The following is a 476,532-nucleotide window of genomic DNA, read 5'->3' as shown; positions in this document are numbered from 1 at the left end:
TGTGTGTGAATGTGATTACTTTTTGATATTCTTACATTTACAAAGAATGTGGCGTACTGCCTTGTCCCCCTGAACAAAATCCTGCTAGTCTTTTCTTTTAAAAGTATAACATTCCACTCCTGTGTTAGAAATTCAAACACAACAGTGGAGTGTTAGTTTGTGAGAACCAAGACAATACTCATTCTCCTGTTTGGTTTCACTGCCCAACTTGAGTGAAATGCAAAACAAGTGTATAAAAATTCTCCGTGGTTTGTTATACTTAAAATTCACATACAAAAACATATACAATGCTAGTAAACCAGCTAAAGAGGTGGCAGGGGCAAAAATAGAGATCAATAGGCATATATGAGTTAAAAAATAAATAAATCTAGAATGAAGTTAGAGGGGAAAGGAAAAAAAAAGGAGTGGAACAAAACTATTGCTATCTGGAGTTCCTCTCCTTTAATTCCATCCGTGACTCTCTCCAATCTGGCTTGTGTCCTTTGCATTCCACTGAAAATCACTCTCAGCAAAAGTTCTAATGACGTCTCCTAACTAAAGCTAAGAATCATAGAATATTGGGGTTGGAAGGGACCTCAGGAGGTCATCTAGTCCAACCCCCTGCTCAAAGCAGGACTAACCTCAGCTAAATCATCCCAGCCAGGGCTTTGTCAAGCAACTTATACACCCTCCTCATTCTCCTTGACCTGTCAGCTGCCTTTGACACAATCCATGCTCTTCTTGAAACCTTGTCCTCCCTTGGCTTCCATGAGTCTATCACTTTTCTAATTACTGTTTCAGTGTGTTTTTAACAGCACCTTTCTCATTTGCCCTTCAGTTTTCTGTTGGGTTCCACAGGACTCTGGCCTTGATCCCCTTCTTTTCTCCCTTTACACCTTATCTCCAAGTCATCTCACCCACAAACACAAATTCAGCTACCATCTGTATGTGGGATACTCATCAATCTACCTCTCTGCACCAGACCTTCTCTTGGAATCTCTCCATGGGCTCCTCTTCCCTGTTGCATCAAACTTAAACTGCATATATTCACTTTCAAGGCCCTTCACAGTCAATCCCCACCCTACCTATCATCTCATTCACTACTGTGCTGTCAGTGCTTGCCTCCAATTGGACCATGATGCCAGTCTCCATTGCCTGCTTATTAAATTTTCATACATATATCTTTGTGATTTCTCCCATGCTGCCCCACGCACTGGGAAGATGCTCCCTATAAACATTGCAAAGCTACCTCATCATCCAACTTCAAATCCCTCCTCAAAATTCTCCTTTGCCATGATGCCTCCAGAAAACTGACAATAATTAGGCTGTTGGTGTGCATACACCATGGCCTGCAATGCTGACCAATATTGCCTCATTGTTGCCTTGTACTCCCTCCAGCTATTGTCTCTTGTCTTGGGGCAGGTCTACTTCAGAAGCGTTACAGTGCTGTAGCACATCTGGTGAAGACACTGTACGCCGACGGGAGAGCTCTCTCCCATTGGCATAATTACTCCACCTCCGCGAGAGACAGAAGCTATGTCGGTGGGAGAATGTCTCATGGCAACATAGTGCTTATGTGGACAGGGCTTGGTCCCTGTAACTTGTGTCACCCAGGGGGTGTCTTTTTCACACCCCATAGCAACATAAGTTATATCAATTTTAGCGGTAGTGTAGACCTGCCCTTAGGGCTTATCTACACTTAAAACGGGGCATTACTATAGCTGCACCACTATAGTGCTTCAGTGAAGACATTACCTATGCCATGGGAGGGGTTTTCTCATTGGTGTAGGTACTCCAACTCCCCAAGAGGTGATAGCTAGGTTGATGGGAGAATTCTCCCGTCGACCTAGCGCTATCTATGCCAGAGATTGTCGGTTTAACTGTGTTTCTCAGTTATACTGACCTAAATTGCCTAGTGAAGACCAGACCTTATACTTAGATTGTAAGCCCCTGGGGGCAGCGACTGTCTTTTTTATCTGTACAGCACCTAGCACAATGGGGTTCTGGTCCATTACTAGGGCTTTTAGGTGTTACAGTAATGCAAATAATAAATAAAAGCCAGGAGAGGACAGCATAGAGCTTATTACAAGTCTCCCAGGGATTCTCCTATAGCATAGTTTCTCAAGCTGTGGTACGTGAGATACAGGCAGGGGGTACTTGGGGAAAAACAGAGTGAAGGGGAGCCAGGCAGCAGCTGCCGGCTTTTGGGGAAGGCATGCGTCAGCCACTCGCTTCCCGCCTAGTTGCAGCTCCCAGCTGGGAAGCAAGCGGCAGACCCCAGCTTTTGGAGAAGGCGGGCAGCAGCCCCCCATTTCCTGCCTGGTCACAGCTCCCAGTTGGGAGGCAGGCAGCAGCTGCTAACTTCTGGGGGAGGCAGGCAGCAGCACTCTGCTTCCCGCCGGGTCCCAACTCCGAGATAGGAGCCTGGTGGCAGCTTCCTGCATCTCGCAAACTGGCCTCGCAGCTGGGTGGCAGCCACCCATGCCCCAGGTCCGAGCCAAGGGACAGCCTCCAGCGCTCCAGCTTGAAGATGGTCAGCAGCCACCTACCCACACCCTGGGTCCCAGCCGGCGTGGAAGCCTCCTCTGCCCCAGCTCAGATTGGGTGGCAGTTGCCCACCTCCTGGGCTGGAAGCCAGGCAGCAGCCCCCTTCCCTGGCTCAAAGCCCAGTGCCCAGAAAACTTGTCAATTTCACTGACAGACCCAGATTTCACCAGTTACCCTCTTTTCCTGTCTCTCTCTCACCCCTTCCTCCTCTCAAATCTATGGCAAAAAATTTGGCACAGCGCTTTACATTTCCCAGCATTGGCATGCCGCTAAAAGCCTCCTAACTTTGGCCAACATCCCCTCTAGCCCAGGTACATACTTGAGTTGCGCACTCCTGATGTAACTCTGCCCACACTAGATCTGACATCATTATACAAACTTCAAAAGACAAAGAGCACCTCTAAGCATGAATAAACCACAGACTATGAATATTTAATTTGGCATCATCATTTGAAAAATCTTGCTTTTATAACATATGTGACTCTACAGAAAAGAAATTACTTATCCAAAACCTGGATTACAGTACTAATGACAGGCATGTAAGTGAAATAGGATGCATGTCACACACATGCTTTAGCTGTAGCATGTCACAAATAAGCTGTGCCATACTACAAGCTAGTGTTGTTTTCATGGCATAGTTTAGGTGACTACAACCAAAAAGCGTGATTAGTGTATGCGGTTCATTTCACTGACAGGAATTCCACAGTCTCTGCTGCAGAATGTTGCAGTGCATAACACATTGAATTACTGGGCTACAGCCTACATAATCCAGTATTTGGCAACCTCCTAAGTATCTGATGTTGGAAATATTGAAAGGCCAGTAGACTATAGTGTGGACAAATCTGTGCAATCTTCTTTTAGCCCTAGGAATAGAGAACAATGTGTTTCCCCTAGTGGTAGACTGGCATAGGCAACCTTACCCTACTTGTCAGATATTTTGATAACACTTCTACAGAATACTATCTAGGATAACCCAGATTATCAGAAGGGACACTGGAGTTTCTTCTTACATAGGGATTTTTCAAAAATGGTGTTCTCAGTTAGAAAGGCAATTCGTGTGTTCTTAGGTTAAAATGTTACTTAGGATGCTTATTATATAGAACAAGGCACCTTAATTAACCAAAAAAACCAAACCCAAACAACCAATCCCAAAACACCAAATGTAGGCCCAGATTGGGAGTTAGCTTTTGACTGACCTTGGACCATGTGAGTATTTGAAATGCTGATCTGCAATCACTTGTCATTTGTAATTTGTAGCCAGAAGCACAGAGCCTGGGTCTCAGTTACTTTGATCCTGTGCTTTAGTCAGAAAGTGGGGGGTGAGGGAAAGGGGCAAAGGTAGCTTTCAGATACCATTGCATTCCCTATATTCTGGGGTTGTGCAGGGGCCTGCATAGTGGTTAATGTAAATTAGAGCAGCTTTATGGCTACTCTAACATGTCCTACTTTTCCATAGTTGCAGAGAATGTCCTGCCATGTTCAGCCATATCCTGAACTGCCCTTATCCTAGAGGCTGGCATATAGCTCTTATACCAGCTGTACTCTAGAAAGGGAGGTTGCCTGCACAGGATATATTCTGAAGAGGCCATTTCTGCCCGTTTTAAGGCCCTTTACATAGCCAGAGCAGCATAAAATGGCCTTAGTGTCTTAAAATAAGGCCCACAGAGTGAGATCTGCATTTCTGAAAAGCATAATTTCCTGCCTTTATATTACGCACAGAACTGCTGAAACATTTCTTATGTGAATTTTCTTTCATGCAGCAGCATCTGGCTTTAGAATTTTGATTAAAAACCCTTGTGACTCTGTTGCTGTTACATAGTCACACTAATACTATGTTTAACATCATTGCTGTTTTTGCGAGTTTCCAAAAGAGTATAAAAGACAAGTCCCAGTGCATTTTTTGTCAATATACAGTTGACAATGTCTTTAATCTGTAAATAGAAAAGCAACAAAGCATCCAAACTGCAATATGAAGCAACACGCTAGTAATCACATTTGCGGACAAAACCTTAATATCAGCTAGACTTCTCAATTTATAAAAAAAAGGAGATAAATTTTCCCCTGGGTTGATAAACTGCTTACTGAGACTAATAGCAAATCCTATCTACTACTCAGCTTGATCTGTTCCCTCAGCCTATTTTCTACAGACATGCAGCAGTCTCAGTCTTATGCCTATATCTCTGTAAAATAATATTGCATTTAAAGGGGAGGGAGTGGCAAGGGGAAAAGAGAAAGATTTCAAGCTAGCAGGTTTTTTAAAAAATCTTGATTTTTTTATAACAATAAGCAAATAATTGACCTTCTGTTTGAGGTATGTATAACTGAAGTAATTTACTTGCAAAACCAGATCAATTTACCAATTAGACTAATATTAATGCAATACCTCACATTTCTAATTTACTACAGCAATAAAAAGAGTCTTTATGGGGTAAATGAAAATCAAACAGGGAACTGTAGAATAAATTTAGGTAGCAGACAGCTCACTGCATTAATCATTAATGTATTATATGGAGTTTCCTATAAAATTCCTTTATAGCTATTCTGTATAAGTAACTATTTTATAACTAATAATTTCAGTAATATGCTAAAAGATATTTTAAAAGAGTCTTAAGAGTTTAAAAGAGTCTTAAACCCTTGGAAGTATTCCTATTCACTTCAATTATGAGAAAAGTTCTGTATGTGTTTAATTGTTTGCAGGGATAGGGCCTAATAGGGTCTTTATAAGGGAAAATAGTTTGGGCTTTTGTTTTTTATTGTTAGTACACACCAACTAATGAAAAGCCTTCTCCCCTTACAACTTGCATTACCTACATCTGACTCCTTTGAGCAAAAAAGTGTGGAAGTGTGTGCGCATGTGTTTGTTTGTTTAAAGTTTTGAATCCCTGTGCATTAATTATAGTCAATTTTTGATGGCTATTAAAATATTTTCTTGATTTATGGTTTATTTTATGTATATTGATACCATTTTGTGCTATAAAATATTAGATCTTCGTATGATACACAATTATTAGACAACACCATTGCTTAAAATATTGGATTGATGGAGATTGAAAATATGTCACATCAGCTTTCTTTGAAACAACAGAAAGCAAGCAGTATTGAAGTTAACAGATGGGGAAAAGGTTATTTAATATCACTTTGAATAGGACAAGTGTCTTTGGAAGAAAAATGATTCAAATACATTGATTTCAGAAAGATACAATGAGGTAGATGCTTTTTAAATGAAAGTATATACTAGAAAGGAAAGAAAAACAATCAAGAAATCTCAACAAGTGACTGTTCTAGTACAACAGAAAAATTAAATTAAATCAATGCAAGATTGAAAAACATTTTGGTAAACTTTTACACAGCAGCAACAACCCAAAGATTATTTTCACCTTGCTGCCTTGAGCTGATGCTGTTATAAAGTTTTCAAATTGTAATTTTGAAGGAAAATCAAATGCAAATATTTTCAAATATACTTTAAGACATTACAGATCCTGCAGCAATAATGAAAAAGCCAGACCTTCTGCCTCCTGTAAAAGGGACTAGATTTTTTATGTCCTCTAAAGAATTTCACTCCTGAGTTGAGCTCAGAAGGTCATTCTGTTACATCAGTGATAAACTCCATTTTGTTTTCAGATATGTCCAGCCTGCATGGACACACTGGACATGAGATTCATGTGAAACCCTTGGTATTCAAGTCCAGTATGTACATCCTGCTAATCTACAGACTCGTTACAGGGAATGTTTTCTAGAGGAACTAACTTAGATGCTGTCTGACACGAAATTCAAGACTTACTGCTGTAAGAGATTTCAGTATCTCTGCTGGGAACACCTCTCATGCAATGGCTCAAAACAATATAACTGCACTTTCCATTCTGAATTTCTCACAGGTACCCTGGTCAAAAATTAGAGAGCTATCTCTAGCCCACACAAGAGCACTTTGTACTGAAAGTGGTTATTGGCAAATTGGATTCTGAGTGACTTACTATGTGATTGCTTTGAGATATGAAATCTAAGATGTTGAAATCTAAAAGCTTGAGAATACTGAAGTAGGAAGAGAAATACTGTGCTCTGTGTCTGTGGATGATTTTGAACCCGAAACCTATAATAGGATAAAGAACAGCTTTTTTCTATTGGAGTAAAATAAGAACATAAAAACAGCCATACTGCGTAGGACCAATGGTCCATCTAGCCCAACATCCTGTCTTCCCAGAGTGGCCAATGCCAGGTGCTTCAGAGGGGATGAATAGAACAGTGAATCATCAAGTGATCCATCTCATAGGCCAGTCTCAGCCTCTAATAAACAGCAATCCCTTCCTGTCCTGGCTAATAGTCATTGATGGACCTATCCTCCATGAACTTATCTAGTTCTTTTTTTAACCCTGGTATAGTCTTGTCCTTCACAACATCCTCTGGCAAAGAGATCCACAGGTTGACTGTGTGTTGTGTGAAGAAATACTTCCTTTTGATTGTTTTAAATCTGCTGCCTATTAATTTCATTTGGTGACCCCTAGTTCTTGTGTTATGAACTGTTATTTACTTTCTCCACAACAGTCATGATTTTATAGATCTCTATTATATCCCCCCTTAGTTGTATCTTTTCCAAGCTGAAAAGTGCCAGTCTTATTAATCTCTCCTCATATGGCAGCTTTTCCATGCTCCTAATCATTTTAGTTGCTCTTTTCTTTACTTTTTCCATTTCCAATATATCTTTTTTGAGATGGGGCGACCAAATCTGCATGCAATATTCAAGATGTGGTCATACCATGGATTTATATAGAAGCAATACAATATTTTCTGTCTTATTATCTATTCCTTTCATAAGGATTCCTAATGTTCTCTTAGCTTTTTTGACTACTACTGCACATTGAGTGTACGTTTTCAGAGAACTATCCACAACAAGTCCAAGATCTTTCTTGAGTGGTAACAGTTAATTTAGACCCCATCATTTTATATGTGTAGTTGATTCTGTTTTCCAATGTACATTACTTGCATTTATCACCATTGAATTTCATCTGCCATTTTGTTGTCCAGTCACCCAGTTTTGTGAGATCCCTTTGTAACTCTTCGCAGTCTGCTTTGGACTTAACTAGTAGTTTTCCATCATCTGTAAATTTTGCCACCTCACTGTTTACCCCTTTTTCCAGATTGTTTATGAATATGTTTAACAGTACTGGTCCCAGTACAGACTCCTGGAGGACACCGCTATTTACCTGTCTCCATTCTGAAAACTGACCATTTATTCCTACCCTTTGTTTCCTATCTTTTAAGCAGTTACTGATACAGGGGAAGACCTTCCCTCTTATCCCATGACTGCTTACTTTGATTAAGAGCCTTTTGGTAAGGGACCTTGTCAAAGGCTTTCTGAAAATCTAAGTACACTATATCCACTGATCATCCTTGTCCACAGGTTTGTTAACCCCACCCAAAGAATTCTAGCAGATTGATGAGGCATGATTTCTCTTTACAAAAGCCATTTGACTCTTCCCCACCACGCCGTATTCATCTATGTGTCTGATAATTCTGTTCTTCACTATTGTTTCAACCAATTTGCCTGGTACTGAAGTTAGGCTTATCAGCATATAATTGCCAGGGTCGTTTCTGGAGCCTTTTTAAAAAATTGGCATCACATTAACTCTTCTCCAGTTATCTGATTCAGAAGCTGATTTAAATGATAGGTTACACACCACAGTTAGTATTTCTGCAATTTCACATTTGAGTTTCTTCAGAACTCTTGGATCGATACTATCGGGTCCTAGTGACTTACTACTGTTTTATTTATCAATTTGTCCAAAATCTCCTCTAATAACTGTTCAATCTGGAACAATTCCTCAGATTTGTCTCCTAAATAGAATGGCTTAGGTTTGGGAATCTTCCTCACATGCTAAGCCGTGAAGACCGATGCAAAATATTCGTTTAGTTTCTCTGCAATAACCATATCTTCCTAGAGTGCTCCCTTAGCATCTCAATCGTCCAGTGGCCCCACTGGTTGTCTAGCAGGCTTCCTGCTTCCGATGTACTTAACATTTTTTTTGCTGTTACTTTTTGAGTCTTTGACTAGCTATTCTTCAAATTCTTTTTGGGCTTCCTAATTACATTTTTACACTTCACTTGCTAGAGTTTATGCTCCTTTCTATTTTCCTCAATAGAATTTAACTTCCACTTTTTAAAGGATGCCTTTTTGCCTCTAACTGCTTCTTTTACTTTGTTGTTTAGCCACAGTGGCACTTTTTTATCCTCTTACTATGTTTTTTAATTTAGGGTATAGAGTTAAATTGAGCTTCTATTATGGTGTCTTTAAAAAGTTTTCATAAAGCTTGCATAAAGCTTGCACTTTTGACACTGTACCCTTTAGTTTCTGTTTAACTAGATTCCTCATTTTTGTGTAGTTCCCCTTTCTGAAATAAAATGCTACCAAAGTGGGCTGCTTTGGTGTTTCTCCCCCAACAGAGATGTTACATTTTATGATGTTATGGTCACTATTACTAAGCAGTTCATCTATATTCACCTCTTGGACCAGATCCTGTGCTCCCCTGAGGATTAAATCAAGAATTGCCTCTCCTCTTGTGGGTTCCAGGACCAGCTGCTCCAAGAAGCAGTCATTTAAGGTGTCAAGAAACTTTATCTCTGCATCCCATCCTGAGGTGACATGTACCAGTCAACATGGGGATAGTTGAAATCTCCCATTATTATTACTGAGTTTTTTATTTTATAGCCTCTCAAATCTCCCTGAGCATTTCACAGTCACTATCACTATTTTGGTCAGGTGGTCAATAGTCTATCACTATTGCTATCGTTTTTATTATTCAAGCATGGAATTACTATCATAGAGATTCTCTGGCACAGAAGGCACCCGTATACTGTTAAGACATAGAAACAACAAGGAAGTCTTTCACACACACCTTTGAAAGATTCTGGGACTTGTTCTAGTGTTCCCAATAGCAACAGGAAGAAAACATCTTCCTTCAACAAATTCTCATAAAGCTTTGCTGGGAAGGAATAGGACGGAAGTGAAGAGCCTTTTAAAATGATTTCCAGAACTCAGTGGGCCACATTCTGCTGGACAGAAAAATATTCATCGATTGTAAGGCCAAATCATCTAGTCTGACTTCCTGTATAACATAAGCCACAGAACCTCACCCAGGAATTTCTGCATCAAGCCCATAATATGTGTTTCAGCTATAGCATATCATTTAGAAAGCTCTCCGGTCTTGATTTAAAGACTGCAAATGTTGGAAAACCCACCACATTCCTAGGAAGGTTGACCAATGGTTAATTACCATCACTGTTAAATTTGCACTTTATTTCTAGTCTACATTTGTCTAGCTGCAGTTTCCAACCATTGGATCTCATTATGTCTTTTTCTGCTTGTCTAAAAAGTCATCTATTACAAAAACATATCTTTCCCAGTGTGTCTTACTGCAGGCTGTCAGCATACCGCTGTAGGTCTTTTGTGACTCAGCCCTTCAGCCAAGTCACACAGTCCAAAATCCTTTCCAGGGGATAACAAACACAAAATAGAAGGAGTTCCTTGCCTTCCAAGGGCAATTATAAACAAAATATTTTCTTACCCTTCTGGGCCACATTCCCTATCTGGAACTGAATCAGCAGGGTTCCTGGCACTGACTGTGACCAGCAATGGGCCCTGGCCCAGCCTGGTTCCTTTGACTGCAGCCCAAGGAACATCCCTCCTCACTCCTCTGGCTCCAGCCAGTACCTGAGTTGCTGACCACAAGCAGCTCCTCTTTTCTTATTTTGGTCTGCTGGGCCTTGATTGGCTGTTGCTGGAGGACCAGATCTAACTGGTTCCCAGAATGACTGCTCCTGGAATGCCTTTCTAAGCAAGCCGGAAGGTCTAATATTTGCTTCTCTTTTCCTCTCAGAGAACTGTTATGTACACAGCCTAGGATTGCATCTGCCCTCTTACCTACAGCATCACATTAGAAGCTCATGTTCCACTGGTTATTTACCATGACCCACAAGTCTTTTTCACTGTCACTTCATTCAAGATATAGTCTCTCATCTCATTGAGCTACATATTTTATTCTTAGATGTATGTATGTCCTTACATTTGGCTGTCTTAAAATGCAGTTTTCAAGTGTGTCTTTCTTACCTATCCCCATCATCGTTTACCAATTTACCAATTTTTGTGGCATCTGAAAATTTTACAAGTAATGAATAAATATTTTTTTCCAGATCATTGATAAAGATATTGAATAGCATTGGGATAAGAACAGATCTCTCTGGGACCCCACTAGAAACACTCCAATTGGATGATCATTCCCATTTACAATTACTTTTTGCAATGTACCAGTTAACCATTTAAAATTAATTTAAAATGGGCTACATTGATTTCATATTGTATTATTTTTTTAAAATCAGAATATCATATAGGACTACATTAAATGCATTTAATGTAGTCCTATGTGTATTACGTCTAGCCAGTTGCTTTAATCAACTAAACTTGTGGTCTCATTAAAAAGATCTATTTTCATAAAAACGTGTAGATTGGCATTAATTATGCTACCATCCTTTAATTCTTTACAGATCACATTTCATATCAACCTTTCCCTAATTTTGCCTGGGATCAACATCAGTCTAACTGGCCTATTGTTACCAAGGCCATCAATTTACACTTTTAAAATTGGAACAACATTCAGTTTTTTCCAGTCCTCTAGAAACTTCTGCCAGAAAAGTGGTTTGCAGGATTCTACTCTCTCTGTGACCACATCAGAACTACTGTTTAATTTCAGAGGTTGGTGACAAAGCTAATAGGATTCAAAGACAGTAGGTACTGACACCTTTTGTAATAGGGAGCGCTGACTGAATTGCTTTCTTCTGAGAATGAACCTCAGATTGATAGGTAGACTAAGATTGTTGATACTGTCTAGTGTTTTGTGGTCCCCATCAGCAGAGTCTTTGAGCATTATAAATTTAATCCACATGATACTTCACAGGAGTGTTATCATCATATTATTATATTAGGAAAGAATTATCACAATTTTACAGATGAAGAACGGAGGAACAAAGTAATCTCTGCTGTCAAGAGACAAAAACAAAAAGGAAATCATCCATTAAAACTGGGGAGTATAGTGGGCTGCATCTAAAGCAGTTTCTCCAGCCCCAAGGGGCTCTGCAGAAACTTTTTGAATTGTGTCTTTAGCCACACAAGTCACCACACATCATTTCCTTCTGACATTTTGTTGCTATTTCAGGATTTAAAAAATGTAGTTGATGCTATTTATCAAGAAGGATTCACTCAGCTTTAAATTAAAAATAAATCAGTTTTCAATATAAGGCATTTGTCCAGAGATGATTTTCTACTTTAAGACTACTGTACTTGATTTCTCTATCAAACTATGAACTCTACCAAAATCCGCATACGTCTCAGTATACATTCTCCTTATACCTCTTGTATGGGGAGTTGAGGCAGGGAAAAAGAAAGAAGGGTCATCCATATAAGTGCTTCAAAGATAACCTGAAGAGCAGTCTTCAGTGGGCTGGCATCAATCTCAAAAACTCGAGCTAGGACAGAACAGGACTCACTGATAGTTTCTGTCAGGATCAACATATAACAGGTTTGAGTGGGATCAATGAAATCGTCTCCAGGATGCACATGAAAGGCACCATAGAGCTGCATCATCAAACATCGCAGATACGGACTTCCCATGCCCTCAGTACGGCCGACTCTGTGCATTAGGGTTTGGACTTCAGAGTCATATGTGCAACAATATCTTCATTGTCATCAGCAGTGGACTACCAACAACAACAATTTATTTATTTGAATCAAGGGACACTACATGCTTTGAATCGCTCTGGAAAGATCAGAGACAAAATTGTGTTAACACCCATGTAACTTACTTATGAATCAAGTCATGATATTGAATAAAGATTGATCAAAATATCGTTGCTGTTCAAAAAGGAACTGTTGACTGGAAAGCTGCTGCACACCACCATAATTCAGATGCCAATATGCCACAGCTTTTCATATTTTCTGAGCTGTCAGCTTTCACCAAGACTTTTATAACAAAAAACCCACAGCTTCAATGAGTTGGGATTTTTGAGATTCAACAAAGGAATAAAGGCCAAACATTACAGACTCTGTGTGTGTGCACGTTATATTACATGGTCAAGTAGGACTACAAAAGACCCATTGTGACAATTAAGGTCCAGACACTCCAAAGGGAGAGCTGGGAATCTGAACCCCAAAGAATAAGCAGTTGAATCAATTGATGGTATATAATGTTATTGTGATATAAATATGTCAAGTAAGGTCTTTTATGCAAACTGTAATGTTCTAAACTTAATGGTAATTATGAATGTATGTATTTGTGTATATAGAAAACTGTGCTCATAATCTATGGTGCAGCTTTGCCTCCACCTCAAACCTGGACAGTGGGCAGTCAGTCAGGGAGGGGAAATGTCCCCAACTAGATGAGACTAGCTCCAACCACCTAGCATTGTACAATCCAGGAAAAGAAAATGATGGGCTATTAGAGTTAATGGAAAGACACTGAGACATCCTGGCTAGAATTTCCCCAGCCTGAATAACCATGAATCATCATGGCAGGAGAGGGCTGGGGGGGGGGGGGGAGGAAGGAAAAAAGCCCTTTTAAAAAAGAAGTTTGAAACTGAGGTCATCATCCAGAATTTGAGTGACAGTGTCATAGCAGGAGGCTCTCTGTAAACTCTGGATTCCCCTTATGGCTAGGGGGTACTCTGGGAACTGTTCCAAGGCAATAAATATCTTGTATTAGAAAAAAGATTTTATCTAATATAGAAGTGTAAAGTTTGAAGTGGCATTTTTATGTTTATTTTCTGTCACTTGTATCTGTTGGCTTCCCTTCCTATTTCATCTTGGAATCTGTGGGTTTTCTATTAAGTAACCCCTTTGTTTATTTTTACCCTAAGCAGGTCTTTTGGGTAAACTGTGTGGTGTGTGAGGGTGAAAGGGAAGTGATAACAGGGTTTCATGCCTCTGGGGGTGACGAATCAGAGGGGCAAAGTCTGAGTGTCCTCTAGTTAAAAATGTAGTGAGGATGGATGTGTGGAGACTCTGGTCTGGAAGGGCTGTTCGTATCACCCAGCAAGGAGTAACTAGGCTGGTGGACACCAGGGTGAAACCTTGTGATTGTGGGCTGGCTACTGGTGTCAGAGACCTGAGCCACAGCAGCACAGTATTAAGGCACCCCATGGTTACAAGGCAGGTGGTGACAGAACCTGTTATTGATCTGAGTGATCGCCAAAATATCACACCCATGTCCTTCCACAAATGTTCTTACATCTTTTTACTTAAGGGGCGAATTAGTGACTTATTTTCTCTTCCTGAAAAGATGTTCAAGAGTAAAGCTAAAGGCTCAGCATGGAGACATATGCCTATGTTAGGCTTAAACTAATGCATACATATTGCCCAGAAACCACACCTTATTTACCTGTCATGATTAATCAACACCTCAAGGAGAGGAAGGACAGAGGGATACCATGAAATAGAAAGGATGAAGGTAATGGAGGACAAACAAGTAAAGAATAAGTGATGGAAAGAATATTTTGAATAGTTGTACAATATGCAGAACACAGTAGATGAAAGAGTCCTGAAGAAGCTTTCCAGAGCAAACAAGGGAGAGCAGATACCAAAATACTTAGAAGGAGGAGTAAAAACCTCCATAGAAAGTTTGATAATGAAAAAGGCAGCAGGAAGTGACAATATAATGGGAAAGCTGCTGCAAGCAGGTGAAAAACACATGCACAAGCTATTCAACAAGATTTCCAAACAAACCGGAAGCAGCAAACAGGGGAGTTAGAGAGGGAGATCCCCAGTTGAAGAAGAAGCGAGTACAAATTCTTGGGGTGAGTGGGTGAGCTTGTTGGCCTGTTTGTTTTTTCTTTTAGTTTGCTTAAAGTTTACAAGTGTGGGCTCTTGGGGATTGTGTGTTCGTTTGGGGAGGGGGAGTGGGAACCAAAAATCTACTAACTGCTAGTTGTGTGGATGCTAACAAGGCTTTAACCTCTTGTCCATTATTCCTTTGATCCTTGTCATCATCCTTCCCCTGTGTGTTAACAAGGGGGCAGGGTTAACCTAAGAGAAAAGGGCTTAAAAGGCAGAAGCTAAACAACCAAAGGGAGCTAGTGAACAAGCGGCAGGAAACAGAGGAGTTTGAGAGGGTGTTTGCAGAAGGGAGAAAGAATAAAATCAGCATGGTTCAGAAAGGCCGTGTTGCCGTTAACAATGCCAATATTGCTCCTGTCTCCTCCATCTACACCTGTGTCCAGACAGAGAACTCTACCTAGGTCCTAGTGTGTATTTGCAAAGACTGTGGCCTGCACTTCCTTGCCATAGAAAGCTAGGCTGGAGAGACCATACAACATGAGAGGTGCTTACTGGTAGACTATTATAGATGGAGGTGGCTAATCTGAGAAGCATCCATGCACAAGAGAAATTCATTGAAAACATTCATATGGAGGCCTCCAAAGTTGGGGAGCAATCCAACTAGGAGGATTGCAGTAGCACCACCAGAGGAAGAGGAAATTGCTCTTTCACAGGAAGGAACCTGTCTGCTGGTTACTTCTGGGAGCAGGCAGCACTTCACCCTTGCTCACCCCCCACCATCCATAGATATAAAAAACCGTATGCTGCACTAGCAAAGAGGGATGAGGAATCTCCCTCAAGGGTGGAGGGGGAGAAGCCATGTACCTCCAAGGCTAGGAGGATCATAGCCACTATTCCCAAGAGGAAATGAAGGGTGGTAGTAGTCAGTGAGTCCATTCTAAGAGGGATCAGCAGGCCTGATCTGACTTCTTAGGAGGTGTGCTGACTATCAGAGGCCTGTATCTGAGACATTGCGGAAGGACTGCTGAGGATCATCCGGTCCTCTGACTACTACCCCATGCTACTCAGCCATATGAGCACTATCATAGTGTAAAGTATAACACTGAGTAGATAAAAAATGATTACAGGGATTTAGGAGTGAGGGTGAAGGAGTTGGGGCTGAGGTGGAGTTCTCATCAATCCTTCTGTTCAAGGGCAGGGTGCCGGGCACTGACAGCCATATCCTGAAGGATCACAGAAAACACAGCAAGGGAAGAAGTGTTAAATGCCTTTATGTTTCAGTTTTCACCCCAAAAAAAAAAATAACATAGAAAACATCAGTGTAAATGGGGTAAGATATGAGTCTAAAATAGGAAAAGAACAAGAACTACTTAGACAAGTTAGATGTCTTCATGTCAGCAGGGCCTGATGAAATACTTCCTAGAATACTTAAGGAACTGGCTGGATAGATCTGTGAGCCATTAGTGTTTATCTTTGAGAACTAGTGGAGGATAGGAGAGATCAAGGAACTGGAAAAGGGCAAATATAGTACCTAACTGTAAAAAAGGGAATCAAGATAACCCCAGAAATTATAGATCAGTCAGCTTTACTTCAATACCTGGAAAGATAATGGAACAAATAATCAATTTGTAAGGACCTAGAAAAAAATAGGGTAATAAGAAGAAATCACTTCAAACAAACCTAATATCCTTCTTTTACACGGCAGCAAGCCTTCTGGGTAGAAGGGAAGCAGTATGTCATATATCTCAACTTTAGTAAGGCTTTTGATACTGTCTCATATGACCACCCCATAAAAAACTAGAGAAATATAGCCTAGATGAACCCACTAGAAGATGGGTGCACAACTGCCTGGAAAACCGTACTCAGAGAGTAGTTACCAATGGCTCACAATGGAGCTGGAAGGGCATGTCAAGTGGGGTCCCTCAGGGATCTGTCCTAGATCCAGTTCTATGCAATATTTTCATAAATTATTTGGATAATTGTAGAGTATGCTTATGAAGTTTGAAGACAATACCAAGGAGGACAGGATGAAAATTCAAAATGAAGTTGACACATTAGAGAAATAGTCTGAATTAAATAGGATGAAATTCAATTAGGAGAAATGCAAAATGCTACAGTTAGGAAGAAAATATCAATTGTATAAAAACAAAATGGGAAATAACTTCCTAGGAAGGAGTAGCATAAAAAGGGATCTGGAATTATAGTGGATCACAAACTAATATGGGTCAACAATGTAATACTGTTGCAAACAAAGAAAAAATTCCGGGATATACAGTATTAGCAGAAATGATGTAAGCAAGATACAAGAAGTAATTCTACTCTACTGAGCAATGATAAGGCCTCAGCTGAAGTATTGTGTCCAGTTCTAGGCACCATGTTTCAGGAAAGACATGGACAAATCGGAGAGAGTCCAGACAAGAGCAACAAAAATGATTAAAGGTCTAGAAAACATGATTGGCAAGGAAAGATTAAAAAAATTCAGTTTGTTTAGTCTAGAGCAGAGAAGCCTGAGAGAGGACATAAGACTTTAAGTACATAAAAAGGCTGTTATAAAGAGGAAGGTGATAAATTATTTTCCTTAGCCACTGAGGACAGGACAAGAAGTAATGGGCTTAAATTACAGAAAGGGAGATTTAGGGATAGACATTATGAAAAACTTGCTAACTGTAAGGGTAGTAAAGCACTGGAATAAATTACCTATGGAGGTTGTGGAAACTCTATCATTGGAGGTTTTTTAAGAACAGGTTAGACAAACACCTGTCAGGGATGGTCTAGATAATACTTAGTCTTGCCTCAGTGCAGGGCACTGGATTAAATGACCTATCGAGGTCCTTTCCAGTCCTACATTTCTATTATTCTAAGAGCAAGTGCTGGGCAAATGGGGGGAAGTGATAGTAGTGAGGTAACTCAAGAACTACAGAGAAATCAACTTATTGAGTATGCTGGGAAAAGCATTCACCAATGTCAAGCTGTCTACAGTAGCCCAAGACCAGGAGTGCCAACCTCAGGGCAGAGTGTTGAGGAACAGGGCACAAACCCCAAACTGGCTGTGTTTATATTCTTAGATTTCACCAGCCAAGTATCAAATGTGAACTCCTCAACTACTATAATAGCTTTAACATGGAGTCACACACAGTCCCCTTGGGTGCTCTGGTCTATCTTGCCACTTAGTCAAGCCTTTGAGATAGATGGTCCCTTACGTGAAAAATCACAACAATATTCGGGTTGCTTCCAGTTCCAAAGGACCAGTCATTACCCCAGGTCAATTGTACCTTAGATCTCTTACCAAAGACAATGTTTGTAGGCAATCCTATAATAAACCAACTAAAGGTTTATTAACTAAGAAAAAGAAATGAGAGTTATTTAGAAGGTTAAAACAGGTAAACATACACACACACACACACGAGTCACAATCTTAAATTTAAAAAAATAATAGAAGTGACTGTAATGTGCAAGCTCTATAGGTCCTTTAGGGCAAACCTAAGCTAAGCAGCGTGGAGATCCCTTGCTTATGCTTAGAAATGTTGCCCTTTCCAAAGTCCAGTCGGCACAGTAATCCAGTTCCTTCTCATCAGACATTTTTATTCCCTTTTACCAGAGTTCAAATTGATAGAACAAGTGTCGGTGCCAGTCTCCTCTCTTCATGGATGTGGGGTGGAGGGCAATCAACAAAGTCTTTGTCTTTTGATGTTTTGCTTTGGCTCATTTGATTTCATTAGGCCTCCTTGTGTGCAGTAGCAGCACTTTAGACTAATTAATGCTTCTTTCCTGTTTGGTGAGTTACACAATTACAGAGGTTTACAATGCAAACGATATAATTTTATACCATGGGCTACAGATGATGTGTGATCAAAACATACAGCATCCTACAAACATTTCCATCAAGCCTAAACACATTTTTATCAACTTAATGTCTATTTTAACAATGCTAACAGACAGGGGAGCCAGACTGGTTTCCAGTTATGCATTTGTCAGTGTTCAATGAGGCCTAGGGGCCTTCGGATGAGTTGGCACCTGGTCTGCCAGTGTCACAACCAAGACATTGCAGAAGAGAATGAAGAGGTATGTGAAAGTGCTGCTTGCAGAGGACAAGGCTAGATCTAGACCAGGACGAAATACAATAGATCGGTTATTTGTGATAAGCCAGATATCAGAGAAGTATATAGAACATAACCAGTGTTCAATGTCAGTACTAAGAACTGTGAACTGCCTGCAACATCCAGAGGGGAGAGAAAAGCTGTTTGCTTCAAATCTTACGTAGCTTGGTCAAAGTTTAGAAATAAGACTGTGTTTATTTTTTATTTCTTTTATAATAAATTTTGACCTTTATGCCTCATGACTTGTGATCACTTAAAATCCTTCTTTCTGTAGTTAAACTTGTTTTACTGTCTTATTCTAACCAGTATGTTTGAAACAAAGTGTGTGGGAAACTCTGCTTGAAGCAACAAAGCTGGTTCATAATTATTACCTTTTGTTGGAATAACGGACTTAAGAGCTTGTATTACACAGTGACTAGACTGGGCAGTACAAGACACACATTTCTGGGGTGAAAGGCTGGGACTAGGGAACTAGCAGGCATTGCTGTGTGTAGCTCATGAGTGGCTGGGAGAGCATTCAGACAACTCAGCTGGGTATGACTTTGCATGCCGGTGGCTGTGAGTGAACAGAGCCTGGAGAGGTTTATTGTTCATCAGCAAAGCAGTGCAAAAGCTATCCTGAGCTGGAGAATTAAGGAAGCACAGCAGTTCAGACGGTCCGAATTGCAGTAATAGCTGTAGTGCTGGGAGATGAAGTAAGAGTCATGATATGTGGTAGGACAGTACATAACTTTAGATTCACAGATGATACTAACCTCATTGCATTGACCAAGGAGGATTTACAGAGAATAACTGACAAAGTAGACTGGGAAAACAGGAAACTCAGGTTGAAGATCAGTATGGAGAAGACAAAAATTATGGCAATAGGAAGACAAGAGAACAATGTAAAATCAAACTTGGGGACAAAGAACTAGAACAAGTGGAACAATTTGTATGCCTTGGAGGACTAGCATCAAAGAATGGGAATTTTGAAGATGATATAAGAAGAAGAATCTGACCAGCCACAGTTGCATTTGGAAAACTGCAAGCTCTGGAAGGCTAAAGACATTTCAAGGAAAACAAAAATCAGTATACATGAGACAACTGACATGCCAATACTACTGTACAGGTTGAAATGCTGGAGTATGAAGAAAATATTTTTTGTTCATAGGTTGACTGCAGAAATGAACTGGCTAAAGGGAATACTGAGAGTTTCAAGACTGCAGAAAATAAAAAATTAAGAGATAAGAAAATGGCTTGGGCAAGAAATAATGCTATTACACGAGATTCAAGAAAGATGACTGATTGTTTGGACATGTGTCACAAATGGGCCCAGAAAGGATATCATATATGGCAATACATACCAGAGTGCAAGGAACTAGAAATAGAGGACGATCAAGCATCTGTTGGATAGCCACGGTGGAGGGTGACATAGAACACTAAGGTTTAAAGATGAACAAAGCCATGAAACTGGTTGTCACAGTGCCTGGTAAGGATCACAGCTGAGAATGTCAAATTCTGGACAGACTGCTAGGAACAGGGCAGACACAACACAAACTGGTGGTATATTCTATAATTAGATTTTACCAAGCTAGTAATAAATGCTCTTGTATCACCACACTGCTTAACGAAGCCAAAACTGAGACCATTTCGGCATTCCAGCCCCTGGCTTACCACCCAGCAAACTGGACTTTTGTGATAGATGATTATTAAAATCAGAACTCACATATAATAGGTTCTTCCAACTCCAAGAAGCTGGCCATTCACCTCAGGTCAACATATGCTTTAGATCTTACCCCAAAACCATGTTGTAGTCAATTCCTTTAGTAGCTAAACTAAAGGTTTATTAATAAAAAAAGAAAAGAAGAGAGTTATTACATGGTTAAAGGAATCATATGCATTACAATTGATTTCAGAGTCTGTAGGTCAGGATAATAGTAATGATGGTAAGTATGCTAGCTTGCAAGAAGTTTCTCTGGATCACCCAAAAGATTGGCGGTCATCAGTCCTTTGTTCAAAGCTTCCTTGTTTTTAGAAATCACAGTCCAGAAAAGTAAAGCAGTATTGAAGACAAAGCAGTGATGTCACAGTCTCCTCTTTTATATCCTCAGTCCATGTGCCTAGAAAGCTACTGGCAAAAAGATGGAGTCTTAGATCAGATGTCCCTACATACCTCACTGAATCACGGGATAGCCATTGCCTCTGAAATGTCACCCACCAGGAGGGGCTCACTGGGCGAGCTGAGTCTCTTCAGTGGCCCATCAACACATGGATGGCCCATCAACACAGGGATGGTTAGTCTGGATGTAAATTTGTCTTGTGGGTGTCACCCAAGAACAAAACGTATTTGAGATACAAACACATAGCCATTATTCATAACTTCAGATATAATGATGATATATGGATTTAAACAGGATAATCATACTTAACAGATTATAACTCTTCTGTTGATACCTTACATGACATACTTTGTACAAGATTTATTGCAATTTTGTAACAGTGGTGACTGTGTTAGTGTACTTAGTTATCTTTCTTTTTTATACAGCATCACACTGGTACAAGATAGAAAGAGGTGGAAAGACTTCATTTGGTCCCACCATTGCTGTTGAGCTGACAGACAGTCCGTTAGTCCCCTAGCCTTGTAGACTTTTCAAACACTCTCTAGTGAAACATAAGATACAGCCTGAGGTGAAAGGTGGTATGAAATGCAAATATATGTGCTGGAATGTTTTGCACCATATAATGTGATTGCTTCTGCGAGTATAACCATAGGCCACTGCTACCTAAGAAAGTGTTTTTCAGCCAGACACACTCCTAGGCAGAACACACTTTACTGGCAATGTGCTCAGCATGTTAAAAAAAAGTGCATCACAGCTGACTATAAGGATTTACTTCAAGAGTTAACTACATCCAGAACTTGTATCATTCTTTGTAAAAGTACCATCTGGTAAATGCCCCCCTAAAGTTTGGACTCTGCACCTGGGCTTAGTAGTGGTGAGTCACTCAGCCAAGGATCAGCCAGCTCATATGAAGCCTGAGTTATGAAGGACGTTAGAATTTAGGGGCAAATTAAGAACATGTAAGGGTAGGATAAATCTTGACAGCATCTCGATGGGTTCTGGGTTTATGAACAAAACGTGTGATATTCAACATGATTCTGTAACTGAAAAATAAAATAGAAAATATCTTATCTATGTGACAGCTCAAATGTAACACTGCAGCAGCCACCATTTGGAAAAGGTTAATAAAGTCAGAACTGTCAAATAAAAGTACCGAAGCTGTAGCATTATTCAGGTAGACTCGAGGCCAGTCTCTTTGTCATCCTCTGAGAAGCAAACTTTGGTATGCTTCAGTTTAGAAGATGATCTAAGTGATACAGTACTAGACCTGGATCTTGAGAGATGCTGAGTACTTGTAACTCCTGCTGAAGTCTATGAAAGTTGTAAGGGCCCAGCACATCAAAAGATCCAGGCCTCCGTGGGAAGTATTAGTATGCAAAAAAATAAATAAATAAATACATCAGAAAGCTATGCAAAGCTAACATCTATTTCAATTTGCTATAATAAATACTTTGCTTTTATCATGCCTGGAGGCCAACAGGTCATGGAACATATTATAACCATTTTTGCAGAATCTTTAGTTTTTCAGATTCAGATTACAGTAAAAATCCACTTTCTGCTTATGAATACATCTATCTAAGCAACAAATTAAAAATCTATAGCTTAATAAACACACAATCGCAATGTTTTACTACCTCTCAATTTGTCAAAATCAAGTCTTCCTCCTATAAAATGTTACCTTAAATCATATTTTTTCTTATGAATGATTTTATATTTGGGAAGGCACATTCTTCAGACACTTGGTAACTAAACTGACACTTTGATATGAATGCATATTACACCAATAAGCTTAATACTAACAAATATATAGACAAATGTCCTTTTTTGTCCATAGAGAAACTTGACCATATTGGCAATCACTGGGTTTAGTTTTTTTAACTTTAAAAAATTTCCTCTTCATGCATCTCATTACATTTTATTTATCCAGCACTTTTAGCTCCACCACTATATTCTCAGAATAGCAACAAATGAAAATATGTTTATCCACTTCCTTAGGGTGTCGAGATCATTAACAAATAACAGTAATGAATATATATTTTCCAATCCAATTGTGTGATTAGTATTAACAACTTGCCCCAATATCCAGGATAAGGAATATCGTTGGTATATAACTGATCTGAAATTTTACTTTCCCCCACTCCATTTCAGGGTCCTCAGTGCAAGATCTCAGTCCCTTGATGTTACAGCCATCATGAAACCCCATTGGAGAATGTGGTCCACCTATACCATCAGCTAAGTCTTGGTTTTGTACTACTGGGTCTAATTTTACTAAGTATTTTAATCACAAATCACATATAACACAACAAAACAAAACATGGCTCTAATTTGCTAAATAGTCTGGCTCCATGGTCCAGCATGTCTGAGGGGGAAAAAAACCAAGTTAAATTATGCTGAATTACTGTCTTATCTGTGCAGCTTGAAATCATTGGAAGACAAGCACTACAGCCAAGATTTTTTTAAAAAGATGATTGATTTGTGATGCCCAATTGGAGACATTTTCCAGGAGCCTGATTTTCAGAAGGTGCTGAGCATCAAAGATGTTTCAGATCAGGTACCCACAAACTGAATCATCCTAAATCAATCAGTTTTTAAAATCTTGTCGTATAAATACAAAATATTAATCATTATAATTTATTATTTTGTGGGCTTTCAGACCATAACCCAACTCATTAATATTTGAAAGGTACTTTTAAAAATACCTTGCATAGCAATAGAGCCACATCTGTGCTTCTTCATTTTTAAAAATGTCTGCCTTGTGTTTTCTTCAGATGTGAAAACTACTATGCTGAGTAATTCCATCCTTCTAATAATGCTTGAGATGATGCTGTTGAGAAGCAAGGAGAGGAAGATGCCTGTTTATTAATATACTGCCAGTCATTGGTTTTTCTACTGATCTTGTTTCATTTGTACTTTATTTGAAGTTTAGATAAAAACAAGCAAATAAAGGCTTACATTTTGCAGTGTTAAGAAATCAGTTCATTAAATATCATGTTTGCAGTGTTAATGTTGTTGTGTTGGTCCCAGGATATGAGCGAGACAAGCTGGTTGAGGTAATCTTTTATTGGACCAACTTCTGTTGGTGAGAGAGACAAGCTTTTGAGCTCCACTGAGCTCTTCTTCAGATGTTACCTCACCCACCTTGTCTCTATTATTAAACACCCTGTCCATATAGGCATTTTATTTTAATGTCAACATATTTGAAATCCCAGCACAAAGAGTTAGACTGAGGCTACACATCAGTGGACGGGTTAATCCTCTTCTTCCTCCCACCCCCCAATTATGTGGCACAAAGGTGACAGAAAAGAGCAGCCTCTGAGTACAGGGATTTCTCATTCCCAACCTGCATGCTCTGGAGCAGCAAACTAAAAGTGTGTCAGGAAAGGGCAAGGCAAAGGCCTCACACCCCTCTTCAGCACCATCTGACAGAACTGAGCTGGTAAATCAGTGCAGTCTTGTGCAGAGGGCACCACACACATGCCATGCTCAAAGAGCAGTATTGTGCCTCCTGAGGTAGCGCTCTTCACCGCCAGTGCAGGCAGGTCAGGGGCTTGAAAAATCACACTAGTCCCTGGCACAGGCAAGAGAAACAAACAGTCTAATCAAAATAAAGTCTGGGTGTTTTCCCTTAGTACAGATGGCAGGACTGATCCGGCATGCTGCATTCAAACTTACAGATTAAAAGTGAACACATGGTGCAACGAAGGCTCACAGGAACATATGGAAGGATTGAAAAATAGCTGTAACATGCTCACAATGCAGAAGAGGGTAGAAAAAGCCTGTGTTCCACAAGCCATTCAGGGTAAGTCTACATTGCAATTAGACACACATGGCTGGGCCATGCCAACTGACTTAGGTTCACAGGGCTTGGGCTAAGGGGCTGTTTAACTGTCGTGTAGATGTTTAGGCTCAGGCTGGAGCCTGGTCTCTAGGGCCCTGTGAGGTGGGAGGGTCCCAGAGCTCTGGTTGCAACCCAAGCCAGAAGGTCTACATGCTTACCTGCTTTGCTGGATCAAGGCCAGAGTATAGGATCAAGCCGTAGTGTTGAGACAGGATACATTTCAGACACGTCTCTTCTTGGAGGTGGCCCCTCTCCCCTCACTGTTTGGTTCCTAAGGCGAACAGCTGATAACCGACTTGAAGTAGAATATTGGTACCCTGTCCAGATATTTTAGTCTGTGTGCAACAAACAAGGAAGGTGGGAAAATCTGGGTATCTGGTTGGTTAAGAGTGGGTCTGGGTGAGGTTTTTTTAAGTTTTTCAACAAGAGACAGTGGGGTCTGTCTATCTGAGAGGCAGCATATGCGTGCAACAGACATCTCCAGCTTCCCTAAGTAGAAGAGACAGTCCGTCCTTACCACCGAAGACAATCGGTACTACTTACCTGGTTAGCGATCCTGGTCCCGGCCGTCGTGGCTTACGATCCAATCCGGCTTCACGATCAGATCCAGATCCTGCAGTCCCCTTCCCATCGTCAGGAATCAGTGCTCTACACCCTGTGGGGAGAAGAACAACAGTGAAGGGATATACTTTTGTTAAATGGTCTTGGAAATTTTTTTATGGCAGTTAACCCCCGAGCAACTTATTTCTAATTGTTAATTGATCTAATGTTTTGCCTGTTTGCTTAGGTGCTTTACTGGATCAGGAATTCAATGCCTGGCACCTTGCAAGACTGAGTGTTTACATAGAAACAGCCACAACCTGACTCCTTATCATCCTGTGCTGGATCCACAGCCCCTTACAAAGCATTGCCAAACAACTGTGCTATTCTGAATGCCATTACATGTGTTTGATCTAATTCAACTAGGTGACATCCTTAGAAAACCATCCCTTTTTGGGGGGTAGGTGGAGGCAGAGGGAATGTACTCTATTAGTTGCTGAATCCCATGTAAAGAAAGCAGACCTAAAGCACAGGTGGCATGAAAAACCGTAGCATCTATGCCTTCTGTCACATCAGTTAGACTGCACTGATGTTAAACACTCTTACAGTGTAATGATTCCTTCTGACAGAAACTGATAAAAGCTTCACTACTCTCTCAGTAATGGGTGAGTTAACAACAGGGATATGGACAGCTTTCCTTACATATGTGGGTTTGTACTAGAACGTAAATATTATTTTATTGTTGGATTTGTACTTTTCTTTTGATACATAGAGGCAATGATTTTCTTGAGACACAACAGAATGCTGTTCTACTTCATAAGATTCAAAACTTGTATTAGCATTAATGCTCAATGAAGGGAAAGTATTTTTAAAATAAATATTCCTATATATTTTACAGTTCAAATACACGGTAGCAAATAAAATAAAACATTTAAGAATGTCATTAACATCTCCTCTTGCTCCCATGTTCTCAGTACCTTGCATTGCATTCCCCATCCGCTTGTTGGTTTAGGCTATAAGCTCCTCAGGACAGAAGCCTTGGGCCATATTCTGCTTTCATTTATAATGCCATAAAACAGAAATAACTGCACTGACAAAGGTGGTGTTTTACTAGTGCAAAACCAGTGTAAATAAGATCAGAATCAAAACCCTTTGGTTTTCTTTTGTCTGTAAAAATCCTTGCACATTTTGTCTGTTGTACAAATCATTAAAAAATTAATATATACCCAAATATGTACCTGTATTTAGCCATATCAATCTTAAGCATGCACAGTCTAAGGCACATGTCCAAGAAACTAGAGAGATTAATAATGCAAAGCATCATTGTTTGTTCATTAGCACTATGACTGAACTCTTGTAATTTCTCCAGTGCCTTTAGAATTTCTCTGCAACATGCACATTCTGTCACAGTTTCCATGAGCACACAATTTCTGCAAATATACAATGAAAATTTAAAATGTATTTGCTTTGTTAGTTCTACAGTTCATTAAAGTATAGCCATCCCTATCTCTTGGGGAATATGCAAAATATACAGTTGCAAATAAAACTAAAATGAACTGAATAGAATCATGCAACTATTATTAGGCAAAACTGGTCATCCCAACTTATAGTCTTATGTTTATTGCATTCCAAGTCTCCTTCAGCAGTATATAGCTATGTTTCCCACATGTATAGTAAAACTGATCAATATCTCCTTTTTATCCTGTCCTTTAAGATGACTCAATAAAATTAATAGATAAATTTAGAAGCAATAAAAGGAAATACTTGTTCATACAGCACACAGTCAGCTGGTCAAAAATCACCGGCACAGGAGATTATAGATTAAATACATTTTTCTGTGTCACTTTATGACTCTTAGCAGCTTTTACAGTTCCACTATGCCTGATTAGGGTAATCAAATCTCATTCTTCAGGGTGGAAAAGAATTATTTTAGAGATCAGGAATCTCTCTGCTGCCCATACTACATTTGGCTGGTGCATCATGGGACATAGGGGAATGTCACTTTCTTCTGGAGTATCTGGTACAGGTATCCCGCAAGAGGCAGGATACATGATTTGATAAAACATTGGTCAGATCTAGTACAGCAAATTGTATTATTTCTGTTTGATCAGTTACAGCATTTGGGAGTAGGAACAGTCATAGCAATTAATAACCAAGTCATGGTTTTTCCTAAAACTATGCTGAATTTTCAAGATACCCAAATTAACAGCATAAGACAGTAGCACTGACACATCTTATGTATAAAATAACAGTAATATTTTACCCTTCTAAAGCACTTTCTTCCCCAGGAACTCAAAGTACAGTGAATTAATCCTCCCCACACTCCTGTGGTATAGTTAGTGATCTTTATTTTACAGATCTAGATACTGAGGCACAAAGGTATTATGTAACCTACACAAGTCACAAAGCTGGTCTCCAATAGAGTCAGGAATAGAACCCAGATTTCTTAACTCTCAGATTCTGCCTTACCAGCAAGTCCATCTTTTCCTTCCTTATCAATAAAGGAGTTAACAGAACATCACAGTGAAATATTCAAAATGCACATTGGGCTGAAGCATCAAAACAAAAATAAAGAAGAGACAACCTGCTCTCTCCCCACCCCAGCTGTAGAATCCCTATGGCAACCAATCCAAAGTGAAACCATCCCCACCCACATATCCCATAGTAACACAGCAGGTGTCCAAAAAAACAACTGAACATTTCAGCAGGAGCTCTTTTGCCTGTCACCACATGAATCAAGCACATCCCTTTAGTCATTTTTCACAGGGACCATATTTTCCAGATCATCACTATAATAAACACTGTGACTACTTTCAAGTTCATTCTCACATGAAGAATCTTTGCAAAAAAATAATGGTCAGCAGTATCTAATTCACCAGCCTCCACAACAGCCAACAAACAGCAATAACTGGATGTAGTTAATAGACTCTCTGCATTGCAGTGGAGAGCAAAAAGCATAAGCACAGTGCAGAACAAGAACAAAACAAAAATGAAAATAATGCAGATATTTCATTGCTCAATTTTGCTACTTTTAGTTGCCCTAATTCTCAGCTCTGTGTTTTAGTTTGGAAATGGTCTCCTGTAGGTTTTCCTCTCCATAACATCATATTGAGACAGGTCTCTTCCCCTTCCCCCCAGACTCAGCATCAAACACATCCCCTGCATCAAACCCATTTGAATAGCTGGAGGTCTCTGAATACTTTTTTTTTTAAAAAAAGCCTTCACTTAAAGTGGAAAGAAAGCTGCAGAAATTTCAAATGCTACTTAAGCAATTCAGACACCTCTCGAATAGTACAGACTGTCTTGAAGTCACTGGGAGGATTTACTAACCTTAGCTTACCACTCTTAATCATATTTTTGGGTGCTCTATCTTTCTGCTTAGTTGTATAATGTCTGTAAATTAAGTTACTTGTACTTAGAGAATTAGTCTTGGAATCTGTCTGTATCTTTTTCTAACTCCTGACACTATTTCTGTTTTTGTAATAGATTGTGAACAGCATCTCACTTTTGCTCCATTCTGTTAAGAAGTAAACATAGCAACTCTAATAAGAAGTCTCTAGATTTAATTTTAGAATCAAGGGAATCTCCAAATTTTCCCATATCAGCATTAACTCCAGCCACACTTGTGACAGCTTTCTTCCTGCAGCTGCAGGTATTTATGAATCAGAATTTAGGGAAGGTCAGCTACTTTCCATGTGCTTCTGCAGAGAGCTGTACAGGTGTCAATGCTTTCCTTAGCAGGAATTTGCAGATAGTTAATAATCCATTAGGCCTGACTGAGTCATAAGACTCCAAAAGAAAAAGTTCAGATTGCCTTTCTGCATCACAGTGTCTTTGGAAAAGTCAGTGTGCCTTAGTTTTCCCATCTATATAATAGGGATAATGATACCTGCCTCAGGAGGTGCTGTAAGACTTAGTGTTGGGAAAGGCCTATGTAGATTATATAAGCACTAAATAGTAGTATTGCTTCATGGTATTTTGTCCATTCCCCAGATGTTTTGAAACGTGCATGTTGTTGTTAATATGTTTTTGTGTGTCTATTACATATGACACCATTATTCCCGCTGCAAGCCAGATACCACCAAGATATCTGCAATTCTCTGTTATGCCTTTGTCAGAAAGGGAGACAATGGATGAAATGATTAATTTTGCAGACTGCAACTCCAAACCATATAGTTGGTTGGAAAATCTGTCCAGGTGATTACTTCCACAACTGTAAAACTCACTCTTTTGGGCAAGAACTGCTTTTTTTGTTCTGTGTTTGTAAAAAACCTAGAACAACGGGGCCCTGATCCATGTCTGGGGTTTCTGGGAACTGCTTTTATATAGACAATAAATAAATACTAAATTTAGGGATAAATACATAGAACACTAATTTTTTTGTTCAATACAGTTTGAGACCAATAAATATATTTATGTCCCTAATTCTCTCAATGGGATATTGTCATCAGTAAAAATACAGATAGAATGAGATATTAGCCCCCATAAAAACAGTTGTGTCCATAAGTGAAATATTTTTTAAACTCAGCAAAAAAATTATTTTCAGCATATTGAGAATGGAGATCTTTTTCTGCCAAAAGAAGTGTCCACAGAAGCCTGAATATTTACTATGAAGTATTTAGAAAAGGCATTTACAAAAGACCAGTTTATTATCTTATTTTTTTCTTCATATGACACGTGTATGATTGTTTTTTTTTTGTTTTGTTTTGTTTTTTGTGGGGGGGTTGTTGTTTTTTGTTTGTTTGTTTTTTGCTAAGTAGCTACCTCTTAGCTGAATGGGCCTTTTCTGACTATGGAGTTGAAAGATTCTGATCCATGTGTGTTTCTTTAACAGATGTTTCAGATTCCCTTTTGCCTTTATTTTCCGTGGGCAGGATGTGCAGAACTAACTGCTGTTGGTTTTCTTGTCTGGAGAAAAACACCTTGCTGTTCAATTCTTCTTGCTAAGAGGTTTATAACTGGATGAATTAACATATGTGTTACATTCTGGAATGATGTGAGGTTGAGACTCCATTGGTTGAGATTTAAGTTAAAGTCTCTGATGTAGAACATTCAAAATAAAAAGAGGAGTTTCTCTGGATATATCTTCACTCATGGCGGCGAATTCGCCGCTGTCAGATCAATTTTTCAGGATTGACTGAGTGGAAGTGGAGACCTGCTCAATCAATCCAGAAATTGACTTAATAAATCCAGCCCCAGAAAAAGAGTAATGCTACAAAAAGAGGGCATTTCCCGTCGGTGCAGCATAGTGGGGACGCCGCACACATTAGAATTTAGGAAGTCAGCGGGAGATACATAAGCTATGTAGAGTAGCTTGCATATCTCCCATTGACTGTTGCCAAATTTCATTGTAAGTGGAGACCAGGCCTCTGTCTAGTTAGGAAAGAACATCCTTCCCTGCCTGTTTAAGCATGCCATTGCTATCATGTTTCAAATATTTGTTTTCTCTTCCCACTGTTTTGGGGCCAGTCTGATTGTTCTTATTCCTAGGTAAATTATCCTCTGAACTATTAGGAGGCTCAAGTAGGCACTCCGTGTGTGGAGGCTTGTATCATGTACTATAACTCTCCAAGATTCTGAGATCCGATGTCCAAGAGACAATGTCCCTTACTTTCCAACAGTTCAAGAAGAAGAGTATTTAGGGGTAGTTGAATTGGGTTGATCAGACTGGAAAGAATAAAGAGCTAGTTTGAGAGGCAGTGTGGTTTAATGGATAGGGCTCTGGTCTGGGCAGCAACAGACTTGGATTCTATTCCTGGCTCTAATACTGATCTCTTTGTGGCTCTGTTTACCCTCCATCTGTTGTCTGTCTTGTCGATTTCAAATGTAAATTTTTCAGTACAAGAATTGCCTCTTATTATATGTTTCCACTGTGCATCCCACAATGGGACCCTGATGTTGGTTGGGGCATCTAGATGCTATTTTAACACACATTAATAAAAAAAATTATCAGCAAGAACATTTGTATTAATCTTTTTTGTAGTCAAGCTTGCGTTAACGTTCTTGGTGCAGGATATGAGCATATCCAGGAGGTGGTTCATCAGCATTCTCTGTCAGATAAATTTGGATACCTCATAGCTTGCTGAATGGTGAAGAGATTTCAGGTGCCTTTTCCTGGGAAATAAATTCTCTCCCCTGGAGAGTTGCTATGATTACTCTAAGATTCTGCATAACTTGGGATGCTGATGATGGTCTCTTCTCTTGAATGATTAGAAATCTTTCCTGTCAGAAAATATTTACAGGGGAGTTGGAGTCCTATATTGCTTTCTGTTTTCAAAGCACTCATATCAGTAAGTCATTAAGAAACAGGTACATATGAGGAATTGCTGTGTCTTTCAGCATTGCAATCAACACTAAAGTATGAAACCTTTGGTACAGACCCTTGTGAACACAGTTAGTCTAAAGGAAGTGATTTATATTGAAAGTGATTATTGGCTTACACAGATTTGAGGAAGCTGCTGTGGCATTTTCTGATGGGAGTATTTAAAAAGGCTTTTTTGAAAATGACCTATGTCATCAGAGATGACAGTTGATCGTTCTTTCCAGAATTTGCTGTCTGACACATTTATTCAGACATTTGAGATCTAGGATGGCAAAGACCCACCATCACTCCAAGAATTCCTCAAAATTATACAGCATACTCAATATACACCCAGAATCTCTCTTAGCAACTGACTCTTCAGCTTCCTTACCCCAGTAGGAGCATCTGTAAAAGATGTGGCATTGTTGATGATACGTTCCATGGTTTCTCAGGATACTCTGATTTCTGAGATTTGACCCAGGGAAGTGTTACAAGTCTATGGTGTAACCATTCTGGGTTATCTCCTAGATCCCACACTTTAAATGTTGTCAACATTTTTGTTGTTTTTAAAATGTTCAGAGAAAGGTATCCAGAGATATTAGCTCCTTTTCCCACATGAACTTCTGCAACTCTCGTATACATTAAGCCATACACATTACAGGAAAGAGGAAGGACCATAATTTTTCCAGTTATGTTATATTGAAGGTGGTAGAACAATTTCTCTGTAACTTGTATGCAATTTTCTATTAACTATAGTATATTTAGTATTTTCAGGGTTTGAGGAAGAGAGAGGGAAGGAAGTATCTATTTTGTTGCCATGCGCAAAAATATCTGTTTTAAATTGGAGCAAATACTCTGCCTATGCACTACGCAAGTTATTCAGTGTCTTTAGTAGTATTTTGGCCTTTCCCTTTTGTATAAGTTCTTTTGAAATACCTCTTTGTGACTCTCATTAGCAAATCTTGAACATACATGAGAATCTATTCCACAATGTTTATAACAACAAAGTGAATGAGGAAAAGCAAAGGGAGAATGGGGAAAGTTATAGGGAGCTGGAGCTGGGAGAGAAAAACTCACAATATTTTGAAACGGCAATGGTATGGATAAACCAAATGTAATCATCATGGACTCCCCTGAGCCAGAGCATCCAACAAAATGAGCTCACATTAGAGTTACAGAAAATAAATTAACACTTAACTCAAAATGGCCACCTAGGAATTAAAATCTGTAACTTAAAACCATAGCCCTTCACTGATCCAAGTAAAATATTGTCAGTCAGGCCACTGACCTGGCCAGGTTTCTTGACGGGACAGCCTGGCTCCATTCCATCTCACAATCTCACCCAGAACTGGCCCTTGAAAAAAGCAGCCAGCCTTTTTTATCTTACCTAATGGGCCCTGATTGGGATCTGCATGTTCCCAGCCTTTCTTTCCACTGGAGTGCCCCAACTTTTTAACAGGGACAAATTAAATTTTCTGTCCATTGCAGCCTTGTTGAGCAACAAGGGATAAACTGCAAGCTGGCAAAAGAGTCAAATATGCCATTAAGTGTGTTATATGTGAGTAGCAAGACTTTAAAGTTGACATGGAATGTTAGAGGAAAACAGTGTAGAGATTTAAAAATGGGAATATTATGGTGAAATAACTGTCTGCCTGAAAGAATACAAGCTGCTACATTCTTTATAAGCTGGATTTTCCAGATAATACCATCAGTAACTCCTGCAAACAAGAATTGCAATAATCCAGCCTTTAAAAGGCAAACCATTTATCATCAATTCTAAATCCCTTCTCTCAGCAAGGGTCTCAGACCAGTGATATTTCATAGATGGTGCAAAGATGACCTGGTGACCAGATTGAGACACTATCTGTTGATCAGTTCCATGACACTATAACAGCCAAGCTCTTAAGTCTCGAAGATGGATGGAAGAGTGAAATATCAGGTGTGATCATCAGGAAGGGAACCTCACTTAGCAAATGTTTCCCAATATTTCTCTGCTAGACCCTTTCTCCCCTACTTGTGATTGATATATTGGAGGATGGACTATCTCTGTATGTCTCTTTTTTTTCTCACTATGTCTCAGCACAGTTGCTGCAGTCTCCCTTTCCCTGTCTATTTTCTCTTTCCTGTTCTTTTCTGCTTATGTTCTTGTTTCCTTTTTTTGTTGGCTTGGGTTTTTTTTGTTTTGTTTTTTTTGTTTTTTGTTTTTTTTGGGGGGGGGTGGGGGGGTTGTTGGTTTTTGGCTAGTCACTCGTCACCAGGGTGCATGCTGCTCTGGGCTGATGGCATCCATTGGTGGCTTCATGAATGTTGCAAAAGCAGAAAAGTTAAATAGTTACAAGCAATGTCCTCACAGCAATGAAAACCAATTACAGTTCCTAGTGATAGCCTCTAGTGGCAGCTTATCAATGAAAAAAAGGAGTGGTCGTAGCAAAGAACTCTTATATATGCCAAACTGAAAAAACCCTGGATATGACAGCAATTGTCCTACAGGAATCAGCAGCAACCTTGGTGATGAATATGATTCAAAACAGAAACTGATAATTCATCTACAGACTGCAATCATACTAACAGAGCCTGCAGTGGTGGCTCCTGGCCTGTCTCCCCACTCTCCACTGTGCACTGATGCACAGGATCATAGTAGCAAACCTGAGTGACCCCATGCACCGGTTCACAATCCTACTCAATCAAATTTGGCCTGGCTGTCCCTCCATCATGATGGAGGAGTGGCCCGGACAAACATGACTGGCGCTACAACCCTGTGCATCACATTGCAATGGCACTTGGTTTCAGGGCATGCTCAGACAGCGGGCTTACCCTTTCCTCTCTGCCCCCAGGTGGCCCTGTGACCAAGATGAGTTTGCAACTGAATATAAATAATTTTTGGTGCACTTTTGATACAAAACATAAATGGAAATTAGACATCTTTTGGCTAATGAGAAAATTTTCTAGACCAAAAGAGTTATTAACACCTGTTTAAAATTTGATGGAATAAATTAATTTAATTAAACTCTTAATTGTTATCAAAATTGATAAATATTCCCTCAACAATTGCTGAGCACTGCAGGGATCACAATCATATCTTGTGAACCCTAAATATTGTCACAGCAGCAAAATTAGACCCAGACACCTGAAAAAAGATGTTCAATATCCCTAAGCCAGTGATGGAGAAGAACAGAGAATTGTGGTAACTTGCTATCAGATTTCAGAACTGAGTTTATTCACAAACAGCTAAGCACTAAGAAATGATGACTGCCTACAACTCTCAGTGAAGTAAAGTGCTAAATGCAGGTACTCAGTGTTACAGCCTGGTCCAGTAATCCTAGGACACACTCCCAGGCTAAGAACTCTTGGCTGATGCTCCAGCTTGGTACACAGGGTGCTGCCCTAATACCCAAAATCAATGTCTGAAACCTCTTAAGTCCCCCCCCAGTCACTTAAACACACTTTCTCGGAACTCCAGCTAAGCTTTGGGCTCTCTCTCTTAGCTTTTTGGGACAACATGGCAGAAAGCAAGGAACATAGTCTTAGCAAGGAATTTCTTAACCACAGTCAGTTTACTCGTCAGAGTATTCAAGAGTTACAGATATGGGAGGTGGTAAGAGGCTAGGGAAGGCTAAGCCTCCCCAAATGGGATGCAGCACACCTCTCTTTGGAGGCATGCCAGCCCACTGCTTGAGGAGTGCCGCAGCCAAAATGGCTCTTAGGCTGTGGCCCCAGCTGCACTCCACCCTGAGGCCCGGCTCCCGCTTGTCCTCTTCCCCTGTGGCCCCACTCTGCCTCTTCCCCCTGAGGCCCTGTCCTCGCTCTACCTCTTCCCGTCCCTGCTCCACCTCTTCCCACCAGGCCCCCCACCCATCATTCTCTCTTCTTCCCTCCCCGAAGTTCCCCCCTGCCCACCGCTCGTGCCTCTCCCACTTTTTTCTTGCCTTAAGGCAAGCAACAGGAGGAGGGGTAGAGAGGAGCGAGCAGCGGGTGGGTGGGAAGAGAGGGAGGGGGCAGAGGGTTGTGAGCACCAGTCAGGGGCCTCAGGGGAAGGGGTGGAGAGGTGCAAACACCAGGCGGGGGGCCTCAGGAAGTGACAGTGACACAAGCAATGGTGGTTGCCCCTCAGGGGAGGGGGCAAAAAGGCACAAGCAGTGGATGGGAGGCCTTGGGGCAGAAGTGCAAGCAGTGGGCAGGAGGTTTTGGGGAAGGGGCAGAGCAGAGGTAGGGCCTGAGGTGGAGAGGGGGTGGAGCATGAGTGGGGCCTCAAGGGGAGGAGGCTGAGCATGGGCAGGCCTCAGGGCGGAGCAGGGGGCAGAGCCATGGTCCAGGCGCCAGTGCTCTACCCACTTCTAGGGAGCTTCCATTGCTCGCTCTCAGTCTCCCCAAATGCGGGAGTCATGTGCCACCCATGGTTACAGATCTTTGAAAAATAACAATAATCCTGAGACACCCCCTTCACATCTGAGACACCACCTTGACATCTAATGGGAATAGGCCAGTAGATGAGAGAGAGAGTCAATTTCCCTCAATTGGCTTCTTGATGGTTTTTCAGTGATAATCCTTTAATGATGTGTCAAGCATACGGTTGCCAGTGTCCTGATTTTGACCGGAAAGTCGGGTCGAAAATGGGACCTGACCGGACTACTGACTGGACATCAAAAGTTTGCTTATCTGAGTAACAGTCTGCAATTAGCTTCTGTTCTGCTGCTGGGAGGGTGGGAACTGGGAAGAGCAGTTGCTGCTGGAGCTGGAGGAGCATTCAGGAACTTTCCAGTTCTGGCAAAGAAAGGTGCCCATGCCTGGGGGGGCAGGGAGGAAGGATCCTGAAGCACGCAGTGTTTGAGGAGAGGGGCTGGTGGTGCTGCTCCCTGCTTGGGCCCCTTTCTCAGCCTCCTTTGTGCCCCACCCCTGGGGTCCTGCTCCCTATTTTGCTCAGTCACCCTCTCATCCCTGGAGCATGGCTGTCCCTCCCCCATCCAGCCCCAGTCATCCCCGGTCCCCTGGAGCATGGCTCTCCCTCCTTCATCCCACTCCAGGCATCCCCTGACCCCTGGAGCGTGGCTCTCCCTCCCTTGTCCTGGCCAAATCACTTATCCCTGGAGCACGGCTCTCCCCCTCATCCTACTGCAATCACCTTTCCACTCCTACTGCCCTGCTAAGCTGGTGGGCAGAGGGAGGTGGAGAGAGCACCAAAGAGGGGAGAGGGTAAGAGAAGCAGGGGCAGGGCCTCGAAGGAAAGAGGTGGAGCCAGAGGTGAGGGAAGTTCCAGCACTCAGTGTCTGGTTTTCACAAATTAAGAAGTTGGCCACCCTAGTCAAGCACCTTTCTTGGGCAGACTACTGTTTGGAATGCCATACAAAAAGCTGCGTTGGGCAAGTTCAGACGTGTTTAGCACATAACACAAATGGAGTTCACCACTTGATGCAGACATATCCCACTCTACCACACTCAACACCTCATAGGATGTGTTCAAAAGTGATTACAAAACTTGTTGCAGATATTGGTAAGAGGCCAACAAGTTATTCAGGGATTTGGGGGCGAGGGAGAGCCTAGGATCCTGACTATGGTATTATAAAGGATTGTCAGTAGTTTCTTCTCCTAGGGATAGTATTTTGAAAATAGATTGCCTTAACACTAACATGAGCATATTAGTGCTCAATCATATGCAATTTCCATGCAAAAAAAAGACATGCACTCTCATTAAGCCCCTGTTAACTTTGAGTCCTTTCACTTTCAATATTCTCAATACCAGAAAATACCAGTACCATGGGGGACATCAAGGAATATAGTTCACTATAGGCAACAGTAGAGCTGTTTCCTCTAAAATCATACAGATCGATCTGTGAGGAATTCTTAAACAACTTCAACAGATCTGTTTAATAGGATTCATGAGTTCAGAGACAGAAATCAGTGTGCTCAAACAGGTGGTATCCCAACATAAATTCCAGGATGTCAGGTTACAGAAACTGATGTAAAACGAAACAAAAAAGACAACTACATTTAAAGAGTGGTCAGAAATGGTCAGAAAACAAAGAATGGTTGCTGAAAAGTAGAAAAAGGCAGGTCAGCAGAAATGGCCAGAAAGATCAAGAAGTAACCAGTGCTTAAGCCTGATTCTTCATTCCACCCCATGCTCTGGCAGCATAAAGGGGACAGAAATGCCTGTGGAGAATACCCCTGCTGTAAAGTAGTTTCCCAACTGGCGGAGAGGTAATAAATGTCCCTACAACAACCCTCTTAGCCCAAGCATACAGGGCATACTTGTGACAGTAGGGAACATGGCTGAGTGCACAGCACTTTGACTATTCTCACCTGCTGGTGCACCTGGGTGGCTATTGGAGCTGACTAAAAGTGATAGTGTACAGTTCCAAAACCACTGTTACCTGAGGAGATACATATAGGAAAACATGGACATAACCTACATTAAAGAATACACTTGCAGTATAGATTCTGCACTATATGCCACATACAGAGAATTGTCAAGAGGGGGCCATACATCTACACTGTGTACAAACACTCTGACAATCAAGACCTTCCTGCACCTCTCACTTGCCTGCACACAAATCAATCCTCATATTTTTCCTACAAATAGTTCATATCCATCATAGTAATGACGCAGTGTATGTGGCATTAGCAGCACATAGGAAACAGAGGCATAAGGAGTGACACAGCCAGCTGTAGAAAGTAAAAATTAGGTGATATTATCTATGGAATCCATTAGCAGTGCTAAGACATATGACAGTTATAATCGTTTTGTTTTTGGAGGTAAAAGTAGTAGCTATATGCAAATAGAAAGATAATATACAAAACATGAAGTAATAAGCAAATGGTGCATCACTCCAACATGCCCACAATAATCAAGGAATTCTATTAAAACAGCAAGTTCTCAATAGGGAACAGAGGATTCTAAACTTAGGGCTGGCATTGCCTAGGCTGACAGCCATCTGTGACTACTCTGACCATTGAGACTACTAAATTTCACACACCTCTACCTTGTCCCCTGCTACACCCCTGAGCATCTGTTGCATCTTGTCCTAATGCTAAGCCATAAGCTACTGGAGCAGGAATGGTCTTTGTTGTACTTGTTTGTACAATGCCGAACATAGTGGTGTGCTGTTCCCCGATTGGGGCCTCTTGGCAAAACTGAAATAAATAAGTAATCATAGATGCTATTCAGAGGACTTGTAACAGTAACAACCCACTGAGCATGAACATACCCTGCATATATCTCCCAATCCAGCATTATTATTTTGACTTCATGTATATGAACTCAAGGTGAAGCATGTGTAGTAACCTTGGTCTCAGCACTAACACCTGCTGAAGTTTTGAGTTATTGAGAGGCTGTTCGGGCCTTTAGCTGTGATGAAGCAGAATGGAATGCTGACCTGGGAAGGGAACAGTCAGTAGGAAGTTGCTCAAGTGATGGGAAGGGCTTCAATGACCTTGGAAGGAGCAGCAGTTGGAAAAAGCTGTTGCAGAAGGAGGAGGGAAGGAGAAGGATCTAGATGCTGAGTTAGTGGATGAACTGGCACTGGAGTAGGAGATGATAAAATGAAAGAACAGGAAAAAAACTAGGGGTCTAGAAAGTGAAAGGAAGGAAAAAAGGAAAGGTTTCCAGTCAGGAGAAGCAGAAAAACACAGAAGTGGGTATGTGAACTGACACTATGAAAGAAGGGAAGTAGAGGGAAATAAAACGTACACACGTACTGGAGAGAGATTATTGGGGGGAACAAAGGAAATATAATTGGTGAAAAGGGAATAGATTGAAAAGTTACTTTAGAGGAAAACAGATCCTGAAAACAATAGGTCCTAGGTTGGACCTCTCGTTTAAAGTACGTGAACAGAGAGAATGACTGTTTGAACATCTATTGAAAGAATACAATTCAAAGGTGCCTAATGGACAAGTGAGGGCCACCGGGCATAAGTGCTGACTTTTGGTTTTGCCTGTGGGTGCTGGGCCCTGTGGTCAGGTCCAGCTCCCCACCCACATGGCTTCCCCCTGGGGCTTTTCCCTCACCTGATGGCTTCTGCCAGGGCACAGGGCTTAGTTGCCCCCCACCCAACTTCTGCAGAGACCAGGGTGTTCGGCCCAGCTCCTCTCCCTCTCCCCCTGTGGCTTCCCCGGGTGGCAGTGGCTGGTGGGGCTTCCCCCCCCCCTCCTCCTGATTTCTGCTGTGGGTCTCCAGGGGCTGGGGCTTAGTTCCTCCCACCCATCCCTGGACATCTGCTTCTGGGAGTGCTAGCTGGTGCCCAATTTTCCATTGCCACCATTGCGCACTCATCCTCCTAGCCCTAGCCTAGTAGCCAGGTTCCCTCTGCCAGGACTAACCTGCTGCTTGGAGTCTGACCTGGAGCCTGGCTGGGAGCCTGTGGGGTGCCAGGAGGGTAGCTGTAGGCTGCAGTCACACACACTGTCTACTCACAAGGCACATACATGCAGATATGTGGGGAGGCGGTTGGAGAGAGAGGCATAGGTTGGCCCAGTGCGTCCCCCCAAGTGAGCAGCAACAAAGGCTGACTGGGCCTGCATGCTGATGACCTAGGGCCACCACATCTAACCCTGTCCCTAAGCCTTTTTATTTTCCTGTTACACAGTGCTGGGGGAGGCAGAGCATGACTTGGGAGTTGGCCCTGCCTCAGTGTCCCTGGCTGAAGCAGCAACCTCAGAGGGCTGTGCTGTGATTCAGTGACTCAGCCCCTGCTGGAGCAGGGAGGCACCCATAAAACATATTAAAGCAATTAACAGCTAATGGGAGCAATCAACAGCTGATGGACAGGCAGGGCATGACAAACAGCAGCTGCTGGCTGGCTGCCTGCCTGCCTGCCAATAGCTATCATCCCAACCAGGGCAGATGGTCACCCAGTGGGTGCTGAGTACCCCCCCCCCCTTTTTTTTTTCCCCATGGATCCCTCAGCATCTATGGAGTTAGCACAAATGCCACCAGGTGAAGAAATGGTGTTTGAAAAGAGGTACAGCCATAGACACATTGAATCTAAGGAGTACGACATGCCAGAGAAGCAAACGATAAGTCAGCAAGAGTGGAATTAGACTTACAACCAAGGAGAGGAAGAGTTGATTCTTCTCTGAAATAGCACAATATTTTATTCTTCCTTTTACATTTGGTGTTAATGGCACAAAAAAACAAAGAGTGTACAAGCTTGCAAAGGTTAGTGTGCTGGTAACTTAGTTTTATTATTGTAAGTAGTAAGTACTTGGTAATAGCCTGTATTATTTATGCTTCTGCTACAACTTGGGGTTTTCCCTTATGTAGCAGGTTCATACTAGGCCCTCCTGTCGTTCAGGTACTTTGTGCCTACAAACTAGTCAGACCTTGGCTTCGTGTTCCCACCAGTGAGGTTTATTTAGTTTCCTTGCCCACCACCTTCTATTTATAGACAGTTCCAGGGGAGTAGCCCTATTAGTCTGTATACAGCAAAAACAATGAGAGTTCTGTGGCACTTTAAAGACTAACAAATTTAATTTCAGCAGGCATAAGCTTTCGTGAGCCTCAGCTCACTTCCTCAGATTTATTTTTAAATGGACACAAATCAGACATAAAAAATAACATCCATAAACCAGTTGGAGAACACTTCAATCTCCCAGGGCATTCTGTCACTGACCTGAAGGTTGCTGTACTTCTCCAAAAAAACTCCAAAAACAGACTTCAAAGAGAAACTGCTGAGTTAGAAACTATCTGCAAACTTGACACATTTAAACTGGGTTTAAACAGAGATTTGGAATGGCTCTCTCATTACAAGAGGTAAATTGCTTTGATCACCCATTCTCACCTCCTACTCAATGGTTGTCATTAGACCTCAAGTACCCGGCTTTTATCCACCTACCCCATTGTTCTCTATGCGCTTGTATATGTTGCCTCCTATATGTTACCCATTTGCTGTATCATTTCTACCTACTGCATCTGAGGAAGTGAGCTAAGGCTCACAAAAGCTCATGCTTGCTGAAATTAAATTTGTTAGTCTTTAAATCCATTTTAAGGAATCCATTTTAAGGCACTTGGAGGAGAGGAAGGTGATCAGGAACAGTCAACATGGATTCACTAAGGGAAAGTCATGCCTGACCAACCTGATTGCTTTCTATGATGAGGTGACTGGCTCTGTGGAAGTAGGGAAGGCGGTGGATGTGATATACCTTGACTTTAGCAAAGCTTTTGATACTGTCTCACACAGTATTCTTATCAGCAAGTTAAGGAAGTATGGGTTGGATGAATGGACTATAAAATGGATAGAGAACTGGCTAGAGCATAGGGCTCAACGAGTAGTGATCAATGGCTCCATGTCTAGCTGGCAACCAGTCACAAGCGGAGTGCCCCAGGGTTCGGTCCTGAGGCCTGTTTTGTTCAACATCTTTATTAACGATCTGGAGGATGGGGTAGATTGTACCCTCAGCAAGTTTGTGGACGACACTAAGCTGGGGGGAGTGGTAGATACCCTGGAGGGTAGGGATAGGATACAGAGTGACCTAAACAAACTGGAGGATTGGGCCAAAAGAAACCTAATGAGGTTCAACAAGGACAAGTGCACAGTCCTCCACTTAGGAAGGAAGAATCCCATGCACAGCTATAGACTGGGGACCGACGAGCTGGGCAGCAGCTCTGCAGAAAAGGACCTGGGGGTAACGGTGGATAAAAAGCTGGATATGAGTCAGCAGTGTGCCCTGGTTGTCAAGAAGGCTAATGGCATATTGGGCTGCATTATGAGGGGCATTGCCAGCAGGTCACAGGAAGTGATTATTCCCCTCTATTCGGCATTGGTGAGGCCGCATTTAGAATACTGTGTCCAGTTTTGGGCCCCCCACTACAAAAAGGATGTGGACAAGTTAGAGAGAGTGCAGTGGAGGGCTACCAAAATGATTAGGGGGCTGGAGCACAGGACTTATGAGGAGAGGCTGAGGGAACTGGGCTTGTTTAGTCTGCAAAAGAGAAGAGTGAGGGGGGATTTGATAGCGGCCTTTAACTACCTGAAAGGGGGTTCCAGGGAGGATGGGGCTAGGCTGTTCTCGGTGGTGGCAGATGACAGAACAAGGAGCAACGGTCTCAAGTTGCAGGGCGGGAGGTCTAGGTTGGACATTAGGAAAAAGTTTTTTACTAGGAGGGTGGTGAAGCACTGGAATGGGTTACCTAGGGAGGTGGTGGAATCTCCATCCTTAGAGGTTTTTAAGCTGAGGCTTGACAAAGCCCTGATTGGGATGATATAGCTGAGGTTAGTCCTGCTTTGAGCAGGGGGTTGGACTAGATGACCTCCTGAGGTCCCTTCCAACTCTAATATTCTATGATTCTAAAGTGCCACAGAACTCTCATTGTTTTTGCTAGTTCAGCTTAACGGCCTCATAGTCCCAGCCACACACAGACAGTTCATCACCACCCCTTATTTACTGGCTTCTCCCTCTTTTTCTTCTTCCCTAAACTGCCTACCTGTGAGCCTTTTGAAGCCCCTGGCTAACAAGGCTGGCAGCTGTTCCCTATTGCCCCACTAAGTGCAGGCTTACTCAGCCCACTCCAATTCTCTTTCCTTAATTGGGGCTCACTTGTCAGAGGGCTAGCTCAGCTTTCCTTTGCCCACCACCCCGTCACATCTTATCAAGCTGTAAAAATTCAAAATTATGCCTTTTCATAGAATCATAGAAGTGTAGGACTGGAAGGGACCTTGAGAGGTCACTTAGTCGAGTCCCCTACACTCATGGGAGGACTAAGCATTATCTAGACAATCCCTGACAGGTGGTGTTAACCTGCTCTTAAAAATCTTCAATGATGGACATTCCACAATCTCCTTAGGCAATTTATTCCAGTGCTTAACGACCTTGACAAGTTTTTCCTAATGTTCAATGTAAACCGCTTTTGCTGCAATTGCTTCTTGTCCTCTCCTTAATGAGAACAATTTTTCTCCTTCCTCCTTGTAACAGCCTTTTAAGTACTTGAAAACTGTTATCATGTCCCCTCTCAATCTTTTCGTCTTCAGACTAAACAAACCCAATTTTTTCAATCTTCCCACATAGGTCATGTTTTCTAGACCTGTAATCATTTTTGTTTCTCTTCTCCAGACTTTCTCCAATTTGCCTGCATCTTTCCTGAAATGTGGTGCCCAGAACTGGATACAATATTCCAGCTGAGGACTAATCAGCGAGGAGTAGAGTGGAAGAATTACTTCTCATGTCTCTTTTACAACACTCCTGCTAATACATCCCAGAGTGATGTTTGCTAATTTTTGCAACAGTGTTACTCTGTTGATTCATATTTAGCTTGCGATCTATGATCTCCAGATCCCTTTTTGCAGTACTCCTTCCTAGGTAATCATTTCCCATTTTGAAATATATGCGATTGGTTGTTCCTTCCTACGCAGAGTACTTCGCATTTGTCCATATTGAATTTCATCCTATTTACTTCAGCCCATTTCTCCAGTTTGTCCAGATCATTTTGAATTTTCATCCTATCCTCCAAAACACTTGCAACCCCTCCCAGCTTGGTATCGTCCACAACCTTTATAAGTGTACTCTCTATGCCATTATCTAAATCACTGATGACGATATTGTACAGAACCAGACCCAGAACTGATCTCTGCGGAACCCCACTAGATATGCACTTCCAGCTTGATTGTGAACCACTGATGATTACTCTCTGGGAACAGTTTTCAAACACTTATGCACCCATGTAGAGTAGCTCCATCGAGGTGGTATTTCCCTAGTTTGTTTATAAGAAGGAAAACCTTACTGAAATCAAGATATACCACATCTAGAGCTCCCCCATCCACAAGGCTTGTTACTCTGTCAAAGGTTGGTTTGACACAATTTGTTACTGACAAATCCATGCTGACTGTTACTTATCACTTTATTACCTTCTAGGTGTTTGCAAATGTATTGCTTAATTATTTGCTCCATTATCTTTCCAGGTAATGAAGTTAAGTTTTGTCTTGGTTTGTCACTGCATTGCCTCACAGTTAGCCTAGATTAGCCTAGCCAGGGTCACTGCACATATATATAATGATATACGCAAATCCACTCATTTGCAAATTATACAGCCAGCCCATGGGTCATGACCCAACACACTCTATTAATGCCACCAACTTTTGAACACCATGATGTATTTGCAGTACCCTGCCAACAATTACATAATGCCTGTTTTTAGACTAAAGCACTAAAAAAGTAAGAATCATGACAATCCAGAGTAATAGACAAACATGTATTGTGCACTGCAAAGTGACTGCACCCTTCCAGCTCTGAAAATGCTTTCAGTTCATAAAAATCTCCTGATATCCACTAGGGGACTAGAGGCCACAATGCTCACTGTTTAGAAAATGTGCTATCCTTCTTCACTTTCTGTTCTTGACATGCAGTGATTGGGAATTCAATCAGTTTCCCTATGTACAAGAGCAGTTCTTTCATAATATTAGTTAGACACGGGAAGACCATTAAGGATTGTGTGATGAATCAGCTAAGCAGGAAACTACCACTCAGAGCAACCCCCTCCTTACTGATCTGTGACTCTTCAGAGTGGACACACATGCACATTCTCCACACACATGCTCCAAGCCAGGAGCAGCAGGGATGCTGGATGGAGTGGAAACTGCCAGTGAACTGGGTGCAGAGCATGCTTCAGCAAGAATTGGGGAAATGCGTATGGAACAGGGCATGACTGTCAGACACTGCAGCCAGGTTCAAATCTATGTGGAACCTGTGTGGAAGCTGCAGAGGGACTTCCCTAAGAGACACACCCCTAGTTGATCCTGGCCTGGAAACCTACAAGTTCCTGTTTGCTTTTAATAAAGACTGATCTCGAGTTGGCACCCCAGTAGGCCTGAAGAGGCCTAATCCTTGGTTGGATGGCCCCCAGGGGCCTAATGAGAACTCCTATTGTTTCACTTTGATTACAGTTCAGATTGATGCGGCCCAAGTCTGAGAGGGTCAAGTCATTTTCTGACTTGAACCCAACCCTCCCCCCTGAATCTGAGTCAGTGCTACTGCCTCCTGCCCATGGGGCTGGCTCTCCTCCTGCCCATGGGTGGGGTTGGTGTGGTGATGCCTGCCCTCTGCCACCCCCTTCTGCCTTGTGTGTGTGCTGCAGAATGAGAGGCATTGCTTTGTAGAACCTGTATTGAGCATAATATAATTAAATGGTCTGCCTCTTGTAATTTTTCTGACCAGGAAGTAAACCGGCTATTAAATGATGACTAGTGCTTATCTCATTTAGAGATGTTTTCAGGGGCTTAGACAAAGCTCCCAAATGCTGTCCTACTTATTTAGCTTGTTAGCTTGTTTCACATCTATGCTATTTAGTACCTACAGACCTGCTCCTGCTCCTCCTAGAGCTGTATCTATCAGACTTCTTTTTGCCTTCTTAGTAGGAGCCTTTGGCAAGAGTTGGGTCTCTAGCCACCTCTTCCATCCTGTAAACAGAGGCTCAATATATTTGGCACATTGTAGCTGTATGGATGAAATGTTCATGGAAGTTAGGTCTACCAATACTTTCTTTAAAGAGTAAATGGGATCTATTACTAATTGCCTTTTGATATCTTCCTTCACTATGCAATGTTAATTTGTTCAGGCTTGAATATCCATAGGATGGTAAAAGTTTTATTAAAATTATTAGAGCCGATAAGTCTCCAGATTCTACTTCCTCTTTTTCTGGTTATATCTAACCGACCTTTACGCCAATAAGAAAATGAAATTTGATTTAGATCACTCTTCTCACACCCATGGTATTGTTCTACCAAGGTGCCCATAGGTTTAACTCATTCCTTGACACAGCCTTTTGCTGAGGTATACAATGAATCGTTATCCACGTACATCCTCCTAATGGATCAACGATGTTAAATAAAACATTGGCTAATTTAACATCGTTATAGGCCCATTTTATCACTATGGTTTTCCTTTCTTCCTTTATCCACTTAGATGTGTACCATGCTATAAAAGCATAGGATGGGTTTTCTTTTAAGATCTGGATAAAATTGTTTAATCTTGCAGAATGCCATACGCAAACCCCTCCTCCCTTATACATGGTCTTATCTTCAATCATCCTGACATCTGCTGGAAGAACAACACAGCAGAGCACAAACAATCCAGGAAGTTTTTGGATAGTGTTGCAGACAACTTCCTGGTGCGAGTGCTGGAGCAACCAATGAGGGGCCATGCTTCTCTTGACCTGCTGCTCACAAACAGGGAAGATTTGGTAGGAGAAGTAGAAGTGGGTGGCAACCTAGGCAGCAGTGACCATGAGATGGTCGAGTTCAGGATCCTGACAAAAGGAAGAAAGGACTACAGCAGGATATGGACCATGGACTTCAGAAAAGCAGACTTTGACTCCCTCAGGGAACTGATGGGCAGGATTCCCTGGGAGGCTAATATGAGGGGGAAAGGAATCCAAGAGAGCTGGCTGTATTTTAAAGAAAACTTATTGAGGGCACAGGAACAAACCATCCCAATGTACAGAAAGAATAGCAAATATGGTAGGCGTCCAGCTTGGCTTAACAAAGAAGTCTTTGGTGAACTTAAACACAAAAAAGAAGCTTACAAGAAGTGGAAGCTTGGTCAGATGACTAGGGAGGAGTATAAAAATGCTGCTCGAACATGCAGAAATGAAATCAGGAAGGCCAAAGCATAATTGGAGTTGCAGCTAACAAGGGACGTGAAGAGGAACAAGAAGGGTTTCTACAGGTATGTTACCAACAAGAGGAAGATTAGGGAAAGTGTGGGCCCCTTACAGAATGGGGGAGGCAACCTAATGACAGAGGATGTGGAGAAAGCTGAGGTACCCAATGCCTTTTTTGCCTGTGTCTTCACAGACAAGGTCAGCTGCCAGACTACTGCACTGGGTGGCACAGAATGGGAAGGAGGTGAACATCCCGCAGTGCTGAAGGAACAGGTCCCAGACTATTTAGAAAGATTGGACATACACAAGTCCATGGGGCCAGATGCAATGCACCCGAGGGTGCTGAGGGAGTTGGCTGAGGTGATTTCAGAGCCATTGGCTATTATCTTTGAAAGCTCATGGCAATTGGGGGAGGTCCTTGAGGACTGGAAAAAAGCAAATATAGTGCCCATCTTCAAAAAAAGGAGGAAAGAGGATCCAGGGAACTACAGACCGGTCAGCCTCACCTCAATCCCTGGAAAAATCATGGAGCAGGTCCTCAAGGAATCCATTTTAAGGCACTTGGAAGAGAGGAAGGTGATCAGGAACAGTCAACATGGATTCACCAAGGGAAAGTCATGCCTGACCAACCTGATTGCTTTCTATGAAAAGGTGACTGGCTTTGTGGATGTGGGGAAAGCGGTGGACATGATATACCTTGACTTTAGCAAAGCTTTTGATATGGTCTCTCACAGTATTCTTATCAGCAAGTTAAAGAAGTATGGGTTGGATGAATGGACTATAAAATGGATCAAGAACTGCTAGAGTATAGGGCTCAACGAGTAGTGATCAATGGCTCCATGTCTAGCTGGCAACCAGTCACAAGCGGAGTGCCCCAGGGGTTGGTCCTGGGGCCAGTTTTGTTCAACATCTTCATTAACGATCTGGAAGATGGGGTAGATTGCACCCTCAGCAAGTTTGCAGATGCCACTAAGCTAGGGGGAGTGGTAGATACCCTGGAAGATAGGGATAGGATACAGAAGGACCTAAACAAACTGGAGGATTGGGCCAAAAGAAACCTAATGAGGTTCAACAAGGACAAGTGCAGAGTCCTCCACTTAGGAAGGAAGAATCCCATGCACAGCTACAGACTGGGGATCGATGAGCTAGGCAGCAGTTCTGCAGAAAAGGACCTGGGGGTTACAGTGGATAAGAAGCTGGATATGAGTCAGCAGTGTGCCCTGGTTGCCAAGAAGGCTAATAGCATATTGGGCTGCATTAGTAGCAGCATTGCCAGCAGATTGCGGGAAGTGATTATTCCCCTCTATTCAGCATTGGTGAGGCCGCATTTGGAGTATTGTGCCCAGTTTTGGGCCCCCCACTACAAAAAGGATGTGGGACAAGTTGGAGAGAGTCCAGCGGAGGGCAACAAAAATGATTAAGGGGCTGGAGCACAAGATGTATGAGGAGAGGCTGAGGGAACTAGGCTTGTTTAGTCTGCAGAGGAGAAGAATGAGGGGAGATTTGATAGCAGCCTTTAACTACATGAAAGGGGGTTCCAAGGAGGATGGAGCTAGGCTGTTTTCAGTGGTGGCAGATGACAGAACAAGGAGCAACAGTCTCAAATTGCAGTGGGGGAGATCTAGATTGGACATTAGGAAAAAGTTTTTCACTAGGAGGGTGGCGAAGCACTGGAATGGGTTACCTAGAGAGGTGGTGGAATCTCCATCTTTAGAGGTTTTTAAGCTGCGGCTTGACAAAACCCTCGCTGGGATTTAGCTGAGGTTGGTCCTGCTTTGAGAAGGGGGTTGGACTAGATGACCTCCTGAGGTCCATTCCATCCCTAATCTTCTATGATTCTATGATTCTATAAGCAGGTAACCAAAAGTGGTCCACCCTAGGAGATTTACAAGGGTTCACCAGGGGTTTCCATTTAAATCACTGGAGAACTCCCTAGACCTGCCTGCCTTGATTTACCTTTGGGAGGACACGGATACAGCTCTCTGTATGCTCAAACAGTAATTTCCTCAAAAACAAAATGTGTCTTTAATAAATACTAATTCTAATACAATTGGTTTTTAAATAAAAAATCAACACAATGTAACATATTAAATAAGCCGTGTTAAACAATACAAGACACCATAAGCTATATAACCTAATGGGAGACAAAATCGAATATAATGTATATCATAACATTGCAATGCAATACTCATAACACAATATAACATTTCCTTAGTACATATTACAATGTTATGAATTCTTAATTGTGGTGCAGCATAATAAACATGCAACATATAACATAAAGAAATCCTGCATACATATGTATAAAGCCTTAATACAATGTTGTATTTGAATAACATACAACACCTTTATATACATGTATACAGTAACATTATACTAATACATATTCAATACTATTACTACAAATTAACTAACATTCTATGAGTGTTGATCTGGCAATCATAGAATGGGTGGGGTAGGAGATCATTCAGGCACAAGCATCCAGCTTTATTTACAATCACACACATGCATTACTTATTCTAAAAAAAGTCATCCTTCCTTCTTAATCTATTCCCTTTGACACGTCTATGGTCCTTCTATTCTGTCTCTCTGATGTTACTGCTATCCCTGCCATTGATGTCTTTTTCCTGCTCTCCTGATTCTCTGCTGCTCTGTCTTCTCTTCTGATCACCCAGACTCAAGCCTGTTAGCTCTCTGCCTTATATATGATTTATTGCCATTTCCTGATTGGTTGCTTTCTTAATGTCAATCAACAGCATCTTCCGCACACAGGGGTGATATCATTTTCAATCAATAAGCTATCCAATACGCTAATTAGCTTTACTTGTTTACTTCAAACTTGGACCTTCCTTCCTACCTACTGACCCCTACCTGCAGGTATTAGGTGTGACTTTTATTTCACCCCAGCCTACCCTTCTGTTATTGGTCAGTTTCTTAACACCTCCATTTTGTTTCTCTCTCTCTCTCTCTTAGCATGACATCATCGGCCACCATTTTAGATTTCTAGCTAACCTTGTTCTAAACTATCATTATTTACTACTTATCAAAAGCCTTAAGCTTAAAACTAACTATATTTCTATTCATGCCTAATCATTATGATTCCGTCACAATCTTTGTTATTTAAGTCAGAAGAGATAAAATCCACAATTAAATTTGTTAGTCTTCAAAGTGCCACAGAACTCTCGTTGTTTTTGCTGTATACAGACTAACACGGCTACCCCTCTGGAAAAATCCACAATGTTTTCTCTCCCTCTCTGCCAGATTTTCAGCTGTGTGGCTAAATGCTGCCTCTGGTGCTGATCTCCTTACATGGACTAGAGCAGCTTAAAATTCTCTTGTATCACTTTCACCCACTAAAATGATGTTGTGGCAATACTAAAGAAAACAACTACTAATTTTGATTGCATAATAATCCCTACAGCCTGATCATCCTGCCAGAATTTAGAAGTTTGAATATAAACATTCCTTGTTACTAATTTGCTGAGTGCCAACAGTGTGCTCAGCACTGAACAAACATAAAATGACATGTTCCCTGCTCTTTTAAACTAATTCAGACTGAAAGTATTTTGGAAAAACAGTTGAAAAACTTTTGCAAAAGTATGTTGCAAGGAGCAATTCAGAGGAAGCCAGTGTAGTGCACAAGAGTTTTCATTTGCTTATTGTCCTTCATTCATTTGACAAACAGTGACTGTATTCTTTTTGTGATGGAACAAAAATTAATTTGGATGTCTTTTGTTTGAATGGTTGTACATGGTAATCAGCAGGAACATACACATTGCTGGAAACACTGTTTATAGCATGATAGTCTTTGCTTTTTGGTAGATCTCATAAAAGCTATGCTGCCTTTAAGAATTTCCTGAAAGGTAGATTTTCCTTTTAAAATTAATAGATGTTTATAATCTATAACATTCCTAATTAGAAAACTTTCAGATAAAATATTAGGCTTTTGTAGACCTGTCTCGAAAGTGACCCAGTAAAAGGTGCCAAAAAACTAGAATTGCCATTACTGCTACACCAATTCTTGACAGCAGCAGCAAATTGGAAAACTGACATATTTTTCCTTTTAAGACTTTGTACCAGGCAGTTAATCTGACCTGGCTTTCTCTCAGTGAAGACCTCACAAAACACATCAAAGTATTTCTCCTACAGACTTGAAAGGAAGAAAGAAAAAAAAATTTTTTTTCTATTTTTTGATACTCGGGGGGTGCTCAGCTACCATGGTGATATGGGTCCTGTAAATAGACAGACAGATTATTCCATTGGGAGTTGCATGAATGCATTTAATAAGCAGTGAGGTCCCCTGCAATATGTGCAACTACAAAAAATGAAACACGTGCATGACTGTCTGTCTGAAATTAGCCCCCTCTCAATCAGCAGACATCATTTATTTACATTGCGATACCCTGTGGGTAAAGTCATTGGACTCTGTGGGTCACTACTTGCTCTCCTACCCTGCTGCCAGTATTCTTTCAATACTAAAATGGCTTTCATGGTCACGTTTATCCCTATTTACTGTAGTACTAATGGCAACACAAGTTGACAGATTTCACATTTAAACACATGGTCCTGAACTACACGATGTAATGAAAAGTTATGTGATTTTCAGTTCTTCCTCTAGAAACAATTACAGAATTCCACAGATTCTTGTGCAAGGTTCATAAAATTGTCTTTTCTTCCCAATATCAAGCATCACATCAGATTGCACGTCACATTGTTTACAGATTCCTCTTCTTGATATCTTTCATTATTCTATCTTCTCTTTGCCAGAGTGTATAGGCACGGAAGCCCTGACTGTACACTTTAATAGTTCCAGTTTAATCATTCCAGTAACATCACTCTATAGGAAAAACTTTCCCAAATCCATATGGTCCTCTTCCCACTTACCTGGGTAGCTTTGACAAGATGTCAACGTTTCTGTTATATTTGCCTTCTTTATGTCTGATCTAAACATTCCTACTCAACAAGGTCCTCACACAACTTCCTTATATCTCTCAGATTTATATCATCTAAATTTAAGTGGGTTACAATGACTGTGCTTGAAGATAATCTTGAAATTTCTCTGTTATGTTCCAGTTAAGTATTAACAGTTCTAATATGAAAGAGTAAAAAAGACATTCACAGCATTTATAACAATCTTACTAGCTTATTTTTTTATCATAGTGCTCCTGGTAGAATAATAATTATTACATGCATTACTAAGGACCCCATTGTCATGGTATATAGATACTATTTCGTACATTTTAAAAGTACATCTGCCTTCTTCCCCATGATGTGAAGCATCACTATATGCATTGTGGGGGAGGATGGAGGTAGAATGAAGAGGGGAAACGATTAAGAGAAATAGATAGGAGAAGGAAAACTATAGAGGAAAGGACATGAAAGGGCAAGCTGCAAGTTTTGGAGAAGAATAAATGCAGGAAAAGGGAAGCATTAAGGAAAAAACAGAGGTCGTTCAGGAGAAAAGACAGGGAATATCCATGGCAGTGGTTGGAGAGAAAGAGTTTGGGGGAATAAGAGAAATTAGGGACCTCTGACACATTTTCCTTTGTGTGGCAGTGACAGATATGCCCCCAAAAGGAGAGAGATCAATCAGAGGTTACAGGAGGTACTATATGAAATGAAACACAGAAACAGCAACAGAGAAAAGTGTTCAGAAAAAAGAAACAACTTAAAGGAGAGAGGGATACAGATACAAAATTCAAGGGAGACCACTGAAACTCATAGGTGCAATCTATGATGGAAATGAAACAAGAATTGTGAAATGATAGAAACATCATGAGCAATTTAAAAGTTTTTAGAAATAGTACAGAGGAAAAAAAGATGGATAAAAGAGTTACACCAAAAATGGAAGACAGAGGCCTGTTTTTGTTACTGAATGTAATAAATTATTAGATTAAATATGTTGTAAAAAGAGTGTTCTTGCACTTTGAAAAAAGCAGTAGCAGACCCTCTGGACATCAGGCTCTTATTAGTGTTCCTGCACATTGCTCCTGAATAACATTATTTATGCTATGGTTTCTGCCCAGTCCCAAACCTCAGTCCCATCTGGTCCTTGATGCTCCATATCTTCTCTATGACCCCTTACAGTTCCCACTCATACATGCAATGGTCTGACCGATTGACATCATATCACTGCTTAGCTGTGGAAGTCTATCGAAAGGTAAGTTGGCAGCTGGTCTGAAGGTGAGGGAAGCATTTTAGGACAGGGGTCTGGGTCATCTAACAGCTTACGCTGGTGATTGAAATGAGCAGATGTGAAGACAGTTCACCTAATCCAATTGTATTACTGACGTCAACAACGTATTCCACCTGGAGTCTGAAATCAAACTCATTGGATATCAATTGTAGCAGTCTGGACTACAGTGAATCCCCAGGGAGGAATAACTGTGCCTTTTAAATTCTGTACTAGCTTCACTCAAATGGGTTAGAGCTTGTATGCCTCCTAATTCAAAATAAATACATGAATTTCAAATGATCATGTTTCACTAAATTAATAATCCAAACCCCTTAACAAAACTACACACAGTGAGTACAGATGGGAATGTGTGCTCAAAATAAAAATCAATGTCAGCAGCAGTGCAAGTGGCTTCCTAAATTGTGCTCTACAGTGAGCACTAACACTAAATGTGTACAGCATTGCTCTGAGTTAACAAAAATATGGGCAACTCAGACATGGGGAAAGTGGGTCTCCAGATCACAACCACAGGTGCAGAGTGTGCTCATTGAGCCTGCCAGGCTCTTCTGTGAGTCCTGTGGATCCAGCATGGACATGGTTTGTGGTCATTTGCCTGAGACAGGGGGTGAGATTTTCCTGTTTGTTGGTCACAGCATTCTCCAAAGTACTGAGCTGCATCTCTGCTGCCATGATGTGACTGATGGGATGAAATTGGCAAAGACATGTGGGCAAGTATAATGGGAGAGGGAAATGCCAAAGCTCATCTGAACAGCTCAGCTAGATGCTGAGTAACTTGCTGCAACTTTTTTTGTGTATGTGAGGTCCTCTGCCTGAGGAGCAGCTGTTACCAGCTCATGGGAGAATCACAACCAGAGCAAGCACTTATTTTGCATAAACACATCAACATTTTTTTCCAACATACTCCTTATTTACACACCTGCACTTTCTCCAGAGCAGCAAGAGAATGATGGCCAGTGTGCCCATCCATATGTGGTCACAGTCAGCTGCATCACAGAAATAGAGAAGACCAAGCCTTACTACTGACTTCTGTGCAACACACTCGGTGCAAAAGGGCACATAAGCTTGCTCTTAGCAACTGCTTCATCATACCCAACTCACCCTTACAAAGCAATATAACAGAAAGTCGTCTTCTCGCATCACTCATGTAATTTACCACAGTATCCCTAATCCATTCCAGCCAAGGTACTAGGACTGAGATTGCCTTCCTCAGGGCAGTCAATGATCTCCTCCACACTCCTATCAGACCTTCCTCACACTGTGCATTTTTCTTGGCCTAAGGGAAGCATTGTACACTGTTTACAATGGCACCCAGATACTGCTCTAAACACAAACCTCCTGCCTCTGGTTCCCTCCCCATTGCTTTTGCTTCTCTCCCTAACCATGTTTTCTCCATCTCTGAGGGGTGATAGTTTTCCATATATTAGAGGTTTGATTCTCCTCCACTGAGCTCATATAGCACAAAATGGACTTAGCAGACCAGAGAATCCAGCCAGAGATCTATGGGGTAACTCAAATGCTCTGTTTCCAGCCCCTCTTTTTTTCTCTCTACCTCCTGTCACTTGGGCAAATCATATAACAACTACACTACTACTTCCATGCTGACACTAGCCAGCTCTAGCTTTGTGTAACTGAACATCACCAAGGGCTTGTCTACACTTACAGTGCTGCTGTGCACCGGTGCAGCTGTGCTGCTGTAGCGCTTAGTGAAGATGCTACCTATGCTGATGGGAGAGCAAAAGTAGTTACACTGACATAAGTTGGTAGTACAGAACAAGCCCAAGAAGAACACCCTTATACTTGGCAGGAGAAATCCTCTCAATCACACCATTAGCTCATCCCTCTCCTTTCTAACCAGTGACTTCCCATCTCCTCTGTCAGGTCTGTAATTTTGCAGCCACCTGCATCCTAGAGCTCACCTACACTCTGCAAGGCTCTCTACTAAACTTCCCTTAATAGAAATTATCTGTGCCACTTCCTAACTGCTCTACTGAACTGCTCATTCATGCATGATTTCATTTCATACCCTGATTATTAAACTCCATCTTGGATGGTCTCATAGCGACATTTCTCAATTGCCTCTCCCTAGAAAGTCCTTCCTTGGCTTCCCATCAGCTACAAAAATCACTCTATTCATCTAGAAGTCCCTTAATGGATATGGCTCAATCTTATCTCTTCATATAACTACATTTACTCACTCTGCCCTAGAGATTCTGGCCTCCTGTTAGTCCACCCCTACTTCCATTCCCATTTTAGGGGTCAATGCTGCACCCGCTCTGAAGCATATTCTATATCTGTCTTACTGACTCACCATCCCTTTAGAAAATGTAGCTCAGATTGCACCTTTTCTACAACCCGGTGGGTTGTGCTCCACATTGTTGCTTACTGTTACCAAATTTTCACACTGCTTCCTAGTTTATAGTCCCTCATCTCATCTAATTTTTTAATGTAACATTTTACATTATCCATTGCTGCAATTGCTGGACATTGTGAGGTTTTGTATGTCTGATGCTTTATTATAATAAATTAAACCTGTATTTAATTTACTGCTTTCTAACCACAGGGAAGACTCATAATTCATTTGTTCAAGGAACTGGGTGTGGAGAAGAGTGCCAACATCAGGCCAGGCCAATTCAAGCACAAAACAAATTATACCTTGCTGGAAGGCAGACAGATCAAAATGAATTAATGTTTTCAAACACTTTTTTTAGCCATACAAAGATTTAAATTAGAAAGAAAATTATTTTATATATTTTTCTTTTAACCACTCACTTATCAAAAGCAGTCACTTCACAAAAATGTCGTTGCCTAATAAATCAAAAACAAAACTTGGGAAAGAGCCAATGAATCTGCACTTATTTTTCCAGAGGTAGTTTTACTTAATAAAGTGGCATGGATATGCATGAACTGTCTTGAGATGATATTTATTATTGTTTCACCTGCCTTGGAATTACAGGTGCTTTGATAAACTGATTGAAATGTCAGTAAGTTTCACTACAGCTCCATTAATAGGTGATTTTACAGTCTCCACTTAAAAGCTAGTTTTGAAACTTCCCAGAGCAATTACTCCTAAGTGAATCATCACAGAGAGCTTGCAGTTCTTACAGCAAAAGTGCTTTAAGGGCACTATTTTGCCTCTGTCTCTTGAAGCAGAACACCAGTGGCACACAAGTGTGTGCTGTGTCAGAATTCCAGTCTCCTGCACTGTATATACTGATATCAAGAAACACTGCATTTAAAGTGCAGACCTCAAAACCTGATAAAGGAACACTTCTAGGGACATTTATATAAAAGTGCAAATGCATGTAAAGATTGTTAATAATAAAAACTACATAACATTTTACTCTGAATTTTAAAGCATTTTTTTGCTTGAAGAATAATAAATGATTTAAAATGGATTTTTTTCGACACTGTTTCCTCATAATCTAATGCTTCAGGTAGGCATGATTTTATTATTGCTCTCCTACCTTACACTGGGAATAACAGAGCATTGCTTGCAGTTTAGATCTAATACAGCAGATGGCAGTAGTAAAAATAATTTAAAGCATGGATGATCGCAGGATTACTTGCCTTTTACTTTCAATATAATCAAGGCCTTGTGTACCCTATGGCACACGGAAGCTAAATCATGCACCAAGGCCTTCACATTGCTGTGGCAGAGAGATACTAAGTTCCATGGCATACTGAGGTATCTATAGCAGTTTCAGGCGAATTAAAAAAATAGAGGTTTTGACTGAATTAACTATGGGAAGGAAGGATCCCATCACTACAGAATTTCTGGTATTATTTATGTGGCTATTACATTCAACAGGCACTTCAATTCTAGAATATTTTCAGTGTACTCCCGTCCCAAATTTTTAGCAAGTTGCAGAATTTTGTATTGACTATACATCATTTTGGAAGTTGTCAGGGGAAAGTTGATTACGAGGCAGCTGGGACTCTTTGCAATCTGAAAGGCAGTTGTGGTTTTGGGCATCCACGTTCATTTGATCCTGAGGAAGTAATACGCCTCCTCTTTCCCTCACTTTTCTGGGCAGGAGTAGAGAGGACTTGAAATTTGGAAGCAGGCTTGGATACCTTTTACCCAGCACCAGCATCCTTTAATAATTATCTGCTCCACTGTGCCTCCAATATCAGCCTCCACCTCTAACAATGATGGACAGGCACATTGGTTAGAATTTCTCCTAAAATGATCAGCAGTTTAGCTGCAAAATGGTTAAGTATCAATTTTTAAATGGTCATCATTATGATTCAGAGTAAGAATCACACCTGAGATGAATGGTATTCATCACTAGTTCATTTCCCTGTTAAAGTGATTATTTCAGCTGCTTGTCTGGTTGCAGACTCAGGAAGAGACCACTACATCCATTTATGTTTAGTTTGCATATGGGAGAAATTTCTTCAGAACCATAAGAACTAGAATTTTTATAAAAATGAACATTTCTATTTTGGAGCAGAATTCTGCAGCAGCGAGGGGAACCTGTAGCTACATTTGTAACTGGAAAAAATAAGACCTTGAATACAGTAGATGCCACTATATAAAATGATTCATATTTTTGCTCTTAGTTTCCCTAATATTAAATGCTTGTTAATAGTAAGAGTACCTTCATTACAGGGAGAGATTTTGCTTAATATATTATCTGAATAAAAAAGTAACCCAAACGTTGAGATTTCTAATGACTCTTTAAAAATTATTTGTGGACAACTGCATTAAGATCTTAAAACGTCAAGTTGCTATTCATATGTTTATTTCAAACTTTTAAAGTGCATTGTCTTCTCTCTATATGTGCACAACACTCCTATTAAAATTAATGTGAATTGTGCAAAGCTATGGAGAGAGCAGAACCATCATAATCAGAGGTTAGACTTCAGCTATTTAAATTATCACTTATTATATAACCAGTAGAACATAAGAGTAGAACAAAGAAGAATTGGAATTGTGTGCATTATTTCATCATTATTTCTCTTCTGTACTGTGGAGATCACATTCTGAGAGATAAAGGAAAAAATTTAGTACTATAAGCACAGACATAATTGGGTTCCATTCCCACTAACTTCAAAAGGAAGTGAGTTTGCTTTCACCAAGATTGAATTTGGTCCATATAATATAAAATGAAATATGCTTAAGCAAAACAAAATGTATAAGAGTCTAAAAGGATTAAAGTACATAGTTTTGAAATCTGCTAAGGACGCAAAACCTGAACATGAAATCTGAGATATTCAGAACTCTGCCATCACAAGATTTCACCGATTATTTTAAGAAGTGTGTTGAAAGCAATTTGTTCCTGTATGCAAGTTGTTTCTGTACTAAGCATTCCTAGTTTCCAGAGATAACGTAAATGAGGATGTGAAGACAGTGTTAAAGGATGCTGCGTAAATGGAAAGGATTTGCTTCTGAACAGCATCCAACTTTTCCATTTACTATTTACACTTTAGGGTAATATTCTGTTTATTAAATATATGTTCAGTTAAAACCAAAAAGAAAATGAAGATAGCAAAAAACAACTTTAAAAAAATAATTAAATGCATTGCCATGGGAACAGAACAAAAAAAAATGATAAAAAGAAGAAACCTTGGAACTTCATTTACATTTATGTACTACACATATCCTGATCTTTAGGAAATTAGTATTTATGTATCCATTACCTTTGACTACCTGTCATCCTGTTTAGAAAGTACCGGAGCCCAAAAATGGCAGTATGGAGGCTGGCCTAACTAATCCTTAGGCTCAGGTGAATGTGCTCAGTCCTGACAGTACCCCCCCCCCCACTGCCCACCCGCAGGGTCACCTTCTAAAAGCCCTTGGCCCAGGCTTCTCAGAATGAGCTTGGAGGAAGTCTCATGACAGATCTGGTGCATGTCCATTTTCTGCTGGATCCCATGACCAGTCATCAGAACCATAGCCTTCCCAATCCACTAGGTAGTAACTCTTACCTCGCACTTGCTTTTAGTCCAGAATCTGTCCAACTAGGTATTCCACATGTCCCTGGATCTTTATGGGTGGCAGAGGTGGACTGGACAGACTGGGAATTTGGACCCAGCGTTACTGGGGATGGTGCAGAGTAAAGTTAAAGTGTATTGCAGGACTTGCTTTTTCTTACATCCTTCTGTTCGTGGCCTTTCCAACTTCACAGCATTCTTCTACCCCTTAAGCATGTAAATTACACTTGTTTTATACACCCACTTACTGCCAAATTAGTGCAAGTTATCCCACTTACACCTGTTTTCTGATCATCTTACACTTGAGGTCTGATTCTCTTCTCATTCACACAGTGCAAATCAGGACCAACTACAGTATTTGACAAGAAGATCAACTCCCTTGACATGTATTATTTATATTGCTGTTGCATTTGATCCAGAGACTCCCATGGCTGTTGGCCCAAACATACCCGCTGCAGGTAGCTATATTTGCTACACTGGGCCTGCTGGCATTTGAGTCGGTGACTTAGCAGTGAGAGAAGCTATCCTGATTAGCAATACATCCAATCTCCCATTTCTATTAAGAAAGCAAGTTTATAAGTGAAAATGGCCTAAAGAAAAAAAGCTTCTTTATTAAAAACTATCCTATAGTTTTTCCTGCACAGCTTGGAAAAATGTCAGTCAGCTATGAACTTTCTATCTAACATGGACACTTTCAGGTGGCATTTAGCAAAGATGATGGCAGAGAAAGTGACACTACAGCATTAAGTTAATGGTTTCCTTTTTGAGACAAGCATAAACAAATGCATATAAGATTAGTATAGTTTTTCAGAGGCCTAGCAAAAGAATTGAGAGTTTCTCTGTTTTACTAGTGACGGATCTAATTATAATAATAATAATAAACAATTGTATTTATTTAATGCCTTTCAAAGACTCGTAGTCTTTAAAGTCAGAAGGGACCATCCTGATAATCTAGTCTGACCTTCTGCACATTGCAGGCCGCAGAAACTCACCTACCCATTCTTGTAATAGGCCCATAACCTTTGGCAGAGTTACTGAAGGCCTCAAAATCTTCATTTAAAGACCTAAAGTTACAGAGAATCCACCATTTACTCTAGTTCAAACTAGCAAATGACCCATGGTCCACACTGCAGAGGAAGGTGGAAAATCCTCCATGATCTTTGCCAGTTTGACCTGGGGGAAAATTCTTTCCTGACCCCAAAAATAGTGATCATTTAGACCCTGAGCATGTGGGCAAGACCTACCAGACACACATCTGGGAAAGAATTCTCTTTAGTAACTCAGAGCCCTCCCCCTTCAGCATCCCATCTCCAGCCATTGGAGATATTTGATTCTATGATTCTATGATTTGCTAATAGCAGTCATGGATGGGCCATATGCCATTGTAGGCAATCTCATCATACCAACCACTCCATAAATGTATCAAGCTCATTCTTAAAACAAGTTAGTTTTTTGCCCCCACTACTCCCTTTGGAAGGCTGTTCCAGAACTTTCCTACTCTGATGGTTATCTAATTTCAATCTTAAATTTATTGATGGCTAGTTTATATCTATTTGTTCTGGTGCTAATATTAGCCCTTAACTTAAATAACTCATCTCCCTCCTTGGTGTTTATCCCACTGATGTATTTATAGAGAGTAATCATATCTCCCCTCATCCTTTGTTTGGTTAGGCTAACCAAGCCAAGCTCTTTGAGTTTCCTCTGGTAAGGTAGATTCTCCATTCCTCCGATCATCCCAAAGCTCTTCTCTGAACCTGTTCCAATTTGAATTCATCTTTCTTAAACATGGGAGAGGAGACCAGAATTGCACATTGTATCCCAGATGAGGTCTCACCGGTGTCTTGCATAATGGTAACAACACTTCCCTATCTCTGCTTGAAATACTTCGCTTGGTGCATCCTAGGATTGCATTAGCCTTTTTTATGGTCTCACCACATTGGCAGCTCATAGTCATTCTGTGATTGACCAATACACCAAGATCATTCTCCTCCTGTCTCTTCCAGCTGATACAGCTTCTAGCAAAAATTCTTGTTGTTAGTCCCTAAATACATGACTTTGCACTATTAAATTTCATCCCATTTCTATAATTCCAGTTTTCAAACTCATCCAAATCTTGTATGATATTCCACTGTACTGACAATACCTTCCAACTTTGTGTCATCTGCAAATTTAATTCACACACTCCCACTTTTGTGCCAAGGTCATTAATGAAAATATTAAATAAGATTGGTTCCAAGACCGATCTTTGAGGAACTCCACTAGTAACTTCCCTCCACTCTGACAGTTCATTTTTCAGCAAGATTCATTGTAGTCTCCACTTTAACCAGTTCCTTACCTACCTTTCAATTCTCATATTAATCCGTCATTTTAATTTTCCAATTTAACTAATTATTTTCCTTGTGGAACTATATCAAATTTTTTCTTGAAATCCAGAAAGATTAGATCTACTGCATTTCCTTTGTCTAGAAAATTGGTTATCTTCTCAAAGAAAGAGATCATGTTAGTCTGGCATAATCCACCTGATACTTTATCCCAATTACCGTTAACCTCTATGACCTTAACTACTCTTTCTTTCAAGGTTTGTCCTAAGATCTTGCATACAGTTGAGGTCAACCTAACAGGCCTGCAGTTTCCCAGATCACTTTTTTTTCTTTCTTCAATATAGGTATTATATTTGCAATTCTGCAGTCATAGGGTATGACACCCCAAAATTTATGGATTAATTAAAATCCTTGCTATTAGTCTTGTAATTTCATGTGCTGGTTCCTTTAATATTCTTGGATGGAAATTATCTGGGCTCCCCAATTTGGTCCCATGAAGCTGTGTGAGTTTGGCTTTCACCTCACATGTGGTAATTTCTACTTCCATATCCTTGTTCCCATTAGCCACTCTGCAACTTTCCCCCGAGCTCCTCATAACCCTTATTAAAAACAGAGTCAAAGTATTCATTTAGGAGTTGGGCCATGCTTAAATTATCTTTAATCTCCGCCTTTCCTCAGTGCTTAGCAACTCCATTTCTTCTTTCCTTGTTTTCTTTTTATTTCTATGACTAAAGAAGCTTTTACTATTAGTTGTGATTTCTATTGCAAGATCCAACTCTGCATGGCTTTTGGCAGTTCTCATTTTCCCCATACAATTTCTGATCTCCAAAAAGTAGCTTTCCTTGCTGATTCATCCCTTCTTCCATTCCTTGTAGGCTTTCTGCTTTCTCTTAATCTGTTTGAGATGCTTGTTTATCTAGTTTGGTCTGCAATCCTACCCTATGAATTTTTCCCTCTTGCTTAGGGTGTAGGCTTTAGCTAGTTTATGGAATTTTGAATTAAAGTAATTCCAAGCTTCCTCCGCATTCAGATCCTTGAGTTCTTTAGTCCTGTCCTCTTCCCTAACTAATTTCCTTAATTTTTTCAAGTTTGCCCTTTTGAAATCAAAGAGCCTAGTTGCAGATCTATTTTTGTTTGTCCTTCCATTTAATTTAATCTGAATGAACTCACAATCACTTGAACCAATTTTGTCCTCTACAACCAGTTTTTCTATGATTTCCTCACTACTGACCAATACTACATCTACAATGGCATCACCTCTTATTGTTTCAATGACTATTGGATGAAGAAATCTGTCAGATATCACATCCAGGAATATCCTCTAGTTATCTATTTGCAAAGGAGGGTAAATACCTTTGAGAAGCTGAGCTGCTGAGAGTCTAATTTCCCAAGGCCATTCAATTAGCAAGTGGCAAATCAGGAATAGATCTTCAGGTCTCCTCATTCCCAGTCCTCTGCTAAAAATCTATGATTTAGATCTTTCAGGATAAATGGTAGAACACCAGTCAGTATTAGGTGTACTTATTATTGGGACTTTTGGATATCTGGACATTCAGTGGTATTTTAGGCATAAAATGAGACTAGTGCTATTTTTATATTAAACTACTTAGTACTCATCAAAAAGGTAAAGATGTGTTGGCAACAGAAAAGAGACATACAGTATGATGAACACCATCTACTTTGGCTTATCTACTGATTGGGTGTAGGGAGCCAGGCATAATAATTATCTATTTGGGATAGATTTCTGTAATGGCCCACATAGCTAATTACACATTAATTAGATAATGGTGGTGTTATAATTAATGTCCAAAACCTGAATAATCTGGTCACATATTTTGTGAGACCTTTTTGGAGGAGACCATACATAAACTGAATACAGCTGTCAAGTTTATGGTTTTTCCCCAGTTGATTGGTGGTTATCATAGTCATGCCAAGGTAAATTTGATTGTGTATCTGGAAACTGAATTATGAGGCCAGGTGTTTCTGACTTACATACAGACACATGAAATTTGAAATTTAACGTCACCTGTCATGCCAGTCATTTAAAAAATGGATCTTAATTCTATCTACTTACATTTTTACACTATCCCTCAATATTCCTTCCTTTGAAATAAATTTAAGAGTATCTCTTGAACCTATTTGTACTTTGTTTCAATCACCGTCTCTAGTAATTTAATCCATATATTATCCTTTGTGACAATGTGCTCCCTATTTCACTCCTAATGTTTTCATTTTTAGATTACATTCCCTAGTTATTTTAACACCTTACTAGTGTAGAAAGATTATCTATATTGACTTTATTGATCTATTTCAGAACTTAGAAAATTTCTGTTATGTCTCCTTAAAGTCTTCTCTTTTCCAATAACAATAAACCCAACTCCCTTGCCTTTTCTTTATAACTTGTATTTTGCAGACTTGGTTAATCTTTGTTGACCTAGACTGTACCCTCTTCAAAGTAATAACAACCTTTCTGTGAACAGTGATCGATATTGCACACAGTATTTTAAATAGTGTGCAACATGTGCCCTACACAGGAACAGCATCACCTTTTTTGTAGTTTATTCTTCGGCTAATATAGCCTTGTATCTCATTTACTTTTTTTGCTGCAGCTGTAGACTGGGTTGATAATTTCAATTATTTGTTTCACAAAAGCTCCCCTATCCTTTACCTGATTATACTACTATCTGATTGTTCCATTTAGCATCTATTTCTTGGGCTAGTTCCTTGATTCTGGACTAATTATTTTACATAATTCTACACTGAATTGCCTTTGCCATCTGCTGGTCTAATCAACTTAATGATCCATATCCTTTAGAATAGAATTGCATTATTCCTCATTATTCACTCTGCCTCCAACTTTAGCATCCTTTGTTAATATGGAGAACTTGGCCCCAATTCTTGGCTGCCGTCAAGGAGCATGCAGCACAACTCAGGCAGGAGGTGTTAAGAGAGCCACCTTGATCTACTTCCATTTTAGGCCTGGTGTGCACCAATCTGATCCCCTGGCAGAAGTCAGCGCAACCCTTAGGCTGCTCTAAATTACACCAGCTGTCATTGGTCTGAAAGGGCCATTATAGTAGTCAGGATCACTGTGGCTCAGTGAAGTCCTAGGAATCTTCCCTTTCCCTAGTTATACTCCCTGTGCAAACAGATAGGAGAGGATGGGATAGGAGCCTCTATGCTGGTTATACACTACTGAAGGATCCCCTATGTTGGATGATCCTCCTGTGGCTGCCTCAGCTGACTTTAGACTCATTTTGTACCATCAGCAATTACAAGGCAGCTGCAGTGCAGCTAGATTGGGGCCTTTGTTTTAAAATAATTTCTGTAATAATTTTGATACTATATTCTGTTACATTCTATAAATCAGAGGCCCTAGAACAGACCCCTGGGTTACTCCAGTTATGATTACTGTAAAGCACTATAAGTCCTATGTAATATCTTATCAATATTTTCTCCAATTTTAAAAATATACATCTCTACAATAAACTGAAATAGTAATAAATAGCAACAGAATTGTTTAAGATATTTTTGTAAGTCATAACTGTTGATCTTGTTTGAAGAATCTTTATTACTGTTTCTGATGGGCCAGCCAGAAAGAACACAGATTGGCTTTCAGATCCCTGGTTGAGTTTGCAAATCTAGCAAATAGAAAAAAGTATCATTGTCTTTGCAAATTGAATGTATTACTGCTCAGATATGGGAATCACGGAGACACAATAAATACATAACCCCACAACAGTATTTTTAAAAAGTAAAACCCCACATTAATCAAATTGTGCTTTTTTCGTTGTGTTATCTTGCTACAACTCTTAAGATAGATTTCTTAGAAATGCAAGTGGCTTCTTACAGATCTGAAATGATGGATACAAAAGCTGGATTCTGCTGCAGTGCTGAATATTCAATATGTATTTGGTGCATGGGAAATGCATATGCTGAAGACTTTCTTTTAATCTCTTGTAGGGGTCGTTTGGTGAGGCCACCTCATATGGCTGAGGCTAGGGGCAGTCTGCTGGCTCAGATAACTTTGGCCATCCATATCTTGTCAGGAAAATGTGTTACTGTGCTGTTCTGCCTCAGAGACATTTTCTTTTTTTTAGAAAATTTGCTTTATTTGGTTCTTAGCCTTATTCTGAGCCCTTACTAGAATGGTTCATTGGAGTTAGATATACAATTTTATGTGTGGCGTTGCATTCTTTTAATATATAGATTACCTATTGACCTATGAGTCTTACATCTACACTATGCACATTTGCTGCATGTTGTGTACATGTAGCTACATATCGCAGTGAAAAGAACACCACGTCCACACTGTGGTGTGTAACCACACTTGTCAGTGAAAGGCTCTGCCAGAGAGGGGGCAGTATGGAAAGGCTTCAGTGGCTCCCTGCTGTCAGAGCCTTTCACTGCAGAGAGGAAAGGCTCTAGTCAGAGAAGAGACAGTGGGGAAAGGCTCAGCCTTTCAGAACCATAGGAACCCACTTGCATTTCTGGGAAATCTATCTTAAGAGTTGTAGCAAAATAACATCAGACAAAGCTGAGCCTTTTCCTGCTGCCTCCTTCTTGCCAGAGTCTTTTCTCACTGCTGGAGTTTTTCGCTGTGGCAAGGAAGGGATCCAGCAATGGGGAGCTGTTGGACCATTTCCCTTCTGCCAGAGTCTTTCCCCACTGTTGGTATCTTTCACTGCAGTGGGGAAGGTCTCCAGCTGTGGGGAGCTGCTGGAGCCTTTCTCCCCTGCATTCCTCTGCCAAAGCCTTTGCCTTGCCAAACCATATGACCTGCATTCTCTGTTCCTAGATGTATAAACTTATATTTGCCCATTCTGAAATGGATATTGTTTGCTTGCTCCCCGGTTACATAGCAATCTGGATTGTTCTGTAACAGTGACCTGTCCTCTTCAATATTTACCCGTCCTCCAATCTTTATGTAACCTGCAAACTTAATAAGTAATGATTTTATGTTTTCTTCTAATCATTGATTTAAAATGTTAAATAGTAGAGAAGAACACCACTAGAAAAGACCTATTCAATGATGATTCACCATTAACAATTACATTTGGAGACCTATCAATTAACTAGTAATTAGTCTATTTAATGTGTGTCATGTTGATTTTGTATTTTTCTAGTTTCTTAATCAACATATTGTGCAGTACTATGTCAAATGCCTTATAGAAGTCTAAGTACTGTATATTACATCAACCGTATTACCTTTATCAACCAAATGTAATTTCATTAAGAAAAAAAGATAAATATCAAGTTAGTGTGACAAGATGTATTTTCCATAAACACATGTTGATTGGGATTAATTATATTAACCTCCTTCAGTTCTTTATCACTTGAGTCCTATATCAGCCATTCCATCATTTTGTCTGTGATAAGAGTTAGGCTGACAGGCCTGGAATTTACCTAGATCATCCAGTTAACCCTGGCAACTGTACATTAGGCCCATAGTGTCAGTGAGAGTGTTAAACACAATTTTATCTTTGTTTCTTCTTACTTATGAATTTTACAGTTAAAGTGTCATTACTGTGGTCTTATTTGAGAATAAGACTCTTGTATTCTTTACACAAGGGAATTATATTTTACTGCTTTTCAGACCTCTTCAGTCTCTCACAAATCTAGTGAGCTTTTTCAAATGGCCATTAAAGGCCTAACAAATTGTTACCTGGACCTGGTGCTTTGTCTACTTTAAGTGCATCTAATCATTTTCTAACCATTCCTGTTGATAGGTGTGTAATATCTAGAGCAGCTCCTTGTCTGTTGTCCCTGAAAAATTGATCCCTGGAAGTGATTCCTGGAACACTGATTTACAGGGAATTACTATTTATTTTATTGCAAAAATCCAGTTGGTATTATCAACCCTACAAATCAACACAGACTTACTAATGTGGCTTTGTTGCATTTTATCATTTTCCACCTCTACCAATGAATGCTGGGCTTTTATTTAATTTTACCCATATACAAGATTATACTTTGTGTTAATAATAAAATGGATTCCAGTAGGTGGTACTATTTTCCACCTTTCAAGACATTCTTGGTATTTTTGTTGGCTTTGTGGGAGGGAGACATCTGCTAGTATTTAATTTGTTTGTCTTTGATATTACTGTGTTGTGACTGCAATAGATACAGAGCCAGATCCTCAGCTGGTATGGAACCACGTTGATTTACACCAATTGAGAATCTGGCCTATATTGTCTGTTTTTCACATTTCTTTGCCACATTCACATTGCAAAATTAACAAACACTTAGGTGTTTGTGGGGATACTGGTACAGTAGAACAGTCATAGAGTCAAGAGATGCCTAGAAGCTATTTTGAAACAGTTTGGACCTCCTAAAGTGCTTCTGCTAGACACAGTATCAATTGTATTTAAAAGAAGCTTGCAAGAGCCATTGATCCTGCTCACAGATATATTATCATGACAGTATAAGATTGTGGGGAAATTCTCAGCTCTTTTATGGGTAGCAGAAAATTGTGAAAAATAGTGGGAGGGATGATATCAACCTTTTAGGAAGGGTTTTTGGTCTTTCTCAAACTTTCGGTGTTTCTGTAGCTTATTTCTTTGTGAAGAGACCATTTTTACTATGGTGCAAGTTTAGAGGTATAGGAAGAAATGGTAGTATCATAACCTACTATCTTTAACAGTGGGGTTGCAGTAGCCAGCTGATTTTTGCTATTTATAATAATAGATCTGTATTTACATTTTGCATTCTTCCCATCTGGTTAGTTGACCACATTAGCCTACAGCTTGTGCAGATCCTCAAAACCATGCACTTGCATAGCATCCCTCTGGAGAGCTGCATCTGAGCCCCTGGCAGCATCGCCATGTAACTGGACTTGATGAAGGACGATTCCAATAAGGCTGACAGGAACCTTCTCCAACAGGCTCTGTAGTGGTAGTGATACAATATTTAGCAATCCTGTGCCAGGGGAAAGTGGCCAGTGTATCTGCACAATGATGGATCCATCATTCCTACCAATGCTCCTCTCACTATTCATCTCTGCCCTGGCATCCAAACTGTGCTTCACAGGTATATAGAGGGTGCTCTTGCATAGCCTCAAAAATCCTGCCCTCTGAGCAGCAGAACCACACCGAGTTCTTCCTTATCTGTTGCTGCGGAGGAAGGGACACAATCTAGCCACTGGTACATGTTCAAGAACAGTAACAAAAGAGAAATATTGTTGTGCCTGGATATTACATCCTTACACTATCACTTTTATTTTTAATTTTCAAACCAAATTCAATCAAACATGTCATAAGCCTGTGATCTAGTAGAGGACCAAGGGCCCGAGTGTGATTTCTTTACACTGGTGTAGGTCCATGGAGGCTCCACTGACTTCATTGTAATCACTCTGGATTTATACTGTTGTGAGTGAGATCTGAGTGTTTCATCTAATACAGTGTTTCTCAACCTTTTAAGTAGCAAGTATCCCCCTAACGTCTGTAAATTTTAATAAGTACCCCAACACTCAATTTTCCACGGCATTTTATATTTACAGACTGATGTGAGCCATATGTTGGAAGAAGGGCTGAGTATACAAGGCCATGATACGACAGATGTCAGATCTAGTGTGGACAGAGTTACATAGGGGTGCACAACTGAAGTATGTACCTGGGCTAGAGGTGATGTTGACCAAAGCTAGGAGGCTTTGAGCGGCATGCCAATGCTGGGGAATGTAAAGTGCTGCACCAAATTTTTTGCCATAAATTTGAGAGGAGGAAGGGATGAGAGAGAGACAGGGAAGGAGGGCGAGAGAGAGAGAGAGACAGGAAAAGAGGGTAACTGGTGAAATCTGGGGCTGTCATAGATGTCAATGTCACTGCTCAGCTAGAGCAATGAAATTGACAAGTTTTCCGGGAACTGGGCTTTAAGCCAGGGAGGGGGGCTACCGCCTGGCTGCCAGCCCAGGAGGTGGGCAACTGCCATCCAATCCGAGCTGGGGCAAAGGAGGCTTCCACGCCGGCAGGGACCCAAGGATGTGGGTAGGCGGCTGCTGACCATCTTCAAGCTGGAGCGCTGGATGCTGTCCCTTGGCTCAGAGCCAGGACGTGGGTGGCTGCCACCCAACTGTGAGCCCAGCTCGCGAGATGCAGGAGGCTGCCACCGGGCTCCCACTTGGGAGCTGGGACCCGGCAGGAAGCAGGGTGCTGGCTGCCTGCCTCCCCCAGAAGTTAGTAGCTGCCACCTGCCTCCCAACTGGGAGCTGTGACTGGGCAGGAAGCGGGGGGCTGCCGCCCGCCTTCCCCAAAAGCTGGGGTCTGCCACTCGCTTCCCAGTTGGGAGCTGCAACCAGGCGGGAAGCGAGTGTCTGCCGCACGCCTTCCCCAAAAGCCGGCAGCTGCCGCCTGCCTCCCAGCTGGGACTGGGTGGGAAGCGGGTGGCTGCAGCCTGGCTTTCCGGGACTGTGGAGGCTGCTGCCTGCCTCCCAGCTGGGAGCTGTGACTGAGTGGGAAATGGGGAGCTACTGCCTGCCTTCCCCAGAAGTCAGCAGCTGCCGCCTGCCTCCCCTTCACTCTGTTTTTCCCTGGGTACCCCCTGCCTGTGTCTCACATACCTCCAGGGGTACACATACCACAGGTTGAGAAACTATGATCTAATATAACCTGATAAAATGTAACCTGGTTGTGATTTTTCCAATCAGAAATAAAGTCTTAATTTAGAAAAACAAACACACACACACACACACACGGGAGGCCTTCATAATTCAAGAAACAGCTCATCATTTTGTTGAAATGTAACGCCCTTCCTTCCCCCAAATTACCTTTGAGCAGAGACTTAGCCTGAGAAATTATAACTCCAAAAGCTCATTTTAAAAGACAACTATAAAGGAGTGAAAACGGGGGATTGCAATATAATGGCACCTTCAATCTATGTTTATGGTGGCTTTCCCTCTCATTCTGGCACAGATAATAGAATATTCCAATTCTTTATGATCTGAGGGAATTAAGGAAAATCTCACATATTTTAAATTTCAGTGCTACAGCAGATACTTTTCCCTCTTATGCAATCTTGCAGCTAAGCTTTTATTATGGGTGGGTAAGGGTGTGTTACAAAAACTCATGTAGCAATTTAACAGCCATACAACACAAAGCACAGCAGTAGCTGGAGGTTCAATAGCTTACAAGATGAAATATTTAAGTATCATGTCATTCAGGAAACAAAGACATACTTTGAGCTCAAAGGAGAAGATATAGCCTCCTCTCTCCTTTGGGAGGCATTTAAATTTGTGCTAGAGGGCCAATATTGCACTCTGGCCATAAAAGAACAAGGAACAGGCAGTTAACAAAAGATTTAGAGTTAAAGGTAATATCTCTCTAGAGATCTTTTCACTTGAACTCAACAAAAAACTTTTGCTCAGCTAAATTCTTCTTGGAATTCACTGAATTGCCTCCCAACACAAGCCAGCTCAGCAGATCTATGCACTCCTAAGCACAAATTCTGTGTGGGTGGCAGTAAGTCTAGTAAACAATGTATCCTTTGTCTGGCCAATCCTTTTCCTGTCTTGTCTGTTTAAGCCCTGGACCAATCCTGCAACTGACAGCACCAGGGCAGACTGCTATTCCACAGAAGTCAGTCTTACTGGGCTTTGCCTGAGTGCAACAGTCTGTATGCATGCTATTAACTGCAGGACAGCAGCCTAGAATGTAAGTTCTTCAGGGTAGGGACTTCTCTTACTATGTATATGTGCAGCACACAGAACTGTGGGGCCCTGATCTTGGCCAGGGCCTCTCGGTGCTACTGTGATACAAACAGTAGATAAATATTAAACAAATGACTAATTATTATGAGGTAAGAGGATACCAACACAAATCCTGAGGTAAAACAAGTTGCAGAGAAACTAATGACAGAAAAAGTGAAACCCTTGAGGAATCACTAGCTGTCCATGCCATCACAGGAATGGATGCGCATGGCTAGATAAAGCTAATAGAGAGTTCCAGAGGGGTAGCCGTGTTAGTCTGTATACAGCAAACACGACGAGACTTCTGTAGCACTTTAAAGACTAACAAATTTAATTTCAGCAGGCATAAGCTTTCGTGAGCTTCAGCTCACTTCCTCCAACTGCATCTGAGGAAGTGAGCTGAAGCTCACGAAAGCTTATGCCTGCTGAAATTAAATTTGTTAGTCTTTAAAGTACTACAGAACTCTCGTTGTTTTTGCTAATAGAGAGTGGTGACTTCTGGAAGATAAGAGGCCTGGTTCTGATCTCACACCAGTTTCATATTAGCATTGCTTACTGAGTTACCACTATTTCCCACCTAAGCAAGTGAGATCAGAATCAGACCTAAGAAGCAAGCTATTTCTTTTTTATATTACCTAACCCCAACTTCATCTCAACTCTTTTCCAGTCTAGACAAGTCCTTTGAGACCCCATATGTGGCTCCAGTTTTATTGAAGTGCCCCCTCACTGCCTGTTCTCCTGAAAAACTAGTGGAATGATCATCACAAGAGTGCTCCCCACACTACCTGACATATGAGAGCGCGGGGAGCAATGAGTAAATGAGTAGGTTCCTATGGGATAGCTCAAGCTGCTGCTTAACACTAGATCCTACAGCAGTCTAGTCTGCCCCCGCTTTGCTGCATGCTTTTTCACAGGATGGCACCCTCCTTCACTGTTTGGTTACCATAGAGACAGCACAGCATGCACTACAGAGAGTTTTGTGCAGGAGAGCTAGGGCAATGGGAGCAGGGATGTCATCAAGGGTAGAGCTGGATGCCTGGTGAGAGGAAGTCTGGGCAGTGGTGTGGAGACTGTCTATTTGGGGAAATCATTTTGGTGAGCAGGGAGAGGTGTAGGAAGGTGCTTGGAAGCAGGAAAAAGATTTGGATCAGGAAGGGAAGAGTAAGGGGGTTTGGGAGACTGGAAGGACTGGAGAAGATTACAAGATGCTACTAGGAAAGAGGAAAAGTACATTGGCTGTAATCAGAAATGTAATGAAAGTGAACATTCCCTAGCTTATCTTTATTACTTTCCTTCCTACACCAGAACAGACTCAGGGCTAACCCTCTGATGAGCAATACAGAAATAGGGAGGAGAGGACAGATATGCAGGATGATGTGAAAGGTGTCAGCCAGGACTCAAGGTTGCCAAACAGATAGAACCAGCGTTGCCTAGAGCAACAAATCATTCAGTAACTGTTTGTGGGTGACTGCACATTGATAGGTGCAGACATTTGACAGTTTGCCTAAGGCAGTAGCCAATTCAGGTTATCAACTCTGGAGGGCAATCTGCTATTGCTAGTGAAACTCATCAGTCCAATATATAAAGAAAGGACTGAGAAATGCCTAGAGCATTGCGGAATTTTTGTAAGAGGAACAGCATTTCTACTACTCAAGACAATCCAGAGCCACCAGTGTATATTAGATAAACATCTTTAACACAGACAAAACAATTTCTTTACAAACATCTCATAAGGGAAGAAGGTACATAACCTATTTATTCATTAGAATATATATGATAGCTACATACAGTACAACTTGCATAGGATTTGTATTTGTTTGTGATGGGACTCTAAAACAATTAAACAATCTTTCATAACCATACAGAAGCAGCAGCATAATGAGTTAGGTCTAGACCAGTGATACTCAGACTGAGGATCTAGAACTGCAAGTGGTTCTTTAACATCTCTCCTCGGGCTCTTTACAGCACATGATATTAAATCACTATGTGATTGAATATATAATACTGTAATAAATGAAACAATGAATTCACACTATGGCTCTTTTGGGTAATATTGATCACTAATTTGGCTCTTGAACCACTGAGGTCTGAGTATCACTGGTCTAGATCCATGGAAGGAAGATAGAGATAGGTATACTGACATGGCTATTTGCTATTTATGGTAACATAACATTTATAATTATACAGAATTTACTGCAAAAGGGTAAAAAAAAATTCAGTGAAACCATTTTCCATCAGAAAATGCAATTGCATTGAAATCAAAATGTTTTGTGGGAATTAGTTGATTTAAAAAATATTTGACAGAAAATTTTCAAAACTGAAATGGAGTATTTAGTTCTGAGTTTCACATTTTATTATTTCAACTTTTATATAAATATAATATTTATTTGTATTATATTTAATATTTTATAATATTTCAACTTTATCAACACTGTTTGATGAGGTAATTTAGAGATTTCCAAATCAAAATATTTTGGAATTTCCATTCTGCAAATATTTCAAGGCTTCGACTTTTCATTCCAGTTCAGGACAAAAAAAAAAAAAAAAAGTATAAGAGTAAGTGTGACACTCTGTGTCTGAAAACAACACCCTAAAACCCCCATATTCACTAATGTCATATAATTATAATATGTTCTATACAAAGTATGTCTTGTTTGGTATTATTTTAAAAGTCTTGATCTGCTGAACATTAATATCTTGTCAGATTGTATGTGCTACCATTGTGTGTGAAGTTATGAAACCTTGTTGAACATGCTATTAGAACAGGTTACAAGGTGGGAAACTCCCACAAACATCCTTTCAGGCACAACAATGGAGTGGCCAGACAGAGTTAATGGGTATCGCTCACCCATTGAAGAATAGATTCCACTAATAGGAATGGTTTACAATGAAGGCGTTGTGTAGGAAGCACATTCACAACAGGGGTTGACTGAGCAATGAGGATGACTCCACAGGTCACTAGCCCCAATTGTCCTAGCAAGCTGAAACAGACTATAAAAGGGGGTGCATAATGACATCATCACTTGGCTTCTCTCTCTCCCAACTCAAAACCTGAAGGATCATCTGGAAGACAAAAGGACTTTGAAAGAGGGGAGGAGAATCCCAGGCAGGGAAGTTTGCCCAGCCTGCGTTTAAGAGACTGCTTGTACCAGCTAACTAGGGTGAGCCATTGCTAATTCAAGAGCTTGTTAGTGTGTAGAATTTAGATTGCAATCTTATGTTTATGTCATTTGGTAACTACTTTTAATCTCTTTACAATTTCCACTTATAATTAATTAAAATCTATTTTTCTGTAGTTAATAAACTTGTTTAATGTTTTATCTTAAGCAGTGTGGTCTCAGAGATTCTAAGGTCAGAAGAGACCAATATGATCATCTAGTCTGATCTCCTGCACAACACAGGCCACAGAACCTCACCCATCCACTCTCGTAATAGACCCCTGACATATGACTGAGTTATTAAAGTCCTCAAATCATGGTTTAAAGACTTTAAGTACAGATAATCCACCAGCAAATGAGCCATGCCCCATGCCACAGAAGAAGGTGAAAAACCACCAGAGCCTTTGTCAATTTCCCCTGGGGGAAAATTCCTTCCCGACCCCAAATATCTGCCAGCTATCACATCCAGGAAAATCTGGGCCCTGTTTTACTACTAGCACTTGTCCTCCAGTCTATATTTGGGAAGTTAAATTCTCTCATAATCACATAGTTTTCACCAGTATTTACTTCATTACAAGCCTTAAAGAGGTTTCTATCCATGTCCAAATCAGATCCTGGTGGTACATGGAACAATCCAAGCACTGTCCTTGGGGAAGCTCTAGTAACTTTCTTCCTCAATGTGATTTTCACCCAGACAGACTCTGTCTTATCAATTCCATCACTTCTAATTTCTTTACAGTCTACCTCATCATTGATATACAATGCTACTCCACCATGTTTGCCTTTATATCTGTCTTTCCTAAACAGCACATACCCTTCAATACTTGTACACCAGTCATGACTACTATTCCACCATATTTTTATTATCCCTATAATATCTGATTTCACTTCCTCTACCAGTCGCTCTAGTACCTCCATTTTTTTACCCAGGCTCCTCGCATTGGTATACAAACATCTTAATTTTTGCTATTTGGCTTCACTCACGTTCCTTACATGATTTGGCACAGTCATTCTACTGCCAATATCGCCTATTAGACTGGTGTCTACATTACCCTTCCTCTTAATGTCCATTCTTCTCCCCACTTCTGTGTCCTTTCTTCCTTCATTTTCCTCCCTCTCAATGCTGAAATCAGAAGTGGAGATTACCTTGGCATCTCCCAACCATCTCCCCCAACTCCCTAGTTTAAAGCTCTCAATCAGTTGTGCCAGCCTACATCCTGGAATTGCATTTCCTTCCCTAATCAGGTGAAGTCCATCCCAAGAGCACAGTCCTTTGTCCATGAATGCCTCCCTGAGACCATAGATCCTAAAGCTCTTCTTATACCACCACTGCCTGAGCCATCTGTTGGTCATCAGACTCTTGTCACACCTTTGTTGTCCTCCTCTAGGCAGAATCCCACTGAAGATCACCTGAGCCTTGATTTCCTTAAGAATCTTCCCCAGCCTGGCATAGTCTCCTTTGATACATTCCAGTGAGAATCTAGCTATATCATTTGTACCCACATGAAGGACAATCAGTGGATTCTTTCCCGCTCTCGTTAGGATCCTCTTCAGCCTCAGGTCCACATCCCATATCTTAGCATCTGGCAGACAGGACACCCTTCTGTTCTCTAGATCAGCTGTGGTTACAGACCTGTCTCTTCTTTTCAGCAGGGAGTCCCCAATCATGTAGACCTGCCTTTTCCTGGTAACGGTGCGATTCTCCAACCTATCCCCTGTTCTTTCTGGCTGTAAATCATCTAATCTGCTATTCTCCTTTGCAATCCTCTGCAACTGTTCCTGTATCCTCCTGGGGCTCTTATTTGGTGGTATCTCCATTGGCTCATCGACTCCTTGTATTTTGTATTTTTGTATCTTGAATTGGAGTGTCTAGAAATTTTAGCTCAGTAACAAAAGCTGTTGCATGTCTTCCTCACAACAAGAGGGGAGCAGACTTATTAACATAATTTTGGGAATAGACTTCTTTTGGTGCAGTTCTTACAAACTGTGATGGGTTAACTGGCTGGTGCTCTCTATTGTTGGTTCATGAGTGGCTAGGCAAGGCACTCATATACCTCAGTTGGGTGTGTCTTTGCCTGTAGATGACTGTGTAAGTGTAGCTTGCTGACAGCATCACAGAGTGAGAGGCAACCCAGGCTGATATTCATGTGAACTAACTGGGTATGCATGCCATTGGACTAGGTGATAACAGTGCCTGGAGGGGCTTGCTGCTTGTCACTAGCAAGCCATTGTGAGGGACAGTGAAGGCTGGAGAGTGAAGAGGGCACAGCGTTCCCACAGTTTTCAGGTTGCACCCCGGGGGAGCCCATCACAGTAAGAATTTCCCAAGAGACAGAAATTCTGTTTTCTCAGTCACCTCCTAGGTATAAGCCAAATCCTACATTCCAAAAGAATGGTTGCACAAATGGTGCACTTCCACTGTACAGATGGTGCACTTCCACAAAAGGGCCATACAGAAGGTTTTCCCACCCCTGCTTGTCATGCAGTTATATTTTGTGATGGCTCCATGCCAAAAATATGGTGGGGAGCACAAAGTTATTGCAGCAGCTGTGCAAGTGATAAATGGGCTAGGGATGGAGGGAAAGAATTCTCTCCCTTAACTCCAGGTTTATACAGGCTATGCAGAAGGACCTGGATTTCATTATATCTTTTCCTCAAACTTGAACAGACATGATTCAGAATACTGAGACATATCCAAAGTATTGAGTTTTTTAAACCACTAATTTCAACTTTTAATAAATCTTGGATAATTGGAATTCTTCCAGAAAACTGATGATGTGCCACTACTTGAGGATAAATCGGATGACGTGGGTAATTATAGCCAGATAGCCTAATATAGATCCCAAATAAAATAACAGAATGGCTAATACAGGACTCAGTCAATAGAGGCTGGAAATATAATTAATGCCAATCAACATGGTTTTATGGAAAATAGGTCTAAAACAAATTCAGTGTTTTTCTCTGAGATCACAAGTTTCGTTGACAAAGGGAACTGTGATATAATATACTTAGATTTCTGTAAAGCATTTGACTTATTGCATGATATTCTGATTTAAAAGTTAGCACTATATAAATCAATATTGAATTATTGTATGAATTAAAATCTTTCTATGCTTCATATGTCGTTCTTAAAAAGAATGATCAATGTTTAATTGTGTTTCTAGTAAGATCTCACAACAATCAGTTCATGGCCCAATTCTATTCAATATTTTTAACAACAATCAGAAAGAAAATACAAAATCATTGCTGAAAAAGTTTCCAGATAATATAAAGATTGCTGGAGTGGTAAATAATGATGAAAGATTATTTATACAGAGTCATCTGGACCAGTTAGTAATCTGAGCACAAACTCCACAGGTGAAATTTTAGCCCCACTGCAGTCAATGGCAAAACTCCCATAGACTTCAGTGGAGGCAGGATGTGACCTGATTTATTTTAAAATAGCCTGATGCAGCATAACATATAGAAAAAAAGCATTTATGCTGTATTCACAGGCTGAGGCACTGCATCATGAAGAACAGTGACTGAAAAGTACTTAGGGGGCGTGATAGGTAATCAACTGAACTGGAGCTAGCAGTATAATACTGTAGCTAAAAGGGCTCATACAACCAGTGCATGTTATAAACAGTGGACTAGCATTACATTTGTATATGATTCTGTTTAGATCATTGCTAGAACAATGGGTGAAATCCTTGCCCCATTGAAGTCATGGCAGTTTTGCCATTGACTTGATTGGGGCCAGGATATCATCCATTGTGTCACAAACTACCTGTGTGATCTTGAGCAAGATTGCTCCTAGTTAATAATGCTGTGGGCCATCCTAAATACTTCCTCTACCTTTTGGGTGATGAAGTATATATACAGGATATTGAGAAATTGGAAAGAGTTTAGAAACGAGATACAAGAATGATAGGAACGTAAGAATGGTCATACTGGGTGAGACCAATGATACATCTAGCCCAGTAACCTCTCTTCTGACAGTGGCCAATGCAAGATGCTTAAAAAAATGAACAGAACAGGGTAATTATTGAGTGATCCATCCCCTGTCATCCAGTCCCAGCATCTGGCAATCAATTTTCTTTTCAACCCAGTTATAGTTTTGGCCTTCACAACAACCCCTGAAAATGAGTTCCACAGGTTGACTCTGCTTTGTGTGAAGCAGTACTTTTTTTTATTAGTTTTAAACCTGCTGCCTATTAATTTCATTGGGTGAGCCCTGGTTGTTGTGTTATGTGAAGGGGTAAATAACACCTCCTCATTCACTTTCTCCACATTATTCATGATTTTAAGACCTCTATCATATCCCCCCGTAAGGTTCTTCGGGTCTCCTCAGGAGTACCTCCTTTGGCAGTGATGGGGAAGTGGTTCTTGCATCAAGTGGGGCAATCAGTCATCCTGGTTTGCAGCTGAGCCACTGGGCACATGGTAGCTCAGGCCTCCTGGATGAGGGCTGGGCCAGAAAGAAATATGTGGCTCAGGGTCCTGTGAGGGAGGGCTGAGCGAACAAACAACTCAGACTCCTTAGCCAAGAGGTTAGTGCTGGTCCAGCCCCAAGTGTGGGGCCAGGAGTGTGGGAAGCCAGGTCCACCTTGCTCCACCAGGTCCCAGCCTAGGGTCCTTGAAGCGACAGGTGATCCCATAGCTGGGCTGGCAAGGAAGTGTTAGGTCATTGCCTTGCCTCCTGGCAACACAGCAGGCCCATAGTCTCATTTCCCTGGGCTACTTATTACCAGTGTCTAGATGGTTTGTTCCACGGCCACTGGGGCCTGGTTCCCCATCTCTGCGCCAAGTGGCTCCCTCTGTGCTTTCTCTCTGGGTTCCTCCATCTCCTTGGGCCAGGGCTTGCCTTTTCTCCAGGCCGACTTAGGAGCATTGTCACCTGATGCAGCAAGCCATGGGCTCCATCGGTAGTTTGGCTCCTTGGAGAGGATGTCTTGCTCCTTCCCTAGTCTGACCCCCAACTGAGCTGCAGGGCCTGGCCCTTATACTTCCTGCCCCTGCACTTCCTACAAGGGGAATGGTAGGGCTAATAGCATCCAACAGGGTGAATTAACCCCCTCTGTGCTGAATGAGGCCACTCCATCTCATTACACCCTTAGCTGTCTCTTTTCCAAGATAAACAATGCCAGTCTTCTTCATCTCTCCTCATATGAAAGCTGTTACATACCCCCTGTTCCAGGAATAATCATTTAATTGATGTAATGCCATCCAGAACACAATTTAGGGTCGCAGGAGGCTGTCCACATCTATCGTTGGTATCAACTCAGTCACCCCGTTTCCATAATCAGTCTAAAGAAAACGTATTACTTAATGGAAATTAATGAATTGCCATCTGGCTTTGGTTTATTAGCACATATATATAAATTCAAACATACATATATTGACCCAAAATGAAAGGATATACCCCAGGATATGCTATGCCTATGGTGAGTATGTGCTGCAAAGTGTGTTTGTTGTTGTTTTACATCTGAAGTCGTCAGGCTCATCAGGGACGATGCATAGCTGATGTGGATTTCGTGCTTAAGTAAGTAGTGTCGCTCAAGGCTTTGTCAAATGTGCAGGGTCTGAGTTAGCCTGACAAGCACAGCCAAGGTGCACCTTTACTTCACACAGCTGTTGGTAGCTAAGTCCCTCACTCAGGTGGATCCGAGCAATGCTGATTCAGTGGCCTGCCTCGCTTTGTCGCCCAAGCGCTGAATACGACCAGATGATCTCTGCTGTGATTGGTGATTGGTAGTGCTCTCAGGCAGCAGCTCCTTCACTGTGCTCTTGGGCAGCTCTGTCGTGGCACTCTTATGCAGTAGCTCTGTCACAGCGTTCTCAGGTGGCAGCTCTGCCACAGTGTTCTCAGGTGACAGCTCTGTGGAGCTACAGTGCCCTCAGATGATAACTCTGTGGAGCTCCAACACAGTGCCCTCAAGTGACAGCTCTGTCCCAGCGCTCTCAGGTGGCAGTTCCTTCTGACAGTTGTTCTGGTGTCTCCCTTCGCAGAACAGTCCTCTCACGACCCTTCTCCTCAGTGTTGACGACCCGAACTGGCGCCTCTGAGGAAAACCATGTCTTATATGTCCCACAGGTGGACCTAGGTGAGAACTAACTGTCCAGCTTAGGCAGGAAGATTCTATTGCTCCTGATTGGACAGGCTTCCTGGATTTTAATTGGCTCCAAGTGAGCTCTCTGATTGGTTAATTTCTCCGACCAATCCGGGGCCTTCCTTTTGATCCTGGGCTTCCACCCTAACACACCCAATAATTTTTGTTGCCCTTGTCTGTACCATTTCCATTTCTTATATATCTTTTTTGAGATAGGATAGCCAGAACTTCATGCAGTATTCAAGGTATGGACGTACCATGGACTTATAAGGAGGCATTATAACATTAACTCTCTTATTATCTATTCCTTTCCTAATGGTTCCTAACATTCTGTTAGCTTTTTTGACTATTTTTTGCACATTGAGCAGATGTTTACAGAGAACTATTCACAATGGCTCCAAGATCTGTTTCTTGAGTGCTAACAGCTCATTTAGACCCCATTATATTGTATGTATAGCTGGGATTTTGTTTTCCAGGGTGCATTTGCATTTATCAACACTGAATTTCATCTACCATTTTGTTGCCCAATCACCCAGTTTTGTGAGATCTCTTTGTAACTCTTTGCAGTCTGCTATGGATTTAACTATCTTGAGTAATTTTGTATTATCTGCAGGCTTTGATGATACAAAACCTCACTGTTTACGCCTTTTTGTAGATAATTTTTTACTGATTTGAGGTCTGCAAAACAAGCCACATAATGAGACTTAGGGAGTGTAATCTGTTTAGATCATTGAAGAGAATGTGAAGCAGTGACTTGATCATAGTCTATAAATACCTATGTGGGAAGATATCTGATAGTTCACAGTTCTTTAACTGAGCAGACAACAGCATGACAAGATCCAATATCTGGAAGCTGAAGCTAGACAAATTCAAACTAGGAATAAGGCAAAAAAACAAAAACAAACCAACAACAAAACAATGAAGGTAATTAATCATTGGAATTGTCTCCATCTCCTGAAGTCTTTAAATCAAGATTAGATGATGTCACAAGCTGTTCCTGACCCCTTTTCTGGACAGGCATCAGGCTATTGTAAACAGACCCATTTTCTGGGTCCATGTGCTTCTAAATTCCCCTGGGTCTGGGTAGGGAATGGTCATTCTTCCTAACTCTGGATTTCTCAGGCACACTTCCAGGTACAAATACCCTTCTTTGGCTTGGGACACACAATTTGGCCACCTTCATCCCAGAACCAGTGTCACAGGCTTGCCGAGCCCTCAGTACTTAGACACATTCCCCTCCAAAGTTCACCTGGCTGTGGAAGCTTGGGTTTCTTTATTGCATCCTTCAGGGAAAAAAGGCAACAAAGCAAAGGACATAGACTTAGCCCTGGTCTACACTTAAAATTTAGGTTAAAGTAGTTTGGCGCTCAGGGATGTGAAAAAGCCACACCCCTGTGTTCCATAGCTATGCCAGCCTAACCACCTGTGTAGACAAAGCTAGGTCAGTAAAAGAATGGATCCATTGATCTAGTTATTATTGCTCAAAGAAGTGGTGTTCCTACAGTCATGGAAAAAATGCTTCCATTGCTCTAGGCTATGTCTACCCTATTGGGGCTATGCTGGCTGGAATAGAGATGGTATAAGCCCATAGTGTAGACATGGCTTTAACACAACAATTTCTTCACCCCAAATACTTTTATTCTTAAACAGCACTAGGGTTACAGCTCTATGGGAGAAAATTCCTGAACACAATCCCCCTCAGTCTGATCTCACCCCATCTATGAATCCGGGTTCTGGTCCAAGTCCTTAGGCCAGGCAGCCCTCTAGTCTTTTTGGGCTGGCCATCTTGCTTCTGGTTGTGAAATGGCTTTCCTTGTTTACAGAAGCAATCCTTTGAAAACTGACTTTGTCCCCTATTTTTTCAATGCTGCAAGCTCAGGGGAAGTCCACACTCCCACTCTTCCACCTGCTGGCTTCTGTATAGAGAGGCGTTAAAGTTAATGGCCCTCTTGGCAGACAGTTTCTCTCACTAGCTTTCTCCCAAGGCTCCATACCTTTCTGACCTCACAGTCAAAGAGAATGAAGGGGAGCTTCTTCCGACTTTCTGTTCAAATCTCCAGCCCTGGGCCTCAAGAAAAGAAAGCAAGTGCCTGGTCCTGTTCGTCAAGTCCCCTTCCTCCAAGGTAAACTTTCATGTACTGGTGCCAGTGTGAAATCGCACACCTTGAGTGAATCATCAGCTGTGAGAATTGAACCTGGGACCTCTGGATATTAAAACACAAGCTGCTATTGCATGGGATTACCCGCTGGCGGAATTCTCGCGGCGTCCTAGTCTCCACCGCAAAATCTCGCAGCTCCTTTTTTTTTGGTGCCAGCTCGCTGTATCCACCGAGAAATCGCTCACCCTCCACTCTTTTGGCGGCACAGCAAGATGGTACCGTGGGAGACATCGAAAAGGTATGTGGGCCGGATAAAAAAGGTTTGTGGGCGTATGTTTGATACCCCTGCATTAGGGTGTGCCTGGGCACACCCGGCACACACCTGTGCGCACGCCTATGCTTATCATATGTGGCTCAGTCACTGCTAGAGGGTAACAGAATGCCACACTGAGTTGGTGTGGGTTATACAAGGGCTCACAAGCAGTCCTTTCCCAAACAGTTTATCCATCCCTCATGATCCTTACTCTCCTGCCGGACTCTCAGACCTCCTCCCAAGCTCTTTCTACAGCTCCCTCTCAGCTGGATATCCCAGTGCAGGTCTTACCCTGACTCAGCTGCTGGAGAGCTAAAATTGCTGTTGCTAGAAGAGAGGTTATTTATATCCCTGACCTCTTTTCTAGCACACCTTGCTGTAGCTTTTAATTCCCTCCTCTGAGAACTACAAGATCCAGAATGCCTTGCTACATGAACAGGGTTGTGCCAAGGTGTAATCTATAATGCTAATTACTCCAAAAAATCAAGTCCTAGGTGTCTCATTTCAGACACCCAAGATTAGTAGGCACTTCTGACCCTAATCTTTCTATGCCTCAGTTCCCCATCTGTAAAATGGGGATGATACCACTACCCACACACCTCAGAGGGGTGTTGCCTAAATAAATTGATAATTTGTGAAGCTCTCAGATATTATTGTTGGGCTTGGACGTATTCAATTTTAATTTTTTTATAATTTGACAGATAATATTAATCAATGTTTATTCTTAAGTATTTTTAAAAATGTTGTCCATTTAAATTTTCCCAGTTCTGGGAAGTTACCAGGGGGACTCAGACAATCAGGGGGTCAGACAATAATTATTTAATGACAGTAGATGTTGTGACTCAAAAAGTTAAACCTTTATAACCACTGAAATACAAACTGTTAATGTCATATGTCAAAATATATAAAGTAAAGATCCTTAAATATAACTTTAATAAGTTCTCAAGCAGCATTTTTCTTACTTTGCCCACCTGTACGTTTTGATTATTGATGGAAAAATTTTTCATCATTTTGTGTATATATGGTGAAATTGATATGTACCAACATTTACCAATAAAAATCTAATCTTTCCAAGCCTAACTATAATGACAAGCCAATAGGAAAGGTCATGAGGAAATTAATAACTCTGCATGCAGAGCAGAGTTTGAGTGGTATGTTGTACATAAGTATAGGGCCACTTTATCAATGAGGTGAAAACAAAAAATTGAAGAGATAGAACTGTGACACATTCCCCCCCTCTCCTCCCCTCCCCTCCCCAAGATCCTGAAGATGGCTCTATATAAGGTTGAAGGGAGAGGGCAGGGAATTGATGAGCTGGGAACAGAAAATGAATGGCTCTGTTAGGGTTGCCAGCTGTCCAGCGTTTCCCAGGATTGCCCTTTTTTGAGGTAGCTGTCCTGGGAAATCTGTAAGAGTGCTCAGTACACACAGCCAGTGTCCAGTTTTATGGGCTCAGGATCATCCAGGATGTCCCTTTTTTTGTACCTCAGACGTGGCAACCCTAGGCTTTGTGTTGGGTAGGATCAGAACTGGGGCAGGATGCACATTGTTCCCACAGAGATTCCCCAAGAAAGATGGTACAGCCTGATGGGGCACTATCTTTCCTCCAGAGCCCACTATATAATGAAGAACTCCCCTCTAAGTGGTGCCCTGGCATAATGGTTGTAATTGGAGCCATGCTGCCAGAAAGCAAGGGAAGGGAATGGGAAGCCACCAGAGTGTGGAATGACTTAACTCAACTGAATTTTTAAAAATATATTAATGAGGTTTTGTAATATTATATGTAAACATTATATGAAAATAATCATAGAAAAGTAGGGCTGGAAGAAACAGTGTGAGGTTATCTAGTCCACCCCACGTGCTGAGGCAGGACCAAGCATACAAAGACCATTCCTGAAGTGTTTGTCTAACCTGTTCTTAAAATTTCCAGTGACAAAGATTCCACAACCTTCCTTGGAAGCCTATTCCAGAGCTTAACTATCCTTATAGTTAGAAAAATTTTCCTAACATCTGACCTAAATCTCCCTTGCTGCAGATTAAGTCCATTACTTCTTGTCCTATTTTCATCCTTTATAACAGCCCTTAACATATTTAAGAATGTAATCAGGTCCCTTCTCAGTCTTCTTTTCTCAAGACTAAACATGCCCAGGTACTTTAACCTTTCCTCATAGGTCAAGTTTTATAAACCTTTTGTCATTTTTGTTGCTCTCCTCTGGATTCCTTCCAATTTGTCCACATCTTTCTTAATGTGTGGCTCCCGGAACTGGACACAACACTGCAGTTGAGACCTCATCAGTGCTGAGTAGACCATGACATTTACCTCTCATGTCTTAAATACAAAAAGTCTGTTAATACATCCCAGAATATTAGCTATTTTTGCAACTCCAACACTTTTCTTACTCATATTCAATTTGTAATCCACTATAGCCCCCTAAATCCTTTTCTGCAGTACTACTGCCTAGCCAGTTATTCCCCATTTTACAGTTTAGCATTTGATTTTTCCTTCCTAAATGTTGTACTTTGCACTTGCCTTTATTGAATCTCATCTTGTTGATTTCAGACCGATTCTCCAGTTTGTCAAGGGTGTTTTAAATTCGAAACTGTCCTCCAAAGTGGTAGCAACCCCTCCCATCTTGCTGTCAACCGCAAATTTTATAAACATACTCTCCAAGTCATTATTGCAACTATTGAATAGTACCAGGCCCATGACACACCCCTGCAGGATCCCAAAAGATATATCCCACTCGACTGACAGCAAACCATTGATGACTACACTTTGAGTATGGTCTGTGACAGGATCAGACCGGATGGCTATGGGAGAGTGCTACTATTTGAGTGAAGGGTGGGTGGGCGGACGCAAGCCCCAGGCTTAGCAAGTCCCTTTTCCCATGGTAGCTGAGCAGGGGTTACTCCAGGTTAATTAACACAGCTGGAGCCAATCAGGGCCCTGCATAGGACTTGTTAAAAGCCTCCCCCACAGAGAAAGGGTGTGGCTGAAGTTGTGGGAGTGGGGTGAGTTACCAGAGAGGGTCTGAGCAGGCAAGATGCTGTCAGAAACCAGGAGGTTTTAGGAGAAGGAGCAGAATGCTGGCAGGAGAGGACCTGCAGGTAAAAAGACTGCAGAAGAGAAAACTGTGCCCGAAGAGGGCAAAGGACCTTTCCCAGGTCTGGAGGCCTCAGGGAAAAGACCCTGCCAGAAGGGGAAAATAGAACTGGACATTTGGTTTGGCACTACCATGCCCAGTGGGGCTGTCAGGGGTCAAGAGCCTCTCCAAGCAAGGAGAACAGAAAGGGCCCCTGTCCGAGCAGGGTCCAGACATTAAGTCAAGGGGCATGGGGAAGTAACCCAGGGAAGCTAGCAGCTTTCCTGAAGCCACAGCACGAGGCTGCTACTTGTAGGGTCCCTGGGTTGGGGCCTGGAGTTGAGGGTGGGACTGGGCCCACACACCCTGTACCAGCTATTCATTGGAGGGGCAAGAAGAAGCAAGGGCCTGTGAGAACCAGAGGCAGGACTCAGACCCACCAGGGAGCGGCCATCTTAGAGAGGCTGTATTACCCTTCCTTGCCAATAGAGGGTGGAAGAACACTAAATGGTGAAGCAGTTCCCTGACCTACTGCTAGAAGGAAGTGCTGGACACACCGAGGTAGGGGAAGAGCTTTGTCACAGGTCTTCCAACCAGTTTTCATCCACCTTATGGTAATTTCATCTAGACCACATTTCCCTACTTTGCTTATGAGAATGTTATGTTGGACTTTGTCAAAAGCCCTACTAAAATTAAGATATATCACATCTACTGCTTCCCCATGCTGGCTATTCTTTGTAACTGTATTATTCTCTAGGTGCTTAGCCCAAACACCTAGCTCACCCGAACCTCTAGGCTTAAGAGCCCAAGCTACAGCCCAAACCACAACATTTGCACTGCTATTTTTAGCATGCCAGCTTGAACCCAGCTAGCATGAGTCTGTTTACCCATGCCAGGAGGCTCATTCCCAGCTGCAGTGTAGACATTCATTAGGTGTCAAACTTCTTGTTAGAAAAAAATGTCTATGTAAAATCTGACATTCAATAATTAGGAAACTAATTAGAGAAACAAGTATCAACATCCACTTTAGCAATTTAAAATGATAAAATGGGAAGAACAACATGCAAATAAAAAAAATCTGATTTAAATTTTAAACATCAATTTACATTGAAAAGTCATGAGTTAAATAAAAGAATTTATTAAAACCTAAAAAAACCCCAAAACACCCAACCCAGTTGTGATTTGTATCCAGCCTAGCATCAAGTGAGGGCAACTGGTGTGGGGGCACAGGGCTTCTGAATGAATGCCCTGATTTCCTGAGAATCTCTAGGGTCCATTCAGAACCCAGGGATTCACTGGGTTTGGGGATAGCCCCCACAACTCATTTGTGGAAGTGGAGTCAAGCCCTGACCCTAATGGACTGTTCAAGGAGAAATCCCAGAAACACATCCCCTCTGAACTTTTCTTCCCTTTAATCTTCTCCCATGTGTTTGCCCAGGGTCAGGAAGTTGATTTACAGGGAAAATTTATAAAAGTGGGTTAAGCTTCTAAGTCACTTAGGCACTTAATTTTTTGTATACTAAATTATACGTGAATCACAGTATCCTCAACAGCATAATGCTAACTAATACAAACAATTAATAATAATGCCTACAAGTAATTACTATTAACAATAATAATGCCATGCTATGCATTGGTGCCATTCTGGAACACTGAATAAATGCTCACCTAGAGGCAAGAAGGAATACCACTTTCTGAATCATTAAAACCACTTTCTGCAGCTCCTGGGTTTTCTTTACAAATTCCCCAATCTGCATATTGACCAGATCTGATTGTTAGTGAGATTTGTACTGTGCCTAATATCAGTATTAGAACAATTGTAATTTTCTTTCTATCTGTGTAAAAGATATTAAGTCGCATGAGTACTGAGATCCTAGCAAATCAACCCCAGCTTCACTATGGGAAGCTGAACAATTCATTTCACCTACTTTTGCCTCACTCTTACACAGTTCTAAAATTAGAAACAAGCAGAAGCCTACTGGAAACATTATGCAGCATCTTAATTGGGCTGTCACTAGGGTAAAGTTCTACTTCTGTCAGCAACTAGCCACCTTATTAGCATCATGTAATTTATTGGTTTTTAAAAGATGGAAATAAAAATGTTCTTCTATTTCTATATACCAGGTAGTCTCTTCTTTTTATAACTGTGAAAAGTGAACATATGGAGTATATATAGTATAATCTTTTGAATTAGACTAAAATATTGTAAAACCAGGCATTTTGTCCCAATTTTGGTCCAGTATCTAAACCACAGCCACCAGAAACCAAAAATAATCATGCACTAAATCCTGACTTCAAAAAGAGTATTGCTTCGCTAAGAACTGAGTAGGTATTTTAGAATTGGGTCAGAATTGATCAACTGATCAATGCCTCTGCAACAACTCTCTCAGATCTTCAGCCTCACATATCCTGTAGACAAATGGTTGAAGGTACTATGATCGCAGACTAATGCATAACTCTCAGGCTCTGGAAAGATGAGAATACATCTTCATATGCAGAGGAGTTAAAATGAGTGTCAGCATCTGAAAGAATTCACATTCTGATCTCAAACTAGACACAGTCAAAGAAACCTGAGCCCCTGGCCACATGTAAAAATCCAGTCTAGGAGACACATCCTGACCTAAACCTTTCCACACTTTCACTGCACCAAATACATATGTAGGTACCAACCTACGTATGCACATGTACCTGAAGACGTAGTACAATATGCAAGAACAACAAATGGAGTATTTTCAGTATTCACCTTAGTATTGAAGCCACTGGGCCAGATCCTAATGTCCTGACTCCATTCTCTTTACACCACTGGAGCAGGGCAAAGGGGACAGAGAGATTACCATGGGGCAGCAAGAATCTCCGAATGAAGTATCTCCAGTAGCGTAACTGGCCCTATGCTACCCCCTGCTGAAGGCATAGGGGAATTCCTGGGCTGGCCAGGGCCAGGAGGGGCTGGTCCCACACTGCAAAGTGGTCCTTAAAGGAGTAGTCTATCTGGTGTAATTTAAAGCAGCTCTTAGGCTGCTTAAATTATATTCGGGGCTACATTGCCTCCATGGGTGAGCCATGGATCAAGGGAGCATAAAGGTGTTTTAGAGCCATCTTTTCTCTTCTGCCCACCCACCCTTGGTCCTAGGCTGAGTGCAGCATGAACGATAATGGAGACCTGGTCTACTTCATATATGCATATCCACTGTCTCATGTACTACTTGTGTAATTGCTACTACTATTTCTTTGGGAAAACAAGAGATGCCATCACAATTCTGCTTTCGGGCTCTATCTACCCCACACCAGTCTTGTGGGCATTCCCTCCCTTCCTCTTCATCCTTTTTCACAGACTTCATCTTTGTAATTACAACTAAATTAAAAATGATTAGCTTTTTATGTTACCTATTTTGTAGCAAATTTCAATAGATTACTATTGAAAACTGTGTTTTTTCCCTACCTTCATTCCACTCTTTACAATCTGATAATGTGTCTTTTCCAATACCCCTCCTTGTATATAGATTGTTTAATGTAAGCAAGGTCTGAGTGTCGGAGTAAAGGGGGGCACATTATTTGCATGGGCTTTGTATCTGCATGAGTACAATTAAGTACTTAGCATAATTTACCTAGGTGCGGAGCATAATGGGAAATGGTTAGCAGGGCTGGGTTTGGGTTACAAACCACTTTTGTGTTAACTGCTGGGGTAATGAAATGTTGTCCTTCAATTGTATGAACAGATGTCAGCAAAACTGTGTTTAGTCTGTTATGATAGAACATTTCACCCTAAACCTGGCAGAGCTCCCCAAGGGTGGCAGGCTGATGTTTCAGCCTGGAAAAGGAGGAGGTGGAGGAGTCTCCTATTGGGATTGCAGGGGCCAAGTGAAAGGGCTGCCCCAGGCAGGGAGTGACTCTCACCTCCCATTGTTAAAAGGTAGGCTTAATGACTCACCTTGGAGTCTTTTGTCTCTTGAAAGCAGGGACATTTCCTGTATGACAGCAGAAGGTTTACCTATGAGCTGAAATCACTAAGAGCTGAAATCATTAGGAGCTGAAATCACTAAGAGCTGAGCTTTGCCTGACCACTAACAGAACTGAGTGGGCAACAGGTAACTCTGGTGGGAGGCTAGCACAGTTGGTGCCAGCCCAGTCAACAAGGGGGGTCGGCACAGTCGGTGCCAGCCCAGGGCAGCCAGTGGTCGGCGGAGGGGCCGGCACAGTCGGTGCCAACCCAGGGCCCAGGGGCCGGCACAGTCGGTGCCAGCCCAAGGGGCGGTGGAGGGGCGGCACAGTCGGTGCCAACCCAGGGGGTCAGGTGCCACAGTCGGTGCCAGCCCAGGGCGGCCAGTGGTCGGCAGGAGCCCATCCCGGCCAGTGGTCGGCGGGAGCCAGGTGTGGTTGGTGCCCGCAGTCGGTGGGAGATCGACATGGTCGTTGCCAGCAGTGGGGGACTCAGTGAGGCCCACAGGCGATAGGAGACAGCAGCAGAGGGGGCCTGGACAGGCCTGTGTTGGACTGGTGCGGCATACGGGGTGGAGCCCCACCTGAGAGGTGGATATTGCAACTACGACGGTCAGTACAGGGGCAAGAAGGAAGGGAGAGGCGCAGGACATGCCCTGTGCTCTGGGATGGGTTTGGGCTCATTGAGTTCATGAACTCTGTTTGCACTGTTTCCCAAACCAGTGCAGTGTTATCTCTGTTTTGCTATTAAAAGGTTTCTTTCTACACTCAGACTCTGTGCTTGCGAGAGGGGAAGTATTGCCCTTTGGAGGGCGCCCAGGGAATAATGTGTAATTTCCCAGGTGACTGGGTGGAGGCTCGAGCCAGTTTGGTGTTGTATCATTTACAGGGACCCCTAGATATAGAACCCGGCCCTTGCTGCTGCCGACTTGGTCTGGCAGAAGGGTTACATTAATATAAAACAAACTGTAAATAGAACTCAGAATCCCCTAGAAGTCCATTCAGAAATCCACACAACCCAAGGTTTCTCTTCCTCTTCCCAGGCTTTCCTGCTTGGGGCCTTTGCACTCTCTCCCCAGCTTGGACAAGTTATTTCCCAAGTCTCCCTGCCCAGAGCCAGGCTTTCTTCACTCCCTGTAGTCTCTACCACAGCTTCCTGGGCTTTCACTGCAACAGCCTCCTCCATTCATACTGGAATCACCTGATTCCTCTCAGGTGGGCCTCATCCTGTAATCAGGGCTCATTCTGCAATCAGAGCCCCCATGCTCTCCAGCCCCTGGACTATGACAGCCAGCAGAGAATGAGGCTGCAGAATCAGATACCCCAGGGACATTCAGCAATGAGAGAGAAAGTCAGGCACCTACAACTTCCCCCTTCTCCAGCAAGCAAGGGAGCAGGTCATGTATCTCTTCCCCCTAGATATACAGGCAGGGACTAGTGAGTGAAGCGAAGGAGAAAGGATGCATGGAAGAAGATGAAGTAGTTGGGCTATCTGGAGGAGCAGAGATTGAGGGGATGTGTATATGGAAGGGTTCTGAGTTCTATTTACAATTTGTTTTATATTAATAAACCTATTCCACAAGGAGGGGTATTTCTGATCAAGAAATAACTTGAGGTGATGTTTATTTGAACTGGTCAAGGAGGGAAACTGAGGCAAGCTGCCTGTAGTGTGACCCTAGGCCATGAGAGGGTGCACTGTAGGCAGCTGCCCTGTTGCAAACCCATATTGAGCTATTACTGACACTAACAGTACTGACAACAGCATTTTACACAGACACTGAAGATAGTGATTCTAGTCATCTCTTTGGTGTTCTCCATATTCATGTTACAGAAACAGAGAAAGATGCTGTTTCCCATTCCCCAGAATGGAAATCTCATCAGTACAGCCATGCCACTGGTCAAGCTGGCTAAAAAATCTGCAGAAATTATAATCAAAAGCAGAAGGTAAAAGTTAACGCTTTCTGATCGACAGCTATAACTCATCAGTGAAGAGGCCCTGGGTTGTCATGGCAACAGGAACACTGCACATCGGGGCTGCTGTCTTTCTCACTCTTATTATTCTCTCCAATAGTTTGTTGGTTCTCGGGTTTAAAGGGAAACACTCTGCTGATTTTGTGTAAACATCCCATTGTAATATGTTCACCTGAGGCTCTAACAACACAAATAACGATTAGGGGTTAGAAAAAAATTCTAATTTGGATGGTGAGTGGTTTAAAATTCCAGCAATATTGGTGCCCCACTGAGCTGTTGCCAAGCCCAAAATGTGCCCAGGTCATCTGACACACTAATCACATGACACAGTGACTTCTACTGGGTACCTAGCCTCACCTTAAATTTCCTCGGCATGACTGTCAGTTCAATCCAAGCTCTGATCAACGCAGGAAATGGGTGAGGAGAAAGATGACTGTATACCTCGCTAGGCTTCTATTTTGGGGCTCCCCATATTGTAGGGGACATAGGTTAGATTCACAGATTCTAAGGCCAGAAGGGACCAGTGTGATCATCTACTTTGATCTCCTGTATAACACAGGCCATGGAACTTTCCCAAAATAATTCCGAGACGCCACATCTTTTAGAAAAATACCCAGTCTTGCTTTAAAAATTATCAGTGATGGAGAATCCACCACAATCCTTGGTAAATTGTTTCAATGATTAATTACTCTGACTGTCAAAAAATCTCCATCTATTTACACTCTGAATTTGTCTAGCTTCTACTTCCAGCTATTAGATTGTGTTATACCTTTCTCTACTAGAGTGAAGAGTATATTATTAAATATTTGTTCCTCATGTAGGTACCTATAGACTGTAACAAAGTCACCCTTTAACCTTCTTTGTTAAGAGAAATAGACTGAGCTCCCTGAATCTATAAGGCACGTATTATAATCCTTTAATTATTCTTGTGGCTCTTCTCTGAACTCTCCCCAGTTTATCAACATCTTTCTTGAATTGTGGGCATCAGAAATGGACATAGCATTCCAACAGTGGTCATACCAATGCCAAATATAAAGGCAACGTAACATCTCTACTCCTAATTGAGATTCCCCTGTTTATTCATCCCAAGACTGCATTAGCCATTTGGCACAGAGGCTATGTCTACACAGAGATAACAAAATGCATGGCTGGCATGGGTCAGCTGACTCAGGCTTGCAGGGCTCAGGCTTCAGGGCTGAAAAATTGCTGTCTGGGACTCTGCAAGAGTGGAGCCAGCTGACCTAGACCAGCCACAACTGTGTCTCAGGTCTTTTATCCCTGTCCAGAGTCACCCTGGGAGCTCATGTTCAGCTAATTAACCACCTCGATCTTTTTCAGAGTCACTGCTTCCAGGATAGAGTCCTCATCCTGTAAGTATGACCTACATTCTTTGCTCCTAGATGTATACATTTACATTTAGCCATTTTAAAATGCATATTATTTGATTGGTCCCAGCTAACCAAGTGATCCAAATTGCTCTGTATCTGTGACTTGTCCTCTTCATTATTTCCCACCCTCCAATTTTTGTGTTACCTACAAACTTTATCAGTGATGATTTTGTTTTCTAACAGGTCATTAAAAAAAATTATTAAATAAAGTAAGGCCAGGAACCAATCCCTACAGGACCCCATTAGAATCACATGGTGATGATTATCCGATTACAATTACATTTTGAGACCTATCAGTTAGTCAGCTTTTAATCCATTTAATGTGTGCCATGTTAATTTTTATATCTTACTATTATTTTAATCAAAATATAATGCAGTACCTAGTCAAATGTCTCACAGAAGTCTAAGTATATTGCACCAACATTATTACCTTCATCAACCAAACTTGTAATCTCATCAAAAGATACCAAGCTAGTTTGACAGTTCTATTTTCCATAAACCCATGTTGATTGGTTTGAATTAAACTACCCTCCTTTAAAACTTTATTAATCGAGTACCGTATCAGCCACTCCATTATCTTGCCCAGGATCGATGTCAGACAGACAGGTCTCTAATTATCTTGGACATCCCATTTACACTTTTTAAATACTGGCACAATAGTAGCTTTTTTCCAGTCTTCTGGAACTTTCCCAGTGTTCCAAGATTTATTGAAAATCAACATTAACAGTCCAGTGAGCTTTTCAGCCAGTTATTTTAAAACTTTTGGATGCAAGTTATCTGGACCTGCTGATTTAAAAATTTCTGACATTAGTAGCTTCTGTTTAACATCCTCCAGAGATACTAGTAAAACGTAACAAGTGTTATCTCACCTCATCAGTTTTTTCCAAAATATTGAACAAAAATATTTATTGAACACTTCCTTTTCTGTGTTATTATTGATAATTGCTCCACTTCCCTTTGCTTCCCTTCTTGATTTTCTACAGTTCCTAGTTTCTTTTTTATATTCATTACTATCAACTTCTCCTTTCTTCTGTTTGTTTTAAATATATTTATTTTTTTATAGTTGCCTTCACTTCCCCTCTAAACCGGGTTGGTTTTTTAACTAGTACTGCCTTCTTCCTTGATTATGGCTTTTGAGGCATCTAATAAATTCTTCTTAAACAATTCCCAATTATCATTTACACTTTTCTGATTAAATTCTTCCTCCCAAGCCACGATTAACAACAAAGGACCAAATTAATGGTTAGCAAGCACAGGGGATGTTTCCTTTCTCCCATCATTTACTTACATCACTGAAGAATGCCAGAGATGTCCATCTCGAATACTCCTGATTCCTGAAAGTGACCAATAGAATTGGTTAATGGATATACATACACACACATCCCCACTTACGTCTCCATGATACTTCAGCTCCCATTCATCACCCTCACTGCAAGATTAAGTAACATAGTGGTAAAAGTAATTATGTGTGGACTGCACTACACCATTGTTAACACTGGCACAGCTGCACCATTGTTGAAACACATGTAAGACATGTAAGATGTACCTCGAGTGACACCCTCATGACCTTCATGATGATTCCCTCCATGACTTCATGAGTTCCTCCATAACTTCAGGGACCTTACATATCATCAGTAGAGGAATCCCTGTCTTTAACTGGGAGATGGGAAGCTGACCTTTAAATTAATCTTTTCAGAGTTCAAAACCAACTACTAATGAGGCTACTAAGTACAGCACCTTCTAAGATGTCGAGAGTTTGAGTGAAAAACAGATATACTACATTTTGAAAACTAAACCTACTGATAATGGAGATGTCAGAGTAAGTGATATTTAAAGCTCTTTCAACTAAGTAGTTCCAGACCTTAAGCATATTTCCAAACTGTTGTCTTTAGTTTTGAGGTACAGTGTTTCTCCTGTTACAATGGACAGAATATGCTGACATTAAGGCTATAGGCTATTGTTTAATAACTTAGTTCTTGTTTCTGAGTTCTTGCTGACATCAGGATGCTGGCATGACTGGTGGAAGTTGGGCAGTGAGGCTTTTTATTTACTTTGTCTTATTCTAGTACTAATAGACCCTAAAATCCTCTGGTTTTTCAGTTGTACCTGAGGTTTCTTTCCCTCCTCCAGCAACATAACAGACAATTGGGCAAGTTCCAGTTTCAAATATACCTGTCAGAGTGTAACTTTCAGCACCTAGGACATTATGAACAATGTAAGTCTTTCAACACAATTGACACTAGATAACCTCTTTGATACATCTCAGTAAAGTCTGACTAACATTCAGTATTAGGGAGGAAAGTTTAGAGAACTGAGAAGAGAAACAAGAGAAATTATAAGTAAAAGACCTAGGCTAAAAACTAAAATCTGGAGGAATTCAGGAAAAAAGGTTTGTTTTCCATTATCCGTTATACTCTCTTGTTATCCATCCACATTAAATGGAAAACCACCACTAAGAGAGCTCAGTACCATAAAGTCAGTCCTGCTTGCCAGCCTCAAATATGCCTACAGGAGGCAAGAAACATTATCGTCATTATTTGTTTGGACGGCAGTAGTGCTGAGGAGCCCCAGCCATGTTTTTTAACTCTTACCTGGTGCAAAGTGAAGTTTGCATTCCTCAAAAGAACCAGAAACTCAGCTCACTTGATATTATGTGTGATAGATCTCCACACTGACCCCTTGTGGTAGCAAATGGAAAATTTGTGTATCATAGTGTCCTGCCTGCCAGCACTAGAATTACACCCCAAGCTGGCTGCAGGATCTGTAGCTGGTTCAGTTTCGAACCCTGCCAAGGGCGCATCTGTACACACTCGTGCTCCACATTCTCCATTTCCTCACCCTTGTGTCCCACCCTCATACCAAGTGGTGGGACCTTTTACCATCTGTCGAGGATGAGGAACCCCAGTGGGCCAGTCTGTATTCCACCTTAGTTCCACAGCCCACCGGGGACATTAGCTGGCGGCTCCTTCGTGGAGCCATGAGCGTGGGGGTGCATCTGGTGTGGTTCACCCCTTGTCCTGATACATGTTCTTTTTGCATTGTGAGGGAGCTGGAGCATCTATACCTGGAGAGTGCTAAGTTGCAGCCCCTATTCTGGCTCCTCCAGAATCTCCTCCTCAGGTTCTAGCTGCACTTCTCCCCACAACTCCTAATATATGCACACCCCATCCATGGCCCCACAAAGTCCTGGGACCTCCTCGTCAACCTCCTCCTCACCTTCGCCAAGGTGGCCGTCTATAATATCAGGGACAAGATATTGGCTAAGGAGGTGCTCTGCAACTGTGGGGTCTATTTCCATTCCTCTGTCGAATCACGTATCTGGGCAGGGTTCCTATGGGCTGCATCCGCTGACTCCTTGGCTACTTTTGAGGAGCAGTGGGTGCTGTCCAGGGTTCTGTGCTTGGTTCCCTCTGTTTAGCCCTTTGACCTTCACTCCTGTTCCTGTTTTTTCATTCGTTGTCCCCCGTAATCAGTTGAGTCCCGGGCTCAGTAGTTCCTCCTCTTAGGCTGGGAGAGGACCTTTTAGCCATGGGCAAGCTTGTGCCCGCCCATATCCCGGAACCCAAATAGTAGTACTAGAGTTACATTTGGACATTTTAAAAGTTTATTTATTTGAGATAATTTAGTACTTTGTTTGAAAAAGAAAAACAAAACAGAAGTTAATCAAAAATAACATTTCATACAACCCATTTCACACATCTGACTGTTAGTGATAGCCATGAAATGTCTGAAGCTAGCAAAGCATTGCTTCGCAGCCTAGCCTTAGTAGCCTAATACTCAAATACGTAGACTCTCTGGCTCACAAGTTCAAATTCTCACATTATCAATGCTTCTGATAGATAAGACATGTAGTTCACTGTATGTATGAGTCTTTCATTTGAAACCTTTAAATGCTCTATGCAGCCATTATTTGCTCTATGTAGACAGTAAAGGCCTGTAGATATGTGCTCTCTTTTCTGTGCCCCCTCAAATTATGCCTATTTTCAAAAGCCCTCTGGGTTATGAAAGCTGAAAATTAAACCTGACAAGAATATATTCAAGGAGTTTGGAGGATTTTGAAAAAGAACTGAGTGCCAGGCAGCTTTGCTACCTGCTACATGTAGGCACTCTCTCTGGTCTCCCCATATTTGGTCCGCGCAGCCAAAGGCATCACTTATCTATTTTCTATCAAATTCCTGCTGAACCTTTCTGCCTTTTCCAGTCCCTGGAGATCAGAAATGGCACTGACCTGATATCACCTCTGCCCAGTTCCTCCTCCACCCTACCTCATTCCTCTCGCCTCTGAGACTAACAGCAACTGAGGCATCATGCTGCAAGTCTTGCCTCAGTCCAGTTCCCTCTAAACCTCTCCTGTCTCTGCACACTGGAGGCAGCTGAGGATCACTTACTGGTGCTGGCTCTCTTAAAATACACTCTAAAAAACAGGCTGGACACAATCTATTTCATTAAATATAACCTTTATTAACATTGAACATTTTAAACAATTATAATAACAGTAAAAAGAGATCCAGCTAACCATTCCTTTGCCCTTGCAAAAAAACAAACAAAATCCAAATAGGATAAAGTCACTACTTGATATGAGGTTTTTACACATCAACACTTCTGCTAGCTTCTACTAATCCTATGAACTATTGGACTTAGACTTAAGCTGGTCAGAAAATTTCAACAAAAAAACACAAAACATTTTTCTCAGAGTTTTTCCCACATTTTTTAGCAGTTCTAATTTTAATTTAGGGTGGCCCTCTGGTGGCATCAGCCATTGCCATCCATTAGAACATAATCTCCCATTAACTGGAAGAAATCATTTGGGTTGCAGTGGTATAGCGTAGCCCCTTTCCTATCAGAACACTGCTCCCCTATGGATTTCTTTGCACTGTGGCTCTGTGCAGTCTCAGGAAAGGTCAGTCTTCAAAGAGCTGTATACCCGTACTATCAATTAACAAGAAGTCAGGCTGAATGCACAGGTGTCAGGTCGTGCCTTTAACTGTCATACTGACATATATGAATGATCATTACCATATGCTAATTATCCATTAATATATGCTAATTGATCAAAATGTTCAGTGCAGCAAAGTACACCAGGCCCAAGTTATATGAACAGAGCTACCTCACTGTCTCCAATGGTCCTCTGTCTCCTTCTTCCACTTTCTCATCCACTCAGATAGAGCATTGCTGCTGTCTTGGGACATCTCCTTATAAGCCTGCCTAGTTGCTTGTCTCATGATATTCCCCAGCCGCTGCCTCTTTTGCACAGGAATAGTAGGCTCAGCAGCCAGTGTAGGGCTAATGGTGAACCACCTCTGCCTTTACATCTTGGCATGCACCTGCATGAACCATAATTAACTTACATATGCTCATTTGGCTGCCTATGTGGGCCTGTCCAATTCTGAAAATAGGCAGTGTGCTGTGACTGACAATATCCTGTATGAACTTTACTGAATTAAGTTAAACCCTTATTGAATTAGTTTTAATACTTTTAGGATCCATTCTATTAAAAATGCAATTGTGTATGTTATCGTATGTATGTCCCTTCTCTAAGAGACTGACTAACGCACTGTCTGGAAGATATTAGGAACTTCAAAGGGCTTTCTGGAACAACACCTGTGAAGTGGATACTGTGAAGTATCTGTGGGAAAGGGGAATGCAAATGGCCAACTTGGAATCCATCCTTTTGAAGCTACGCACTGGACAGTAAAACACTTTGTTTAACTACCTGCTCTGGAAACTCTAGCTCTAAGACCCCAGAACTGTATAAAGGATGGACTAAACATGATACAACTGTTCTTGTTCTGAGCTGAAGCTGTGATGAGTTTGTGGCCACAAAGGAAATCCCTTGGGTGGGGGTTGACGAAGGACAGCTCCTGCCAGAGCCCATGTTAGAATTCAAGAGATGTTTGGTAAGCTTATGAGCATGCCATGCGTGTATGTTCTTTTATTGTTTTTAATGTTTTCTCTGTAGTGCTTTTACCTAAAGAATAAAATAGAACTGTCTGGTAACTGTTGGCAATCACTCTGTTATCAGTCTCTGAAGAGAAAGCAAACAGCTGTGCTTGGGCAGCCTATCTCCAGTGGGAATAATACAGTGAAGGCAGGGAACCATGCAGCCTGGAAATACACCAGTCAGAAGGGACTGAGATGCAAGTTTCCAATCCAAGATAGGCAACAGCTAGGGAGCTGGAAGCCTGAGAGTGGGTGCCTTTGCTGGACCGCTGAGGGAAGATACAGGTGCAATTGCCCTAAACTGTGACACACATCTATTTCTGAGACCAACTCCATAACCAAGCTCTTTTGTGTGCACCCATCCTTCATCGTCCACTTGTGGTGTGTGTGCATAGCCACCCCACACTGCAAAGCCCTATGTGTGTCTATCTGATGCTTGCCCCAGAATACGTGAGTTCAGATGGTGTGGTGCACATGGAAACATTTTTACGCTAAATATTCCACAGCAGAGGAGAACTCAAGCTAGAGTCAGATCCTCATGGAGTCTGGCCACTGTTGTAGGGTGACCAGACATCAAGTGTGAAAAATCAGAATGGGGTGGGGGGGTAATAGATAATATTTAAAAAAGCCCTGAATATTGAGACTGTCCCTATAAAATCAGGACATCTGGTCAATGGTCACCCTACACTGATGCAAGTGGTAGACAGCTCAGCCATATGCAGACAGCTACTGAGCCTGCCTCGGGACTGGCCTCCACGCTTCTGCTCACCTCCCCTGTGCTGTAGACGAGTTCAGGTTGGTCCCAGGATATGAGACAGACAAAGTGGGAGAGGGAACATCTTTCATTGGCCCAACTTCTGTTGGGGAGAGAGCCCACGTGACAGAGAGCGAGGGGGAAGCTAGGCTGGCAGGGAGAGAAGCCAGCCAGGCTGTTCTAGCTGTGTATGCCAGACCCCAGAGATGGAGGCCAGAGGATGGTGATCTTTACACACACTCACTGACGAACTTCCAAGCCCCCTGGGCGCTGTGGGGTTTCCAAGGCCGAGTGCACCTGGAGAAAGAGCCTAATTTAAAACCCCACAAAGCCCAGATTCTCCCTCCCCGGCCTCGGGGCCCCGAGTTAGGGGAGCCTGGAGGCTTTGCAGGCCCACAGAGGCCAGCCCTGCCTGCAGATACTCCCGCTCCCAACTTGTTTGAACCCCTGGGAGGGGTGACACTGCCCTTCTGTTCACGCCCCCGCTGCAGCCTGCCCCGAGGCTGCTCCCGCCCGCTCGCCCCCCAGCGCTTGGGAGCAATGTGCAGGAGTCCCCACGCCAAGGGCAACTGCCCACCTGAGCGCGCGGCTCCTCCTCCTGCTGCTGCTGCTGCTGTCCCTCCCGCCCGAGCTCGGCGTTTGGACGCGGTTGCGCAGCAGCCGCCGCCGGGGCAGCGCGCGACTCGCAGCCCCGCCGCGCGCGCGTGGGGGCGGGGGGGGTTGGTTTGTTGTTTTTTTTTTGCACTCGCCGCTGCAGCGCGGCTGGCTACGGCAGCAGGGCGGGCTCTCGCCCGGGCCAGTGCCTGCCGGTGCCGGCTGGGGATGCTCGCCCCCTAGGCGGCGGCGGGGGATGCCGCGACGCGTCTGACGCTCGGCGGAGGGTCTGGCTGTCGCAGCGGCGGGCGGGCAGTGTGCACCGCGCGGGGCTCTCTCGGGGAGGATGCCCGGAGCGGCGGCGGCAGCAGCCTCGGCAGCAGCGGGGATGCTGCCGGCTCAGGAGGCTGCCAAGCTCTACCACACCAACTACGTGCGGAACTCGCGGGCCATCGGCGTGCTCTGGGCCATCTTCACCATCTGCTTTGCCATCGTCAACGTGGTGTGCTTCATCCAGCCCTACTGGATCGGCGACGGCGTGGACACCCCGCAGGCGGGCTACTTCGGGCTCTTCCACTACTGCATCGGCAACGGCTTCTCCCGGGAACTCACCTGCAGGGGCAGCTTCACGGACTTCTCCAGCCTGCCCTCGGGAGCCTTCAAAGCCGCCTCCTTCTTCATCGGGCTCTCCATGACGCTCATCATCGCCTGCATCGTCTGCTTCATCCTCTTCTTCTTCTGCAACACGGCCACCGTCTACAAGATCTGCGCCTGGATGCAGCTGACCTCGGGTGAGTCAGGGGTTCACACAGCGCTGCGGGCGCGGGTCAAAACTTCCGCCTGCGGGCACCGGCTTTCCCGGGTTAGTAGGAGCGGAGGGGGTGCTGGTGACCAAACTCCCATTCACAAGCACCTACGGCCCCGGGTTAATAAACAGCCGACTTGCAAGGGAGTGGGTGGTTTGAGAAGCTGACATGCACTAGTGGTAATCGTTTGGACTGGGTTAATATCCTCCATGCAGTGAAAGGGCGAGGGTGTTCACAGGGAAAAGCTAATCTCTGACGAAGATTAACATTGGCTACCAAGGGGTATATCCTCCCTGCAGGGCGGGGATTTGCGTGTGTGTGTGTATGTAGGAGTGTCAAGTCAAAACTTCCCCGCAGTAACTGTGCCCGGAGTTAAAGTCACCCCTGCAAAGGGAGAAATAGGGAGACCATGCTAATAAATGAAACAGCTTAACTGCATTAGCAACTTAGATTGCCTGTCTGGGTCAGACCTTGACTACACTATGTTTGCCTGTACTGTGCTGTGTAATGTACTGAGAAGCATATGCTAGAGTAACATATGACCGCTGTCTCTTCACCTCGCATCCTCATAAAAACAGATGTGTGTCTTATAAAGCAGTCCCAGTGAGCAGAAATTGTTCAATAAAACAGGGAGGAAACTGTAAACTAAACCATACATCAAACACAGAACATCCATTTGGAGCGGGCTGGCAGATTAAGAAGTATACTGAAACTAACAGCAAAAATCTGTCCTCTAGTAGACCAAAGGTCGTAACAAAATGGTAGGGGAAACCTTGGGGATGCTTTAAAGTGGCCACATAGAATACGGAAGAATGCCTGCTGGAGGTTATTTGCAGTGTTGTTGTAACCTGTTGAAGGTTAGTCCTTAGTGCGAATTTCCGTGTAGTTAGTTACCAGGAAACCTTCCTCCTTTCAGTAAAATCACAGGGTGAAGTCTTGTTGTTTTTGCCACCTGGAGGGCAGCTGAGGTGGTTGGATTCTGAGTGTATATTTTTAACAAGATTTATTCCCCCTCTCTCTCACACACACCCCCCCCCCATGGCGGAAAGATAGAAATCCTATTGCAGTTATTATTTTCAATGTAAAGGTATGCAGACTTCAGCTGAAATTCCCCATCACAGGCATTCAGTGCCTTCCTCAGGAAAGTAAATGGGGAAGAAGGATATATATATATAGAGAGAGAGATTGAGAGAAACCCTGGGCACCCCTAGCGTTCCCTCTCTTCCGATGGATTTCCAAGCAAGCTTTAGTTTGAGTTAGGAGGGAGAGCAGGATGGGGGAGGGTATAACAAAGCTTTGAATAGCCTGTGGAAGATGTTAGATTTTGGCAGCAGGAGGTAGAGCAGAGAGGAATGAGATTATAAATGCAATTTTAACAAGAAAAAAAATTAATTCTGTAACAATCTGGAGAGGACCTAAGCACAAATCTCACCTGCATTCCTGCAGAAACCACTGAAGCTGAGGTTTTTGCTTTGCAGAAATAAGCTGTTTGAAAGCACAGAGAAATGACTCCAAAATGCATATTACAGTTACTTATATAGTCTCCTTCATTCCTTTAAATTGATTTAATTTTCATAGCTCTGATTCTTCCAAGTTGTTTGTTCACTATTATTTAATTTGCAAGTGTCTTCGTAGTAACTTCTTGTCTGTTCAGATTGGGTTTTCAAGCTCTTTACGTTGATGTACTCTGTTTGTTGGTGTATTCTAGGTATACTTGCTGGTGGTTTTGTTTATAGTGTTTAAGTTTTTGCACAGAAAAATGGCTTCCTGTATCATTTTGGGCTTGATCCTGCAGTCAGTTGACGTTGATGATAGACTTGCCACTGACTTTAATGGGAAAGGGACTTGACCCATTATATTTACACTGGGAATCCTGTGTGATATTATCCACTTCTCTTACTCTCCTATAAAATATCTTCACATATGCTGCTGTTAATTTTATGGCTTCACTCTGATTGGTGCAGGAAGGTGCAAGCTGCCTCCCTTTGTACAGTAAGATCCCCAGTGCTCTACTGTGGATTTGTTGTCTACAAAAGACAGGTGGAGCTTTGAGCTGTGGCCAGGGCTCCACAGAAACCTAGCTGGTAGAGGGTGCTGTGAACATGCATGGAACTGGTGCATCCCCAACCTGTTTTGGTCATGCTCCTTACACAGCCAGTGCAGTTCACTTTCCAGGTTGCTGGTATGCTTTCCAACACTAGAGACCTGGTGTCCCGCTGTACGCAAACAGAAGCCAGCGTAAGCCAGGGATGAATTTGACTTTGTGACTTTATTCCTGTGCAAAATTAACAAAAAATGCTTAGAAACAATAGCATAAATTCGACTGTTTAAAAAAAAAAAAGCATTGGTTGGATTCCTAACAAACTCTGTACACACACAAATGTGGCACTGATGACTTGTGTTCCATTTTTCAAGCAAATTTGAATTGTGAGATTTTCAAAAGCTCCACAGTTGGCCTAACCACTCCATTGAAGTCTACAGTGAAAATTTTACTATCATCTTCAATGGGAGCATAATTTAGCCGGTGCTGAGTTCTATTGAAAATCCTACCTGATTTTTTTTTTTCATTCCAAAATGAAAATTACATGGAAATGAACTTATAATTATAACTCCAGTTGGTTGTCTTTCATTGTCAGCTCTTTGTGAAAGCCTTCAGAGAATAAGGACTAAAAAGATATAGGGTACTGAAAGGGTCTCACGCTGCTGCTTGCTTAAATGTTATATCTTAATTTAGCTATTATCTGATAATTCAGTTTACAATCAGCCTTTAAAAATCTGCCTCAAAAATAAAGAAATCTGACTGAAAATTGCAGGTTGCATGGTTTGAAGATTTTATAACAGAAGAGATCATGTAATTGTTCTGGAACAGAGGCATAACTAGAAAAGAAAATCAGCATTACTCAGTTTGGATGAGCACTGGCAGTTTTCCTACAGGTTCTGTCACTTTCTGTATTTGTTACTATTTCACTGTTTTAAGAGGGTAGGTAATTCAGCATAATAAGCATACAATTGTTCTCATAAATAGATGTTACAATAATAAATAATGTTAGCTAAATATACATATATATCTGTTTAGTGCAAGAACAAAAATACATTTGAAATAGTAAAATACGTGTATTTCTACTAACATGTGGGTGCATATTATATTTTGGGCTTTATTTCTGCTAACTACAGTGTACATAAACTTTTTGATATATCCTATAATAGAAGAACACAATGTAGTGCTTTTATTAAATCTGTGCAATAGTAGAGTGGCTGCATTTACATATGAAGGATCAAACACATAGGTTGATGTCTTTTGTTGATATCACGTTCAGTTCTAATTCAGCCGACGGGATTTTGCTTGAGTTACAACTGCAGGATTGGGCTAGATTTTGGTTTTAAAAAAACCTTCAGGTTATGTTCACTCCTATATGAGTTATTATAAACTGACAGGATGATATGGCTCTTAATTAGAAAAATAAATTTTATTTGAATAAAAGATCAGTGATATCTGAAACACATACACTCTAATCTCTCTTTCTGGGCATTTAATGCTTGATTAGACAGAAGAATGTGAGAAAAATTACACTTCACTCTTTCAGTTGTGTAGCTGCAGAGAGCCAACTATAAGGGCCCAATTTTTAGTCTGTGGTCTCCATTCTTGCACCTGCAAAACTGTACATTCAAATACTTTCATATGCACTTTGAACACCTGCATGCATGCAAGTGTTAGACGCTACACTAATTTTATGTGTCTGGAGCTGTTTAGTATCTGTAAAGACCAGGAGCAGGAGCAGGCACAGGTATGTGCATGTACAACTTTGCCCTATCATGTGTGGAAACTGGGTATTATTGCTCTTTATTATTTATCAAGCATCCAAAGTGTTTTAGGTACCTCACAGATCAAGTCATGTCTTGATCTTCTTTTTCATAAACTAAAGAAGCTGATCTCATTAAGTCTTTCACTATAAGGCGTTTTTTTCCAGTGTGTGGTTGCTTTTTTTGGTTTACTTTATTCTGGGTCACCGTAAGGTTGCACGTTACAGTTAAGGAAAAAGTAGACAAAACACAAGGAAAGGTGCAGAAACATCTATTAAACCACACTGGTGTAGAATGCCTAGCAATATACAAGTTTTTCAGTAGAATCTTAGTTCTGAACACTGATTAAGATGTCAAGTGAGATTGCATCAATATCAAAAGGCCTGATTCTCCACTGTCTTGAACCTTGTATTGTCATTTACATTTACACTTGGGTTAAGTCTGCAGGACCAGAGAGCTTTCATGCAAGAATTTTAAAAGAATTGGCTATGGAGCTCTCTATGCCATTGGTAGTGATATTTAACTTATATCTTATAATACTGGATAAATGGCAGAAGATTGGAAAGAAGCCAGTGTTCTGCCAGCATTTAAAAAAGATAGACAGGTTGACCAAGGTAACTATATGCAAGTTACCTTGATGTCAGTCCTTGGCGAGATCACAAAAGGGCTGATCTAGGATGCAATCAGTAAAGATTTAATGATGAAAATATAATTAATGCCAATTAATGTGGTTTTATGGAAAATAGGTCTTGTTAAACGAAGTTGATATAGATGATGAGATCACAGGTTTGGTTGATAAATGTGGCTGTACTGATATAAAACACATGGACTTGTGTCAGGCTTAGTCTCCTGTGATATTCTGATTTTTAAAAAATAGCTCTATGCAAAATATATGCAACCCTTATTAAATGGATTAAAATTGTCTAGCTGATAGATATCAGAAGTAATTGTACATGGAGAATAATCATCCAGTGGAGGTGTTTCTAATGGTGTCACAAAGGGATCTGTTTTCATCCCACTGCTATTCAATATCTTTATCAGTGGTCTGGAAGAAAATATAAAATCATCGCTGGTAGCGTTTGCAGATGACACAAAAATTGGTGAGTGGCAAATATGGTAAGGAAAGGTAAATTCTACAGAGTGATCTGGATCATATGGTAATCATATGAACATGTGTTTTAATACAGCCAAAGGCAAGTTCCTACCTCTAGGAACCAAGAATGTAGGATGGGACTTATAGATGGGAGATTGTATTACAGAAAGCAGTGACTCAGAAGAGGAAGTAGAGTCATGGTGGATAACAAACTGAACATGCCCTCAATGTGATGCCGTAGCAAAGAGAGCTGATGTGATCCTTTGGATGTATAAGCCAACGAGTATAAAGTAAAAGTAAGGAGGTGGTATTACCACTCTGTACAACATTAGGAAGACCATTGCTGGCATAATGTATCCAGTTCTAGTATCTGCTTTTAAAAGGATGTTGACAAATTAGAAAGGGTTCATAAAACGGCTACAAGAATGATCTGAGGTCTGGAATAGACTTGCAATGAGATATTAAAGAAGCTGAATCTATTTAGTGTTTCCAAGAGAAGGTTAAAAGGTGACTTGATTGCAGTGTACAAGTATTGACATGGGGAAGAGATTTCTGATAGTAGAGGGCTTTTTAATCTAGCAGACAAAGATGTAACAAGAACCAATGGATGGAAACTGAAGCTAGAAAAAATTGGACTAGAAAAAGTGAAAAGGTGAACATTTTTAATAAAAGTGGCTACTGGAGACCTGAGGCTGCATGAGTGGCCATGGTGCGACCTCACTTTTACTCTGGTGCCTGATGGGAGATTATTTTCCTCCAGGCTCAGAAGAGATCATCAGTACATAGCCTATGTATACCAGCTGTGCACTGGGGGCTGTGCACTGCACTCCTACATACTTTGTGTCTTTTTGTTGACATTACGTTAATTGAGATGATTATTGGTGTATTTGTTTGTAAATTATTAATAGTTCATGTTGATGGGGATGTGATAGGTGCACTATTATAGATTGAAAAAATAAATCATTAGAGGCTATTATTTAGGAAGATCAAGGAGAAGTTAGTGTTGAGAGCATGTGGTGTTTCTTGCTTTTACAAGTTGGTGACCCCTTATTTGACAATCACCCCATCACTTATTATAAAAGTAAGATGAAAAAAATTGCATCTATGCTAATAGTGATAAACCTATATAATTTATTTGTGTGTTTTTCAAGAGATTGACAGAGAATATTTGACTCTGAAGGGTAAAGAGTGTACAGGGAGTGGGGGAGTAAGATTTTCTTTGCTGTAGATTATAATAAAATGTTCCATATCTCCCAACTCCCATCTTATACAGAAAGTTTCTGTATAAGAAAACAAAACAAGGATGAGGAGCAGCATGGGATGACTAGATAGTGTAGAATATATTTTATAAAACAAGGCCAGATGATTTTCAAATATAGAGACATCTATACCTTTTTAGAAGTATAATGTACTGTGGTATAAACAGCCTAGCTTTGATCCCACAAAAATAAAAACCCCAGACATACCAGGACCAAAAATCTGTAGCATGATCAGACTGTCTGGACTCAGTATTTGAAAACCAACAAGATCCAGCTGTGAAGAATGACAAGGTCACAGTCATGAGACATCACAAAGAAATAAAATTAAAAATGTGTGTTCTCTCAGAAATGGTGAAATGGAAAAAAGAAAGACATGAAATCTAAAGATGGAAAAGTTTGCAGAATTTGATAACATCAGTTACTGGCAGCATTGTTTAAAAAAATGCAGTGGCAGCATGACAGAGTGAATAGCTAGAATATGCATCACTGTGTGGAACAGTGTGCAAATCCCAATTACTAGGAAAGAGGAAAATTATGGCTAGAATCCTCAAGAAGGAGAATATAATATCCTCTAAGATCTATCTATTCTAAGAAAGATATTATCCATCTTCATTGCTGGCAGACTGAGAGATGCAGAAGACTTGAAGCAAGTTGCCCTTAGAATGAGAAGGTCATATATAACATGGAAAAGGGTTGCTTTGTTTTCTCCATGAGAAGCCAGATGCAAATTTCTGAATTTCATTTATTATAAAAAGTAGCCGATAGCCTCAGTCGAGAGTCTCTTTAACACAAGCATATCATGTGCTGTTTCAGAAAAGATAATTCAATCCAATAACTGAGACTATATCAGAAAGAAAGGGCAGAAGAATAAATGGTTTATGATAAATTATGATAAATAGTTGATGAGATGTCATATTTCATCCTCCTCCTTTTCCTGGTTATGTTTTAGGTGCTATAAATAATGTGGGAGAGTGAGATAGACATAGACCTTACAAGGTCAAATTAAAATATACTGAGTTAAGATGTTTAGAAAATACCATTTACGAAACCTTGTTTTTTTGCTGGCATAGGGCCAAAAGCTATTTGCCTTATTTGCAGGAGTAGCCTATTGAATAAGACAAGTAGCCTTGTGTGAGTAACGTGAGCAGAATTTGGCTTATAAGATTGTACACTGAATCTGCATGTAGAAGTGATCTTTATTTCAGTTTAGTTCAATAATACTTTGTCATGAGGAGCTATTCGTGTTTCAAAAAGTTTAAACAAAATAGATACAGATCCCTCAGGGTGAGGGATGAGGTGGGGAGAATATGTGCCAGCAGATACACATTATTCCTCCCAACAATAACAACAGCCCTGGAGGGAATATGCAAAAAATTATTGCATTCCAATGTTCCTCTCCATCATGGAACACCTTCCCCCCCACACTCCTGATTCCCTACCTCCTGAGGGTGAGTGGGCAAGAAAAGCCCTGGCAGCAATTATTTTGGAAGGGTTCGGATTATGGTGTGAAGGCACAAGGTCTGCATGTATGACCCTGTGCCTCTGGTAGATTCCTGAAGATCAGTGGGTTCCAGGGCAGAATTCCCTATCCATTCTATAGTTGTGCACATACTGACAAGGAGGCATTCTTCTCAGCTGGCCAAGGACCAGATGTGAAACACATTGTGTGACAAAGACCCAAAATGAGGGCACAAAAATTACACTGTGCAAGAAAGTTAAAATGACATGGTATTCATTCCTTTACTTTAAATTACTCTAGAACCGCAATGTCATGAGTCACTTTCTGATGTGATGTTCAATGATAGAAGTGAGGGGATACCAAATATTTGTGGAAGGTAGGTACCTTTGGGACTAAAATGAGCAATGTCCCTAAAAATGAGGCACACTTGAGACCTGTGCTAAAAGATTGAGGTCTGTGTGCAGAATGTATCTACCAATTTCCCCCAGGAATTCATATATTTAACTCAGCTACTAAATCTTAAAGTATTATGTCCCCAAACATGGCAATGGATCTTCATTACAAAAGCTTAAAGTGTAGCATCGCAAAGAGTTAATTCAAGGTTCTTAGATTAATTCCCTGAGAGAGAAATTATGGTCTGTCTTTCAGCAAAATAAGAATTTATCATTCTTATTGCTTTTTCTCCTCTAAAGAAAGTTAATTACTACTTGGCCGCTTCTTAATATTTCTCTTTCAGGTTACTCGGTAAATTTATATCACCGAATTAGTAAAAGAATGACACTTAACTGCAAGTATAAGCATTATACCACAATAATATGGTTTCTCAAATTAGATATCTATGAATTTTGCTGAAGGTATTTCTTTCCCTGTACAGGAGTAGAGGATTCAAAGTTTAAATTGGAAGAGAAACCTAATCAAACTTCTTCATTGACAATCTGTTGATTAATGTTGGATTGGCTTGCTTGCTAATTTTGAATAAACTGGGACTAGGGACCCTATTACCTGGGCAACTTTAAACAAGGATTGGGTGCCTGTAGCATTGTGGCCAACCAGACTTATCAGCAGATTGCATCTTTGGCAGACAGTGGCTTCTTTCTGGCTAATGCTATCTTTTATTACTTTTCTAGGAAGTGGCATCCATCAGTAGAGGGCATCCTTCACATAGGATCAGATTTTTACAAGAGCTCAGCTACCAGTTTAGGTGCCTAAATGGAAACTGAACTCTTTACAAAATCTGGCCAGTAGTGACTATCTTGTTTCAAAATGTCATGTCTTATCTTCTTGAATTTCTCTGCTTTGTATCAAATTCAAAGCGCTATTAGCTTGCCAGCCATGCACCTGTGAATTTAAGATGGGTGAGATGTTTTGCATCTTTTTGAAGATGATGTTGCTCCTTTTTTACCCGAGCCGCTAGTCAGAGTTTGAAGCACTGGGAATGTTCCAGCTGGAAGTAGAAATTGATGGAGTCTGTATTTTCTTTGCTGCAGTTCTTGTTTATTTATAAGGGAAGTTCAAAGTACTGCTTCTCTGACCACAGGACGAACCGAGAACAAAAGGAGCATTTTTAATTTACAGCTCCAAGCCTCTTTAGCCAACAGACCCAAAATCTCTCTCTCTAGCGTCTAGCTTTTACCAGGGTCACACCATGCTTACAGGTTGCTGCTTGGTGCACACATGTGCACCTCTTCTCCTCCCTTTCTCCATCCACTCAGTGCAAACTCCTGAGCGGGTTCATGATCCTCTTTTGTTTTAGGTGGGAGACTTGTTAATTCAAACTGACAGCTATGTTAATTGAAGGGTGCGTTCACACCCAATCTCAAAGAAGTTTGTGGTCTAAGCATTCACCAATACCTCTCAGCAGAACACAAATATACAGCAGCTGGCTCATCACCAGTTGTTAGGCATATGGCCTGGTGGTTTCATCAGCTTTAATTTCAGAACCAATCTGTGAGGAACTGCAAGTTTAGATAAATGCTCTTCTCTATTCTTTCATTTACTGTGCTCATCACCACACTGTGCTTACTTTCTCTAGTTAAAAATAAACAAAGTGACCAACATCTGTCAGTCGGGTAAGTGGGCTTTTTTCTGTTCCTCCCATTCTTAATTTCCATTTCTGATTCGTATTCTGACAAAAAAAAGAGCCATTATTCTCCCCCTTCCCCAGGGAGATGATCTAATGGGGTCATAGGAGACAACTGCTGCATTAAGATACATTATAGCTGCTTTCTGTACCCCCAATACTCATGTAAACTGGGATGTTTATATGAGAGAAATCTACTGTTGATTGTGTAGGACTAAAGGGAGTTATAAAATTAACCTCTAAACCTGTTTAAAAAAATCAGGGCTTCAGAAAAAAGATTCTGTTTACTAATTGCAAATTCTACAGAAACTTTGGCACACCATTGCTAAACATGATACTGTGGGAACATGCCCTTTGTTTTTGCCGTAGCATAATTATTTTGTGATATCAGGCTGCTATGGAAACTATTTTACTAAAGATTAGAGTAAAAAGGCAACTAAAATCCTTCTAACTAGTTGACATTCAGTTTACCCCTGGATTTTATTTTGTGTGTAAGTAGGTTTGTATTGCAGATATTGTCTAACACAGAAAGCACAAGCCTAACCCTCCACTCTTTACTCTGGCAAACTGGAAGGCTTACATGAACAAGGATTGCAACATCGAGTCCCATGGTTATATTTTTTATTATTTCTTTCTCCCTCCTTACCTCTGAGATATCTTATTCCTTGGGTGTTTGAAGAGAAAAGAAGGAGCTTTTGTCAGTAAGGGCAAAAAGGGAATTTAATGGATCAAGAACCAGGCATATGTGTTAGCATGAAGAAAAGCACATAGTGAATCACAAACTAAGTACATTCTAGACTTTTAAAAAAACCTTTATAATCTAATGCATGCAATGAACATACATGAACATGGGTGCTGAATATTTAAAACTCTCAGCGATAGCTCTTGTGATCTAAGTATCTGTGGTGAAGTCCTGGCTCCATTGAAGTAAATGCCAATACTCCCATTGACGTCAGTGGGGCTAGGATATCACCCCTGGTATATAAAATAGTCATATTCAGACGAATAACAAGATTCCAGTGAATTTTAACTATATGGGAATTTTGAAGAGTCTGACAGGACAGAGCTAAGGGTTGTGCCCTAACTTTAAATTAAACTTACCCATTTTCTGGGTTTATAATGCTTAATATGGGGGTAATTACACCATCCTTGCAATGTATTTTATTCTTAATTACTAATAGGTATTTCCAAATTTAGCTCCATGTTAACATAGTTTTTGTTTGGGATTAAAATAAAGACATAGCCTCATAAAGTCATGTCTCTGAAGTGTTATAAACAAGCATTTGTTTCTGTACCATATAATACTGTAGTCACTAATAATTCCCATATTGTATGTCATTCTATCCATATCTCATTACACACTTCAAATGTACTAATTTACTGTAACCAAAGGAATCACAGCATTAGTCTATGGTTGGTATTGTATGATAGGAGAAAATACATCTTTATGATGCAAATGTAAAGCCATCATTGCACAGTCAATTTTATACCCAGTGCAGTCTGTTTAAAGAAGGATGTAAGTTAATTTGGTATATAAGACATTGCTAGTGTGTAGCCAAATTAGGATATAATGACATACAATATAGTGGGAGTTAATAGATACCATAGTTCTGTAGATTACAATAAAAGTGTAGTGTCAGTAAAATGATTTGATTAGTCTGTAGCCAGCACACCAGATTGTTACATGCTGTAAAATGCATAGGCAGGTATTGTATAACAAGATCTATGGCAAGAACTGCACTCTGCAGCAAATTACAGAGAAAGCCCAGACTGTAAATTTGAGTACAATATCATTCTTAAGACAGTACAATGTAATATAAGTCTGTAACTAGAATAGTACAATGTGAATCTGTTCCAAAACAATGTATATCAGGAGCCAATTGCCACGTGTCTGTGGCTATGTCTACTCTGCAAAGTGGGGGTGTGATTTCCGTGCTCGTAAACATATACTTGCGCTACCTCTCATTGAGCTAGCGTAAGTGTAAATAGCACTGTAGCCATGTTAGCACAGATAGCAGCAGCAGAGGCACGGCAGAGCCATGCCTTGTAAATACCCACTGGTTTCAGGGCAGGCCTCCACTGCTGCTACAAGAGCTACACTTCTATTTATACTTGCCCTAGCTTGATGAGAGATGATGCAAGTATGTGAATGTGAGCAGGAGAATCACACCCTTAGTTTGTAGCCTAGACATAGTCTGATTAAAATCCATAGAAAAGAAAATGAGGTATTTGCACATCTACCGTGGGGCCCTGATAAACTGCCTAATTATAGTGACTAAGCAGATGGCCTATTAGTGATTGACTAACCCCTTGTCTACTTATCTTATTAAAAATCCCGCAACTTGTTGAAGCCTCCAAACTGTGCACTTGTCTAAGATTACATGAAACCTAGAGTTCCCATTACTGTCACCCTTGTCTTCTGCCTTTTCCTCCCCTGCCATTCTGTTCTGAAACCCCTGATGTGTGCTCTCCTTATTTATTCTAAGCTCCTTGGGACAGGATCTATCATTTATTGTATGTTTGTTCTGTGCCCAGCATAATGGGGCCTTGATCCTGATTGCAGTGTCTCTATTGCAATACAAATTATAGTGACAGTAAGCTATTTTTTATGTTAGTGGTGTCTGAATGGCGATTGCCATGCACAGTAGCTGATCAGCATTAGCAGTGATTGTGTGTGCAAAAGTAATTCTGTTGTATGACTTTGGACAAGTGTGACAGGATGTATAAACTCCACACTAGTGATGAAAGGGTTAAAGAGCTGCTGTGGGCTAGGCTGGCCCTGCCCCTCCAGCCGTATCAATCATGTCAGGGGTGGAATAAAAGCTTAAAAGCAGGAGGTTCTAGACAGTTGCTGAGCAGTTCTGGGAGAGAGCAGACAGTGGCTCTACGCCCCAGGAGAGACTCTTGGAAGCCTTCAAGGGAACTGCTCTTAGGAAGGCCATTCACCAATCCCCGTGTCTACAAGGAGACAACCGACTATGGTGTACCAGCCAAGTAGGATAGGTTTGGCAAGCCCCCAGGTGAGCCGTAGGCAGTTGGTACTGTTACCTTCTACTCTGTAATAGTCCTTGGTGGGTCAGGTGGCCTAGTGGTTAGTGACCTTAGTGCCACCTCCCTATGGGTAGGGTTTACAGTCCAGTACCTCTCTTAAATAGGGGTGCAGTGAAGTGGTCAGGAGGCCTATGGCCCTCCTGTAGTAGGGGAGCCTGGGCAGGGCCCAAGCATAATTTTTTCGGGCCCTATACAAATTTGTAAAATGAGCCCCCTCCCACACACATCCCCATGGGAATTTCAGCCCCGGCCAGCCCTCCCTCCCTCTCCCCCCCAGGGCCTCAGTAAAATGTACACTTTCCCCCTCCATGTGGAGGTCCTGAGTCTGGGGCCTCCCCATTCCACTGGGTTCTGCCCCAGAGCCCCAGGAGGGTCAACAGTGTCTGGCCCCTGAAGGGGTCTTCTAAGTTACCCTCCCTGGGTCGCTTCCTTCTGTTTGCCTTTCTCCTGCAGACCAATATAAGAAAAAAGAAAAAGCAACCAAACTGTCAGGCCCAACGGGACTCAACCTGCAGTCTTCCTCCCTTGGTAAGGCTCCACCACTGCCGCTGTCCAGAGCTTTAGGGAAGGTCTGTCCTCCTCCCCAGCCTTCCTCCTTCTGAGCTATGTTGATCCCTTTTCAACCCTTTCTCCCATTGGAGCACGTGCTGAGGGCTGGGGCCTGGGCCCAGTTGTGTCCTTGAACCCTTCAGGCCCAGTGTGGTGTACACTACATCACATAACCCTTTTGGAGTTAGGGAATCTGGGACTATAGTAGAGGAACTAGGAGAGTGGGAGTCAGAAGCCCTACCTTCTTCAAACACAGTCAGACTGTTTGACTCAATTTTGTATCTTAGAGAATGCTGCTTAGGCAAATGGGGGCACTGTAAGGATTTTTAAGTGTCCAGACAGTAGTAGGTGTCCGTCAGCAGCCCAAGAACTGTGATGACAAATCACTTTGCCCCTCTCTGAATCAGTTTTCTTATCTGTAAAATGAGACTAATGATACTTACCTCCTTTGAAAAGTGCCATAGAAGAGTCAGGATCTATTATCATTATTATTTATTATTAATTTAATGCAAAGTTTTGCATGCAAACTTCTGGCCTCCTTTGTAGAATGTGGATCCTTAGGCTTATACAAACTCAGAGATCCCCAGGCAACATTTGACAAATTAACACAGAGCATTAGAATAGTAAATGCATGAAATATGTCAAATACCATTGTGATGTGTGTGGGGAAAACACTGAATTTTCCATGACCGGCAGTGTGGCTTAAAAATAAGGAGCCACAGAATGTTTTGTGCATTCTTCAAGAGTATAATTGATACTTCATTTATCAGAACTTATGCTTACTTCTAAATAGAACAACGCAGAAATACTAGTTCAGTATATTTTTGTTACATCTTAATTGCTCTAAAATATTTGCTATGCTGCAAGATACATGAGGGCATAGAAAAAGTAGAGAAATTGGCCCATTCTGAAAAAAGGCTGATCCTGTTGTTCTATCCATAGCAATCAACGTAACAAATGAAAAACTCAGTTTCCAAGAATGGAAGTATAAAGGGGTCTGACTGAGCTTTCCCCAACATTTAGTGATGAGCTGGGGGAAAGACACTTCAGGAGCAGACCATGTTTGCATAGATGTGCCTACTTTGCATAGGTGCACAGCAGATGAAGTTGCTTTGCCAAAATGATCAATTTTGGCTGGTTTTGGGTTGCAAATCACTCTATATTTGAATGCAGGGATAATGAAATATTGTTTTCCTTATTGTATGAATAAAGGTTAGCAGAACTGTGCTTAACATGCTCTGATTGTGAGGGTCACCCTAAACTGAAACTCACTTGCTAAGTAGGTGGTATGGATGCCAACCTCTAATGAAAATAAGTGGGTGGTGATAGGTGGTGGTGGTGTGGACCCTCCTTAAAGAGTTTTAGGCACCATGTTCCTCTTGGGTGTTTAATGATAGAGCTGATTAGATTCAATTAAGAGGCCCTGGTTGTGATTTGGGATTCTTAGAGCTGACATCATTGTCTAGGGGCTAAGCCTTAGACTTTGTGTGGGGATAGTTAAAGACAAGAAGACAACTCTGAGACTGCACTGGCTGTGAGGGTCTGCACTAGTTGCTGAAATCGCTAAGAGATGGGTTAGGTGGCAGAATGCCAGAATGTGGTGCTGTGGGAGCAGCAAGCAATGGCAGTCAGTGGCAGCAGAATGTGGCAGCAGTCAGCAGTGGTGGAGAGACATCAGGAGCTGTGAGCCAGTTGCAGAGGCATTGCTCAATGCCTGTTGGGGCACCCCTCAGGGGTGGGTGGTGAACCCTGTGAATGCACCTCTGAACTCCGGGTCTTCACTAACCAAGTACAACCAACTGTGAACGGGGTGCAGCAGAGGGAGAAGGGAGTGGTGTGTTAAGGGATGTTCGTTGGTGGACTTTCATACCGCAGGTGAGAAACTGAGGCAAAGGACTCTGCCTGACACACTGTGGAGTGGGTGTTAGCCTAAGGTCACATGCTTTTGAGTTGTGGTTGTGGTGTTTTCCCAAATTAATATTGATTGGGTCCCCTTTTATCTTCTATTAAGTTTAGTTTTGTTGTACACACAGAGGGGAAATATTGCCTCTTACAGGTGCCCAGGGGTGGTTAGTTTTCCCAGATTACTAGGTTGGGGCTCGAACTGGTTCTATTTTGTGGTATTAAGAGAAACCCCTATACATCAAACCTGGCCCTTGTTGCTGCCAGTTCCACCTGACAGAAGGGTTATAGAAGACAAATAAAATCAAACATATTTATGATTGCATTATGTGCAGTCATCTGTAGCATGACAAGTAATGGCATACATACATCAACATATTAGATTGTTATTCAAGACAACATAGTCTGTATGTTTATCTCTGCATTAATGAGGGACTCGGTTGTGTTTTGACATCTGTCACACTGCAGTCATGATATCGCAGTTATAAATTTGAGAACAAAATTCACAGACATTATTTAAATCTCTTGCTCTGTACACGGAGTACAAGGTGCGTGGTACTACAGTGCAAATTCAGTTCAGCCAGCCTTTTCCCACTGATAATAGGACTTGAATGATCTGGTAACATTTTAAGGTTTAATGTTAACAAAACAGATCACATAACTTGAAATACATCAGTTCAGAAACTCAAGTTCTGAGGCCACGATTGTCGGTGGGCTGGCTCTAGGAGAGTCACGAAACATTGAAGAGTGATTGACAGACACTTGAAGTTTAGACTGTCCCATTTTCTTAGTCACTAGGGCAGTATGAAGAGTGTTGTACTTCTTTTTTGACTGGCTTTCTTCCAAAAAAAACCCCCTGCCAGAATGGCAGCTTATCCAGATATATAACACATGGCTCATTTACTCACAGTACCAGTGAGAATCAGCACATTAGCTCTCCTCTGAGTCTACCCTGGCATGGGATAATTCAAACATTGTTTTTCAGCATCACCTTTGTATCATTGCGTTGTAGATTTTTTTTGTCCGTGAGAACTGCTGCAGGGAGTAGAGGTTCATCTGAGACCTGGGGAGTAGATGAAGCTATTCAAGCACACCTTACGACCATTTGGTTGAGGACACCAGCTTGAAGGCTCAAGAAGATTCAGCTTGTCACTTTCTTCTGCTTTCCCCCACTGACCAAACTGCTCTGCCATGCTAGTTGAGGGGGTGGGTGGTAACAGTGGGGACAATGGTCAGCCCCTAGGGAAAGTGATGATGATGATGTGTCTTAACTAGAGCAAGGCAGTAAGAGTGTTTGCAGACTAAGTTAGAGGAATAGCAGAAGTGATTTCCTGCAAATAGGTGGAGAGAGGGAACCTGCAGTTTGCCCTCTCTGATCAATTATGGACCCTCTCCTTGACTGGGAAGGCCAGATCTTTGAGATTTTTAGTACTCTCAGTTATGCTATGAACTCACTATGCTATGAGTCAGAGTGAAGAGCTTTTCTCTTTGTTCAGTACTGGTCCTTGTTAATGAAATAGCTTCCTCACTTTTTGATGTGTATTTGCTCTTTCTGAGAAAAAGCTGGTACAGATGAGCTAATTCTCTGCTTAAGGGGTAACACAGATGTCCGTGAGGAAGTGCAGGTAGTTTAGCACTAAGGGAATGTGCAGGTAAGCATCCTTTTTAAGTCTACTAAAAGTGTGGTTGTTGGTTGCCAGGGAGGACCTCAAGGGATTCAAGCTTAAACCTTTGACAGCAACTGTGCACTCACTTGAGATGCAGTGTTGTATGTCAGATCCTGGATATGTTGGGGTCAGGGAGCAACCTAGAATGAGTTCCCATGAATTCTCAAGGTCTTTGTATTTGCAGATACCATGTTATCTTAACCAGGGTTGTTCTCGGGGTTTGGTTTGGTTTGTATTTTTTGCTAGAAAGGCTGATATGAGACTGAGACTAAAAGGGTGAGAAAGAAACTCCTATGAAATAGCCCTCCTTTATAGTACTGAAAGTATCCAAATTCCTGCTCTTACCATGACACGTCTGATGGAAATTTACTACCCTTCCCTCTAAGAAGATGAGAGACAGGAAGTGTTGAGGAGATGGAGATTTTGCCCTTACCAGACTGGTTGAAATCATGAACCGAGGGTGCTGATCTGGGAAAGGACTGGCTACTATTCTAGAGCTTTGATTGCCAATGCTTCATAAGGGGATCGTGGATGGCGACTTCAGCCACAAGTATCTTGAGGAATCTACTTTGGTGCTCTTTTGCCGGCAGGCTGAGCCAGGAAGTAGTTTTATAGTCTGATGAATTGCTGAGAGGAGCCATCCAGACTGCTCTTCATGAGCTGAGTGCCTTGGAAGGGGGCTTTCTTGACCTTCATTTTGTCAATAAAGCTTCTACTCCATGGCCAGAACTAAGAGCCTTTCTGGCAAGAAGCGAAGTGTCCAGAGGGTTGGCAGCCAATTTTATGGCATATTGAGTGATGTCATTAAGGGAACTGATAGCAATCTGTCATGTAAAGAACAGCTTCTGCTGTTCCAACATATGGGAAGAGATTTAATTCCTTATCTTCTCAGATGTCTGCTATCTGTTCAGCGGCGGGCTGGGAGAGTTAGGAGGCACGGAGTGATCCTTCCTGATTACTTTGCTGGCAGCTCAGTTTTTCTCCAGAGAATTTCCCTGCAATTTATGGCCCAGAATGTCTGATAGAGAAACATTCATGTGCAGAGGAATGATTGAGAGCTTGGTACGGGGTGCAGTTACTACATTTAATTTAGTCTTGCAGATCCGGACTCCCAAGCAGGGAGTGTGACCTTTAGTGTGAGTCACTGAAGTAATTTTGATGTCTGGTATGGATCAGGCAATGTATTCTAATGTACTGACAGATGAGAGGAAAGGAAGGGAGCTTTCTTTCTGGAAATTCCTCAAATAACAGGCATAAGAACATGTACTCTTTCTGCTTAAATTTAGTCCAGATCTCCAACCTTTTAGCAACATGCTAATCAGGTAATTTCAGTCTTCAGAAGATATTTGCCTTGATGACTTGCAGACTTCTGTCGGCCTTCTTTTCATCTGAAGGTGAATTAATCTTATCTTCTGCACTCTTCTGTGAGTGTGGGGGAGAGAGGATAGATCTATGGCTAGGCACCTCAAGGAGAAGAGCTTACTAGAAGCAGAGAGAGGAGAGGCAGCTATTTTGCCTGTTGGAGAGCAGCTCAGCTTTTTTGGTGTAGTAAAAATTGGTTATCAACACTTCAGGTTACAGAAGAGAATTACTGGGTAGGAAATTCTCTAAAATTGTGGCCTCGACCTACTGTGTGTGTCTGCAGCAATTCCAGTTCTGGCTTCCTTTTACTATAAAAAATAGAAATCTCTTGGTACATTCCAGTGTGATATGCCAGCAGTGTCAGAATAGCCTGATCAGCTATACTGGCTCAGTTTGAGCCCTGCCAGTTTCTAGCTGTTCAGAGAAGTTTTCCCCTTTATCGGTTAATTCATAGAGTTTAAGGCCAGAAGGAACCATTAGATCATCTAGTTTGACCTCCTGTATAACGTAGGTCATAGAACTTCATCCAGTTACTCCTGTACTGAGTCCAAATATAGTAATTGTTTCATTATTTTGCAAGGCATTGTCATTAGATGTAGTGGCTGTTGTTTGCCAGAATCAGAATCACTCTCTTTCCCTTTCCTGAGGAATTTTGCTACGTTTGGTTCCCTCCAGACTTTCCCTAGTTCCCGGTTATTTGAAAAACAATTGTGAGTGGTTCTGTGAGTGGTGTGGATATCATTTTTATAGGTGAGAGGGTGCTGTAGATAATGGTTTAATAATGCTTAGCAGTCATATAGTTTTTCACTCATGGATCTCAAAATGTGTAACAAAGGAAGATAGGCATTGTTATCATTATTCCAATGGTTTTACAGTCTGGAAACTGTGAAACAAAATGGTTTGGTAACTGCCCATATCACGTGGGGTGCTGATACTCAGAGCTAGCAGTAGAATCAAGGTACCCTGTCTCCCACTCTGCTGTCCAATCCAATACCTAACCAGTCCACCAAATATCATGAGATTCTTGATAAACGTGGTGTAGCCTCAAAGCTCAGTCCTACGAAGTGATGAGCATCTCCACAAGGTATTGAGCAAAGGAAGTTGAGGATTAGATGTTCAGTTTGTAATGAATTGTGCTGCCATATGGAAATACTAATTTCTGAGTACTTCTTGATCCGCTTTTGATGGACTCCTAGGAAAATGATTGGGGTGATGCTCTCAATATAAGTGGCCTAAGAAAATAGTAGAGCAATAACTTCAAATAGTAGAGCCTGCTGCATGCAAGTACATTAAACATATATAATATAAAAAGAGGAGCAATTGACAGCAATATGAACTAAAGAACAACAGTGGGTGAAAATTTGAATGCTAAAATCTAATTCTAAAACCAACCCATTATTGATCAGTCCAAGCATTCAAAAATAATGAGTTAGGATCCCCCAAAACACAAAATTGGCTTAAAAATAATGAGATTTTAAAAATACTAACACATTTGTTTTGTTTTTAATTTTCCTTTTTGGTATTTGAGACTTTAAAAAATTCACATTTTTCAGACTTTTCTCCATAACCATGAAGGCTAGAAACTTACTTTAAAAAAAAATGCAACTGAAATTATCACATAATCACAAGACTCCAGGAGCTGGAACTTTAAAAAATCCACCAAATAGCATGAGACTCTTGATAAAAATTCTGAGAGTGAACATAAGTGTGAGCAACCTCAAAACCATTCCCCAGTTCACAAAGGAGGAAGGTGATTCTCTTGTTTGGAGCCAGTAAACAAAATTTAACCTTCACTTTTGATGCTCAAGACCCATAACCAAAATCTGTGATATTTTTGTTGCTCAAAACAAGAACAGCTCTTATACTTTTATCCAAACTATCAACAATTTACAAAAAGCTTCAGAAACTCCAGCTGGTCATACTGAGCTCTAACAGTGATCAATTTCCTTTTTTTAAAAAAGTAGGAAACAAATAACTTGATTTGGGAGAAATATTGGAAACCTAGGGAAAATGACATGGCTTATCAAGAAAAAAACAGGATCTTATTAAGAAATATTGGAGTCACATGAAGGACAGACTGTGGAAGGAATGATAAATATATCTTCAAGAAAATGGTGCTAGAACTGAGCAAGAGCACAAAAGGGGGTTGTTGTAAACTAAAAAAAACCTGCTTGGAGAGAGAAATTTGGCTACTAATATTATAGACTAATTGTAGTCTGTAATACATGAGGTTAGAAGCTAAAGCCAACTCTTGTAGATTTTTTTAAAAATAAATCATAATTCTATAACTTCAAATAAGATGCAAGGTTTAATCCCTTATCATAAATGTTCTCCAAAATGGAATTAAAAGTTAAATGCGATCTTCTGTATCCAAACACGGTTTTTCAGGAGTATGTTTTTTTTTGTTTGTTTTTTTTTTTAAACTTTCCTTGGTTGTGAGAGATCTCTTCTCAGTATTTTATTACAGAACAAGTAGCATCCTGAAGAAGAATAACCGATAAGTGACTTTTTCCCCTTTTATACTCTGACTTTGTTGTGCTGTCTGGATGAAATATTCACCTCAGTACTGACCCTTTGCATTTACAGTTTGTCTAGTATTTGCTTGGTGGTGATCTGGAGTAGTGAAACAGAAAATCCCTTGCTACAGCCAGCATTTGCTGTGGATTACTCCTCGTTCTGGTATATCTTGGAGGTGATTCACTGGACGAAATGATGAAATAGCTATATAGCGTCAAGTCTAGCAATCATTTGTGAATGTGGTGGAATTGAGTATCCTGCCCTAGGAAGGAAAGTCTCCTGCCATTTATGTTTGAGTAGAAGTAGAGTGGAAGGCATGAGCCTGTTCTAAGTGGGGCACATTTTGAAGCTGAGAGTTAAGGTATCAGGACTTTAAGGTGCTGCTATGTTTTTGCCTCTGTTCAGTTATTGAGAACAGAGCTCCTGTGGTGGGAGAGGAACTCCTCCGTCCTTCTCTCGGATAACATTGAGGGCTTGCTTGTAGGGGAAGGATAGTCTTGTAGCAAATACAGGACAAGGAGTCAAGGGCTCTCACTTCTAGCCCTAGATCTGCCATGTACTTCTTGAGCAAGTCTAAGTAGACAAGACAGACAAGGGAGGGAAGGAAACAGAGGCACAGATAATGGAAGTGAGTTGACCAAGGTCACACAGCAGAGCTGAAAATAGCTTTCTTGACTCACACAGTACCTTAGCCACTGGACTATAATGCTGCACAAGGGCACTGGGAGCATTAATTCATTCATTTCTGTAAAGTGCTTTGAGATGCTTGGATGGTGGGCACTATAAAAACGTAAAGCGTTGTTGTTATTCCTATTATAACTATTTTTAAAATTTGTCATGCTTGCTTTAAATCAGTATCTCTGTGACACATTCTGTATAAAGACTCTCACTGAAAATCAATCTGCAATTTGTACTGGTCAAGTTGACGTCAGAAATCCTGTGTGATAGCAGTCACGTCTCCAACAGGCAGGTTTCCAATGCATAAAGAATTTCTTGAGATTTAAAAGAAAAGCAAACCTCGTCTAAAAATGACATGCAGATTATGGCACAGAGCAAAAATCCTAAGAAAATTCTGATTTTAGTTCTTTCAATGCACCTTTGATTTATGTCATTGTACCCTTTACAGGTATAGGATTTATGATTATACCTTTCTCAGACACCTCAGACCTAGTCTAAATCTTAGGCATATGTTAGGATGGAGTGAAAGCCTGATTTAGAATTGTGTTGCTCTGTGTCTCTGCTGTACCTTGGTGCAGTTTAGCTCTTGGACCAGTTAATCCATGGATTGTGGGCATGACACCATGTGCATACTAAATAACACTCAAGTTCATTAAAAACTCTTATGACGACTATTGTGCATGTATAGCAGCAGCTTTTCTCATGTTAACTCCAAGATTTTTCATTATTTTACTATAAAAATTACAAAGTCCTAGTGACTTTATGGACTAATGGCTGTGAAATGCCTTTTCTGAAATGGCTATGAAATGCGTCTTTTGGTTAAAGGAGCATTTTAAGAATTTGGTTTAGAATCATATCCTTAACCATATTTATTCTATTCATCTGACATATAAAAAATAATAATAAAGTGGGAAGGAAAAATTTTTTGTTTGTGGAGTTTCAACTCTAGCTGGAAGGCGGTGTGATCTCAGTGTAGGAGACAGGATTTCCTAGTTCTTTTTCGAGTAGTGTCCCTGTGGGTGCTCCAATCCAGGTGTTGGCACATCCTTGATCGGAGATTTTGCCAGCAGTGCCTGTCCAGGTTGCGCATGCGCTGTCCCAGTCTCGTGGTGCTGTTTGTGCCCTTTTCGGCGCATGCAACCCGGGCCCCTCTGTTCCTTCTCTTCCATCCATGGTCTGAGATGGAGCCCTCTGCAGCTCTTCACAGCCCACTTCAGAAATCATTAATAGTTGGTTTTTCCTTGTTAAAATTAGTCAGTTTACCTGCAGTTTAGAGTAGTTTACTTCAATTCTTCCCACTTAAAAAAAAAAAAAAAAAAAGAGAGAGAGAGAGAGGAAAAAAAAAAGTTTCCCTTAGACTTACCCCATAGTTAACAGTAATATAATGTCAGGTTTTCCTGGCCTAAACAGTATGCCTCATGCAGAGATGCTATGCCGGCTTCGGATGGGCACTCAGAGTGCATGAGATACCTAGGTGAAGGGCATATCGCCCAGAAATTCATCCACTGCAAGAACTTAAAATCTAGAGCCAGGCGTGACAAGGACCTCTGCCTGAAGCTTATACTTTTGGAGAGGTCTCTGAGACCTGCCTCAGACCTAGGACAGGGTAACGGCTCCTCATAGGATAAGACTAGGAAAAGACATTCTACTCCACTGGCAATGGAGCAGAGCAAGAGAAGGAAGTCACCGGAAGCGGACAAAGGATTGGTACCAAAGAGGTTCTAGGTTCCTCCAGTACACTGACCTCCCCAACAAGGCAGGACTCTCACTGCTCTACTAAAGAGCTGAGAGATAAAACAAAACAATCCTGATCTGAGATGGCACTGTCCAAAGTAACAGTCCGTAAGATGGCAGTAACCGTCACAACATCGGCACCGACACAGACTTCAGCGCCGACAAGCAGCACGGCGCTGGCACATACTGAGTCCACAACATCAGCACTGTTTATACCAGTGGTGCTGACGGCACCAATAGCGTCTGAGACACCAATTGCACCGAGAGCATCAAAAGTGCCGATGGTGCTGACACATGTCTGCACTGAGAAATGTCTCAGAGCAGACTGCAGCACTGATGCTAATGATGGAGCCGATGCTGCCAGCCCCACGAAAGCATATTGAAAAGAACAGGCACCATGAGGAGGAGGAAGAATTCTTAGCATCCTCCCTGCTATCTCCACTATACAGGATGGACACCTCCCCGGTGCAGTTTAGTCAGGAGGAGCGCATTTCTCCCATCTCCCTGTCCACTGATGAGCATATGAAGGTGAAAAGACTACCTTTTTCCCCCAACAACTATCACCGAGGGAGCACCCAACCAAACACCGTCCATATTCTAGACGTCCATCATACCCAGGGCCTGGACCTCCATGGTTCGCTCCCCTACTCCCTTATTGCATGCACTGGCCTGGATGGGACACCAAGTCTACTTATTCAACACCGCACAGTAAACCGTCAACCTACCAGAGATATAAGGAAAGGTCACTCTATAGACCTCCTCCAAGAGGACCTGAAACAACCAGTCCTACAGTAGAAAGGGAGGAAACTGCAGAGCAAGAGAGAACTCCCATCTGCACACAACTCATCTTCTTCACCGGATGAGGCCATAGTTCCCCCACCTCCTATGACTGAAGATGATTTTAAGGAGTTCCAGGAGTTGTTTAAGAGGGTGGCTGACAGCCTGGGCATTCCACTCCAGGAGGTCGCAGCTTCACAACATAAACTTCTGAGAATACTGCATACCTCAGCTTCTTCTAAATTCACCCTACCCATGGACGATGCCCTGATGGAGCCAGCCAATAACATCTGGCAAACGCCCTCCACTATTCCTCCTACTTGCAAAAGGGCTGATAAAAAGTATTATGCTCCTGCTAAAGATACCAAGTTCCTCTTCACCCACCCAGCTCCTAACTCACTGGTCATAGAAGCTGCTAACCAGAGGAACAAACAACAACATAACAGATCAACACCGCATGACAAAGAGGACAAAAGACTAGATTTATTTGGCAGGAAAGTCTACACATCAGCTACCCTACAACTGAGGGTAGCAAATTACACCGCATTGTTGTCAAATTATGATCATGACAATTACGCAAATATATCTGAGTTTACTGAATGCATCTCTGAGGACAGGAAACAACAGTTTCAGTCTCTCATAAAAGGACAATTGGTGATGTTACAGGCTTCCCTTGACATTGCAGACACCGCAGCCAGAACAGTTGCAACTGCTGTCGTAATGCGTAGGGCATCATGGTTTCACTCCGCAGCCTTTCCTAAACAGCTGCAGGTGACGATCGAGGCTTGATAAAGCCAAGCTCTTTGCAGATAAGACCGATGAAGTCATGCATCCTATGAAGGACTCTAGGGCTATACTCTGCATGCTCAGAATCTACACGCCTGTGACGAGAAGGAGAACCTTTAGGTACCAACCGTATAACTCTAGGTATCAACACCACCCACAAAACAGACGTTATGAGCAACCATGCTCCAGACAAAGGCCCCAGCGCCGCCGGCAGATGAACCAACAGCCATCAACATCTCAGGCTGCCCCTCCAAACAACAATTTTGAGGATTTGGTCGAGGGGCTGCACGACCACCCCTGCCTGCCATAGCCCATAACATCCACCATTTTGTTCAATCAGCGCCTATGCCCCTTTTACCAACACTGGGCAAGCATAACAACAGACAAATGGGTACTCGAAATTATCCATTCCGGGTATACTATCCCTTTTACCTCCATAGCTACAATCCAAACCCCTTCCCCGTCCCTCTTCAAGGACCCATCTCACAAGCACCTTTTACAACAAGAGGTAAAATATTTACTCCAAATAGGTGCCATAGAGCAGGTCCCCTACCAGCAGAGTCAGAGGCTTCTATTCCCATTACTCCCTCACCCAAAAGAAAACTGGAGGTTAGAGACCCATTTTGGACTTAAGAAAACTGAACAAATTTAAAAGGATACAGAAATTCAAGACGGTCACTCTGGCTACCATATTACTGCCACTGGAACGGGGGGACTGGTTTGCAGCCCTTGACCTTCAGGGTGCATATTTCCACATTTGTATTCACCCAGCTCACAGAAAGTTCCTAAGATTCAACAACCATTATTAATATGCGGTGTTACCTTTCAGCCTTTGTACTGCTCCAAGGGTCTTCTCCAAGATACTTGCCATCGTAGCCACTTACCTTCGCAAACTAGGGATTACCATATTCCCCTATTTGGACTATTGCCTGATAAGGGCATGCATGCACGGACATGGGGGTGGTTCAAGCAATTCACATGACAAGGGCATTATTTCATACGCAAGGTCTGATGATCAACAACAAAAAATCCACCCTACAGCCTGTGCAACAACAAGAGTTTATAGGCGCGCACCTGGATTCTCTCACTGCCAAGGGCGTTCCTACCAAAAACCAGATTCATTACCATTGTAAATCTGGAATCTATCATAGAAAACAGCCTGACCTTGAACGTATGTAAATGCCTGCAAATGCTGGGTCACATGACAGCCACCACATTTGTAGTACAAATGCACGATTGCACATGCGAGCCCTCCAAATGTGTCTCACGACCATTTACAAACTACACAGGCAATCATTTTACAAAACTGTGGTAATGCCAAAAAAATCAAGCAATCTTTAAAGTGGTAGACACAGCCCAAGAACCTTCTATCAGGGGTTTAGTTCATTCCTTATCAACTGGAATACAGGTCTCCTTTATGCATTTCCACCCATCTCCATGATATCCACAGCCATACACAAAATACGTAAAGACAAAGCGAAGGTGATAATGATAGCACCAGCATGACCCAGACAAACATGGTTTTCTTACCTGACACAAATGTCGACTTGCACACCGATCTCTCTCCCACTATTCGAGGATCTCCTCTCCCAGGACAAAGAACTCATCGTCCATCCGTCTCTGAAGAAGTTACACTTAACAGCATGGTTCTGACAAACTGAACTACAATGCTCAGAACTAGTGATGCATATTTTACTGAATAGCAGAAAACCTGCCACTAGGAAAACTTACCTTCAGAAGTGGCGTAGATTCTCCTTATGGTGTCAACAGAGACAAATAAAGGCAATAGTAGCACCTATCCTCATTCTACTGGACTATCTCCTGGAAATAAAAAAAGCAGGACTATCAATCAACTCACTTAAAGTACACTTAGCAGCTATTACCACTTTCCATGATCTTGTAGATGATACCACAATCTTTGCACACCCAATTGTGAAACGTTTCATGACAGGTATACAAAACGTATACCCAGACATATGTCCACCCACAATACCTTGGGACCTCAATCTAGTCCTAAGGACCATCATCAAACCACCATTTGAGCCCTTAGCGACTTGTTCGCTATTGCACATGGCAATGAAGGTATCATTTCTAGTAGCAATTACATCGGCACGACGTATAAATGAGCTTGGAGCACTTATGACGCACCCACTGTACACAATATTTCATGAAGATAAGGTAATGCTATGACCTCATTCTAAATTCCTCCCCAAAGTGACATCAGCATTCCATCTTAACCAAAGCATTAATTTACCTACGTTTTATCCGAAACCCATGTTAACACACGGGATGCAGCCCTCCATACGTTGGATGTCAGATGATCCATTACATTTTACCTAGAAAGAACAAAACCCTTTAGGAAATCTTCTAAACTTTTTGTGTCAATCACAGAACGTTCCAAAGGCAATGCCATATCCACCCAAAGGCTATCAGAGTGGATTTCCAGCTGCATCCGCACATGCTACACACAGTCTGGGGTAACACCACCCCAAACGGTCAGGACACATTCAACTAGATCAATTTCTACATCCGCAGCTTTCTTGCATAACGTTCCAATCACTGAAATATGCAAAGCAGCTACCTGGGCTTCAGCCCACACTTTCATAAAGCATTATACAATTGATCAAGCATCAAGACATGATGCAGCAATTGGACTTTCAGTACTCTCCTCTATACAACATAACGACTCCGAAGTACCCCCTGCCAGTTGAGGGCACTGCTCGAGAGTCACCTGGAGTGGAGCACCCACACGGTCATCACACGAGGAAGAAGAGAGGGTTACTCACCTTGTGCAGTAACTGATGTTTTCGAGATGTGTGTCCCTGTGGGTGCTCCACTACCCATCCTACTCCCTTCTACTTCGGAGTCAAACATGGCTCTATGGTAGAGAAGGAACAGAGGGATCTGGGTCGTGCTTGCCAAAAAGGGCACCAACAGTGCCATGAGACAGGGATGGCTCATGCGCAACCCAGACAGGCACTGCTGACAAAACCTCTGATCGAAGACACGCCACCATCTGGAGTGGAGCACCCACAGGGACACACATCTCGAATAATGTGCGTTACTGCACAAGGTGAGAAACCCTCTCATTCTAATCACAGTTTTGACACTGACTGTGTGGCCTTGGGCAAGTCACCCAACCTCTCTGCCTCAGTTTCCCCAACTGTAAAACAGAATTGTAAATTACTCTTCCCGGGGATGTGGAGATTCATTAGTTAATATTTTAGAGTGCTTTGTAAATCAAGACACAATATGTTGTGTGTCTTTAGTGCCTTTGATCTGAAAATCTCAAAGCATTTTACAAACATTCATGAGCTAAGCCTTTGAACACGCCCAGGAGGAAGGACAATAGTGTTCCTATTTAATGGATGAAGAGACTGAGGCCCAGAGAAATTAAGACCAACATTTTAAATTCTCAGGAGTACATTAGGCATGTTAATAATTAATCTGATTTTTAGAGGTGCTGAGTACCTGTAGTCCACACTGAAATTGATTGGTTACCAGCACTGAAATCTGTAGGTCCCCAGAAAATCAGTTCAGTGATGTAGGGTGGCTAAATATGGATTTAGGTATATAATTTTAGGTACCCAGGTTTGAAAATATTGAGCAGGGTTCCAGAGAGATGATGTGGTACACCCAGGAATAGAACCCAGGTCCTCTGAGTCTCAATTCTGTGTCTTAACAAAACCACCTCTTCTATGAATGCTGGGTTGTTATTAACTGTTTTTCGTTAGAGAGTTATAAACCTCTCAGAAGAAAGGTTTATCCTGTACATTTAGACATCACCCTACCTAGAGCAGTACAAAGGGCACCAAGATGAAAACATAGCACGGATTAACCTAATATCCAGTGAACTGCTTTTGGTGAGGTGTTACTTAGCAATGAATGACAGGGGTTCTGGAACAATTTTTATAGTAGGTCTGCTGATAATGGTATTTGGTGTTTGTTATTACTACTTCAAGCTAGGGGGTGCGGCAGCAATCCCTAGTTCCAGCACCACTGCTGAATGACCTTTTCTATCACTTTGTTTCTATGAATTATAAATGAAATTGAATCCAAGATTGTCTAAAGTTGCAATATTCTAGTGCAGCTGACATTTAGCCTTGCAATAAAAATATATAATGCAATGCCTATCATTCAGAAATCTTTAAGTTACAAATCCTGCTTCCTTCCCTCTGCAGGCGATAGGGAGACCTACAAAACAGTAGAGCCTGAGAGATTCTGCTTCAGGAGGATAGATGCAAGGTTTTGGGAGCTGTGCAAATCCCTTGCATCCTGTGAAGGACAGCTCTGCAAATGAGTCCCATCCTCAAGCATTATAGGCCTGAGGCAGGGTAGAAGAGGAGTTGGAGCAGTGCCAGTGGATATGTGACTACCTAAATCCATGGCCATATTCCTGTCCTGAGCCCCAGCCCATTTATTTGGCTTATGTGCATTCGGAAGAATTTGGCCCTAAGAAAAGACAGCTTTTCTTTTCCCCTCAAATTTCTTATTCTTAGATTTTAATCTGTATCCCACTGTCATAGCAGCCATTTCTAATGCACGGGTATTTCCAAACTTCTCTTACCGTACCGATAATATCTTCGTTTTTATTTCTCTCTGTCTCTTTCTAGGTTAGATATTAGATAGGGGTGTGTGTGTGTGTGCGTGCGTGCGTGCGTGCGCGCATTCATGCACAAGACCTTCCGTAAGACAGCAGGGAGGAGAGGGGACATACTGCAAAACCACTGGAAAATAAAAGGGGGAGAGAGGAGTGCAGCTGATGCCCCAGTGCCAACAAGCAGTAATGATGCCTCAGTTAGACCAAGCAGCAATAAACAACTGATAGAGCAAAGGGGGGCAGAGAGTCCTTGAGCCATCCTCCGTGGAAGGAACTGAGAGACGGCACCCACGGGAACAATATGGTGATACAGAATTCCCATAAGTAAGAGCTGGAACTAAAAGAGAGAAGCTGTGTAAGCAGTAGTGTTACTCGTCTAAGCTGCCTTTGTAGCTTGCCAGCCTATATTTATTAAGTTCAGCTGTCATAAACAGTAGACTTGAAGCCAAACTCTGTCCTCACTCTTGAGTACCACCATGGAATGCACCAGTGGGTGGTAGGAGTGTGAAGACAGAATGAGGCTGCTAGGTGTGATATGCCAGCCCCTTGACTGTGACATTACTACTACTTCAGTTCCTTTTTCCACACTAGAGTAGCAAACATATGATGCTTTCAGGGGTTACCTAAAGTGTCTGGGGAGAATCACTATTACTTTCATGAGCCCCACTCTTTCCTCCTGCAGGCTAGCAATTTTCACATCCCACTTCATTAAACTTGAGTGCCCAGTCCTTTGTCTTCTGGACACCCTCAGTGTACACTGGTCTGCTGCTTCTGTGGAAGCAGTGAAACCCAGTTCACTGGTTTCACCTGAGTTCAACACTCTCCTTAGCGCAAAGCACTTAGACATGCCTATAGTAAAACCAACTGAAGTTTATTTAACAGAGCTTAAGATAGAGATTCAAATAAAAGCAAGCATAAGGATTGGAAACATAAGATTACAACAGAAGAAAAACAAAGTGCAATGTATAGCCTATACTTATTACCTTATTAGACCACAAAGTAATTTATTTCTCACCCAATGGTCAGTCCTTGCAGCACTTGTCCAGTTCAGAAACAAGGCTCCACCTTTCATGAAAGAGCCCTGCTGGCAGAATTTCTTCTCTGTAATGAATAATGATGACCTGTGCCATTTTTTTCTGCTTGAATACATTTACAGGCTCTTAGTCCAGGGGCCCCCTTCTTCAGAGAGTTCTCCTGGGGTTGATTGGTTTGTTGTAAATGCTCAAGTCTCCACCTGGTCCATACAGTAAAAAAAAGTGCTGTCTTCACAGATGTCCATTGGTCTTAATGCTGATTGAGTTAGCCCTGAGATCTGGCCTTGCTTCAGGTGACAAGTCTGCAGCTGTTTTGCAACCTAATATTCTACATTTTGCATATCTCTGAAATTATTTTTCCCTACAAACATCTTACAATAATCATGATGATCAGCTGGTTGTTAGCTTCCAGTAGAAACCAGACATGACCTCCTTCGGCGAAATATTGAGAAGTTGGTTCGGCACCGGGGTAATATACCGTATTTCCCCATGTATAAGATGCACCTTAATTTTGGGGCCCGAAATTTGAATATAAATGTATTACGGTACATCACCGGTAAGTACCACTGTATAAGACGCACCCAGTTTTTAGACCCCAAATTTTTCGAAAAAAGGTGTGTCTTATACATGGGGAAATACGGTACTTGTCTGGGTATGTTTGAGTCACAACATGGCAAGCGGGAGAGCAAATGAACTAGCTGGGGGTGGAGACCACACATGGCAATCCGCTTGCCTGACTGCTGGTTGAAAGTCTACAACAACTTTGAAGTCGTGATATCCCAATGTGAGGCCGAACGCTACCCTCCACTGTGTGACACAGAGGAGCTGAATGAGTGCAAGGGGGGTAAGAGATCCTCCACCGCCTGGAAGGAGAGAGCTGTGCAGTGTGCTCTCTTTTTCTAGGTGATCACAGGAGGCGCTCTGTATGGACACTGCATAGCTGGGGCTACATAGGGGGCAGGGCACAGCAGTAGTGGAGCAGAGCCAGGGAGTTCTCTGTGCAGCTACATGCAGTTGGCTTCTGACCAGAAAACAATGGGAGATCATAAGGGTCTAACCCAGCATTAACTCTCCTTCTGGGGCTTCTGCCCTGTCTTCTTGCAGGGGTGAAAAGGGTGAGTGAGCCAGGGGGGCCAATGTAGGAGCCAAATACGAATCGTAACCCTGGTCTACACTTACCTGGCGATTCTGCGGCAGTCGATGGGAGTTAGGTAAGCTACGCAGAGTAGCTTGCGTAACTCTCGCGGCGTCTTCACTGCACTGCACTGATGGGAACTGCGTTCCTGTCGATGCAGCACTATGCCACTTGAGGGGGTGGTTTACCAGCGTCGACTTCTGGATCGATTGAGTGGGTCTTCACTGACCGCTCCATCAATCCAGATAGGTCGATCTGATGGCAGCCACTTTGCCGCCATCAGTGTAGACATACCCTTAGTTACTAGACATTAAGACACTTTTAAAACACTGGCACTGAAACTTGTACTCATTCTTCAGGCATTAGCCTGGGTTGGCTCTAGCTTTCAAGTGGCCTGGTGACAAGAAACACCTAAGGAATAGGGGCATCTGACACTGGATTGCGCATTGGACATGGGGAGAATCAGATACCCAGGCAGGTCAAGCTGGCAGTGCTGTTATCAGGGGGGATGTAGGAGTGTTTGGGCAGGTGCAGGAAGAGTGGGAACAGGGAGGGATGACAGATAGGATAGATAGGTCTGGAATGAGGATTTGTCATGGCCTGCTGAATTAGATGTATAAATCACAAGATTCTCCCAGCATCACTGGTGCTCATGATGCTCTGGAGACCAAGAAAAATAAAAATCCCTTTGGCCACATTATTCCTTCCTGGTGAGAAACCCGTGGGAGGGGAGAAGCTACTCAGTGAGTTAAATCATGGGGCGCTGCTGATTCATGCTCCCCTAGGGAGGGAGGGGTATGAAAAGCTGCACAAAGCCAAGGGTAAAGCCCACAAACCATAAAGCTGCCTCATAGCCAGAGGTCCCTCTGAGTGCCAGAGGTCACTCTGCAGCACCATGTGTCTGTTTCCTCCTCCTGAGTGCCCCCTAAGAATGGCACACTCCAGAGTATCTTATACAAAACTACCTCTTCTGGGGGCAGTCTCCAGTGGCCCTGCATAGTCCCTTTGATTTGCTCTTAGCTGTTCCACTCACGCTTGCAACAAAATCTGTCATGAACAGAACTCAATGGCACAGGCAGCATCCATTCTGTTCTCTCCTGGCTCCATGAGTCCACAAAAGAAAAAGCTTGTAGTTGATGGTATATTTGATGTCACCTGTTTAACGTACAGCGATTTGAGTCTAATTGACAAAGAACTTAACTCTGCCACATACCAAGTAAGGTGACCAGATGTCCTGCTTTCACAAGGACTGCCCCGATATTTGGGTCTTTGTCTTATTTAGGCACCTATTATACCCTGCCCCCTTGTCCCAATTTTACACACTTGCTATGTGGTCACCCTAGCACCAAGTCATTAATGAAGTGTGTTTTCATTCTTGCATATACCACAATTCTCAGGCAGCATAACACACCGGACTTCTTGTAGTGTTTAAAGCTAGAGCTGTGTTGCAGAGCTGTAATTCCCTAGCCATTCTGCCTATGGAGTGGTGAGACAAGAAGCATGCCTTCAGGGGCACTGGGGATGGCACATTTAAAAGTGGCTCTTGCATCTCATTAATGGAGGTACAGCATGTGCTCCATCAGTGCAATCCAGGCAGCGCCAAGGGGTGAAGGGCAGAGTTCTGATCATATTCCCCCATATCCTGGTTATACGCTTTGTGTGGGGTGTAATGCCTCTGGCTGCTCTATCCCTACCACTGCGTTGCATTTAAGGAACGTGTGCACCGTGATCCTGTCTGCCATACACAGATGAGCAATAAGGGGAAAGAAGGACTTCCTGCACATTTTGTGCTCCTTGTGCAGTCTGTTCAAGGTAGTCAGAATCTGGCCTTTAGGATGCTGCTGTATTTTACAACTCACGTTTAGTGAGAGAGTGTTTGTTAGGCCACAGATTTCCTGCCAGTTGTCATCCTTGATAATAAATACCCCTTCCAGTCACACCTCCAGTGGGAGGTGGTAGGTAACAACTAGAACCCATATGCGTATTATCAAACAATTACAGCCACATCCTGAAAGAAGTCTTTCATGAACCCCCTCTTTTGACCTTCAAACAACCCCCCCAACCTCTCCAATCTCATCATCAGAAGCAAGCTTCTCACAGACCAGGAGACACCAACTCAAAGCGACAACAGATGCAAAACCTGTAGGCATATTGCCACTGCTACAATGATCAACACTCCACACAACACACCTTTAAAGATGCATGGGTCTTACACATGCCTATCACAACATGTGGTATACCTGATCCAGTGCACTAAATTCCCCAATAATTGTGTGGGTGAAACCAGATAATCACTATGCTCTCGAATGAACTCACACAGAAAAATAGTAAAAGACAAAAACATCATCTCACCTGTGGATTAACATTTTTCACATAGCAACCACTCTATAGGTGACCTCTCAGCCCTCGTCATCAAAGAAAACCTACACACTTTCAAAAAATGAGCCTGGGGGCTAAAATTCATTACTTTGCTAGATACTAAAAAAGAGGGACTCAGTAGAGACACTGGATTTATGGCTTATTACAACAATCAATAACCCACTTAAATCCCCCCTCTAGCATCCCCATGACTGGAGAGATGTTAACAGGCTACTTCATCTTGAATGGTCCCTTGAAATATGTGTTAACCACTTATGCTAGCTATGCAGTCTGTTCCATCTTATGTTTAGCTATGACACTGAGTACTTTTCCCAGACCTGAAGAGCTCTGTGTAAGCTGAAAAGTGTGTCTCTCTCACAAACAGAAGCTGATCCAATAAAAGATATTACCTCACCCATTTTATCCTTGATAATAGTATTCAGATTGATTTCCCACCTGCCCTGTAATTTGCAGGAAGCACCCTAGTCCTTCTATAATAAACAATTCTCTGTATATTTGAGACTGTACATTCCCAATCACTTTTTCCAGTTATGATATCTATTCTTTCTGTTGTCTGTAGGAGTTTAGAATGTCCTTGGCAATATTACTGTTGTGTACAATATTGCATATTTTTATGTGATGATATAGATGAGGGCCTATTATATATTTTCCTGATCCAAAATCACGTCACTGTCTCATTTTGGAAAAAAAAAATCTTATGATTCATGTATTCTGTTTAGTTTCTGTCATAAAAATTCATGTGTCTGAGTTCTATATGATACAAACCTGGGTGGTCCCTGTGATGATTCTTGGGGTATCCAGGGCTATGAGTCACCTTGTTACCCCCCTGCTTCCAGTGTGATAGTCTTGCTTGTACTTAACTAAGTGTCAGCTCTCTAACACCTCTGGTCTATTAGCCATCCAGACAGTCTGCTCTGGGTTATGCCAGTCCTTACTTTGCCTTGCAGGTTAACAATAGTTGTTCCCTTGTCACAGAGTCCATTTTGAAGTGTTCCCCTGTAGTGGCCAGCCCCTTGTCCACTAAATACCTGATCTGCTGTCCTCAAAGGAACCGTGTACACACCAGCTTGTCTAATTCAATTTAGGATCAGCACCTTGTTGAATATCACAGCTCTTAGGTATATTTCAAGTGAAAACAAGAATAAATTTATTAGCAAAGATTCAAGATAGTGAGTAAGGATATTGGAAGCAAATGGTTACATATAAAACAAAATCATAACATGCTTTCTAGAGACTAAACTTAACTAACAAGTTTACCTTCTGTCTAAAAAAGTTTTATCTCACCCAAAGTCTTCTGCAGCTTTTCAACCAAGACTGGCAGAGACGATCCCATTTTCATGAATGTAAACATATTTCCTAGTTGCAGGATGAGGGGGGTGTCTTCTTTGCCTTCCACTTACACCTCCCAAAGTTCAGGATCTGTACTCAGACACAGGATAATCACCTATGGCTTATTTTTCCTGTATGCTGCTTCCCTGTTAATGTCATACCTCTTCATTGATTTTTTAATGTAAATCAGTATCCACTGTGTTAGGTTATAATTCTTAATTTACATCCTGACACACTAATAGGTGAATAAACATCTCTTGTCTGACAGAACCTGTATTTTCACCTGTGCTGGTGACTCATAACTTCATACATACTCTAAGAACATATTTTCAGTGTGTGTGTATATATATATATATATATATATATACACTCTATATACATAGTATCTGTACATATATTTCATAACAATATTAATGACCAGTGCAACCCCAGCTTTCATTTAAGACCACACATGACATACTTTGGTGAACCAGAATGTACATACCAGTGTAAGACTCCCAAGGGTGACGCAAGTGCCCGAGTAGCAACCTCAGAGCAGACTGTTAAAAACCAGAGTACAAACCCCAAATTGGTTGTGAATTTTAAACTTAAGATTTTACCAACCAACTGCACCAAGTGCAAATCTTAACATGGAGTCACAGATAGTCCCCTTGGGTACTCCAGTCTGTCTTGCCACCCCGATGAGTATATTGCTGTGATACGTCAAGAAGCACAGCAATAGTAAGGTTACACCTAATTCCAAAAGACCAATTGCACTTTAGGTCTTACACCAAAGATAACGCTTGTAGCAAATCCTATAGAAAATTATATTATTAATTATATAGGAAAAGGAAATTAAAGAGTTATTTAAGAGGTTGAAATAAGTAAACAGACGAATGAGTTACAGTCTGAGGCCATGTCTACACCACAGAGCTTACAGTGGCACAGCTGTACTGATGCAGCTGCACTGCTGTAAGATCGCTCATGTAGTCGCTCGGTGCTGACAGGATAGAGTTCTCCGGTCTGCATAATAAAACCATCTCCACGAGCGGTGGTGGCTATGTCAGTGGGAGAAGCTCTCCCACTGACATAGTGCTGCCCATACTGGCACTTCTCTCGGTATAACTTATGTCTCTCAGGGGTGTGCTTTTTTTCACACCCCAAGCAACAAATTATACCAAGTGAAGACAAGCCTTTTAGGTTTGAAAAACAATACAGGCTTCTATCCCTATTTGTCCTTTAGGGCTAACCCAGGCTGAGCAGGTGGGGATCTCTTGCTTATACCTAGAAACACCTTGCTACCGTAGAGATCCTTAATTTCTTTGATTTGGGGCTTTTATCCCCCTTCTGCCACGTACTCTGAGCTGCACACTCAGCTGATGGGAGGAGTCCACTTGCATAACTCATCTTCATGAGGAAGAGAGTAGAACAACAATAAGAGTCTTTAGTCCTTTTGTTGATGGTTTCTCAATCCAGATGTAGGGAGTTTCCAGTTGTAAGATCTAACCATAGCCTATCTGGTACTGATGGGTCTCCTCTTTCAGAAGGGGCCTAATAATTTCCGTGGAAGAGCAGCTCTTCACACTAATTAATGTCCCTCTCCTGTATGGCATTTCATACAGTTACAGAGGCTCACAGTACAACTGCTCAAATATTACTTTACAATATGGAACTCAGATATTACAAGTAAGATTAATGCATGCAGTAACTCAGAAGCATTCAATAGAGTCTAAACACATAAACACTTTCATATAATTCTAATATCTATTTTATCAATATTAACCCAAAGTGAGCCAGACAGATTCCAGCTACATATCTGTCAATGTCCATTGAGATATGGGGACTATGACATGAGCTGACACCTGGCCTGCCAGCATCACAACCAGAATCAGGACTTTCCTTTAACCCCTTTGCCAGTTGGCATTAAGGGGGTTCTTGGGTCACAGTCCCATACCTATGTTTGGAAAGTTACAGCCTTTAGTCAAATTGGGAAGATTTTCAACAGTACAAATGGTATTTAGGCACTTAACTCCAATTGCCTTTTAAGTGACATTAAGCTGGGACTTCATTTTCCCCTTTCTTGGTTGTTTAGTCTGCACTAGCATACAATTTATTAATTAGTATGTTTGGTTCGGTAATTCGGAGTACATTGATCCAGTCCTTAGAGATGTGCATCGTCTGGACAATATTTCTGGTTTGAGAACTGCTTTTTCAACAGTGATATGTGTTATTAATACCTCTGTTTTGTTCCACATAGACTGTATATATTTCACTTCAGAACTGACGGTCCTCCTTTTGGGGTAGTGCTGTGCTGCATAAGTAGAACCAAATTTTGATTCTTGGAACTTTTCCATCCCATGTTAACATATATAGTAGTGCATATGAATTGGTAAATAAATCAGTTGGGAGGCTTTAGAAGATGTATAGGCATCTATGAAGCATTATTATTTTTTAGACCACCCTATTCTGCTGAGTGTAGATATTGGAAATTTAGTTAGAATACTTTCCTTTCCTTCCCCCACCCTGTGCCATTTTAAAACTGTGATTAATTTATGTTCTTATAGATGCTTGGCTGATCTATAAATAATAATGCCCACATGTTTAATCTAATCTTGCACCCATTTAAAAGATAAGTATGACACTTCATCATCTGTTTTATGAATGGAGGTGGTGATAGCTCTGATTCAGTGCAATTCATAGATATGCCTGATTATTGAGCAAACAGTTGGGTTGTATTCAGTGAGCCTGGCAGAGTTGGCAGCCTGGATTTGGGATGTAAAACAATGGTGTGATTGATTATTATTTGTATTGTGGTGGTGCCCACAATGTGCTAGATGTTGTACAAACATATAGGAGGACACATTCCCTACCCTGAAGAATTTACAGTATAAGTTGACAAACAACAGAAAGAAGAATGTGGAAGTGCGATAAAATGGGGAATCAAGGGTGGTTTTCTTTTTTCTTTTTTTAATATTAGTACCTACTATTCCCAACTGCCCCTTTACTCAGTCATTATTAGTGGACAGTACACTAATGTCTTAGTATTACAGTAGAAGTGAGTCTTAGAGCAGGGGTGGGCAAACTACGGCCTGCATATGGCCCATCTGAGCTTTTCATCAGGCCCTCCAGCTCAACCAGTGGTCCGCGATCTCCATTCAGGGGTCCGCGGAAAGGTTGCAGAACAAGCTGTGCAGCGCGGTGGTGGTGGCTCCTCCTCCCAGCCCTGAACCTTCCCCCTGCCCCTCTCCCACCACATGGGCCGAGTGGCACCCTGGCCGGAGCGCAGCATCTGCTCCCCCCTCCCCCCCCCCGGCCTCGCCCCTTCCCCCCGCCCTTCTCCCACCATGTGGGCCCAGTGGCGCCGTGACTGGAGCCGCTCCCAGAGCATTAATGGCCCACCATACAATTTCTATATCCAGATGTGGCCCTCAGGCCAAAATGTTTGCCCACCCCTGTCTTAAAGGGATTTGAAGGAGGCAATAGTGACCTTGCAGACTAGTTCAGGGAGGGTGTCTCATGTGCCAGGGATGGTGCATTTATCACTAGCATCAAGTGGCTGACCTATTTTAACCTGCTTTTAATCATTTATAACATTGGATCTCTAAAAAATTTTCACTGGCCTTGGAAAAGGCTAGAAGTAGCATTCATCATTCTATTGTAGAAATTAATCATGGAATAGCATTTGCTTTTGGCCCCTTCCTTACTCTTTGTGATCTAGATCTAATAATTTACCATCCAACTGAATCAAAGTGCTGCACTAACTGTATGATATGAATTTTGAAAAGCTCCTCCTGTTCCCCAAGGGTCTTCACCTGTGGAAGTCTATAGAAAGCCATTCTCTTCCCTTATTCATGATCTGTTGGAGGCTAATGGTGAAGACCATGAGATGGGACTATGGGATTTGATATCATTGGTATGCAGACAACATCCAACTTCATGTATCCTCAGCAAATGCAAGAAATGTGATTCTTGAATGAAGCAAGGACCAGGATGAAGAGAGGAACTGATTGATTGTGAATTCATCATCCCAGTGCTCTAGCCTCTCTGTTGACTACCAGTCATATTCTGGGTCCATTTCAACATCTCTGTCCTTATGCTGAAGTCTCAGGTTTGGACTTGGCTATCATGGTGACTGCCTATCTGTTCAGTACCCGCTACATCTGCTATGATCATTAAGGACACTCAGGCTCGTGGAGCCCAGGCTTACATTTATGACAGTTGGGGCCAGGCACAATATCAGTGGAAGGCCCATGATTATGATGCTCACTTCTGCAGAGTAGTCTAAGGGTAAATGTCACCACTACTGTTAGGGTGTGCTGCACAATGCACCTGTTTAAACTGGCATGCCACAAACCCCTGAGTAGATAGACACTCAATGTAGCTAAAAACAAACACCAACAGGTGATCACTACTGTAACGCAGTGTGATCCAGCAGAGAGGACACAGGCATGGGAACCTATTCCTGGCTCTTTGATTCACCTACTGTTGACTAGGGGCAAGTAACATCACCTCTGTGCGTCTCTCTTTTCCCTTAAACCTTTGTCTGTTTTGACTGTGTAGACAACAGGCTGTCTGGGGTAGGGATTGTCTTGTCCTATATGTTGTACAACATCTAACACAGTTGGGCCCTGATCTGAGTTGGGCCTCTAAGTCCTTGTGTAAAACAAATCAGCATAGTAAAGACCGTAAGAAATCATTTTAAAGGGACAGAGAAAGAGAGTGGCTCCTTGCAGAGATAACTCGTGTATATTGTGTAGAGGTGCTAATAATATGGTGATGAGGGAGACAGTAAAGCAAATAATAAAATAATAAAAATGCATAATAAAATTATTATAAATGCTAAAGCTCTGCATTGTACCGTGTCCGTTATTGTCTTTCACCTTCCTTCTACTTATTATTCTTCTGTTTGTTTGTATAAATGATTTGAAGCAGCAAAATTTACAAGATGCAACCAGTGAAGTCAGGCATTTACTGGTTCTTTGTAGTACAGCTGACATGAGCTGCAAAAATCATGTATCAACACCTAGTAGCTTTGTTCTTCTCTTAGAAAAGCATACTACTTACAAACGAGCATCAGCATCAAGGTTAAATAATAATTGACTTCCAAATGGGACAACAAAGCTTGTAGTACTCACTGTCGATCCTTGGAGCTTATTTGTCTCCTACACTGGGCCCAGAGACTATATCTGAAATAGGTAAGATTACTGGAATCAGAGTGAGATGTAAGAGAGGCTACAGAAAAGTTAGATTACTGAAATAACGTAGATTGCTTTAACCTGGATTTCTCTCTGTTGTTTGTAGAGGGAAGGGAGAAAAGGACAGTAGTGCAGTCAGAAGTCCTTTGACACGAGTACTTAGCCTAGGCCAGGATTTAGGGAGAACTGTGTGGTTGTGGTAGGCAGCTCAGGCTGTGTGCTTAGTTAGGGAGCTAGACACCAGAGAGAACTACAGAATCTATTTACAGTAAGGTGAATATAAACCCCAAGACTCCTTTGTATTCATTACAGCTGATTTCTGTCTCTTCTCTACCATAAGAGAAATTTAATGCATTTTGACTAAGGAGGTTTCTCCTGTATTCGAGTTTCTTTTTATGCAGGACCTGCATGTAATCAGTTTATTTTATTAGCAATTCAGATGTAACCAGTGGGTTTGTTCTGTATTGTGCTGGCTGATATGCTGCCAGTCTTGTGGCAAATAAACATTTTTACAAACAGTAGGGAGTTTGAAAAGTGCTTGTACTGGATGTTTATTACTCATCTAGATTAATCTTTCCCACCAGTAAATGGTTGTGAGTGGGAGACCTGGAAATGAAAGCAGAACTATTCAGCAAGATAAAGAAGTGAGAGATGAAAGTGAAATGCCTGATTTTAAAAGTAAGGTGCAGTATTAGAAAATCCAGCAAAGAGTACTTGGAATAGAGGGTCTGGGAATGAGGCAGGTGAAAGGAAAGCAGCTATGGTGACAAAGGAATTAAAATAAATAGAGATCAACAGAAGTTGAGATATACAGGTGAGGAAACTAAAAAGGTTTAGGATTCAGGAAGGTATGGGCAGCAAGATGGGAAAAACTCTATTGCCCAGAAATCCAAGGCACTAAGTAGTGCTATTTGGGTAGGTAAGTGTGTCAGATTTCATGTTTACAGTGCAAGAACATCAAGGGGTGCTGGGAATGGACTGAACAACACCAGGCACTGCAGCATTGAGCTGTCATTCAGAGGGGTGGGTGGCCAGAGGGGCTGAGCAAGAGTGAAGCAAAGAGAATTGAGCTGCTACTCAGAGGGAGAGGAATGAGCCTAGTTGATGTCAGCCAGACAGATAATCCTTGGGGGGAAAAGAGTGGTAATAAGGAGAAATGTATTCCTTAGCATGCCTGAGGGTGGAATGCATTGTATGTTACGGCTCTGAGTAGAGATCTGTGGGGAGTGGAAGAGACAGAGACTGGGTCTGGGTTTTCAACTACAGTCAGGTAATTCAAAAGTGAATTTGCCAGAAGGGTAAGCAACAGTTTAAATTTTCCAGCCAAGCCCAGAATAGGCAGTATGACAACTTTTAGAGCTTTGCAAACTTAGTAATATCTGCTTTTTCATGAGTTTGATTTGATTTTAAGAAGGAGAATAAAGCTTACAAAGTATAGGCCACAGTCAGAGAGCTGAAAGACAAGTTATTCTTGCCAGTGATAGTGAAGGCGAGTGGTAGTTTAATTTGCTGACCTCGTCAGAATAGGTTTTCTAGAAAAAGAACAAGAAGCTACAATTGAATTACTTGCTGCTACTGCAATACACAATTTGATTTGATCTGATTTTAGGAGGGAGATGCCCCCCTCTTTTATATTTTGCTGCAGCCTTTTACAGTTTTTGCTGCCAAGGCTGTGTTAACTTAGTTTGCAAATTGATCCTTGACTTAAACACATTTGTATAAAAACTATGTACATACACAGACTAGTTTGAATTTTTTAAAAACAATGAAAAAAATCTGTAACACATCAAACTAGATTCTTCAGGATTTTGGGTGATAAAATTTCCCATATTAGTTTGAATTAACTATAAAGCTGAAGACTCTGGACCAGGCATCAAAAACATGTGGCACAGAAGAATGGGTTTAGGCATAAAAGACACTTAGACGTAAGTGGTCTTCCCAGAGTTCATGGAAAGCTAAATATCCTTGGGTTTCATGTCTCAAAGATGAGATGTTTTGTGTAATTTGTAGAAAGTATGAGGATCTTTCTGATAAGGACAATTTTCTTGTAACTGGATGTAAGGTCTTTGGAATTGATGCCCAACGTGTGCACGATCACTCTGCTGCTCATGTGAAATGCATGGAAGCAGAAATCATGTCTCTGTCCCAAGAAGTTCATAAAAATGCTCCATCTAGCCCAATATTCTGTCTTCCAACAGTGGCTAATGCTAGGTGCTTCAGAGGAATGAATAGAACAGGTAATCATCAAGTGATCCATCCAGTTGGTCATTCCCAGCCTCTGGCAAACAGCAATCCCTGCCTATCCTGGCTCATAGCCATTGTTGGACCCATCCTTCATGAACTTAACTAGTTCTTTTTTGAACCCCATTATAGTCTTGGCCTTCACAACATCCTCTGGCAAGAAGTTCCACAGGTTGATTGTGCGTTGTGTGAAGAAATATTTTTTGTTTGTTTGTTTGTTTTAACCTGCTGCCTATTAATTTCATTTGGTGACCCCCTGGTTTTTGTGTTATGAGAGAGAGTAAATAACACTTCCTTATTTACTTTCTCCACACCAGTCATGATTTTATAGCTCTCTATCATATCCCCCCTTAGTCATCTCTTTTCCAAGCTGAAAAGTCCCACATTTATTAATCTCTCCTCATATGGAAGCTTTTCCATACCCCTAATCATTTTAGTTGCCCTTTTCTGTACCGTTTCCAGTTCCAATACATTGTTTTTGAAATGGGGTGACCAGATCTGTATGCAGTATTCAAGATGTGGATGTGCCATGGATTTATAAAGAGGCAATACAATATTTTATGTCTTATCTATTCCTTTCCTAATGATTCCCAACATTCTGTTAGCTTTTTTGACTGCTGCTGAACAGTGAGTGGATTGTTTCAGAGAACTATTCACAATGACTCCAAGATCTCTTTCTTGAGTGATAACAGTTAATTGAGACCCCATCATTTTATATGTATAGTTGGGATTATGTTTTCCAATGTGCATTACTTTGCATTTATCAACATTGACTTTCATCTGCCATTTTATTGCCCAGTGACCCAATTTTCTGAGACATTGCAGCGTCCCTTACAAAAGTGTCCCAGAAATACCTACAGAAGGCTAGGTCGGTCTATTGCTAGGCTTGCTGATGATGTACTAACAATTGTGGAGGATGGGAAAGCAGTCTTGCTATCTCTGCTGACATAGTTGACGTAGAGTTTGGAACAGCTAGTGGTATTACGCAAGAAATTAAAATAGTTTTAGGGGTCGTGGGTATCAAGGCAAGAGTGCATATCAAAATTGTTTGAGCAGTGGACACTGGCAGTTCAAATGGTACGGAGGCCAAGTTTAGATGAGATATTCACCATATTGTTATGAACTATGTCAGACACAACTTTCAGCGTGCTAGTCTGGATCCCCAATAATTATCTGTGTCATAAAAAGTTGAAATTGATGTTTTCAAATGATATTTATGTTCTAAAAGACTGCTGTAATTTCAAGTTCTTGCTCATGCCTTTGAGGTAATTAGCTGTTTCAGAAGTGGCCACCATGTGACTCAGTTGTTAGTCAAGCCAAATCACTGATCAAAAATGATCATTGGGTCGTCACCCATTTGGAGCATACTGCTGAAATTGACTATGTGCTGATGTAGCTTGAATTAGGGAACATTCTTTAGGAGGTCAAGACAATCAAATCTGTGAACATGTATTTCGTGGTGGATTTACTCATCATTGTGAATGAAGCTTCTCTTTTCAAGAAGAGCATTTCTTGTTTTTTGAGACTTTGCAAAAGCTGGAGAATGCTATGCTGGAACTCTCAGCATCGAAAGACAATCCTGGCCTTTATGCCTGAAAACTTATCCTTAGGGATGGCAAATTCAGAATAAATATTTCTGGGCCTTTAGAGGTAAAGCTGCAGAAATGGGAGTAGTACAGTCCCCGCTGTCCTATAGCTTTGCAGCAGCAGAACATGGGTTTTCCAAAAATGAACTTAATTGTAATAAGACCAAGCAGATACATGCAGCAAAGCACATCCCAAGTTTTAATACAGATCAATGTGAATTTCAAGGTATAGATGTTTTCCACAGCTAGAGCGCTATTCTCGGCTTTCTTGAAGGGAAGCCAGGAACAACACCCATCTCATTTTTCTTACCATTAGTATCCCCTGCTCCTTCCTCGGGCTGCAGAAATTGTCCGAGAACAAAGGATAGTCTAACAGTTGAATTCCTGGAATACTTATAGTATCAAATAGTATCAAAATTGTGGCCTTCCACAGCAAAGTTATGCTCTTTGGGAGAGTTCTCTGCTTTTTCCAAAGGAAAAAAAGTATAATGCTACCCTTGTCTTTGAATTGGCAGTTCCTTTGGCTCCTGAGGGCAAAGCTGTGCCATGGGCAGGGCAGAAGCAGCACCCCAGAAACAGGTGAGGCAGACTGAGAAGGACCCCAGGAGAACTGCTCATGGGGATGGACAGGACAAAAACAAGAACAGGTTGAATTCCTTAGAGCCAGGGAGGAATGGGCTTTTCAGCAGGAAGAGACACTGATGAATTAGTTCATGGAGTAGAAGACATACCAAAGGGAACAAGAGCATTTCCTAATGAAGAGGCTCATGGAATTGGTGGCCCTGTGAGTTCAGTGTCTGCCTGCTGCCAAAGACACAGAACCAGTCCATCAGCAGCAACCACCATCTCCTCTGACTGCTGTCCAGGTGCTGCTGAGCCAGAGGATCCTATTTCAAGGACCTCCCTGCCTTACCCTGCGTAACCAGGAGGGAAATGATGAACCTTCAGGAGTTCTGGAACCCCACCAAGGGTATGCTTTGAAACCCCTTTCAGGACATGTCCTCAGTTTTCTCCCTGTTGTTCTCCCGCTTGTCAGGAGGAGGGCAAGAAGATAGGTGCAGAAACATTGACATTTGGATGGTGTTCTTGGTTGCATTCATTTAACTCAACAGCTTTCAAAAAGTTTTCTTTTAAAAAATATCTTAATTGCACATTCCATCTCATACTTTTATTAAATGTTATACTTTCCTTGACTGTGTGTGGCCCCTCCTTTCTAAGCATGATGAACTGAGATGTATTAAGTTTCAGGATTGGGCTCCCCCAATGCACCGCACATGAAATAGAATGGTGTATAAGTGTGTGGTGCCATGATGCTACAAACGCCTTTTTGTTCCGCCCCCCAGGTTCAGAACTATCTGAAGTCCCAAAGATACATAGGAGGAATGGAGAAAGTGCAGTTAGTGTTATGTGCATAGAGAAAGTACCATGAGTTTTCAGCACAGCAGAAGTCTCAAAAACAGAAAAGGGGCACATGAATGTCTTTATTGTGTAGTTCACATGCAGAAAATCAAAACATAATTCTAGTAACAATGCAGGCTATGACAGCCTCTGCCCTACCCTGTGCATAAACAGCCCCTCCTTTCCCCCACCCCAAAACCATAATCAGTTTCAATCATTGTAGAGATTAGTGCTCTGTAATGATGCCTAATTGCAGTTAGAACCGATGAAAATGAACAGTAAAAAACATAATGGCTGCATACTCTCCCTGCATCCAATCTTCATAAAGTTGTTAAAAAAGTTTGAATGCTCCAAATAACAGAGGTTTGTAAACAAGCATGCATAGTGACTACAAAAACATTGCACAATGATGGCATAACAATTTGGCCACCACTGTGCATAGTGCGAGCCCAGCTCCAAGATGATAAACCAATGGAGGTGTCCTGTTGTAATTGTTTTTAATATATGCAATGTCACGCAAACGGCTAATGACCTTCAGCTACAGAGAAACAAAACCCTACTTTATGTATCCCTGCAAGTATATGCCAGTGTTCTCTCGTGCATTTCTAGCAGCTGTACAGGATTGAAGGTTTCCCTTGGCACAGGTAGATGTCATTCCTGCTTCCCTGCTATGCCAAGATGCGTGCATGAATGGCATCCCTGATTTCCCTTTCCCACTGGGAACTTGGACCAGTGTGTATATGGGTGGTATCCACCTGCCTGTACAGTGTTCATAAATCAGAGTTATCTTGAGCTCATTCATGATAGAAATGCACTTCTTCACTCTCACAAATGTACAAATGTGATGTAGTGTGCTGCAGGCGATGGTTATACAAATGGCATTGGCCACATTGGCATCCAGATGAGTGCCTGGTCTGCACCGAAGAGTGATGGTCTACCATGGCAATAGCGGCATTCACCATATCTGTACCATAAGGTCAACCATCTTTGACTGGTCAGAAAATTCTGCCCAAAGTCCATCCAGCATCTTTTGATTGCTTACTCCACTGCATAACCATTTGTCCGGCAGTATGGAACAGGAGCAGAACCAGATCATCAATCCATTGCTCCATATTTTCCACCCACTCTTACAGGGAATAACAGTGAGCGGCAATGTGGTCAAAAAGTGCCATCAGCAAATTTGTGAAGGCGGGATAGTACCAACAACACTCAGCACAGCAGTTCCTAGAGTGTCTCTTTCTGATGCCTAGAACCCTGAGATATTACCCCTGAAATGGTAGCACTAACATCATATAACAGCGGCGGCAGTGTGAATGCAAGTACATGTGTACACAGTATTATACCCATGTCCAGGACAGCATATGTAGACTCTTGGCCTAGATGTGGGCAGCATACGCGAGCATGTACATGATATGATACTTGAGTTTTGCATGCAAATGTAGACATAGCCTGAGAACCAGGCCCTCTATGAGCTGATTGTGGGGAAAAGTGAATAAATGATCTACACAGTGCATCATGGTGGCTGGAGGATTTGTACATAACAGGGATATTTTAGGTAACAATGGGAACAGGTCAGGAGAAGTTGCTTTAACCAGAGAAGGAGATAATTCATCTAAATATTATTATATGGAATTCTGGCTTATTATTGGTTGTAAATATTACTATGTTGGGTCAATATGTTTCTATAGTTTACCATCTCAGAGGTCAGAAATATTGAGGTCTGCAATGAGGTCTACAATCAGATTGCATATGCAAACTAGTACATCCTTATTGGGTCTAGTGAGATCCATAAAAACCTTGTATTTAATTCAAAGGCTATAAATAACATTTGGGTGTGTGTGTGAACCAATTATCTACCTTCTAGAGTGCTGGATTAAAAGACAAAACTGTTACACGATTTGAAATTCATTGTCATGTTTTCTCTCGGGCTATATGGAGGTTGGAGGTTCACAGATAGGGGAACTGATGATTGAAGGAAAATTTGTGTGGGGAAATGGTAAGATGACAAATTTGAAAAATATGTGGGAACCTCACTAATCTTTTAAAGGGTGTATTTGGGGTAGTGAGGGGGTTGGATCGGTGAAGTTAGCCACTGTGGAAGGGGATAGAGCTAAGAGGTATCAATAGTACAGAAGTAGCAATGGTCATTTTTACAAGGATGCCTACAGGAGCCTATATAATGGATCATAGGGTTAGAAGGGACCGCAAGGATCATCTAGTCTAACTCACTGCCAAAATGCAGGATTTGTGTCTAGACCATTGAAAACAGACAGCTATCCAGCCTCCTTTTGAAAACCTCCAGTGAAGGAGCTTCCACGACCTCCCTACACAGTCTTTCATTCTCCTGCTGTTCTTACACTTAGGAAGTTTTTCCTGGGATTTAATCTAAATCTGATATGCTGTAATATGAACCCATTGCCTTTTTCCTGCCCTCTGAGACAAGAAAGAACAACTTTTCTCCATCTTTTTTATGGCAGCCTTTTGAGTATTTGAAGACCACTGTCATGCCCCGCCCCCTTAATCTCCTCTTTTCCAAACTAAACCTACCCAGTTCCTTCAGCCTTCGTTCATATGGCTTGCATTCCATCCCTTTGATCATCTTTGTCACTTACCTCTGGATACTTTCCCGTTTCTCTACATACTTTTTATATATTGGTGACCAAAATTGGACATAGTACTCCAGCTGAGGCATAACCAGTGCTGAGGAGAGCATCTTGAACTGCTTAATGGGACTAAATCCGGGGGGGGGGAGGAGGAGGAGAGGAGAGGAGAGATAATCTCCATCCAAGGATATTTAAAGGAACTGGCACGTGAAATTGCAAGCTAATTAACAAGGGTTTTTAATGAATCTGTAAACTCTGGGGTTGTACCGTATGACTGGAGAATTGCTAACATAGTTCTTGTTTTTAAGACAGAGAAAAAAAGTGATCTGGGTAATTACAGGTCTGTTAGTTTGACCTCAATAGTATGCAAGGTGTTGGATAAAATTTTGAAAGAGAAAGTAGTTAAGGACATCAAGGTTAACAGTAATTGGGACAAAATACAACATGGCTTTACAAAAGGTAGATCATGCCTGATCTCCTTTTTTGAGATAACAGATTTTTAGACAAAGGAAATGCAGTGGATCTAATTTACCTAGATTTCAATAAGGCATTTGATACAGTTTCACGTGGGGAATTATTAGTTAAATTGGAAAAGATGGGGACTAATATGAAAATTGGAAGGTGGATAAGGAACTGCTTAAAGGGGGTACTACAACGGGTCATAGAGAAAAATGAACTCTCAGGCTAGAGGGAGGTTACTAGTGGAGTTCTGTAGGGATCAGTCTTGGGACAAATCTTATTTAACCTTTTTATTACTGACCTTGGCACAAAAAGTGGGCGTATGCTAATAAAGTTTGTGGATGATACAAAGTTGGTTGATACAAAGATGATACAATACAGAGAGAGATCAGGATATCATACAACAAGATCTGGATAACCCTGTAAACTGGAGTAATAGAAATGGGATGAAATTTAATAGTGAAAAGTGCAAGGTCATGCATTTAGGGACTAACAACAAAAATCTGTACTATAAGTTGGGGATGCATCAGTTGGAAGGGACAGAGGAGGAGAAGGATCTGGGCATATTGGTAGACACAGGATGACTGTGAGCCACCAATGTTATGTGACTGTGAAAAAAACTAATGCAGTCCTGGGATGCATCAGATGAGGTATTTCCAGTAGAGATAGGGAGGTGTTAATACCATTGTACAAGGCACTGATCAGACCTCATTTGGAATATTGTGTGCAGTTCTGATCCCCCATGTTTAAGAAAGATGAATTCAAAGTGGAACAGGTGCATAGAAGGGCTACTAGGATGATCAGAGGAATGGAAAACCTGCCTTATGAGAGGAGACTCAAAGAGCTTGGCTTGTTTAGCCTAACCAAAAGAAGGCTGAGGGGAGATATGATTGCTCTCTTTAGATACATCAGAGGGACAAAATACCAGGGAAGGAGAGGGAATTATTTAAGTTCAGCACCAATGTGGACACAAGAACAAATGGATCTAAACTGGCCATCAGGAAGTTTAGACTTGAAATTAGATGAAGGTTTCTAACCATCAGGGAAGTGAAGTTCTGGAACAGCCTTCCAAGGGGAGCAATGGGGGCAAGAAACCTAGCTGGCTTCAAAACTGAGCTTGATAAGTTTATGGAGGGGATGGTATGATGGGTTAGCCTAAAATGATCTTAGATTACTAGTGGTAAATATGCCCAATGGCCTGTGAAGAGATGTTAGATGGGATGGGTTCTGAATTACTACAGAGAATTCTTTCTGGGTGTCTGGTTTGTGAGTCTGGCCTACATGCTCAGCGTTTAACTGATAGCCATATTATGGGTCAGGAAGGAATTTTCCCTCAAGGCAGGTTGGTAGAGGCCCTGGGGGGTTTTCATATTTCTCTGTAGCATGGGACACTGGTCACTTGCTGGTGGATTCTCTGGTGGATTCTCTGTACCTTGAAGTCTTTAAATCATTATTTGAGGACTTTATAACTCAGTCTTAGGTAAGGGGTCTATTACAGGAGAGGGTTGGTGAAGTGCTGTGGCCTTCATTGTACAGGAGGTCAGACTAGATAATCATAATGGTCCTTTCTGACGTTATAGTCTGTGAGTCTATTATCGCCTCCTGTGATTGCATGCTATGCCTCTGTTAATGGAACCTAAAATTGCATTTGCTTTTTTTGCAACAGCATCGCATTGCTGATTCATCTTGAGGTTATGATCCACCACAACTCCGATATCCTTCTCAGCAATGCTGCTGCCAGACCAGTTATTCCACATTTTGTATTTGTGCATTTGTTTTTTCTTTCCTAAGTTTAGCACCTTACATTTGTCTTTGTTGAATTTCATTTTGTTGTCTATAGTCTAGTTCTCCAATTTATGATGATTCCTTTGTATTTTAGCTCTATCCTCCAAAGTTTTGGCCATCCCCACCCCCAGCTTTGTGTCATCTGCAAATTTGATCAGCATGCTCTATATTCACCGTACTCAAAACAGGTCCTTGTGGAATCCCACTTGAGACTTCCCTCCTATCTGACATTGTTCCATTATTTGTTAGTCTTTGTTTGTAGTTGTTTAACCAGTTATGTATCCACTTAATGGCACTTCCGCCAAGCCCACATTTCTCTGGCTTACTTATCAGAATGTCATGTGGTCCTGTATCAAAAGCCTTGCTGAAGTCCAGGTATATTAAGTTCACTGCATTGCCCCATCCACCAAACCAGTTACCCTGTCAAAGAAGGAAATCAAGCTGGTTTGGCATTATTTGTTCTTAATAAATCCAGCTGACTGCTAGTGATCACCCCTTCATCCTCCCAGTATTCACAAATTGAATGTTTTATACATTCTATAGTAGCTTCCCAAATATTGAAGTCAGTTTGACTGGTCTATAGTTCCCCTGCTCCTCCTTTTTATCCTTTTTAAAAATGGGCACTATGTTAGCCCTTCTCCAGTCTTCCAGGACCTCTCCTGTCATCTATGAGTTTGCAAAAATTATAGCCAATGGCTCTGAGATTTCTTTAACTAATTCCTTCCTTGGGTGAATAGCATCAAGTCCTACTGATCTGAATTCATTCAGATTGGTCAGAAGATCTCTGACATGTTCTTTACTTATCCCATTCTGCATCTCTTCCTCTTTATTGTCTATGGTAACTTTTCTATTCATCTGGTTATATAGTATTTTTTGTGAAAAGACTGAAGTAAAGGAGGCACTGAGCAGCTCTGCCTTCCTATCATCCCTCAGTTCACCTTCTTCATTAAGCAGCAGACCCACACCGTTCTTCATCTTTCTTTTTTTTTCCGACATATTTGAAGAACCCCTTCTTAAGGTCTCTAACATTCCTTGCCCTCATTCTTTGCCTTAGCTTTCCTGATTTTGTTCCTACATGCTTGTGCTGTTTCCATATATACTTCCTTGGTGACATGCCCCTCCTTCCATTTCCTGTATGTATCTCATTTGGTTTTTAGATAGCTAAAAAGCTCCCTGTTCAGCCACATTTGGCCTCCTGTGGCTCTTCTTATCTTTCCTCTGCATCAGAATAGCTTGATGTTGAGCCTTTAGTACGTCCTGCTGCTCTCTCAAAAGTTTCCACTCAGCAGATGAGAGCAAAATGGTCCTTATAAAGTCTACTCTACCCTGCTGTAATCCTGTGTCCTTCTGTCACTCCTAGAATAGCTCCTTGAATACTAAGGAAAGGAGGATAATTTTGCATTTAAGACACAGGACTCGGAATCAGGTGATCAGAGCCCATTTTCTGCTCTACCAAAACAGAGATAAGTCTGTGACCTTGGGCAAGTAATTTTGTGCCTCAATGTTGTTAGAAATAACCTTTTTAGTTTCCCTATTTAGGACCAAAAAAGGTTTAATAAAGAACATCGGATATAAGCGGGTAAAGAGTAAAAACAAACTACTTTTATTTCTTTAACAGGTTTGCAAAGCTGGGCACAACTCCAGAACAAAGAGCTATTCTGTAAGGAGCGCGCCCCCCTTTCTTTGTTTAACAGTTTATATTCCCTATCCCGGCCGAGAAAATCCCTCCCTTCGTTCCCCATTGGCTGGGTAATAAAAGGTTTACAACTTTCGCAACCGCCTATTACATACATTTTCTTCCACATACAACATATATAGATCCATGTTCATGCTAATAAGTGAATTTTCTATGCAAGGTGTGTGCTAATATTCTATTACCTTTTTAAGCATGCGCCTTTCTACTTTACCTTTTGCCCTTTTTCTAACGGATTTTTATGCTGAAGTTTTTACGATAAGAAAACTCCCCCTCCCTTTTACCCCTGTCTGGTGAAATTCCTGAAGCCAGAATTTATGACTAGATAAGAGCTTCTCCCTTCAGCAGAGAGTTAAAAAAAAAAACAAAACTCCCTTTCTTTATCAGAGGGTGAAAGAAAGAAAGACTCCCTTTCTTTAGCAGAGGGTTAACCCATTGTTTCCCTATACTAATTTCCTAATATTGGAGCCATGAATTCCTTTTCTATTACTACAACTATTTTATTTCTTTTAGACTCTTAACTCTTTCAATGTCTTCACCTTTAAATGAGGATATTCATATTCCCCCATCTTGCAAGGCTACTCTGAGGTTTTGGTCATTGTTTGTAAAGTACTTTGAGATCCTCAGATAGAAAGTACAAACTATTTATTATTGACACTGATCCATCCATACTGTACCCATACCCAGTAATAGGGCTGAGTAAGAAAGGAGAAAGGAGTTCTAGCAGTAAGAGCACAAAGGGTGATGCGGCCCTCCATTTTCTCCTTCCATCCCGCATTAGGAGCCCTGCCAGAACCTCACTGAGCGATGATAATGTAACCTGCAAGCCTGGAAATCTGCTTGTAGTCCAAGTTTCCAGTCTACTGGAGTGTGCATTGGTGAGGTTTTATTGTATGCACAGCATATTGATTTCATATTTCAGTGAACATCAAGATTTATTGCACCTCAAGGAAAATATTGACCTTAAGTTCGCCTCAGTAAATATTTACTTCAGGGTCAATATATCTTGATATTCGTCTCAGCAGAAGTCAATACCTTTATTTTTCTTTTTAAATGGAGGATCATTGAAAGGAATACAAAAAGTGCCAAGTAAGAGTCAGCTGATAACAGCATGAAGTTGTTAACTCTGAAAGAAATTATTGTGAGTGTGAAGAGGCAAATATGAAAACCAAAAGATAATTTTAGTATTTTAAAAGTATAAATAAAAATATGTGATAGGCTCATTCTTTGGCTCAGACTTGTTGAAGAAGCACACAGAACATAACTGCAGATCCTAGAGCATGCGTGTTTAAAAATACAGGGGATAACTCAGATACAATATGTGATCAAGTTAGAAAATTGATGTAGATTCAATTTGGAAATAGAGTTGAAAAAATAATACATTGAATAGTTCAGGTGGAAAGTGTGGCTAGAGAGAAAGAAAACCTTCATAATACATTTATAGAATGGTTTGCAGGGCACAAAAATTCATTTGACAATGGAATTTGTGGGCAGATTCCATCCTGTAATTCATTGGAAATGTACATCCACATGTACTCATTCTCATATATCCTGCCACTTCTCTACTTCTAATAATGGAACAGCCATTCTACTGATAGTCACAAGGAGCCACAAAAGCATTAAACATGTTTCGATTGCAGTACAACACCTATTTTACGGACTAATTGGGGACAGAGAAGTTAATAAAATCAAAAAGTGCATAAAATTGCACATCTCATAGTTACATTAGGGACAATTCATAAGCTAATTTATTAATTGTTCAGTTATAGTGTACATAATGAATTCTAATGAATGTATATAATGTATCTGATTTTTCTTTAAGACAGGGGTTCCCAACCTTTTACTCAGCTTGGCCCCATTTAAACACTGAAATTTTTTGGCGACCCCAGCAGACAAGTCATGGCATTGCAATGCTTATGTATTTATATTTTTTATTTAAAACATTTTAAATCATTTACTTTTTTTAAAATAAAAAATACAACATTGAATAGAAAGCCTGAAATAGCTATTAAATCCATTTATCAGACATTTTATTTTTGCTTTAACTGTGGATTATATGTATTGTGTGGTCATACTGTTAAACAACCCTAGATTTCACGGTTGCTTAATTGAGACTTAAAGGTATGGGAAGGGGGCACACTGCAGAGATTCTGATCACTGCTGCTATGTATAGGTATCCAGCAACAGACTGCTGTAATGTAGGCTGTTCCCTAGTGCTGTCTCAGTTTTGCCATGGGTGGCTCTGGCTCCCAGATCAGCCCAGACACTGGAGGATACAAAATGATTTAAAGCCAGCTTATCCCTTTTTCCCTGGGCTGCAAGTTTTGTTGTGCTGCACCTCTTTAGTGCCTTGCAGTAATTGTCCTCATTCATCTTGGTTGGGCACATCCACAACATTGTGATCACACCCGCTCCCCGCGCTCCTGCCCCAGGCAGCACCACACCCAGCACTGTAACACACCTTCACTCTCTTGCCTCTGGCAGCTCCCCAGCACTGTGACACCTTCATCTCTCTTTCTCCAGGCAGCCCCACACTGAGCACTGTGACATCCCCCATCTCTCCTGCCCCTCCCGCCTGCATTGTGCCTCCCTCTTGCCCCAGCCCCCAGCAGGGCCTTACCCCATTTCAGGGCCGCTGCTCCCAGCGGGGCACTGCTGGGTGTCGCGACGTGCCCAGGACTCACCGTGGTGGGGAGGGCATGCAGGCGGGGGATGATACAAAGCGAAAGGAGAGGAGTGAGACCGCCTGCCTGTGACCTGGCTGGGCCGGTGCTGCTGCTGCCCTGAGCGGTCCAGAGCCCCGCCCTGCGCTACCCAGTGCTCCCGACCGAGAGCTGTCTTTAGAACTCCATTTTTTATCGTTACGACCCTAAATGGGGTCGCGACACCAAGACTGGGAACTGCTGTTTTAAGAGAATTGCATCTCTTCTTAGCCACCAAATCTGTCTTTTCAAACCTGTACAGACCCTTGAATGTTAGCAGAATGTCCGAAGTTACATTCAGCAGCAGAAAGATGGTTCATATAACCAGTCATTCATAAGATTGATGTTCATAAAATTGGGGTTCTACTGTATAAATATATGCTGTTTTCCCCCCTCATGTGGCAGCGGCGGGGAGGGGGGAGAGGGGAGCAGCAGCTGGGCTCGACTCCCCACAAGCTTCCCACACGAGTGGCAGGGAGTCACAGAGCCTAGCATGGGGAGGAGGAGCCGCAGTTGGGCTCAGCTCAGCTCCCCGCCAGTGAGAACTGCCCAGCTACTGTGGCGGGGGTGGAGCTGCAACTAAGAAGATTTCATGGCTCTGCCTCCCCCTCCCAGCATTTAACTGTTTAAACGTTCTGTTTTTAGAACATTTAAACGGATTTTTTATTAAACTAATTTTTACATTCCTAAGATGTATGCAGTGCTGTTGTTGTCATGTTGGTCCCAGGATATTAGAGAGACAGGGTGGGTGAGCTTTTCTGTATATGCTCAAAAGCTCTGTGTAAGCTCGAAAGCTTGTCTCCCTCACCAACAGAATTTGATCCAATAAAAGGTGTTACCTCACCCATCTTGTCTCTGTAGTACTTACAGAAGTCAGCTACATTCTGAAAGGAAGGTGACATTTTGTTTGAATAGCTGATGTTCATATTCCAGTATATCTGTTACAGTTGTAGATCTGCGCGTAGCAGGTATAAAGTTGATATTGACAATATTATTTGATCATGTCATATCCCTGTGTGGGCTATTGTGCAGGCCTTAGATGAGGAAAAATAAGGGAAGCATTGGATTTGAAGCAGTATTATGCTATCCCGAACCTAAAGGTGAATATATAACACTGAATGATACAGGGGATATTGGTGATATTATCTTATGGGAGGGCTCCAGAGCTGTAACTAAAGAAAACTGCTGGACAGAACTAGTCATTTAAAAAATGGAAATGATTACTTTAAAAAAAAATGCAAATTGAAAATTCTTCAAAAGAGTACTGGAAATCAAAATCAATACAGACAACTTAAAAACTTGAGGAGAGAAATAAGCAAAAAGACAAGATGGCAAATAAAATTAGCTAAAATAATCTTTTATGAAGAGGGCAACAAAGCTGATAAAATTACGGCTTATCTCCTTAGAAGGAAAGCTCACAAGAAAGCAATTTGCCAAATAAAAACTGAAAAGGGTATGATAAGAGAGCCTAGAGCCATTAAAATCTGCCTTTCAGATTTTTATACATCGCAATATGCATATCCTACAGCTCAGATACAACAATATTTAAAAAAAAAAAAAAAAAGATGCCAGTTCTGTCAGAAGATGATGTAATTAGATTAGAGGAGCCAGCATCTTAAATGGAGATTGAAAAAGGCTATAGAAAGTTTGAGAATAGCCCAGGATCAGATTGCTATATCGCCAAAATCTGTAAAACTCTTAGGCAATAAAGTATTATGTAAAATGTCATCGCTGAAATTCTAAAAAAAGAAATTCACCCATAAAATATGCAGTGATTCACAGGGAAGGGAACCTCACAGATGACTGTGGTTCTTAACCATCAAGATCTTTTAAATGTATGCTAACAAGAATGATAATATGAGAGTATAATCAAACAATCGATATTTTAAAGACCATACTGGGTTTATTATTGGGAGGAACTTGTCAGATAATCTACAACATAAATTGAATTGCATTCATTCAGCCTGGTTGAAGAAACAAGAACTTGCCTTATTCTCTCTTGATACAGAGAAGACTTTTGACTGAGTCGAGTGGCCATTGTTAATAGTCTGTCTCTAAACTCCTATGGATTTGGTGTCAAATTTAGAAAACAATGAATATCTTATATTTAACCAAAGACCTAGTATTCTGGTGAATGGCTCTTTTATTAAAGATTTATACCATTAAAGAGAGATGAAGTAGGGGGATGATCTTTGTCAGCACTTATTATTCTAGCAGTTAAAGCTGCTAACTGGAAAAATTAGAACTCGTGACTACTAAAGGACCCCAAACTGAAACATAAAACAAAGCCTTTTAACCAGATGATATAATAATGATGTTATGTAAGTCACACCTTCAATATCTTCAGTTCTTCAAGAGAATGTTAGTTTTAGCCAGCTGGCAGGCTATAAAGTAAATATTTTTTAAAAGTGTTACTACCTATACTGATGAAGCAAGAAACTATAAACTTCATGTCATTTCACATGGGCATGTCCAAAAATAAATTATTTAGATGTATATGTAACTGATAAAATACACTATTTGTAAAGCAAGCTGCCATTCTCTTCTGCAATAATTCCTGTTTGAGAAGCTAGAGTCTAATAAAATAGAAATACATTGATTAAGTAAGATGATGTACTATACAGACAATCTGGCTGCCGCAGACCACATCCCTTTTCTGTATGCTCTCAATACAAATATCCAATGTTTTCTTTGGAGAATTAGAAAAGAGCTACTAGATCCTTGTGAAACACCCTTGAGTTACCCTCATAACTAGGAGGCATTGAACTTCCAACTTTAAGTAATATTGCTGGGCAGCTAACTTGAGAATGACTACAGCTGCAAATAATGGAAAATAGGATTCTTACTGGATTCATGAAAAAAGAAATAGTCTAATTTAAGGTCCTGATTCTGTAAGGTACTTAAGCACATGCCTAAAATTTGAAGCACATTGAACTTGTTGAATCAAGGGCTAAATCTTATTGTCACTTGGAATGCTTCTATGAAAAATTGATAGGACTGAATGTTCAGAGATTCACTCTGCTTTTCCCCCAGAGCTTCTTCAATGGTTATGATCCTCACAGAGTTTCCTAGCATGCTTAAACATGCTAAGAAGCTAACTGCTGGCTCTGAGTTCTTCACTGCTGTACTCTCTGTTCACTCTCCATCAGGATTTCTCATTGCATTTTATTTTACTCCCTCGTCAGTCTGTCATGTCTCATAAAAAGGTAATAGCAGTTTTGTTCCTGGTTCCTCTTTCGGCCTTTATAGCCACTATAGCTGGTTGAAGATCACATAAAAAATTTGTCAGATAATTTATCTGATGAAAAGTGGCAAACTTTGGGGAGTAATATGTGCCTTATTATTTGGCTAGTGCTACCTCTGTTCCAGGTCAGCCACAGCCTAAAACTGAAAGTTCTTAAATCTGATTGTCTTTCTGCAATTCTGCACTTTGTTCTAGTATGGCAGTTATCCCTTGTGGAGACATTTTGTCTATATAACTTAGTAATACTTGCTGTGCACATCCACTGTTGACACCATCATAATTGTATCAATTCTGGAAGACTATGTGTATTCTTTTCCATTCTGTCTCTAAGGGCCCAATCCTGTAAGATACTGAGCAATCTCAACTCCTGTTGAATTCAATGAGAGTTGATGGTGCTCAGCACATTGCAGGTTCAGATCATATAGGAACAATATTTGATAGCGACATTCAAATCCCTGTATGCAGACAAATAAATGTGTGAGTATATTATGCTATTGCTTGATGTTTTTTATTGCTTTACTATTATTTATTATCCATATAAAAGTTGTACTTAGAGACTCTAAATGAAGGATGGATAGGCAATCTTACTTCTGGCATTTCCTAACTTTTGAGTGCTTGACTTTGCAACCTTAATATGTCTTTTAATGTAGTTTTTATATGTAATATCTATATTAAAGGATAAATAACGTTAAAAAACCTGAAAAGAATGCACAAGAAACAAGGATTTAACAAAAATCAAAATCTTGATTTAAAATAAATAATAATTTGAGGTCTAAAGGAAATTTACAACGTCCCTTTAACTAACCCAGACTCTTCCCACAGCTGTGTTGGCCACTGATGATGCTGGTGCACAAATATATTTTGGCATCACAGTACTATGTACCTTAAAGTGGTTGTTAAATAAAAATAGCCAAGTTAATTTCAGCTCCTTACAAGCTGCAGTATAATAATTAGTGTTAGATGAAGGGAAAAGGACAAAAATCAATAGGGAAGAAAAATATTTATACTCTTTCAGGAAGAATGGACATTTTTTTAAAAATCCCTAGAAAAGTGTACTTAAAAGTTTCCTTTCAAGAAAATGAAGTAGAAGCAAAGTAAACAGGCATCAACTGTTCAGAAATTCAAGGTGGATAAAATCTGCATTCACTGTAAGGGATAAAACAAATCCTTAATAACAGCAACAGTCAAGTTTCATAAGCAAATACATCAGTAATAATATCACAAATAAAACTACCATAGGCATGTGATCTTGCTGTTATGGCTCAGGCATAGCTCTTATAGTTTTCACTGGGAATTTTGTCTGCAGAGGGATTGCTGGATTCCAATGAACACTTTAAGATCTCCAAGATAGGTAATTTAGGGCCATATTTTACAAGCACAAAATTAAAATAAGAACCAGTGACATAAGGTATTCTTTATAATTCTGTTCATTTTCCAGGGAATTATTTTTTCCTCTATACTTGTCAATTTTGGACAAATCCGGGTTCAGTTAAAATCAATGGGAGTTTTTGCTAAACTTTGTGAATAGCTGAAAATTAGAAAAAAAAAATGAGAGGGCATATTGGGCAACAATTGTTCCATACCAAATGTAATGCATATGGTACAGGGAATAAGTTCCAAAGAAAATCCATTCAAGCAAGGAGCATCAAAGAATTCAAATGAGACCTTGAATGAGTTATTAAACAATAAATGGTCTGGGGAGGTCTAGGTTGGATATTAGGAAAAAGTTTTTCACTATGAGGGTGGTGAAGCACTGGAATGGATTACCTAGGGAGGTGGTGGAATCTCCATCTTTAGAGGTTTTTAAGCTGAGGCTTGACAAAGCCCTGGCTGGGATGATATAGCTGAGGTTCGTCCTGCTTTGAGCAGGGGGTTGGACTAGATGACCTCCTGAGGTCCCTTCCAACTCTAATATTCTGTGGTTCTATGATTCTGTGAAAGTAGAAAAACAGATATGAAAGGGAATGAATCAGATGTGATGAGCCTTATTCTGTAACTGTTTTTCCTTATCCTGTCATTTGGGTTGGAATTCATTTTGCACTGCACATACTATTCATAGGCTTTCTCACCACCATGTCCTATGATAATTTCAGGCTCTTATTGACTTAAATAGGAGCAAGAAACAAGGGTATTATAAAATAATGGCTGATCCTCAAAGGCATAGCTTCTACTGAAGTGAACCAGAGTTCTAGAGGCTCAGCACTTCTTAGGATCAGGCCCTAAGAGACTAAAATCCCTAAAAGTTACTGTGTACCTTTTGGACTTTCCATCATATGTATGCTGCTAAAATATATCAATACTTTTAATGAAGATAGTGTCATTTTTTCTCGAGTTAAACATTTTATTTTTAACCATTAATTGAGGAGACAGTACTGTAAGTCATCAGTTGTGCTGATCAATTTCTCCAGGTTATGTAGTAAATTTTAGTGATTCCCTCTTCTCCCCCCAGTTCACTGATTTCTTTAGTGATTTAATGTTTGGAAGGAATTATTCAGCTTCTTACAGCTAATTTAAAATATGGCTCCATAGTATATATAAACACTCACTAATAAGGTAGCTCAGTTAGGATGCACAATCGGGGCTGGTTATTATAAATCCAGCCCAGGCCAGTTATAGCCTGAATTGTTAACATATGATGGGAGGTACTGCAAATTATTATTGGCTTATACAAAAAAGATCCTGTTTCTAATGAATAAGTGTCTCCGTTGCAAAACCCAGCACCATATTTCAGATTAATCCCCCTTATTGACAAAAGAAGACAGACTAAATGGTCATGTGTATTGAACTATCCTCTTACTCCAGAAAGTGGTTCCTATAATTATATATTACCCTCCTTTAATTATATATTGATCAAGCCCCTTGTCAGCCATACCATTATTTTGCCTAAGCTGATAGGCCTGTAATTACACAAATCATCCAATTTACCTTTTTAGAATATTTTCATAACATTTGCTTTCTTCCAGTTCTCTAGAACTTCCCAGTGTTCCAAGACTTATTGAAAGTCAACATTAATGGTCCAGAGAGCTCCTCAGCCTGCTCTTTTAACACTCTTGGTTGCAAGTTTATCCAGGCCTGATGATTTAAAAACGTATAACCTTAGTAGCTGCTGTTCAACATCCTCCTGAATTTCCCTCTCTGCATGTAACGTTCTCTGGGTTTTCAGGTGTCTGGAATGGATTAGGGGCTCTGAATCAGAGCATCTGAAACCCCAGATAAGGATTCAGATTCAGGCAGGTGGTTTCTCATGCTTTGGTAACTGTTTCAGCTAGGAATGATGACAGGAACAACAAGAATAAAAATTGTATCAGAAACAACATGCAATGTAAAAAGAGATCACTGTCTTTCATAAGTTTTTTGTTTTTTTTAATTACTGTATAGTGTTGGTTATACCAATGCATATCAACATAATATAAACAGTAATAATAGCAATAATAGAAAGATGTTCTGTTATTAAAGCCTATGTAGTACAAATATTAGTTTAAAATATTTAGATTAGTCATATATGCGTGGAAGAGAATTATTACATAGTTTACTCTGGTAAATAATGGACAAGGAAACTTTGTGAATGACAAAAGATACAGAAATATAGCTTTGTCATATAGAGAGAGAAACTTAAAGGAGCACAAGAAGAAATATAGTCAAGTTCTCTTTTGGTGGACAAATAAGAATAGTTAGTAGACATAAGCTAGTAATAGGAGCATATTACAGAACAATACAATATGTAATAAGAACAATTTTATGATTGTAGATGATTTCAATAATAGTTTGTTTATTTGGGAAATGTATGAACTTTGGTACATGAGGACATAAACAGTAGCATTTATAAATTATTACTTTCTGAAGGTTTCTCCATTTACCTGTGGGCCTGTCAGTCAATATTTTTTCTTATTCAGTGATCAAAAGTATAAGCAAATTAGAACTATTACAGAAGTCTGTCTGAGAAACTCTACCAAAATAAACATGATTATTTATTAGATTTCACAACTATATCAAAGTCTTACTCCAAATTAAAAGCTTTTTTTAGCTTCAGGATTTCAGACTGAACTCAAAACACACTGTTTTAGTTGTGTTTTCTCATAATTAATATATATAGTTTCATGAACAATCTCCTGAAAGAGATATCTAATCTCTCTTCCTTTCCCATTCCTCTGTACGTCCTCATTAGCAATTCATTGTTAGCTGGAAATGCAAAATACCTTACAAGTGTATCAGGCAGAAAATGTCAAAGCATTGTAAAATACCACGTAATGTTTCCAGGGTCAAAATCATCATTCTCAAGACTGACCCACTTTGATAATGGCTTATTCTGAAAGTTACACTATTTAATAGTTAGCCTTCAATCCAGGAAAGCATTTAAGTGTGTGCTTATCTTTGATTAGTCCCAGTGAGACTACTTGTTTGCTGAAACCTAAGCTTTTGCCCAAATAATTTGCTGGATCGGGGCCTTAGACCCCACAATTTAGGAGCCTGATTTCCCCGGTCCCTCCTGGATCTGCAAGTAGAGGCAATCTTCTATGTGAAGATTTTCCCCCTTGTGCAAAAGTCACTCTGTGAGACCATTCCTCTCCATACCGTTTGTAGCCTGCTGGGGACTGTGGAGCTAGAGGGAAACTAGATAAGTAGGGAGCAGAGCCGGAGGGATGGACATAATTTCCGCTCCAGCCTCACAGAAATTAGGTGGAAGAGATAATACAGTTCTAGGCCTCATATAGCTCTCTTTGCCATCTCTGGGTACTGGGGGCAGCTCTGGGGCAGCCCTGGTAGTGTGACTCCAATGGCTGAGGGAGATGCACCATGGGGCCAGGGCCAGAGCCAGTATGGGGTCACTGGACTTCCATACGGTTGCCCATGGTCTCCTGTGAATTGTGGGTTTCTGTCAGTGTGGGGCCGGAAGCTGTTACCATGTGAGAAAAAACCCTGCTTCCCTGATGGAATGAAGTGAGAGGGACTTCTACAAGAAGATCCTTGTGTAAGCTTTGTCCCTCCTCACGTTAATTTTTTCAAACCGAGAGGTGACTGACCTTGGATTTCTTCAAAGAATGTTGAACATCGATGGTATATTCTTATTAATTTTTGAAAATGTCAATAAAAACTTTTTTCAGTGGGATATTAATATTCCTGTACATTTGCTGGAACCCCAGACACATTGTGTCTGTGCAATGGAAGAGTGAAACTGATCACCCCTAGTGTCACTGTACTGGCAGTGAAGAGAAAAAGCAAACAGAACAAATGAGGCTAATGAAGAGTTTAGAGATAATGGCAGGGTGGCTAACAGAAATGAGGATATGGATGTAGAAATTACTACATCCAAAGTAGAAGCCAAACTTGAACAGCTTAATGGGACTTAATTGGGAGGCCTGAATAATCTCCATCCAAGAATATCAAAGGAACTGGCACATGAAATTGCAAATCCATTAGCAAGGGTTTTTAATGCATCTGTAAACTCAGGGTTGTACCGTATGACTGGAGAATTGCTAACATAGTTCCCATTTTTAAGAAAGGGAAAAAAGTGATTCAGGTAACTATGGGCCTGTTAGTTTGACCTCAGTAGTATGCAAGGTCTTGGAAAAAATTTTGAAAGAGAAAGTAGTTAAGGAGATTGAGGGTAATGGTAATTGGGACAAAATACAACATGGTTTTACAAAAGGTAGCTAGAGCAACCTGATCTCCTTTGAGAAGATAACAGATTTTTTAGACAAAGGGAATGCAGTGAAAGTCTAGATTTCAGTAAGGCATTTGATACGGTTTCACATGGGGAATTATTAGTTAAATTGGAAAAGATGGTGATTAATATGAAAATTGAATGGTAGATAAGGAACTGGTTAAAGGAGAGACTACAATGGGTCATGCTGAAAGATGAACTCTCAGGCTGGAGGGGGTTACTAGTGGAGTTCCGTAGGGATCAGTCTTGGGACAAATCTTATTTAACCTTTTTATTACTGACCTTGGCACAAAAAGTGGGAGTGTGCTAATAAAGTTTGCGGAAGACACAAAGTTGGGAGGTATTGCCACTATAGAGAAAGACCGGGATATCATACAACAAGATCTGGATAAACTTGTAAACTGGAGTAATAGAAATGGGATGAAATTTAATAATGGAAAGTGCAAGGTCATTCATTTAGGGACTAACAACAAAAATTTGTACTATAAGTTGGGGACCCATCAGTTGGAAGGGACAGAGGAGGAGAAGGATCTGGGCGTATTGGTTGACACAGGATGACTATGAGCCACCAATGTTATGTGACTGTGAAAAAAAACTAAAGCGGTCCTGGGATGCATCAGGCGTGGTATTTCCAGTAGAGATAGGGAGGTGTTAATACCATTGTACAAGGCACTGGTTAGACCTCATCTGGAATACTGTGTGCAGTGGAACAGGTGCATAGAAGGGCTACTAGGATGATCAGAGGAATGGAAAACCTGCCTTATGAGAGGAGACTCAAAGAGCTTGGCTTGTTTAGCCTAACCAAAAGAAGGCTGAGGGGAGATATGATTGCTCTCTTTAGATACATCAGAGGGACAAAATACCAGGGAAGGAGAGGGAATTATTTAAGTTCAGCACCAATGTGGACACAAGAACAAATGGATCTAAACTGGCCATCAAGAAGTTTAGACTTGAAATTAGATGATGGTTTCTAACCATTGGAGGAGTGAAGTTTTGGAACAGCCTTCCAAGGGGAGCAGTGGGGGCAAAAAACCTAGCTGGCCTTAAGACTGAACTGTATAAATGTATGGATGGGATGGTATGATGGGACAGCCTAATTTGGCGATTAACTGATCCTTGACTACTAATGGTAAATATGCCCAATGGCCTGTAAAGGGATGTTAGATGGGGTGGGTTCTGAGTTACTACAGAGAATTCTTTCCCAGGTGTCTGACTGGTAAGTTTTGCCCACGTGCTCAGGGTTTAGCTGATCACCATGTTTGGGGTCAGGAATGAATTTTCTCCCAGGGCAGACTAGCAGAGGCCCTGTGGGTTTTTCACCTTTCTCTGCAGGATGGAGCATGAGTCACTTGCTGGTGGATTCTCTGTACCTTGAAGTCTTTAAACCATGATTTGAGGACTTCAATAACTCAGTCTTAGTTAGTCTGACCTCCTGCACAACACAGGCCACAGAACTTCACCCACCAACTTCTGTAATAGACGGCTAACCTATTTCTAATTTCAGTGGGTCTGCCTGAGGAATAAGGTATTTCTCAGCCTAAGTCTGGAAGGCAAACTCTCGCCATTAATTAATGGATATATTTTGATTTATATGAGAGAGGACCTATACCGTACTCTGGGTACTTCTACAAAAATGAAAATATACATTTTTTAAAATAAATTGTGTGAGCATTAAAACCAAAGTTGCCTATTTTTTATGCTTTGTCTTTGTTTTAAAATACCAAATTTGTACCCTGATCCTGCAGTTGATATGCAAGCAAACTGCTGTGCTTACCCTGAAACAAACAGGGAAGAACAGTGACATGTCTTGTCTCATGTTAGCTATTGTGTGAATAAAAAAATCATCTGAAACTAGAGAAGAAAACTTTTGGTGACATATTTTAAAAAATCCAATCATCTTTGCTCTAAGGTGGTTGGTAACTTTTGTGACAGATAATCTTATTGCTTCTCCTGCCTTTATCTGTGTGAGTCATTTAAATTTTTGAAGCAATTATTACTTACTCATGCTATGAGAGAAATTCCCTTTCTTCAGGAGAAGGATTTGTCTTGGTGATGCTAATTTACAATGCAAGACTGTCATGCTTTCCCTTAGACTAAATACTGAAGAGCATATGTCTTTAGACATATTTTAATTGGAATTTTTTCACTTCTCTAAAGTAAACAAGCTTTAATTGTTAAGGATTTGTTGGTCTTTCTTATGCCTTTTAGTAATATTAATTATTTTATTTTATAAATAAAATATGACACATGGACAGACTTGTACACAGATTGTGTATTATAGCTGCTTTCACACCAGCGCTGTATTATATTCCTGTTACCAACAGTGGCTAAATTGTGGCTAAACTGAAAACCATACGAGGAAGTAAAATTTTACAACTACCTGTCTAATAATGGAATGTTGTCCATTTTTAATGAGACATATTGATCCTGTTATACACTATTTTTTGTTATTTGTGTTTTAACTTTATTTGCATATAACATAGGATTTAGGTATTATTAATGTATTAGCAGAGCCCAATATGTGCTAGGCTGTGTGTAGATACACGTGAAGTCGCAACTTTTTTTTTTCTTAAGTGAACTTAGTGTTCAGGCTGAACTAAGGATGGGATCCAACACTTTTTCAAGTCATTGGGAGTATTTCCATTGAACATTGGATTGAACCCCATAATCTCTATTTATGTATAGGACAGGTAAAGATAAATAGTGTGTGTAGGGCTTGGAGAGTCTTTGCAGAACTAAGCCCTTAGGGCCAGATTCTGCCATCCTTTCATTGCATAATACCTTACTCACTAAGTAGTTCCACTGAAAACAATTACATATAACTCAGTAGTTTAGTAGTTATGTATCCCTGTGTTGCACTGTTGTTGTTTATATTATATAAGCCATCAGGTTTGCAGCCCCTTTGTATTAAGTGCTGTACGCACATAGAAACTGATGAGCAGTTACCCACATTTATTTCAGTGTGAGTAACTGCTTACCATTTTGAATAAGGGCTTCCCAGTGTGGCTGATTAAAGACACTGTCCCTGCCCCAAGGAGTTTCTGATCTAAGGGCCAGACGGTACCACTCTTTCTCCCATTCAGTAGGACTTTACTCAGTGAGTGGCTCCATTGCTTTTAGTGTTTGTTCAAGACTTTTGAGTCCTTGGCTTTTCCTGAGATTGCCAACAAAGGGCATTAGTTATGGAGGTGTTTTCTGGATTGAAATAATCAATTCATTTCAGTAGTTGCCTACCTCGCAGATATATTGTGAAGGTGAATGAATTCATATTTGAACATGTATATATTATAATTTTACTTAAGAGCCTGTTGGGACCCAGTCCTGCTCATCTTCCTCAAACATGTAGTCCCACTGATAAGCAGCGGTTGGCCCTAGTAACAGTAACAGCTATTTATCTGTCATAAGACAGTCCCTCTTGAGACAGGCCCTGGCATGACGTGTACTTGCCTCAGTTTCCGCTCTATATGACCCAGGCAAAGGAATATTGAATCTTGCAGAAGCAAATTCAAACCTTTTTATTTATATAAAGTGACACACTCCACAGATCTCTCATTGTAAAAGCAGTTCCTTTCAAAACCACAAAATAAAACAAGATTGCAACACAGCAGCACTTCAGTCCCATTCAAAGATCACTATTCCAGATCACCCACTCAAGAGTCATTAATCACTGTGTCCTATTTCCTTTAAGCCCAGTTCCAAGGCCCCACTCGCCAGGCCTCCTACCTGAGAGTTTCAAGACCAGCTTCTCTCCCATGAGTTTTCTTCTATAGCCCCAAGTCAGGTCTCCTGCAAGAGGGCTCCCTGCAGTGTATCACTCCACCAGGCCTCTTTACCAATCATTCCTACCCCTGCTCAGGGGAACTTCTCTCCAGGACCAACCCCTTGTCCCTGGGATCCTCCCATAGCCCTCTACTCAAGTTTTCTGTGGCTGATCAGGCCTGCAATGTAATGGAGAAAGGGTTCCACATCTTATCCCTGATCAGATGATGCTGAGCAGCTGGGATGGAAACAGGAAACTTATCCAGAGATGATGTTATTTTGGTTCAAGTCCTGATCCCTGGTTGGATGAATCTTGGCAAAGTGTGGATTTTCACGCCTTGCATCCCATTCACATTAAAAAGCAGGAGGATGTGGCTCTTTATCTTTGAAATTATTTGTCTAGCTATCAAAATTTACATATCTAATAGAGTCTTTTTTATAAGAAATTTCCTCTGCTTAATTCCCTATCTAGTTTCTATCCTTATCAAATCTTCTCACCAGCTGCACTGTAATGGCCATGAAATCCCATATGGGTCTACTACTATAACCATAGTTTCTAATCTGTTGCAGAGAAATGTACAGCATATATTATTATGTTTGATATTGGGATGATCACTTTATTCCAGTAAAATGAAATCAGATAATTTTGTTGTTTCTTTTAATTGCCTGTGAAGTTGGTTTGTCTAATCCAATGAACTATTCTACAGAGCCAAAACCTGCTCTTTTTACCCAGGTGAGTGTTGCCAATGAGATTACTCAGATGCGCAATTTGGACCTTTAAAGTTGCAGAACTTCTGTGTTTGGCATTCTGGGGTAACTTGCTCACTTTTATTTGTCTTAGTTCAGACTTAACACCTCCAAACATATCACCTGTGTTGATCAGCGTAAAAGACATCGGTTTCTCCCTTTCATCCTATTTGTTACAGTGTTAGTTTTCCTTGTGTAGTAAGTGATTTAATAGTTGGGAATTTCCAATTAATGTCAGATGGAAGCAGAATCTGTCCAACAGGGCATATCCTCCTGACTATGACATCTGTCCCTCCCTCCCCCCTCCCACCCCCAGCAGCTGCTTGCACAAATAGTCTCATTGAAATCACTGGGACTACTCATGTGAGTCACTGCTCACCACTGGGAATATGGGGTTGACAGTCTAGCCCTAAGAATCTATTTTAAGAGAAACCACCATTCTTTTGTTCAGATATATAAAAATAAATCATTAGTGCAAATGTAACAGCTGTTAAGTTGCACCCACAGAACTCCCGTTGACTTCACTGGGGACAGGATTTGGCCCTTTGTGCCCAGAGCTGGATGTATTTCTGTTGACATTCTGCATGATGTTGGTGCACAGGAACAGAAACAAAAGGGAGCTGTGCTGACATTGGCTTTATTAGAAGAATGGATCAATATTTCTCAAATGGAGAGGAACAACAGTGATGGGAAAAATGCATTTGATTTTTGAGCTTCTTCAAACAGTTTAGAATGGAATAATTGAATTAGAAACTAGAAATAAAATTGACAGTAGCCTGTTACCATAATCCCATGTAGGGTTGACACATCTCTTAATTCTGCCGGGAAAGCAGGATTGCATGGCTAGGGAGCATTATGGCTGGCTAATTGTAAGGGTGGCACGGGGGCATGAGAAACATCACTTTTTTGGGAGGGTCGGCACAGCCTGAGATATTTTCAGCGGGTCCCAGCAAAAATCGTTTGAGAAGCCCTGCTTAAGTGAAAACTTTTCTTGGTGCCCCATCCAAGCCAGTGCTGCTGGTTATCTTGTAAACTTGTTTATCATCTGGAACTGGAGTGAGCCTTTCACAGGAGATTTTTGCATCAGCAAGGCAAGCGAAAGCCTCCCAGTTCTGGGAAAGTTCCCATGCTTGGTGCTTGGCAGGAGGATCCTGCATCTGCATCTCCAGAAGTACAATAGTTTTAGTATGTAGGTAAACAGCAGGAGCTTCTTGGGGGGTCGCTCCACCTCCTCGGCCATGTGAGTGCTCCAACCACAGCACTGACTGTGCATGCTCTGTTCACATGTGCAACACAAGAGAAAGTGCTGTTGGGCTCTCATCCTCCTGCCTCCCCAATCTTCAAGCCTGACTTTGCCATCAACCAGCTCTGTTAATAGCTGTTTCTCCTCCCTGGACATGTGAAAGGCACATGAACAGTTATTGTTGCTGTGGGGTTGCTTCCCTGCCTCTTCTGCTGAGAACTGATTTCTAAGAAATCTTGGAACAACTGAGCATGGTAAACTAGAGGAGAATAAACTCCCTGGTACCTTCATGTTTTGCTGAACACTAGAAGGAGAAAACATATTTTTCAAGCTTCTCAGCTTCAACAGTGATTTTCCTCTAAACTGCTGCTGCACTTCGGGTGTTGCATAATACATCAGAAATGGCATTTTCAGGACTTGGAAATAGCCCCCATTCAACAGAGTCAGGGTTTGCACCAGCTGAGCTCATCAGGGGTTTACCAATGCTTGCAGCAGGGGTAAATCCTGATTAGTTCAATTGGTGCAAACCCTCGCTTGCCCTTTTCTGTGCTTAGAGGAAAGATTACCCAGTGGTTAGAGCTCTAGCTTGTGACTTGAGAGACTTGCGTTCAATTTCCTTCTCCATCACAGACTTCCTGTGTGGCCTTGGGCAAGTCGCTTATCCTCTCTGGGCCCCAGTTCCCCCTCTGTGCAAAGGGGATAACAGCACTGCCCTGCCTTTCAAAGGTATTGTGAGGACAAATTCATTGAAGATGGTGAGACAGTCAGATACTAGGCTAGGTACCGGGGGCCATATAAGAATCTAAAATAAGCAGTCAGCATGGGTGTAGCTGGCTCACCACTGAGTGCTGACTTGGAGCTATTGCTGAGCACAGACAAAGCCTTGGAGAATAAATAGTACATCATTCCCATCAGCTTTGATGTTTTTCCTGCTGATCCTTCATGGCTGAGGCTGCTCTGGCTGCCTAACTTCCTATATCTGGTATAAGCAAAAGTTATAACTAATATTTTTAATTTCTTGGTTGCCAGTTTGAATCCAGCTCTGGCATTAGTAGTGGCAGAAAGTCATTCTGTATCACAGAGGCCTGTGTGAAATGAGTTGCCTGTCAGTCCAGTTCCTCAACAAAGCATTACACTATCTGGCAGCCTTGACAAAAAAAACCAAGGACTGGTTTGGGCTGTGGAGGCTGGGATTATTCTCTCCTCTATGGAGGTGCTCCCACTGGGACATGCATCAAGAGGGGAGAGGGTGGTGGATGCTGGCCCTGTTGCTGCTGGGCTGATCGAATTCTGGGAATGAGTTGAGGATGTCAAATCAGCACTTTGCACCATCACAAAATTCACTTTAGAAAAGACTAACATACCATCAGCGGTAAATTGTTCCTTAAAATTTCCCCCTTTGTTCAGTCTTGGGTTTGATTCTAGCGAAAATCTTCCATGATCTTGGCTGTGCTTTCGAGCATAGTTTCTCAACCTGTGGAGGTGGGCTGCAGCCGCCTGCTTTCCACCCTGTCACAGCTCCCAGCTGGGAAGCGAGCAACAGCTTCTGGGGAAGGCAGGCAGCAGCCCCCTACTTCCCGCCTGGTCACAGCTCCAAACTGGGAGGTGGGCAGCAGCTGCTAGCTTCTGGGGGAGGCGGGCAGCAGCCCCCCGCTTCCCGCTGGGTTCCAGCTCTGAGGTAGGAGCCCGGTGGCAGCCTCCTGCATCTCGCGAACTGGCCTCGCAGCTGGGTGGCAGCCACCTGCAACCTGGCTCTAAGCCAAGGGACAGCCTCCAGCGCCCCAGCTTGAAGACGGGCAGCTGCCGCCTGCCCACATCCCTGGGTCCCAGCTGGCGCAGAAGCCTCCTCTGCCCCAGCTTGGATTGGGTAGCAGTCGCCCACCTCCCAGGCTGGCAGCCAGGCAGCAGCCGCCTGCAATTTGCCCAAGTGGTAGCCCCTCTCCCTGTCTCAAAGCCCAGTGCCCAGAAAACTTGTCAATTTCACTGCTTTAGCTGAGGAGTGACATTGACAACTATGACAGCCCCAGATTTCACCAGTTACCCTCCTTCCCTGTCTCTCTCTCACCCCTTCATCCTCTCAAATCTATGGCATAAAATTTGGCACGGCCCTTTATATTCCCCAGCGTTGGCATGCCACTCAAAATCTCCTAGCTTTGGCCAACATCACCTGTAGCCCAGGTACATTCTTGAGTTGCGCACCCCTGGTGTAAAGGTAGTAACCCTACCCACACTAGATCTGACATCTGTCATATCACGGCCTTGTATGCTCAGCCCTTCTTCCAACATATGGCTCACATTAGTCTGTAAATATAAAATCCTGTGGAAAATTGAGTGTTGGGGTACTTATTAAAATTTTCAGAAGTTAGGGAGTACTTGCTACTTAAAAGGTTGAGAAACACTGCTTTAGAGGATGCGGTAGAGAAGTTTTTGATTCTTACAACTACTGCTGTTTACTCAGTGCTCCTTAACATAAGCTTTTAATATATTGGAATGGAAACCTGTTTGTCACATGACTTCCTGAATCCCAGGTACATGCTAATTTGTTGTTGCAGGGACCTCACTAGGGCTGGATGGTCAATGCTGATTCTTCTTTAGAAGAGAGCATTGGAGCAAGGGGTGTGTTTACATATATGTAACTTGCATGTGTGTTAAATTATATGTCAGATGTTGTTTGTGGATGGGTGGTAGGCAAGTGATTTAAGATTGTGTAGATGTTAATGTTGCCGTAGCTGGTGATTACTTTTATTTTCATTAATTGTGTTGATAAGAATTACACTTGAGCCGTCTTGTCTTTAAATTAATGAAGGACAAAAGTCTGTGAGAGGGAACTGCCGGCTCCACTACTATCCAAAAACCATCATTTTATGAGGTACAGATATAGATGCTGCTATGCTGGAAAACACTGCCTTCACAGTTAGTATTATTTTTTAACCTCGGATTCACCTTCCTCCATCATAGCCCATAAGTCTTGCTGCCAATAGGGCTAATTGAATGGAGACCTGTGTTAGAAATTAAACATTAAAAACACATACTTGTCACCACAAAAGAACCATTATCCTTAATGGGAGTTATGCATGCATAGTGAGTGAAGAATTCATCCTTTTGCTTTTTGTTCCACATCATTGAGAAATACCAAATAAATTGGTAGGGGTGTGTGTTTTGTTTTCATCATCCTAAAGTAGAAAAGATGAAATCCTTTTGGAATCCCAGTCAGTGGTTATGCACACACAGTTACAGAGCCAGAGTCGATGAGCAGCATCTTGTGGCCAAACTCCAATATTTGATCTTGCAGCAGGTCCATCTAGCTCTCTGGCAGGCTTACAAAATAGTTGATATGATGACTCTATAATTACCTCATTTTGTAAACATGCGCTGTTTAGCCAATAGCGCAAAATGTTTCTTTAGAGCTGTTACAGTTCATCAAGTAAATACTTATTTGGGCACATCGTCTGAAAAATGTGTATTATTTACCTAATAGACCGAGATCTCATGTCAATCCTCAGTATGGAGCTAATTCATTGTTATTACGGGGCTAGATTGTGGCTTCAAGCCAGGGCCTGAATTGATTGGAGAAATCAGATGCATCGTGCCTATTGGACCTCCGGGGGGAGCATACGCAATAGCAACATCTGCTATGATTTTTAACAGGGTACAACATATGCTCTTTACACCAGCCCTGTTCCACTTTTTGGTGGAGAGAGCTATGGTCCTACTCATTCCTGAACCTCTGGTGTTTCTAGTGCCACTGTTTGCAGTAGAATTTCACTGTACTTGCTTGCAGAGAACACAAGGACCGCAACTGTGCCTGGCCCTAGTTCAGGGCTGAAAGAAGGATGTCTCTTTGGGTCCTTCCTTTCCCTGGCCCCTTGTATCCCACAAGACTAAGGGCAGTTTAGGCCATGATACTAATATATATATATATATTAAACCAATTAGGAAAACCATCCCTGCACCTGATTCTGCCCTCACTCATACCTGTGCAGCTATATTGACCTCAGAGACAGTTGTGCATGTGTGGGGGGGAGGGAGGGAGGGAGTACTTGAAATAGTGGTGATTTACAGCAGCTGTTTTATTATTTTTTAGCAGCTCTGAAAGGACTTGTTTCTTGTTAGGGATTATATTACCCTTCAGGATTTCATTAGAGCGAATTCTGATTTAAGTAATAGTGCAAAAAATGTCCAAACCCATTAACTTCTATTCTCCTGCAGTCATAGTTCTGAAAAATGTCCTAATTATTTTGAAAACCAGTAAAAAAAAGTAGACCTGCACTGAGGGTTTTGTATGGATTTTAAGCCTGGAATACATTTCTATGATTGGGTTCTAAAGGATTTGAAAGGAGATGTGTATAATAAACACATTGAAAGGCCTTTAATGCTGCTGCACTAGTTTGGGTGCCACCTAATACAGCAGAGATGAAAGTATGACTGCATTCCAAGATGGAATAAAAGATAGTGACTACAGCAGTGCAAATAGAGTTTTTGGTTTGGCCATCAAACCAAAAAAAAAAATTGTTTTAAAAATTGTTTTGGGTCAACCAGAAGTTTTTAAACTTTTTTTGTGACAAAATGAAACCACCACCCCCCTCAAAAATTTATTTTGGATTGAATGAAAAATTGTATTTGACTTAGGACAAAATGTTTAATTTTGGGGTGTTTTTAACTTGTTCATTTTATTAAATCTTTCTAAATTTCACAACAAAGTATATTTCAAAACAAAAAGTCAAAATGCTTTGTTTAGAAAATGTTGAAACAAAAGATTTTGAATTTTTTAGAATCCTTTTTTTTCCCCAGCCAAAATTATTCACCAGTTTCAACATGAATTCATTGTTTCGGTTGATTTAAAACTACATTTTCCTGTGCATAAATTATTTGCCAAAAAAAATTTCACGCAGTTCTAAAAGTGTTTTTCTTTTGTAAGAGGGGAATTTTTTTTATTGTTTTAAAAGAAATGCTTGCTTGGGGTTCTAATTATCATGAGGAAAGAATTGCAAGAAGTAGAATTCAGAATATATACAGGTATGTTATCTCATGGAGGCAGGGTAACAAATTGTTGGATTTTTCAGACATGCATCATGTCAGGATATCAAATACACTCAGGACAGTTGATATGGCAATATACAATGTAAGAGTCCACAATGACCATGAGGAAGGCTATTTCATGAAAAGTGGAGGGAATAAAGGGCACATTCTGCTGCTTAAAGTGTCTGGGGTGATGATGCATGAGGGGGTAAAAATCCATATTAACTTTCAGGTGCCAGTTTGAGTTTGCCAACCTGGTAGTCATAACAGGGTAATATTTTTTATTTATTTGTTTATTATTTGGAAAATGTGCACGTTTGATATGAAAATTACTGAGAGGCAATAAGCCTGAAACCTCACAATAAGGAGCAGTAAGACCATTTTTTGCCATAGCATTCCCCAGAGAAGAAAACTCAGTACTAAACTCAAAGATAGAAGCCCAGGACTTAAACTAAAGAGATATGACTGTCCCTTCTGGACAGTTCTCACTGTTTTTGAAATACTAAATGCAACAGTGATAATCACTTAAGAAATTCTCTCTAATGCCCCTGTTACTGTAGTATGCGAGCACCTCCCAATTTTTATTGGCACAACACCCCTGCAATGCTATTCTCCTCATTTTACAGATGGTGAACTGAGACACAGAGAGACTAAGGCTATGTCTACACTGATGGTGGCAAAGTCGCCGCCGTCAGATCGACTTATCTGGATTGACTGAGCGGTCAGTGAAGACCCACTCAGTCGATCCAGAAGTCAACATACTAAGACCACCTTCTCAAGTGGCGTAGTGTAGTGAAGACAGCGCTCAGAAGAGAAGCACAGAAGTCAACGGGAGTTACGCAAGTTTTTTGCGTACTTTGCGTAACTCTGGTTGACTGATGCCGAATCACCGAGGTAAGTGTAGACATAGCCTAAATGATTTGCCTAGGGAATCTGTAGCATAGGGATGAATTGAACTCAGCTCTCTTGAGTCCTAGAATAGCACCTTAACCATTGGACCATCCTTCCTCTATAGTTTGGGTAGATTAGCGAGGCAAGAATAAACAGAAATTTCTCTGAAAACTAGAACGTTCAGAGAGTGACTTGGAAAGAAATAAGGTTTGGCCTATAGTCCTTGATGCCAAAACGTTGGGCTCAGTGTGATTATATTTCTGCTTGTAACTTACATGATGATGACCCTCGAGTGGAGAATCAGAGATGCAGAATGGCAAAGAAAGAATCTTATTTTCAAGCCTTGCATAATTTCATCAAAATCGAAGTGAGGACAGATGAGGCTATCAGAATTTCTGTCCTCTGTCACTTGTCACTGAGATTAGAATGAATGATGTGCCTTTGACAAATAGCCCTATTATCTTCTTGTAAATTACATTACTCTCATAGCAATACAAGATGCTGATGCATTTTTAATATGACGATTTAATGCTCACTAGGCTGTTTAAATTCTTAATCTAGTGGTAGTATGGAAAGGAAAATATACATGTGACATAATACTGAACTTAAAGTTGGGAGGTTATACAAATCGTGAAAATGAGTCATTGGGAATATTTGTTTTTAATAATAATAATAATAATAATAATAAAAAATAATTCATTAGCTGCTTACTTTCCATGCCAGGATTGCCCAACCTCAGACTGGTGTCTGGTTCTGTCACCATTTCTATTGCCTGCTCCTATACACTGGGGACCTTGCAGGCAAGTAATACTTGTTCTGGACATGAGAACTTAACCTTAGAAATCTTGGGTCTGAGCCAAAATTTTGTCCCTTTTGAAGGTCTACATAAACTCTCCCACTCCCACCCCCCTGTCTCTGATTCCATTGCTTCAAGTCTTCTCCAGCATACCCTCTATTCATAGTTCAGTTAATGATACTTCTGTCTGACCTCCTTGGATCACTGTAGTGTGAGGTGGGACTAACCCAAATGGTTCTAGTTGGTATAGGGAGTAAAAGACCAAGTCCAGGAAAAAAACCGCAGGGGTTTCCTTTAAAGTGTTTTATAAAGAGACAGAGTTTGCCCTCCCATAGGAGAGGCTGAGGCTTCCACCCACTAACCTCATTGTGCAGAATAGATACTGTTTTGTAAGGATTCGGGGTGTGGCTACAGAAGTCAAAGGGTCACTCTACTTATTGGTAGCCTGGACTGCAGGGTCAATGTTTGCTGCAGGCTGCAGTGATCAGCTGACTCTCATTTCTGGTGTTAGTCATGGAATTTTAAAATAAGAATAATTTAGTTGTTTTACACAAGCTATTGTTGCTTTCATGCGTAGAGTGCCACACCCAAGGATTTCTGCAGAGCTGGAGGGAAGGGGGTTCCACACGGAGACCCTTTCTCTTAGCAACGCTGCCCACCTTCTCCACCCTCAGCTCTCTATAGCTCTGCCAGGGGCTTCCTTAACCACAGCTGGCTCAATAGGCCCCCCCCTCAATGGACAGGAAGTATTTGCACACCACCAAAGGGAAACTGCACAAGTTACTGGAGATTCTATCTGTTACAACTGTACCGTATGACTTTGCCTTGCCAGTTTATAGGAGAATGCCTGATGGAGACTAGGTGCACCTGCCTTATCTCCCTGTCACACCTTCTTACACTCCATGTAGTCATGGAGATCCAGGGGTGGCAGCATTCTCCAGCCATATTTGTGCATCCCCATCCAGGATTTGCAAGCACCTGCTTCCTGTCTATATTTTCTCCTCTAATCAGTGTGCCCATAATTTATTATTCATTTGGATCAATACATTTGTTCTTTGTGATAATTTTTAATGCACTGGGAATATCAAGATTGACTTAAAGGCAACACATTTTATCATAAATCAAGTGTATTTTGTGACAGGTGTGTAATTTAATTTTTTTCTAATTGGTTATTGGCTGTTGCCCAATTTACTTTAATCCCAATATTCATTATTATTTAGGATGATACCTAGTAAATTAATGGTGTGACAATTAATTAAAAATGTTAAAATTGTCAAAATTTTGGCAATGTACCACCATGTTCAATACTAGTGTCACTCTAGTGACATCAGTGGAGTTATCTCAAGGCTGAATTTGGCCCATTGGTTGTATGTTTGAAATATTTTCACTATGACATGGTAAGCACCCTCTTTTGAGTAATAATGAACATGGTTACCGGCAGCAAACAATTGACTTTTAATTATTCAAAAAATAAAGTAAATGGATGTATGATTAACAATTTCGTTCCTTGAAAGTAATTTGACCTGACTGGAATAAACACCATTAAATACTCTGTCAGAAACTAGATGGTCTCTACTGTTTATTAATTTGCTGTTACATTTAGAATGTGTGCACCAAATTCTGCTCTCAGTTACACCCAGGCAACCACATGGAAGTCAGAGGTGTACGTCAGCATAAATTCGATGAGGATTTGACTCAGTGAATTGAATACATTAAACTGTAAAACAGAAAGCTTGAATGAGACATCTGCCTTCCTCTGTGTGTCCTGTTATCTGTGTTCTCATAATGGTGCTCATCCTTGTAATATTGAGGTGATCCTGCTCCCATAGAAATCACTGGCAAGACTCCCACTGAACTTCAATAGCAGTATGGTTGAGCTCCATAGCCTATCTTACAACACCAGGCTGCCCTCCATGTGTGAATTTGGAGGTGAAATGGGACCCTCTGCAGGGGACCATGGGGTTCCAGCTCAGAGGAATTGGAGGGGCAGGGGAAGAGCCTGGATGTGGGGAAGGGAAAAGAGGAAAGCATCTGAGATGACACCAGCACTCTACTAAGTTAACTAGCAATATCATATTTTAAATGTAACATAATCTTGATCCCCTGATCAGTCTGAGACTTCATCTGCGCTGCTGTGTGCACCCACACCCTTGCTCACTCACTTGTGGGCATGAGCTAGGCCAGTCTGCCTCAAGAGTCCACATTGCAGGGCCAATCACATGTCAAACCCTGTTTACCAACATTCACACTGATGCTTCTCATACATGTTTGGTACTATGATTTTGGGGAAGAGCAGGGTATCCCAGGATTCTGTGCACTACACAATTGGGACTGCTTTAGGAACTGTTTGTTGTTGAATAGTGGGAGAACTTACCTGTCTTTTCTTGACCCTGGTGCAGAAGTCAACTTAGTCCACTATCACATTTAGCTGAGGCTCTTTCACCTTCGTATGGGCCTCACGTCTGTCCATTCCAACTGAGGAGCAAGCCATGGATCCATTGGAGAAGTTGCTCTCAGACATGCGTACATTAGATTACCTGCTCCTGCTTACGGGTTAATTGTTTATGCAGTGGAGTAGGTGTTCGGCAAAAGTCTGGATGGCATTTCAGGAGTGTTTCCTGAAGCACAGATGGCAACACTACTCTGAGAACAAGCACAATTCATTCCTGGCGGACTGGACAGACGCAATGAATGCTGCTATTGCCTCAAAAGTGTCCATGCTCGTTGTACGCTGTTCCAACTTTACCCAGGACACAGGGCAATGAACTATCCCTTTCCCTTTCCCAGTGATGCATTTAATGAAAGGTTATGAGCTTTAGTTCATGAGCTTTCTTCCCTGTGCAGTCTGGTTTGCTCATGCTGGCTTGAATGTGCCCATTAAACTCTGTGAATGAAGGATGAGCCTGAAGCAAAAGGTTACATTTGATGAACCCCTAAGCCAGCAGGAAATGTAAAGTTTTGTGACAGCATGATCCAGCTGCGGTGCAGCATGAGCTCATTCCAAATGTGATTCTTTTTGGGAAAGGAGTGGACGTAGCCAGCCAGAGGCTGTATTGATAGTTAGGCCAGAGAGAGGACAAGAAAGGAGAGCAGAGGGATGGGAATTTATCAGGACAGCTGCAACAGTGCTTTTGAGAGATTTGCCGGGAGGTCAGAAAGTATCTAAAAGAGCAGGGGAAAGGGAGAGGAGAACCCAGAAACAAAGCAGAAAGTTTTAGATGCTTTTCCCTATAGATTGGGCACGCCTCTTGCATTTGGATTTGATAGCAGCCTTCAACTACCCGACGGGGTTCCAAAGAGGATGGAGCTAGGCTGTTCTCAGTGGTGGCAGATGACAGAACAAGGAGCAATGGTCTCAAGTTGCAGTGGGGGAGGTCTAGGTTGGATATTAGGAAAAACTTTTTCACTGGGAGGGTGGTGAAGCACTGGAAGGGGTTACCTAGGGAGGTGGTGGAATCTCCATCCTTTAAAGGTTTTTAAGGCCCAGCTTGACAAAGCCCTAGCTGGGATGGTTTAGTGGGGGGTTAGTCTTGCTTTGAGCAGGGGGTTGAACTAGATGACCTCCTAGGGTCCCTTCCAACCCTAATCTTCTATGATTCTATGATTGTGGAGGCTAGCTCCACCCTGGGCCCCGCCCCTGCTTGGCCTCCTCCCGAGGCCTCGCTCACTCCCCACCATCGTTCCATCCAAGACCCTGCTCCCACTCGGCCCCCTCTCCCGAGGCCTCCCCTGCCCATCACTTGTACCAGTCTGCCTCCAACCCCAAGATCCCCCTGCCTGCTACTCACATTGGTCCACCCACCGAGACCTCCACTGTCCACTGCTTGCGCCTCTCTTCCCCCGCCCCCAAAGCCCTCCTAACTGCCATTCGCACCAGTCCACCCACTTTCCCAAGTCCCCCACCTCTCATGCTTCTCTGCCCCCTGCCCTCATGTACTCTCTCCCCGCCCCCACTGCTCACGTCTCTCTGCCCCCTCTCCCCTCCGTCGTTGGCCCGAGCTGTGCTTGCGTTGCTCCAGTACCAGCAGCATGCACGGCAGCAGGAGGAGTCCCACAGCAGGGCCAGCCAGTGAGAGGTGGCAACTCAGCCAGGGCTAGCGATGGAGGGAGAAGGAGGCAGAGAGGTATGAGTGATGGGCAGGGGGTTGGGATCATGCGAGGGGTCAGAGAAGTGTGAGTGGTGGCTGGGGGCGGGGGAGCTGAGAGGAGCAAGCAGCGAGTGGAGCCTTGGGCGAAGAGGCGGGGTGGGGGCAGATTCAGAAGAGGAGTAGCAAGGGTGGGGCCATGGAAGCAGAGGCCAAGCAGGAGTTTCCAGAGGCGGCTGTTTGGGGAGGCTTAACCTTCCCATATCTCTTATGCCTGCCACCCATGCTTTTCCCTCCTGTCCACACACAAAGATTCTGAGATGTAGAGAGATGGGAGAATGCGGACACCAACATCTTATGGAAATGATGCATTGCTGTTTTGTTTTCCCAGAGAGCTCATCGGATGTAGATTTCTGCCCAGAATTCTGCAGACTTCCTTTCTAGGTGGGTTTACAATCCCATCACGTGTTGTTCAGATTGGATCATATGACCTTGTGGAAAAACAGCCTCACTCTGTAACTGCCTGTGGCTGTAGTCACAGAGCATTTCTGTTCTGTTTCACACAAGGGGACTGTCAGCACCTATGTAAAGCACCCAGTGCTCTAACTGAAATGGGGAAACCCTCCAATTTTCAGTGTTGCGCCAGGATCATGCTGTGAGGAAAGGATTTTAATGCTCAGAATTCTCCCACATGCCTTGTAGCAGCCACTGTCCTTCAGATTTCACCTTTATCCCAGAGCATATAAAAAAGAAATGACAATAATTAAATGCATGCTGGCTTGAGTTATAAATATTGCTGGGGCAGAAAGGATGATAAGTATTTTAAATTCTGAACTTGCTGATTTGGAGGGGAGTATCCAAGGAATGTGATACATAGGCACATTTCCCTTCTATTCCTTCATTCTCCACCTCATCTTCATGGGTGTTGTCCTACAGCTGGCAACCAATATATTTCCTCCTCTTTCTGCCAGCGGTTCATAATCCCTTCAGCCTCTGGAGTTTGAGTGCCTTCAGCAGGCTTAGGATTCTGATCTCTGTGCTGTCCCCTTAGATGTAGAAAGAGAAATGTTAGCATACAGGAAGTCAGCCATTACCTATTTGTTCTCTGGGCACTGCTTTATATCTTGCCCTGGACAACATGACCAAAGAGCTCACGCAGCACTTACCATGACTATGAACTGGAGGAAAAGGTTGGCAATTACATATATACTACTTATAAAAAAAAAAGTACTTAAAATACCAAACACCTTTAACTGGTATTATACTGTAACGGCTAATGAAATCTGAGCAATGGGGTTGTGGGAATGGGTCATTTTGAGACATGAGGCATATTGCGCCATATGATACATATGTGGATTAGAAATCCTTTGAAAACAGTGGGCCAAACTCTGCTCTTGCTTATACTGATATACCTCAATACAAACTTCAATGCTGATTGCATGGGAGGGACTGGGTTTTATTGGCCGTTGCGTTTTTCTTTAATTGGTTGGTTATTTCAAGGATTATTTTGATGAAGTGTATTTTAGGTTGTGTCAAAAGGCACTGATCATATTAGATAGGCACTTTTTTGTACATGTTAATTTAAATCTAAATAATTCTAACAAGTAATTGAGAGCAGAATGTGGATGGGTACTGCACATGCACTGTGGCTGCATTTCAGAATTCTGGGTTCAGGATGTTGCACTGGTTTATGAATCTGTTACCAAATTGCATTCTTTTAAATCACAGCTGACTTTAAAGTAAAAAATGGCATCCCAAAGGGCCATCTTCTTATCTCAGTTACACCAGTGTAAATTGAGAGTAACTCCATTGAAGTCCACAGTTAGCATTACTTTCATGCAGTTCATTCTCTATAGGTCTGATTCCACTGATGCCAGTTTTACTCTGGAGTAAAGCCACTGACTTCAGTACAGTTACTCCTGATTTTTGTTGGTGCGAATAAAATCAATCCAAATTTCTGAGCATAGTGATGAGTCTTTGGGAACTCAGCCTGACTTTCAATCAAATAGCTGATCTGAAATGCCAAACACAGAGTGCATTTCATTTAACAATGCTGCTAGCTAGTCCTTGATTGAACACTTTGAACCTGATCAGAATATAATTTATTTTGGTATTAAAAGAATCACTTATACTAGCATTTCCAGGAGATCGATAACAGTTTTTAATGCATACTAATAAAAGAGCTCCTAATCCAAATACAGCCTTAATTTTCACAAGAGAAGCACAGTTCTTGCTGATAAAATATCTTTGTTGAACAAGAAACAGTGAAATGGAGTAGTGTTTTCACACAAACGACTCAGAATTATGCTAACAAATTCTGCAAAATAAAACCACACTAATAATTTTCACAGCTGTGAGCACATTTAAATGGAGCATCCCAGAGAAAATGCTTGCTTGTGGGAAAATCTTCACATCTTGCCAAATTTTGTTGTTGTTGTTGCTGTTCTGTGTTTACTGCAACCTGCTTATCCCTTAATGACAATAAAAATCTCCTCATGAATTTGATATCACATAAGTTTGTTGCCTGCCTGCATACATTGTCTTTTTCTGTGAATTTACAACAGATACCAGTTCTTCATGAAATAATCATAAACTGAGTATCTTATTGATTTATTATGTATACCGTAGACAGCATCTATTGCTATAGTAATTTTGATCAAAGGACTTACCATTGCTACATAAATGCCATTCACAGCAGTTTGAGAATGGGAGAATCTTTTGTCCAGATATTCCCACCCCTCTTTGAACATATACCTTGGGTATAGTGCTTAGCGTATTGGGGTCCTGATCCTGATGGGTGCTACTGTAATATAATACTTTTTAAATTGATCTGCTCATTTTAAAAGATCCATATTTATTACTAGGCTGCAGGTTGGTTTTTCATAGTTTATTCTTAATTTCCTCCATTGTTTTTTTAATTATAGGAGCATGTTCAATCAACAGAAATTCTGTGCATCTTCCACAATTTAGGAGCCAAAACACACTGAAAAATTGATATTGGGGGATTTGTGCAGATTGCAGGTCCTTTCACAATGTAGAAGCTGAAAGGAAAGCTTACTGATCTTATACTCTCATTCCCCACACTTCTGTCGTTGCACAGTAATGCCTGTTTCCTCTCCATAACAACCAACCATGCATTTGAGGGCCTGTGACTTGCGACTAATTCTCCTTACATAATATAAAGCAGCACAAGAATTTTAAAACAAGGATTCATGTGACCTCTCTAAACTTTACTAATCATCATGAGTTCCTTAGAATCTTTGTTCTGACCAGTGTCTGTGTGAGATTTCTTTTTGTCACAGTAACAGCAATATTCGTTCAAAGTGTCTGAGATGGTTTTGCTATCAAAACCCTAAGTCTAATCAGACTAGTTATGTACTGAAAACATTAAAACTTTTTACTTATATAGTGCCTTGCAACTAGGTAGTATATATAGCCAACCTCAAGCAATAAAAAAAATCATGAGTCAGAGCCTTCAAAATCAAGAGATTGACCCAAAAAATGATGAGATTCAAAAAACTATATATTGTAGTTAATCCTGTCCCTCATTCCCCACATCAGTTCAACTCTCGCTCCCAACCTCACCTCTTCTCCTTCTGGGGTTCTTTGCTCCCTCTCACTGGCTGGGGCGGGCAGCAGTGAGGTCCCCTTCCCCCTTCTTAGGTTGGGGGAAGCTCCACAGAGTCTTCATACTTTTCTGTCCCTCTCTTCCCAGGCTGGTGCTGCAGGTGGGAGGAGTATCAGTGCTGTCAGGTCCCCACTGCTCATAGGAGGGGAAAAGGAAGGTGAGATGGTGGTGCACTGAACTGCTGGGCTCCTTGCACTTTGCTCCCTCACCCTTCCTTTGAGAACAGTGAGGGAAAGGAAGAGATTGGGCCAGCTGGCAGAAGGGCTGAACTTCACCAGGGGACTGGAGCATCTCAAGTCACTGTGAGATGAGCTGTAGTCCTTCCTGGAAATCCCATCACTCATGGAAAAATTGCGATAATTGGCAATACTATGTATAACTAAGCCTTACAACATAGGCACTTATTATTAAGGATATGATTTGGTCACAGATTCTGGGAATTTCCAGGATTTCCATTACTTTGGGCAGGGCCGGAGCAGCTGTCAGCCCTGCTGCCAAACAGCTGATGGGGGACCCACCAGTTCTGCCACCAAATAGCTGATCGGGGGGGTGAACCAGCCTCTCCACCAAACAGCCGATTGGGGGCCACCCACCCACCACCAACAGCTGATCAGGGCCACCAGCCCCGCCCTGGGGCTGCTGCCAACAGCTGATCAGGTATTTTTGTAAAAGTCAGGGACAGGTTGTGGCTTCCGTGAATTTTTGTTTATTGCCCATGACCTGTCCCTGACTTTTACTAAAAATACCTGTGACAGAATCTTAACTTTACGTGTTAAGCCCGAGTAAGCCCTGTGGCCTGAAGCCGTAGAAGTAGCTCTTCCGACCTGTTGGTGAACAGGGAGAAAAGCAGCCCAGAGCTGATTCAGAATGACAGATAGGCAGAGGCTTCATGCACTAAATTTGGGGCAAATAAAACACTGTTATTCTGGTCAGGAAACAAAAGGATAAGAGAATGGCACCTCGTATATCCATTGTGAGTGGTCACTTTGATCAAAACGTAGTCTGGCACAGTGGGTAGCAGAGCATGGCCAAAGCCAGAGTTAGAGAGAAAGAGACTTCTGGTTTCTGGTGGGAGGGCATCCCTAGTGGTAAGAGCTCTGTTCAGTGGCCACTGATCTCTCTGAAGAGGCAGTACTGGAGCATTGGATGGCATGGAGGGTACAGCGGTGACTTTGAGACAGCTTTTGTTGAAGCCATAGAGGGAAGGAAGATAGCTGAGGAACTCTGGTGAGACCCCCCCCCAGCCCAGCAGTCAAACCTGTAATCACTTCTGCTGGGCCCGGTGGTAGAGGCCCCGGAGCACACGAGGCAGCACTTCCCTTAGGGGTTGAAGACGGACCTGCCCAAACTGTGGACTCCGCCATCTCCAGCCTACAAGAAGTGAGTGGGGGTGTGGGAGTGGAGGAGGGGCAGGAGGAAAGTGGCTATCATAGGAACACATTGCCTTGTTGGATATTGATGCAGTGTGAGGAGTAATGAGTATGAGCCTATTGCCAGGACATACAAGCAACAGTGAGGGGGAGGGGAGCATGTCACTTTATAGAAATATAAAGCTATTGTTAATTTATTATTGCTTCCAGGTTTATTATGTGTCCTCTTTTTCACCTAATAAAGTTCTCATTGTTATATACCCATTGTCACTCAGTGATTGCGAGTGGCCAAATATTGCCTTTAAGGTTTCTCAGCAGGGTATTGAGTTTCCTAAGTTTCTGAGTGGGGGGCTCAAGCCAGTAGTCTGAAGCTTTCAGAAGAAACCCCTAAATATTTGAACCCAGCCTTTTTTGCTGCCAATAAGACTAGCAGAAGAGTTACAATTCCCAATGCACTATAGGGAAACTGAGGCACAAAGTGATTTAGTGATTTTCCCAAGGTCTCACAGCAGGTCAGTGTCAGAGTAGGGAGCGAACCGGATCTGGATCTAAGTCCCATGCTCTTACAACTGGACAATATCGCCCTCCCTATTTGCATAACACTAATAGAAACAGTGTTAGTATTGTTTTCAGACTGACTGATAGTCTGTTTTACAGTCATTTGTTCAGTTTTACATGCAAGGCTTGACTGGGTCCTGAAATTATCTTGGCAGCTGACTGCACCAGAGCAAACAAAGAAGCGCTGTGCAGACATTCTGCACAGAGGGCAGCATTAGTGTAAGCTCCTTATCACTAAAACAAGAAAAGGTGGCTGGAAATGGTCCCTGCAGAGTTAGTTCCTCAGTGCTGTCTGCCAGTTGCAGCCTCTCTCACCTGCACCTGTCCTGAGCCGACTCATTATCTGTAATCCACTCAGCCCTGGGGAGGGATTTTCCTCTCTAATTCTCATGTCCCCATTAGAATTTCATGACGCTGCACTTTAAAAACCACACACACACATTTTATATTCAAAGGGATAAGAACAGCATCACTGACATGCCATTACAATTACTGAGACTGATAGTACAACTGACAAATATGTATTCTAACTAGTCCTTGCGTGGATAGGATCAGTGCAGAGCTGCTGCTCTGTCATCTCTTCTCCTGAGCAGCCTCTGCTGGCAGAGCTCGTAGGAAGAATCCAGCACCTTTGCCTTCCATGGGGGTTAATCTGTATTTCAAGTGCAGCTGCTGCCATGAACGCAGGGGCTTTCAAATTGTAACCATTACAGAAGCTGATGCATGACTTTAACTCGTCCCCATCACACAGAGCAACAGGAAATACCAGAAAGTATTTGTGGCCTGGCTGACTCATAGCCATATGCACATTTCACTATTGTAAAGCATTATTTATCTCAGGTCTGGAGTAGCTGAAATATGATCTGCTTTTGTAACTAGCTATGTAGTACAAGCAGATGTAGGAACAGGTTTACCTTGAACTCTGACATTTGTTATTAGTGCCGGCTGCAATTCCCACTGAAGTCAATGGAGTCTTTACCTTGAAGAAGAGCTCTATGTAGTTTGAAAGCTTGTCTCTTTCACCAACAGAAGTTGGTCCAGTAAAAGATATTACCTCACCCACCTCAATGTCGGCTTGCTTGATGAGTAATAAAGAGCACATGATAATAAGAAGTAGAACCCTGTGCGGGACTTTTTTAATCCTGATCCTGTCCTGCCCTGCCATACCCACTCCTACCTGCTCCCACGTTGTTTCTTGCATTTTTATCCCACTCCCACCCACAAAAACCTTAGATCCCTCAAATCCCACAAGAGAGACAGATTCCCCCATACTGCTAAAAAACAAACAAACAGTTGGTTAATATATTATATGTTTATAAACAGAATTCGGACACAATTTTTACCACTAAAAGAATAAAACAAATCTTACTTAAACCATGTAAAAATACTTTAACTCCTGTTATAATACACATTAAATCTTTCTATCCCTCACTTAAATTTAAGTATTAAAACATTTATCTAAAAAAAAAGAAAAACTTCCTTTACATTGCTGAAATTCTATTTATGACAACCTGACAAGAGATTTACTGTTTCTCACAAATTACCACAGTCTGGATTTTTTTGCCAACCCAATCCAGCCTGCGACAAAGTACATTTTATCCGCTCCCTCTATTGTGGCAGCGGGTCCTGCGGGATACCAGTGCTACTGCAGGGCTCTATTAGGCAGTATATCACAGGTTCTTTATACTGGTTCTTCAACTCTTTGTCCATCTACCTCTATAATTTCTTTTAAAAACCAGTGAAATTCAATACAATAAACTACATTAATGCAACATAATAGCTGGAATTTTGCGCACACGGAAACCTGTAAAATAAAAGTTAACAGTTGTCACAGCAAGTCATCACCAGCTATTGAAGAGTATGTGCTGTTCTGGAAAGACAGAAATAAAGATAAAAGTAGTGGAGTAGCACTGTATATTAATTATGAGGTAGACTGAAAAGAAATTAGAAGTAAAGAATGGATAAAACAGAGCTCGTTTGGGTCAAAATCACTCTGGGGAAGAAAGCTACCAGAGGCTCCTCTGGCATAGTGCTTGGGATATGCTACAGATCCCTAGGATATGGATAGAAACCTCTTTTAATATTTTTAATTAAATGAATACTACTGGGAATTGTATGCTCATGGGAGACATTAAATCCCCAGATATAGATTGGAGGACAAGTACTACTAATAATAGGAAGGCTCAGATTTTCCTTGATGTGATAGCTGACAATTTTCTTCACCAAATAGTCACCAAACCTACAAGAGGTGATGCCATTTTAGATTTGGTATTGGTGAGTAGTGAGAACTTTCATAAAAGAACTGATTGTAGGGAACAACCTTGGTTTGAGTGATTGAACGCTAATTCAGTTTAAACTAAATGGAAGGATAAACAAAAATAGATCTCCAACTAGGGTCCTTGATTTCAGAAGGGCAAACTTGAAAAAATTAAGGGAACTAGCTAGGGAGGTGGATTGAACTGAAAAACCCAAGGATCTGAATGTGGATGAGACTTGGAATTACTTTAAGAACCTACCTAAAGCCTGCAAGGGGAAAAAATTCATAGGTAAGGGTTGCAACCAGGCTGGATGAGCAAGCATCTCAAACAGGTTATTAAGAGAAAGCAGAAAGCCTACAAGAAATGGAAGATGGGATGGATCAACAAGGAAAGCTACCTTTGGGAGGTCACAAAGTGTAGAAAAAAAGTGAGAACTGCCAAAAGCCAAGCAGAGCTGGATCTTGCAAAGGGAATTAAAACCAATAGTAAAAGGTTCTATAGCCATATAAATAAAAAGAAAACAAGAAAAGAAGTGACATTGCTAAACACTGAGAATGGGGTGGAGGTTAAAGATAATCTAGGCATGGTCCAACACCTAAATGAATACTTTGCCCTCAGTTTTAAATAAGGATAATGAGGATATTAGAGGTTGTGGCAGGATAGCTAATGGGAATGAGGATATGGAAGTAGAAATTACTGCATCTGAGGTGGAAGTAGAACTAAAACATCTTAATGGGACTAAATCCAGGAGCCCAGATAATCTCCATATAAGAATATTAAAGTGGCACATGAAATTGCGATCCCAATAGCAAGGATTTTTAATGAATCTGTAAACTCAGAGGTTATATCATATGACTGGAGCATTGCTAATATAGTATCTATTTTTAAGAAATGGGGGAAAAGGGTGATCCGGGAAACTACAGGCCTGTTAGTTTGACCTCAGTTGTATGCAAGGTTTTAGAAGAAATTTTGAAAAAGAGAGTAATTAAGGACGTGGAGGTAAACCAATAATTGGGATAAAATGGTTTTACAAAAGATAGATTGTGCCAGACAATTCTGATCTGTTTCTTTGAGAAGATTTTTTTTTTTTAGTCAAAGGAATGTTCCACATGGGAAATTATTACTTAAATTGGAGAAGATGGGGATTAAAATGAGAATTGAAAGGTGGATAAAGAACTGATTAAAAGGCAGACTACAATGGGTCATGCTGAAAGGTGAACTCTCAGACTGGAGGGAGGTTATTAGTGGAGTTCCTCAGGGATCGGTTTTGGGACCAATCTTATTTAACATTTTTATTACTGACCTTGGCATGAAAACTGGGAGTGTGCTAATAAAGTTTGTGGTTGACCCAAAAGTTACTACAGAGAATTCTTTTCCAGGTGTCTGACTGGTGGGTTTTGCCGAAATCTTCTGGGTCCAACTACCAACATATTTAGGGTCAGGAAGGAATTTTCTCCCAGGTCAGATTGGCAGAGACACTGAGGGTTTTTTTGCCTTCCTCTTCAGTATGGGGCAGAGCTCTCTTTCAGGTTTAAACCAGTGTAAATGGTGGATTTTCTGTAATTTGAAGTCTTGGAATCATAATTTGAGGACTTCAGTAACTCAGCCAGAGTTTATGGTCTATTTCAGGAGTGGGTGGATGAAGTTCTGTGGCCTGCAAAGTGCAGGAGGTCAGACTAGAAGATCATGATGGTCCTTCCTGCCCTTAAAGTCTATGAGTCTGAGTGTATACAGTAAAAGAAATATTACCTATGTTCAGGAGGACCTAATTACAGTTGCTATGGAAACCATAACTTTGAATGTCAACTTTTGTACAGGTAAAATCTTTCCCATGTCTAATGTGAAGTTTTTTCTTATGTTTTGTTCAAGAGTTCAGTTTCTTGCTTTGCTTCTGTATTTTGTATTACTTGGAGCTTCTCATTTGCCCTGTTTCCCCGTTGTCATTTGGCCATCTTGGAATCTAGAAACCAAAAGTTTCTCCCTCTTGTTCTTTACTTCAAGAACAAACTTACTAATGCAAAAAGCAATTTAGCAGCCATCCAAAAATTTGTATTAACATTTTATTTGCTGATGACTTCAAATCTAGAAAGGTTATATCAAGTTGTAACTACATTAGAATTTGTATGGAGCACTAACCATTTGCTAATGACTTAAGAATTACAGTTTACTGCCCCTGAATGCTTTATCTTGTTTAATAACTTTTAAATTAGTAGAATTAATGCTGCTAATAAGAAAAATATCATTAAAATTGCATACGGTATTGGCTTATTACGTGGTGGAGATTTTGAAAAAATATACTTTATGATTAAGCCTAACAATGGTATTTGGAGTTGATTTAGAATTCAAAGGATACTCTTGGTTTACACACAGTACCATCTCGGAAATATAAATAATTCTAAATAAAAGTTGACTAAATACAAACCATATAAGCTCGGGGAGGTTATGTCATATCCCATTGTTTTTCCTACATACCAGACATGTAAAATAGGTTTCATATTTAGCATTATTATTAACAACAATCTGGTGTGTATACGGTCCTCAGCATAAGGGAATTTAGATAGCCTACAAGACATCATTTGAGATTTTCAAGATCTGATTTAGAAAGACAGTTCATAGAATCATAGAAGTGTAGGACTGGAAGGTACCTCGAGAGGTCTTCTAGTTCATTCCCCTATACTCAAGGCAGAACTAAGTGTTATCTAGACCATTCCTGAAAGGTATTTGTCTAACTTGCTCTTAAAAATCTCCCATGATGGAGATTCCACAACCTGCATAGGTAATTTATTCCAGTGATTAACTACCCTGACAGTTAGGAAGCTTTTCCTAATGTCCAGTCTAAACCACCCTAGTTGCAATTTAAGGCCATTGCTTCTTATCCTATCCTCAGAGGTTAAAGAGAACAATGTTTCTCCCTCCTCCTTGTAACAACTTTTTATGTACTTGAAACTATTATCATGTCCCCCCTCAGTCTTCTCTTAACAAACTAAACAAACCCAATTTTTTCAATCATCCCTCATAGCTCATGTTTTCTAGACCTTTAATTATTCTGGACTTTGTTCAATTTGTGCACATCTTTTCTGAAATGGGCCCCCCAGAACTGGATACAATATTCCGGCTGAGTTCTAAATTGCATGGAGTAGAGCAAAATAATTACTTCTCATGTGTTGCTTACAAATACTCCTGCTAATACATCCCAGAATTATATTTGGTTTTTTGCAACAGTGTTACACTTATATTTAGCTTGTGATCCACTATGACCCCCAGATCCCTTTTTGCAGTACTCCTTCCTAGGCAGGAAGGAACAAGTCCATGGTGGGCCATATTCTATCCTCTGCCATGGGGAGAGCCAAGCTACCAGGGAAGATGGGGGTCCAGTCCCCCAGTGGAAGGAATGGCTTTTTGTGAAGACAGGGAATCTGCTCAGATTTCCCAGCAAGTCCAGTGGATCCTGCTGAGTTTTACTAGCATTCTCCACTCCATCTCAGAATAGCCCAGGCTTGCCACAAGAGAATGAGCCTTTCACTATGAAAGCATAAGTCATGGATCTTGGGGTAAATTTTCCACTCTCCTACAGATTTGTCCTCAGAAAAGCAGCATGTAGCAACATTTTAGTTTATCTGTAATTCATTCATTTATGTTACATTTTAAAAGTTGTTTACTTCTTTGTTTGCCTTCCCGGGGGTTTCTGAAATGCTTTTCATCATAATTAATTGGAATCCTCTCTTCTTGAGCTTAGGATCACTGAAACTGAACAATTTAAAAACTTTTATTTTATTACCAACTCCTTCCCCCAAAAGCCTACTTGCAATGTTTGTCAGCTGATTAGAAATTATACACATTATATAATGTTAAACACCTATCTAATTTTACCACTATTTATTATGCAAAGTCTTTTCTGAGATAGGACTTGTAATTCCCTGAGGACCTAGCAAGGAAAGTGTGAGGAATAAGACTGCTGTTTCATACAATTATTATATGCTATTTGATTCCCTTACATCTTCCTCCTCCCCTTCCTCCATTATTTGCTAAAAAAACAGACAGAGAAGTGAACTGAAGCGTCTAGAACTTTCCTTATCACAATTTACTCTTGAAGTTCCACTTTACATCTCAGCTGATTACCATAGGGCCAAATCACCCTTCAGATGTTATTTATACTTTCCGGCTATCTTTGAAAATCACAAAGAAGGTGTTGCTGACATATTATCTCTTGGCATTGTGGTTTTAAACTGCCAAATGTTAAAAAAAAATCTTGTTCATTTTTCATATTACTAGACAATAGTCTATTGTATTGTATTTTATTTGCATTTTTGCAGTGGAAACACTGAAAATTAATTATACAACAATACTGATGCACAAAAAAAGAAAGCATAAGGTTAATGATAACCTTTCATTATATTCTTCAAGAGATGAGTTTTAGGTTTGAAATTAACTTGGTTGTTCATGAGAAGTTCCTGGGTTGATAATCATTCAGACTGGATTTTTGGTACAGCAGAAATACAAGCTTTCTCACACTACCCTGCCAATATTCCTCAACAACAATGTGGGACAGGGTCTGAAACTTGCAGTGAAATCCACTAGTTCACTGAAAACTAACTTGGACTGTGGCACTTGGACACCAGGTAGTACACAGTACTAGTATAAATTCTGTTGTCCTGACACTTCTGACCACCAGGAGATATATCAGTATTAAATGTATTTTAGCTTGTTCTCAAACTTGTAGAGCTCAGGCACTGTTTATTAATTTTCCCCCAAAGATCTCTAAGATCTCAAAGATCTCTGCCAAATGCTTCTATAAATGCATATCATCATGGATTACTGGCACTGAAGTGGAAGCTGTTTCCTGGCTAGTTATTTTTCAGGGCTGGATGGTCAAATTCAAACTGGTCTCAGTATTATCTTTTGACCAATCATTTATAGAAGATGCACAGAATGAGATGTTAGGGGGACAGAGTTAAGGTGGTTCAGGACATGTGACTTTCCATGATTTTGAATACTGGACATTTTTTAAAGATTAACTTTAGGTTTTCCTGGCTGTCTAATAATTGAGTTTTTAAAACTATGGTGTTCCATTACATGTTTTCCCTTTAACTTCCTGATGCCTTCTCAGTCTTAATTTTAAATTACCCATGTCTTTATCTAAGAATGTTATATAAAGTTTGCTGATGCATGTTATGATACCCACCTACATGTGTGATTGTTTATTATAGACATTTTTGTGGCATTGCAAATGTTCATTCATGCTCCTGCAGACTAAGGTAGATGCTATTTTTAAAAAAAATTATTTCTGTGGAACCAGAAACCTCCTTAACTCTTAGCATCTCCTAAAATTTAAAATACATTAAGAAAATCTAACATTTTCAGTGTATGTTGGTTTATCAGTTTTCCAATTATAAATTTTCCAGCTAAAACATTCTACCCAGCCATTTCAGAATATCGCATCCAAACCATGCTTCTGTCTCCTGTTCCTCTCCAATATACCCCAGCCTCCCTGAAAATGCTTGTGAGAAAAATTGGCCTTTGCAGCATCCCCAGAAAAATAATAAAGTCAAGCTCTAGCAGAAGAAGGAGACGAACCCATTACAGAGAATTTTTTTAATCAAGAAAGCTCCTATATCACAGCTACTTGTATCTGGGAAGAAAGATGGTGGTTAGGGTGCTAACTAGGGAAACCTGGGTTCAATTCCCTACCCTGCCACAGATTTTCTGTATGACCCTGGACAAGTCACTTAGTCTCTCAGTACCTCAGTTCCCCATCTGTGAATGTGGTAATAGTATTTCCCTACCTCACAGAGATATTGTGAGGCTAAATACACTAAAGTTTGTGCGGTCCTATAGTAATGGGGACCATATAGTAGATAGATAGAGCTGCAAATTTTTTTGTGACCAAAAAATCCCTTCTGTTTGTGGAAAGCAGAACTGTTTGTGGAAAGCAAACAAAAGGCGTAACAAATACCATCAACAGGAATTCATCATTGACTTGAAACATTTTGGGAATACTTTTTTGTAGTATTCTCCCAGCTCTAGTAGGGACATATAGGTAGCCTAAGGTATAAAGTATCAATCAACAGGTTAATAAAAAAAGACCATGGCCAAGTTCTTTACTCATTTGCCATTGTACAGTAATACGTAACTCCCAGACATTTCCCCATTTACACTTTGTATTTTTAGTAGGTCAGTATTCTTATTTTAGTTTAACATGCACATTTATTTTTGTGCTGTTTCTTTTAGTGGCGCATACTGGGATTCTGTAGGATGGTAACCATAGTAACAGCTGAACAAGGAAGATCAGATTTCACCCCTAAAATGCGTATCACTGGGTTTATGTTTGCTCAAAATGGGTCTGCTGGTTCTTGAACATTAGGAAGGAATAAAATGAGCTTGTTTATCTCACAATGATTAAAAGAGAAATGCATAGATTGGAATCGCAGTACAAGAGAAACTTTTGTAATAGGGAATATTCTAATATGTTTAGAAGCCAGGTATTAAAAAGGAATAACACTGAGATAATTTTCTAACCTGAGGTTTTCACATTGGCATTATGTCAGGTTAATGAATGCCATCAAATGATTTCAAGGGTCTGTTGAAAGAGATATAGGCAGTGAATCCTAAACCAGTGATTGTGGTTCACACATAGCAAATAAGACTGTACAAGTGTACCACAGTAAATACCACAGTCACAAGCACTAACATATTGTGCAGGGAGCATGGTATTTTCAAACAGGGCCTCGAATTTTGCATGCCCAGTTTTAGACATCTAAATAATAAGCAGCCACCATTCTTTTTGGCTTCGTTGGGAAGTTTGTGTGCTTAGCACTTCAAAAAATCAGGACTAAAATTGTGCACCTGAAGTGAAGGCAGCCTGATTTTTTCACATTTAAAAGAGAGAGCAATACATGCTATAATGGAATTATGGTTGTTGTTATTATTTACCAGATGTGAAATAATCTGACTAGCTAAATATAATTCCAAGTTATTTTGAGGCCTGCATGAGATAATATTCATAACAAAAAAGACTTCTGGAACACTGTAAAAGTCTAGATGCTGACTTAGCTATAATGATTCTTCCAGCAGGATGACCTGTTCTGTGATGATACCAATGTTCCTCTTGTGATCCTCATCCATGCAGTTGCACTTGCTTGTTACAGGTCATAATTTGACACATAATATATTGTATTACTGCAGAATTTGCAACAAGTAGGGTTGGTGCTTTTTTTCTCTTCCCCTCTACATAAGACCACCTATTACTTTATGTGGACTAGTCTCCCAAAGAAAACAGTAGAAGCCTCAATCCTAGATTCATTTAAAATTAGACTGGGCAAAATAGATGAGCAGGGACTAACCCTGAATTAGCCAGAGAGAAGGAAGGAATAACAGGAGCCTTTTCCCTTTCTAATTTCCATGCCTCTGCCAAGATAACGTTCAGATGAATTTCTGTATTTATAGTTGAATAAAAACTGAAGACTTTGATGTACAATATGTGGAACATCTATAGTACTCTAGGGGCATATATAAGAAAAGAAAATATTCTAATATTGTTTGAATGATGTACCAACAACATGATGGTATGTAAAATACAGGAGCAGGCTCTTTTTCTGAATTTTCTGTATTACTTTGTAATACAGGATTGCCAGCCCCAACCATTCAAAAATTATGAGTTGGACCCCAACAGTCATGAGACTGGCTTTAGAATAATGAGACTAGCTTTAAAATAGTAAATTTTAAATAAATTAAGTTAAAATAATGAAATTGCTTTCTGGTTTTTGAGCCTTTATATTAAAGTTTTGAGCTTTTTGCCATAACCATAAGGGCCAAAAACATGATTTTTTAAAAATGGTAGCTAAGTTTCTCATTTAATCATGTGACTCCAGGAGCTGGGGCTTTAAGAAAAACACCAAATATGATGAGACTTAGGGTAAAATCAAAAATTGGTAACATATAATATCTTGATCCTTTATAGCCCTTTCAACTGTAAGTTTGCATTTTTGTAGAACCCTTCTCCCAGCATACCTTACAGGAGCCTGGCCTTTGAAATCTAGCATAATGAAGCAGCTGGAGCCCTTAAAGTAGCTGTACTAAAACTGGCTGCTGTTTGCTGCTTCTCATTCTATCTCTTCCCACTGGCAAGTTTTCATTCTTAACTCCTGTTATGCTTTTCCTTATTTATCCCTGAGGACACAGTACATTCTTATGATATGACTTACACTTACATGTGTGTTGTTAGTATCTTGTAGACAGGAATATTTGTTTCCACCGATTCAAAATATTTTTTTAAAGCAGTCACAGATGGGTATGTGTTTCCAACAGTGGGGATAAACAGCATATTAGAAGCAACTAATGTATAAAGACAGTTAAAAGCATAGGTGATGCGTGCCTCTTGAATTTGGGGAGGCTGGCTCCACCCGAAGACCCTATCCCCACTCTGCCTCCTCCCCTTCAAGCCACCATCATTTTTGGAAGGGACAGAAGAAAGGTAAATGGAGAGGCTCCGCTGACCTAAACTAAAGGACACTCAAGAAGTCACATCCTAGTGGCCGTGTGACAGCTGCATATGCTGGATCCTATCTTCGTCTTGAGTGCCTGCATAGCTTCCCCATGCAGATCCCTGCATTTGCTCAGGTTTTGCTCACTGCCACGAGCATTTGACCTAAAGACATTAAGGGAGTTCTCTATTATCCAGAGTTAGGACCACAAAAGAGGGAGGCTATCATAGATTATACCAAATAACACAGGAATAAATGCTCAGTTTTCAGAATTGAAAGAGGTAAATAGCGGTGTCTTCCAGGGGTCTATACTGGCACCAGTACTGTTCAACATATTCATAAATGATCGGGAAAAAGAAGTAAACAGTAAGGTGACAAAATTTGCAGATGATACAAAACTACTCAAGATAGTTAAGTCCAAAGCAGACTGTGAAGAGTCACAAAACTGAGTGACTGGGCAACAAAATGTCAGATGGAATTCAATGTTGATAAACGCAAAGTAATGCACGCTGGAAAACATAATCCCAACTATATATATAAAATGATAAGATCTAAATTAGCTGTTACCACTCAAGAAAGAGATCTTGGAGTCATTGTGCATAGTTCTCTGAAAACATCCCCTCACTGTGCAGCGGCAGTGAAAAAAGCTAATGAAATATTGGGAATCATTAGGAAAGGGCTAGATAATAAGACAGAAAATATCATATCGCCTCTTTATAAATCCATGGTATGCCCACATTTTGAATACTGTATGCAGATCTGGTCACCTAATCTCAAAAAAGATATATTGGAATTGGAAAAGGTATGAAAGAGGGCAAAAAAATGATTGAGTATGGAACAGCTTCCATTTGAGGAGAAATTAATGAGTGTGGGACTTTTCAGCTTGGAAAAGAGACGACTAAGGGGGGACATGATAGAGGTCTATAAAATCATGACTGGTGTGGGGGAAGTATATAAGGAAGTGTTATTCACTCCTTCTCATAACACAAGGATTAGGTGACACCAAATGGAATTAATGGGCAGCAGGTTTAAAATGAACAAAAGGAAGTATTTCTTCACAAAATGCACAGTCAACCTGTGGAACTTTTTACCAGAGGATGTTGTGAAAGCCAAGATTATAACAGAGTTCAAAAAAGAACTAGATAAATTCATGGAGGGTAGGTCCATCAATGGCTATTTGCCAGGATGGGCAGGGATGCAAAACCATGCTACTGAAGTGTCCCTAGCCTCTGTGTGCCCGAAGTTGGGAATGGGCAACAGGAAATGGATCATTTGATAATTACATGTTCTGTTCATTCTCTCTGAAGTACCTGTCATTTTGTCCCATTGTTGTAAGAGAGGGTACTGGGCTAGACTGACCATTGGTCTGACCTAGAATGGCCATTCTTATGTGCAAAATAATAAAACTATAATAATTAATAATAGAATGGTTGTTTATTATTTCATGAATAGGTTTACGTGACAGCAGAAGTGTGAGCTATTTGGTTTGAGAGAAAAATTAAACCTCTTTAGGGAACATGCCATGTACAGTGCAAGGTGGCATTTCTAAATGTATATTTAAGGGCTAATAACAAGAGGTGATGAATGAATGATTTAATAAAGAAAGTAAGCATGCTTTAAAAGATTCATGAATAAATACAGTTAACTGAATCAGTCACTGTCACAATTAGTAAACCATGTCACTATGAGAAAAGTTCTTATTGTCAATTCAATGTATTGTAAGTGAAAGCTGTAAAAGAAGCTGTCTCTTGTACTAAATGAAAAGATGATTAATTGGTATTTTTAACAGAATTAAAGGATTTACTTTTTTTCACTGGGAGAGTTTCCTTCCCAGCCTCCTACTTTTACTGCTATAATGCTTCTTAAAGAACACGGAAATAGCCTTTCATCAAGAAAAGGTACATTTCTCTCTCTTCGCATAGCTCAAAAATATCCAAATGTTTTAAATTCAGACTTTCCAAAAATATTTACCTTAAGGCTGAGACCAAACATAGAAAGTTTAGCTTGAAAGGATGTTTTCCACCTGAAAGTGAAAAACAATGAAAAGGTTTGTATGAAGATTAATGGGTAGATGCCATACATTGTCATGTTGACTGCAAGCTAGTTGCCAAGGAAACTCATAGAATGCAGATTCTAGTAACTTTCTTAGGAGAAGAGGAACGTCAGTTAAACCAGTTTAGGAAATGAGTCCTGTTATTGGAGAGGAAGGAAAATCCTAGGCTCTTTTGGTGAGAGGATTAAGGGACTGAGTACTTCATTTAGGTTCAGTTCTCCTCTTAGCGGGAGATTAATAGGTTGGGCTACAGATTTGACTAGTGGGTCACCAACTGGTAGATTGTTTTATTTTAAAAGCTAGATTTGGGATTTGAGAACCCTGGTTAAATAATGTAGATTATTGTTTATGAACAATACCACAGAACTTTGGTTAACTTGTACATATCCTATAAGTATCCTTGGGGTTTGTACTTGAGGCAATTAGCCTGTGCTGCTGCTGCTTCTTCTCTAAGCTACTGCAGCTATATTACTGTTTTAAAATGCTAGCTCAGATAAGAGCTAGTGCAAGTATGTGTACATGAGGGAATCACCCCCCTAGGTCCTAGTGAATACATAGCAGACCCACTGACAGCAATTCCGGGCCCCAGGGCAGAACAGTCCCATTCTGCCTTTTCTGCCAGGGCCCTGCCCACAGTCCACTCTTGCTCCATCTCAGAATCCCAGACCCCACCCCTGCTTCACCCCAGGCCCAGGCTCCCCTCCCCCTGCTTGGCCCGTTCACAGCTGCATACCTCCCTCCCTCCCGCTCAGTCCCCCTCCTCTCTTCCACAGTCCCTCCCCCAGGTGGTGAGCGACAACCGGGGAGGAGGGACGCAATGAGCAGGATGGAGCCCGGGGGTGGGGTGGGAGGATCTGTAGTGAGAGGGCGTGGCCTCCCTTGGAGACGGACAGGAAGGGATGACCCTCCCCTGGGTGGGTGGAGCCAGAACAACCCTGCCCGCCCCACCGGAAGCAGAGCGGCAGAGCAGGAAGTATAAAAGGAGAGGCCTCTCCCTCAGTCAGGTCCGAGCTACCATAGAGGAAGGACATCTCTCCAACCACTCTGGAGCCCCAGCCTGACAGCATTGCTGCTGAAGAGCAGCCTAAGGCCTGGGCCCCAGTGGGGCTGCCAGAGCCACTTGTGACCTGGAGGAGCTGCTGCCAGTCAATGATGTCTAGGGGCTGTGGAGCCTGCCCCTAGCCGAGTACCCTGAAGGTGATCCCCAGAGCCAGGTATTCCAGGGAAGGGGGGAAGGGGGGAAGGAAGGAAGGAAGGAGCCCAGGGAAGCCAGATGACAGTCCGGTTGTGCTGTGGACTGCAGCTGTGTCCGCAAGTTGCAGCTGGAGCCCCACTGACCCAGTGGCAGAAACTGCCACTGCTAGGGCCCTGGGCTGGGACGCAGTGGAGTTGGTTGGGCCTGTGTCCCCCTCCCCCTTCACCACCCCAACCCTGGGGTGATTGCCCTTCAGCTTGAGAAGCCACCGGGGCCACAGACTACTGCATTTGCCTTACCCTGCTTGAAGGTCTGGGCTAAAGACTATTTGGTTTGCCCCACCATGCCTCAGGGCCTGGGTTAAGGACAGCAGTGTTTGCACTCCCCTGACTAGGGGCCTGGGCAATAGACTGCTTTACTCACCCCCCTCCCCGCACCTGAGGGCTGGGGCCAGAGACTCATTACCTGCCTGCCCTGCCAGAGGGCCCAGGCTAGGGATCGCTTCAGTGCTAGTGAGTGGAAAAAGGGGCCAGGACCTCTGCCCCAACTAATTCCCCCCACCAGTTTCTGCCCACACAGGAGCCCTGTGCGAGAGGCATGGCCTCCCTCCCAGATGGACAGGGAGGGGCAGCCTGCCGCCGTACAGGGACGCAGCTAGCAGCGAGAGGCAGGGCAGGGCAGGGCAGGGCCTGGGGTGGGGCCGCAGGTGGAAGATGCCCTGTTTTTTTTTAAATTGGTGGGCCCCTGGGCAATTGCCATCTTTCTCTTTTCCCCCCTCCTTCATTGAAGGGCCTGATACATAGCCTGGGTGATTGTTCTCTCGGTAATTTAGGTTTTGTTCTAGCTGTGTCCAGTTCCCTCTTACTATCCATCTATATTTGGACAAAGTCCATTATTATTAGCTTTTGTAAAAAAAAGTTATTTTCTGTTTTCCCCTCCCTTGTAGAGCTTATTTTATTTAAAACAACGATAATAAACTAGAGAGAGTTGGAAAGTCTATATTCACATTCAGAGCACTCTTTAAATACTATTGGCCATATCCACAACTGGTGTAAATCAGCATAGCTCCACTGAAGTCAATGGAGCGCCATCAATTTATCATCTGAGGATCTGGCTCCTTATCTGTAGAGGAGTCTGCAGAGATCATATTTATCCCTGGTAAACTGCAACATGTACAGTAATCAGAGTTAAATTCCTAGCAGTAAAACTTAAGCTGTCTTTTGCCACAGTGAAAAGGTCGCCCAGATTGTATTTAGCTGCATTCTGTTCACATAGAGATCAGAGATAGCAATGGGAAGTTGGGATGGAACCTCTTGATCAACATTAACAGCAACGCTGTAAGTGTGAAACACAATGGCCCAAATTCTGCAACTTACACCCTGCATGAAAGTCAGGAAAAAAGTTGGCCCCACACTTACACAAATTTCTCTTATGTTTGATGCCCCAAATGACAAAATAGTTTGTTGTTTATATCAGCATTTTCACAGCTCTGCACGGACAGCTTGCTCTTCTTTCTCTCAGTGTAACTCAGACAGCAGAACCAATCCTGGATTTGAGATGGTTGAGGGGATAACAGAACAATGGGGTGCCCAGTCAGTTGGTTCATGGAGACCAAGTGCTCCAGATCAATGGTACTTACCTCTTAACCTGTTTGCCAGGTGCCCCTGGAGGCCTGCAGCCAGTTTGCACTTGTATTGGTTACATTTAGTTCTTACCCATACACATTAAAGGTGAGAAAAAATGATGTCAGTGTATCATTAGCTACGTATACTTTATTATAGTAACTAACACAAAAGCCCTTTGCTTTTATAGGCTTTTAAAGCTCACACAATGTTATTTTTATAGACTTGGTGTTTGTGATAGGGTTGTTTTTGTTTTTGGGAGGGGGTTAGCAGTAGTATAATTTGTACTGACATGGTTTCACTTGGTTTTAACGTTGTATTATTGTCTAGACAGATTTGCATGAGATTGTGAGATCACACTAAGTGGCATTCAAGTAAATAGGGAATTTTAGTTGGTACAAACACATTAGGAAATGTAACTAATGTGCACACTAAGTAGTTAATTTCTATGCATAAATATATCAGCTATTTTCCATACCTTAGTTTCTAAACCTAAATATATTTTATTTCCTCAAAATACCTAACAGGGTTAGTCCACACAACTCCATGGAAAATTTAATGTCTCTGTTTTGTGGCCAGTGCTTGGCACACACAAATCAGAAAATGGGTTCAAATTATAGACTCTAAGGTCAGACAGAACCAATATGATAATCTAGTCTGACCTCCTGCACAATGCAGGCCACAGAACCTCACCTACCCACTCCTGTAATAAACCTCTAACCTCTGAGTTATTAAAGTCCTCAAATCATGGTTTAAAGACTTTAAGGTACAGAGAATCCACCAGCAAGTGAGCTGTGCCCCATGCTACAAAGGAAGGTGAAAAACCCCCAGAGCCTTAGCTATATTTGGGGTCGGGAAGAAATTCTCCTCCCGGGCAGATTGGCAATCAGTTAAACCCTGAACATGTGGGCAAGACTCACCAGCCAGACACCCAGAAAGAATTCTCTGTAATAACTCAGAACCCACCCTATCAAACATCCCATCACAGGCCATTGGCATATCTACCACCAGTAATCAAAGATTAGTCAATTGCCAAACTAGGCTGTCCCATCATACCATCCCCTCCATAAATTTATCAAACTCAGTTTTGAAGCCGGCTAAGTTTTTTGCCCCCACTGCTCCCCTTGGAAGGCTATTCCAGAACTTCACTCCCCTGATGCTTAGAAACCTGCATCTAATTTCAAGTCTAAACTTCCTGATGGTCAGTTTATATCCATAAGTTCTTGTGTCCACATTGGCGCTGAACTTAAATAATTGCTCTCCCTCCCTGGTATTTATCCCTCTGCTCTCTATAAATACATCAATCATATCTCCCCTCAACCTTCTTTTAGTTAGGCTAAACAAGCCAAGCTCTTTGAGTCTCCTCTCATAAGTCAGGTTTTCCATTCCACGGCTCATCCTAGTAGTCCTTCTATGCACCTGTTCCAATTTGAATTCATCTTTTTTAAACATGGGGGACCAGAACTAAACACAGTATTCCAGATGGGGTCTCACCAGCACCTTGTATAACAGTACTAACACCTCCCTATCTCTACTGGAAATACCTCATTTATGCATCCTAGGACCGCATTAGCTTTTTTCACAGCCACATCACATTGGTGGCTCATAGTCATCGCCCCTGAGTTTATAGATTCATTAAAAATCTTTGCTAGTGGGCTTGCAATTTCATGTGCTATTTCCTTTAAAATTTCTGGTTGAAGATTATCCGGCCTCCCTGATTTAGCCCCATTAAGCTGTTCAAGTTTGGCTTCTACCTTGGATGTAGTAATTTCTACTACATATCCTCATTCCCATTAGCCACTTACCATTATTCCCAAGCTCATCATTAGCCTCATTACAAACAGAGGCAAAGTATTTGTTTAGATATTCGGCCACGCCTAGATTTATCCTTAGCATCCACCCACTTCTCAGTCCTTAGCGGTCCCACTTTTTTTTTTTCTTGGTTTTCTTCCTATTTATATGGCTATAGAACCTTTTACTATTGGTTTTAATTCCCTTTGGAAGGTCCAACTCTACATGGCTTTTGGCCTTTCTCACATTATCTCCACATGTTCTGACCTCCAAGAAGTAGCTTTCCTTGCTGATCCCTCCCATCTGACACTCTTTGTAAGCTTTCTGCTCTCTTAATCACGTGTCTGAGGTGCTTACTCATCCAGCTTGGTCTACAACTCTTGCCTATGAATTTTTTCCCCTTTCTTGGGATGCAGGCTTCAGATAGTTCCTGAAACTTTGACTTGAAGTAATTCAAAGCCTCCTCCACCTTTAGATCCATGATTTCTTCAGTCCAGTCCACTTCCCCAACTAATTCCCATAATTTTTTAAAGTCAGCCTTTTTGAAGTCAAAGACCCTAGTCACAGATCTATTTTTGTTTATCCTTCTACTGAATTAGCTCATGGTCACTCGAACCAAGGTTGTCCCCTACAACCAGTTCTTCTATCAGGTCCTCAGTACTCACCAGTACGAAACCTAAAATGGCATCCACTCGTGTTGGTTCAATAACTATTTGGTGAAAAAAAATCTTTCAGCTATCACAGAAAAATCTGGGCCCTATTATTACTACTAGCACTTGTCCTCCAATGTATATCTAGGAAGTTAAATTCTCCCATAATCGCACAGTTCCCAGTAGTATTTGCTTAATTAAAAGCCTTAATGGAGGTCTCTATCCATGTCCAAATCAGATCCCAGTGGTCTGTAGCACACCTCAAGCACTATCCCAGGGGAAACTCTACTAGTTTTCTTCCCAGTGTGATTTTTACCCAGACAGACTTTGTCTTTTCAATTCCATCACTTCAAATTTCTTTAGAGTCTACCTCATCATTGATATGCAATACTATTCCACCAGCTTTGCCTTTATATCTGTCTTTCCTAAACAGCACATACCTTTCAATAATTGTACTCCAGTTGTGACTACTATTCCACCATGTTTCTGTTATCCCAATAATAGCTGGTTTCACTTCCTCTTCCAGTAGCTCTAGTTCCTCCATTTTGTTACCCAGGCTTCTTGCATTGGTATACAAACATCTTAATTTTTGCTGTTTGGCTTCGCTCACATTCCTTACCTGATTTGGCAGTCATTCTACTGCCAATATTGTCTATTAGACTGGTATCAACACTACCCTTCCTGTGTCCATTCTGCTCCCCACTGCTGTGTCCTTTTTTCTTTGTTTTCCTCCCTCTCAATGTTAAAATCAGGTGTGGAGATTACCTGGGCATCTCCCAACCATCTCCCCCAACTCCCTAGTTTAAAGCTCTCGTAATCACTTGTGCCAGCCTCCATCCTAGAAGCGCATTTCTATCCCTACTCAGGTGAAGTCCATCTCAAGAGATTAGTCCTCTGTCCATGAATGCCTCCTAGTGACCACACATCCCAAGGCCATCCTTATATCACCACTGCCTAAGCCATCTGTTGATCATCAGCATCTTGTCACGCCTTTGTTGCCCTCCTCTAGGGACAGGCAGAATCCCACTGAAGATCACCTGAGCCTTGAGTTCCTTAAGAATCTTCCCCAGCCTGCCATAGTCTCCTTTGATACATTCCAGTGAGAATCTAGCTATGTCATTTGTACCCACATGAAGGACAATCAGTGGATTCTTTCCTGCTCCCGTTAGGATCCTCTTCAACCTCGGGTCCACATCCCATATCTTATCACCCAGCAGACAGCACAGCCTTCTGCTCTCTGGATGAGCTCCTGCACACTAAAGGGGAGGGGGGGAGAAGAAACAAAATAAACCAAACAAAAAACACACACAACTCCACTTTAATGGACTTTGATGCTGCAAACTTACTCATCTGAGTAGTCCTTGATCACACAAACTTTCCCATTAAAATGAAGAAGGATTGACTGATCAAACCATATCTGATTTGCCATATCTGTTTAAACTTTAAAGTTTACAAAACTATGGTACATTTTAGTTATAAACTATTTTAACTCATTTGATCAGGGAAACTCATGTCCTGAACATCATCCTTCCTATACTCCAAATGAGTGACATTAAACTGCAAAAGAGAGAATAATAATAATAATAAATACATAGTTCTTATAGAATTATTTTCATCCTATAGTTTCCCAAAAGTTTACAGATGGCAAGCTCACTTGAAGACTGGCTTCAGTGCCTTATTTCTGCTGTTTAGTATGTGGTTCACTCCATCTTATTTAGTGGTACTGAACATTAGATCTAATGTCTCAGTCATGCAGATTCCATCTATTTACCCCTGGCCAATGGTGCTCTCTTCTGATTGGTAGCCCTGAGGCTCTATGCAGCTAACATGGGTCTATTGCAAACTGGTGTAGGTTGTCCAGGAGGACAAATCCAGGGGAAGGTATTACAATGTGCGGTGTCTCCCTGCCTGATGGGAAATAATTTCTACACCCTGAATTAGTTCCTCTGCACAGCTTTACAAGAAATCCCAGAGTGAACTACTTTAAAATGTACAATCTAAAGGACACTGTAAATGCACAAGTTGAAGAGCAAAACCACAGAAAGGAGCACTCTATTCCAAGTGACTAAACTAAAATGGGGGTAGGAAAACCGAAAATATGGGATTATAGACAAAGACTGAGCAACTTCAATGCAGATATGTTGTTACTATTAAAACCCATGCAAACATCCTTTCACCCAAACTCCCACTGAATGGATCCCCCTCACGCAAGAACTAACAATCTCAGTCCGGGCAGTTGGTATGCTGTAAATACTGCTTATTGTGTTGACTGCTATTACCTCATTGCTTTCTTGTGCTCTCCTGTATGTCTGATGTGTTCACCTGTTGCCTCTCATTTTATGCTTAGATTGTAAGCTATCTAAGGTAGGGGCCATTTTTTAGTTATGAGTTTGTACAGTGTATAGCGTAGTGAGGCCCTGATCCATTACTGGGGCACCACCCACTATCACAATACAAATAAGTATTGGGAATTATTAGTTTTATTATTAATTAAAGGTTAACTAAGAATGCTGAGTGTCCAGTGGGAGAAAAACCCCTCAGACTGAAGTGTTGCCTGCTTGTAGATAGTGGGGCCTTTTGGAATGGGTAACTGGCTCCTAGTGACAGGGAAGGAAGTTGAGTCCACAAAGCAGAGGCAGGGTAGGGAACCATTATGACTTACTTAGTCTCATGTAGAAGTAGGGCTGTTCTTACTGGCCAAGCAAAGCAAAACTCTGCATTAAACTTAATGGCATTTGTCTCTTTGGAAGGAATATTGTAAGTGTGGAATGCTGCATCTGATCAATTCCAAAACTTCAGGAAATGTATTAGGCATTGATGGGCAGAAGCCTACTGATTTTGGTGAAAAAATGGAAGGGGGAATGGGAAACAAGAGTCCTTGGCAGCTGTTTAGCAGATCCATCAGCTTCAACCAGGTCTGTAATTGTCTATATAACAAAGAACCAGTTACTGGCAGCCATTAACACTGTCCAGTATAATTAGTGATGGCACTCCCAAGTCTCTACAATAGCTCTTGCATACTCCCAGTTCCACTGACACAGTGGTTCCTCTGAATTGTTGTTTCAGGGACTATGTGACAATGAAAACAGACATTTTGCAAAGAACGTCTAAACCAGTCATTCATTACTCACAGATGAAGCACGAGAGAGAGAGAACTATTGAAAAAACTTGCATGCAAATCCCTACCTCAGTTTCCTCATCACTCTGAGGGCCTTTTGCATTTTTGTCAGGGTTCTAGGATATTCCTCTCCTCTTCACAGCCTTGACTTCCACTTCTGGTCTCATCTTGAAAATGGCCATTGAGAGATTTTACTTCTGTAAGGTTCCAGTCCCCTCTGTCAGCTGACTTTCCTGAGTGGCTTCAAGTCCTTTGCCAGGTGATCTGTGGCTTGGTTACAAACCCATGTGGGAGAACTGGTTACCTGGGTGGCAACCAGTTCATTTTCTTAAGGTGCTTCCATTTGAATGGGAAACTCTACAGGTTAACAATTCTTGATTGCTCTCCGTTGTTAGTGCTCTACTAACCCCCTTGGGATTCCAGGCCAAGATTGACGTAAAAAGGCAACATTGAAGGCACAGTGCAGTTTACACCTAAAATGGCATTTGCCAAACAAAATGGAGTTTGTCGTTTGATATAACTATGTATGTGACAGTTCTCAGGGTGCCCAGGATTGTCCATTAACTTGTTACTCCCCTGCCTCTAGAAAGAGAGAGACATGCTGGTGTTTAACTGGGTGTCCGCTCCCTGAAGCCACCAGCTACCCACACAATCTCTTCTGGGCTGTGCCAACCCGTACTTTGCCTTGCAGATTAACAATAAGTGCACCACAGTCCCTTAGCTGCTTTGAAGCATTCCCTGTAGTGTGCATCCCCTTCTCCACTGAACACTCAGAAATGCCAGATCAGCTGTCCCCCAGGGCACAATGTAGACATCATCTTATTTGGGTTAGCTCAGATCAGCTCCTTGTATAATACCATCGTGCTGAGATATATTTATAGTGAAAATCATAGGTTTATTATCAAAGATCACATCTTAAGAGATGGTGAGTTAGGATAATAGAAAAAACAAATCACATATAAAACAAAAGTATAATACACTTTCTAGAGACTAACCTTACTAGGTTAACCTGCTGTCTAAAGAAGTTTCTCACCCCAAACATTTTTTGCAGCATTTCAGCCAAGGCTGATTGTCACACTGCCCGATTACTTCCTAGCTGCAATATAAAGGTGTCTTTTTGCTTTTTCTTTATATTCCCCAAAGTTCATTGTTTCCTCCAGAGACAGGACAACCCCCTGAGGTTCATTCTTCATTGTCTTGTCTCCCTACTAACTCCATCTCTCCCTATTATTTTGTATGTAGATGGGGCTTCCATTGTGTTGACTTTGAGTGCTCAATTGACATGTGAACTGAGACAGGTCAATATGCATCCTTTGTCTGGCAGAAGCCTGTTTGTCAACCCTGCCTTAATATAGAATTTAGGAACATATTTTTGTTATACATACATAACACCTTACATAGTATCTGTATATACATTTCATATTGATACTAATGACCAGGCTAATCCTGGATTTCAGTTAAGAGCTCACGTGACACTCTTTGGTGAGCCAGAATGTACGTAGTTTGGTGGCGAGTAGGCTAAGTTGGTAGGCAAGTTTCATGCAGTCTCCAAGCTACTAACCAGAACTATATACCCATACTATGTCTTCACTCACTATCTTTAGTCTTGGAATAGATGGAGTTCAGCCAAATCTCCTAATAAAACATAATGGATCAAGTTGTGTTTTTGACATTAAAAAGATGCACCTGTTAAGAGAACTAGAGACAGAGTTTAGAGCAGAGCACCCACAACTGTTAAATAAAATGTCAACTTCCAGAAAGCTTGAGCTTCATTTTTTTTTTTTTGTAATATGCAAAACCACCACTAAAAATCCACATAACGCTGCCCCTCTGACGTGTGTGCCATGCTGTACTCACCTAATCCCTCTCCTTCCTTCATAGTAAAGGATTATGGGGTTTTTTTGTTCTGATTTTTGGTTTTTTTCCTATTAAAAATGGGATCTTGGCCTATGGAGCTCACTTCACTGGCCATTTTCCTCCCTACCATCCATCCAAAACTGTCTGCCTGAAATATCACAGGCTGTGCAGAAACTGACTAAGACATTGATTTGAGGCAAACAAAACAGTTGATTGAGACAAATGATGATGATTAACTATCAATTGACTATCACTCAGTGAGCCATTTTAGATGGAGAACATATGGTGAAGAATAAGAAGACTCAACATGAAGGAAAATTTCGTGTTGATAAACAGCAGACTGAAGGATGGTTAGAGAGAAAACAGATCAGTCATATGTGAAACAAAAAGTGAAATGGACAACAGAACAAAAGGATAAGACCAGGAAGGAAGAAATAATTAAAGAAAGAAAAAGAAAAGAAAAGAGTTACAAAGATAGCCAGAAAAACAAAGAAAAGAACAAGTGCTAATAGAAAACTCAGGGGAAGAGAGAAACTGCAAGTAGTATCATGAACCCAGATGAAACAGCAGTAAACCACGGCCTTGTCTTTAGTCAAAGTTCTACCCTTTGGACACCCTTAAATTAATGCAAACTAGATTAATTGCCTCCGTGCAGAGATAAATCATTTTAAAAATACACCATTAGTTACATTCTTTAAACATAGACAAGGCCAAAGAGACAACAAAGCAACAGAAGTTGTCCTTAAACCAAGACTTATGTTTTACAACATGGTAGGGAACCAGTTCACACTATTCAGAAGTGCAGTAGGCCTGGGAGTTCATAGCATCAAGGCAGCTCCGTAACAAACGTGAATTTTAATATTTTCATTTGAAGTATGTTAAAATCCTCACTTTGTTTAAATGTGGTTAAATACCTCCTGGGGGCAATAAATAATACAGAATAAGAGAGCTTCTTTGGAAAACTCTAGAAGAGCTGAGTTCAGAGACAGGATTTTTTTTCTCAATCTCCAGTCCCTAATGGGAAATTACAGTAGTAATAACTTTGAATATATTAAGCATTATCTACTTCAAAGAAGTTATTTTAATACTAAAATAGACATTTGTTATAAAATGGTTACCTTGAATAAAAAAATCTGAAACACAATGGAAATAATGCTAATCTTTGTTTTGGAAATATTCCCCAGGGTCCTTTTCAGTAATGACGCAAAGTGCTCTTCAGTAAATAGCAGGACTCCTTTTATTTTTTACTTGGTTTTCCCTTTGGCTTTTATAACTACAGTCTACTTTTCCTTTCTAGTGAGGTGTTTAATTTTAGTTTAAATTCTGTTTTATCCTCATAGACTAAGACTCAGATTTTAAGGCCAGAAGGGACCATCATGATCTTCTAATCTGACCTCTGGGTTAAATTCAGCCCTTCATTATACCTGTGCATTCACTGAAGTCAGTGAAGTTGCAGGGGTGTAGTTTGAAAACAGATTCTTGCCAGTTTTGATTGAAAAGTAGAATTTTCTAGGATGGAAAAGCATTGCCTGTCTACCCGGCAACTCACTGATTAATAGAGAAATGCTAAAGGTCACAGTCTGCCTGGCTCTTATGTGGGTGCAACCAAGCTCCAGCTATACTCCCATATAGCATATAAAGTGCCCCACAGGGGTCAGAGAAGAGCCAGGGCCATGTTCCCACCTCCTTTCTGCACCAATGCAGAGCGACACTGAAGTAATGGAAATAAGCTGCACCCAATAAAGGAGTGCTAGTGTGTACAGTGTCCTGTGTGCTAGGGAATAGAGGGGCATTGTGCCTCCTTGGGATTATGTGGCTTTGTACTTCCTGAAACTTGGAGTTGTGCCTACTAGGCATGATCCAGCCGCAAGAGACTTTTGGGCAGGCCAGTAACCAGAAGTAATATATTTGAACATTGTGTGAGAATACATGTACTGTTAAAAGATAAGTATTGAATATTGTAATCCAGAAAAAGAGGTATAATATTTTTGGTATTGCAATTAGTATTCAGATGGGCCAGACTTTCTTTGATCATGAAGTTATAAATCAAAGTTTATGCATGGTTGCCTTCTGGGATATTGATCTTCATCCATATAGACATCCTAGCAAAGCCTTTTTTTAAATTAATACAGCTCTCAAGTGGCTGAGCAAAGGATTAGTGTTGAAGACTGTTAATCAAATTAAGTGTTTCCTAAAATTCTGTAATACCAATGTTTCCTTTGTGGAGAAAATGTAAGAACTAGTTATTACAATACAAATGATGTATTCTATTATATTTCATAATTCCAAATTGAAATGTGTTCTCTTCAATGAAATGTGGTATTTGAATATTATAGCATGAAACTTGAAGGCAAGCTGGATGTGGTGACTCACAGAGAGATCAGATAAAGTTCAGATCTCTCTCACTTCAGTTGATCAAAAGTCTCATGGAGAGACTCCTAGTCCTCTCTCTATTTAGTATCTTCTAAAGGTGCCCATCACCATAATGTCTCAGCACCTGGATTAACTTCAGTGTGGAAGTTTGTGTGAGTAAGGCAAGCAGGATTTGTTCCAAGTCACAGACTCAGAATTGACATGATGGGATATAGGTCCTGATCCTGCAGCTCTTATTCACTTGAATAAGGACTTCCTGTGTGAGTAAGGGCTGCAAGACTGAGCCCTTCATCTTCTTTTGATTTCAAATCCTCTCCCATTGCCTAGCCTCGATTGCTTGGGTGGGCAGCTGTGCAGAGACACATAATGTGGGATCCTGCTGCCAGGCTCTGGAGCAGTTGCAAAACTACTCCACAGAGGTTATGTCAGCTTTAAGGTCTCACAGGTGACTGGGAAATGGGAGGATGCTTGCAGTGGCAAATTGTCTAGCTCCAGCCAGCTCATGCCCCTCCTCACCCCCCACTGCTGTGGTTGGAAATTGTGCAGAATAGGCTTAATCACAGTAAGGGAGTATGCACACTTACCCCCATTTGTAGAGGGGAACCCTATGAAAAGGCAAAAGGGTTTTTCCATAGCCACAGAGGCCATGACCCTTGATGTATAGGATCAGAGGATGAGCTTTGTGCACCTAGAAAACTGTTGTTGCTTTCTTATTAATAATTTTATTTATCATTAGTGGTAATGGGTGGGGTGTGGGTTAGCTGTATAACTTCTTACACTTTGCAAGCAAAGACTAGACCTCTTCCCCAAACAGGGGAAATAATCTCTTAAATGAAGTACATATATTTACAAATATTGCATTATTTTTAAAACAGCAATCAGAATTAAAAGGTCAAACGGCAATTATCCAAGCAGACTTATTATAAAGCACATATTACTGTGCATTAAGAAATACTTCCTTTACCACAGACAATTACAAGTTGTTCAAATAGTGCTCGTGAGGCACAGAGGTGATCCATGTGGAGAATAACAGTTCTTAAAGAAAATAAATAGTTCAACATCTTCAATGTCTATACACAAATGCATGGAGAATAGACAGGAAGAACTGGAAGTATTAGAACGTAAGCTAAATTATAACTTAATTGGCTTCAGAGACTTGTTAACTGGAATATTGGTATAGAGAAGTATAGCTTTTTCAGTGGGTCAGGCAGGAAAGAAAAGGAGGAGGGGTTGATTTACACATCAAGAATATCTATACTTGTTCTGAGGTAAAGAAGGTGAGAGGCAGACCAGTTGAAAGTCTCTGTGTAAAGATAAAAGGGGAGAAAATAGGGGTGACATCATGGTAGGGGTCTTGTGACAGACTCGCAGCACTCACTGCTGGATTGGCGCCTCCTGCTGGTGATCTGGGGAATAGCTCAAGCAGACACCTACGCGTGTGCTCCATCACACTTCCTTGGGGTTCACCAGTAGTCCTTGTTGCCACTGTCAGGACGCACCTCATCCTCTTCCTGACCTGGTCCTCTGGCCAAGCCATAATCTGTGTCCCGTCCCCTCCCCCCCTGCATTCTGGGAATTCTGCAGTCCTGGTTCCGCCACTTACTTGAGTGGCCACTGCAGTCTACCACAACTCCAATGGTGATCTGGGGGAGGCAGGGAGGGATCCAGGCCCGCCCACTACTCTGGGTCCCAGCCCAGGGACTCTGTATGCAGCCAGTTTTCACCGCCTCATCCCCAACTCCTCAACAGACTTCCCTGGGCCATTTCCTCACAGCCCAGTACCTCTTCCACCCTTGTATCAGGGCATCTGCTCTGCTGAGCTCCAGCAGTCAGCCACTGCTCTGTACCAGGTGCTGATCTCCTTTCACGGACAGGGCAGCCTTCCCTCTCAGAGCTCTTATGATTGACTGATCTTGTTCTGCTTGGCAGCTCCCTTTTATACTAGGCTCCTGGGCCCTAATTGGCTATCCTGCAGATCCTTTCCATTGGCTGCTTCTCCAAGGATCCTCTTGACCCCTTCCTGGCCAGAGCAGGGCAGACACCCTGCCACTAGTCTACTATCGACCACTAAATCAAGAAGAGGAGGTGGATGAGGTATTTCTAGAACACATAACAGAAATATCCAAAACTCAAGACATAATAGTAATCGGGGACTTTTATCACCCAGATAGCTATTAGTAAAGTAATACAGCAAAACACAAAATTTCCAGTAAGTTCTTGGAAGATAACTTTTTGTTTCTGAAAATGGAGGAAGTAACCAGGCGGACAGCCATTTTAGACTTGTAGCTGACCAACAGGGAGGAATTAGTTGCAAATCTGAAAGTGGAAGGAAAGTTAGGTGAAAGTGATAATAAAATAATAAACTGAATTATTCTAAGGAAAGAAAGGAGTGAAAGCAACAGAAAAAGGACAATGGACTTGAAAAAGCAGACTTTAACAAACTCAGAGAATTGTAGATAAGGTCCCGTAGGAAGAAAATCTAAGAAATAAAGAGGTTCAAGAGAGCTGGCAGTTTCTCAAAAAGACCATATTAAAGACACAACTGCAAACTATCTCAATAAGAAGACAGATAATATGACTAGTAAGAGGCTAACATGGCTCCAACAGGAGCTCCTTAATGACCTAAAAATAAAAATGTTTCCTACAAAGAGTGGAAGCATGGACAAATTGCTAAGGAGGAGTACAAAAGTACAGGTATGTAGGAACAAAATCAGAAAGGCTAAGGCACAAAATGAGTTACATCTAGCAAGGGACATAAAAAACAATGAAAAGATGTTATTTAAATATATTAGGAGAAAGATGAAAGAAAGTGTAGGCCTGCTACTATTTATTGCCTATTTTGCTTCAGTCTTCACCAAAATTGTGCCAGATATTCAACACAATTAAGGTTAACAACAAGAGGGAAGGAATGCAAGCCAAAATAGGGGGGAAACAGGTTAAAGAATATTTAGATAAAATAGATGTATTCTAGTCAGCAGGGCCTTATGAAATTCACCATGAACTAGCTGAAACAATCTCAGAACTATTAGCAATTATTCTGAGAATTCCTGGTGGACAGGTGAGATCCAAGAAGACTGGAGAAGGGAAAACATAGTACCTATCTTTAAAAAGGGAAACAAAGAGGACCTGGGAAATTATAAATGTCAGCAAAACTTCAGAACCTGGAAAGATACTGGAACAAATTATTGAACAATAAGTTTGTAAGCACCTGGAGGATAATAGGTTTATAAGGAACAGTTAGCATGAGTTTGTCAAGAACAAATCACGCCAAACCAATCTAATTTCCTTCTTTGACAGGGTTACTGGTCTAATGGACAGCAGGGATGCAGAAAATGTGAAATATCTTGATTTTAGTAAGGTTTTTGACACAGTCCTACATTACATTCTCATAAGCAAACTAAGGAAATGTGGTCTAGATAAAATTGCTACAATGTGGATGCAAAATTGGTTGAAAGACTATACTCATAGAATAGTTACCAATCGTTCACTGTCAAACTCAGAGGCCTTATCTAGTGGGATCCTGCAGGGGTCAGTTCTGGTCCAGCACTATTCAATAGTTCATTAATGACTTGGATAATATAGTAGAGAATATGCATATAAAATTTGCTGATGACACCAAACTGGGATGGGTTCTAAGCACTTTGGAGAATTGGATTATAATTCAAAATGACCTGGATAAATTATAGAATTGGTTTGCAATCAACACCATGAAATTCAATAAAGCCAAATGCAAAGTACTTGTCTTTGGAAGAAAAAATCAAATGCACAACCATAAAATGAGGAATAACTGGGTAGGTTGTAGTACTGATGAAAAGGATCTAGGGGTTAGAGTGAATCAAAAATTGAACATGAGTCAACAACATTGATACCAGGGGTATGCCCCGGAATTTAAATTTGACTCCTTTTGGAGGGCCATGTTCTGTGTCCCCTCCCAGGAAAAGCTCACTCTTTCCGGCCCCCCCCTTGGGAGTAGCTTGCTTTTCCACCTCTCCCCTGGCCCCAGGAGGAGCTCACTCTTCCCCCATCCACCAGCAGGAGCTTGCTCTTCCCTTCCCCCACCCTGCCCCGGCTCCGGGAATTGCTCGCTCTTTCCTCCCTAGCCCCACCAGGAGCTCACTCTTCCCTGCCCTGCTTGCTCCTCCCACCTAATGCACACTTTTGGTTGATACTGATAAGAGTCTTCATATATTTTATGGTCTGTTATAAAGAGGACTGTGATCAGTTGTTCACCATGTCCACCGAAGGTGAAACAAGAAGTAATGGGCTTAATCTGCAGCAAGGAAAATTTAGGTAAGTTATTAGGAGAAACTTTCTAATATAAGGATAGTTAAGCACTGCAACAGGCTTCCAAGGGAGGTTGTGGAGTCCCCATAATTGGAGGTTTTTGAAATCAGGTTGGACAAATGCTTGTCAGAGATGGTCTAGGTTTACTTGGTCCTGCCTCAGGGGGCAGGGGGCTGGACTTGATGACCTCTCAAAGTCCCTTCAAGCACTACATTTCTAGGATTCTAGGAACAAGAAGCTAATTCAAATTAGAGAAACTATTAGAACACTGTGCAGAATTTTATATAATGCTTTTGAATTGATTTTTATGTATTTCAAAGACTGTTATGTTAATGCATATCTTTATATAATATTGTATATATGTAAAATATAATATACATGTTTGTGGAGCTATGTGATAAATTGCAGTGCCAGGGTGTAATTTCCTTTTATTGTGCACCTTTGCCCACCTTGTCTGCATTTTGCCTACTTATCTACGTCCCCCAAGACTGAAATTATCATTCATAATCTTCATCCTCAAACTGCTACCATTTTTTATAAAATCAACCACCAGAAAAAATGTTCCTTATTTTCTTCCAAATCTATGCTGACCTGAGATCCCAGATGAACAATATTGCTTCTTGGAACAATGACAAGTTTAAGATTAATATAATGAATTCCTGCAAATCCTAGGAGCTTTACATCAATTGAAAGGGGAGATTTGTTTCTAATCCTGAGATGCTGGACTTTAAAATCACGACATTTTCAAAGTACAGGGAAGCAGTTTTAGATAATTTTTAGAGGTGCTTCAAATGAATTAAATAAGAATATAAGAATGGCCATATTGGATCAGACAAATTGTCCATATGGTCCAATATCCTATCTTCTGACAGTTGCCAGTATTAGATGCATCAGAGGGAATAAACTGAATGAGACAGTTACTGAGTGATCCATCCCTTGTCATCCAGTCCCAGCTTTTGGCAGTCAGAGGTTTAGGGACAACCAGAGCAAGAGGTGTGTTCCTGTGCTTTACTATGCGATGTGTGAAGGAATATATCCTTATGTTTGTTTTAAACCTGCCACCATTAATGTCATTGAGTGACCCCTGGTTCCTGTGTTATATGAAGGGGTAAATAGCTCTTCCCTATTCACTTTCTCCCACCATTCATGTTCTTATAGACCACTATAGTTATCTCTTTTCTAAGATGAACAGTCCCAGTATTTTTAATCTCTCCTCGAATGGAAGCTGTTTCATATCCCTAATAATTTTTCTTGTCTTTCTCTGTACCCTTTCTAATTCTAATGCATCTTTTTGAGATGCGGCAACCAGAACTGTATGCAGTATTCCAGGTGTGGATGTACCATGGATTTATGTAGTGACATTATGATTTTTTTCTATTTTATTATCTATTTCTTTCCTAATGGTTCCTGACATTCAGTTAAGCTTTTCTGACTGCTGCTCCACATTGACCAGATGTTTTCAGATGGTTTTTATTTCCACTAACTCTTGCACATTTTAATTCATGGTAACTAAGGCACCAATAATGCCCTGATACTGCAAGTTATTTGACATGGGCAGATATGTGAAGCACCATTGACTTCATAATGTTAAAATGTTTCATGTTATACATATAGTGCACAAGATGATTTTAATTTACAAGGCTGACACTGTCAATCTCATTTATCTTCAGGGCAGCTTTCTATGGGTTCACGGGTCTGCCCAGGCAGAAACAACTTGCAGGGTCAGGACCTAAATGATGGTCAGATATAAAGTACTGATTGACACTTATTTGGGATAACCTTCATAACTTATTCATTGCTTCACTACTCATGAATAACCCAGTCATCCCTATTTGTGCACCACCCTATCATGTATCTGTATACTTTTAAATGATTCCATGCCATTATATTTTAATATTCTTTTTCCTGATGGCCTCACCATTGATTTATGTATTATAAGCATTCTGAATCATTTATATAATATATTTCACACTGTATATTGAGAGCCAATATGGTTCCCATGTACTGTTCCAAAATTCTCAGACCTGGAAGAATAATCTTTTTCCCATGTTTTTGAGAAAGTTTGCTTTTTCACACAAAGTATATGATGATGGGGGACAGATGCGCTCTAGTGTGCTAAGCAAATTAGTAGAGGCCAGTGTCTGAGAACTGTAGTCATAGAGTAGTCCCTTTGTTCTCATGCAGTTCCATGGGTTTCAGTGGGGCCAGCCAAGGAATAAAGTATTATTCAACATGAGTAAGGGTGTTAGAATAGGGCCCTGGGTGCTTGTGAAGTCCCATTTCTTATTCCAGGTACCTAATTCCATAATCTCCTAGTACTCTGTTATTTTAACCTTTCCTACATTCCTTCAAATGTTTTTGGGAGGCAGTGTTAAGTATGAGTAGGCAGATAGTGAGTGATGAAGGCTTATGTGGCAGCATGAAACTGGCTGGATCCTATAACTATTTATAACCAAGACTAATGCAACCTGGATTTTCCCGCTTGGTGGCTAGACCACATATTGAGATTGTTATTGCATCTGAGCTAACAGACAGTTGGCTGTAATGATCACTTAACTTAAGCTCTAGAGGCTTATGCTTTCAGATCCAAAGGTCCCAAGTTCAATCTCTATATGAGCCCTACTGATAATATCTAGTGCTTTACAAAGGAAAGTTTCATTACCCCAAGGTCAACCACCATATCAGTGGCAGGGCCAGGAGTACAACCCAGCTCTCCTGAGTCCCATACCAAAGCACTATCCCCTAAGCCATGCTGCCTCCCATTGCTTGTAATGGTACCCCTGGTTGTGTGATCTGTAAGGACTGAGCACAGGCCCACTAGATCTAAAAGCATTTGCTTTTCAGCTGGACTCTACTGAAACACACTTTCAGCCTTGCCTCCTTCTTAACAGGTTTTTTTTTTGGTTTACGATTTATAATTAATGTGTTAGAATTATTCTCTATGGTTGATGGGGCTAATAATGCTCATCAAGTCTGGTGTGTTGATTAATTAGTTAAAGTCTGTAAAGAGCTTCTAGGAATATTGGATTGCATTCAATTTGTGTGCGTGCAAAGAGATTGTGTGCATTGGTCAAAGCGGGTTGATGATTCAATCCAATGACTCCAGTGGAAGTTATGGATGTCTAGTGAATGTGTGCATAGACTCTTAAGAAGTGTGGTTTGGCATGTTATGAAAAGTAACATCCTTTCTCTTACTCTTTCCTCTCCTAATTTACAAACTCCAGGCCCAATTCAATCACCCCTATTCCCAGACATTGAAAGAATACTTCATACAGTGCATTACATTACAAGAGAATTCAGAAACACGAAATAAATCCATGCATTAAGGAAAATGCTGACTCATTTTCAAGTCATCTCTTCGGTTTATATAGAGTTCATAATACACATGCAGTTTTCATAATTTAACAATTATATACCTCTGAATCTATAACTGACAAGTCTAACTTAGTTGGACTGATAAATTACAGGCTGCATTAAGTAATGGGAATGATTTAAGCGTATTCTGTAGGAATGCAGCTGAACCACTATAATGTGTCTCTTTATTTTTAAAGAGTTTATTTTAAGACTTTGGATTGCTACCATAAACACTCTGTTCAACTTTAACCATGCAAGTAGGTCCATTTTAAAAGGCAGTCATTTATTTGTCTAGCAATAAACAATAATTTATGATACCCAATATTGGTTTACCCTTACTCTCTCCAACTCTTCTGCCGTGACATAATGTTGTTTAGTTTCTTTTGCTGAAAAGACTATGTAATTATTATCTGTATTATTATATAAGACAAAAATAATCCCTGTGTTTAAGAAAATAATGGTTTGAAAGTTGGAGTGGGGCCTGGAATTTATTTTAGTTTGAAAGTCTCTGTGTTAGATCGGAGACTTCTTCTCCCTTCCCATGAAAAAAGCTGCAGAAAGAAAACTTGTCTTCTTTGGAGAGACTAGTGGTTATTTGGAGGGGCAGTGGGCATGGCCTGCTATTTGTGTGGGTCCTGGGAAACCATGGGGAAATCTAGTTCTGTTCCCTCAGATCTTGGGGCATCTGTCTGGAAGACTAATTTCTTTGTGCTGATTCTCTTCCACTGCTGTGCCTGGCTCACTCCAGAACCATGCTGCCATTGTTCTACCAGTTCTGCCTGCATCCAGTTATGTTTGACCCTAGTTGGGCTATCAATACAGTTTGCACCCAGCCCATTCAGTGCAAAAACCATGCACCTCTGATTGACCTGAAGGAATTACTCAGTTACCTATTCTCTTATATGGACCAGCTATCAAGAGGTACAAAGACCCTCTCTCCAATAAGTGCAGAGCAGGTGGAGGAGATCTCCATGCTGGTGTCTCTTGCCCCCTCCAGAAATTGTGCCTATTTTGGAGGAAAGCATTCCGTACAGAGGCTGCTCCATGGCTCTGCCTTCGCCTCCTGGAGTCGCATATACTGCAGCCATACAGAATTCCTGTGGAAGGCTTCTGTGGGATGGGAGGGAGAGTCCAGCATTGGCACTGCTCTTCTGTGAATTTAGTTTCTCTTTTGTTGATTCTTTCATCATCTTTGTGCCAATCCATGACATATAGCAGAGGGGAACGTCTGACCCATGTCTTGCTTGTACTGTTTTCATGTCTAAATGCTACCAGGGGAATTTTACTGGCTGTGGGCTGCAAGCAGTCTTTCTTAACTTTCTGTTATGAGTAAGAATCCTGGTTTCAGTACAAATTGCAATCTCTGCTGGGATCTGTCAAGAATACCACAAAATATATTATTACATTAATCAAGACCTAAAGTGTCCAAACCATTTATTATCTTCACATAATAAATGCTTAAATAGAAAATCAAGCATCTTATTCAAGCTTGCATAAAAGGTGAAACATTTAAAATGATAGGAAGGGTGGAGAGCTATAGATATGCATGTTAAATCCATCCTCCAGAAATTAGTGCATAATATACTGTTTGCTAAAACTACTTTTTCAGGTGCATGGGTAGATTTTTCAAGGGAGCTTTAGGGGTTTTTTTAGCTGCAAAACTCCTGGTAATCCTGGAAGAAAAACCTCATTTCAACATTTGGAAATGTTTTGTGTGACAATTTTTGTGTAATAATGTTAGGCCCCACAAATTAACGCTGACCAGTTTTCTTAATTTGTGAAGAAAAATTAACATAATGAATTCATGCAGAGAATAACTGTAGATCCTATAAACATTTAGGATAAAAAGTGCACTAGGTGGAGACATGTTGGAAGACAAGTCACTACCCAAATAACTTGCATTCTCAGTGTTGCAAACTCTCATGATTTGAATGTAAGTCTTGCCCTATTTAGTGTTTATCTTGAAATCCCAGATCCTGGAGTCATGTTGTTATGTAGAGAATCTCAGCTTTCACTTTTAAGAAAGCAAGGTTTTGTCACTTATGATCACAGAGTAAAGCTTGAAAATGTAAATCTTAAAAGGCATGATAACTAAATGGCAAATAAAAGGATCCAAAAAGTATTTTTAAAACACATGATTTTTAAGCCAACCTCATGTTTTGGGTTTTGCGGGTGTGAGGGGAGGGCATTCAGATTATTTTTGAACATTTGGATTTGGAAATACTGCAATCTAGATAGGAGCTTGATGCTGCATATTCACATGAATATCCCTTACTCATTTGACTAGTCCCACTGAAGTTAATGGGCTCAATCCAGTACTAGCAAAATCAGTGGCAGGTATCCCTGACTTCAGGAGGAATCAAGCTACACTGATTAAGGACCACTAGTGTGACTAAAACTTTGCAGGATCAAGCCCGTGCTTTGCAAATATGTAACTTTTATCCAAGGACCCCAAAGCACTTTACAATGTTAAGTGAAAATCCACTTGACATTGGCCTTTGAGGAGTTTAAATTGCTTTGGTGAACATGCAATGTTTCATGTAGAATTTTCCACAGTGGTGAACAACATTGATGTTGGGAAGGGAAGTGTTTGCAGTACTTGGATTTCCATGAAAATTTCAAGGCAGATTTTTTTATGATGGATTTAGAATTTCAAACTGGGATTGGTGATCATATGCTGGGAACTGCATAGACAAAGCCATGCATTTCCTTTTTGTTTCCCAACTGAATGAAGCTGCCACAAGTGCCCAGGAGTGTCAGCAATGCCATTTTGTATGCTCTTCCAGTTAAAAAAAATGTAGTGTCTGCTGTTTTTCCCTGGGTGGAAACCCAGGAGTTTCCCTAGCAACTGCTTACAGTGAATTATACAGCGTGTCTCTCATCAACATATCTGACAGCTAGTGGCAGCATCATAGAGTAGTTCTGTGCATTTCCCTTCTGCACTATTGGTGGAGTATGGCTTCTTACCACCCTCCAAGACTCTTCTGGGATTGGCACACCCTGCCCTGCAACCTTCCTTCACCCCTGCCACAGAACTCCAGAGGAGGGAACAGGCCTGTCATCCCATATAGTTGGTGAAATAATTCAATGAACTTTGTGTAACTCAGTCAATGTGGTGTTATGTCTCTCTCTAGTGGTGGCTTAGCCACAGACCAAGGTTGCTGAACATTGTGTATCAAGCTTGAGTAATGGACTTTAATGTATTAGCTCAGATAATAGAGGCTCATGCATTTAGATCCCCAGCTTTCAAGTTTGATTCTCATTGCCAATAACCCACCCAGGGTCATAGTGTTCCAGGTTGGTAACAAGATGGACTGAAACTATCAGCTTCTGGAGTCATGGACCAGGCACAATTCCAGGTGGTTCATGTTCACACTCCAGTTTATTGAATGAATTATTTGCCCAGCTCTGCCATGCACCATTGATGCTGGTTGCCTCTGGTCCTCCATACCAATTGGACAGCACCAGATAGAGATAATGGGACGTTGTCAGGAGAGGGTCAGTCACAGGCAAGGAAAATGGGACAGGACTGAAGTTCACAGGCACTTCAGGTTCCCCCAAAGGTTCCGATAATTTGGATTCAAACTTTGAGGTACTTTTTTTGAGTTGAACTCCAAACCTTGTAAGGTTTCTCCATCACTAGCTTTGTGTATTATTAATATTAAGTTGGTTTATTGCATGCTGCCTCAGTTCAGGACAACTGCCCCTGTATTCCCCCTCTCTGGTCCACCAAGCGCACCCACTTTTAGGCTTCTGGCTCCGAGCCATCATTTCTCTTAGGCAGAGACCTGCATCATTCTCTCTCCTGAGTGAGGTTTTTCTAGGCTGCACGATTCCCTGCCTACATTTTAATATCCCCAGCAAGCCAAACTGGCTAAAAAGCCAGCATCTGCCCTTTGCTTTCTCTCCAGAAGTTATGTCCTGTGTATTGCCACAGTTACATGTTACCACACAGCTCTTTCTAAGCAAGCACATTTATTCGTAAGGTGAGAGCATTACAGAGAAAACATTTAAAACAATAAAAGAACCTACATGCATGCTAAAATGCTTCCAGAGAACTCCAGCATCAGGCTCTGTTAGGTGTCAGTCCTTCAAAACTCCCTACTGCGTTTTACCTGAGAGTTACCATAACTCTCTCAGATTCAGAAACAGAACAACCATGAATAGTTCAGTCTCTCCTTTGTACAGTTTAAGTCCTTGGATACATGTAACAGGTGAACTGCAGACAATGGCCCACTCCTCAGGGCAAAGCTTCAAAAGGCTGGGTTTTTGCATAACCGAAAGTGGGGAATTTGCATTCACTTCCTCCTAGCTATTCCCCAGGAAAACCACTTAACATTTTTTGTTCCAAAATCCATTCCTGATGTCTGGCACATTGTTGACTATAGTCCTTTGAACCCCCATGTCTCACATCTGTCACATCTCCTCCTTCGAGGGGTTACATACAATCCTGGCTCACTTCACTTAATACAATGAACCCAATAGTGTCTTAAATTAAATTCTCTAAGGTCTCTGAAGTATATTGCAGAAAATTGCCATATCTGTCACACATGCTGTCATATGGAATGGTGTACTGTGTGCGTTTGCAATGAAGAGGTTGAAGTTTGCATGTTTTGGTTTTTATTCTGTTTTTCTCATGTTCTTAATGGCAGGGTACTAAGTATTTAAAGGGGCAAAGAGATTATTTCTGTTTGAGATTCACAACTCAGCAGGGCAAAAAATGGTGGCCAACCCTAACACAAAATTGTAGGGTATGCAAGCTGAATGTGTCACAGGCACTTACTTGGAGTGTGGGATCCGTGCAGTGTATACAGTTACTGTGAGGTAAACCAAATATAATTGAGATCAAAATCATCCCCAGAAAGAACAGCACTTTAGACATCAAGTGAATTAAATGCTACCAAAAAAAAAAAAAAAATCAGGAAGAACTGGGGCACTTGAAAGTAGAAGTGGAAGTGATAAAAGTGTTCTTCCAAAATATACTAGCATCATTTGTAATATGATTATGTGAAAGAAGAATGTGATGCTGTGAAGCAGAAACAGGAAATCTAAGTGAAGAAGCTGAAAGAGGCTCCTACAAGGCTTCAAGCAGTTGAAGACTGAAAAGAAGATGCTTAAAAAAAATCAGGCAGACAAAGGCAAAACATGAAGCAATTACAAAAGAGAAGAGTGCAAATGTGTTAAAACATGCAGAGACAAATGAAGGTGCAGCAGAAAACCCAGTGCTCTTGGAAGATCTCTGGATGTCTTCTGATAGTGAAAAGACAGAACCAGGAGGGCAAATACACCTTGCATTTAATTCAGGGTTATTCAGAATAGTTGATGATAAAATACGTAAGTTCTTTAAGGAATAAAATATTGCACCAACTACTCCAAAAATCCTGGAAAACTTAAATAGAGTCAGGATTTCACCACCTGGTCTTCTCAGCCACTTGGCAGCTCCAAAATGGAACTGTCAACTGAGAGATCCAATTTAAGATTTATAGATTCATAGTGTAGCCTATAGGACTAGCCTGCTTGCTTGCACATATATGCCTTTCCTTATAGATTTAAGTATTGTTTTATTGTACTAGATTCATATTAACATTATAGCTGTAATGCAAGGTACCTTACAGGCCACATCCTGTATGAAAGCTAAGGCAGTTAGCATACATATGTTTGGGACCTTTGGCCCAGATAAGTAATGATGAGTTAAAGGATAAGACATATATGGTTATAATCTTTACCCAAGATAAATCAGGAGGCATCAAGATGCGGGGGCTGCCTCAGTTTATACCCCAAGTAAACTTCACAGGTACGCCACAAAATCCACGGACAGGGCGAGAAATAACATAGGTGAGATGAGCGAACCATCTGGAAAGGATATGGATATGTCATTAATATGCACGAACCTGCCAGCCTATAGAATAAGTGTACCCTAATAATTTGGGGGTGAAGATGCCAAGTTTGGACTTTGGAGGAGGACCCATATTGTTCAGGGTATAAAAATGGGCAAACCATGTTACTTGGGCGTGATCACCAGCTACTCCTTCTTTAAGCTTCTTTTAGTTAATGTTTGTTAGAATCTTTTCGTAGTTTATACTTATTTATACTTATTATATACTATTAATAATACTTAATGATATTTATACTTACTTATATAGTTTATACTATATTTGTAGTCTTAGTCTTAGCCTTATAGCTCTTAGCTCTCAAGCATTGCCTAGCTTTCCACCCCTCCACTCAAGAGTTGAGGAACTGGACATCTCTCTCAACCAGGTCATCCGGGAAGGGTGTGAGTATATTAATCCAAAGCATGCAGTGTGTGTGTGTATGTATATATAATATATATAATCACGTGTCTTTAGAATAAGACTGTAATCCTACCCATTATCCATTTGATTATTAATTTTCTTGTAATCAGTCATTTGTCTATCATTTTATGTTATGTTAATAAAAGTTTATAAAATTATACAGATTCAGTTCTCAGTGTGGGCATTGATGTCGTGCACATCTGTAAAAACTCTTCTGGAGCTTGATTCCGGGACTAGAACCTCATTATCTTCTGATCAGATCAGTTGGCGAGCCAACAACCTCATTCAATTACTAAACACCCAGAAAACAGGCTACAATAGATTTCAAGACCAGAAGGGACCATTATGATCATCTAGGCTGACTTCCTGTCTAGCACAGACCATAGAATTTCCTCAAAATAATTCCTAGAGCATATCTTCTAGAGAAATATCCAATCTTGATTTAAAAATGGTCAGTGATGGAGAATCCATCATCACCCTTGTTGTTCCACTGATTAATTACTCTCACTGTTCAAAATGTACCCATTTCTTAGATGCCATTCTTAGACCATCACAGGCATGTTAAGGATTCTTCTGGCTGACAGTCAATCTACTGAGTATGTTCAGTGGCTTTCCTGACATTGCTTAGCCTATTCAGGTTGAATGAAGTCTGTGTTCCTCGAATGCTGGAGAAATTAGGAGGTCCTGAATGAAGTATGGCTACCTCAAAGGGTGGATCCAACTTGATGGTGTGAAAAAACCTCTGCAAGCTGCAGACCCTAGTCACAACAATGGGCTGCTACATGATCTATGTTGCAAACACTGGTAGGCTCAGGATTCAGCTCATAAAAAGCTTGTTATCCTAAACCAATTTATTTTCTTAAAATATATTGCTTCCTTACTGATTTTAACTGCTTTATTTCTGTCAAGCACTCCCTCAGTTCAATTAAATATTAAGAATATTTCATGCAATAGTAAGATAACAAACCTTAAACCATGACTCTCAGATAATAGCAATTAAACCTTGTAAATAGTGTAGTGTAATGGATTACAGATCACTAACCAGCAGAAGGCCTTCAAATTCACCTAAAGCCAGTGCTTAATTTGTGCCAGTGCTGAGCCCCGGCTCCTCTAGGCTTGACAGTTCATAGCCATGGTAACTCTGGGCTTGCTGCATCAGTCATGAATGTAAAATAATTGCTTGAGTCCCGGCACCTTTTTCCTTATAAATTAAGCACTGCCTAAAGCCCATTACGTTCCAGAATAGTCTGTGATCCTTGCAAATGCCCAGGAGTTTTACATCTTAACTAAGACGTTGAATCAAAAAGGAGAGTGCCAAGAAAGAAAAATACAAATGAATCTGTAAAGTGGAAAAGTAACTGACCATTAAATGTACCGAAAACAGGAGGAATTGTGCAAGGCTAGGAAAAGTAACCGGAGTGAGTAGCATTCCAACTAATACATTACAAAGGAACCCAAAAATCCTGAACTTTTCTTTTATGGTAATAATTCTGTTTTATCTTGGTATTAAAATTCCAGGAGTTGTTTGTGATAACTGTTCTGACAATCTTACAGTTTCCTGCCCCAGTACTGTAGTTGGTTTTGCTAGCATGGATCTCTGTGCCTGTGCAGACCTATATTGAGGACACAGTATCATTCTGGTGACTGTCTGCTGAAAAGTGTGGCATGATACATTGATCTCTTCTCCCTTTACTTGTAGGTCCTGGACCTAATCTTCCTGCCAGTGAAGATAATTGTAGTTTGCTGACTTTGTGAGAGGCTAGCCCAAAGAATGAACTGTGGTTCTGGAGAGACCCTTAATTCAAGCTCTAAGTGTAACTCTATTGAAGCCAAATCTGACAAACTTTTAGTGAGAGCAGAATATAGCATGATTAGAGAAGGCAGGATATAGCATAATTAGAGTTAGGTGCAGAAAATGATATGGGTATGAAAACCTCCCATATAAAAAGAAATTAAAAAGATTAGGATTATTTACATTAGAAATATGATAAAGATACACAAAATAGGAATGATGTCGAGAAGGTAGATTGGGAACTGCAGTACATTCTGACCCAAAATGCAAGAACAAGAGAGAATACTAAATGAAACTGAAAAGTGGCAAATTCAGAACTGACAACGGGAAATACATTTTCACATTATGAGCAGTGAGCATGTGCAATTCATTGCCACAATGTATTATTGAGGCCAAGAGATCAGCAGGACACAAAAAGGGACTAGATATATAGATCAGTGGTCCCCACATTTTTTACTCCATGCCCTTCCCCCCACCCCTGTTCATGCCCTCCTTACCCCCAGCTGGGAATGGGAGTGGGGCAATGGTCAGGGCTGGGGCTGAGCCTGGGTGTAGGGCCACGATTGGGGGACTGTGGTCAAGGCCAAGGCTGGGAACGGGGCTGCAGCCCAAGGCTGGGGCTGGGCATCGAGGCAGGGGCTGGTCGCCGAGACCACAGCCTGACACCGCGACCAAAGGCTGAGCACTGAAATCGTGGCCAGGTGCCGGAACCAGGGGCTAGGTGCCGAGGCAGAAGTGGGCCAGGCGCTGAGACTGCAGATCAAGGCGGGGGCTGAGGCTGTTGCCGGGATCTGGGTGCCGAGGCCGAGGTGGGGGCTGGGCACCAAGGCAGTGGCCAGGGGCCAGGAGCAGAGCTCAGGGCAGAGCAGGATGGGGTGGGTTTGGGGATCTCTGACCTAAAGTCAGAAGAGTGAATGCTAACAAAACAGATGTATTTCAGGGCTTACACCAACCTCTAATCGCTGGAGTAGGGAGGCACTTCCCCTAGAGACATGTCATCCAATAACAGCAAGGTTTCTTGCACCTCCCCCAAAGCATTTGGTACTGAGCACTGTGGGCAACAGGATTTTGGCCTAGATGAATTGATCCAATATGAGAATTCCCATGTTCTAATGAGAGGAGATTGAGGTCTATTGTGTATGCGGTCTGTAGCATATACAGTCATTTCATAATGGCAAGATACCAACTGAACTCAGTTTTGCTAGCCATGGTAGAGATGGGGCCAAACGTTTTGAAAAAAACATTTTAACAACCTGTGCTCAAGACAATCCAGAGATAAGAGGGACTGGAGGATGGTTTTGGAAAAGTTTTTCAGCCAGGTTTGGCCTCACTAATATGACAGGCCACACTACGTAGAGAACAATTTAAGGGGAGCTATAGCTGAAACCATGTTTCAATCTGGTTTTCAAACCCAGCTCAGAATTGTGGTAGAGACTGAGCAAACGTTTCTTAGAACATTTTCTTTGATCTTTGTTGCAGCAACTGCAGTAAATGTTGAAGTAGAATGTTTATGATACTGATTCCTGGGAAAGACTTATTTCTCCCTAATTACTACAATATGCATTTTTCAGCTAATTTTATAAATTAGGATGCTCTTAATAATTTCTAAATTGATGCAGTTTAAGGCCTGTTATCTGCAGCTCTGTTAACACAAACACTGTCCCATGGATAGGACCATGACATTTGCTTTAACATCTAATTTATTTTAGGCATTGAATTATATATTTTTAGCACAGTGAATATACGTTATCGAGGGATTGATAACAGAAAATTGAATCTAGCACCTTTTGCACATCAGAATAATTAATTTCTGAAATTTTCTAGATTGCTTGCCAAAACTCCTTGCCTGCCACTTATTAATTACACTAATTTCATAAAGGAAGAACACATGACATTAGAGTTATAAACATTGTGTGACTCCATGAAGGCTAAATTTTACAAGAGATAAATTTTAATATTGGAAGAAATTTTCCAGCAACAACAAAACAGGGTTATCCTTAATGGCTGCTCTGTTTTCCAAATAAGAGGAAGCCAAGCCCCAGACTGAAAAAGATGAAGTTGTAATTTAGAAACTCAGAAAGAGAAAGTCTCTCTCATTTTGAGATTGTTTGTGCCCTAAAAGGAAGAAGTTATAGTGGGACTATTAATTCCTAAAAGAAAAGGCTGGGAGGATGAGGTGTGCAACTGGAAGAGCCCACCCTGTGACAGTCTCAAATCAGGAAAAATAAGGAATTGCTTGCCCTTAAATTTCATTTGTTCTTTCATCTTGTTAACAACTACGTTGTTTAGAGAGCTTGTTAAAACCTGGGGTCTGTTTCACAGGAAATTTTGACATTTTGAAAGTTGTTTTCATGCCACCTGAGAAGGAAACCACATTTTAAAAATTTCCCACAAACTGGAAATCCTAAAAAATAATCCATTTTGAAAGCTTATTTTCAGAAAAAAAATTTGTTCAGAAATGAAATGTTTTGAATTTTTCCACTTTTATATTTTTACATTTTGTGATATATGATATAATATAATAGCCAAAATGTTCTATTTTAATTTTTATATTTTTAAAAAGTCATTAAGTGCAGTTGCTTCTTAGTACTGATTGAAACATCTTATTTTCTAGATAAAAGGATGTTATCTGTTTGTGTTATAAAGAAACAGTTTGATACTTTGATGTGGAAAATAAGCACTCAGTGTACTAAGCATAAGAGCAGCTGTTATCAATATCCTAGAAAAAATGATTCCAGGATAACACAAGGATAATGAAAAAAGCTGTTCCACTTCTTTCTACACTGAGTGCTTATCTTAAAATATGTCAGACTGTTTCATTACAACAGTCTGATGCTCCAGAGGCGATCCCGGCAATTACATGCCTAACTTCAGTACCAGACAATTTGGTTGAAACTATAACAAAGAACAGAATTATCAGACACATAGAGATTGGCATGATATGTTGGGGAAGAGTCAACATGTTTTTTGTAAAGGGTAATCAATCAAACTACTAGAATTCTTTGAGAATGGGGGGTCAACAAGCATGTGGACAATGGTGATCTAATGGATATTGTGTACTGAGATATTCAGAAAGCCTTTGACAAGGTCCCTCACCAAAGGCTCTTAAGCAAAATAAGCTTTCATAGGATAAGAGGGAAGGTCCTCTCCTGGATCAGTAACTGGTTAAAAGATAGGAATCAAAGGGTAGGAATAAATGGTCAGTTTTCAGAATGGAGAGAGGTAGATAGTGGTGTCTTCAGGGGTCTGTACTGGGTTCAGTGCTGTTCAACATATTCATAAATGATCTGGAAAAAGGGGTAAAAAGTGAGGTGGCAAAATTTGCAGATGATACAAAACTACTCAAGGTAGTTAAATCCAAAGTAGACTAAAAAGAGTTATAAAAATATCTTACAAAATTGGGTCACTGGGCAACAAAATGGCTGATGAAATTCAATGTTGATAAATGAAAAGTAAAGCACATTGGGAAACATAATCCCAACTATACATATAAAATGATGGGGTCTAAATTAGCTGATACCACTAAAGAAAGAGATCTTGGAGTCACGGTGGATAGTTCTCTGAAAACATCCATTCAATGTTCAGCAGAAGTCAAAAAAGCTAAGACAATGTTGGGAAACATTAGGAAATGGATCGATAATAAGACATAACATATATTGCCTCTTTATAAATCCATGGTATGCCCACAACTTGAATACTGCGTGCAGATCTGGTCACCCATTTCAAAAAAGATATATTGGAATCAGAAAAGGCACAATAAAGGGCAACAAAAATAATTGGGATGTGGAACAGCTTCCATGTGAGGGGAGATTAATAAAACTGGGACTTTTCGTCTTGGAAAAGAGATAATTAAGGGAGGATATGATGGAAGTCTATAAAATCGTGACTGGTGTGGAGAAAGTATATAAGGAAATGTTATTTACTCCTTCTCCTAACACAAGGAGTATGTGTCACCAAATGAAATTAATAGGTAGCAAGTTTAAAACGAACAAAAGGAAGTATTTCTTTACACAATGTATAGTCAACCTGTGGAACTCTTTACCAGAGGATGTGGTTTACAAGATTACAACAGGGTTCAAAAAGGAACTAGATAAGTTCATGGAGGATAGGTCCATCAATTGCTATTAGCTAGGAAGGGCAGGGATGCAAAACGTACTACTGCTTGCCAGAGGCTGGGAATGGGCGACAGTGGATGGATCACTTGATGATTATATTTTCTGTTCATTCCCTCTGAAGTACCTGGCACTGACCACTCTCAGAAGACAGGATATTGGGCTACATGCACTAGATGAACCATTGGTCTGGTCCAGTATGGCCATTCTTATGTTCTTAACACAAAAGGAGATACTTTGATCTAGAAAATAAGATTTTTCAATTAGTGCTGCCCATAATGATTTTTAAATAAAATCAATTAATAGAATATTTTACTATTAAATTGTCATAATGACCTTTCTTTATGTACTACTACTACTGACATGATATGTAATGTAAAAATAAAATGTAAGTATAAAGTATGACAAGACACCAGAGATGGATACAACAAGCAGATAGGGAGCACAAGATAATGAGACAAAATTGATGCAACCAATGCAATGCTGCTATTATAGCATGAGGAGAGTTAATGCTTGAAATTAGTGCTTCAGTAATTACCAGAGCACTCATTTTATAGTAGGTTATCTTGGGGTCAGAGTGGGTTGAAGGTGAGCGGGTAGTGTGTCTGTTTGAATTTACAACAGATGAGGGTTAAGAAAAGCATTTGATGTGAATATACTGCATTCTGTCTCCTCATTCTGAGCTCTTTTATTTTGTAAGGATAACATGGTGTTTATGAAGTTATGAACAATTCTGTTTTACAAAGTGAATTGTATAGATTTTTGAATGCGTGTTCGTTCTTCACTGAAAGCACATGATAAAAATATATTCTTAAGAAAATTGGGTTGGAGAGGTCTTGGGCCTAATCTCTAACACCTCATGCAACTCAGTTGCAGTTGACTAGTTTGCATAGGGTAGAAGCAAGAACAGAATTTGTCCCTTTAGGGTTTTTATATATATATTTATTACTCCTTCCTAGTGATCTGTGTTCATATCCTGTTGTCTGAAAATTTTGGGGCTCCTTTCCCTTCCCTGAATCCTATCTCATTCTTCTTTAAGTTGAGTTTTGGAGGGTAGATTTTGGGTCGTTCCCAAATCTAAGACTAGCTATGCACCAGAAGTTTATTTTTCGGAGAAACCTGTTATCTGAGATTCTTTTTAGTTTCTCAGTAGTAATTCATAATATGCATTTTTTAAAAAAGTTAAACCAGTCAATGAATTACAGATGCCAGCCATGTCTAAGCAACTTTTCAAGTATTAGGATACTTTAGAGCTGTTCTTAGTACACTTACAAATAACATACAGCATTCTAATATATATAGAAGCAATGTGGTAAATACGACTGAATTAGTACTGAAAAAGTTAAATATTTTTGAAGGAAGTCAAAAATTTAAATTGTCTATAAAACTAAATAATAACATAGCTAAGACTTAGTGAAGTATGGTGGACTAATGGAAAGCAGACTTGAAAGCAACAATTTCTCATTAATGGAAAACAGTTTGATATAATACAATAATGAGTTTTTAGCTTCCAGTTGATTTTAGAAAGGTACAGATAAGTTACATAGCTTCAGAACAGTTGCATAAGCCAGGATGGTGACAAATATATTAAAATGTCTTAAATCGTGTGAAAAGCTTTAGGCTATCCAGGGATTCATAAATGTGCAGAGAGAAATTAAATCTCTAAGGAGAATTATTAAAATATCTCTGCTTCCTTGGAGGTTTTGTTTGGCTCTTGAATAGTGTTCCACTGCTGTATGTACATTCAGAAAGGCTAAAAGCAAAACTGCTTGGCTGCAGAACAGTTCTTTTTGGGCAGCACCCAATTCTGGAGGTACTGAACTCTCCACTACTGTTGAAGTCAGTAAGTGTTGAGGGAGCACAACACTTTGAAGGAGGTGTTTAACTTCCAGAATAAGATTTTTAAGCTGTTGTGACATATACTGAAATTTCCTGCAATATCCTGGACAAACCATAACGAATTAAGTTGAACCTCATTGAATTAAGATTTTGTATTTTAGGCGTTTGTTGTATTATAAATGTAGATGTGTATGTATTATTGTGGGATTGTATGGAATGTCTCTAGGGAGGAGACATGGCTAATGTAAATGATAGGAGCTTCAGAGGACTCTGAAAAATTTGCTAGCTAAACAAACAAAGTTAAAATGGGAAGGCAATGTCTCCCCTCTGGATCCAACCTTTTGAAGCTGTGTGGTGAGGAGAAACCCATTGTCTGCTGATCACCTGTTAAATGAGGATAAGATTAGAGGCCCCAAACTGGATTAAAGAGTGTCTCACAGATCATTGGGGTGCTTGTTCTGAGACAGCTGTTATGAATCTGTGACCCAGAAAAACCTAATTAAGCTGTTCATAGCCTCTGAGGGGAAGGCAAAGCAGGGGTGTTGAGACAGTCTGTCTTGCTGGGGAATTCACTGCGTAGACAACTATGCTTGAGCCTAGAAGTACCCCTGGTTGGGAGAGAGATTCAGGTCTTTGCCCAAGAGAGGTGACAGCTAGGGAGCCAGGACTCTGAAACTACAGAGAGAGAATATGTGTGCAGATATCCAGAACTGTGACAGCCATGTCTACATTAGAGAATTGAACTGTTTGGTAATTGAGCTGATGAGACAGCAGTGATGTAAAAACAATGTGTCTGCATTACACATGCTGTTGGAGTCTAAGTTTTGCCCCACTTCCACACTTGTTTTATTACACCATTGCAGTTTCACTGTATTCTGGGTTACCTATCACTGTTCCCTTAAGCATGGCTCCCTTAAGCAGTGAGTTCTGTGTGATTTCAAAAGGTTGTCAGGGAGCACAGAGTTGTGGGAAAAGTAGTTAGACTACCATAAACGTGTTGGAAATGCCTATAATCTCTCAGAGCCAACACCATTTCCTAAGCCTTCTCTCAAGATGGTGACCAAAATGAACATTCAGCTCTTCTTGCTTAGCAAGAAAGTTTTCTCCTGGAGCTTTTGAAAGGCAGTTCTGAAGCATCTATGGTGGCTGCAGTGAATGGTTAGGCAGTGCCTGTGGAGAGCTGGAGTCAGTAGTGGATAGAATTTTGCTATAGTGGTGGTGCACCCCAATTCCTGGAGAAGCCAGTTTCTTGTGGTACTTGAGGATGATGTTTACTGGGAGAATTTGCCCCAAGCATGACAGGCAGTGTTTCCACTATAGCCCTCCCTCAGAAGTTATGGGAGGGGAGGACAGCTGTGCAGGGGCAACTCCATAGGAGCATTGCCAGGTGTGGGAACAGTGGGAATGCACTGATTCAGTGTATTCTTGGCACAGGGGGATATCGTCGCTTAAGAAGTGGATAGGATACCCTGCTCATGTCTTCTGCCTGGCTAACACCATCCACTTTTTGGTCCATGTTATCTTTCAGTGAGCCCCCAAGAAAGCAGAGGTTGTAGTCACTGTGTGTCATTGCACCCTTTCCCAGGCCCTGGTTTATGCTAACAGAACCTAGTCCATTAAAAATGTGATTTTAGACAAAGATTTGGGGTCTAATTTTTAAAAAGTTAGATGTGCAATTAAACCACTAATAAACTATTAATTTATGGTTGCAACTACCATGATTATCATGTATTTGTATACACAGATGAACTGTTACAAGACAGGCTGGCCATGAGTGTGTTCATAAAGCTCATTCTTCTTGTAATCACAAGTGAAGCTTAGACATGCAACTGCACAGGCAAAGAAGGCAAAACGTTTTTGAAAATCAGTCTCTGATATGTTTCCTTTCTGTTGCAGTCTGCCCATTTTGACTTCCCACTCTCTCTTCTCACAATGGTTACCTTCTGTGTCCCCCCACACCGTACTGTGCATCATCTTCATCCACTATTGACACATTATCTGCCCATACTAAGTAAATTTTCTTGATAGTGCTACTCACAGACTTTCGCCCTGTCACTTTCTGTATCTACTGGGCAATATGGTACATCATTCACTGACAAATTTGGTATCTGACTCAGATGCAGAACTCTCAGAACAATTTGGATTCCTTTTATGGCTTGACTACAAGGCAAGTTAGTTGCAGCAAGCCAGGGTATGAATCTGCAGCACACTAGTTTGCTGCATGCTAATTTGCCTTGTGGACACGGCTACTGTGCAGTAAAAGTCCCAGTGTAGCTTGATATTAAGGCAAATTAGTATGTGTAAGCTAGTACACCATAAATTCACACTCCTGGCTAGCTGTTCACTAGCTCGCTATGTAGACAAGTCTTTAAACTCTTTTTCAACATAAATATATCATATATACTGTGGCCTGAATGGCATATGTCCATCTTGAAAGACGATGGTGTAGGCACCGAAACTGTTGAGTTATTATGTGTTGTGCATTACTACATGTCTATGTTACTATGTGTTTATTGGGTATTATGGCAATTACCCCACAGACTACATAGTAACTACTCCAGAATGTGCTGTAAGAACTACTACATTATAGCAGAGTCCTGACATAACAGCATTGGTACCTTTCTGAAAAGGAAAAAAAATCTATATTTATTCTCTAGTAGCATTCAATTCAAAGATTGCAATTTTGCCCTGTCTAATTAGCAATTTATATATGTTTACCTTGATTTTATCCTTCAGTGACCATTCAGGAGAAACAAAGATCCCATGTTATTGTTGTTGCTGCTCTATCTTGGCAAATGGTGCATAATATTTCCTGCAGACTTGCTAATGTTGCCATTTCTAATTACTCCCACTCTTACCACATTTACAGTACTAACTTGCTGTCTAGTGATGCTCATTATACAGTTTTCCTTTAATAGAAAGCTATTCTTGGGAACCAAAGAAGCCTTGTGTATAGTTCATAGGTGGGAGTCTAGTATAGCCTGTTTCAGGAATGAAACAGCAGGGACGCCCAGCAACAGTAAATCTAGAGTGCACTAATAACTGATTGTTTGATTTGATGGTTAAATTGAAAAATGGGGGCGAAGTCATTGTTTTGGGTCAACCTGAAAGGAAATTTACTTGAAAAAAAAATGATGAAACAAAAAAGTCAGAGTGTTTCAGGTTGAATGAAATATTTTGTTTGAGGGGTTTTATTAATGTTTGTTTTGTTTTTTATATAAAATTAAAGCAATTTCAGCTCCTAAGGCACCATCTCAGGAATATTTTTATTTTTGCACCATTTTGTGTTTGTATGTGTCAGTGTGAGGGAGGTAGCTATCTTGCTGGTGTGGGCTGAGTTGAATAAGGATGGACAGTTTGGTCAGGAATGAGTCTAAAAACAAAGGGGGTGATAAAAGAAGTAAAGTTCTTTGGGGCATGGACTGTATTTCACCATGTGCTTGTGCAGCACTTAGGTATCACAGGGCTCCAGGCTTAATTGAGGGCCTTTAGAGACCTCCACTATACAAACAAAAATGATAGACAGATCTGTCCCTTGCTCTGACCCTTGGGGTAAGTTTTCAAAACTGTGCTAAATGACTTATCAGTGTGACTCCCACTGAGGTGAAAGTGTGTACTTCAGTCTATAACTGGGATTCAAACAATGGCCTGCATGACTGAGCAGGATGCTTGTATCAATAAAGCAGTGTCATATCATATTAGAGCATTGTGTAGCAGTTTCATGCTAAGGTCCAATCACAGTCTTTTTGCGTTCAAGACCAATTACACAGTCTTTTTTGCACTTCAGATTCCTATGAGCTTCAGTGGCAGCTGTTTATCCAAAAACAATTGTAGGATTGAGCCCTAAACAGCTGTTTACAGTGGCCTATAATTTTCTGAAAATGTTGTCATTTGGACTTGAAAGCGAGTGGTCTCTCATCAGCCCAACAAGGTTCAGCAAATGATTGGCCAAGTTCATCACAGCTCCCTAGCTCTGGGCCCTTGAACACCAGCCTTTTCCCTGCAGTGTTCTCAGCCTTCCTACTGGATGATCTCTCATCTGGCTGTCTGTCTGGAACTTGCATCTGCACTGTGTTCTCTGAGTCTTCAGTATAGTCAGGTCACTGGCTCTGGCTAGGCCCCAAGAATCCACTCCTTTCAGGGTAGTTAAAGTCTAGTAGGCAGTCTTCTGTCGCAGACCCATGCCAGGCATACAACAGTCCCTTCTTCTTCACCTTCATATCAAGGTCAACTCACCAGGGGGACAGAATTGGGAGAACTCACCCTCTTCCATGGGTTCTTTAGTCCAGGACCCCTAAAGAGTTGGACAGTCTGCCCCATAGACAAAACAAAAACCCTCACTTTTTTCCAGATACTCTTTTTATACTGCCAGCCTACTTGGCTGGCCTCCTGCACTTTGAAAACCACTGACTCATAGGGCTCATCTATCCTCTGATTGACTATTCCTCTTTTGGGACTCTCTCAGCATCCTCCAGCACCAACAGCAGTGCACTATTCCTGATGGTGTCTTTTGTCCCTGTCACAGTACACCTTTCATTGGCTTCTCCACTAACAGCATTCACCTTGGTTGTGCAGACCTCCTTCAGCAGCAGCACATACATACAGTACCTCTCTTTCCTCTCCTAGGACTGCCCTTTTATCCACCAGCAGGTCCATCTGCTAGTCACCTGTTTACTTGTCAGGTGACTTCTCATTTTCTCCACCTGAGGAGGCAGGCCAAATCCGGCACAGGTCAGCTGACCCTTCAACCCTCTTAAAAGGCCAGTTTGCCCAGTTACAGAGCTGAAATGTTGCATGCTTTCCTCAACTCAGAAGTGATTTTGTGTGTGTGTGTGTGATAGAATCATAGAAACGTAGGAAAGAACCCCAAGAAGTCATCAAGCTCAGCCCCTTGCACTGAGGCAGGACCAAGTAAACCTTGACCATCCCCAAAGGTGTTTGTCCAATCTGTTTTTTAAAACTTCTGTTGATGGGGATTCCACAACTTCCTATTCCAGAGTTTATTCCAGAGCCTATTCCAGAGTTTAACTGCCCTTGTAGTGAGAAAGTTTTTCCTAATATCTAAGATCAATCTCCCTTGCTGCACATTGAAACCTTTACTTCTTGTCCTACCTTCAAAGGACATGGAGAACAATTGATGGCTATCCTCTTTATAACAGCCCTAAACATATTTGATGACTGTTATCAGGTCCCTCCCTCAGTCTTGTTTTCTCAAGACTAAACATGCCCAGTTTTTTTAAACTTTCCTCATAGGTCAGGTTTTCTAAACCTTAGATTATTTTTGTTGGTCTCCTCTGGACTCTCTTCAGGTTGTCCACATCTTTCCTAAAATGTGATGCCTAGAACTGGGCACATTACGTCAGCTGAGGCTTCACCAGTGCCAAGTGGAGTGGAACAATAACCTCCTGTGTCTTACATGCAACATACCTGTTAATGCATCCTAGAAAGAAATTAGCTTGTTTTGCAGCTGCATAACATGGCTCGCTCATACTCAATTTGTAATCTATTATAACCCCTTTCAGCCATTCTACCACCTAGCCAATTATTCCCCTTTTTTGTAGGTGGGCTTTTGATTTTTTCCTTCCTAAATAAAGTACTTCCCATTTGTCTTTATGGAATTTCATCTTGTTACAGACCAATTCTCCAAGGTCATTTTGAATGCTAATTCTGTCCTCCAAAGTGCTTGCAACCCCTCCCAGGTTGGTGTCATCCACAAATTTTATAAGCGTACTCTCCGCTCTATTATCCAAGTCATTAGTGAAAATATTGAATTGTACCAGACCCAGGACTGATACCTGCAGGACCCCACTAGATATGCCATCCCAGTTTGATAGCAAACAATTGATAACCAGGGCCGTATTATCCATTAGGCCTACGAAACTTTCAGGGCCACAAAAAATGTTTTATATATAATTTTTTATTTTTATGTAAAAAACTATTTTTAGTAGCTTAAAATCAAATTAGTTATTTAGGTCGGGGGGCCTACGAAGTCAAGTGAGCCTCGGGCCTACAAAGGTCTTAAAACGGCCCTGTTGATAACAACTCTTTGAAAACATTATTGTGCACCTATCCCACAGTAATTCCATCTCTAGACCATTTAGGACTGTGTCAAAAGCCTTACTAAAATCAAGATATATCATGCCTACTGCTTCCCCCCAGCCACAAAGTCCTAACCCCATCAGTGAAGGAAATTAGGTTTGTCTGGCATGATTTGTTCTTGACAAATGGTTGCTGGCTATTCCTTATATCCTTATTATCCTCCAGGTGCTTACAAATTGATTGTTTAATAATTTGTTCTAGTATCTTTCCAGGTGTTGAAGTTAGGCTGACTGGTCTATAATTCCCCAGATTCTCCTTTTCCCCCTTGTTTTTAAGAATAGGAACTGTGTTTGCCCTTCTCCAGTCTTCTTGGACCTCACCTGGCCTCCAGGAATTCTTAAAGATAATTGCTAACAGTCCCAAGATTGCTTGAGCTGGTGTCTTAAGTACCCTGGAATACATTTCATGAGGCCTGCCAACTTGAATACAGCTAACTTATCTAAATATTCTTTAACCTGTTCTTTCCCTATTTTGACTTGTGTTCCTTCCCTGTTGTTAATATTAATTGTGTTTAGTATCTGGGTCACCATTAACCTTTTTAGTGAAGACGGGAGCAAAATAGGCATTAAACACCTCAGCTTCCTTGATGCCATCAGTTATTAGCTCTCTTTCACTGCAAAGTCCATTCATCTTTCTCTTGCTCCAAATGTATTTTAAGAACTCTTCTGATTGCCTTTTATGTCCCTTTCCAGGTGTAACTCATTTTGTGCCTTAGCCTTTCTGATTTTGTTCCTACATGCTTGTGCAATTCTTTTGTACTCCTCCTTAGTAATTTGTCCAGTCTTCCACTTTTTATAGGATTCCTTTTTTAGTCTCAGGTCATTAAAGAGCTCCTAATGGAATCATATTCACCTCTTACTATTCTTCCTATCTTTCCTTTGCATCGGGATAGTTTACAGTTGTGTCTTTACTATTATCTCTTTGAGAAACTGCCAGCTCTCCTGAAGTTCTTTTTCCCTTAGATTTTCTTCCCATGGGACCTTATCTTCCAATTCTCTGAGTTTGTTAAAGTCTGCTTTTTTGAAGTCCATTGTCCTTATTCTGCTGCTTTCACACCTTCCTTTCCTTAGAATCTTGAAAACTGTCATTGAATGATCATTAGATTTCCCCCACATCCTCTACGTGAAAACTGATGCAAAGAATTCATTTAGCTTCCCTGCAATGGCCATGTTCTCTATGGGTGCTCCTTTAGCACCTTGATCATTCAGTTGCCCTACTAATTGTTTGGCAGTCTTCCTGCTTCTGATGTGCTTAAAAAAATTTACTGTTAGTTTTTGTGGCTCTAGCTAGATGTGCTGGGGCTCTGTCTGCAGAGGTAATTGGAGTGGAAAGCAGCAAAAACAAATTTTGTCTGCAAAAGTCAGCAGAGATGAATCTGTATGTGCAAAGAGAGCAGATCTGAGTAGGAAGATGCCATTTTTAGTTGCATAGCATACTTGTATATTTCCACCCAGTTATAATATTTCAGCCTAAATTGTTAACATTCATTAAGATAAAGTACATGTTCCTCTAATTCATCTGTACTACTTTTCACTTCCTGGGTGCAATAGTGAAAATCTGCACAATTGACTGTTAGTGGCATCTCATTTTGGCATTGCAGGTGTGCCGAGCTTATTTTGTAGGTGGAACTTGGAAGAATACAACTACCTTTTTTCTGTCCAACCCCTGATGTCACCATCTTTGTTTCATGGGAATAATTAAGGAATCAGCCTCCCTCTTGAATGGCTGTAGTCACTCTGCCAATGGTGCTGCGTCCCATGAGGAGAAGCTTTTCAAAATGAAAAGAGATGGACTAAATTCTGACACTTTTAGTAATTTTTTACTCAGTACTTCCCAAGGCAAAGTCCTTGTAATTTTAGTGGTAATTTTTCTCAGTAAGAACCTCAGGATTTGTCTCAAGGGAGCTGAAAAAACTCTGCACCCTGTAAGTGGCTCTGAGCACTTTGTGAGATAGGATCCATCATTCAGGAGGTGCCATTATAGAGATCTTACTAAGCCTAGCCCTTAAGTGCCAGATTTTAAAGGTATTTAGGTGCCTAACTCCCTTTGAAATCAATGGCAGTTAGGTGCCTAATACTTCCTAAGATATCTGGAGCTGTCACTTGGTGAATGTAATTTTGCCACTTCTACAGAGGCTTGATCTTGCTCCATTGAAGTCCTTAGGCATTAGAGTTACTACAAGCAACAGCTCCAGATATCTTTTAGGTATTTAGAGTAGGTTTAATAAGAACATTGTTTCCATGATGTCAAAGACCATGTATTGTGCTGAAAGTCTTTGGTGGGGCGTACCATTTCCTGGTGCAACATCTCTTTAAGCTGATCTTAAAACTAAGTATGTTTAAACTTGTGCTCTTCTTTTGTAAGAAGCAGGATAATTAAGCCTAAATTATTTTAAACCCAGTATTCTCAGTCTTTCTTGTAGTTGATCCAAGCTGTCCATTCCATCTCTAGCTTGGTTACACTTTGCCAGTGAAGAAAACATTTTTGAGTAACATAAATCATCACTGACCCAAGGAAAGGGCTGCTCCCTGCATTGTTTTCCTGTACTCAAGTTCATTCATTGAACAACTCCCATGAGCAAGATGATTGAAAACAAAAATGTCAGAGGTAAATCCTCAGGTCTATACATTAATCAGAAAGCTTTTTAAAATTATTAAAATATTCTGTGCTCCCAGTTAACTTGTAAAAATTGTTTTAAGGGGTATAGAACATATAAATTAAGTATGCATTTAAATTAAAGCATAATTTTGGTTATTTATTGTATTCATTTACAAGCTCCTTGATATTGAAATGTAATTTTTTTTCTAAAATCTTGAATGGCTTTTCTTTGCTGTAAATATTTTATTATGTTAGTAATAAATATTATGTACAGTCAGGGCTTTCAAATGTACACATAAATGCTGTAATAAAAATTCAACCAATAAAAATATGAATGTGGTGTTTTCATTTATTGCCTTGAGACAATATAAAGTGCAGAGATGTCCTGTGTTTTTCCTAATGCTGAATACTGACTTCTGTTGTGGCAAAACCTTCATTAGTGAAAATAGGTCAGTATCACTGTACTGGGAAATCTGGAAAAAATTGACATGGTGAAATATACTTCTCTTTGCTCAGGCCTTTAACCCAACAACAAAGTTACAGAATAGCCATTTGCAGGCCTCTTAAGTCAAGGAAGTCAACTCAAAAGGATCACAATCAGGGCCACAACTTAATTAAAGGAGTAGAAGAGAGTCTAGATCCTATTTTAGTGTACAATGTCTAACTCCTAATATTGAACAGAATGCAATTAATTAGATTTATGCATATGGCACCTAAATACTACCAGGATTGGTACATTAGAAATATATGGATTACCTGTATAATAAATTTAAATAATATTACCATCTTCTGAGACCTATGGAGAGAAATGTAACTTTGCTGGACGCTGTCAAAACAAGTGTCACATCATCAGGAAGGGGCAACTGTTAGTGAAAACAGAATAGCATCATATCCCAGGGCATCTCTCTTCACAGCAGTGAAGATATTGGCTACAGAGTGATTTGCTTGGTGCTGTGTCTGGAAGGGGTAATGCCCTCATTAGTAACCACAATAGAAAAAGAAGATGGTGAAGGAGAGAACAAAAACAAAGGTGACTCTCTCATGAAACTGCCTCAGCCTGTTCCCACTGTGGATGTCAATTGCCCTGTCTTGTGAACCATAGACTCATTCACAGTAACAAAAACGTTAGAGGATGCATGTGAACCCACATATGAACCATGGGTTCAAATGTTATGACCTTCATTATAAAAGGCCCCATCCATCATCTTCATCTCCTCTCTTATCTATTAGGGAACCAACTCTCCCCTTGGTCATCATATTTTTCACTATTTTACTTGATTGTGTGTGTGTGTGAAGTGAGAATAAATTTAGTTTAATTTTAATAGTATTATATAGGGGTTTCCTATAGTTTGATGTAGACTGAGTGTTAGTCACTAATGGTGATCATTGGAGAAGCTTCAAAATATCAGACACCAAAGTCCTCTGGGTTCAAGAAGAGTGCCTCATGTCATAGTGAAATGTTGTCAACAGGTGCTGCACCTGAAGTGCACTTTCATTGGGGTTGGTTGACTTATGCAGTTTTCCATCTCCATTGTGGGCTGAATGTGTGCACAGGTCAAAAGTAATCTTGCCAGAGTAGGTCTTGTTTGCCAGAGCTCCATTCCCTCCCAAGACCCAGCTCTCCTTTACCTAAATTGAACAGGGATCCACAACCCAAAGACTGAAATCCTTGGACACAACTTCACAGTGGCAGGCTCAGTCTCCTTATAATGGATCTGAATGCCAAGTGACTTCGGTACTTCTATGCTTAATGTGAAAAAGCTCATCAAATATATTCAATTGCTCAAGCGCTGAGGTGAAGAAGTACTCATCCAGGCCAGGACAAATGGAATTGATTTTGGCTTTGTATAGGATGATGTCTAAATCCAGGAATGTTCCACTGCTGTCCAATTTTTCATATCTGAGCAAGAGTCAATACACATTTTCAAGAGATTTCAAGTATGAAGTTAGGTCAAGGTTCAGCCATGTCATTGGATCTAATATGTCCCTGCTCTCACTTTTCTTTATAAGATTTCTCCTCAGAATTGACTTAAGCGTCTTCCTTTGCCTATGTCTAATTCTTCATTTATTTGCATCCATGCATTGTCTCCACTTGCACTTGCAATGGAATCTGACAAATGAAGTCCCTGTTGCTTACAGTACAAGGACTTGTAGAATCAAAGTTCTACAGTGCCAATATGTAGACAGTAAAATTCCAGTTACTGTTAAATAACTTTCCTTATTTTAAACAGAGGGTCATGGATGAAGATAATTTGTCAACCAATATTCACTAACTCACTCTTCTCTGATGAAATAGTGCCATTACAAATGCTGCTTTCATTTTCCTGCCGTCTCAGAAGTTACGTGTATCTCCTTCACATTCAAACCAACTTAAAACTCCTTAGTTACTTTCCCTTTATAGGAGATTAGGGAGATTATTTTGTTTTAGGAATCTGGTTTGTTTTCCTTTCCCAGCTGGTCATGAATTTCTTTAAAAAATGATAACATCCATAAACCAGTCGAAGAGCACCTCAATCTCCCAGGACACTCTGTAGCTGACTTGAAAGTTGTCTTACGTCTACAAAAAATCTTCAAAAACAGACTTCAGGGAGAAACTGCAGAGCTGGAACTCATATGCAAACTTGAAACAATCAAACTAGGTCTGAATAGGGACTTGGAATGGTTATCTCATTACAAGAAGTAATTGTCACTGTTCACACATTCTCACCTTTTAATCAATGGTTTTGAATAGGCCTCATCTACTCTAACTGAATGGATAGTTTGATTTCTTGTATAGCACAGGCTGCCATTAATTTTGACCAAGATACCCATATATTAAACCCAAAGACTTTCATTTCAGTCCTCAAAAGACTAAATCGTTGTGTGCCAGAGGGAGAGAACTAGGTACACCAATGCCTGAGGCCCCTGTAATTGCAGGGGATTGATTAGGTGAGATAGGCCCAGATGATCCTAGCAGGCAAACCATGCCCCCTGCTGCAGAGGAAGGCAAAAAACCCTCGAGGTCCTGACAAACTAGGGGAATATTCCTTCCCAATCCCAAACCTGGTGATCAGTTTGACTCTGAGCATGAGAGCAAGAAACACCAGCCGTGTCTGACTTAATACAAAGAAGAAGGGTGATTATGCATGTATGGCTGTTTCCTCTTAAGAGACAATAGTTTCAGACTTGGGCTCTCTGAAATCCCTTGATACACTTGAAATCCTTGCAGCATTTGTCACTGAATCTTATCTCCACTTTGTCATTAGTAAGTCACTTTCTTGTCTTTTCTACAGTCTTGACTATTCATAAGGTAAACTGTTATGTAATGTATATTGCACCATGTGTTTTGCTGTTTCATTTTGAACTTCTTATATTTGCTTTCACTCTTCTTTTCAAAGGAAATCATCACTTCACTATAATTTTGGTGTCATTGCAGTTGAAACCCATTGATAAAGAGAGAGATGCATTTGAACTCACAGAACATGGAATGATTGGCACTGGAAATAAGAGCTTATTATGTCATATATTGAATATATTTACTGATAAATTCAATTTCACAAATTCCAAAACTATACAAAAGAACTCAAGAGTATCATATATCTGTTTGAGCTGTTTATTAATGAGGAGTTTCATGAAATCCCTCAATGTACACATTTTTAAAAAATTAGAAATGCCAAACAATATTGATGCTTAACCCTGGGTAAAGTTGTTTGTGGCTTGTCTACACTTAAAACATTGCTGTGGCACAGCTGTAGTGCTTCAGTGAACACACCACCTATGTTGATGGGAAGGGGTTCTCCCATTGGCATAGATAATTTACTTCCCTGAGAGGCAATAGCTAGGTTGAGGGGAGAATTCTGCCATTGACCTAGCACTGTTTACACCAGGGGTTAAGTTGATTTAACTGCATTTCTCAGGGGTATGGATTTTTCACACCCTGCAGCAACATAGTTATGCCGACCTAATTTCCTAGGGTATACCAGGCCTGAGTTAGTGAAAATCCGATTTACACCTTTTTGTGTGGATCCAAGCCTCTGTTTGATATGCTACTGTTCATTTGGATATATCCAGTCGTTATTCATAAGTATTTAGCCAACTTGGGTGTTTAGGAACATGTTCCTGAATCCTGAAATTTTCACAAAATCAGCAAAAATGAACTTCACCCAAAAAGTCCAAACTGAATTTAGTTATTTGTTTTTCATTTTTTTTCTATCTCAGATATGCCATCCATCCAATCACAGAATAGAAACAATATCATGTGATTTAGATGACCAACCCCACAATATGAATAACAGAGAACAAGTATCCATTGCAAACAGTTTAAAAGTTGTTTGTGAATAACCTGTAATCTGAAAATTAACTATCCAAACTATTCAGTGAATAATGATGTGATGATTTAGGATATCAGTGTCAGTGTTAATTTGCCTCAAACTACGAACTGTAGTCAAACTGTTTATGAGCACCTATTTGATTGTAAAATTGTGCTGTGCCTTCCCTGTTGTCTTTTTGCCTCCATCTTGGACTGAAATTACAAGAGGTATTGACACAGAGCAAACAATGCTGAGCAATTAAAGGTCATTAATATTGAATGACTTTGTCCTGGCAATATAATAAGCATGCTAAAGAGTGTACTCAAAGCTGCAAGAAACCAAGTTTTACAGCCTGAATTGACAGTGGGCAATAACCAAGGCTAGGTCTACACTACCACTTATGTCGGTATAATTTATGTCACTCAGAGGTATGAATAAGCAACCCCGAGTGAAGCCTGGTCTACACTGGCAATAGAGGTCGACATAGCGCTCCTTACATCGACTCCTAAAGTATGCATCTCCACTGGCACATAAGTTCCGCCGACCTAAATCGTGGTAAAAGTCAACCTAATAAAACCACTTCTGCAAGTGGCGTAGCGCTGAAATCGAATTCCATGTGTTGAATTAGCCTCAGTGTAGGCAGAGTGCAACATAAATCGATGCCATTGGCCTCCAGTAGGTGTCCCATAATGCTCTGTTGTGACTGCTTTGGACATTTGCACTCTGCTGTAACATGGCCACGTAAACAGGAAATAGCTCCTCCCCTCAAGCCCTGGGAAATTTTGAATTCCCATTTCTGGTTTGGTCAGCATGGAGAGAGCTTTGTAGCTGAACTGCTCCTGGCGACTACACAGCCCAAACACGCTCCAGCCTGGAGTCAACCAGAGGTCTTGGATTTCATCGGTCTGTGGGGTGAAGAGTTTGTTCTGGCTCAGCTGCAAGAAGAAATGTGAATATCTACAAGAAGATATCCCATGGCATGTTGGAGAAGGGGCACAACAGGGACGTGCAGCAGTGCCGCGTTAAGATCAAAGAACTGAAGCAGGCTTATCAGAAAACTAGGGAAGCTAACAGCCGTTCTGGCTCCTCGTCCAAAACATGCTGCTTTTACGAGCAGCTGCATGTGATTCTTGGCGGTGACCCCATCACCGTGACACCACGCAGTATCGATACCACCGAAGAATCCCAGTCCAGGTCGAATGAGGAGGACTCCGTGGACAAGGAGGGGAGGAGGAGGAGAGCAGGGTGCAGGATAGCGGGATATCCATTCTCCCTGAGAGCCAGGACCTGTTCATTACCACAGAGCAGCCCAACCACACACAAGACAGCAGGACTGATCGAGATGCCGGGGAAGGCACATCTGGTGAGTGTGTGTGGAAAATCTCATTTTTATGGTTACGTTCCCAGTCCAGCTTCTTAAAAGGAATTTCTGTTTTTGAGGGGATGGGCTTCCTGAGTGTTGGCAAACTTCAGTGGAGGGTTACCCCCGGAACAGACTATTTATGTACGGAGGTATGCTCCGAGAATCCTCTGTGGATATCTCAATGAAACTTTAATGTAGGTAATCTGTAATCCCTTGCACAAGGTTTCTGGGGAGGGCAGCCTTATTTATTCCGCCACGGTAGGAGACTTTACCCCGCCACCCTGCTATTAAATGAGCAAGCATCATTGCGGAACACAGCATAGCAGCATAAGGGCCAGGCCTGTACCCCGATGCTTGCAGCAAATCTTCCCTTTCCGGCTGCATTACCCTCAGGAGACTGATATCACACATGGTCATCTAGGGAAGATGGTGCAAGTTTAAAATACCCGACCAATATAGTCACTCTGTGTTATTCCCCTGTTGTGGACAGTGTCCCTGCCTGCCTCCCCAAGACAATTCCTAGTCATGGTATTGTTGTTATGGGCATTATGGGTCGGGACACTGGTTTCCCTATTTTTCTGCCGCTACATTTCACCCGCAGCGTCCTCTACTCTGTTTTGCCTACCTCCTCCCAAACCTGTCTTTGGCATGTTACCGGGGAGCCCAGTGATCCCTCTCCTTGCTCAAGTGTGGATTGTGGAGTTTAGTGTTAATGAGACCTCTCCATAATGGATGCAAGGGCCCCTTGCTTACCATGTCTGGAACACCACTCCAACCCATCCAATACCTACAGATTGGAATGCGGGTCTGGCTTTGCCTTGTGACCATGAAGGGGAGTTCTTTTTACATTGTAACATTTCTTTTACTACTTTGGGTCAGCTAACAGTGACAACTTAGTGCTTTGCTTTTCTTATAGTCGACACCTCGGCCTTCAGCCAACTTTGCAGAACTCCTGCTGAAAGACTTTCCCAGATTAGGAAGCAGGGAAAAAAAATGCGGGATGACATGTTCAGCAAACTAATGAACACCTCTGCGGCTGCTGACACAGAGCTCAGAGCCTGGAGGATGTCTTTGTCTGAAAAACGAGATATAGACATGGAACACAGAAGATCAGCACAGGAGCAAGAGTGTGAAACACAACAGGAGATGTTGCGTATTATGAGGGATCAGTCCAACATGCTGAGGCATCTGGTAGAGCTCCAGGAAGAGCAGCGTCAGCCCCTTCAAAACACTCAACCGCCTACCACTTCACTATCAGCCCCCACACACAAGCGCTCTAGGAGGAGGCTGAGCAGGGTGCAGTACATGCTGCACTCCACACCAGTGGATGCGAGCAGAAAGACGGGGCAGCCTCTTTAAGAACTGCACGTAACCACAGTTGCTTGCACAATGACACTTTACAATGTTAACTTATCTTCCCTTCCCCCCACTGAAATGGGTCACAAATAAAGCTTTGCTGCTTTAAAACACATTAGTCTTTATTCATTCATAGTTTTGGTGAGGAAAGAAGGGGAGGGGGCTGCTAGTGCAAGGGTGGGGGATGGGAAAGAAAGGCACAGCAGAGATACACATTACTGCAGTTCATTGCAAAACCGGTTTTTCAGTGCTTCCCGTAGGCGAAGCACTGTGCGGTTGGCTCTGAGTGTAGCGCTGGAATCTGGCTGCTCACAATTTGCAGCCAGCCTATCAGTCTCCACAGCCCAATTCTGGGGGAACTTTTCCCCCTTTGTTTCACACAGATTATGGAGCACACAGCATGCAGATATAACTGATGGGCTGTTCTTTTCACTGATGTCAAGCCTAGTGAGTAGACATCTCCCTCTAGCCATTAAATGCCCAAATGCACATTCCACCACCATTCTGCACTTGCTGAGCCTATTATTGAAATGCTCCTTCTCGCTGTCCAGGTGCCCGGTATAGGGCTTCATTAGCCAAGGGAGCAAGGGTAGGCAGGATCCCCCAGAATCACTATTGGCATTTCAACATCCCCCATGTTTATTTTTTGGTCAGGGAAGAAAGTGCCTGCCCACATCTTATTGAACAAACCTGAGTTTCTAAAGATGCGCGTGTCATGCACCTTTCCAGACCACCCCACACTGATGTTGGTGAAATGTCCCTTGTGATCCACAAGGGCCTGCAACACCACTGAGAAGTATCCCTTCTGGTTTATATACTCTGTGGCAAAGTAGTCAGGTGCTAGGATAGGGATATGTGTGCCATCTATTGCCCCCCTACAGTTTGGGAACCCCATGGTGGCAAACCCTTCCACTATGTCCTGCATATTTCCCAGAATCACTACCCTTCGTAGCAGAAGTCTATTAATGGCCCTGCACACTTGCATCAGAGCAGCTCCAACGGTGGATTTACTGACTCTGAATTGATTCCCAACTGACCAGTAGCACTCTGGGGTTGCCAGCTTCCACAGAGCGATGGCCACTTGCTTCTCCACTGTCAGAGATGGTCTCAAGCGAGTATTCATGTGCTTCAGGGATGGGGACAGCTCCGCACAAAGTTCAAAGAAAGTGGCCTTTCACACACGAAAGTTCTGCAGCCACTGCTCATCATCCCACACCTTCATAATGATGCAATCCCACCAGTCTGCGCTTGTTTCCTGGGACCAGAACTGGCGCTCCACGGACTGAAAATGATGTGTGACAGCCTGCAGCAAATGGGAATTGTTTTGCTCCATGGCTTGTAGCAGGGCGGCCTCCGTAAAATCGCTATTTTCCATGCTGCGGCTCCAGTCTCGCCTTTGAAAATACTGCAGGATAAGACATGAGTTATTTGTGGTGCTCACAATTATAGTGCAGAGCTGAGCGGGCTCCATGCCTCTCCGGCAACAGCATGCACATAACATAGAAAAACCATGAGAAAAAGCATTTGCAGTTTGTTTGGGACAAGAAGGGAGGGGGAGGGAGCACGTTGCATCATGGGAGGACGACAAGCTTCCCAAAGTCCTCTGTGGCTAGTTGCACTGTGGGGTAGCTACCCATGGTGTACTGCTTTGAATGTCAACCCAAGCATGGCGAGTGGGGATGCAAGAGCCCGATGCAAGGAGTGTGGTGAGCTCATGCTTCAGTGACTTCTAAAATTCAGCGGGAAACAGTTGATTTAAAATAAATCAACTTCACTCTGCAGTGTAGACATACCCTGACACAAGTTACACGGACCTAAGCACCAGTGTGGATAGCAATACATCAATTTGGAGAGCTTCTGCCACCAACATAGCTGCTGCCACTTGTTGGGGTGGATTACTTAAGTCAACGGCAGAGCTCTCTCCTGGTGGCATAGAGCGGCTACACTAGAGAGCTTACAGTGGTGCAGAAAGGAGGAGTGGGGACTAAGGGAGAGGACCTGGGAACCCTCAAAACACTGACCAAAACCAAAAGAATGCTCCAGAGTGGTGAGGACTGTAATGGAGAAAGTTGCATATAGGTTGCATATTATTTGCCTAGGCTTGTGTATCTTTTGTGATTTGTCTATGAGAAAATTGTGGTGTTTTTTTACAAATTTCTCTGCAAAGTCCATGCATTTCTTTCTTCAACAATCATGTGTCCCTGATGGTTAAACTATACACTGGACTGCCTTTGAGGATAAAGCTCTAGGTAGGGTGTGTTTAAGATACTGGAGTGATCTGGGGATTCAGAATTCATCCTGGGGCCCAGGGCAACTGGACTGTGGGGGTCCCATTCCCTAGAAGTGGTACAAGGCAGACCATCTGTGCCTGGGAAGGGTGCCCGAAAGGCCAGACGTAGAGACTGTGACTTCAGCCTGCCTGCACCCAGGGGAGCTAAGAAGCATATGGTTCAGTGTGTGGATGCAAACACAGCTGCCTGGTGAGAATCCATAAGGGAGAGCTTTACTAGGACAATTCAAAATTTACATATAATAATGATTAGAAGGAATCCGCATTGATTTGTCAACTATTTGCGCAAAGAGGAAGAGACTACATTCCAGTATTATATCCAGTTGTAGCCATAAGGGAGAATTTTGTGACAACATCCCCCAATCATGGAAGTTCAGGAACTAGGATCTCTGCCCTCACTGTTTTATTAAACGGATAGGAAAAAGTTAATGGGAGGTCAAAACTAACAGAAAAAGCATATGGGCAGGGGGAGATGTGAACAGAGGTATTTGTAGAGAAATAAGGGTTAAAGAAGAAAAAGTGACAGTTTAAACTGCTGTATCCCTGTCCCCATTCCATAGTAGAAAGCCACCCTTTCATCAGAGATTGGCAGACCCCTAATTGTTTTTAAATCACTTTCTGTTATAAAAATATAATGATTAGTTTTTACAACAGATGGAAGTAAGTTGAAAGTGATTTTTGGACCATAATCTATTGCTAAAAAGACAGTTGAGCTTTTGGGAGATAAAAGAAGGGTCCAAATAAAACTTCCATTAATCATTTTAAATTGAAATGAATAATAATGTGTTTATTTTACTATAATACAGTAAGGATTTATCTTTTCTGGCTGCTGACATTATGCCTTGGCATATGTAACCCAAACTTGCATTGGCTTCTTTTACAGCATATGGAGCTATATTTATAATTAGCTCTCCATTACTGCAACTGGGTTTGTTTTGGACTTATTTGTTTTCTGAACATCTTTCACCCACTAAATATCTGCGTTTTGAATTATTTTTCCTCTTGATGAATTAGCTGCTTCTGCCCCACAGACTCTCACTGTTGGCACTTCTTTAATTTTTATTTTTATTTTGGCATGGGGATGTATTTGTCTTCAGTGACTTGTTTTTGTTTGTTTTGGTATGATGTTTTTTAAACAATTACAGTATGTTAAAGCTGTTAAAATGTAAAGTTAAAAACATTCTATAGATTAGAGATGACACAGTTGTCATCGAACCATTCCAGACATAGGAAGGATGGTCTGTCCTTGTCAGGGAAGGAACTATCTGAGTTATTTCTGGCAAAACACTTATTCTCCAATTCATCAATTTCTTCATCTTTAAGCTGAATTTAATATTTGCTACCAGCTTGGGATGTGGAGGCTAAATGAATTAATGTTTGTAAAGTATTCTGAACATCTCAGATAGGAGGTTTCTTAGAATACACCACTTTATTATGTTAGGCCCATAACCTGCTTCTGCTAAATAACTGTTGGGAACATCTTGGAAAATGTAGCTTGTTTTTTGGAATGTGGAAGAATATAGAATAGTATTCTATCTGCTCTTGATTTAATACCAAAGAGTAACTGACCCACTTAAAAAAAATCTGGCATACTTCAGTAGATTAGTTTTTCTAGATAAAAATAAAAATAGGGCTTATTAATGGACAATTAATTGGTTCTATGAGCAGAAGAGAGAGCAACTTAAAAGGCAGCTTGAGGATGCAACAGAAGAGTAACTAATAGAATTGAAACTATTTCTGGGGAGTGGAAAGGGAGTTCACAAAAAGCACTCTGAAATTTCATCTTCAAAGCAGTCTGTACTGGTCCCATTTTTACTTGAGTAGGAATTACGCAGCTCAGGCCCCGTACACCACTTAGAAGAGGGCAACAATCCAGGCCATTAATGGGCCCCTTTGTGTAGCAACTCCAGTAGGTGCTCAGTAGTAACTTCTACAGGCACTTAAGCCTGGACAAAAGCACTGCAAGAGGCAATGTAATTTCTGAGAACATAATTTGAGGAGACAAATTATTCTCTGCACCAAAAGGTTAAGGGCCAAATACTGCTCTTGGATAATCATGCCTGACTGCCATTGACTTCAACAACAGATTGGCACACATATGAGGACCAGATTTTGTCCTAAATTTTGTTCCATACTCAGTAGTTGAGGAGAAAATGGTAAGAATGCCTATATTTGAGCAGATTCCTTTTTCTGAGCATTACACAAAAAATTTAAACCTACTGCTATCATGTACAGCCTTGATAGCAGTCTCAGTAAAGAAGGCAAGAATTGACTAATAGGCATGGAGAATTAACTACTTTCTCAGAACTAGAGGTGGTCTGTCCAGGGTCATCAAGCCTGGCAGTGGAGAATTGTTTCCATTGCTTTGTCTAGTCCACTGTAAATGACTCAAGCAATGAGGCTTTGTCCTCATACCTGCTTCCTGTGAAAAATCATTGCACAGTCTCACAGATCTCACTGTTAGAAGATTTCCTCATGATGTTAAGTCCGTATTTTTATTTGTTCAAATGTCATTTTATTACTCCTAGATATGCCCCTTTGGCCCACTGTGACGACACTAAGCTGGGGGGAGTGGTAGATGCCCTGGAGGGTAGGGATAGGATACAGAGTGACCTAAACAAACTGGAGGATTGGGCCAAAAGAAATCTAATGAGGTTCAACAAAGATAAGTGCAGAGTCCTCCACTTAGGAAGGAAGAATCCCATGCACAGCTATAGACTGGGAACCGACGAGCTGGGCAGCAGCTCTGCAGAAAAGGACCTGGGGGTAACAGTGGATAAAAAGCTGGATATAAGTCAGCAGTGTGCCCTGGTTGTTAAGAAGGCTAATAGCATATTCGGCTGCATTAGGAGGGGCATTGCCGGCAGGTCACAGGAAGTGATTATTCCCCTCTATTCGGCATTGGTGAGGCCGCCTTTAGAATATTGTGTCCAGTTTTGGGCCCCCCACTACAACAAGAATGTGGACAAGTTGGAGAGAGTCCAGTGGAGGGCAACAAAAATGATTAGGGGGCTGGAGCACAGGACTTATGAGGAGAGGCTGAGGGAACTGAGCTTGTTTAGTCTGCAAAAGAGAAGAATGGGGGGGGATTTGATAGCAGCCTTTAACTACCTGAAAGGGGGTTCCAGGGAGGATGCGGCTAGGCTGTTCTCGGTGGTGGCAGATGACAGAACAAGGAGCAATGGTCTCAAGTTGCAGGGCGGGAGGTCTAGGTTGGACATTAGGAAAAAGTTTTTCACTAGGAGGGTGGTGAAGCACTGGAATGGGTTACCTAGGGAGGTGGTGGAATCTCCATCCTTAGAGGTTTTTAAGCTGAGGCTTGACAAAGCCCTGGTTGGAATGATATAGCTGAGGTTAGTCCTGCTTTCAGCAGGGGGTTGGACTAGGTGACCTCCTGAGGTCCCTTCCAACTCTAATATTCTATGATTCTACGATTCTATACTGGGGTTCACCCAGGCCAGTAAGGGATTCAATCAATGCCTGCCTTGTAACCCTGAGTGCCTTGTGGCTGTGCGGCTTAGTTCAGTGCTCTGACCCCAACATCACGTTAACCACCCGAAAGCTTCACCCTGACTTTGCCCAACTTGATTGATTGCAGGCTGACATGAGTAGCCTTCCAGCCCTAAAATTAGTCTATTGCAGGGACCAGTCCCTCTCCATGGACTGTCAAAGAAAAAGTATTTGTTTTGCTCCTTCTACAGAGACAGCATAACATTCCAACCTGTTATCTTACTAGAAGCACACACTTTACTGAACTTACCCAGCACTGATTTATAATGAAAGCAAAACAAGTTTATTAACAAAAGAGCATGGATTAAATGACACCAAGTAAAAGAAATAAAGTTAGAGATGCTTACAGGCAAATAAAAGTGAAAACATGCATCTAAAAGTTTAGAATTTAATCTAGCTAGATACAGTCATTGTTCAATATGGTTTTCCTTTCACCCACAATCTTCTTTCTAGCTTTTTACTGGACAGCCTGGCCAGGATGCATTACAGAATTCAAATTGTTTGGTTTGTCTCCTTAAAATGAAGGATCTCTTAGAGGTTCGCTTCCCCTCTTCCCTCTCTCTTTATAGTTCAATGAGCTTTTGAAATGTATTCTTCTGAAGGATACTCCCTAAATAAGGTTCAGTAGTTCATGCTGGGTAAAGGAGCCATGAGGTCTGGAAGATAAGGCTCCCTGCTGATTCCTTCCCCATAATTGCTACAGTGCAAATTACCTCTTCCTGCAGCAACCTCTGATACAAAAAGAATAGCCCACCTCAAATCAGGTGTCAGCCTCTTTCCTTTGTCTTGAGAAAACCTGTTTATCATATCCCCCTCACATAGAATCATAGAGTTGGAAGGGACCTCAGGAGGTCATCTAGTCCAACCCCCCGCTCAGAGCAGGACTAACCTCAGCTAAATAATCCCAGCGAGGGTTTTGTCAAGCCGCAGCTTAAAAACCTCTAAAGATGGAGATTCCACCACCTCCCTAGGTAACCCATTCCAGTGCTTCACCACCCTCCTAGTGAAAAACCTTTTCCTAATGTCCAACCTAGACCTCCCCCTGCAACTTGAGACCGTTGCTCCTTGTTCTATCATCTGCCACCACTGAGAACAGCCTAGCTCCATCCTCCCTGGAACCCCCTTTCAGGTAGTTAAAGGCTGCTATCAAATCCCCCCTCATGCTTCTCTGCTGTAGACTGAACAAGCCTAGTTCCTTCAGCCTCTCCTCATACGTCTTGTGCTCCAGCCCCCTAATCATTTTTGTTGCCCTCTGCTGGACTCTCTCCAACTTGTCCACATCCTTGTTGTAGTGGGGGGCCCAAAACTGGACACAATACTCCAAATGCGGCCTCACCAATGCCGAATAGAGAGGAATGATCACTTCCCGTGATCTGCTGGCAATGCTCCTACTAATGCAGCCCAATATGCTATTAGCCTTCTTGGCAACCAGGGCACACTGCTGGCTCATATCCAGCTTCTTATCCACTGTTACCCCCAGGTCCTTTTCTGCAGAACTGCTGCCTAGCTCGTCGGTCCCCAGTCTGTAGCTGTGCATGGGATTCTTCCGTCCTAAGTGCAGGACTCTGCACTTGTCCTTATCAAACCTCATCAGATTTCTTTTGGCCCAATCCTCCAGTTTGTTTAGGTCCTTCTGTATCCTATCCCTACCTTCCAGGGTATCTACCACTCCCCCCATCTTAGTGTCATCTGCAAACTTGCTGATGGGTGCAATCTACCCCATCCTCCAGATCATTAATGAAGTTGTTGAACAAAACCAGCCCAGAACCAACCCCTGGGGCACTCCGCTTGTGACCGACTGCCAGCTAGACATGGAGCCATTGATCACTATTCGTTGAGCCCTATGCTCTAGCCTGTTCTCTATCCATTTTATAATCCATTCATCCAACCCATACTTCCTTAACTTGCTGATAAGAATACTGTGAGAGATCATATCAAAAGCTTTGCTAAAGTCAGGGTATATCACGGCCACCGCTTTCCCCACATCCACAGAGCCAGTCACCTCTTCATAGAAAGTAATCAGGTTGGTCAGGCATGACTTTCCCTTGGTGAATCTGTGTTGACTGTTCCTGATCACCTTCCTCTCTTCCAAGTGCCTTAAAATGGATTCCTTGAGGACCTGCTCCATGATTTTTCCAGGGATTGAGGTGAGGCTGACTGGTCTGTAGTTCCCTGGATCCTCTTTCCTCCCTTTCTGGAAGATGGGCACTATTTTTTCTTTTTTTCCAGTCATCAGGGACCTCCCTCAATTGCCAAGAGCTTTCAAAAATAATAGCCAATGGTTCTGAAATCACATCACCCAACTCCCTTAGCACCCTCGGGTGCATTGCATCTGGCCCCATGGACTTGTGTATGTCCAATCTTTCTAAATAGTCTTGGACCTGTTCCTTTAGCACTGCAGGATGTTCATCTCCTTCCCATTCTGTGCTGCCCAGTGCAGTAGTCTGGGAGCTGACTTTGTCTGTGAAGACAGAGGCAAAAAAAGGCATTGAGTATCTCACCTTTCTCCACATCCTCTGTCACTAAGTTGCCTCCCCCATTCTGTAAGGGACCCACACTTTCCCTAATCTTCCTCTTGTTGGTAACATACCTGTAGAAACCCTTCTTGTTCCCCTTCACGTCCCTTGCTAGCTGCAACTCTAATTGTGCTTTGGCCTTCCTGATTTTATTCCTGCATGTTCGAGCAGTATTTTTATAATCCTGCCTAGTCATCTGACCAAGCTTCCACTTCTTGTAAGCTTCTTTTTTGTGTTTAAGTTCATCAAAGACTTCTTTGTTAAGCCAAGCTGCACACCTACCATATTTGCTATTTTTTCTGCACATCGGGATGGTTTGTTCCTGTGCCCTCAATAAGGTTTCTTTAAAATACAGCCAGCTCTCTTGGATTCCTTTCCCCCTCATATTAGCCTCCCAAGGGATCCTGCCCATCAGCTCCCTGAGGGAGTCAAAGTCTGCTTTTTTGAAGTCCAGGGTCCATATCCTGCTGTTCTCCTTTCTTCCTTTTGTCAGGATCTTGAACTTGACCATCCCATGGTCACTGCTGCCTAGGTTGCCACCCACTTCTACTTCCCCTACCAAATCTTCCCTGTTTGTGAACAGCAGGTTAAGAGAAGCACGGCCCCTAGTTGGCTGCTCCAGCACTTGCACCAGGACGTTGTTCGCAACACTTTCCAAAAACTTCCTGGATTGTTTGTGCTCTGCTGTATTGCTCTTCCAGCAGATGTCAGGGTGATCGAAGTCCCCCATGAGAATCAGGTCCTGTGAAGTGGAAACTTTCCCTAGTTGACAGAAGAAAACCTCATCTACCTCATCCTCCTGGTCTGGTGGTCTATAACAGACACCCACCACGACATCACCCTTATTGTTCTTGCTTGGTTTAAACACCTTGGTCACAGACTTTAAAGAATAATATTAGTGAGTATCCATAATTTCACATACAGCATTTTACAATGATATTATTGACCAGTGTGGTGTTAGTTTTCAAATGATACCTCATAAGGCATATTTTGTACAAAAATCATTGAAGTGGTGTATAGGATATGAATAGAGGGATGCCTAGAGTCACCTGCACCTCTACAATGTCTCTCCTTCCCTGGGGTTTGGCATCATTCAAATACTTGTAGATGATTATGTTGCCCTGCTTATGTCCCCCTTTAATCATATTTTGTCAAATGCATAGTCAGTTCTTTTAATCATTCCTCATAGCTCTTTTTTTTTCTTTTTTTTTTTTGTTTGCTTGATTCTGAATACCCTCCAGTCTGGTTTTTGGGACTCCTCCTAACTAAAAACTGGCCAATGTTTTTATAAGTGACTACTGAGGGCTGGTCTATACTGGTGGCAGAGGTCGACAGGGGATATGCAAGCTACATAATGTAGCTTGCGTATCTGCCATCGACGTACTTATGTTCACGTAGGGCGGCCTCTTCACCGTGCTGTGTCAATGGCAGGCACTCTGCCATCAATGCAGCCTTACTCCTTTCAGGGAAGTGGACTGATTGACTCGACAGGCGAGTGCTCTCCAATCGATTGAGGGGTCTACACCTGCCACCTCAGCAGTGAAGACATACCCTGAGTTCTAACCTCACTTTAGAATATCAAGCCCCTTTAAGTCATCTCAAGTTAGGCGCCCACTGATCACTTTTGAAAATTCGGGCCATTATTCTAGGTGTGATCTCTGAAGTGCTTTATAGACCTTTTCCATGACATGATACCTTTGCATAGGTAGCCCCAACTAGCATTGAAGTTTCCACCCACAATATCATATTGCAAGTTCATATCTGATGAGCTCTTCATTATCAATCACTATATTTTGGCATTACTGCTTTCAAAGTATATTTTCCATGACTAGATTATTGTACTTAGAATGTACTTCCCATATGGATCCGCTTGCAATTTTTCCAGATTGAATTAAACCTTTACCTGTAAGTAGCACAGAACAATATAAGAAATTCAAACTGTATATTGTCAGGGTAACAGTCCCTTTCCTTATTTTCTCATTCATATGCTAGCTGATATTACTATATTAATGGAAATCAATCTCCCTTTCTTAATATACTGTACCCACCAGTGTATGGTTAAGGATTTTCCACCTGAATGGGCACATGTGAAGTGCTAAATGAGTGACAATGGACTTCATATGAGACAAACAGCATGATGTAACAGAAACCAGTTGTACTCTGCCTTGCGTGGAATCCTTTCACTATCATTGATTTGAGGTATGATTATGCCAAATCAATGATTAATTCTTGCTTTTAAGTGGCAAAACATTGTCATTACAAAAGAAAAGTATAATTCCTGTTAATGTCAGTACAAATAGATCCCTGTGTACATCATCATTGGTGTTCACCAGATGGTCTTGTGAATTCTTTTTATCGGAACGTATAGGATTTAGCTCCTGAAGCAATGCCTATTGTCAGCTGTGAGTGCAGTTATTTTTAGAAGCTGAACAAATCGGTAAACCCTGTTGTGCCAGAATGTCCCTAAAAATCATTTGCATATAAGGCTATACCCCTGCAAGCAAATAAACTATTCCATAGTGCTAAAACATTACTGTGCCTTTAGCCAAGTAAGTGCAGAAGCAGTTTAAGGAAGGTACCGCCCAGCATTATGGAATTTCTGGAGTCCAGCTGCCCTGTGGGAGTTGAGAAATCAGAGATCTTCCTGAGAATTATTATCATTATTAATTGTTTTCAGTAGCAGCCACTGTGTGCTAAGCACTGTACAAACACAAAGGTAGGGATGCTATCCCTGCCCTGAAGAACTTGCCTTGTAAAAAGATAGGCAGACAGAGGGCATGTACACTGGAGCCAGAAGATGTAATTTCTTCTTCCGGTACATGTACCCACACTAGCTTTGAATGATCTAGTGCCCTAAAAATGGCAGTGTGGCTGTGGCAACACAAGGGGTGAGAGGGACTAGCTGCCCAAGTACAGTCCCATTTGAAAACCTAGGCATGTACTTGGGGCAGCCAGCCCTTCTCCCCACCTATGCAGCCACAGTTACAGATATCGTTAGCACAATAGCTCGATGAGACTTAGCACAAGTATATCTATCCAAGCTGGAGAGAGAGAGAGAGGGCAAAGGAAAGAGTGCAATGTACAAGTAAAGTGACAATAGGGTGGTGGAGCATCTCCTGATAATACAACATGTTAAAAAATTATAGGCATTTAAAAAATATAAGTTGTGTAGAGCAAGATTTTGTGCTGTGCTACTAAAAGGTGCATCACAAAACTCACAGGCCAGGAATAGGGGGTATGGCCCCAGGATTCCAGGCTGCTGCCTGGGACAAAACTATTCCGACAGTGAGGAGTTGTGGGACTCAAACCTGGGCAGCAGGGCTTGAAGCAGGTGGTACTTCCACACCTGAACCACGAAGCATTGGCAGAGCCATGATCAATGCCCCAAACATCATAAGAACATAAGAACGGCCCTACTGGGTCAGACCAATGGTCCTCTTAGACTACTACCCTGTCTCTGACAATGGCCAGAGCTAGATGCTTCTGAGGCAATGAATAGAACAGGTCGATTTGTGTCATCAGTCTCTTGTCATCGAGGCCCAGCCTCTGACAGTCAGGGGGCATGGTGTTGCGTCCCTGACCACTTTGGCTAATAGCCATTGATGGACCTGTCCTCCATGAACTTATCTAGTTCTTTTTTTAACCCAGTTATACTTTTGGCCTTCACAATATCCCATGGTAATGAGTTTCACAGGTTGGTAGCGTGTTGTGTGAAGAAATACTTCCTTATGGTTTTTTTTAACCTACTGCCTATTAAGTTCAAAAGGTGACCCCTCCCCTACTTCTTGTGTTATGTGAAGGGGTAAATAATACTTCTCTATTCATTTTCTCTACACCTGTCGCGATTTTATAAACCTCTGTTATATTCCCCCCTTAGCCGTCTCTTTTCTAAGCTGAACAGTCCCAGTCGTCTTAATCTGTCCTTGTATGAAAGCTGTTCCATATCCCAGTCATTTTCATTGCCCTTCTCTGCTCCTTTTCCAATTCTAATATATCTTTTTGAGATGGGGCAACCAGAGCAGCATGGAGTATTCAAGGTTTGGGCATACCATGGATTTATACAGTGGCATTATGATATTATCTGTGTTATTACCTATCCCTTTCCTAAGGGTTCCTAACATTCTGTTAGCTTTTTTGGCTGCTACTGCATACCGATCAGATGTTTTCAGAGAACTATCCACACTGACTCCAAGACCTCTTCCTTGAATCATAACAGGTACATTAAACATGCTCCTTTTTTATATGTAATTGGGAGTTTTTTTCCAGTGTACATTACTTTGCCCTTATGAACCTTGAATTTCATCTGCCATTTAGTTACCCAATTATCCAGTTTAGAGAGAGCCCCTTGTAACTCTTCTCAGTCAGCTTTGGACTTTACTATCTTGAACAATTTTGTATCATCTACAAATTTTGTCTGGTTAAGTCCAAACCTGACACCCTGGAAGACCAGTCACTGCAGAAAGTGCCACCCATGGTAGAGATAACTGGTGACTCCTCCCATGCACTCTGATTGGCCCAGATCTACTATTTAAACCTAGACAGGGTATAAGGATGTTGTCTGTGTAACAAAGCAGATCCCTTGGCTGTTGCTAAGACAGACCCTCCTTTGTTCCTGGCTACTGACTTGTGCTTGACCTTTGGCTCCATACCCCAGCTACTGACTCTGACTTGACCCCTCAGCCCTAACCCTCTGAGGTTAGGCCCTAACCCTCTGTGGCTCTGACCACTGGACCTGACCATTCATGCCCAGTTTCATGACACTCAGCACAACTTCATCCAGGGGAAGAAGTCTCCCCCTGAGGTGGCCTATAACACTTATAGAGAGCTCTAACCCTTTCCAGGGATGAGTCTGTTACTACACCCTGACCAACTGACATAGATGGAAATTGGTGATGTCAGCAGTGGCACTGAGCATGTTGCTTGCCCCCCATTTCTACCAGCTAATAGATTCTCAGCCCAGAGAAACCATTAAAATGGGCTGTGAGGCCCAAAATCCAGATCTGACAGCCAGGAAGAGTAGACAAGGGCTCGGGAAACATGCCGCTTCTCCCCTGGAACTTTTTAAAGGTTCAGAACATTGGTCTCTCTCTCTCTCCTTGGCCCCCAGTGGAGACATGCAGAACTTACTGCAACCCTAAGATTGCACCAGCAGAGGTGAGAGAGAAGGTTGAGACAGATGTCAGTCTGTTTGGGGGGAGTATGTAGTTCATTTACAAGTTCCACACTCCCAGTTCATTTTTGTAGTTCTCAGCTGTGGTGCAGAAACCCTTCTCCCTACCCTGTGTGCATTGGTCATTCTTCACTAGGTTAGGTCAGCTTGGTGCACAGCCAGTTTGTGAACTGCTGTTGATGTGTAAACTGGCTCAGATTTTGGTCTTTAGTAACGGATCCTCTTCTAAGTGAGTTACTTGCATGCAGTATTACTACTGCATCTCTTCTTTATATTCCATTCCGTGCCAGTGTAAATTCTATTCTTTTATTTTTACAGTCTCTTGAAATTAATCCCTTCCTTTATTAATATTATTATTCTATGTGACATGGTCCTTACCCCAGAGAGTTTACAGTCTTTTTCAAACACAGAATTTGCAGATATGTGTAATACACATGGTGAGTGTGCAAGCTTGAAGCACAAGGAATGTCTAGGTGAGATCTTTGAACAGTTTCCCAGAAAAAGTGTGTTTAAAGGAGGGATTTATATGAAGTGAGGGAGTTTTAACATTTAGAAATGTAGTGTGGTCCAGCGAATAGGACATTGGACTGGGACTCTTGTGACCTGCATTCCAGTCCTGGTTCTGCCATTAACTGGGGATATGACTTTGGACAAGTCATTTCACCTGTCTTTGTCTTTTTTCCCCTCCCAGTTTTTCTGTCTTATCTATTTAGATTGTAAATGCTTCAGCCACAGATTATCTCTTACTAAGTATTCCTTGTGGCCTCTAGCTGCTATGGTAATACAATAATGTTATTTCTAGTATTAATAGCACTTATGTAGCACTTTTCACCTTCAAAGCACTTCACAGTGTAACTGCAGCACAGCCAATTCACTTAGCCCAAGGAAGCAAAATTTTTGGAGGAAAGTAATGGCATTCTCCTAGGTCAGCCCACAAACCAGTCTCCAACCACTCATGACATCAAAATGAGAGGTTGCTTGGAGGAGGTTGGGGAAATATTCCTAATTCGATTGTCCTTCCTAATGTGATCGTGCTTTGTATGCTCTGATCATCACAACAAATCACTGGTCATTCAATCTATTTCTCACATTAGTGGAATATTTCTGTTAAAAAGATCAGCAGTGAAACAGTTAACGTCAACATTTAAATTGTCATATAATTAAGCTTCAAAGTCAACATTCCATATAAATGATAAATAGGACTAGTTTACATCTCTCAGAACTATTGTATTTCAAACTGTCTGCAACTCAGGCAGACATCACTGGATTGGGTAAACGTGGTTCACATTTTGAAGGGTATCTTTGCAACCATAGGATTTAGAAACTTATCTTTTTTTAATGAAATCTTAATTCTGAAGCACTAGATGGCATAAAAATATCAGCTCCATGAGGCAGCACAGTTCAACATCTGCTAAGGCCCCTATCCTCTACTACACAAGTGAAAGGGGAATTCTTACCTGAAAAGTTCCACAGACTTTTCCCATTTCATGCTCAGCTGTGTCTTTCCAAGCTGGAGACAGGAATGATGACAAAGTGGAATGTCCGGGGTGGAAGGTGGCTACCAGTTCTTGCAGAAATCCTTCTACTTCCAAGATAATAAGGCTATTTCCGGTGGTTGGCAAGGCATCTGCACTTCTCCCAGACCCCTGCAGCACCAACAGCAATTGGCTGACATCTGCCAACCATGTTCATAAGACCCTTTCCATTGTGTAAATGTCAGTGGGAACTGCTGCTGTATGTTTTGCAATGTAAGTTGGGGTAGGTTCACAGGTTCGATGTAGAGTAGCTGTTCCCCCAACTTCTCCATGCTCCAGCAATCCTGCCCCCTAGCAGCATAGATCTTCAGAGGAAATGGTGCAGAGTGGCTTGCTTGGGGCAAAAGGAAGGTACCTTGTCCAATGCCGCCTTTCCCTTTCAAACCCTCTTCCTGCACCATTTTCAGTTTTGTTCTTTTCTGCCATGTGCAGTGGAAGAGAACATATTGCATTAATTCCTTACTCCACTCTCTAATTTGAGCCTTTCTTACCTGTTATGAAACTGTAATGAATATTGTTCTCTGCTATAATTCTGCCAATGAACTAACACATGCAGAAAAAAGCTAGATGCTGCCATAGTAATAAAACATGCTTAGTGAGGGGGAAAAATGTAGGGATTTTCCATTAGAGAATATCATTTGAAATTGCCTACACTGGGCTTTCAATATTAAGCAGTCATACTCAATAACACTATTCACTGTCTTCTACACCATTTCCATCCCCGAGAACTCTTTATTTAAACATGATAGCTTATGATACAAGTGACACCAGTCATTGAAAACTGCATTAACATGCTTTGTTGGTCTCCAATAAGTTTTGAAGTCAGGTGAAGTCTTTACATGGTGACTATTTTGGCAGGCTATATTGTTCTACAGTTTATCAGTTGATAACTTTTGCTACCTCAGAATCATTGTGTTTTCCCAAGTGAAGAACCTCTGGCTATGCTCTGGAAATATATGCGTTCCACAGAAATGAAAAGTTATTAAATCAGTACTGCAGGGGAATGCGGAGGAATGATCTGTTTGTAATTCTGGGAAAAACAATTTAGAACACTGTTTTTAAAGCTTAACAAAATTATTTAAAATCTTTCAGAGAAACAACCAACCTTTTTCATTTGGTCTCCAAGGATTTTGTTTATCTTTCAGATCTAGTTGCTGCAAAATACTGATAATGCACAAATTTCATGAAGCGTTAAATCTCTATCTACCAGTGGCTTGCAGAAATTAATCAAATTACCTTTTAAAGTTAATGAAGTCGGTGAGAAGAGTTTAATGATATTCAAAACCTTCATGGTAATAATTACAGTTGAAGAGGGTCAGTCAGTTGAGAATTAATGCAAAAAGTGCATGGAATGATAATTTGAATTAATGTATCAGACCTTGCATAAGGCATTGGGAAAGTGAGCCATGAAAACAAAATTCATTCACTTCCATTTGATGGGATGAAATAAACTACAATTTGTTAGGATTTGAACTAAAGAATAAATTTAAGGTTTGAGCTGGAGTAGACAGAAGGGAGGGACTAGAGTGCAGTAAAAAGAAGGAAGAGAAGAAAGATGGAGAGGGAGGTTAATGAATGTCCCTCCCTGGTTAAACCCATCTGTATCTCTAAAGTGACATGGAAGACAACAGCTTTATTCCAGCCTCTGCCACCTACAAGTTTCCTCTTGCCCGAATGTTTTTTTCTCTTTGTTTATTTTTCACCAATATAGCAACTTGTGTACATTTTCTAGGATTTTAAAGAAGGGGGGAAGGTGAATCCCCATATTTTAATACATATTTCATAGTTCTCTTGCTTACTGAACAATGGAGCGACCTTAAGACATTTCAGGTGGCAGACGTTCAGGGTGCCCTGACATCTCGCCCTTTCTTTTTCTTTTTCACAAAAATGGTAAAAGGAAAGTTCTGTATCTCAGCTAAGCTTGCACTTGGTTGACAGTTGTTGTAAATATGTTCTATGGCCTTCTGAGCCTATACTTATTTCAGTGAATAGAATCTGAAAAGACTGTTGGGCAAGATCTCCAAAAATGACTAGTGATTTAGAGTGCTTGAGTTGATGGGTGCCCAACTTGAAACACCATTAAGTAGCCTGACTTTCAGAGGGTGAGTGCTCCGCACTTTCTGATAAGCAGGCCCCTCTAGCTGTTTCAGCTTAAGCACCCAAAACTGAGCGTGTTTCGCTTTTGAAAATCTTGGCCTACAGCAATAGCCTGATCTGCCTAAAGAAATCATAATCAATGGAACACATTTATTTCTCAGTTTTCATTTTTGTCATATGTATGTGACTGTGACAGGGTGCTGAGCCAGGACTACTGAGTCATCCCCCTGCCAAGCCAGCTCCCATTTAGGGAGGTAAATTGGAGCTGGCTGGAGAAAACCAGCACCTAATTAGACAATTGGAGGCAGCTGCCAGCCCAATTAGCCTGGGGCTGTATAAAGAGCTGAGAGGAAGGAGGGAGCTGGGGAGTGGAAGCTGAGTGGTGGCTCTTCCTGCCTGGGTCAAGCTGCTAAGAGGGCAAGCAGTGTAGGAGAAAAGGTGGTGGGAACACAACTTATAAATAAACTTTCACCAGTGATTACAGAATTGAGGGTCTCTGACTGGCTTTGTGAGAGAAAGAAATGGAAACAGGGTAGGCTTGCTGATGCCCTGCTACAGTGACTAAAATAATTCTATTTTTTGTTCCATTCCTCTGAGAATAACTTTTGTCAGTTGTTGTCTTCTATACACAGTTAAATCAGTTCAGGCATCATATTGTAAATGTTCATAAAAATTGAGGCAATATTTCTTTTATGGTTAATTGCAGGTTGAACTTTCCATGTGCTGTTTTTACATTTCAAGCTTCAGTGCAGATTAGCAGTTCAAATTCTTATTTTGCATATGTGGAGGGATTATCAAATATGCCAAATGAACCCCCTATAGAAAGTCTATTTACATAACGCTGTGATTATACAATTGGATCATGAGGATATGAATTATCTTTTCACATAAATATATCCTGTGCTGTTTATATCAGTGGTACTCAGTCTGTAACAGCTAGAGAGGCAATTCAACCTCAAATGGACTTCCAGAGGCACAACATAATCATGTTCAGCTGGTTCATTGCAATCTTTGTTATTGTGTCAACATGTGATACTACATCAGTAAGATGCAATGTCATGACCTGGGAATGCATTACCATCATCCTACCTCCACTAGGGGCCTCCCAGAGCTGTTTTCCCCCTGATACTGCAGCTGCTAGGTAGGAAAGGACATTCCAATTTTACTTGTGGGGGGAATCCCAACAGCTTGCTTCATCTTTTCATTGGTTCTCATGTTGCAGGCATGTGTGCTTTCATTATTCATACTGCTTTATAAAACAAGTAGAGTGCAAATTGGATGTATTACCCTCCAATAGCCTCATGTTTTGGCACAAAGAAATTTGTATCTGCAGAGTCACAGGTTGAATATGACTGATTTAGAGGGGCTGATGTGACATACTGAACTTTAGAAGCAAATATCACTCTTCACAGGATTTACAAATATAAGACCTTGTAATAAGACATTTAGGACTCCTAGCATACCACATATTAAAAAGCCTATATCCAGATAAATTAGAAACCCATTTATTGCAACCCTCATTTTCAGTTGTACTAGAATAAACTTGGCACTCATGTAGCTTTAATGCAAATATTTTGTTTGCAAGTTTATTGTTAGGGAATTTTAGGTTAATTGGTTTGGCTGTGTTTGAGTTAGAAATCTGGCAAAAATATGTAGAATTCCTGTGGCGTGAAGCGTTTTTCTGAATAGCTGAAAAGTAAAATGGTATCAGTATAAAATGCTGAAGTTGATCTCTTTGTGATTTTGGCATTTTCAAAAGAAAAAATATGTGAGCCGTGTAAGAAATACTGTGACTAATAAGCATATTCACTCTGTCTATGTGTGTATATACTTTTTTTTAAACTAAACTTCAATTTTCATGTGACATATAAGAGTAGAGTTTAACTCTCACTTCTGTATTTATTTCAATTGGAGGCTGTGGTGGTATTGCCCATGATGGATCAATTATATAGAATCCAAGGATTCACCAATTTGGTTGGTGAAACATTTTCTTTAAAAAATTTGTCATGTATATACAGAAATTGGGTTTTTCCATGGAAAATTTTGACTTTTTGGTCAAATGATATTTTGGGGGGAAAAGTTTCTGCAGAAAATTTCCAAATTTCACTGAAAACCCAAACATCCAAAAAACCAAAATGCTCTTGCTAAAAGGAAAAATTTTGATTCAGAAGTGTCACCGTGGTGCTTCCTGGGAGTTATAGTTCAGAAGACTCATGCCCTAATTCTTCTCTTTAAACTAGGCTTCCCACCTAGACTAATCTCCCAGGATGCACCATGACCATGTAGCTCCAACTGCAACAGCTCAGCAAGGGGAGAAGCAGTATGTATAGGGTGGGATTTTCAAAAGCGTCTAAGTGTCCTAGGAGCACAAGTTCCATTAACTGCCAATGGGACTTGTGCTCCTAAATCAAGTAGGTGCTTTTGAAAATCCCATCTATTAGCCTTAGGACACTGATTAATCCTAAAGTATTACCCGCCACAAGAAGTGGCCACTTCCTAAGGTCTGTCCAGGGCCCACTTGATAGGGGTCACAGTGGTCAGAGGAGGGAGGGTTTCTGACCATTGAGATGTAAGGCCATTTTGGGAGTCTTGCCTATAGTGAAGTGCAGCTGGCGGTGTTTCCTTCATATTTTCCTCCAACCCCATCCCTCAGGTAAGGATACATGTACATGAAGAGGGCAAATGTGGAGTGAAGAGAATCTAGGCTGTAGTCCAGAGCAGTTCCATACAAAGAGGCCAGCTGTAATCTCAGAAGTGGTCAGGAAGTGTTAGGTTCATTGCATACTCCAAGTAGGGAAAAGGGCTTCTTCTGACTGTTGAGTGAAAGGGGGAAAATACTTGCCCTGGGGAACCTTAGGAATAATACCATTTTTCTGTGGAACTTTGGTGAATTTGGATCTAAAATGAGTAATCTGTTGTACCTTACCAAGTAATCGGTATAGTTGTAAACTAAGCTCCATGGTTTAGCTGCACTGGAAAACTCTGCTCAGAGGGAAATCTAAAATTAAAATAGGGTTATAAAGTTCTGGATTCAGATACTTTGGCACAGCCCTGAAGGGAAGTTTGAACAATGCCTGTAGACACTATGCAAGTGTAGTCAAGCCTCTTAAGTTTCTTGCTTTCATGCTCAAATTTTATATAGCCACGGCAGCAGACATTCTTTGTACATTCTGCTACAGGTTTGTTTGTTTTTTTAACAGTTACTAGTGCAAGTCAACATTGTTCAGGGCTGGATGTGTAATAGAGGCAAGGCATAAGAGTTTAATAATTTTTCCATTTTGAGCTGGTATTTGTTCCCTTCCCTACTCTCTCCAATTGCTGTTTGCAGCCACATGCGGGCACATTCTCTCTCTTTCTGTGTTTTGTTTTATTTTCTGAATCCCAGAAAGCCTTCTATTATTTCTATACATTCAACTTAGAGTAGAGTTTTGATGACACAGGAGACATAGGATACCTTTGCCCTCTGGCATCAGTTATCCTTAAAAAACATACAAAATACAAAAAATAATACAGCAGGGCACAGATTATCCAACAAACTCTCGGAATGCATTGCAGACAACTTTTTAATACAGAAGGTGGAGAAGGTGACTGGGGGAGAGGCTATTCTAGATTTGATTCAGACAAACACAGAGGAACTAGTTGAGAATTTGAAGGTGGAAGGAAGCTTGGGTGAAAGATCATGAAATGATTGAGTTCATGATTCTAAGGAGTGGTAGGAGGGAAAACAGCAGACTAAAGACAATGCACTTCAAAAAGGCAAACTTTAGGAAACTCAGGGAAATGGTAGGTAAGATCCCGTGGAAGCAAGTCTAAGGGAAAACAAAGTTCAGGAGAGTGGCAGTTTTTTAAAGAGGCATTATTAAGGGCACAAAAGTAAGCTATAGCAATGTGTAGGAAAGATAAGAAGTATGATAAGAGACCACCCTGGCTTAGCCAGGAGATCTTCACATACCTGAAACACAAAAAAGAGTCATACAAAAAGTGGAAACTAAGTCAAATTATGAAAAATGAATATAAAAAATTAGATTCTTCTTCAGAAGCATGCAAGGACAAAATTAGAAAGGCCGAGGAAAGCAAACTGTCAAAAATTGCTAAAGGAATAATCTTCAGATACATAAAATAATTAATTTACATGATTTTTAAAAATTCTTTCTGAGTTCCCAACTTGTATGCCATGTTTCAGCATATTACAATATGAAATGTTTAAATCATGAAGTCTTGAAAAATACAACTGGAAATGCATGCAGCCCATAAGACTAAAGTAGTTCATAGATTCAGATTCATAGACTTTAAGGTCAGACGGGACCATTATGATCATCTAGTCTGACCTCCTGCACAACGCAGGCCACAGAACCTCACCCACCCAGTCCTGTAATAGACCCCTAACCTCTGGCTGAGTTACTGAAGTCCTCAAATAATGGTTTAAAGACTTCAAGGTACAGAGAATCTACCAGCAAGTGACCCAGGCCCAATGCTGCAGAGGAAAGCAAAAAAACCTCTGGGGGAAAATTCCTTCCCGACCCCAAATATTATCCATCAGAGCAGCAAGTGCCATGCAGTTGCAGTTTATACCATGCTCCGTCCTGAAGCCTGCCAGAGGTGGCACTGGAGACCCGGGTTTTGTTTTGTTTTTTAGCTTCTTGATTAGCTTGCTTCAGAAAAGAAAGTTAGACACTGAACAGTAGTTTTGAAGGTCTCAAGTATCACACAATGTTTTCTTTGTAACTAGAGAGCTTATTACATTGTTGCACAATTACATCTCACAAGGGTGTGGTGAGGATTGGTTAGTTTTACAAATCATTGAAGATATAAAGTACTCTATAAATTATAAGTTGCCATGATAAAATACCAGACCATTTTCGCACAGTAACACATTAGTAAACAGTTAGCTGGTGGCACTGATAGTTGTAGAAAATGTTGACATATTTTGGAAAGCGTTAAAATTAAGACAAGAATGTGGGCTCAAATGAGTAGATACTGAGTAAATAAAAAGCAATTTTTACTGTACTGGGTATTCTACAAAAATTAGCATAATAAATAATGCTCACTTGCATAATATTGAGCATTTATCCTCAGATATTCTTATTGAAATCATGGAATAACTAATTCACAGCAGTCTATTTTTAATTTATTTTTAGTGTGCAATTTATTGCTCTGGAGAGAGACGCCTGTTTTAAAACCACATAATAGGCACTCTACTGGCAGCAGTCATGCAAGCTTCCCCACGTTCCCTCAAGTGTGACTGATCCCACAGCAGAAAGCATCAACCCTTTAGGTGAAAAGGTAATTTAGTACCCCTTCAGTCCTTGGCTTCTCTGCTGAGACTGTCAACAGAGGTGCCAGCTAACTTCAATTATTATGCCAGGCAGAGGCAGATTAAGATTTATTGGGGCCTTGGGCACAAAGAACATTTGGGCTCCCCACGCCTTGGAGACCCGGGGTGCCAGGCCTGCCCATTACTATGTGAGTGTAGTGTATGTGAGTAGTCTGGGGCATGGACAAAGCAGTGATAAGGTGATCAGCTTCCCTGCCACGAAGCGCAGCCCTTGCTAGCAGCGCTAGGGTCTTCCCAGTGGGGGGCTGAAAGTGGCCTTGGGGCACCACCCACTGCTCCTCCTCTTCCGCCTGAAGGCCCACCCACTGGCCAAGCCAGAAGCCAGAGCCAGGCTGTGGTAAGAGCTGCCCAGAGAGCCCAGGCCGCTGTGAGGCGCCCCAGACCCTCCATCTGCCCACCAATGGTGTGTTTTGAGAGTAACAATGTGTTCTTGGATGTAGATTAGATCTAGAAGAATACATATATGGCCATACATTCTCAAATTAAGTGGGTATCTATAACATTTGCTAAAATAACACAGTATAATTTATTGCAAATGATGAAAAAAATATTAATTTCAGTTCTTGGAAAAAAAACTGAAATTCAGCCACGTTCAGAAGTGGACTCTGAATTCTATGTTTGTGTCTGGTGGAGTCGTGGTGTGTGTCATAGTGTCTGAAAGGAGAAACACCCCAACTGTACATCACTGAGCCACTTCCCACCAGTTACTGTGCTGATAGCCTGAAAGCCACAAGATCACTTTTCTTGGTGACACGGTATGTCTGCACAGCAATTAAACACTTGCGGCTGGCCCGGGTCAGCTGACTTGGACTCGCAGGGCTCAGGCTGCAGAGCTGTAATATTTCACCCTGTGAAAATGACACTGTTCCCAAGGTAACTGCACCTTTGACCACTTTTGTAGCCTCCTTGAGGAAATGCCACTTGGTTTTCAGGCTTCGAGCCAGCGCCATTCTCAGGGAGGAATCCCATGACCCTCTCCCTCCAAATGGGGACTTAGCTACAGACTCCTGAAATTCACTAGCTCAGCAGGTCTGACTTTAGTTCAGCACCTGCAGCCCTGATCTCTCAGTGGCAGTAACAGAGTTAACCAGTGACCAGACAGCTTTCGTAAAGCAAAGTACAAAGAACAAAAACTTTACTAAGAAAACATATCATAAAAACAATAAGCAGCTTATATGAAAGGTCTAGTTTACTAGGTATCCATCTTCCACATGAAGACCCTGATAGAATTAAAATACTTCAGGCTCTTTCCACAGGGCCTGATTCTCTTGATCACTATTTCATGTCATTTTTAGGTGGAGTGGCAATGATCCTTCTCCCAGATCTGGGTTGTCTCTTTATTTTTATTAATTATTATTAGCATTATCATAGCACCTAGGAGCTCCAGTCATGGACCAGGACCCTCTTATGCTGTACAAAGACAGAAGAAAAGATAATCCCTGCCTAAAGAGATTACAATCTAAGAATAAGATAAATGACAGCAGATGGATACAGAAAGAGCGATGGGGAAACAACAAGACAGTATTGGTCAGAATGGTAGGTAGTGGTCTTAGCATCCTAGCAGCCTAACTGTCATCAAGTTTTTTGTAGGCATCACAGCAAAGGAGACTTTGAAGGATGATGAGTTAGTTTTGTGGATGTTTACGGAGAACACTTCCCAAGAGTTAGAGGCAGCAAGGGAGAAAGTACGAAGGTGCTTGTGGAAAATTTAATACATGAATGATGACGTTAAGGTCAATTGGAGGCACAAGCTGACGTTTCTATACTGAATGAGAGCCATTGAACCCAACTGTAAACCCTGTATTTGATGGTAACTGCTTCAAGCCAGTAGGTGCAGCAGCACCCCCGGCATCCCTAGTTCCAGCACCTATGGGTACGTCTACACAGGGATAAAACACCTGTGGCTGGCCCAGGTCAGCTCACTTGGGCTCTTGGGTTGAAAAATCACTGTCTAGACATTCAGTCTTGGCTGGAGCCCAAATGTCTATTTTTAGCCCCCCCCCCACCCAAGCCCCACGAGCCTGAGTCAGCTAATCCATGCCAGCCATGGCCATGCCATGGTCTTTTATCCCTGTATAGATATGCCCTCCTTGACAAATCAAAGATGGCATCCAGAGTACTTCTGCGTGGAATTTCCAAATGCCCAAAAGGTCAAAAGCTCAAACTTTTAGACTAGAATCTCCATTTTGCAGGTTTATTTGTAAATAATGGCCAAGCCCTAAAAAATTCGCTTTTCATGCCTATGTTGCATTTATTTAAATCTGTTTATTTGAATGTGCAATCATTGAAATAAATTGTTTATTTAGCTGCATGGCAATGCAAATATATACTTACAAATGCACCAATACAGCCATTGCCTGGGTATCATAACTAATTGCTCATAAGCCACCTGGCAAATCCATCTCCCACTTGAATGCAGGGAACCACATTCTTCAATATATCCAGTCCCATCTCTTTCACACAAAGAGATCAAATAATTTCTTACTGTCTTGGTTTAAATTTAGGCAACTCTTCTGCCAAGAGAACATTGATTCAATATATACTGTTGAATGATATATTGATTTCTTATTTTTTCTAGTTGAGGTCTTGTCATATGGTGGAATTTAATCAGTAAATCCTGTCAAACATCCCATTATATTTTTACATTTCATTGTCTAGACTGTTTCAGAGCATTAGCTATTCCTATTCCCCATTCTCAGCACTGATTTAAAAGTAGTTGTTCTCACAAAATAAAAACAGCAAGAAAATAAAATTGCCTCTGTTTATACCAAAAGAAGACAATGTAATGAACGAATCAGTAGAAAACTGTCTTTATCAAATACCACATTCCCGCATTTATGTGTTTTTGAAAAAAACTCATTTTTTGGTGAATTGTGTGAAATAACTTACTACCCTGATAGGAAAACCAATAAACAGGCAACACAACCTCTGACCCAAATTAAAATACCAGCACAAAATTGAGTCTGGCTTTCTAGGGAAATATGACGTAGTCATACCAAACAATCCACTCATGTACAATGATGCTATGCCAAACTCTATGTATAGAGCTTGGTTCACCTGGAATCTGCATGTTACTTGCTAATAAACTGATTTATTGCACGAAATACTTGCTTAACTTCCTACTAGCTGTGTAACAATGGACTGTAGATATGCTTGAGTTACTTCTTGTTTTATATCATGAATGCTCTGTCTACGAGTTTAGATAATTTACATGGGATCATACTAGATAAGATCAATGGTCCATATAATCCAGTGGCCTGTCTCTAACAGTGGTTGTACCACATGCTTCAGTGGAAGGTGCAAAGAATTCCCATGGTGGATAGTTATGGTGTCATCTTCTCCTAGGGGAGGTTTTTTTTACTAATCACATATGTTTGGTGGTTGTACTTATCATTGAAGCATAAGGGTTTATTGCAGCTTATTAAAATTCTATATAATATACAAGTGGATTTTCCTGAATATCATTAAGTATGTTCTCTGCACTTTCTTTTAATTTTAAATGGTTGTTAAGGAAAAAACAAATAACTTACCAACAGGCAAGTTGGTCATCCATTGACCAGTCTGAAAAATCAAAAGAATTCTTGACATTTACCAATCATGAAGGTTTGTTTTTTGTGTAGCATGTCGATTTCTGTGGACAACTACATGGGGAAGAAAGACAGTTTTGGGTTAAAGACATTAGAATAGAACTCAGAGCACTGGGGTTCAGTTCTTGGCTCTGCCACATGCTTCCTGTGTGATCTTGAGCAAATCACTTAATTTCTCTGTGTCTCAGTTTCTCGTCCCTAAAAACAGAATAGTACTTCCCTACCTCAGAAGGGTGTTGTGAGGCACTCACATACCACAGTGATAGGAGCTATATTAGTACCTATATGATGGATGCAAATTGTATAAGGATTTAACCTTTTATTTGGAAGACTAAGAGCCTGATTCTTTATTGTTTTATTCTGGTGTAACTGCACTGAAGTCAATGAAGTTTCACCCTTGTAGTGAGTATAGAATCAGAGCCTACAGTTTTAGGGCTCCTAATATCTTACATGTACTGTCTAAGATGGAGTGCTGTAATTACTAGTGAAGACCCTCTGGGGCTGATTCTGATCTCACTCACACCAGTTTGTACACATAAAATGATAAGAATGGCTATTCTGGGTCAGAACAATGGTTTATCTAGCCCAGAATCCTGTTTTCCAACAGTGGCCAGAGCCAGATGCTTCAGAAGGAATTAACAGAACAGGGCAATTATGTCATCCAGCTTCTGTAGTCAGGGACTTCAGAGACACCCAGAGCATGGTTTTGCATCCCTGACCATCCTGGCTAATAGCCATTTATGAACCTATCCTTCATGACCTTTCTAATTCTTTTTTTATCCCAGTTATACTTTTAACAGATGTAAATCCATCAGCTTCAGTAAAGGCACCCCTATTTTACAGCTGAGGGAATTCTGTGCCAAAAAATAAAAATTTTGCACACAATATTTTAAAATTCTGCAAAAATCTGCACATTTTATTTGTCAGTAATTAAATGTGGAGGCTCTGGCACGGCAGTGGGAAGCACAGGTCACTGGCTGCACAAAGCCTCCCCTACCCCCCCCCCCCCCCCCGGCCCCGGGACACAGAGTCAGTGGTGAGGTTGCATGTAAATGTAGAGCAACAACTATAATTTTACATTCAGATGGTTAAGTCAGATAATTGTGTCAGGAGTAGCAGAACGTATTGCTGTGTGTAGGCTAGTGGTACTGTCCAACATGGGCGTTGCGGCCCTTGCTCAGGCCCAGTCTTAGCCCTGGCCTTCGGGCAGGATGGGCAGACAAGTAGTCTATAGCAGGGCGAGGCAGGTACGCAGGAGCTCCGCTGTCTGTAGCAGCAGGGGAGAGCACTTTCTCCTGGGGTAGCCAGGGAAGTGGGGAGGGGAACGCAGACCCACCTGTCTCCACTGCGTCCCAGCCCAGGGCCCTATCAGTGGCATAGAGGTTGCCATTGAATCAGGGGGGCTCCAGCTGCAACACACTGATTGGGGCTAGCCCCTGATTCAGCCGCTGTCTAGCTAGCTGTCCCTGGGCTACTTCCTCCCCTGGGTCCCCAGGTACCTGAGGGTCCTCGGTGTCCTCGGGGGCGCTGGGGTACTCAGCACGCAGCAGGCTCACCAGTCCCTCTTCATCAATTGGCGGCAAGCTGGAGAGCTCCTCTGCGGAGGGCAGCTCCTCCAGATCACAGGGCTCCTGGGGTTCCCCGGCATCGGGCAGCTCCTCCAGGTCGCAGGGTTCTGGGGGTTCAGCATCAGGCAGTTCCTCCAGGTCCCGGCCGGTCTCAGGGGGTATCTCCCACCTACAGGCCTCAAGGGGCTCGGTCCAGTCACTGGGGCCCGGAGGCCCTATCCTGTCCCTGGGCCCTATCCTGTCCCTATCCATTGTTGAGGAACTGGGGCAAACTGACTTAGTTGCCCAAGTGGATACGTAGCTGCCTATTGCTCAGCACTGTCCATAGCAAATGTAGTGTATTACAGCAGGGGATAATCCTTGCAAACTTTAATCCAGACTGTGTTGTAGGCTAATGATGATAGGTATACAAAGGCTGTGCTGGTCTTAGATTTCCTCTGTAATCCAGCCGTGATGTACGTTACAAGGGCCAGAACTTGGTCGCAACAACTGCGTTTAGGCCGGAATCCCACTTGTTCTTTCGGGATCACTGATTTCACAAGAGGACTGATTCTTTGGAGGATGATACATTCTGGAGTTTATAGGTAGTGCACAGGGGTGCCCACACCTGACCCTGATACAGTACAAGGGCCTGGCCTGCCCCAGAAACACCCCAAGGCCCCTCCGTGCCAGGCACACCAGGTGGGCAGCAGGATTCAAGTGTGGAGGGACTTAGTGTGGGGGATCCAAGTGTGGGGTGAGAGTGTTCTGTGTGGGGCAATCTTGGTGCAGACATCTCAGTGGGGGGTCCAGGTGCGGGGGGATCTGGATGCACTGGGACTCATTAGGGGGTTCTGGTTGCAGGGATAATCGGACTCTTCAGGGGGTCCAAGGGAAGGTGGTTGGGGCTCATGGTCTGGTTGTGGGAGAATAGGGCTCAGCAGGGGGGTCTGTGAGTGGGGCCTCAGAAGGATCCAAGTTCTGGGGAAATGGCTCATCGGGGTGGGAGTTTGAGTGCGGGGAGCTCAATAGGGGTGGGTCTTGGTGCAGGGGTGAAGATCCAGATGCAGGGGGTGGGGCTTAGTCGGGTGATCTGGGTGAGTCGGGTTGGCGGGGGGTCTGGGTGCAGAGGAGCACCCTGCAGAGGATGCAGTGGGTGAGGGTTAGTGGGCTGGAGGTTCAGGTGGGAGTATTTGGGGGTGAGGCATGATCTAAACTTATATTGATCTGGTATTGTGGCTGTGACCCTTTGGGGTCAGGAGAAACCTTTTTGGTAAAGAGCATAGAGTTTTAAATAACTGGTCTCTTTACTGGACCTACTGGCTGATTGGGAGCCAGAGACTGAAATGCAGTAAAGGGGGCTGTATATATTTGTATATTGGCTTCTTGATAACCGGTGTGGGGAATCAGAAGCAGTTTGTGGCTGGATGGGAAGTCTGACTTCAGTGCCCACCAGTATTGGGAGAATCTGCTCTCCTTTTACAGCCTGCCCTGACCTTGGCATTTTTAGGTGGCTGCCCTAGGCACGGACAGGTCACAAGCAGCTCCCCATATAATGACCATCTCCCCCCGTGGCTGAGAAGTGATGGTGGCAGGAAGCTGGGGGAGGGAACAGAGCATCCTGCAGCTGGGGGAGGTGTCTGGGGATGGGTCTGTTTTGGCCCCAGCCCCAACCCCAACCCCAGCCACTCCTTGCAGGGGAAGAGCAAGTCCTGTCTTCTCCGCCCCCAGCCCTGCCAGGACTAGCAACTGAGCCCAGAACAAGGTAAGAAATGCCAACATGGGCATCCTCAGTCCGCCCCCCCATTTCCCCTCAGTGATTTACCTCTCCGCTGATGCTTCCATGCTGATGGGGAGGGGCATGTGACCACTCTTGTAGCTTCCCTTTGCTTCCTCGTCAGAAAGTCATTTTTCTGTGGGGAAGCAAAGCAACCTGCAGGGAACATGAATTCTTCGCATATGCAGTGGTGCAGAATTCCCCCAGGAATTCTATTTAAATGAGTAATTGAGGAGAATCAAGCCATCTATGTCCAGAGAGAAACATTCCACTTCCTCATTTGCCAGTATACCTGCCTCATTTTCATAGGTCTATCTGTTGGGAATCAAGAGTGTTTAGAATCAGCCCATGTTGTTCATCATAGTTCCCTTTTCCAAGCTTTTATATATCTATATTTTTCTGTTGTGTGTAATATATATCTGTCAGCTCTCACATTTATTACTAAAAGGCACAATTGAAGTCTTTATCCGAGCAGAAAGTACACAAAAAATTATTTTAAAAAGTTACCTCTACATTTAGTCAAAGTGCCCCATTACACAGTTGTGTCATGCATAATTAACTGCAAAGTTATCTATTGGAAAAAAGGTGGTGACTGGTATCTTCTGAAGAGTTGTTAAATAGGCAGCCATTGTAAATTATCCTCCCTGTTTAGGAATGTCAGGGGATATTTTTTAGAGTGCCAAGTTAATTTTATTTATTTAGTTATTTTAGTGGGCCCATGTGTAGAGCTTTATTTTGAGTAAATCTGAAAAGCTCACAGGACACAGCAGCTTGTTTACCAATAGGCCTATATGAAAAGTGGAATACCTTTTTATGTAATTAACATTTGTAATAACTTAGAGCATATTGAATAGATTTTGAGAATATTTGGTGTATAAGTTTAGGCTCTTTTTTCATAATGTGTTAGAAATATAGGCTTTTAGTTCATAAGATGCCTGTTTTCTTTTTGTACTTTTTCATAGGTTTATAGATTCCAATCCCAGAAGAGACCACTGTGATAATCTAGTCTGGCTTTCTGTATCAGATAGGCCATAAAATATTCTCAAAATGATTCCTAGAGCATATCTTTTAGAAAAACATCCAATCTTGATTTTAAAATGGCCAGTGATGGAGAATCTACCAGGACTCTTGGTAAATTGTTCCAATGGTTAATGATCCATACTGTTAAAAATGTATACCTTATTTCCAGTCTGAATTGGTCTAGCTTCAACTTCCAGCGATTGGATCGTGTTATACTTTTCTGTGCCCGTTATCAAATATTTGTTCCCCAGGTAGGTACTTATCAACTGTAATCAAGTCACCCCTCAATCTTCTCTTCGTTAAGATAAATAGATTTTGCTACTGAAGGCTATCACTCAAAGGCACGTTTTCTAATCCTTTAATCATTCTCGTGTCCCTTCTTTGAACCCTTCCCAGTTTATCAACATTTTTCTTGAATTGTAGATTCCCGAACTGGACACATTATTCCAGCAGCAGTTGCACCGGTGCCAAATACAGAAGTAAAATAACTATCTACTCTTATTTGAGATTCCCTTGTTTATTCATCCAAGGATTGAATTCGCCCTTTTGGTCACAATAACGCACTGGGAGCTCATGTTCAGCTAATTATTTACCCCCAGATTTTTTTCAGAGTTACTGCTTGCCAAGATAGAGTCCTCCATCCTGCAAGTATGGCCTGTACTCTTTCTTCCTAGATGTACACATTTACATTTAGCCATATTAAAACAAATATTATTTGCTTGCACCCAGCTCACAAAGTGATCCAGATCGCTCTGTATCTGTGATCTGACCTGTTCATTATTTACTACTTCCTCAATTTTTGTGTCATCTGCAAACTTTATCAGTGAAAATTTTATGTTTTCTTCCAGGTTATTAATAAAAGATAGTTAAATAGCATAGGGCCAAGAACCGTTGAATGTGGGACCCCACTAGAAACATACCCTCTCAGTGATGATTCCCCTTTTACGATTACATTTTGAGGCATATCATTTAGTCAGCTTTTAATCTATTTCATGTGTGCCATGTTAATTTTGTATCATTCTAGTTTCTTAATTGAAATGTTGTGCAGTAACAAGTCAAACAAGTCTATTACATTAATACTATTACCTTTATCAACTAAATTTGTAATCTGTTGATTGGCATTAATTATATTACCCTCCTTTAGATCTTTATTAATCGAGTCTCATATCAGCCACTACCTTATCTTGTCCAGGATCGATGCCAGACTGACAGGCCTGTAATTACCCAGGCATCCCATTTAACTTTTTAAATATTGGCATAACATCAGCTTTCGTCCAGTTTTCTGGAACTTTCCCAGTGTTCCAAGACTTATTGAAAATCAGCCGTAATGGTCCAGCAAGCTCCTGAACCAGCTCTTTTAAACTCTTGGATGCAAGTTATCTGACCCTGCTGATTTTAAAATGTCTGACTTAATTGGCTGATGTTTAACATCCTCCTGAGATACTAGTGGAATGAAAAGAGTATTGTGATTTTTTATGATATGACTACATCATCTGTTTTTCCCCAAATACAGAACAGAAATATTTATTGAACTCTTCTACCTTTTCTGCATTATTATCAAGAATTCTGCCACTTGCTTCTAGAAATGGACCAATATCATTGTTAGAATTCTTGTATTTTCCTAATGTACTTAAAAAACTCCTTATTGTCCTTAAGTCTGCTGGCCATACTTTTTTTCGTGTGTCCCTTTGCTTCCCTTATCAATTTTCTACAATTGCTAGCTTCTGATTTATAGTCATTACTATCAACTTCCCCTTTCTTTCATTTGTTATATATATAATTTAAAAATTGTTATAGCTGCCTTCACTTCCCCTCTAAACCAGGTCATTTGTTTAGCCAGTATGGCCTTGTTCCCTAGTAAAGTGTTTTTAAACAATTCCCAGTTATCAGTCAGATTTTTCTGATTTAATTATTCCTCCCAGATGATCTGGCTCAGAATTGGTTTCAACTTTGTGAAACTTGCTCTTCTGAAACACTGAGTGTATATATATATATTACTGGTCTGGACTTTATTCTGTTTGCACATTATAATTGTGATCAAGTCATGATTTCTTGTACCTAAGCTACATTCATTTTTAGTTCTGTTAGCAGTTTCTCATTATTGTCAAGATGAAGTCTAATACAGAATTCCTGTGTGTTGGATGCAACTCTTTATGAATTAGGAAATTATCATCTATAATATTCAGAAATTCTAGTGATATTTTACTACTGGCAGCAGGACACCTCCATATGTCACTCAGATTGAAATTCCCTATAATCACATAGCTTTTCTCCTACACATTATAGATAGTTGCATAAGGAGACGGTCATCTTGTTCCCTACAGTGATTTGATGGTCTGCAGCAGACACCAACTAATATCCTACCTTGTGCTTTATCAGTTAGCATAAGTATTCAAGATCATTTTCTTCCAAATTATCAGTGACTCAGAAAGAGGTAGTGCCATTTTTGCCTTCTAAAAATTTAGAGCACAGTTTTCTGAACTGCAGTGAAATACTGCAGAATCTCTGACCTTCAGGTAGAGCAACCTGTAGTTTTGAGTTACAATTATCCAAAATATAAAACTTTGTACTAGAACCTAGAGCAATTCTTGATATACCAAGGAAAATTCTTTCATCCTACTGTCAGCAGGTGATGTACTGATAATGTAATGTTTCAGTAGCAGATTGCTCCAAATTCCTAACAAAACGATAAGGAATCTAAGAATTTTAAAGTCTTTCATTTGTTGGGAGAAGGAGTGATGGCAAGATCCTAAACTGTATTGTCTTTAATGGAAATAAGGTCATCACCCAAAGTCATATATTTAAAGGGCAAGTAACTGCATATTTTGTCAAATATTTGGTCCTCAACAAACAGTTCTGGGAAAGAAGGGAAGATTTCTAAGTAGGCTGAGAGATCTTCAGTAGGCAAAAGAGATGGGAAAATCGAGAGCATATTGAAAGAAAGGAAGATTTATCTAAAAATAAACAAAACTGAGTAGAATAGCATTATTTTAAAAAAAACCAAAAAACCCCCCACTCAATAATGTTACAAATAATGTAGTAAATAGTTCAAAACCACATTGTGGTATCCTGACTTGCAGTGGGCAGAAGCTTATCCATGAGTGATCCCATTGACCTCAGTGGGAGTAATCATGGAATAAAATCTATTCTGTGTGAGTAATAGCATCTCAATCCACCCATTGGTGTTGAGTAAATTTATGTAAAAAATCCTACAGATACACCTCCATCCCCAAATCTCTGCAAAACTTACTGTAGATTTCCAGTGGCCCTAATCACCGCCCATCCAAATGTAATTGAATGCCAAGCATCGATACGTTTTTTAACTATGGTAACAATAAAATCAGATCAAGTACAAAAACATTAATCTGAAAACGCATTACAAAAATGTAGTTAATGTGCATATCAGATATGTTTTAAAAAATAAATTACATTTTGAAATAGCCACAGAAATACATAAACTAAGTTTCGTATAATGGCAGTTCTACCAGTGATTTCAAGGGATGCAGCGTTGGGCCTTTAGTATTGTGACATGACTCTTAAATAACAACATCAATGTTTGGCCAAAGATGAGCAGCAAAATCATTAAAAGTATTGACATTAAAATAATTTAAAATGTTGACTGACTTAAATCAGTGGGAATTTTGCCTGAATGAAGACTTAAGGATTTGGCCTCATTTTAGTAGAAACATCCAGCTAATGTGCTGTATCCAGTTTAGAATGTCCTTTCAGATGAATCCAAACACGCTGGATAAAGCACATTAGCTGGATGTTTCTTCTAAAAACAAGCCAAATCCTTAAGTCCTAATTCAGGCAAAATTCCCACTAACTTCAATAAAACATCATTCTTTTTTAGGTATTTAAATGCTAACTTTTCTAGGTGCCGTAATTTAGCAGTGGAGACCTATTTAGCAAAACTCAGCACACACACAACTTTAAACATGTGCTGAATAGGGATGGATTTAATCACATGATTAAATGTTTTTCTGACTTGCAGGCCTAATGATTTTGCTGCTCTAAAGTGGGTGTATGAGAGTGTTCAAGCAAAAGGATTAAGTGTCTCTACTATGATGTTCTCAGAATTTTCATAAAAAAGGAAGCTTTATAGCAACCCCAACCTTTAATTCTCCCTTAGGGAAACTACCCTGATTCCAGCCCCACAAGGTTATAGAATACAACCTGAAATGTTATTCCAGTCCCTACAGCACTACCCAGCTTAAACTTCTATGTGAGGTGTCATTATGCTTCCCATCTATTAAAACAGACTTCCTGATAAATACTGTCTCCATTCAGACATGTTTATGATGTTCTGAGTTTTCTCAAATAAGAGCCAGTATTGTACAATAATTAATTTTGGACAAGTAGTCCTCACCAATGTCAGAGTTCCTTCCTAAAGTAAATTCAAGAAATAATCTTCCTTTTGTTAAGCATCAAAATACAATCTGTAGGAGCACTGGCAATCTCTGGGCAGAGAGGTCACGTCTCCTTTAATAAGATCTGCTAGGTGGCCATGTTGCCATCAATACATTTGGCTACATTACAGACTAAGAACACTTCCTTATTTTTGAAGATATTTTATTTATTTTATTCCTTCACATTTTTAAAATACATCAGTAGGCAGTGATCCACAGTTCTAGTGCCTATCTCATGACTTAAAGATCACAACATGAACACAAACAAAAGACTGCTCATAAATATATCTACTTCATCCCACACCCTCCTCAATAACCTTAGAGAAGAAGGAAAAAAGGGTTGCTAACATATTTCTGTTTGCATGTGGTAGTACTGTGGATCTGAGTCTGATACCATACTGGCTTCATGAAGGTGTAACTCCACGGACTTCAGTTAATTTGCCCCCTCACAGCAACCAGTACTTGGAATATTGTAGCTGCCAGCAGCTCCAGTCAGAATCAGAGACTCATTGTGCAGGACTGTATACAAACACACAATAAAACAGTTTCTGCCTCAAAAGCTTAAAATCTAAACAGGGAGAAGGCATGATGGGTGTTGGTGGAACATTAGAGAGTAGGGAAAAGAAAGTTGGGGTGGCAGTAACCCGAATGCAAGGCTGCATATATTAGCTAAGAAAACAGTTTGGAAACTTCCTAGATTTTATTCTTCGTTTTTAAATAACTAAATGAAAAAGAGAAGTCAGTGAATCACAATCAGGCCACCTGCCCTGCCATTGTCATTGGGCACTTTACTGTGGACATCTGTGTAGAAATGGGCCTTCTGAAGGGATTTGAAAAAAGCTGGGGTACAGGCTATGCAAATTGATTGTAGCTGTTCCTGGCATAAGAAGCATGAAGGTGTTTTGGGAGAAGCAGACAACGGAGGCTGCTATTTGTGGCATGAAGAGGGATAGATTGTGATATGGTAAGATAAGAGTGAAGATAAGTAGGGCTTTAAAAGTGAGGGCCCAGAGCTTGTGACTGATATGGCTGAGAAGGAGGAGCTGGTCAGAATCAGGCCCTATAGTGTGTCACATCTTTAATGATTTGGGGCCTGAATTTATTCCCATTGACATAAATGATGTTACAGGGAGCCTGAATAAATCAATTGTACTGTTCAGCACTAAAGATAGCCAGTAACCATAGATACTCTGATTTTCCATTCACACTGGTGTAAAACAGGAGCCACTCCACTGAAGTCAGTGGGATTACACAGATATAAAATTTGTGTGAGAGGAGAATTACACACTATGTATTTTCCATAGTCCACATAAATACTGCATCGACCAGATCTGGCAGTCCAAAACATTAGGTGCGTTATAATAAAACTGAGGCATAGAGCAAAATAAACAAAAAAGAATCATTAACCAATAATCTTACTTTTACTACTTAGAAACCCTGTTCAGCCCCTAATAGCAAAAATTCTTTATATAGAATTCCAGTTACTGCCTCTCCCAGGAGCCTTTGGAATTCTAATCTCTAATCCTGACTCTTTTACTGCTGTGTAAAAGTTGTCTTCTTGCATTCTTGTCTTCTTTCTTTCATTTAAACACCTATCTGGTGGCCGTCAGATCTCTCTGGGATCTCAGATTCTTCTGATTTGTTATGGGATTGTGATTATAGTGCCTCTTTCTTCACCCCAAAAGCCTTTCAGTTCTTTCACAGGACCCATCATGCTTCAAACTAAAGCCTTGTCTACACTAGAAATCGTTTGCCACTGTATTTTATACCAATTCCCTGAATGAAATAAATTATACCAGCAAAAGAATTTTTTTCTGGTAGACCTGCATCTTTTACACTAGAACTTTTGATGGCACAACTACGTTGGTGATATTTTCACACTTCTAACTGACTATGCCAACAAAACTCAGGTGTTGAACAGACCTAACTTTTTTTAAATGAGACAAATATCCTCTATTATGGTCTGTTTAGGGAAAAGATGGCTCTTTACTATTCCAGCATGAATGTGCATCCTTCTACACAGGGAAAACAACAGTATGTAAACCATGCTTAAGCACATTTGTCACACATGGCTGTAGATGAACTGGGTTATCACACAGGTCATAATTTTCTTTAAACTGTACTTATATACAGGAGTTAAACACAATTGTTTGTTCTGTGTAGATTGGACTATATTCTGAAAAGACAGGATTCTCATCCCTCTCACACATTACATGTGCAGTCAGAAAGAGAGAAAGACTAATGCTTTCCAACTAAGAAGACTTTAAAGGAAAACCATTATCTATGCGGAACTGGACAAGAAGAGGTAGCAGCACAACTGATTAAGCCTAAAATAATCCATTTTAGTTAAGAGAAAAAAGGGATTTGGAATAAGTAGTGATTCAGTGAAGGGTTGTTACATCCTTGATCTCCTAAGGCTAAATCCTTAAAGTTACTTTTATGCACCTCTGAAATTTGCAGATCTAGCTCTCTCCTTTTCTGTATTCAAGAGAAACACTGTAACTTGGTAGCAGTTGAATTTTATACCAGTAGATTTGAAGCATGTTATAAAAACCGATTTCTTCTTCAGAAACAGGAACCTTTCCAACCCCCGGTCTATCTTTTTAAACTTCATCAAAGACTCTGTAATACCAGGGATTCTCAAAATTTCCATTCAAACACTGAAGCAGTGCCAGCAGAATCCTTCTGGAGGTGAATTTTTTTTCTAGTTATGGGCATCCTGAAAAGACCCCTTTTAAGAGTTATGGGAATAACATTCACCCAGGTGAAGGAACCTTCAAAAACTTAAGTTTGGTTTCTGACTCAGAAGTGTTCATCTGAATTCATGTCCATTAAAAATAAAGCTAAACCATCCATCTAAAAAGCTAATACATTAGTAAACCTTGAATGTTCTGAATTAGAGTAACACTCAAATTGTAAGGCAGGTGACAATATCACTCTGTGAAGGCATTCAATTTAGAGAGAAACTAGAAGAAGTCTGTATTCTGTATTCCGTTATTAATATAATTTAAATGCAACAACAGTGCAACTCTTTCTTGGGTGCCAATAGCTCACTGTTAACACCAGAAAATGGGGGAAATTACAGCATAAAAACAAGACTTTCTATTAAAGTGTAGGTTTAACAAAAATGTAAATATGTATTATTGTGCATATGTAACATACATAGTTTCATAATTTATTATATTAATTTTTTCTTACCATTTTGCCCCCTGAAATGATATAAAAGCAAATTAATTGAACTGGCAACATTTGGGTGAATCTTATTGATATACTTGAGAAAAGTGAGATGTGTTAGTATATAGCTATTCAAATAAAATATACCATTAATTAAAGGCATTAACTTCCACCCACTCTATTTAGTAGTAAATCTAGACTGAGGATTGTTTTGTTGTGGTTAAGTTAACAATAAAGGCAAACCCTAGGGAGGGGATGAGTTTGGATATTAAACCTCTGTGTAACTCTAAATTGTTGGTTTCCAAGTAATTTTATTTTTAAAATTATTAAAAATATTTAGTTCAGGGAAACCAGAAATGATAGACTAGCTCTTACAAATTGTTTCTTACTGCCAAATCAGGGAAGATCAAATCAAAAGATGGAACTATTGGTACAAACTATTCATGAGACTCAAGAATTGTGACTCCTCCTATTTATTCAGGGATTCTTTTACATACCACAGGGGACGCCATGATCAAGACCAAGCAAAATAATAATTATTACCCCTGACTATTTTATTATTGAAGAAAGAAAAAGAACATTTTAAACAAAACACAAATGATAAACCCTTTATTTCCATTACAAGCTCTTCCGTATGTCTCTCTGTGGAGAGGTTCTAATATAGGTTACATCTTTAAGAGTGTTCTGCCTCCATGTCATTCTTCATTTGGTAAGTTAAGACAAAAGCATATTGTTTCCCAAAAATATAATGTATTCTGTTTTAGTGTCTTATTAGATACTTGAAAACTGTTTATGATTGGGCAAAAGAATTTTGTTTAAGTGCAGGTGGATCCTGTTGGTTATTAATAATTAACTATACAGTTTATAATTGGGCAAAGTAAGGCAATCTTAACTAAATCAATAAAATTGAAGAAAATATTAAAATCAGAAGAAGCCATTTAAGGAGCTGCCTTAAAACTGGCTAATTACAAATATTAAGAATCTTAATTCTAATTAAATCCCACTAATTTCTTGATTTATCAATGTTTAGCCCCTTCCTCATCTCCACGAAAACATAGTCTAACCATCTTGTGATTAAGAGGAGAAACTTTTTATTTCAAGTTATAGCAAAATTTTAAAATCTCAGTAAAATCATCACAAGAGTTTTAAATCTAATTCCTTCGCAGTGTCTTAGTTAACTTTCCTCTCACCAATCTACACTGAAGTCTTGGGGAGGCTCTCCTTGTGTTGGTTTCTTCTTGAGTCTTCTCTTTTTCCTTAGCTGTCTGTGGTAGCTTGCTTAAAGAGATGGACAGGATGAGTTGTGGAATGCTTGTTGTTCGAGCAGGGTAGCAGAGGTTGTGTATGAGTGGAGTGCTCACTTCTGAGTTTTTTATACCCTTTTCATTCCTATTTCCATGAAATTGGGAAGGTACACTTCTTTAAGACTTGTTCAGATTCAAAGTTGGTTGCTGTCACCCTTTCATTTGCTTCAAGGCTGGCTCAGGTGATAGATTGCATATTCACAAGCTGAATGTATCAAATGAATATGCAACATTTCTTTAATTGTTTTTGTCCTTCTTGCGGCGGAAAAGCATTAGATAACTTTTAAATTTCGTTTTAACTCTTTTTATTCAGTCCATTTTCTGAGATAGTCTCAGTTTTATTAGAATTTGATAGGAAATGAAATTTTCCTTTTGAAAAGTCCAAACACTTCGGCTCTTCATATAAAGGTTTTTAATTCTCAATACAGTCTTTTAAAAAAAATAAGTCTTACAAAGTCTTTAACTTGAATAATTTTAAATGTTGATTCTTATAACAGTTTTTGGAGAGCTGATCCTTGTCTTCCAGAGTTGGATGAGGGTTTGCTTGTGCACTGCCAGTAATTAATTCCCCATTAGTATAAATATTCTATACTTAAATAGCTTCATACATTGCTAATTAGTTTAGCAAGGTCATTAGACTCCATGTTGGAATCATTTTATCATTTACATACCAATGATATTTGGAGCTATATTAGGATCTTTGCATTTAGCTAACATATTTGCAAGTCTGCATTTCACAAAGGTGTTTATTTCTTAAATGTTGAAATGACAAACAACAGTTTAAAACACCTCCAGCTACACGTTTTTCTCTAAAATTTTTAAGAAGCAGGTTTTCTTGCAAGAAGGTGGTGGTTGGTAGAGCCCACTTTACCTAGATGTATTGCTCTCATAACAAACCCTACATTCTTTTCACAATCAAGTCTCTTTATAAACATGATTTGTCTTTTTAAGATTTGCTTGCCCTGGGAAGATCGAGAAAATTTCTGCTTCTGATTTCTTTGATTAGCTTTAAAATTTTGTAACATAACTAGTTAAACATATGCATTGTTATATTTCCAAGCATCCTGATTATAACATACTTGTAGCTATATCTTAATATTCAGTAAAGGTACAAACAAATTTGTAACAGCCTAAAAACAAGGTTACTTACCAGTAACTGATGTTCTTCGAGATGTGTTGCACGGTTCCCGGAACTTTTTTCCCTTTAACAGATCCCGTAGGGCCAGCTCCGGCGCCCCTTGGAGCCCCATGCACATGCTGTGGTATATGAGGCGCTGCCAGCCCTACGCCCCCTCAGTCCCTTCTTTCTGCCAACTCCAGCAGCAGGGACGGGGGGTGGGTTGTGGAGTGGACATGAGCAACACATCTTGAAGAACATCAGTTACTGATAAGTAACCTTATTTTCTTCTTCGAGTGATTGCTCATGTCCATTCCACTATAGGTGACTAACAAGCAATACCTTTGGAGGTGGGTAGGAGTTACCGGTGAGTTGTCCTCACCACCGCTCTGCCAAATCCTGCATCCTCTCTCGCTTGCTGGATGATGGCGTACTTGGACATGAAGGTATGCACCGACGACCAGGTGGCAGCTTTGCAGATGTCCTGCAGGGGCACTCTCTCCTGGAAGGCTATAGATGAGGCTTGGGCTCTAGTTGAGTGCGCTGTGATGGTTCCCGGAAGTGGCACCCTTGCCTGCTTGTAGGATGCATGATGTAATCCACGAGGATATGCTCTGGGTGGAGACAGGTGATCCTTTCATCCGGTCAGCCACTGCGACGAAGAGCTGCATCGATTTCCGGAACAGCTTTGTATGCTCGATGTAGAAGGCCAGGGCTTGTCTCACATCCAGCAAATGCCATCTCCTCTCCTCCTCCAAACCGTGTGGTTTGGGAAAAAATACGGGTAGAAAAATATCTTGGTTACAATGAAATTGGGAAACCACCTTGGGCATGAAGGCTGGATGCGGCCTCAACTGCACCTTATCCTTATACAATACTTTAAAAGGAGGCTCCGAGGTCAAGACCCTACTCTCGGAGACCCTCCTGGCTGAGGTAATGGCCACCAGGAAGGCTATCTTCCATGAAAGGATGAGCAGAAGGCATGAAGCCATGGGTTCAAAGGGGGGCCCTGTGAGTCTCAAGAGGACCAGATTGAGATCCCAGGGAGGCACCAGGTCATGGACCTGCGGATAAAGCCTCTCCACCCCCTTGAGGTACCTGACCGACATGGGATGGGAGAACAGGGATCTCCCCTCTAGCGACTGATGGAAGGCCAAAATGGCCACCAGATGAACCTTCAGTGAGGCCAGCGCCAGACCCTGGAGCTTTAGCTGGAGCAGGTACTCCAGGATCGCCTGTACAGGCGAGAGGCTGGGCGGAATGCCCCAGGACTCCACCCAAGAGGTAAACCGTTTCCACTTAGCCCGATACACAACCTGTGTGGAAGGTTTCCTGCTGCCAAGCAGGACTTGTTGGGCCTGCATCGAGTAGGCTCTCTCTCCCTCCATCAGCCACAGAGCCTCCAAGCCGTGAGGTGCAGGGAGTCCAGGTCCCGGTGCAACAGGCGGCCATGGTCCTGGGAGAGACGGTCGTGCTGCCTCGGGAGCTCCAAGGGCGGAGCAATCGAAAGGTCCAGCAACATGCTGAACCAGTGCTGTCTTGGCCAGGCTGGAGCAATGAGTATAACATCAGCCCTGTCCCTCTTTATTTTCAGCAGGACCTTGGGCAGGAGCGGAATGGGTGGGAATGCGTACATGAGGGTCCTCGTCCAGTCGATAAGGAACGCATCAGAAATCAACCCAGTCTCGCAACCCCGGAGCGAGCAAAACCTCGGGCAGTTGGGGAACACCCCACTTCTGGAAGATCGTAGTTATTATCTCTGAGTGCAACAACCAGTTGTGGTAGGGTAGAAACGACCTACTGAAGCGATCCGCCTCGTCGTTCCTCACTCCCGGGAGGTGAGAGGCAGTCAAGTGGAAATCGTGCTTCACGGCAAAGTTCCACAGATGGATAACTTCCTCGCAGAGGGCCGAGGAGCACACTCTCCCCCGTCTGTTTATGTAAAACATGGCTGCAGTGTTGTCCGTCAGCACCTGCACCACTTTGCCTGTCAAGAATCGGAGGATCACCTTGCACGCTAGGCGAATGGCCTTGAGCTCCCTCACGTTGATGTGCAGGTGCCTCTCCTCCCCCAACCAGAGCCTCTGAGTGCCTAGGTTGGTGCTGATGTGGGCTCCCTATCGCACATCTGAGGCGTCGGAGATTAGGGTGACCAACAGGACCAGTTCCCTGAACGGAACGCCCTTCAAAATTGCCATGGGAGTCCGCCACCAGTTTAGGGAGGCTAGGACGGGCGAGGGAATTGTGTCCACCCAATCCAGTGGGTGTCTGCTTGGCACATATACCGAGGCCAACCACTCCTGAAGCGGTCTGAGCCTCAGGCGAGCTAGTCTCACTATGTACATTCAGGCCGCCATGTGGCCTAACAGCTTTAGGCAGTGCCTGGCTGTTGTCATGGGGCATCGGTGCAGCTAGGAGATGATAGAGACCATCGCCTCGAAACGTAATTGAGGCAGGAAGGCTCTGGCCTGGGAAGCGTTCAGGGTGGCCCCAATGAATTCTATACATTGCACTGGGGTTAGTGTGGACTTCTGCTCATTTATGAGCAGTCCCAGCCTGCTGCACATGGAGCAAGTGAGGGTCACGCTCTTCTGCACTTGGGACCTGGACCTGCCCCTGATCCGCCAAGCGTCCAGGTAAGGAAAAATTTGCGCACACTTTCATCTCAGGTGGGCAGCCACTACCACCATGCATTTGGTGAAGATCCTTGGAGCTGAAGATAGGCCAAAGGTTAGGGCTGTAAATTGGTAGTGGGAGCCAGCCACTGTGAAGTGAAGAAAGCGCCTGTGGCTGGGGAGGATAGATATATGAAAGTATGTGTCCTTGAGATCGATGGCGGCATACCAGTCTCCTGGATCCAAGGAAGGGATTATGGAGGCCAGGGAAACCACACGAAACCTGAGTCATTTGACATATTTGTTTAGACGACGCAGGTCTAATACGGGTCTCAGAGTGTTCTTCGCCTTGGGTATGAGGAAGTACCTCGAATGGAACCCCTTCCCCTTTCTGCCTTGAGGGACCATTTCTACCGCTCCTATGTTGAGGAGGGTGTCCACTTCCTGCAAGAGGAGTTGCGCGTGAGAGGGGTCCCTGAAGAGGAACATAGGGGGAGGGTTGATGGGGGGTAGATTAAACTGTAGGGCATAGCCCCCTGAGACTATCCCAAGGACCCTGCGGTCCGATGTGATCTTTGCCCATTCAGGAGAGAAGGGCCTTAACCTGTTTAGGAAGGGGCGGGGCAGATCCAGGAGAGCAGTTGAGGCGCCACCCTTGGGCACACCATCAAAAACTGTCTCCTTCGGTTGCCCGACCCCCTGGGGGCCTCTGCTGGCGGGCTGAGGATGAGCTGGGGGGCTGATTCCTCCTTCTAAACCCCTAATTCCTGTCCCTATTTGTATAGGGCTGAACGGGCCTAGGCAGAGGCCTTGGCTGCTGCTGCGCCTGGAGCTGTGACTGATGCCTAGAAGCCTGGGGCACGTACTGGCCCAGGAGCGAAGCATGGCCCTGGAATCCTTCAGACCATGCAGCTTCATATCGGTCTGGTCAGAGAATAGGGCCGACCCATTGAAGGGGAGGTCCTGAATCGATTGCTGCACCTCCTGGGACAGGCCCGAAGATTGCAGCCATGAGCACTTTCTCATGGAGATGGCGGAGGCTATGGTCCTACCAGCCGAGTCAGCAGCATCACTGGACGTCTGGAGCGCTCTCCTAACCACCGTGGTTCCTTCCTCCATGATGGTGGTAAAGTCTGCAGCCTGGTCCTTGGGTAGGGCCTCAGCGAACCACCTGAGGGAGTCCCACAAGTTAAAATTATATCTACCCAGGAGGGCCTGATGGTTGGCAATCCAGAAGTGTAGGATTGCTATGGAATTAACGTTTCTCCCAAACAAATCCAGCTTTTTGTTGTTTTTCTTCTTGGTAGTGGACCCTGGCTGGCCTTGCCTGTCCCACTGGTTGGCCACATCTACCACCAGGGTTCCCAGGGTCGGGTGAGTGAACAGATACTCGAACCCTTTGGCCGGGACATAATACTTTTTCTCAGCCACCTTTGATGTGGGGGCGACTGAGGAAGGGGTTTGCCGCCGCCAGCACATTAAAGAGGCTATCATCAGCCTCTTCCAACTCCTTCACCTCCAGCCCCAAGTTGGAGGCTACCCTCTTGAGCAGCTCCTGGTGTGCCCTGAAATCCTCCAGTGGCGCCATGTGGTCCCAGGAGACTGCCTCGTCTGGTGAGGAGGAAGAGGACTGCCGAGGCATGTCCCGCGGGTGCTCCCCCTTCCTGACGAAGGGTTGCACCCGTTGAGGGTCCCTCCATAGGGTCCGACTCCTCGTCCGAGGAGTGGTGTCTATGGGCCTTCTCCTGTGCTGGAGGCACGGACTGTACCCCCGATGACAGGATGGATTGGGGCCCTGGCCCCATCTGGATACCCCATGGGGCCCAATAAGGCTATTGTTGTGGCCATTGACCCTGGGACCAACCCGGGGCTGACTGCGCCACAGGCTGTGATGCTTTGTGGGGGTGTCGGCTCTCCCGACGACTGTCCCCCCTGGGAGCTCCCGAGCCACTGGGCCCGCAGTGCCATGCACGTCCTCGGTCCCGGGTGCTGGGGACTGCCCTCTCGACGCCTCCGACCTGGAATATGATGAGTAACGCCTCCATCGCCGCGAACGGAGCTGACGACCAGAGGTGCACTCCGCAGAGCTCGAGGTACCGGAGTATCGTCTCGATACCAATGACTTCTGGTGCTGCTTGCCTTTCGGTGACCGAGACCGGCGCCGCTCCGAACTCCACAGTGCGAGCCAGACTCCGGCGACCAGGTTCCGCGTCATGGACTGCACGGTGCCGGGTCCTCCGGTGGCGACCAGGTTATGCGCCTCCTCGGTGCGGGCGAACTCATTGGTGCCAGGGAACTTGGACAGGAGACTTGGAGAACTCAGGAGAACTTGGACAGGAGATCAACATCGGCACCGAGAGGGAGATTCCTCATCCTGAGTCGAAGCAGGCCGGCTCGATGACGCTGACCTGGAGCGACTGCTGGGGGAGCGTCTTCGCTCTACCCCCGGTGGCCGTCCGATGGGAGATCTTCCTCCTCATATCAGGGATCTCCACCACCCTTCAGGGGGACCCAATGCGGATTTCCCCTGTGACACCAGCCTCTTCTCCCTCGGTGGAGGGGGGCGCGGAGGTGGCGTAGGTTAGGCCAACAAGGCTCTTGCTGCCTGAAAAGCCTTTGGTGTCGACGGCATCAGCAGGGGCACTCTCCTGCTCCCAGGAGTTGGGGGAGGCTCCCTGACCAGAGATGCAGGCACCGGAGAAAGTGTCTTGATGGACTGAGTTTGGTGCATCTCTGTACTCAACCCTGCCCATACCAACAGCGCAGGGGAGTGTCCACACTCCGCACACGCCTTCTTTCTCCTTGGTGCCGAGGATTGCGGGTGCCGAGGCTGCGCGGTGCTGAGTTGAGCCCGGTGCCAGCGATGTTGCTCGGTGCCGGGTCGAGGCCAGTGCCGGCGGTGTACTCTGCACCGAGGTCACGCTCGGTGCCAAGATGGAGCAGGATGGCTCGTACGCTGGGCGGAGCACTGCCTCCATTATCAGGGCTTTTAACCAGATTTCTTGGTCCTTCTGAGTCCTCGGTTTAAAAGCCCTGCAGATCTTACACTTGTCTTTCCTGTGTGCCTCCCCCAAGCACTTAAGGGAGAAGTCGTAGGGGTCACTGAGCGGGAAGGCCTTCCCGCAGGAGGCACACGGCTTGAATCTTGGCATCCGGGGCATAGCTCAGCCGCTCTAAGTCCCCACAGGGACTTGCCTTATCTCTAACTACACTTAATAACACTTAACAACTACTTAAGTAACTAAACTACTTAGAATAACAAACAAATTCAAACAAGGGGAATAGGACTTGCTGAAAGCAAGGCTAGTTCCAGCAACCGTCACGGGCGGAAAGAAGGAATTGAGGGGGCAGAGGGCCGGCAGTGTGTCATATACCGCAGCATGTGTGTGGGGCTCCAGGGAGCGCTGGAGCCAGCCCCACAGGATCTGCTAAGGGGAAAAAAGTTCCAGGAACCATGCACGGAGGTGTGCACTCACCTATATTGGAATGGATATGAGCAATCACTCGAAGAAGAAAAATAAGTTATAATAATTTTATTAATATCATTTTTTGCATCAATATTGAGGTCAATACATTGCCCTTTCACACCAAGTCTGTGGGTAAGAGAGTAGTTTAATCTCCATGCCCACTCAGTCTTCATCTTCTCTGATGAGAGCAAGGTTGCTGGTTAGTGCCATTTGCTGTGAAGGCTTTGTGTGGCAATGAGTTCCAGAGGTTACTTATACATTTTTAAAAGGTATTTCCTTGTATCAGTTTTAAATTTGCTGCCTTTCATTTTAGAGAAATGTTTCCTTGTTCTTGTATTGGGTAAATAGGAGCATCTGATTTAGGTGCGCTATACAATCCATTATTTATATATCTCGGTCATATCCCATTTTATGAATTTACTCTCTAAACAGTCCCAGTCTTTTCAATCTCTCCTGATATTGAATTCTGTCTGTACCTCTTACCATTTTCATTACCCATTCTGAACCCCGTCTATTGGTGCTATATCTTTTGGGGGATCGCTTGATCAGAACTGAACACTATTCCAGATGAGGGTGAACTATTCACATATATAAGGATATTATCATTTCAGTATTTGCTATCCCAATTTCTTATGCAGACTACCATTTTGTTTACTTTTTTGACCATTGCTCTCCACTGAATAGAGATTTTCATTAAGAGTTCATACTAATACCCAGCTCTTTTCCCTTTGTGATTATGAGCAGTTTAGAACCCCATAATGTGAGGTAATTGTTCAAATGATTTCTTACTTTTGTACATTACCTTGCATTTATCGATGCTGAATATCATCTGTCATCATGCTGCCCATCCACCTACCTTTGTTAGGGCTCTTTGGAGTTCCTCACTGTCTTCTCAAATCTTGAATAATCTAAATGATTGTGTCATCTACAATTTTTACCATCTCCCTGTTCACCCTTTTCCAGATTATGAATAAATATGATCACACCTCTAGTCTTAGTTTGGAATTTAGTTGGGGCACTATGTGCTAATCTTTTGCCATGTTGAAAATTGACCATTTATTTCTACATCTAGTTTTCTGCCTCTTAGTTTCTAAGCCATCATAGTAATTTACCTCTCACCCATTGACTATTAAATTTACTTATCCTCTTGTGAAGAACTTTGTCAAAGTATTTTTGAAAGTCCACCTAAATTGTGTCAACTTGTTCTCTTTTCATCCACTATCTTGTTTGGATGATTAAAAAGGGAGTTGTCCATCAGATTCCCTATATCTTATCAAGTGTTTCACATTATGAAAAGTTAAAGAATCACTGCTGCAATCAGTCATTTGCCATCTGTTCCTGTCACCTGATAAAGGGTAGCAGAGGAAACCTTCCCAGCTGTAAGATTTGACAGTTTGCAACTTCTGCCTTTTTTGTCTGACAGTAGTTTTGCAAGACTGGCCTTCCCTCACTTCACCTAATATTCATCTACATTATATACCATAGAGACAGGCAGCATTTAAACTTCACTGATAATATAGGGAGGCAGGAGGCATTAGAACAGCAGCTATCAAAACATAAGGGATTGCCTTTAGAGGGAACCTCTGAGAAAGAAGGATCCCAAGTTTACAAATGCTCTCACACGATTCTGTTCTTTTATATTCTTCATGAAAGGAAAAATACATTGTAGTACATCATAAGCACTGAAGACTACAACTAATTAAAGAGGGTAAATGATAGTGTTTTTGTCCCTCTGATAGTAAAATATTTTATTCACTCCCATCAAGTAATATGTGGGTGTCCTTCAAAATAATAAGATTTATCAGTTTATCCTCTAAAAGGAAGAACCTTCCTTCTCTCCCCCCATTCAAGCCCATTCCTTATAGTGATCAAATCGCAATAGTTGACTCTCAAGAGAGCATTTTCAGGGAGATATTTGACTAGAAAGCTATTTAAGAAACGTCCACCTAAATCAATCTTGTAACACTCTAACATTTCCAATACTCTGGCCTAGCCTGAGTTCTAGTGTGAATTCCATAGGGACTGGGCTTTCCATGAAGAACTCCTTATCTCCTGATTCCAGTGAGTTTGAACCTGGGTTTTGTCAGTCAGTTTCCTCTCAGAGCATAGCTGACCTAGTGGTGAAAGGGGGCTGAAGAAAGAGGTTCTGAGATATCAGAGCCTTATCTTATTTATGGCCTTCATGATGCTTCATCAAATGCATCCCTGGTATATCACAAATAACACCAGTTGTTACTTTACTAAGGATTATTAGTATAATTACAAATGTTCAAAGACACATCTAACTCTCATAATATACATTCTGGAGAAAAAGCTAAATTAGCATGATTGTTCCAATCAAAAATATGATTATAAGAAAATATGCTGGACAACATTTATATAAACACATTCATTAGCATCACTAACTATAATATAAAAATTATAGTAATTCCACTTTGTCATTAATGCCCAGGTGTTACCATCCCGGACAAAATTGTGTGGAGGGGGACAAGGTAATACAAAAATTCCACAGCTATATGAAAGATGGAGATTGGCACATTGTCTTCCAATTCAGCAGTGCCATCAGGTGTGTGGAGCAGGCAGGGATGTCGGCAGCAAAAGTAGTGGTGGCCAGTTACCTGATTGCCCCAATCCTTCAGTTCCCTAACCAGTTTTGTAGACAGACTCTCTCTCTGCACTCCTCTTTCTCTTCTCCTACTCCCAGAATGACCAATGTAGTGGTTATGCTGATGGCAGGGGCTGGCTTGGACTCTTCTGATGGAGGAACATATAGTACACAAGGGGAATAAGGCTTCTCCAATCAATGTTATATTTCTGCTGCTTTTCCAATATTCCGGCAGATGAGTTCGCTATTTAGTATGACTCTTTCCTCTTTGCCATTTTCTTTTTTATGAATGGAAGAAAGGCAGCCACAAAATGGGGCTGGGAGGGATTCCGTATAGCTTTTTACCCCTTTGCACAGCCCTGCCACCAAAACTTGTCCCTTGGGTATATTCTCTTATGCACAGCAAAGAGAACAGAGACCAAAGTTAGCAGGCATTGACTCTTGATCTTTGACTCTAGATCAGGCTCCCTAAAAGTGCAGCCATTGTATGATATGAATGTTGTTGATAATGTTATTTTGTGAGGTTCTTTACTATAAAATATGTAAGCGGTCTACAGTTTCTTTGAACAGTGCCATCTTTAATAATCGGTTATGGCTAAAATGGGTTGCAGTAAAACAAACAGATATTTTTGCCTCCTGCTAATTAAAATGGATTGATTAAAAGGATGTGTGATACTCTATGCGGAATGCTCTTAATGTGCTACTTTAATGGATGTGTGTTTATTCCCTTTTAGACTCTTGCAACTAAGCATTCTCAGCATTTTTATTTTCTAAAGCAAATAATTCCTTTCTTGTAGATTATTTATGAGGTTAACCCATTGCATACTTACAGATGTTAGAAATCCATTGTTACTTATATACAAGATTTAATTAACTATGACCTAAAATATATGACCTTCCCAGAAACCAGAAAGGGAAGGTTCAAAATGAGACAGAGGTAATTAGAAAGTAATTAATGTAAAATGATAGCTTCTTAAGCGAGGGCTTAACAAATGATTAGTTAAAGCTGATCGGTATCTTGCCTTCTCAGAGGGGAGGATATTAATGATCTCCATCAATAATTGACCTAAAATCTCCCTGATGGATCTCAGAAGCCATAAGAGCATAGAGCCTTCCACCAGGTTAAAGCTCACATCTCACTTAATGTATAAGCTTCTGTATAAGAAACTGGGTGAAACTCCCTTGTTGAAGATAGCACACAGGTCTCCTGTTTTTATATTATTTCTATGGAATTAGAAAAGTACAAATCTAGTGTATCTTATCCAAGGCATCTGGATCTCTGTGTAGTTCCCACATTCTGCCATTTTGCACACACTCCCAGCTAGAGTGGAGCAGTGACTCACTTTCTTTACTCTCAGGTATTCTCCTTAATGGAAACAGCCAGAGAAATATAGTCCTTAATCTTCATATTTATCAACTCTGTATTAAGAGAACCAGAGCTTAAAATTTCACACCGATTTAACACCTGGTTAAACACCACTTAACTACTTGGCAGTAGCTAAATTCATCTTTATTAAGTGGAATTTATGCCAAGTTAAGCAGCAGTCATTGCCATTCATTATCATTAGGTTTAATAGATCTTGGGGAGGCCCCATTAAAGCGTCTGTCCTGTTTCAATGTCTTCCAGTGAAGTAGAGAATATGGTAATATTTATCTTTTAAAACAGCACTTTAGAAATGTTATCATTCTTCAGTACCATGGTGATAAGCCTCTCAGCAATACTTAGATTAGATAGAGACATCATCACTGAACTGCAGCCGCCATTGGGCTGGAAGGCAATGATCAGCTGGTGCATGGAATGATATGCCGTGCTGAAGGGACCAGGAAATTTTGTACAAGACACCAGGGAAAAGCCTTGTTCTTACAGATGCAGCATAAGCTCTTTAATGTCCACAGAGAACGGACAGGGAATTGAAGCTTATTAGGTCTTATCTGAAAAATCTACACCATAAACCGCATTGAACTCCATTTACCTACCTTGAGGATTAAAGGCTGAGCCAACTCTGCCTAGATTTGAACCTGTTCTTCCTGGTGAGGGAAATACAGTACTTCTAAACTCATGTTTAGATAATATCCCTTCCAGCCCAGTCTAAAAGCTTCGTAGCCTCTGTATACTTTCTCCCTCATTTGTTGTGTAAATGTGTTTCTGTCACATGACCTATATTCTTGAATCCTTTTCAGCACATATGTCCTGAGACTTTCCCCATTTAACAAGCTCTTTGGAAAGTTGTAGAGTCTTGGATACAGGGAGGAATGTTTATATTCCCCTGTGCAATACTATCTTCTGCTTCCCAAGTCATCAGAGCACCTAATACTTCTGCTTAGATAAGAGACCCTATTTTGAAAAGTGGTTCAATTTTTGGATGACCAACATGCGATACCTTGGGACATGTTTTCAGGGATGCTGGACAAGTCAGCTCCAATTGACTTCATTTGGAATTGTGCATGATCAGCCTTCCTGAAAACCCTGAGTATTTAATTTTGTGTGCTGTACATGAAATACAGTAAACTGTATATCAACACTTGTGCTATGTAGGGTCGTCTTCTGTCTGTCTGTCTGGTGAGTGTACATAGCAGTGGGCTGTTGTATCCCCATGACATTGGTTTGTGGTGTGAACAGGACTCCAGGAGTTTAAGAAATTGTCCATGGTGAACAAAGAGTCCCCTTTTTTAAAAAAATCAAGTTTTCTATGTTCATCAGACTTGTGAGCCTAGGGCAAGATTAATTAAAATCAATGGAGCAAAGCAAATTAAGCACTTAGAAGTGTTCTTTGGGGGCTATCAAAACTTGAATAAATCAAAATAAATATTCAAATATGTGGATGTGGGGCTTGTTATGTGACTATTTTATCATTGAGCCCATTCATTTTCCCCTCTCTCTTCTTTATCTGCTCAGCTCAGGGCCCAGTAGATGTTCATCCCTCAAAGTGTTTCTGACTGATGCACTTCTGTGTACTCCAGGGCTCTAGTCACACACATCAAAAATAGAATTATGTTCAGACAGGATCCAGTCTTGCAACCCTCGCTCACATTAGGAGTTCTGTTCAAGTCACTGAAACTATTCACCTGAGTAAACTGCAGCACTGGGCTCATAATTCTGATACCGCGATCATGATCTGAACATTCGTATTTTGTTGCAACAGGTTTCACTCCTTTGCATTTTCCACCAAAACAAGCATGATGTTCTCTTGTGTGGAGAAAGTCTGAAACTCGTGAGTTCTCAGGGATGTAACAGAGTGTATAAACCCCACACCAGGCAAGAGGGGTTTAAAGTGCAGCTTTGGGTTCAGGCAACTCCCCCTCCCGCCCCCCGCACCTGCAAGGCATGCCAACCTCGAGGAGGAGCCTGAAAATGGGAGCAACTCAGTTCAGAAGGCACCAGCCTGTGGAGGTGGACGGATTTCTGACTCTCAGCTCTCAGAAAGAAGCACAGCAGACAGCCAAGCTGCCTTTGGCTTACAAAGCAGTAGGAGCAATGGCTGGAGGATCCTGATAGGACAGAGAAGTTGGTACTGCTCTTTATTGCTGTTTATTTAGTTTCCTTTCCTTGGTAGCTTTGAGATATGAAACTAGGAACTTGACCCCAGGGCTGACCCTATGCCGCCACCCCCTTCCTATTGAGAATATGAGCCCCCGGAGAAATAGAAGGTGAGCTGACATAGGAAGTAGACTGTCTGACTAGACAGACCTTAACCATTTGATACAAGGTTCCCAGAGCAGAGGGAGGGACTGGATTCCCCTGCAGCCTACCTGGGTACATTAGCAAGAAGACTCCAAAAACAGGGCCAGACGGACTGTGAGGCCTTGGCCAGAGCTGTCAAGCTGCTGTCAGGTCCTGAAACTACTAGGTGAAAACCCATACTTACCCTGAAAGGGTTAAGTTCTGAGTCACAAGGCAAAAGGGGACCACCAGCAAACTAAGTCAGTGAGACTACAGACAAAAAGGCTGCAATGCCTTGTCTACCCACAAGGCAGTGCACCAACTGGTCACTTTGCCACAGGAGGCTTGGTAGACATCCAGTCATCCACTAATATAACTAGAGAGTGTTGGGGATTCAGAAGCTGGCTCTGGTAATCACCAGCACAAATAGTTGCTGTCTACTTGGGCTGTACTCAGAGTACGTACTCTTTGCTGCTGGAGGCACAGTTGCAGACATTATGACACCTTTTTAGCACAGATATCTGAACATCTCACTTAAAAAAAGGAATCTGGAAAACGTCCAAATTACACCTCTGGCTCCTGTAAATTGTACATGCAGAAAGAACTGTCTGATCCTCCAGAGCTCTGGCTGTTGGTCTGCTAGCAAGTAAATCTGCACCATCTGGCACACAGGTGTTTCAAACATAGCTGAAAGTGAGTCACGGTCTTTCTCTCACCATGCTGTAGCATTGGTGCTGAAAAGTGGTGAGGCACTGTTTCCTCCAGCGCTAATCATTCTTGTTATTTCTGTATATAACCATTCCAGACACTGTTCCAACTATCAAAATAGTTGGGGTATTTCAAACCTAAAATTAACTCTGGAAATTGGACATCTAAATTACCTCTTTATTTATGTGATAAAAATAATGCTGATGTACATTGCATTCATGACAGCCACTATGCCCAAAAATAAGACCAAGGATTTTTTTTTTTGGCCCTGATCAGTGAGTGTATGTAGTGATTCTTCCCAGGGAGTTGTGGGTTATTGTTAATTGTTGGTTGTAGGAAATTAATGCATATTAGACTAGTTTCAGGAGTCCATAATAAGCATTGTTCTTTTTGGGCCTGATTCACAGTCCACTGAAGTCAATTGAAAGACTCTGATAAAGTTCAGTGGGCTTTAGATCTGGCTTCAGTTGAAATCTTTTGCAGCTACAGTTAACAAGAGGAGAGAGTGACTGACTTAGAAATGGCCTATTCAGAGCTTGAAGGCATGGCTACTACTTTAACTTTAAACATTTCTTGCTAAGGAAATGACTGATTTGGGGAATAAGGGAGGAATTTGCAGTCTTAGAGTGGCTGGAATACCAGAGAATACTGAATTTGGGTCTTCAGAGACCTTTTCCCTCTAATTACCTTAAATTATTTCCTGGGGAGTTGCTAGCAGAGAATATCCTTCAGTTAACTGCCTGTAGCCCACCTTGGAGAAAAAACTTTCTGCCTGTCCCAGGACTCTACTTATTGCTGGTGAAACATTAAATAAGGAACAAGATAATGAATTCAGTCAGATCTCTTGATCCCTTATTACTTTCAGGGAAAGCCAATTGGGATTTATCCAGATTCTGTCTCTGCATATAGTGTCTAATGGAGGACCATTTCTTATTCCTAAACAGCAGCTTCATGCTTTGGGACTGAAGTTTGCCCTTTTATACTTTGCTGAGCTTCAGTTGGACTGGAAAGGATGTTGTCACAAGTCTGGTTGAACTCCCCCTGCTGGACACTCACCAGGCTGCTGGGGCCAGCACACAGTCTCTGTAGCCTTTACACTTTACATTCCCTCCCTGGGCATAGACTCCTTTTCAGACACCCCTTCTCAGAAGTGGGACCCCATGGTCCAGCTGCCCTAGGGTTTAAGATCAGTGCTGAACTCCCCCCACCTCAAGACTCTCCAATAGCTTAAGCACACCTCCCCACCTGGTAGGTAGGCTGGTTTACAGTTTAACCCTTCAGGGACACATGATAGTTGAAGCCAATAAGCCACAGGCTTTGCAGATGTATTTCTAAACCAATCACTTTTGTCTCTTAGACAGTACAAGAGATATATAGATCCATGCAAAATAAGAAACACCTGCACATGGTGTCTCAGTTTCCTCACCACTCTTGACTGTTCTTTGGGATTCCGTTCGTGTCCTTGCAGGTTCCTGGACTTCATTTCCCCATTGCAATCTTCTCTTCCTATGCTGGTCTGGGTGAGAGAAAGCTGCTCTGAACAGACCTTATCCTCTTATAATATCTAGCCCCTCTACCATGTGACCCTCCAGGTCAGCCTCAAATTCACCATCAGCTGATCAAGATCCCCCATCAGGTGGTCTGTTGCTTGATTATCACCCACCTGTCATCCAAACGTGAAATAACTAGCTTTACCTAGGCTGCAACAGCCTCATTGTTCTGCTAGGATAGGACTTATTCAGTTGTTGTTCGTCTTTAATGTTTCATTCAAAGGCAGACACCCAAGCATCATTCCCTGTCTATTTAACGGAAGTGGTATGATACAAGACTACAGCAAAAGACAGCCATAAATTATAAACGTACATAGTTTCTAAAATGAAACTGAAATTCAGATTCCTCCCCAACCCATCACAGCCATTTATATTTTTCTTTCCATGAAGGAAGCCTCAGTTTTCCTAGTTAACAGACGCTAGTCAGACATTACCAGAAAGGAAAAAAAATGTCCACTAACATCTTAAAAGCAACTAATTCACTTCAGCCTTGTTTGCATCCATCTTGTGTTTGCTTTCCACAAATATGTGACTCATGGAGTTTGATTGGCATGAAACACACACAAAGGGAATTTATTTTTAATTATTTGCATTACAGCAGTGCTCAGAGGCCGAATCCCCAGTGTGCTGGGCTTGTTACAAGCATATGATAAGAGACAGTCCCTGCCCTCAAGAGTTTAAAATTAAGACCATATGGGCGGCAACATGTGGAAGAAAAGCAGCATTATTATTCCCATTTTAGATATGGCCATGTGAAGCCCAGAGCTATTAAGGCATCCAGCAAAGCATCTTTAGTACATGCTTAACTTTCAGCATGACCAATGAAGCACTTTGCTGGGCTGGCACCTGTACGACTGCCCAGTGTCACACAAGAAGTTTTGTGCAAAGGCCGGGAATTGTATCCAGATATCCAAGTCTCAGACCAGCACCTTAATCACAGACCATCCTTCCTCTTTATTATCTTCTCAAAGTGGAATGTGTATTTGCAGAATTTTGTATTTAAAATTTGTCATCTGAGTGTTTGTACCAGAAGTGATTTTACACTCATCCAGTCAAGGGATAAACATAATCCTATATGATTTATCTAATCTATCACAGTTAGGAAGTTTGAAGTAGGGAAAAGTCAAAAACGATTGATTGTAATCAATCCAGGGTTTTTTAAAGAAGTCAAAATATAGATTGATACATTTGAGGAAATCATGTGGATATTGTGAGAGAAGAAAAATAGGTGAAATTCTTCAGATAAATTATTCATTGCAAATGATTTGCTCATTTCTAATAGGCCCCCATCCAACAAAGCATTTAAGCACATATTTAACTTGGAGCATGTGAGTAGGCCCATTGAAGTCAACAGAGTTGTGAGATAACTGTTACAAAAGGTGATGGCACTAGGCCAGTGTAAGCAAAATGTGGTTTAAAAAAACCTCGTCTCCTTTAATTTGGTTAAAATAGATTAAAAGTGCAGATAGATGCACACATAATGAACCTGGAAGATTGTTTAATGTTGTATATAAAAGTAGTGCCATGAATAATTTTTATCCACAGAGCTATCCATACCAGTAAGAATGCCCCCAACTCTGGACACTGATTTGGTAGAGGCCACTGCACAGTGCTGAAATCCTTGTGCTGACAGATTATCTCAGGAGATGTAGGTTCTAGCCAGCAGTTCATATGCAGATCTGATGTAGGACACCTTATAGAACTGATATCTATATTCTTGCAATTCATAAATTAGAATGCAGTTGTAATTCAGAGATACCCAAAGAAAATAACTACTGGTGGATAGTTATGACAAAAAAGGTTTGTATTGGGATCCATCTCTGGGGTACTCCCCTCCCCACTGCTTTTTCCTCTGTTGGCAAATGGTTCTGTGATGGAACACCACCATCCATGCATAATTGTGTTAAACTGAGAATATTGTTATCCTCTGAAAAGCAGGAGTTTCACTGCAAGCAAGTCTGATCTATTTAGAAAATCTGTATTGGACTTGCCCAATGTACCTGATTATTAAACACTTGCCCTGTATAAAGAATTGTCTTGTTACTAAAAATAAATAAAAATCAATTTAAAAAGTATTTTCAAAAAGCTGTGTGACATACTGATGTTCTTCGTGACATAATATATCTCCCCTGATTTCAGCGTAAATGAAATTCTAGGTACACCACTGTTTGGTTTCCTTGGTTACCAATGACTGTCTATTATTGTGGACTTCTGGTGTTAAAGTGTCTTCTTGCTTTTGTGCTGCATTGAAAAAGGTTATAGGTGATGGTTGTGCTTTTCCATGAATAAAAGCAGTGTATTTTTATTTATTTGCGTAAAAATACTAATACCTATTATGTATGTCATTGTATTTGTTAAAACAATTTACAAATATATATATATTTTTAAAAAACAATATGTGACTCAAATAACATTGTTTGAATTTTAGGTACTGAAGACACATTATTTCTTATATTTTTTCACATTTGAAATTTGATGGAATATCTTGCTTTATAATCTTTGTATTTCTGAAAAAAGGCCGCTGGATATACAGAATACATAACAAAAGTTGTACTTATAGGTGGCCAAAAGATACATACGATACAGTTCATTCAGCTTAGCCTCCCATATAATTGAACACCAGGGACCTGATCTTGCTCACCCAGAATCAGCAGCAAAAGTACCATTGACTTCAGTAAGAACCAGCTTTGACTCTATGGGTCGAAGTTCAAGAAAAGCGACAGAAATGTGAAGGGGTATAGCACCCACACAGTTAAGTGATATTCTCTGATAGGTGTTCCTACCACACTATCTAATTCAGCAGTTTGAATCTGAAGCTACAACATAATTACTATGCACTATCAATGAATGCGTTGATATCATAACATAAATCTACAATTATTATATCCTTTCACAAGAAAAATCCCCTTTGCCACCCAGACAAACTGGACTTAGTGATAATGGTCAAATAAACCAAAAATCACATCACATCAGTTTTCTCCCTGTCCTAAAGGACCAGTCACTTAGCCCCAGATCAGCTGGTACTCTGGATCTCACACCGAAGACAATGTTGGCAGTCAATTCTCTAGTAAACTAAAAAGGTTTATTAGCTAAGAAAAAGGAATGAGAGTTACTGAGAAGTTAGAGCAGGTAAAATACATTAATAAGTTAGTCAAGGTTTATGAGTCCAAAATGATAGCAGAGATGTAGTAACCTGCCAGTTTCCCATAAGTCTGTCAGGGCTACCCAGAATGATTCTGGGGATCTCCTTTTTCTTTGTTCAGTTACTGTACCTGTTAGAATCCAAACAATCCAAAGATAAAGAATCTCTCTTTGAATCAGTACTTACAGCATCTTTTCATAGACAACAATCTGATATGTGTCTGTGCCCACACAATGGCCAATTGCTTTGAATTTAGCACTCTTCTTCATTTGCATTCAATGAGTTATTTAGTTACAGGGATATACATAATATAAATACATGCCATGACATTATAATAGAATAGGTAAGTGAAAACAATACAAGTAACATTCCATTAGTTTTCATAAAGTTCTTACTCCTGACTACACTCTTACATTAGCACACACTTTGATCTATGGTTATTTAATTACTGAGCATGCAGAATGTAAATGCAATATAATACTAAACAACAGGATATAAATAGGCAAAAACAATACAATTAGCATCTCCTTTGATCTCTATTCACACACAAGTGAATTGGCCTGAATATATAACTACATTTTACTCTTTTGATATTCACACACAAATTAATTGGTTTATGGATCTGGCCTGAGCTGATCTGTCAGCATCATACAGTTGCTACAGCAAAGTGTAAATTGCACCTGCTTGCTCCCACTAATCCTCCGATATGCCATAGAAATCTCACTTTGAGGGAGGTCAGGCCATGCTTCTGCTGTCTCATTCCTCAGAGTTTCCTACCTGTGGAGTGCAGCTTTATGTCCTGCCAAGGCCTCCAGCATGTAAGGGGATATACAGAATCCTTGGCCACAACTTCGTCAGAGCAAACACCACCCACTTTCTGTAGTCAGCTTCCACACTTACCGGCTCTTCCGCTAGTGGGCTTTTCACAGTAGGACTTGGCACTTGTGTTTATACCTGGTCAACCGGGGCTTAACCAGGAGTTGTTCAGTTTATTTGGATTCTGTGGGGTTATGAGCACACTTGTCTGGATTTCTTATTCCAGTGTTTCCACATCATGGATTTAAAAAATGTTAATCTTTGACTGCAGAAATATTATAAGCAAACAGAGATAATAATGCTATCACAATTCATCTTCTCCCTTCAGTTATGTGTATTCTTATCAACCTCACATTTTAATTCAATAGAAATGCATTTAGTTAGCATAAATGCAGTTTTACCACTTTCCTCATAAATCCATTAGCTAAACTTATTTCCCTTTTAATATAGGGGAAAAAAGGCTTACGGGAAAAAAATCATAGAGAAATAAGAGATGAAAAAATACTTTGGGTCATCTATTCCATCTCCCTGCCAGTGCACAATTGTTGAGGTATCAAAATTACTTAAATTCTTCTGGATACATTTTTGTGGCTATGCACATCTTTAAAAGCAGTGCTGTTTGGAAAATGTATACAATGGGCCACGTTCTTCACTGACTGAAGTCAATGGGACTGACTATTCAGGCCGTACAGAATTTGGCCCAATATCTAATGTCCCAAACCTGCAATTTTTTGTGCGTGTGTGTACTGTTGTGCCTATGTGGGGTGCAGCAGAAGTCAATAGGGACTGCTGTGCCCACAAGGAGTCACTGGGACTGTGCATCGTTGCAGTAGTTCACCCACTTGCAAGAAGTTGCAAGTCCCTAATATACAACTCAACATTTCTATTGAAAGTCTAGCTAAAGCTGAGTGCCAAATATTATCTATCTGAGAATAAGACTTTCACTGTTTCACTGCAGCTCCAGCTGGGTATGTCTTCCTTGATTCATGCTTTTATGATTATGCTGTTTGATCTGTATTGTTCCCTCAGAGCCACATCACATACTCTCCACCATGTCTTTGAGTTTGAATCAGTTGAAAACTCTTCCCTCCCCCAAATCTGGCTAGTATATGGTATTCACAGATTAAATGTCAGGGATGTGCGTGATGATTTAGGAAATCTGTTTGTACTATTTATGAATACTGTGAGATATTATGAAATTTCTGTATGTATTTTACCAAGATGCAAACTCCATATTGAATATGCATCCCTGTGATGTCTCTGTTATCCTTTTGCCTCCAAGGGGTGGTGATCCAGGGATGACAAGGGAGAGCCGTTAGATCAGGATGGTCCTCTATTCAAAGATCCTAAACAATAGGCTGGATCCCATCCAGTAAAACTGGTCTCTCAAAGGATGGGTCACCTGGAAGGTCACTCCAGAAGTCACCTGACAGAGGCTGTGGAATGTTATAAAAGGGTAGGAACTGCTCTATTCAGGGTCTTAAGCCATTTTCACCAGCTCAAGCAGAGGGCAACTGTTGCAGGAGCCTGAAGAAGCAAGGGGAACCATGTCTACATTAACTCAATCCCTCAAGAACCCCCCAGAGAAGGATGAACTAGAATGAGGGGCATTTCATTCAGGATGCATGTTGTTTTCTAAAGGATCTGTACTTCCTTGTGCTATTAAATAGAGGGCAATGTTTTTTTAGAATCCTGTGCAAAACCTGTCTCTGTGTTATGTCTTACACCTATCATGTGCCCTTGAAGAGTTAAGCTATGGACCCAGAATGTCCACATGGCTGGAGTTCTGGGAGAGGATGAGTTTAAGCTATGAGGGAGACTGGGGAAGCAGCACTGGTCCCAGTAGCTGGATAATTGGAGTGTGAGATCTCAGCTCTTAGGAGGGGGCACTTGAGACATTCCCTACACCCTCAACATGTGCCTAGAGACTCCAGCTGTCAATGACAGGGCATGGGCAGGCATACCCAGTGGCTAGAGCAGGTGACAGTGGCCATATGCCACATCCAAGGGCCAAAGCTGAAATCAGGAATCAGAGCTGAGGGTCAGAACTGGTTACCTGGAGTGAGGCAATGCAGGAGCAAGGCAGCAGCTATCAAAGCCATGGGCCAATGGTTTGTGTAGTTGCTGAACTGATACTGGTTCTAAGACGCAGTCTGCTGACTCTCTCAGGCAGGGTAGCCAATCAGACAGTCTGCTACAGACCAGTTGTGCTCGTTAGGTTGCCCAGAAACTGGCTCTACTGCAGGCCCTGATTCCTGACACCAGCCAACGCAGTGCCAGGGCTCTTGTCAGACTCTGGGGGCTTGAAGCATGTGGAGTCCAGTGGTTGGATAGGAAATTGGATTTTATAATTAGTAGCTTCTTATTTTAACCTATGCACTTATTGTTGTGCCTTCCCACAATGCCCCCATGCTAAGATTTCCAGAGGGGATTTTTAATGTGTTTGGGTTTTTTTTAATAAAACTGAAGGAAATTTTGAAACAGTCATTTGGAACCAAAAATTTCTGAACAGAATGTTTAGGGGTTTTTTTTTGTTTGTTTGTTTGTTTGCTTGGTTTTTTAGCGTGAACAATTTGGCATAACTGACAGGAATTCACGAAATGTTTTGGCTTTGCTGAATCTGCATTTTTGGATGAAAAAATTTTTGGCTGAAAATTTTCACCCAGATCTACTACTGATCCCCTCACAATCCATCTTTCCAGTGTTCTGACCTGAAAGCATTGCTCTCTCCTCTCCTACTGCAGTCCTTGACATGAGTCAGAATCAAGCCAATTTATATTTATAACATTTAAAAATAATGTTAACACTTGCTCAGTATACCCATGAAAACAGCTTTGTACAAGTGTGCATCAGGGTGAAGCCGCAGACTAGAGACATGAAGAAAAAAATAAAGCATTCTTCCATTTTAAGCATTTGCATAAGTGTTTATCAGTTAGACCTTGATCCTGCAAAGAAAATAGCTGGAAATAAATATAGCTAATAGTTGGCTCAAAAGAATCATGCCGCACATATTTGAAACCAATCATTCCTCACACTTACCCACCTTATAATCTTAAAAGCACTTTCCAAATATTAAACTAATAAAATTAAATTATATGAGTCCTCTGATCATAATTACATGTTATAACTTTGAAATACATCAAATTTTAGAAATTAGTGTAGGGAAACGTGTCTTCCTCTCTGTTTTGTACAGCGTTAAGTACATTACTTTAAAAAATAAATACTGATAACAGGAGGTTCTAGAAATTGGTAATGGTATATAGAGCCTTTTACCTCCATGTCAGTAGTTCAAATCCAATTCAGTTTGGTAGTGACTGAAAGTCATTACAATCTGAAAGCTAGATAGTAGCGTATGTGAAATGAGACAATGGTTTTGGTCCAGTTCCTAATGGACTGTTTCTGCCATTAGCTAACTGGCAACTGTGTTGGCATTCTCAACAGAAAGACCTAGGCCTAAATAAATATGGAGAATGAATCACTGTATTGCCCCAATAGATGATCCTTCCAAGGTAAAGACCCTGGAGAGGTGGTATGAGGAACCTTGCACTCCCACTATCCAGTGTCATATGTTTTGTTTTGATACAAAACTTTATCTTAATGACTGTCTGATGCATGCTTCAGCATTATGATACCGATTATGTAACCTTTCTGATGATGGCGAGCTCTTGCTCACCTCCTATTGAAGTTGCTTTTTTTGACAATTGTAACTTTGACTTGGGTGACACTAGAACAGAGCATCTAAGCTGTCTCATTCTGCTTTCCAGAATCAAGTATGCATCATCTGATACTTTTCACACCCCATGATATCCTGTTAGACATGCAATATAAAGCTAGAGGTGAAAGAGCTTTGGCTTAGAAACATGATCATATTTAATAAGAATACCATACAGAATTTGTTGTATAACTAGCTTTATTCTTCTTCAAATGTCCGCTACGTCACCTGATTAAGTATAAACGTAATATTTTACCTTGTAACACTTCACTTAAAACTGTCAAAAATAAATACATATCTACCCAATTATTTTTAAAAATGACTAATTCATATCAGAAATCTTTCAACATACTACTTCACATCCAATTTAACTTGCCTATAAAATAGCATGTCAGTAAAACAGTTTTTAATTGTGATAAAATTTTTAAAAGTTTGAAATGACTGAAGGTGAAAATGTTTTACAAAATTTGTTTTTTTAATAATTTGGGCAAAATAGTTATTGTTTTAGGACTGCAATTGTGGTTGTGAAAAGAGCAATACTCTGAGGAAAAGTTAATCACAAAAAGTATTCACTGGGAAAGAATGGTAATATGTGGGTTAGACATAGATCAGGAAGGCAGATTCTAGAAAATTTTCAAGTAATTTGCTGATTATCAGGGAGAATAATTTTTATGGGCCATATTGTGTCATTCAGTTTTGCGCAGAACTTCCCATTGGCTTAAAAATGGACCCATGACTTGGTTTATCTTCCTGGTGTAAGTTTCAAAGTGTGCACTACATCCCCATCCTCCATGGCCCTTTTTACTGTTTGATATCATGTGTTCTCTTGGGTTCTGTGACTCTGTCCTCTCATGATTCTTATAACCCATTGGCTCTTCTGTCAGTACCAGCTTTTCCTCCTTTACATTCTACCTCCCTGATGGAATCTCTTAGGGCTCCATTGTTGGCTCCCTCCTCTTCTCCCTCTTCACCAAATCTTATCGCTACTTCTTCCGCAACACTTCAAGAATCCACCCTTTCTTTCTGTCCCGAAGGTCATATAGCTTGTCCACACTCTAATCATCCCCAGCCTTGACCTTCTTACAATCTCCTCCTCTCTGATCTTCTAGATATTAAAACCTTGTCCTTCTCTAGTCTATTCAGAATACTGCCATCTGAATAATCTTCCTAACCTGTTGCTCTGACTGTTACAACTCACTCTTTGGATATGTCCACTGCTTTCCTCATTGCACTGCATAACAAATTAAGGAATTTGCAAGGCTCTACACTGTTCATCCTTAATCTATAAATTTGACCTTGTGCTTTTTGCATTCCTTCCCAGTCTTTTTCATTCCACCAGTGATGCCAGCTTTGATGTCCCCTTTGTTGTTTTTTTCTCCCACTCCCAACTGAATACCTTCTTCCATACTGTCCTCTAGGCATGCCTCCCCAAACCAAATGAGCATATCACCTTCCTTGCCTCACTCATATCACTCCTAAACATGTACTTCTATCATCTTGTATATGAAAAAGTGATGGAGGAAAGGTTAAAATAAGGAGCGAGAGAGAGAAACAAGTTAACAACAATCAAGTTGTGTACATTCCTCGCTGAATTACTACATGATATTATTGTCACCCTTACTTTCCTCAGCTTCTCCTCTTCCCTTCTTTGTTGTCTCTTGATGATCCTCGCTAGCATCTCTATGTCAGATTTTTACTGTAAATTCTTTGGAGGAGGGAATATGCCTTACATTTAAAGGTGCTCCAAAATAAAGAATAGTGATGTTATATTTCCTACTGTCTGTTACTAAGAATTAGGCTTTTGAGGCTAATGAGTCACCACTGAAGAGAGACAGTTTTCCAGTCGCTATGTACAGCATTTAGATTTTCAAAAATGTATAGTTTAATCAAGTGAGACTGATCATTTAAATCTGATTTGCGTAAAATTTTCTATTCTCAATTTATGAATTCTAGTTAACAAGCTTATCAATATGCAATAAGTAGTCATCACAACACATCTTACCCGCAGAGGCTGCTCAAGACATTCTGCTGCCACTTCAGTGTGCTGCTTCCCTCCGCATAGGCCTAAGGCAGCAGATTCAACCAAGGTACCTTTCCATCATGATGGAGGAGTGGCTGGGCCAAATTAAATCTGCTGCCCACAGCGGTGCCGAGTTTGCTTATAGCTAGAGCAGACCCTGCTTACCAGCATACTAAACCTGATTTAGACATCTTAAATTCAAGGACAGAACTTCTTCCTAATCAGTTCTTGTTGGGTGAGAGATTGATTTGTCTTCCCAGGCTATATCGGCAGGGAAAAGCAGTGAAGCAGATGTGCAAATTTGTTTCTAGTTCTTCAGTCCAAGAGCAAATTTGGCACTGGTGCATAATTTCTGTGAAGAGAACAATACCTGTAGGTAATTAAACTGAAGTCTGTGAAAGGGTCTGTAATTCATTAAACATTATGTGCTATGAAATGCTTGTGCTGAGGGAAGATATGACATTACTAATATGAATAATTTTAACCCAATGTCAGAAATCACTCTTATCTAGTACCAGTGTTAAATGCCATAATTAGGAAAAATGCACCATTCTCCTGAAAACACGTTAGTTCATCATTCCTGTTAATTACAACATGTACTTAAATGTCCGCAAGAAAATATTTTTTTAAATGACTGAAAGGTGCACCCTGCTCACTAAAATGGATTCAGAATTTTCTTACCTTTCATTATCTGCCTCTGATGTCATTAAGAATAAATGACTCAAATTAGAAATCCACTACATATAACATGATGTACATTTATAAGTTAAATTCTAATGTCCCGCCCTACTGCTTCTGATGGGGCATCTGAGAGGAGAGGGGTGGCTGGTTCAGCTCTGCCAACCAGGGAGGTGGTGTAGCCACTCCTCAACAGTCTTGGAGGGAGGCCACACTCCTTCTCCACACCTTCCTATTTATAATACTTAATTCAGTGAAAACCTGTATTAGTGGAATGTTTTATACTTTTGAAAATGTAAATGCAAAAGTGCTAGGAAAGTCAGCTGTGGTTTCCACATCTATTCTGACACTCTTGCAGATACATTGTATTTTGTTTTATTGTATATATTGTTTAAATTTATATCATAGCATTTGCACATAATATGGGTGAATTGATGTTTATATTGTAGTGCTAATTACAGGTAAATCTCAAATATGTGAATGACTTTCAGGAAGAGGTATACAGAAATGAAAGAATCAGAATTTTGCAAAATTGGAATGCCAATTTTGGAGGACATTTCCAACTAATTAGAATTTATATAGTCAGAATTTGTCTATATAGGATGGCATAGTGTGTAGTGTACCTTATTTAAGCTAATCTCAGCCATACCTGATAGAACACTGAATGATCTTATAGTGAATATATCTGATGTGTATCTCTCTGGGAAGGAAGCTCTGTGGTCAGTCCATATCTGTCCAGAGGAGAACCTAGTGCCAGAGGAGAACAGAAACAGAAGAACAAAAGAAACAAAGTTTGCAGGATCTCCTCAATATTCTACTTTTCAATGCCCCAGAGAACTTCAGTTTTGACAAACATTCCAAATGGACAGACTGGAAACAGTATTTTGCAAGATTTCGCATTGCAACTCCACAAGGAAACGAGACATTCAGGAATGCTCTTTAATTTATGCTATGAAGAAGCAAGAAGAGCATATTGTTAAAACGACTTTTATTGAAGAGAGTCACAAAGATATCTATGACAGAGTTCTGGTTGTGTTTGTTGCCTACTTTATACCTCAGAAATATGGTTCATGAAAGAGCATGTTTTCACTAGAAAATTCAAAAAAATGTTGATTCTTTTGTAAGAGCTCTGCACGCATTGGTTGAAAACTGATTTTTTTGGGAGTGGGGGAGCAGTTGGGGTGGGACTCCAAAACATAAAAATATCAGAGACAGGCTGGTTATTGGGTTAACAGATAAAAATCTTTCACAGTAGCTACAACTAAAAACAGACTTAACTCTACACAAAGCAGTCTGAGCTCATGAAACAACAAAACTTAGAGCAAACTGCCAAATTTGAAAAACCTGAAACTAGTTTAGAAGCTGTAAACAGACACAGCTTGAGTGCTAAAAGTCATTACCATACAAGCCATGAGGCTATGGGGATGTTCCAGGCAAACAACAAAGCCTTTCAAAATAAATGTGGAAGATGTTCAAGATGTTCAGAATTTTCAAGATATGTGTTCAGCTAAAGGTGAAATATGTAATGAATAAATAACATGTGGACATTTTGCAGCTGTTTGCTGCATTAGGGCAGTGAGAGAGCTAACTACAATTACAGAGAACCAGGAGCCATTGTTTTGGGGATCTATCATGTGTGGTAATGCAGAGTCTGCCTGAAGAGTGAAACTGAATGTTCATGGAAAGATTATTGACTTTAAAATTGAATGAGGAGCAAATGTGACTGTCATCTCAGAAGGGACTTACAATCATCTTCATCCTCTCCCAGAGCTGAAATCACCTGACATAGCCCTGATTATTCCTGGAGATATTCTGAGCTGGATAGGCCAGTTCACCACAAAAACAGCTTAAAAGGACAAAATGTAAGGCCCACTGAGTCTCAAACCTGGGCCTGCAGATCTCCCAGGTAGCAAATACCTCCAAGCTGCCACTCAGCAGCTCATACACCACCACCCGTGACTTTCTATGGACACAGACCACAGGAAAACCCATCTCAAGGGGTCCAACAGGCAGCAGCCTCATGGCTCCTGATTGGATCCCTGCCCATATAAATTCAAATGGGCATTTCAGGAATTGCCCAGGCAACAACGTAAATATGTAAAATTCCTGCTTTCTGTTCTTGAACTTCTGGCTTTGACCTCAGCTTGATTTGGACCGCACCTCCTGAACTAGAACCTGAAACCTGACTTCGACTCTGATCATTGGTATTGATGCTGGCCTGGAATTTGACTACAAACTCCTCCACTACTGTCACCTTTAGGTTTGACTGCCCTTGTCAGGATCTTGACACAAAAACTATGTATTCAGCATGCATATGATCAAAGGATCAGAGACCAACAACTTTCTCAGCCGCAGCATGGCAACCATAAATGGGCCTCGTGTAAAGGATGAAAAAATTTGACCGAGTATTTGATGATACTGGACTTTTGAGAGGAGATCCAGTACAAACAAACTTAAGAGACAATGCTGAACCATACCATGTACAAACACCTCTATGAGATAGACCTTGGAAGAGACTAGCTGCAGATTTATGCGAATTCAAAGGACATCATTGCCTGGTTGTAGTGGAATATTTTTTCAGGTGTTTAGAAATAGTATACTTGAAAGACATAACATGGCACAGTGTTATCAAGAAACTGAAGTGCACTTTTGCTTACTTCGGTATTCCAGAACTAGTGAAGACAACAGACTACAATTCACTGCAGCAGAATTTAAGTTATGCTGAACAAAATAGTGAATGGAAATGCTGAGAGAGCTGTACAGATAGCCAAGAAAGTCCTTCAGTGGAAACAGTCATTTCTTGCTCATCTGAGCTATAGAACAAGACCAACAGTAGCTACTCAATAATGTCCAGCACAGCTCCTGACGGGAAGACAACTCAGCACTACTGTTCCAACTTTGCAAAAGAATCCATCTCCAAAGTGGCCAGATATGAAAAAAGTAGCCAAATTGGATAAAAAGGCAAAAAGAGCGTATGACTTTTATTACATTGTCAATCAGTTAGAGAACTGGTGGGTCTAGAACCTGGTTACCGTGTTTGTGCCAAACTGGATGGAGAAAAAAGGATTAAAAATTCCAGCTTTGACAAAGAAAAAAGCACCCAGATCATATGTGATCAAGACCAACAGTAGAGAGTTGGACTACAGGAACCGTCAACATCTATAGTTTGTTCCTCAGAAAGAACAATCAACAGTGCAAACTCTACAAATGGTGGATGCACATCAAAAAAGAAGACTCAAAGATTCCAAACCGACCATAGCCAGTTGTGGCAACTAATGGACAGTGAGATGACCAAGCTGTTATGCGTTTGGATCATGTCATTAGAAAACTGGTATGATTCAGAGATCCTTAACAGACTGATCTGTACTGAACTCCAAAGATAGTGTAAATTTTGTAACGGGTGAGAATCTTAAAGAGAAAGATGGAATGGAATGCTAAACTGTACTATATGGTTCAGCCACTAGGTGGCAGTGTCTAATATACCTTATTTAAACTGACTCAGCCGGCTCTGGCAGTGTTTTAAAAATCTTATAGTGAATACATCTGGTGTATATCTTTCTGGGAAGAAAGCTATGGGGCCAATCCATATCTGATACAGAAGCCTGACTTGCTAGTAGCATCCCTGAAACCTACTGTGTGTACAAAATACTCATGACAAACTGAGGCCTCTCTACTAGAAAAGTGCAAATCAAATTTAAAAATCAATCTAATTTAAACTGGTACAACTTCCCAATGTAAATACACTTAGGGTATGTCTACACTGCAATTAGGAGGTGTGACTGCAAGCCCATATAGGCATACCTGAGCTAGTTTTGATCTAATATAGTTTGAATAACAATAGCAGTGTAGACTGGCAGTATGGGCAGTAGCACTGGCTAACCACTAGAGTACATATGTACCTAGGGTCCTGGGCAGGTTGTACATAGAAGGCTAGCCTGTACACTGCCCTGTTGTCGTGGCTACACTGCTATTTGGGTATGTCTACGTGCTGCAATCCAGTGCTCCAGTAAGAGGTGCCAGGACGCACTTCCAGTAAGTGATAGTATTGAAATACCGGAACACTGTTACAGCTCCCCAAAAAAGGGTTGGAATGGAATTCCAGAGCGATCCATCATGACTCAAGCCCTGCTGCAATCACATCTCCCAACTGCAGGCTAGGCATACCTTACACTGGTTTGACTCTTACTTATATCTGTGTAGTTTGGGTTTGTAAGTGACTGACTTAAGCTAAGTTGAGATAAGCAAGAGTCAAACTGGTTTAAGTGCATCTACATTAAAGAATTGCATCTATTTTTAAATTTCTTCAAGCCTTGTCAACATACAAACTTGCCCTGTTTTAATTAATGGTGTATTTTTAAAATAATTTAAGTAAGCCGGTGTAAGTTTGTCTGTAGACAAAGTCTTAGATAAACCATACACTTTTAGTATAGACAAGACCTAAGCCTAATTATGCTTACCGCAACTATAGCTCTTCCGTGTGTTGCCTTGGTTTCCCCACACTCAAATAGGCAATAGATTTACATTCTTGCTCTAGGAAGAGGCTGGCCAGCCCTTCCTCAGCAAATCATTAGCAGTCTGTCATGGAATCCTGAACAAGGTTCCAACAGCTTGAATCAACACTTCTTTCCCCTCCAAAGCATCTGTAACTGACATCTTTTGAGTAAAAGTGACTGGAAATATCCTTTGACGAAATAAGATATGAAAAGTTGCCATATTCTAGCTATCTCCTTATGATTCATTGCTGCCAAATAGCCTCTCCATGACCCTGATTCTCATCCCATTTACACTACAGTATGAAGACAAGGTGGTTGAGGTTATATCTTTTATTGGACTAACTTCTGTTAGTGAAAGAGAGAAGCTTTCAAGTTTACACAGAGCTCTTCTGCAGGTCTGAAAAATGTACTCAGAGTGTCACAGCTAAATACAAGTTGGAACAAATTGTTTAGCATAAAGAGTTAATGTGTTGTAGGAGACCATTCAAGGTGAAGTGGGCAGTTAACATCTCTGCAGAAGAAAGGAGGATTAGTGTGTTATAAGATTGTTGTAATGAGTCATAAATCCAGTGCCTTTATTAAGCCCATGATTTTCAGTGTCTAACAAAGTTATGAATTTAAGCTCCCAGGCTCATCTTTTGAAGGTATTGTGCAGGTTTCCTTTGAGAACAAGGACTGAGAGGTCAGATACAGAGTGATCATTTTGTGAAAAGTTCTCATCGCACAGATGATAGAGTGTTTTTGTCTTTTTTTATTTTTCTATGTGAGCTCATTCGAGAGTGTAGTGATTGTCTTGTTTCACCCACATAGTAGTAGTTAGGGCATTTAGTGCACTGGATGAGGTACATCACATGTTGTGATTGGCATGTGCAGGACCCATGGATCTTCAAAGGTGTAGTGGAGGTGGAGTATTGATCATCACAGCAATGGAGATATGTCTACAGGTTTTGTATCTGTTGTTATGGCAGAGTCTGGTATGGCTTTGAGTTGGTGGGTCCTGGTCTGTGGGGAGCTTTCTTCTTTTGATGAGGTTGGGAGGTTGTCTGAAGGGCAAAAGGGGGGGCTCAAGAAAGATTTCTTTCAGGATGTGGTCTCCATTTAGTATGGGTTGTAGTTGTTTAATAATAACCCATCTGGATTCCAGTGTGGGATGGTAGGAGACAACTAGAGGCGTTTGGTCAGAGGTTTTTTTTTTCCATTTAAACTATGTTAATCTGACCTCATTCTACTGAAAACAGTGGAACTAACTCAGCTGTAAAACTTGTTTGAGATCAGAATCTGACACAGGGTATGTAAATGCAAATTCACTTACATGTGAAACATATGTACCAGAGAACTGCAGATTCCATATGTGTAGAGAGTTGCATTTAGGAAGACTTAAATAGTAATCGTTTAAAAAAGTAAATAAATACAGTGAACAATTATGCACTAAGAAATGGGAACTGTCAAAAATGACAATACTCTATAGTAAGTGCTACCAACGGAATAAAGCCAAAATCCTTTCTAACATGATTATAATTATACCTTAGGATATTCAAGATCTATCATGAGCATAACAGCGTCCAAATGCCTGGATCGTCTATACATATTCTCTTTGAAAGAGCAATGGGAGTATTATATTTAGCACAGTCTGAACTAAAGTGTCTGCCTTCTTTTACAATGCTAAATGTCAGCATTTGCTGCTGGTTTGTTGTTGTAGCGGGGAAAGGAAAATCCCTAGATACAGAAGGGGAGAGAGAAAAGAAGAGATGACAGGATCCCTTTGGATGATAAAACAATCTGGGTTACAATGCACTTAATTGGATGGTTTATGAGCCCTTCCCAGCCAGCCAGGGGATGGGGTGAACGTTCTGCATGGGAAGAAAAGGCCTCCTCCATATGGGACTGGGGGTTCCCAGAATGTCCAGCAGGCTTCCAGGGAGGGTTAGCAGGAAATCACCCCAGGATCACAGCAGAGGGAGCCAGGGCAGCAGTGGAGAACAGCCCAGGTAGCAGCTAAACACCAAGACCTGGAGGTTTTCCCCAGATGGAAATGGAGAATGCCTGACTTACACATGGCTGTGTCTCCTACTCACCCCAGTGAGGCTGAGGGTTTCCCAGTAGCATCAGGGAGACAGTGAGGTCTGACAGTATGTGTGGCAGTGGAGTAGGCAGCCCAGGGGCAATGGTGGTAGCAGCAGGAATCAAAAGAGGATGGTGCCTCCCTCCTCTACCACCTCCCCATTTCTCCTCCTCTCCTCCCCTACTATGTGTGTGTGGGGGGGGGGAGTGAGTTGAGGTCTTTCAATCTCTTAGCTGTGGTGTGTCCAAAAACTCCCTTTTCAGGAAACTTGCGGGAGGGGGTGGGTTGGCCCCACAGCAATGGAGCCTGGAAGGTTTCCCTTGGGCAGGGGGTTGAGGGCTTCTGTAAACAAGGATGGGGTGTAGGAAAAAGCATGTATGGCAGGCTCGGCTGCCAGGTCCTAGTGCCTGGAAATTAAAGGATAGGCAAACAACCCCTTGACCCCTTGCATGGGTGCAGGCACCAGGCGAGTAATGGCAGCCGCCAGCAGAACCTGGGTCTTGCTAGCAGGCAGAATGTTACAGATCAAATACCTTTAATCCAACATAGGGTGGGAATGCAGGGACGGGACCAAGGCCATTGAGAATGCTTCCCCAGCAGGGAAGGGGTGTGTGGGGTGGTGAATGCCCGCTCAGGTATCAGTTTCGGTCTGTAGCAAGGTGGGTTTAAGCAGGAGGGGCTGCTGTGATCATGATGCACCTTCTCAAAGCCAATCGAGATAATGTTTAAAGGGTAATATATGAAATAATCTGAAAGGATGTTACAAGGTTGAACCAGAGTTCTCTTTGGCTAGCTGAGCCAGCTATGGGCCTGAGAGCTAACTTGTCCCAGCTGCAGGTTGTTTGTGAGAATGCTAATCAAGCAGCAGGGAGGAAGGAAAAGGATCTTAAGAGGGAGGTCTTCCCCCTGCCTCTGAGGAGAGGGAAGAGCTGTTCAGGTCAGACAACTTCTTGGCTGCTGTGGAATGTAGATGACTGCTATGGGAAGAGGAAGCCACCCAGATCCCCATAGAGTGTGAGCCAGATTGGTCAAATTCAGTGGACAAGCTCATTGCTTTCCTTTAGCAGGGAAACTGAGGCACAGTTCAGTGTTGCTGTGACTAAGGCCCCAGCCAAAAGTGGGGAAAGTGAGGTCATTAAAGAGTGCTGTGTAACATAAGGTTATTTCAAAGAGGGGAGATGGTTTCCTCAACTACACATGGCCCAGGGATAGACAGACTGCCTGAGAGGCATGCCAAATCGGAAAGGAGGGGAGAATGTGTCTGAATCCGTTCCTCACCTGATAGTGGCTAACCACAGCCCAGGAGTTACTGCTTGGTAAAAAACAGCTTTTTAAGGGACCAAGCGTGTCCTGACCCATCCCCCCCGCATACTCTTAGCTAGGTACTTCCCACACCCACCCAGGTGGAGGTTCTATCTTCGTAAGAGGAAACAAGTGAAATACCTAGAATAGGGTGCTGTCTCTTCTTCCTTGACCTTGCTGTATAACACAGGGGCTTGCAGATTACAAGCAAGACTCACATAAAACAGCTTTTTGGCAACTCCCAACACACCTTGGCCTTTGATCTGCTTGATTTTTATTATGAGGGTCAAATTATTTGCACAGACCTAGCCCATGGGTGCTCATGATTATGCACAGCCTCTATGGATATGTCTATACTGCAATTAAACACCCACGGCTGGCCCATGTCAGCTGACTCAGGCTCACGGGGCTCAGGCTATGGAGCTGTTTAATTACAGTGTAGGTATTGGGTCTCGGGCAGGTGCCCGGGCTCTGGGGCCCTCCCCTCTGCAGCGCCCCAGAGCCTAGGCTCCGGCCTGAGTCCGAACATCTAAACAGCCTGGTAGCCCAGGTCAGCTGACATGGGCCAGCCACAGGTGTTTAACTGCAATGTCGACGTATCCTATGGGTATATCTACACTGCGTCTGGGAGCAAGCCTCCCAACCTGGACTCTTAGCGTGGATGTTCCGCTTGGGCTGCAGCTCAGACTCTCTAGCCCACCCAACCCCCCCTGCTATTTTTAGAGCACTAGCTTGAGCCCCGCTAGCATGAGGCTGTCTACCTGGCTGGGCGGGTTGCTCCCTGATGCAGTGTAGACACCCCCTAATGGTTCAGCACGGTATCAGAGTGGCTAGTGGTTCGCACAGTAGGTTGGTGACTTAGAAGGGTGGGCCACTGAGATGGACTTTTGTCTGCAGCAAGAGTGTATTCAAGACAGGATACAAGCCCGCTGGCTTCTTTGCAGGTTGGCTGGTAGACCAGGAGTCCAGCCAGCGAAAGAAGCACAGCATGCCACCCCAGCTGCACTAGTTTGGCTTGTCTGGAGACTGAGTTAGAGGTAGAGATGGCTAGAAGGACTGGGGCATCCAAGAAAATTACTTTGTATGAGCTACAAACTTGGTGATCATCACTTTCACAGCCCAGGTAGGGCCCTCAAAATGGGTATTGTGCATTGGCAGTCAGCTGACTCCTCTGTCATGGCCAGAACCAATTTATTATTAAGGGCAAATCAGGAAATGGAGGATTTATTGAGTGTTGGACAATCTCTCTGTGCCTTAGGGTTTCCTTGAAGGGAGGATTGGATGCCAGAGTTGGACCTGATTTGGAGGAATGTGTGTGTGTGTGTGTGTGTGTTGGGGGGGGGGAGGCCCGAGGAGCATCAGGTCTAGGCTTTTCACCAGGGCAATTGGTGACTCTGGGAAGGGATAGTAAAAGATAAGGCAGTAGGAGCTCTTTTCTGTCTTAGAGGCAGTGACTACCTGCAAGGGTGAAGTCAGGAGTAAGAGACGCCATTTTGTAGTGAAAAATAGGCAGTGGTCCATGTTAATACCTGCCATGTCTTCTAGTCACTCAGAGGAGGGCAGAACTTGAGAGTTGATGCTGGGAGCCACCGAGGAACCCATACTGGTGCAGCTAAGTCTGTGGACCCAATCTGTGGAGTCATGGGTACACCATGGGCTAGCATCATAGACCAATTGAGTTTCTTATTCAGTAGCACACTTTGCAGGAGAATATGGGTTACCAGAATGCTGGTACTGGGTTTCAGTTAGGATATTGGAGGGGTGGTCTGATAAACCTCAGCAGAGGGTCTGATGGGGGAGTCACCTGGCCTTCACAGGTGGACAAGGCCAGGAGGGGAGTAAATTGGGTGGTGACTGAAGTATATGGTGGAAAAGGTTTGTGATTGTCCCTCATGAAATTGCATATTTGAGACCTGAGTTATTTATGGAAGTGGTGGCACAGCTCTCTGACGGGGGAGTGGATTTGATTCTGGCCACCATTAGGGAAGGAACAGTTACCAGTCTGGGAATGTGGCAGGAGCTCTGGGAGAGGTGAGGTAGTGGCAAAGCTAGGAGTGGAAATTTGGGTGGGCCCCCAATTTATGGTGGATTGGCTATTGCCTTTACCCCTGCACTGCATTGCCTCTTCCCCTACCCCTAACTGTCTCCTCCTCCATTACCTGTTACCATCCCACCTCCTCTCCTGTCCCTCACTCTCCCTGCCTGCCCCCACTGCTTACCCCCCTGACATTTGCCCCTACTGACTCCCCTTTTTCCCATCCCTCAACCCTTAGATGAGGAAGACTGGTGGGGTCTCAGCAATGGTGCTGAGACTAGGTTAAGCAGGTGAGAGGTCTGACTGTAGCCCTTCACCAGGTAGAATGGATTACAAAGGAGGGATGAACTGCACTGCATGAGTTATTGCTGGATAGTTCCTAGATGTATTATTAAATAAAGCTGCAGCCTAGTTAAACCACATTCTGGTGGCTTGTCCATCTTTCTATAGTGTCCAGGGCAATGCATCTTAATCGTCATCTGCAACTTTACTGTAATTTCAGCCTTAGACCTAACAGGTGCAGAGGCTGGCAATCATGCCAGATCTTGTGATATGCACAAATGGGGTCCAGTATTGACAACCCCAAACAAAGATTATCTTACAAGTCCCGAGATTTATTTTTAAATAATATATTTGATGTACTCTTTATTTACCTTCTTTTATTAATCTTTATAGTACAGTTGGGTCACATTTTCAAGCTTTTCTCTGCATGTGCATGAGCTAGAAGTTTACTTTCTTTTCTTTTTCCTTTTTTTAATTAAAAACTGAGATTCTCATGTATTCACATGACTCTAGGAGCTGGGACTTAAAAAATAAAGTGAAACACAATAAAATCATAATAGTTGGCAACACTGAATCTATAATAATGCCAAAATTCATTTTAAAAGTAGATTGGGCCCGCGTCCTAAATTTCTAACCACAACATTCCCAAACTTCAGGAGTGGTCAGATCTGGGTGAAATTTGATAGAAAACAGAGTTTCTCCAGGAGGAACAAAACGCAAATGGCTGTTCTTGCTTTATAAGATAACCAATTCATTTACTAGTGCAGATCACAAAATTGATGACTGTGAAATAGGCAGAGATTAAATACAGTAGTCATTGTTTAAATATTACATCATCTGTAACAAAGTGTTGGAATAGCAAATGTATTTGTATCGTTTACTTTTAGTAGGTTTGGGGGTCTTAACTACATTTGATCCTGCCAACCTTTAAGTTCATGTCAATGGGACTATTTGCATGAATAAGGATGGCTCACAAGAGTATGGGATTGAAGGATTGAACCTTTAGCTTGTTGACACTGATTCCTTGAAAATTATAACTATAGCCAATGAACACTAGAGCTAGACATATAGAATGAAATCCTGGCCCCATTGAAGTCCATGGGGGTTTTGCCATTGACTTCAATGGGAACAGGATTTCACCCACTGGCTCTTAGTCTCCACTGTGAGGCAACTTTGTAGTCATTTATACCTATCCAAAGTGCGTGTAGAACACCTACCAAATCAGACTGGCAGCACTGCACATCCACAGTATGCTCATTTGGCACAGGTGCAGGGCAACAGCGAATCAGACTCTTAGTAGTCCAATAAACTGAAAGGATCTTGTCCTGGTGTGGCATGGCTTGGATATAGCTGTGATGAAATCAGAGCTCCATTGAAGTCAATGGCAGAACTCCTGTTAACTTCAACAGGGCCAAGATTTCACCCAGGGAATGGTAAGAGAAGATGGGCAGCAGATGATATAGGGGCCCTTTTTCCCTCCTGTCTCCAGTGCACCTGCACAGGCGGCAGCCAGACTGTGGCCCCTTAAATTCTATGGCCTGTGTTATATAGGAGGACAGACTAGCTGGTTACAATGGTCCCTTCTGCTCTTACAATCTATTGAACTTTCTCTATACACTTTCACTGAGTTTACACTGATGTAACTCCATTGACTTCAATGAAAATCCTCCTGTCTAACAGTGTAAATGAGAGGAGAATATAGTCTCTTAAGTGAAAAGGAAGAGACTAGCATGGTCCACGGCAGTAAACACCCCAAGATAGATCATATGGGTACATTGTACTCATGGCTTGTGGCTGCTTCCTGTTTCCTTCATACACCTGATAGTGCTCAGAGGCCGGCACTGGTAAAATGTAAGAGGAGTAGGTGTTGCTTCTGCTGAATGTACACTCCCCAGCATCCCTAGAGGCATTCTGCTTGCCTCTACAAGTACAATGCTTCTTGCCATCTCTTTCTGAGTGCTGCTTCTACACACACGCACATTCTCTGCATGTTCAGATCATTTAATCCTAGATACTTTGTGGACTGTTACACTGTTCTTCCCCCTTAACCCATTTGTCCCCAAAACATATGCACATAAATCCTTTAGGAGATAGTGTTCTACTTACTCAGGCAAAACTCCCACTGATTTACATTTGTCTAAGTAAGAGGAGCAGGGCTGGATCCCTAAACCCCTGGAATATTAGTAGCATCTGCAAACTCTTACTGACCAAACAAATTCTTCTTTTGTTTAAAAAAGTAGTATAGACATTGTTATTTTTTCAAATTGAAGTTTACAGACGGTATCTCCAAATTTGTAGAGTTTATCACTAAGCAGTTATATATTATCAAAGGGCTGTTGCTCTGCAGAAGTTATATGTCTTATTGTAAGTGACAAGGCAGTGATAATGCATCGCTATTACCGACTAACATTGGAAGAGAGCTGTCATGGAAGGCCATGTTCTATCCATTGAGCTAAAATTGAAGTGAGATAATAGACATATTTTAAAATTAAAATATATCTGAAAAGTGGAAAGAAAAGAATAAAAAGCAATACTAAAGCCCCAACAAAGGTCACTACTATTTATATTTGTTAGTGGTTTGCAATGATTACAATCTATTAATTTTGCAAAACGGTGCTAGCATTGGGCTTTGGGTGCAGTAGACAGAGGGGCATTAGAAACTCAAATAAGCATCTGAAAACTTAGTACAGACAGGAAGTTTTAGGTTTTGCGAAACATATATACAGAAACAATTGACCACACCTCAATAACAGGGAAGCTGAGAATTAAGGTAGAAGTCTTATGTTAAGAGACTAGTGCAAGAAGACATCGTGAAAGAAGTCAGGAAAGAATGGAGAAGCAGCTGCAATAAGCATATGGGAAAGTTGAGTGAAAGTTTGCCTGAGTAGTGAAACAATGTATAGCAGAAAGATTAGAAAGGAAAACATTGAAATAGAAAACCTAGAGAATAGAGTGGAAAATTGAAAACAAACAGAAGGAAACTCAGTAGAACTTTTTAAGGTTTCCATATTCTCAGAGAAGGGAAAGATCTGTTGTGTCCCCTACAGGAGTGTGCCTGATGGGATCTTCTTAAGCATTTTAGTTCTGTATGTTGGATCCTCATGAGTTCCATGAAATTCAAGTTGAAGCAGCAGCTGAGTGTTTGTTTCCATCTGTGCCATGCAAGGAGGTGCAGCCCTTATTTTTGTGGGTGCAGCTCTCGCTTCTGTTATCCATACCTTTGTCACCTCCAGAGTGGAGTATTGCAAAGTGCTGTTCCTGGAGTTATACTTCCAGACAGCAAGGCGTCTTCAACTAGTGAATGCAGCTACCTGTTTAATTAAACATATGGAGCACATTGTGTCTGTGTTCCATGTCCTTCATTGCCTTCTAATTAGTTTCTGGGTGAAAATTATGATACTGGTTTTAACTCATAAAGCCCTAAATGTCTTGAGAAGTTGCCACCTTAGGGACTCAACTGTCATGGCATCACATAATGAGAGAGGCAATCAGGTGGGGTGCTCGAGTCGCAGTCCTGGGGTTCAAGAGGAGAGTAGTGGTAATCAGTAAATTTTCAGTTGAAGAAATCTCTTCTCTGAACCCTTCAGGATAACAAGATTCAGATTTGCTGATTCTATTCCTCAGGTTTTCTCACTTGGGTGGCGTTACTGAGGTATGAATAGGCTAGGAGTTTAGTGAACATTGATCCATACCGGAAGGCTATATGGATTTTTTTTCTTTATAAATAATGTACAGGCAGCTAGAGGTTAGGCTAGGAACTTTTAACATAGCTAAAAATCTCAGAGGCAGTTCTTCCCCCTTTCTCAGGCCAGAGAAATAAAAATAAATTGGAAGATGTTTAATGTTAGAGGTAAATCAGTCTGTAGTTTTGTGGACATACTATAAAACTCCACCTTTATGCAGTGTGTGAAAGAATAAATGGCAGATAGAAAAATTTCTGACTTGTATCTGAGGAACATATAGTAGGTGGCGTGACTGGAGAAAGGGCAACTGTTTGAAAAATAGCAACGCTAATCTAATTAGTTTTTTTAATCAAGATTAAGAACACACCACAACGGAGAGGGTTGAATCAAGAAGTCTGTCTTTCCACAGCATACACTTTGGAAGAATAAGGACATGCTGGATGGAATCCAATATGATAAGGCAATGAGACACACAAGGAAAATGTAGCAAGAAAATTACTGTATGTTCAAGTGTTTTATACACCATGTAGTAAAAGTTCAGTGCAGACAACCAAAGTGCAAAAAGCAATCAAAGGTAAGAAAAAGGCACAAGAAGGTTTTTTTAAAATAATGTCAGATATAGAATGAATGGGAATTTTTTAAGAATGAAGCAAAGGTAAAGGATATAACAAAAGTAAGAGAAGGAAATTAAGATTTCACAAGAAGTAAAGGGGTGATGATGTTTTTTTAAAGTTTAAAAAGGAGCCTGAGGTCAGACATGGTGATAGCTTTGCCTATTAGAGTTAACTTAGCCAAAGAAACAGACATTGAAGAAAATGTAAATGAATTATTTACCTCAATGTTCACAAGGGAGGCTAGAAAACTAAGGGCAGAGATTTCTATGGGAATAAAAGTCAATTCTGAAAGGAATGCTGAGTCATCAGAACCAACAAATGACATTGGAGTGCCTGATAAAGCACTGGGATTAGATGGACTATTACAAAGTTCTAAACAAAGCTGGACAGATAGGAGAGGAACTAAGAACAGAGGCATCCAATATCAAATTGAAAATCAGATACAAGTGCTTAAGAACTAGACTCTTAGCCCTGGTCTACACTTACCGGGCGATTCGGCAGCAGTCAATGGGAGTTACACAAGCTACGCAGAGTAGCTTGCATAACTCCCATCGACTGCTGTGCTTCCCTTCTGTGCGGTGTCTTCACTGCACTGTGCTGATGGGAACTGTGTTCCCGTTGATGCAGCGTTATGCCACTTGAGGGGGTGGTTTTACTGCGTCAACTTCTGGATGGACTGAGTGGGTTTTCACTGACCGCTCAGTGGATCCAGTTAGGTCGATCTAACGGTGGCGATTTTGCCACTGTCAGTGTAGACATACCCTTAGACTATCCATACAGCCTCTGTTTAATAGGGGCAACATTTTTAAAAGCACATCCATGATTTAGGAGACTAAAAGTACCATTTTCAAAAGTCATTTGGATCCTTAGGACCCTAAATCCCATAGACTAAATAAAGGCTGCATGGACAGCCCAACAGTGGATCTGGCCCAGTGTATATAGCGTCCTTATGTTCTCTAGATCCCTTCTTAAATATGGTTTCTATCTGCACCAGAGCAGGTGAGCACTAGGTAGGCACTCTAGGTCTGCATCTACAACCCTTGCTCCTGAAGTCACAGGATGAGATCGGTTTCTAGTCCTAGTTACAAAGAAAACCTTAAAAACGTGAACCCAAGTTTTACCAATGCAACAACATCTGCCTGAATGTGCAAAGAACCTGAAACAACAGCTTTGAGGGATGTGAACTGCCACATTCATCTTCACTATGAAATCTGCTGTTCTGTGGAGGCCCTCACTACCACCACAGCATAGGACTCCCTATGTGTGAGAGAGCCTATCCTGCTGCCATCTCATTGTAGGTGGGGTGATGGCACTGGAATGGGGCCATGGAGCTGTCCCATGTAGCATGTACCTAGGTTCCCATGTTGCCTTAATCAGCCCTGATCCACACAGCACCCAATTTAAGAACTGATTAATCTTAACTGTGTCACTTTTGTTAGTGGCCTTATCTGCCAGACACTTTGTTTTTTTAAGTAGTTAGACACATGGTTATTTTTTGTGTAGATCAGTACTCAACATCCACTGTAACCAGTAAATCAAAGCCTCCCGTAACTTTCTATATTCCACTGTGCACTTTCGCATGTATAGTGGGTATCAAAATTCTAGGCAAAAGTGAGGGAATCCATGGGCAGCTCTGAGAAAACACCCATAGCCTTTGGTGTGAGCAGCTGCCGCTAGGGACTGTGGGATAGGAACCAGAATACAATCCTAAAATCGCAGTTTGATGGAGTGCTAGATGTGGACACAGACCACTGGGGTTATCAAGGCAGAAAAGCTGCTGAGATGACAACAATTGAAATCACGCAACTCATAATCAGTTAAGTTAACCCAGCCTCTAATCAGTTATAAAATTATAGTGGAGCGTGTGCATCTAACAATTGTGACTAGAAAACTGTTTCAAAACTATTTTCCACCCGGCCTCCCCCAAAACCCACAACTTTGTACAGGATAGTATGCAGCAGTTGCAGTGGAGAGTGTTTTCGCTCTTTACTTTATAAACCTTAACAAGGATTTAATCACAAAATAATACACAGGATATTCCTGGTTGGAGGCCACCCTATTGTTCATCCATTTGCTTTCCTTACATTAATTTTAATTGGTCAGCCTTAACTATGCCTGTCACAGGATGACTGACTCCTTTAAGGGGAAATGGGACCAAACGCACCTATGACATAATTAATTAGCTATTTTGCAGCCTGAGGGTAGGCCTAAGGAGAGTCAGGTATAATTTCATAGACACATGGGCCTTATAAGAGAGCTGAAATTAATCACTTTGGCAGTTGGAGCTACAGGGTGCAGGCAGGTTTCTATGGAAGGCACTGAGCCAGAGTTTGTAGGGAAAAGAGTACTCCAGGAGAACAAGTCTGGGACCAGTGCTCTAACCCAGAATGGAGAAAGAGACTGTTAAAGGTAGGCCAGAAATGGGCTGAGAATAGGGCCCAGAGGATTGAAGAAAAATTTTTAGTTTGGACTTATTGTTTTTGGACTTGGCTGAAGAATTAAGACACATCTCCAGAACTGACATGTGTGTGGAGAGTTGAGGAGACCCACCTTGTGGAGGGAAACTGAAGCAGGGAGTGCCTGCAATTGAAACACCTGACCAGAAGGGGTTGCTATGGAGCAGCCATGCCCACTTGCAATGCCCTCTCTTATTCATGCCTTAAAATATGAGGTGTCTCTTCATATCATTAATCTCTTTATTTGAGCGTTAATACAACTGTATACTATGAATTCATTTCTTGTCTTCAAATAATGGTTTCTAGCTTCTATTCTGGGGCCCAATCCTTTGAAGTTAAATGCTGTTAATGGTTGCAAAGGTGAGCTGTACTTACGACCCTCCTCACTTAGCCTCTCTGTGGGCATCATGTCAAAGTGACAGGCCTGTATTTCTCTCAGGATGGAAACCTGCAATCTGCCCTGCTCTTATATTGGATCCTCAACCCATAGCACCCTTGTTCACAAACCATGTCCTCAGCAGGCCCAGCTGGGTTATGGTCTCTGCTATAGACTTCTTTCTGGGAGCCTGTGACCAGCATGAAAGTGCAGTGACTCAGAGAATAGCTTCTTCAAAATAAAGTATTATTTATTTATCCATAGAAACACAACAGAGAGAACCAGGGTTAAAACAACAAAAGACCTGTATGCATATTATCTTACCTAAACCTTAGCCTTTCCTTACAAGTTTATGATAGGTCCCCCTTTGACTCAGTCATACCCACAGCACTGGAGCTTGGTGAGGCAGACTGCACATCTGCAGCCTCTGCATCACAGGCTACGGCTACACTGACGGCAGCAAAGTCACCTCCGTCAGATCAACTTCTCTGGATCGACTGAGCAGTCAGTGAAGACCCGCTCAGTCGATCCAGAAATTGACGTATTAAGACCACCTTCTCAAGCGGCGTAGCAGTGAAGACGGCGCACAGAACAGAAGCAGAGAAGTTGACGGGAGTTACACAGGTTTTTTGCACAGCTTGCATAACTCCCATCGACTGCCACCGAATCTCAGAGGTAAGTGTAGACAAGCCCTCAGTCTCATCCTTCAGTCAGTGACACCCCCCTCTTCCCTCCAGTTTTCTTTTTATCCATTTCAAAGTCCCTTTGTCTATCCTAGACACCAGAACCTGGTAAATCTGGTTTATGCATCTCCCCAGGCAAGTCGGAGTCAGACTTCCAAAAGTGGATTAATTGTATTATACATTTCAGCACTAGCAATTGTGGCTGTCTACAGCCATTGCCTTTGGGGCCCTGCAGAACAAATTTAACTAAGATTGATTTAATCTTTTGTTACCTTTTAGCCCGCAAAACAATAATCACCAAACCCACAAATAAATATATAATGTTCCTAAAATCAGTACTGATATCTCCCATGTTCTTCACAGAGGCTTAATACTCTCTGAATGCCCTTAATTGTCAAAGTCAATGGGAGTTGAGGGTGCTCAGCCCCTCACAGATCTCAACTTCAAAAGGGAAGAGAGACAGAGAGGAGTGAATAATACTCACTATTATTGGTCCTTTTCCCCAGGCTGTCTAACATTATACAAAACTCAGATGCTCACTTAAATAGACTGACTGTTGCTGCAGCTAGGATCAGCAAGACATCAGTTCTTGAAAAGCAGTAAAGTGTCACTGCTGAATGTCAACCTGAATAAAGAAGTGATACAGCTGAACAACCTCAAGGGCCTCTTGTCCATTCCTCTTCTCTTTCACGGAGCAAAACTGCTAAAAGATCAGGAAGAGCTATAGCAGATATAAGTAAAGAACAGCACATGACTAGCTGTTCAGTCATAAAGACATACATCTGCCTCAGTGCCTTATGAGGAATGATGTGGAAGTCAATACTTTTATCATCCATTGTCCTATGTGTCTGCATGAGAGTGCACTGTTTAAAACTATCTTTCTGTTTAGAATAGCAGGTAATTATCCTTCATAAATCACAGTAAGACTATCTGTATTTATGTTTATTAAATCTTATAATTTCAAAGTAAAGGATGAGAGACAGTTGTTCCCATCTGCGTCCACTTCCTCCGTTTTTCATATGAGGACCTCCCATCTTGCTAGCCTTCCTCTTTTTCCCCTGTACCAACTGCTTCCTCCTTGCAGGCTGATGGTTTTACATGGTCATCTGTGTTCCACTCAGCCCCTGTACTTGTCTTCAGCATGTAGCCACTCTGAATTCAGTTCCATCTCCTCCCCACCCCACAGGTAACCATTGATTTCCCCATGTGAAGCAGATGTGGGACCCATCAGCAGCAGGAGAGGAGGAGCAGAGAACAGAGGGGTTAAGGAAAAGCTGTTGGTTTTGAAAAGGGGAAGATGAGTCATTTTGGAGCTGACTCTTCTCATGAGTAGAAACCTGGTCCTATTTCCAACAGACGGAACCTCCTCTTTGCCACAGAAACTCTTCCTAAAAGACTCCCAAAAGCCTTTAAAAACCTGGCAAATCCTGAAGATGTTTTAACACCTTGGGATGAACCAGTGCCCAAGAGAGGGAGCACGTGTTTATAAGAATGGTCTTTTAGTCTAGTGCATGTTTTTCCATTTGCCAGCAAAACAGTAATTTTCACAGAAGAAAAGTAAAGAGGGAAAGACAAAGAAAACCCCATCCTTGTTTGACTGCTAATTATAAAATTGTTTCTTCCTTCCTCTACATTGGCTCCTACTTTTGGAAAAGACTCCATCTCCTCATGCACCAAGCAACCTCCCTCTCTTCCTTCAAGCACCTCGTCAAAACACGTTTTCTCCACAAAAGCATTTCAAGACCACAGCTGATTTTTGTGACCGCAAAGTGCAGGTGAAAATTGTGCCCGCAATCTGGGAGGCTGGCCCTTCTGAAAACCTTAGCTCTGTGAAAATCCATCCTCTGGGATGTAATCCGGCTTTCACTAAAACAATGGGGATTGTATTAGTGATTCCACTGAGTGCAGGCTTGGGCATTTAAAGACCATAACAAGAGCAGAAGAACTTGTGTTAGTGCTGAGATTAAGGTAAAAAATGTGTTCCCCTGTCCTCCAGTTAAAAAGAAAACTGCAGAATAGAGTCTGACAGTGATTCATACTTAGAAGTGATATCTGGAATTTCCATCCTGTAGGAAATTCCACCATTTCAACATTTGTTTTCGGCCAAAATGAGACCAATATTTGAAATTTTCTGCAAAACAGATATTCCAAAAAATTTCAATTTGGAAATGTCAAAATGTTTCATTTTCATTTTGATGTGTTCATCAAAACAAAACATTTCAACATTCCCAAAATCTAAATGGTTTGTTTTGTTGAAATCACCTGAACCACTTTGTTTCAAATCATTTCAGTATTAAACTGCATTTTCCCATTGTGGTGCGTTGCCCTGAAGGAGCTGCACTTCAGGAGCCTGTTGCCCTCAAACCTGAACTTTCCTCTTTTCCATGTCCTGCCCCAGCACTGCAACAGCTTCCCTTTCACTGGTTTGTCAGTGCTGCTGGAATACATTTCTTCAATTATTATAAGCTTGAATAATTGATAGAGGTAACTAAATGCAGGTTTCTATTTTTACTAAAATTCATCTTGAGCACAGCAGAACCATAAGGCACCATATCCTGCTGTCTGTGCAATAGTATGTGGGGCTTTTTAAAGTCTGAATTCAGACTCTCTTTATTTTCAGCACATAAGTAGTTGCTGGCTGTAAAGCTGTCAGACTCTTGAAGGTCTGAATGATTGAAATAGTGACATGTACTGTAGAATCTATTACTGACTTGATTGTATCAATCCCTTTTGTGCCTGTGGTTTTTCCCTCACCTTGCTTTTGAATTAAAATATCTATAAAATGCACACATGTTTAAATAGAAAATGATGGTCGCTGCCTTCTTTGCTTGTCCTACTCACCAATATGTTTAACTTTACTTGTGGTGTTGGTTGCGTGGAGGCAGACAAATTTTCAAAGTGTAAAGCCAGGATATGGCACCTGCTGGGGGTTCGAGGATGTGGGCTTGGGCTTAGATCGAAGAGGGCGTAGAGTGGAGAGAATATAGGCATCTGCCATTCACTCTGCCATCTGCCCCATCCCACCTTTCAGAATGAAAAAGTAGGACACCATTCTGAAAGGGCAGAGTAGAAAAACAAAGTATTTATCCATGTTTACTGATGTCCCCTACTCCCCACCCCTTTTGCCGTATTTTCTACTCTATTTTTGCAGGGCCATCTCCTTTACTATTTTTAACCTCATCAGCTCAAAGTTCTACCTTATTTTTTCCCTTTGTCTCCTCTCCCTATTCTGTCTAATTCAGAGGTTCTCAAACTCAAGGGGTTGTGAGGTTATTAATGGGAGGGTCGCGAGCTGTCAGCCCCCACACATGCTCTGCATGGCTGACAGCCAGAACCCTGCAGAGATGAGTGGCTGGAAAGCAGCGGCTGCTGACCGGGTGCTCTGAAGGCAGTGCTGCCCTCCACAGCAGCACAGAAGTAAGAGTGGCATGGCATGTGAGGGGGTCATCACTTTTTTGGGTCATCAGAACCTCAAATATTTTCAAAGGGGGTCCCAGAAGAAAAGGTTTGAGAACCCTTGGTCTAATTGCTCTTTCTGGGTCTCTGTGCATTGGTCTCCTCTTCATTCGCTTTCCTTGCTCTGTCTGCTGCATCATCCTCCTGTTCTTTCACACTACCCGTCTCCTTCCTTCCAGAGCCACTTTCTTCCCCAAGTCTCACCCTTCCTTCTCTCCATTCTCTGCCCCTCCCCCTTTATTAGTTATCACTGTTACTATTTATATTGTGGTAGGAGCTCCTGAGACATCTGCTCCTGTACGTCACACACACATACCCCATATCTCTCACCCTCGCGTCTCCACTTCCCAGTGCCTGCTCCCTATTCTCTTTTCAGTGTCTGTTTTTCTAATGTCTATTCCCCCTCCTTACCCAGGTGTCGGCTCATTGGACTCATCCCCACAGTCTCCCTGTAAAGGCTCTAATGAGTCTTTCCTCCACTAACCCCATGAATCCACTTATTTCCTTCCAGTCCACCCACCACTGCAGGACTGGCAAGGGGAAGAGAAGTACAGCACCTGCTCAGGGCCGAGTGAGTTGCAGCATGAGTGCTGATATGCAGAGGGAACGTAGAATATTCATGCAGAGAGGGCATCCCTTATGACAGACAGCAGGTCTTGTACTACAATTGGGCTCATAATCCTGCAAGTGCTGAATTTCCAGACTCTACTACCAACCAGTTTGCACTATTGCTGGCATCCACCACCAGTCAGCTGCTGGCTCTCTCAACCCTGTACATTATCTCCTGCCCCCTCCCGTCTGTCTCTCTAACTAGATATTTATGCCACATCATCATTGTGATGTATGAGAGACCTGCAAAAAATGCAAACCAAGTTGGCAAAATGTGACTACAATTTGACTTGTATCTTTTGTAATCACTCTCCTTTCCTGTGGGTATGTGTGAGGATCTCCTCTCTCCTTTCCTTTCCTCTAGCATCATCTAGTGCCCTAAAAGTTTGGTTTTTTTTTTTTTTTTTAAATCCTTTCTCTTCTTCCCCCTTTCCTTTCTTTCCCAGGACCCTCCTCCCACCAGGAGGTTGGTGATTATTCTGCAAGGGCCATAGGTCCTGAAAACCAAGAATTCCTCTGGGTTTTAGGAACATGACGTCTCCAGTGTGTATCATAGCAGACAATGCTGTGTCATCCTTTGCCCTTACTCCATTAAATCTCTCTCCTACCAAGTAGCACACCTCCACTGCATCTCATGTGCAAATAAAATTGTTCATGTGGCCAGGAAAAAATGAAGAAGCCCTCCTTGTTGAATGAGTTGAGAACGTGGGAACTGGTCTATACCAGTTATTTCTATAGCAATTAGCTTTTCATAAATAGAGAGAAAATCACTGGTGCACATTTTTCACGGTGAGGGTAATTAACTATTTGAACAATTACCAAGGATTGTGGTGGATTCACCATCATTGGAAATTTTTAAATCAAGATTGGCTGTTTTTATTTTAAAAGACCAATTAGGAATTACTCTGGGGAACTCCTATGGCCCCAGGAGGTGAGACAAGATGATCACAATGGTCCATCTGGCCTTATAATGTATGAATCTGTGGTATTTTTCATGAAAATATGTCATCTGTATTTGAGGAAAGCATCTGACCATGAACTGTAATCATTCACTATTTCAACTTGAGCATGTACAGTACTAGAGAGGACTCTGATACATTTGATTGGTCTGAGTGGCAAGTTGGCCAATGTCATAAATAATTCAATCTGTAGAGATTGATCGTTCATTCAATAGAGAAAGCTTCAGACACTGAAAGCTTCTGGATTTTTTAAAACCCTAAATTATGGAATTTTAAAAATATTCAATCATATGGAGTTATTGTATATACTGTAGTTGCAAACAATGGACCATATCCTACAGGCTTTACTACATATCTTATTCAGTGTATGTTTCCACTGAAATCAGTGGAAGTTTAGACTAAATAAAACCTGCGGGATCAGGCTAGGCATCTGCATTACCAAGTGATTTCTTTGCAGTTCAACTGTAATTGCAACATAATTTATCTTTTTTTAAAATGGCTTCTATTTTTAAAAGATATCTCTGAATCCAAAAGCTGATTCCTTACAGAGAAAATTTCCTAATCCTCTTTAGAAGGATTAAAATGTAAAAGATTCTAGCAATACAAAAAAGAATCTGTAGGTGGATTTTATACCTGTGTTTTCTCTGTTTAAAAATTTTACATTCTTGCAGCTGATAAATGAAAAGTTACCTGAGTTCTATAGTGTCAAACATGCCTATATATTTATAGGAATTCATTGCAAAAAGCTTTCCTTAGGAAATGCTGATTTGAGGCTAAGTTATTTTATTTATGTTAACCTCTAAATGATTCCATGATGCCATGATTCGTGCATCTGAAAATGACAACTAAAGCATAGATCCTCAAAGGTATTTGGGAACCTGTGAGGATATGGACCTACTTTCTCATCCAGTAGAAAACACCTGAACTGTACAGGGAACTGGGAGAGAAATATTCCATTTGTACTGCATCCTGAAATTTCAGGATCATATTCATTTTTGTTTTAAATTTTACACGAAGGCTTTTATCCTGCAAAATTTACACATCAGCTTAACTTTGCAACTGTGAGTAGTCCCACTGATTTCAATAGTAAAGTTAAGCATGTGCATAATTGCTTGCAAGGATCCAGACCTAAGAAAGCTTATTTTCAACTATATTTTCTAGCTTAATTGGAAATCTGAGAAACTTATTTAGGAAGCTCTGTACAGTATTGCTTAGCTCAGGGCATGTATTCCCAATAACCTAGATAAAGAGGGACAAAGTCTAAATCATTTCCAGGAAATACTTAGGGCTTATGTCTGATGTCTGATGTAGTATACAATAAAAACCATTCAAATTTAAATATTTTCCAATTGCCCCTATAAAGCACAGAAATCCCTGTTTCTATTTATTGGGGGAAAACTGATAACTGTTCAAAATTGCAGACAAATGCTGTCATACATATTCAATATGTAAACTGTTCATTGTGTGCAGTGGTTGTTAGTCTGCAGAAAATATTTGCCTACAGTTATTTTAATTCTAAGTACATTGGATAAATATTGATTTTTTCATGGAGACTAGTTCAGAGAAGAGGAACTGTGAGAATTTAGTGTATGTTTCAGTGAAGCCTACCACACCTACAAGAGTGATGCTTATGTTTCAAATAGAAAAAGTAATCTTTAGAAGTATAAATAACTGGTTCAAGCAAGAAAATTATTGCACAATTTGTCTCTTAATTCTTTGGCGATATAAGGAAATTGAATGAATAAACTAATACAGTCAAAAGGCATTTTAAGGCTCAACCAGCATGTACTCAGCAAATCACTGTAGGTCTAATTGTCCTAGAAAGTATTAAAGGAAGATATATTTTCACAAAATGAGCTCCTCAATAAGAATTTGTAAAATACATTAGACGCAAACAGGTTTTATTCATCAAATGGATACTGTAAACATTTTTTTCCAGCTTCTTTCAACAAACTTACTTTCGTGACCATCCTAAGAAAAATACCAGCCCTAATTAATGTTTGCACTGTCTCTTTCATACTATCTCATCAAAGTGATTGAGGGAATCTTATTCCTCCTTTCTATTTATATTACAAGACCTGAGTGCCACTGTGCAACTGGTAGTGTGTGTTTTTGGGTGGGGTAATTTTTGCTTTTTTGCAAAAGAAGTTTGGTTTGTTGGGGGCATGGAGAGGGGAGGTGTGTAAACTGGTAGGCTTAACTTTGTCTTGAAATGGAGAGGACTTTTACCACCTCCTAAAAGTTCATTGTAGCACCCGCAGTTGGTAGAGTACATACGGGTTAACATTCTGCTCCTAATTTCATAAGTTATACCATATGTACATCATCGTAATTAGATCAGAATTTGTCCAACAGCATTTTAGATGACTTGAAGTTACTGATATGTACACTTTTCATGAATCTAGCTAGTTCCTTTGAACTATCCTTTGATGCAGGAGGCGTATGGCAATATATTATATACTGTACATTAAGACTCACAAAATAATTCAGTGTCCATATTTGAAACATGCATTCAAGTTCAGCAACATTAGAGAGGCCACAGCAACATTAGAGATGCCATTGAAAGCTTAGATATACTTTTAGAAGAATAGTGCGCCCCCAATTTACCAGACCAGCTTATTGAAGAGGCAGAGGTTTGCAATGGAAATAAGACTTGCCTCTGAATTAAAAAAGCCTAAACAGACACACTAAAATGGATAATTTAAAGTATATGGATTTGGTGATTTTCATTTAGACAGTATATACTAACTTAATTTAACAAAATTTTTATCTTTCAATTCTTCTTACTTTTGTATTGCTTTTTAAAAAATGCCAGTATACCAATTACATTTAGTCAATCATGATGGACCTGATTCCACAGCCTTTACTGAGTGCTACTTACACAGATAGCCCTGTTAGCTTCAGTAAAGTTATCTGCGTGAGAAAGAGTTCCAGAATTGGACCCCAAAGGCATACAATTGAAGCATGTTGCCTTGATATGAGATATGTCTTCAATACCTAATTGTACAGTCTCCTAATCCAAACATCTCCTCCCTCCCCTCAGGTGAATGTCAAGCAGAATGATTAAAAATGTGCTATCCTTACTGCACGGATAGTGGACCTGATTTTCCAGTGCACTACACCAGTCAGACATCAGTGTTATGCTTTTGAAATTACTAGTGTAACATAGTGGAAAATCAGGCTTTGGGTAGTTATTTCTGTTTATAACTCCAGTCAGACAATTTATCTTTTAATTTCCTGTGAGATGTCAAGTACATATTTTCCCAATCAATAATGCAGATTTACTCTAGTACTAACTCAGTGGAGGGACTCCACATGTGCTTATATTAGTAAGGTCCGAGAATTTGTCTTTATGCTGTTTTCTCATCACAGCGATTGAGGAAAACCAGACACTCACTACACTCGTGAATGAACTCACACTGGAAAATGATAAAAGACAAAGACACCACATCATGTATGGGTGAACACTTTTCAGAAAGAGATCACTCGATAGCCCCAAAGGAAACCTGCACAATACTTTCAAAAGATTAGCCTGGCAGCTTAAATTCATAACTCTGCTAGACACTAAATTTCATGGACTGAACAGAGGCACTGGATTTATGGCTTATTACAACAATCTGTACCCCACTAACCCCCTCTTTTTGTCATAATGAGCCACTGTACTTTTAATGGTCCCTTAGAATGTGTGCTAACTACTAATGCTAAACAATCTGTTCCACCTTGCATATAGCTGTGATGCTTGGAGTACCTTTCCCAAACCTGAAGAAAAGCTCTGTGTGGCTTGAAAGCTTGTCTCTCTCATCAACAGAAATTGGTCCAATAAAAGATATTACCTCACCCGCCTTGTCTCTCTAATATCCTGGGACCAAGACAGCTATACTGCATATTACTGAGATTCCTATCATTTATAAAGTTTTTTCTCTGTTTTTTTCCATTTGTTTACTTGGGGCATTTAGCAGCACTTTATGCATATTCAGTTTCACAGTTTTCCCTGTATAATCAGCTAGTTAATCAGTTTTCTTTTGTTTTTTGTAAGCCATTCATGAAACAATAAAGAGGCGAAAAAATATTCTTAACAACAGGAAAATGAGATTGTAAAACCACAAAAATTGGCTGGGGGATTCAGGGGCAGGACTTTCATTTGTTCCTTTAGTGGGTTTCAAGTTGATGGTGTATCTAACTTTCTTATGTTAATTATTTAACTAATTTTCATAGTTGTGTGACAGATTTGTTTTCCAAGTAACCTATTTTTAAAGTTCTGGAGAAAAAGGCTGTGTTTTAATAATAAAGTATGTAGATATGTAAAAAATGAAAGTTTGGTCACATCATCCCATTGTTCTCCCTCTGTTTTTTCCCCAAGCTGCCTGTCTCGTCCTGGGCTGTATGATTTTTCCTGATGGCTGGGATTCAGATGAGGTAAAACGGATGTGTGGTGAAAAGACAGACAAGTACACACTTGGGGCTTGTTCAGTCCGCTGGGCATATATCCTGGCTATTATTGGAATCTTGGATGCCCTGATCCTCTCATTTCTGGCATTTGTACTTGGCAACAGACAAGACAGCTTGCTAGCAGAGGAACTCAAGTTGGAAAACAAAGGTAGGATTGCCTGTGGGAACGATATTACTCTGGGCTGCCTCAAGGGCAAATACTTAAAACAATTCTCTCTCTTTTCTTTTTAGCAAAAAATAGCACACTCTCTGATGTTGTAATTTGCTGAGAGATTTTAATATTTTTTTAGTTCCCAAATCACAGAACTCCTTAACTTACAATAATTTTTGCTTTGTAAAGAACTTGCTTGATTTGTACTTACCATTCTGGAAGAAGTAGATAAAACATATATTTTCTTGTATTTACCGTTTAGTTTCCCCACTTGTTTTGTATTTTATCATCATTTAAACTTTACCCTCTTCATCCTTGTCCATACACTCTCTAGATTTGTTCTTGTTTTGGTTCTTTTAGGATTTTTCATTGGAATATGAATGCCTGTGGTATACTAAGGCACAGTATGTTACTGTGCATAGAAAGTAACAAAGAGAATGGATGGCTTGGGAGACTGGTAATGAGCTATGTAATGTGATAATGATAGTGTGGCGCCATGGTCCAGTGGACTGACAACTGAGCTCCACGTCCCAATAGCGGAGTTCTAATCCGTGTTCTAATCAACTCACTGTGTTGCCTTGGGCTAGTTTCTTAGACACCACAGATGGATTTTGGATAGGTTAATAATTGAATGTTTATACAGTGATACAGAAACCTGTAGAAGCTAAAAGTTGTTAACGTGTGAAAGCTTTTTGGTGGCCTATATTGAATAAAGATGGTGGTTTCAGTCCTGTTCCTAATGCCCAGCTGTCCACATCTCTGAAAGCACCTATATAATTGGTATATATTATACCAGAGTGACCTAGACAAATTGGAGGATTGGGCCAAAAAAAATCTGATGAGGTTCAACAAAAAGGACAAGTGCAGAGTCCTGCACTTAGTATGAAAGAATCCCATGAACAGCTATAGACTGGGGACCGACTGGCTAGGCAGCAGTTCTGCAGAAAAGGACCTGGAGGTAACAGTGGATAAGAAGCTGTATATAAGTCAACAATGTGCCAAGAAGGCTAACGGCTAACGGCATATTGGGCTGCATTAGTAGGAGCATTGCCAGCAGATCAAGGGAAGTGATTATTCCCTTCTATTCAGCACTGGTGAGGCCACATTTGGAATATTGTGTCCAGTTTTGGGGCCCCCACTACAGAAGGGAATTGGACAGAGTCCAGCAGAGAGTAACAAAAATGATTAGGGGCTGGAGCACTTGACTTATGAGGAGAGGCTGAAGTATCTAGACTTGTTTAGTCTATAGAAGGGAAGAACGAGGGGGGATTTAATAGCAGCCTTTAACTTCCTGAAAGGGGGTTCCGGGAGGATGGAGCTAGGCTGTTCTCAGTGGTAGCAGATGACAGAACTAGATCCAATGGTCTCAAGTTGCAGTGGGAGAGGTCTAGATGGGATGTTAGGAAAAACTTTTTCACTAGGAGGGTGGTGAAGCACTGGAATGGGTTACCTAGGGAGATGGTGAAATCTCGATCCTTAGAGGTTTTTAAGGTGTGGCTTGACAGAGCCCTGGCTGGAATGATTTAGTTGGGGTTGGTCCTGCTTTGAGCAGGGGGTTTGACTAGATGACCTCCTGAGGTCCCTTCCAACCCTAATCTTCTGTGGTGCTAACTGGGACAGTTGTGGTCAGCCAGCACACAGAGACCAAAGACGGATTTGACTTGAAGACTGAACTAACCATGCAGCCTGAGGCCTGGTTAGTGCCCTATTTCATGTTATGGTGTCTAGGAAAGCTTGTATTGTCATTGCCTTTAAACTACATGTTCTATGGATAAACAAACGGCTTCATTTTTCCACGTCTGTCAGTGTGGCATCTTTTTACAAGAATGACATTCACTTACCATTTTAAAACTAAATTGTAAAAGGAAAATTCGTATCTGTGTCTTCTAAATATGTAGGAAGCACATTTAGAATTTCTCTCAGGAGACCTAATATACAATAAAAACTAGAATTGAGCACAAAGTCAGAATTTTGGTTTGCTTATCTGAATTCCACCCACCAAAATTTCAGATATACATTTTTTTAATGTATTGAACTGTATGTCTTTAATGACCATACTAATTCAAGATATACAGTTGGATGATAAAACACTTTCCCCCTTACATTTGTGAATGTTTATGTAAATCTTAATTTGTTTCCCAAAATTTTCCTCAGTTCCAATAGAAATATATGATTACACCACTTTTATACCACTTATGCTGGGGGCAAACATTACAACAGACTCAGGGTTGCTGTGACCAATGCCAGCTGCAATGGCTCCATACAAGCTGTTCCAAGATTACTGGAGTGCAAGGCATTCTGGCCACTCACTCACCATGCCCTGTATGCCAGAGAGGCCAGATAGCATGGGATACAGCTGGCTATGCTGGTTCTATATCAGCCAGAGATTCTCCTAAGGAAAGGTAATGCCCAGCTGCCCACTTATATCAACTTCTATCACAAAAGGGCCAGGCTAGGGAACAAATATCTGGCTCCACATGTTCTGATATTGTTATTCAGTAACTGGGCATGAGAGAAGAGAATGCAATAAGGTATAAGCATAGCAACATTATTAGCTGACACAGAAAAATCACAGAGCACAGGATCGTAATTAGAGGTTATTAATGGTTATGATTGTAAAATTAATTCTTGGGCCCAATCCTGCAGTCCCAACTCAAGCAAAACTCCTATTGACTTTAATGACAGTTTGTTTGAATATGCCCTCGGTACCAGAACTATTTCTGGACATTGGAACAAGTGAGTGTATACAAAACAAGGTGGTAAAACAAAGTGACAGAATCACAGAAAGGAACAGTCTGTACTTCTCTGTGGTTTTGACATTTACAATAGCTAAATGTTAATAGGTTAATGAATGCTCAAAAATAAGAAATGTCTGTTAAAATTCCGAACTGGAGAGGACTAAGACAAGTATTCAGCACACAAGAAATTCACCATTTCTTAATCATCTCTAGTTTACTCAGGTTTAAGAGTAAAACTAACACAATGGTTAACATATGTTCTAGGTTTGACAAATATAACACAGTCTGGAATATAGTTTTCAGCATATAATCTATATGCATCTTTTGTGATGTATAAGTAACCTGAAGGAAAGAGTCATCTCTAAAAAGACTTTCACATGGTCTTTATGCCATTAATGAAAAGAGAGGATAGAATAGCTGTGCATATTTTGCTTTTTCTTACAGGAACCAACAGTAATGGCTTAAAGCACTGTACATTATCAAAACTAATGTCATTCAAAGTTATAGCACGCAGGGTAGGAATTCATCTTGGTTTGTGACTTCATCAAGACCATTTTAAAAGAGCCAACAACATCAGGCATTTACCTTTATGTATTATATAATAGCATAATTTAATGTGTTGAACTATAGTAACTTTAATTATGTAAAATGAAAGTTCTAGCCAAAGAGTGAAGTGATCACGAGATGTATTTTCAATTTCTTTTGGAAAGAGAATAAATACTGTTAAGGCAGAAGGTTCTAGTTTCATGCATGTTATGAGGCATTGATGTCTAAGCATTCAGGATGAAACTCTCCTTTCCACAGAAAGTGTTAAAGTTATCCTGTGCAGTACGCCCTACGCAAACAGTCATCAGTGGGATTGTGTGGGTTAAAGCACCCTCCTTTGACTGGATGGGCTGTCAAACCAACTTTTCTGAGGTTCCTTTGAAGGGCAGACCAGCTACAAGAAAGACAGGTTAACACTCAGGCTTACCTTCTGAGACCAGATTGTCCCAGGTGAGCAGTTTGAACTATGGGTTTACCAGCCTAAAAAGCCCAGGGGCTGAGACAGGGAAAGGAAATAGTGTGCTAGGCAGGACAGCCAAAGACAGACAGAGACAAGAGTGAGTTGCTCCTTGGTGAAGGGGCAATGATTCCTTAGCAGAAGTTTCTGTAAGAGGGAATTAATTTCTTGTGTGCAGTTTTCATCACCTCTGATGCAGGTGAACAGGACTTGTGTACATTTGGTAAATAAATGATGCTAGAATATACCTTCTGATTTCTGTTTCAATGGGAAACTGACTTAAAATGTCCCAAAATCTGCTATTGCTTAGCAAAGGGTAACAGTGCACTTGCTAGAGATACCATACGACAAAGTACTCTTTAGATGTCATTGCATGCTCAAGAAAGATAGCTTGCTCACTTACATATATGGCTTATAATAAATGTGCATCAAATATTACAAAACCATGAGGTCATAAACACCCTCTTATGTTTCCATCAGACAAATACAGAAACAGACAAGTCTGTATTTTCAAACGTAGTTGCCTAAATATGGATTTGGATGCCCAAATTTAGGCATCCAAGTTGGAAAATTATGACCACAATGTATACAAAAATTCAAATAGTCATCATCAAACTGAAGCAGGCAAGCTGGGCTCCCTCATCCTCCACCCTTTCATACTAAGATCACCTGTTCCCCTTTATTCTACAGAATCACATCCCCTGAGGTTTCCTGATATATAAAAATCTAATATATGTAAATTTTGTTTTAAAAGTTGGCACTTAATTTTCTATAAAATAACTCTGAAAATTTAACTATTTTTGTTCTTTCTTTGATTGACATTCTTCTTTCCTTGTCATGGCTGTCCCCCACTCTTCCATCCTTCATTTGCATAAGCTTAGAAGTGATCCACATGTTTCCTCTAGCTCCATGGTCAGCGTGTTTTTACGGCTTGTAACTCAAAAGCAGCTTAACCAATTGTATTCCTACTTTGCAAGGGTGGGTGGGAGAGGGAAATCACCGGTGAATTCAGTGAATCCATTGCTACAGACAAACACCACATTTACCAGATAAGGCACGTAGACCTGCAGAGCTTGGTCTAAGGTCCTATGCCAAAATGTTTATTTTTTGGTGCCTAAAAGGAAGAGTCATATAACTATTCCACTTTTCATAGGTGCTGAGTAAAAAATTGAATCACTCATTTAAGTGCCTAATTTTAGGCATCAAAATTTGGAAATTCTGGTTTATCCTAGTTGATAATACCCAAACTCAATTCTCTGCCATTTGAACTAAGGCAAAAACGTCTGTTAAAGTGTTGAAGGACTCAGATGTTCTTTTTCAGCTGCAACCAGCTACAAAAAAATTCAAGCTGCTCATACTTACACTATAATCATTACAATTAGACGCAATTGCTAATTACTTTTTTTTAATTACAATTCATTTTCTTCAAATACAGCCCACAACATCGGCTCTACCCAATGAATTTATAAGGCTTTTTAAACATAAGAAAAGTTTGAAGGGTTAGTACCTAGACATTTTTGAGCTGGAGGTGCACAAGGAAAGTGTTAAATGCAAATTTTAAAAAAGTAATGGATTATAAATAAAAGGCAGTTTAATTGACTCTCTTAAAACTGTATCAGAAAAAGGTGTGTATGTATTTGAGGAATGAATAGGATCCTGTACTTTCTCTGCATTCATATGTCTCAATCTTGCATTAGGATCGGCTGACAGGATCCCAACACCTGTGCAAAATCCCATGGTCAATACAACTCCACACAAGATTAGGGGTCCTTGTGACAGTTCTTGGGGTACCCAGGATTGTAAATCACCTTGTTACTCTCTGCCTCCAGCATGAGGGGGTCTTACTTGTGTTTAGCTGGGTGTCAGCTTCCTGACACCACCAAGCTGTTAGCCCAGAGGAAAGTGTGTGAGCATCTATGGCAGGCCTTACTTTGCCATGCAGATTAACAGTAGGTGCACTCCAATCTCTGAGCCTCTTTAAAGTGTTCCCCTGTAATGTCCAACCACTTCTCCACTGAACACGCACCAAAATAACAGGTCAGCTGTTCAGAAGAGAACAGTGTTCACATCCGCTTGTATGAGTCAGCACAGGAGCAGCATCTAGCATCGTCTCACAGCACTTTAGATATATACACAGTGAAACCAAGGATAAGCTTCTTATCAAAGATTCCAGTGATAGTAAGTAATGATATTGGAAAAAAAGGGTTACGTATACAACAAACTCATAACATGCTTTCTAGAGACTAAACTTAACAGGTTAACCTCCTGTCTAAAGTTTTATCTTAGCTAGTATCTTTTGCAGTGTTTCAACAGAGGATCCTGTTTTCATGAATGTAAATGCACTGCCCATTTACTTCCTAGGGGCAGAATACGAGAGTGTTTTCTTTACCTTCTACTTCCCAAACTTCAAAGACAGAATAACTCGTTGTGGCTTGTTTTTCCTGTGTGCTGCTTCTCTGCTGATCTCACATCTTTCCATTGCTATTGTATGTAAATGGGTATCCACTGTGTTAGCTTACAATGCTTAATTAACATCCCGACAGAGAGAGAGAGGTGAATAAACATCGTTTGCTTGACAGAAAACGTTTCTCCACCTCTGCTGATGATTCATAGCTTGATACAAACTCTAAGAACATATTTTCAGGATATTTACATAACTCCATATGTAGAACTCTACATAAATTTCACAATAATATTGACCAGTGTGACCCTGGCTGTCATTTAAGACCTCACATGACATTCTCTGGTGAACCAGAATGTACATACCAGAATCAGGACATTCCTGTAACTGCCTTGTCAGTTGGCATTAAGGAGTTTTTGGGCCACCGTCCTCACTGATGGATTCTAATGGAGGATCAGGGTCCAGAATAGTAAGCAAAATATAACTTAAAATTATCAGGAAGAGACTGGTGAGTGCTAAAGACAGACACAACTTTTGCTACTGAATCTACATAGGAAGATCCGATAGCAGGATCAAGGCCTTTGTTTAGAAAAGATACACAAAAAGTGTAGAGAAGAGTCATTAAGATTACAGCGAAGTTAGAAGAAATAAACTATGGTGAAAGATTATGTACATTAAATATGTCCTACCTGGCAAATAGTCTGCTTATACAATAATATGTAAATTCATTAAGAAATCTACCAACAAAAGGAGGAGAAATTGTTCTAATTTTCTGGCAACAGTAAGACTAGAAATAAATAAAATATACTGTATAATGTGATTTAGAAAATATGTATATAATTTACCAGTGAGACTAACCTAGAAACCTTCAACAGTAAATTAAAGTTACTAATAAAGTAACGGACTATCCTGCACTAGTGCAGGGTGATTTATTGGATAATCCAAGAGTTCCTTTCCAGTTTAACTTTCTGCATGAATTAGTCTACTGAAAAAAATGAAAGACCACGAATTAAGGGTGCCCTCTCCCCATTGATTAATGAAGGAAGAGTATGGAGAATGGCATTCTGCCTCATGGAAAGAGGGATCCCACGCTGCTAAACTCTGTGGGGAGCTTCATTCAATAGCAATATTAAAATAAAAAAATGTCCTCCTAATGAATCAGTAGAATGAGGCACACAGTGCTGCCACTTCAAGGCATTCTGGTAGAAGTTTTTTTCCCTAATTAGATTTAATAATGCTTAAAATTAAAAATAATAATTTTGATTGTCTGTAAAAAAAGAACTAAAGACTCAGCTGATAGGAGATACAGTCCTTTTAGTGAATTGACTTTAAGGGATAAGCTGAAGTAATACAGGGCATTTGGCTAACTTAAACCCCCTTCATGACAAAAATGCTGTTCATATCACCATGCCCATCTTTCTAACAAATGCAGCACAGAAGAGGCAGAATACACAATGTTAAGCCAAATTAATAGAGATGCAGGTACATGAGCCAAGGCTGAATTTGTTCCCCTATAACCAGAGGAACACAGCATTAATTTTTGAAGGTATGTATTTTAAAGGTAGTTTCTATAAACAGGAGGACTAGTGAGTGGCACAAACGTCATGTGTGAGTGCAGGAGTGAGGAATGAGTCCCGATAAACTGCAGGAAAAAGAACATGCAGTAAAATCTCATGCCAACACTAGAAGTTGTATTAGAAGTCATGTTGTAGTCTTGGGATGTTATGTCCAAAATTTAATAAAAGTCAGGAAATGTATGCTTGCGATGCATGGGCATGGAGATTTGGGGGAACTTCAGGCGCCACCCAAAAATTTAGGGATTGCATTAATAAATAAAGTAAACACTGAAATGAAACAGAAACTCATTCATCTCACTTTATTTAGCCATCTTCTTCATGTGTCCTTCCACCACAATCATAGGTATTTTTCAGTGTTGAGTACATAATATTATTACATATTATGTATGGCCCTGTCTGTAGCCCAGATGAGATCTTCCCTGGTGCGCAGTTCCTACAGGAGCCAGCAGACCAATAGATGTTCCATGGTTTATGTTTCACCACAGTCACATGTGTCTCAGTCATTGGAATAGTCCCACTTTCATTTAATGACTTTTGACCTACTGACTCTTGTTCAGAAGTGATTTAAATATCTCCAGGTTAACCAGTCTTTGTCAGCACCTGCAGGAAGGCATTTGGTAATGTCAGTGCGCATTGGGATGTTCTCGTAGAGTATTTCAAGCCATGTATGCCACGTTTCCAGTCATGTAGCTGTCTGGTATCTTCAACCTGTCATAATCATTCAATTTTTCTTGTGACTGCTCTCCTGATATCTGGTGAAGCAATACCAGCAAGCTAATAAAAGCTGTACTTGTTCATTGCTTTTAGACATCCTGTGACGTAGTGGCAGCTGTCATTCAGCACAGGGTCCACTTCTTTTGAATGAGCAGATCTTTCCCACACCAGACATACATATTCAGCTGCTGAACAGCAAAGTGCAAATGCAATGGCTTCTAATGTTGCTGAGTTGGTTCCCCATTTTGAATTTGCAAGCTTCCTGAGTATGTTGTTCTGGGTGCTAACGTTGCCTTTTGTCTTCTCCATGTGTGTTTTGACGGAGAGAGTGCAATCTAGCATCACTCCATGGCAGATAGGATTTGAGCAGTAGCAAGTGATACCCCATTCCAGATGACGTTAGGTTGGTTACTGGCCTCATTCCAAAGCTGGAAGAGACTCACTAGCATTTTGGCTGGATTGGCACGCAGTTGGTTCTTGGTGTAATAGACTGAGAGTCCAGACAGCGTCCATGTTAGTGTAGCTCTGATCTGGGTGAGATCTTTGGCTTGGCAGCGATGCATAGATCATCAGCATATATAAAACTTCTTGTGCCAAGATGGGTTAGTTGATCATTCATGTAGATATTGACAAGTATTACCAAGAGTACGCTTCATTGTGGCAGGTTGTTTTTCTGTTGCCACCATTGACTTTGCTTCCTGCATAGTTTGATATAGTTTGATGTTCTCTAGTAGAGATTATATCCATCATATGAGGTGCTGATCTTCCATCATGTTGTATATTTTAGTGAGGAACTTTCAGTGATTCACTGTGTCATATGATGCTGATAGGTCTACAAACACAGGGTCTATTACCATACCCTTTTCAAAACCATCTTCAGTGTGTTGAAAGATGTTCAGAACTTAATTGGTGCATGACTTGCCTGGTTGGAGTCAATCTTGCTCTCAAATTAGATGCTTTTCAATGAGTTGTGATAGGTGGTTTAGGATAAGACACTCATACCGTTTATAGAGGTGATATAGTAGTGATATAGGCCTGAAGTTCTTCATCTCTATTGTGTCCTTCCCACTTTCGCCAGAACTTGGGTACTTTGTATGTGGCTGAGTATGTGGCTCCAATGGTGTTTAGTCATGACACAAAACTACTCATTAAAGCAATACTTTTAAAAACATAAGTCAAAAGAATGACTTACAGATCTGAAAAGGTTCCAACCAATGATGTTCACCCAGGGTTTCTTGAAATGAATTCTTCTGCAACACCTGTAATCTCTCAATCATCAGTTTTGTCCTTCTGTACCTGTAAAATCATACCCCAGTTTAACCATGATTGTTTCTGAACTTACTTTAATGATCTTCCTGAAAAATGACAGTTGGTTTGCAGCAGATAAAGCTGAGCTATCAGTCAATTCTGATTGAAATCGCAATTATACATTTGACGCATGTCTTGAATTTGCATTTCTGTTACATTTTGGAGTTCTGAGAGTTTCAAGATTTTGAATAATTTTGTTGGTCAAATCTTGATTGAATACTGGTACTGTACAATCAATTACTTCAAAGTAGCTGTAGATATAAAATTCCTTTGTCGAATTTGGGTAGTTGGATTCACCTGTGTCTGTCTGCATTTTCTTGAGAACTTTTCTCTTCCTGAGGTTTAGGCATTTCAACTATCTCCAACTTTGATCTTTTCTGGTAATTTTTTTACCAGAATAAATTGTAGCTTTTAATTGATCAGATGGCCTGAAGTAAATTAAGGGTCATTTTCATTTTTTTTAAAACTGGCCTTTTGTTGCTGAGATGACAGCCCCTTTTGCTCCAGTGTCTTAGTGAAAGCAAATGAATATATTCACTGGCTCCCATTTATTGTACAGGAGATCTGGATGTTGTCCAGCTCTGTCCCCTCCTGCTCCTCACTGGAAGGAGAAGAGGAGGGATGGAGCAGGGACCCATACAGATCTCCTCAAAGAACAGGGAGCAAATAGCCATCTTTGTTCTCTTCTGTATTTGCTTTAAGTTCAGCCACAGAAGCACCTCAACATAAGCACTACTGTTAGACCTAACCGTGCTGCAAGTACTCTCTGCCTCCGCATATCCTTGTAAGTTTTCTTCCCCTACTCCCTGAACTTGCTGTGCACAGTTTTGCACAGTCTGGACCCAGGTGTTAAGCACATATTAAGTTCTGGATCAATACAAATAGAGATTAGCAATCCAAAGAACATTCTCCACATCTTTGTAATTTTAAGGCTCTCTAGGTCAAAAGCAAGACCTAATGCATAGACAGCATTCTTAAACTAGTTAATAAATACAGCACTATTGCTACCTGCAATAAAGAGTATGGTAAATACTTTCTTGCTTCCTGAACACAGCAACAATAGTTCAGATGTATTTTATTACATTTCTACCTTAGCGACGTATAAGATGTGAGTGATGACTGCACATTAGATCTGAACTGTGAAAAACAGCAGCATTATGCAAATGCCTGATAACTTGGATGCACCTTAAATCTATAATATGCGTAGTACAATAGTTTCCTATTTAATTATGACTTTTAAAAACATATGCTTAGAATATAAAGCTAGTTTGGCATAATTGAAAATGATTAATTTTATACTAACTATTTACTAATGATACTCTTACTTTAAGTAACTCATTGATCCAAAACATGAATATTTTTGGCAGGTTAGACCTGATCCTGCAGTTCTCTCTCAGGGAGCAAAATCTGTAGAAGTTTTGCTCAAGTAAATTGAGTCCATTATTGCCATTCATATTTATTTTAAATGGCCCTGAGAGTCTTGTTTAAATTATTGACAGAATTCTTGGAGTGCAGTATTTCAGGTACCATTTGACAAGTGTTTTAGGAGCTAGTGTTTGATATGGTATCAAATAGCGGCATGCTTCCTTTGAAGATGTAATATAACACTGTGCAGTAATGCCTTGCTAATACACCTGCAAATAAAACTCTGATGAAGCAATAAAGTTCAGTCAGTTGTTATACCAGAGAGCATACACATCCCTCAGAGGAACTGAAGTATATCAGATATGATTCAATATACTCAGACATTAAAGAAAAGATATAAATGTCAAAGACCTAACTGGAATTTGGCTGTAAGAGTTACACCGTAAAAGTGTGAAAGCATCATCTTGGGGATGAGGACAGCCGTGAAAGCTTAGGACTTGCATCCTTAACAAAAATGAAGCATTTGGCAGCATGGAAAGAAGTGATCCCAAATGATAAAGGAGAAAATAAAAATATGTAGCAACCTTTTAACTGCTGGATTTATGTGCCCTTTCAGAATTTGTCTTCAGAATTTAATTGCTGAATTCAGAATGATAATTGAGAACCCACTGAGAATTAATTGGCGTGTGGCCTTTACACTTTCAGCAGCAACACTAGCTGTCTGAAGAGCAAAACTAACCTCCTTTATTCCCTCTCAATTTTATAGGTATTCTCCCTGCTGTTCTGCAGTTGTTAATTTTTATTCTGTATGGGCAAAGTTGACACGTTAAGAACAATAAATCTGCCAGTCCAACACCATCGCTGCATTGTTTTCCTGAAGAGGGCTGTGAAGCTTTTCTTAAATATATCCTTACAGGTCTCTGTGACATGACTAGCAGTTGTCAGTTTACAATAACACTCAAAATCTAACTAGCTTTCAGGGACTGTATTTAAGTCTCATGGCCATCAATTAGTCTGTAAATCAGCGAGGTTTCAGATAAAATTGGGCCCAGTCCTTAGGAAATACTCCTGATCAGAGTATACCTTATTGCCCTCATGAAGAGAGGGACATAACCAAGGGAGGAAATCAATCATGTATACACTCAAATCAGTAGACAAGCAGCTAGCATCCGCAGAAATTGTTTCTTTTGATGCCACAAGCAGAGAGCAAGGAGATGAACAAGATCTGGTCCTGGGGCACAGAGGGGAATTCCTCCTCTGAGATGTCAGCAGATGTGAACCTCTGATGTGCTGACAGGGGTCTGGAGAAGATAGCGTGGGGTGGAAAGTAAAGATGAAGCAAAAAGGTCCCTGCATAGATAGCTCAGGCCTCTGCAGAGCCAGCTGTGACTGGATACCCACCAGGGTGCAGCATGGAAGCTGTGGAACCACTGTGCCCCTTTGCCTTTCCAGCCTGGGCTGGCTCCCAACAATGCCTCAGTGGTGATAAACAGCAGTGCCTCTGGGAACTATTACCACGCAACACAACAGCAGATGGAGCCCCACTCCCAGCTAGATAGCATGAATGTTTACCTGGGCTGCCTTTGACTCTGTGACGCTGTCAGTAAGCTAGCAGGTAAAGTTCTCACAGAAGCATTCACAGGCAGGGACACACCCAACTGTGTTACATGAATGTTTTCATTCAGCAATTCATGGACCACCAATAGAGAATGGCATCAGCAAATTCACCCCAGCTTTTTATGCACTGCAACTCAGAATTGTTCCATCTTGCGCTAGCCAGAAATCTGGTCAGAGGAAGCTTATTAATTAGTTCGCCCCTACCTCAATGGGAAGAGAACATACACCAGCCTTTGTAACTGAGCTGAGATGTCCTAAACACTTCATTCAAATTACACAGTTTTAGGTAAAATTATAAAATGGATTTATTAACTACAGAAAGATAGATTATAAGTGATTATAAGTGATAAGCATAAAAGATCAGAGATAGTTACCAAAGAAATAAAAATAAGTTCACAGTCTAAGTTCTTATGCACTAAACAGGATTTGAATTAGCAATATCTCGCCCTGATTGATGATACAAGCAGGCTACAGATTCTTGGTGCACAGGCTGCATCTGCTTTGCAGCCTGGGTTCCCATTCTCCATTCAAAATCCTTTGTCTTCCAGACATTCTCTCAGGTGTTGAGTTGTGGGAGAGTGAAGAACAATGATGATGTCACTCCCACTCTTTTATAGCTTCTTCCAGTTTGGGAAAGATCTATGCATGTGACATGGGGGGGCTGTCCCAATGGTCAAATAGTCTCCATTCTGTACATTCTTCCTCTCTGAAGTCTCTAGGGATGGGGGCTGGGAGAGTAGATTCCCCTTAATGGCCCATCAGCATATCTGGCTACTCCATTATTGTACCTAAAAAGCTGGTTTGGGTGTTTCCTACCTTAACACTATCTTTCAGTAGCAAATCTTCATAATTTTATATACAATGATAACACATACAATCCAACAGGATATTAATGTTCAACAGATCAAGACTTTTAAAATTATACCTCACAAGGCATACTTTGTACAAAACATATAATTATATGACAGTGGGAAATATGGGAGTTCTGGGGTGTTGCTTTCAGACACTGCATGATGGAAGTAAGACCAACGAACTCTGAGAGAATGCTGGGTGAGGAAAGTGGCCAGTGGAAGCATGTGACTGTGAGAATCTGGCAGAGGGAAAGACGGGTTAGTGAAGGAGAAATAGAGCTCAGAAATAAATTTGGGGTGTTGGAAAATGAAGAAGGAGCACAGCAGGTGGTTATTGAAGGTGGGAGGGCAAGGAAGAAGAGAAGAGAAGAGCAGCTAGTCCTATACAAAGAGTGGATGAGCCAATGAAGATAGCACCAAATAAGAGCCCCAGGAAGATACAGGAACGGTTTCAGAGGACTGCAAAGGAGAATAGTAGATGAGATGACTTGCAGCCAGAAAGAACAGGGGATAGACCGGAGAATTGCACTGTTACCAGGAAAAGGCAGGTCTACATGACTGGTGACTCCCTGCTGAGAAGAACAGACAGGCCTGTAACCAGAGCTGATCCAGAGAATAAAAGGGTGTGCTGTCTGCTGGGTGCTAAGATATGGGATGTAGACCTGAGGCTGAAGAGGATCCTAATGGGAGAAGGAAAGAATCCACTGATTGTCCTTCATGTGGGTACAAATGATATAGCTAGATTCTCACTGGAATGTATCAAAGGAGACTATAGCAGGCTGGGGAAGATTCTTAAGGAAATCAAGGCTCAGGTGATCTTCAGTGGGATTCTGCCTGTCCTGAGAGGAGGACAACAAAGGTGTGACAAGATTCTGATGATCAACAGATGGCTTAGGCAGTGGTGGTATAAGGAGGGCTTTGGGATGTATGGTCACTGGGAGGCATTCATGGACAGAGGACAGTTCTTTTGAGATGGACTTCACCTGAGTAGGGAGAGAAATGCACTTCTAGGATGGAGGCTGGCACAACTGATTAAAAGAGCTTTAAACTAGGGAGTTAGGGGAGATGGTTGGGAGATGCCCAAGTAATCTCCACACCTGATTTTAGCGTTGAGAGGGAGGAAAATGAAGTAAGAAAGGACACAGAAGTGGGGAGAAGAATGGACATTAAGAGGAAGGATAGTGTAGATACCAGTCTTAACAGGCGATATTGGCAGTAGAATGATTGTGCCAAATCAGGTAAGAAACATGAGCGAAGCCAAACAGCAAAAATTAAGATGTTTGTATACCTATGCGAGAAGCCTGGGCAACAAAACGGAAGTACTAGAGCTACTGGTAGAGGAAGTGAAGCCAGATATTATAGGAATAACAGAAACATGGTGGAATAGTAGTCATGACTTGTGTACAAGTATTGAAGGGTATGTGCTGTTTAGGAAAGACATATATAAGGGCAAAAGTGGTGGAGTAGCATTGTATATCAATGATGAGGTAGACTGTAAAGAAATTAGAAGTGATGGAAATTATAAGACAGTCTTTCTGGGTAAAAAATCACACTGGGAAAGAAAACTAGTAGAGTTTCCCCTGGGATAGTGCTTGAGGTGTGCCACAGACCACTGGGATCTGATTTGGACATGGATAGAGACCTCTTTAAGGCTTTTAATGAAGTAAATACTACTGGAAACTGTGTGATTATGAGAGACATTAACTTCCCAAATATAGACTGGAGGACAAGTGCTAGCAGTAATAATAGGACCCAGATTTTCCTGGATGTGATAGCTGACAGATTCCTTCACCAAATAGTAACTGAACCAACAAAATTTTAGATTTGGTATTGGTTAGTAGTGAGGACATCATAGAAAAACTGGTTGTAGGGGACAAACTTGGTTTGAGCAAAAATGAGCTAATTCAGTTCAAACTAAATAGAAGGATAAACAAAAATAGATATGTGATTAGGGTCTTCAACTTCAAAAGGGCTAACTTTAAAAAATTAAGGAATTAGTTGGGGAAGTGGACTGGACTGAAGAACTCATGAATCTAAAGGTGGAGGAGACTAGGAATTACTTCAAGTTAAAGTTGCAGGAACTATCTGAAATCTGTATCCCAAGGAAGGAAAAAAATTCACAGGCCAGAGTTATAGACTAAGCTGGATGAGTAAGCATCTCAGACAGGTGATTAAGAGAAAGCAGAAAGCCTACAAGGAGTGGAAGATGGAAGGGACCAGCAAGAAAAGCTACCTCTTGGAGGTCAGAACATATAGAGATAAAGTGAGAAAGGTGAAAAGCCAAGTAGAGTTGAAGCTTGCAAAGGGAATTAAAACCAATAGTAAAAGGTTCTATAGCCATATAAATAGGAAGAAAATAAAGAAAGAAGTGCGTCTTCTAAGCACTGAAAATGGGGTGAAGGTTAAGGATAATTTAGGCATAGCCGAATATCTAAACAAATGCTTTGCCTCCGTTTTTAATGACTAAATTGGTGGTGGCCGGATAATCTCCATCCAAGAATATTAAAGAAACTAGTACATGAAATTGCAAGCCCGTTAGCAAGAATTTTTAATGAATCTGTAAATTGAGGGGCTGTATCGTATGACTGGAGAATTGCTAACATAGTTCCTATTTTTAAGAAAGGGGAAAAAAGTGATCCGGGGAACTACAGGCCTGTTAGTTTGACCTTGGTAGTATGCAAGGTCTTGGAAAAAATTTTGAAAGAGAAAGTAATTAAGGACATCGAGGTTAACGGTAATTGGGATAAAATACAACCCGGCTTTACAAAAGGTAGATCGTGCCAGACGAACCCGATCTCCTTTTTTGAGAAGATAACAGATTTTTTAGACAAAGGGAATGCAGTGGATCTAATTTACTTAGATTTCAGATACAGTTCCGCATGGGGAATTATTAGTTAAATTGGAAAAGATGGGGATTAATATGAAAATTGAAAGGTGGATAAAGAACTGGTTAAAGGGGAGACTGCAACAGGTCATACTGAAAGGTGAACTGTCAGGCTGGAGAAAGGTTACTAGTGGAGTTCCTCAGGGATTCGTCTTAGGACCAATCTTATTTAACCTTTTTATTACTGACCTTGGCACAAAAAGTAGAATCTGCTAATAAAGGTTGTGGATGACACATAATTGGGAGGTATTGCCAATACAGAGAAGGATCAAGATATCATTCAGGAAGATCGGGACGACCTTGTAAATTGGAGTAATAGAAATAGATTAAATTTAATAGTGAAAAGTGCAAGGTCGTGCATTTAGGGACTAATAACAAGAATTTCTGCTATAAACTGGGGATGCATCAGTTGGAAGGGACAGAGTAGAAGGACCTGAACATATTGGGTGGTCACAGGATGACTATGAGCCACCAATGTGATGTGGCCGTGAAAAAAGCTAATGATGTCCTTGGATGCGTCAGACGAGGTATTTCCAGTAGAGATAGGGAGGTGTTAGTACCATTATACAAGGCACTGGTGAGACTTCATCTGGAATACTGTGTGCAGTTCTGGTCCCCCATGTTTAAGAAAGATGAACTGAAACTGGAACAGGTGCAGAGAAGGGCTACTAGGATGATCCGCAGAATGGAAAACCTGCCTTATGAGAGGAGACTCAAAGAGCTTGGCTTGTTTAGCTTAATCAAAAGAAGGTTGAGGGGAGATACGATTGCTCTCTATAAATACAGCAGTATTTATATATATATATATATCAGTATAAATGGTGTCAGTGGCATGTAGGAATCCTTGGGTGCATTTAAAATATTACAAATTTATCATTTTAATCATGGGGACAATTAGAATTTATCAAGGGCTGTTTAAATACTATGCAGAATTAACATTTAAAAACATCTTAAAAAATAAAATCCCTGCAGTCTCTTGAAGGAGAAATCAAGCAAGCTTTTAAGAGTATTGGTACATACAGTGATAATAATACTTCCCCTATGTAACACCTTTCATCTGAGTCTCTCAAAGCACCTTACAGAAATTAAATTAATTAATCCTCACAACACCCCCGTGAGGTAAGTAGGTATTATATCTTTTTGTTCAGATGAATAAAAGGCTAGGCATCCAGCTCTCCTATTTAACCACTAAGCCCCCTAAGTTTCTGGAACACCACTGAGCCAAGCTCAGAGTGGAGACCAAAATAAAGAAAGCATAGACACTTTTGGAGACCGAATGCAAATGTCAATGTTTTTTAAAGGTGAACTGCAAAGCAAAAATGAAAGTGGAGTTAAACAGATTTGTATTATGAAAACTTCCACTTAGCAGGCTTTGTGGGAGAGTGGGAGGAATTCATCACAAAAATAAGTTCTACATAATTTTAAATGTAATTCTTTTTTTCCTGCTGTGATATCCTATTTGTGCTTCCTGGTCCATTGAACACATTACAAAATGCAACATCATAAGTACTAGAAATCTGATTGCTTGATATGGTCTGAGATATTTTCAGCGAACCAAGCAACACCGAGGAAAGTATTTTTTAAAAACAAGATACAGATTTAAAGGGGATATAACCCGTCATGCTTCAGAACATAAAACAGACAATCACTACACTTACCTGCTGTTAGGAAAACACCTCCTATCTGGGCATATTACTGTGTGGCTTTTCATCACTTTCTGTAGAATCACGTATTGGCCACTGTTAGAGATAGGTCTCAGTATGGAAACTGCTTTGTTCTTATGTTCCTTGTTTTTGAGGTCAGTCCCCCTTCAGCCTTGTTTGTGGTGGGTGGGGTTTAGCACAGATCTGTCTTTAATTGTATTATTATTTTTTTCTTTTCACCTGACTTTTAATATCACTAAGATTCCAGTTGTATCCAATTTTTATAGGCTTAACTCTTCACTGACTGGGACTGATGTTTTAGTGGTTCCTAATACTTGAAAAACTAACTCATGAAAGAAACAAATGTTAAATATAGGAATGAAACTGATGTGAAGAAAAGAGTTAACAGTTCAGTATTGAATAGTGGAAATAATATTGTGTAATCAGAACATCAGTAAAAATATTAAACTGATATCAGTAAATTAAAAGTCATTCTGTTGATATAAACTGGTTTGAAACCCCCCAGAGAAATGTACTATAGGAAGCATAAAGTATATCTTTGAAATTATGTATTTATAATTGATTTTAAGTATTAGATTCATCCCTCCTGTCTAACCTGATCTTCCTGTGTCCGATTGCTGAGTTTCACTCCATAGTTATGACACCTCTGTCCCTCCCTTCCTTTTTCTTCCTTTCTTCTCTTTCCATCTCTCTGTCTTATATAGACCCAGCCATCCTGGTTGTATCCCTTCTGCTGGCAGAACCTATCTGTAGGATTTTTTCTCTCTCGCTTTTTCAGACTTTTGGGTTCCCTTATCTTTAGGGTCAGGTCTTTCCTCTTCTTAACTTTTTCCCAGCTATAGAAAAGAGATTATATCTTCGTTCAGTCATGTCCAGGAATAAAAATAAGAGGAATTCTCACCAGAGATTTTTTTTTCAAATACACTTCTAATGTTATTTTTTAGTTCTAAAAGTCAATGCATTATAAATAGTCCTGTCATTCTTTACCTTCCTAGAAAGAAGTAGGTAGTGTTATCAAATAATAAGTACACTGAGGCCTGTTAGTGTTATCACTCAAATCAAAGCCTTCAGCAATTCCACTTTTTAATAGCAAAGAGAGTGCAGCAATTTAATCATCCAATACAGTTACTATTTTAAAGCTTGTTTCTTAGAATGGAGTACTGTGATTTGGCCAGCTCTGATGCCTCTTAATGGTACATTGCACCTTTCATTTCTAGGTCACTGGTTCAAACCTAGCCTATGTCTGATGAAAAGTGACTGAAAATTGCAACCATAGAATGGCTGATGGCTAAATATGTAAAACAAATTGCTTAGTCTCAGTCCAGTTTCTAGTTGACAGTTGTCCATTTGACAAAAACCCATCACAACCAGCATCCTTATTAGCAATCTGAGCAGGAATAAATGGACATAGAGACTTAAACCCAAATTTGCAAAATGGCATGTATTTTGAGTGCCTCAGTTTTTGGGTGACCAACTTTAGACATCGATGACCTGATTTTCAAAAGCACTGAGCATCTTCATTGCCCATGCTGCTCAGTTGGAGTTATCACACAGCACCTCTGAAAACTATGTCCCAGCTGTCTCAAATTGGGCACAAAGCACTTGAGACTCTTGTGAAGAATTTAGCCTTATCTGCTCTCTCTCACTTTGAGGTTGTCCGTACAGATCAAGTTCACAATGATGATGAGCAGTGTAAATATAACAATAGCCCTGACAATATGCATTAACTCTATGCAGAAGAGCCAGAAGGTAACTTAAAATGACTTGATGTATCTGTCTTATAAAGTACAACTGTCCCTTTGCATTCCCCCTCCTCCTCAGCAGTAGAATCCTGTTGAATTAGCAAAGTAATTTAATCCAATAGTTGGCTGTTGTTTTTGTTGGTTTCCAAGAAATCCAGTCTCCTGGGATAATGATTGTGCTTCCCAGTGACAGATTTCATTCCAATCCTCAGTGAACATATTGATTTATTTAAGATAAAAATAGCCCTCCCTTCGTCCTCTACTCTCCCAGTTGCATAGTTTGATTCCAATTCCTACTTTCTCTTCCAATTAAAAAAGTAGTTTATTAAACAGTTGCAAAAAATATGTCCTCCCACTCTTCAGTTGGCTGCTTCTGGTCACTGCTAAGATTATAGTGTTTGGAAATGCAATGAAAATCACCAGCCTCATTCTCTTTGCCCAATGTGAGATTAATAAGTGGACTGTATTGGTCTTGGAAACTTAGGGACCTTTCTGTAGTCATAGCAGAATAAGGTTAGATTCTTAGAATTTGTTGAAATGGACCTGGATGCAGCAGCGAGTCAGACGGCGCCTCTTCTATCTAGCCCTTTGGGAGATTGAGGAACAAGAAGTAGTCTGTCAGGATTAGGGGAGTTGGCCTGGGCAGCCTGAGTGAAGAAAATCAAGAAGTACATTTGGAGGAGCCTATGGAAGAATCAAGTGAGAGCCAAAATTGGTGTGAGGAAAAAGACTGGGGGAATTCATAGGCCTGGGAGAGAAAAAGGATTGAAGCATTGGGAAGAAGGGAATAGAAAATCAGAGTCCATTCTAGGGCACAGGCTTGGCTAGGAGGAATAGCCTGTCATGGGATCCTCAAAGTTTTTGAGGGGTTGGGGCAAACATTTGGTGAATCTGTACAACCTTTTATTTATAGCTCCCCTGAACATAGCTGTACTGTACATTGTAAGACACCATGTGGTTTTGGGGAAAATCTGCAAAGAGGAGCCAGCCAGAGACTCTAGACTGCATCCTTTTCCTCTTCTCTTCTCCTCTGCTCTGTCCTCCTCATCCCCCTTCCCTTCAGTGTCTCCTTTCCCTTCCCTTTTCTTTCCATTAAGCTTATCCTCCTCTTAAGTAACCTCCTCCCCTAAAAAACCTGTGGCACAAAAAAGGCATTTGCCACCATCTCACTGTTCACTCTTCTTGTGTGCTCAACCCCTTTCTGCACCCTGTGCCTGTCTTGTCTATTCAGATTATAAGGTCTGTGGTACTCTGTGTTGGTACAGCACAATAGGTTCCCGTTCTTGGTTGACCATTAGGCACTACTGTAATAAACATAATTAATAATATTAATAAAAGGTTCTGATGACAGGTGCTGCTGGAATTGTTATTCTAATGTGAATAGGTCAGAGTGAAAAGGGAGAACTACAGAAGAGACTATAATGGAGGAAGGTGACTACCCCAGTGTCTGCCTGGGGGTGAACATGAAAATAGTTGTACTAAAAGATGGTTTGGTCTTACATGTATATTTTACACACTTGTGCAGATTGTGAGGACAGAGAAATAGTATCGCTGTGTGAATCTCCCTGTAGCTGTTACTTGATGGTGATGATAGCTAGCTTTTGTATAACGTTTTACATCTTGCTATCTCCAAGTGCATTACAAAGGAAGTTTGTATTATTATCCCAACTGTCCCAATTATTATTATTTACAGATGGGGAAACTGAGGCACAAATATGTGACATGACTTGCCTAGGTCACCCAACAGACTAGTTGCACAGCAAGGAATTGAACCCAGGTTTCCTGAGTCCCAATCCAGTGATGAAAATGGTGCAGAATTGTTTTTAGATATTCAGTGAGCTCGTGTCACCACATTTCTCCTCGCTCTTTTTTCACAAATACACATTGCACCTGCAAAAACACTTTATTTTTCCAAGTGGAATAAACTTGAGACATCCTTGTTGAAACTTTTGCAGGGATGCAAAACCATGCTTTGAAGTGTCCCTAGCCTCTGTTTGCCAGAAGCTGGGAATGGGTGACAGGAGTGGATCATACCAGATCTCTTCATTTCCTCTGAAGCACCTGGCATTGGCCACTGTCGGAAGACAGGATACTGGGCTGGATGGACCACAAGTTTGACCCAGTATGGCCATTCTTATGTAACTTATATTGCCACTGGATAGTTTTCTTCTGGGTATTGTCAAACTAGATCCCCACTCTGGAGACAGCATGTTCCCTTAGCACAGATGGGGCTTGTTGATTCTGGACACTTTGTGATCAGTGTGGATATCAGTGAGACACGGTACACCTGATTTGCAGATCAATAAGGTTTAATGTGCAAGGTTTTCTGTAAATATACTAGTTAAATACAAAGCCTAAAATTAACTACAATATATCATATTCACTAAGCCTGAAGAGCTAAGCAGTTACTCAGAAGACTGTATACAGGAATGGCTTTCTTCAGGGGCCCTGCAGGGAATCAGTGGATCCTCTGGTTCAACTGGCAGCACCTCCCGTGAAGTCAGGTGTTGATGGAGTGCCCCCCTTTGTCTAAGTGGTGACTACTTATACCGTTCCATAAACAACCTTCACCTAATTATCTCTTTCTCATTATCATATTTGCTAATTACCTACATTGAGTTTCCACCCTTACCTACATTCTATTTTCACCACAATAATTGGGGTCATCAAAACAACATCTGCTGATAGGAGGGGTGGAGTAAAAGTATGCCCCTTGGCAATAAAACAGTGTACCCCCAGACATTCAAGGATAACTTGTTGTTCCCATCACCATTATCTATGTGCAGCTGCAAGCAATATGGTATGCAGAAATGGAGATATCTATAAGGTTATTCAGTCTCTGCCAACTGGAAGATGTCATGCTACAGGGGTCAGAATAGCGAAGCAAGCAACTGAAGCTATGCTAGGCCTGTAGGACAGTGGTCAAGCAACTCAAATTGTACTGGGCCTCCAACAGGGCTGTGTGCATACTTGCTCATTTTACCAAACATTCAAAGTGAGGTGATATAAGGAGCCATAGCCCTAAGATCCATTAGCTAAGGCTACCTCTGTGCCTTATTATGATTTCTTGAAGCCACTAATCCAATGGAATATTGGATCTCAAAAGTCCTGCCCACCTCCATAGGCTCCAAATTGGTGGAGAGCACAAAAGGACCACTCAACAAAAACACCAAGCAAGAGATCCATCGTCAACTACATTGGGACAATGCCCTCAATCAGTACAGATGAAGTGAAAGAGGGTTTAGCTGCAATGAAGAAAGGGAAGGTGGCTGACAGAGATGGTATTTCCCCAGAACTTTTTCGTCAACTAGGTTCCAGGGGACTCCAGTGGCTGGTGAAACTGTACACCAAAACTATGGAATCCAGATGCATCTCAAAAGCCAGGCGGGAGGCGGTTGCCATACTCAAGCCAAACAATTCAACCAATGACCCAGAAGTCATAGAATGATATCACTCCTGTGTACTACGTACAAACTCCTGGAACATATCATTCTCCAGAGAATCAGTCCCCTTGTCTAATTAGTGATCCCTGAAGAACAAGCAGGATTCCGGCCTAAACGCAGTTGTTGCGACCATGGAGGAATGTTTTCAGAAATGAAGGCTCAAGCCAAATCCTCACAAAACAACATGATCCCTGCAGTTCATCTCAATAACAGAAGTGCTAAGCACACCCTGAAAGTGACCTTCTGTGGTGACACTATGCGACATTACTCCACTCCAACCTATCTCGAAGTGAAGCTGGATCACATGCTAACCTTCCACAATAATCTGAAGAAGGTAGATACCAAGGCAAAGACAAGGGTCAACCTGGTCCAGAAACTGGCAAGTATAAGATGGGAGGTATCAATATCAGAGCTACAGACATCAGTGATGGCCCTTGTGTACTTCGTAGCCAAGTACTGTGCACCGATATGGACCAGGAATAGCCATACCCGAATTGTTGATGTCCAAGTGAACACTGCCGTGCAATGCATCACTGGAATCCTCAAGTCAACCCCAACACTTTGGCTGCCAGTGCTGTTGCACATTGCTCCCCCATTCATTCACCGCATGCTGCAATCGTTTGGGTATTCCAGAAGATTGTGGAAAACGAATGTCTTCCCATCCACTAGAACTTTAACATCCCTGACCACCACTTGAAGTTGCGTAAGCCCTTTTGAATCCACGTGTTTAACCTTCAACAATACAACTTCAAGCCTGATAAAGCTTGGAAAGCTGAATGGAGTTTACAAGAAGTTACAAATAAACACCTTGTAAAAGACCCAACACAGAAGATCCCTGGCTTCGATCTCACACAAAGTTTATGGACAAACTTAAACTGCATCTGCACAAACCATGGCAGATGCAGCTATTTGCTGCACAAATGGAAAATTAAAGACTCTCCAGTGTGCAACTGTGGTCATCTAGAACAGACAATGGAACATACAACACCTCAATGCCCGATTCACAAATACAAAGGAGGCATCTCAGCAATACACTCTGCTATTCCAGACACAATTATCTGGCTTAACCGTCTGAATGTAAATTATAGTTGTTTCTCTACATTTACATCAGCCATATGAAGAAGAACACACCAGTGTCCAGATTATTGTGCTATATCAGCATTCTTCAGATAGAGTTCTGTAACCAGGATTTCCTTATTCCCAAAAAACTGCAAATGACCATGCTATAACTCTTCTGTAGATAAATAGAGGGCCTCAGTTTCTATGGCTGTCAACCCAACACCTTTTTCAAAAGCACATAAAGTAATTTCCTTTTAAAAGAGAAATAAAAATTCTTTTGGTTTCTCAATTGGAAACCTCATTCTCAGAGCTATCATCATCTCAGAAAAATAGTATAAAGAATAGCAATTCCAGGAAGTTCAGCATTCTGGTATTGCAACAATTCTTTTGTTACAATTGAAGAAAAATTGGTATAACAGCAAGGGCTGTTCGCGTTAGCTCAAGCAGGCTTATGGTGTGAAGTCAAGGACAAGTTCTGTCATACAGCTCAGCAAATGCACCTGAGTACAGTCTGCAAAGCTTTTATATTCTAATCTTATGCCAGCCTCCTCTCACAGACAGCATCTGATGCTGAATTGCTAGTAGTTTTTTGAATTGAATGAATGTCTGGGTTGGTGTAAGTGAAGCCCTCTAGACTCATTTTACTTGTGACTGCAAAATGCAAAAAGCCTGCCTTTGTCATAGAAACCCATCACTCCATCTAGCCTTCAGATTATTTCTTTTCTTTAGGAATTGTGTTCTACTCACAAAATATAAATTGTGTGTACCTGACTGATCTATCACTGCTTTTAAACCACTGTATCTTTATTAACTTTAGTGAAGTTAATTGCTTTATTGCTTAAGTGAGATCAGTATCAAGCCCAATAACCTTTGCTTTAATTAACACTTTTCCTGTTTACATTGTACAGATCCCTTTCTCTGCTAGTGTTAAAAGCTAATTCTGTTCAGACTGTGCAACTGAATACATTTACCATTCTTATACCAGACATTTATCTAACTATCTAATTCAAAAGCTACCAAAAGAGAAGAGACATGTCACTTTTCTAAGCCCTCTGTGAAAGACCAACTTCCATTCTTGTATCTGATTCCCCTCTTCTTGGGTTTGCAGGACTTGGCCCTGATCACATTGTTTCTCTTTGCATGTGCCTTTTGTCTCTTTGTAGCACCCCACTGTTTGATACACTCCCTAGAGAGTTTCATCCGGCCCTCTGCAACCAAAAGAAAGATATTGCAAGGTGGGGCTTCAATGGAAGAGTGTAAGAGAGAATGGACAAGCAGGATCCTCTATAGAAGGACGCTGAAAGAAATTCTGAGAATGGAAGCATATGTTTGTATTTCATCTTAAAATGCATTTCTTTTGTTCAGTGCTGAAATAGTAGTAAACATCACTAGAGTGAAGGTAAGCACTAAGTACTGTTTCTATTTTGCTCACCAACCAAGAAGCAGCACAATAGCAATTTGGAATCTTACTTGTACTTTTGAATAACTAGTTTTCATACAGTGAAAACATGGCCTTGTGGTCAGACCGAGGATTGGGAGTCAGGAGACCTAAATTCTATTCTATTCTATTCTATTCTATTCTATTCTCAGTTCTGCCACATTGTCTCAGACCTGCCACACTGTATGACTTGGATGGCTCTTATCTGCTTCATGTCTCAGTTTCCCCATTCATAAAATTGAGTTACTAATGGGAGTGGACGACAGGGAATGGATCACTCAGTGATTACCTGGCCTATTCATTGCATCTGAAGCATCTGGAATTGGCCACTGTTGGAGGACAGGCTAGATGTCTAGCTAGATGCTCTAGCTAGAGGCTAGTTGGCCCTTTGGTCTGACGCAGTATAGCCATTCTTGTGATACTTGCCGGTCTTATGCATGTGTGAGGATTGTTTCATTAACATTTTTAATGCTTTGAAATCCTTGACTGGAAAGTGTAATAAAAGCACATGTGATTATAAATAGCAACTCCTAAAAATAACCATCATAACAATGTTTGTAGTCCTGTGGACAGACTTGAATGGAATTGCTGTCTGCATAATGCAAGGAATGGTGGGTAACTGTGGCTTAAATCCTATAACACATGTAGTCCAAAGCAGGGCTCCGAAGGCTGTTGCACTGCACCACTACAAATGGATATTACAATCATAGAATCATAGAATATTAGAGTTGGAAGAGACCTCAGGAGGTCATCTAGTCCAACCCCCTGCTCAAAGCAGGACTAACCTCAGCTATATCATCCCAACCAGGGCTTTGTCAAGCCTCAGCTTAAAAACCTCTAAAGATGGAGATTCCACCACCTCCCTAGGTAACCCATTCCAGTGCTTCACCACCCTCCTAGTGAAAAACGTTTTCCTAATGTCCAACCTAGACCTCCCGCCCTGCAACTTGAGACGGTTGCTCCTTGTTCTGTCATCTGCCACCACCGAGAACAGTCTAGCACCATCCTCCCCGGAACCCCCTTTCAGGTAGTTAAAGGCCGCTATCAAATCCCCCCTCACTCTTCTCTTTTGCAGACTAAACAAGCCCAGTTCCCTCAGCCTCTCCTCATAAGTCCTGTGCTAGGCATTGCTAGGCATTGACTTCTGCACTGCCCCCGTATACCCCTTCTGTCTTGTAAATATGCAGAGTGAAACAGGGGCACGACATGTGGGGAGAATGACAGTCTGGAGAGACATCTTCACACTGATGAATTGCTTCACTACACATTCCTTTGTAGCCTACTGCTAAGCAGGAATCACTTAACAGTGCACAGCAGTGCTCTCATTAATGCAGGATTGGGTTCCTCTGCACTCAGTTCTGCTTATCACTTTTTACTTTTCACTTACGCAAGCAACATTCCCCACATCAGCACTGAATCTATCTCTATCACTTGCCCATTGAAGAGAAAAGTGCTGCCTGTGGTGTTAAATGGTTGTCATGAGAAACTTTAGCATATGTGGCCCTGTTGTTGGCAGAGCTGGGTGAATACTGCAAAATGAGTGTTCACAAGCATTTGTCCAAAACCCCATGAATTGAAAATCATCTTTGCTTTCTCTGAACGTTCATAGGAGTGATGTTCCTGCGCACAGTAATGTTCAAGATAGTGAAAGTCTCACAAAAACTTGTGTGAATATCTGTTTGTAAGAAGGTTTGCATATGTTCATATAACCTTTCTGAGATCTTTGGAACTTTAATAAACAGACAACAGACAGAGGAATCAAGACATTCAAGTCACGAAGCAAAAACACCACCATGTGAATGAAGGAATCAATTGTTCATCACACATAGAAGCTATCACAAAATAGTCAATGTGAATAGCAGATGCACAACTGGCAGGCTGGGTTGCAAATAACAAACAAATATGTAAAATGCAAGTTCCGTTAGCAGATAATTCACAAAACAGAAGAAAGGGCAAAATTTCCACTGAGTTCATTCATATGTGATTTCTGCTGTCAGTCAAAGAGCGAGAGAGGGCAATTGGTAGGGCAGATAAGTAGTTTTCTCTCAGAATGGCAGCCATTTCTGCCCCTATATTGATCAGAATTGAATCTTGAAATGAACAGCTGTGCCAGCCCCCTTCATTTCCAAGGTGCTGTGCATATCATTTTGTCCTGAGCCAGGAAAATCTTCTTTATCTTTCATATATAGATCTTTTGTTATTGGCAGAGTGTCAGAATCAAGGAGATTTATCCCCAGCTTTAAGGTACTCTGATGGGATGTACAAATCCTTTACTGGAGGAAAACAGGTTGAGGACCAGCTTTGGGCACAGGTGGCCCTGCCCTGCCACACCTGCAAAACCTGCACAAGCTGGAGGCAGATCTTCAAAAGGGAAGCTGAGCAGCTCAGAAGGAGGAGACCTGGGCTCTGAGCTCTAGGGAAGAAGTACTGCAGGAACTGTTCTCGCTAGAGGCCTGGCTATGGTCTAAGTCTGCAAAGGAGGGACTGATGTTATTTTTAAAGGTCAGAAATTTTATTTCATGTTCAGTTCTTTAGTTAGAAAAAGGAGCCCTGTAGGAAATGACCCAGAGAGGCAGCTGTTTAGCACCCAAAAGTGCAAAATTTAGTTGCTCACCACTGGGCCCTGGATTGAAGCCCGGTGGAGAGGATGGACCAGGGCTCCCCTAACAACCCACTAAAGAGGATACAGCATTAGGAGCCTATCCATTGGTGGGAAACCTGGATCTAATCCCAAATCCCTGACCTAAGAAAGCCCTGAAGCCCTTGCAGGCATCAGAAGACTGCCCCATTATTGGAGTTTTGATTGTGTACCCCTAAAGGGAAGAGCTGGAATATAGGACATGGCTAGAAGCTGAGACCTGGTCTACACTGCTGGCAACAGTTGACGGGAGATACTTAAGCTACATAGTATAGCTTGTATATCTGCCATCGACTTACTAACTTTGACTTACCTCAGCGTCTCCACTGCACTGCGCTGATGGGAGATGCCCTCCAGTCGACGAAGCCTTACGCTTTTTGCGGGATCGATTTACGGTGTCGACAGGAGAGTACTTCTGGGATCGATCGAGCGGGTCTCCACTGCCCACTCAGTTGATCCTGTGGCATCGATCCGGCAGCACCCACAGAGCTGCTGGCAGTGTTGGAAAAAATGGTCAGGCCACCACAGGACAGACCTATAGTGAGAAAGTGGGATGTCCAGAAGGAAGACAACATGCCATGCCCCTGCCTGGCCAAAAGGGAGCACTGTGGTGAGCATTCCCCATCACAAGTAAGTTTTAAATAAAACACAGACCAATCAATCTAAAGGTGTGTATAAGCCTTGATAGTTATGATGCTTCAGTGGCAGATGAATAGGCATTGAGCACTAATAGAATTCCATCAGACTTTATTTACCTAGACTTTATTCAATGTTGTTTACATAACTAATATTTTAGTAGCACTTGAAAACCCATGTATTAAGAGGTTGGGAAAGCACATCAATACATGTTTTCAGTTTAACGTTTTCTTATGTTAAAAAAAAAAAAGTTTGTGCTGGGTTGCAGGCAAGCATTGCCAGTGTCTGCACATACGTGTTTTCATCTGAACCATTATAATTTCAACCAAGTGAAAGAGGTTTCAGGGTTTTTTAAAAGTCTGGTAAATAACAAATGTAGGGATTCAGTTTGCTGATTGAATTAAAATAAGCATATTGGATTATAACTGTATTTATGATTTTTACATACATTGCTGTAGTGTCTGGGCAAGAGGGAATACTCAGTCACTGCAAACTCTGTCACATCCCAGATGATGGCCAATAACAGATCTCCTAATCATGACAAAGCTTTCAGCCATGCAGCTAAAATGACAGGGTCTGAGTCGACACATGAACCATATTGCTATTTTCACTGATCAAGAGCTTGACCTGGCTATACAGCAACTGCAGCCTAACAAAACTGTTGGACCAGATAATATCCACAGTGAGTTTATCTCTTGGTTTGGACTAATCACCAAAGGTTGGCTGCTTCAATTTCTGAATTCTTGTACCCAGGACTGCCAAAAGCATGGTACAGAGCAAAGATCGTAGCTGTTCCCAAACCAAGGAAACCATTGACAGAGCCATAGAGCTACTGACCTGTTTCTGTGCCCTGTGTTACCTATAGATTGATGGAAAGACTAATCCTGCTGCAGATTAATGAAGTAGTTCATCCTCAGCTGCCTCACATTCTGCCTGGATTCAGGAGTGGATGATGCACCCAAGACCAGGTGCTTCAACTCACTCAAGACATAGAAAACGCATTAGAGTCAGGAAAGAAAATCTGGTGCAGTCCTTATTGATCTGTCTACAACACTGTGTGGCATGACGGTCTAACTGCCAAGCTGCTGGAAGTTATTCCTTGTAGGCTGATGATGTGGTTCATCCAAGATATGATTAGCAACCAAAGCTTCATTCTGCAAGTCTGGAAGAAAATCAGTTGCCTTAAACATCTCCACAATGACCTTCCACAAGGGTCACTTTTGGCTCCTTTTTTGTTCATTATATATATATATACATACAACTTCATGCAGGCCAAGAAGTGTGTGTATATTGATAGCATCTGTATTGCTGACACTGGAAATGACTTCCAAAGGATTGAAGGGAATCTCAACCAAGACATGAGTGCTTTGACCACTTACTTCCACCAGTGGAGATAGTGGCAACTACTTTGCATCTAAACAATCATCTTGCAAATCGACCCATCTGATCTGTGTCCAAGGACAGCCATTGCCATCCAGTTGTTACATACTTGGCAGTAAAACTCAAGCGCAGCCTGACATACTGACCTCACCTAGAACACCTGAAAATGAAGATCTCTTCTCGTACTATATTGATACAAAAGCCATCTGGAACCTTCAGGGAGCAGATTCTTCGGTCTGTCATACTTTTGTATTGGCCCTGGTGTTTGCTACAGCTGAATACTGCTTTGCAGGCACATGGGCGTGATTGCCACACCCATTCAACACAGATGAATTCAAGACTCATATTATTAGTGGCTGCTTGAACTATACACCAGCCTCCAGTCTGTATGTGCTAGGGCACATAGCTTCTCCAGACCTTCAAAAGATGTCATTACTGTTAAGTCTGCTTGGAGAGCTGTGACAGATTAAACTTATTACATCTCTGGCTGACTGATGCCCCATTCTTAGACAGGAAACAATATGTTGCTCCACCTAAAGGTGTGCTTGTATTCAGGGAGGAATCCCCCTCCTGTAGTCTGGGGTGTGACATCCCGCTGATCTCTCAACACCCCTTTGCTATGGCAACTAACTCACTCTTAGACAAGAGTGCTACTGGCCCTTTACTAAGCATGGATGATCAGTGCTGCCAGGGAACCAAAAATTGCACCCTACAGAGTGGAAGCATCAGTGGGAAAGAGAGTCTAACACACTAAGTAAATTCAGGAGACCATCACTGCACCCACCTCCTTGTCCGCTTGAGTGTAGGTATTGAACCATGCTCATGAGGCTACTGTTTGGTTTGACCACAGTTGCCACAACCATGCACCGGCTTGGCCTGGTTTCCTCCCCAAGTTGTGACTGTGGAGCAGCATTTCTGACAACTCATGTGGTGGAAAAGTGCCCAACCTGACATCCTGGGGGTAGTCTACAACATGTAGTGTCCCTTGACACAGAGGTTTCCTCTGATTGTGGAATTTGGACATTGAGCTCTGATATCTGGATATGAGTGAGCGAGCAAACTGTAGTGTCTGAGCATTCCACAAAATGAAAGATGCAGTACATTCCTTAGCTTTGGAAACTTTAAAGAGATATCCTGTCTTGATTTAAAAGGTATGCTATAGCTCAAACGGAAGTAATGGACTGGATGCAGAAATTATCAGATAAAGTTCTTCGATCTGTGTTATACAAGAGGACAGACTAGATGATCGTAATGGTCCTTCAGGGCCTTAAAATCTATGAAATAAGAATTCTCCCTTCCCCCACAGCTTTTTCCCAATGAACATATGCCAGTAGTGGATTCCAGCCACAGTGAGTGTCTTACAACTAGAGCTGGCCAGAGGATGACAATTCCATTTCAAGGCAACTTTCAAGTTTTCAAAATTTGTTTTCATTCCACATTGGAATGAAACCAAAGCTTTTATAATGTTCTTGCAAAATCGAAATTGTGTCAATGTCCATTTTTTTATCAAAACCTGAGCTTTTTGATTCAGAAACTGGGTTATTAGGGAAGATTTCTTCCTCCCAGTTCACTCTGAACCAAGCAGAGCAGGGACTTGAACCTGTGTCTTCTACATCCCAGGGCATGGCCCTAACCATCAGGTTACAGAGTGGGTGTGGGAGAGGATGTCTGTGTGTTTCTCAAAAAAAAAAAAAATCTTCCCAGTGAAAATGTCAAAACTGATAGCCTCCATGAAACTTTTCAACTTTGATAAAACAGTATACTTTGATTGAATAAAATTTAATTGAAAATGTTCCAACCAGCTATACTTACAATCCAGCTGTCTATGGAAACACCAGCTTAAACAGGTGCATCTTGCAGTGTGTTGACATTCATCTGTAAAACAGGGTTCTGGAGTCACAGGCTCTCCACTGAGAATACTCTACCCTCAGCAGTCTTAAGGTCAGATCTGATCATTGTAAGCCAAAGCATCCCTCTGATCACAGCAGACAACAAGATAAAAGGTGAGAGAGGCAGTCACTGAGCCAGCCAGCCTAAGTATATTCATAGTTTTTCAATATAAGGGCAAGGACCTGACATTGACCTGGAATCTGACAGGTAGCCAACACAGGATGACGTGTACTGGGATGATGAGCTCACAAAAGTTGTTTAGAAGGAGGCATTTGGTAAGTGAAAATGACAGCAGGTATTTCTGGCCACTCCTGAAAGCTGAGCATCTAGGAACAGTGAAACTTTGAGTCAGACCCAAATATTGCACATTACTAGGGGACAGAAATCTTCAGTGAAAGAGCCAAGATCATAATTTCAAGTAGTTCAAAAAAAGTTTCCCCCTGTCTTGTCCAGCTGAAACTTTCATGCACTTACCCTTCTTCCAGGTCCCTGCTTCTCAGAGGCACTGAATGTCACTGGGAATTTGTCAGGCACTGCACGTCACTAAGGTAAATTGCTGTGTCTGCATTTATAGAGAAGCATATGTAGAGTTTAGTGCTATCTGCACATTGATAGCATCTTAGCCCATAGTCTTTATGACTTAGTGACTTTATGTCATGGAGATGTTGAATAGGAAAGGTGATCGGATTGCTCATCCCCGACTGTATGCAAGGAGGGCCACTCATCACTATTCTCTGGGAACTTTCCTGAAGGAACCAGTAGAGCCAGTTTGAAGTTGAGTACCTTCCAGGTCCTATAGATAGGAGAAGAGCATCTCATCATCCATGGTCCTGAAGGCCACTGAGGAACCTGAAGACTAGCATGGTTGTTTTCACCATTATCTACTGCAATGATGGGATGTTATCTCCGCTTTTGAAATATGACCGAAAGGGATCTAAACATTGGGAGAGTCAGATATTGCTGGAGTCTTCCTGCTATCACCTTTTTAGTGACCTTAATCAAAAGAAAGCTTTGACACTAGACAGCATCTACTGAGATTGTTACTCAAACGTATTGGTTTCTTGAGCACGGCTGGACTATTGTATAATTCAAGGCTGCTTTTTCTGAGGTAGGCACAGACAATCTCTGAAAGTAATCAGCTCCTATCTCTCATCACTCTTTCAACAGCCAAAAAAGGAATGGTTCCATTTTGAATATCCTTTCATGGACTGCATTGCCTTCCTTCTTCCTTCCCTTGAGCGGCACTTCCTGTGGTATTGGTCCATACTCTGGGAAGGTGGATTGCATCTTCCTTTCCACAGTGACCCAGCTGACCCAGGCTAGAGAGGCTGCTACAGATTTGCTTGAACTTTTCAGTGAAGAAAAAGAAGAGCTCCTTCAAGCACATAATAGTTGTAAGAAAGGAGCAGACAGCCCACGTTAATGTTTGGGCTTGTCTACATGATAAGGTAATGCACTTTGTGGTGATTTGATTTCTATAACACACTAATGTTGCACAATAATTGGTCCATGTAGACCATGTTGATGCGCTTTGAAATCTCCACAAATTTGGACTGAGCCATCCTTCTTGATCACTGGTATGATGGATATAGCCCTCTCACAGTACGAAACCATTGACAAGACTCTGATGTTCATGAAATGTCCAGATCAGCTTCTAGCAGAGGCTTCAGTGCATAAAGCACAAATCTGGGTTTGCAATATTTTGGCTGGCTGTCAGACTTAACAATGAGCTTCACTGATACGTTAGTCATCTGTCCAAGTTCTTTTTCAAAAACTTTGAAGTATCTGTCCAGTGTTTCTTGAAGATTTTGAGGTGCTTTCAGGATCAACTTGATGTTGGTCCAATTCACATTCCGCTTCTCAAGTCAGGATCTGCCAGAATAATGGTGGATACTTTCCTTCAGTCACATGCAAGGGTAAAACAACTAATTGTCCATCTAGTTGAATTTTCACTTGGCATATCCCTTTGGGACTAGCTTTTCTCTGGTATAAGTCTTGAAAACCATGGAGGTTTCTTCTACGGGAGCTTTGACAAAGTCTGGTGATAGGTAGATGCTGAAATCAGTGAAACAGAAGGTCAGGTATCAAGCTCCATTTTTGCAGGAACTCTTCCATCTCTGACACCAGCTTCTGATAATGTGTGTTGTCCTAGGTCTTGATCAATGTCACTGAGCTCTTGTCTTAATTCTCAACTTCCATCCTTTCTTAGGTTCTTTCTTCATAGGTGTCTTCTTGGATGTACAGTTACTCTATGTTGCTAGTCGTTGAACTGTGCAATACATCATAATGATGTGTCTTTTTTCCTGGCACTTTCTGCAAATAACCTGACAAGCCCAGAAATCCTTCTCAGAGTGCGGAGTTTGTGCACAATGGCCACATGGAAATTCCTTACGTTCCCATGGTCTTCTGTCTCACTGATTCAGGAGATGAACTTCTCAGTTCACACTAAATTCCAGAGACTCTTTCTCTGTAGTCTCCTTTGCAACAGCCACTTCAACAGTATTTTTGGAATGTAAGGGCTTATACAGTCAATAACTTCTTCCAGACATGACCATTGCGTAATCCAGAAACTAACTGGCCATACAGGAATCACTTAATGTTTGTCCAAACTGACAATGCTCTGTCAACATCCTTAAAGCAGCAACAAACTGTGCTACTGTCTCTTCACTTTCCTGATGTCACTGATGGAACCAATATTGTTGTGCTATCATTGATGGGGTAGAAGAAAAATGTTCCTGCATTGCTGCAATAATTACAGCATACGTGGCAGTTCCAGGCACAGCAGGAGACAGTAGGTCATGCAGCAGTCCATATGCATTCAGACCTATCACTATCAGCAAGGTTGAAATCCATTGTCCATCTGGAATAGTGTTGCAGGTTACAAATTGCTCAACACATTCAAAGACACGACCCATGATTCGCGGTTTTCATCAAAATCTCCAACATTGTCCACAAAAGGTGCCATTTCTCTGCCTTCGTGTTGGACTTCATGCCTCCTAGATGTCTTCTGCACAGGGAAATTCTTTTTTTTTTTTCACTGTGCAGCATCTGCATCTGATTGCCCTCTGCTGGCTGCACATTTACACATCCCTTTGGCTATGCTTGGGCTCCTTCTGCTGGCTAAAGATCCTCAGTGCAGGCTGAGGCGGTTTGTCTGTCTGCTTTCACATGGTCAGCAAAGATGGCTGCTTACTTCCCCTTCACTGCTTCTTTATTTGAACTGTTCTGGCAGTAATTGCAGAACTCGCATCCTTTGTTCTGTCTTTATTTGACTACTTTCCACTCTTTAGCTATCTGGTGCATGCTGTCCCAGGAGCAAAACAGCAGTCTGTTATCCTGTGCCTCTAGGTGAACTTAACCCTCTTTTTATAGTATTATCTGCTCACTTTTTTTTTCTTCTTGTTCAGGCAATGGGAGCACTGGATACTCATGGGATAGCCCATCCTTGTCACCAAATGTTATATTTCCGACAGAGAAGGAGATAGACATACAGACACAGAGAGAGCTGATGGAAACTCAGCTGTTTCCATCAGCTGTGGCTTTATTGTCCTGGATGCAAAACTGAAACTAACACAAAAGTGAGGCTTTTCACTGGGGGGGAGGGGCAGAGTACAGTGCCCCCTGAACATTTAAAGGGGCAGGACATCATAGTAGTGCAACTGAAAAGGATTCAGGGGTTATAGTGGATCACAAATTGAATGAGTCAACAATGTGATGCAGTTGCAAAGAAGGCTAATATCATTCTGGGGTCGATTAACAGGAGTGTCATATGCAAGACACAGGAGGTGATTGTCCCACTCTACTTGGCACTGGTGAGGCCTCAGCTGAAGTACTGTGTCCAATTTGGGGGCCCTATGCTTTAGGGAAGATATGGACAAATTGGAGAGAGTCCGGAGGAGAGCAAAAAAACTGAAAAAAAGGTTTAGAAAAACTGACCTACGAGGAAAGGTTTAAAAAACTGAGTATGTTTCACATTGAGAAAAGAAAACTATGAGGGGACCTCATAAAAGTCTTCAAATATGTTAAAGGCTATTATAAAGAAGATGGTGAACAATTGTTCTCCATGTCCACTGAAGGCAAGACAAGAAGCATTGGTCTTAATCTGCAGCTAAAGTATTAGGAAAAGCTTTCTAACTATAAGGGTAGTTAAGTTCTGGAATAGGCTTCCAAGGGAGGTTGTGGAAACCCCAGAATTGGAGGTTTTTAAGAACAGGTTAGACAAACACCTGTCAGGGATGTTCTAGGTATACTTGGTTCTGCCTCTGCTCAGGCGGCTGGACTAGATGACCTCTCGACGTCCCTTCCGCCCTACATATCTATGATTCTTTGATATTATTGCTATAGAGACAGGGCACAATGGACTAGATGCCCTGCACCTTGTGTTGTAATTTGCATTTATGCAAAGTGGGTATAAAACACTAATAGATCAGAACAAGAGCATTTTACATCCACTTGGTGTTGATATAAATGGCTACAGAAGGTGTAGATCAACAGTGAATGAGGCCCAATATGCTTAAAAACTAATTAAACTTTCTTTCATGTTACTACACTGAGAATCCTTCCAATATTTACAGTCTTTGTATTAAAAGGCATGTTCACTGTAGTTAATATGCCATTGAATCTATGGAACATCTGAAGTGGGAATGAAACTGGGTCATGCCTCTGCAAAATCTAAATAAGGTATAATTAATATGTCCATCAAATATCAAAGATGTGATAATAGTTTGCAAACTGTTCACTAATTATGTACAATAACAGTAACAGGTACAATGCCGTCTCCACAGCTGAAAGCAAGCAGTGCTCTGCCTGCAAACCTGAAATATCTGTATGTTTTCAGAATTAACCATTTCTGTTTTAAATGAGTAAAATGTAAATGAGCACTGGAAACAATGAGATGGATTCTTTAAAGAGTCAGCAATTACTGACTCCCAATCCGTTCTTTGTTTAATTTTGTGAATTATGAAACACTGTTTTAAATTATCAAAAATGTTTCATCAGTCATTTGGGAGCTGGTAAAACAGAATAGCAATGAACTCTTTTCAATAGAAACACCATACTGGCTGCTGAAAATGTATGAGACTGTGACCTGGTCTACACTTACCTTGAAATTTGGTGGCAGTCAACGGGAGTTATGCAAGCTACACAGAGTAGCTTGCATAACTCCTGTTGACTTCGTAAGTCCTCTTCTATGCGGCATCTTCACTGCGCTGCGCCAACAGGAAATGTGTTCCCGTTGACTCAGCGCTACGCCACTTGAGGGGGTGGTTTTAATGCATCGACTTCCGGATCAATTGAGTGGGTCTTCATTGACCACTCAATCAATCCGGATAGATCGATCTGACGGTGGCGAATTTGCCACCATCAGTGAAGATATACCCTGAGTGCCCAGTCTGGTATTCCTTACACACCCCAAACTGCTGTTGACTGCAGTAGGGACTTTGGGTGTGTAAAGAATGTAAAATAAGGTCCTCACTTTGAACTGGCAGAAGGGCTCCTTCAGCCTTGTTCTTCCTCACAGAGAGCTTGAGACTTGAATGGGAGTTTTGCCATTGACTTTAGTGAGAGTGGGATCACGCTCAGAATGCAGTTCTAGTCTAAGGGCATGTCTGCATGGGGACAGTCAGGAAAGTTAAGCCAAATTAACTAAAGGTGTCATTTAAAGTTCATTGAAATCCTGTGTGAATGCTCTCATTCAGAAGTAAAATCACCTTAGATCACTTTAGGTCACTTTAGTTAGTGTCTACAAAGGGGTTTAAATGCGCTTTGAATTCATACCTTTAGTTAATGTGGTTTAACCCCATGTAGATACATCCTTAGCGAGTACAGGCATTTAAGGTTGGCAGCATCTAACTCAGTGGATATGCTCCTTGAGTGTTTTCAGAATCAAAGCTGCTGACTTCTATGGCATATATAAATTATTTCCAAGGTTTGGCAGTAAAAACTGGATATATGCTAAAAATATATTAAATATATTTACACACTTTCTGGCTCTTGCATGTTTGTTCTCAGTGTTTAAAAAGGATTTGTACAACAGTGTAATATTATTACATATTGTAATTACACAGCCTAATTACATGTCTTTACAATAATTAGACAATTAAATGCCATTACAGAAATTGTGAATACATTTGAATCAATTAAAAGTCTTTTTTTTTTTTTTAAGAAAAAAACACTTGGAATTGACACAACAAAAGTACATTAAAGGTATGTAGCAAAGCTGAAAAATACATAATACAGTGTCCCATTGTATCTTGCTTGTAGTGTTTCCATCCTTAACTTCCATTACCCTTTTTTTATATTATCTTCACCTTAGTTTTGTTGTATAAACATACACTATAACTGTAAGAACATAGCTAAATATAGAAATTATGAGTAAACCTAAGAAGGAGTCAACTTGTGCTTTATGTACTAGAATTACAGGAAACAGTTTCACAGTTTCTTTCAATGCAACTCTTGTGGGGTGAAACATAAAAAGATCAGGATGACTTTATGGCTTAAGAGGATCGGTAATTAAATATAGTAAGAGCATTTTACCTATTAGCTATTGGCTGAAATCCAGCCCAGACCATTAATAACGGAAAGTTATCATGTGATAACTATTTTGTGGCTAGGTGAGGTAAGTTTGACTGTCAGTTCCAGTTCCCAGTGGACATATGTCCACATCACAGAAAGTGCAATTAAAACTAATTAGCAACCTTGTTGGCAGAGTCTATAAAGAAACCAATCAATGAATGGACATGAAAACCACACACTCTAGCTCCTGGGGGCCGATTGTACCATCCTTACTCACATTGAGTGGTACCTTTCTCAGAGATTAGCCCCACTAATTTAGGTGGAGCTACTAACTGAGTAAGATACTACTCATTGTGAGTAAGGATAGCAGAATCAGGGCCTTTGAGTTTGTCTCTCCAGGTGAGGAATGAACCCCATTGATGGGACACTGCAGAGAAGCTTGCACTGCTAATGAGTGCCTTTGCCTGTTTTTGGAGACAAGCATTTGTTGTTCATGACTATCAACCCAACACTTTCTTAAGCACAACAGGAACATGAAAAGTTCTGAAACCCAGAAGGTTTTCAGTGTGAAAGGGAACTTGCTTGGCCCATTCATTCCCTCGCCTTTCTAAGGGAATACCGTCACTAACATCAGTACAGAGAATGAGTGGCAACAACACCTTTATTATTTTTATCTTCCTTTTCAATCCCCCTTAATTCAGTAATTTTTAAACAAAGAATTATATTAACACATCCCCGGCAATTTTTGTATAAATTAATTACAGTACTGCAGCACAAGTGGTACAGAAAAAACTCCTCTCTAGTCACACTGCCAGCTCACATTGATGAAGCAGTATTACTCTAAAGGTAAGCTTCCTCTGGGAATTCTCACTCCAGAACTTTATGATTTCTCTTTGTATATAGAATCATGAATGCTATTAGGCCTTGATAAGTAAACTTCCACCTGGAGCATAACCATTAGAAACCGACCAAACATGTCTCAGGAGACATTATATGCTTTTCAAGAAGCTCCTTTTTTCCTGCAGTCATCAATAAAAGTTTCACTCACGATAAAGATACTGAATACAGCTTCCCCATTTTTGTTCAGTTTCATGTAATTTGTTCTGTTTACAGTTCATTTTGCAGTTACAGCCTCCATTTTATATGGCTATTGTAAGGGGGGGAAAAACATTCCATTTACACTTCACCCACACACTCAAAGGCAGAGTTTCCGCTTACCCAGCAGGGCAGGATTACTCTGCTAAAAATGCTGCCTCTCTTTCCTACACTCCTCAACCTTCTCCAACTTATTTATTTCTTACAATTGGCTCATCATATTTATAAACTGCACAAGATGTTCCTAGATTTTGTTTGCTCTGATAGACCTTATAAATTCAGGCATAAAACTGTATCTCTTTCACTCACAAGGCAGATTTCTTTTCCCTGGCATTATGCAATACTATTGCATGATGATGATGATGATGGGGTTCAAATGCTGGTTTTCGGCAGATCCTACTGTTGATTGGACTGCTAATTAATCATGCTGCTTTCCTAGCATATACCTCCCAAATGCAATTGGCTATATAGATGGGGGATATAATTCCGATCTCTCACCAGTTTGACTTCAGTGGAGTTATTCCGGATTTACACTGCAGTGAAACCCACTCACACCTATTTAGTGACATTTTCCTATACACTTCTGTCTTTCTTTTCTGAAATGGCATGGGCCATTCCCAGCAAAATCACTGGCTGGGCTTGAACTACCCCTGCACTACTCTGGTTTTACCGTCTTATAACTGTTGGTTTCACTGGAGGTACACCAGATCAAAAGTGAAATGATGCATAGGTGAAACAGTCCCACATATTACAAAACTGTTAGCTCTTTCAAGTCTGCTGTAGCCAGTTTACTTTTCTTTTATTGGAATTAAACTTCCCTACAGAAAAAATAAGGTCAAATTCTGCACTGGCTTCTATGTGATCCCACTGATTTCAAAGAAGTTGTATGGGTGACATCAATGCACAACTTATGCCTCACCCATCAGAAAAGGGCCAAGCAGATACCAAGATCCTTTTCCCACTGAGTGCAGTGCCTACCAGCTCAAAAGCACCAGTGTTAGCTCCTAGGGCATCTTCTGCTCCCAGCTGAGATAGGGAAGGGGCTGGGACTCGCTGTGTAGTGCAACTGGCTTAAAGAACCCCTGGGGCAGTTGCTGGAATGGTTGCTTCCAGTTGTGCTGCTCCTTCATAAACTGCAGCAAAGTTGGCTGCTGTTCTTATATTTCAGCTGAGGCTAATTGCTGTTGTTTCTGCTGCTCCATCATTCATTCCAAGACCATTTTGGTTAACCCCCATCCACTCCCCTTCCGCAAATGATATTAAATCCCCCCTGGTAACACACACAAAAAAGGCTACCTTCCAAGTCTGTTCCTACCATGGTAAACACACACTGGATATGGTCCAAGCTCATCCTTCTTCCACAGTCTTGCCTTTATTGTTAACTCAAACTATCCAACATAACCTGAGCCTCAGCTTTCTCTGAACTTGACTGTTTACAAGGCTTTTTTGTTTTGTTTCCCTTTCCCCCTACCCCTCCATGCAGGATCCCAATGAATTAAAAAATACTGTCTTTTGGACAACGGCAATGGGCATTGGCCACTGTAAATTATTAAGTATGTTTAGCAGGTTGGGAGTTTAGAGACAGAGAAAAATACAAAGTAGTCATAAAATAAACCAAGAACCAAGGTTTGCTGGCTGCATCTGAGTTGTTGACAAACAAGCACAAATGTAGTGCTCTCTAAGATATAGTTCAAGTATCCATCACAGGCTTCCCATAGATTACTGTTACAAAAAAATTTGAAAAATTGTGATCTGTAACAATGTAGCACCATCATATTGTCAAAGTTAGTTGCAGGCCCTTTTTAACTATTTGACAGCCAGATCCTGCATTTCTTCAACAAGCAAAGCTCTCAGTGAGATTTTCTTGATTAAAGAGAGCAGAATCACTTCCTCAGTGTTTGTTTCTTCAAAGGGTAATCCACTGGGTCATCAGTCCTAGCAGATGTGCTCCTCTATCCACTCATATGTGGTAGCTGTAAACTTCTCCCTCACTGCTCTGTTAATATCTGTCACTGTTTATTCGTTCTATTAAATATTAATTCTGGCTTTTTTCCAACTTCATATTAATGTCACATTAACTTAATGAAATCTCAGGCTGGTTTGATAAAGTTATGCTACAAAGGAAAGTCTTCAGGGTCCATTTCTCCACTGCCTGCCACCTTACAGTCATTGACCCCTGTGCAAAGTGGATCTATGATCAGACCAAATCAGAGGCATGTTATTTTACACTCTCGCTTTTAGAGATGTAAACAGCTAAACAAGAGACAAGGAGCACATGTAATTTAGGGCAAATTTTTCTGTGGTTTCTTGGAGCTACTCGAATTCACACTGGTGTAACTGAGAAAAGAATCTGGCACTTTATTTCTTCAGCACCATACAATATTAGTTACTATGGCCTAGGTTGTGCCATTCAGAGAATGGCACACTTTAGTGAACAGGTGAAACAAACAACTGAATATTGGCCTCTGCTTTTAAATGTACTGGACCAAATTCATCCCTGGAATAACTCCACTGATGTCAATGAAGTTACACCAAGGATGTATTTGGCCTATTGGCCCAGGTTTCTAAAATCCTGACTGAAGATTAATAATCAGTTGATCTGCAAATGAATTTTAATTTTGAAACTATCTGAATAATCTGTAGATAGTTTACATCTTGCAAGCAAGTTTCTAAAACCAAATTCTGGTCTATGATCTGCTAGGTGTTGTTTTGACAGGTTCCCTGAAAATAAGATACGGTGTCACTATACTGCATGTGATTTAATTTTTCAGTGTGCAACTTTCAGAGAAATCTCAGAATGGTGAAATGCTCCTGAGCAAAATTGGTACTTGAGCTAGTAAATCATTAAAACACAAAGCACATAGCTATAGATCAGGTGGCCCAGTTGACACAGAAGAGGGACTGCTCCGCTAACCTTTTTGCTTTTCACAGCATTTCATTGTTCGTATTATACAAGCTTCTGCAAGTGTGTTGGGAGCATACAATGTACAGTAGCATTGCTTTTATACAAGGCTAAAAATGCAGAAGAAATGTAAAATGATAGGAGGAAACATTCTTTTCCCCATTGGGACTCCTGCAAACCTTGATCTAACTATTCTTTTCTTTTCTTTTCAAATACTGTTTTAACTTTTCCAGGGGAAATTAAAGAACAACTCTTTCTTCTCCCTTTTTCAATAGCCTTAATCCCAAGGTCATGACATTGTGCTGGGTACGTGTATAATAAAATCAAACTTACTTTCTATAAGATTTAGGAAAGCAAATTATTTATTTAAGACTCAAGGAGGGAAGATTTGCAACATGAGAACCAATCTGACTGTTATCAAATATTTGAGGTCAGAAATGAATTCCTTCCATGTAGAAAGATGATTTTAGACAGTGAAAACAAAGACTGGTTACAAATCAATTATCTTTCGTATTTTAGACAAAGGATTTACATATAAATTTGGTTTATGGTATTTTCTTTTTCTTGTTTATAATCTCTTCACAGTCAAAGCTAACCATTTTCTACAGAAATATGCATAAAACTATAGACACCTCAAGGTTATTATTATGTGAATGTTCTGTTCCTCTTCTACATGATCCTTTTCAGTTTCGGTTTCTAATCTAAAAGCATTTGGGAAAATGCACAAAGATGTATAAATTCTGAACAATTTGCTAGCACCAACAAAGAAACAAAAAGATTTTGTTGACTTCTGTTGGGAGGGGTGGAGGAGGGAGACAAACACTCGCTAGATAGTTTCTTATAACCAAAGGGCCAGTGCTTATTTTGATTCACTGTAATCCCCAGGCCTGAAGTAGTTCCAAGTATTCATACGCCTAATGAAATAACTTGCAAACTATCTTTCTTTGATTTTTGACTGTTCTTTCTTTTGACTGTTCTTTGATTTTTGGTTTCTAAAAAAAAACTGTTTAAGAAGCAGAGACATTGTACAACTTTATTTCTGCTCTAGGTTAAATTTAATTATATCCTAATCCAAGGAATGCACATCTGAGAGCTTTCAGGTAGGGACTTGCAATGGTTCTTCCTCGTCCCATGCTTCTACCCACTCAGCTAGAGGTATACATTCAATATTTCACTCTTCGCCCCAGAAAGGGAAGTGTGCCAAAAAGCCAGCCCTGGAATATTGCCAGCGTGGAAGATTTGCTGGGGGGAATAAGATACATATATATATTTTACAAAGTCAAATTAGGGATAAAATCTACTGCAAGAAGATGTGCAGAATTATTTGCTATTAGCGAATAGAAAAATGTCTGTTGATCTGATCCATATGTAAAGCAGGCATCTGTGCAGCAGACAGAAAACTGGACTCTAATGTTACACTTCCAAACTGCAGATTGGGGTCTGAATCCTGTAATTGGTCTTGTAGTGTACACAAATTGGGGATTATCCCTTTAAAACTTTGTGAAATCTCTAGGTTCTTGCTTTCTGCCAAACCCATAGAGCACCAGTGTGTATATATAGTTAGGCCTTGCATGTTGTGTATACTTAGTAAGTATGGTTATTTGGACCTCAGTGTGCCAGTGTGGGCCCTTCCTATTATCTATGTTGTGTAAAGAACAAAATACACAACCAGTATTTTGTTGATTCTCAATCTGGGTGGGACTGAGAGGATCAGACTTGCCATTCTCGAGAGGAGAACCTGTTCACCAATCAGGAAGGAGATAACCGAACTCCAAAGGAAACTTACAGTAGTGTGGCTCTCTCACAGATTCACTAGTGCTGGTAAGGTATAGAGACAAGGTGAAGAGAGGTTATGTATCATGTGAAGCAAAGCTTCCACTGCTGCATAACTCCCATATTTCACATGTTGGTCAATTCCACTCTGCTTGGGTGGGACCAAACTAGAGATGGCTGAACCTTTAGAAGTAATTCCAGTGAAACTCACAAGATCTTTGTCAGTTTGTCTGAATTCCTTTGCTACACTTATATTTCAAGGGGAAATAGCTTAAACATAAATTCACAAATAGGACAGCATGAGAAGAGAACGAGATGTTCTGTTGATTCAAATCAGAAGAACACTAGTTCCTTTCTATTTCAGATCACAATTCTTCTCTTCTCCAGATTAAACAAACCCCATTTTTTTCAATTTTTCCTCATAGGTCATGTTTTCTAGACCTTTAATCATTTTCGTTGCTCTTCTCTGGACTTTCTCCAATTCTTCCACATCTTTCCCAAAATGTGGCACCCAGAACTGTAGCACTTCCAGCTTAAGCCTTATCAGCGCAGAATAGAGTGGAAGAATTACTTCTCATGTCTTGGTTACAACACTCCTGCTAATACATCCCAGAATGATGTTTGCTTTTTTTGCAATAGTGTTACCCTGTTGACTCTTATTTAGCTTATGATGCATTATAACCTCCAGATCCCTTTCCTCAGTACTCCTTCCTAAGCAGTCATTTCCCATTCTGTTGTGCATAATTGATTGTTCCTTCCTCGGTTGAGTACTTTGCAATTTGTCCTTATTGAATTTCATCCTATTTACTTCAGACCATTTCTCTAGTTTGCCCAGATCATTTTGAATTTTAATTCTTTCTTCTAAAGCACTTGCAACTCCTCCTAACTTAGTCTCATCTGCAAACTTTATAAGTGTACTCCTTATGCCATTATCTAAATCATTGATGAAGATATTGAACAGAACTGGATCCAAGACCAATCCCTGTAGGACCCCACTTGATATGCCCTTCCAGCTTGACTGTGAACCGTCGCTAACTACTCTCTAGGAATGGTTTTCCAACCAGGTATGCACCCATATTATACTAGCTCCATATAGGCTATATTTCCCTAGTTTTTTCTGAGAAGGTCATGCAAAACAGTATCAAAATCCTTACTAAAGTCAAGAAATACTACAACTGTTGCTTCACTCCGATCCACAAGGGTTATTATCCTGTCAAAGAAAGCTATTAGGTTGGTTTGACATGCTTTGTTCTTGACAAGTCCATATTGACTGTTACTTATCACCTTATTATCTTCTAGGTGTTTGCAAATTGATTGCTTAATCATTTATTCCATTATCTCTCTGGGTACTGAAGTTGGCTGACTGATCTGTAATTCCCTGGGTTGTCTTTATTTCCATTTTTTATAGATTGGCTCTATATTTGCCGTCTTCCAGTCCTCTGGAATCTCTCCTGTCTTCCATGAGTTTTCGAAGATATTTCCTCAGTCAGCTCCTTGAGTAGTCTAGGATTTATTTCAACTGGTCCTGCTGATTTGAAGACATCTAACTTGTCTAAGTCATTTTTAACTTGTTCTTTCCCTATTTTAGTCTCAGATCCTACCTCATTTTCACTACTGTTCACTATGTTAAACATCTGATCACTACTAACCTTTCTAACGAAAATGGTAACAAAAAAATCAGTTAGCACTTCTGTCATTTCATATGGCTTTCTCTGAAAGAAGCAGATTTTGTAAGAGGTTACTATGGAGATCTTAGGCTCCAAAATTGACCCACCTTAATATTGTTCTCTGAAAGCTAAATATGTTGGGTTTGTTCAATATCCAACATTCTGGAGACTGGGTGTCTCAGGATACACTAATGGGATACCTAGTTTTTCATCTCTAGACTGCTGGTTCGAATGTGCCCAGGGGAATAGTGATCATAAAATCATCATTGCGCTGGGTTGGAGGAGGAGATAAAATGGGGACCAGCCAGGCAAATCCTTCTCCCCACCCCCAAACACCCCTGGTACTCAGAACTTTGCTGGGGTGGTCCACTCCATTGTAGGCATTAGGAGCCATCCGCCACTCTCTTCCTCAGCCACCAGCGCTTTGGAAAAGAAACTGCAAGGAGGGGTCAGCCAGAGGCTGAAACCAGCAGAGCATTTGCAAAGGGTGTCAAGTAAAGACACCAACATCATCAGTATGCTTTCTACAGTTTTCATTCTGAATGTTCTTTCCAGTGTTGCTTATCTGTTTGCTCCGACCCCTATCAATGCCCTCCCTTCTATTGTCTTTCCATGTAGCTAATTCCCACCAAACATAACCCTCTGAAAAGATTTAAACAACAAGACATAATTTCAGAACTAACATGACATCTGCCACAATCACATTGTCCAGTAGTCTTGTGTGTTCTGTTCCTTTCCCTTACCCACTTTGCCTGTCTTGACTATTCAGATTATAAACTCTTTGGATCTAGGGACTGTCTAATGTCTACAAACACTCTGTGTCTGTACAGTGCCCAGAACAATGTGGCCCCTAGGCTCTTATTAAAAAGGAAATCAGATTTCTCATTTTGGGGGCATTTTTTAATTCTGATATTTCTTCCATTCCAGAACAGAATGAAAACAAAAAATTTCTCACAAACCAAAATTCCCATCAAATAAATTGCATATTTGGGATTTATCAAAGCATTTCATTTTTACAAAGTTCAAATGATTCATTCCAATTTCAACTTTTTCATTTTTATATTATATTTTGTAATATAAAATGTAAATTAAAATGAGATGGTATCTTGAAACAAGAAGATCAAAATGATCCACTTCCAAAACGGTTGAAATAGGATATTTCAACCTTAACAAAATCCTTTAAATGTTCATTTTGGAACAAATTTTCATCAAAGGCAGCATGTAGCTACAGAATATTTAACCTTTAACAAATCAACATTTTCCGATGGAAAAACATTCTAGCAGAAAATTTCCAACCATTTCTAGTTATTTGTATTTATTATTTGTATTACCATAGCACTTTAAGGACTCTCGTCATAGCCCATGACCCCATTGTACTAGAGGCTGTACAAACATAGAACATAAATATAGTCCCTGCCTCAAAGAGCTTACAAACTGAGTATAAGACAAGAGACAACAGATGGATACAGTCAGAGAGAGAAGTACAAAGAAACAGTAAGATAATATTGGTCAGCATGATAGGCAGTATCTCAGTACACTGACAGCCTCACCTGTGTCAAGTTTATTGTAGGTATCATGGCAAAGAAGAGTTTGGAGGAGGAAGAGTTAGTTTTGTGGATGTTGATGGGGAGCTTCTCCCAAGTGTGAGATGCAGCATGCGAAAAAGTGCGAAGGTGCGTGTTTGAAAATGTAACAAGTGGGCAATCGGAGAAAAGAACTGACGTTTTGATAGTGAATGAAAGATGCGTAAGTGGGGTGGGGATAGGCTATGAAGGGCCTTGAAAATGAAGGCAAGTGGCTTATGTTTGATGCACTAGATAAGAGGGAGCCAGTGAAGGAATTTGTAGAGAGGAGTGACATGGTCAAAGCAATAGGCTAGGGAAATTATCTATGCAGCTGCATTCTGAATGGATATGAGTGGGGCAAGAATTCATTTGTCCAGGCCAGAGAAAAGAATGTTGCACTAATCAAGACACAAGATGATGAGACCCTAGACAAGTTTTAGCTATGTGGATGGATAAGAAAGGTCCTAGAGTAGAGATGTTATGCAGAAAGAATCTATAAGATTTAGGCATAGCCTGGATGTGAGGACCTACAGAAAGGTCCAAGTCGAAGATGACACTGAGGTTATGGGACCATGTGACTGACAGGATGGTGATGAGGGCTTGTTGGGAGAAAAGTAAGAGCTCTGTTTTAGCCATGTTGAGCTTGAGCTGATAAATAGACATCCACAAGGAGATGTCAGAGAGACGGGTTCCAATGCTGATAGCAGAGGACGAGGGAGGATTCCACTGCTGATGGCAGAGGATGCGGGACGGATAAAGCACAACAACCAATATGATTGCAAGCAGAATCGTTTATTCCATCTTGTTCTCCAGCTTATATACCTTTTTATCATCTTTGCATACAATGGTCACACAATTGCTGATTGGCTATTATATAATTTCACACACTTAGCATGGGAACAGCTTACATATTATTGGTAGCTTCTTAGCTTACATAGCTTTCTTGTTTACGACCTTGGATACTTTCTACTATCTAGTGGATGGCGGCCAAGTCCGCGGAACTCGCCGCCAGTGAGGCGCCTGAGTGAAAGTGGCCACCTTCCAGCTCCCTGTAGGCAGCCTCACTTGACCCGGTGTCCACCACCAGGCCTGCTGTAACTTTCCACTTAAGTAGCCATCAGGTCAGTGTATGGATAATACACTCCCACATCTCCCCCTTTCTTTTAAATATGCGCTCAACAAAACACTCCAAACTACCTTGCAATAAGCAAATAAAACAGGGGGCACAAATAAGGAAGAGGAGTACAATTCCCAAAATGATTTTCCCCGTATAACAAAATAAAACAAGCCAAGAGGGCCAGCCAAAGCTGCTAAGCCACTCCCATAAGGGATTATGAATTTGTGTAATCTTATACATATTATTTGCAAGGCATTGCAATAAAACATGAACAAAATATAACTAATCTGATAAATTCATACAACACATGCCTTCAAAATCCTCACAACCGTGTCCCTGTGCCAACAAAAAAATCGATAGCTGCACGATTCTGCAGCCGTTAGGTCAGCATATGGATAATATACCCCCACAGCTCCCCCTTTCTTTTACACTTCCCAGCATGTGGTCAGTGTGAGACCCTGAAGACATGCTTTTTTACATATTTATACAAACAAGACAAAAAAAATTACATATGCATAAATTTTTGATGCTTATAGGTATATTCAAAATATTACTACTATTACTATTAACTTATACGTTTCCATTTTTAAAAATATACATAACAAATAACATATAACAAAAAATTTCTACTTTTCTATTAAAATTGTCTAATCTCTCTCTCAAAAGGCTATATAACTAATTAAAACTAGTTGACTCTCTCCTTGCCCTTTCTCTGACCCTGGCAAAAAATCAAACACCATGGGAAAGAGAAGGGGGGTGATTTCAGCAAAAAGCAGAACACTCAAAAAACTAAAATAAAATGACTATAATCAAGCAGACAATTATTTTCCTTCAATCCCCCCTTTGAGCCATACTGTAATACCAGTGTGGCTCACTTATAAACCTGAGCTAGCTTTTGCTTAAATTTAATAATTTCAACTTAAGTTAACATTTGCACGACAGGCACTCTGGCCTTAACAAACCAACTAAAAACAGAGCAAACAGAGGGCAAAGTACCCAAACACTAAAAACAACAACAGGTAAAAATAACAATAAAACAAATTATACACACAAACAATTACTTAAGCCAGAATAAATTTGGTAGCCATAAAATTAAGGCATAAAATAAATCTGTGAAACCCCATGAAATATCATCTTGGGAAATGGTATGGAATAATGATGCGATTTGTAAAATGTCATGTGCATTAAATTAGTAGTTCTTTTAGTAATTTTGACTGAATTGTCCATATTCAAATGATTTAAATCAGATTGTCTATTAGCCTGCAGCAATTAATTACAATTGATTATTTACATATTTACAGACCAATTATTTGGGAGAAGGGCCTGTTTTTCCTTCAGAAGACTGCAAAAAAAAAAAAATTCAAAAATTCTCTTCCTATAACACTTTTCACACTTTCAACTGTCCCTCCAAACTCTGTAGTGTTAACTTCTCAATCTCTTTACTACATGGTGTTTAACACAATCAGAACCACGGGTATACCTTCTTCAAAATGCAAGGGAACATGACTACAAATCCAACAGTTAGACACATTGAAATCTGTTTGTAATTGATTAATTAATTATAAAGATGTGTCTGTATAGTCCAAGAAGCATTGTCTTTTATGGTTTAGTTGCTTGGGTTGTAATTGTACCTCAAAGTCATCAGGTTGTTGGTCTTCTTCCCCATGGACCTTGGGGATTTCCTCGACAGGTGTACCGTTAATCAGGAACTTGGATCAAAATAAAGTCATCCAGATAAGGCCAATACAGAACATCCAAAAGATCACTAGCCATACCCATTTAGGGAACCAGTGATCTGGGGAGTTTTTAAGTCTTTTCCTTTTGAGGTGGTAGGGATGACGTTGTGGTATATCCTCTTCGCTCTGGAGTGGTTTCAAATCCTCTTCGCTCTGGAGTGGTTTCAAATCCTTTCGCTCTGGAGTGGTTTGAAATCCTTTTCGCTCTGGAGTGGCAAATCCTTTTCTTGAGCAGGGGAGAGGTTACAAGCACTTGCACCCTGTTCCACTGACCTTGTCATTACAGGTGCAGAGGTTCTTTTACAGTGTTAGGCATGTATTCAGGACTGGTAACCTTGGCACTTTACAACAGTGTTAGTGGTGAGAAGTACCTGGAGTGGGCCTTTCCAACGCAGTTTCAGGGCTGTCTGTCTTGGTGGACCTTTACGTGAATCCAATCACTGGGCTGTAGATCATGACATGCTTTTTGAGGGTCTTGGGGAAAGGCTTCTTGGACCTGTGAACAAAAGCCTTAACACACTTCATTAATGCTTGACAATAAGTCAAATCAGTTTCATCAGCTAAATTAATATCCATTAGGTGAGTTGATACTGGTAGAGAGCTAGAAAGCCTCACGGGTCAGCCCATTAGGATCTTGTGTGGTAAGAGTTCAGTCTTTCTGTTACATGATGATTTTATACTTATAAGGGCTAAAGGCAGGGCATCTGGCCATTTGAGGCTGGTTTCATGACAAATTTTGGCTAGTTTATTTTTTCAGAACACCATTCTGTCTTTTCACTGCCCCTGCAGACTGAGGGTGATGTGGGCAATAAAAGTTCTGTTGGATATCAAGAGCCTTGCAAACTTCTTTTATAACTTGACCTGTTACTGTTGGTAGACAGAGGGATCCCGAGCCTTTTGCTGACTATAATAGTGTCAGCCTTTGCACATGGGTAAACTTTTACCCATTCAAAAATAAACATACAATTACTAATACATATTAGACTGGACCAATATAAACACAAAACAACATAAATATGGCCTAAAATGCAGAAAGGACTGCAGCCTTAACAGCAGAGTCTGTTACAACATACCAATAAACTAAACATTTAACAACAACAATAATAAAAAATAACTATACAACATTTATAAAGCAGCAACATAAAATTCATTTAATATGGAAGCCTCCCAAAGTGGGGAAGCCTTTTTGTTTTTAGAGTTAACCATAATTATGGACAACACCAAAGGCATAATGGGAATCATTAACAAATTTACCTTCGGTCAGGATACAAACTGTAGTTACAGGAAAAAAATTAGCTTCTTGATCAGGGTTCACAGAAGGGAAAGGGTTACTTTTAATTACCTCATGTTAAGAACAAACAGCATAATCAGCCACAAGAATACCTTTAAAATTTCTTTGACAGGAGCCAATAACATAGAAAATCAATTTTGGGTTCTACAAAGGGTGGATAACAATGAGGCAGGATCAAAAACTGGACATCGGGTGAGTATAATATGACCTGCAAACAACAAAAGAATTTTATATTTTGTTAAACAAATATGAGGTACAAAAATAATAAGTGGAGAACCAAAAATCAAAGTTTCCGAGGTTTTACCCAAGGCAGCTACAGCTGCAATGGCACGGAGACAAGGTGGAAGCCCTGCAGCTACAGGGTCCATGGCATTACTGTAACAGGCAATGATCTTATACTTATCCCCACACAATCTTACACAAAGCAATAAATATTTTCCAGGTTTTCTAACAGGAAAAATTGGGGTGTTTTAGAGGATTCAAATAGGCACAATAATTCCTTGTTTAAGGAGAGATGTAATTACAGGACATATTCCTTTTGTATGCTGGATATTTCAAAATCCTGTCCCTATTCAAGAAATACAGCCAAAATAGAATTTTCATTTTCACAAGGAAAATAACAAATTAATCCCATCTGGTAAACAATAAATAATACAATCAAATTTTCCAATGTAAATGTCTACCTACCAGGTTAACTGGAGAATAAGAACTTAAAAAAAAAAAAAGACATGCTGATTAGAAATAGGTCTCAAAGAAACAGATAGTGGTTTAGACACTAGATGCGGCATTAATTGGTTTACATTCTTCCTTGATAAGGGAATAGAGAAAACTCCTAAACTTTTAAGGTGGATCTGCTGACTTCAGTGTCTAGAAAGTGTTTATAAAACATTTTACTGGTTTTCCATCAATAAAACAAAACACATAAAAACCTGATTAATCTATTAACAAAAAGGGTGCATTAATAAAGTTACCATTTCCCAGGCTGTCCTAATATAAAGGTTGAGTCTGGTCTCGGGGAGGAGGTGGTGGTGGCCCAAATGTCCACTCCGACTGGCCAGATCGTCTTGGACATTCTGCTTTCCAGTGTCCCAACTGTCCACAATAGTGGCAGGAGGAATCTCCTGGGGCCAAAAAGGTACCACGTCCTACTCCCCAACCCCGGCCTCAACCTCTCTATATACTCTTTATCTAAATTTTCACTTTTTCCTTTTTGGAGTCCTTTAGACTCCTTACCCGGGACTTATGCAGTCTTTCTTTAGAGTTTTCACCCTGTTTGCATTTTATCTTTGGCCCCCCTTTCTCCTTTTGGCCATAAACCATGTTGTTCGAACCAAAATGCTTAAGGGCCCGATCCTTATTTTTTACAATTTCCCATTATGTTTACCCACTCCCTCCCCCTCTCTCAAAGGTTTTTAGAAACAAGAGAAGAGAAACGGAGAGAGAGATAAGGAGAGAGAAACAGAGAAGAAAAAGAAAAGAAAAAAAAATCTCCTCTCTCTCTTCTGAAATACTTAAGGTAGCACCTAATTACAAACAGTTTTTAAGATCCTTTTCACACACTTATTATACCACATAAGAGAAGTCTGACTGCCACTCAGTACTTCTGTACTTCTTCAGAGAAACCTGCCACTTAGTATTTCTTTCATTTCCCATGGTAGAGGTCTCTTTAGGAGTCTTATTTTCCTATGTGCCAGTATTTATCACACGCTTTGGCCGTCACCGACCAATCTCCTCGCGGAGGTATGGAACTGCGGTCCAGGTCTCCACACTCACTTCGTTCCCTACTGGCAATACATGAGGCGTCTCATTTCCCACTTGAAATATTTCTCTCACTGCCGCTTGTACCCCCGCTTCAGCCGCAAGGTTCTTCACCATCCTCCTTGCCTTATTCCAGGTCTGACTTAAGGCAAAGGCTTCCTTGTTGCCATGGGCTACCGACTCCCATAGGTCGGAGCCCAAGTATTCCCAGACAGTCTTATCAAATACAGTACTTGATTTTACAAAAAATCCCCTTCTTAGTTCCCACTTCAATAAGCAAGATAATTTATCCGGGGACACCTTTTCCCCTTGGCGCTCCGCGATACATATAAAAAATTCAAGCACCGTTTTTTCTTCAGCTGATGCAGCGTTTCCCATACTTAATTAATTAGCCGCTCACCTTTGAGCTCAAACACGTCCCTCTCGGACGACCACGCCTCTGGACGACCACGTCTCTCTCGGACGACCACGTCTCTGGGCGAACACGTCTGCCTCTGGGCGACCACGCCTGCCTCTGGGCGACCACGCCTGCCTCTCTGGGCGACCACGCCTGCCTCTCTGGGCGACCACGCCTGCCTCTCTGGGCGACCACGCCTGCCTCTGGGCGACCACGCCTGCCTCTCTGGGCGACCACGCCTGCCTCTGGGCAACCAGGAGCTGCCTTCACCGCAGTATCTCCTGTGAGCTCATACACGTCCCTCTTGGACGACCAGGAGCTGCGTCCAGCGCAGTACCTCCTGCAGCGGCTATAACTCCCGCGTTTCTTCTCCCTGCCCGACGCACAATCCAATCCACTTGAATTGCAATCACGTCGGGGTCACCATTTGTCGGGTTCCAATGCTGATAGCAGAGGACGAGGGAGGATTCCACTGCTGATGGCAGAGGATGCGGGACGGATAAAGCACAACAACCAATATGATTGCAAGCAGAATCGTTTATTCCATCTTGTTCTCCAGCTTATATACCTTTTTATCATCTTTGCATACAATGGTCACACAATTGCTGATTGGCTATTATATAATTTCACACACTTAGCATGGGAACAGCTTACATATTATTGGTAGCTTCTTAGCTTACATAGCTTTCTTGTTTACGACCTTGGATACTTTCTACTATCTAGTGGATGGCGGCCAAGTCCGCGGAACTCGCCGCCAGTGAGGCGCCTGAGTGAAAGTGGCCACCTTCCAGCTCCCTGTAGGCAGCCTCACTTGACCCGGTGTCCACCACCAGGCCTGCTGTAACTTTCCACTTAAGTAGCCATCAGGTCAGTGTATGGATAATACACTCCCAAGAGGGAAGAGGGCAACTAGAAGTCACAGAAAGAAAGGTGATGGATGTGGGGGAGACTGATGGATGTTGCAATTATGTCTTTAGTGGAACTGGAGTTACTCAAAAGGAAAACTTCAGTTGCCAATGTAATTAACATGTATAGGTTGAGCATTATATCTTGCCAAGTTGCTGCAGTCCAATTTTTAACGTTGTGGAACTGGAGTTTCAAAAGGAAAACTATAATAATCCTTCCCGCTTCTTACTTGGTGAAGTCTTACTATCCAGTACTTGAATTTCCTATGTGACAGCTGGTTCAGTTTTTAAAAAGCCCAAAGCAGTATCTTCAATGGTCTTCCGATTACCCTTTTTGTTTGCAAAAATACCTGATCACTTCAGTGAACAACTTCTTAACCCCAGTCTCTATTTTTTATACTGTATCAGCATGATGAATTCCCAGACAGGAATTTCCAGGTGGACAGTCAATCATTTAATAAGCCTGTCTTCTTGCATATGGTTCATTGGCTTCCCTTTTAGCAATATAAATGGCTATAGTGTCAGAATAGGTGTTCTGCAGTTCTTGTGTTCATTTCCTCATGTAGCCTTAGTTTTATTTCCCACCTTATGATTTCCATCATCCTTTATTACTGTGGATGCACTTCCTGCAGCCTTTGTGTCCTGAAGCATTTTCTTTTCATTTTTACGTTGATTAATGTCCTTCAGAAGTTTTTCTTTGCGTCACTTTATTGTGCGGCATGTGCCCTGAAAAAACATTTTGTTATGGAGACCTCATTTAAGGAAGCTTCTTCTTTTGGCGTTTATCAATAACTTTCCATTCACAATTCCTGTTTTGCATTAATAGTGTAAAATTAGTAAAATTCATAATTGAATTTATCATTCAAATTCTCATGGTTTATTTAATTGTTAAATCACCTGCAAGAGGATTTGATTCTACAAAATAGTGAATTTGTGGCATGATTTGCTCCTCATGTGTACTTATGTAAAGCAGGAAGTGATTCCACTAAAGTCAGTTGAGTAAAAGGTGTATCTAACTGTTGACAGTCAGTTGTGAAAGTAAAATTAGGCCCTTTTTTTTTGTGAAGGCTCATCAGATCTCTTTCTGAAAACATATCTTAAAATCATTTGTTTTCCTCTCTGATCTGTCTCCTCACAATTGTCTCTATTTTCAAGAAAAAAAGCCAGGAAAAGTTTGTGTGCCTAATCACATTAATAGAGAGACTGACTGTCTCATGGACACCTCTCCTCTTTGCAGACCATTGTACACCTCCATTGTACAGACCACCTCCCCTGCCATTTGCAATGGCACAGTGTTCCTAGGACAGCTACAGCAGTTGCTTTCATGGAAAAGTAATAGGAGGAAAGCATGCGATGTATTTTTAGCTTCTTTTCATGTGATTTAGGACCTGGAAACCAGGTGGAGAGCCAGCATCATGAGACCAGACAACTTGACCTCCAGCAAGTGCTCTGCACACCACTGATGGACTACGAACCACAGTTTGAGAACCTCTGATGTGCTAGAGCAGTGTTCCTCAACCAGTCCATCACAATCCTCAGGGTGGTCACAAAAGGCAATCAGGGGGTTATGCGGCATTCAAAATTTTGTTACAATGTAAAGCAAAGAAAATATTGCTCCCTACTCCCCACACACCTTTACCCTCCACCTTTACCCTCCCTCAGCCTCTTGAAGCACACACACAAATTATGTAGGTTTATCATTGTTAGTGTTGATACATTTTATAGCAAGTGTATAGGAGTCGTGATTTTTTTTTTACTTCAAATGAGGGGTCACCAGCTTGAAAAGGTTGCAAAACAGTTCTAAACTATTATCATTCTCCAGTTTGTTTCAGTCTAATTTGCTTTTTATTAGTTGTCTCTTACCAAAGGCAAATGTATTAAAATCTGAAATGCAGTTCCATGATGCAATCACTTTTCCATTGGAGAGGCCAAGTGTAGGAGTCAGTCTCTACAAGCATTTTCCAATGAGATTGACAATTGAAAAAATCAGAAATAGATACAGCCATTTTCAAAGAAGGTGGAGATTATTGTCTTGCTGCAGGTGACATCATAGGCACTTTCTTTTAAGCCTTTGCACTCCTTAAAGTAAATTGCTGTAGGATGAAAAATTTAAAAATGTACTAGAGAGCAATTGTCAGATGCTACTGCACAACCACAATACAATGTAGCAATTACGAGGCTGGAGGGATTGACTCATGAAGAATGATTACAAGAAGTTGCACAGCTTTGCTAAACAATGACTAAGTGAGGATCTAACTCTTATATGCACTTGAAGGGCATTAATACCAAGAGGAAAAATAATTGTTTAAGGCTGGACACAGAAAGATAAATAGGAACAACAGGGTGCAATTAAGAAAAGAAAAGGCTAGGCATACTGACAAAAAAGTTTCCTAACGGTGAGACTGGTTAGACTGCAAAATAGCTTCTCAAGGGAACCTGTTTAAACCCCATTGTTGGAGTCATTTTAAACTGGCTTGCACAAAGGTTTAGACCTACACTGTAGGAAACACTGCTACAGTGGCTGGGGTAGATGGCATGCTGGATACCTCCAACTCAGATCTCTGGGATTCATGATTTAATTTAACAATTTAATGTATAAAATACAATGGCCCTGATTCTCCTCTCATGTAAAAGTGGTTTGGAGTAGCTCCAGTGAAGTCAATCAAGTAATACTGGTGTAGACTAGAGAGCATTTGTAAGATGCTATGGCACAACCACAATACAATGTAACAATTAAGAGGCTGGAGGGATTGACTCATGGAGAAAGATTACAACAAGTTGCGTAGTTTTGCTAAACAAAGACTAAGTGAGGATCTAACTCTTATATATATATATATATATATAAGAGCATTAACAACAAGAGGCATATATGCAAAAATATTTCATAATTAAGACATAGGACACAACAGATTGTGCTTTTTGGGAGCAAATCCTGGTACTGGTTCACATCTGGATAGGCTCCATATGTGTTTCTGCTGCACAAGGGGCCAGCCAAAGACAGATTACAGGAGGCTGTGCTCTGGGTGCACACCCCGGCATAGTGAGTTCTGAATGGCAGCATAGATTCCCAGAGTTTAAGGCCAGAAGGGACCATTAGATCATCTTGTCTGACCTCTTGTATATCACAGGCCATTGAATTTCATCATTACCCCTGTATTGAGCCCAATGACTTCTATTTAGCTAAAGCACTTCTGCCAGAAAGGCAGCCAGTCCTGATGTGAGGATATAAAGAGATGCAGAATTCACCACTTCCTTTGGTGAAGGTACTGAGAGACTTTAATCAAGTCACCTCCTTTTTTGTTTTTTTGTTTTTTGATAAGCTAAACAGATTGAGATATTTAAGTCTCTCACTGGAAGGTATTTTTCTCCAGCCCTTGAATCATTTTTGTGGCTCTTTTCCGCATCCTCTCCAACATCATTTTTTAAAATCGGAACTGGATGCACTGTTTCAGTACTGGCCTCACTAGAGGTAAAACCACCTCCCCTATTTATACCTCCAAGGATCACATTAACCCTTTTTGCCACAGCATCACAGTGAGAGCTCATGTTGAGTTGCTTGTCCATGAACCCCTCGATCCTTTTCTAACTTGTTGGTCTCCAAGGTACTGTCCCCCATTCTGTAGACATGGCCTGCATTGCTTGTTCCTAGATGTATAACTTTACCTTTGGCTTTGTTAAAACGCATTTTGTTTGAACGGGCCCAGATTACTAAGCAATCCAAATTGCTCTTTATAGGTGGTTGGTCCGCATCATTTTTTACAACTTTGCCTATCTTTGTATCATCCTCACATTTTATTATTATTTATTATTATTATTATTATTATTTGATTGATTGATTGATTGATTGATTGATGTTGTTATTCCAGATCATTGATGAAAATGTTGAATAGTATCAGGCCTAGTACTTGTCCCTGTGGAACTCCTCCTCTACAGACACCCCATTTGAGGATGATTCCCCATCGACAACTTCTTTTTGAGATCTGTCAGTCAGTTCTTAATCCATTTAATGTGTTCTCTTATTGATATTGAATACTGCTCATTTTTTAATCAGAATGTTGTGCAGTATTAAGTCAAACACTAACAAAAGTCTAAATATATTACCTCTTCACAGTTACCTTTCTCAACCAAATTTGTAATCTCATCAAACAATGAAAACAGGTTTGTTTGACAAGACGTATTTTCCATAAAATTATGTTGACTATTCTTTGTCAGTAGAATCTGGTACCAGCTTTTCCATTATTTTGCCCAGGATTGATATCAGGCTTATTCCAAGATTTATAAAAAAATTAATAGAGCTCTCCTCAGCCAACTCTTTTACGACTGGGCTGGACCAATGCATTGAGAGGGTACAAAGAATGCTGTTTCTTAGATGCCTGGATGGTGTGTCTTGCTTAGAGTCAAACTGGTCACCAGATTTAGGGTTGAAAAGAAATTATCCCCAGGGCAACTTGGCAGGGACCTTGAGGGATGTTCTGTTTCCTCTACTGCATGGGGCATGATTCACCTGCTGGTATCATCTAAGCATATTCCATCTAATCAATTCCCTGCCATTGCAGAGGCCTTGGGCATTGGTAGCACCTCACTCTCTCCTGTTCTCTATCTGTGGCCTGCAATCACGTGGTGTCTTATGGGCTCAAATACTTTGGTCTAACTAAAGACATTGGGATCGATATAGGGGTATCTGTGTGCAATTTTACAGCCTGTGATAAGCAAGAGGTCAGACTAGATGATCTAATGGTCCCTTCTGGCGTTAAGTTCTAGGAAACTATGAAATTCATGGGTGCAAGTTAGCCTGGTCTACTGATTTTAAAATGTTTATCTCTAGTAGATGTTGTCTAACAACCTCCTCATTTTTTAATGGACTGGAAAGTCTTTATGATCCTCATGTAATAGAAGTACATCGTCCTGCTTCTTTCTAAATACAAAACAGAAATATTTTTTGAACACTTCTGCCTTTTCTGCATCATTAACAATTTTACCATTTCCATATAGTAATAAGCCTATACTATTGCTAGTATGTCTTTGTTCCTAATATACTTCAAAAACTAGTTACTGTCCTTAGCCTGCCAGTTATGGATTTTTTCCTTTATATCTTTAGCTTCCCTTTTGATTTTTCTATATTTCATAACTTCTAATTTATACTGATTGTTATTTAATTTTTCTTTTTTCCATTTGTTATTACAGTGCTTTTTTATTTCTAATTGCTGCCTTCACTTCACCACTGAACAAGGATGAAACAAAGTTATCCTCTCTCTTAATTGTGGAATTGTGGTTCTGTCACTCTGAACAAGGAGCTGGAGCATTGCAGAAGCTCTGCCAACTCTTTGGTTGCAAAGGGTTTCCAGTTACCAAATGCCAACCATGCTGCCTGGAGGATCCACCCCGAGTCAGAACTATTAGACCCCACAACTCCTGACTCAGTTTTGTGTTTTTGAGTACTTTTCAATGGATGAGATTTACCTTGCATAGAGCTGGCTGTTCATTTTCAAACACTATCCAGCAATAGGAAAGCTGCCACTATGAAATGTAATTAGGTGTTGATGACCACCAAACTGATATAGTTAAACAAAAATCACTGAGTAGATATGTTAAGATTGCCATATAGGCAATAAGGATAGCTTCTTAACAGTCTGTACCACCTTGTATTTGGCTGTGATACTCTGAGTTCATTTCCCAGACCTGAAGAAGAGTTCCGTGTAATCTCAAAAGCTTGTCTCTCTCGCCAACAGAAGCTGGTCCAGTAAAAGATAGCACCTCACCCATCTTGTCTTTCTTATACTGAATGATATTATAATAGTATAAGTTATATTATTTGGTCTACAAGTGTTGGCTGTTACAACAAATGAAATTTCCCTTTAGTCCATAGACATTACTTTGCTTATCATTCCTCAAAATATTGTATGTTGCAATTTTGTCTTTGAAATCTGCACCTTTTAGAGGTTTCCCACATTTAATTAAGTCTGTATTGCTCCTGATCAAATGAAAGAATGCACTATCTGTGTCTGAATTACAGTACCAGCTGCACAGATATAATACACAAACCAAGCTGGGTGAATGGGGTGAGGGAGCATGGTAGCTACTTCACCCTCGGCTGTCTGTTTTACACCTAGTACAGTTAGCATGTTAAATTGCTGCTTGCACAGATGGCATAAGTGCCCCTAAACAGATTCAGGCAGAAGAATGCCTGGGTGAATATGAGTAGCTATGTACTCTAGTTTGCTATCAACACGCTAAACTTGGCTCTCACTTACACCCACATAGCCCCGCTGAATTCACTGGAAATTGTGGCCCTGTGCCAGGGCTGAATTTGGTTCAATCATTTACCTTTGCATTTTTTACAGTAACTTCTTACTGTGTTTGCTAATTATAAATGCTCAGTAGCAGGGGATTTTGTGGAAGCATTGGTGTTGCAGGTGGGAGTTAAGGCTTGTCTTGTGTTGCAGAGAGGAATCCATGGAGAAGTCAAGCTACTCTTTTTCAAAAGTTGTATCAAGGTTTGCTCGGGAGCACACTCCCTACAGCTTCCTGCAGACATTATACCTGCTTTTGCCCTATGCAGCTGCCAAGCCTGATCCTGTGAGGTGCTGAGTGCCATCAGCTCCCATTGGATGAAGTGGGAGCTGATGGCATTCATCAACTCAAACGAAGCACCTACCAACTCCCGTAATCAGTCGTCTCTGCCTCCAGCAGTCAGGTGTCACAAGGACTGTACTGGCTTTATGTGTAAGTTAGTGAGCGATAGTGCCCTCCAAGAGCTTGTCCATCCCAAGGATAAGGGACCTATCAGTAGTGCTAGCTAAGGGCATTTTTCTTTAGCTTGCGTGACAGAGAACTGTTTTTTAAACGAATGGCAGCCCTGGCTGTCCAGCTGTGTGTGGGATTTATATAGTATTTGTGGGCCTGTGTCTAATTGCATTGATTTTAAACCAGTGTAACTCGTGATTTATACCAACATGAGATCAGTTTCCATCCCCATGTTCAGTCTGTAGCACACTTATTTACCATGGTTTGTCCCTGGTTCTAGGAACCTTAAATTGGCCCTAAATGATCTTTTTTTCCCAAGGTGACTGGGCTAGGCAAGCCCTCATTTATACAATAATTTTGTTTTAAAACTGATTTCAGTCATGATTTCCTTCAGGTCTGAATTACAGATAATATGGAGAAGTGTAATGCTAAAATCCTTTTAGATTAAAAATGCCATATTATCTGTTCCACAGCAGCTCTTTTCTAATTATGCTGTATTATGCTGTAATTTACGTTATAGATTTGTAAAGCATGACTAAAAACATTATATATCCTGTAAGTGCTTTAAAATTAATTTGTTCTCGAATGTGTTCATGTATGAATGAGTTTGACATGAGCCTTTTGATTTTATGCTCTACTACAAAAAGTGTACAAAGTACAAACTGTAAATCAACCTCTACATTTGCTGAGAAGATTGCTCGGCTATGAAAAAAAATTATCCAACTATTTTAAAGAAGATTTAGATACAGAAATAATAATGTGTGCAATGGAGTTAACGTGAAGCCCTGGGACATTCTAATCTAAAATATAGACTAGTGAAATCCCAGCAGGGTGCAACTTCCCATATATTTTGACTAGGTTGCAAAATGACAGGTAGAAATAATGTGGAGGCGGAATTAGACCCCAGTCCTGCTAAAAGCTCCATGCTAATGGAGCTCAATAATTCAGGAGGAGCCCAGTTGAAGTCAGTGGGCTCATGTGAAACATATTATAAGACTGGGCCTTAGTTTGGAGAAAGGCAATGTATGTTGGCTGGGTCCAAGTGCCTGTTGCTGAGAGGTCAGTGACCACAATGTGTCATTGAACTGGATTGGAGTTAAGGGAACTCAGCACCTCTCAGGATGGAACTCTGAGAGAACAGTGTTAAAAGGAAATAAATTACTTCTTCGTGCCTGATCGGCTGCTATGAACGCAAATGGCAGAGCTCCTGTTCACTTCAGTGGTGCAGTAAAGGGCCCTTTGCCTCTTATGTTATTGCTCAGATTAATAGTTAAAATCCAAGTCTGAAATATTTGTCCCCTAAGCAAATAATGAATCGTCTGTTGTGAGGGAAAGAACTTTTGGGGAACAGATTAAAAATATCATATGCTGGCTATAATGACCTAAATGGCTTTAAAGAATTAAAGAAAATGGAAGGATTAAGTAAAAGAAACCTCTTCTGATTGATTCTGTTAGAAGATCTTGAAGAGACAGGAATAAGAGCAGTTGGGAGAGAAAATAAGAAACATTATTTTTTTAAAAAATTGAGTTCTTATATTAGCAGTCATAATATACTTGTAGTACTCCATATACTAAGAAATGGTGACGGATGTTCCCATGTCTATTAATCAGATTAGTTAGATAAGGCTCATAAATTGTCTGGAACATGAAAAGGGATATGTAAGCTACGTATTATTAAAGGTATTTTTTCAAAATAAGTAGGAGGTATTTTTTTTCAAACTCTTTTGAATAAAAGTACTGTACTGAAGGTGCTTCGCTGAACATGGGTGGATGATTGAATTGGGGGCCTCAGAATGGGTAATGGGAAATGCTGTGCACTCCCAGCCACATTAAATTAATTAATAACATTTGTGCTGAAATTACCAGGCCTCTGGCAATTTTCATTGGATCTTTAGAATTCCACAACTATATGTAAGAACATAACATAAGAATGGCCATAATGGGTCAGATCAATAGTCCACCTAGCCTAGTATCTTGTCTTCTGACTGCGGCTAATGCCAGGTGCTTCAGAGGGAATCAACAGAATAGGTACTCATCAAGTGATCCATCCTTTGTCGCCCATTCCAAGCTTATTGCAAACAGAGACTAGGGACACTTTGGAGCATGGTTTTGCATCCTTGCCCTTCCTGGCTAATAGCCACTGATGGACCTATCTTCCATGAATTTATCTAGTTCTTTTTTAAACCCTGTTATAGTCTTGGTCTTCACAACATCATCTGGCAAAGAGTTTCACAGGTTGACTATATCTTTTTTTAGCTGGGGAGACCAGATCTGCATGCAATATTCAAGATGTGGGCATACCATGGATTTATAAAGAGGCAATATGATATTTTCTGTCTTATTATTATTATTGTCCCTTTCCTAATGATTCCCAACATTCTGTTAGCTTTTTTTATTGCTGCTGCACATTGAGTGGAAAACTTTCCACAGTGACTCCAAGGTCTCTTTCTTCAGTGGTAACATCTTATTTAGACTCTATCATTTTATATGTATAATTTGGATTATGGGCCTGGTCTACACTGGCTATGGATTTCGGTGGCAGTTTACAGGAGATACACAAGCTACATATGGTAACTTGCATATCTCCCATCGACTTCCTAACATCTACTTACCACGGTATCTCCACTGTGCTGCACTGATGGGAAATGCCCTCCCATCAACACAGCACTGTGCTTCTTACTGGGGTGGATTAGCAGATTCGACTTCCGGGTTTGATGGAACGAGTCTTCACTGCTGCTCAATCGAATCTGCAAAATTAATCTTACATTGCCGCCAGTGCTGCCAGCAGTGTATACATACCCATGTTTTCCAATATGTATTATTTTGCATTTATCAACATTGAATTTCTTCTGCCATTTTGTTGCCCAGTCACCCAGTTTTCTGAGATCCCTTTGTAACTCTTCGCAGTCTGCTTTGGACTTAACTATTTTGAGTAGTTTTGTGCCATCTGCAAAATTTGCCAACTCACTGTTTACCCCTTTTTCCAGATCACAGATGTAGCACCAAATTCTGCCTTTGGAGATGCACAAAGGGCTCCCATGGATTTCATTCAACTCTGTGCACATTCAAGGTCAGAATTTGGCCCATAAAATCAGGAATATGGTAGTAACTATGGGTTAGGTCTGAGATGTGCAGATTTCTAGACCCTAACCCCAAAATGCCCAAGTAATCCACAGATGCAGGAGGTACTCAGGAATGTCAGGGATGTCACTCATTACTATTTATTTTTGCAATGCAGTATCTACAATAAAGTAATTCCCAGAGTTCTGCCTGTCAGAGTGGTATTTGGGAGAACGATATTATCATGTCTTCCCATCGGCAAGCAACATGTCAGCGTCCCTCTTGGAAGCACCAGTTTCAAGGAAGATAAATCTGAAAATGACATTACAGAAATGGGTAGCCTACTGCTGCTGTTTAGGCATAGCTCCAGTAACAGGAATATAGGTATGGATGAGAACTTTCATATTTGGGAGTTTCTCAAAATGACTTGAATCAGATCATAGAATCATAGAATATTAGAGTTGGAAGGGACCTCAGAGGTCATCTAGTCCAACCCCCTGCTCAAAGCAGGACTAACTTCAGCTATATCATCCCAGCCAGGGCTTTGTCAAGCCTCAGTTTAAAAACCTCTAAAGATGGAGATTCTACCACCTCCCTAGGTAACCCATTCCAGTGCTTCACCACCCTCCTAGTGAAAAACGTTTTCCTAATGTCCAACCTAGACCTCCCCAACTGCAACTTGAGACCGTTGCTCCTTGTTCTGTCATCTGCCACCACCGAGAACAGTCTAGCCCCATCCTCCTTGGAACCCCCTTTCAGGTAGTTAAAGGCTGCTATCAAATCCCCCCTCATTCTTCTCTTTTGCAGACTAAACAAGTCTAGTTCCCTAAGCCTCTCCTCATAAGTCCTGTGCTCCAGCCCCCTAATCATTTGTGTTGCCCTCCGCTGGACTCTCTCCAACTTGTCTACATCCTTTTTGTAGTGGGGGGCCCAAAACTGGATACAATACTCTAAATGTGCCCTCACCAATGCCGAATAGAGGGGAATAATCACTTCCCGCGACCTGCTGGCAATGCTCCTCCTCATGCAGCCCAATATGCTATTAGCCTTTTTGACAACCGGGGCACACTGCTGACTCATATCCAGCTTTTTATCCACTGTTAGCCCCAGGTCCTTTCCTGCAGAACTGCTGCCTAGCTCGTTGGTCCCCAGTCTATAGCTGTGCATGCGATTCGTCCTTCCTAAGTGGAGGACTCTGCACTTTTCTTTGTTGAACCTCATTAGATTTCTTTTGGCCCAATCTTCCAGTTTGTTTAGGTCCTTCTGTATCCTATCCCTACCTTCCAGGGTATCTATCACTTCCCCTAGCTTAGTGTCATCTGCAAACTTGTTGAGGGTGCAATCTACCCCATCCTCCAGATCATTAATGAAGATGTTTAACAAAACCGGCCCCAGGACCGACCCCTGGGACACTCCACTTGCGACTGGCTGCCAGCTAGACATGGAGCCATTGATCACTACTCGTTAAGCCCGATGATCTAGCCAGTTCTCTATCCATTTTATAGTCCATTCATCCAACCCATACTTCTTTAACTTGCTGATAAGAATACTGTGAATACTGCTAAAGTAATAAAGAATACTGCTAAAGTCAAGGTATGTCACATCCACCGCCTTCCCTACATCCACAGAGCCAGTCACCTCATCATAGAAAGCAATCAGGTTGGTCAGGCATGACTTGACCTTGCTGAATCCATGTTGACTGTTCCTGATCACCTTCCTCTCTTCCAAGTGCCTTAAAATGGATTCCTTAAGGACCTGCTCCATGATTTTTCCAGGGATTGAAGTGAGGCTGACCGGTCTGTAGTTCCCTGGATCCTCTTTCCTCCCTTTTTTGAAGATGGGCACTATATTTGCTTTTTTCCAGTCCTCAGGGACCTCCCCCTGTTGCCACGAGCTTTCAAAGATAATAGCCAATGGCTCTGAAATCACCTCAGCCAACTCCCTCAGCACCCTCGGGTGCATTGCATCTGGCCCCATGGACTTGTGTATGTCCAATCCTTCTAACTAGTCTTGGACCTGTTCCTTCAGCACTGCGGGATGTTCGCCTCCTTCCCATTCTGTGCCACCCAGTGAAGCAACCCAATTGTATGTCACTTCATAATTTACTTAAAAACCAAAACAAAGTCTAGGTATCTAAATTCATTTATTAGGTTTTATGAATCTTAAAGCTGAACTGAGCACAGAAGCCTACATGTACAAATAGAACTTGGTCAGGTGCTCCTCATTCAACTAGATTGCAGTAAACTGATTGCAGTAGACGTTTTAACTGAATGCTGTTTTAATTGAAGCCCGTATAATTTGATTTATTGTTTATTTTGGAATATGGTTTACCATAGACTCAACCATAGACTCGAGCAAATAAAATGGCCTTCAGGCAGAATTTCAAGAAAGGAAATCACTGAGTGGTTTGGAAGGAGGATGAGATTTCTGTACAGGCGAGTAATCCTTCAAAGCACAAATGAGAGAGCAATTTCCAACTGTGGAAAGTCTATAAGAGGGGGAAAAGGAGAAGAGAGGGCGTCAGTATTGGAGCAGTGAAAAGAACAGAGAGGGAAGTAAGTAGATCTAAGTGTGGCGAGGTAGGATGGCCTGTATCATGGGAACTTGGAAAACCAGGTGGTAGTTTTGAATTGGATTTGAGATGGATAGGAGGCCAGGGAAGGTGAGAGAAGGATGATATGGTTCTGTTTCATGGAATTAGAGAGTACTCTGGCCACAGCATTCTGGGCACTGAATTTAAGGGATAGGGATTTAGGCAGACTAAAGAATTACCTTAACTGAGCAGTCAAGAGGGAAGTAATTAAGTATAAAAATATAGTAATTAGTAAATAGTAAAGTAATTAAGTATAAAAATAATGTTCAACAAAACATCAAGGGAAGAACTAATAGTATTATTCTATTAGTCTAATGGCCTGATCCTAATGCTAGGTGTCCTCAACTCCTTTGGAATTGGAAGTTGAAAATGCCAGCACATCACAGCATTAATCCCTAACACAGCTGAATAACATTTATATATTGCTAAAGTACATGCATATATTGCTCACTGGTGTCAAGGCAGCCTTTCACCATAACTGCTACTCATTTGAGGCTCTATGGGTCATTCATTTACTGGTACTTTTGAAGTTCCTGATGAAAGTGTCTCTGATGGCCTGCTGTTGAAAATCTTCAATCTTCAAAAACAGTTCAAAGTAAGGCTTCATTTTAGGAGATATTCATGTCTGAAAAATACTAAAAAGTGTATTGTTCAAGAGAAATGTGCTAACAGCCCTACTTTAAAATAGATAAATGGTATAGTCTGATGTATTGTTGAAACTCTCTGGATATTACAAAAATAGCCCCTTAAAATTTTGTTCTACAAATGTTAATCTGACAGATCGAGCCTCTATAAAAGTTTCCAAAGATTCAGCCCTAGCAACTGCTCTTGATGATGTACTGCTGAGTTATCATCATCATCATTTACTGACGCAGAACTCTCAGCCTCTTCATCTAAATATATGCTTCTATTAATTGGTACAATATGTAAGAGAGGATGCAAGGACTAGATTAATTTACAGGGGCTATACTGTGATGTATAATTTTAAGCAATTGCATCTCATTCTCAACATAGCAAAGATTTTTTTCAGTTCGTGATCTGGCACCATTTCTTATGTCTTTTAGGAGCGTTTGCACTTTGCAGAAGTGTCAATTGCCATATTTCCATTAACTCTCCACTGTCACCTCAAAAATGAAACTATTTCTTAAGATTAAAAATAGTGTTTATAATAAGGATTGTAGCCGGGTGGTGTGGCCTCCCTCAGAGATTAACACTGAGGGAGAGCCAAACCCCCCCTGAGGGTTGAACTCAGGAAGGCAACAGTTGACCGGAAGCAGATAGGCGGGGCTAGGCCTATAAAACCCAGGCCAGCCCACTCAGTCAGAGCCCAGCAGCCAACGGAGAAGGACGCCTCTCCCTCGGCGCTCGAGCCTATGGCTGCACCAGTCCGCTACCCAGAGGAGAAGCTGCCAGATCTACCCATGGCTTGGGGCCCTGAGGATCTGGAAGAGCTGCCTGAACTGGATGAGCTGCAGGAGACCCCCGGATCCTACGACCCAGAGATGGAGCTGCCGGAGCTGCCTACGGCCGGGGTCCCTGAGGACCTAGAGGAACTGCCCTCCTCAGAGGACCCTGAACAGTTCCAGGACCTGCTGTCAAGCGATGAGGAACCAGGGTATGGCACAGGAGACCAGGTATTCTAGAGAGACGGTGGGAGGAAGAAACCCAGGGAAGCTGACTACGGTCCAGCTAAGCTTCCACTTGCTGGGAATCAGCATGTTTTGGCTGAAGCCCCACTGACACAGTGACGGGGTGTCCCTGGGCTGGGACGCAGTGGAGACGGGTGGGCCTGTGTCCCCCTCCCCTCTTCCTACTCTGACTGGGGTGAACGCTCATTGAGGGCCAGAGCCTGTCCCTTACTGCGTGCCATGCCTGGCCGAAGGGTCGGGTATAGACTACTTACCCACCTGCTAAGGGCTAAAAACTGCTGCCCCTCTGCCCTGCCCTGCCCTGCCCTGCCTAAGGGCCAGGGCCTTGAACCATTTTCTCGCCTGCTCGGGCTATAGACTGCTACTCGCCTTGCCAAGGGCTCGAGACTGGTTGTCTGCCTGCCCTACCGAAGGGCCAGGCCAGAGACTGCTTACTTGCCCTGCCAAAAGCTTGAGACTGTGTCCCCCCAGTGCCGGCCTGCCCTGTCAGAGGGCTAGGCCTGAGGCTGGTTCCTTGCCCCTCTGGGGCTAGAGACTGCTTCCTCCCCTTGCCGGCCTGCTCTGCTAGAAGGCTAGCCCGGAGACTATTCCCTCGCCCGTTGAGGGCCGAAGGCTGATTCTCGCTGCCGGCCCGTCTCTGGCTCAGGGCCAGGCCATAGAGTGTTTGCCCGCCCCGTGAGGACAAGAGACAATTATCCCTTACTAAGGGCCAGAGGCAGCCTCTTTAAGTGGGACTCCCCGAAGGGTGTAGGCACCAGGAGTTGTGGCCTCCCTTGGAGTTTGACATCGAGGGAGGGCCACCGGCGCTGCCTCCTACAGATCTTCTACAGGATGCTTATGCAAAAATCCTCTCCCTTGAATTTTGTAAATCACAGATAAATTAGAGAGATCCGATTGGTTAAGCATAAATGAATCACATATGATCCTGGGAATTTAGCAACTGAATCAATTATTCCTTTTGGTTATGCTGTGGTTATTATAAATAAACTCCAGGCTTAATCAATAATAGTGACTTAGTGTATTAATTAAGAAGACACAACAGGGCAAGTTTTATTGTAGTATTAAATTCTGCAAGTTCCCATAGGCAGGGTGCCATCAATACTTCCAGAAGGGTATTATTACTCTGATATACATCATGGAGCATTTTACTGGAGTTACTAAAGGATGTTTTGTTGTTGCTTAAAAACAGCAATAAACAGATTTACAACAGTGTAACAGAGAACTGAGCTAGACCCTCTATATCTTATTTTAGAGGCAAGAGCTTCTAATAAATGTAATTAATTCCCCTTGTGGCCGTAAGGTTAGGATGGTGTCAAAGTAAGGGCTATTCCAAAACTAGACTACATTTTTGTTTGCTTATGATGCCCCTTTTTGACCTGAGCAGCTAGTCAAATTTCAGAGCCCAAAGGATGTTCCTTTTGAGAGCAGAAATTGATGGAGTCTGGTATTTTTTGATGCAGTTTTGTTTATTTACAAGGAATGTACAAAGTCCTGTTTCTCCGAATGCAGGCGGAATGGAGAACAAAAAGAGCAGTTTCTTAGCTTACATCCCCTAAGCCTTGTTAGTTAACACCAAATCCAAAAGCTCCCTCTCTAGCTCTTCTCAGGGTCACACTGTGCTCACAGGCTCCAGCTTGGCTTTCTTACTTTCTCCGTCTGCCTCTCTCTGTGCTTTGGTCTGTTCTCAGTTTCTATGTGTTCTCCCTTTGCGTGCACATGCACACACACGCACACACACACACACACGCCTGGTCACAATATTCAACGGAACCCCCCATCAACATGATGCTTGTTCTGGGCAGACTTATTAGGCTTTGTTTTAGGTGTGGCCCCTTAACTTTCTCTTACAAGTGTCTTAAATGAAGGGTTGTTCAGATATCAGTTTGAAGGAGGTCTTAATTCAACCATAACAAGGTTTCACCCCGCTCATAACATCTTATATATAAACACAAAGGCCAAGTGCTTATCTCAGTTACTCCAGGATCAACATGCACTTACTCCATTGACTTCAGCACAATTACTCCAGATCTATACTGGTGACACTGAAGATATGCACACAGCAGCTGGGAGGTGCTGCCCACACGTTCGCTCTGATCAAGCTAGTGCACTAAAATAGCAGTGTGGCCATGGCAGGAGTTCAGGCTAGCCACCCGAGTACACACCCAGGGGTTTGGGCAAGACTGGACTTGGATGGCTAACCCGAGCCACCACCCATGCCGCCGTGGCCACACTGCTAATTGTGACATGTTAACTCGAGCAAAGCTAGCATATGTCTGTCTACCTGTACTGTGGAGCACCCTCCCGCCGGCACCCTTAGAGCAACGTTTGGCCCATAGCATTTGATATAGATGTTCAGCATATGGCACAGAAGATGACACTGAGGGCCAGATCCTGCTCACTCTACTCACATGAGCAGGTGACTTGATTTAAAGGGTGGTCAGTCAAGTGAACAGGGTTCAACCCTAGGCCCCAATCCTACCAACACTTTCTGCATGTGAATAACTTTACACTGATGAGGAGCTCCACTCCACTCGGCATGGGAGTACCCATATGCATGAGTGCATTTGAAAGACTGGAGCCTTACTCAGAGCATGCTTGAATAGGATAGGAATTTTATTGGGATGTCTCTCAAGTATACCACTTCAGTGCAATGAGAGTGAATTGTAATGACTGCTGCCTAATCAGAACAGAATCAGCATAAATTACATTTAACAAGAATGAATTCGGAGAGACTCAAGGGACTAAGTTGTGTTACAAAGGTGTAAAATTCTAAATTCCGGTCTTTACAATAAAGAAGCAGCAAAATAAATATTGAACAAGAAACATGAAATGCTGGTTAATATCATTTATTCAGTACAGTATTATAATTCCAGTTTTTACAGCCTCTTAATCAAGATAGCTGCTTTGCCTTGTATCTCACAACACAACCAATGTATGCATTAATCAACAACATCACAGAGTGTTCTATTTTTCATTGACTAAATAATGTGTGCATAGGAGGCAAGCCAATAAATCATTTTACGGTGGTATACCAGTAACAATATAAGCAGAGTCAACCCTTTCAAGAAAATATGTCCTAAAACAACCAAAACTTCATGTATTTCTTACCATCTGCTACGAATCTTTAGGAAGGTTAATATATTGGTTATTTTCACTAGAAGCATATCTGTCATTCAATCAATGCATTTAGATGTTTGCTAGTGTATCTTTGACATGTTTGAAATAGTAATTGATGGATCAAATCGACTCTTCAATGTTTCTGGAGACATAGCATAGTTTATGAAAGTGATACCGGTACTTGATCTGTATTCTTGGATAAGAAAGGATTGCCTTGGTCTCTTCTGTCAAACAGTATGTATTCCAACTCCTCCTTCCATGTTTCATCTTGAATACAACAAATTAAGGCCACTTGTCTACTCAGTTTGAAATTCCTCTGTGAAAACTTTTATCTCTTCCATCCTTATTGCAGAGGTTAATTGTTTAATAATGTTGAATAAACATCTACATTCACATTTTTTCTCATGAAAATTCTGTGCTTTTGGGTGACTTTTAGTGTCTTCATCATATGCACAAGTTACATGTATTAATACAAATACTGCACACTTTAAAAAAAGATTGAATAGGGAAACTGAGGTCTTCGTCTTTTGAGGTGTTGCATATCTTCAAGTTCTACTGACCTTCATGGGAGTTGAGGGAGCTTAAAATCTCACAATCAAAGGTCCTACAAGTGTGCATAATTAATAGCACAAAAGATTTACACAGTTAAAACCTAATCCAATGGGGCTACTTGTATGAGTAAGAATTTGGCAGTCTTGGGTCTTTGAAAATGGTACATGTCATTTTGAAAACATGGCTAACAGCAATGAGTCGTGTATCTGCAAGACCAAAATATATCTTTTTAATTTAATGTTGTAGTGTGTCATTCAAAAGCATGAAAGATTTACATAGATCTGTGTATACTTAGGGACATACATCAGATGTGGTTTTATCTTTGATCTAACTAATTACTCTGGCTTGTGGTAATTTTTTTTTGTTTGTTTTGGGTTTTTTGCTGTTTTTTTTACTGTACAAGACTGTTTATTTTGATTTTTTTAAAGTTTTCGTCCTGTTTTCCTCGGTAAATTTTAGTTTTTCATCTGGTTCCTTGCTACATCACTGAATCAGCCTCACCACTCAAAAAAGCTCCATTTCTATGGTTAGCAAAGCAGATGTGTAGGCACATCTAGGTAATTTCCTTCATCCCCTCCACACTGTTAGCACTAAATAAAATAATGAGATTGTTTACCAACTAAACAATGTGTAAGATTTCATTTTATTTTACCTTAACCATTCTGTTTTTCCCTCCCTCCCTCACAGATGATGGAAATGCTTAAAACAAACTAAGGTAGTGTGAAACTGACTAATGTAAGTGTAAGCATGGCACCCAGTGGGACGAGCTGTAAAATGGTGGTGTGCTTCTGCGAAAATATGTTGCATGGCTTTCTGCTGTTGTCTTGTGTTTCTGATGTTAGGCAGCATGTTCAGTAAATTGTAAGCATTTCATTTTATATTTATATTCCGAATGTTGGATTTGTATTTTCCAAATACCCCCTTTTTTAAGATAATCCTTGGCAAATGATGATAACATAGCTGCAAGCACTGTAAAAATTATTTGTTACAGTAATGTTTAGAATCGCCAGTCAGTGCCCATTGGGCTAGGTTTTGTAGAAACACATAATAAAAGAGCATAAGTTTGGTATTTACGTGAGTTAGGAGCAATAGGCCAGGTTTTTGAGGTATTTCCATGCCTAATGGGATTTTCAAAAGCACCAAAGCACCTCAACCACATTGATTTCAATAGATGTTAGGCATCTAGATGTTTGTGAAAATCCTACTAGGTGCCTAAATACCTTTAAAAATCTGGCCTCGTATCAGTAATCCTGTGGACTCTTCTGTGATTGTCCCTTGAGAACAATCCTCCACGTTGGCCATTGTAAAATTCAAGCAGTGTTAGTGTGGCTGACAGCTACATACATCTGAGCCTTTCCTATGTGAATGCTTTGTCTCTAGTCTTCTACCTTAAAACAAGTAATTTTTGTGCTACTTTATATAATGGTTGTTGTGTAGAAATCAAATGTATTGTACTTTCACAGTAAATATGTCCAAAAGATCATTCTCAGCCAAAAAGATTATATTTTCCTTTTTAAAAAGATACATTTTATTACATTTCTGAGTGAATATAATGCTCATGATGGTGAGATTAATAGGGCTATCCTGAAACCCTACGCAGCTATTCCAGGGCTTCCCATTAATGATCTGAAACACACTTGCTGTTCCTGTCCTGGGTTTCTCTTGAGCAGAGACAGCCACTCATATTAAACTGTGCCATTGTTTTGTGCTGTGCACAAGTGAGGAGTGGAATGAAACCACCAAACTCATTTTCATTGTGCCCTAAAATAACATTTGAAACCAGATCTCCAGAGGTGACAGGTCAGTGCACTAGCCCAGTGTGCCACTCATCTCCATGCTTCTTTTCTTTTTGGATAGTAGAATAGAAGCAATACCGTTAGTTATGCTGAGTACTCAGTTCAACTCCTCACAGCTGAACAACTCACTCAGAGTTTCATAGTTATATTTTATCATTAAATGAAAATACAACTTCACGACAACATACCCATTGCTCCAAGTGTGTGGAATTAACAATACATATTGTGTGATAACAGAATGATTTACCTAAACTACATCTACCTTCTAAATTGTTGTGGTTATAACCATGGGAAATTTGACACGACGTTTTTACAGCTCTTCTCAGTTATCCAGCTTGAGAGCTACAGCTCTCTTCCTTAAGGCACTAATGATTAGAACTCAAAGTATTTGAAAAAACCCACCTGGTGAGCAAGGTCACCTTTTTCATCCCTAACAAAACAGATTACCAGGCTAACGAGGCTAGGGCAGCCTTTATTAATATCAATAGAGCATTTTAAAAGTGAGGGGGAAATAGAGCAATAAAAATAGTACTCTAGAGAAGTAAGGAAGATTATTTTGTGAAACCATCCATAGAGAAGCCAGACACCCTTATCGTCAAATATTGCTAATGCTGTGGGTGGATTACAGAAAAGTGTGGGAATATCTAACACTGCTTTGTGACCACGTAATCTTCTTCTTCATGGGTTAGCCGAAGCAGGTAGAGTCCCTGCGATGAAGACACAGGCATGAGCTCAGAAACCAGACCATGTATTTATTACTGCAAGAGTGTAGCGAGGCAGCTCCTCTCCTCCTGCTTGTGCTACTGACTCCTAAAAACACTTTTGTTTTTCCTCCAAGCAGGTAGTGCACCCCAACCCTCCACTTCCAGAGAGCAGAGTCCTTCCCCTCTGCACCACAGAGACTCAGCCAGCACAGTAACCTTGTTACAATTCTATTCATTTCTGTAGTACCAAGCACCTCAAAGCACTTTACATACCTAAATTATCACATCACATCCTGGTGGTAGAGAGATATTATCCCTATTTTATAAAGTGGGAAATGAAGGAGAGACTGGCCACAATCCAGCAAAGCATGCTCTTAATTTAAGCATGTAACTAATCCTACTGATTTCAATAAAAGATAAGCACAAGCTTAAGTGGTTTGCTGAATCAGAGCTCTAGCGAGGGCTAACCAACTTGCCCCAGGTTAGCCAGAGAGCATGCTTCATGCTTCAACCTCTGGCGATTCATTATGATGTGTAATTCCCTCTGAACATTGGCATGGTAGAGGTGGAATGTGCTATAGATTGTCTTGCTTATGCTAGGCTGAAGGCGCCATGTCTTGCAGTAGTTGGCCAGCTTTGCAGTGTTGTGATTCAGTCTTCTCCAGCTCAGAAAAAGTGAGAGCCTGTAGTCTGCAGCAGATGTCATCTGCATACATGAACTTCCATGACTGGGTTGGTGGCAGGTTACTGATGTATAGATTGAATAAGGTTGGGGCAAGAACAGACCTCTGCAATAACTGTTCATCTGTTTTTTCAAGCACTTGTTTTCTCACCCACATGCATCCTGAACCATCTGTCTTGGAGTAGCAGTTCGATGGCATCAGTAACCCATAGTGGGAGGATTCTTGATATCTTAACAAGTAGATCCGTGTGCCACACCACATCATACACTGCAGTGAGGTCAAGAAAAATAGTATCTGTTTTCAGATTTCTTTTAAAACCATTTTTGATTAATGTGGTTAGCACAAGTACTTGGTCATATGTGCTTTGACCTTGTCGAAAGCCTGCTTTCTTGACATTCAAGATGTTCTCCACCTCTGGCATTATTCACTGTAAAATTAGATGCTCCAGAACCTTGAGAAACACAGAGAGCAGTGATATTGGGCGATAGCTTGATGCCTGGTTTGGGTCTTTACCAAGTTTTGGGAGGCCAATGATTTTTGACATGTGCCAGATTTTCAGCCAGAGGCTGAAGCATGAAGTATACCCAGTTTACTTAGGCATGACCTTCAACCAAACACTGACATACAAAAGCCACCTGAGAAAGACAGCAGTGAAGATCAAGACATGCAAAAACCTTCTCAGCAAACTGGCAGGTTCTTCACGGGGAGCGAATGCTTCAACTCTAAGGACCTCAGCTCTTGCCATCTCATATTTGACAACAGAGTACTGTGCGCTGGTATGGAGTTGGTCGACACATACCAAATTTTTTCAAATGCAACTCAAGTTAACAATGCGCATCATCACAGGAATTCTCTGAATGACTCATCTTCCGTAGCTTCCAGGTCTGAGCCACATTGATCCCCCTTACATCAGGAGGGAGATTGCAGCTGGCAAGCTACTTAAGAAGGTATGTGCCAACCCAAGCTTGCCTTTGTTCATCAACCTTTTTAGTCTACCAGCTACACGTCTTTCATCACAACACCCACTGTGGTCAACGCTGTCCTGCCAGGATGTGACAGCAGAGTTCCTGTGGCAGAAAGACTGGTGCTTAACATTTGCCACCAATCCTTTCCTTGTCACACACCCTATTGCTCACCCACCCAGCTTCAGCCTGCCATGTCATCAGTGGGCCCTTCTTAACCAATTCTGTACTGGGCAAGGCCTCTCTGCAGCCAACCAGCACTGTTGGAGTCTTTGAGCCCATCGAACCTGCAGCTGTGAGGCAGATCAAACAGTGATACACATTGTCAGGAAGTGCCTGCTAACCAAATTCATTGGTGGGATCTGAGAGCTCCACTGGGCTACTAAGAACACTATTGCTTGGCTTGGCAAATATGCAAACTCTAAATAAATAAATACCCAGAGAGTCTGTGGAAGATCTGGGAGGAAAACCCTGATCTCTAAATTCCCAGTATTGTTCCTCCACCAGAAGACCATACTTCTGCCTGTTGTGTGAAAACTGCAGCGACATTCCTAATGATAATGAAAAGTGTGGATGATCTAATTACCTACCCTCTATGAGCACAGCATAATAATAATAATAGGTGTTGCATTTGCTACATGTAGCAGCTGCTAGGAAGGGAAGGCTGACAATATAGCTCTTCCTTTGTTATGGTACCACAAGGTGTCCTCCTCTTCTCCATTAATCAGCATTCAGTCTATTAACATAACTCAATAGGAGGAGGGAAAAGAAACCTAGGAAAACCAATACCATTTTATCACCCTGTCAATAAATTAAGCTAGCAATTTATTACTATAGCTGAGTAAGCACACAAGCAATGTTGCACATACAGCTGTACCTATTTTGTACACAAGTGGTTGATTTAGTATTTTCTAGTTACCCAGCAGTCTTGATATTTATCGTCATGTTCTCATGTGATGTATCTTTAAATATATTTCCCTTTTGTATTCCTATTGACAATAATTGCTGTCATGATTGCACCTCTGGTGATCAACTTCTTAACCACAGTGCTTTCAGGAAGAAATGGTGCTCTGAGAAATATTGAAGACAAAAAGACCATTTACTTGTTCCAGTAGAACATGGATGTACCTGTACCGCACCAGGTTTATGTTTCAAATCAAAATGCTTAACAGAAACCTAAATATGCTGTACTGTAGGGAACAATCCCTGACTATCTGGGAGAGAAAAGGCTGCTGCATAGTACTATTCCATCTCTAACTTATATTGTGGTATCATATTAAAAACAGCAAGAATGTTCCCTTTCTGGTACTGGAATGAAAAAGCTGGCAGATAAGTTTTTGGATTTCACAAGAGGAAAAAAAAGGATGGATGGCGGGGGAAGGAGAGCATATCACCTTAGCTTCTAGCTTTCTCTCTCTGGGTTAGCCAGGAAGAAGAGGCAGCTGGTTTTGTTGCCTTAGTCTTGATCCTGGAATGCTTAGGGCATCACCATCTGGAAGTCCACGAAATGTGAGAAAACAGTTTAGTTGAAATGAAGATATAAAGGTATCTTCAGTCTGAAACACATTAGGGGGTTCTGCAATAGGCTTCCTGGACACCTAAAGCCAGCTCTGAAAGCAGAACTCATATATTCTCTGAGGTGCTCAAGTTCGGCTCATCTATGAGGAGGAGAAAATATTGGGTCCATCTAGTTTGTACTTGAAAGCATATCAAAACTTTGTTTCATTTGTTTCCATCACTGTTATAACACTAACTCACTGGAGACAATATGATCTCAAAGTGAAATCTGTTACTAAACTGGGAAATGACTTACCAGCAGAGCAAAACCAGTACCAGCAATATAATGCTTTCATTCATCTAAGTCTTTACATGTCTCCTTTAGCATGGCTCTGTGAGTGGCATGCTTGCCTGTGGGCCAGAAGCTCCCAACCCTCATATTGCTACCTATTGCACCACTTGGGTGAGTGGGATTTCAGGGGTGGCAATCACATCCTTTGGGTGAAATGTTACACTGAGTTCCCAGCTTACTCTTCCTAGTGACTGTCCAGGTTGAAAAGCAAGAGAAAACCCTGGAGTGTTGGCCAGGATTTCCTTTCAATAAAACTACTTCTGAAGTTCAATTCTGTGTATTAGCTGCTGCTGAGCACACAGTGGCTGCTACAGACTCTCTACTACTACTATTATCTGATTGGTTTATAAAGCTACCTGAGAACTTAAATATCAGAGGCATTTCACAACACCAAGTTCCATCTTAGAAACAAACAATTTGGTGACCTCTATATTTGAATCTGGCAGCTTGTGGTGGAGTCGAGTGTCTGATAAACTACGCCACTTGGAAACAAACCGCCCAAATGTTGCCCTGACTGTACAAGTGTGGATACCTGTGGAGAGATACCAGTATATCTCAAAATTCCATGTGAGCAGTTTTCTCTGAATGATTTTATCGGGGATGTGATTTGCTCCCACACAGAACTGTCAGATGAGGGGAACAGCAGATGAGGGGAAGATATCAGGAGCATCTGTACAGAGACCAAGTCCCTTTGCACAGCTCCATCCCCTTCATCATGAGTCATCCCCTTCACCATGGTACAAATCCATGAGTTGCTGTGCTGCCATGTGAGCCCCGCCAGCAGTGAGAACAACCCCCCCCCCCCCCCCCCCCCACACACACACACACACACACAAAAGAGGAGAGGTTGCAGATTTGCAATACTGGCTAAACGAGCAGTAATTTGTTGGAGGGATTGTACCTCAGATTCATCAACACTTTTCTCGCTGCTTTTAAACAGCATGCCCTGAAGGTGCACAAATACTGAGGGGCTGTCATTGGATGGTTTCAATAGCCTTCCATCTGCTTTACAGTGTGAAATTTTAGGAGGCTCAGTTCTCAAAAGAAGGTGACTGAACGTAGAACCCTACATACCTGTTTTAGCGACCTCAGAGCTAATCTAGGGACCCATCAGTAGACACCCAAGTTTGAAAATTAGGCCCTGGAACAGAGAGAACCCTTTAAACATGTTATACAAAGTCTTTTCAATCTCCATCTTTTAATTTTATTTCATCCTATTCTTCTCTTCTCCTTTGTCCATGTATCTTGTTTACCATCCTCCTGACTCCTCTTCCTCTTTCTTCTCTGATTTTAACTCCTGGCTTTTCCTCTTATTGTGTTTCCAATCCACTTCACCACTTCACCTTCCATACTAATAACCCCACAGACACTGGGCTTTCCTGGTTTCCAGCCTACCTCTCTGCCTGCTTCTCCACCATCTCCTTTGTTGGCTCCTGCCTCCCTCCCTCTGTCAGTCCCTTCCGATCTCTACTCTCTCTAGACTTCCAGAGGGGTAGCCATGTTAATCTGTATACAGCAAAAACAACGAGAGTTCTGTGGCACTTTAAAGACTAACAAATTTAATTTCAGCAGGCATAAGCTTTCGTGAGCCTCAGCTCACTTCCTCAGATGCAGTAGGTAGAAATGATACAGCAAATGGGTAACATATAGGAGGCATCATATACATATACAAACGCACAGAGAACAATGGGGTAGGTGGATAAAAGCCGGGTACTTGAGGTCTAATGACAACCAATGACAACCTCCTACTCAAATATTAAATTAACACTATATGAATAAACAGGGGTAGAAATAAACAATCTGTGATCTTTACTCCATATTGAAAAGTAGGATATTATAAAATGTTTTGAGTAGCATCTATTGAACACAGTTTAGCATGTCGTTAATGTAGTATCCACCTATCATAAAGGACATGTTTTTCTATAAATAGGTCTACCCCATGTAAGCTGCTCAAGCGGGAAAATAAAAAATATTTTCAGTAACCCACTCAATTTTTTGAGCAGCTTCTCACAGTTCTGTGAATTACAAAGATTCCATTGTTGGCAGCAACAGTCTGTTATTATTGGTTCTAATTAATAAGTGAGCTCTCAGACTTCTTCAAGGCAACATTCATAATGGATTAGATGGATTGGAGATGTCATAAAAAATCTAATGAAGATTAATTGTGATAAAATAGATCTTTGTATATTGGAGAGCAGGCTTTGATTATGTGTCAAAATTCATAAACAAAAATAAGCACATCTATTTTATACTGATGGGTGTAGTAGGTGCATCCACGAACTATGCATTTAAAATTGAAGGCCATAATTTTCATAAGTGACTAGTGATTTTGGGTGTCCAACTTAAGGCATCATAAAGAGGTTTAATTTTTTTTTTTAGAAGATGGGTGCTCAGACCTTTCTGAAAACCAAAATCCTCTAAGAGGCCCCAAGCTGGACACCCAAACATAAGGGCATTCAAAATATCTAGTCACTTTTGAAAATCTTGGCCACAATGCACATCTATAGTCTCACAGCAAGGAAAGAGTTTATGTGATTTGTTAAATTGTTATGTATTATAGTTTTTATATAATTTTGCAGAATATAGGTAAGTCTGATGCAAAAATTATCTGCATTGCTTGCACATTTTAAGTCTAATTTATATCAGTTTGTGTAAAATACTATGAAGCCCTGTCCACATGCTTTAAATTTATTTCCTTGGTAGTCTGCATTTGTACTGTTTCTCAAAAATATTCCAGAAGAAGAGATTTCATTGATTCCTACTTTTGTTGTTTGCTATGTTCCTAGTATTAAACCTCATCCCACAATCCTGGCCTAGAGATTTATAAAAGTTCACAGTTCTTCGAGTGCTTGCTCATGTTGATTCCATGCTAGGTGATTCACAAGCAGTACTGCGGAGATGGGCGCGGGGCTTGAAGCCCAGGAAACAGGGCATGCCCTCTTCCAAGGCGAATGTCCATAGTGGGGCTACTAATACCTAATTTCTGATTATTAACTATATACAAAATAGAAAAAGTATTTTACAACAATTATAATATCAACTACAAAGCACTTGCAACCACAAGAGAGAGAAGGAGTTCTAGTAACCATCACAGCCAGGAAGAAGAAATTGAGAGGGCACAGGGCTGGTGGCGCCTCATATACCAGTGCATGAGCGCGGGGCTCCAGATGGCACCAGAGCCAGACATATGGATATTATTAAAGCAAAAATCTACAGTAGCCGTGCATGTGAGCACGCACACAGCTAACATGGAATGGACATGAGCAACACATCTCAAAGAACAACAGTTATGAAACGTTAGTAACCAGTTTGTTTCTTTTTTCAATCAGTAGGCCTGTTACTGGTGATGTTAAAGTTTACCAAGTGCTGCAAAGCAGCCGCCTTCACATACTGTTTGATAAGTCTATAGTGAGAATAGAAAGTATTTACAGAGTTTACCACAAAATGAAGATATAAGTGAGAACTACACAGTGACTCTCTTCAAACACTTGGCAACTATGCAGTAACTCATGGCAATGTGAATGAGTTAGTTCATAGTAATATATTGAATAACCTGTATCATTTCCTATGTGGAAAGTACAAGTTCCTAGTACTTGTTGTCACTGAGAGAGGCACCAGCACTCTCTTATCTACCAATAAAGAGATGCGAACATAATTAATAAAAGTATTTCCTTAGAGGAATTATATTTAGTCTCTCTGGTGTCTGAACATGGCATATTTCTCTGATCTTTCACTAATACTGATTCAGCGGAACAACAACAGAGCAGTTTTCACAGTTTAACAGATTCATCCAGGTCATTCTGCTTCCAACAACACATCAATTCTCTTCATGTTCTCAGCTCTCAGTTACATTAACATACACAACACCTAGATTTATTTCTGTTATCTGCCAGTTGCACGAAATATATGAGCAACATGAGCTTTTAACTGATGTGACAAACAGTTGCTACATAAAGCTACATGAAGAAAAGGTCTAAACTTCCACCGAATCCACAGTTCCGTGATCTATCAGACAACTTGGTGCTTTGCAAGGAGGGAACCACACAGATACTATGTAGAAACAATCTTGATCCATTGAGGAAAGTAGGTGGAACTGACAGATGTAGTTATTTCGGAATGACAATTCTGCCCTTGGTGGAGCATAAAATAGTTAGCAAATGCAAGCAGTACTTAGTAAATTAAGATTATTTTTAATTTTTTTGGAGGGAAAGGGGGAGTGAAATTTCTAAGCCATTAGATGTCTTTATTAAGTTGGACTTCTTATTAATTGTGAATCCAGATTTGAAAGAAAGGCTCACAAAATGGAAATGAAGGAGCTAAGTTCCAAGCCTCTTATGTCTGGGTCAAGGTCATTTTTTGAGGCCGTGTTCCCAACTGACATTCCAGTCATATTCATTTAGAGACAAATGCCTTAAGCTGCTGCTGCTTCTCCCCAAGAGTGATGTAGCACTGTGTCTTTGGATTATCTCCCTGCCCATAATGGTGTAGTGCATGAATAGGATGCATTCCAAGGTCTGTGGTATCTATAGTATGTCCTTTGCTTCCTGCGTTGGAGGTTGAGGCTGAAGAACCCCACAAGACTAAGCAGAGATGTGTAGAATTTAGGGTCAGAATAGAGCACTCTGATCATCTAACCTGACTTGCATAACACAGGCCATAAAAATTCACTCACTAATTTTTGCATGAAGTCCAATAACTTGCGGTTAAGTTGGAAGATAGCCTTTAGAGAGACATCCAGGGATGGAGAATCTACTCCATCCCTCGGTATGTTGTTGCAATGGTTAATTATGAATTAATTATCCACACTGTTAAAAATTGTGCTTCATTTTTCATTTGAATTTTTCTAGGTTCAAATTCTAGCCATTGGATCTTGTCTCAGTTCTGGCCTTCTTCACTTGTTATGTTATTTATCTGCCCTACACTTAAACAAGGGCCAGAGTCTCATTGTGGAGCATAGTGCTTGGTACTAGCTGCTAGTGGGCAGGGATATGGCCCCTCGCTGGCCCTTTCAGTGGCTGTCTGACAAAGCTTCTCCAGGCACAGAGAGGGCAGCATGTTACACTCTCTGACAAGGAGGCAAAGAATACCTCCCTGGCGTGTGCTCCCAGGAGCTCCTGCTGTAAAGTTGCTCTTACATGCAAAGTCCCCTGAGGCTGCCAAGGGCAAACTCTAACCCCAAATTAGGCATCTCAAAGGATAAATGTAGAACTGTAGTTTGGAGCTTTGCTTTAAGGTCCAAATTAGATAGCAGGTTTTGTTAAAGTAACAGCTGGAGATACAAATCCGGCCACTCCAAGAGATGCATCTAAAGAAGCTCTAAGGGAGTGCTTAGAAATATCTTCTTGAATAATGCCTTTGAATAACTGTCTATAAGTCTCATGCAAAATGTTTAATGAAGGCAGCATCCTGACTCACAAATCATATCTGGAAAACAAAGCTTGGTAATCAGCTCTCATTAAAAGTGCTGCTGAGGAATAAGCGTTCCTTCCCCGATGGTCATGCTTGCTCAACTCTTTATCAGGAGGAGCAGAGTGAAACCGCCTTAGAACTGTCATTAGCCGCAGCAAGAAGTCTGGAGAAGGATTGGTGAAAAATTAACTAAAGTCTGTAATTGATAAAATGATTCTAGTTTCTTAGCAATAGGAAGAAAAGAAGCTGCTTGAGATCGGAGCTGTTTGGTCAGATGCAACAGGCCATTACTTCTCATAAGGGCCACTTTATTTTTGTCCTGTAGCAGCTAATGGTTTATGTTCCTTCTTAGGCACAGAGGACAGAAGCAACTCTTGATCTATTGCCAAATAGTTTATGAGCTCCTGAAAAGCCCTTATACTACTAGGAAAGGAAGCATAATCATCAAACACACATTCTACTGAGGGCCATTGCACCGGCTAGAATGACCATGATTGATGGTGTTGCACCTGGCATTGTGTAATGAAGTTCCCAGATCTGACTCAGTCCTGTGAATCCACAAATCTCTCGGGGGGGGGTCCACAGGCAGAGCCAGGTAGGGTCAGGGTATACACCCCTTCCCATGTCAATGGAGAATTTGAGAGCACGGTGGGCTGAAGTGTTTTTGTCCATCTTCTTGACATGACTGAAGAGCATGCAATGCCAATTTGGAATATAATGAGTGATGGAAGGAAGGCCAGATCTCTGTGAGACTGACATTTCGCACAAAGTGAAACCACTTTATGCTCAGGATTTGGAACGCACAGGGAACGCCTCCAACTGCTCCAAGTTGGCCTGTAAGAAGGTTCTGACTATATAGCAATTTAGGGTAGAACACAGGTTTGATAGCTGTTGAACTTTGTCTCAGCACAAAGAGATTTTTGTGTCCATATGTGAGACATGTACTTCATGCAGGAGGTGATGAGACCTATTTGTCGAAGAACATCTAGTCGGCTGCGGCGGTTTTAACTCTGCTTGCATCCTAGGCAGATGATCTCATCAATGCGTCCCATGGTACTCAACCCCACCTGCACTGGGAGTTATGTTGGCCCACTCCAAGGTTCCGGACCTTGTTCTTCACCATGAGACATTGAACCCCATAGAGCAGGCAGCATCTTGGAGACCTTGGAGGGCAGGGCTGAAATTCTCTGACTGCTCCACAAGCAAGGCAGCATCATCAGTGTAGTCTTGGTCAGTGAACACTTCTCAACTATTCTTGATTCCAACATTTGGAGCAGCAAGTCCTAATAGCCAGTCAACAGTTTGACAGAATAGTGCCAGGGCGACAATGCATCCTTGCCGCACACCAGAGATTGCGTAGAAATGCGATGACAGCCAGGAATCAGCAAGCACTCTCACACCAGTACTGGTGTGAATATCATACATCTGATTTAGCAGAACTGTTCTGGAATGCTAACTCCTTTCAGTGCAAGCCCAAGTACTGACCTGTCAACTGACTCAAAAGTCGCTTTGATGTCGAAATATGTCATGTGAAGTGGTGGTTAAATTCTTGGTGCAGCTCAGCCAAAAGCTGGAGATAAGGACAGAGTCTGCTGTTGACCACCCAACTCTGAAACCTGATTGATGTGGAGAACAATATCTATTAAGCAGTGGCTGCATCCTGCCAAGCAGAATGTGAGCTAAGACCTTTCCTGGGACCAATAACAATGAGATTGGCCTGTAGTTGCCACACTTAGTGTGAGATTCTTTGCTATGTACAGGGACGCTATGGTGCCATCTTTCCATTCTGCTGGTATTTTGCCTGAAGCCCATGCTTTTCAGAACAGTGCCCAAGGTTGATGTTCACTGGTTCCAAGGCACCTTTGAGGAACTCAGGTGGAATTCCATCAGGTCCGGCAGCATGTTCATTCCCTAATTTTCGGATAGCCTTTCATACATCCATGAGTGACAGAGGATCAGTGTTCATCCCTGGGTCTGCAAACATGCGGTTTGCCACGTCATGTAGCTCTGGACAGTTAGCAACAGATGCATGGTTCAGCAAACTTTCAGTGTGTTTTCTATCTGTCCAGCACCTCATCCATTGAGGAGCAGAGAGAGCCATCTGGTTTCTTGATGGAAATGTTAAAAGGATGGGAATGCTTAGTTGCCACCCAGACACTTGATGGCTCTATATGCAGGACGGTGATTGCCATACTTTAGGCCATCCTCTACTTCATCAGCCAGGAAGTTAATGTAGATCTCCTGGTCACATTTTGCCATGGCCCAGAAAATGCCTCTCAGCCATTTATGTCCTTGGACAACTCCCTATTTGCATGCAATCTGCCTTTTTCATTAATATATCACAGACCTCTTAAGAAAGCCAATTTTTCTGCATGACCATCTGAAGCCAATTGTTTCAGCAGTGGCATGTGCTATAGTGTTATGTATAGCACACCACTCGAGCTTCATGGGGGGATACTGAGGTTACATCTGTGATCCTCAATGGCCTGTGTATATTTCACAGTTTCAACAGGATCCTCAGATAGACGCTGGGCATTGTACTGTTGGTGGGCGTCTGGCTCATGAGGAGTTGGAAAATGCAGTGAGAGCTGAATGACAGCTAATCTATGGTCTGAGTTTGCTGGTGCTTCTGCACCACTAAAGACCCAAGGAGATTTCACTATGGAGTGATTTCTGACAAGGTTATGGTCAATATTTTTCATGGCACATCCATTGTCTGAAATATAGCTCCTGTGATGGTTGTTAAGATTCCTAAACCATAATAGACAAACCCTCAGTGGCAAACAATGTCAAAAGCTGAATGATGGTGTCATTTGGGGAACCCAAGTGAAAGTTACCCATCATGGTTTCATACTCAACTCCATTTCAGCCAGTCATGACACTGAAATCTCCGAGCACTAGCTGTGTGTCATGTGACAGAGTTGACTGGATTTTTGCTGTTAGCTGGTGGTAGAATGCATCCTTTTCTACAGGCGATGCATCTTCTGTTGATGCAAGGGCCACAGTGACAGATAAGTGTCCACAATGATGTTGGAGCTGAGCATAGAGTAAATGTAGGTTTCCACATGGTTAAAATCGGTGCTAGAGGTTGTCTAATAACAAGTGCCACACCCTGAGTTCAGTGTGATCCACCATAGTGGAGGAAGGTTGTTCCTTCCACAGTGACTTGATTGCTTTGTGGTAGACAGGGCTCTGTGATGCCAGCAATTATGATCTTGTAGCAGGTGAGTTCTTTAACAAAAGCAGTCTTATACCCAATGCCATTCAGAGTTAACACATTCCATATGGTGATGCAGAATGTGCTTCTAAGGTCTGATTTGGACTTCCAGGAAGTTGTGGTCATCGGGTCTGTGCCTTCCTTAAGTGGGGTTTGGTCTGTGCATGTGGAACCCTCCCCTCCTCTTGGAATCGGTAACATCAGGGTCTTTATCACTGGTGCTGTTGTCCCGGCCTCTCATGACTGTTTGCTCATTCATTTCACTCTTCCTCCTTGGGACTGGTGAGACTTCGAAAGGTTTTATCTTTGGGGACACCACCTTCCTTCCTGGGAACTCATCCACCAAATGCCATTGATTCCTGAGGGTGTAGATGAACATTATGAAGATCTGGCTCTTACTTCCGCCTTTTGTGGTCCATGCATTCACAGTCATAACTTATCCACCTTCACCACCATTGGGAAACTTGACCATTATCCACTGGGTCCATTGTTGGCTTTTGCTCATTACTCTAAGCAGGGGCCCTTATCAATTACTACTGACAGGGGGCCAGTTGGACCCAGTGCTTGAGTGGGCAGGGACAACCACACCCTGAAGTAGAGCATCTTACGCCATAACTACCTACCCCCTTGAAGGGGGTACCCAGGAGTAGATGACAAATAGGCACATGTTACTTTAGCAAAGGAGATGGAAACAACCTACCTGATCAGATTCTTATTTAGTAGAACTTTAAGGTGTGATTAGTTCACATGTGGGAAAATTCTTTAGTATTAAATGCCAATATGGAAGCTTTATTCTGTAATCTTTCATTTGAACACTCTTAACAAGAATGAAAAAGAATTAGCATAAGAAATTCCTGCACCAACATTCATAGTACTCTAAGCCACAAAACGCTGAATTCAGGGGAGATTTTAATTGCCCTAGTACTAGTTGGGTAACAGCCACAACCAAATATGCATCATCAAAGAGGTTCCTAAATTATATAGAAGATTACAATAGGTAAGAAACCACAACCAGAGAAGTTAACTTGGATCTACTTCTTACTGAAAGGGAATTAAGTGAGAGTGAGAGAATGGTGCGAAAGTTCAGAACCAGTGATGATGAACTGCTTTGAATTCTGCATGCTTAGGTACAGTTTCATTTTCTTGATGCAAATGTAACTGGATGTTCTTCCTGCATAAGGCATGCACCTAATCCATTGGGAGATGCACCTACTGACAATACAGTTGGTATAGTGAAATCATAATTTTTCAGTCTAGTTGCTTTGTGATCAGCGCTTTTAATTCCTCAAATACTTATTTAGATCTGTCTTCCTACTGACCAGCAATTTATTCTGCAGCAATTCACTTAAGTGAAGGGAGATTTGGGGTGAATTTTCCCAGATAGTTTCACATCCTCATATATTTAGACCTACTTTATATCTTGGAGAAGACATTTCAACTATTTTATTTTTTATCTGGATTAGTGTTTAAATCATATTTGCTCAATTTATGTCCAATACAGACACACTGGTCGTGCTCTCACCCATACTATCATCATCTCATTAATCACTCTGATACTAGTACTATGATATCTATCCATACTCAGTTCTTATGAGTCCCTATCTTTTAAAAAAAATACTATAGTCTACAAAATATTACCAGAAATATGTCTCAAGGCTATAAAACATTCTTCAGATTTCATTCATCAGGCTCAGACTAACCTAGGAGGAATTAGGAGAAGGTAATGTCTCAGACCCAACCTGGCTCATTTCAAATACATCGTACTTCACTGAGATGCAATAATGGGTCTCTGGCCAAGAATTTCTGCAATTCAGGAAAAAGCCTTTGTCCCAAGCCACCTTTTCCCATAAGCCCTCTTGTTTCTCACTGTTTGACCACTAATGGTGTCTTCAGAGTTTCATTTGAGTCTTCCTAATATGATCCTGTGGCAGCTGCATCTTTAAATCTGTAAGAGACAATCAGATGCAGCCCTAGGGTAATCAAGTTGCATCTCATTGTTGCAAGCTGCATCTTCTTCCATCTAGCTAGTAAGATTTTAGCTCCTTCTCATGGTGTTTTCTACTGGCTTTCTCTTTCTCTCTCCTCTGTCAGGCTGTGGCACATCTTCGTAAGTATATCAGCCACGAGTAACTGCTGCAGATATTTATCTATACTTAATTGTATGTATTCTTCAAATATTGACCATATTCTGGTTATAAAATTAATGTGGGTAAATCAGAAATTGATGCAAAATAATTGTGACTGAAATGTGTCAACACAATATTACAGTTACTATAATAATTACAATATATTTGCTTTTTTAATTACTATCTGGCTTGTTTATCTCCATGAATGAGACTTCCCAAGAATGTGTTTCTGACTATAACATTTTATTTTTACAGAAAAATGCAGCCATTGAGCGAGTCGGAAATTACTTCATTATTATTTAAAATGAATTCAGCCTGTCAAAATGAGCTCATTGCCATGCACAATGCTGCCTTCTTAATTCAATCTCAGCCTTTCTAGCAATTGAAATTCTGGGCTGAGCTGATGTATATAGTAGGCTTTTTTATACATATTAAAACTTGTTTCAGGAGGATTAAAGATGCATATATATTTTTAAATAAGGCACATAGATAGAGAACAAGTTTGAAGCAGGGTAAAAGAATATCACTCTTCCATGGCATTTGTAAACTGCTTTGCCAGCTCAGAATCATGGTGTGAAGGGACTGTTTTTGTTCAACATCTTCATTAAAGATCTGGATGATGGGGTGGATTGCATCTTCAGCAAGTTTGTGGATGACACTAAACAGGAAGTAATGGTAGATACGCTGGAAGGTAGGGATAGGATATAGAGTGACCTAGACAAATTGAAGGATTGGGCCAAAAGAAATCTGATGAGGTTCAACAAGAACAAGTGCACAGTCCTGCACTTAGGATGGAAGAATCCCATGCACCAATTGGCTAAACAGCAGTTCTGCAGAAAAGGACCTGGAGGTTAGAGGACAAGAAGCTAGATATAAGTCAATAGTATGCCCTTGTTGCCAAAAAGGCTAACAGCACATTGGGCTGCATTAGTAGGAGCACTGCCAGCAGATCGAGAGAAGTGATTATTCTCCACTGTTCGGCACTGGTGAGGCCACATATGGAATATTGTGTCCAGTTTTGGCCCCCCACTACAAGAAAGATGTGGCAAATTGGAGAAAGTCCAGTGGAGGGCAATGAAAATGATTAAGGGGCTGGAGCACATGACTTATGAGGAGAGGCTGAAGGAACTGGGCTTATTTAGTCTGCAGAAGAAAAGAGTGAGGGGGTATTTGATAGCAGCCTTCAACCACCTGCAGGGGTTTTCCAAACAGGATGGAGCTAGGCTGTTCTCAGTGATAGCAGATAACAGAATAAGGGGCAATGGTCTCAAGTTGCGGTGGTGGAGGTCTAGGTTGAATATTATGTAAGACTCTTTCACTAGGAAGGTGGTGAAGTTCTGGAATGGGTTACTGAGGGAGGTGGTGGAATCTCCATCCTTAGAGGTTTTTAAGGCCTGGCTTGACAAAGCCCTGGCTGGAATGATTTTGTTGGGGTTAATCCTGCTTTGAGCAGGGGGTTGGATTAGATGATCTCCTGAGGTCCTTCAACCCTAATCGTCTATGATTCTATTATATGATTCTAAGGGGAACAGGAGGACTCTGCTGCCTGCCTCTGCAGGTTTTCAGATTTTTCTAGCTCAGGATAAAACTAGAAAGAAATATTTACATATAAATAATTGGAATGCTAGCTATTGCTGCTCTTTTCTTCTTAGAATAAGAAAAAATAAAAAGTGAAAAGCAGAGGAGGAAAGAGATGCTTGAAGAAGGTTTTGAAGGACATAGGAAGATAAAAGCCTAATGAGAGGGCAGTGCCTTGCCACCTGAGGAAAGAATAAAGAAAATAGGGGAGGTTCAGGGCAGAGAGAGATCCAGCTGAACAGGAGTCTGAAAGCATTATGGTGCTTCCATTTGGAGGGAAAAGGAAGGAAGGAAGGAAAGAATACAGTAGACTCTCAAACCTGCCAAATCTGTTATTCCAGCAGTGTTAAAAGTAAGGGCCAACTACCAGGGACCTTACTTGGAGCTCAATGATATCTTTAGAGCACTTTGCAACTGGTATGTGCTGGTGTGCAACTGGTGCAACTGGTGTGCTGCTTGCCTGGCGCTAGGATTCAGGATGTGATGGAGAGACTGCCGAGACTTATCAAGCCCTCAGACTGCTACCCCTTCGTATTTCTCCATGTGGGCACCAATGACGCTGCCAAGAACGACCTTGAGCAGATCACTGCGGACTATGTGGCTCTGGGGAGAAGGATAAAGGAGTTTAAGGTGCAAGTGGTTTTCTCATCCATCTTCCCTGTTGAAAGAAAAGGCCCAGGTAGGGACCGTCGCATTGTGGAAGTAAATCATGGTTATGCAGGTGGTGTCAGAGAGAGGGCTTTGGATTCTTCAATCTTGGGATGTTGTTCCAGGAAGGATTACTAGGAAGAGATGGGATTCACCTAATGAAGAGAGGGAAGAGTATCTTCGCAGACAGGCTGGCTAACCTAGGGAGGAGGACTTTAAACGAGATTCGATGGGGATGGAGACCTAAGCCCAGAGGTAAATGGGGAAGTGGGACACCAGGAGGAAGTAGAAGGAGGAGGGTGCAACAGGGGAGGCCTCCTGAATTGCACTGAGAAAGTAGGACAATCAGCCAGTTATCTCGAGTGCCTATACACAAACTCAAGAAGCCTGGGAAACAAGCAGGAGGAATTGGACGTCCTGGCACAGTCAAGGAACTATGATATGATTGGAATAACCGAGACTTGGTGGGGTAACTCACACGACAGGAGCAGTGTCATAGATGGGTATAAACTGTTCAGGAAGGACAGGCAGGGGTGAAAGGCTGGAGGAGTTGCACTGTATGTAAGAGAGCAGTATGATTGTTCTGAGCTCCAGTATGAAACTGGAGATAAGCCAGTTTAGAGTCTCTGGGCTAAGCTTAGAAGCAAGAACAATAAGAGTGATGTCATAGTGGGTGTCTGTTATAGACCACCAGACCAGGAGGATGAGGTAGATGAGGTTTTCTTCGGTCAACTAGGGAAAGTTTCCAGTTCACAGGACCTGGTTCTCATGGGGGACTTCAATCACCCTGACATCTGCTGGAAGAGCAATACAGCAGAGCACAGACAATCCAGGAAGTTTTTGGAGAGTGTTGCGGACAACTTCCTGGTGCAAGTGCTGGAGCAACCAGCTAGGGGCCGTGCTGCTCTTGACCTGCTGCTCACAAACAGGGAAGATTTGGTAGGGGAAGTAGAAGTGGGTGGCAACCTAGGCAGCAGTCACCATGAGATGGTAGCGTTCAGGATCCTGACAAAAGGAAGAAAGGAGAACAGCAGGATACGGACCATGGACTTCAGAAAAGCGGACTTTGACTCCCTCAGGGAACTGATGGGCAGGATTCCCTGGGAGACTAATATGAGGGGGAAAGGAATCCAAGAGAGCTGGCTGTATTTTAAAGAAACCTTATTGAGGGCACAGGCGCAAACCATCCCGATGTGCAGAAAGAATAGCAAATATGGTAGGCGTCCAGCTTGGCTTAACAAAGAAGTCTTTGGCGAACTTAAACACAAAAAAGAAGCTTACAAGAAGTGGAAGCTTGGTCAGATGACTAGGGAGGAGTATAAAAATACTGCTCGAACATGCAGGAATGAAATCAGGAAGGCCAAAGCACAATTGGAGTTGCAGCTAGCAAGGGACGTGAAGGGGAACAAGAAGGGTTTCTACAGGTATGTTGCCAACAAGAGGAAGATTAGGGAAAGTGTGGGCCCCTTAGAGAATGAGGGAGGCAACCTAGTGACAGAGGATGTGGAAAAAGCTGAGGTACTCAATGCCTTTTTTGCCTCTGTCTTCACAGACAAGATCAGCTCCCAGACTGCTTCACTGGGTGGCACAGAATAGGAAGGAGGCAAACATCCCGCAGTGCTGAAGGAACAGGTCCAAGACTATTTAGAAGGATTGGACATACACAAGTCAATGGGGCCAGATGCAATGCACCCGAGGGTGCTGAGGGAGTTGGCTGAGGTGATTTCAGATCCATTGGCTATTATCTTTGAAAGCTCATGGCAATTGGGGGAGGTCCCAGAGGACTGGAAAAAGGCAAATATAGTGCCCATCTTGAAGAAAGGGAAGAAAGAGGATCCAGGGAACTACAGACCGGTGAGCCTCACCTCAATCCCTGGAAAAATCATGGAGCAGGTCCTCAAGGAATCCATTTTAAGGCACCTGGAAGAGAGGAAGGTGATCAGAAACAGTCAACATGGATTCACGAAGGGCAAGTCATGTCTGACCAACCTGATTGCCTTCTATGAAGAGGTGACTGGCTCTGTAGATGTGAGGAAAGCAGTGGACGTGATATACCTTGACTTAGCAAAGGTTTTGATACAGTTTCCCACAGTATCCTTCTCAGCAAGTTAAAGAAGTATGGGTTGGATGAATGGACTATAAAATGGATAGAGAGCTGGCTAGATTGTTGGGCTCAACGGGTAGTGATCAATAGCTCCATGTCTAGCTGGCAGCCGGTCACAAGCGGAGTGCCCCAGGGGTAGGTCCTGGGGCCGGTTTTGTTCAACATCTTCATTAACGATCTGGAGGATGGGGTAGATTGCACCCTCAGCGAGTTTGCAGATGACACTAAGCTAGGGGGAGTGGTAGATACCCTAGAAGGTAGGGGAAAGGATACAGAGTGACCTAGACAAATTGGAGGATTGGGCCAAAAGAAATTTGATGAGGTTCAACAAGGACAAGTGCAAAGTCCTCCACTTAGGACGGAAGAATCCCATGCACAGCTACAGACTGGGGACTGATGGGCTAGGCAGCAGTTCTGCAGAAAAGGACCTGGGAGTTACAGTGGATAAGAAGCTGGATATGAGTCACCAGAGTGCCCTGGTTGTCAAGAAGGCTAATAGCATATTGGGCTACATTAGTAGGAGCATTGCCAGCAGATCTAGGGAAGTGATTATTCCCCTCTAGTTGGCATTGGTGAGGCCAAATGTGGAGTATTGTGTCCAGTTTTGGGCCCCCCACTACAAAAAGGATGTGGACAAGGTGGAGAGAGTCCAGCGGAGGGCAACAAAAATGATTATGGGGCTGGAGCACAAGACTTGTGAGGAGAGACTGAGGGAACTAGGTTTGTTTAGTCTACAAAAGAGAAGAATGAGGGGGGATTTGATAGCAGCCTTTTACCTGAAAGGGGATTCCAGGTAGGATGGAGCTAGGCTTTTCTCAATGGTAGTAGATGACAGAACTGGGAGCAATGGTCTCAAGTTGCAGTTGGGGAGGTCTAGGTTGGACATTAGGAAAACGTTTTTCACTAGGAGGGTGGTGAAGCACTGGAATGGGTTACCTAGGGAGGTGGTGGAATCTCCATCTTTAGAGGTTTATAAGCTGCAGCTTGACAGGGCCCTAGCTGGGATGATTTAGCTGAGGTTAGTCCTGCTTTGAGCAGGGTGTTGGACTAGATGACCTCGTGAAGTCCCTTCCAACTCTTACATTCTATGATTCTATGATTGGTATGGAGACTGGAGACAGCCTTCAAGATGGTTCAGCACAGCGTTCCCTCAGAGGAAAGGAGGTGGGGTAGAGCCCCTTTGGGAGTATCCTTGCAGCCCCGTAAATATAAGTTCTGCACTCAGGGTGTAAGGTTCCTTGTTTAATCTATCCCTTGCACAATCATGCAGGAACTGGCCACAATCTAGCCCTCCATTTTTGTCTTAGTCAATGTTATTTTGTCTGTAAGGAACTTTTGATTTGGACATGAGCAGAATCTAGATTCAAGGGGGATGATGAGGGTGGGGAGAAAGAATGTTAAAAAAAATTCTTTCAGTTTCAAATTGAGTTTCTCAAAACCTCATTTAGGTCTGTCTGTAATTGGTCATTGATTTGCATGTGCGGAACCTTAGCGTGTGAATGTTAGTGTGATGGGAGCATTGTTGTTCTGGAATCAGCTGAATGTTTTAGAAAGTAATTGGTGGTTTGCCCTCCCTTGGAATACTGTTCTGGTCACGCTACCTAAAGAGTACAGCAGAAAAAGAAGGGGTTGAGTGACAAGGCATGGAAAAGACTTCCATTGAGGGAGACTGAAAAGAATCATCTTCTTTCTAAAGTGCACAGTAATGAGAGATGATAGGATAACGGTATAGAAAATAATGAATGGTATAGAAAAGGTAAATCAGACTCCCTGTGTGTGTGTGTGTCTCTCTCTCATGTAATGCAAGAACAACTACAAAGTCAAAACTAAGAATGGGAAATACTTTTTCACACAACAAAATTAGCCTGTGGATTCACTGACACAACATATCATTGTGGCCAAGAGCTTTGCGGGTTTTTTTTTTAAGAGTGGATATTTGTATGGAAAATAATTGAGAAAGCATATAGACCTTCAGACACTGAGTATAAACCAACTTCTAACTAACTGGATTAGAGAGACACTTACACTGAGCCAAGATATCCCATAACTGCCTACTACAGGGTTTTCTTGCACCTTCTTCTAAAGCAGACGACAGCTGTTGGAGATGCAATATAAGAATGGCCCTGTTGGGTCAGACCAATGGACCATCTAGCCCAGTATCCTGTCTTCTATTAGTGGCCAATGCCAGATGCGTCAAAGGGAATGAAAAGAACAGGGCAATTATCAAGTGATCCATCCCCTGTTGTTCAGTCCTAGCATCTGGCCATCAGACAGAATACTGGACTTGATGGCCCAGTTTTCTGATCCAGTCAAGCAATTCCTGTGTTCCTAGGAAAGTTTTTCTGTTTACCAATAGTTTTGTTTTGGAAAAGTGCCCCAACTTCAACTGCTGTGTTTCTGCCCTCCTGTACAAATGCCATCTGACACTGGCTTTCCCTACCAAGGAATGTTTCCTTCCCTTTATCACTCATATTTATTCCCTAAATTTTCTAGTTTGTGAACAACAATGGGTTACAAAGTGTAAGCTAACTAATGTCCCAAAATGTTACTTAAGAGAGCCTCAGATTCTACAGTACCAAAACTGTGATTTGACATTTGGCCTGGTTCCACAAAGGGAGTTAGGTTTGCAACGTTATAAGCTTTAGCCCAGTGACTAAGATACTCCCCTGGAACACAGGAGATGCTGGTTCAAGTCTTCCTGTGCCTGATGAAGAGAAGGGATCTGAACATGGATTGCCCACATCTCAGGTCAGTGCCTCACCACTGGATTATAGAATGAATCTCGTTCTTTCTCTGATCCAGATCATGTTTCATTAAAATGGAATGGCTTCAACAAGAAAGACCCCCATCAGAAAATCCCATAGACCAGTGGTTAGGGCATCCACCTGAGAGGTGAGAAACGCCGTTCAAATCCCTTCACCTCATCAGGCAGATGGAGTATTGAACTGGGGTCTCTCACATCCTGGTGGAGTGTCCTAACCATTGGGCTAAAGGGTGTAAGGGACACTACCTCCTCTCCCCGCTGGTGGTTTTGTGTGGAGTTAAGCATACTCTGAGTACACCTTCTGGGTCAGACCCCATAGGGAACAGAAACATTCCTCAGCCTGTCTTCCCCTAGCTTAAGGTTTGCGCTGGGACTTAGGCCTGAAATAGGCATTCGAACGCCTGCCTGAGGCAGCAGTGTGTATGCCCAGAGCCAGAAACTTAGGCACATAGGAAACGTTTACAGCAAAATGTAGGTGTTGAGTGAGTTTAGGCACCTACAGGATTAGGCAGCAGCTGAGCAGGAGCTGTGTGGATTGCAGTGACACCTAAAGCTGGGCTTTAGGCACCTAATTCCCTTTGCGGATCCAGCCCTTTCTGACTTGCCTGCTGTCCAGCCTGAACCACCCTGAGACCAAGGAGTGGGAGCCTTTAAATTCCAGTTCCCGAGGCCTGTCTGATGCTGCTGCCTCGCCTGTGCTGCCCATGGACTTCAGCACCCCCACTCCACCATGATGCCATAGAGTTATACAATGTCTGCCCATTTAATGAAAGTACTTTATTTCTTGGTTTTGTTTGTTAATACAGGGCACATCTACACTGTAATTAAAAACCTGCAGCTGGTCCGTGTCAATTGACTTGGGCTTGCAGGGCTCAGGCTAAGGGACTGTTTAATTGCAGTGCAGATATTCGGGTTTGAGTGGGAGCCCAGGCTCTGGGACCCACGGCGGAGGGAAGGTCCCAGAGCCAAGTTTCAGCCTGAGGCTGAATATCTTCACCGCAAACAAACAGCCCTTTAACCCGAGCCCCACACGCCCAAGTCAATTGACATAGACCAGCCACTGGTGTTTAAGAGCAGTGGAGACATACCCATAAAGCCCATACTGCTGACCTGACGCAAGCAAATAGTCTCATGTACCTCAGTGGTACTAGAGGATTTTCTTTTGTTATTTACTGTGTGAGTGTGATTGTGGACAGAAGTTTTTCTTATTTCTCATATTTTAATTTTTTATAACATCTGAGCGCTACCCTCCACTTAAAACACCTTCTGTGGGGTAATTGGACAATATTTGATATTTCGTATTTACAAACACACTGTATTTCTCAGTAAAAGCTGATTATTGATACATTTTTATAATAGGATGTTTTTATTCTTAAAGTCATGGCACAATGAGAGGAAAAATATTCTGTGTAATTCAGGTGCATCAGGTACTCCAGGTCAGGTGTAGATGGCTCACTTTGTGCAATCTGTCAACCCCCCTGTCTAGGAGATATCTCAGTCTTGTGGCATCATCTATCCAGTCCTGAGATGAAGATGTGGCTTTGTATACTGAATCAAAATGAACAACTAGAGCTAATGCACAATGTGGGGAAAGAATATAAGATACTTTCTTTCTTTCCCTTGAATGCCTGGACACAGAACAGTCTTGTGAATGCTGCTGGCATTCCCTAAGCACAAGATGTGCAAAGTGCTCAGAGCACTAGATATGCTGGAGGAGTGCGTGTGGACCAGAGCCAGCTTTGGGATGAGCATGTGTTACATTCAGTTCGAGGGGATAGCACTAGTAATGCCTCTAGAGTCATCCTCTGCTTCTGTTTCCTGCAACTGCAATACTTCCTAGAGCAATTACTAGTGTGTGTCAGTGCCCCCTTCAAGCAACAATGACTTTAAATGCCATAGTCTGACTCAATATATGACAATATATTCTTGTTATGTTAGAATCTTTCCATCTCTTTTGCTAATGCATATTGATCAGAAAACATTCTATATTGATCACTGTAGGGTTTTTGGTCAGAAGAATACAAGATCTGGAGAAGAAATACTATTTCTCTGTAAGAAAAATATACTGACAATTCTAATAAATTGATCTTGCAGAAGCTTATCACTTACTTGAAAGAGAATGGATCATATCCTTGGCCCTGTTCTGGCTACGTTCACCTCTCTGATAAGGCATAGAAGCCACAAGCCAGTATATCCAGCATCCCATGTTAGAAAAGGGTGTGGCTGAGGCAAAGGGATGTGGCCAGAGTGCCATTGTGCTGGGTCTTCCCCTGTGTACCACAATGTCATGCATGTAAGGAGGTATAAGAAAGCAAGCATAAGTCAGAGCAATCCTGGGGTTGTTCAAAGTTATGCCAGGAATCAGTCCAAGTCCTGGCCAGCGCTAGGATCTGAGAAACACAAAGGTGACCTAAACCCATCCTGCCCATCTCTTCCTCCACTACCAGCACCACAACCTTCACCTGTATCAAGCATCTCTTAGCCACAGCTGTGGATCAGGGCTAATAATACATTTTGGGGGCATACAATCTAAAGTTTTGATTAAACAAAAAATATATTTTAATTTGTGGGCTTCCTGGTGGTTGTTGCTGGTGAGATGAAAAACAAGGAATATCTAGACTTCAGACTGTATTAAGAAGAGGGTTTGGATATTTCTGAAGATTCTTTTCCTCCTGTAATTAGAGCTTTCTTCATCCCTTTCTAGCAACCTCTTTTTGTTAGTCAATTCAATCAGCTTTGACTTCTGTTTCAGGCGCAATGAATCATTTCAGACTTTTGAAACTCACCTAGATTGTTACTTTCCTACTTACATGTGTCAGGGCCTGGATTTTAAGGTTTGCTTAGCAACGTGCTGATAAATTATTTTGGGAGACCAAAGTGTTGGCTTTTCCAAATTTAACATAGATAACTATGAATCATCAAGAACATTTTACATACGATATCTGAGGTTAAAACATTAGGGCTGAATTTAAAATGTTTTATCTGCATCACTGTCAAATTATATATAAAAAGTGATATTTTTCTGACCAACTGGTAGATTTTTTTTTTTTTGCATCATAAATTTAATAAACTCTCTAATTACTCTTCTTCTAACCATTCCAAACTATTGTTTCATGAAGAATCTTAAATTTGAGAAATAATTGTTTCTGGATTTTGGAAATGTAAAAAACATTTCTTGAATTTTATACTGTTTGGAATTAAATTACATGTAAAGTTAGTGCTTAATGCCATTTATTTTGATGGTATTTGTAATGGAATGAAATGACTAGTGTATGAATACCACTGCCCTCCAGTGGTTGGAACCAGAACTTTCTGATTGCCTAGGTCCAGGATATATTACCAGCTGCTAATAGATCTTCAGCTTGAGCTCAAGCATTTGAGGGCCTGTACTTTGGGAGCAGGAAGATCTAAGTTTTATCCCCACTGTCACAGTGAACTTTGGAGTGGCCATGAAGCCTACGTTGGCTACAGATTTATTATTCTACTGTTAATAGTATTTCTCAATTGTGTCATGAAGGAACGTTTTATCTTTTTCAAAATAATATTTTATATAATTGTCATAATTTTTATTATGTTAAAATAATGTGTTGCCATAAGATCCTCAGCAACTTTATGAATTCATCAATCTGCTGAAACCAGAGCACCAACTCAGTTACTACCACGCGCGCTTAATACAAGCAATGGGTATTTGCTTAAAACAATTTCTTTTTAAAATATTTCTTCTTGACTGAAGCATAAATTGACTGTAATGCACTATGTGATGAATTGCATTAGAAATATGTTTATGTTTAGCAAATAAATGCTAATGGCTGCCTGCTGTTAAAAAATAGAAGATAATGTTGCTACAGAAACAAAAGCCCTGGGCATCTTTCTCTTGCTAATTAATGGAAATAAAACTCATGCCCCTAGCCTAAATCCTTGTGAGAGAATGTGCGAGTACCCATATGCAAGTTAGAAGGCTTAGGACCCACAGTTTGGAAAATCATGTGCATCAGTGAATCATAGCTCGTCTTCTAAGGCCTGGTCTATATGTTTGATACCAATATAACTATTTCAATTAGGGAGTGTGAGATAGAGGTAGAGATATATTACCAAAACAGTTATACCGGTACAATCATTCCCATCTCTCCCCTCCACAAACACCATAAGTGCCATTCTCCCATTCCCTTCTATTTCAGAGACCTACAACCTGTTCACCCCCTGCCTCGTGCCATGGGCTCTGTGTGTCCTCCCATCACCCCCTCCCCCTATAGCAGGCTCTCTCATTCTCCCCCCATGCCATGAGTTCTGTGTGCCGTTACATTTGCCCCTTCCCCTCCATGCAGGGATTCCCAGTTTTTGGCAGGCCCAGGGCAAAATCTGAAACTCAGGCTTTCCCACCCTTCAAAAAAAATTACCACAGGGGGAGAGCCTGGGAGTTGGGGGGTGGGGTTTGGAATAGGTCGGCCTCTTGTCTAGTACTAAAACAGACAGTCCTGCTTTTCTAGGATTTGTCCCCTATCCAGTACTCTGACAACACCGGACATGGTTTTGTCCAGTATAGGACAGGGGATGCCATTTTCAAGAGCACACTGTCCTGTCCCTGCCCACGTGATCTCACACACAAGGTCACACCAGCGGAAGCGGAGCAGCATGCTCTCCAAAATGGTATGTCCCATATGCCTCGCATGCATGTCATGCTGATGGGAGCAGATTACATGGTGTGAGGTCATGCCAGCGGTGGCCGAGCAGCGTACTCTTAAAATTGGCGACCACCTGTGTGGTGTGACCTCCTACTCACATTATACTGGTGGGGATAGAGTCACGCCCCCGGTGGAGTGGGTCCACACCATTTCCAGAATATTCCAGGAACATGTGAGTGCCCACCTTATTTTGGAGAGTGAACCTACCCTGTGCTTCGCCCCCACAGCAGCAGCTCCTGCCCCATGGGGCTGGGCCTACCTCCCCATTCCAAGAGTGGTGACCTCAAATTTGCCATTCACTCACATTTGGTCTGGCTGCCCTCCCTCCTTCCCCCACACCCTTGTCTTGATGAAGGGGCAGCCAGGCCAAACTTGAGTGACACCGTGACCCAATGTACCATGTCACAATACCACTTGGTTGGATGGCTCTCTCAGATAGAGGGCCCGGGACAAATGTCTCCTTTTGCACCCTCTCTAGGCAGCCCTGCCTCCATATCAGGGGCTCTGTGTGCCCCCCCTTTCCTCCTTCTGCCACATGCCAGGGCTCTGGGTCCCCCCTCATTCCCCCATTCTCCCTGTTTCCCCCTTTCACCCATGCCCCTCATACCAGGATCTTCTATTTTGCCCCCACCAGGGGCTTTGTGTGTGCCCCCACTGCCCCGCATTGAGGGCTCTGTGTGTGCCCCTTTCCCTCCCATGCCCCCTTCCCCCATGTCCCCAAATAGTCCTTCATTCTCCCCCTGCCAAAGGATCTATATGTCCCCTAGTCTCCTCTGCGTGCTAGCGGCTCTGTGTGTTCCCCTGACTCCTACTACTACTGTTTTTGTCTTTCTTTCTCTTTTAGGGTGTCCCCCATTTTCCTCTTTCATTTTTTCTGATGTTCACCAGAATCAATAGGGTCCTGTTAATGACTAGCACATTCCCTGAAATTTTGGAATGGATTGGTTACAGAGCTCAGAAGTTATAATATGACAGGCAGACAGACAAAGAAATACCATAGAGTTGAATATTAGGCCATGTCTACATTACAAACATATGTTGACTCAAGTTACAATGGCATACAGCACACACATCACTTGTGTGCCTGTCTAGTTGGCTCCTTGTGTTAGCTGTGTGTGTACTCACCAGGAGCACTTGTATCAACACAAACTGTGATGCACCATCGATAGGTTTCTCACTGTGCAACTCACCACTATCCAGTATACTGTCTTTTGGGAAGTTTTGGCAACGCATGATGGGGCCAAAATGAGTCACTCAGGGGTGACTGGGAGCATGTGGTCAACTTCCCAGCTTGCGACTGTCTCCATCCCATTATGTCTATAGGCCATAATTTTCACACCTATTTTTCAAAATCTCATAAATCGATACAGCCTTCTTTGCTATCTGCCATCTGTGACAGAAGCATGGAACCTACACAGCTCTGCACAGTTCTCAGGAGCATTGCAAGCACATGCCACATGAGCTTGCAATATTTGCAGAGCCGCAAGCAGAGCCGTGGGGAACATAATGAGTTCTTGGAGGACAGATTACTGTGGGTCATAGCAAAAACCAAATCAAGGTTGTTGATGGCATTCATAGAGCAGCTGCAGATGATGGAGTGCCACTTTGGGCCTGCGAAACAAGCACTGACTGGTGTAATCGCATTGTAATGCAGGTTTGGGATGATAAGCAGTGGCTGCAGAACTTTCAGATGCGCAAGGCTACATTCCTGAATTTGTGTGCCAACCTTACCCCAGTCCTCCAGTGCTGAGGGAGTTGGCTGATATGATTGCAGATCTATTGGCCATTATCTTTGAAAATTTGTGGCGATCGGGGAAGGTCCCGAACAATTGGAACAACGCAGATATAGTGCCCATCTTTAAAAAAGGGAAGAAGGAGGATCCGGAGAATTACAAACCAGTCAGCCTCACCTCAGTCTCCAGAAAAATCATGGATCAAGTCCTCAAGGAATCCATTTTGAATCACTTGGAGGAGATGAAGGTGATCAGGAACAGTCAGCATGGATTCACCAAGGGCAAATGACACCAGACTAACCAGATTGCTTTTTATGATGAGATGACTGGCTCTGTGGATGTGGGGAAAGCGGCAGACATGATATATATACCTTGACTTTTGCAAAGCTTTTCATACTGTCTCCAACAGTATTCTTGCCAGCAAGTTAAAGAAGTTTGGGTTGGTTGGATGAATTATCTATAAGATCAATAAAAACTGGCTGGATCATTAGGCTCAATAGGCAGTGATCAACGGCTCGATGTCTAGTTGGCAGCCGGTAACAAGTGGAGTGCCCCCAGGGTCAGTCCTGGTAGGGCCAGTTTTGTTCAACATCTTCATTAATGATCTGGATGATGGGCTGGATTGCACCCTCAGCAAGTTTGCAGACGATCCTAAGCAGGGGGAGTGGTAGATACACTGTAGGGTAGGGATAGGATACAGAGTGACCTAGACAAATTGGAGGATTGGGCCAAAACAAATCCGATGAGGTTCAACAAGGACAAGTGCAGAGCCCTGCAGTTAGGACGGAAGAATCCCATGCACTGCTACAGACTGGGGAAATGACTGGCTAGGCAGTAGTTCTACAGAAACAGACCTGGGGATTACAGTGGACAATAAGCTGGATATGAAGCAACAGTGTGCCCTTGTTGCCAAGAAGACTAATGGCATATTGGGCTGCATTAGTAGGAACATTGATAGCAGATCGAGGGAAGTGATTATTCCCCTCTATTCTACACTGGTGAGGCCATATCTGGAGTATTGTGTCCAGTTTTGGACCCCTCACTACAGGAAGGAGGGTAACAAAAATGATTAGGGGACTGGAGCATATGCCTTATGAGGAGAGGCTGAGGGAACTGGGTTTATTTAGTCTGCGAAATAGAAGAATGAGGGGGGGACTTAATAGCAGCCTTCAACTACCTGGATCTAGGCTGTTCTCAGTCATGGCAGGTGACAGAACAGGGAGCAATGGTCTCAAGTTGCAGTAGGGGAGGTTGAGGTTGAATATTAGGAGTAGCTTTTTCACTAGGAGGGTGGTGAAGCACTGGAATGGGTTACTGAAAGAGGTGATGGAATCTCCATCCTTACAGGTTTTTAAGGTGCGGCTTGACAAAGTGCTGGCTGGGATGATTTAGTTGGGGATGGGGCCTGCTTTGAGCAGGAGGTTGGACTAGATGACCTCCTGAGGTCCCTTCCAACCCTAATCTTCTAAAATTCTATGTGTGCAGGGCCATTCATTGCCTCCTGCTATGCAGGACTGTGATTCTTGTCAATGTGCAGGACGTAGTGGATGGATTTGCAGCCGTGGAGTTCCTGAACAGTGGTGGGGTGATAGATGAAACACATACCCCTATTTTGGTACCAGACCACTTTGCTACAGAGTAAATCAACAGAAAGGGCTACTTTTCTATGGTTGTGCAAGCACTGGTGGATCACCGGGGTTACTTCACCGACATCATTACGGGCTGGTCAGGGAAGGTGCTTGATGCTCAAATCTTTAAGAATGCAGGACTGTTCAGAAAGCTGTATGCAGGGTCTTTCTTTCCAGACTGGTAGATTACCATTGGAAATGCTGAAATGCCAATAGTGATCCTGGGGAACCCAGCCTACCCCTTGCTCCCATGGCTTATGAAGCTGTACTCCGGCCACCTCAACAGCACCAAGGAACACTTCAGCTACTGGCTCAGCAGGTGTAGAATGACAATTGAATGTGCCTTTGGTCGTTTGAAGGGTAACTGGCATTGTTTACTCACAAGACTGGACCTCAGTGAGAAAAATATTCCAATGGTTATAGCTGCCTGCTGTGTGCTGCATAATATCTGTGAAGCAAAGGGGGAAAGTTTCTGCTGGGGCGGAGGGTGGAGGTGGAGTGTCTAGCTGTTGAATTTGAGCACCCACATACAAGAGCTATTAGAAGAGCTCAACACAGAGCTATACATCTCAGGGAGGTTTTGAAAGACCATTTTAATAGTGAGCCAGAGTAATATGTATTGTAGTAGTGTACTCGAACTGGCCCTGCTCTTCTGAGGCCTCGTATGAGTCATGTGGTGATTGCTGTATATGTAGGACTATAACATTGTTAATGCACCTATTAATTTTGTTTGTTTGTGAATGATCTTATGAGTTGTGTGATACTCTACACTAATAGTTAACTGGTCGACTTCAGAACTGCTGAGCACCAGCCAGCTTATGGTGTGAACTAATAAAGTTGAATTATGTTCCAAATAGAATTTTGTTCTGTAACAAAAATCCATGCAAAAAACCCCAGGCAATTCCAAACCAAAAACATTTAAAACTTAATAAATTATGAGATCAGAACTTATGAAGGAGAGAGAACATTCTTGTACACATGCACCAACAGTGGCTTTCACAAGCCAGTGTTTGATAAGCTGTGATTATCTTTAATGTCTCCTGGCACGGAGTGGTAGGAGTAGTGCAGTGAACCCTGATGCCACATGGAATGTCGGTGGGGACAGCTGTGGGGAGATCCTGATATTGATTTCTCAGTGGGCTGCCAAAGGAGGCGAGCCCAAGACTGTTGCACCTGCAGGTTCACCTGTCTTCAGCCTCTCTGTTTGCTGCCTGAGAAGCCCCAGTATGTCCTGGTGCATCTCCTTTTCCTGCCTGGGGCTGAAATAAAGCAAGATCTAGCCTTCTCACCCTGCTTTAATTCCCGGCTAAATACTGTGAAAAGATTAGATCTTACTTTACTTTGGCCCCATAGGTGACTCCTTGAGGCTAAAAACACCAACACACTCACAGATACTGAGCCATTCAGGTTATCTGGAATCGCAGAGCCCTGGACAGTTCATCCTTTCCTTTTATAAATGTCCACACACCATAGTGATAGGTGCTTTGAAAATGCAGATAGTATTGTAGAAGTGCTGATAAGAATCCCTCTCGGGTGCAATTTGTCTGTAGTTGATAGATTTACACCTAGGATAATTTGGCCTAGTAAAATTTAAATTATTTTTAACACCCAAAATTGTGCTAGAAACTACAGAGGTAGGGTGACCAGCTAGCAAGTGTGAAAAATCAGGACAAGGGGTAATAGAGCACCTATATAAGAAAAAAACCCCGACTATCAGGACTGTTCCTATAAAATCAGGACATTTGGTCACTCTATTCAGGGGAGACATAGACACAGCCAGTCCCTGCCAAAAAGAATTTACAATCTCAATTTTACATATTATTCTCCAACATTTTGTAAGAAAGGTAGACCCAAGTCGGACATTGTTCTTTCTTCCTGTAAAAAAGATTTTACATGCTGTGCTGTAGCCCACAAAAGGGAACCATAAAAGTCCTGCCAGTCTTTATTCTGCATAAACCTGCTTTGCTTTCACTGAGAACTAGAACCAATAACCCAGGGAGAGTCTGTGCTTATGGAGGGTGACCTAATAAGATTAGAAGTTATAAGATCACAGAAATTCCAAAACACTGAAAAAAATTCTAATAAATGTGTTCAAAGTCAAGTTTTTCTTATATAACATGAGCTTGTTCTCATCTGTGCAAAAAAAAAAAATCCCACTGAAAATGCCCAGTTAGATTCATAGCAGTTGTTATAACACATGATTTTATGCGTGGCACTGACTCTCCTGATTTTCATAAAAACCCCAAACAGTTTCTCAGGCAAAACAGATCATACAGGAAATTGTGGCTGGGAGCAGGGTTCTGCTTGGAGGTTTTCAAAATACCAGACTAAACAAACTAAAATTAACTCTTTATTTACTGGAGTTAGCATTTCCTGGTGTTGGACTTCAACACTTCCAGACTGCAGCACTGACAAGAGTTAGGATGCCCAGGAGCTAGGAATCACAGCTGAAAAAGATCTACCTATTGCTGCCTGTTTTGTTAAACTAACATTAAGAATCAGTAGTTTATGCTCAGTCATGTATTTGAGTCATCTGTCATGTTTCATCCTTCGATGATGAATTTATCTGAGAATTCAGAAATAGCACAAGAAGGAATCTCTCTATGGTTACATTTTTCAGTTCAATTTAATTGCTAATCAGCCACAGCAAATAATTAAAATATATTACTGTATTAGTACCAAACAGATTCTACCCAATGGACCCTGGGGAAAATGTTTCCCTGGTAACGTTTGCCATTTATGAGTAAATAAATTGACACAAATTACACTCCACCTGCATGAAAACTCCAGAGCTGGCATTATTTATTACATATATGATGCCATAGATGTACATTGAGCTTCGTGCTTTGCAAAATGCATAAAGATTAAGCTCCAGCCCCAAATCCATGGTCCCAATCTTCCATCGGATCCATGCAATCAAACCCTTGCGTCCATACAGAATTCCATTGGGTCCTGGGTATGTCTACACAGGCCATGGAAGCAAACCTCCCAGCCTCAGTTGACAGACTGGGACTTGTGCTAGCACTCTAAAAATAGCTATATAGACAGCTCTTTGAAGTTGCAGCTCAGGCTGGAGCTCAGACTTTCAAGCCACACCCCCACTCCCAAAGTCCAGAGCCCGAGCTCCAGCCCCAGCAACAACTTTAAGGCGCTGGCTGCACAGCTATTTTTAGCATGCTAGTGCAAGGTCTACTAACCAAGTCTGTCATCCCGGGTTGGGAGGATCGCTTCCACAGACATACCCAATGGGACTGTGTACATATGCAAACAGCATTGTCTCTTAGCTTTCTCACACAAACAAAGGTGCAAATCAATTTAATGCCCCACCCTGGGCATTTGCAATCAGTTGCAAGGAAACTCCTTTTATTCTTCCTGAGGTAGTTCTTGCTCAAGCCTTCCCATGCGGCCCAGTGTGTTGGGCAGTGGCTTCTATTGTTTCAGCGGTCTTACTCCATAAAGCACCTTAATCACTTCTATTTAGCCTAAATGAAAAGTGGCTAGCATGCCCATCAGCACACCAAATCAGGAAAAAAAGTAGAAACTTATCTTTAAAACTCACTGCTCCTTACTAGATACTAAGACACATTCTTGCTGTAAACAAGATTGAAGCAAACAGAGAACAAGTGACAAAGATTGCTGCTTTCATAGCTGGTGTCTAATGTTGGGCACCTAAGACCATATTTAGGCACCTAACTTAAATTGACCTGATACTCAGAGTTGCTCTCATTGAACCAACATGGACTGAAGATCATAACAAATTTGAAAATCTTAACCTTTGTGGCACTGGAGGTCACAGAAAGACAACAAATACTAAGCAGACACTCTTGGCTGAGCAGAGATCAAACAGCTTAAAAAGCAGTTGGAACAAAATAATCCTTTTCTCTGGGTTTCAGAAGAGAGATTTTCTTGAATTTCTAGAACTTGTAGAAAATAAAGAACTTTCCTAGAAAACAATTAAGGGATAGGTGCACTTAGGAAACACAATAAAAGTAGTTTCTTTGGATGTCCAGGACAGGTAGGGAAAGATTGAAGCAAACCAGAACGAAGTAATAAAAATAGATGAACAAAAAAATAACTGATTTTGCCTGACTTGTGTCCTACAACTCACTAGAGGAGAAAGCTGCTTAATAACATAGAAGACTATTGATGAAGGCATTTCTGCCTCCCTCCAGCTCCAAGCAAAACTCCGTATCATACATGCCAGCAAAACCTATTTTGAGACATGACTCCCTTCTCAAAGCTCCCAGAAAAGATCATGGAGTACAAAAGGCAAACTGATGAGGATTTCAAAAAGAACTGTCAGAGGAAGATGAGCTTGTGTGATGCTGCCTTATTTTCTGCTGTGTTAAAGACTAATTCTTTGGAGGGGAAGGGAATGAGAGACCTGCGTGTTGTATTTGTTCATGATGTTAAACATCTCTTTTTCTCTCACACTCCCTGCCCCCACCACTATAACTGATAGCATTGGGCCTGATCCAGCAAATCATTACTCATCCTATAATCCTTTCTTCTTTGAGTAGGCTCAGTGAAGTCAGTGGATCTGTGAGAACTGTCAGATAGTAAATGATTGCAGGTTTTGACTTCTTATTGGTGGTCTCTGTCTGCAGTGAGGACTGAATAGATACAGACACTGGACTGTTGGTCCCTCCAAGTCAGAGATGAGGGATAGTGAGGGGAAGCTGGACTACTGTTGCTGCCTGTGTTGTAGGCAGCAGACACACAAGATTCCAGAACATCTGACTGCCATCTCCTTGCATTTAGGTAAGTTTAAACAATGGTTCTGTCGAAAGAAGAACTAACTGGCTGTGATCAGATGCCTTTCCCAATCTGCTCTAAAAGACAGTCCACACATTATGCAAAGTCAAAACTCACCCTCTTCCAGTAGGATGTAGCCTTATTTACAGAGAAATTAAATGGACCATTATATGAAGTCCATCGCGTGCCTTCTCACTAGGTTTGGTTGCTCCTAGGGTTCCTATCTCAAAGCTGTTCAGCCAAAACTCTGGTTCGTCTGTTAGATATTCAGATTCTCTCTGGGTAGAAAGCTATTTCCATCCTCTTTATAGCCATAAACCACACCTGGTAAGGAAGTCTTGCTGACTCACTGTTGCTGGCACCAGCAGGATCCAAAACACCAACTACTAGGCAATGTTCACTGGACAATGAATCCAGACTGTTACAAAGGCAATTAGTGCATAATAACCTAATCATATCTATTTTGAAAATAGTATAAAGTACAACTATTTTAGGTTGAAAATGATCTATTATGCCTGGTGTGACAGGGTGAGACCTGATGGCTATTAGAGGGTTCTATTATTTGAGATCCGGGGAGGTGGGTGGGTGCAAGCTCCTAAGGGGAGGAGCCACTGGACCCAGGACTCAACTGATTTTGTGGGACAACTAATGAAAAAACAGGAAGAGGCGTGAGGGTCAAAGGGTCAAACGGAGGGAACCGGAATGGGACACCGAGCAGAGAACCCTGGACAGCACCCTCCACTCCTGGAAGGTGTCAAGGGAGCCAGAGGATGCTGCCCAGAGGAACTCCGCCCAGATGCGTGAGTGGACAGAGGAATGGAAATAGGCCCCACAGTCACAGAGCACCTACCCCAGCCAACCTCCTCTCCCTGGTGTTATAGATGGCCACTTTGGCCAGGGCGAGGAGGCAGCCCCAGACTCAACAACTTCTTGTTCCCTGGATAATTCAGCCAGGGTTACTCCAGATCAATTGGGTCACCTGAAGCCAATTGATGAGCTTGCCACAGCAGTTAAAAACCTCTGTTTCAGGCAGACAGGGTCAGCTGAAAGGGAGTTGGGAGAAGGAGCGGAGCAGAGTGAAGTAGAGCTGCTACAGAGCATGGAGCTAGTACTGTTGCTGCCCCAACACCAAGGTACGGGAGTTAGGGAGAAGCCCGTCCAGGTGGGGCCAAGGGACGTAGGCCCAAAGGCCTGAAGGAGGACCCAGCCGCTCAGACAACTGAACGGAGGAGTTGAGGTGGGGGGACCTCACCCACACAGGGGAGGATCACAGAGACAGAGAGACTCAAGGCGAGGAAGGCAGAAAAATCCTGCTCCCTGACAAGCGACCCAGGGAAGGTAGTAGCTCTCATGGACTAAGCAGTTTGAGGCTACTCCTCGCAGGGTGCCTGGGTCGGGGTCCAGGGTAGAGGGCAGGACTGGGCTCCTCCCCCCACTCCCACCCAGCCACACCACCGGCGTAGCCGAAGAGAGTGCAGGACCCGTGGGGCAGAATAGGCCTCTCTTGCCACACTGGACAATAGATTCTCTCCTTTCACTCCCATATGGATTATTATATCACACTAGTAATTGCATATCACAAAATTACCAAGACAAAAGTATACAGAATGACATTTACTAATGCAACCTCCTAACCCCTCCACAAAAAAAACTAAGGTCTGTCACACAGCAAAAGAATATGACGCTAATTGCAGAAGTTAAAGAAAACAAGGACACACAAAGAAAAATCGACCACACACTAAGGGAACTTCTCATCTCATTCCCTAACATGCCTGGTCTATTTTACATTAGTATTTCAAGGTCTGATTTAATTATGTATTCCCTTGTTTTTAATTGATTGGACTATTTAAGGGACACCATCTTAAAATTACACTTTCCTCTGGAGCTGCCTTACCAAATAGTGTTACAAATAGCACCTAAAATTACACCAACCAAAAGAGATTAGAAAATAATGTTTTTGTGTTTTGTCACTTTGTTCACCCTGTGCACTTGACAGCATTTTGTATATAACTTTTTTTAAATGTTCTCCCTGTTGCTTTCTCCTGTTCAGTATCGGTGTTTCACATGCAAAATCGGAAGAAAGAAAATAAAAATAAGAAAATAGGCTTGAAAAGCCACAAAAATTGTCCAGGGGCTCAAAGGCAGGTATAGCACCTAAAACTGGCACCAGACTCAGTGGGAACTTCAGGAGAGCAGGTTTGGGTCCTTGATGTTCTGTAGGTGTATTTTGCTGTTGCTCATAAATACTCATCAGAATGACTGCTCATGGATTATTCATGTCTGTGGTAAAGTTTTATTAGACAGAGTACTTTACCCAATGACAAGATGAATTGACAATAGAATACAGTGCTTTCAGTAATATAACAAAAGTTGGGTTTTTTGGATCCGCCAGCCATTTTTCTGTTCTTCCTTTGTATACGAAAAAGTGGCATTCCATTCAGTGGTTAATTATTACCATTATCTGCCTCATCTGCCTTGAAATCAGCCTGTCAGATTTTAAGAGTTTTATTGTGTAGCCAGGAACTGAGCTTTCTGTATATAGGAATGGCAAGATTTCTCTTTTCATGTGAGCATTTGAAAAATTCTTGAATGCTTCTGAAAATATTCCTGAAGCCTATTAGGCTGGAAGTTAAATTGCTGCTCCTAACAGTACACAAGTAATATAATCTCAGCCGATCTAATGAACAGTATCCTTCCATTCAGAGTTCTGCTCCCATATTCCATGAAGTTTGAGCACAGAATCTGTTAAACCCTTTTTTTTTTTCTTCTTCTTTCTATTGCTTTTTAAGAGTCAGGCTTCAACAGCCATGGATGACTGTGTAAAAGATAACGGCCAGATCCTGCTTGCCAGACTACAAATAAAAGGAAGAAGTGCTGTGTTTACCTTAGACATTGGCTAAATAAGAGGCCATTCATGATGGTCTATCAAAAAGGTTCTGGAACAGTGTGGGCATTCAACAACAAACCAGCCCCAAACCAAACAAGTTTGGCTATGAAGTTTCCGACTACTTGATTCTCCCATTCAAGAGGCTAGTCTTGCTACTGCCGTGCATGAGCTGTGGGCAGCTTTACATCTATAATGTGCCCCAGAATCCCACAGCCCCTCCTTTGTAGCACGGCTGCTGCTGCCAAGGCAAAGAATGCTGGGTACATTTGGAAAAGAAAAGGCGCTTTCTGCAGATGAGTGAGTGGAAGCAGATATCATATGTAGCCCTCTAAAAGTCTTCTCTCCCCGTCATTGCCGAGGAAAGCAAAGCTGTTGTCTTAGGCCAGCCTATTATCCAGAAATATTTTTTGTTAAAATAATTTAGGGGAAGATTTTCAAAGACAATGAGTGACTAATTGTCCTTCACGCCTTTGAAAATGTTCCCCTCAATCACAGGTACATACACATGTATGGATGTTGCTGTATACTGATGCACGTTAGTTTCTGAATTCTGTGCTGCAGCTGCTAAGTGTTAGAAAATTAGTGTTAAAAAATGCTCAGCATTGAACTTACTCTGCTCCCACTGAAGTTAGTAGTAAAATTCCCATGGAAACAGGCCAAGGCTAAGCACTTCTCAAAATCCCACCCTTTATATATGTAGTTACAAGGTGCAGTTCCAGATGATAAACAGAAAGTGGAAGTATTTGAAGCACCTAATTAAAATTTCAGTGAGCCTTATGTTCTTCTAGGATTGGCCTAGCCCTTTGACGGCAGTTTTATCCAGAACCAGGGACAATTCACTAAAGAAATAAAAACAAAAAAATTAAATTCTGGATGCCTCATATTGGGATTAGACTGTCATCTGCTCAGCCAGTGTTTTATGTATCCAAGCTGTAATGCATGTCTATTTTAGCTTGTAAGCCCCTGGGAGCAGTGAACATAGCTTCCTTTATCTCCTGCAGTGTACCAAATATACTACCAGCACTCAATAAATAATAATAATTTCACTCCCTGGGTCAGTGGAGCACTTTTGGGCTATGATGAGATGAGGCAGAAATTTTACCAGTCGCTTATTACTCAAGCAGCTCCTCGCAGCTGATCTGATGTTGGAATAGCATTGGTCTTGACCTCGTCAAGGAAGTCATTTGCTTCCTCTCCTTAACTTAGTAAGACACTTGTAATCACAAGTGTTTGGAGCGAACAGCAAAGTAATAACTCTTATAAGGCTGGCATTTTTCAGACTACAAATCAAATGAATGGCTAAGCGATTGTATAAATATGTCTGCAGAGAATTAATCGGGTAAAGTGCTGCGACTCTTGCAAAAGCTATGTATTCAACCTCTGAAGAACGAAGGCTTTTGCATTATGCTGTATAAGTTCTGTTTATCTGACCGTCCTTGCCATAAAAGCATGTTGTGGACTATCTGAAGCTTCAGTGTGTGTATTTATTCTTTGGCAAAGAGCATCCTGGAACGCTCGCTACTATTCATCTTCACAACAAAGAAATATTGATGAGCTCCCTCAGAAAACTTGCATAAACATTGGAATGCTGTAAATCCCTCGAGCAGTGACTGCATGCCAGCACTATCACCAACAGTAGGCAAGTACCCTCATTGAATGGGGCAGGTAGAAAGAATAATCATATCACCAGTATTGGAAACCTTTCAAAACTTTTAGATAGCTTGAGAATCTAACAGCATTGCATTTAGGTAGTTTGGACAATATAGCCTTCACGGAGACTGCTTTCATTAACTTTGGTTCCAGTAATAACTCTACAAAAGATTTGTAGGTGACTCCGATGAATAGAAATTTAAAGTCAAAAGCACATGACATGTTACAAGGTCAAGTCAGACTGAAGAAAATTTAGTGAAATGAATGACTTGTTTATACAGCTTCTTCTTTCCACAGCACTAACTAGGAGTCTGGGATATTTATTAAATTTCCTCTTTCATCTGTATAACACCTGTGTATAAAATTTTGCAGAAGAACTAATAAAGGTTTTAATATGTTGCAACTCTAATGCTGAATTTCAAATGTTGCTGGAAATCTAATAATTGGCATGCCAAATATTGTCATGCCTTTGCAAAGCAAATACAATAACTCGTGATAAAAACACTTTTTAAATGCTTCATTTAATTATATAAACCCGAAAATTTTCATGGAGGGTAGTTGATGCCACATTATATTAGTAAAGCATGTACATTTGGTGTTCCTTGTTATAATTGTCCCATATCAAAAAACTTCTCTGTAATGCCCTCTATCTGTATTTGTCCACATGTATTTTCTATCAATGTTTCTCATAGCTATTAGATGCAGCATGATGAGTGGGCCGAGCAGGGGACTTGGAGTAAAAAAAACCCTGGTTTTATTCCTAATTCTTGCACTGACTCACTCCTTGACTGTGGGAAAGTGGCTTAGCTCTCTCAGCTTCAGAAGCTTTATTGTGAAAAGAGGATCATTTTATCACTAAACTGTACAACATGCTTGAATAGGTACTGTGGGGAACAATGCTTCACTGGCAAGGAAGTAGATGGGATGATCAAAGAGCTCTTTGCCTTCTTTATCATCTATGACTCCATAACGATACTTACCCATCTTTATAAAATACATTAGGATCCTTCCGCCACTAATTATTTTAATCAGAAATGTGTGCATGTCTTGTCCACCATTTGTCCTTCACTATTGGCACATTCTTTTAGTGGGAACAAGAGGAAGCTCTATTCAGAGAACTGTAACTGATAATTTCCATTTGTAAAAGTAAAAATTATCAGACCCATTGTATACTAACGTCATTGAAGTATTGTTCCTTGGGAGTTGACTTTAAATTGTATATAGTATATTGTATATTAGTTTTCTGACAAAAGCAGAATAGTCCTAGTCATCATCACCAGTGATCTCCTTATGCACAGATATAGATATTCTTTCTGTGCAGTTTGTTTTTTAGTATCTACTTCCAGCAATATCCATTATAAGTGTCCTTTTTATAACACACGTCTCAACATATGTGCTGAGCACAATTCCTGGTGGAGACCACACTCCACTTGGTGCAGGACTGGAGGAAAGTGGCAAAGGTGGCTTTCCTCCCCCCTATTCTCAGTCTCAGGAACAGGTTTGACCAGCCTCAGGGCTGCTCTAATTTATGCCTGGCTGCCTAATGGCCCCAAGAAGCCATTCCAGCAGCTCAAAATAGCTAGAGGGCAGTGATACCCGAGAAACATCCCATTTCTTCCATCACACCCCTCTGTGCTGGGAGCTGTGTTGAGGATAGCATAGGCCGTTATGCTGGCTGCTACACCAAGTGACTTCTCCTCTCCGGTGCTATATCCACTGGCTTTACGGTCTTTTGTGCCAGCACAGCTGGCATAAAGGGGTCACAGTGTAATGATGAATTACTGCCATTGATTCTTTTATCCAGCCCCAGGCACATGTTGCTGAGCACAGAGCCCTTTCAATTAAGCTGTGTGTTCATTTCCAGAATTTCACTCTAAATACTTTCCTAGGCAAAACTCTTACCAGTGAAGATGGTTCCTGAGTAAGGACTTCAAGGTTCAGCCTAAATAGTCCAGTTATCCTGGAGAATTTTAGCTGATGATCCATCTGCAGAGCTCCTTTTGTAAAATAACATTTTATTCAAACTTGGGGACAAATACTGACCTACTTTTCACATACACACATACCAGGAAAATAACACACAAGCCTGTATGGTTGGAGGAGGATATTGCAGAAGATGACAGTCCTACATCTGGCTCCCCTGAAAGGAAGCAGAATTTGCCCTTCACAGGCACTTCACAACAGCAGCAGTGGAGAGGCATATAAATCCATGTCTTAAGGCACATCAGCTATGCCATGGTTTCTGTGCACAGTCCCCTGCGATTTATTCCTAATTTAAAGGCAATAGATTGCATAAGGGTGGGGGGAGGCTTTCTGTAGCCTCGTCAAAGTATAACTGCCATCTTCCTTTTTCTGCGCAGTATGTGAATTTATGTTAATGTAGTATTGAAAATTGCATGTGGGAGAGGGAATACCAGTGCATGATGGACGGTATGTGTTGAAAACACTTCCATCATCTTTGGGAACTATCCCTTTGAAATCTACCAGGCTAACTTTATTTATTTAGTTTTAAATGAGGTTTTTGCATGCAGGGATTTGAAGGAAATCATAAATACTAAACAGAAATCTCAGGACCTTGATTTGATTCCTGGTATTAATCAAACAAATGTGACTCTCACCCCATTCATGCTGCATCTTTATTTTTCCACCATTCAGACTTCAGATGAAACAAGCCCTTTATTTTGACTTTGTCGATTAGTAGATCAAAACTGATTTTTCAAGGATTCCACCACACTGTGATAGTTGGAGATTAAAGTTGATGACCAATGTCATTTTTTATAATGAATGGAAATGAAAATAGTTAAATGTATTGAGAGTGTTGATCAGAAGATAGCACTGTGCCAAACACAGTAGCAATGACTGTCTGTTTGCTGGCAATAAACTGACTTCTTTCTTCTCTCTGTTTTGCACAGTCCTGCTAAGCCAATCCTCACTAGAATGAGCACAAAACAAAATGAGTAACTGCTTTTGTACATCAACATTCAATGGGAAGAAGCTTAGGAAGGAACCTTCGATGGAGAAAAATGTTGACTAGTGCAAAAGACTGATTGGTAAGAACTGCCTTCTAAACATAGATCAGCCAGACATGGAAGTGATTTTCTGAAGAGAGATGCAATCATGGATTACACACCAGCTCATTAGAAACTGTCACTGAATACAACATTCAGAAGACATGCATGAAAAGTCACATCTGGGGAATAAATTAAAAGGGAAGTAGTTGTTGCTAGATAAAACTTATGTAATATATGCATTGAAAAGGTTTGTAAACTCTTTTTTTATTCAACTGAAAAGCAAAAAGCTTTAAAACCTTTCGCAGTAGAGAGACAGTTAACTCAAGACTATTCTTGTCCCAATAGCCAGGAAACTGATAGGATATCACTCTTAAATAAACATTTATAAATAGACTCTCTGAATGTTTCCATCTCCTAGAGGAAGAAGTATAAACTTTACTGCAACATTTCTGCACCTTGTTTATTTCACTGTATAATAAGTTGGTTAAAAATGTAAAACTTCTCAATTTTTACTGCATATATCTTCATTTTAATCTATGTCTGCAACAAACTTATAACTGAAAAATTATTTCTGACATATATTGTAATTCTGTGAAGACATATATATACAATAACTTACATCTTTCTCAATGTCATAATACTGTAGATTCCCAAGCAACATAAACTTGTTCCTATTTAAGGTGACAAAATAAAAACATTTATTTACAAAAAGGAAAGGGGGGAGGAGAAATTAATTGACACCTGAAATGTAACGTACAGCTGCTGTTAAGCACTTTTTTATTTTTTCCTGTTCTATGTCATATAACCACTTAATGAAATTCAATGGCCTGTGTTATACAGGTCAGAGGAGATGATCTAATGGTCCCTCTGGCCTTAAAATCTACTAATCTGACTAGTAAACAAGTACATTTTACAAATAACCATGTAAAAGCTCTGCACCACATTCACTGTTATGCTCTGGCTGCTTTGTGTGGTGTGAAGCAGCTGGAGCATAGCAGTGATTCTGGCCCTTCACATTTTGTTTTGCTTATGTGGTGTGAGAAGCATATTCCCACAGAGTTATTCTGACTGTTCATAAGGTTCCTACCCAAGCAAACTCATTCTGGAAAGCAACTGAATAGTAAAAGCAGTCTGTGATCAGATATTTATTCTAGAGAGACGGAGTATTTTAGAAGTGAACTGCCTTTGTGTTCCATGATGCAATTCTAAATTCAGAAGATTTGATACTCCACTCTTATGTTTGCTGGCATTCAGAAAAAGCAGTGAGAATAACAATTGGTTATTATTACAGATCCCAAATAACAAATGGCTCTGGAAGAGCTACAGAGACAAAACATGCTTTTAACTTTTGATTCTAAATGACCCACTGCAAAACAAATTCTTCTGCACCTAAGAGCATTATCTCAGTAATGCTTCTTTGGCTGAAGATAATATCTGTGATCAAATTGTCAGTAAATAATGACCAGTTATTAAATAGCCATTTAGCTGTCTATCAAAGTACCTATATGGCCCTGATTACCAGAGTAACTGAACACCTAACATATATGCTTGCCAAATAAATGTACAGAGGAATTTGGGTGGAATTTTCAAACACCCTGTCCTTTAGCCTATGTCTGCATCCACGTAGCCAATGGGAGTTTCCACTGACTTCAATGCAAGCAGAGTTAGTCCAATGCTGAGCACTTTTGACAGTCCCACCCAAAAGCTGTCATCTAACATAACAGATATTCCTAGGCTATGTCTTCACTGATAGCGGCAAATTCACTGCCATCAGATTGACTTCTCTGGATTGACTGAGCGGTCAGTGAAGACCTGCTCAGTTGATCCAGAAATCGACGTATTAAGACCACCTTCTCAAGTGGCATAGCACTGTGTTGACGGGAACGTGGTTCCCATCGGCGCAGTGCAGTGAAGCTGGCGCACAGAACAGAAGCAGAGAAGTCGATGGGAGTTATGGAAGTTTTTTGCGTAGCTTGCGTAACTCCAGTCAACTGCCGCCGAATCTCCGAGGTAAGTGAAGACAAGCCCCTAGTATCTGTCACCAAAATAAAGATGAAGGGTATAATATAAGAGACTTACATGAGTGGGTTTGGAAGCTCTTTAAGTCCCCAATTCAGCAAGGTATTTAAACATCTGAGTAATCCCTCTGAAATTAGAGGGACAGCTCACGTACACAAAGTTAGGCACATGCTTATCTACCTTTCTAAATGGAGTCTTATGTCTTCATTTGCCAGAGTTGTTATATTATAGGCACACCTTACTCTCAAAAGTTTGTAAAGAGGGTTGTATGAATGTGCTACGGTATCATTGTTATCATTTGCCTCATGGGTTACATTGTATTCCAGATTATGTAATCATGATATTTTTTCCTGCAATAGAAACTATATTAATTAGGTTTCTCTATGCCATGCAATTTTTGTTACTGCCTACTGAGGTTTGCATCATAGTGATTGTATAATGAAAAAGCCCACTTTAGACATATACAAATGTTGCAAAAATGTGTCATCACAAGATCATGCAGCCCTACAAGGATATTTCAATTAAAATGTACCAGTTGTACATAAATAAAGTAATAAGTTACAAGGATGTACATCACTAAATGTTACTTAAGTATAAGTGGTATGTTTTTATCTTTTTAAATGTTAACGCTTTCCCATTCCATTCCATTGTAATCTGTCAAAAAATGTGTGTATTTTTTTTAACGTCAACAAACTGTAAAGAAAATTGTTGGAATACCTGACTTTATGTAAAAAACTAAACTAAAATAAAATGACTACAATAATTTTTGTTACTTTAAGATATGCTTAGTAGTAAAGTACCTAATAAAGAGCAACAATTAATTTTTGTAGCATACTATAATAGAGTATGCTAGTGCTTTTCTCCAATTCATCTGTGGCAGTGACTGCTGTTTCTGCAATGCTGCCCTATTTCTAGCCCCTGCACACCCTCCATGTCTGGAATGTGATGCATATGGCCAGACCTCCGTGCACATGTGGAGCCGTACTAAAGTAAGTGGTTTCTGGATGGGCACAGGGATTGGCCACACACATCATATTTGCAAGATTGGGGCCTTAGTTCTTAAATGCTCTTCATTCGCTCATGCTAAACTTGATTTCATAAAATGCAAAATAATCAGGAGTTAAATACAGTAACTATTTACATATAGCAAGGTTTTCATAGCTACCAAGCGGATCTGGGTGCCAAGTTCCCATTAATTTTAATAGATTGATTACACCTAGGCAGGTTTGTAAAGCTCAGCTTAAGTATTTTTGTGGAACTGAATAAAACGCAGAGATTTTTTTTTCAGTTCAAGTTTATATTTTTGTCACATGGTCATTCTATTAACAGAAACCAAGTAATAGCTTGATTTCAGAAAGCATCTTATACCATCTCCTTTACATTGGCCTTAAATGTTGTTATTATTGAGGCCCCATTGTGATAGGCGCAGTACAAATACATCAAAAGCCATGGTCAAAGAGTTTACCATCTGATTGGTAATGGTGTTCGAAACCCTTATCATGAAATGTGAAATATCTTTTTTGGATGAGACTGGGCATTAAACCAAGCTCCCTTCTCTCCATCTCTAATTGGCTAACCAGGTCAAATTTACTCCGGCAACCCCTTTATCTTGAGTGTATTTGTGCCTGGCTACATCAGATTAGGATTTGGACCTTCAGGTCTATTTGGAAATACAAGAAGATAACGGCTGTCTGTAGCAAAATCTCCCCATGGTAAAACGGGTGCTAAAGTCTAAGGGCTTAGATCGTCCCTTACAACTACTGCAACCTCCTAAAGTCAACTGTTTCAGCAGTTGTAAACAAGTGCAGAATTTAGCCCCAAGAGGCTGTGTGAGCTTTATTGCCAAGTGTACAATAGATGCTGCATCTGCTTCCATACTCTAGTCCCCACATGACCTTACTCATGATTGTAAATTCATGTGGGATATAACGAGAAGCTGTTTGAGTTTGGTCTTGAATTTTTCATCACAGTGGTTTAAGGTTCTATTTTCAAACCTTGAGCACCTGCCAAATTTTGGTGGGCCCATAACCCCTGTTGAACTTTCATGAAACTAGCTGGGAGAATTCTACCTTGGGTCTAGACGCAGTTTAACTATTTTCCCCCGATAAACCTTTGTTTGCAGATTTTAGATGGGATGAAAAATAGGGTTTATAATGGAAACTGAGTTGTAATCTTAACTGTGGAGTATCTGCTGATGCTCCATAATATACATCTTCTGAGGATAGCCCCAACCAGATAATTATAGTGGCTTTAAGGTTGGTAAAAGTTTTTGCCTAAATAATCAGACAACGTCCTTCTTATGTTATGAAAGTGTCATTAGTTTTAGTTGGGAAACAGACAGTCAGTGATTTGAAATGAAACAAACTGTCCAATTAAAAAGAAAAGCAGGATTCAATTTGTCCAGTTTATATATGTAAACATAGCTCTATATTGAGTAGTTTCTGAGTTAGTCGTAAGAGAGGAACATGCAGCATTTTTCCCCTGCACCAAAGTCTATGGGGTTTTAAACATGTTTCTCCTTTCCAGGTATTTTTGCACAGAAGGGAATTATTTGGCCCATTGTTATATTAGCTGGCAAAACCTGCATAGATTAACTGTTAAAATGCATGTGCAGCCCTTCCACCTGGGCTGTGAGACTTGCTCACAAGCAAGGCCTCATTGGGTCTTGTTAGTACGTTGATGTGAGACCTCCATGGAAAACAGAGTGCTGCAGAAAGTGGCATTTGTGGTTTGTAGGTGAAACTTGTCACTTAAAATCAGTACCGAACAAATGCCTCAGCATTGACTATTGACTTAGGTCCCTTACTGCCATTTATGCCTTGGAAAATCTCCTCCTAATGGGCTTGATCCTGCACCCTTTGAAGTCAATGGCAAAGGTCCCCTTGACTCCAATGGAGCAGAGCAGCCCCCTACTTTGTATATCAATTTGTTCTAATTGTAAAAGACTTTGGGATGAAAGATGTTATACAAATTTATGGACTAATCCTGATCATATACGAACTGGTTTCAAACCAGCATAACTGAATTGATAATTATTCCTGGTTTACACAGGCAAAAGTTAGCCCAGAACCAGGCCCTTAATATTTATTATTAATCAAACCATGAAACAAAAATTGTCAAAACCCTATAGCCTGGATCATATTCTGACACCATCTACATGAAAAAATATTTCCACCATGAATGTTTTCAGTTTCAACAACTCAAGATGAGCTAGAAGGATATGAATGCCATTAACAAGTGCAATCAGTTTTCTAGTATAAGGCTTCCCAAATTCAGGCTTTAGGACAGATATGCAACTTTTCTGTTGTATCAACCCACATTCAGAAATGAAGCCTGACATAAAGGAGGAACTAATAACTAGATTTCTGGAGACCTGAATCCTATTCTCAGCCTCAAACCACAGATTTCCTTAGTGACCACAGGTAAACCAATGGATCAACATTTTCAAACATAGAGGCCTAACGTGAGGCCCCTGAATCTATTTACTATGGCTCCAATTACTCCATAATAATCCAATCCAATTAATATTGAGTTAAGTGCCTGTGGTGGGGTGTACAAACCCCACATTGGAGAAGAAGGGGTTAAGGAACTGCTCTGAGCTTAAGCGGCCCTTCTGCATCACACCTGCACAAGCTGGAGGAAGAGCTTAAAAAAGGGAAGCAGAGGCTAGTCAGATCATATCACTTCCCTTCCTCTCCTGCTGCCTGGTAATACTGACCTGAATGGGAGGGGCTATAAAGTTGGGGCTGGTGACTTTTGAAGGTCAGAAACTTTAGTTTTATATTTAGTTCTTTACCCTGTGAGAAAAAAGGACAGTGGTAGGAAGTGATCCTGGGTGGCAGCTACATAGCACCCCAAATTGGACCCTCAATTGGAGATTTGTGGAGAGGGTGGGCCTGGGCTCCCCTAACAGCCCCTAAAGATGGGGAAATGACAGAAGTCTATCTGTCAGCAGAGAGCCCAGCTGGGGAAGAGCCTGACGGTACAAAGGTACAGCCCCTGACTCAAGACGGAAGCCCTGAAGCCCTTCCTGACTTATGAATTCCACATTATTGGACTCTTTATGTGTGTCCTGGAAGGGGTGGTTTTGAATGTGTGAACTGGCCAGAAGACGAAGCTGCTAAAAGGACAGACATCACAGGGTGGAGGTGTAGTGAGAAAAGGGAAGGCCCAGGAGGAATACAACCTGTCATATCCCAGCCTGATCACTAGGCATCACTGCGGTCAGTATTCCCATACACAGGGCCTAAATGAAGTCATCAGATTTGAGAAGTTTGGGCCTGATTGCCCTCTCCCTGAGCTTCCTGGTGTATTAAGAAAATAGGATAATAAATACTTACATCAGACAGTTCAAGGACACTAAATTAATGTCGGCAATGTATATTAAGATATCAATGGAAGGTGCTATAGAATGCAAAAGATTACTATAATGAAGCAGTGTAAATAGGGTTAGATGGCTGGGATGCTGTGAAAATTCTTCTAGCATTTGCCCTCAGTTATCAGGCTTTGCTCTAGAGTAAATGTCATCAGAAGAAAGAGCCACTTTATTCAGTTTAACTGAATGCCCTGCCATGTTTCTGAGTGAGTGCACATGAAGGATAAGGAATAAAAAATACTTAAAGTTGTTACTAGTTTAAAGGGCTTGTTCTTGTTTTTAACTTTATCAGCTGATAGTGTGAAAATTCCTCATTTTATGTATTTAAATCCATTTTTAATTAAATATAGTTACACTGGAATCTAGGAAACAAATTGTTCAACCACAAGATAACTTTGGCAAATTGAAAGCATTCATGGCATGTGACATTATAGTTAGTTACTGTTTTGTGTATATTTATGCTGCCATCTTGTGGCAGATATTTTAATAGGTTTTGTTAAATGAAAATGGTTTCCAAACCCCATTTTTCTATCTATTTATTTATAAAAAGATCAGATTAACAAATATAATACTTATGAAAGATTATATGCCTCCCAGAATATGGATAAATCCCTTGACTAAACTGGCAGTGTATTAATTTGTGCTGCAGATTTACTATAAAAAAACAGTCTGAGATTGGAAGTAAAACTTTATTTTTATCTGACATTCTGGAGTGGCTAGAGGACAAATCTTAAACTAGGGTGGACAAAAGCTTTGGCTATTTAACCATTGAATAGCACAGTTTAGGCCCATTCACTCAACATGGGCTCTTCAGAGACAGTTTTCTGGATTTCTCAGGCAGCACAGATACTTATTCAGCTTTTTCCTCATCTGAATCCACATTCTTTCCTGAACCTTATGTTCCTTGTTGCACACCAGCCAGTGTCAGACTCAAATTCACAAATGTATGGTAAAGACACATGTCCCATCTCCAGGTTTGCCTTGTTATAGGTTAATCATGACAGACACTCTACAGAGATGCCTGTGGGGATACAGTCTTATTTCTTCTACTCCTTTCTCTCTTTCCCCACCCATGCAGCTTTTTCCCTCTTAGCTTCTCTGCAGCCAGGTGTTCAGGCCAGTGTAACAATCTGCAGGTTCACTGCAGGAACTCTTTCCCCTACCTGAATGATCTGAGGAGGGGGAAATGGAGGTCTGTATCAATCACCTCAGCCAATAGAGAGTAACAGGTGTGGAAAGACACTGGACCATCTTAAACAGCCTGTATCAGGGAACCTGTAGCCAGAAGGGGTAGTTCCCCTCTGAGAGGGACCCAGAGGGGGAACCAAACCCACCCTAGCTGCTCAAGCCCAGAAGGAGATCACCTGGCCAGAAGAAGGGAGGTGTGGCCAGGCCTTTAAAAGCCAGATGGACACCACCTGACTGGAAGCAGGGAGGCGGAGCCAGGCCTTTAAAACTCCGGCCTGTGAGCTCAGTTAGGTGGGGATGGCTGAGGGAGAAGGATGTTTCTTGCTAGAGGTGCCAAGTGAGAACCAGGCTGGAGGTGGGAGTGGTCAGTCTTAATCCCAGACTGGGAGCCGGAGGGGAGCCCACCTGAGTCACCCACTGCCTGGGAGCCGGAGGGGAGCCCACCTGAGTCACCCACTGCCTGGGAGCCGGAGGGGAGCCCACCTGAGTCACCCACTGCCTGGGAGCCGGAGGGGAGCCCACCTGAGTCACCCACTGCCTGGGAGCCGGAGGGGAGCCCACCTGAGTCACCCACTGCCTGGGAGCCGGAGGGGAGCCCACCTGAGTCACCCACTGCCTGGGAGCTGGAGGGGAGCCTGTCTGAGCTACCTGCTGCCAGGGAACAGGAGGTGGATAGGCCTGAGTAGTACAGAGCCTGGGACCTGGAGAACCTACCAGCCTGGCCTAGGGACTGGAGGAGCTGCCCTCTGAGGATGACCCCATGGAGTTGCTGGAGCTACTGCTGGTGGATGAGGAGGGCCTGATGGGACTACCACACCCTGGTGACCTGGAGGAATCAGGTACCTGGGGGTATGGGGAGGAAGAAGCCCAGGGACAGCCTTAAACAGTGGCTGAGTCTGGGGCAACCTGGTTGGTGTGTTGTGGCAGGAGCCCTGCCAGTGCAGTGGCAGGAGCCTCTGCCACTGCTAGGGCCCTGGGCTGGGATGCAGTGGAGATGGGTGGGCCTGCATCCCCCTCCCCCCTTCCTGAGCCACCCTGGGAGAATTTCACCCTCCTTACTGTCCCAGAGACAAGATTGCTTGTTTGCCAGCCCTGCCCTGCCAAGGGCTGGGGTGCTAGACTAGGCTGTTTCCTGGCAGGGGAGAGCCAGGAGGGCTGGTCCCCCTCTAAGAAGGACTCAGAGGGAAGCCCCAGCTGCTGCCCCCAGAAGGGCACATTCACAGAACCTCTATGTTCAGCCAGGAAGCAAGAAAGCTCTTCTGCCAATTATAGACCTAACATACTGCAGGTAGAAGAAAATGGCTGTGATTGGTTGTAGTGAACTAGTCCACAGTGAGCACAAAGTCAAGGCAGGAGCAGTGGTCTAGACCAGTGGGGAAAGCCAGCAATAAGTGGTCTACGGATGAAGAGCTGGGAAACAGCCCAGATGCTGCAGCATGGCCACGTTGCACTGTGAACTTACAAAAAGACCTACCAGGCCTTCAGCAAACTTAAAGCTGGGAGCAGCAGCTCAGTGGTCAGAAAAGGAGTAAGGACTGGGGAGAACCAAATGAGAGTAGCTATTTAAAGAGACGCAGAGGAACAGCATGTGCAAACTATGCTAAAATGTAGAGTCCTGCTCACTTCCTATGCCTTTAGTAGCCCATTTGCTATATTCAGGCCAATGAAGCCCAAAAGAAACTGGACAGCAGGCCCAGGCCCATTAGTGAGGTTCTGAGTGAACAGGGGGCATGAGAGGCAGAGGGGGGAGGAGCCTCAGGCAGCTGGGAAGCATACTGAAGAGAGCTGAAAGAAGCAGCTAGCTAAAACCAAACTACTATACTGGGAAGTGCCCATAGCTGGTCAGCATGTCTCCAAACTTTGCTTGAGGGAGCAGCAGTGGTTATTGGGCTGCTGCAGTAGGAGGGTCCAGACACTAAGGTAGTAAGGATCAGGTTGATGAAGTGGGGTCATTAGTAGGACAAAGGATATAGGCTTTCAAACATCTTTGAAAGGGTCAAAATGTGGCAAGTTGATGATCCTGAGAGGAGCAGAACATTGGGGTTTAGGCACTAGTTCAGATGGGAATCGCTCTAAAAATGAGCTAACAGTAATTGTATACATCTAGGAACAAAGAATGCAGGCCATACTTACAGGTTGGGGGACTCTGTCCTGGGAAGCAGTAACTCTGAAAAAGATTTCGGGGTTGTGGTGGATAATCAGCTGAACACAAGCTCCCTGTATGATGCTGTGGTGAAAAGGGTTAATGTGATCCTTAAGTGCATAAACAGGGAAATCTCAATTAGGAGTAGAAAGATTATTTTACCTCTGCATTTGGCACTAGAGTGACCACTGCTGGAATACTGTGTACAGTTCTGGTGTCCACAACTCAAGAAGGATGTTTAGAAACTGGGGAGGGTTGAGGAGAGCCAAACGAATGATTTAAAGGGTTAGAAAATGTGCCATACAGTGATAGACTGAAGGAGCTCAATCTATTTTGCTTAACAAAGAGAAGGTCAAGGATTTGACTCTTTAAGTATATAAGTAACTACATGGGGAACAAATATTTGACAATGGGCTCTTTAGTCTAGCAGAGAAATGTATAATGTAAGTGGGGGAATGGGCCCGCTATTGTGGGGAACTTTCCTTGCTTATACACTACCCCGGTGGAATTGGCTAGCAAAAGGATCAGAGTCCCTGCTCCCACTCTCTTTACCCAGAGGCCCAACTGACCTTGAGGGCTCCTCTCCCACTCTCCTGTGTGGTAGGGTTCCTGTAACCCCAACAAGGCTGGGCCCAGGATTCCTGGGGCTCAATGCCCAATCTTGCCATGGTCCCTTAGGGCAGGGGCTAGGGTGTCCCCACTCCAGGGTACTAACTCTGCACTGGGCGCTTCCCTGACCCACTAATCATTGCATACAATGCAAAGCAATACAATTTATTACACAAACAGCGATCAAAAATCAAATACAAAATAAGAAAAGAGGAGAAAGGTTAAAGGAAAACACCCAACACTGACCCCCGGCCCAGGGGCACCACAAACAGCATCTCTGGGGTGTAAGGGAGGTTCACAGTCTGTGTCGCACGTCGCAGGCCCACTGTCCAGGCCCTGGCTGTGCTGCAGGGATGCAGAGAGTCAGACACTTGCTCGGGCAGTGGCCACACACTCCCAGGCTCTAAGGGCAGAACCCTTCTCCCCAGCATTGGCCCCCCTGTCAGGGTCACAATCCCCCTGAGTCTGGCCTGCGAGGCCTCCGGGCTGGTGGCATCTCCCTGTGCCAGGCCATGCCCAGGGCCCCCATTGCTCTCCCCAGCTGCTCACAGCACCCAGCTCCAGCTCCAGCTCCGCTCTGCTCAGTGCAGCTGTGCTTGGCTCTGCTTAGCTCAGCTCTCTGGGATGTCCCTCTGGCTCTGCTGCTGTGTGCCAGCTCAGCTCAGCTCCCTGGGCTCCTTCTCTGGCCTCCGCACCCAGCTGCAGTCCCAGCTCCTGCTCCACTCTGCTTCAGTGCAGCTCCACTCTGCTTGGCTTGGCTCGGCTCTCTGGGATACCCCTCTGGTTCTGCTGCTGTGGGTTAGCTCAGCTCAGCCCAGCTTTCTGTGCTTCTCTTCTGGCCTCCCAGCTGCTGGCTGCTTTGTCCTTAGCTCCGCCCGCTCTCTGCCCAGGCAGGCAACTCCAGCTCATGCAGAGGGCGGGGTTCCCCCCGGCTCCCTCATTGGCCTACCCACCCTATCAATCAGGCTGGCCTGCATTGGCCTCTCTCCACTGGCCCTGGGGCCTGTGTCTGCTTCAGGGTCCCGCTTACTCAAGAGATGCCAGCCAAAAAGACCCACTAAGTTTCAGTAAGGGGCTAATAAACCCCTTACAATAACATGATCCAATGGCTGGATGTTGAAGCTAGACAAATTCAGACTGGAAATAAGATGTAAATTTTTAACAGTGAGGGTAATTAACCATTGAAACAATTTACCAAAGGTTGTGGCGGATTCTCCATCACTAGCAGTTTTAAAAATAAGATACATAGTTATACTCTTATATATATACTCTTAATCTTAGATATAAGAAAAAAATATCTGCTCTAGGAATAATTTTGCGGAAGTTCTATGGCCTGTGCTAAATCGGATGTCAGACTAGATGATCACAATGGTCCCGCCTGGACTTGGAATCTGAGACAGGGCGAGAGCATACTCATGTAATGCGTGGCATGAGGAGTTGTGATTAGAGAAGATTTATCAAATTAGGGGCTGACAGAGGCCTGAGCCCTAACTGTCACACTACAGCAAGAGTGCACCAAGCAGGGATCCTGGGGCTCACTGATATAAGTAATGACAAAGAAGGTTATGCAACAAGGCTTCAGTGAGACCATCTGATTTTGTTAGGGATAAGAGCTGCAGTCAACCCTATCCTGTATGGTCAAAGACAAAATGCTTCATGACTCTCTTCAAGGAGGGATGAACTTGACGGAATGCTTCCAGGTACAAGGCCATAGGAACTCAGTGTAGTGGCAATTTACTGCTACTACAATTCAAACTCTGAATCAGTTGTTTACAAACTTTGGTCCATCAGCTCCTTCCTGCTGCTCTGCAGAATGAACTGTTCTGAGAACCAAGCAGGGATAGGCTGGGGTATTGGGTCAGGAGGCTGCCACAATTCAGGGCAGCCATACCTGTATTCCATCTCCATGGTCCAGCAAGCGCATCTCCTATTAGGCTTCTGGCTCCCCAGCCATCAGCTCACTTGGGTGGAGGCACCCACTTTGCTGCCTCCTGACCAGGATGTTTCCAGGCTGCACAGTTCCCTGCCTACACTGTGAATTTTCCAACAAGTCAGACCACTTCAGCAGGCCTGCTTTGCCTTCATTCCTCAAAGGCTATAAATGGTGTAATTGTTCACAGTTAAGTTACCACCAGGCTCTTTCTAAGCAAGCACTTTTCACCTTAAGGTGAAAGAGAAAATCTATTTAAAACAATAACAGAATATGCATGCATGCTAATATGTTTACCAGTGATCACCCCAGCTCCAGCAAGGGCTCTAGCATGTGAATAGTCCTTCAAACCCCACCTGGAGATTTTCTGTAGTCATAAGTTCATTACATCTGTTAGCACAGAACAAGCACAGCCATAAATCTGACTTTTTTTTTCTCTTTTATACAATTTGGGTCTTTGATCGCGAGAGACCATGAATAGGTAATTAGTAAGACAGTGGGACTCTCCTCAAGACACAGCTTCAAACAGCTGGTTCTGGAAATGGGGAATTTGCATTCCCTCCCCCCAGATGTTTCCTAGGAAACCCATTTAACTTCAAAAGTTCACATTGTTTCAAATAGTCCCTTTGAAGTTCATAACACTTCCCAGAGACTTAACACAGTCCCCTAGAGACATTGCATACTATCCCACAATAATACAGAAACATTTGCATTTTTAATACAATGCAATGAGGTTTAACTTAATTCAACTGAGTTTCTCCAGGAAATTACCATATCTGTCAGAGGCATTTCCGTAACAGGAGCTCTCTTAAAGTGCTCCACAGAATGAAAAAGGGTGAGAATCACCACTCATAAACCTTAATCCATATAGCGCTTGAGAAACATTCTGTACAGTGATTGCATACTGTCTAGGTGTGACTGCAACAAAGCAACAAGAACCATAGAATTACTTCTGAATTAACAGATGCTTCTGTAATGTATGTGGAGAATGTTGTAAAATGTGCTGCTGTTCCCTTGTACATGTAGCCTGAACACGTTCACACAGGTGTTCATAGAGGTCCAGAGCTGTAAATGAGCTGGACAAATTGACCAGTTCTAGGCGTTCACAGAAGCTGTTTTAGAACATGTGACCATATACATTACGACATAACTGTTCCTTTCACATCAGTCTTCTGAATTTTTCAGACGTGTGTGCTCAGTGGTCCAGTGTTAATATATTTACTGGTAATAATTTGTCTGAGTTCTCTTCCTTCACTTGACATGAGGGTGTGTTTAGTCTGTGCTGGCAAAATCTTCCTGTGTTTCCCCAGTAAACTTTATTACACAGTTGAAGGGGTAAGGGTGGGGAGAGAAATATAGACTATGGTAGGTCTAAATATACTTTATTTGAGAATTCATCATTGCTTTTTTTTCTCATTATTGGCCTGTGGCAATGTCACCTCAATCTGTACATTCATCATTGCTGAAGCAGATGAATAACCAAGTGGCGCCAGGCCAGGCTAGAATTTGGATTGGAGACCTCTCAGAATAGTGCAAATGGTACACTAAGTGGTGCTGGCGGTTCACTATGTGGACTTTTTCCATGGAGTCGTGTTTTAAAATGCACGGTTACTAAAAATTGTAATTTTACTGAATTCAATTGGGTGGATGTCAGTTTGAACTGGAATATGTTATGTAAAACTATTGAAAGGACAAATGAAGTAAAAAGTTGTTAATTTAAGCTATGTTTATACTACCACTTTTGTCGGTATGATTTATGTCCCTCTGAGGTGTGAAAAAACACCCCCCTGAGCAATGTAAGTTACACTGACAGAAGTACCAGTATAGACAGCACTATGTGGTAGGCGTTTCTCCCACCATTATAGCTACTGCCGCTCATTGGGGGTGGTTTAATTATGTCAATGAGAGAGCTCTCTCCCATCAGTGGCTAGACAAGAGATCAGCTGCCTTAGTGTGTTTGGACTCAGATGTGATGGTGAGATGACCTGCAAGCACTTGTATGAGCTCACAAGTTGGCATAATGGACCAGGACTTTCTTGAAATATAAAGAGGTGGCTGTGTTTGGGGATACTTTGAGGCAGTTATGAATGATCATGCCCTTCTAGATAATTTTGGGGTATTCCTCATCCAGTGCCCTTTGAGGAATTCTTGCAGGCCACAGATGGACCACTCAGTGAGAGACAGTGTAGCTGTCAGGTTACTAGAGTTAGGCAAAAAAAAATTCCAGGAAAAACTTGTTTTCACCAAATAATGCAGATTTGGGTTAACTGAAACATTTTGTGAATTTGTGTCAATTTTGGCAAACTGTTTTGATCAAAAATACTTTTGGAAATGCCAAGACAGTCAATTTCAACATTTCCAAAATGAAACTTCTTTTGTTTTTGTGTGTTTTAGGTTAGAGTCCCAAGGGGATTTAGGTAATATTCCCAAAATTGGGGTGGAGGTGATATTCCCCCCAATAGTCCAGTGGCTGGTGCACATATCTAGGATGTAGGGTCAAACTCCCACTCTACAATAGGGACTTGAACCCAGGTTTCCATATCCCAGGCAAGTGCCCTAATCACCAGGCTTTTGGATATTCTGGGGTGGGGCTCGCTCTCTCTGTTGAAACTCTTCTGGTTTGTATGAATAAATAAATATTCATTAGGACAAAGATCCACTCCCCCTGTACCAATGAATATTTAATTAGCTGTAGAAAGTGGAACCGCTTCAACAGGCAAGCTTGAGAGATATACCCTATACGCCTGTGGTACAGGCATTCATCAGGGATATATGAGGTCTGGTTCAAGTCCCTGCTATAGCGTGGAGATTTGAGCCTGGGTCTCCCGCCTCCTTCCCTTCTTTGTGAACAGTGCCTAAGTCCCCTTGTGAATCTAGCCTTTTGTTTCCAAATTTCCTTTGCTTTTGTTTTTTTTAAAAACAGTTTAAAGATGGCCCAAATCACAATGTTTCATTGGAGGCCAAAGCATTACATGTGACCCAAAAAATCAGTTTTTTGCCCAGCTCTAACCACCACTACCAAATCTGATGGAGCTTAAGCTACCTCTTGAAGGTCAGATTTAAGATTCCTGCTCTCTCTGTCCTAGTATATTCCTTAATTCAGTCGTATATTGCTACTTTTCTATCCCCTTTTCTCCTGCCTACTTGATTCCAAGATGGACCAACTTAGGAACTGACAGTTCTGTTTTGCCATCACCAGTGCTGCCAATGCTAAATGTTTTAGTTTGAGTCTCATGATAACTGGTGTTTTCTTAGAGCCCCAACTCCTGGATTTACGCAAATATGTGGGGTTCTCAGATTTCAATTTTTAAAGTAACACTTCTAGCCTTCAATCATGGAGAAAAGCATGAAAATGTGACACCAATGCACCCTAAAGGCTCAAAATCCAGAAGGCAAATAGAGAATGCAAAATGGACTATTTAAATCTCATGGATTTTTCAACCCCTCTCCTGCTATTTTTGGGGTCTGACTCAAGATCTTCAAAGGTTTGGGGGCAACAATACTGCATCAGAGAAACTAGCGTGACAGGCTACAAAAGCCATCAGTGGCCTTGCCTTGGTGTGAGACCATGCCAGCCAGCCACCATCCCAGACCATAAAGGAAAGTAGGGTGCAGAAGTGAAAGCAATCTGTATCTGTTCCTGACTTGCTTTGTGCAATGGTGGACTGGCAGTGTGCCAGGGGAAAAGGAGAGCCTCCCACAGAAAATTCCCTATTTCTTCCTTATTCCTTTTCTCTTGGACACTCTTATGATGTCTGTTTTATAAGTTTGAATTTACAGACATGATTGTTGATCCAAAATCCAATGTTTAACTGGCTGTCCTTCTTTTATCCCCTGAGATGGACACGTGGTGGTATAAGTGCCTTTGTAAACCAAGGAGTTTATTGATTGTAACAGGAACCGAAGGGCACCTTTCCAAAATGAATGCTCGTTTAAGCAGTGTAAAGGTTCTGTTTTGTTTCTTCTTGTCACTTGTGGAGTGGTTGTGACAGTGGAGTCCAGAGTCTTACAAAAACTCACAAAATGAACTATTTTAATGTTGTGACGGTAGAAAGATAGGTCCAGCAACACCTCCAAGCCAGTCAGTATTGAGCCAATGCCCAGAATGATACTAGAAGACACAGAATAGTTGCAGCAGTAGAATATTTCCATAGCCACTCAGGACTTCATGGCCATTAGGTATGCTTCGCACCACCCCTGTGGAGACTGTCAGCCGGGACAGAGCAAGAAACAGGCCTTCACCACTTGAAGGAAAGGAGAACATGCAGTAACTAAAGCAGTAATGTTTATTTTTTATGTGTATTACAGGTAATACTGTCTACCCTTGAGGGAACAGATTCCTCATTTCTTATGTACTCAGAACAGATTTCATGGATCCTCTAACTTCAGTTATAGAAATTTACAAATGCACAAGAAATGCAGGATTGGGTCCCAGTGAGAGAATATTTTTTCTCAAGTTTTCCTATGTAATGCAAAAGAAAAAAATTAAAACAATAGAAAGTTTCCTTAAAGCTAACTTGCACCCTTTTGCTTCTTGAAACTTCTCCTGTGCTATATAAACTGAATTGTACTAGATAATAAAGTTCACAATTAAAAGTGGCATTTTGTTATTTCTTTTGCAGAGTGTAGATGCCATGGTCACACCCCAGTTTG

The 476,532-nt window shown here is 41.4% G+C and overlaps 1 protein-coding gene and 1 long non-coding RNA gene across 6 annotated transcripts; one reads left to right on the top strand and one right to left on the bottom strand.

Moving 5' to 3' along the window:
* The first annotated feature begins 100,545 nt into the window (after nt 1-100,545).
* On the top strand, nt 100,546-462,396 carry LHFPL3 (LHFPL tetraspan subfamily member 3). Of its 5 annotated transcripts, none has more exons than XM_067564499.1 (4): nt 100,546-101,049; nt 342,408-342,644; nt 416,117-416,144; nt 459,517-462,396. In XM_067564499.1, exons 1-3 carry the CDS (start codon nt 100,605-100,607, stop codon nt 416,131-416,133), a joined length of 699 nt encoding a protein of 232 aa, XP_067420600.1. In that variant the 5' UTR covers nt 100,546-100,604; the 3' UTR covers nt 416,134-416,144; nt 459,517-462,396. The 5 variants fall into 5 exon arrangements, with proteins under 5 accessions (XP_067420600.1, XP_067420601.1, XP_067420599.1 ...); XM_067564500.1 differs by having other exon boundaries at nt 416,117-416,164; XM_067564498.1 differs by lacking the exon at nt 416,117-416,144.
* On the bottom strand, nt 391,287-397,696 carry LOC137163954 (uncharacterized). The gene is made up of 2 exons (XR_010922885.1): nt 396,813-397,696; nt 391,287-394,862 (listed from the first exon to the last, which is right to left on the bottom strand). It is a non-coding gene; the product is annotated as an uncharacterized lncRNA (long non-coding RNA).
* Nucleotides 462,397-476,532: the final 14,136 nt, after the last annotated feature.

Source organism: Emydura macquarii, unplaced genomic scaffold (assembly GCF_026122565.2).
Source record: "Emydura macquarii macquarii isolate MOO-44397 ecotype Brisbane River unplaced genomic scaffold, CSIRO-AGI_Emac_v2 contig_2636, whole genome shotgun sequence".
NCBI lineage: Eukaryota > Metazoa > Chordata > Testudines > Chelidae > Emydura > Emydura macquarii.
This window is presented reverse-complemented; position numbering and strand designations above follow the sequence as displayed.

Coding starts and splice junctions, on each gene's coding strand:
- LHFPL3 (XM_067564497.1), top strand. CDS start 100,605: ATGCCCGGAGCGGCGGCGGCAGCAGCCTCGGCAGCAGCGGGGATGCTG. Junction 101,050..342,407: donor CTGGATGCAGCTGACCTCGG/GTGAGTCAGGGG, acceptor TTTTTCCCCAAG/CTGCCTGTCTCGTCCTGGGC.